This window comes from Hesperophylax consimilis, chromosome 18 (genome assembly GCF_061612785.1).
Source record: "Hesperophylax consimilis isolate HC1 chromosome 18, BYU_Hcon_1.0, whole genome shotgun sequence".
Lineage (NCBI taxonomy): Eukaryota > Metazoa > Arthropoda > Insecta > Trichoptera > Limnephilidae > Hesperophylax > Hesperophylax consimilis.
Genome location: NC_142853.1, coordinates 13,808,784 through 14,385,499, shown reverse-complemented (window position 1 = coordinate 14,385,499; position 576,716 = coordinate 13,808,784). Strand labels below are relative to the sequence as shown.

Here is a 576,716-nt window from a genome sequence, read left to right as displayed (position 1 = left end):
TAATGTTCTGAATTGAAATTCAACTTGTGTTCGGATTTTAAGTCCTGATTTCTCAGACTTTATGGTACAAAACCGTCTAAAAGTTCAGAATCCTACTAAGAATCGTGTTCTGTATTGAAATCCATTAAAAATCTGAATAAAGTATAAAGTTTTAAAAAAATCATCATTTTTACGGGCCATATTGCAAGACTTGGGTTCGGATTTTTAAACCTGAATTCTCAAACCTTTTGGAACTAATTGGACTCAAATTTCGGAATCCTACTAATAATGATGGTCTGAATTGAAATTCATTAGAAAAAATGCATCAAGTACCATTTTTGGAAAAATCATCAATTTTATGGGCCTTATTTCCTGCTTTTTATTGCGGACAGAATGCACCACTTCAACAATTACCAGGAACAGGATTACATGGAGATAAATGATGGACTTGCCAAACGTCACAGCGGTGCTGCCAGGGTCTCTTATCTATGTGAGGTGTCAGCGCTTTATTAGCAGCAGATACATACCTGGACGCTGTTGTTGGACGCGGTGGACTCTCTTACTGCAGCAGCTGGTCCAGTTCCTTCACCACTTAGGATTCTTGCTGCAGAGTCTCCATCTTCTATCTTCGTAGAACGTCACAGCGGTGCTGTCAAGGTCTGGTATCTGTGAGAGGATAGTGTGTCAGCGCTTTATTAGCAGCAGACACATACCTGGACGGATGACGAACCTCGTGCTGGCACTGTTGGTGGACGCGGTGGACTCTTTCGCTGCAGCAGCTGGACCAGTTTCTTCACCACCTGGGATTCTTGCTGCAGAGTCTCCATCTTCTATCTTCGTGTCAGCTGTTCCTTTACTTCATTTTACTTAACTTAACTTCACTCTATTTTTGTAATATTTATATTTTCTGTAATACCTGCATCAACTGTAAAGCGCCCCTGAGGTGATATCTCACAAAAGCGGCGCTATACAAATTATCCAATAATAAATAAATAAATAAATTATTTCAAGACTAGGGTTTGGATTTTCATACCTGATTTCTCAGACTCTATGGCACTTAAAGCACTCAAATTTTGGAACTCTACCTAGAATGATGATCTGAAGTTAAATTCAAGAGAAAATATGCATAATGTACTATTTTTGGAAAAATCATCAATTTTATGGGCCTTATTTCACGACTTGGGTTCGGACTTTAAATCCCGATTTCTTTGACTCTATGCATTAAGTACTATTTTTGGAAAAATCATCAATTTTATGTGCCTAATTTCACGACTTGGGTTCGGATTTTAAATCTCGATTTTGCAGACTCTATTGCACTAAAAAGACTCAATTTTGGAATCCTACTAAGAATGATGGTCTGAATTGAAATTCATCAGAGAAAACATGTATAAGGTACCATTTTTGGAAAAATCATCAATTTTACGGGCCATATTGCAAGACTTGGGTTCGGAATTTTCAACCTGATTTCTCAAACTCTATGGCACTAAACGAACTCAAATTTCGAAATCCTACTTATAATGATTGTCTGAATTGAAATTCATAAGAAAACATGCATGAAGTACCATTTTTGGAAAAATCATCAATTTTACTAGCCATTTTGCAAGACTTGGGTTCGGTATTTAAATTTCGATTTCTCAGACTCTGTAGCACTAAAAAGACTCAAATTTCAGAATCCTTCAAATAATTAGGTTCTGAATTGAAATTCATTAGAAAATAGGAATAAAGTAGGAATGGAAAAATCATCAAATTTATGGGCCTGATTTCAAGCTTGGGTTCGGTTTGTGTTGACTCGACCTCCTAATTGTCCTAACTCGCTTGAATGAGGTTTTTATACCTCCTTCTCTCCAGCGTTCAGTTTCGCTTTTGCAAAACGATATCGTGCTGGGCCTAGCTAACTCTGAATATTCCCCGCCCCTGTGATATCGCACACAGTAAAATAAGGCCTTCGCTTTGGGGTTGATCTACAATAAATCCCTTAACTTCACGTTGTGTGATTTGTTAATTCGAAGCCCCCCCGCTATGGGGTGGTAGGTATTTAATGTCTCCTTTCTGTGGTAACTCCCGGTTCTTTTTAGCCAAAGTGTGGAGAAAACGTCCATCGACCCTCAACGAGTACTACAAGAAACGAGTACGTGTCTCACCTAACTTTCGAATACTGGACCCTATTGCTAATTGACCTAGTAGTTTCTATCATATCTCTACAATTTCCTTGTATCCCCGCCCTTACCTAATGTCCCCGTGTTTATAAACTCTAGATTGTGACATAGGACCGTACCCCCCCCCCTCCCTTTGTGTACGTGCTACTAAACCCTTCGTTGAGTGGGGTGTTGTTTCCGCATAAGTACTGGGACTCCCTCGTCGACCTCTGTAATGGTGTACTGAAACTAGATAGATGGATTTAGCTGTGGTTAGTAAACTTTGGGTGTTGCGAATGGAGAGTGGAAACGAGAGAGAAAAGGAGATGGGAACGGATTGAATGACGAGAAAAGGTTTTTTTTGCAAACTGGGTCGGCACCCCACTGCCCCAAATGAAATGGTCGCTATTCTTCCAAATGCACAACCCCAAGAACCAATACGTGTCTGGCTTTCCCCGAGGTCTGGTCTAACTTCTTCTTATAGTCGCCTTGACACCTCCGGACCGCTCACGTCAGAGGGAGAGGCAATGCACCTGTTGAAATATCCCAAATCACCCCGCCCCGCTTCCTCCGACGGACTACTTTACTGACTGTAAAAGGGGAATTTTCATTGCTTCCCTTGTCATGATGCTAAACGCGTGCATGTTTCAAATAGGTTTGTTCTGGTGAGGCTTTCAACGCCCACTAGCCGCCAGGCCTACTATCCACCTCACGAAGGTTGCTGCAAAGGATCTCGAGGGTTTTCCAGTCGAGTTGCATCAACCTCCGGGTAAACCCCGCTTTAGTATGTGTTCGTCCTCCGATTTTGAACCCTCGTTCATCACGCCGACGTCCCCTCCACGCGATTTTGAAAGACTTGGAGCCCGTTCAATTAAACGCCTTCGCAGCGAACCAAGGCCCAAACATTCCAACTTGACATTAATTTTCATACTGCCTCTCGTGTCCTCTCATCCGACCCGGCTCCGCGAAAGGGGATGACCTTCCGAACTCTTCGTGATTCTCCATACAACGTTGACGCCCCGAAATCGCGTGATGAGGAAAGTAGAAAACCTTCTGAGCTGAGGAAGTTGTGTGCTTTCTCAAGACAGCTTACGAACAACATACTCCAACGGTGAGTTCTAAGCCGAGGCCAAAGGTATTCGGGAATTTGTTAGTGAACATATAAGGTTATACAAATATTATTAATTTGATTTTTTTATTTATTTTGAGCATGAGTTGGTTGCAGCTAGTCGCTTCCATGTTGATTTGAGGTGCCTCTGCGCGGATGCCAACTCGGTAGAATGTACGACCTTTGTCGTCAGGCACGGACGTCGAGTGATTTATGGGGTCCCTTTTCTTCCTTTTGGTCGTGTGTCGCCACTAACTGCTTACAAATAAGTAGGTCATTGGCCTCGTGCTAAACACAGCTGTTAGAAGCAAGCAAACAGTTCTAAATGTGATACTATTTTATCAGTTGCAGCCCCATCTTCGTCGCAATTTTAACGTTCTGGAAATATATATTCATGCAAGATCACTCACCCAAAATCGTTATATTACCAGTCCAGTCGGGATATCGACGACATGTACATTAATCCACGTCCAGGGGCTGTAGGTAGGATGTAGAAGCCCCTAAGCCGTTAAGGGTTCGTATTAAATTCGAAATCGATTATCTATGTCACCCGTCTACTCGCCAGTAGGAACTATAACCATATTGGGTCTAATTTTCTAGCTAAAATTTCTACTTTCATACGCCGCCCCGTAGATAGCACATAAATTACCGAATACTAGATTTCGGAATGTTTAAGCGGATCATTTCTTCCAATAGAATATCTCTTCCTCCCTAACCGTAAGTTGATAGTTGACATGCATAGGTATTTGTTGGCCTCCACTGTACCTAGTCTAGATATCTCTCCCTATCGACTATTTTAGAGTATCTAAGTAAGTATTTGCCGAGATCTACCCAAAACCCCCTTCCCCTCCCTAGAACCTTTCATATATTATCTGCCACGTTCACTTCGATTTTTTCACTCAATTCTTATATCGTGTAGACCGTTAAAATCCCTTCCCGTGCTCGCAAGGAAAACACTGTCTCTTCAATTTCACAATAAATTTGGAACTCTGACTTAGCCGTTTTCGTCTGGTCATTTGATAATTATTATGGTTCTCTATTTTTTCCTCCTCTAATGGCACACGCGTTATTATTAAACATTACCGCAGTCGAGTTTCATCGTTTTATTTTAGTCTGAACCAAGAGACTCCAATCCGTGAATTTAGTATCGTCTAATTATGAGTTTACCCTTTTTTTTTAGTTGAATCTAATTAAATTTCAAAACACTTCAATTATTTCAATTAATATTAAAACCACAACTTAACTATATTTAAAACTCTATCAGTTTAGTCTGAATATAGCACACCAAACTGTCGCGACGTTAAGTTCTCGAAGACCGACTCCAACCAAGTTAAAACGAAAAAAAAGGCCCCGATTCCCTCCAAACAACGCTATTTAATAATGTTTTTTCGAATAAATCGACTTAAAATTTGTGCGACTTTCGCCTTTATGAATTCGAGGTTTCACTTCCCGTTAAGTTTAGAATTGCATAACCCCGTTTCAGGGTTTTTGGTTCCCGCCTGCCGAGTTGAGGTAGACACCTACCACCCTGCCGAGACGGGTACAGGCGTGCACTCGGTGACCTGACTTTTGGGCGCCCTCCCGTTAATGATATACGGCGATGTAGATTATTGCGTAAAATTATTTGATTATTTTTTCTCGTACACGTGTTGTGTCCGTAATATTGGTTGATTTCCGGCCTATAGACTAGGTGTAGCTCATTTCTATATCGTTGTTTTCGAAATCTTTCCGAGAAATTCGCTATTGATATCGATAATATAATCGATAAATTATCCCAACTAACGGAAGCTTTTCACCTATTATGTCCAGCGCTTGCGCAATCCAGTATCCTTCCTTGTGTGCTGCCTTCTAGCATTTGATTGGTGTCTACACGATCCGTGGGTGATCCCAGGACACATATACCTTCCCCTCGGTGATGACATACGTAGGCATTCGTTCCAAAATTTGATCCGACACGTTTATGTAATTTCGCCTACCTGTTTTGACTCTTTTCGTGATATCCGCCGCATATCTTCTGGTAATCTTTCGTAACCCAACGCTGTCCACTACCCGAGTCGTTGAAACCCCTTCCATCATGAGCTAAACTACTTTTCGGGTTTCTTTTCGATTTCCGGTCCTTTCTTTTCAGCGATCTACGCCCAGTACATCCCTGTTTTTACAGTTTTTTTGCGTCTAGTTTTAGCCCAACCCATATACTCTTTTCTCGCTTCATCCAGGAATTTCAATATATTATCCTCGTAACTTTGTTTACGCGCAAAAAAGGTCGTAAAATTTTGATCGTTAATCAAAGACTTTGTGACCCATTAACTTTTATGTCTTTTCTTAATTACCCAACTTGCATCTCCCCCGTGTTAATATAATTAGGCAATTTCGGCCAAACATCCCATCTTAAGTTAAAATTTGTGTCCATTGTCAACACTTGAAATAGCACTCAGAACCTCAGCGAACGTAAACAATTCTCTCTATGAGGATCACCTCGTAATATGTCTTATGGTCCAAAACATTCTAAAACACCCTCTTCTTTCACCAGACCGTCACCCCCTTTTTTCGTTATCGATGGTTGGGTATCGCTACGTTTCTGCCTTAGAATGCAAATTTATCGTCGAATTCCAAGTGCCTTTACACGCATCGTGAGACCGGATCCCAAGGTTAGCTCAACAGTAAATCAACCTAGAGTGTTTCGTGTCTTTAGACCGCCCCTAGTCTCCGTGATTGGCGAAAAATTATTTAATTGATTTTGGGAATGGTCTGATTCGTTGAAACCCAACGCGCCCCTTTTCAATTATTACGTGGTTAACACCTATTACCGACGTAGGTTTCTATAATAAAGCTTCTAGGATGTCCCAAAGATGTCCATAGTCTGTTCGTTTCTCCCTATTCTCTGAACGTATTTTAATTTATATAAAAAAAAATCTTTACGTTCCTTTACCCCAAACAGGTCCATTACAGCCTCCTTTTAGTAAGGATTACAGCGGATAAACACGTTTTGGTGTTTATTTGGTGAAATCATTACTAACAATAGGTTTAGATTACTCATTTTCCTTCCTTTTCAATTTTTTTTTTGTTTCGTACTCCAAAGGTTGCGTACCCCTTACCTCCCTACGTGTGATTGCCCAAATTTATCCCTAGTTCGGGGCTCCCACTCCCCTTCCTTTTGCAAAATGGCCTGCACTAAACATGCCTAAATTCACTAACCAATTGGCCGGCCCCAATCCCTCCCCAAGAGAAGATGTTCCTATTTTCCTTAAATGCAAAATAAATTCTAGAATGGGTTTTTTTTTTTTTTTCCAATCTTCCGTTAATTTTTGGCTTATCTTCTTCTCACGAAGTTCGCCCCTGTCCGTGTCTTAACTCAAATGCTTTTAAACAAAACGTAAGGCACAATGCCATTCATTATCTCTCCGAGAGATTTATAGTTTTTGTTGCACCCCCAAAAGGTCGAAGCAAAGTTCTATGGGTACCTGACCAAAGTTTTGGTTGTATGTTTTTTTTTCCATTTTTATATGCACGCAACTTGAATCTATTTAAAACGCGTAGCTATTTTGCATGTGTTTTTTTTTTTTTGTTTTGTTTTTTTTTCTCGCGTGACTTCATTCATTTTCTTTAATAAATAATAATCCGTATGTGTGGCCGGTTATCAATAAGCCTTGATAAAACTTGAATTGGATTATATCTGGTTTATTGAATTGAACACGCAACCTCCCTAAAACTGCACTTACGTGTCCTAGATGTTCATCGAAATTTCCGCACAAATATATGACTAAGTCATCCAAGTAGTAGCTTTGCGAGACTACCTATCTTTTGTTTTAATATTCGTATTGTACCGAACGTTTTTTGTTTACTTGTTGAACTAATTGAAACGGATTTATTTATTCTTATTCACAGAATTTAGTCACTATTTCACGCTGTAGTTTTTCTCATAATATCACTGTTTTCACTTTATTCAAATATTAAGTTAGATTATATCCAATGGTTGTAACTATTCACTTCACAAGAACACTGCATTTATTTCACCGAAAAACATCCGTTACGTAACGAACTTAAGTATTTGATAGTAATCACCGGTAATGTTCACTGTAGGTTCAATGAACTCGTCGTGGTACGCAAACGTATTGTATCCCTGCTTGTACTCACTACGTTTAATTTAAACCTTTACGAAAACATAACAAAATAATTATTACCTCCCCTCTCTCACTATCCCGGCTGTCCCGATTCGTAACCAAGTCAAATCTCACTAGTCTTCGGTTTACCTTATATCACACTTTCTCCCTCTTTATATTGCTTGCTAGGTATCGAAAAACCGTTATCTACCGACCATTTTGTAATATACACATTCCGAGACTACCGAAGTCTGCACGCATAACGTTTCCAAACTACGTCGTACAAAAGCGCATACAATATCTGTTATCTGCTATCACCACCCATTGCAAAGTTTAACTCTATATTAAGAGGATAGACGGATCCCTTTTGTATGAAAGCTTGTATTTTTGAAGCTGTCTCCTTCGAAAATGTTCACCGGTTAGGTTTCCCCTTAATATCGCGCTATCCAAAGATAACAGACCGTTTTTTTTCTACCACAAATCGTCTCGCAAATGCTCGATGGATATTTTTTCTTTCTAAGATTTATGGCCCGACCGTTGTAAATCATGAAAGGTCTATTAGTTCCTTTTAGTTTGCAATAATTTTCAAGTAACCATCAATAGGTCTCTTCGAAGCGACAAACAGATATTAGTACGGTTTTTACCCATTTTTGTAAGGCATTTAAAATGTTTGAATAATATTTATTTCATATTATTTTTTTAAAAGCGGTCTACAAAAATACTAGTCAGATGCTTTACGTTTCACCATCTAAATGCGAGCCCTTCTCAAATTATGGTCATTTAACTGATTTGTATATTTTTTTCCTTATCGAAGGTTGGCGTACATTTCGCAATATCAACTAATACAAATCTCCACTCAAATGAAGATTCCGTAATTGACTTGTCTATTTATTTATTTTCTCTTTTAACGAAACCTCATTTATTTTTTTTTTTTATTATTTTTTTTATTTTTTGAGACACCATACTCGTACCTCTATCGCTTATAAGGTCAATGAAGCCACCCCAACTTGTAAAACTCTCGGCTCCTGGTTCTCAAGGCACCAAATGTGTTGACTCGACCTCCTAATTGTCCTAACTCGCTTGAATTAGGTTTTCTCCAGCGTTCAGTTTCGCTTTTGCAAAACGATATCGTGCTGGGCCTAGCTAACTCTGAATATTCCCCGCCCCTGTGATATCGCACACAGTAAAATAAGGCCTTCGCTTTGGGGTTGATCTACAATAAATCCCTTAACTTCACGTTGTGTGATTTATTAATTCGAAGCCCCCCCGCTATGGGGTGGTAGGTATTTAATGTCTCCTTTCTGTGGTAACTCCCGGTTCTTTTTAGCCAAAGTGTGGGGAAAACGTCCATCGACCCTCAACGAGTACTACAAGAAACGAGTACGTGTCTCACCTAACTTTCGAATACTGGACCCTATTGCTAATTGACCTAGTAGTTTCTATCATATCTCTACAATTTCCTTGTATCCCCGCCCTTACCTAATGTCCCCGTGTTTATAAACTCTAGATTGTGACATAGGACCGTACCCCCCCCCCCCTCCCTTTGTGTACGTGCTACTAAACCCTTCGTTGAGTGGGGTGTTGTTTCCGCATAAGTACTGGGACTCCCTCGTCGACCTCTGTAATGGTGTACTGAAACTAGATAGATGGATTTAGCTGTGGTTAGTAAACTTTGGGTGTTGCGAATGGAGAGTGGAAACGAGAGAGAAAAGGAGATGGGAACGGATTGAATGACGAGAAAAGGTTTTTTTTGCAAACTGGGTCGGCACCCCACTGCCCCAAATGAAATGGTCGCTATTCTTCCAAATGCACAACCCCAAGAACCAATACGTGTCTGGCTTTCCCCGAGGTCTGGTCTAACTTCTTCTTATAGTCGCCTTGACACCTCCGGACCGCTCACGTCAGAGGGAGAGGCAATGCACCTGTTGAAATATCCCAAATCACCCCGCCCCGCTTCCTCCGACGGACTACTTTACTGACTGTAAAAGGGGAATTTTCATTGCTTCCCTTGTCATGATGCTAAACGCGTGCATGTTTCAAATAGGTTTGTTCTGGTGAGGCTTTCAACGCCCACTAGCCGCCAGGCCTACTATCCACCTCACGAAGGTTGCTGCAAAGGATCTCGAGGGTTTTCCAGTCGAGTTGCATCAACCTCCGGGTAAACCCCGCTTTAGTATGTGTTCGTCCTCCGATTTTGAACCCTCGTTCATCACGCCGACGTCCCCTCCACGCGATTTTGAAAGACTTGGAGCCCGTTCAATTAAACGCCTTCGCAGCGAACCAAGGCCCAAACATTCCAACTTGACATTAATTTTCATACTGCCTCTCGTGTCCTCTCATCCGACCCGGCTCCGCGAAAGGGGATGACCTTCCGAACTCTTCGTGATTCTCCATACAACGTTGACGCCCCGAAATCGCGTGATGAGGAAAGTAGAAAACCTTCTGAGCTGAGGAAGTTGTGTGCTTTCTCAAGACAGCTTACGAACAACATACTCCAACGGTGAGTTCTAAGCCGAGGCCAAAGGTATTCGGGAATTTGTTAGTGAACATATAAGGTTATACAAATATTATTAATTTGATTTTTTTATTTATTTTGAGCATGAGTTGGTTGCAGCTAGTCGCTTCCATGTTGATTTGAGGTGCCTCTGCGCGGATGCCAACTCGGTAGAATGTACGACCTTTGTCGTCAGGCACGGACGTCGAGTGATTTATGGGGTCCCTTTTCTTCCTTTTGGTCGTGTGTCGCCACTAACTGCTTACAAATAAGTAGGTCATTGGCCTCGTGCTAAACACAGCTGTTAGAAGCAAGCAAACAGTTCTAAATGTGATACTATTTTATCAGTTGCAGCCCCATCTTCGTCGCAATTTTAACGTTCTGGAAATATATATTCATGCAAGATCACTCACCCAAAATCGTTATATTACCAGTCCAGTCGGGATATCGACGACATGTACATTAATCCACGTCCAGGGGCTGTAGGTAGGATGTAGAAGCCCCTAAGCCGTTAAGGGTTCGTATTAAATTCGAAATCGATTATCTATGTCACCCGTCTACTCGCCAGTAGGAACTATAACCATATTGGGTCTAATTTTCTAGCTAAAATTTCTACTTTCATACGCCGCCCCGTAGATAGCACATAAATTACCGAATACTAGATTTCGGAATGTTTAAGCGGATCATTTCTTCCAATAGAATATCTCTTCCTCCCTAACCGTAAGTTGATAGTTGACATGCATAGGTATTTGTTGGCCTCCACTGTACCTAGTCTAGATATCTCTCCCTATCGACTATTTTAGAGTATCTAAGTAAGTATTTGCCGAGATCTACCCAAAACCCCCTTCCCCTCCCTAGAACCTTTCATATATTATCTGCCACGTTCACTTCGATTTTTTCACTCAATTCTTATATCGTGTAGACCGTTAAAATCCCTTCCCGTGCTCGCAAGGAAAACACTGTCTCTTCAATTTCACAATAAATTTGGAACTCTGACTTAGCCGTTTTCGTCTGGTCATTTGATAATTATTATGGTTCTCTATTTTTTCCTCCTCTAATGGCACACGCGTTATTATTAAACATTACCGCAGTCGAGTTTCATCGTTTTATTTTAGTCTGAACCAAGAGACTCCAATCCGTGAATTTAGTATCGTCTAATTATGAGTTTACCCTTTTTTTTTAGTTGAATCTAATTAAATTTCAAAACACTTCAATTATTTCAATTAATATTAAAACCACAACTTCACTATATTTAAAACTCTATCAGTTTAGTCTGAATATAGCACACCAAACTGTCGCGACGTTAAGTTCTCGAAGACCGACTCCAACCAAGTTAAAACGAAAAAAAAGGCCCCGATTCCCTCCAAACAACGCTATTTAATAATGTTTTTTCGAATAAATCGACTTAAAATTTGTGCGACTTTCGCCTTTATGAATTCGAGGTTTCACTTCCCGTTAAGTTTAGAATTGCATAACCCCGTTTCAGGGTTTTTGGTTCCCGCCTGCCGAGTTGAGGTAGACACCTACCACCCTGCCGAGACGGGTACAGGCGTGCACTCGGTGACCTGACTTTTGGGCGCCCTCCCGTTAATGATATACGGCGATGTAGATTATTGCGTAAAATTATTTGATTATTTTTTCTCGTACACGTGTTGTGTCCGTAATATTGGTTGATTTCCGGCCTATAGACTAGGTGTAGCTCATTTCTATATCGTTGTTTTCGAAATCTTTCCGAGAAATTCGCTATTGATATCGATAATATAATCGATAAATTATCCCAACTAACGGAAGCTTTTCACCTATTATGTCCAGCGCTTGCGCAATCCAGTATCCTTCCTTGTGTGCTGCCTTCTAGCATTTGATTGGTGTCTACACGATCCGTGGGTGATCCCAGGACACATATACCTTCCCCTCGGTGATGACATACGTAGGCATTCGTTCCAAAATTTGATCCGACACGTTTTTGTAATTTCGCCTACCTGTTTTGACTCTTTTCGTGATATCCGCCGCATATCTTCTGGTAATCTTTCGTAACCCAACGCTGTCCACTACCCGAGTCGTTGAAACCCCTTCCATCATGAGCTAAACTACTTTTCGGGTTTCTTTTCGATTTCCGGTCCTTTCTTTTCAGCGATCTACGCCCAGTACATCCCTGTTTTTACAGTTTTTTTGCGTCTAGTTTTAGCCCAACCCATATACTCTTTTCTCGCTTCATCCAGGAATTTCAATATATTATCCTCGTAACTTTGTTTACGCGCAAAAAAGGTCGTAAAATATAGATCGTTAATCAAAGACTTCGTGACCCATTAACTTTTATGTCTTTTCTTAATTACCCAACTTGCATCTCCCCCGTGTTAATATAATTAGGCAATTTCGGCCAAACATCCCATCTTAAGTTAAAATTCGTGTCCATTGTCAACACTTGAAATAGCACTCAGAACCTCAGCGAACGTAAACAATTCTCTCTATGAGGATCACCTCGTAATATGTCTTATGGTCCAAAACATTCTAAAACACCCTCTTCTTTCACCAGACCGTCACCCCCTTTTTTCGTTATCGATGGTTGGGTATCGCTACGTTTCTGCCTTAGAATGCAAATTTATCGTCGAATTCCAAGTGCCTTTACACGCATCGTGAGACCGGATCCCAAGGTTAGCTCAACAGTAAATCAACCTAGAGTGTTTCGTGTCTTTAGACCGCCCCTAGTCTCCGTGATTGGCGAAAAATTATTTAATTGATTTTGGGAATGGTCTGATTCGTTGAAACCCAACGCGCCTCTTTTCAATTATTACGTGGTTAACACCTATTACCGACGTAGGTTTCTATAATAAAGCTTCTAGGATGTCCCAAAGATGTCCATAGTCTGTTCGTTTCTCCCTATTCTCTGAACGTATTTTAATTTATATAAAAAAAAATCTTTACGTTCCTTTACCCCAAACAGGTCCATTACAGGTTTTATAATCCCGATTTCTCTGACTTAATGGTACTAAACGGTCTCAAATTTCAGAATCCTACAAATATTTAGGTTCTGAATTGAAATTCATTAGAAAATAGGAATAAAGTACCATTTTTGGAAAAATCATCAATTTTATTGGCCTAATTTCAAGCTTGGGTTCGGTTTTCAAATGCCGATTTCTCTGACTTTTGGTACTAAACGGTCTCAAATTTCAGAATCCTACTAAGAATCGTGTTATGTATTGAACTCCATTAAAAAATCTGCAAAAAGTATAATTTTTGAAAAAATCATAATTTTTACGGGCCATATTGCAAGACTTGGGTTCAGATTTTTTTTCCTGATTTCTCAAACTCTATGGCACTAAACGAACTCAAATATCGGAATCCTACTTATAATGATGTGCTGAATTGAAATTCATTAGAAAACATGCATTAAGTACCATTTTTGGAAAAATCATCAATTTTGCTAGCCATTTTGCAAGACTTGGGTTCGGTATTTAAATTTCGATTTCTCAGACTCTATGGCACTAAAAAGACTCAAATTTCAGAATCCTACAAATAATTAGGTTCTGAATTGAAATTCGTTAGAAAATAGGAATAAAGTACCATTTTTGGAAAAATCATCAATTTTATTGGCCTAATTTCAAGCTTGGGTTCGGTTTTCAAATGCCGATTTCTCTAACTTTATGGTACGAAACGGTCTCAAATTTCAGAATCCTACAAATAATTAGGTTCTGAATTGAAATTCGTTAGAAAATAGGAATAAAGTACCATTTTTGGAAAAATCATCAATTTTATTGGCCTAATTTCAAGCTTGGGTTCGGTTTTCAAATGCCGATTTCTCTAACTTTATGGTACAAAACGGTCTCAAATTTCAGAATCCTACTTAGAATCGTGTTTTGTATTGAACTCCATTAAAAAATCTGCAAAAAGTATAATTTTTGAAAAAATTATCAAATTTTTTCGGGCAATATTGCAAGACTTGGGTTTGGATTTTTAACTGATTTCTCAGACTCTATGGCACTAAACGAACTCAAGTTTCGAAATCCTACTTATAATGATTGTCTGAATTTAAATTCATAAGAAAACATGCATGAAGTACCATTTTTGGAAAAATCATCAATTTTACTAGCCATTTTGCAAGACTTGGGTTCGGTATTTAAATGTCGATTTCTCAGACTCTATAGCACTAAAAAGACTCAAATTTCAGAATCCTACTTTGAATGATGGTCTGAATTGAAATTCATTAGAAAACATGCATCAAGTACCATTTTTGGAAAAATCATCAATTTTATGGGCCTTATTTCAAGACTTGGGTTTGGATTTTCATACCTGATTTCTCAGACTCTATGGCACTTAAAGGACTCAAATTTTGGAACCCTACCTAGAATGATGATCTGAAGTTAAATTCAAGAGAAAATATGCATAAAGTACCTTTTTGGAAAAATCATCTATTTTATGTGCCTAATTTCACGACTTGGGTTCGGATTTTAAATCTCGATTTTTCAGGCTCTATTGGACTAAAAAACTCAATTTTGGAATCCTACTAAGAATGATGGTCTGAATTGAAATTCATAAGAAAATATGTATAAGGTACCATTTTTGGAAAAATCATCAATTTTACGGGCCATATTGCAAGACTTGGGTTCGGAATTTCCAACCTGATTTCTCAAACTCTATGGCACTAAACGGACTCAAATTTCGGAATCCTACTTAGGATGATGGTCTGAATTGAAATTCATAAAGTACCATTTTTTTTTAAATCAATAATTTTATGGGCCTTATTTCAAGACTTGGGTTCGGATTTTTATACCTGATTTCTCAGACTCTATGGCACTAAACGGACTCAAATTTCGGAATCCTACTAAGAATGAAGGTCTGAATTGAAATGCATTAGAAAATATTCATAAACTACCATTTTTTTTAAAAATCATCAGTTTTATGGGCCTAGTTTCACGTTTTCGGTTCGAATTTTAAATCCCGATTTTTTTGACTCTATGGCACTAAACGTACTCAAATTTCGGGATCCTACTAATAATTAAGGTTTGAATTGAAATCCATTAAAAAATCTGGAAAAGGGATTAATTGTGAAAATATTATCATCAATTTTATGGGCCTTATTTCACGACTTGGGTTCGGAATTTCCAACCTGATTTCTCAAACTCTATGGCACTAAACGGACTCAAATTTCGGAATCCTACTTAGGATGATGGTCTGAATTGAAATTCATAAAGTACCAATTTTTTTTAAATCAATAATTTTATGGGCCTAATTTCAAGACTTGGGTTCGGATTTTTATACCTGATTTCTCAGGCTCGATGGCACTAAACGGTCTCAAATTTCAGAATCCTACTAAGAATGATGGTCTGAATTGACATTCATTAGAAAATATTCATAAAGTACCATTTTTTTTTAAATCATCAATTTTATGGGCCTTGTTTCACGTCTTAGGTTCGGATTTTAAAGACTGATTTTTAAGACTGGCATCGAACGTACTTGAATTTCGGGATCCCACTCATAATTTTCGTTCGAATTGAAATCAATTAAAAAATCTGCAACAAGTATCAATTTTGAAAAAATCATCATTTTTACGGGCCATATTGCAAGACTTGGGTTCGGATTTTTAAACCAGATTTCGATTTATCTGACTTAACGGTACTTAACGGTCTCGAATTCCGGAATCCTACTAAGAATCGTGTTCTGTAGTGATCTCCATTAAAAAATCTGCAAAAAGTATAAATTTTTAAAAAATCATCATTTTTACGTGCCATATTGCAAGCCTTGGGTTGTGACTTTTATACCTGACTTCTCAGACTCTATGGCACTAAACGGACTAAAAATTCAGAATCCTACAAATAAATAGTTTCTGAATTGAAATTCATTAGAAAATAGGAATAAAGCACCATTTTTTCAAAAATCATCAATTTTATGGGCCTAATTTCAAGCTTGGGTTCGGTTTCTAAATGTTGATTTTTAAGAATCTATCCCATCAAACGTACTTTAATTTCGGGATCCTACTTATAATTATCGTTTGAATTGAAATCCATTAAAAAATCTGCAAAAAGTATAAATTTTGAAAAAATCATCATTTTTACAACTATATTGCTAGCCTTGGGTTCAGATTTTTATACCTGATTTCTCAGACTCTATGGCACTAAACGGACTCAAATTTCGGAATCCTTCTTAGAATGATGGTCTGAATTGAAATTCATTAGAAAACATGCATAAAGTACCATTTTTGGAAAGATCATCAATTTTATGGGCCTAATTTGACGACTTGGGTTTGGACTTTAAATCCCGATTCTTTGACTCTTGTTTTCTTTTTTCATTCTTGGACTCTATGGCACTAAACGGACCCAAATTTTGGAATCCTACTAAGAATGAGTGCCTGAATTGAAATTCATTAGAAAATATTCATAAAGTTCCATTTTTGGAAAAATCCTCATTTTACTGGCCATTTTGCAAGACTTGGGTTCGGATTTTAAATCTCGATTTCTCAGACTCTATGGCACTTAAAAGACTCGAATTTCAGAATCCTACAAATAAACAGTTTCTGAATTGAAAATCATTAGAAAATAGGAATAAAGAACCATTTTTGGAAAAATCATCAATATTATGGGCCTAATTTCAAGCTTGGGTTCGGTTTTTAAAAGCTGATTTATAAGAATCTATGGCATCAAACGTACTTTATTTTCGGGATCCTACTTAGTAGTATCGTTTGAATAGAAATCCATTAAAAAATCGGCAAAAAGTATATATTTTGAAAAAATCATAATTTTTACGGGCCATATTGCAAGACTTGGGTTTGAATTTTTATACCTGATTTCTCAAAATCTATGGCACTTAAAGGACTCAAATTTCGGAATCATACTTTGAATGATGGTCTGCATTGAAATTCATTAGAAAACATGCATTTAGTACCATTTTTGGAAAAATCATCAATTTTACGGGCTATATTGCAAGACTTGGGTTCGGAATTTTACACCTGATTTCTCAAACTCTATGGCACATAACGGACTCAAATTTTGGAATCCTTCAAAGAATTATGGCCTGAATTGAAATTCATAAAATACCATTTTTATTAAATCAATAATTTTATGGGCCTAATTTCAAGACTTGGGTTCGGAATTATATACCTGATTTCTCAAACTCTACGGCACTAAAAGGACTCAATTTTCAGAATTTAATTAAGAATGATGGTCTGAATTCAATTTCAAATTAAATATTCATAAAGTTCGATTTTTGTAAAAATCCTCATTTTACAGGCCATTTTGCAATACTTGGGTTCGGATTTTAAATCTCGATTTCTCAGACTCTATGGCAGTGCTCCGCAACCGGTGTGCCGTGGCACACTGGTGTGCCGTGAGCCGGACACAGGTGTGCCGCGGTCAAATTCAATGTATTTGACATTTTACAATATTTCATTATGTATTTTATACACAATGACAAAATATTTTTCATTGTCTGCAGATACTGTTAAAAGACGTATTCACAATATATCAGAAAACTGTTATTGGCTGAAAAATTTTCACTTCTGATCAACGAAACAACCGATATTAAAAATAAAGCACAGTTGATAGCTATTTTACTTTTCGTTGACGAGGACTTTATTAAAGAACATTATTTATTTTGTAAGGAGGTTCCAGAGCGAAAAACCGTGGATAATTTTTTCAAGTAACCGATGATTTCTTCAAAATATATAATATTAAATGGAGCAATTTCATTGCTGTTTGCACGGATTGCGCTGCGGCAATGACGGGTAGTAAAAAAGGTTTTGTCTCTAGTGTAAAACAAAAAAACCAACGTTACAATTTACACACTGCTGCATACATCGAGAAGCATTGATGGTCAAAAATTTACCGGAGGAATTTTTGAACACGATGAATGAATGCATTAAAATCGTAAACATAATTAAATCAAGAGCCCCAAACTCGCGAATCTTTGGAATACTCTGTGCAAAAATGGAAGCCGAATATGAATCCTTATTGTTTTATATTGAAATTCGTTGGCTATCCCGAGGCAAAGTTTTGGTTAGATTGTTTGAGCTTCGTCACGAGGTGTGTGAGTTTCTTTTAAATCAGAATATGCAAAAACTGTATATCAGCACCTCGATGATAATTACTGGATAGCCAAACTTGCATACATGGCTGATATATTCGAGCATTTGAATGAACTTGGCTGATATATTCGAGCAATAACGAACTTTGGCAGAAAGAGTTGCAAAAAGGATGTTTGAAAATGTACCAAAGGATCAACCATAGTACAACTGAAAACAAACCATTAACTGTGGATCTGGCCCAACAACATTTAAGTATGCTTCAGCAGAAATTTGGTCGATGTTTTTATTCCATTAATACGGAACAATACGATTGGATTCGAAATCCTTTTGCAACCAATGCAATAAATTCTACGGAAGCCTTGCTTCTACAAATTCGAGTGGAATTTACAGATTTAAATAATGACATGACATTAAAACTTCAGTTCTCCGAAGATCAATTAGATGTTTTCTGGATTTACGTTAAAAAAGAATATCCTCATAATTTCCGTCAAAGCATTCTTAACATTACTTCCATTTTCAACGACATATTTATGTGAGCAAAGTTTTTCAACGCTTGTATTAAATAAAGATGATAAGCGGTCATGCTTAAAAGGTCTTGCCAAGAACTTCTGGTTGCGCTGTCAAAAATCGAGCCGAATATAAAACTTTTGTGTTCATTGAAACAAGCGAAGGTTAATTTAACAATTAATCGCTCATTAATTAATTATTATTTTATAATAATTATTAAGATTGCGTAAAAATCTATATATTTTAGCTTTTGGTGTGCCGCGAAATTCTAGGAAGAAATTTGGTGTGTCGTAGGTGAGAAAAGGTTGCGGAGCACTGCTCTATGGCACTAAAAAGACTCAAATTTCTGAATCCTACAAATAAATAGTTTCTGAATTGAAATTCATTGGAAAAAAGGAATAAAGTACCATTTTTGGAAAAATCATCAATTTTATGGACCCTATTTCAAGCGTGGTTCGGAAGATCGTGTTCTGTATTGAACTCCATTAATAAATCTGCAAAAACTATATGTAAATATAGATTTGCAGATTTTTTAAAAAATAATAGTATAAAAAGTATAAACTATAATAGTATAAACTATACTATCTACAAATCTACAAATATTATAAACTATACTATCTACAAATCTACAAATAGTATAAACTATACTATATTTTTAAAAAATCAACATTTTTACGGGCCATATTGCAAGACTTGGGTTTGGATTTTTATACCTGATTTCTCAGACTCCATGGCACTTAACGGACTCAACTTTCGGAATTCAACGAAGAATAGTGTTCTGTATTTAACTCCACTTAAAAATCTGCAAAATGTATAAATTTTGAAAAGATTATCATCATTTTACGGGCCATATTGGAAGACTTGGGTTCGGAATTTTATGCCTCATTTCTCCGACTCTATGGCAATTAACGGACTCAAATTTCGGAATCCTACTTAGAATGATGATCTGAATTGAAATTCATTAGAAAATATGCAAAAAGTACTATTTTCGGAAAATTAGTCAATTTTATCGGCCTAATTTCATGCTTGTGTTCGGATTTAAAATATCGATTTCTCAGACTTTATGGCACTTAAAGGACTCAAATTTTGGAATTTAATTTAGAATGATTATCTGAATTCAAATTCATTAGAAAATATTCATTAAGTTCCATTTTTGGAAAAATCCTCATTTTACTGGCCATTTGGCAAGACTTGGGTTCGGATTTTTATACCAGATTTCTCAGACTCTATGGCACTTAACGGACTCAAATTTCGGAATCCTTCTTAGAATGATGGTCTGAATTGAAATTCATAAGAAAATATTATTAATATATATATTTATCATTAATATACATAAATATTATATATTTATGGGCCTTATTTCAAACTTTGGTTCGGTTCTTAAAAGCTGTTTTTTAAGACTCTATGGCAGCGAACGGACTTAAATTTCGGGATCCTACTAATAATTATTTTCGGAATTGAAATCCATTAAAAAATCTGTATATATTACCATTTTTGGAAAAATCATTCTTTTTATGGCCCTAATTTCAAGCTGGTTTTCGGATTTCAAAAGCTTTTTTCTATTTCTCTATTGCATCGATCGGACCTATTGCCACACCTATCAACATTTCATTATTGTTAATTGCCTTCATCTGTGAATTCATTTTTCTTGTATGGATTATCAAATTAAGGATAAAAATGTATCGGTTACAAAAATTACAGAAAAAAAAAATCATTTTTTTAAATTTTTATCTTTTAATCACAGGGTGTATTTTTATTTTTTTACACCTTTTAAAGAAAATGAACTGAATAAGAATGTTATTTTAACATACAGTGTCAATTTAACACAAAATGGGACTTGGATGTGATAACATGGAGACGGATATTTACTTTTAAATTCGTATTTTGTGCCAAAAATGTCAATCTATGACTGTAAATTATATTTTGTACTAGGGGACTTACTTGAATTGTTTTTACCCATTTACAGGAAGGTGTCTATTGCTTTTTTTTTTTTTTTTTTTAATTCCTTTATTTTTCCCAATTTTTACATTAATTACATACAATATTATATAAATCAATACGAATAATGGGAACCCACTAAGGCGCAGCCTGTGCGTGGGTAAAATATTTAAATTATTATTTTATTGTACCTAGAAATAAACAATAATTATAATAAAAACAAGATTACATTTTGTCTAATCTGTTTGTATAAAAAGTGTTTATAATAATGTATGGTGAAGTTATAAGTGTTTAGTGTAATATATGGTGAATATTTTATGAGAAACATAAATTGATACAAATTAAATAAAAAAAGTTTCAACTGCTGTATCGAAAAGCCATAATTTTAATTCTTTTAAATATTGAGGAAGTTTAGTAATCACTTGAGTATTTTTCGGTAAAAGATTGAAAGTACGAGGTCCAATGAAACTGCAGTGTGTTTGCATTTGTTTCGTGTTCGTGTGGGGGGTATAAAATACATTATTATTTCTAATGTTGGTTCTGTTTTCATTTATTTCGAATTTATTTTTGTTTTTAAAGATGTATTTCATAGTTTGCAAAATAAATAGTTTACGGAGACAGAATATTTTAGATTCTTTGTATAACTCATCTGTTTAAAATGTATTATTATTATATTTGTAACATAAGATATTTATGCTGTGTATATGAATACCATAGTTTATCTAATAATTGTACCAGTCTGAAGATGGCTATAATAAGCTGAAACCGGTAACGGTTAAAAAATAAAATTGGTGAAAAAGTTTTAAAATGTTTCAACATATTAATATAATTGCATAAATGTGGCATAATCTTTTCTTAACATATTTAAAGAAGTCTGAAACTCGCAAGAATTTTTTTTCATTTTATTTAAAAATTCAATAGACTATATAAACGTTAACGGCTAGTTTAATTTAATTATTGAAGAAAATAGTAGCGATTTCTAAACGAAAATCTGAAACAGAAAAATCGGAAAAGGATACGGTCACATCTAGGACTCGAACCCAGAAACCTTGCCTTTCCGGGGCACCGCTCTACCACTGACTTAATGGGACCCTATCCCCTTCGGTCACATTTAAGTGTATCATACTTCAAATAAGAACTACCAACATTGTCTTAATTTTTCTCCGCACATTTTTTATTGGCAACTATCTTTATGTATGATCGCAAGTTTCAACCCAAACTAAATGCAATCTAGACAGCGTCAAATAATTATTTTGTAGCTGGATTTCAAATCAGAATTTGCCAAACTTCTTATGTTAGGAACTAAGTTCCTACCAAACACTGTTTGGCATAAATTTCATATTTCGAAATTGCATTTTATTCCAAAACACATTGTTTTAAATATAAATTTTGACGTTTAATTTTTTTAGTAACAAATAAAAAAGATGTACATTATTTAAATACAAATTGGCTATCATGTGTAACCTGAGTCTTCCGGTGGTGAAAGAATGTTGTTGTTGCTGTTCCCTGGAATCTGGAGCTTCGAGCATCGCCTGCTCGCAAATCGTAAAATTTCCATATGTTTGAAAAAACAAACTAGTTTACCAACAACTTGGCAATGTTTAACTTTACTTAAGAAATGATGTATGGCTTGACTGAGCGGGAGATTTAACGTTCACACAGATAACACTAAATTATTAAAGCTTGACGATAATAGATTCGATATTATATTTGAATGTGTCGAATTCCGCTGCACTTCAAACTACTTAAACCCCCGACTTGAATAGTTGTCTCCTTATGTATTTGAGTTGAAATCAAGTGTTGTCTTTTTAAAGAGCCTTTTGGATACAGCGGAATTCGACAAGTTCACCGATGCTGGGAATTTGAAGAGGATAAGTCGACTCCAATTCACCTATAATACCAATGTCCCGCTTTGTTGGGAACAAGGCTCAGATACCTGGAAAGACACATTGTAGAACCAGAAGAGATAGCCAATAGCCACATATCCAATGACAACCCTGATGAACTTTATCACGCGGTCTAACGAGATAAAATGGGTGATAACACTTTGGGCCAATGGCCTAAGTACTCACGGGAACTATACGTAAACCGTGTTCCTCTCTATTTTGCTTTTCCTACTTTAAGTCCGGGTTAAATATTTCCCACAGGAAAAACTAAACCCTTCCACACACTTTTCCACAAATGATCATCTAGTCAATCTACGTTATGCAAGTGCATTATAGAAGCATAATAAATACAAAACAATAAAAGAACAACACGTCAAATCACCAGATATCAAATGGGAAAATAATTCACCCACTCCAGATATATTTTCATATCAGAGGGTCCGCCTCGGTAGAACTTCTAAGTGGACCTATAAATCCTACTGATCCCTCAACATAAATATTTAAAAAGATTTTCGCATTTTCATATATAAATTCTTTGACAGATCTAATACGCCTAAATTTTGAATGAGAGAGCTGGGTATAATGCCAGTAGCCGAAATAACAAATGGTAATATTTTTATAGTCTGAGAATGCCAAATTCTTTTAATCTCATTAATAATATTACGATTTAAATATATAATTTCATTGAAGTTAGCATTTCAGTGTAAGCCCGTTGCACCTACCTTAAAACAATAAATAACGCATTTATTCAGTCTGTTTATCCTATAAGTTCGAAAATTTTCATCTTATGTGAAACTGTAAAGAAGAATTAGTCGTTAGTTTCATAAACCCCCTTTTAATTTTAGTCCATTTTGTGCCTAGTTATGTTGAGGTAATATTCATTATTTAATTATTGAAGACAATATTAGAGATTCCTTAACGAAAATTTGAAACAAAAAAATTAGAAAGAGATACGGTTACAACTAGAACTCGAACCCAGGACCCTTGCCCCAGCAAGACAAGGGTCCTGGGTTCGAGTTCTAGATGTGACCGTATCTTTTCTGTTTCAAATTTTCGTTTAGGAATCGCTAATATTGTCTTCAACAATTAAACATTACAATTTGAGGTTTTACTTATTAAGTTATTCCAAAAATAATTATATAATGTTTTAGTTCACTGCTTTACTGAAGAGTTTTTGTCATTTGTAAAGCATTCTTGGGGTGATAAAATGATGTAATATGTAGTCAATTAGTATTATATTGTTCAGTCACTGATTGATAATGACTGTAACCTTTTGATATAAAGGTAATAATACCAAAGTCAGCAAGTCATTCGATAGTAAAGCTATGTAAAATGGGATGTCGCAGTGGTGAACATCATTATTAGACGTGTCACTAAGAAAATGAACCTGGGTATATGAAGAAACCGATTGTAGAAGGAAGGAAACACCAAAGTCTACAATTCATTCAATAGTTAAGCTATGTAAAATGGGGTGTCGCAGTGGTGAACGTCATTATAATACGTGTCGCTAAGAAAATGGTCTTAGTTAAGAGAACTAAACCTAAAACCTAGAATAGAGAGAGAGTAGATTAAGGAGTTTATTTTTCAGGTAGACCATGTAAACTATAAGAAGATCTTATTTCAGTTTATGGGATCGTTCAGCATCGTAGAAGGGGTCCTGATGCTCGCTATCAGTGATGACGATACCCCGAAGGACATAAGAAACGATAGAAACTTGATAGCTGTTATGGATTTTGCAACAGGAATTTTCGCTATTGTATTAGGGGTCTTACTGCTGGTGGGAATACGTAAGGTGAGGATACACGGATGCCATCATGGGTTAAATCACCGATTTTCATATTCTCACAAATAATCAATTATACAATGAAGCGTAAAGCATTAGTAGCTTAATTTAAATATTTTTGCGACTTTCTTACATTATGACCTAATCATTGACGCTGGAAGGGCATCCTATTTGTAACTCTTTTAGTTTTTCAATAAATCTCATTTTTAGAGACGTCAAGAGTACCTTCAAGTCTGGGTAATAATAAGCATTATTTGTATAATCATCGGCATTATTGGAATTTCTATATACATCACAATGTTTTTCATACATGGAGCCACTCTGATGGAAGTATTGTATATTCTCCTGAGTATTGCTTATACTGGTAAATGACATATTCTTTTTAATTTTTATATAAAAATAATTATTTATTTAATATCATACATCAAATTTACCATGGTAAAAATCCATAAATAGTATTATCACATTTGTTTATTTTAGGATCATTTTAGTTATTTGTACCAGTAAACCGAACACTCGTATAACCTGTGCGTTCAAAGATTGCTCTAATTTAATTATTTTGGGACAAAACACTTTTTAAGAGCCGTGCTTTAAAAATGAAGATGAATTGTTTGTTTGCGCATGTATATGCGGTATGTGTATAAAATGTATACACAGTTTTTGCAAGTTATGATTTAAAATATTAAGACAAATCATTTGTTTGCGCCCGTACATACGTAATATGAAAATGAATAGTTTCACCCACAAGAAAGGAATGTAAATACAATATTGTACCGGTTATTCAATTCAATATTGTATTTGTGTGCCTTTCTTGATAGAATTGAGATTGTATACGCACAAAACTATTTATTCATATTCATATTGCGTGTGTACGGACGCAAACAATAATTCTTCTTGATATTTTTAAGCAGGGGTGGGGAACCTGCGGCCCGCGAGGACTTTCGGTGCGGCTTTGATGACCACAAAAAACAAGTAAAAATAACTTTCAAACGCGAGAATTTTCAGAAAAAAAAACCAAAAAAGATTTAACACAGCTGATTGGTAATTACGTATGCGCCTGTGTTACTAGAGAACAGATTAGGCAAAAATAAATTATCGATCCTACATACATTTTTAGATTTAATTTTAATTTCTTATTATTTTACTAATATGAAATCAAATGTGTAGGAAAAAATGTTGTAATGCTATTTAAACAGTGACTTTATAAAAGTACGGTTGTGGATTCATCTGTTGACGCATCTAAGAATGAAGTGATTCCCATGTTTAAGATGCAGTTATAAAATTATTGACTATAATAATAATAATATTTCGCTAATTTATATAGCGCCGTTTCCGTGAGAAATCACCTCAAGGGCGCAGTACAAATATATGTCTTGAAACTAGTGACTTACGACTAAGGCCTATAATTACTATCTTAATAAAATATATATTTATGTATGTAGAAACTTTAAACTAAAATTAACATTAACAATCTAATTTTACAAGCGCCAGAAGAAGGTGAAAGTTCTATTAGATTAGGGTGTTATTGAAATTAATTTTTATTATTAGCTGGAAATATATCTTAAATGAATGAAGTGAATGAATGAAATTAATCATAGATCTTTAACGCATTTAAATGATTCATCTGCCAAAAATTAAAACGATTGACGTTTTATGTTCCCGCTGATATTGTCCATTGTCCAATGGTAGGCAAGTCAGTCATTAGTCAGCATTTTGACTTTATCATAAGTAGTTGAACGAAATCGCTAGAGAATGTATCTGTGTGAATCATCAATTACGGTATAACAAAAGGAAAACATGCAATATTTGGATAGAATGACGGATTTATGGAAATGAGTGTTTGAAAAAGTGAGTTTTTAATGTGCTGCAAAAATCGGAGGAAACCATTTTCGTGTTCTGGGTGTAGTGTTAATTAAAGTTGGGAACCCGCAGAAGGATTAACTCTCAAGTTAAAACTAGCTTTGATTTTTTGAAACCATTTTCAAGTGCTTGGTGTAGTTTGAATCAAAGCTCGAGACTCACACAAATATTCAATCTTAAGTTAAAAGCAGTTTTGTGTTTGAATGATCTGTTAAAATTCTATTTGCGGATTCATCTGCTGACGCATTTCGAAGAAAACCGTTCTCATGTTGCGAGTTTTGAGTGGAGTTTAAATCATTGTTTCACATCATATGCTGCAAAATTCCTAGAAAAACCATTTGCTTGTTCCGCATGTATAGATTATTTAAGCTCGTAGACTCTTGCAGAGAATAATTCTTAAGTTTAAACCAGTCTTGTGTTTTGAACGCAACGTATAATTCGATTTGAGGACTCATCTGTAGACGCATATCGAAGGAAACCATTTCAGGTTTTTTAAATTCATAAATTTCTAGGACTCATTTGTGAGCATGATATTTGGTACCGCATATATTTTTAAATAATTCGCGTCAGGTGTGATATAAAAATAATATAAAATCCGTACTTGGTCAAATATAGTGATAATAGTATATCGAGGATTCCAACCTCCCCCTTCTTCCACGCCAACAAATTCCGTGATACTACAAACATAAAAATAGCCCCTGACGACGAAAAGGTTCCCCATCCCTGTCTTAATGCATAACTTGCAAAAAATGTATTTTCACAAAATAATTAACTTAACGCTATGAACGTGCAAATTATAATGTACTTTACGATTACCCTTAATGTGGTTCTTACCCTTTATTTTGAATATTCAAGTACATTTGTACAATGTACATTTTCAAGTTCTGTGAAGGTTCTATAAAGTTCTGTCATTAAATCAGTTTTGTGAAACAACTGGCTAATAATGACATTATAACATAACTTGAATACAACCCTCACAGAACTTGAAAACCTATTTTTAAATTTTTTGAATTGTAAAACAACCCGTCCTAAAAGTGATCCACTGAACACATATTCAATAGAAGTGCGATGGTTTATGTGACTGTTATTCACTAGAGTTGTAGTAACCTACTTTTTTGAGCGTTAGATTTGAAATTGGATTTTTTTTTTTAATAATTAATTTTGGGTAATACTTTCTTTCAGCCCTGTGCATGTATTTCATCATTGTGGTGTCGAGCCTCCGAAAAGAAATGGTCGCATTGTGGGATTTTGGTGCGTAAAGACAAGAACACAGCCCTTTTTATATCTTCGCTTTACTGCCACCTGTTGGAAATTAATTTAAAAATTCAAAGTAATGTTTGTTAATGAAGACACACAGATAAGAAGTTTCATTACATCCATATTTTGTCAAGTTAGATTTTGCTGTCGAGAAAATGTGAATATAATAAATTTGACAATGCGTTCAGTTATTCAAATTGCTTCTACACACGTCATGTTTTTAATAAACTTAATTTGATAACACACTTTTTATAACTTTTTTAAAATAAACTTAACTTGATGACACACTTTTTATCACTTGTGATTCAAAACTGTGCTAACTAATTTAAATAAAAAAAAACTCTTCATCGGAGAAAATAATATGAAAATAAATATACCTATACCTAGGTACCTACCTACTTACCTTTATAAAGTGAAATATCACGGGTTTTTTAAATCCTAGCAAGTAATATTTGCATCCAATTACTATTAATATTGTTGATCACATCGGAATAACCAGGTACTTCCCAGCTCTCCTATTAAACTAAACATCCCCCCCACCTATCTCTTCAGAAACTTATCATTCCCTAAAAGAGAATGTTAAAACTTGGGACTATTGACTCAATAGTCCCACTGACTTCGGACTCTTGTGCTCTAACGTCATAATAATATTATTATTTTAATGGTTCGTACAGCGCCGCTTTTGTGCAAAATCAAATCAAGAGCGCTGCACAAATATATAATACATTTCCACAATTATCTAACTATAGACCAGTCATTATTTTGTTAATGATAAACTAATGTTTATAAGACAAGGTTTTTTATGCATAGTACAAATCATTATAAGCAATGACTGTTTATTATATTTTTTTCACCTGTAAACAACCAACTTTATTTTGTAGGAAAGGCTTTGTTAGTGCTAAGTTTCCCACTAGATGGCGTCGAGACACGTTATATCAACATTTGTTGTTGAAATATTTTGACTTGTCAAATATTATTATTTTTTAATGATAAACTAATTTTTATAAGACAAGGTTTTTTATGCATAGCACAAATGATAACAAATTATTGTAAGCAATAATTAGTCTTAGTAGATAGAAGTACTAGTACATATTGAATTATTTGGCGTGTTTGAAATAAGCCGACGTAGCTCAGTGGTCTCAGAGCACCTGACCGGACATCAGAAGGTGCGGGTTCAATTCCCGTCGGCGGCATTTATTTTTACCGGGAGGTATTTTCAAATTGTATGGATATTGCAAGCGACTAATTATTGCTTATAATAATTTGGTAGACCAGTCAAACCATTATCAACCTATTGCTAACAGATTGCATCCACCGGTTCGTCGAACACTAATACAAAGCTATTTGTACATTGTACAATGCATTTGATTGATGAACGTGATGCTAGAATGTATTATTATAATTTATTTATAATTTGTACAGGCAAATAATATACTGTGCCATACTTACCTGGTAGGTCACTTGAGATTTACTCTGTTTATTGTTTATTAGAGAAATTTAGACACTGTTCGCACGTACATGACATGATTGTAAAATTGGACACAATCTTACCTTTCGGTATTTATTTTAATAATGTGTATTTATGTTCTTTGATGAGCGTGTTTAGAAAAGGATTTTTTTGCTGGGTAGTATTTTCAGTTCAAGGTTTTGATCACAATTCATCTTCCTAAATGTGATTCGTTCCTCGGTATTAGACATATTTCGAATAATGTCAATCCAATAAGAAAAGTGTGATTAGGATGCTTAGGCAATACAAGAATGCTATTTATATTGAGATTTGAGATATTGAGATATTTTAAGAAAGATATTTAATCCAAGGCGAAGCTTAATTCTGAATCACTATTTTGATTCATCTTTATAACGAATTGGTGTTCATTATGAATACCAAAAAATATGCTTTAAATAAATTGAAGGTTTTCCTATCGTTTCCTTTGAGTAAAATACAAATAAATATACAATAAAGTACTAAAAAAAAATTTTTCAGTAGAAATATGTGAACGCGTAAAGGAAACAGCTTTTAAAATAAATTTTAATACAGTATTATAGCTAAGATTATCTGTGACAGTTTCCCTTGATTCAATTTTTTTATTTCTTATAAAATTATTTACAAAATGAATAAAAACCACTTTTGTGCTTGAAATTGAACGTTTCTAGACTGTGTAAAGTGATTATAATTCCTATTACCTACATTCGTGACAATATAAGGCATACCAAGAATATACACATTTTTGGCTTGTAGCTATTGTAGGTATAAGAGCTTACAAAGGTAAGTAGACCTGAGTTCTGTTGGACTTGTTATGGATCTTAGTTGCGGAGGGAGTTTATTCCAAGCCTTCGGCCCAGATGCTCCGAAAGCGTGATCACCAAACTTAGTTTTTGGCTTGCGCTTAGCTTACATCAGTCTGCCTATAACTGATGATGTTGCTGATCTAAGAGTTGACTGCCTCAGACCAGTGTTTTCCGGGACGCATAGTTCAGAGATGTATGGTGGGGCCACTTCATTGATGGATTGGATTGGATGGATTTAGAGACCATCCAGCACAATTCTTTCAGGCCAGTAAAGGTTTCAGCGGTGTTCTGAAATATGGGAATATCATGTAAGTAAATTAATAATTTTTAATTCAGGTATGTTATTAATCAATAATGTAGGCATATTCATAATTATTTTATTTTTTTTTAAATTTTTATTCCAGATCTCGTAATGTAGCCATATTAATAATTAATAATGTGGGTATTTTAAAAATTAATAAATTAGGTATGTTAATGATTATTAATTTAGGTGTATTAATAATTAATAATGCAGGTATAACCAAATTATTTATCAAACTTTTTGTGCGGAAACTAAGTTCCTACCAAACAGCTTTTTGGTATAACTTTCTCATTTTAAAATAGGAATGTTTTTTCCAAAACTCATTGTTTTTAGTATAAATTCTGACGTTTAATTTGTGTTTTATATTTTAAGATCATTTTAATATTTTAAAATCTGTGATCATGGGTCAAATGCAACTTCCGGTGGTGGAAAAGTGCTGTTGTTGCTGTTCATTGGAAACTGGAGCAACGACCATCGCCTGCTTGCAAATCGTAAAGTTTAAAAAAAATAACAGTTTTACATGAATTCATCCTACTGACTTCATAATATGCGGAAAAGTTGCATGAGCAATATTGGAGGGCACAAAATTTAACATTCTCGTATAATATGTGATGTTAGGTATACTTAGTTAGATACTAGATTTAAAACTCTCATATTATATGTGATGTTAGGTACACTTAGCTTGGCACAGGAATTAACATTCTCATACTATCTAAGATGTTAGGTATACGATATTCACATGTTCACTTACCTGCGTGTATCTCTGTTAAAAGACAGAACGGAGAGGGAGTGGATTAAAACGTTCATGTTTTGTGAGGGGCGATTCCGGTTCTACTCAAGGATAAGGAATTGTCCTTAACCTTAAAATTAACGAATTTTTTGCTTTTGATCCGAGAGAATCACAGTTTATGAAAACGTCCTTAATAAGCTTAAGGTTAAGGATAATTCTTTATCCGAGTAGAACCGACCCTTTGGTAGATAATAGAAGGATTATGTTTCCAGATGATGGGATTATTTTGCATCCTCTCGGGGGTCCTGACTCTCGTCTCTGATGATGACGACAACACTCCGAAGAGCGAAAAGAACGTTGCAAAATTAATGGCTGTAACCGAATTTGCAACAGGAATCTGTGCCATCGTGTTAGGGGTTATACTGCTGGTGGGAACACATAAGGTAAGGACTCATAAAAGAGTAGGAATTAAAGACGTCGTCCCCACAACGGCAACAAAACTAAAATGAAACTCCGGTCCTCGGGCTTTCCGTCCTGCTCTAATCTATTTACATGCAAGTCAGTCCATCTCGACCTCGGTCTGCTTCTGGCTGACTTCCAAATAGAATCCGCTACTACATTTTGCGGATTTTGTGTATTTTATTCGGTGCACAATTTTTTCTACGCAATTCTCTTGTGTCTAGGAGGAACAAAGTATGTCTACCAAATAACTACTGGTGCTGGCATTACGCTATACGCATCAAAGCGTAGACTGTATCACCGCCTGGGAGGCAGGTATAGGTGCCACCGCCCCAGATAGCTAATACCATAGGTCACCACAAGTTTGGTAACTTACCAGCGGTGCCCGGGTACATGTGGTGAGTTTTGTCCGGGTCTTCGTGGCGGATGCGTCCGCCCGCCAACTACGTGACATGCCAGATCGCAAGAGACTGGTTGAAGGAGATCTTTTAAATCGGTCTGCTTCTGGCTGACTTCCAAATAGAATCCGCTACTACATTTTGCGGATTTTGTGTATTTTATTCGGTGCACAATTTTTTCTACGCAATTCTCTTGTGTCTAGGAGGAACAAAGTATGTCTACCAAATAACTACTGGTGCTGGCATTACGCTATACGCATCAAAGCGTAGACTGTATCACCACCTGGGAGGCAGGTATAGGTGCCACCGCCCCAGATAGCTAATACCATAGGTCACCACAAGTTTGGTAACTTACCAGCGGTGCCCGGGTACATGTGGTGAGTTTTGTCCGGGTCTTCGTGGCGGATGCGTCCGCCCGCCAACTACGTGACATGCCAGATCGCAAGAGACTGGTTGAAGGAGATCTTTTAAACCATTCCAGCAGAACTTTTTTGGAAAATCGCCTTGCCCCGCAGTGTGAGGGCAGGATTCATGCGTCCGTCACTCCTGGACACACTGACCCCCAGATTCCTAACCACCTGTAATGTCTTTTTTCTTCCCAGAACTACCTCTCTTTCCTTCCCTATAAAGACCCTCCAAACAACATCCCCAAAGATGACCTACGCTATGAGAGGAATTATTTTTCTCAGAGCATCTGTGTGGTGTGTAAAAAAAGTCTTAATTAACAAAAATCCCATCGATCACAAATTTTGGGTTTTTTGTGAGGTCGAAGGAAGTTGGGAGAGGAAGGATATGGATATATATATATATATATATATATATATATATTATAGATTGGATAACCAACACCTCTGCTCAATCCAAATTCATCCAGAGTGGTACGCTATATTTGGTGAATTAGCAGGGATGCCCGGGTTCATCGCGTGAGGTGTGTTCAAGATGCGCCTGGCCACCAGCTACGTGGTGTGACAGATCGGGAGCGGTTGGTTTGGGGAGACCCTTTGACCTCTCTAACTAGTCTCTCGACCCATTGCCTTGCGCCGCAACAGCAGAAATAAATTCATACGTCTATCACTACTGGACACACTGATCCCTAGATTACCACCGTTCTGCCAACTACCGCCTCATAGCGAATAGATCAGTTCTGTACAGTGAGTGATCAATGACAAACTGCTCACATAGGTACCTTGGGAGCGGTGCCTGAAATGTTTCGTTGAGACCCAAACGGTTACACTGTAATTTCCAAGGCCTTTGACCGGGTTTGGCGCAGAGGAGTTTGCAACTAATTGGATACATAGATTTCCTTGACCTTCCTTGCGCAAGTGGATTGCCGATTTCTTTAGGGAGAGGGCGTTTAAAACGGTTGCTGACAGTTTCACCTCTTTCTGCTTCTGTGTTTCCTTCCTAGCAATATTACTCCTTCTTTCATCGAAAAATTTTCGACGAAAGATGACATGACACCTCCCGTGTGGAGTTTATTTAACCCAGGACATTCTTCTTGCCGAAACGGTGCTCTACCAACTGCGCTAGACACTATCTAGATTGCATTTAGTTCGAGTTGAATCTTGCGATCATACATAAAAATATCAGGCAATAAAAATATGCGTTAAGAAAATGAAGATAAAATTGCTGGTTCTTATTCGAAGTTAAAATTAGTGCAGTTGGTAGAGCACCGTCCCAGCAACAAAACGGTCCTGAGTTCAAGACCCAGATGCGCCCGGATTTTTTCAGATTTTTCAGTTTGAGAATTGCCAATATTATCTTTAATAATTAAAAAATATATAGTATGTACCTAATCATTTACGCGAGAAGTAGAAAAAGCAGTAGCCTACAAAAAAGGGTATTGCGTCCTGTTGAAACTTTCTTCATTTTGCGTTTTTCAGAAACGTCAAGAGTGCCTTCAAGTCTGGGTAATAATAAGTATTATTTGTACCATCACCAGCGTTATAGGATATTTTTTAATTGCCCTAGTGTTGGTAATGAGTGGGGCTGTTCTGGTAGGAGCAATGTTTATTGTCTTCTTCGTTCTTTTAACTGGTAAATCAATTTCATACTTTTTCTTATTTTTTAAATATTCCATCAAAATTTTACATTTCATTATTACTAAACAATATAAATCATTATAAAAAATTTATATAAAAAAATTATAGTTTTTATATTTTCAGTCCACGAAATATGAATTTACGTCTCTGTTTTTACAATAGTTGATGGTGTTAATGGTCACAATTTTTTTGTTTGTTTTGTTTTATATCCCACGATTTTTTATGGGTACTAGTAAATTTATAGTGTCGTACATCCATGTAAATACATTATCAGCTCGTATAGCGGGTTTAAACGTTTCAATTTTAGTTGATCATTCTTCTGTTTAATGACACTTTAATGCCATAAAAAGTCATCGTTCGAGTTTTATACCGAATTGACACGTGTAGAAACATGTTTTAACTTGTTGGCGATTTTTAGTTCACTGCGGAAGAAAGTAGACGTTAGACGTACCTACCATCATGGCATCTTCTTTAATTAAATAATGTCTAAAATGAAAATATCATCAAGTCGGACGATATTATGAAGTTTAAATTTATTGGTTCATAATCTATACCAAAGCCATCCCTGTCTTTGAGATCAAAATCAACAATTGTACAATAATGGAAATGTCCGTGACACTGCATAAAATGATATTATTTTCGAAATGGGTGATGTGGGACTGACTCCAATAGGTATAAAAATAAAATAAATACAATTAGAACCATTTACAAGAAGGAATAACGAAAATTACCTAATGAAATAAAAAAATAGTGGAGACTTGAAAATGAATCCCCCGTTGCCAGATATCTCAATTATTCGCAATTTTGTTTTTTCCAGGATGGCTGCTCGCATAACTACATCCTTTTTTTAAAATTTATCTTAATAGTAGATAGCTTTTTCTTCCAAAATTCGTAGATCTAATATTCTAATGCCATCTCTCCCAAAATAATATTTGGTGTTTTAGGTGCCCATTTTCTTACCAAAATACGACGTTTTGGTGCTTTTTTAACAACTTACCTATTCGCTAATTTTTTCTACAAAATGTCACAAATTATAATAATCTTATTAAATTTTTTCCATTCAATAAAAGTTGATCAACTAAAAATAAAACGTCAGAACGAGGCAATACAAAATCTAACTGGAAGTGCGTTTGTACTAATTATAAATTCCCTAAGTGAGGAACACAGAAACGCGATGCAAAAAAGGCAATAGCTTTGCACGATGATGTCGTATGTCACCATGCTTGCTGCTTAAATTCCCAAAAACCCTTCTGGGTGAGAGGAGAGAGGATCATTTGATTACTTCTCACTCCAGAAAATAGGTGGAAACTTGAGTGGCAATCGACCGACGGAAGAAATGCCCATCTCGTGCAAGACCCCACTAAGAGACAACCTGGATTCTCACTGCCTCGTAAACTCTGGTCCGCCATCAATTTGATAAGATCCTTCCACGGCCAATATGCCTACATGATGCACAGGTGGGGCCTTAACTTGTGGCAGAACACCGAACATGTGGTCGAAAAATGCCAGCTGCATTCATTTACCTGAGATCCTAGACTGGCTCACTGACCTAGATGTTATAGACCCCACCATACGAAAGAAGTCTAAATAGAAAGAAAACTGTCGCCATATAATTTATATCACCTTCCACACGGTGCTCTATAAAGAGCAATTTAAATATAATCTCCTCAGGAAATAATTTCGATATTTGAAAATTTTAGACCAATTTCAACAGCAGTATACAAAATTTAGTTTACTTCAGGCTCTCAATACAATAACTTAATAATTAAAATCAATAATAATTATTGATTTATATCTTCATTTTCATTAATGTATTTAATTTTAGTTAACCCACCTTTAAACGTTAAAACTCCCATTTCCTTTATTTAATTCTGTGCAATTCTTCCTTTCAGTCCTTTACGTACATTGCATCATTGTGGTATCGAGCCTTAGAAAAGAAATTGTCGCTTCATCATTTTAGGATGTTAGAGCTTACAATCAACGGCGCAGCTCCTTTTGATGTCTTTCACACTTGTATCGCCATCTATTGGCAATACATTAAAACAAATAATTAAAAATGTTGACATAATATTTGCCAATAGACACTGTAGATGCAAAGTTTCCTTACAAAATGATTTTTTATTTATATTTGGTTGCTGTCTGAAAAATGTGCACAAAATAAATCTGACATTTTTATACTGTTTTTTATTTTTTTATTTGTGTGGGTTATTCAAATTGGTTTTACAAGTAATTTTCATGAAACTTTAATTTTTTTATTTTAATTTCGAATGTAGGTATTTAGGTTGGTACGTTGTGGTGACACACTTTATCGCTGTCTTAACAAATTATTTACGTGCTAACTAATTAAACAAAATTGTTACTAATTGGATAGAGCATTGGAAAAAAATTGAACAGCGTTCTTGAGGTGATTATTATTACTAAAACACTCATCGCGACAAGAATATGATAATAAATATACCTACAAAAAAATTTACGGATTTACCCGTATTTGGTTACTAGATCTGAATAATCAGGTGTAGGTATTGCAGCGGGAGTTGGCTGTAATAAAAAATTTAAGCATCGAATGTATTTGTATATCGGTATACGCTTCCACCGGCGAGGAATAGCCTCTTATCTTGTTAACGCCTAATTATTATCACTAGCGGAAGAGGGACAGCAAGTGTATATTATGCTTGTAAAGGAATATTGTAAGGATGATTAGTTATTCCAAGTGAAATAATCTCAGTTTTCATAATTTTATGTTAATAACTGATTTATTTACTTCAGTTTTTCTGCTTTTGTTTTTTTTACTTTTTAGTTCATTTATTCATTGAACTGCGTATACTACTGATAAATATAGGATATGGCCGATGCTGATAGTACATGTACATATTTATTAATATAAATATGTTTTCCATTAACTTGATTAAAAAATATGTCTTAATTTCCCAATACAGTTGTGTGCAATATCATTTGTCTCATCGATGTCTACTTATTGTAACTAGCGGAAAGGGACAGCAATTTTAAATGTTCATTTAGTTTTAAAAAATCTAAGTGCGCATACCGCCTTGTCATTGTTGATTATTCATTTGAATTCAGTCCTAAAGATAACCTTCAGGTAAAGTAGTTTAATAACCTTCTCTATTTTAACAACGAAATAAAACAAACTTCGGCTTGGCAAAATGCAATTTAATCTCAACACATTTTGGTTTTCATCTCTGAAATGTTTAATAATAATTCATTGTTTTTGGTTTTATTAAATTCTAAAAACCTGTTTGAGTACTGTGATGAAGTCGACTAAGGTTGATAGACCTATGTTTCTTAACTCTCAGCTTACCTACTCACCTTTTTTTCATTCCTTATCTCTTCAGGTACACAGCATTCCTTAAATGATATGGCTCCGGACACGAAGACTTTGCAACGCTAAAGACTTGCGAAGCGAAAAATTCGTCTTAATATTGTAAAGCACAACTTACAAAAAGCGTATTTTAATAAAAATAATTTAATTAACGCCATTTATAAACTCGCACATTATGACGAGTGTCGTCTTAAACCTTAACTACAGCTTTAACAATATAAAAATAAGTCAATTTGTTTAACTTCTTGTGTGGGAACTTAGTTCCTACCAAACATTGTTTTGGTATAACTCTCCTATTTTGAAATACGAATATTTTTCCAAAACACATTTTTTATAGGATTTCTGACGTTTTTTATTTTTTATAAAAAAATTTAGCAATCATTTTTGCTTTCCTTAAAATTATTTGTAATTTTACTATACGCAAGTCTTTTATATCACTGTTTGCGGCATTCAATATTTTGTTAATGGGCCATCATGAGTCAATTGCAACTACCGATGCTAGACGAGGGATGTAATTGCTATTATCTGGAATCTGGAGCAACATCAATTGCCTCCTTACAACAAGTAAAGTTATTTTTTAAATTAACAAACCAGCTTACAAATAACTTGATCGGTATCTATTGTACATTGACGAGGTTCGGGGATAAATTTTTCTCCATGTCTCGTGAACTGAGGGTGTAAAGTACCTGGGGGATGGTTTTTTTCTACCCGATGAGTGGGCTGCCTATAGCAACTTATAGGGCTGAAATACTATTTTTTTGTATTTTTATTTTTATTTTTATTTTATTTTTTTTGTCTGTAGGTATTTTATTTATTTATATTTTTTGTAAAAGATTTTTTTTTATGATTATTATATATTATTTTAAATTAAGGTGTTGGTAAAATTTATACTATATTTTTTGTATATCTGGTTGCAATTTAATTTTTTTATTTGAGTCCACTCATCAAGGGGGGAAGGTAATAGAGACTGGGAATGGATAGGTGGGTTTGTCGTCGGGACTTGAGCGCCCGAGACATGCTATGCTTGGATTTGAGTGCATAGGAAGTTTCGCATAGAATGTTTTGGCTAATTCTACCACATGAGTTTTAAATGGGGGGATTTTCGTGCCTGAATTAATTATATTATTACGGACAAACCAAGGGCTTTTGGTGTATCTTCTAAGTGTGGCATTCTGGAATGAAGCAAGACGTTTTGTGTTACCAGTGCCCCAAATGGGTGAGGCGTATGACATGATAGGGCGTATTTGTATTTTGTAGATGAGTAGTTTGTTTTGTATGGAAGTTTTTGAGTTTGAGTGAAGCAACGGGTAAAGGGCGTTGGATGTTTTGTTAGCGTTTGTGAGAGTGTTATTTATGTGTTTTGTCCATGTGAGTCGTCTGTCAAGTATAACTCCAAGATATTTGGCCGATTTTTGCCATGGTATAGTTTGGCCGTACATCGTTATTTCCTCTCGCGGAGCCCAGCCGCCTTTTCTACGAGAGAAAAAAGACGGCCACGCTCTTTGAGGGATTCACGTCTATACGCCATTTATCGTACCAATCTTGGAGTGAGTCTATGTTTTTTTGGAGTCGGTATGTAATCATTCTGGGTGAACAGTATCTAACCATAACTGTGGTATCATCTGCGTACAGAGCTTTGTGAGAATTAGAATTTTCAGAGAGGGGAATGTCGTGAGTGTAGACATTGAAGAGGATTGGAGAAAGCAGAGACCCCTGCAGGACCCCTGCTGTCATGAAACGTTTTATTGAAAGAGCGCCACCGTATTTTACTTGAAAAGTACGTTGGCGTTGAAAAGATTTAACTTGATAGTATTTGAATCTTCCTATTAACGTCATAATACCTGAATAAGATTGCTCAAGCAACGATGGAGTGGGGGGGGGGGCTTAGCTAGTCACAGCATGATAACGATACTTGTTACAAGTTATGTTTGAGTTATATAATATTATGCAACAATAATTTTATGAGACAAAAACAAATAACAAGGCGTATGGATAGCAATGTATAAGGGAAATTGTACAATAAATTTTAGGTAATACAATAAGGAAGTTGAGTGAAAAATATTTTGACTTATAAAAAATATGTTCATGTAGATCAAAAAATATCGATTCTAAATATATAAATATATTTCTATCTTATTATTTTTACAATTAGTTAAACGTTCTTGAAAAAGCATTCAATAGCAATATACTGTATACGCTCCACGATTGGTCGAAAGAATTCTGTCGTCACATGTGTCGTGACTTGTACGTACAACGGAACACCTATGGTGCATCTCTTTCTATTACATGAGAGATGGTCGATTTAGACGAGAGAGGTGTATAGGCCAAAGGTTTATTTGGGTTTGTCAAATATATGTACGTATTTGTTATTATTATTATATGAAATGGATTTCTAAAGATACATATTCGTATAGTGCTTTATAATAATATGTTGTTTATTGCATAACTTAGATGTTTTTATTATTATACATGTCACAAAGCATGTGATACACTTCAGGCCGCCGGCCGCTCAGAAAAGTCTCACAGTGAACTGGGCTGTAAACCGTTATTTTACTTTTGGTCTTTACTTTTCTGCGCGGTGGTCCTGAATTCGCGCGGGGAACGTCAACAAGTAGCGACGGCGATACCGTACAAGTACCGTATCGGGCGTGAAAAGCAAATATTCTAACTTAAAATATTAATTTAACTATGAAATCTTAATCAATTTTCTTTTTTTTTTTAATAACATCAATTATAATAGACGGTTAACATTGGTAAAAAAATTACTGGAATTCCTTGTTGAAGAATTAAATTTTTTTCCATACATAATGCTTAAGCGACGTGGTTTTCACAGTTCTAATGACGTCACACTACACCCCGCCTGTTACCGCTCGGATTCCGCTCGTTTTGGCGGGTTTAATAAAATTTAAACTTTGAGAATTAATTTAACTATGAAAACAAACTTTAAAAAAAAAAAAAAAAATACCAGTATTTAAGTTTGAATGCGAACATTGATAAAAAAAAATAAAAAAAATGGACTCAACTTCCTTATTGCTTCTTCTGTGCCAATATCTGATGTTTAGTGGCAGTCTACACAGTCCTGATGAATAATAATAATCAGCACCGAAAAACTACAGCCTACTTTTGGTCAAGGAGCAAAGGACGCTAGTGTTTGTTACCATTTCCATTTCACAGGTGAAAATTATAAATTAAAAATATCAAGTTGTTACACCCATGGTATAAAATGAAGTTTAAAACTTGAATGTGAAGAAAATTTTCAAAGAGAAAACGGGTAGCTTTGTGTTGCCATCCACTCAAAAGTCAACCCCAAAAACATTTTTTTTTACAATTACTTTTAAAATTAAAATAAAAAAAATGGTTTTACTTAGGATTGTACCTTAATTGCCATGGACTGAAGTTGACAGCTCTACAAACCTCGCCAAATGCTGATCGGTAAGGACCATTATTAATATCGTCTATCAAATTCCAGAGAAATGAATATTTGTCAGCCTGACTGCCACCAAGAGTTCGAGGAATGCATTGTCATCGACAACCAGTCTATTTACCGAATTTCAGCTCGATCTTATGTTGGGAAGTGAGTTAATTTGCATTAATTCATTCCAGAAAACAAAAGTGAAATTCAAATAGAAATATTAAAAAAATACTGTCAGTTATTTAATATTTCAATATAGCCAATATTTCTAGAATACTATTATTATTATTTTATCAAATAGTTATGTAAAACTTGTAAAATAACTTTTTACATGTAATTAAAAATGGTAATTATTATTTAAAAAAACAATTATTTCAGAGGTTAGTATTCAGGGACACGCAGTGACTCTTTTAGAAGTTTTCAGGCCAAAATTAAACACTTTTATCAGTTCCGTGTTCTGTCCACAGAAAATAGTTGTCAATTATATAAATCATTTACTTAAATGATTCCATATAATTGAGCTAGGATTCACTCACCAAACACAAGAGCCTTGTCTCTTTATGGTGAGGAAAAGCTATTATTATTTACCTTGATAACACTGTATAATATGTATAATTGTATATTTATTGTAAAAAACATACAAATATTAAATAAATTAAATAAATAAATAAATATCAAATCATAAAGGTATATTATAATATATACTTGTTTGATGTGTGAATGTGAATGAAGCAAGAAAAATTATGTGGCGGTCTGTCCTCTCCGCCAACATCTCTAAAAAAGCGTGAAAGTTAGAAACATAACATTGGGTGAGAAAAAATATTATTAAGTGTTCGACATTATAACTAAACCGCACTGTTTGAGTCTTACTCCAAACTATTTCTGGAATGCTTATTTCTGTTTAAATGTTTACATATTACTCGCGTGTTTTCTTCACTTGAAGATTTTCAAAGGCAAAACGATAAAAGCAAAATAAAGTTCTGTAAATGGTCTACTAGCGCCATAATTCAAATTCGGACTAAAGTTGAAACTACATTCTAAGCGGAATTTATATAAATATGAACGCAGGTGTGTGGGATTATTAAATGGTTTTTGCTTCGGAGTATATTTTCTCAATGATGTCGCGATAAATGTTTTCCCCACATTTAGGGAAAAATTTATCAAGTAAACGTGTTACTTCGTTCTCGTTCAACTTTACCTTGAATTACTACTAGTAAGTAGTTCTGTAAATAAAATCTTGCGTCCAAAAAAGTATGCTTCAAATATTTTCTTACTTAATAAATCAAAAACCAAAATTTACTCTGAAATCATTTTACGATTTGATAATAGGTACTTAAATACCCAACTACTTAATTATAAGCCTATTTATATTTTTAAATTGATATTACGTAATATGGCCAAAAATGTTACTATCTCATCAAAAATTCTTTTTTTAAACTTTCTTTATGCGGGTAGGTACCATAATATTGACTATTCCTATTTGACAGCTCTTAGAAGGATCCACGCTCTTGCCAAATCTGGCGGGATATAAAGGCAGTATCCAACACGACTACCATCTTGAAACGGAAATGGAACGTACAAAAAAATTTACAGATAGACGAAATGCCAAAATATAAAAAAGGACTCCGCTACACTCAGTCGAAAACACCTAGGTAACAACTTTAAAATTGCCTATCCCCAATTTTTGTTTAAGCTGTTTTTTTTTGTATAGCTTTTTGAATAACTTCAGTTAGTCAGCATTAATACAAATTCTAAATTTAGTATTTGTGTTCGACGGTGTCCGTGGTCGAAGAGTAAGGCTCTCGACTAGCAATCCGGAGGTCACAGGTTCAAATCATGAGCAAGTAAATTTGATGTGTTTGATTTGTTTTATTTCACAATTTAATCATTTAAAATAATGTAAGCTATATTTGCGGCACGTTCCAGTGTGGAAGGTACTCTCAGTATAACCCTGGTGTAAGACCACCATTCAGAATTAAAACGTTGCATGGAATGGAATTAGCCGTGTTTGTAACCAGAACTGAATAGCAAGGTATTTTCCCACCTACCTCTTACCCACCCCTTTCCACCCAACTTCAGCCACACAACATACCCCAATTATGGAAGCCATAGTTTCACTTACTCCACGTCGTTTCGAGCAGTGAAAACTCTTGTGCGATAATCACATAAAAATATAGATTTAATTCCATCTAAAATGGCTCTCAAATATACAATTCCGTGGAAAAAATAAATGATCAAAAGATCTAAATATATAATCAAAAGATCTAAATGTATGCTCAAAAGATCTAAGTATAATATTAAAACCAAACGACACAATTTATAAGTAAAATCAATTTTAAATACATTTAGGCTGAACATAAATACGATTGCATCACTTTTCCTTCAAATATTACCTTGATCGCAGAACGGTTAATAAATTGTAATGATTAGAAAATTGTGTAATTAATTGAATAATAATTTATAGGTGTAATAAATATGATTGTTACGTAATGCTTTAAGTGGGTACCTAAAAAATCTAGGGAAATAGTTCATTAATGTTCAACGTTCCCCATCATTTTAATTTTCAAATACTGGCAACACATAGTTTTTCCCGAGTCAAGTGACAGCTGACATTTCAACGCGGAAAGCTTGCGGTAATACTATTGTTTTTATGCGTCCATTAGCACTTTTCTCGTAATGGCTGCATTTAGTAACATTACAGTTATCTTTAGTGTTTTATTTTTAACAAAATGACTGATATATTCGCTGTCTTTAGAGCTAATGCCGTTTATTCACATCTGTTTATCGATGTAGACCTTGAAATGATAGCAAAAACACAAGAAAATTACATGTTAAAGTAGAAATCAATAAAATTTAATATGCATAGTGGTTGCGCCAATACACAACAGACATAAATTTACATATACATCTCATACACACATACTTGCGACCATTGTACTGAGATAGTATTGTTGTCCTTTGATTCTACCTTCCTATCCATTCCCGCACTTGTGTGTGTTGCAATATCTCGAGAAGTCTGTTTCAATTTCCCGCATAACTCACTATAAAAACCGCATCCGAGCGAGATCTTATCTCGCTTTATTATATTTTCATCCGCACCAATATCGTGCATCAGGGACGTATTCAGTGCCACCGCCATGATCTGTGAGAAGAACAAGCAGGAAGAACGAGTGCCCCTTTTCGTAATGGTGAGTCCTTCCTTCCATGCAACATATTGTTTCACGTGCAGTGGTAATTACACAACATTCAAGGTCCTTCGAGAAACATTTTTACACTCATAAAACAACTTCATAACACCTTACACACCACATAGTTTGTATCAAGGGGTGAGATATTACTTACTTTTTATTTAGCTCTTATTAGCAGGAAGAAAGTGTGTGCGAATAAGAACGAAATTGAAATTATGAAAAGAATAGTTTTTGTTACCTACTATATTTATTAAAAATACAAATAACTTTGTTTAAATCACTTTTATTTATATACATGTAGAAAGTGTATATAAATAAAAATGATGTAAACAAAGTTATTTGCATTTTTAATAAATAAACAATGACATCACAAAGTCATAAGCTTTATATACATTACCTTCAAGCCATATTTTAAAATACACTGTTTTTAGTATTTTATTTACATGAGTCTTAAGGCTCTGTAGTAAGCGTTCAAAAAGAAGAAGAACATGGATTGCAAAGGAGATATGTAAATAAGAATGTTAAAGGGACCGCGGTATTATTAAAAACCGATAATAATTAAGTGAACATATTTCATAAAACTCGTTTAAAATAGAGCAAACATCTCTGGACACATGCCTAGTTGCATTTACAGATACACTGTCATTTTTTTCATGGCATTTCAAATAACAGGTGTATATTAATTAATATTAATTAACCAAATGTATATTAATAATTTTTGGAGCTTAATTTGCGATTTTTTTTTCTGTTGAGGAAATTCCATATAACAAAACATTTCGGCTCTACAAATGTATAGATATTATCTTCAAAACATCATATATTTTAAGAACCTAAAAACTTAAAGTCTTCTAAAGAAATATGTTGTAAATTGGTAGAGATTCGGAATGCGGGGGCTTAATTGTGTAGTAATTAATTTATAATACAATGATACCATGAACCACGTGATATAAGATAAATATATAAAAGCATATTTCACTTCATGTAGGTATTGCACAGTAGGTATATATATATATATATCGTATTTACAACACCTTCTAGGGTGAAAACGTGTCGTCATGGTGAGTGATGGTAGTTCGAATTCAAATCGTTGGCGTTGTTTGAAATTGTCATACTTCCACTTAGCGTCCACATCTGATGAGGTAGTTACTTCCCAAAACCTTATCCTTTTCCCGTCTCCTTATGTACTTCACAACATTTGCCAAAATCAAGGATGCCATAATCTCACTGTTTTTCGCAAAAATCAAATTTAAAAAATTGCGTAGGTATTTTTTTTGCGAATGCATTTAGGGGTCTTATGTTTTTTTTGGTCAGCGTTTATGTCTACTTTATACCTATGTTTTTCAGGAGCTGTAGCTCGAAGCAAAAAGCAAGATGCGTTTGCCAGACGCGAGGTCCTTCTGCTGTTGCTTCTCTGTGGAAAAAGGAGCTAAAATCATCGCTTGGATTCAACTGGTAATTTTCTCAAAATATTTATATTATTAAACGTGTCATAAAAATTTAAAAAAAAAATCATGTTACGTTTTATAAATACAATAAATTAGTGCATTTGGTTACATGACAAATAAAATAGAAATCAGAACTGTGAAAAAATATATCAGCGATACAACGAAACAGCGGAAACAGTCGAGGGCATCCATCACTCCCAAGCCGTTTTAATAAGGAGGGGGTCTTTTTTGCTTGCATACCGCACAGAAGTCCCAACTACTCCCAACCGTCTTCAGTAGTCCAGTGAGACTATGGCATCTCCAATTAGGGTATGTTGTGAGGCTGAAGGTTGTGGGGAGATGAAGGAGATGGTAAAGAGGAAGGTGGACATCGAACAAGGCTAAAGCCATTCAAAGCAACGTTTCAATTCTGGATGGTGGTCCTTCACCAGGGCGATACTGCGAGTATCCAAGGAGCCGCTTTAGGCGGGCTTTTTTGTCTATCGTTACCGTGCTTGCGATTATTGATAACTGACCATAGATCACGCATTTACTCAATATCTTTTTAACATAGGACTTTATTAGATGAACATTAGATTTTTACGCTAACATAAATTCAGAAAATGTTAACCTGAAATTTTTTGGTTTCAGATATTTGGAATGGGGCTGTGTGTGTTTTGTTTTAAATACATAATCGAATTTGTGCTAAATTACAAGCACTACGGAACGGCTGACTTAATATTATTCACAATTTTAGTATCCCTTTCTCTATATCCTCTAGTGCAGGGGACATTACTTACGATTGGAATTAAAAAGGTATGATTTTTTACTATTGTTATAATTCAAAATCATTTTATAATAATTTAGGTATTCTTACATTTATTTCTGCGTTATGTAAAATTTTCTTGTTATTCATTGCCCTCTAGCCGCTGAACAGACAATACCTAGAAGTATAATCTTTACCGATTATAATGAAAACAGACCTAAACTCCAAAAATGAAATAAAGAATAACACAAGAAGTGCCTTGTGGGCGTGCTTTGCACCAATGTGTTTTGTGATCCAAAAATAATCCGGATCGGGCCTATATTTCCGTACAAAACTGATTATCTGTTCAAGAAATAAATACGAAATTTTAAAATGATTAATTAATAATTATTTTAAGTAAGTTAAAATTGACGTTACTTCGGGTGAACGGGCACGTTCACAACACACTTTTATATGTTTACCTCTTAAGAAGCGCCACCTGCGACTGTTTCCAAAAACATTGCTTCAAACATTACCACAAACAAGAGCGCCAACATTCGAAATGGAGGCGTTCCCGTCCACATTTGTTCGAAATTGTTCGACAACGCAAAGCTTCTGTATTCCGTGGCCAATGGAAAATTTTCTCCGGACGCGGAGAAAATCGTAATGTAATGCCAATTGTAATTATTATTTACCTAGACGTAAAACTTCAAGTGTCTTAACCACAGACCACTAAATATAATGCGTGCGGCCACACCCACCGCGCACCAATGTTTCAAAAGGAGACGGAATGTGGACGAAAACAATAATGTTTGCGTTAACGTTTGTGGTAATGTTTGTGGTTATGTTTGTGGAGACAATAGCTGGTGACTAAATAAAATAACTAATCTATGCTGCAAGTATTTAAAAATTCTATATAAATTTTTATTTATTTTTTATTTTTGATACATTATTTCATATTTTAATTCAGCAATGTTGGCCTCACTGGGTTGTTTACCCGTGCTGAGGCCCCCATTTTATAATATAAGAATTTATACATTTAAAAAAAAAGAAAAACAACATTAAAATAAAGATAAATTTAAACTAAAAATTAAAATATAATTATCACGCTAAAAGAAAAATATTAAAATAGAATGTAAATCGGCATTTATAATGATTTATGTGTTTGTGCGTGTTGCGTGTTTTATATATTTTTTTGTGTTGCGTGTATATGTTTTATTCTTTTATGTTATAGAATTTTGGTAATGTTGTCTTTTTGTTCTTTAATCCATGTTTTTTATTTTGTGTTTGAATTTAGTTTTCGTTTAAATTATTAGTGCCTACTTGTTGGAATTCCACCATAATGAGTACAAAAAAAACAATTAAAACTTTATTCCACTCGCTTATTGGAATGAGCCAAATTTTATATATGCTTTCTAGAAAAGGGTTGAAAATTCTTCTAGCAAGGTACCCAAAGTTTTTTTGACCAAAAATAATATATAATAATGTGTTCTCTGTTTGATTTCAGAAAAAGTCTCAGTACCTTCTGACATGGATGGTTCTAACCTTCATAGTAGAGATTTGTGTTACCAGCTGCGTGATAATTTATGTTGCCAGTATCTTGACTTATTCGAAAATGTTTTATTGGATGACGGTGGCCGTTTATTGCAACGCAATTCAAATGGGTAAATATAAAATTATAGATTTTTATCAATAATATATTTTGAAAGTATTTATTGCACTTTTTACTTAAATAATTATGTATCACTTAGGACGGGTTGTTATCATATTATTTCATCATGGGTCGGTTGTTTCACAGTATTTGAATATGACTTTAACTGAACTTTAACATTTACTTTTTTCAAATTGTTCAAATTCTCCGACACAACCCGTCCTTAGGTTCATGGTTCCTGCTGTAACCTTTAACAGTTTCCAGTGATCATGTTCTCACGAGGAATACTGTTATATATTAGGGTCCTTTTAAATTAAACTCCGTTATTTTTGAGATCAAACTGAATTATTTTAATCACAAATGAATATACACTTTCAAATGATATGACTAGGCAATTTTTACAGTAAAATACTCTAGATACAGGCCAATTCCTGTGATTCTTTAGGAAAGGTGAAACCTTTGGTTGTTTTTGAGCAAGAGAGCGTTTTTAATGAAACCTAACCTTTTTTTATATGACAAAAGACAGTTGACAAACTTCAATTCAAAAGGCCGCAATACAGGAATTGTCCTTGCCGACGCGATTTAAATACAAACAAATAGCAGAGGCGAGAACCTTTCATAAATACTATAACCTAACCTTCACAGGTGGCACTAATGGTATCTAATTGATCCAAAAATAATACAAATACATTGTGCAAGAAAAATTCTTGCGCAGAACCTTATAATTTTACAAGCCTTTGTATGCATTTTTAATACTTACCCATTACTTTTATTTGTAATAACAACAAGTGATTAAGACTAGACAATACCCTAAAATAACGTCGGAATTTTAACGACGTAAGCGAAGAAGCAAAGCACAAGAATATGCGACGCTCGTCCTTGTGAATTGAACAGGGATACCGTTGAAATTGCCCTAGCAAATCTCTAAAATAAAGCCGAAATCTTAACGACATAAGTGACGGAGTGGTGAAAAAACAATATTCGGCGCGTGCCAGTCTAATAGCAGCTTAATAGTAGAGTTTGATCTAGCAGGCCTAGAAAGTTGATCTTTCTGTAAGGTTGATTTTTATTATTTCTGATGAACGTATAACTAATAATCTCAGATGTTTCTGGAGGGATCCCTCGGGAAGTTACTAATTCATCTTCTACAAAAATAGAATCTGATGTTTACCGCTCATTTTATACATAGTTGAAAAACGTTTTATAAAATTTTCAAAACGTTATATTTAAATATAAACGTTTTATTAATCTTAATTATAAATAATGGTTACGCCAATATAAATTATAGATTAATTTACACACACACATCTCATGCAAACACATTTATATACATGCGACCACAATTTAATTTTACTTTACCGCTGATTAATTTATTAATAAATTAATACAATAGCATCACATATTAACATTTTTCTCACCTTTTTACAAAATTAATCTTATTTTAGCACTTGTCACTACAATTTTGTTCGTTTTAACGTTAAAGCGTACTGGCCCTCTTATCGTTTATGGAAGTGGATTATTTCATCCCCTTCCAGGCGGGAGGCGCAGTTACGGTAATTTACATACACTCATCTCATGCATGCATATGTACATACATACGATCACTGTACTGATATAATATTGTTGTGCATTGTCCTACCTTCCTCGATTTCTCGAAAACGAGTGCCCTTTTTCCTAATGGTTAGTCCTTCCTTATCCATACAACATATTATTGAATTATGTGCAGTAGTAATTACACTAACATTCAAGGTCCTTCGACAAACATTTTTACATTCAGTAACACCTTTTACACACCATAGTTGCTCTAAACGAGCCCGTTGGTCCAAATAACCCATACGAGTGTTATTGCGTTTTACATACCTGCGTAATTAATTAATTATTACCCCATTTTATTTCTGGATATACCTATCCCACATTACTGGGTGGTTTGAATGGAAATAACATATTTACCCGCAAATAGAATAGATATGATACAGGCCAATATCGCTTGTTAATATCTTATTCTAATAATATACTGATATTGTTAAATCAACCGCATTTAAAATTAACCGTATTTCCTTATAAATAATTCGATTATTGTAATACATCCCTGTATTGGATATATTATGCATAAACAGAATAATACGGTAATAAAACGTAAAATTAACAAATTTGTTTTACCCGCATTATCGATACTTAACACTTTACGGTGCCCGCGCTGATTTTACCCTACGGGCATCATAGGTAATTTATTGAATAAAAATTAAATATCAAATAATTTAATTTCGTTTAAATATTATTATTATTATATAAATAATAATCAAATTATTTTGGTATAAATATTATGATTATAATATTTTTACCGTATAATTATTTAGATTGGTTCATATTCAATAAAATAACCGGAATTAGAAAATGGTTACAAGCACGTCCGGGTCGTCTCGTGACGAAAGACTTCTGACACGTTTGAATGCAAAACTGGCGGCTAGTTTTGCATGTAGACATGCAATCCGTCTTCAACAAGATGAAGAAGGCTTCTGAAAGCGTTAGCAATCGGGAATTTTCCTTATCAGGCGCATTTACCATAAAAAGAATTCGGTCCGAATTTATATACATTTATATATACATTATTGTTTTCGTCCACATTCCGTCTCCTTTTGAAACATTGGTGCGCGGTGGATGTGGCCGCACACATTATATATAGTGGTCTGTGGTAAAGACAATTGAAGTTTTACGTCTACGTAAATAATAATTATAATTGGCATTCCATTACAATTTTGTGCACGAGCTAAATGTACTATTTAAGTTTTAAAAAAATACAATTTATGTACTTAAAAAACTTTATTTAAAGGCGACTTCAAGATAGAAACACTCAAAACAATCAAAAAGTCATGCCATTTGGTCCGTATCTACACACCTTACAATTGACGTTTGATGTCTATGTAAATAATTACTCATCCTACGTGACTGACCGCCCCGCGCGGTGGTTTATTTTTTTTATTATATTTCAGAACAGTAACTGGCGCCTATCAATTATATTCGTTTTTATGTCATCTCCAGTAATCTTTTTCTTCTTTTTGAACTCTCATAACGTAGCCATAATATAAATTTTAATGTTAAAAATTTCATAAAGAGTGATATTTTTCATAGAAACTAACACAATCTTTCTAATGTTTTGTTTTCAGGTATATCGTTTTATCTCATCGTGGTCGTCTCCACCTACCGCAAAGAAATGATAAGAAAGATCTTATCAAGTGGTGGTTTATATACCATTAACTACACAGTATAATATGTTAATATTAATTAACATAAACCTCAGTGTAACTGACACCGAATGAGTTAAAAACCAAAAGTTTAAAAAATCCCTTCAACGAAATCATGAACATTTGATTGTGAAATAGTGCCTTGCTCTAATAATGTTTTACTATATTATATGATGTTATCTTTGTGAAAATTAAAATGATATAATTTTTTTCTCGGTATCACCAACAAGATATATTTTTCGCTCAAATGCATATTATGTAAAAGTTTACTCTCAATATGAATTATTTAATTATCATTACTTCTTCTAATACAGCAAACTTATTTTGTAGCACCATTTTAATTGAAATTAATAAAATACTTTGTTTTTACCACATTTATTGTTTATAAATACCAACATGTTTCATGAGCAACGCTGACTTCTTCAGGGTTTTAATAATACTAATTATAAATAATAGACATAGACAATGGTGTCAATAGAGAAATAATAGACATAGACAATTGTGTCATTAAAAAATAATAGACATAGACAATGACAACAATGAAAAGATAAATCGGATAGGGGAAAGAGAGGCAATATGGAAAAATTTACAAAGGGAATAGGTTTAATATTGGGTCATTTAAAAATAATTTTTGATTGTTAATAATATTCAATTTTGCATTCACACTCTTTCTAATCTCTAAAATTTCTAGTTTATCCAACTGGATGCCATTGACATTACAATGTATTAATTCTATTTCACTATTGAAGTTAAAGGTATGACTAGTTTCCAACAAATGGTTGGCAAACTCCGAGAAACTGTTATTGTTTTAAGATTTCATATGTTCTTTAATCCTTATTTCAAAGATTCTCGAAGTTTTTCCTATTTAAAAGAAACCACAATCATTACACTTCAATTTATATATTCCAGATTTTTTCATTTTTGAATCTCTTTCTTTATTATTAACTATGTAATTTTTAAGCTTATTATTTGCATAAAATACAGGAAGAATTTCTTTAGGTACATTTTTTGCCCCTTTTGGGAATCACAGATGTATTGGATGCCAAAAGATAAAATTATATTACAGTCGAGTTTTTTAATGGCATTTAGTTGATCATTGGAATTAGAAATTTTATTATTAAAATACATAATTTACAGGATAGATGTATGATTTAAGAAATTTATTCGTATATTTTTTTATTAAGAATGTTTTCAATTAAATTGGTGTTATATCCATTATTGGTTGCAATTTGTTTAATGATATTGAGTTCCTTTGAAAAATTGTTAAGAGATAGGGGTACATTAACTAGTCTATGAATCATAGAATGGAAAGCAGACATTTTTTGAGAAATTGGATGATTTGAGGTGTTATGGATTACAATGTCTGTGTATGTATTTTTACGAAAAATATTAAATTCAAATTTGTTATTAATTATTGAAATATTTAAATCCAAAAAATTTATACTCAAATTTTGGCAAATCTCTACGGTAAATTTTATGTTTTTATGGAGTTTATTTATATTAAGGTGTCTCAATGTACCTGTCCACACACAAAATACATTATCCACGTATCTCTTCCAACAATGTATGTATTTTAATAATAACGCACCGCTGTTAAAAATCTTGTTTTCTAAATTATTTATAAATATATCAGCGACCAAAGGGCTGGTACTAGCACCCATTGCCAAACCATCTTTTTGTTTGAAAATAGTTTTGTTTTAAAACAATATTAAATAATAAATTTAAATCATGAGATAAGTCATTTGATAAAATTGATGAAAATAAAAGTTCTTTAATAAAGAAGTGAGCGTTTCTCATGAAACATGTTGGTATTTATAAACAATAAAAGTGGTAAAAACAAAGTATTTTATTAATTTTAATTATCATTTGCCGTATTAGGTGAACCGAATGTTCAGTAAAAAAAATTTCCAGTATACTTTTATTTTTTTATGCGTTGCATAAAAAAGCCAGGGTCTTAAGTTTTGCCAGGGTCTCTTATCTATGTGAGGTGTCAGCGCTTTATTAGCAGCAGATACATACCTGGACGCTGTTGTTGGACGCGGTGGACTCTCTTACTGCAGCAGCTGGTCCAGTTCCTTCACCACTTAGGATTCTTGCTGCAGAGTCTCCATCTTCTATCTTCGTAGAACGTCACAGCGGTGCTGCCAAGGTCTGGTATCTGTGAGAGGATAGTGTGTCAGCGCTTTATTAGCAGCAGACACATACCTGGACGGATGATGAACCTCGTGCTGGCACTGTTGGTGGACGCGGTGGACTCTTTCGCTGCAGCAGCTGGACCAGTTTCTTCACCACCTGGGATTCTTGCTGCAGAGTCTCCATCTTCTATCTTCGTGTCACCTGTTCCTTTACTTCATTTTACTTAACTTAACTTCACTCTATTTTTGTAATATTTATATTTTCTGTAATACCTGCATCAACTGTAAAGCGCCCCTGAGGTGATATCTCACAAAAGCGGCGCTATACAAATTATCCAATAATAAATAAATAAATTCGCTATTATGATCGGTGATAGCTCCTGGAAGTGTCAGTCCAAGCCTCCTTTCTTAAGAATGAATTGAAGAAAAAGCGTCATGCAGACGAAATTTGACAAGTGGACGAAAATAAATGCTTGCTTACAAATACCCTAATAAATAATGGAATATTTCAATAATCTCACGAAATAACGAAACAATCTCTTATTAACGTGTTTTACACCGATTTTGCTGTTAATATAATATAACCATTGTGATATTTTGTTAGCAATTTATTCAAAACATAATTTATAATTGGTACTTATATTTAACAAAATGTTTTTTTTTTAAATAAAGTTATTAAATTTATTTATGTTTTTTTATTGAAATCGTTTATTGTGGTTATAATACTTAAATAACACGAAAACGTCTCCGTGATGTTGTGGTTATAAGACTTAAATAACATGATAACGTGTCCGTGATAAATAAATAATAACATGTCCAAAAAAATCCATCACAAAAAATATTGTGCTACAATTTAATTTTTACATTTCCTGACAAAATAATTAGAGTAAAAATATAGGTAAAGAGATTGTATTTTCTGTGTAAAAAGGTAATTCAAATAATGACTTTCCGACAAGGAAACATATTATCATTTTTCGGTTGCTAGAAATGGACGTGTTGGATTTATATTTGAAAAATATTATTTCACATCGAAAAGTAGTCTTTAGTGCGTTTTAATCAATTATGCATTTGAAAAATAAAACCAGGTCCCCTTGGAATGGTTCTGGAACAATTACCCCCTAGAACTGAACAAATCCCCCATATAAAAATCATAAAAACCTTTACAAACAAGTTAATGCAACTGAATCTAACCTAACCTCCGAGAGGTTATGGTCCTAAAATACGTCTTCACGGAAAAGACGTTGGATCAAATTCGATAACACTATTTTCTCGCCCGAAGATGTTATAGATGTTAATAGAAATTGTAAAATGATACTGAAGATGACATAAAGAAATCATCAGCTTTTAAACTGTTTGATGACGTAAATAAAATTGGTCGGTTTCTTCGTTGTAATGGGAAGTTAAATTAATTTAAAAATATCAAGGCGATTCTACGTGTGGCCATTTAACGGCAGATATACACAATTTATATTGCATTGTGAGTATTTACCAAACGGATGATGTGTGTGGTATTTTAATCAATAATACATTTATAATTATTACCAAATGATTTTACTAAATTTTCATTTAATAGGAATTACAGTTTATAACAACAAGGTCACAGATAAACTTGTCAGTCGCGGTTTTACCTGTACAGAAAGAATTAAAAGGAATTAATACTTTAAATTGGGCTTCATCTCGTGTCGTGATTGAGCATAAACAATTGATTCGAGAAAGTTTGCATTACTGGCAGTTCAATCAAACGAAAAATGCGTTAAAAACTCAGAATCCAAAAGTGAAAGCTTCAAACCTGTAGAGCTAAGGTAAGACTGGAGGTACTGTCTCGTTAAACTAAGGTAAGACTGGAGGTACTTTCTTGTTAAAGAACTAAGGTAAGACTGGAGGTACTGGCTTGTTAAAGAACTAAGGTAAGACTGGAGGTACTGTCTTGTTAAAGAACTAAGGTAAGACTGGAGGTACTGTCTCGTCAAACTAAGGTAAGACTGGAGGTACTGTCTCGTTAAACTAAGGTAAGATTGGAGGTACTGTCTTGTTAAAGACGTAAGATAAGACTGGAGGTACTGTCTCGTTAAACTAAGGTAAGATTGGAGGTACTGTCTTGTTAACGAACTAAGGTAAGACTGGAGGTACTGTCTTGTTAAACAATCGATACAACTATGTATGAATCCTTCACCATTTTTGGGATGTTCGTATTTTGTCTATTGAAGACCTAATTGTTAGTGATGTGACCAGTGTTGTTAAATCCGCCCCTGCTTATCGTTTATATCAGATATTATATAATATACAGGGTGTATCGGCACTAACCCGACAAACTTTAACCAGCTATTCCTTAGCACATTTGGAGTAAAAAATGTTATGTGCACTTTGCTGTCCGGTAACGTTTTTTTTTAATAAAAAATTAATTAAACATATTTTCACCACATGTCACCACTGTTTTATCCTTTGTCAAAATTTGAAAGCAACATCGCAACTCTCGCGTGTTGCTGCGAACGAAGCCCGTATTACATAATCCAGTACCAGAAAAGAAATATTTTATTTAACAATAATGATTATTCACATTTTTCGTATGCGAATCACTGATTGTCTTCTTGTATTGTACACATCAGTTTTATTTTTGTATCTAAATTGTTTCACCTCTGGAATGCTTTGGTTTCACCTCTTACGCGTTTCACGTATTAAATAGTCTAATTTTGAAACTAAGAAACTAATTAGTAGATTTCCTGAATTTATAATCGAAGTCCAATAATTCTGAGCACTTTTAAAAACAATTTTCCTCACTTAGGTACTTATCAATAATAATAATTGGATTATTTGAACAGCGCCGTTGTTTTTTAAATCACCGTAAGTGCTCTGTCAAAATGTTACTTGCTAGGCTATCCTACAACGTATATTTTTTAATAAATTTAGTTATTTACAACTTCGCGGAATGTGATTTATGAATATTATTGCTTATGTTAAAAGCCTTCCAGAATTACCGGAATATAACGAGCAGCTTGACACACTTAAGTTTATTTCCACTAATTTGAAGGTACAAAGAATGTATAGTTTTAAAAACAATCCCGATGAATCAAAAAACGGTTCATATAAAACTGCTGCGCAACACACTGAGACAAAGGAAAGCACTCACACAAACGTCATGACTGCATTGGATTGACCACCTGCAAATGAATGCTGCCAGATTGCTAATTTATTTAAACAATAATTATTAAATTTTATTTAAAATATCGCAATTTTTTTAAAAAATCGACAATAAATTACAACTATAATTTAAAAAAAATATTCTTAACCCCACGCTTTTTCGTAATTGATTAATTAATTCAGAATTTAAACGTTGCTTGAAATGACTAGCCGTATTTGGTGACCAGATCTGAATATCCAGGTTCAGAATTTAAACGTTGCTTGAAATGACTAGCCGTATTTGGTGACCAGATCTGAATATCCAGGTTTAGAATTTAAACGTTGCTTGAAATGACTAGCCGTATTTGGTGACCAGATCTGAATATCCAGGTTCAGAATTTAAACGTTGCTTGAAATGACTAGCCGTATTTGGTGACCAGATCTGAATATCCAGGTTTAGAATTTAAACGTTGCTTGAAATGACTAGCCGTATTTGGTGACCAGATCTGAATATCCAGGTTCAGAATTTAAACGTTGCTTGAAATGACTAGCCGTATTTGGTGACCAGATCTGAATATCCAGGTTTAGAATTTAAACGTTACTTGAAATGACTAGCCGTATTTGGTGACCAGATCTGAATATCCAGGTTCAGAATTTAAACGTTGCTTGAAATGACTAGCCGTATTTGGTGACCAGATCTGAATATCCAGGTTTAGAATTTAAACGTTGCTTGAAATGACTAGCCGTATTTGGTGACCAGATCTGAATATCCAGGTTCAGAATTTAAACGTTGCTTGAAATGACTAGCCGTATTTGGTGACCAGATCTGAATATCCAGGTTTAGAATTTAAACGTTGCTTGAAATGACTAGCCGTATTTGGTGACCAGATCTGAATATCCAGGTACTTCCTCACCTTCCACTCCTTCCCTTAGCCATAAAACTTACCCCAATTCAACATAAAAATTGTTTAAATTATCGGATGTAATGAAATGCATAATAATTAGACCCCAAAATACTTAATTATTCAGGGAAATAAACCCCTGAGTCATCAGTTGGAAATACCAACGACATTAAGTGAAATTAACAATGCAATAATCCTATTATTGCATTGTTTAAAATTTCACTTAATTATTAGCATTAGCAAATAATATTGGGATTAGCAAATAATAATTTACGACAATTTACTCGGAAATCAATAAAGCCAGAATAATAAAAAAAGAAAGTTATCACTTACGTCGTCTGTAAGTGGCTTTACCAAAGTTTGATAATGCCGTCAGAAGGTGAAACAGCTGTCACGCGTAATAATAATTACAACTAGCAGAACTTGTTTATAAACACACTGTTTTTATAAATTTTTTAATAAGACTGTTAAAATAAAAAAAATCTCTAAATTGAAATGGAGTTCTACAAACTAAACTTAAAATCAAATAAATTTATTGCGAAGGTTCAAAGTACTGTACTGTAATATTATATTAAATAATTTTTACGTGTTTAATTATTGTTTAAAGTCAGATTAAAGCGATTAAAAAACCCACCTGGCAATTCTTATTCGAGTTTCGTTGTTTTTACGTATTGGCGCGCTTACAAGCATCAGTCGTCTCATTTTTAACCATTAATATTTAGTGTGTAGGAAAGAGAGAAGACGCTTTTCGACACACTTGTCGAAAAACTTGTTGAATGCCGACGGGCATACTCTTCTACAGATTTTATTAAATATTGATATGTAGGTAATATTGATGTGTAAATGAATGACATTGTGAGAATTTTACCAATAAATAATAAATGAAAATGCGGACATGTAGTTTATGTTAATTTTTTTATTGGAGCATTTGTTCGAAGTGACTACCATTATTTTCGATGCAAGCGTGTAGTCTTGTTATATTTTGATTATTTAAGTTTGCAGGATTTGCTTTAATTTCTGCAGCGGCTTCCATCACTCGTTCGAGCAGTTGCTCTCTTGAGGCTATTGGCTTAGCATACACTTTTTCCTTGAGAGCCCCCCACAGGTAGTAATCCAGGGGGGTCAGGTCGGGTGATCTTGGTGGCCAAGCAATGGCCGGACTTCCACGGCCTATCCAACGACCAGGAAACTCGACATCCAAGTAGTTCCGCACGGCAATCGAATAGTGTGGTGGGGCTCCATCGTGCTGGAACCACATTCTCCGTAGTAATTCGAGGTTCACATCTTCCAGAATCTCGCCCAGTTGCACTTGTAAGAACTCCAAATACATCGGTCCATTTAGTCTGGGAGGCAACTCGATTGGACCGAGTATTTGATTTCCCAGGATTCCTGCCCACATGTTGATGGAAAATCTGTCCTGGCTCGACGACTCCCGAACAAGCTTGGGGTTTTGTTCAGCCCAATGGTGCAAGTTGTGCACATTTAGCACTCCTGTTTTAGTGAACTGTGCTTCGTCGGTAAACAATATGTTTTTCATGAAGTCTGCATCTCTTATGACATTATGCAGCATTCTTCTGCAGTACACGACTCTGGAAAAGTGGTCATTCTCCATGAGGCCTTGGCAGCGCCTATAGTGAAAAGGTTTGAGCCCGTGCTTCTTCAGAACTCTCCATACCGCCATGTGTTCCCTGTGTCCTATCATCAGAGCGACCCGACGCACGGACAGCGTGGGGTCTTCGGTAATTAAGTTCAGGATTCTCTCCTCAACTGCCACAGGAACGATGTTGTGTCCTCCGCCGGCGCCTTCAATCCGTCCGATGCCACAGTCACGCAATTGTTGATACATCTGAAACAAAACAACAAATAACAACTGCTTTTATTATTCAGCTCAGTAATAATGTCAAATAAACAATCGCGGGCTTTTTCACTCATTTTATTTTTAAAGAACACTTATTTTAGGCACATATCAGAAAACTTACGTTTTCTCTTCATTTATTTCATTTTTTTATAGTAAAATGTATAACAAAGTGTTTTAAATTATAATTTTCTTAACTAGGTACGGTTGATATCTTGGATTCACAGGGGTGAAATTGAATTCAAGTAATTTAAATAATCCCATGGTGAGAAAGGGAGTGAATTCAATTGCAGTGAATGATGCATTTATTAGAGATTAAAATTAATTAACTTTTTAAAACGCCGTTTAGTGACCACTGAACACAAATCACCTAAAGTACAATTTACATTTTTAAAGTTGGTGGCCCCTTGTTATGTTTTTAATGTTCCCAGTTTAAATTTCAAAAGCGCTTTTTGGCATTATCAATGAATGTAAATAGTTTCAATAAACAATTGATAGGGTACAAACCTGGACAAAGGTAGCATGGTGTGGGACGCGTCTTCCAGGAAACCTCATGCGATACTCCCTTACGGCTGCTCGTGAATTTCCATTGCAAAATCCATAAACAAAAACAATATCTGCTTGCTCGGCAGGTGGATAATTGAGGGGCATATTTCAACAGTAAAAACTTAGATAACAAAACAAAAACGAAACTAGAAACTTGATGACATGCGAACTCCCAAAACAGCACTGACCACTGATACGAGACGGGGTGGCGGGAACCACACGGGACTTGAGACAGAATATGTGTGAAAGAGATGACAGTAGCGCGGCGTTGCCAATTATTTTACCCCTATACTGTGGGCAGTAGCGGAGTGTGGAAATTTTATTTATTTTTTGTTTTTAAAAGAAAAAAAATGTTACCGGACAGCAAAGTGTACATAACATTTTTTACTCCAAATGTGCTAAGGAATAGCTGGTTAAAGTTTGTCGGGTTAGTGCCGATACACCCTGTATAATGGAAGTTGTTAGTCTGGTAATTCATTTCCTCTCAATTCCAGAAAAATAATAAACGTTACCATACTGTCCGGTCGTTCTCTGAGGTCACCACGTACGAATCAAATTATAACAACTGTGCTCAAATTTAATCATTTTTATTATAGTTTCATCTGTGTACCTATATTATTGTTATAAATTCTTTGCGTGCGCAAACAACGTATTTTTGTTCATTTATTCGTGGAAAATTTTTGATTAAACTATTTTTTCCCATGTTTATGATGTGATAAATTATTATGTATTTGTCTATAATTTGGTGAAGGTTTTTTTCTCCTCTTTGACAATAAAATCTAAAATTAACTTATTTATCTTGTTTTTGTTAGTGAATTCATGTGATTATTCACGCCCAGATTTTTAAATGAACGAATAGCTAAAAATCGGAAATCATCAGATCAAATCAGTGCAAAGGAAAGGGTAATTTTTATTCTGCGGTTCAATTATAACGTTAAACCAGCATTGTATTTACTCTTTCTATAGGTTGGTAGGTAGCTACTTAGATTACAAGAAAACGTGTGGTAAATTTGTTCATTTTGCATGTGATTAATTACAAAGTACACATCAGTATTTCAAAGACAAGAAAAACAAGTGTGTTTGTCTTGTTGTGATCTTTCCCCGGGGTGATTCTGAAGTTATCTTCAACTCCTAGAAACTAGTAATCTATTATCTATCTTTATAAATCTATATAAATAAAAATGTAAATGTTCGTTTGTTCAAGATCTTAAATCTCCGAAAGTTCTCCTCCGGTTGCTTTAACTTTTTTACGCAACGTTGCATTCGAATACGCGTGTGTTTTTATATACTTATATTATACAAATGTTACCTGTGACAGGTAAAAATTTTTTTTTTTTTAAACAGCGCCATCTGTTGGACGTAAAAACAAAACGCTCTATTGTTACTATATCTGCAGAGAGATACTGAGCCACAGCAACGCATGGCGGGGTACAGTTAGTTAACTTATAAAAAATGAACTAAAGGTTATCGGTGTTGATCCTTCTTTGAGTGATAGTGATAAAACAATATAATGTAACTGTCTTTATCGTGTCCTGTTACTTTTGACATATCGAAATATAATTTCATTATTTAGTTGAGTTAAAAAATATTAGTATGTATACAGGGTGTATCGGCACGTACCCGACAAATTTTAACCAGCGATTCCTGAGCATATATGGAGTAAAAATGTTTTGGCCACTTTTCTGTTCGGTAACGTTTTTTTTTAATAAAAAATTTAATACTCATATTTTCACCACATGTCACCACTGTTTTATCCTTTGTCAAAGTTTGAAAACCCTTCTGGCAATATTTTATTAGAGTTTTGTTGAATACAATGTACGTATGTACCTACGTTGGCGCGCTTTTACAATCACAACGAAATTGCACGGCACGATTCGTCTCATTTTTAACTATTATTACTTAGTGTGTACGAAAGAGTGAAGACGCTTTTCGACATACTTGCTAATAACAGCTGTTGAACATGATAAATTGATAAGTAATGCCAATGACAGTGACGGAGTGTGAAATTTTTTTATGTTATTAATTGAAAAAAAATGTTACCGGACAACAAAGTGCGCATAACATTTTTTACTCCAAATCTGCTAAGAAATAGCTGGTTAAAGTTTGTCGGGTACGTGCCGATACACCCTGTATATAACGTTGCAGTTTAAATACTGTGCCGAATTTGTCCCATTTATATTTTTCTGAATTATTATCAAATGAAGATTTCTTGATTTCTGTGAGTTTTTGCAGTATTGCTCCTCAATGTATAATACAATTTTTAGGTGCTGAAACATCTAAAATAAAATATGCTAGGAATACCCGATGTGAGGTCGTGTTGCGGTTGCTGTTCCGTGGAATTAGGAACTAAAATCATCGCTTGTATTCAACTGGTAATATCTTCTTGACTAACTGACAAATTCTCTCTTAAAAGGACACAATCATTAGAAATGAATATACAATGAAAATTAGGAACCAATACGAGTAATCATAAGTCGGAGAGACATTCATAGTTGAATCGATGCAAACGATCGATGACAATGTTTTTTTGTGTCCTAGTAAGAAAGGCTGTTAATAATATATTAGCCAACTACCTTTTATTGAAGCTTAGCAATAATTATTATTTTTTTGGTAAACTAATGTTTAAGACAAGATTTTTTTATGCATAGCACAAAGGGTAACAATTATTTTTATAAGCAATAATTATTAGCCTGAAACACTCATCCACATTGAAAAATCTCCTGATAAAAGATATATGATGCCAACGGTCCCGTTGGAGTCATGTGGATGAGTGTTTCAGGCTAATAATTATTGCTTATAAAAATAATTCTTAGCAATAATTAGATTGAAGCCGAATTCCGACGGCAGTTAAAAGGGGATTCCGTTTCAAGTCTGAAATAAGGCCGTGCACTATTTTCTCTCATCTGATTGCAGCTTCATCAAATTACATTTAAAAACATATCCAACTTAGATATACTAATCTGCTGTTTTTTTTTGTAAAGACATTTATTCAAAGGTAAAGTTCGTGAGGTATGATACAAATTAATCATTTTGTGGTTTGATACAATATTTAAAAAAAATCGAAGACTTTAATCTTTAATGTACATGTATATATATTTATATCCTATATCGGTGTTCCTTGTACCTAAGATTCATCAGTGTATTATTACACGTATTTGTATTAAGTATGTAACTTTTAAATACGTGTAATACTATTTAAAAGTTACATACTTAATACAAATAGTGTAGTATTACAAATCAAAATATATATAAAAAATTAAACTACTAAACATATTATGTAAATGAAACCGTTTATTGTAACTCTTTGGGGTGAATTTTATATGTTAAAACGGAGTTCAAAATATAAAATATTCTTTTAATATATTTTTAAGTAAACGAAGGTTAAAAGGAGAAACAACCAAACCTTAGAAAGAAAATTTCTTATGTATCCTCCATAATTGACTGGAAATCATAATTATTTATTTTCTGGAATCGGTTGGATAATTTAATACAACTTTAAGATAAAACTCGGCAGACAATCGACTTTTATCCAGTAGGTAAACAATAATGTTGATTATCTTGCTTTCAGATAACTGCGGCACTACTTTTTGCAGATAATATTAAAACTCTCGTAGGTATTCTACGCGTCTTGGAGCATCTTGGACATATTCTCGCCTTCATCTATATACAAATGACGTTAAGATTTACATGTTGTTGCTATCTAATAGTACAGGGAACGTTACTTATGGTTGGGATGAAAAAGGTAACTATTTTTTTTCCAAATTAATCAATTTATTTATTGGCATTGCAATTTTAATCTCATAGTTAAATACTGTGATGATTCAAGAAACTAAATGTTACTAACTAAGTCGATGCATATACAATGTCTCGCCTTTTTTTTAGTTTATGAATTTTATTAATATATAAATATTCAGTATAATATGCAATCTTCTGTCTTCGTAATAATGAATTGTAATGGTTTGAGTTAACATTCAAACGTATTTTTTTATTATTGTTTTTTGATTTCAGAAAAAGACTGGCATCCTCTTAGCTTGGTTAATTCTCTCGTTTGTGTTTGAGATTTTCACAACCAGTTTTCTAACAGTGTTTTTCTTCATTTCGTATATGGTGGCCTATGGGAATATTTATGGATTTGTTTCAATCTACATAGCCGGAATTCAAATCGGTAAACTTCACTTACTTCGTATTAATCCAGTGCTCAAATTGTTAACAATTTTATTGGAATCTACATATTTTTCTCACAATGTTCATAAAAAAGTGGTGCTACTCGTAAAACAAACACAACAATAAAAGAAATCAGCTGGTGAAAAAAATTATTTTTTTTTGCCATTTGCACTCTACCACAAAATATTACGAGCCGCCACCGAAGAGGTGGAGAGAACGTAGAATATGAACATGTCAGTTATAGTTTTGTCATTTTGATTTTACACTTACACTTAAAATCAAAAAAAATATCCAGAAGGAACGGAACTTTTATTTTTTTTAATCAACCTTCTGAAAAATCAGAAATTTTTATAGTTTGATTTTTCAAGGGCAAGTATAACGCATACATTTTTTTGATTCTCTCAACTACCATACTAGACTCATGCCCGTGTTATGGTAGTCGAACATAATTTAGATTATAATGCAAGAACTGGGAATATAATATATTTTTAGAAACAAATAATCATACAAAGGGAAAAATATATGAAATATCAAAATACATATTATAGTGGGCATTAAACCCGTTATTGAAGGCACAGAAATCTATTTTACGTGTTATTATGAAGAAACCTTTCAGATATTCGAGCGACGCTCTCTTCAAGGAATTTAATGTACTAGATGTCCGACAGTGCTATATAAAAAAATTGTAATCTATAAAAATAAAAACAAAATGAAAACAGCCGAACACAAACATCAAACCAGAAGTAAGGGAAGGAATGACCTTTCCGTTCCAACAAGCAACAGAGCGGCTTATCAAAAAATATTCTCATATCTCGGTCGTAAAATATATAATAAAATCTCCTCTCAGCTGAAACGGTGTGAATTGTCATCCTTCGATCCAAGAGTGACAAAATGGTTGTTGGATCTAGGCAGGACTGATTCCGAAATGTTACGAAAAAATGTAATTTGATAATTATTTATCACGAACACCTCTATTTATCTTTGTGGGTCTTTTTTATGAATCATTTTATATATCTTTTATGTATCTTCGTTTTAACATACTTATTTTATCTAGTCTTAAATCCTGTATTCGTCTAGGATAACTTGAAACCTGTAAATTTGACTGTTCTAAAACGGGAATCCTTCCTAGTTGGACAGTCAAAAGTAAAAAATGTAATCAATATTAAAAAATACAAATAAAAATGTTTGAAAATCTCCTACTACCACCACAGTAAGCGAAAAATGTTGCTTGTGCTGTGATGGAGGACTTAGCCTCCGAGAAATTGAACACACTACTCCTGGGTGTATCCAACTCAGCCACCGACCGGACAAATTAAAAAAAAATACGCTGGTTAATCATAGTAGGTACCTGTCTAGAAGACTACATGTGTATTATGGTCACATCGCAACATAAGAATTTAGTGATATGAAAAAAAGATGGAATGATGGAGTTATTTTTTTCTTTTAAGGGGGTATTTGCAAAAACCGAAATAATATTTCGGGGCGGAGAGGTATGAAGTAAGTTGGAACGGGGAACACGCGGCGACATGCGGGTCAACTCAGTGCGAAGTCAGAGCAGCGATGAAATTCACTAGATGGTACCCATGAGTAAGGTTTGAACATGAAACGCTTAATAATGAGTGTCTTTCAAATAAAGTTTATTAAGTTGAGTATGCATTTTTTAGGTAAATTTCGATAGAAGAATTGCAGAAGGAGCTCATGATTTTATGAGATTTAGATGAGATTATCAGATTTCTATCAAACTTGTTTGATAAATTATCGATACTATCAACTACACTGCTAGACGGTATGCAGTACCTTATGACTCGTAACCGACGTGTTCTTCATTGACAGATGTCAAAAAAATACGGTATTTATTTTCATAATATCTGATCATAATTATATCTGAATATATTGGCAAGATAAATAAAATATCGGTCATTTTCAATATTTATTTTTATTTTTTGCAAAAAAGTTACATAAAACAAATAATTATGTAATGTAAAAAGCATAAGATTCATTTTTTTTTATATAAAGGCCATCATTTATTATTTTATCAGTTAGGAATAGTAAAAATAATTTACATAATAATATACTAGATGACATTACAAAACAAATCAATAATATAATTGGATGATGATCTGGCGTGTAAATAACACAGACCATCAAGGAATATTTTATTTCCCTATGAAAAAAAAAATTGATTGATCAATGAATTCACTCTGCAGGGAGAAAATAACTTAAGCCAGCCACCAAAATACATATGAACAGAAAAGACTCACCAGAGAATCCCACTTGCAATAAGTTTTGCTCCTTGATCTTCAATTCGGTGGCAGACGGCAGATAAGCACAAAATATATTTTAGTTCACACTATGAGATTATAAGATCAAGCTCTCAAGAGAGTAGAATTATTAATGAAGAATCAGCACATTGCAATAATACGTACTGCCATGATTTGTGACATTTATTGTCAAAAAATATTTCAAACATAGAGGTCTTCAATAGACCTCTTTTGAAAAATGATACAAACTGGATGAATCCAACTGATCAATGCAAAAAGGAGACTGTAATTCGTTATCACACCTGCATAGCAAAATCCATCCAAAAATGACCAGAGATGTCTCTTTGGTCCATTATATATGTTAAAAATTAATTAATTCATATATTATGTTTATATTTTTAAAAATCAATTCACATTAATTTTAAATTAAGTTTTAAATCGACTGCTTCTCCAATAATCGTTCCCAATCAGCACGGCTTCCGATAGAAACACTTTAAGTAACTTAATCATTTATGAAAATTATGTAACTGATTCCCTTATCCACAAGAATCGGGTGGATTCGATATACACTGATTTTTCCAAAGCTTTTGATATAGTTAGGAGACATATTCTTGTGTATAAACTAAGTCTTTTGGGCATTAAAGGAACCTTATTGATCTGGATCAACAGTTATCTTAGTAAAATAAAGCTTTGTATTAAAATAAATTCTGTAGAATCTTACATCTTCGAATCCATATGTGAAGTTTCCCAAGGATCTCACCTCGGACCAACTCTGTTTTTATTATTTATAAATGACATTGTTGGTGTATTTAAAGATGCACAAGTTCTGCTCTTCGCTGATGATTTGAAAATATATAGAATGATACGTACTATAGAGGATTGCCATATTTTGCATCTAATTTGGATAAATTGTAAATTGTATCATTGGTGTGTGATCAACTAATTATTTCTTAATATTCAAAAGTGCCAAGTTATTCGTTTTCGTAAAATCCAAAGTCATGTTACTTATGAATACTCTTTAAATAATGTACTATTGACATCAGTCGCTCAGATCAGTAAATGATATAACAAAGAAAGCTATAAAAATGCTTGGTTTCATATGCAGAACAGCGAGTGGTTTCAAGTCACTTGAATGTTTGAAAACATTGTACACTTCTTTAGTAAGAAACCAGGTATAGTATAATTCGCCTATTTGATCCCCACTGTATAAAACGCTTTCTGACAATATAGAAAGGGTACAGCACATATTTTTAAGTTCTTTATATTTCCATCTTTCATGATACATATTTTGCTTTCCATAATCCACACTATTAATTTTAATTTACTTCATCATAAAACATTATTTATTGTACACTATATATAATTTTATTTGTGTACAAAAATTTTTACAACATTACAGATATTTTATCTAACTAATTGTAAAAGTACCATTTTCACAGTGAGAATGTAGTGCCAAAAACCTTACAAACTCATTGAATTTTCCGAAGAATATATCGAAATTTTTATCTAATATATTTAAATAGCGTATCGCTCTTCCCACGGGCGAATTCGGGTACAGATTTGTACGACTCAATCGGCAATATAATATGTTATGGTGACGTGCCCGAGAGTATAATATACTATATAGTACTATGTACCTAACACAACTGTATTACTTGTTACTTATTTTTGTAAAAGCCCATTAGAGCGTATTCATTTTTGGGAAATCGACAGTTGACATTTAATCAGTTTGTTTATAAGTATTATGTAGTAAAATAAAACCAATTGTGGATTTCCTCCTTGTGACTTTAACTGGGACAGCATAATATGGAATAAGTTATTTAAATTTGTGAGAAAGAAACATGAATTAAAAAAAATTATATAAAACAAAAGATTATATAAAACGAAAAATTTACAAAACAATACATTTATAGCCATGGAGAGAGGTGGTAGATATCAAATCAAATAACAATTGATATATAAACAATAGAGACATAAACATTATTCACAAACCATCAGAGATATATTTATATATATATATTAATAATAAAGTTCGTAACTGAAAATATCAACCTTAGATAATACGCTATTGTAATTATTGCATAGTCTGTTCAGGCAAGAATTCTGATTAGAGTTCGTTTTGCTTTAATCAACCCTGAACAGGACAGAAGAGCGTGTTGAACGCGCAGGTACATTGAAAGGAATCTTTTTTAGCAACTCTGGGCATTGAATATTATCGTTAACTACTTTATACAGGAATAGTGCATCCTTATGATGCCTCCGTACGCTCAAGTATGAAGCTGCCTCTGCATAATTATTAAATCTTACAAATGACTTGTAACAATAACATTAATATAAAAAACTTTAAAAAAATATGCAATCAACTAGCATTTCGTCGAAATCTAAACGACGCTTTCCTAATTGACGTTCTTTATATACTATTGCGTCTAAGATATATGAAGGATCACGAACATTCATAGACCTTGTGACTCGAGGATCGATAAGCTCGGGAAGAATGCAATCCATTTAAAAATTGGTTAATTTAATAAGCATTTTTTCTTCCCAGAACTTGTCATCTCGAAGTATACGCTCAACTTTTAGAGGGAAGTGTGAGCCAGTCCAAACGGCAAAAATGCAATGACTTTTCTTACTAATGTGTAATTGGCCCTGCACCTGGAAATACCAATCGTGATTTTGGTTTATCATCCCCATCCCTGTTAACATCACCGGCAATTTGGGCTAAAGTAGCCTCCTCTTTGGCGGCTTCTGCCATCGTCTTAACCTTAGTACGGTCCCACCATTCACACGCCCTTTCATGTGATTTGCTGTACTGTCTGTTACTCATACAAGGGATCCCTGCTACTGCCGTTAGTTCTTTTATGTTAGAATAGCCAGATACAATACTTATAATTCCAGAAACCATTGAATCAGTAACATTCATATCATCTTTCACGTCTTCGCAGGTAAAAATACTAAATTTGTTCGTGCACATATTACAAATAAATGTCAATACTAAATTAAATCCTGATTGCTTCTCTTCAACTATCTCCAAGTTAGATAATGTACACTCATAAAGAGAGTTGTTCTGCGAAATTTTGTTTAATTGATTTAAAAAAAAATGTATATCTACTATTCTTCTTCCTTCCAGAATAACGGGTTTCTTCCTTTCCTGTGTAAATAAAACTTTTACTTTATTTACGTCAATTGAAAATAATATGTATTTGAAATTCTTTTTACGACTTCAATACGTTCAGAAAAAAATTATATGTTTAAAACAGTTATTACTTTTTCAGAATTTTTCCGAGTAACCGGTGACATCGGTTCTTCCGACATCGAATTATTGATATTTTCAGTATTTTCCTGATGAAATAAAAACAATATTAGAAAAATGATGTTCATTCACTTTTCAATTAATTTTTTGCATCAGAAGAGTGTATAAATTACCTGTTGTAATATATTACTATCTATAGGTAGAGATGGTATGTCGCTAAGTCTAGAAGCAAGCATTAATTGCACATTTTTTCTGTGTTCTTTATTCTGCCTCTTTATTTTTTTCACCCTGCTTACTAGCGAATACCTGTTCTTCTTTTCTGTGTTGCCCATTCTAAACAATTAGTAACCTCTGGAAAAAAGATTTAAGGATTATATAGGTCGGTTTTTGTATTTATTTGTAGATGATGAACGTACCTACATGTTAGAAGTAACGACGCGCTCTGTCAAACTAATCATTTGATACGTTTAAAAAAAATCCGTGATATCGAAACATATCAAAAAAGTTTAACTATCGTGTTAATCAAAAGCGATTTTATTAGTGACAGTGTTATCCACTAACTCTATTTTGATCTTGCCTAGTTAATCCAAAAAAGTTTATAACCTGTGTTTTTTTTTTTCAAACTAACTACCACACCTATAAATCGACGGCATAATCTGGGTTATTAATTTGAGAATGTTGTCTATTTATTTGGGGATTCCGTATCACTAATGAAACGAACTCTTCACAAACACTTGAATTATTGAAATATACGAGAATACAACTCCTTAATAAAAAACTCATTTTATTTTACCATAATTTATTAGATAAATTATTGTTACAACTAATATAACTGTATAATTAGAAATTTATGTAAAAGCACAATAGGGCGTGAATAAATAAAACTAGGAATACGATTCTAGTGAAGGGGCACTCTCTAATATTCTGTGCCGCTGGTAGTCAGCCAGCTGGCGAAGTGTTGCATAAAACGAGATTTATAGTAAAAAAGTCAACTTGGGCTAGAAATGATACATAATAACATAACGACTAGCCTTTAGTGTGATCTCTTTTCTCATGTGCCTACACATTTACGTATTTATTTTTTGTAAAATGAAACGTGCTCCCACGTCGAACTCACCTCGGTTACTGAAGATTAATAACTTGCGTTGTGATTTATATAATGCGGTGATACAAGGAACAATATCTTAGTATTAAAAAAACTGTTTTTATTTATTTATGCATTGTTTTAAAGCTTTTCAAAATAATTTTATTTTCTCATCGTTTAGAAGACATTGACGTGGTGATAATGTATTTATTTAAAATTCTTCTGCATTTAGAATTAAAGGATATAATCGAACTTAAAGCTATTTTTAGAGGTTCTGTAAATATTTTTTTACGCAATTGTTTTAAACATTTTAAAGCGTTTTGTTTTCTCATTGTTTAGAAGAATAAATTATCTGTTCAAAACATAATATTATTTTCTTATAAACAATATGGAAATTTATAAAAAACTGCGTCAAAAACCGCAATTATGCTGCGCTTGCGGTAACATCCCCTTAAGTGTTAAGATCTCATGTAATATTTTTTTAAAAAAGTTCGTTCCTTTTCAAAAATCAATGTTGAACACGAATAGTAAAGAGGGATAGAGAACTATTTGATTTTATATCGGTTCTCAATACATTCTATATTTTAGGAGCGATGAACCATAATTATCGTTGTAAGGATCACGCGTCCCAGGTGGGTGTGTGTTAATCTATGGAGTGTCGGATATGACGTCACATCGAGCATATTTTTGACCGACAGGGTCAGAGTTTCGAAGTGATGGTGTTTTATTCACTTTCAAATAACGGCCTTTGTTGGTGTAAAATAAAATGCTTCTGCGTGCCTGTACGTATATATTTTTGTAAGCCATAATATTTTTCACTGGAGTTCCTAATTGAAGGTTTTTTTTCAGGAATTTCATTTTTCTTTATAATGATCGTCTCAACCTGCCGTAAAAACATGCTCCGCCAGAATGCGCTTTACGACTTTGGGGTGCTTTATACCCCAGAAGTAGTGGATATTCTTACCCCTGAACGACTTCCTGGACTAATTCCTACGATTCCAGAATTTGGTCATGCTTCACCGGAAGATAAACGAGAAGAAGTGGTTGTAATATAACAAAAAAATATCCTATCAAAATTGATCTTTTAACCCCTTAGTAATAATAGACCTCTGACATATCGACCTTTGTATTTTACAAAATGTTAGAGAATTTGTATATTAGAAATCCAAAAAAATTGATATTTTTTAATGTTTCCGAAAACAAAACACTGTTTTCGAAAGGTGATGGAATACGCTTTCAAATCTTGTTATTAGAAAAAAACGTATAATTTTTGACATAATAATATTTGAATGATTTGTATAGCGCCTTTTCTATGTAAAATCACTTCAAGGGCGCAGTAAATACTAAATAAGTACATATTATGATTTTGAATGTAAACGTAAAAAGTTTTAAAATGGCTCTCCTTATGTATGTTCGTATAAACACTAAATTAATATTTCTGTTACCTCACTTTTTTGAAGTTGATAAAAAAAAAATTATAAAAAATCACAAAGTTTCATCTCATTTTTCTCTTTGAATCTTTAGTTTCATAGAGGTGTACATTTCAATGTTTTGTGGTAAACTTCGAGATTTGAATAAAAAAGGTGTGTATTTTTTTTTCTACCACCGTTTAAGTATTATTTCTCACCATAACATTAAGGGAAACAAAACGATGTCTCTACACCACATGAGCTGTTCCCAAAAGCGAACAAATTGACTCAATGGATAACAGCTGTTTGTTCCCAAAACCGAACAAATTTGCCTGAGGGGTTAAATGCGATTTATGTGAAATAAATTATAAAATAATAATCATCAAAAAATATATGTTACAAATCATTTTTTAAAACCATTAGATGATGACGAAGGAATATTAGGGGGAATAAATTTCGCCGACACAATCTAAGTCCTTTTTTTAAATGTGTTAGTATGGATTTTCCCCGCAAATGATGTGTATATTTGACTAATATTTTGGAGAAAGGAGTTCAGACTAATAATATACATATTATGAATGTAACGTTGAAAGACGTGTTCAATTCTAAATAAAATTAAGATAAAATTGGGTATTTCATTTTTTTTTACAGAGAGGCCATATAAAAAGTGTGACTGAGTTCTTAGACGGAGAAAAATTACTTATATTAAATATGGCTAATTTATTGAGAATATCTTAAAATTATTCGTAATCTAGTTAAAAATGTGGTTGCAGGCCCTTAACAAATGAATTGTTAGGTTTCCTAAAAAACTTTTAGTAAAATACGAATACGTGTTTCTAAAAATCCTAATATTTCTGCATTTCGTCATTGTATATTATCAAGGCAGGTGCATGAACACGTGTTCTGGAATATTGGGAATTTACTAAAAGTTAATCAGGAAATGGCCTGCAATCCCGTTTTTAACCGATTGCCAAAAATTTGAAGAAAAAAAAATTGCAATAAATGATGAAGGAGTAGTACAAACTGGGGATTTAATCATGTGACTTGGTGCAGTAAGAAGATACAGAACAATTCCAATTGTCATTTGAACGAACTGGAAAGTTTATCTTTTTTGATAAATCTGGGATATGATTTAACCTCATGGTTTGATAGAATAATCACCTTCCTTTTTTGCTAGTAAATCCTCAATATCGTTTCCAAAGACACCAAACGTCCAAGAATCCTGTGTAATGTTATAGATCATCGGTTGTTGCACCTGAAATCGTTGTTAGTTCGAATGAAAATGGTTGTTAGTTTTTAGGTACAGAATAACAAAGAATTTCTTCACTATGCGTTTTGTGCATTGTTTAGTATGTGCGCGACCTTGAACAGTTTTTTTGCTGGCCACCTCACAGCTCATGTAAGTTGGCAAAAAAAGCCTTCTCCAAAACTAATTGTAAAAAATCTGGTATGGAATGTCGTTTTACTAGTCCTTTTAAAATATTTTTAAAAAGATCACAATATTTGATTTGTTTTATGAAGGTCCTTACATAGGGCCCACGAAACCCGATAAAATTTCCCTGCATATTAAACCAGTTAACTAATAATAATGATATTATTAAGTCTGGCAACATCTGTTCCTGGCAATTCCGACTATAAATTCCTGGCAATTCCCGACTAAAAATAAACTGTACGTAAATGTATCTCTGACGTCACCCCAGCTGACTTATAACTCGGAACCGGGGTTGCCAATGCACATGTTCTAAAATACCCACGATGGATGTTTAAATTCCCCACAAGTTCTCTTACCGCCAAAATGTAACAAAATTCTTTTGAAATTAGCTCTTATGTTTTATTATCAAGTCATTTACGGACTCTCTCTTTCGTTCAGAAGAAGAAAAAGGAATATAGCACGTTCTCACAATTATTGTAAATATTTTTTCCAATATGGTTGACAATAAATGCCCATACTCCTTACAATTTCCCCTCAAAGGTTCTCCCCGCAAAATACCCAATTTTTGAAAATCTTATAAATTCCCCGCGATTTGGGGAATTCTCCATGAATTGGCAATCCTTCTCGGAACATAACATTTGGGAACTGTGTTGCTATCAAACGATTTCGTTGGTAATATCACTGTTGTGAAAAAATTTTGTTAGCGGCAAGCAAAGTTTTGCTCTTGCATTTTATTTGAGTTAATATTCGCAGAAATGAGTTGATAAATAGTTTTATCCTAAACTTCAATGATAAATAATTGAACATTCGTTTATTATCCGCTGTGCCTATATCATGTGTTTTCCTTTATGAGTCATATTTATTATCATCTGATTTGATTCTCGTAAAGTTTTTGTTTCAAGTGAACATACATGGAGAGGTTTATAAACAACAATTGAAGGTAATGGAATATTTTTTTTCAAAACAATTTTATCATATCACACGAAAGTCACGGTGATAAGATGACGAATTTCACTTCTGGTATTTTTGTTGTTGTTTTCCAAAGTAACCGGACAACTCAACACAATGAAAATGCGACAAACGTTTGAAAAGTGATGAAACAAAAACCTATGTTAAATAGGTTACGTAGGTTAGATTTTGTAGATGAGTTTTTTTGTCACTGATTTTTGTAAATTTGTATCAATTTTAAAGATGTGTTGTATTTTCATTATGTTGAGTAATCATGGAACCTTTTATTGGTGGATTTTTTAATAATTTTTCTATCTCCAAACTAACAAACAAACAATATTTGCTATTATATGTCGAAGTCATATTCAGCTTCTTGTGTATAAATAATGCGAATCAAAGGTTATCAGTTAACATTTCTTAATTAGATATTGAAAAGTAAACATTTTGAATAACTTGTTTTGTTATGTCGCTTCATCTCAATTAAATATAAATATTTGTTTTTAGTTAAAATACTAAGCAGTTACAGTTTTATTTTGAAATGCTGTTCTTTCAACTAGTCAGTATTGCTTTCTGGTATTTTGTTCTCTAATCTCTAATCTCCGATTTAATTTTTAGTATTTAGTTCCTGAAACATATACAATACAAAATGATGGGATTACCTGATGTGAGGACCTGCTGTGGATGCTGTTCTGTCGAATTAGGAGCGAAAATCATCGCTTGGATTCAACTGGTAAAAATTACAGAAGTAACACATCCATTGTATCTGGTTATACAGGTGTCCGGGGGTAGAGTGCATTGACTTCGGAAGGTGATTCTACATGATGGTAGAAGTAAAAAAGATTAATTACTTTTTTCGAAATTCCAACTTATTTTTGCCACACTAAAATATTTTTCCATAGAAGAATATTTATTTTCCCATACAAACAATTCAACTTTTTTACCTAAAAACTACCTTAAAACGTTGGAATTTCGAAAAAGTTATTTATCTTTTCTACTTCTAAAATCATGTTAAATCACCCCCTGAAGTTAGTGCACTTTACCCCCGGACACCCTGTATTTTATTTATTTCTATACATACATTACAGTGTCTACCAAATATTTACATTTGTATATAATACATAAATTTAGAACTGTTCTTAATATGGTGTTTTTTTTTATTTTTTATTTTATTTTATGCTGGGTGTGAGGTAGGTTTGAGTAGGTGACACTGTGGTGGGTAGTGTTATATGTTTCGTGAACACCTCACTGGGAGTACCTGTGCTGAGGTGTTTACGTGGTTATGAGTAAATGGTACATGTATTTATGTGTATTGGTTAAATTTTCTTATATAAGTGTAAGTTGGGATTTAAAAAAAAAAAAATTTAATGGTTATTGTACATTGTTATAAAGAAAAAGTAAAAAAATATTTATTGTACATTGTTATTTAAAGAAAAAGTAAAAAAATATTTATTTATATGCACATATATACATACACCCATGCATACACATATAAGTGTAAGTTGGGATTTAAAAAAAAAAAAATTTTAATGGTTATTGTACATTGTTATAAAGAAAAAGTAAAAAAATATTTATTGTACATTGTTATTTAAAGAAAAAGTAAAAAAATATTTATTTATATGCACATATATACATACACCCATGCATACACATATATACATAAATACACATATAAATAAACACATGTATACATACATACATACACATTTATCCATGATTATGTTTAGTTTGGTGTAGTAATGTTTTGTTTAAAGTGGATATCTTGTTTTTTGATCCAGGCTGTGATCAGTTTTTTGTGAATGTTTGTGTATGTATTTCCCATTAGTAGTAGTTTCAGAGTGGTGGGCATACAATTAAAAAGTTTTGTAGCGTTGTACTGGAAGTGTGTTTGTCTGTGTGTGGTGTATGTTATCGGTATGTTCAGGGTATTGTTTGTTGACGACCTTGTTTTTATTGTTGTTTGAGGTGGCATTGGAATGTGTAGTTTATTTATTGGATGATTTTTATAGCGCCGCTTTAGCGAAATATCACCTCAGGGGCGCTGTACAGTTAATGCAGATATTACAAAAAAAATATATAAATATTACAAATTGAAATTGAAATTAAGTTAAATAAAATGAAGTACAGAAACAGGTGACAAGGAGATGGAGAATCTGCTGCAAGAATCCTAGGTGGTGAGGAAACTGGACCAGCTGCTGCAGCGAGAGAGTCCACCGCGTCCACCAACAGTGCCAGCACGAGGTTCGTCATCCTTCCAGGTATGTGTCTGCTGCTAATAGAGCGCTGACACAATGTCCTCTCATGGATTCCAGACCTTGGCAGCACCGCTGTGACATTCGAGGAAGGTAGAGGATGGAGACTCTGCAGCAAGAATCCCAGGTGGTGAGGAAACTGGACCAGCTACTGCAGCGAAAGAGTGCACCGCGCCACCAACAGTGCCAGCACGAGGTTCGTCATCCGTCCAGGTATGTGTCTGCTGCTAATTAAGCGCTGTCACAGTATCCTCACATAGATAACAAACCTTGGCAGCACCGCTGTGACGTTCCATCTCCTTGTACACTTGTTTCTGATGATTATGTTAGTGGTGCATTGTTCCGAAATAAAAGGCGGCGGACGAGATAATAAATCACCTTGGGCACTTGTTAGGGCTTTCAGAGTTTCCAAGAATAAGAAGTTAGTAGTGCAGATTTGGCATAAAGTTGTCTTATTGACATGACGTCTAATGATTTGAAAATTTCGCTTGAATTTGTGTAGAATGGTACTTGCAAGATGATTTTAATTATTGCCTTTTGAATTTTTTGTATTGGGTCGAGTGCAGTGTTTGTAGCGCTTCCCCAAGCCAGTATGCCATATGTAACAATCGATTGACAGAGTGCGAAATATATAGATCTAAGTATTGAATGTGGGAAAATGTTTTTAATTGACTTTATTAGGTGCATGACTATTTTTAGTTTATTAATAATGAAAGTTATGTGGTCAGTCCAGCGTAAGTGTGAATCAATAATGACCCCTAGGTATTTTGTTTGGTTTACCCTTTCTATACGCTCGCATTGGCAATTGGGTGAAGTTTGTTCACAGTCATGTAGAAACAGGTCTATGTTAGGTGGAGGTTGACCTCTTTGTGTAATACTATGTGTGATGAATTTTGTTTTTATTGTATTAACGGTAAGAGTATTCCAGTTTAGCCATTTTTTGACAACTGATAAACTTTTTTCGGCAATTATAAATACATCTTTCCATGTGGCTGCTTGACAGAGAAGTACTGTGTCGTCAGCGAAGGTCACGATTTTACCCACAAATTTTACCTTCTTCTTCTTCTTGTATATATCACCTGTATTTCTATAAAGCAACAAACAAACAAAAAACAATATTGCCGTTCTTAATTTTGTTACAGGACATCGGAAATATATCATATAATTTTGTTACAATATATATATTTTGAATATAATATAACCCTAATTAGATCCATTGTGCTCTAAAACCCCATTTAAATGCTTCTTCGTTTTTCACCAATAAAAGATCTTACAACTGTACTGACAATCTACCACTTACCATGCGTTTTTTTACTTTCAGATAGTTGGAGTGCTGCTTCTCTTTTACAACATCAAATTTTTTGTTGTCATGTATCGATCGATACATGACAATGATAGAATCCTTCTTTACATACATATGTCGTTAAGATTAGCATTTGGTTTCTACCCAATATTGCAGGGAACATTACTTTTGCTTGGAATTAAAAAGGTACATAATATTTTCTAACTGCATTAATCCCTAAACTAGTTATTTTTACATACTGTAACTCAGGCTATAGAGTGATGTAGACACATTACGCATGTTTCCATATCTCATATCTCCCATGTTTCCCCGTATTCCGTTGAGCCGGTGATCACCTTTAGATTCTCCAGGTTCGATCAGATTCACCAGGATCAATCAGGTTCACCAGATTCAATCAGGTTCACCAGGATCAATCAGGTTCACCAAGTTCAATCAGTTTCACCAGGTTCAATCAGTTTTACCAGGTTCAATCAGGTTCACCAGGTTCAATCAAGTTCACCGGGTTCAATCAGGTTCACCAGGGGTCATTGAGTATTTGGCAGTCTCCTGGTTCACTATGTATCTGTGCCTTCTTTCCACCAAGAAAGGACATTCAAAATACATTTTCGTTGGTACTTTATATTTTTAGTGTATTTGGGAAACAAACAGTTTTAAAATTTTATATAAATAATAACACTTTACATGTCACATTAACCAGTTAAGATTTCACATGAAATTCATGTTACCTACTGAAAAAAAAAAATAAACACAAAAATAACCTTAATGAAACTAACTGACATATACAGAACAAAGGAAAAATGGAAAATATAGGCGTTTGAAAATATATTATCGTATTTTGTGCATGTCCTTCTGAAAAATGAATTTGTGTATGGTTAATTTTTGGGTTTGGGGTGTAATCTTTCCTCTCCCAACAGCAGCACATGTCTTTTGAGGTGAGAGTGTTATTAAATAATAATAATGACCCGTTGAGTGGTTTGAAAACTTCAACAGTTCTTTTTTTAAATAACAGAAGTCGCCACAATTCTAAACTGTAGTCATTAACATATAAAACCATAAAAAATATTTAATGATTTATAAAACGTATTTTTTGAGAAACCTTTTAATTATACAATGCTCTTTCTTATTACTAACTATAAAATAGAAAAACAAATTAACAGATTGCATCCACCAGTTTGTCGATCACTAATACAAATCTATATGAACAATGCATTTGACTAATGAACGTAATTCTGAATTAAAAGGTACATGTATTAATATTTATTTATTTTTCTTACAGGCAAATAATATACATGACCATACTTTCATTGTTTATTAGAGAAATGTAGATACATTTCGCACGCATAGGACATAATTTGGAACACGTGTTTTTGAAAAATCAAATTTTAATCCTTGTATTTATTTTAATAGTTTACATGTTCTTTATTGAACCTGTATCCTACCGGCACCATTTTTTAGTTTCCATTTTCCATCAAATTAAATGTTTCTGATAACCCCCGTAAAATAAAACCCTGATTCAACAAACTTGTTGTTTGTTGTTTGGGGATCTGGTGAGGTGGCACGCAATGAAAGAGGTTGTGAAGGTCACAGCGTTTTATTGAGTCAGGTTGCCGTATATGAGATGACTTGAGGACCGATGATGAAGACTCCGGATGCAGGCGGTGAAGTGCTGGTCAAGCGCGGGTCAGTGAGGCGACGCCGCTGCTGATGACCGGATTCATTGACGTATCAGGTACTGGTGAAGGCCATGGGTCTTCCGGGTGCTCCAGTGCTGAAAAGGAATACCCGAGATGCGGTGGACCTGGTCGGCGGTTGTGCGGGAGATGCCAGACCAGCGAGGATGCCGCGTGTTCTAAGTGCGTGGATGTAGCGCTGGTCAGATGTGCTGGAACCAGGGCGCTGTGTGTCCGATGTAGCGCTGGCCAAGAACGATGGCCGGGGCCAGGGTGCTGTGATGATCCCGTTGGAGTCCATGAATAAACGGTGCAAAGCCGGGTGTAAGATCCTGAGCGCGTCGCGAGGCGCGCCGGTTGTCACTCGCGAGACAAGTAGATTGTTGACTGACTGACTGCTCGCTGCGTCGCGCGTCGGGCCTATTTATATAGCCCGGCCGATGGCATCAGTAGATGCGCGAGATCTCTGGTAAAATGGAGACAACTCGCTCAGTCTGGGTGCTTCTGGTACTTTCGTCGGTGCTGGAAATATGCCTAGGCAATAGGCTAGATCCTTCTAGTGAATACGCGTAATGTACTAGTCCGACTCGCAAAGTATTGTCGTAGGTAGCTCTATACGTCGGTAGCCCGTATACAGGTAGGTAGCAAGATAGGAACATATGAGAATAAGGAAGGTTCCGGTTATGATGCTTTTTGTATTGGCGAGACATTCTAGATGAATCTCGTGGCATCGCTACAGTTGTTTCAATGCAGTATGTGTGTTTATGTTGATTAATCATTATAAAGATCCTGTATAACGTGGCTTCACAAGTATATAGAGACGTCTCTAACTTAGATGTATTAAGCCGAAATGACACTTCAGACAATATTAATTCTTATAATCAAGATGTTTCTTGACAATTTTCAATATAGAGGCTAAGGAATGCAAAGCTCATAAGGTTGTGAAATTATTTTTAGGTACTTAACACATGCGAAATGTTTTAATCAGTTGATTGCAAATGTAGTTATTTGTTCAAGTTGAGTTAATGTTGCTTCTATGTATTTTGTTTGATTTCAGAAAAAGGCTAGCTTCCTCTTAATATGGTTGATTCTCGCCTTTACATTCGAGATGTTTTTAACCTCATGTTTCCTACTTTACGTGGCCTTTATTTACACGGTATTTGCAGGACACCTCTACGGAGTTGCCATGCTCTACATATGCGGAATTCAAACAGGTATTTTTTATAAATTATTAAAGTAATAATAATATTAGTTCTTTATCTAGGTAATAAATAGAATTTCATTGTGCTCGGGGCCGGTCCCGTAAGACCGCTCTGAGCGCCGACGTACCAAGGCGCCAAGGAGCGAAGAAGCCAAGGCTCTGATAATAATCTAACACCCAACTTAGCGCCATATGTGCTACAGTTATATATTCACTATATGCATATTTTGAATTTGAACAAGAATTTATTAATACATAGAAATCGTCTTAGTTTATTTATAAAGAGGTGGACATCTTATCGTTTTTGCGATTTGTGTTATATGCATTTCGTAATAATACTATAATACTCGCGCGAAATGTATGAATTTAAACATCTGGCAACTGAATCTTAACATGCGTTAATCAAAATAATTTATAACTTTCTTTTAAAAATCAACTTTCAACACAAACTTGCAATAGGTAACATTTAAAAAATCTTAGCTCATAAATCAAGGCAGGTATTACGGTAAAGTGAGTGTGAAAGTGTTCATTTTGAAAACGTTTAAGTATTCTTAAATTGGCTCTTCTTTTTTCCAGGAATATCATTTTTCTTCATAGTGATCGTCTCAACCTGCCGTAAAAACATTCTCCGCAGGAATGCTCTGTTTGATTATGGGGTGATTTATACCCCAGACGCAGTGGAAATCTTAACCCCTAAACGACCTACAGAATCTACGAATCCACAATTTGACTACGTGACTCTGAACTCACAAGAAGATAAACAAGTAGATTTAGTTGTAAGATGACACAAAAAATCGTATTGATGTTGTTAATGTTAATTGTTTATATTTATAAGAATAAATTTCATAATGAAGAGTGAACCACTGAAATAATTTTCATTTCCATATTTAAAAATAATGCCATTATTAAATAAAGACAGAATACATTTCCTAAAAGCAAAGTGGCATCGGTTTTTCTTAATTGATAAAAGGTACCTACTCAGTCTAAAACGTGAGGGTTCTGTCTTTTAGGATTGGAAAAAAAAGTATTATCTCACAGCTACTACACGACTGCTTGTCTGTGGGTTGTTTATTGTGCACATTACCTCAATTAAAAAGAAATAAGGAATATAATTATTACTATACATATTACACTGAAAAGGGTACCCATATTATTGCTTACAATAGATGTCAATTTCAAGTTGTCAAATTTTATCAAAAATATTTTATGAAACAAACTAAGATCCCCAAAATAAATAGTAGTAGATTGGTGACAAAAATCGGCAGGTCGCCAAAATATTTATAGGTGCTAGATTGGTAGTTGTTAGTTGCTAAGGAATCCGCAATATCGTTTGCTAAGATGTGAACATTTCCAGGAATTAAAATTATTAATGTTACAGTTTTTCCAGACCTTTGTTTACGTTAAGAGGATATCAGAACTCAAATAAAACACTCGAAGTGATCATTAGAATAAATAAGAGGGAGTGATTTACATTTTTAAATGGTGGTTTCCGAAAGTAGAAGGAAATGTTCCGCTAATGTTTCATGATGTATTTTGTGAGATTCAATTATTACAAAGCTCGGACGAAATTAGAGAACTACGAGGTAAAAAATACTTTGAAATTGAATGTAATATATCAACACCGACGTATGTCGCGCACACACGGAGAAAAATGAATGTAGCCGGTTAAAAACGGGATGCATGCCATTTCCTAATAAAATTTTAGTAATTTTAATATATCGTTACACGTATGCATGCACCTGCATTTACCTCGATAACATATAATGACGAAATTCGAAAACATTAGGATTTTAATGAACACATGTGATAATACAATCGTATTTTACAAAAAAATATCAGGAAACCGCTGAATAATAAGAACCTGAAATCCCGTTTTTTTCCCGGATTTCCAATAATTTGAAGAGATTCTTGATAAATTAGCAATACTCATTTTTCTCTGTGCACTAACTTCACGTGCTAGCAACAAATAGAAGTACTGCCATCTGTAAATTTCTAAAGGGAACTATCCAAGTTTTCATAGAATATATTTTACTAGGTGCACGTTAGGTTCCCACCAATCAAACCGTTTTATATCTATTTATGTACCTACTTCAATGTAGACGATTTTTACAAACTTTCAACAATATAAAATAATCTACATAATAAAATTATCATTTTATCGACAATAGTTTCCAATCCGCTATCATGATTATACGATACGATACGATTGTACTTACGATTTAGCTACACTGTTCATTACCCGAGGGTTGGTAATTCTCTGTTTCTAGAAGCTTATTGTCTGACAATAATATCCCACAGGCAATTGCCATTTTATCGGGAAACCTACCATCGTAGTTTCTAATCCGCTATCATAATTAAACGATACTATACGATTGTACTACCGTAGCCAGGAGAACTCCTATCCCGGAGCGACCGGTACACTTTTTGGTTCGAGCGATTTGCTAAGCGAGTTCTCTTTCAGATATCAAGGTTTCTTCTCCCAGTGTTCCGTCAACCATCACAGGGCTTCGTGAATTACCTATATAAACAAATAACCTAACCTAATATAAAAAAGAATAATAACATATGTACGTTCAAATGCATTGCACGTATAGCTTTGTATTAGTGATCGACAAACCGGTTGAAGAAATCTGTAAATCGATAATCGTTTGGCTAGTCTATGATTAGCAAAAACATAAATCATTGTAGAAATGTATTATATACTGTACAGCGCCCTCGAGGTGCTATAAATTATCCAAATATTATTATTACTAAGCACGTGTAGGAAAGGTTTACATCTTTCAATCGTACGATTATTGTCGATTTAGTTGAACATAAAAGAAGGTTAGGTAGGAGTCGAACCGAAAATACTTAATGCAGGCAGGAACTCTGATTCAAATCGGCTTTCTTGTAATTATAGAATTATAAAATCGGTAGAGAGATACTTGAGATAATTGAGTCCAAATGGACAACGTCAAAATTGTTTTGAAAAATATCAATAAAACATACTGTTAACATTAATGTTTGTAATTCCATGGTTGTTTACGGTATGGTGCTGGAGATTGAAATTACTTTTATACCAAACCCCGCTAAACTGGTTAAATTCCAATTTAACAACAATTCCCAATCATTCACCACTGCATAATAGTAGTTTTTAGTCCGGCAACATCTTTCCTGGCAATTGGCAGTCGACCTCTGACGTCACCACAGCTGACTTGGAACATAACAACTCTTCTACCATAAATAAACCACTCGCTGTGCTACTATCAAATCATTTCATTACAATTATTATCACTGTTATTGAAATTCCTTGTTCACTGCGGACACAGTTTTGTTGTTGTGATTAGCTAGTATTCACAGAAATGAGTTGATAAAACACTTTTATTCTGTATTCTATGTATGTTTTAATGATAAAGTATTGTGTACTGGTCTGTAATCCGCTGTACGTATGTCGTGTTTCAAATGAATTAATCGTGCCAAGTACAAGGAGAGAATTTAAAAGCGAACCCTTTTACAGAAGGTAAAGGAATACTATTTTTATCAGAGCATTTTAATCAAGCAAGTTAAACAATTGCGTAAAATATTGATAAAATGTTTCATTTCATGTTTTTTTTATTTAAATTAATTTGCCATAAATAAATTGATGTTAAGGCTGTGACCCACGCTGCAAGCGAGCTATACTTTCGTGGCTTGGCCTATTTCAGCATTCCGCTCGCTATACATTCCCATTGGTAGTGTATGGCGAGCGATGTGCTGAAATAGGCCAAGCCATAATGCGTATAGCGTAATGTGTCAACTACCTTAAATGCGTAGCTAAAATGTCCAAAAATTAAAGATAGTTTGTCTAGACATCGTATCGCTAACCTGGAATCAGTGTAATTTTAACATCACCGAGTTTCGTATATTTTATTTAAAGAAGTTGATGTAGGCCACTTGCATAACATTTTATAAAAAAATCGGTTTAGGCTAAAATTCTAAGATATTCTACGTTTGTTTTATAAATCGTTATGTTAATGTTAACTTACGTAGAATTTTCTTAATTTTAGAATATATGCATTTACAACCCTGGCTATAGTATTTGTCAAATATACAACTATATTTGACAAAGAACTAACATAAGCCAAACAATCTGCAGTTGACCTATAATACAATTATTCAAATAAAAATGTATGACTATAGCTTTTTTTAAATAAAACATCTGTGCAACGTAAGATCAAATAAAATAGAAGTTGCATAAACGACGTGTGAATATTACTCTTTGTGTGCGAATCAGATCAAAAACAACATTATATATATTTGCAGCTAATTTTTATTTTATTATTTTCGATACAAATCGTACATAAACAAAATGAGAATAAACAGTTCACAAGGTTTTATGAATAGTTAGAAAAGGATGTTACCAATGACATGATACGTCTCTATGAAATATCTGGAATGATTATATGCATTATGGGTGGTGTGGTGTATAATTACATATTGTGTTCATGTGAATCTGAATTGTGTTCACTAGTGGAGTGTTGAGTGCGCATTGATTAAGGGGTTACAACATCTTGGCGCTCGGAAAAATAGGTATAAAATGAAATTAATTTTGACGTAGCTATTAAACTTAAAAAAATATTTTTTATTTAACACTTATATATTTAGTAGTTATAAGTCATCAAGTGGGATCCTCTTTTGAAAATCCTTGCAAATGGTGTGTTTATTTTCTATTTCAGGCAACGTCTTAAAAAAAAACTTATAATTTTTTTCTTATAAAATAAGTTATAGCTAAGATTTCGCGGAGATAAATTTTTTAAAAATGTAGAAATGACAGCTGTTTGAAAAAAAAATTATCGAAATTTTGAGTTTATAAATATTATAACTTATTAACGTAGCATACAATCAAAAAAGCCTAAGCGTCATCTTATATAATATTATAAGGAATAGATGTTATGTTTTAGATCTTGAGATATCTTGTAAACCAGTCTGAAGAAAGTAGTTTTAAATTCCTCGACCGTACATGATGTCATCCATTGTTGCCGTGATGTCTTCCGACTCGTTTTGAGCAGCTTTATTCAATTTTCTGGCATATTTATTCTCCTGTTGGGCTCGTGTTGACTACAGATATTCGTCCGATCCCTACCTAAGTTTTGGGCCAACTCTGCAACACTTAGTTCTAATTGTTACAACTTCGGGAATAATTTTGAAATGATTAAACGTTTAAAATATTCTTAAAAGTATGGTCAATTTATCTAGATAAAACAAAAAATTCGATTTATTGAAAATCTCAAGATGGTGTCACCCCTTAATTTACCACTACTGTTTTTTTTAATAACGACATGGAGAAAGAAATAACATTTATAAAGTAGGTGTAGCTTTATTGAGTAATTATGTGACATTCATTAACTGTGTGCGGTTTGATATGAGAATGTTTGGCTCGTGGATACATAAAAGATTACGTGACACCTCGCTAAAACATATTTATTTTAGGAACACAATTTTGATTAAATTAAAGATAAATCAAATTATCAGTAATATAGTAATGAGGTTTATCGATATGTTTATTCAAACTGTCAAGCATTTTCTAAAGTACCCTTCCTTCGTCAGTTAAAGCAACCACTAGTCTTACGTCATTTTACGTTAGTGTTGTATTAAGGGGAGAAAATACAATTTAATGAGCAGAACGGAATTACGCGTTAATTGTAATTGAAAGAAGAACAAAGCAATAATACTTTAGGATTTCCTGATTTGCGAATATTTTTATTTCGCCCTCTGATGTGTGTTTTTTGTAGTATTTAGTTGCTGAAACTTCTGAAATACAAGATGATGGGATTACCCGACGTGAGATCCTGCTGCGGGTGCTTTTCTGTTGAAGTGGGAGCTCAAATTATCGCTTGGGTTCAACTGGTAATGTCCTTCACCAATAGACCATCAAATTATATTTCAGCCCGACACAATCAATGGAAATGCTTGGCCATGAAAAAGTTGAAACCAATATGAGTAACAATACCCGAGAATCTGAGAGAGGTTATCGTCGAACAATGGATGAAAGTGGTCGACTATGATGATCTTTCGTACACTACTAGTACAAAAGGCAGTGAATTATCAACGACCAATCTTTTTTTAGACAATTGCAATCAATTAATTTTCAATAATATGCAGACAAGTGAAAACATAAAGTCCATTTAGTAGAGTGTCAATTATCGAATATGTAGCAATTTTTTTGTTTTGTTTTTGGGGTATTATGCTGTGTTGCGCTAACTCCTTCTTTAGCCAACGTTTCGGACAGCATTGCAGTGTCCATCATCAGGGCAGATGTGTTATTACAATAATTAAAATTATTAAACTTATTTTTTTAAGTTATTACAATAACACATCTGCCCTGATGATGGACACTGCAATGCTGTTCAAAACGTTGGCTAAAGAAGGAGTTAGCGCAACACGGCATAATACCCCAAAAACAAATAGCAAAAATACTTTTGGCCGTGAAAATCTTAAATCATATGTAGCAATTTATTTCTAAAGGTTTTTAATAGAAAGCAATCCCTTTATAGGAACCAAGTATTTAAAAACAAATGTCTTCTTTAACATTCTTATAAACTGCCAAAAACTGCATAACTTTGTGCAACAAGCACTCTTCAGTTGCTCCCAACTAGCAAATATGTAAGTTAAATTCTTGAACATTGATGGGAAGGCCCGAATACACTAGTCACATTTTTTTCATACTCTTCATTTGGTTTTTTGAGTTTGTTGTGAGCGGCTTATATGCCTTGAGCGGCTCGACTGCGTTTGCGCGAAGCGAGGGGCGATAACGGTAATGAAAATTCTGCTGTCGTCCGAGAGAACGGGAATCGCAGTTAACTAAAATTCGTTAATAATATTAAGGTTAAGGCCAATACCTTATCCTTAAGTAGAACCGCAATCACCCCTTTGGATTATTTGGGATTATTTGGAATCCGTTATTATTTTCTTTCATCATGGCCTTGTTGCTTTCAGATAACTGGTGGACTGATTTTTGCTTACAGCATTGAAACTCTTATTCATGTTCTGCTATCGGCGTATCTTGATAGAACTTATTTCCAATTACACAAAATACTTTTTTTGGCAATATGTTTATATCTAATATTACAGGGAACGATTCTTTTGGTTGGAATTAAAAAGGTACTTATTTTCTACCTACATAATATACATTATTTATCTGTGGCTTGCTTCTAAAAAGTCCAATGTCAGGTTACGATACTATCTCGGATATTATATTAATCAACTACCTACATTCGCGATCAAATTAATTAATTTATTATTTGTGGGATATGGAGACATATCAATTCTGATACCGGTAATTCCACCGGTTGTGCCCTCTCGCCATCTTCGTCCTGCTTGGTCTGCTCTAATCTCTGCTTGGTCTGCTTTTGGGTTGCTTCCACTTGGTCATTATTGCTACTGGGAGTATGAAGTCGTCAGATTATGAATTAAGTGCTTGCGATGTCTTTGAGAGTTGATTTTAAAATTAGTGACCTATATTGAGTTGATGTTAAGTGTATTTTGTTTGATTTCAGAAAAGATCAAGCATTCTGTTGATTTGGTTAATTCTTGCCTTCATATTTGAGATAATTTTAACCAGTCTTCTGATATTGAATTACGTAGTCCTTCATATGATCTTCGGTGAACACCGAAATGCAGCTACCATAATCTACATTGGCGGAATTCAAATAGGTAAACTTCTCTTAATTACTTCGAGTGATTTTCAGTAGAATGGTAGAAAGAATTTTAATGCAATGACGTTGCAAAATTTCTTATCGAATTATAAAAAAAATCTGTTACCTTGGTAAAAATTTACAATTTTCGATCGTCGAACGATAGCACCAATGTTTTTAGACATGGATGAATAAACAAATCCATATTATATGAAGTTGTGGGTTTAGTAGTACTAATAATTACTGATAATTTTTGTGATGATCTTCCATTAATATTATACACAGGATTGGGACGGCAAAATGATAGTCAAATGACTATAATTAACCCAATGTACCTTCATATTTACTATCTCAAGTAACATACAGGTGATGAAAGAAACATCTTCTATCTTTATTTATTACTTACTAGCTGGACCCCGCCACGCATTTTTGTGGCTCAGTCTATTTGTGCAGATGAAAGTCTTTAAGTCCAACAGAGTGCGCTGTTTCTCAAAAAGGCATGCTTTTACCGTCACATGTGATATCTGTATAATATAGGTATATAAAAACACACGCGTATTCGAATGCAACGTTGTGTCAGAATTTCAAAGCAATCGGTGAAGATCTTTCAGAGATTTAAGATTTTGAACAAACGAACATTTACATTTTTTATTTAAATCACCAATTCTTAGGAACCATTCATTTGTTAACCAATACCTTTATCACAGGTCACCCCAAGTGGTTCGCTTTGTTTGGTGACTCACCAGGGGTGCCCGGGTTCATGGGGTGAGGATTGTATTAGTGTCTTGTGTCTGCCCACCTAGTGTGTGGCGGGCTGGATTTGAAGAGTCTGGATAGATCTTTTCACCTCTCAAAGGACTCTCTCGACCTTGCATCGTAGTGGGGAGGATGAATTCAAACCTTCGTCACTCCTGGACACACTGACCTCCAGATTCCCACCCACCCCTCATACCTTTTTCTTTCATCCCCTACTTCCTTTCCTTAAAAACCCTCCACACAGCATCCCAAAAGTTTAAATTAGCCTCGAGGGAAATTATGTTCCTCAGGACCTCTGTAATGTAAAAAAAATCCCTTTCCGCTGAAAAAAAGTAAAATCTCAATATATTTTTATTCGTATTAATTTTAGAAACTCTTTTTACAGGAGTATCATTTTTCCTTATAGTAATCGTCTCAACCTGCCGTAAAAACATCCTTCGCAGGAATGCACTTTTTGACTACGGGGTACTTTATACCCCGGACGCGGTGGAAATCTTAACCCCTAAACGACGGAAAGGACTCGTTCCCACGAATCCACAATTTGACTATGCTGCATTGGATACACCACAAGATACACTAAAAGATGTTGTCGTGACATGACTAAGAAATATTTATTGGAGATTCTTTATATTTACAGAATTATCTTTTAGAGCACAGAGAGCCATCATGTTATTTATGTAAAGAAAAATTATTTATTTTACAATTAAAAATCTATATAATACATATCTATATAATGCTCGATAATTTAAACAATCATTTTCTTACATTTTTCATCGCAGTAAGGTAGATATTTGCGTAGATCCCATTTTACTCCTCTTCAATTATATTCAACGGGCGCGCGGAGTTTGAGCCATTTTGACTTCCGAGGAGACAACGTGGGATTTTTTTTTGCGAAAAGCGAAAATGCGCCTTATTGTATATCGCATGGTCGGGCTGGGTTGCGTTGTTGGCTTGGGGAGGGTTGTGTTGGGTCGGGTCATGTGGGGTTGGAAATTTATGGATATTTACTATGAATATCTGATGATATTTATAAAATAAATATGGATAGACGGATGTTTATGGATTTTAATAGCCATCTTAAAAAATATGAAAAATTTTGATCCGACCCAACCCGACCTAACTCGAACAAAGCCAACCCTTCCCAACCCAAAAACGCAACCAGACTCAACTGCGTGATAATCAATAATGCTGTTATTACCGTTTATTTACAATTGATTTGTTTATTCCACATTTAATACAGATATCCATAAATCTCCGTAGATATCCGTGAATATCATTCACAAGATTTGACAATATTTTGCGCATTGAAAAAAAATTAATCCAAATGGAAAATTGAATCATATTTAGCATCTTGGAATTGTCCGATTTGACAAAGAATTGTTAGAGAACCGATTTAAGGATATCTTTTATAGTGCAATTGGTTTGACAGAGAATAGTATAAATGGACAAATTACCGATATTTTGAAGAAAATCTTATTTATAAGCGTTGAAAAAAAAAGACTGTAAATGATAATGGAATAAAAATGCCTCTTCTTTCCAATTCTCTGATTATTAATTTTCTATATGATTTTCAATATTTTTTATTTTATTTATTGTTTAGGAACATTTACAGACTTTTAACATGAAAAAGTCATTAGATAAGCGCTGCAAAAAGCGTAGATGTCAACAGTTCATTTAAAAATGTTCACATCATGCACAGTTTAAGTATCATTATACACTATGTATTAAAAAAAATATAAACAGCAAAACGTGAACAAAGGCAAAAAAAGAGCAAAGAAGGCAAAAAAATTAAAAACAAAACATACACATCAATAAATGATCCAAAAAACAAAAGCTAAAAAAAAAACAGAAAACAAACAGAGTAAATAAAAAAAAAAATTAAAAAACAAACAAACATTCACAATCTATTGCTAATTTGCTTTTTAAAATAAGCGAGACTATTTGCACACATATCTATGTAGTTACGTTCAATAAAAAATGTACAGACGACACATTCGACGAGACAGTGGATTGAAGTATGCAATATTGTTCTTAAATAATTGTATATAGAATATATTCTGACTCCTTAGATTACGTCTATTAGAAACTTTAATAAAAATGTTGCTCAGAAAATGAGTTGTTTCAAGCTTGTCATGAATAATTTTGAATAGACATATTAAGTCAGCAAATTGTCTTTTTTTATCCAGGGTCGTAAAGTTAAAGTATTGGCATCGTTGGCTGGAGTACAGCATTTAGTCCAAGTTTAAATGATAACAGTCTTAAGGGGCTGAAAGGTATGGGGAGGGGAAAGTGATAAGATTATAATTTTTGTACGGTTTCGATATTCTATGTATAAATCCCGTCATTTTATAGATACGTAAACAAACTTAAATTTTGAATCAATGGTGATTCCTAGATCTCTAATAGTGGTGACTGCATTTGATTGAACTTTATTAATGAAATATGGATGATAATTTCGTCTTCTCTTACGAGTCATGGTTATTTTGTAACATTTATCGATATTTAGAAACATATCATTTTGAGTACACCAGCTATGTAGTGTGTAAAGATCTTCTTGAAGCAAAACTTGATCAGAATCAGTGGAAATTTTACGGTAAATCTTGAGATCATCAGCAAATAAAACAAAATGGCACCGTAATATGGGGCCAAAGTCATTACTAAAGATTTAAAAAAGCGGAGGGCCAGGATTGGACCCTTGGGGTACACCTGAGTTTTCAATTATGGAAGGTGACTCATACCCATTTACAAGTACTAGCTGTGTTCACTTTTCCAAGTAAGATTTAAGCCATCTAAATAGATCACCGTGGATACCTATACGATCAAGCATCTTTAGTAGAATATAATGGTTTACCTTATAAAATTCCTTTTTAAAATCTGTGTAAATGGCATCTACTTGAGTTCTTTTTTTTGATTTCTTGAGTTCTTGCAAACGTAATCACAAAAGTCAAGAAGATTGGAATCAGTGGATCTGGAAACAAATCCATGTTGGTTAATGCATAATTGTAATTAAAAGTGTGTGAATATGGAATCATACATTATAGATAAAATACTGTCTGTCGATAATTTTCCAGAGAGCAATTCCTGACTAAATATAAACTGTTCGTGAATGTATCTCTGAAGTTACCCCAGATGACTTATAACTCGGAACGGGGGTTGCCAATGCACTTGTTCTAAAATACCCACAATGGATGTTTAAATTCCCCATAAATTCTTTTACCGCCAAAATGTAACAAAATTCCTTTGAAATTAGCTCTTATTTTTAATTGTCAAGTGATTTACGGACTTTCAATTATTCACAATTATTGTAAATATTTTTTCCAACATGGTTGATAAGAAATGCTCATACTCCTTACAATTACAAATACAATTTCCCCTCAAAGGTTCTACCCGTAAAATACCCAATTTTTGAAAATCTTATAAATTCCCCGCGATTTGGGGAATTCTCCATGAATTGGCAATTCTGCTCGGAACATAACATAAACATTTGTGAACTGTGTGCTATCAAACGATTTCGTTGCTAATATCGCTGTTGTGAAAAATTTTGTTTGCGGCGAGCAAAGTTGTGCTCTTGCATTGTATTTAAGTTAATATTCGCAGAAATGAGTTGATAAATAGTTTCATCCTAAGCTTCAATGATAAATAATTGAACATTAGTTTATTATCCGCTGTGCGTATATCATGTGTTTTCCTTTATGAGTCGTATTTATTATCATCTAACTTTATTCTCATAAAGTTTTTGTTACAAGTGAACATACATGGAGAGGATTATAAACGACAATTGAAGGTAATGGAATCTTTTATTCAAAACGATTTTATCATATCGGTTAACATTTCTTAATTAGATAGTGAAAAGAAAACATTTTGAATAACTTGTTTTTTTATATCGCTTCATCTCAATTGAATAATATAATATTTGTTTTTAGTTAATATACTAAGCAGTTAAAGTTTTATTTTGAAATGCTGTTCTTTCAACTAGTCAGTATTGATTTCTGGTATTTTGTTCTCTAATCTCTAATCTCCGTTTTTAATTTTTGGTATTTAGTTCCTGAAATATATAAAATACAAAATGATGGCATTACCTGATGTGAGGTCCTGCTGTGGATGCTGTTCTGTTGAATTAGGAGCGAAAATCATCGCTTGGATTCAATTGGTAAAAATAAACCGAAGTAACGTCACATCCATTGTATCTGGTTATATAAATATCACCGGTATTTATATAAAGCAACAAACAATATTTTAATTTTGTTACAGGACATCGGAAATATATATATATGAATATAATATAACCTTAATTAGATCCATTGTGCTCTAAAACCTAATTTAAATGCTTTTTCGTTGTTCACCAATAAAAGATCTTACAACTCTACTGACAATCTACAACTAACCATGTGTTTTTTTTTACTTTCAGATAGTTGGAGTGCTGGTTCTCTTTTACAACATCAATTATTTTGTTGTCTTGTATCTATCGATAAATCGTAGTGATAGAGTCCTTCTTTACTTACTTATGTCGTTAAGATTTGTAATTGGTTTCTATCCAATATTGCAGGGAACATTACTTTTGGTTGGAATTAAAAAGGTACATATTTTCTAACTGCATTAATCTCTATACTAGTTATTTATGTGATGATAATCGAGACAGTCTGCTTACATCCTGTAACTCAGGCTGTAGAGTGCTGTAGACACATTATGCTTTCTCCCATGTTTCCCCTTATTACGTTAAGAGGTGATCACCTTTAGATTATCCAGGTTCGATCAGATTCACCAGGATCATTCAGGTTCAATCAGGTTCACCAGATTCAATAAGTTTACCAGATTCAATCAGGTGCCCCAGGTTCAATCACATTCACCAGGTTCAATCAGGTTAACCAGGTTCAATTAGGTTCACCACCTTCAATCAGTTTCAACAGGTTCAATCAGGTTCACAAGGTACAATCAGTTTCACCATGGGTCATTGAGTATTTGGCAGTCTCCTGGTTCTCCAGGTATCTGTGCCTTCTTTTCATTAAGAAAGGACATTCGAAACACATTTTTCGTTGGTACTTTATTATTTTTTATTGTATTCGGGACTTTACATGTTGCATTAATCAGTGAAGTTTCCACATATAATTCATGTTACATACAAAAAACACAATAAAAAAAAATTTAAGAAACTTTTATGAAAATAACTGAGATATAACGAGGATAAATGGAAAATATTGGCGTCTGAAAATATATTTTTGTAGTTTGTGCATGACCTTCTGAAAAATGAATGTTGTGTGTAGTTAGTTTTTGAGTGTGTGATGTAATCTTTCCTCTAACATCAGCAGCACATGTCTTCTGAGGTGATAGTATTGTGGTATTATTAAACAATAATAATAACCCGTTATATAACGTTGAAGTTGCATGCAACTTATGATCACTCGAGATTATCACCGTTCATCGTTTATTGGAGAAATTTAGATACAGTTCGCACGCAGAGGACATAATTTGGATCACGTGTTTTTGAAAACTGGATTGTTTAATCATTTTATTTATTTTTAATAATATATATGTTCTTTTTTGAACATGCATCCTACAGGCACGCTTTATGCGTTTCCATTGAATCCATATTAAAAGTTTCTGATAGCCCCCGTAAAATAAGAGACAGATTCAACAAACGTTCGATTCCCTTAAAATTATTTGTTGTTTCAGTGCAGTTTGTGTGTTTTTATTAATTATTCATGATGATGATCCTGTAAAACGTGGCTTCACAACTATGTACACACATCTCTAATTTAGATGTATTAAACCCAAATATTACTTCAGAGAATATTAATTTCTATAATCAAGATGTTTCTTGGCAATTTTCAATAAAGAGGCAAAGGAATGCAAAGCTCGGAAGGTTGTGAAATTATATGCACCACATGCGACATGTTTTAATCAGTTGATTTGCAGATGAAGTTATTTGTTTTGAGTTCTGATGATGTTCTTTGTATGCATTTTATTTGATTTCAGAAAAGGGCTACCTTCCTCTTAGTCTGGATGATTCTCACCTTTACATTCGAGATATTTTTAAACTCCTGTTTCCTACTTTACGTGGCCTTTATTTACACGGTATTTGCAGGACACCTCTACGGAGTTGCCATGCTCTACATAAGCGGAATTCAAACAGGTATTTTTTTATAAATTATCAAAATAATTATAATATTAGCTCTTTATCTATGTAATAAATAGAATTGAATTGTGCTCGGGGCTGGTTTAGTAAGACCGCTCTGAGTGCCGACGTACCAATGAGCCAAGAAGCCAAGGCGCTGATAATAAACACCCAACCTAACGCCATATGTACTACAGCGATATGTTCACTATACGCATATTGTGAATTTAAATAAGAATTTATTAATACACAGAAATCTTTGGATCTATAAGTTTATTTATAATGAGGTGAACATCTGCTTAACTTTTTTGCAATTTATGTTACAGATCTTTCGTTGAACCATATGGCATATATATCGTAATAATACTCGCGCGAAATGAATGAATTTAAACATCTGGTAACTGAATCTTAATATGCGTTTCACCAAATAATTAAAATTTTCTTTTAAAAATCAACTTTCAACACAAACCTGCAATAAGATTTTAAAAATCTTAGCTCATAAATCAAGGCAGGTAATTACGGTGAAGTAGTGTGAAAGTGTTCATTTTGAAAACGTTTAACAATCCTTAAATTGGCTTTTCTTTTTTCCAGGAATATCATTTTTCTTCATAGTGATCGTCTCAACCTGCCGTAAAAACATTCTCCGCAGGAATGCTCTGTTTGATTATGGGGTGATTTATACCCCAGACGCAGTGGAAATCTTAACCCCTAAACGACCTACAGAATCACGAATCCACAATTTGACTACGTGACTCTGAAATCACCAGCAGATACGAAGAGACGAGTAGATTTATTTGTAAGATGACACAAAAAAATCGTATGGATGTTTTTAATGTAAATTTTAAATATTGATAAGAATAAATTTCACAATGGCAAGCGAACCACTGAAATACTGATCATTTACACATTTACAAATAATGCCATTTTGAAATTAATACATTTAAATACAAAATAAATTTCCTAAAAGCAAAGTGGCATCGGTTTTTTTTAATTGATAATAGGTACTCAGTCTAAAACGTGAGGGTTCTGTCTTTGAGCATTATGGCAAAGCTGCTACACGACTCTTGTCTGTGGGTTGTACACATTACCTCAATTTAAAAGGAATAAGGAACATAATTATTACCATACATACTATACAGAAAAGGGTACCCATATTATTACCATACATACTATACAGAAAAGGGTACCCATATTATTACGTACAACAGATGTCAATTTCAATTGGTCAAATCATATCGAAAATATTTTATGCAAAAGACTAAGATCCCCCAAAATATGTTAAAAAAATATATTATATGAAGGTACTGAATCTATAACGCATTAGCGGAAACAAATGATTTTGTTAATAACCTTAAAAAATAAAAAAATAAAATTATTTATTAGCTACTGCGAAAACGGTGGTCTAATTTACAAAACCGTAGGTAAGAACTTACAATTAATTAGTAGTACGAACCATACTCACCACCACTCACCGAACCATAGCGAATCAGACACTTTCGAACTCATCAAACATTTGAGCGATACTATTGATGATCTCTTCCCCCACTACCCTTCGGCCGAGTTTGTTGTTCTGGGGGACTTCAATGTTCATAACAAACCATGGTTGAAGTTCTCAGGCCCAACGGACTCGGCTGGCCGACAGGCGGAATCCTTTGCCATTTGCTACGGATTAGAGCAATTGATTCAGAAGCCTACAAGGGTTCCTGATGTCCAGACTCACCGCTCCAATCTGTTTATTTATTTATTTATTTATTTATTCGAGACACAAACAGGATATTTATAAAAACATTAATTATGGTTTACAAAATAAAAAAGTACAATTATAAATATCCCTAGACTAATGTGTCTGCAGCATCACATTTGCACATTCACATAAGCAAACATGTAAAACAATAACAGTATTTATTATAAAAAACATAAAACTTAATTACAAAGATTGAAGCACAAAATAAGTAGAAAAATTTAAAGAGTACATATTAAAAAAAAATTCTAAACCACTAAACAAGTTTTTTATTTATTTATTTTTCTTTTTTTTTTTTAAGTACAGAAATCGTGGAGATATTTCATGAAACACGTTATATTATTTGCAAAAATATCTATGACAGTGTGTATTTTAGCAAGATCATTGTATGATCGAGACATTCTAGACATAGGATTAAAATATCCAGTGTTATTGGCAAAAATTTCGGTCCAAAATATGTTCATATTTCTAGTATATTTGGGCCTGGCGTAAAAAGTGATTTGATTGACTAAGTTACTATTAACACGATTATTCACAATTTTGTAAAGCATTAAGAGGTCATTTATATTTCGTCTTTTAACTAAACTCTCTAATTTGAAATATGTAAGTCTTTGTTCATACCCATTTAGAAGATGGTAGACACCTGATCGATAAGACAAAATCCGTGTAAATTTTCTTTGGACAGATTCAAGTCGGGATATCTGTGTCGTGTAATGTGGATTCCAGACTGTTGACCCGTACTCAAGAACACTACGGATTAACGAATTGAATAGAATTATCAGGCTATTAGAGTTCTTGAACAGTTTAGTTGATCTTACAATAAAACCTAGTACTTTATTTGATTTATTTACAATGTATTCTATGTGTTGGTTGAACGTTAGTTTGTTGTCGAATATAATTCCTAAATCTTTGATCGATTCAACTGTTTCCAGATTGTGACCACATATGCTATATGAGTATAGAGTTTTGTTGGTGTTCTTGGTGAAATTTATAACTTTGCACTTAGCTATATTCAATTCCATTTCATTGTCAATACACCAGGCAGATAATGTGTTAAGGTCTTGTTGTAAGAGTTCACAATCTTCCATAGATTTAATTGCTTTATATATCTTGAGGTCGTCAGCGTATAGAGAAAAATTACAGTGGAGTTTACATGTAAGGTCGTTGATGAAGATTAAGAAAAGCAAGGGTCCAAGGTGTGATCCTTGTGGAACGCCCGACGTAACTAATATTGGGGAAGAGTTAAAACCGTTAACAGTAACTAATTGACTTCTATTTGATAAATATGATTCTAACCAACGAAGCAGATTTCCGTGTATGCCGATTTTATCCAGTTTATTCATTAAGATAGGGTGACTAACTTTGTCGAAAGCCTTACTGAAATCGGTGTATACGGCATCTGCTTGTGTTTTATTATTCATTGATTTACACAGAAAGTCCATATACTCGATTAAATTAGTGTTTGTGGATCGTTTAGCTACAAAGCCATGTTGGAAAGGGCTAAGTATGTGTGTTACGTGATTAAATATGTCTTTATATACAATGGACTCAAATATTTTGCCAAAACAAGATAAAAGGCTGATAGGACGGTAGTTCTTTACATCGTTTTTACTGCCAGACTTATGGATCGGAATGACGTGGGCAACTTTCCACAGATCTGGAAATACCCCTTCGTTCAGACTTTTGACGAATAATTTGTGTAAAGGTGCTGCAAGTTGATCTGCACAATTTCGAATGAATAGTGGAGGAATACCATCTGGACCGGAACCCTTATTGATATCGAGAGTGTTCAACTTCACCTTGACCTCGTCTAGGGTTATTTTGATATGAGATAGTGGATAATTATAGAGTGGGAAAGAAAGTTTAGAGTCACTTTTAGAATTAGATGGTGAGCTAAATACAGAAGAGAAGTAAGTAGAAAAGAGTTCGCATGTTTCTTTGCCATTTGTTGCTGAATTTTCGTGGAGATGCATGATTTTTGGGAGAGAATTGGAAACTCTTTTCGATTTAATGAGGGTTGACAGATTTTTGATACTGTTAGGGAGAGAATTTTCTATTGAATCTACATAGGCTTTAAGGCAGGTACGTATGGATAATTTTACTCTAGCCCTCAAGATGGAAAAACTGTCATAGTCACATTGATTTTTGTATTTTTTCCACTTCTTTCTAAACTTTTCTTTTTCTCTACGTTGGTGGATCAAAGCACTGCTGAACCAAATTGGAAACCTTTTGTTGCTGTTTCTTAAGCGCGGAGTGTGTTTTTCAATTGATAGCCATAATAAGTTGTAAAAATGTAGTAGGGAATCATTACAATTCAAAGTATTAAGATCGTTCCAGTTATTTAGTGATAGCGTTTCATTGCATTTAGTGTAGTCCGTTTTTTTGAAGTTATATTTGATGTGATCTGGGTTGGTGGGTAAGGGTCTGTATTTAGACATTAGAAAATCGAACTCAATGGGAGGATGATAGGAGTCAACTTTAGATAGCACATGTGAAGCAATTTGAATTTCCAGGTGATGGTTGGAAAACACTAAATCTAAAATTCGATCTATATTATTAGAGACATGATTGAACTGATTAAGTCCAGTCAAATTTTGAAAGTCTACTAAGGATTTTGATTTTTGGCTATTATATATGACTGGTCTGGTGTGAATTTCGTTGACATTTAGTGGGCATTGAATAGATGGTACATTAAAATCACCCATTATTATTGTTACATCCTCTGATGATAAATTATTATATGTTGTTTGACACTTTTCGAAAAAATCTATGAAATTTTCGATTGGTATATCTGGAGGCAAATACGCCAAACATAAGTTGATGGTTTGCCTAGATGTTTCATGCAATTTAAATTTAATCCATAAATCTTCTGTAAATTTTGAGCTGTGTGTTGGGACTGTGATAGATATCATTTCTTTCTTTATGGCTATTAGAACTCCACCACCTGATTTTTTAAAAGAACTCGATGTGTCTCTATCTCGTCTGTAAATATTATATCGATCATCTACTATTTCATGGTCATAGATTGAGGAGTCTAACCATGTTTCAGTAAGACAAATTAAATCATAATTGCAACTGAGCACTTCGCAGTGCAAATCATTTAATTTGCTTTTCAAACCACGAACATTTTGATAGTAAAATGTTATTGCCGTTTTGCTAGAATGCATTTTGAAAGTATATATTAAGCATTATTAAATATGTCTTTTTGTAAAATTGAAATGAAAAGGGGCAATTTTGAACATGAGAATTTTTTGTTTGTTTGTGGTAAATGATTTTGTATATGGTATCAGATTTTGACAGAACTAGGTAATTGAAATGTTGGTATTGAAAAATGTATAATAGTATTAAAAAAATTAAAAATTCTAAAGGGATCCTAAGTTTAGAAATCCAAAACATTACATTTTCGTGTTTACAATAATAATACACATTTGTAGCGATTGCAATAGACTGATACAAAGATAAAAAACCGGTTAAGTATTTGCTATAAACTAAAAGATCTGTCAGTATACTAAGAGTGAGAAAAATAAGAGTACCTAATCACAATCTTTTCTAAATACTCGTACATATTGTAAAAAAAAAAAATTATTTTCAAGGATAAATTCCTTATGCCAAGTTTCGCATATAAGATAAATATCAAAATTGTTCAAAAGGACCTGATTTAAGAAGTTATGAGATTTTGTGGGAAGACCTCGCACATTTTTAAAATATATGTTAAGCATTTTATATATTATGTTTGTGAAATTGGCTGGAAAATATTTTATAAATATAAAATAATTATTTTGTGACTGGGGGCAATTTTGAACATTCGAATTATGTGTTTGTTTATGGTAAATTATATTGTCTATGATTCCAAGAGGCTTTAGTTTTGACAGATTGATAGGTATATCTATGGACATATTCACATGATTAATGAATTGTAAACAAGCCCTAAAAATAATAATTTTACTATGACTTAACATTATTTCATAAGTATTTGGTAGTATTATGTACTTAAAAAATGGTGATAATTCGTGTGTTGCAACGAATGACAAATTGTGTACAATATTCAGATATTTCCATCCTTGCCAGAGATTATATTTGACATGTAAGGTTAATTTTCTAAAGGGGCCTGCGTTTGTAAGGCAGGTTGAAGTGTCTTCAATTTGGAGAGTCTGTTGACATCATCTTGATCAAAAATTAACATTATAGGGGTTGAATCACTTACACGAACGAATATTTTGGAGTTTTTTACCCAGCAGTAGCGAATTTTTTTTTCCATTTTTATATCTCGACATTGTTTTAGAAGATGTTGGTTTTTAGAGGTTAAGTGGTCATTAATGTAAATTCTACTGACTCCAGGAAGCTGCAATTCTGAAACAAACATCCCTTTTCTCTTCCTTATTGCAGCTAATATTTCATCTTTAAGATATCTGCGCGTAAATTTTACAACAATGTTCCTCGGTTTTCCATTTGTTACGGTACGACTTATTCTGGGGGAAATTCTGCTGGCGAAGTCTACTTCATTTCGGGTGATTTTGCATCCAGCTGCAGCACCGATTTTAGATAGAATGTCATAAACATTTTCATTTTTGTTTTCCGGAATACCACTTATTATAACGTTGTTTGAGCGATTATATTGATCACTGTTTTCAATTTGTCTTTCCAATTGTGTTACTTTCTTCTTAAGTTCTTCAATTTCCTCCTTGTACTCCTTTTTTATAACTTCAACTATAGTTTTTTTAAAGTCTGCAAACAATTTTTCTAGGAATTCAACTTTAAAGTCGTCGAACTTTTTATCCAGAATTTGTAGTAGTTCCGGACTAAAGTTACTGGTGGACTTGGAGTTTGAACGTGTAGTCATTGTTATTTTATATGAAAATTGTTTTTTTTTATTATTATATTATTGAAAAACAAAGAAAGAGCAAAATTTGACAGTAGTTACAAGCAATGACTGTTAGACCTATTCTTAACTACTGTGCCACACGGTTATAAGATTGACGTCACAGCGCCTCTGGAATCATCTGACCACTGCCTAGTGACGACATCAATCCCCGTTAGCCTCAGACCAACCAATGAGAGGCTGAGGAGAAAAGTGTGGCACTATAGGTCAGCAGATTGGTTCGGTATGCGGGCCCATTTCAACGCTTTTCCGTGGTCAGCTGTTTGTTTTCGGACTTCGGACCCTTCAAGATGTGCCCAGGAGATTGGTGAAGTCATCAAATCGGCGATGGATGGCTTCATACAATCGACTACTAAGGAAACTGGTGTGGGCTCAAAGCCGTGGTTCAGTCGACAATGCTCCGAAGCAGTTCGACGAAAAAACGCGGCTTACCGAGCCTACAACACATCTCGAACGCCCGAAAGCAGATCAGCATACAACAAATCGGCAAAGGAATGCAAGAGAATCATTAATAGGTCAAAATTCGAACACGACCTGCAGATCAGCAAAAAGCTGGCTGCCTGCCCGCATGGCAGCAGAGCATTCTGGTCGCTTGCGGGCTCAATAGGTCGAAATTTTTGCAAACCCAGTTTGCCACCTCTTACTAGACCTGACAGCTCACTAGCAAACACCGCCACCGAAAAGGCAAACCTATTAGGGAAAATGTTTGCGGAAAACTCGACCCTCGACGACGGAGGTGCTGTTCCGCCGTCGGTTCCTCACTGCGGCTTCTATATGAAAAAGCTGAGGATCCGGCATCGGGATGTACTCCACGTCATACGGGGGCTCGATGTTAACAAAGCTAGTGGACCTGATGGAATACCTGCCCTGGTATTGCAGAGGTGTGCTGCGGAAATAGTTCCAGTTTTGACAAAGCTCTTCAAAATGTCCCTGAAGTGTGGCACTGTGCCCTCTGGTTGGAAAAAAGCGGTCATTCACCCTATTCCCAAGAAAGGTGACCGCTCCAACCCGGCCAACTACCGCCCCATCGCGATCACATCAGTTCTGTCCATAGTGATGGAACGTGTGATCAACGACAAACTGCTCACATACCTCGAGAAGAACAAAATTATCAACGACCGTCAATACGGATTCCGGCGGAACCGCTCGTGCGGTGATCTTCTCGCGTATGTGACGCATGTTTGGGGACGGTGCCTGGAACGTCACGGTGAAACCCAAACGGTCGCACTAGACATATCCAAGGCCTTTTACCGGGTCTGGCACCGAGGACTTGTCAACAAATTGCATTCTTACGGACTTCCCGCATCCCTGTGTACGTGGATTGCTGACTTTTTAAGGGATAGGTCGATTCAGGTGGTTGCTGACGGTTTCGCCTCTTCCTCGCACTCCATAAATGCTGGCGTCCCACAGGGATCGGTTCTGTCTCCGACTTTGTTTTTGTTGCACATCAATGACCTTTTGACATGTGCACCGATTCATTGTTACGCGGATGACAGTACAGTTCATGATAGCGTTTTTGTTTGACAAGCCCCCAAAGGGCACACAAACTCCAACGGCTCGGAGGGCTTTGAAGCAGAGAATGGACGGTTATCTCGAGAGTATTTCCTCCTGGGGTAAAAATAATCTCGTCGAATTTAATGTTTGAAAGACCCAATCCTGTCTGATTACGTCTAAAAGAGATTCAAATGATAATCTAGTCTCCTTCAACGGAAGTAATCTTCCGAACAGGCCTTCCATTTATATGCTTGGTATAACTATAAGTGACCAGCTCAGGTACGGGGGCTCCATCGAAGCCAGAGTAAAGTTGGCCTCTCAGAAGCTGGGCGTACTGTACAGGGCCCGCAGATACTTTAATAATACAAAACTGCTGACCCTGTACAAATCGCAAGTGCGCCCTACTGTCGAATTTGGCAGCCATCTCTGGTCCGGAGCCCCTAAATACCTGAAAAAAATCCTAGACTCTGTACAAAAACGGGCGGTCCGTTTGATAGATTCCCCAATCTTAACAAACGGACTGCAATCTTTAGAGCACAGGCGTCAGGTAGGTATGCTGTCCTTGTTCTATCGGTATTACAATGGAAGATGCTCTGAGGAACTAGCGTCATTGATCTCTTCGGCACCGGTGCGTAGTCGGGATACACGCCAAACGCGCGCGTTCAACATTTGTACACAGTTGACACTTGTCACATGAGAACGGGTCGCTTCTACGATTCGTTCTTAAGTTCAACAGCTCGGCTGTGGAACGAACTGCCGGCCTCTGTGTTTCCTCCCTCCTACAACATGGGACTCTTCAAGACCCATGTTCACTCCTTCCTCTCCACAAAAAGACCCTCCACACAGCATCCCCAAAGATGACATAGGCCCTGAGGGAAATTATTTTCTTCAGGGCCTCCTGTGCGGAGTTAATATAAAAAATAAAAAAATAAAAATAAAATTGAACAAATACAACTCCGTTTTTTAAAATATATTTCACAAAAAATAAACAACAAATCATGAGAAAATTTCATTTTGTAACATGATTCCCCTGCATAACAGCTTAGACTGAGAGCAGGGGCTCCAAACTACAGCAGCCCGCGGGCCAACACCGGCCCGCGAGCACCACCAATCGGCTCGCCATAGTTTATTTCGATTACATTCTAATGCTCGGTATATCAGTCGGTCCGTATCCTCCCTATATTATATTCCTCACTCAAATTGAAGCGGACTAAATCGGCCGCTTAACCCTTAGTAAGCCACAGAATAGTTCCAATTTTAGACGCCGAGGCGCTAGCAGTAACTAATATCAAATATGACGTTTACGTGATGAATAACGTACTTCCACCTCACCGAAATATACGTATATTGCCTGATTTATCAGTATTGATTATTATATTAATTAATCTAAAATACACAAATAGTCTGATAAACCGCTTTATATCTATTTATGTACCTACTTCAATTTCGACGATTTTCACAAACTTTCAACAATATAAAATAATTTACATACTAAAATTATCATTTTTTCGGCAATAGTTTCCAATCCGCTATCACGATTATACGATACGATACGATTGTACTACTGTAGCCAGGAGCACTCCTATCCCGGTGCGACCTGTACACTGATTAGTTCGAGCGAGTTGTTAAGCAAGTTCTCTTTCAGATATCAACGTTTCTTTTCCCAGTGTACCGTCAACCATTACAGGGCTTCGTGAATTGCCTACATAAACAAATAAAAACTGTTATGTCTCTGCTTTACTCACAGATTTCTGTGTTGGGAACTCTTTGATAAAGTAAAAGGTTATTTTACTATAATTGTGTTTATTTACGTTACAATAAATATGTCTCGATTTAGCTACACTGTTCATTGCCCGAGGGTTGGTTATTCTCTCTTTCTAGAAGCTTGTTGTCTGTCAATAATATCCCACAGGCAATTGCTACACTCTAGCGACATCTTTCGAACTCTGGAGTAAGCTTTCTGACTACTGTCATCTATCGCTTGAATACCTAACTTATTACCATACATCACACCCTCCCCGACCTAATCTAAAACCCTAAGCTACAAAAATTACAATACATAATTATCACAACTGATGCTATACAAACAAATAAATAAGATTTTAAATATTTCACTTTAACACGATTTTACATTCTGAATTCAACAACAAAAGACATGATTTTAAATATTTTATCTTTACCAAATCTAAATAAGAATAATAACATGTGTTCATTCAAATAGCAGCAGACACATGTCAGCGCTTTATTAGCAGCAGACACATACCTGAACGGATGACGAACCTCGTGCTGGCACTGTTGGTGGACGCGGTAATCTCTCTCGATGCAGCAGCAGGTCCAGTTTCTTCACCACCTAGGATTCTTGCTGCAGAGTCTCCATCTTCTATCTTCGTCGAACGTCACAGCGGTGCTGCCAAGGTCTGTTATCTATGTGAGGATATTGTGTCAGCGCTTTAATAGCAGCAGACACATGTCAGCGCTTTATTAGCAGCAGACACATACCTGAACGGATGACGAACCTCGTGCTGGCACTGTTGGTGGACGCGGTAGTGTCTCTCGCTGCGGCAGCTGGTCCAGCCTCTTCACCATCTAGGATTCTTGCTGCAGAGTCTCCATCTTCTGTCTTCATGTCACCTGTTCCTGTTCTTCATTTTACTTTACTTAACTTCACTTTACTTTGGTAATATATATATTTTTTTTGTAATACCTGCATCAACTGTAAAGCGCCCCTGAGGTGATAACTCACAAAAGCGGCGCTATAAAAATTGTCCAATATTATTATTATTATAAATGCATTGTACGTATAGCTTTGTATTAGTGATCGACGAATCGGTCGAAGAAATCTGTAATTGATAATAGATTGGCTAGTCTATGATTAGCAAAAAGATCATGGTAGAAATGTATTATACAGCGCCCTTGAGGTGCTATAAATAATCCAAATACATTTATTACTAAGCACATGTAGGTAAGGTTTACCTCTTTCAATAGTACGATTATTGTCGATTTTGTTGAACGTAAAATAAGGTTAGGTAGGATTTGAACCAAAAATACTTCAAGCCAGGCAGGAACTCTGATTCAAATCGGCTTTCTTGTAATTATAGAATTATTAAATCGGTATAGAGATACTTGAGTCCAAATGGACAAAATTGATTTGAAAAGTATCAATAAAACATTTTGTTGACCTTAATGTTTGTAGTTCTATGGTTGTTGACTGTATGGTGCTGGAGATTGAAATTACTTGCACACCAAACCCCGCCAAAATGGTTAAATTCTAATTTAACAACTATACCCAATAATTCACCACTGCATAATAGTAGTTTTTAGTCCGGCAACATCTTTCCTGGCAATTGGCAGTCGACCTCTGACGTCACCACAGCTGACTTGGAACATAACAACTCTTCTACCATAAATAAACCACTCGCTTTGCTACTAACAAATCATTTCATTACAACTATTATCACTGTTATTGAAATTCCTTGTTCACTGCGGACACAGTTTTGTTGTGATTAGCTAGTATTCACAGAAATGAGTTGATAAAACACTTTTATTCTGTATTCTATGTATGTTTTAATGATAAAGTATTGTGTATTGGTCTGTAATCCGCTGTACGCAAGTCGTGTTTCTATCGTTTATGATTGAAACGTTTATTTCTCGTGGAGTTTTTCTTACAATTGAATTAAACGTCCCAAGTACAAGAGAGGATTTCAAAGCTTACCCTTTTACAGAAGGTATATTACTATTTTATTTATTATCTATTACTATTTTTATCAGAGCATTTTAATCAAGCAAGTTAATTAAAATATTGAAAAAATATTTAATTTTATGTGGTTTTTTTTGTTTATATTATTTTTTTCCATAAATAAATAAATGTTAAGACTGCGAGAGACCACGCTGCAAGCGAGCTATACTTTCGTGGATTGGCCTATTTCAGCATTTCGCTCGCCACACATTCCCATTGTTAGTGTATGGCGAGCGATGTGCTGAAATAGGCCAAGCCATGATGCGCATAACGTAATGTGTCACCTACCTTAAATGCGTCGCTAAAATGTCCAAAATACTAAGGTAGTTTGTCTAGACATCGTATCGCTAACTTGGAACCAGTGTAATTTTAACATCCGCGAGGTTAGTATATTTAATTTATAAGCCCGATGTATTTATCGGAACAACACGAACCAAAGGTTATCAGGGTCAAAACATTTCAGAGAGGTATAAAGATAACAGTTAAATATGACCGAAGTTGATATAGGCTACTTACATAAAATTTTATAAAAAAATCGGATAAGGCTAAAATTCTAACACATTCTGCGTTTTTGTTCTAAGACATTAGTCGTATTTTTTACAATATCGTTTCCTTTAGCAGCAAATAAGCCTGAAGGAAAAAAAACTTATAAAATGACTAGATCATAAAAAAACGTTAACTTACGAAGGATTTCCTTAATTTAGAGGTAAAGGAACTTGTGGGGATTTGTATTGGGGTATTTTTCGAATATATGCATTGAAAACCCTGGTTATAATATTTGCCAAATTTCTATGCGTTTTTACGGCTTATAACTTATAATAATAAAGAAGGTTGGGAAATACGCACAAATCATTAAAATAACCCAAACTATACCCTAAACACATATTTTGTGCATGTTATCATACATGACATAAATAGTTATCTCCGTTAGATATTAATAGTTATTTCTGACATAAATAGTTATCTCCGTTAGAAATCCAGAGTTTTTTTAAAAGAGCCTTTGTATGCAGCGTAATTCGACAAGTTTAACAAATATTTAATCGGGCGAAGTACATTGGATACCTCAATGGCGAAATTACTTTTTATCAACTTGTTGTTATTATAACAACTTACTTATATACAAAGTAAAAAACCTTATGGCGTTCATAAATGACTATCCTTTTGATGTAATGTAAGTTAAATGCAACGACATTCGCAAGTTTGTTTTCGACTGACGCGACAGCTGGTTACAAAAGTTTTGGCGGTAATTGCTGTGTCATCTCTGAACGATCAAATCATCTGATTTATGCCATTTTTCAAATCATAAGTAATTTCTCAAAACAACGCTTGCACAAGTGAAGTAAATAAGGTCCACATAAATAAACCACTTACACGTAATGTAATGGCAAATGTCAAATATAAAATAAGAATATCAATTAAGTACGTAGGGACCAGAAAAAAAATTGTGTATTCATAAGAATGAATGTTACAAAAATATACATAACACACAGCGGAGATAATAAATGCATAGTTAATTTGTTGTCTTGATTTGAGATTTTAGAACGGTGTGTGAATTGCATTTATTATATTTCGTGAACCTTCTTTGAAAATTAATTAGTTTCTTTTAAATGCGAAAACCGCGCAAGAGTCCAAGGAGTCATTGAGACCATGGTATCCTTAATGAAGTATATAGGAAAGAGGAAGGCGGGGAAGTAATTAGCTATTCAAATCTGGTCGCCAAACATGACTGCAGCCATTTCAAGCAAGTTTTCGATTATGAGTGTGGTATTTCATAACGATGAAACTGGGAGTATCTTCTACTGTGGTTGTGTGTGATTAATTTATTTAATGTGGGATGTGGTTTTGTGGGTGCATTTCCTAAACAAAGATAAGAAAATACAATGAAGTAACATAAGCCAAACATAATTATGAGCACACAAATATGGACACTATTAAATATACAATTTGCAGTAGACGTATAATACATTTATTCAAATAAAAATGTATACCTATAACTTTTTTTACAATAAAACAACTATGCACCGAAATGTCAAATAAAACAGAAGTTAAAAAAGGGAACTCCGTGCAAAGTAGTAGAGTAACAAGCAATTTAAATTAAATGTAGAAGTTGCATAAACGACGAGTAAATATTACTGTTTGTGTGCGAATCAGATCAATAACAACATTATATATATTTGCAGCTGATTTTTTATTTAATTATTTTCCATACAAACTGTACATAAACAAAATGAGAGTAAACAGTTCACAAGGTTTTATAAATAGTTACAAAGGATGTTACCAATGACATGCTACGTCTCTATGAAATATCTGGAATGATTATATGCATTATGGGTGGTGTGGTGTATAATTACATATTGTGTGCATGTGAATCTGAATTGTGTTCATTAGTGGAGTGTTGTGAGTGCACATCACCATCTTGGCGCTCGGAAAAATAGGTATAAAATGAAATTAATTTTGACGTAGCTATTAAACATAATTTTTTATTTATTTTACACATACATATTTAGTAGTTTTATGAATAATTTGAAATAATATGGAATTAAAAAATAACGGAGATATAGGTCATCATGTAGGACCTTCTTTTGAAAATCTTTGCTAATAGTGTATTTATTTTCTCTTTCAGGCAACGTCTTAAAAATAAAAATTATATTATTTTCTTATTAAATAAGTAAAAACTAATATTTGGCGGGGGTAAATTTAAAAAAAATGTAGAAATGTCAGCTGTTTGATAAAAAAATAATTATCGAAATTTTGAGTTTGTAAATGTTATAACTTATGAACGTAGCATCCAATCATAAAAAGCCTATTCTTCATCTTAGATAATATTATAAAGAAAAGATGTTGTAAATTTTGACAAAATCAGTTAAGTAGATCTTGAGATATCTTGTACACCAGTTTGAAAAAAGTAATTTTGAATAAAGCGCAAAAGAAAAAAAAACAGTACAGCGTCAGCTTCTTGGACCGTACATGATGTCATCAATTGTTGCCGTGATGTCTTCCGACTCGTTTTGAGCAGCTTTATTCAATTTTCTGGCATATTTATTCTCCTGTTGGGCTCATGTGGACTACAGATATTCGTCCGGTCCCTACCTAAGTTTTGGGCCAACTCTGAACACTTAGTTATAATTGTTATAACTTCGGGAATAACTTTGAAATGATTAGATGTTTAAAATATTCTTAAAACTATGGTCAGTTTATCTAGCTAAAAAAAGTGGGTGTGTCAAGCCTACGCAAGACAGAAGTGAAACTTCTAGTATTCCTCTCTCTCTATTTTCATTTCATCATCTCTATTTTCTCTCTTAGGTTAGTTTGAAAATTAGAGGTTAAATAATTCAACGACGAAGCATGGATTTGATAGGATATTTCCTCTTGTGCCACTGATGTGTTCATCACCTCTATCTCGTCACTACTCATTTTTAACACTGAAATTCTGTACCAAACCGTATGAACCACAATCAATTACGTATTTCACTCGTATTACACTCACGACGCAGTATACTAACCAAGCAGCTGATGCTTGGCGTGGCGCAGTTCGCTGGTGTCTGAGAGAGAGGAAAGAAGAGAAGAGAGAGAACGTTCGTGAGCGGCTCCCCCACCTCAACAAGCGCATATGGTGAGAGAGGGACAGTGAACGGTGAGCGGTGGTGGGGGTACCCGCATTTTCGTGTCGATCCTGACTCGGTTTTACTCCGTCCCCGAAAATCCATTACGCGCCTAAAGAAGTTTCACTTCAAAAAAATAATTGATTTATTGAAAATCTCAAGGTGGTGTCACCCCTTAATTTACCAGTACTGTTTTTTTAATGACGACATGGAGAAATAAATAGCATTTATAAAGTAGGTGTAGCTTTATTGAGTATTTATGTGATATTCATTAACTGTGTGCGGTTTGTTATGAGAATGTTCGGCTCGTGGATACATAAAAGATTACGGGACACCTCGCTAAAACATGTTTATTTTACTTCATAGTAACTTCAAAGAATAATAAGGTTTATCGATGTGTTTATTCAAACTGTCAACCATTTTCGAAAGTACCCTTCCTTCGTCAGTTAAAGCAACCACTAGTCATACGTCATTTTATGTTAGTGTTACATTAAGGGGAAAATGGGATAAGAGAGAGATGAAGGCCTTGAAGGAAAGACAATTAAATGAGCAGAACAGAATTACGCGTAAATTGTAATTGATAGAAGAATGAAGCAATAATACTTTAAGTTTTTCTGATTTGTGAAGATTTTTATTTCGCCCTCTCATGTGTGTTTTTTTTTGTATTTAGTTGCTGAAATTTCTAAAATACAAGATGATGGGATTACCCGACGTGAGATCCTGCTGCGGTTGCTTTTCTGTTGAAGTGGGAGCTCAAATCATCGCTTGGGTTCAACTGGTAATGTCCTTCACCAATAGACCATCAAATTATATTTCAGTCCGACACAATCAATGGAAATGCTTGGCCATGAAAAAGTTGAAACCAATATGAGTAACAATACCCGAGAATTTGAGAGAGGTTATCATCGAACAATGGATGAAAGTGGTCGACTATGATGATCTTTCGTACATTACTAGTACAAAAGATAGTGAATTATCAACGACCAATCTTTTTTTAGACAATTGCAATCAATTAATTTTCAGTCATGTGCAGACAAGTGTAAAACATAAAGTCCATTCAGTAGAGATGTCAATTATCGAATATGTAGCAATTTGTTCAAAAGGTTTTTAACAGAAAGCAATCCCTTTATAGGAACCAACTATTTCAAAAAAATTGTCTTCTTTAGCATTCTTATAAACTGCCAAAAGCTGCATAACTTTGTGCAACAACCACTATTCAGTTGCTCCCAACTAGCAAGTATGTAAGTTAAATTCTTGAACATTTATGGGAAGGCCCGAATACTCTATTATAGTCACATTTTGTTCATACTCTTCATTTGGTTTTTTGAGTGTTTAATTATTTATTTCTTGTGAGCGTCTCATGTGCCTTGAGCGACTCATTAATTAAATGGATTGGATTAATTGGGATTATTTGGAATCCGTTATTATTTTCTGTTGTTCTTTGGGATGTGAAACTTTGTGAACTCTTCTGAAAATCGACCACTAATCATGGCCTTGTTGCTTTCAGATAACTGGTGGAATGATTTTTGCTTACAGCATTGAAACTATTATTTATGTTCTACTCTCGGCGTATCTTGATAGAACCTATATCCAATTACACACAATTCTTTTTTTGACAATATGTTTATACCCAATAGTACAGGGAACAATACTTTTGGTTGGAATTAAAAAGGTACTTATTTTCTACCCACATAATATACATTATTTAACTGTGGCTTGCTTCTAAAAAGGCCAATGTCAGTTTTCGATACTATCTCAGATATTATATTAATCAATTACCTACATTCACGACCAAATTAATTCATTTGTTATTTGTGGGATATGGTGACTTATCAATTCTGATATTTGCTCATTGTCACCATGGTGCTATATTCCAAGTTCCAAGGCCTCCGGTTGTGTCCTCTACTCATCTTCGTCCTGCTTGGTCTGCTCTAATCTTTGCTTGTTCTGCTTTTAGGTTGCTTCCACTTGATCATTATTGCTACTGGAAGTATGAGGTCGTCAGATTATGAATTAAGTGCTTGTCTTTGAGAGTTGATTATAAAATTAGTGACCTCTATTGAGTTGATGTTAAGTGTATTTTGTTTGATTTCAGAAAAGAGCTAGCATCCTCTTGATTTGGTTAATTCTCGCCTTTATATTTGAGATAATTTTAACCAGTGTTCTGATATTTATTTACGCACTCTTTATTATGATCTTCGGTGGGCTCCTATATGCAGCTTCCATAATCTACATTGGCGGAATTCAAACAGGTAAACTTCTCACAATTACTTCTAATGATTTTCAGTCGAATGGTAGAAAGAATTTTAACGCAACGACGACGTTTCGAAATTTCTTTTCGAATACTAAAAAAATCAGTTATCATTTACGATAAACAAGTAATTTACGAACGTAAAACTTTAGTACGACTGTTTTTTAGACATGGATGAATGAACAAATCCATATTATCTGAAGTTGTGGGTTGTGTAGTTGTAATAATTTCTGTGATGATCTAACATTAATATTGTACACAGTATTGGGATGGCGAAATGATAGTTAAATGACTATAATGAACCCAATGTACCTACATATTTACTATTTCAAGTATCAACCAGGTGATGAAAGAGACATAGGACAACCGTTCACAATCTTTATTTATTACTTACTAGCTGGACCCCGCCACGCATTGTTGTGGCTCAGTCTGTCTGTGCAGATGGACCTCTTGCTTCTACATCCAACAGAGTGCGCTGTTTTTCAAAAAAGCATGCTTTTACCGTCACATGTGATATCTGTATAATATAGGTATATAAAAACACACGCGTATTCAAATGCAAAGTTGTGTCAAAATTTCAAAGCAATCAGTGAAGATCTTTCAGAGATTTAAGATTTTGAACAAACGTACATTTAAATTTTAAGCCGTATTTAGTCTATGATACAGATAGATAGAATGAGAATATTAAACTTAAAATAATTCCACTTCAAGTGGTCTTACGCATATTTTACTTAATTCTAATATTTATTAAATTCATGATTTGTATGTGTTTCTTTAAATAATACAGTCAGTCTAGGAACATTTTTAATTTTACTAGAAACAAAGCTATACATTTGCATTTAGGCAGTTGACTGTTTACATTTTGCTTGTTCACATTTTTTTTGTGTGTATATATTGTATTTGTATCTTTAATGGTATGTTCGTCTCGCTCTCTCATACCGTGTCTTTCATACTAGATGTCAGTCGAACGGTCGTTATAATTTCGAAACAGTTCAATAACATTACCTTTTTTTAATTGTAAGACCAGGGGTTCCCCTTAGTCACTCCTGGACACGCTCCAGATTCCTACCCACCCTCATACCTTTTTCTTTCATCCCTAACTTAATTTCCTTAAAAAACCCTCTAAACAGCATCCCAGAAGATGAATTTAGCCCTGAGGGAAATTATATTCTTCAGGACCTCTGTGCGGAGTAATGTAAAAAAAATCCCTGTATTAATTTTAGAAACTTTTTTTTACAGGAGTATCATTTTTCTTTATAGTGATCGTCTCAACCTGCCGTAAAAATATCCTTCGCAGGAATGCACTTTTCGACTACGGGGTGCTTTATACCCCGGACGCAGTGGAAATCTTAACCCCTAAACGACGGAAAGGACTCGTTCCCACGAATCCACAATTTGACTATGCTGCATTGGATACACCAGAAGATACACCAGAAGAAGTGGTTGTGACATGACAAAGAAATATTTATTGGAGATTCTTTATATTTACAGAATTATCTTTTGGAGCACAGCGAGCCGTCATGTTACTTATGTATAGAAACATTATTTATTTTACAATTAAAAATCTATCTAATACATATCTATATAATGCTCGATAATTTAAACAATCATTTTCTTAAATTTTACACTGCAGTAAGGTAGATATTTGCGTAGATCCCATTTTACTCCCCTGCTATTATTTTCAACAGGCGCGTGGAGCTTGAACCCTTTTGACTTCCGAGGAGACACCGTGGGATTTTTTTTGTAAAAGCGAAAATGCGCCTTATTGTCTATCGCATAGTCGGGCTGGGTTTGCCTTGTTGGCTTCGGGAGGGACGTGTTGGTCGGGTCGGGTAGGCGATATTTACAAAAACTATAGATATACGAATATTTATAAAAACTATGGATATACGAATATTTGTAGAATTTAATAGCCATCTTAAAAATTATGAGAAATTTTGATCCGACCTAACCCGACCCGACCTGAACCGACCCAACTCTTCCCAACCCAAGGACGCAACCCGACCCAACTGTGTGATGAAGCAATAATCCTGTTATGACCGTTTATTTGTTTATTCCATATTTAATATAAGTATCCATTAATCTTTCTAGATATCCGTGAGTATCTTTGACACTATTCAAATGGAAAATACTATACTATATTTAGCACTTGGAATTATTGTTCGATTTGACAAAGTTTGAGAACCGATTTGAGAATATCTTTTATAATGGAATTGGTTTGATAGAGAACAGTATAAATGGACAAATTGCCTTTCAAATTCTTTTTTATAAAAGCGTTGAGAAAAAATAGAGTGTAAATGGTAGTGAAATAAAAATTCCCCTGCTTTCTAATTTTCTGATTATTAATTTTCTATCTGATTTTCAAGATAAAAACATACACTTTTTTGCACATTTCGAAGCAACTCCAACCTCATCACCACTAGCAAGATGGAAGGATATTTAGAGAATACTTCATAAAAGTAATAAAAATCGCCTGAAAAAAAGTGTTATCAGGCAAGAGAACATAAAGGTTGACCACTAAGTTTATTGTAGGGAGGTGAAGTCCCACAACAAACAGATTTGGATCTTCACTAGAGTGGTATAACATGAACCTTTGGTATAATCGTATTTTACCTACGGTAGCCATAAATATATAAATCGTTCGACCTTCTTAAAAGGAAAAAATATTATGAAAATACATCTATTTCTAAGAAAAATCAACATACAAGTTCCTACTCACCTTAACTTTTTCCTCTATACACCTTTACTCACTGACCTCGCATATTGCACTGTGTATAGGTCTTGAATATTAATTAATGTTTTTTGACTTATCGATAGTGATGTGCGTAGGTCCATTTCGAATTAATTATAATCTTTCATTTTTTTAAATATTTTGATGAAATTCAATCGACACATCGATTCTAAAAATATCCATTTAAAAATCAACCAGTAAAATCATTTTATTTTTATTAATAATATAATTATAATATTTGGTTCGACTGAAGATTGAACCTTCCTCCCCAGTGACTGGCTCTTAACTGCTGTGAACTTTTAAAACATAAAAATAAATAAAATGGTTTGACAGAGGATTGAACCATCCTCCACAGTGACTGGCTCTTAACTGCTGTGAACTTTTAAAACATAAAAATAAATAAAATTGTTTGACGGAGGATTGAACCATCCTCCACAGTGACTGGCTCTTAACTGCTGTGAACTTTTAAAACATAAAAATAAATAAAAATGGATTCACGGAGGATTGAACCATCCTCCACAGTGACTGGCTCTTAACTGCTGTGAACTTTTAAAACATAAAAATAAATAAAAATGGATTCACGGAGGATTGAACCATCCTCCACAGTGACTGGCTCTTAACTGCTGTGAACTTTTAAAACATAAAAATAAATAAAAATGGATTCACGGAGGATTGAACCATCCTCCACAGTGACTGGCTCTTAACTGCTGTGAACTTTTAAAACATAAAAATAAATAAAAATGGATTCACGGAGGATTGAACCATCCTCCACAGTGACTGGCTCTTAACTGCTGTGAACTTTTAAAACATAAAAATAAATAAAAATGGATTCACGGAGGATTGAACCATCCTCCACAGTGACTGGCTCTTAACTGCTGTGAACTTTTAAAACATAAAAATAAATAAAATGGTTTGACAGAGGATTGAACCATCCTCCACAGGAAGTAGTGTCAACCGCTCTAACAACTGTGCCAAATCCCGATTGAGTAGGGCTGACACTTATATCGTATTTTAATCAATTTTTCATCCAATTTCAGAGTATGCATGGTTGCCACCAACAGTTGATAAAATGCATAATAATAATAACTAGCAGTTAAAAACCCGCTCCGCGGGTTTTTTTCTGCTAGGCCCTGCGGGCGGCTCTTGCTTGGGCTTCGCCCATTTTAAGTGATATTAACAACAGTTACATTTAATAGATAGATATTAGAACATTCACAGAGAGAGGGTGAGTATATATATATTGTTAAAACACGGAACAGGAAGGAGTTAATTAATAATAACATTCTAAATTTACGCATAATAAGAATGACAGTTGTTTGAATAAATGAAATTTTACGTATTTGTGATGGATTATTTCAAATGAAACACTATTATTGACTACATGTCTACAACTGATATTAACTGTTATCTTAGGTACCTCATATAATTAGCTCATAGGAGACTTGCAGGGCTTAAATATGTGTTACAACCGTCAATGTCTATAAGTTGAATCAATATCGTTTAGTTTGTCACAATTAAAGATAGTTTTAACAAAGTTGACTTAAATAATAGATTATTACATATTGATTAATTGTACCCGTGTTTATGAATAAAAGGAGGGTAATTGTGCGATGACATTAGCAGTCGGTTTAATTAAAAGGTGTTAATTTTACTCCAACTGGTGGTAATTCTTTACCTACAACTGTTACTGTATCTAATAAAGTTTAAAGCTAGATTATATATACACCTTCATCAGGAGAGTAAAAATCTATATATAAAGGTAGATTATTACAATATAGCGCCCCTGAGGTGATATCTCACAAAAGCGGCGCTATGCAAATTGTCCAATAAATAAATAAATATAATGTTTACATTTTATTGTGTATACACCGAAGTCAAAAATTAAATATAGATTGCAATTGGGAAAGAAGAAGTGGAAGGAGGGGGGAGGAGTAAGAGTAGGCTGGGTTTATAATAATTAGGAATTACAATATCGTTAGACGGGAAAGACCAGTTGAGTGGGAAAATATTTAAAAGAGAGTTTATAAAAAAATTCTTGTTAATTATATCTGCTTTTATATTAATATGTTTCCTCATTTCTAAAATTTGAAAATTATTTATAGTGAAGTATTTTAAGACCTGAAAAAAACAAATAGCATATAACCATAAAACAATATATTCATAAGACAAATAGCATTTAATAACGGTTATTCTAATAAATTGATAGTTGAAATACTAAATAAAAAAATTAAACACATTCTCTTCAAACGGTCTTTCTAAAGATAGAAATAAACAATGGCGTAGAATTCTGTTTGTGGATAACGATACTTCTAAAATTATATATATATAAACAATCCTGGTACCATTCAACTGGCGTTTTACACGAATAACAATGAAGAAATATATTCTTAATAATAATGATAGCAAAATTCAAACAAAAAAAACAGGAGTTTAAAAACTCAATTGAGATGATTGTAATTTCTTTTACAAAGGTAGAACCAATAGAAACTTTGAAGTCAGAACTAAAGAATATCGCAGGGCTATAAATGGAAATAGTGAATCTGAGTTTGCAAATAATCTTTTAAATAATGATCACACTTTCGATAAAAATTCAGGTCTTAAAATACTTCACTCAGGATATAAAGCATCGCAAATAAATAATTTTGCAATTTTAGAAATTAGAAAACATGCCAATATAAAATCAGATATAATTAATAAGAAAAAAAAATATAAAAAATAATGATAAATGCCATTACAAAGTGATAAGCTTCCAGAAGAAATCTTCTTATAAAACGCTTGTTAATGGTAAGTAGTCAAGTATTGTTAGCTGCATATTTAAATATTCGCGCCAGGCATTTGGTTCGTTTTTAAACCGCCAGAGGTGCGCTCTGTCGGCCATCTTGAAGAAACGCGTGAATTTTTATAAACGTCAAACATAATCACGTAACTGTGGAGAATTTTCATTGTAATGTAATTTATCCAATGGATTATGAACTTTCTAAAACATATTTTCTTCGATATTATCCAAAAATTATATGATCAGAAACGATGCTTATGAAGAAATCTCGTATTATTAGGAGGCGATCCTATTTTAGTATGGAATTGTGTCTTAATATTCAAGTTACCCGAAACAGACAATTTAAATTTGACCAATCAGAGGGCCTACACCGTCCAGACGCTGGGACAATAATACTATCAGATAATGTTTGTATCATTTCTACAGCGCCGTTTTCCTGAAATAATATCTGCTGAGTTTCAGCTTGATCGGATGTCGGAAAGTGAGTTACTTTCCATTTCCAAGATTTGCATTCATTCAATCATTACTGATGTCGGAAAGTGAGTTACTTTCCATTTCCAAGATTTGCATTCATTCAATCATTACCGATGTCGGAAAGTGAGTTACTTTCCATTTCCAAGATTTGCATTCATTCAATCATTACCGATGTCGGAAAGTGAGTTACTTTCCATTTCCAAGATTTGCATTCATTCAATCATTACCGATGTCGGAAAGTGAGTTACTTTCCATTTCCAAGATTTGCATACATTCAATCATTACCGAAAACCAAATTGAAATTTAACTAAAAATACTTCGAGCTTGAGAAATCTAAAAAAATTGAAAAATAAACTTTAAGATAGATTTAAGTTAAAACATTAGTAGGTATTCGAAGGACAGGTTAAGTGGAAGCCGTTGTTTAGAGTATGCCCACTGCTACTTCCTTATTTTATGTGATTACTTATAATAATAACTACCTCTAGTAAAGTAATTATTACTTATGTATGCACTTCTGTCAACTGAGTACGTTCCCAACCTGTGGGTTGCGAGCCACTTGCGTAATCAACAAGTTATCGCTGTACTACACAGAAGAAACTTCCTGATAAAAATATTGCTAATTTATTAAGAATCTATTCGCATTTCTGTTCAAAACGGGATTGTAGGCCATTAACGGAGGAATTGATAGGTATTCTGATGTAAAATACCAATTTTTGTCACGATTTTCGTATTTCGTTATGATATTTTGACAAACGCAGGTGTTTGAACACCTGTTCCGATTTTATTAAGAATTTACTTACACTTTATCAGCAAGGGGCATACAGTCTCGTTTACCAATTATTGAAGAGATTTTTAACCTTTACATATGCAAGTCCTTTTTTAATAACACTACTCTGGACGTGGAGTCTTACAGGCTCCTATATTCACATGCAACTTTTTGAGGGAAAACAATTTCGAATAGCTTCCAAACTATATCTACATCAAGTTTTAGGTTTCTAGTAATACAAAAAGTCAACAAATCAACAAATATGTCATTCTTACAAGAAAAACTTTTAATCCTTAATTCTAATATATGAGAGACATAAAAACATAATATCCACTTCTGTTAACAAAATAAATCTGGCTATGGATGTGCAGTCTGACGGACTCCAGAAATGACAATATTACTCACGTGTCGTTTCGCTACTGACCCGCTCAGTCGAAGGGAGCGGGGGGAAATATGAATCCTATAATTTCTATACCCGCTATATCCGATTTTTTGACAAAATGATCTGAGTATGACATCTTGTTCACATTTTTGCGAGCAACAAGAGGAGCCTAAAATTGAGTTACAAAACCCTCCTTATCATGACCAAAAACCATGTTAAAACTGCGAGTGAGAAACCAAATTCGCTATATCATACAGAAAGTTACTATCAAAACGCGCTATATCGGATTCAACCAATCACAAGCGGTTATTTTGCCAAAATACAATATGGCCGCCACTCTGACGCCGCGCTCGTGTGTCTAAATGATCTACGCGTGTGTTTCTAAACCCGCCATGTCGGCTCAGTTGACTTTCAAAAGCCTCTATATCCCGAAGTGACTATCAAAATCCTCCTTATCCATTTTATTTATCGAAATTACTTAATTATTGCTAGACATATATAGAAAAATAAATGCTTTTCGAAATTTTATTACTACAATTCATTATATGAAAAATTGTAATGCAATTACTTATGTACGCTAGAGATGTGACAGTTTTTTGCGGTTTTCTCCAAATCAATGAAAGTTGATATAGCGGGTATAGAAATTACACGACTCATATATGAAACTAAGAAACTGTAGCGGAGCCTGTGAGGCTCCACGTCCATACCTAAAGGTTAGTTTATTTACTATTTATTTTTTACTCATTTTACTATTACTCGTTTTACTTTTATTTGAAAATCATGCATAAGTATTTTCGAAAATTAATATCACTAGCACCGGCATCAAATGTTGGTTTAGCGCCCCTTCAAATATATCCCGGATAAAACTGGATTTGCAATAGCGACGAATGGCTCAGCAGTCAGCTTAGTAGAGGAAAATCAAGTTTTCATTGCTTATTTCGCTTCCTTCATGGAAACTATTTGTTTAAAACGAGGTTATGTTGCTGCGTTAAACTAAACATTTCCAGAATCCTTTAAATTCTATTTCAGTGCGGAAAAATCGTGTTTCGATGTTGTTGAATGTTGTTCATGAGACAATGTTCACGGAATCCATCGTCAAAATCAATATTGTATAAACATATACTTGTTTATCTGTGAAGTTGGAACAAAGTGTTACCGATTGTGGGTTCTGTTTAATGTGGATATGCTGAGAAATTATGTGTCGTCGTGTATATTAAAAACAGCGTCGATATTAAATCACATAGCTTTTCCCGGTCTATCCCACTTGGTGTAAAGGTGTTCAGAGGTAGGTGGTTTGACATTGTATACAATATAAGTTTTTTTTAAATTAATAATTGTGCATTTGCTAGTAATTCTGTGTATGTGAGAATGATTTATTTATGGTATTTAGTTTTCGTAAACAGTGAATATCGAAGCAAACTTATAAAATGTACCTAGAACTAGGGACAAGACGGTAATTTCACGTGCCAATTACCAACACACTGCCAGAATTACATACCGAAGAAATTTTACCTGGACAAAATTACACACGGATAGAATTTTATTACACTTAATGGAATTAGGCACATCAATATAGAACATTTGTTTTTCATAGTTTTAAATTTTTAAGTCTTTTAAGTGTGCGCCAAATAAATTTCATATTTGAAATTACAATACAAAAAAAAAAAAAAAAGTTTGGTTTTTTTATTTATTTATGTATTTGGAATTACCGGCACAAGCGCCATTTACACAATGAAAGTTATAGTGCAATATAGAAAGGAAGGAAAAGATTACATAAGTTAACAAGGAAAATTAATGCAATAGTACAAAGTAGAAAGGGCCATCCAGAAAGTAAGGTTACAAAGGCTCCCGAGGCCGGGGGATTTTTTTGTTTCGAATTGGTACATCTGGTAGGTATGTAAATTCTTCCGATGGAGAGGTCGTCACGTGCTCCCGCGACCTCCCGTCCATGCGAGATCCGCGTGAATTTTTGAGTCGCTTTGCACAGGAGGGAGAAGCTTTGCTGGACTTTGTCATGGCAAGGAATGAGACATGGATGTGTCATTACACCCCGAATCCAACAGACAATCTCTTCAGTAGCGTCATTCATCTTCCTCAGCCACCAAAAAGTTCAAGACTACCAATTCTACCGGAAAAGTCATGACAACTGTTTTTTTGAGACCGTAAGGGTGTTCTTTTGGTGGATTTGGTGGACTACCGTTAAAGCAAAGGCTTGCTGCAATACCCTGCAAACTCACAAGAACCATTCAGTAGCGCAGAAGGGGGATGCAGATCAGCCTCCTACATGACAAACCCAGGCCCCACACCGCGCGAGTTTCACAACAGCTGCTGACATCGTTTGTAAGGAATATTGTCACCCACCCCCATTATTCACCCGACTTTGCTCCTTCGGACTATTACTTTTTCACTAAATTAAACGAGTTTTTGGATGGGCAAAGTTTTTCCAACAATCAGCAGGTCTTGGAAGCTGTGAAGAAGTGGCTGAAAGAGCTGGCAGCGAAGGTTATTGCACTGGCATACAAAAGCCCGTGCCCCGACTGCATAAATATCTCGATCTTTATATTAATAAAATATATTTGTGAAGTATCCTGTGAATTTCAATCAAATACAAGCATCTTTCGATCCTACGTAAATGTTGTAACCTTACTTTCTAGATGACCCTTGTATAGGAAATAAAATAGAAACAGAAAAAAAAAACCTATTATGCTGTGATCTCGTTAAAATAAGCACTGCTAAAATGTTTAGTATTTATATTTCGATAGGGGCATATTAAAACCTTCAGCTAACATTGTACACGAGTTACTAGTGGTGTGTAATCTATTTAAAACAGAATCTTAGCCTGAAACCGTATTATGATTGTTAACATAATACATACTAGGGAACCTTGATACAATAGTAGGAACATGAAAGTTAATAAAACATTTCAATAAATGCATTGAAAACTGAAAACTGATAATCAAATAGGATTCAAAAATAAATCACAACATATCGTCTATTGTATTGTCATTTGTTTCATAAATAATATCAATCATATAGGCTAAAAAAATAGACTAAAAATATATAGTCTTCTATGTAGAAGACGATAATTACCGTTTTGAGGTTTTGCTGCGGTTAGTGCTCTGTGGAACTTATTATATTGCATATACAATACCTAATATTCATTATTCTTAATCATTTGGTAGTTTTATCGTAATAAAACTTCATTATTTTTACAAACAAATGTTTTCTTTCATTAAATCGTGTTCAGTTAATCTTCATCACAAATTCAAAGATTCACTTCATTTGGTACCTTATAGGCCCCTTTCCAAGCAAAACGCACATTCGGGAAATATAGTGAATGCGGTCTGTGTAAATGCAAATATGTTTAGAAAAGCCTGGGATCGTACCAGTGAAGTTTACACATTGTTTATTATTGTTGTAAATCGATGATTTTTTTAATTGAATCGTTTTCAATCATTGATAGGCTGAGAGAATGGCATTATGGCTCAAAAAAGTCCGGTTGTTCGAGGAACGAACAAGGGTTGGGATAGCCAGGTTGGGATTGGGATTCCACACAGATAAAGCATGGATGAAGCCTATGGCTTATGACAGGCGAATGCGAAAACACAATTTGTAAGGTTAATTCACCGTCAGCTTACCGGTGGTGGCGAACGAAATCTGCATCTCGAGAATCATCTGTCAGCACTGAAACGGTGATCGTTGTACGGTAGCACTCGTTATTTTGAATTGGATTGCGATAACATACGTTTAAGGGATTATTCCGATAAATAACCGGCGATAGTAAACACATTGGTTTTGACAGGACGAACGTTTTTGTGCGATTGTGCGGCTCACGGCATTCCGTGGTTATAGCTGACGTGTGTGAATTTAAACTGCACAGTTCAAATTCTGACCATACTATTGGTTAGCACACGGCCTGTCAAAAGCAATCGGCGTGACGGAACACCGGCATTCAAACATAATGTAATCTGAACAACCAACCCCGGGCATGCTCCATCGATTCACAGGAAGCAAAGTAAAAAAATATCCTGTGGTTAGAAGGGTAGCTAGGCTGCCTACATTATTAAATTATGGCTCACCATTAAATTAAATATAGATGACAACAAGATTTTCTCTATTTTTTAGTATTTTCATTTGTTTCATATATCCATCATAATGGCTGAAAAAACATAGCACATAGAAGATGTTGAAAATACCTGATTTGAGGTCTTGCTGCGGTTGCTGCTCCGTGCAGACAGGAGCTTGTTTCATCGCTTTAATAGAACTGGTAATATTCTTTATTTACCACTTATTAGTTTTATTATAATCAATAAAGTCATTAATCAGTTAGTGACCTAACCTAACGTAACCTACCTTGACCATCCCGACGTTTCCACACAGGGGTAGATAGCGAGAATTGAGTAGGAATAGGAGTACGTTCCGATACAAACTCTGTCTTAGCACAGACTCCTTGCTTCATTCACATTGATACATTGTGTCTTAGATAATGCTCAACTTACTCTTGACATCACCCGGTTTAAGTATTTTGATTCACTTCATCATGACGTGAATTTCCTTGAGATAAACATTTTTTTCATTAACTTTCAAGTCATTAATGTCATAAATCAGGGATGGTATCAGCACATTTTGGGCAGCTAGCCTTACTTCTTTTGACAACTTTATATTATCGACTACTTACTTTATATTGTGTGCTTCTAAACTGGATCATCCAGATAAGTTAGCCAGAAATAATTTGTAATAAAAAGAAGACTTCGAGAAGGGCGCAAGCTGCATGGAGAGTCCTTCATCAACAGTGAATAGATTGTGTTGACGACTAAATAACAATGATTTTTGGTAATTTTTGTATGTTTTAACTACAAGGAAATTAGTGTCAGAAGAATATATAGTTATATAATAAGCAAATGAATTTAAGAAAATGCCGATGAAACCCCATGAATACATGAGATAAATCAGAGTATGTGAAAGGTCAAAGGTAGGTACATCGGTCGTATCCACGTATGAATGTGAATGAAGCGTAAGTGTGTGCAGAGACAAAGCTGTGTGGCGTTCCTTCGTCTCTACATATAATATATACGTTATGAATCGATATTTGTTTCAATGATGTCAAGCCATCTGTAGAAATAACAAAATAGAAATATAAATACCGCGGTTGAAACTAACTTGTATTGTTATCCAACATCCAACTTACCCATTAAAAAATTCACGAGAGTAATTGTCTAAACATTTAATTTTTGCCGTATTATTTGTTAAATATTTCGTTAATTTCGCCACGTAACTCATTTTAAGATGACCGTTTTTTTCCAGATAGCTGGACTTGGGATTCTTCTTTATAATATAAAATGCCTTTCTGACTGTGGTAATAGATGCGATTTGGTTGAATATTCAATTAGATTTTCACTAAATTTATATCCCATACTGCAAGGATTGTTACTCATATTTGGAATTATAATGGTAAGATCTTCGTAATAACAATAAGGGTTTTATATATAGTAGGTACTTTTTGTCATTTATCAACTTGAGGCCACTTCGGAATGCTGTAACACTTAATAAATACTAGATTTAATTTCACTATACGCCAATACTACACTGGGTCCAAACGGACCCGTAATTTTGATTGTAATTTAAGGTAATTAGAAAGGGTATTTTCAATTATGTTGTCATCAATTCGTATGCACCAGGCTTTGTTCTAAATGGAATTCGAAAAAAGCGAGAGTAGTTTTGTCAATTTGGAGAAACGTTTACGAAAAACTATTATATTAAATAATGAATTTCAAGTTATAATCGAGTATTACATACACCAATCTGCTTCTAATAAACTAATACATAAAGTTGTATTAACAATTAATGCCATTGTTGACTTTTTGCCGTAAACGGATTTCATGTACATGGATAGAAATCAAAGGTAGTAAATTATTGTCACTGAAATTGTTTCTTGAAATTAAATAATACATTTTGTTATGTCTCATTTCAGGAAAAGACCGGTCTCCTGTTTGTCTGGTTGATATTGGCCTATATAGTTGAATTTGGACTTACCAGTTTAGTGATATTGAGTCTTGCTGTTATTTTTGCAAATTTCGATGGGCTGTTAGCCTCAGCCGCCATGTTATACGGAGGTGGAATCCAAATAAGTAAACTAAATCACATACACAAGTTACCAAATAAATTTAAATAATTTCTAATTTTTGTGAAGTACCCAAACTGTTTTTTTTCCAGCAATATCATTCTTCTTCGTGGTAATCGTCTCAACTTGTCGAAAAAATATTATACGCAAGAATAATTATTCACTGTCTGACCCCAGAGTTATATACAATACCACAAATGGGGTCCAGGTCTTAAACCCCTAACGAAATGTTGGAGTCATCTCCACGATTTCACAAATTGGCCACACACAGTGTGTTGGTACTACGAATAATATTTAGTGTTACTTATGAGAATAGCAATCTTAAAACCTACAACTAAGGTAATGGATTTCAATCATATTCGTGTGCTTTGTTGTATTTAATATTTCACGTCTTATTATTTAAACCAACTACAGTGGAAACTCTCATAACCAGCACCTCAAACAAAGATGAAATCGAGAAGATAGATGCTATGATAGATGCAACACCACTCCGTTACTCCAACCTATGCACCAGCAGGTTATTACTAACTCTAAAAACTCTTAACTAAAACGCTCTTCAAGCATTATTTTGAGGTGACTGAGTCGGTGAGGTGAGTCTCACTCTCAGAAAGTTTTAGAAAGATCACTTTCACATCGTTACTTGCCTCAAGATGATTGCCAAGTTGAAGCTTTGGCCAAAAAGCGTGATTTTGAGAGGCTTATAACAGTACTAATGGAGTCTACAGTCAATGAGATTGTGTCTTTGGCCAATACAATGGGACTGGAGGTGGATAACAACGGTATTGATGAGCTTGTGGAAGAACATAGTCAAGAGCTGACCACCGAAGAGCTTAGGGAGTCGAATTGTGTTTTACAGAAATTAGTTATGGAGGATCAGTGGCGGCTCGTGACTTTTGGGTGTACTAGAATGCTAATATTACAAAAAATGGCAAATATTGATGATTATACCGATTATATTCTAAAATTAAATTTTTTGTACAAAGATTTTCAGAAAATCTGTGCGGCGTACGGCCAAACTGAAATTTACTGAAAATCTATATACAAAAAAAATGAATTTTCGAAAAAAAATAACAAAATAGTATTGGACAACATCAATAATGTTAAATTATTTAAACTTAAGCACTCTATCACACTCAAAAGTCACGAGCCGCCACTGGATGAGGTTTGTTAGTGGACGAGGAGGAAGTAGCATAGAAACAATCTTCAGGCGCAATAAGAGAAATGGATAATAATTTTTTGTTTTGCAAATCGAAATCGCATTCCAGGTTGTTACGCTCCTTAACAATTTATACGTATGTAACTTTATTTGAATAAACGTTAAAAATAATAGAATTTTTTTGGTATGGAAAGCATTATAGTATTTAAAAATAGTTTCGCTCAACGAGTGTTTCACATAACAAGTAAGATGCTGGAACGAATTAAGCTCGTTATGAGAGGTTCCACTGTATTCGTCTTAGTATTAGTATTTTGCAAATCTTTTTTAGTTTTATTATACCTGTGTACTGTTATGATATATTATAATATGATAAATTATACTTACATAAGTTAGCCAAATGTACAATAATAATAATAATAATATTGGTCAATTTTTATAGCGCCGCTTTTGTGAGTTATCACCTCAGGGCGCTATTCCATGTAAAAGCCCAAAAGGGCGTTGGTAAAATAAAAATAAGTGTTTTATTATCTTTTTTTTGTAACAAATAGATATAATGATATCCTCAATGGGATCTCCCGTGCTGAGGATAAATAAGTAATTGTAATAAATTGATTTTTTTCATTGAATCGTGTGGAGTTCATAATGATTATCATAAATCCAAGGATTCAGTTTATTTAGTCCCATAGAGGCTGAGAGAATGGCATTAATGTGCGAGCCCAGGCTCAAAGAAATGTAAAATTGTTTTTTTGTGTAGCCTATAATAATAATTATTATCACAGATTCAAAAATCCGGTTGAATTGGTACTATAAAGTCTGAGAAAACCTTAAGCGCCTTCTAATACTGTAACAATAACCTTGCGTCTTTGTTAATTTTATACATTTTCATTATTGTTAAAATCGAAAATCTTTTATTGAATCTTTCGTTTTTCAGTCCTCAGTCGTCATCATTGTATCAAAGATTCAGTTGATTTGGTCAGCCTTTTGAAGGTTTTCAAATCGAAGGTTTTTTCATTGAATCAAATATCAAAAGTGAAATATAAAGATTAAGTTCATTTGGTCAAATACAGCCCCAGAAAACCGACCAAATTACCTGTTTCGTCATCGCTACAAACATTATTGTAACGTACAGAGGGCAAACAGCTACAAGAGACAAAAACATAAACCGTTTTATTTATTGGGCGAAGAACAACCTTCAATAATTTGCTAATTGAATCGTGTTCAGTGCACAATTATTATCACAAATCCAAAGATTCAATACAATGGTTCCATAGAGCCTCATAAAACGGCCCGGAAAATGTACTGAGAAAGGCTTGTAATCAAGTGACAAGTAAAATATTGTAAATTTTAAATACTTTTCATTATATAAATGATGATTTCGTGTTCAATCCACCAGTATTATCAAAAACTCATTTGATTTGGTTAGCCTGCGAAAATGCCCCCTCAATGTTCTCAACAAAATCATCGCATCGTACAAGTAAATTTTACGCATTTTCCATTATTTCTATAAATCTTAGATTTTTTGTTGAAGTCCATCCTTATTAATACAAATCCAAAGATCTTGTCGTGTGCCATAAAGGTTGAGACTAGAAAATCAATGTCTGAACCCAAGGTTTGTAGAAGCCTGGTAAATCGACTTATTTCATAATTGTTACAAATTGATATTTTTTCGGTGTATCGTGTTCAGTCCAATCCCAAATGTAATTTAGTGAAGCCGAAGATTTCAAATATTCATCTAATTTAGTAACGATTTAGTTGATTACTGAGCCAGTGAAAACAGCTTTTACAAAAACAAAAGCCCGGCATCTTACTAGTCAATTTTATATAATTTTTACCACTTTTACATTTCTTAAATTTTGTCAATTGATTCGTTTTCAGAACATCGAAAAATTCAAATGGCTTCACGGTTGAGGGTGAGAAAAAAAATCGCCCCTGATGTACTTATTAATTAGCTTTAAACGAAAGCATTCAAGTTTTAACGCTATTAGACAAAGTCTTGTCCATTTCCCATCACTTTTTCGATCCAGAATCGGGTTCAGTCTTTCATAATTACTACAAATACATAGATCCAGTTAATTTAGTCCCATGGAGCGTCAGAAAAGGACTCGTTATTTGCTAACAAAAGCCTCGCACTTTCTAGTAAATTTTATAAATTTTTGATTATTTTTTCAAATCTATGATTTTTATTGATCGTATTCAGTCAATTATTATTATAACAAATCTAAAGCTTCAGTTGATTTGTTCCAATAGCAGCTGAGAGAATGACATTATTGTTTGATCTGAAGGCTCGAAAAAGCCCGAAAAATAGGTATTTTTTCACAAATATTACAAATTGGTAATTTGAAATTCAATCGTTTTTAGACAATTCAGTTCATTTTGCTGTATATGTAAAGACGAAATTACCGCCATAATTACAGATGGACGAAATAACACACGGAGAGAATTAAACCTACACATATATCTACTAAAATTTCAGCCGTCAAAACATCTTGAAAAGTTGCGTGTGCTGAATAAATTTAATAATGAAAAAAACTAAAGTTAAGTTAGGTGAAGTTGTGGTTTTTTAGGTGTGCAATTCTGGCAGCGTAATCGGTATGTGAAATTCAAGCCTGTGTAATTTCGTCATTTAAACGTATAATACAAACCCTTTTTGAAAGTACGAATGAAAGTAATGAGAGTTTAACTGTATTAAAATCGTTTATCATATAATCATAATAAATTTGTTTGTTTATCATGTAATCATGACAAATTTCTTTGTTTATCGTGTAATCATGACAAATTTCTTTGTTTATCGTGTAATCATGACAAATTTCTTTGTTTATCATGTAATCATGACAAATTTATTTGTTTATCATGTAATCATGATAAATTTGTTTGTTTATCATATAATCATGAGAAATTTGAGGCCATTGTGGGGAATACTATAAATAAATTAATACATATTTGTTTGTTTTATAAATGATTGTGCATTACATGTTAATGTTTATACGAAAAATAATTTTCGAATTTTTTTTCTAATTTCTAGTATTGTATATTTTGTCTGTTTTGTAGTATTGTCATTTGTTTCATATCTCCTCCAAAAAGACTGAAAAAAAACACAACACGTAGAAGATGTTGAAAATACCCAATTTGAAGTCCTGCCTCGGTTACTGCTCCGTGGAGACAGGAGCTTATTACATCGCTTTAATAAACCTGGTAGGTGATATTCGTTATTCTCCATCGTTACTTCGTCACCTCAGTTGGACACGGTTCTAACTGACATTTTTTTTAAATATCTTTTGTGTGCAAAAGCATTTCGTTTGGTCATTTCTATGACCAAAATAATTTTCAGAGCCATCTGTGCTGTATTTACGAAGATTCTAATATCACTTTGAACCTTATGTAATCGCGATATTTTTTGTATTTGACAGTTGATTGTTGTTACGAGGGGCAGTGTTGGTCGTCACTTTGGTTAGATAGGATTCTAACTTCGCCTTACCATGTTCTGTGGTGTCAAATTTTGCGAAGATGAATTCTCATAATTTATTTAACAATTTCCGATTTTAAGGTTCAATCAGGTAAACTATTTCAGTTTAACATATACATATTTAAATAGGACGTGGCCCTATTTTAAATGGCATTAGGGAAATGAAGTTAGAACTTTTTTATGCCCCAGCTAGTTGCATATGGTTCTAACTTCTAAATGCAGGTTCTAACTGCAAGTATACGTCCTATCTAAATATTACAAAAGATACAACCTCAAAATCAGAAATTTGTAACTAGATAGAATGAAAAATCGTCCTTGCAATTTTTAACACCTCATATCTCAGAACAAGGTAATGTGAAGTTAAAACCCTATCCAACTGAGTTTTTTGGTTGTTGTATTATAATCAGAAAGTGATTAATCATTTATTTAACTAACTAACCATCACGCTGTTTCCTCCCAGGATTAGAAAGATAGGACGAACCGCCATAAAAATTCTGTCTTGGCACATACTCATTGCTTCATTCACATCCATACATCGAATCATAGTTAATGCTCAATGCTTATGCTTGACATGAACCGGATTTTATTTGATTCACTTAATCGTGCCATGTCTTTATCGCTCTTCTTTTAACATTCACTTTCACGTCATAAATTCTCCTTTCTCCGTTTATTCGCTTCACATATCCAAAACATACAAATACAAAACGTACATCAGCATACCCTCCGGACCACTACATTTCCAAAACGGTCATGTATGGTTTTATCCCACATACGTCTCAGAGATCTGATTTCCACAGCATTCAGTCTACTTTCATCCTTCCATTGCCAGTTCCATGCCTCACTGCCATACATCAGGTTAACTATCAGCACTTAATGTTGGGCTGCGTCAGAAGCAATACATTTGTTGGCACCTGAAACGGAAGGTTTTTTATAGTTATGTTCAATTTTATCGTAATTTTTTTTAGTGTAATTTTTGCCATATCATCCTATTTTCACCGTTTTATTTTAGCGCGTGTAATTTGGCCATGAAAACCATTTTAAAATGATAATTTTATTTTTCCAGACAGCTGGACTGTGTAGTCTTAAATATAATCTAGAATGCCTTTTTGGTGGTGATAAGAGTATTTGCACTTTGGACGCATATTCAGGATTTGTACTCATACCACAAGGATTGTTACTCGTATTTGGAATTGCAAAGGTAAGATTTTCATAATAATTATTATAAGATATATAATAATGAGAAATATAACAAAGTTTAATTGCCATCATCCAAATTCAGCTATAGAACGAATTAATTTACCCAAAAATTTAGGAGGTAGAGGTAGAGTCAAAATAACTTCTTTGAAACACAATCAAGTAGAAATGCTAAGAACTTTTTTTCCATAGCAAAGCTAATAGCTCAGAAATGCACAAAATAATTTGCAGGGCAGATTGAAACATTACATTTTTAAATTTATACGACGAGAATGCCAACATTTTTATAAATCCCGACCAGGAATTATTAGATTCCTGTTCAAATAAAATAATACATGCAAAACACTTCAATTATCTCAACTATCCAAATGTATGCTGACAAATTTTCATCAAACAAATTGTTGAGTATTGGAGAGTTGAACGCAGAAATAGAAGGATTTATTCTTGTCATTAATTATTTTTATTAATACTAAAAATTATAGGAAGCATAATGAAAGATACAAATCAAATTGATGATTTATGTAGAATTTTTTGGCTTTTCCGGAAACTATAGCGGGATGTTATAGCGGATGTTATAAACTTATAGCGGGATGTTCGGTATTAGCGCCGTCCGAGTATACATACATTTAGGCACAACCAAGTTTTAAAAATAATTCACCAAAGTTAGGTAACTAAACATAACTTGATTGACTGCCGTAATATAGTACTATATTATGAATACGAAACAAATTCATTTTTAGAAAATGAATTTTATAAAATATATTATGATGAAACTATACTATATAACAGACCGAACGATTAGTCATAATAGACCCGATATAGTTTTACATCACAAAATTAAAAAAATAACTTATATCATTGATGTCGCTATTCCAAATTCCTGTAATATTCAAAAATTTGTTTCTGAAAAAATAATAAAATACACAGATTTAGGAAATGAGATTAAAAGAATTTGGCATTCTCAGACTATAAAAATATTACGAGTACCATTTGTTATTTCGGCTACTGGCATTATACCTAGCTCTCTCATTCAAAATTTAAGCGTATTGGATCTGTCAAAGAATTTATACATAAAAATGCAAAAATTGATCTTTTTAAATACATGTAGGATTACGAGAGATTTTTTGAATATTTATGTTGAGGGATCAGTAGGATTTATCGGTCCAGTTAGGAGTTCTACCGAGCCGAACCCTCTGATTTGAAAATATCTGGAGTCGGCGAATTATTTTCCAATTTGATATCTGGTGATTTGACGTGTTGTTCTTGCATTGTTTTGTATTTATTATGCTTATATAATGCACTTGCAAAATGTGGATTGACTAGATTATCATTTGTGGAAAAGTGTGTGGAAGGGTTTAGTTTTACCTGTGGGGAAGATTTAACCCGGACATATAGTCTAAAATATAAAATATAATAAAAAGATATAAAATAATTAGATATATAATAATAATATATATAATAAAGAGATGTATAATAAAAAAATATATAAAATAATTAGAAATATTATAATAAGATACATAATAATACGGGGGCATTAGAAAGCTTGAAAATAGCTTTAGAAATTGCTCAGATAAACCTTAGCTTTAGTTTAATTATTTACCTGGCTTTAATTTGGGTACAGCCGCCCAGGGAACCATTAATTGTATAATAAACACCTATGCCACAGGTCATCCCAATTTGATCGCTATGTTTCGTGACTAAGCAGGGATGCTCAGGTTTCGGGCAAAAAAGTCGTTAAATGTCTATACGGCTTCGAAGAGATTTCCTTTACAGGATTTTATTTAACTGTGGTGATTTCTGTTTTACTTTTGTAAGTTTTATCGTCGAAAATTTCATAAATGATGGACTTAGTACTTTTTGTATAATTTCCAGTTAGTTCTATGTCTAATTTATACTAAGCATTTTTTAGATATTTATTTAAATATTTTAGATTACTTTTTAAATTAATTGATGACCTTACTCTTATTTTTCGTTTAAACCTATGACAGACCACCCCAAAAGCGCGCTATATTCTCTTGGCTTGGCCTATTTTAGCATATCGCTGTCAATATATAATTCAATTGGTAGAGCATGGCGAGCGATATGCTGAAATATGCGATATGCGTGTAGCGTAATGTGTCTGACACCTTATGCATATGTGTTATTTGTTATCACGATTTAAATGTTCTTAATAAACTGTTGGTAATTAAGAGCTTCACAGATGCACTCATAGAGGGCAGTGCATATAGCTTACGTGGAATTCCGTAAGATGGCAGCTAGTGGCCAGTAGTCGCCAGGGCCACTGAGAACGCTCCCAGACAAACTTACTTTTCTCAGATTCCATTTAGATTGCGGAGTATTAATAAATCCCTAACTTATCACAGAGAACCATTTATTTGTAATCTCCTTCCATGGCGAGTTAGAGAACTGTTTGTGGGAACACAATATAAATGATTTAAATAATCATAATTTTAAGTTCCTATTTATATATTATTATTTTTGTACCCCCAAATAGAGCTTTTGCGAATAATATTTTTTATGAATAACGAACCAATTAATTTACTTATTTTTGTGATATCTCATTTCAGAAATGGACCTGTTTACTATCTGCCTGGATAGTATTGTATGTATTTGAAGTTGGCCTTTCCAGTTTAGTGCTGTTGTTGTTTGCTTTTCTTGCAGCGATTATTGATAAATTATCCGCCATGGCCATTTTGTTTATCGGAGGTGGAATCTTAATAAGTAAACTAAATTATATTAACAAGTTACCTTATGAAGTTCATTAATTTTTGTAAAGTACCTACCTAATCCGTTCTTTATTTCTTTTTAGGTATATCGTTCTACATCATAGCGATCGTGTCAACTTGTGCTGACAATATAATGCGCGAGAGAACTATTCCATTGTTTGAATCCAGAGTTATTGTAACCCACCCTGGATGTGGTCCAGACCTTAAACACCGTACGGAATGAAGGAGTTATCCCCACGATTTATGCTCGGTGTGTTGGTACTACGAATAATATTATGGCCCGGTATATCAGTCAGTCCATATCCTTGCCATGTGCGACATTCGGTTACTCAAGCCTTGGTAAGCCGCAGAACAGTTCCCTTTTTAGACGCCGAAGTGCTAGCAATAGCAAATGCCAAATATGACGTTTACGTGAGTAATTACGTACTTTCATCTCACTGAAATTTAAGTAAATTGCCTAATTTTATCAGTATGAACTATTATATTCATCGAGCTATGAGTCTCGAAAAAGTCTCGATCTCCCGATGACAGTAGAGAGCATAGATATAGCATAGATATAAAAATAAACCACTCATGTAGACAGTGATTTGGTTTTACATAGAAAAAAGAATACATCTAATAAAATAATGAATAATACGTGTAATATTGCTGATATCCAGGCATAGGATCTATATAAGGATTATGTTCCAAGCCTCGCTAAGCTCGACATTCCAACCAAGCCGAGCTTAAAATCAACTGATACACCGGGCCTATGTGTTATGGTATAACTTATGAGAATAGCGAATTTTAATTATCGTACAACGTACAGGTACAACTAAAATATTATAATTATTGTTTTGGCTGGAGAGCGCAAGTAAATAAGTTAAAAATAATCTATATAAGTTTTTTTTGTATTGTTCAAGTCTAAATAACATAGTATCTGTTTTTCTTCCACTACACTCAATCAATTTACCCATAATACATATCTAAACTTAATGTGCTTAAATAATTTTACTGTAGGTACTGCTCTAATATATTTACTAATTTTTTTGTGAATATTTTAAAATCTTAAATGATTTTACCCCTGAAAAATGTTCTCTACAATACATGTGAACTCCTAGCGTGGAGATCAAGAGGATAAAGGTTTTCTGTATCGTAATAATAAAGAAATATAATTATTTCAGTGAAATTTGACTTAACTTTTAAATATTCTTAAGAATATTATATGAATAAAAAAACAATTTGCATGTATAACCACGAAATTTTATTATTTTACGTATCGACCGATTTCGCTTAAGCCAAGATTCATCAGGATATAATAATAACCAAATACTAATAGATAGTTATCCACTAAATATAGGTACACAGACAGAGGTAGAAATAATAATAAATACTATAAAAATAACAATAGTAGACAGACAACGCAAAATTTATAATTAATAAGTGGGAGGGAGATAACAATCCATATCTAATCATGTAATGATTTATGATGAAAAGTTTATTCTCTGTTGTATTTTACTTTGAAATAAAAATAAAAAATAATTATATATATATATATATATATATATATATATATATATATATATATATATATATATATATATATATATATATATATATATATATATATATATATATATATATATATATATATGTGTATAACAATAATTTAACATCTAAAAAGGTCAATATAACACATATATAATATCATAGCATGGGATGGATTGCAGGGAACAAGTAAAATGTAGTGATGTAGGGTTCATTTTTAAATTTATTTAGTTGTTAACGGCCCTCGCTACTAAATGTTTCTAGCGCGAATTCGAATATCTAACTCGCTGCACCTGGCAGCTGGCCGGTGCGTTCCATTCAATACAAGACACGCACAGAGCAAAACAAATTATTATTAATTAAAGATATTGTGATTATGAAAATTATGTTAAAATATATTTTAGAATGTAATGCAATATTACAATAGCTTGATTCATGGAGGAGGTTCTCAGTAACAACATTTAATATAACTTTTTATTTGGATTTTTTTTTTGATAAATACAATTATAAAGAGTTACAAAAGGCTTCCCTTTGTTCCAGCCTGGTTTCGCAGTGCGGCGGGGCACTGTTAATACTAAATTGTATAGTTTAATTTGAGTTCACGGGTTCAAAAGCCGGCGAGGACAAAACAAATTTAATTTAATTTATATAAGTATGTCATATTATAGAATTAAAATAAATTTTATATAGTTACATATAATGAATCTGTACCTCGTTCAAAAGTGGAAGATACGTTCAGTATCACCCTGGTGAGAGACCATAATTCAGGATTGAAAGTTGCTTGAGAACGGCGTAGATATGTTTAGTGACTAGATCTGAATAGCCTGGAACTTTCCAACCCCCCATCTTCCCTATCTCTAAAAATGTAGACCACATACATAAGGAATATAAATGAAATTTCTTTTCAGGACACTTCAATGAAAATGTTATTGATCTTCTTAAAAATTCTTACATGTTTTGGTTTTAACTGAAACCAATTTTGCTTTACTTCTTTTCGGTATTATGCACTTTGAATTACTCAGGATTTATAATAGGCATGCAGCGATTATGTCCAGGATCAATTAATTCGGGTAGCATGCAAAAATTGTAAAAGCGATTCAGCTGTTCAACCATATTAGTCTGCCGAAATTCGTCATCCCGTAAAATTTTTTCGATTTTTATCCGAGTTCAGTCCATACAACAAACATACAAATAGCTTTTTTTGTTACATGTAATTGGCCCTGAACCTGGTAAAACCAATCGTGAGATGTATTTACCAGAATTTCTCCATTTTTGCTAACATAATTTTTTTGGATTTTACTGCTTCTTATATGAGCATGCTGCGTGCTGCGAAAGGACATTTAATTTCAATCATGGTGTATTCAGAAGAAATTCCATCTGGTGTCGCACCCATATACGGATACTCTTCATGTATGAAAAGACCACACTTTTCTATGGTAATGCTTTCTAGTTCTGCAAGCTCCTTCAGGACATTGTATTCATGTTTGACTTTGACTTTGGACAATACCCTCAACACTACATCACTTGTTCCTGTTTTCTCTCTGAAACCAAACTGATTGCTAGAGAGTATATTATATGTTTCTAAGAATGATACCAATCTCGACATAGCTAATCTCTCTATTACTTTTGAAAGAGTATTGAGTAAGAATATAGGTCTGTAATTATTAACATCTAGACGATCTCCATATTTAAAAAGGGGAATTACTTTAGCTTTCTTACAATGAGAAGGGAACATCCCACTCTCGAAGCTAATACAGTGTTTTCCAATAAGAGGTGTTATTTTGAATAGCCCGCTATTTCGGTAGATGTTACTTTTGAAGCTGTCATTTTTTGACATTTGACAAGTAGAAACAACGCCATTAATAAAATGGAACGATACACGCTTCAACAACGCATTGAACTTATTAAAATTCACTTGAGTGAATCAAATGCAAATCATTTTGAGTGATGAGGCCCATTTCCACCTCGGTGGCTTCGTCAACACGCAAAATCGTCGCATCTGAGGCTCGAAAAACCCAAGAGTTATTGTTAAAAAGCCTCTTTACACTCAACGTGTGACTGTTTGGTGCGGTTTATGGTCCGGCGGAGTCATTGGACCTTACTTTTTTGAAAATGAGGCTGCAGCAACAGAATGGACAACAGTGAATGGACTGCGCTATTGAAAAAAAATTAATGATGTTTTATGGCCGGAATCGGATGGTATTAATCTGGACAACGTTTACTTTCAACAAGACGGCGCTACGTGCCACACAAGCAACGAAACCATTGATATTTTACGATTAAATATCAAAATTACACCTCTTATTGGAAAACTCCTGTATTTACAAGGTGAGATATGAGACAAGCTAATTCGGATACATGCATTTTATACACCATAACACTTAAAGAATCAATACCGCACGAGAAAGACATTTTTAAATCATTTATCACATTTGTGACTTCAGAAATGCTAGTTGGTTTAAAATAAAAATTGTCCCCTGTAACGTGAAGTTCAGATTTAAAATCATTCATCAGACACATCTCAATAGTTTTATTAGCACTGCAAAAATTACTAGCGAAGCTTGGACCAATGTCACTGAAGAAGTAATTTATATGATTAGTAATTATATTTGAACTCTCTTCTATTGAAGTAATAATACTATTAATTTTCAATTTTTTAAGGTAGTTTGTTTCTTTAGTTGTTTAGTGACTAGATCTGAATAGCCAGGAACTTTCCAACCCTCCTTTTCCCTATTTCTAAAAATGTGGACTACATACATTGGGAATATAAATGAAATTTCTTCTGAAGATACTTCAATGAAATAAAATGTTATTGATTTCTTCGAAACAATTCCTTTTTACATGTTTTGGTTTTAGCTGAAACCAATTTTACTTTGTTTCTTTTCGCTATTATGCACTTTTCTAAATACTCAGGATTTCTAATAGGCATGCAGCGATTGTGTCGAGGATCAATTAATTCGGGTAGCATGCAAAAATTATAAAAGCGTTTCTTGACATTATCAAGCTCGAAGTCATATTGGGTACGTAATTAGTGTCGCCAGTATCCCGTTTGCAAAAGTATGCCCGTTCCTTGCATAGTGAGTGGTCTCCAAATACATGTTTTGGACCATTCAATATATCCAAATAAAACTGTTTTATTTTTCCTAATTCAAAGTCTTCCGGTACGTTATTGCACAACGTACAGCCGTTCTCAGGCGTAAAATACGGCTTGACACAATCTTCCTCAATGCTAAGGGATACTTCTAACAGTGATTTAAGTTTTTTGCAATAATTTCGAAGTAAGTGATTTCGGCATTCGATCTTTTCGACTGAAACATTTTTATACGACGTGCTTCTTTTATTTTATTGTAAGTGCTGGAATATTTTATATACTTTTATATTTTAAAAACATCAAATTGTTTATTACTATATTTATTAGAAACCCGAAAAAAAGTTAACAATAAATTAATTCTTAATAATATGAAATTGTTTATTACCTAGAAACCCGAAAAAATGTTAACAATATTTTTAATAATATTAATAATATTAAATTGTTTATTACCTAGAAACCCAAAAAAATGTTAACAATAAATTGATTCTTAATAATACTATTTGACACTACACAGCTTATATATTCTTAATAATATTAAATTGTTTATTACCTAGAAACCCAAAAAAATGTTAACAATAAATTGATTCTTAATAATACTATTTGACACTACACAGCTTCGACGGAAACGCACAGATGAAACATAAAAAAAGGCGACACACTATTATAGTCCCTACGCGCAACCCATAGAGTGGAATATTGTTGAAACGTCTCATGGAAGTGTAATAATTACGCGGAATTTCGAACTTTGAAAAAATATTGACACGACGGACCGTAGAAAGCGTGCATTCACGGCCACCTCATAGAGCCGAATGAGTAGGAGAATTCTTCGATGTTCATTATATAGTATTTAACGAAAATAAATTGTTAGTAAAAACATATATCTCGACAGAAAAATGTATTTATGATAGCCTAGCGTGGCTACATTATCGATATTTTGACGATTAATAACTTAGATTGTCGTTTGAATCTGACAATTCATGATTCTTCATACAACGATTGAGATCGCTAGTAAGGAAGGCCCTTAAGGCGATGCACTACGTCGTGTGGTATTTTAAATTGAGCCGCTATCAATAACAACCCTTACGTAGATGGCGATAAGGTTTAAATTCCCGCTTAACACCATCTGCCTGTTTTGATTTATGCAAGAAAAAAACTTGGCCAGAAAGTGCCTTTTATTTTATTTTGTGGATTTTCAGGCATAAATATTTAATTTTTTTCGATCATTTTATAAATAACTTAATTTGCCACACTATACAATAAAATCATAACCGAAAATAGGTTCGTAAGTAGAAGATTTTGAACTTTAAAGCAGTTTTCATAGGCCTTTACATTATTTTTTTCTGGGCTTATAAAAAGACTTATCTAAAAAATACTCGATTATTTCAAAGGCAAAGATATATTCTACTCGCTGTATTTAATTAAAGCATCTGAAACATTTTTAGGCGACCAAATTTTCAAAACAAAAACACATGATTTTGCATTATTACGTATGGCATCGCCTTAAGCTTAATGCCAAATCACTATTTTGATTAATCTTTATAAAGAATTGGTGTACATTATGAATACCAAAAAATATGCTTTAGATAAATTGGTGGTTTTCCTATCGTTTCGCTTGAGTAGAATACAAATAAATAAAAAACATTACTCAATAAAAAATATAAATGTAAACTACTAAAATTTTTTTTTTAATATAACTGTATGAAAGCATAAAGGAAACAACTTTAAAAAATACAGTATTATAGCTAAGATTATCTGTGACAGTTTCCTTGATAAACTTTTTTGTTTTCTTATAAAATTATTTACAAAATAAATAAAAACCAGCTTGGTGCTTGAAATCGAACGTTTCTAGACTCCGTTTGTCAAGCGATCTTAATGCCTATTACCTACAATATAAGGTATACCAAGAATATACACATTTTTGGCTTGCAGCTTCGTCTTAAGTAAGTATTCAGCCATATTTCTAATTAAATAGTTTCTAATTTATATTGCTTCAAAATGTTTCTTCCATTTTTGTTTAAAATACTAGTTCCTGTGATTTTATCAAAGCTATGATCTGATGAGATTAAATAATTTCCATGTTCAGAAAAACCCTTATCATCTAAACATCTAAAGTTTTCTATATTTTTATTTATTTATACATGATTTATTTGTTTGTTTTTGTTTATTTAATACATGATTTAGAGAGTACATGTAGAGAGTATTGTGATATTTCACCCTCCATGCTAGGGATGACCCTGTGTTATGGCGGGTGAATTTTACAGTTTGCGGACATAGAATCCAGACATTACTATAATATAAAAAAGAAAAATAAAAAAATGATGTATAGCTATAATAGTATGGGTTGCAAGAAGAGGATGGAGAAGTTAGAGAATTATAAGAAGATGAAAAATTATTGGTAAATAGATAACACACTAATGTTTACATTATGTGCTGTTTTTTTCTGTATAAAAGCTGGGCAATCATTGCATCTAAGTTTATAAATACCCGAGTGGCTTAAATTTTTTTTTTTGTCTTTAGTAGTGATTAAAAAATTTTCGAGAGTATTATTCGTGTAGAAGGCTGGTTTGATGTCTAAAGGAAAATTCCTTAGGTTAGAAAAATTATCTATTTAAATAAAAAGTGGAAATCAAAATCTTAAATCTCCGAAAATTCTTCACCAATTGCTCTGAAATTTAGACACAACGTTGCATTCGAATACGCGTGTTTTTTATATACCTAGATTATAAAGATGTCACCTGTGGCAGAAAAAATATGTCATTTTTAAAAACAGCGCCATCTGTTGGACGGATCTGTTGGAACACGTGTAATTGTAAATACCATTGTTAATTCTCATATTTATTTTAATAATATATATTTATTTTCTTTAATGAACGTGTTTAAGAGATGAAAATCAAACTTTGTTGGGCGGTACTACAGTACAAGGATTTGATTAGAATTGATGTGATTCCTCCCTCAGTATGAGATAGATTGAGGTGTAAGGCTTCGAATAATGTAAATTAAATTCAGTATATGTATAAAAAAGAGTGTCAGTGGCGGGCGACATGGATTTGATTTTTATTCAGTTTTATTATTAGTTTTCTTCCGATAATGATGATATTTTGATTTTGATTTTCAAAACAAGATGAAGGTCACTGTCTGAATCTGATTTCGATTAACTCTGTGCAAAGGCCGGGCAACGCCGGGGCTTCAAGCTAGTCACAAATATATCGAAATCTATCACGAATCACGGTTTATCCAACCTTCGACGTATGACAATATCTTGTAATAACAATAAATATATGTAGTTGAAATAAATAAAAAAATTAATAATTTAATAACAAAAAGTTGATTTTAGTAATAAGACTGGTTTGTAATATCTGCGTTTTAAAAATATTTTATTTAACTATATATTTTTTTACATCTTCATAACTGCATGAAATCTATGTAGGTAAAAGTGAAATTGGTACATAAGCAGCAAATATTAAATAGTAGGTACAAAGTGTTCGTTTTATTTTATGTCAAAATATTGTGTTAGTTTCACAACTTACTTGTAAATTTTTACAACTTTTGAATGTAGAATATAATCATGTATCATTGAAACAAAATGGAAGGGGAAAAACATGTCTTTAATAAAACGTCTTTGTCATCGAAGTGCACCCCTGTCTAAGCTTTTTGTGATCGTATTTATGTCCCTGAGGTGATATCTCACAAAAGCGGCGCTATACAAATTGTCCAATAAATAAATAATAAAATAAATAGTTAGTAATAACATAGATCACTCTAGAAATGTATTATAAATTTATACAGCGCCCTTGAGGTGATTTTGCACAAAAACGGCGCTATACAAGTCATCAAATTGTTATCCCCTATGGCGTCGGGTCTATTTCAAGCAACGTTTCAATTCTCAATGGTGGTCTTACATTAGGGCGATACTGAGAGTATATTTTACTCTGGAACGTGCCGCAACTATAATATATACTATTTTTAATTAATGAATTACGAAATAACACAACTAACTCAAATAAAATTTACTTGCGCACTCCAGGATTTGAACCACCGACCTCAGAATTGCTAGTCCACGGCGAATTTCTTATGACCAAATATATTGTTTTATTCACAAATGATTTTAATATTTTATTTTATTATTTGGACAGCTTAATTATATATTTACTTATTGGGTATGTATGCTGTGCGTTGTGTTGACTATCTGGACGAGGCTAATAAATGTTTTTTTAATGTGTCAATAAGTCCATAGACCGACCTACTCAAAATTTGCCCCAAAACAAGTACCCATAAGTTATTGAATCTACAATTTAATTCTAAAATCAAACTCCAGGCCTGTCAGCTGTGAGCTTTACAATCTAGAATATAATTTTCAAATAAATAAATGCTGAGAATTCTGAGCAGCATATATTTTGGTTTGATCTTTATTAATATGCGAACCAATAATGGCCTTACCGCGAATACCTGAATTTTTGTGTAGACAGGATCTGCAGTTTGGAGCATACGTTATTGCATATGGACAATTTGTAAGACAAGAAAATTTACTTGGATTTTTTTACGTATTGCCTTATTTATAGAAGTTTAAAGCATAATTTTTCTCTTATTCCGCTTCACTCTATTTCACTTTCAAATAAATGTATTTAGCTTTAACAAAAGTAGCTTTTTCAAAACATGATTTATCATGTCGGGGGAGACGGAAAAATACGCACTTTTAATTTTAATTTCGTTTATTAAGTCACTTACGCGATATGTCAATTAGTATGCGGCGGTGTTATAGTCGCAGCCGACGGCGACTATGTTCATATCAAGAGTTGGATTATATTCATAATATCGTATTAGAATTAAATCACAAACCAGTCTATACAAACCTAGCGTAGCCCACAAACTACTTGAAAACTGGGATATAACTCTAAAGAGGACGCGAGCAGGCGTTATTAAAGGTTCCCCAACATTTATAGCAACTTTTAGTAATAATATAACTAAATTCAAGTATTAATTCAAAGTAAACATTCCATATTTACCGTGAAGCGGAATTCGTAACCTTTACCTTTATAACTTATCCTCTGACTTAAACTGTTAGAAGACTCGGTTATTGTGATTTTGACTAATGTGTTCCAGATATTTTCTGTAATATGGTTTGCTGTGATCATCTTTTCATTGGTAAGGCACATTGAATATGCAGATGAAATACCTCATACACAAATGTGGAATTCTCCAATGTGGAGTGCTGGAATTCATGTATTTTTATTACTGTGTTCACTGGTGTCAATAGTTGCATCAGTAATTCTGATTAAGAGCATCGACAAGGTATTTATTTTATTTTATTTTATATTTATTTGAGACACAAACAGGACATTTAGAGGACATTCTTGTATAGTATAAAATAAATTTACATACAAATATAAATGTCCCTAGACTAATGTGTCTCAGATACCTATATATCTCATGAAACAAGTTATATTATTTACGAAAATATCTATGAAAGCATGTCTTTTGGCAATATCGTTGTATGATCAAGACATTCTAGACATAGGATTAAAATAACCAGTGTTATTGGTAAAAATTTCGGTCCAAAATATGTTAAGGTTTCTAGTAAAATTGGGCCTGGCGTTTAACTTGATTAGATGGACTATGCTACTATCTACTTGATTATTCACAATTTTGTAAAGCATTAAGAGATCATTTATGTTTCGTCTTTTAACTAGACTGTCTTATTTGAAATATGTAAGTCTTTGTTCGTAACCGTCTAGTAGATGGTAGACACCTGATCTATAAGACAAAATCCGTGTAAATTTTCTTTGGACAGATTCAAGTCTAGATACCTGTGTGATATAATGTGGATTCCAGACTGTTGACCCATACTCAAAAACACTGCAGATTAACTAATTGAATAGAATTATTAGGCTATTAGAATTCTTGAACAGTTTAGTTGATCTTAGAATAAAACCAAGTAATTTTTTTTCATTAAAATGAAATCCCTCTTAACTAAGGCAGAGAATGCTAAAATGTTATGTGTGGTCGGTCTTGTTGTATGGATGTGAAACATGGACCTTGAAAGTAAATACCATGAACAGGTTAGAGGCTTTTGAAATGTGGCTCCGCCGGAGAATACTCAAAGTCCCATGGACCGACATGATCACCAACACAGAAATTCTCAGGCGGGCTAGAGCAGAGAGAGAACTGCTTAGATTAATAAAAATCAGGAAAATTTCATATCTGGGTCATGTACTTCGAGGGGAGAAGTATCACTTGCTCCAGTTAATATTGAAAAGCAAGATAGAGGGTCGCAGATTTGTCTCCTACCAGGTCGGCCTGGTAGGAGACAAATGCCTTGGCTGCGAAATATACGAGAGTGGACCGGCATTAGAAGTGTTTGAAGTGAACATTTTCTAGAGTGATCGCCAACGTCGGGGGGACCTGATACGGCACATAAAGAAGAAGAAGAAGAATTAATTTGATTTATTTTGATTTCATTTACAATGTATTCAATGTGTTCGTTGATCGTTAGTTTATATATTAAATTTACAACAGTATTGCTGTTCGGTATGCAATACCGCAAATGTTAAATGGAATAAATTTTGCAGGAGAGATAAAAAGCCTCGACACGTATGTGTATATATTATTGTCATCGGAAGCGGTGTTTCATAAATTTATTGTCCAGAAAAATATAAATTTAATAACATCCGGCGTAGATACCTACCTAATAATTATGAATCGAATGGCATTAAAATATAATTTTTGGAAAAACACATTCGCGGTAACGGATACCTCATAGCAGTACAAAATTTCTTTGACTGGATAAATCATCGAAATGAAAATTCAACACACCTTCAAAGAGTGATATAAAGTCAAGAAAAGTGATTAAGTACAAACAATAATAAGATTATTTAATTTAGGTTAAGTACATTTAGGTGTATATTTCAATTATTTTGGTAAACTTGTCGTATTCCGCTGCATGCAAAGGGTTTTCTAAAAACACAACATTTGATTATAACTTAAATATGCAATGTCGGGGGTTTAAGTAAATTTATGTTTAAAAAAGGTTTTAATGTTGTTAGTTTTTGCGTATTTCCTAACCTTCGTACTTAACTTCGATTAAGAAAAAATAGAGCTTTAATGCATATTTAAACATCTCCCTCGACGTAAATAGTTATTTCTTGTATTAATTATGTTGAAACCAGGTACTATCTATATTTGTTTGTATATAAGGTAGGACACATTACGCTTTAAGCATCATTGGCCTATTTCAGCAGATACGCTGAAATATGCTAAGCCAAAAATATAGCGCGCTCATAGGGAAGTCGTCACCGCTGCGTGCAGCGAAATTCGACAAGTTTATCGTTTTTTCATGGATTTTAATGACATTTTTAAAGGTGTTATAAATCGTCATTGTATTAAGTTATCGTGGAACCGTAAATCGCATCTTAGCACAGCCCCACCTTTGTTTCTACCTACAAATCAAACGCAACTTAAGCGCAAACAAATAACTTTCATTGGCTCCGCCACGCCACTTTGATGGTCCATCCAGTATGGTCGTAGCTCAGCGACTGTTGGCATATCGCACTTCCATGCTATATCTCCCTCTGGTTCTATGATATGATATGGTCATGGGTACACTGCCGATAGCTTCGTTCTCTCCATTAACGTCAAAAGTCAATGGTTTTCATAAACATGTAATGTAACACGGACCTCTGAAGAAGAAGACCAACCTGACTTAATGAAACTTGAGCGTTGAAATGTTTATTTCTAGGAGAAACTACTGATAATGCAAATCTGGGTATGGTTGTTTCTGTTCATACTGCTAATATTCTTCGTTTACTCGATAGCGGATTTGGTGTTCATGATTATGGAGGGGAATTATGTAGAAGCAGTATTTTTCATGTTTTTTCACCATGCTTCTTCATGTAAGTACTCATTTAGATATTACCTACATTACGTATACCTGCATAAACATATAAAAAATTGAGATTTCATTTGGACTCTCCCAAAAAAATTTTCCACGTGCCGTCACTGACTCATTCCTTTGGTGTGCTTTAATAAAAGAATATTTCCAGATAAGTTATTTAAGCTCTCTGGAAAGCCCGATGGAGGCTGCAATTATCTACATATTTTTAAAAGTTTTAATGTATGAAAGCAAACGAGCATATTATTGGAAAATGATGTGGTAAATAATCTCCCAAAGAGGTTAGGACCTGTAAATTTATACAATACTAGAGGATCCCCCGGAATGCTTCGCTATTGCTAATGTCTTTCTCGGGCGCCTCTGACTTCTTCCATCATTCACTACTGTATAACACAATTTTACTGTTAAAAATCTACATTACATCGACTTTAATTTGACTACATATCTCATTACGGTGCAGAGATATTGGGTTAAGTATTCCTCGGCGTTCCCGAATTCTTCTGCCATTTAAACATATTTGGAGATCTGGTGAGGAGGCACGGAATGAAAGATGTTGTTGTGAAGGTCAGAGTGTTTTATTTGAGGAGTCAGGTAGCCGTGATGAGATGACGTTGGACAGATGTAGTATTCTCCGGATGCAGGCGGTGATGGCAGGTCAAGCGAGGGTCTGTGAGTCGACGCCGGGCGCTGGTGACCGGACTCGTTGACTGTCAGGCACTGGCGATCTTGGCAATCAGTACTCCAGTGCTGACGAGAATGCCGAAGGTGCGGTGGACCTTGTAGACGGTTGAACGGGAGCTGAAGAGACCAGTGAGGATGCTGCGTGTCCTCGTGATGGTCATGGTGAGTGGATGAAGCGCTGGTCAGAGACGCTGGAACCAGGGCGCTGTAATCCACGTAGCGTTGGCCAGGAACGGCGATCTGGTCAAAGCGCTATGATGATGTTCCGATGGAGTCCATACGCAGAGCCGGGAAGAATGTCCTTCGCGCAAGTGAGGTGCGCGGATTATCACTCGTTGAGCACCTTGTTAACTGATGGGAGATTGATGACTGACTGACTGCTTTCTTCACGCTGTTGCTTTTAAAAGATGAAGAAGCTTCTGGAACAATTTGGTTGCTATGTAGAATTTTCCAAACAAATAAATAAAAGAACATCCAAGAAGCTTGTTTGGAAAAATCGAGACTTCTAGAATTGCGTTCGAATGAAGTAGTGGCGTACCACTACACATATCTAAACACTCTTGGCAATAATAACTTCACTTTGAAATTTTTAGCCGTATCGGTCGACTGCTTGTCGAGTTTTGCGAGCACAAACATACGTAGGCTGAATTTGTCTGTATTAAGATTAGAAACTAGTTAGAACTTAACTCAGCCATTTGGAATGCATTTTATAATATAAGACGTTGTCCTGCTACAGACCACCTTCTATGAAGCCAACCATAGAAATTCACAAAAGTTCACTGAAATCGGTTGGCGTGTTTCGTAGATTACCGTGCACGAACACAGTGTCATGTGATTTTTACATATTAAGATTATAATAAAACGATAATCAACAAAAAAGAAATTTACGTAGTTAACTAACAAAAAACTATACAAAATATTCAATAAAAAGTATTTCCAGATTTTTTCGCAGACATTTTGGACAAAACTTCTTTCAAAACACGACACACGCGACAAACTCACAAAACTCTCACTTGCAACTGACAAAGGAAAGAGTAAAATTGACAGCTTTCACTCAAAAGTTTCTTTAAAATAACATTCACTTATGACTGTTGATAATATCTATGGTATGTAGCTGTACATTGTGACTATTTGTGAGAAATATACTGCTTCAGCACGTTTGCAAATGATAAAAATATAATGTGGTTACTATTCTCCCACAGGCTTTTCCAAGGGGTTAATGTACATACTTTATCAATAATTTCATTAATTATTTGTATTCTGTTCCGTCATAAAATGTGTACAAATTTTTAAAAATTCTTGCGTTCCCTCCTTCTTTAGCCAACGTTTCGCGGACAGCGGACAGCGTTACAGTGTCAGATCAGGGCAGATATGTGAATAAATTTTAAAAATTCCTTTATCCACATTTAATTACGGTTTGTTTTTCAGTTTTCTTCATTTACTGTGTCCTCGTTGTGTCCAGTTACAGGAAAGAGTTAAAGGAAGACAATGCTGAAAACCTCAGAGTAAAAGAGTTAAATGCAAAAAAAATAAAGGAAGCAGATGCTAAAAATCGCAATACAGAAAAAACAAATGGTAAAAACCCCAATGTAAAAGAGTTAACGGAAGAAAATGCTGAAAACCGCAATGTACCGGTTTTAAACAAAGCAAATGTTAAAAATAAAAATCCAAAAGAGTTAAAGGATACAAATGTCGAAAGCCGCAATGTAAAAGAGTTACAGAAAACAAATGCTGAAAACCGCAATGTACCGGTTCTAATCCAAGCAAATGTCGCAAATCGAAATGCAAAGGAGTCAAAGGATAAAAATGTTGAAAACCGCAATGTAGCAGTTTTAAACCAAGGAAATAATGTTAAAAACCGTAACGTCAAAGAGTTGAAGGAAGCAAAAGCTGAAAAACGCAATGTTAAAGAGTTAAAAGAAGCAAATGCCGAAAAACGCAATGTACCAGTTGTGAGCCAAGCAAATGCTGAAAACCCTCATGCAGAAGAGTTTAACGAATTAATTGCCGAAAATAGCATGGAAGAAAATGTAATGGAAACAATGCTTAAAGGCTTTATCTATGACCTACTATAAACGAAGCAAACGCTACAACAGTAATGCATCAAGTCAAAGAAAACAAATACTGAACAACACAATGTTGAATGAGTGTCAAAGAAAGTAAATAAGAAGCAAGAACTCTCAATATAACAGCAACAGATGTTGCATAATGTTGGTAATGGTACTATTTTTCGAACTAATATCATTCAAAACAAGAAAGAAACCTTATAGAACATTCTACATATCATACTTTTAGAAATATAGACGGTGTCCGGAAACTCGTAGGTACTACAATCGGGAAACTGGTGGATCTCATCACATCACATTTGGAGTCAATTTTATGGTAAAACAATTTGAGTTTTCGGTCTCGAGTAAATCAAGTCCGAAGTTGGAATTTTTTGACCAAATTTGGAAAAAATCGGTAGCTAGGGAGTTATTTTCAGCTATTTAATGTCTTAAAATGCGTCGAAGCCTAGACCTGACTCCAAAAGTATTTTTACCCTAAAGTTGTCTAAAGTAATGAAAAAAACAAAAGTTGAAGATATTGAAAAAAAAGTTTTTTTTGGTGTAGGTTCACTATTTTGCCGCTTTTACTACGAGTTTCCGGACATTGTGTATGTGAATATTTTCAAAACCTCCTCTATTCTAAAACGAAGACATAAGACTGCCTACTTCTGACGCCTGTGAAGGTTTCTTGTTGTTCACAATGAATCACCTTGCTTATATTTTGACTTAGAGTAAGCCCGTCGTCCCATCGACATAAACCAAATGCTGTAAGACCCTGCGCAGAGCTTACTATGGCACACTTAATTTATCTATATTACATCTCTATATTATCAGGCTCTCTGGTTGCGCTGAGCAGAATGTCATTCAAAGTAGTTTTTCCTAAGATAGGTAGGAGCGATTTCTTAAGGAACATTTAGAAAAAGTCTGGATTGAGAACAACTCTGCCGGTAAAGCGATTACGAGATATTTCTAGTAGATATTCATCATCATCTGATGAGTCAGTGTCGTTGTCATCTAGCTCAAATCAGAAAATAAAAATTCTGGGTCATCATCATAGTCGTCCATTTCAATATCTTCATCTTTGATCTTCAATTTCAGGAGTTACAGATCGTCTTTGAAGACTCACCTTACATTCACCTACTTGGTAGCTCCCATTTATCTTCAGTATAACTAAAGATTGTTATATTGAATATTTTTTCTCAAAAGTCATCAGTATTATAAATACACTTTGCAGTCTGCAAACAAGAAAAAAAAAACAAAACACTAAAGTAAAATGGACCAAAAACACACAGGACCGAAATGAATACCTACCTAAATAATATTCGAAACTTGAATCTATTTGAAATGAACAAATGAGAATAGTTGTGAAATTATACCTTTTACCCTGACACGTATCAATGGTAATCACAGAATCAATGGCTAATACCCACCGTCCCTGGGACTGGTATTAGAATCAGGTAATCCCTGCCCGTGGGATACCCATTGTTTTCTTTGAAGCAGAAAGAGCAACAAAAACACTTACCTAACCTTTCTCGCTGACAGCTAGGAGGGCACTGAGGCATACATAAACCACTCGCCACTGAGGCGTCAATGGAAGAATCCCTCCAAAGGTGCGTTACCGGTTCCTGGGGCCGGGGTCCAGACTAAAGGTTAATATTATTTATGTTTTGGTGAAGGAGGGAATTATCGATTATGGCCTTTTTGGTCTATCTCCACATTTGCTTTGTGATGAAAGCAACCATCGAGGAGAAAACAGTGTGCCATGTATTTCTTATACATTTCTGATTAGAGTTCCTCAAATTAGAAATACACTTCCGGTACCTCATAACGCTGGACATTTTGCTTATATGTTTTTATAATTTATATTATAACAATAGAATTACAACATTATATTATTATAACTGGTCAATGGCAATTATTTTGTTCCGTTAATTTGAAGTGAAATGTATATATTTTGTAAAACATCTGCTTTTCTTTTGAATTTATGTATCATTGTTTTTAAATTGCAACGATGTTAGAAGCACATTTGCTCAGTCCTCAATGGGCACATTTGCAAACCAGATGTTCTGGAACGTATCATACTTTAAGTCCCAGATAACTTCCCCAGAGCTAGGCAGCACAGGCTTTTTATTTTTCCAAGAGGCAGGACCAACCTACAAGTGATCTTTCATTTGGGGAAGATGACTACACTCTTAAACCACCTTTTTTCTGAGGTAGACATTTTTCAGTTAAACTTCAGTGACTTCAAAATTGCAATAAATCTATTTTTAACACAGGGCTGTGTCTCAACTGATGTAATATTATTAATTGTAAATTTTGAGAAATGTAATTGGATTCACTGTTTTTCACAATAAATATGAAATAAGTTTCGTAAATCTTAAGATTTATAGTGCATACAAATATTTTCAGTAAGCAATAACTTGCGTTGAAAAGGAACTCTGCTGTGAGCATCAGTTTGGTAGCATTATTTATTACTGTTGGAGGGCCTGTTGAACTATACTGTCAAGAGGTCACTAGAGGAATTGCATCAAATAAAACAAAGTGCAAAAGATGATCATACTGTATTAGATTAAGTGGTGGTGGTACAGAGTTCTAACGATTTGGTGTCCTATACATCGATTGATTCGCTAATTGATATAATTTTAATGTATTCACAACCAAAATGCATGTTGTATAAGTAAGCATACATCATTTCAGAATGCCTTCTTTGGTTACAAGCATATAAATAGAAGAAGAAGCATCGTACTGGACAATTATAACATTATCTCTCGATCGCTTAGAGTGCGCAAACATCTGAATTTTACAACTAACTTATAAAAGACCAGCAATCTTGATGTGTAGTAAACTTAACTTGTCAGTATTATAATATTTTGATTTTATAACAATATTTAAAAAAAAAATGTTAATTAATTTCCTAGATCATTAAAAAATGTGAAGTTTATCTAAAATTGGGGTTCGGATTTTCTTTTTGGAACATTGTGGAACATTGAACTCCAGTTTCTAAATAATATATCTCACTTGTGACAATCGCATTTTGTCAATATAAATTCTTATTGAATTAAGGGGGTGACAGATTACGCTATTCGCATCAAACCGATTTATATAACTCCATATCGCTCTCCATACAATCCCATACAGACCTGTCACACCTGACAGATAATGTGTTATAAGTTTGGGCGTGATCTGCTAGCCAGGCTATATTTGAAATAAAATGACCTCCTACAGCAGGAGAGGGGGTCAGATCAATTTACAGAGCCCCGTGATCATGCGGCTATCATCTGTCAAGGTGACAGTTACCATACAAAGAAATGATATTCCGCGGCAGTTCCCCAGTTGCTCTGACCTCCTATCCTGAGGAAGATTACAGCGTAGTGTGACACTTCAACTAATAATATGTACAGGCCATGCCCAAATAATGCGTTATGCGTATAGCGTAATGTGTCTTAGGCTTTATTGTATTCATTATATTAAAATACAACAAATTATAAGTTAGTGTTTACAAAATCAGGCGTACTTGCACACTCTATGCACTCTATGAATAGTTTAACTGTGTTCTATTGAGGCTACTTATTGCTTCAGCTACATTCCTACAAACTTTGCTCTTGATAACGCATACAAAAGTTAGTAATAATAGTAACAATAAACCTAATTATTAGTCCTACCGTATGATTATTATTGTTCGTTACACATCCTAAACACAGTAAGATAAAAAAGAAGTGTACCCTGCCTACAGTTAACTGTCAACTACAAAGTACCATGGACAACTAATGGATAAGTACAATATTACCTAACTCTTAGTCTAGTTTATTCTTCACTCGTGTTGGATAATTTAACATTAAGATATACAGATAACAGATATTGACTTGACAGACAATCTTCTGCTAATTAATTGCTCAGATTAATTGAAAGATCTATACAGCAGCTGTGCTTCCTCCTTTAAACAGATAAACCACTGATAGTTCTGTTGTAGCCTCTCTCTCTTTCTCATAAATGACTAGATAACAATAAGAAAGGTTACAACGGAGCTGCCAATTGTAGAATCGTAGCAACAAATTATCACATGTAATTATAACAATAAGAAAGGTTACAAAGGAGAACATACTTGATAAATTAAAATAAAATCATAAATGATAACATTCGCGATTCTTATATAGCACTGAATTTTACGGTTAAAATCAATTAGTTTCAGTTAGGTACAATCGTGCCTTGTTCATGGCAGATATTTATAATAACAACAGTTTCATTAACCTAAAATAGAGTGTTGTATAATAATAATACTTCCATTAAAATGTTAATTTGGAAAAAAATGATTTTGTTCATTTCAATCTTTGGGAATTCATGTTTCCTTAATTACATATTTGAAGTAATTGTTATGTACGAAAACAGCCAACTTTGTTTGACATTATTGTGAAAGATTTCATAAATTTTGGTTCTAATTTTCCATGTCTTTCACATCAAATTGAATCTAACAAAATTACATACTCATCTTCAAGAATGCACAAAATAAGCATTTGAAGGGTACAGAGGAAAACTTGCAGTCACCTGATCTATCTAAAGACATTTTTCAATACTTAAACTTTAACTTCAGTTGGTATTAAACTTGTTGATATTGAATAGTTAAAGGCTGGCAAAAAGTGTCAATTTTTTTTTTTTTTTTTTTGTAATCAAACTGCTTTTTCATTTTGCGAGAGAAATTGAAAAACGAAATTTCATCTTTCTGTTTCAATTTTTTTAATAAATTTAGGTAAGGCTTCCAGTGGTCAAAACTTGGAACAATAATATTAAAAAAAATTCAAAAAAAAAATCAGAAGATCAATGAAGGATCGGAAGGTTGCCAAGATAACTTAGTGGATTAGAACAGCTGCCCAGTTATGGGAAGGTCCCATTGTTCAATTCCAGCACTGCATTTAATTAGATACTTAAATACTTGGATAATCGATTTCTGATCCGCAATCATTATGTGACAAAGCACATTTGACCTCGGTGCCCTTCTTTGTGACATGTTTCAGTACTCAAATGGAACAATATAATGATTTAATTCTTATTTAGAACCAGAAGCGCTGATCTCTTCAGGATTGAATTATCTGTTCATCAAATTCATTCAATGAGCAACTAGTTATTTCATACAATTATGTATGGGATCACTTTTATTTTGTCAGGATTCTAAAAACTGTAATTTTAATTCTGTTCCTGAATAATGTGGCTTTTAGCAAGAAGTATTTCTCTAAAGCAGATTCAAATGTATGGCAGACATCGGTATCAACATGAAAATCAAAACAGTTAAATTGAGGCAATTTTATACATTGAAAAAAACTGATACATTTATATAAAAGATCTTAGAAACGGGAAGTAATAAATTTAAGGATAATGCTTTCATTTTGCTGTACAATTTTCAGCCTGCTTTTCTAAATTTATTTACAAACTATTATTGTATTGAGTTGGTCTGAATTGACGCAGAATTCAGTCTTAATTTGCAATGGCAGAGGTAGATTATTTACAAGGGGGGTAGCTCTTGATTGCAGTTATTTCATTTCTGATTTTCATCACGTTTCTAGAATATGTTTTAACAAGGCTTTTCTTTAAGCAATATGATACGATATGATTATACCAACCCAGCTAGGAACACTCCTATCCCCGTGCGACCGGTACACCAGGAGGCACTGATTTGTCAGGACTTACATGCTCTGAGATTGGGAAGGAGATTGGAGTATCGATCTGTATACATGGCAACCTAATAAACCAATATTTGAATTTAGCAATAAAGGAATTAATTGAGCATTGTTCAAGGCTTTATTCATAAAGCAATAATAATTAAACACACTAGAAGTTTAAATCATATATACTATATGACTCTAAGGACGGGTTGTTTCGGAGAATTTGAACAATTCATCAAATTTCAACGTTCATTTTCCAGTTCTGTGAAAGATTTTATCAAGTTCTGTTTTAATTTCAGTTTTGTCAAGCAACTAGCCTATAATGATATAATAACAGAACTTGAACAGGACTTTCACTGAACCCGGAAATGAACGTTGAAATTTGATGAATTGTTCAAATTTTCCGAAAAACCCGTCCTAAGGCTTTGCACGGGAAATTTTTCAAAGCTACGAAATTTAGAATGATTACTTCTATGTGAGAATTCGAATACACACAATGTAAAAGTTGTTTTACAAGAAACAAATTTAAGCTGTAATATAATGCAAGAATCTCAATTGTTACATCACAAATAGTAAATAGGTACTGTTTTTCTTTGAACTCGGGAGAACAGAGTCGTAACAATACGTCTGTGTGTTTTAAATTATTAATTTGAATTAAATTTTGGATGAGAAAGAAACGAGTATAGGTACTAACAAATAAATTATAACAATGGTGAAATTTAAAGATGAAATAACTGCGCTGTGCTTTACACTTTTCGTTGAAGAATATTTTGATGGAGTGATTTTTCCTGATAAAACAACAGCATAAAATGTAGAAATCTGCCATTTGTATTATTTTCTTTGTGTGACAAAGAAGTATTTGTCAATTTAACCATTAACAGTGTTTACACAATTACTCAATTTGTTATAAAAGCACGAGTTATGTTGGTGAGGTTAATCACATGTCTAAAAGCATTTCGAATACGTTATTGTTACAAAACAGGGAAAATTGCAAATGTATCAAAAGGTTCATTATAAATACTTTTTAGGTTTACTCTTGATATGAATGCGTAGTGCACAATTAATGCATTATTATAGTAACACATTAAAACAAACAGATATGGCACCCTATACAAAAATCTTCCTTTTAAATGTTTAAAATACATACCATTAGACTTATAAATGTAATTTAACGCCCTTTAGAGTGATGGCACACTGGAGTGAAAGCTACAATGAATAATGTAATATAATTATGCCTAACTAAGCCTAGCGTGATTCATTTATAAACTTAACCGTATAACACATTTGACTACAATAATATTATTTATTCCAGCTACAAGTTAACTAGCTGATCTCACCTCTCAATGAAGGCCATTTTGTCTAATCAAAACTGATACATTATTGTACTGCCGAAAATTGCACAAACTTCTGCATAAATTCACCAGGAGAAAAGGTGTGATGAATGTGAACTAATGTTTGTTTGTATGCAAGGTATAAGAAAGAAAGAGACAGATATCAATTAGTAGGTATGTACTTTAAATCATGGGTATCAAAACAAATACATATATACAAACATACATGTGTAAGCAAGTGCTTCAATAAGGATGAACGCCAGATTTTTTGCTAGTATTCAAAATTCAAATTCTCACTATGTAAAAATTAATGTATAGACTGAAAAGGCAAATAATTTACAGCCATAAAAGCTGTAGTGCTTCAACTCACTAACAAACACAGAATAGACAATATTCAATAAGTACTAAAGAAAAACTTAAGATTCATTTAAGTCAGACATTGTTGTTTTTTTTTTTAAAGTTCTGATAACCAGGGACAAGAAGAAAACTATTGTCGTATGGGTACGTAAAATATTTACATATATGATTCCCTTTGGAGAAAAGTGGGTTAGGGATAAATGCGACATACGTTTTAATCTACGCGTTCGTAGATGGCGTTAATTCAATTATTTTATTAAAATCACTCTGTGCAAGTTTTGCTTTAAAATACTAAGACAAATTAATTGTTTGCGCCTGTACATACTCAATATGAATAAATAGTTTTTATACAGACAATGATTATTGTCATACTGCGAATGTGCGGGCGGAAACAAATAATTTGTTTTAATATTTTAAAGCACAACACGCAAAAAGCGTGGTTTAATAAAATTGTTAAATTAACGCCATCTACGTGTTCATAGATTGCGTTTTGCGAATTATGCTTTAAAATATTAAGACAAATTATTTGTTTGCGCCCGTACATTCACAATACGAATATGAATAAATAATTTTGTTGGTTTAAAAACTCAATTCTTCCGAAAAAAGGTATACAAATACAATATTGTGCAGATGATTCAATCCAATATTGTATTTGTATGCCTTTCTCGTAACTTCAGTTCAGTTCAGTAATTTCTTGTATTTATTAATTTCTAATATTTTATGTATGACTACTAATTTCATTTTCCTTTTTGAGGTAAAAAATATTTAAATTTTGAAAATTGAGAGAGATACCTAAGCTTTTTTTTTTATGGCCTAGTCAACAATTTAAAAAATGTCACTTAACAGATGCCAGCGCAATAACAATATGTTGAGTAACCACTTTATCAACTTAGAAAGCTTTGTCCTAAAAGCGGTCAGCAGACCTGACGTCAAGTTTATTTATTTTGATTCTCCTCTTGAAATATTTATGCAGAAAGTTTGCGTAATTTATTTTTAGTCATATTATTATAAAAGTCGAAAACTAAAGTATATCAACTAAATTTTAGTCATCAAACATGGACAGTTTCAATCTGACGCGTCAAACAACAAGACGAAAAACATCTTACTCTACATCCGCTACTAAATACACAAAAAGATAGCTAAAATTGTCATTCCTAGAACAAAATACTTCGAATTATATGGGAATGCTCCTGAATAGAAAGTTATACAATAAAAAAAATTATCCTAAAGTATTAAAGATCAGGCATTGGTTCAACGAATTCCATTTCAATAAGATAACACAGTAAAACCCTCATACAAGGTTCTCATACAAGAAGGTTTCATGCTTACGGAGTTTTGTTTATTCGGTCCCTTGACTGAAATAAAAATATGAGCTAATTTGGAAACTACATACAAAGTTTTATCACAATATATTTTATTCTCGTCATATAATAAACCTTATAAGAGAATTTCACTGGTTACCTAAAGATTCATTGACAAAATAATAAATAAATTCTTAAAATAAATTGACACAAAAATAGTAATACATATTTACAAATAACGGGGCTGGGAACTTCGATTGTGATTCATACACATTTTGATATGAGATTTCATTCTATGAGTCAATATCATGCATAAATGTAAAATTTACCAGATTCGCCTTCCCGTAGTTTAGTAACCAAAATAAAATAATCCAATTAAAATAATTCCAGTCTGAAGATGACTTTAACGAGCTGAAACCGGTTACGGTCAATAAAATTAAGGTGGAAAAAAGTTTCATATTTGTTTTATTATTATGTATTATAATGGAATTCCACCATGAATTGTCAGATTCAAAAATAGAAATATTAAAATAACCCAACTTGAAATAATCAGTAGTGCGTCTAATTAATTTTCTTTGGTGTTTGTAATCTTTAATCTTTAAATATTATAAAACAAAGTCGCTATCCGCGTCTGTCTGTTTGTGCGCTTAGTTCTTCTAAACTAGGCAATGGATTTTGATAGGATTTTCACTATCATTTAGAAAAAAATTTCCGGAAGGTTTATATACGTAATACAACTGTATTATATTTATAGAAAGTAGAGTAAAGTCATTGTTTTGTAATCAAGTCTTAAAAAAATATTTTCGGGCGCTTACATTCCTAACGCCGGCTAAACCTTACGAGGTACATCAAAATAATGTACTAATGGATTGTATATCTTGAAAAAGCATCGCAACCTCAAAACTTCACCCCAAACCATTTATAAGTCCCCGAGCAATGCTGGGTACACATCAGCTAGTTAATTATAGAATCCAAAATATTTTTATAATCCTGTAATAATTTAATCATAATGCCCTGAATTATTTTTTAATATTGTGTGACAGCAATTTCTTCTGTCTAAGCCATTAGTAGGCCAATTTTAGCTCTCGAAACTAGTCTTGTAAATTTCCAGAAACTTCATTATCTTTAAAACAATATAGTCTGTCATAAATACAGTTTTACTGATGGAAGGTAAGACTATGCTATATATTCTAATGATCGACACAACTATTATCAATATAACACAAAATTTTCATATTGTTGCTGTTCCGAACTAAAAACTTTAAAATGTAAACATGCTAACAAAATTCTAAAAAAATCTCTTCTGAATTATCTGTAATTTTCCGTACATTGTCTTTTAATTTCAGACAGCCTAGTCTCAGACCCGGCCATAAGCGGGTGCAATTGGAACAGTCTGCTCCGTGTGCCAAATTGCCAAAGTGCTGATAATACCTAACATCTAACAGCCCTTATACATTGCCTTTGAGATTATTTTTCATAAAAACCACGCAACACAAAATACAAATCATACAAATATTATTGAGTACAGTGATCATCTAAAATTTTAGTCGTGCCTGGTCTCGTTACGATTTAGTGAAGGCGAATCTAGAGTTTTCTACATAAAGAATAAAATAATAATAACATTATCAATACAGAAAATAATGAGCAAAATTTTATAACTATGGCAGTTTTATAGTAAAGTTGCAGAAGCTAATGATAGATGGCAGTAGTGAATTATTTTAATCGTTTACGTTTTCATGCTTTGAAGACAGGAGGTGATTTTGCAACTCAAAATGTGAAATTGACGAAGGGTTATTCATTCTTTAGAATCTCATTTCTAGATACCAATTAAAATTATTATTGTACTTCATAGCTCTGGGGAAAGTTTAGGAACATGCATATTTTTCATAAACAGTATTATCATACACAAAACATTGAAATAATCCGATATTAAGACTTCATTCCTTGCAGATAAACGAAGGAAATAATTTTTGGTGAACTAAGTGAACATTTGGGACCATTAATCGTTTGACTCTGATATAATATAAAAATTAATGGGAGCCAACATATTTACCTAAATATCTGATCTATAAAAGTACAATGTGAAAATTATAAAAAAATGTTTTACAGAAATAAATGCATTGTAAAAAGTTACGAAGATATTTGTTTAATGACAAAATTCCTGATTGTTATAATTATTTCGTTGATTAATTGGTTTTTTCACACACATAACATTACGACTAGCAACATCGGTAGAAAGATACAAATTAAGCAATAACAATCAAATAAATAAATAATTAATTAAATTAGCTGCCAGTTTCCGGGCATTTACCACAACTCGTTTTCACTTTTAAAAAAGTTAAAGTTTTTTTTTGTTGGATAACTGTCACATAACCTAAAAGTTGAACTCTTCACATGGACTCCATTTGTTCGGTGAGCTCGAGGATGGGACTCTCGCTGAGGGGCAGCATCCCGGCAGAGGGAGGGAGACTGTGTCCCTGCCATGTGGACTAGGAGAAACACCAAACATATTTTATTGATACAATCAATATACAAGATTTGCAGATTATTGCAACATTTTAAAATGATTGCAACATTTACAGATGATTGCAAAATTTACAAATGATTGCAACATTTACAGTTGATTGCAACATTTACAAGTAATTGCAACATTTACAAATGATTGCACCATTTACAGTTGATTGCAACATTTACACATGATTGCACCATTAACGACAGCTTTCACAGATCAAAACTGAGCAAATACTAAGAAAAAATAATAGTAATAATGTGGGGTTTTTCAACTTCCGTCACATTTGAATGATGATCTAATCGGCGATCAGCGCTATTGAGAAATTTTGACATTTGAACGGTCTCCTTCATATGCCGAATCACGACTCGTTCAGCTTTCGATCAAGTTTTCAATCATGTTTCAAAATTGTACCATCTACATGGAAAAGCCCTCTGGGCGTTAAATAAAAAAAATAAAAAAAGTGGTGATCAGCTGTCAAGTGTAACTGCACTGCTCCACAGGTTGCCAGAACTATGCACCGGTTCGTTCAGGGCTATCCCCGCCGCATTCTGGTCAACTCAAACTTAGCATAGGAGTGATCAATTCTATTCGCCATAATTTTTTGATGCAATCCTAATTTATAATTTTATTTTATTTCTATACCTACGTAAAACAGGCATTAAGAATAAAACATAAAACAGAGCTTAAGAGAAGAAAAAACTGAGTACCTACAATATATTCAAAATTGTGTGAATAAACAGTATAAAGATACAATCTTGACGAGCAACTAAACTATGCTCATCTCACTTGACAATTCAGTCTTATTGGTGTAACTAAGAATGTGCGTTTAAACTGTATTTTAATTCAGTGATCATTCAGTTTGATTGGTGAAAGTGGCTGTAAGAACTGATGAAAGTTGAAGTTATTTCTATATTGAGAACTCACTGGTGGGTAATTTGTGATTAAAACCCTTATAATGTTAAATTTTTTTGCAAAAATCGTGATTAATTTTTGGGTTATTATTGTCATACAGGCTGATTACTGAAATACAGGTCGAGGATTAACGCGCTCAACACATTATCACTTCTACATGTATAAATACACAATTCACCATAATCTACACATCTGCCATATAATGGACACTGTAACACTGTCCTAAACGTTAAATAAAGAAGAAAGAAGCGCAACACGGCAAAGTAACACAAAAATTAATCACAATAATATTATTGGACGTGGAAATCTCAAATCATGTCCTGCTTTTCGTATAGTTGATCTTAATAACGGGAAAAATTGTTTTTAAAAAAATAAAACTTAATGAGAATGAACTTTTAGGACTTCTTTGACAAGCAATAGTGGCTTTTAAAAACATAATCATCATTCAACATTTAAAAATTTCACATCCTAAATTAACTACGATACGGTGTAGTGGATAAACCACTCTGATGTTATTATTGCAATAATTATTTATTAATTAACGCCCTTTTTCGGGGCTTTTATGACATTTTATAGAAAATTTTCCACATCTAACTAGTTTTTTTTCTTTTGCGAGTTTCATTTGTCTTCACTTAACTTCAAACAAAAATGTTTTCAATAATATGCCAGCAAACTAAATGTAATTAATGAAATATAAAAAAACTAAATAAAAATAATAGTGTCATAAATAAATAGTTACCTACTTACCAATCTTCAGTATGCATACCGTAAGTATCAATAATTATGATACATAAAAGCCTATTGAAATGTTTAAATTTTTTTAGTCCAAATTCCAACATTGGAGAAATATTTGCAAGATGAAATTCAATCTACATTAAATTTCAAATTAAAAATTATAATACAGTACAAAATGAATGATAAAGCGAACTAAAAGTAATAATTAAATAAGAGTAAATGCAAAAAAAAGGATGAAAATAAAAAGGCTTCACAAATGATTAATATTGTTTATTATTGGTGATTATAAATAATAAAAACATTTACTTATGTAGATAAAGCGTGATATAATAAATACATTGGTTACTATAACTTAATGAAAGAATAATTAGCACTCATATTGCATTGGACATTACAGCAACCAAAATCACTCACAAATAGGAACTGATATCTAAAGTAGGATATAAAAGTGTCTAAGTATAGATATGTCTGATTATCTTAACACAAAGCATTGGATGAAATTACTCAAATTACCGCAAGTGCATATGATACGATTTAGCTTAATTATAATTAAAGTATAGACACCTACATAAATAATGTTAAAATTAATACAGACTTTTCAATAGAAAAACATGCATATTTGGCTACTATTTTTGGAATCTGTGAGGTAACCAATCTTATACACTTAGCACTGAATTCATCATTCAAAAACACGTGAAGTCTACTGAACTTCTGTGCACGGGTCCATTTAGTCTCTCGAAAATCACATACAAGCAAAAGAAACAAAATAAACCAAAAGTGGTTGCATTCAATTGATTTGGTGGTATACCTGAAAGCACTGGGGTGTTTGGAACAGATTGTTATTTGGCCAAGCAGCCGCACTGCTCCACAGGCTGCCAGAACTATGCACCGGTTCGTTCAGGGCTATCCCTGCCGCATTCTGGTTCAGCTGCTTCCCCGCCAGCTCACTGATCTGGCAAGCATTCTGCAGGCTCGACGGCAGGTTGGACCATGTCTCGTTGCCCGCCTCTCTCTTCTCTTTGTTCAGTATCGTTATTTCCATGGAGCCTTGATACGCCAACGGCAGGTTCACCGAACCGTCTTCGTTGAGGCTCGGCTTTGGAGATTGGTTGGGTCCCTCCACGATCGCCTGGAAGGCTAGAAGATCCTCATTCTCACTTTCAGACAGCGGAAGAGGAAGAGGCGGTAAGATCTGCTGTTGTTGGGCTATCTTGTAGCTCTGCTGCCGGAGCATCTGCCTTCGACTCAACCCCATTTGTAGCGAGTGCAGGCTTGCATTGTCCGTCACACCGTTGGCGTTTGCTGGAACCATAGCTCCTTGCTTCTGTAGGATCTGTCTCTTCTGCTGCAACAATCTGTGCTGCATTAGCTGCTGTTGAAGGGGAGGTTTGATGTTTTGAAGAGCCGAATTACCAGCAGAACTTAGTGTCTGCTCTCCTATATCTGATGGTATATGACACGGCGCGGACATTTTAGGACTTGGTGGAAGAGGTGGAGAGGTAGTGCTATAATTAAAGTTTTCTGGAAGACTTATTCGTTTCTGGGGCATACATTTGGTTTCTATGAAATGTGGACTAAATGAAGCTGCAAATTGATTGTGTTGTATTTGTCTCTGGGTCATTTCTTCAACAGGAACGCTCGATTGATATTGAGTTTTTAGTTTCTGGGCTTCTTTCTGGACTAAATGCAGTTCAAGCACACCTTTAGCTTTGCACCCTTCATTGAGTCTCTGACTGTTGAAAGCCACGGTATTCTTCTGGGCTTCGGTAGACTGGGAAATTACTTGTTGGGCCACTAGCCCATCACTCGCTCTTCGTCCTTCCCGGAAGTCAACCGGGCTTCTTGTTGTACTCCTGGGACACCCTTTATTTCCCCCTTGATATGATAGAGGGTTATGTCTACTGAGAAAGCCACCGCACTGAGCTTTGTTATTCCCAGTGGACACATAGACACAGGGATGCATGGGGCTCGTGTTGATCATAGAATTATTTTCATAAGAGAGTTTATCGTCAGTAGAGGTACAACTGGGAAGACTGCTAGCTAAGTCGCTGGAGCAGTCAGATAGTTGATAGTCCAGACTCTCAAACCCCGAAAAATTACTTTGTGATGAATCGCAGCTTAAGTTTTGGCTCAAACTTTTGGTATTGTAAAAGTTGACAACACCGCTACTAGAGCTGGAGCTAGCGTAAGAGCCGAGGCGTTGGGGGGCGGGGGCCCCTGATAACTCTTCCATGTCCGTCTCACAACCTTCATCCGTGGACGAGGAGTATTGTTGTTGAAACTCTACAGTCTTGCCCGCGGAGTTTGTAGCGAGAGGTCCAAAATTTTGGTTGGGTATGTATCTATTAGTTCCTAACGAATATTTGCTGTCATTTCTATACAAGCCGGGGGTGTAAATCTCCACATTCCCCGGCAAGGCATTCAACATGTCAGAAGTGTTGGGCAATGGGGGCAGGACCGTATTTTGAATATAAGAATAAGTTTGGATATGATTCATGTAATCTTTGAAGGGAGGAGTGCTGGTCTGCAAGCGAGACAGATCTTGCTGCTGAGCATTGGAAACCATTCTGCAATGATCGTAATTAGATATCTTATTGGGTTCCCCCGGAGGTAACGGAGACTGCTGAAGGGTATTCATCAATTTAGCGGCTTCCGAGCTCATTGTAAATGTAGTGGACGAATTCAACATCTTCAGCGGTTCAGAAGCGAAGCTAGACGCCGATGTGGAATTCTGCAAGGGATTTGATCCCATATTCAGACACGCCGGATCGATATTACCCAGCTTCGCCGAGTCGATAGCACATTTGGAATCAAAGCTCGACGAGGTTAATAATCTGCTGCCATCTGAATTAGTATGCCGATCCGGTCCGACGGTGGTAGACTGTTGCAGTAGCCTTCGGCAGTCTTCGCTGGATTGTTTCATGATCTTTTGATGTTGTTCTAGGGTGTTTGTGAGGAGGCGATGCGAAGAAGCGATGTTATCCAGGTTGGATTTGCCGATGAGCCGGGTGTCGGTGTCGAGGTTTCTCATGGACTGGAGACGGCCGGACTCGTCGCGGCCCAGGGCGTCCAGGGTGCCGGTGAGGAAGCTGCGATGTGTGTCGCCCAGCTCGAGATTCCGCTGCAGGCGTTGCTCTGTCATGTTGACGTTGGCAAGGGACAGGAGGCGCTGCGTCTCCGAGGCCGGGTCGGGCGGCGCGCGAGTTATGTGCGTCTCTGGCGATCTGGATAACCTAGAAACATCACATTGAAAGTTATTAAAAAAATAATAATATGGTATAAGTTAAAGAAAGGAAGCTGATGCAGTCATAGAATAATGCAGAAAAGGGAATGCTTTGTGGACTTTCGTTATCTAAATATTTGCCAAATCAGGGCTTAAATTTCCAGTAAAAAACTATGTTTACGAAATTCAAATAGGATGGAGATCAACAATGTCAGGCGAGTGTAAGTGAGACAGAGCACTGGACTATTGGGTTAAATAGAACATTTGTCTCCATTCAAATTTGTATGGCAGGAACTTCTAGTTTTCTTCTTTATTCTATGGATGCAGTACACTAGAATAAACTTCTTGAGATACAAATAATGAGGATGAGGAATGAAAATTTTGGACATAATCAATTTATAGTGGAACATAATAATTATGGTTCCATGATATTTTATCAAAATGAAAATTCAACACACCTTTAAAAAGTGATTTAGAGTCATTAAAAGTGATCATTTAAGAGTTACCCATGTAACCTATTTAACCTAGTTTTTGTTTCATCACTTTTCGTGACTTTATACCACTTTTTGTAGGTGTGTTGAATTGTCATTTTGATGAGATACCCGGTCACCGGTTTAGTCGGTAGTTAAGGTTGGGTTACTGAAGATAGGATTAGGTTTCTTTTTTTTTTCAATTCAATTCAATTTATTATTTCAAAATTGTTCAATTTAATTAGTTTTAAAATGAATTTGTGAAGGAGAATTACATGAATATAAAAAGTAAGTATCAACTATTTATTTTACCAGTAGCAACTGAGCTTGCTTTTAAAGGCAACTTCATTGATGCCAAATATGTTGATATCCGAATTGATTTTGTTCAACAACAAGATTGCTCTCCTCATGTGCGTGACTATTGACAAATTAGTAGTGTAGGTTGGTAGATAGAACAGTCTATGCTGTCGGTGACAGAGTTAACTATCAGGAACATAAAAATTAATGCTCTCCGTGATAGCCGAGTTTTCAAACCATACACAAATCAGTCTGAAGAAATGTGTAGCAATGTGACCACCCCTTCTGACAAGTAGATGATTCATTCTGAGCATACCCAAAAGAAAATCAGTAGGATAGAGTCACGGGTAGTAGCTATACTTCCTCATGTAGAGAAATCTCAGAAATTTCTTCTGAACTCTCTCCAACGTGAGGGAAAACTTTACCTGGCGTGGACAACAAATTACCGACCCAGTTTCAAGTATACTCCTTACCAAGGAACTGAATAAAATTATGAGAACCCGGGTAACTCTAAAATTCTAGTTAGGTTGAGTTAGGTTGGGTTAGGTTGGGTAAGGTTGGGTAAGGTTAGGTTTGGTTAGGTAATGTTACGTTGGGTTGGGTTTGGTTTGGTTATGTTAGGTTAGGTTAAGTTATTGTTCCACAGCTGTTAAATATAGTATCCCACCTGTGATTGGAATTCTCGCTGGCCCTCCTGGTGGGTTGGTCGGGCGGAGGCGGGGCACCGGGTTGTGCGGGGGCGGGGGCAGCGGCGGGCGCGCGGCGCTGCGACAGAGCGGTCTCCGCCACGCTGGAGGGGCGGCGGCGAGGCGCGGGGTCGGTGGCACGGTGCCGCAGCCGCTCAAGTAAGAGTAGGTAGATAGCCGCGTGGTGGTCGTAGCTGTTAGAGCGGAGACTCTGAAACGAGATGGGTAAGAAGAGACTAGTGATGGCTGGAATTTGTATATCATTGCATGGCGTCTACAGATAGGATGGGCTGACGGGTTGCGAAGAACTACGAATGGGTGAGAGCCGCCAAGATTCAGGAAAGTTTGCAATTTTAACGAAGGGTCCAAAACAAGACGCTAGAATGCTTATGCAAAAAAGGAGAGAGATTTAATAAATTAACGCTGCTATATCTACCACCTTGTTCGATGATATCAAATGATATTTGAGTACTTCATACAAACTCATTGTAAAATCGTGTCTTATCCAGCACTAGCTTGCTGTTGGTGGGCACTTTATATTTAATATAAGATTTACAAAAGTGAGATCTTATTTTCATTATTTCGAATTCGTAAACAATTACACTCCACCTTAAGGCGTAGCCTAATGCCGAATCACTATTTTTATTAATCTTTATAACGAATTGGTGTACATTATGAATACCAAAAAATATGCTTTAGATAAATTTAAGGTTTTCGTATCTTTCGCTTGAGTAGAATACAAAAAAAAAAAATAACTCAATAAAAAATATAAATGTAAACTACTAAAAAACTATTTTTTAAATAGAAATGTATGAACGCGTTAAGGAAACAACTTTTAAAAAATACAGTATTATAGCTAAGATTATCTGTGACAGTTTCACTTAATTAACTTTTTTGCTTTCTTATAAAATTATTTACAAAATAAATAAAAACAAGTTTTGTGCTTGAAATCGAACCTTTCGAGACTCCATTTGTCAAGCGATTTTAATGCCTATTACCTACAATATAAGGTATACCAAGATATACACATGTTTGGCTTGTAGCTTCCTCAAAAAGCTTCAGGCCGCTACCGGTTGTCGGAATGGACGCCCGCCTAGCGTTCGGAGGCACACGATAGTATTCGAGTGTCTGCGTAAAATAAACTAGCGCCATCTATCGGAATTCACCAACACTATACGCACCAATCGGCAAAACTGGAGACATTTGAAGGAGACTAATGCCTGGAAGGTTTACGCAGGAGAAATAGTGTCTAACGATATGTCTTACCTCTTTGGTCTTGGCCGGGTCAATTCCCAAGCTCTGCATCAGCCTCAGCACCTGGTCGTTGGGGTCCACGGCCCCCGGCCCCGCCCCCGCCCTGGCCGGGCTGCGCGGCGGCTCCGCTCTACCGCCCGCCCCCGCCCCTGCGAGCCACCGGTGCCGCCTGATCTGCTCGATGGTGTATCGCTTCAGCGGGTCGAGCACTAGCATCTTGCGGATCAGCGACTCGCAGTCTGGAAGAGAGGGGAAAGATGAAGTTTATTTAAAGTTTTCAAAAATAACGATTTAAAAAGTCGTAGGAGGAAAAAACATTTCAGATATGTTTAAATACCTATCTAAGCACACTTTAAAGGTCAACAAACAGAAATACACACTTTGTAGTCTGTAAATTCTGTATGGAAAAATGTATTACGTTTCAAGTAAAAAATTCTTAGACCGTAAGCTTTTAAGTTCTATATGAAATACCATAGAAATATAATAAATGCTTTTGATTGGTTTTAAAACTGTACCTTTTATAGATATTTTGGTATGTATTTTATAGAATTTAAAAGATTACAGATTACAGATTAAAAAAGCGTTCTGATTTTTGTCAGATGTATAAAGAGCCGTTAAGTAAACAACAATATATGTCTGTGACAACAATGAAATTAATGGATTTTTTTTTTTTAAATATATATACCATGATAATCGTATGAACTATCGAGGAACTAAAAATAACGAAAGCCTGAGAACCTAAGAAAAGTTTGTTAATTTATTTGTACTTTGAAGGCATATTCCAAAAATATTATTTTACAACTTGCAAAATCGTAGATAATATCACAATTCACACATAGAACGTATTGTATTTGGTCATTGCGTAGAACTGACTAGTAATATTGTTCGCAATTTCTTGCTACAAAAACGTGCCTTCATTGAAAATCTAATGCTACGTATACATTCGCGAGCCGAACTGCCGAACTGAAACTCAGCTTATGGGAAAGAAACTAAGAAACCGCAAATGGCGCGAAACGCCGCTTGCAGTTGCTTCGTTCCTTTCCCGTAATTCGTGGCTCGGTTCGCGTTTCGGTTCGCAAATGTATACGCACCATTAGATCTTCAACTAAAGCTGCAACTTTAATAAATTTGATATACGTAATATAGTTAATGTTTCACGTGTCTGAATCATTTTATCAAACTTAAATTTTCTTCCCGTTTATTCTTACACTATAAAAGATATACATAACTGTTTTGGCACTAAAAAAATGTACAAATACCGTGTAAAACTTCCAAACACTTGCACATTTAAATCAAACACTCACCTTTGTTAGTGATTTCTTAGTTCTATACCATTTGAAATGCGCAGAAGTCTGGCTGTTATTACTTAGAGACTTGTAGAAAGTATCAGAGGCGAACCAAGAGAATAATGGATAATGCGAATAACACTCAGATTGAAGTAAGCAGTAGGAATGAGTAGGAAGAAGGTAGAAGTATAGGTATCTAGAGCAGAAGTTCTTAACCAGTGGTTCGCGGACACGGGCAGTAGGATTTCAGGGTTTCCGTATCTATTTTAAAATATTGATAATTTATTAAAAATCTGGTCAATTTTTTTTTATAGTAATATAAGGAATAAAGATACATAAATATTTAACAATACTATATTTTTGATCATCATTGGATATGTATACCTTGGTTCCATGATAACTCAACACAGTGACAATTCAACACACCTTTAAAAAGTGATAATAAAGTCATTAGAAACTATGAAAAAAAAATTTAAACCTAACCTACTTAACCCAGTTAATAAAGTTTTTGTTTCATCACTTTCCATGACTTTATATAACTTTTTAAAGATGTGATGAATTATCATTTTTATGATTTATCCGGTCACCATATACCTTATCAGAAAAGAGGAGTTCGTGTGTCTGATAAGGGAGTCAAGATTCTTACATAGGTTTTATGTTGTAGTAATATTTTTGTGACCCGTTTTCCTTTTAAAAACGGGACTGCAGATTTTTAACGAATGAATTGACAGATTTTCTACCAAACTAGCAATAAAACAATATCAGGACTGAGTATTCCAAACACTCGCTTGTACCTAGGTTGCATGAAGTTAGTAATAGATACGCAGATGTGGCAGATCTATTTAACTGCACGCAAGGTAGGTACAAGAGGGCTATGCTATCAAATCTTTTCAATCAATATTAATTTAATCTAATTCTACCTTATTTGCACTATAGAAACTTATGTACTTGTATCTCTTGTTTACTTACTTACTTACTCTCTAATGTCATTTCACAATCAAATGCCACATGTATTTGTAATTCTTTTTTTAAAATATTTCTACGATTTTAACTATGACATGTTATCATTGTTTATGGTATATTTATACCGTTGATATTAAATAAATAAATAAATAAAACACGACTGTTTTAAGAGGATGACAGATCACGTGATCATAAAAATTCTAATATTGTCGCATTTCATCACTACATTTATCAGGAAAAGCGCAGCTGCATGAACACGTGTTCCGATGTATTCTGACTAATATTTTATTATGAAATGGCTTGCCATCACGTTTTTAACGGGATTTAAATAATTCAGCCATACTCATTTTCTCCGTGTAGATATTTCCTATATTTCTGCTAATTTCTAACTGAAATTTAGGGTTATGTTTTCTCGTTATCTTACGACGATCCACGGGGATATAAGCTCCGAATCCAAAAGCACAGGTCGCATTTCAGATATTATAATTAAATTAATATAAGATGTAGTATATGATTACTTCGATCCATTGTGGTAGAAACTCACAACATTGCCCTTTAAATCTATTTCTCCTCGTCCTAGATTTGGCTTCAATGCCATTCATACAAAATAGTACTAATGCTCTGTCCCGGGCTTTTTAGGTTCATGATGCGACATATTGTATGGTAAATACTCAAAATTAAAAATATAATGGGTGACCAGAGATACAGTTAACATCACATTTTTTAAAGCAAATGAAATGCTTGATTAAAATTAGATGAAATAAAAATAAAAAGTTGATTTTCTCCAAATTTCTCTTTCTCTCCAAGTTTTATTCGCGTGGACCACTGGTTTAAGAACCCTGGCCTCCAGGTACAGGGGTGGAAGGATATTCTCGTTTGAGATCTCAGCTAAGTAACTGAGAGGAATATAAAATCCTAAATCCTGAAAAATAATTGCTCGCGGAGGGGAATAACAAATATGAATATTTTCACAAAAGAAAAAAATACGCGTTTCTCCAACTTGGGAGGTTTTTCATTTCATTATTATTCTATACAGGTAAGCTTGTTTCATAAAGTATGTACACGAGTTTGTGAATAAAAAAACAAGTTTTCAATGGCTTACATTTATAATATTATGATACGTATACATTTGCAAACCTTAACGCGAACCGAGCAACGAATTACGGGAAAGGAACGAAGCAACTACAAGTGGCGTTTCGCGCCCTTGCAGTTGCTTTGTACCTTTTCCATAAATTGAGGTTCAGTTCGACAGTTCGGATCGCGTATGTATAGTATACGTAGCATTAGATTTACCAAAATGCTTTTTCCGTCCTGCCTGGGAGAAAACTAACTGATTTAAAACATTGCTAATTTATTAAGAATCTTTTTAAACGACTGCAGACCCTTAACAAATGAATTGATAAGTTTTCTGATAAACTTTTAGTAAAAAAATATTGTATTATCGCGATGTCATGTAATAAAAGATTAACAGGATTTTAATAAAACAGGAATACTCATTTTTACCAGTGCATTGACTGAAAATGTGTGAATACATTCAAAACAGTGGCGGCTCGTGACTTTTGTGTGTTATTGATGTTGTCGTAGCTGGAAACGATTTTTTTTTCAAAAATTCGATTTTTTGTATAAAGATTTTCAGGAAAACCGTGTGGCGTACGGCCAAACTGAAATTTCCTGAAAATCTTCATACAAAAAAGAAAAATTTCGAAAAAATCAGAAAATCGATTTCAGCTACAACAACATCAATAATGCATTTTTTGTCATATAAGCACTATAGTATACACAAAAGTCACGAGCCGCCACTGCTTTGAATGTATTCACACATTTTCAGTCAATGCACCGATAAAAATTAGTATCCCTCTTTTTTTTTAAATTCTGTTAAAATCGATTATACCAAAAATATACCCTTAAATATGAAAATATTGTAATACATTATTTATGGAAATATTGTATTATTGTATATGGAAATAATCTGAAACCGGGATAGGTATAATTATAAGATAATGATATTATCAAATAAGGTAGCTCGGAAAGTTCACGAGTTAGACAGCGGGAAGGATAACTGGAAATTATTGGTAAATGAGGTAGATGATATATCACGCGGGCCACTTTAAATTATCGGGGAAAACTGAGGGCTGGCACTACACATACGAAATTAAAATAAATAACGCAATTATTTTATAAAATACATATTTTTAGTTCTTCAATTCAGAGGTCGAAAATGTAATGCCGAGGTTTGTAAACGAGGTTTCACTGTGATATATAAATAGTGGAATCAAAGTCAATGGACTCTAATTAAATAGTCTTTGATGACAGGCAACAACGACGAGATACCGGATAACCGTGCATATTCTTTACGTATCTACAGTTGTCTCGTTTTCGTGCTGTCTCTCTCGTGTAAGGTTTCAGAAACTAAAATAGGGAATTAAATAAGGTTTTGTTTTTAAAATATCATAAGATAGCAGTCGAAAATTACATCGTAATAGCGCAAACCCGTGAAAAATCGCGGAATATTATATTTCCACTTTGCAAAAGACAAATTAATATTATATTATAAATGTGTGCATACCTACTTTACCGCTTAACTGAATCTTTCAGACAATCACTTTCAATTTTGACAATGATACTTAAATTCAAAGCAAATCTGAGTTCTAGAGTTCATTGAACCAGAATTAAAGACAGACACACAACCTTAATTTGTATTTTTGATTTGATGATAAGACATTTGTTAAAAATAGTAAATTGCATTTAATAATATAAGAGAGAGAAAAGAAATTTACATGCGTTAAAATCAAATTTTCCAAGAGATTCAAATTCTCAACATCGTTTATCTCGAAATAATGGTTTTTGGAGATACAATAAGGCTTTTAGACATTGATATGTATAAGTACCGCTCGACATACTTAACTTTGGAGGCTAAACTATATAGATCGGTAATGCACGAACTATTGTTTGAAATCCAAGGATTTGTATTAAAAAAATCTAATGAAGCGACGATTGCGACTGCATAATTAAGTTCATCGATCTATATCCCATCTTTTAAGAGCAAATTTGAATAATACGTATACAGGACATACAGGTTGTTAAGGGACGTCCTCGATTTACTTTGACCAGTGATTCCTGACATTATTTGGAGTTAAAATGTTAATGAAACTTTGGTCTCAAGTGACTCAAAACATTAAAAAAAAATTAATTAATTAATTTTAAATTAAATTTTAAAAAATTAATTAAATTAATTTTAAATTAAATTTAAAAAAATTAAATTAAACATTAAAATTAAACATTTCGCTGCCGGAAAACCTAAAGACTGCCCCAATTGAAAAATTCAAGATGTTGTGTAGAAGCCATATAAAACAAGAAAAAACATAGAATATTAATATATATGTAAAAATTAAACTTCAATGTACAAATTATTAAAATAAAATTAATAAATAAATAAATAAATCTTTGGTATTGAACAGCTAGGATCGAGGTGAGGGGTGAGCAGTTACTGAGCTGAGTGACCGATGACGAAATGTGAAAGATTTTTTTTTATCTGGATTGGCTCAAGTGCATCAAAAAATAAAACTTAACAATAATCGACATAGTTAAAAATATTATGTTTAAAAACACAAAACTGAATAAATTTGCTATTTGTTATCATGTTTATTTGTTCAAACTTGAAAGAAAACAAATAATACAACCTTCAAATTCAAGCAAATTCGCATTAAAACATCAACCACGTTTCTCACAATAAGTAAGCTAGTTATGGCAGTGTTCACCGTAGTTAAATAATGCTAATAAAGCTCTTAACTTCTCACAGAAAGTGTACGGTGTGGAGGAGGCTAAATACATTAACGTCAAAACTCAGAATCGATAGTATGTGGCTAAAAAGGTAACGTACCATTATGTTATTAGTGTTATTACCATAAAAACTGACCCAAATATATTATTCACCTGGGAAAAATATAGAAAACTATGGATGTATATGGTATATGACTTTTTTTATTTTAATCTATTTTTTTTTTTTTTTTTTACGAAAAAAAAATCGATTTTTTTAAATTATATTAACGATATATTTCAAAACTCTACAAAACGGAAATGAATTGATGTTGGGAATTTATATTAATTATGCCATAATTATATTAATATTATATTAATTATACAAAGTTGTTTGGCAGAGCCAAGTTACACAACATTACAGATTATACTCCACAGAATTTTAAAAATGTACAAGAAAATTTGTCTATTCATCACAAGCGTCAACTTTTGATTCATGACATGTCAACAGTATCGAAAAGCGCCTAAAAATACGCAACATTATCATTGAATCATTATAGCCCGGCACAGTACAGCTTACATGTTACATGGACCTTCATACAACAGGCGTACTGTAATATTTTAATACTGTCAAGTCTACATTATTACAATATACACACAGCCTACTATGAGAGGCGTAAAGCAAAGGACGGCCGCACTCGATGACGCAAGAACTCGTCTCTGACGTAAATGGGGAGCACCACCCACCCCACGCCACTCTCGGGGTTTAGCGCCTACCTCCCCTGCCCCTCCAGCCATCCTCCGAGGGTCTGAAACACCCCTCTCTCCTGTAATGCCTAAATCGCAGGGGCAGAATAAACCCGAAGCCTGAAAATTTCGTTAACGTATCCACAAAGGGCTATTCGCGAACGACTTACTATGTATTCTATGGGTTTTGGAAATTTACGAAAGGAAGCGCGTACAACAACAATCCATTATCTTGAAAACTTTTAGAAAGTTATTTAAACAGCTCTCAACAACGACCGCTTTCATCAATCCAACTGAGTGACCGATTACTTTAAATTTAACCACAGCCGTTATTGAGATTGAAATAGTCGTTGGTGCATTTTTTGTTACAATGTCGGCTCTTTATAATAACACGATATGAATTACAACTCCTTGATGTTTTTAATTTTTTTTTTAATGTGTTCGAAAACCATGTATTAATTTATTTATACGCCCATTGGGCTTTTAAAGTGTTTATCTTTCAGTGTGGTCACGTATGTAGTTGTTTGCAGTTTTATTTATAAATATGTGATTAAAAATTTTTACAGTTTTGGTTTATGCATTCTAGCACGTAAAATAAAACATGTGTCTAAAACAAGAATAACAGTATTAATTTATGTTAATTAACCTAACAAATTTCTTTATGTCGATTGGAATTATTGCACAAATGCACTCTTTAAAAACTACGGTGAAATGGAAATGAAAAATCCTTTGCAAAATCATCAATTCTATTTTAATTTAACCAAACGTCCGCTCAGTTGTATTGCTGAAAGCGGCCATACTAGAACTTGAGATGATGTCATATTTATATAACAATAACAAAAAGAATCGTTGAAAAAACAGTATAGATGAGCAAACAATTTGAAGTAGTCGTTATTATTCCTACTATCTAATACTAATGAAAATATAGAACCACAGTGAGACACTTGTAAAAGATAAAATAACATATTACACGAACCCACACGCAAATCTATATATTTCAGGAGAGATTCTGTTCTAGGAAGTCCCTGAAAATACAAACAGTTAGATTTAATTCACGCGAAAATCCGCCCTTATTATTTACACCGTGGGGGTTATGATATTTAAAACGAGAGCTTTCCCTTGAACGCACTTTTGAATTAAGAAATAATACAATATTTGAAAGTGGAACCACATCTATCCAACGAAGCGAGAAATGCCCTAAGTACTTACGTAGGAGAAGGTACTATTTATAAGAGAGAAAATGTTTATGCGATTCTTTAAAACGTTGAATTTCTCAGTAAAGAATTTTATAAAAAATAAGGAAAAAATATTCCACGTTACGAAATATCGGAGGGTTGACCAAGGGCAATCTAATAATAGTTTTCCATGGGGAGGGACAGACGCAGGTGGCTTCGAACATCCAGTAATTGAGGAAACTTCAAGAAAATGTTTTTTTTAACAGATGAAAAATGACTCAGATTGATCGAATTACGTACCTACCTACTTTGGAAAAAAGATCACATTTTGTGAATACAACACAAGATTCTCATTGTTCAGAGCCAGTGGAATTATTAAACCCCCAATCGGAGAATGCTTGAAGCGAAAGAAAATAAGAGAGGATAATGAGAATGGAAAATGGGGACGAAATTGCCATGAACAACCACATGGCAAAACTTTGTTAAGGTTCTGTTTTAAGCGTCAAAAAAGATGGTTTGAAAGGGAGATATGCAAAGCCTAATGAAATATCCCTCTTTTAAAACATAAGATCCCTCGCGCGTTATTATATTTAAATCTATAATCAATCAAATAATCAAAATATATAATCAATAAGCGTAAGCGACTTGTCGTTAAAACATTAAATAACTGATGGTCTCTGGGCGGGGCTCATCACTGAAATATAATTTCATATTCAGGATGAAAAAAAAAACGTAAACATGTTTTTTTAAATTGAAAATAACACAAAAATCAAATCAAATAGATCTACTCATACATATTAACGCATTTATTTGAAAATATTCATCTTTCTTCGCTCAGAGTCAAGGATCTTGTATAAATATATATTTTTTAACTGTTAATGGTACGTACGCATCTACGTGTAAAAAATAATTGAAAAATCATTTTATAAACTTTTCCAGAGCATTCCGTTCGATAACAATGGTTTATTAGTTTACAAAGTATTAGTTTACAAAACGTCCCACTCAGAGGTGGGACGTCATAGCAAGCCCTCCTAAGAACCAAAACGGACTAACGCGAGCCCCCACTACAAGACCCGATAGCTCTAGCTACCAGGGCGGCAGATGGCGCAAGGAGCACGAGATGAGACTCAATTTCATTCAAACTGGGTGATGGGGATGTCCTGAATTGAAAATAAACTACCATAATGCCAGTTCCCTGGGAACTAAATAGAAAATGCAATAGAATTTTATGCTGCGTATACAATTCCGATCCGAAACGCAAGCCGAGCCTCAAATTATGGGAAAGGAACGAAGCAACCGCAAGCGCTTTGCTTCATTACTTTCCCTAGGAACAAGTTACAATTCAAGGCTCGGCTCGCGTTTCGGCTCACAAATGTAATCGCGCCATGGCAAGGTGCGAATTCAAAACCTATGCGTTTATATATTTATATAAATTAAATATCCCGCTACATACATAGAAGATGGACGTAAAACAAACTATTAACTCTTTCGTTCCCGTTTCGAACTCCTGCAACTAATAAACCTATTCATATCCACAATAGAACAACTCGAGAAAATACACTATTCCACTGCAGCCTGTTTCACCACTATGGGGAACCAATACTTGTGAATATTGACATGTTTATTATTGTTAACTTCGTAAATTTTGTGGATCGTATTAAATACTTATTCCTAAACTTTTTCTCTGCTCTGTTGAATTTCTGTAAATCTATCTGATCACCGTATTCTTTTATTTTTATTTCTTGCATTTTTTGTAATTTTTAATTATTAATGTTCTTGCATTAATAATTAAAAATTAAAGTTATATTTCTCAAATTCAAAAATTATTGCCCATGTTAAACTTGTACTAACTATATATGTAGAAGCCCTCTGGGCGTTAAATAAATTAAATAAAAACGTTGGGTGGAAATGGGCTAATAGTAGGGCAACAATTTACTATTAATTTGGTGCTCGGTTAAATACAAGCCCAAAATTTAATATCATGGGATGAAGGTTAAAAAGTAAGAACATTAATCTTTCCAGGTCTGTTCGCTCAATGAAATAGGGACGATGGAAGGTAGCTGAAAAGTTAAATAATAATGAAAAAGGGTTTGCATTCTTTATACGTTTTCGTAACCAATACATTACAGTACCCATCCCCACCAAAAAGGTTTTGTAGGCTCTATTTCCCTTATCTCACCCTTTCTGACCCATAAAGATTGACTTTAAAAAAGCCTTTCTGATATGTGAAATTAATTAACCACTACTTCTCTTCTTCTCCTAGTGGAAGGGTGGGGAACCTTTTCGTCGCCGGGGGCCATTTGGATGATTGTAGTATCACCCGCGGGCCGAACCAAGATTTAGCTGGCGGGAGGGAGGAGGTGCAGGAATTGTCGATATATATTATCCGCAACTGAATATAGATATAAATCTGCAACTGCACACTGCATCTTCAATTTTATAACTACACTTAGAACACAATAATGTTTACCTTCAAAATGCGTCAGCAGATGAATCCACGAATGAAAGTTTATTGTCATAATCTGAACGCAATACTGGTTTTAATACTCCTCGAGCGAGTTCCCAACTTTAATTAAAACTACACACAGAATACGAAAATGTATGTTTTTTTTTAAATTTGTGTAGATTATCTGAAGACTGTTGTTGGAAAAATAGTTACTGTTACAAGCGCATGTAAAAGCGCCGCAGGCGTAATTTTTTCATGGTATCCCCTTGAGGTAGGTATGAGATGTGGGTGAAGGGAGTCGACTATGAATTGTTATATTCCCAAAAATACACGGAAAAATAACCACAGGCAATTTTTTTCTGTGGTATTTCCAATTGGGGCAGGCATGTGGTGTGGGTGAAGGGAGTAGAATATGAATTATTAAAATCATCAAGTTATAGAAAGCCAAAAAAAAATTCTAGGTCGAATCGCAATACATGCATTTTTCGGAAAGTCAGTATCCCAACAATATTTATACGAAAAAACCTTTAAAACATATCAGCTTAACCGGCTAGTAGCCGGGTGGACAAATGTGTCGGATTCCCATCCAGGCGACGCGACTTCCAACCACTGCAGTCTTCCATTATTGCAACATTTTCCACTTGCACAAAAATGCGAAATCCTCAACGTGTATGATTTTGGAACCTATCCTGGGCCTCTCTGACGTTGGGGACCTATGGATAATTTGATACATTATTTTACGAGTCCTGTGTCCTCAATGTGTAACATGTTCATAGCATTCCCATAGATGACACAGAAAGCCTTAAATTTAAAAAATGAATCCATAACTGTAATTTTATCTCTAAGGAAGTCCCCAGTTTAAAAAGCATTAAACTTCTTATTTCTTATTACATATTTAATTTCTTATTAGTAATATAATTAGAAATTTAAATTAAATTAAAAAGGGACATCGGATCGCTTATTTATTTGTGTCTTTTTCTTTCTAGTAACTTAGGTGCATAAGTTCATGTCGTCTATGTTATACCTTTTTCAGGGTTGTGCAATAAAATTTATCTGAAATACCGTGAAAGAAAACCGTTATCGAGTTCTAAAAGTAATTTTTTATCCATTTTTTTTGTGACCGAAAGAGCTCGCAAGCCATATCAAAAAGCGTCGCGATATTATAATCTAAGCCTTCGGCAACCGTATACATTTCAAGTCAATTAAAGAAATATCTACTTCTTAAAAATTAAAAAAAAATATTATTAAATTCTGCAATTATTTTTGGTGTTTTTTGTTATTTTTTTACTATTTCTATTTTCAAACTCAGCTCGCAAATGGCTAAAAACTTTGAAACATTGCCACAGTAAAAAAAAACTAACATGTTTGCAGAACTTAACATTATTAAATTTATAATACCATATTATATTTACTTAATTTTTGAGGCTGAAGGGTGTGGGGAAGCAAAGCAGATGGGGAAGAGGGAGGTTAGAAAATAAGAAACTATTAAGATCTTGTGCTATGCATAAAAAATCTTGTCTTAAAAACATTAGTTTACCAAAAAAAAATAATTATTAAGATCTGTTCACCAAACACTACTTTTGAATTTGAATGGGAGTCTTTCACCAGGACGACATTGAAAAAAAATCTATATATATATATATATATCCATCTTATATGTATATATAAAACGCGTGTTATGTTGTCCACTAGTTATTTAAAAAAATAATAATTAGTGGACAAGATAACACGCGTTTCACAAACGCTAAAAAGAAGCTCAATATACTATTATTATACTTAACCACTTAGTTACTACCTTGTAATACTTTTTTTTACTGTAAGTACGCATATAATTTAAGGTGGTTTAATTAAAGTCACGAAATATTAAATGCCAACCGAAAATGAACACAAATAAGTCTTTGAAAGGCACAAATATTTGTCAAACTGTAAATAAACTCTATGAATACCATAATTCCCAAAATAACTAGCTCGCGCGTCATCGGTACTTAAAATTATCGCCGCGTGCCTGAGACACTTTACTCACGTTATTTTATTTCACGTATTTATTTATGTTTACCTCCTCGAGCTTTATGGCCTCCTGGTACTGAGGCCCCGATAAGATTGTGTTCAAATCAAATACGTATCAGGAATGCAAGGTGTTTTGCTAATACGAATAGGCACGTAAGAAGGTTAAATATCATTGATTAATTTTAATAAATTAATTCATTCGAGGATATAACATAATGATGATAATAAAATTTAGAGGCTGATTCATTGTAAAGGTTTTAAATAAACTCACTTTAAATTCAAGGGAAGAAGCTAGTAAATAGTCTTGCAGTTTTACGTGGGTTACATCCATTGACTAAAGATACACGAAGAAAATAGAATATTATTATGGTGGTTTTAGAATAGATATATACTACATACAAAATGTAAAAAAATATAGCTAAAGAAAATACTTACAAGAAAAGAAAATATCATGCCATTTTTATATAAACTATTAGTCCTGTGCACATTAGACAGCTTGTAACGCTCGTGCGAACTCTGGCGGCGTAACAAAGTACTATCCAAAACGGCTACCATTTTGACTGGACACGTAAGGGTACGTATACATTTGCGAACTCAAACGCGAACCGTACAACGAATTACGGGAAAGGAACGAATCAACTGCTAAGCGGCGTTTCGCGCCACTTACGGTTGCTTCGTTTCTTTCCCATAAGTTGAGGTTCAGTTCGGCTGTTCGATGTATACGTAGCATAACACATAAACAAATTTAAAGACAAACGAAATGCAAAGCGCTCGAGTAAAAACAGGACTTCGCTACGACAGGTCAAAAATAAACGTATGTGTCCACACAGATAACAAACTAGTATTATTTATAATAGGTACCATGTGATGCGCAGGCTATGAAAGGTTTCAAATATGTGGGATAAACTGTCGAGAAAAATATAGATACAGAAGAACCAAACTTGGAACAATAGGGAATACGAAAATAATAGATAAAATAGGTACCTACTTTGAAATAAGTGTTTCAACTTTAATACTGAATTTCTTGGATTTTATTTTCTGAAAAGTTTTGAGTGTTAATGAAAAATGCAGAAATAAAAATATACAAAACGACTAATTTTAAAATATTTATTTCGATGGGACTAAAACGAAAAATCTAATTTCACGTGAGAAGATTTTTATTTTAAATTTAAATAAAATACACAACTGGGTATATATCACTATTTAATCAAAAGGTTTCTACATTAGGATAAACGTATGATGAAAATAGATCATGAATAATTACTGTACGTTTATCCCGACGAAGAAACCATTGATTATGAATCATTTAATTAAATAGTGGTGTATAAAAAGTTTCTTTAAATTATTAATGCGTCAAAGTGAAGTGCACTTATTGAAAAAATTTTTTATTTAATTTCGCTCTAGCGGGCGTTAAGATAGTGGAGTACACAGAGTTTAAACTTGATTTCTTTAAATTAAAATGACGTCACAAAGCAAAGTTGAATTGTTAAAAAAGCTTTTATTTATTTTTGGTCTAGTGGGCGTTAAGGTAGTGAAGTACACAAAGTTCTTATTTTCTTTAAATTAAAATAACGTCACAAAGCAAAGTTGAATTATTGAAAAAGCTTTTATTTATTTTTGGTCTAGTGGGCGTTAAGGTAGTGAAGTACACAAGGTTCTTATTTTCTTTAAATTAAAATAACGTCACAAAGCAAAGCTGCAATTATTGAAAAAGCTTTTTATTTATTTTCGCTCTAGTAGGCGTTAAGGTGGTGAAGTTCACAGAGTTCTTATTTTCTTTAAATTAAAATGTCGTCACAAAGCAAAGTTGAATTATTAAAACAGCTTTTATTTATTTTTGCTCTAGTGGGCGTTAATAAGGTGGTGAAGTACACAAAGTTCTTATTTACTTTAAATTAAAATGACGTCATAAAGCAAAGTTGCAATTATTGAAAAAGCTTTTTATTTATTTTCGCTCTAGTTAGACATTTAGATGAAAATAATATAAGAAATATTTTTTTTACATTCCGTTCACACAGGAGGCTCTGAGGAAAATAATTCCCCTCGGGGCCTGTATCATATTTGAGGATGCTGTGTGGAGGGTGATTTTAGAAAAGGAAGGGGATGTGTATGAATCTGGGGTTTAGTGTGTCCAGGAGTGACAGATGTATGAATACTTCCCCTCCACTGCGGTGGAAGGCGATGTTCTGAGAGTCCTGCTGGAGAAGTCATAAGGTCTCTTTCAACCAGTCTCTCCCGATCTGGCCTACGGCACAGTTAGTGGGCAGACGCATCTTTCGCCAACTATACACAATACTAGGTGTCGACTAACTACGCGTATAGTTGTTCGCGGATAGGTTAAGGTCGCCAAATACAACGTACAAAGTGAACAAAAATATACCCACATTGTGGGCTAGTTTTGATGCGAAATATTTATATTTATCCAAAACATTTTGTCCTGTAACATCGCGAACGTATTTATGAAAAATAGATTTCCCTTAGGGCTTGAAGCATTTTTGGGATTCTGTGAGGAGGGTCTTTTATATCATGAATGCAACTGACACCTTTAATAAAAAGCTTTATCCAATAGGTTCGGACCCTTCATCCTACAATTAATGTTAGTTGTTTTTATTTTTAAAAACATTTTTCAAGCAGGTCATAATTTCAATTTCACTATGCATTCCACATTTTCCAGTTCGTATTTCATTTTGGTTTGATAAATCATTATGAGGAACGTGGGGAATGTTGGCCCCAGCAGCTAAATTCTCTCTGGGCTTTTCCGACTGATCATTTGTCATCCCACATTCGTTAACATTCATAATAAATTTTCAAAAATTCTTCACCAGTAGTAGAAGTAGTAGGTATACAAAACTTAAAAAGAAAACGACGTATTTAGGGAAGACGCACCTACGAGTATTTACTAGTTATATTGTAAATATCTACCTGAGTAACTACATATCGTTGTTTTGTAAAAAGGCTCACTTGATCGTGCCATGTCTTTCTCGAGCATCCCCAACTTATTCTAATATTCACATTTGCGTCATATATTCTCTTTAGACTCCTTTCTTCGTTCATTCGCTCTACGTGCCCAAAGCATCCGAATGTACCTTTCTTAATCTTGCTCATTACGCTTACATCAGCATTCTATGCGGATCTCCACATTCTTCACACGATAATACATAGTTTTATCACACATACGCCTCAGGGATCTCATTTCTACTTCAATACTTCCTACAAATCCCTCAATATTTCGTAGAAATACATTTCAGGACCTACATCCCTCAATGTTTCGTAGAAATACATTTCAGGACCTACATCCCACAATGTTTCGTAGAAATACATTTCAGGACCTACATCCCTCAATGTTTCGTAGAAATACATTTCAGGATCTACATCCTTCAATGTTTCGTAGCAATACATTCCAGGATTTACAACCCTCAATATTTCGTAGAAATGCATTCCAGTACCTGCATCCCTCAATATTTCGTATAGGAATAAATTTAGAGTTAAATCAAACAACCCAAACATGTATATTTTTGACATGACGTCACTGAAACACAGCCTTTTGTCTTGCTAACGTCTATTTAATATTATTAACGAGAAAGGAACAGCTTTAAACGATCAGAAAATAAAAATATTCGATTTATGTGTATTCGAAAAATTTTACAGCGCGTTCTATTAATTATATTAAAAATGAACTTTCTCCATTTTCACGGGAATTTTCAGATAACAAGTAAAAAAACATGTTATATACAAGCAAATGCATTTGTGTGGGTACCTTCTTTATTTTCATCAATTCTGGTTGCGAGCTGCGACACGTATAAGGGATGAGACGTTTACAAGAGAAAAGTTCATATTAATATAGTGTTAATTCTTAATCAATAAATATGGCAAAATGCTAATAAAACTATCAAGTAATAATTTCAGTTGCTTTTAATTTGACATATTATGTTCGTGTGTTATAAGTGGCGTACTATATTACATTTGGATTCTAAATACCTACATACAATGTGCACGCTGTTTGTTCCAACCTTTTCTTAGGAAATAAAAATACGTAATAACATATTAGTAAAATTTCTGGAACTTAATATTGATAAAATTTATTGAATCTTCATAATAAGTTCTACATACAAGTTTTGGTCAAGCACCAATACGAAACACAAAAGTAAACAGAAGCCCTTGCCAAGTATTTGAACGAATGATACATTATTTGGTATTGACATGAAATATGATTTAAGATTTTCACGGCCAAAAGTATTTGTGCTATTTGTTTTTGGGGTGTTATGCCGTGTTGCGCTAACTCCTTCTTTAGCCAACGTTTCGGACAGCATTGCAGTGTCCATCATCAGGGCAGATGTGTTTATTCCGTTCCGTTATCGCCAGTACTAGCCAACTTTTTTATGGAGAAGTTTGAAGAAGTGGCACTCGACACAGCTTCGGCTCTCCCTAAAGTATGGTGGCGCTACGTGGACGATGTCTTCGCCATTTGGCCTCATGGAACGGAGAAACTAAACGAATTCCTGGACCATCTTAATTCTCCCCACAGCAAAATTAAATTCACAATGGAACTGGAAAACGAAGATAAAATCCTGCCTTTTCTAGATGTGGAGGTGATGCGAAAAAGCTATGGTAGCCTAGGGCATACTGTATATAGGAAACCAACCCATACGAATCGGTACTTACACGCTGATTCGCACCACCACCCAGCGCAGAAGAGAGGACTTATCCATACATTGGTGACCCGAGCGACCAGAATATGTGAAGAACATAAAATCGGAGCGGAACTTACGAAGCTGACCGATGCACTGGAGCGTAACGGCTACCCAGCAAGTCAGACAAGGCAAATCATAAGAGCCAAATCTGCACCAAACGAAGACAGAATTGAACAAGAGTCGAAAGGCTGTGCCTTCCTGCCTTATGTGCACAATGTGACAGACAGAATTGCCAGGCTATTGAGAAAGGAAAATATCAAGACTGTCTTCGGAACAACGACAAAGATACAGGACTTACTGAGGTCTGCAAAGACTAAGTTTCCTCTGGAAACAGATGAAGTGTATAAACTCAGCTGTTCCGGATGTGACAAGGTCTATGTAGGCCAGACTGAGCGGACTATCTCCAAAAGGATTTCAGAACACTTCAGAGCTTGTAAACTCGGCCACCCTGACAAATCGGCAATTGCCGAGCATTTGATTGACACCGGGCATTACTTTGGATTTGTTCCTGAAATCCTGGGGAGACCCAAAACTTATAGAGCACGGCTGATTACGGAGGCCATTGAAATTCATAAAAATCCCGTAAACATTAATAGAGACGATGGAGCTAAGCTCAATAGTTCTTGGTATCCGGTAATTGACGGCTACACCAGAGCTAAACGAAGAAAACCACTTTAAACAAAAAATGATACGTTAATGTTAGCTCAGAGGGTTGGAGCTGGCAACACGGTATCACAACCTCATACATAAGCTCAAATTTAAACACAACCTCAAATAAATATATCTGCCCTGATGATGGACACTGCAATGCTGTCCGAAACGTTGGCTAAAGAAGGAGTTAGCGCAACACGGCATAACACCCCAAAAACAAATAACAAAAAAAAAGGTATTGACATATGTTAGTAAATTATTTAAGTTCCACACGAAATAACGTACATTGTGTGCATTGAAAGAGTCCATAAGAAATTAATCTCTTAGTCTCTACGGATATTACCCCTAGCTATGCCCATCTAGTTATATTCTAGACATGACCAATTGCCATTCTTTAGGGACACGTAGAGGTATTGCCCTGATTAAATATTTTTTATCTTGTAGAGAATCAATTTGTTCATGAACTCACCCGTGGGGAGAGCCACAAACTTCTTAAATGTACGAGTAGTTGATCAAAAGATCGATATGTTTTTCATGTACAACAACGCACTTACAAGATTTTTTTTGCAAATACATTGTATAAACTTTACAACTTTAATGACCTAGACTTCAATCTGTAATGTTACAGAAAAATTGTGCAATTTGAATTAAAGAAATAAATATCCAAGGGAAAAATATTTATCTTTTGAAAATTTTGAATCAAATTAAACTACATTAACTGTTTACATTACTTGTTTACATTACTGTTAACAAATTACAATGTTTTTTTTTTAAATTTTGTACCATTAACATTTTAAAGCTCCAAAGCCCTTTATGGAAATGATGTTGCGAGCTGAAAATGATTGTGTTGACCAAGAACTTTTTGACAGTGAAAGTTGTGAAAATTTCTAGAGTAGAACTCACTGTTGGAGAGTTTTTGCTGCTGACAACATACGCACGGATTAACAGTTCTATTAATAGCGCAATCATAATAAATCCCAGGAAAACTAAATCCAAATGAATTAATTCTGTGCTTGTTTGTTCAAATTCAGATAAGGTTAGGTAAATCTGTCCTTACACAGAATGCTTGTATAAGATTCGATTTGTTGAATGTCTTATCACCACTATTACAAAAGGATATTTTCAAAGGATAAGAAGGGTTTGACGTTGTAAAGGTCAATACATTTAGATCTCGCTGAAAATTGCGTCTTTTAACAGTCAATGGTGTTTTAGCCAAGGATTCGAGTTACAGGAATTTCAACCATATATTTTATGTTATTATATTTTTTGCTAAGTTAACATAATTAAAAATAATAATAAAGTCTTTTATTTTCAAGGTTATTAATTTATAAGCAGCTGTAGAGCTTAAAAATACAAGCCAGACCGAGAAAAGTTTCTGCGAATGAATATGGTAACAAAAATAAATCTTTTTTTATAGAAAACGGGGGTGTAAAACTCAAAATGTATAAACTATTTTTTAAATTTAAAAAATAACAAATTTGGCAATATTTAATACAAATGTCATGGCCACATCATGAGAGACGAAAATTATAAGATTGTCTAACTGATCATTATTTCAGAGAAAAATTGGTATAGTCCGTAACTTGTGGCTTTAAAACCTGTGTCGGTACGAGTGCAGTTCCGTTGAGATGTTCCGGGTTGTAGCCTGCAGGGCGAAGATAAACACTAAGACCCCCCACACAGTATCCACAAAGATGACATAGGCACCAGTGCGCACTATGAAGGTTACACTGATGATAATACCTCTGGTAGAGGAATATTTTGAATTGAAAATTGATTTTGAATCAAAACTTTACTTGAAATGGCTTTAGCAGTGTTCAGTGACCTGATCTCAATAGCCAGGCACTTCCCAAGCTTCCTCTACTCGAACTCCGTTCCCAACTACCTTCAGCTTCACAACATACATCAGGTACTTTAATTACATACATTTGCGGAACGTTTTAAAGTGGAAGATACTCTCAGTATCGCCCTGGTGCAAAACCACCATTAAAAATAGAAACGTTGCTAGAAATGGCTTTGGCCGTGTTTGGTGACCAGACCTAAACAGCCAGGTACTTCCCCTTTTCCATTTCCTTCAATTCCCCACTACCTTCAGCTTCAAAACATACCCCATTTGTGGATGCTGTAGTCTTACTGGCTCCAGACGGTTGGGATCAGTTGGGACTCTTGTGCGTTATTCAAACAAATACAGTTTTTATCCCGGAATCTTCAAAACTGAACGCCGAATTTGCGAGATGCCAATTTTGGCTCAGGGTTGGATTCTTTAAATATGCTTATTAATTTACGTACGTCAGAAAAATATTATAAAATGGACGTCATTCGTAAGACGCCGACGCTTGTTCTGCTGAATTTCCTCAAGCTTTTTACAAAACGTACTGAATCAGCGAAGTGAAGAATGATTCGTCTGCGAACAGGCACACGTGGAATAATTTACATTCATTGTTTTCGTTCATACCATATAATAAATGATACAATTTGGTGAGAAAAGTACAATATTTATGACTGCGGGGTTGAATTATTATATTGAATTCTGTTTCTTCTTACGCCACGCATTTGTAGTGCTTATAAGAGAACATATCCATATGATATAGCTTTAATGAGTAAAGAAACGTGGTGGATACCTAAATAATATTACAATCGTTACGATATATTTTTTAAATGTTCTAATTTTATTTTTTAAAAGAAAGATAAACATTCCCGGGTTACGAATAACCTGACAATATTTGAAAATCTTCTACTACCACCACGGTAAGCTGAAAATGTTGCTTGTATTGTGATGGAGGACTTAGCCAGCCGAGGAATTGAACACACTACGCCTGGTTGGGACCCAAACGCGATGTCAACTCGGCCACCGACCGGTGGACCGGTATAAATTACATACTGCACAAATTTAACACATTGAGAAATGTTACACTACAGGATATTAAAAAAAATTAAAGCTGTGACAAAAATAGGGCAAAAAAACTATAAAAATAATGTGAAGTCAAAACAGAAACAAGGTTTTGATGGAGCTCATAACTTCTGCCATTATAAAAATAAAAATAAAGCAGTTTATTTTTTTATATCGAGCGTTAGGTACTGCCCGGTTTAGTCGTTTTTCATGAACGAACTAACTAAGGATTAATTTTGTATCCTCAAAATCTGTACAGGTGGTGCCACCGACTGCAAAGTTAACCGTGTCAAGCTGCATCTCGCACCGACATAGAATGTCACTACATCGTTTAAATTAGCGGAAAATCTGCAAGACATGAAACATGATAGCGAAATACAAACAAAAAATATAATTTTCATAGAAATGCTAATTCACGGAGATTAAAATATTTTTATATTAACTTCAGCAAACGGACCGCAAATTTTAATTTCTCGTAGGCCGATTATTTTTCACATTTTACATATTTTGTATACACGCAAAGTTATTCGAATATAAAAGTGAGTTATTCGCCTCACGATGAGCGAGAAATCGCCAGTAGAAATTAGTTTATAGCCTCTACGGGGAAATATATCGCCGGAGGAATAACACATTACATGTACCATCTGTACTTAGAGTCATTACCATAAGTTTTAGTAAACTAAACTAAATGTATCAAAACACTCAGATCTGGCAGGACAAACATTGAAAGGCTAATTTTCTCTATAAATATATTTTTTGCAAGGGGCGGTGATTAAATCAGCCACCTCCATACTCTAAGTCAAATACTGAGTCCACTTTCTGGAAATGATGCTGTGAATCAGTAAAAAAACACTATTTTCGAGAAATCGATAACATCTAACTAACTAACCATTACCAACGCCGTTTCCCCGGAGAGGTAGGCAAAAAGGACGGACTGCCAAACAACTCGGTCTTGGCACACACTTCTTGCCTCATTCACATTCATACACCGTATTATTCATACTATTCTATTATTCTGACTCTTGACATGGCCCGAATCAATTATCTGATTCACTTGATCGTGCCATGTCTTCCTCGGGCGTCTCCGACTTCTGCTACTATTTACATTTGCGTCATATATTCTCCTTACACTCCTTTCTTCGCTCATTCGCTCTACATTCCCAAACCATTTAAACGTCCCTTTCTTAATCTTACTCATTAAGCTTACATTAGCCTTGCACTCTTTGCGGATCTTCACATTTCTCACACGATCATACCACGATTTTACCACACATACGCCTCAGGGATCTCATTTTTACATCATTCAGTCTATAATAACATTTACATGTCCAAAAGAAAAAAAATGTTAAAAATCCCTACCTGCATTGGTTACTAGCGATTTTGTCCTAAATTTCGACGCTAACTATAATAAAATTTATGTTAGATTTTCCCACACTTAAAAGTATCATGACGCCAGAGCATTTTCGAGAGTCTTTGCTGCTTCAGACAAACAAACACATCATCGTTTTATATTTAAGAATCAATTTATTTTCATAAATTTCTGGCAAAAAAAAAACGCACAACTGAAAACGAAAAAAACATAAATTCTGTTATTTAATGTTCAACTAATGATATGGAAGGAAAAACGTTGATAACACAAGTAAGCAATAAGAAAAAATACTAGAGAGCTTTAATATAAAATATCACCCGGATTTCTTCGGAGCATCTTGCGACGCAGAGTAGGCGGCATTAAAGGTCATTAGGTAGACAAGAATAAAATTAACGAATATAACATAACGTTTTCCTTTCTCGGGCAGAGCTGGGTAATTAAAGCTGGCCATAAACAATCTGCCAAACGGTAGGTAAATGATTTACTGGAAAATTACGCCTCCCCCAGTACACTCTAATTTCCCCAGACAATATTAAATGTATTGTATATATCTTTATTTAATTACTACATTTCCTCGAATACAAAGTTAGGAAGAGATGATAATTCAACAATATTGATTACATTTCTAGAAGCAAATATTATTATGTAATAGATAGTTTGATTATAAATAAGCAGACATAATATCTTTCGTTAAGGTTATTTTGAAACCAATATGAAACGAGGTGCAAATACAGTATATTTTGATTGTATAACGTACATAAATTTTGTAAATCCAAGATTATCAAAATGAAAAGAAAGTTTTAATGCTGTAAAACGAAAAAGATAACATCGTAATGCAGCCGGGTGTTACTGTTCAAAATTCCGTCACAAAAAATCGTCTTGGATATTCATTATTTCCAGGTAAAATTTACACAAAAAAAAATGTATTCTGGTAGACTCGGTGAGAAGATTCCTGATTTCCTGTGATGAGAAATAATTCATGAGCTACCCGGGCGACAGAAACGAGCGGAGGTGTAGTGTGGGAGGACCGCTTAGTGCGGAAACAATGCATCAAGCCCGTATTCGGGAAAATATGGAACGTTTCGCATCTAATAAAATCCCTCGCACAGGAACCGAGTACCTAGTACATAGTACGAGTTCTCCTGCGATTTATGTGCTCCCGATAACGTAATACGCAAACATATCTGAAAGTACGCTCAGCAAGCGCGCTCAGGAAAGGAGGAAAAACATATTTGTTTGGAAAATGGATACATAATTAAGAGGACTGATAAAAAAATGAGGTAAGTTCTGAAATGAAATATTATGCGAGTTTACAACTCACAACTCGAAAGAATGTACCATTTTACCGTATTTCCAAATACATCTTGCGCACTTTCCCATTATTCAATTACAATTATTTTTTATTTTATTTTATGTGAATACATCAAGATTCCCAACTGCTAACCGGAGTCAGTGAGTCTATGACATCCCATATAGAGGTATGTTTTGAGGCTGAAGGTTATGGGGAGGGGAAAATGATAGGGGAAGTAGGTACAGGTACCTGTATATTCAGATCTGGTCACAAAACATGGCTAAAAGCCATTTGAAGCAACGTATCTATTCTGAATAGTGATATTTTTTACCAGGGCGATAATAAGAGTACAACTCTGAAAACTACCAAATAATAAATAAAAAACTAAAACGAAATTTGGGAAATGTATTCAATATGCACGTGGTTCAATTTAAAGGATGTGGAAGGTTGTTCACGTTTGTATTTCATTACGAAACAAAACTACTTTAACAACTTGTCCAGTACTCAAGATGTCGATAAAGTTTTACGGTCCGGAGTTCACGAACTGGGAAATTCTAGATAAAAAATGAAGAAAAATATCATCAACTAGATTCTTTAAAAGTTGACGTTGGACAGGACAATTTCAGAAGTAATTGAAAAGTAAATACAAATATATTTTCCAATTTAACTAATTTAGTAGGTTTCTTTTACCCAGATAATTCGGAACTAAATCACCGGGTAAGCGAATACTTACGATTCTCAACAAATAGTAAAAGTTGTATCGTCGATACTTTTGAGATTTTAGTTGTAGAGATTCGGGAATAGCAAACCAGATAGATTAGATCCCAGATCGGGTGACAATGTGTCACGCGCAGGTGAGAATACATTTCCATTATGTCCCAGTCATCGTTCACGTAGTCAAAGTTTATAAACATATCGTCTAAAATGTAAAATGTCTACTCAACAAAGTATGTGGGCGTGAATTTAGCTGTCAATCACCAGCGCTAAAAGTTTTGACAACTCTGACGTTTCGACAGTAGTTGGCTGGAATAAATGGTATGCGGTATAAGAGAAAAAACTACGGCAAACGATAATTTGAAAGTATGCTGAGCGATACGATATGTACCACCCCAGCCAGGAGCACTACTGTCTCGGTGCGGCAAGAACGCCAGTGGGTTCTGATTTGAAAGGACTTGGAACAAGTGCTTTTAGGATGAGAAGGAGGTTGGAGTTTAACAGACCGGTATACATGGCAACCCAATTAAACCTTTGAAATTTTGGATAGACAAAAACAAATGAATTGGTTTTTTCTGTATTTTATCAATTCTTTTTCTTTTCTTTATGTCTTCCTTCTGCTTGCCTCTTCTTGCCTCGTATTGGCTCTTCTTGTCTTTTCTTGGCTATTCTTGTCTCTTCTTGGCTATTCTTATCTTTTCTTGCTTTTTCTTGCTTCTTTCTTCTTCGTGCTTCTTCTTGGCTCTCTTAGTCTTTTCCTGCATCTTCTTGCTTCTTCCTGCCCTTCCTTGGCCTTTTTTATCTTCTAGTATATTCTTTCCCTACATTGCCCTTTTTGTTTTTTCTTCCCTCTCCATGCTTCTTCTTATCTCTTCTTGGCTCTTGTCGCTTGTTACTTCTTTTGGTATCTTCTCTAATTTCCGATTCAAATATATGAGTGCATATTTTCAAGGTACGCTGATTATATTAGAATTAAATAGAAAAAACTAAAATTAAATATTTTATTATTTAAAATTAAAAAGAAAAAACTAAAATTAAATATTGTACTAGTCGTAGGTTAGGTAGGCTATCAAATCAGATAAGATTAAAATTAACTAAGTGTAGTTAGCAGTTGACTATTTCGTTGCTAGTTAGTATTATTATGACAGGAGCACGCTCAGCGCGGACACGAACGGTAACATCGTGTCTTCGCCAACTTCACCAACTTGTTAATGGGTTTACCTGCGAGATTAGGTGGCAGTGAAAACTAAACTTTGCCAAACTAGAAGATTACTTCACCCGACAGCGGCATAAACAACTTTGATAAAATTGGACCCAGAAGACTTAAAGGTACAAATTACTAACTTGTATTAGGTTCGGAGGTAAAAATTAACTGTTGTAATTAAAAGTTGTAGAACTAAATAACTTTATTCTGATTGAAAAACTATATCTATTTCTCTGATTGAAAAGGGTACCTATTTGGCTGTATCAAAGTAAACTGTCTACCTCCGTGGTTGAGGGGTAAGAGTCTCGATTACGAATCCAGAGTTTGGGACCAGATATGAATATCCAGGTACTTCCCTACCGTAGTCTTCCCCTCGTACTATATTTAGGCTCACAACATTTCCCAATTGGGGATGCCATATTAACCAGTTGTGCGGTATTCATATCATACGTTTTTTTAATAACCTAACATATTAGGGATCTGAAGCGGTCGATATCAGAATACTCGACCTACAGTCAGAAACATTGAATTTAGTCATACAAGGGGGTACCTCTAATAGAACAACGTATATCTAGATAAATAGATATGTAGATACCATACATTTTACAAGTAGATCTCATCATGTAGAGATGGTTCATCGAATGGCCAAAAATGGGCAAATTGAAGACATAAATAGAAGAAAACTCAAATACCTTGGGTCACGTCATCAGGCGGAGAAAATTATAATCGACAAGTGATATATGACAGACGGAGACAAAACATCTCAAACTTGTTCGAGTGTAGTTTCGGTTGGCAAGACAAACATGCTCAGATGAGATAAAATAATGTCTGGATGTAAACATATGTTTTGTCGAGTTGATAGAAACATATGTGTGAGTAAGTCAGAAATAGATTCGACTACGTAGGTATATATAACTACGTGGATAATAAACGTAGTTTTTTTAATGTAGACGTAGAAATGTGTATTATCTATTGCTCATTTTATAACTCAACGCTATATAATAAAAAGATACTCGTGCGTCATACAAAGCGATTAAAGATTTGTAGCGTAGACAGAAAAATTATAAAGAACGCGTCTTATTTTCGTAAATGTAAGAAAATAATATTCCATAAAATTATTAGGTAATGAAAATTCGAAATAATTCACACAAATTAATTAATTATTATCAGAGTAGATTATTATAATTATCAATATAATTCATGTAAACTCATTGTAATCGATGAGTAATGTATAAAAACAAAAACCCTAACTTACGGCGATGCATTAAGTAGTTATTTAAAATCATGTGTTTTTGGTTTGAAAATTTGGTCGCCTAGAAATGTTTCAAATGCCTAATTAAATACTGCGAGTAGAATACATCTTGGCCTTAAAAATAATCGAGTATTTTTTAGATAAGTCTTTTTATAAGCCCAGAAAATAATAATGTATAGGCCTATGAAAACTGCTTTAAAGTTCAAAATCTCCTACTTACGAACCCATTTTCGGTTATGGTTTTATTGTATAATGTGGCAAATTAAGTCATTTATAAAATGATGGAAAAACATTTAAATATTTGTGCGTGAACATCCACAAAATAAAATAAAAGGCACTTTTTGGCCATGTTTTTTTCTTGCATAAATCAAAACAGGTGGATGGTGTGAAGCGGGAATTTAAGCCTTATCGCCATCTACGTAAGGTGTGTTATTGATAGCGGCTCGATTCAAAATATTTCACGACGTAGTGCATCTCCTTAATTATATATGTACTAGTCTGAAGATGGCCCTTAACAGGCTGAAATTGGTAAGGTCTAACAAAAAAGTATTATCATGTATTTATTGCCACCATTAACATAAAATGGAATTTTATGTTACATAAAAGTAATTTACGCAAACTAACCTAACCTTACTTTCGCAAAAAAATATAGTTTCACCAATTTCAGTTCTTTCCTGATACACCTTTTATGCAGTTATTACTTACAAACGAAAATAGTAAGAAATTATTTTTTATTTTTAGTTTATTATAATAAAACAAATAAAAAATTATTTTTAGTTTTAATTGGATTACGAAAGGAAAGGTTGTATGCGACACAAATCTTCCATTATTATGAAGTATCATAAATCTTATTGATTAAAAACAAACTCTACAGGTGTATAATCTGTAATAATTATACGTAGATATTAATACTTATTTACTTAGGCAGATTTCATCGCAGTGTTAGGGTTGTAAATCACAAGTTTTATCCGACTTGTACGTTTAATAGCTTTTCTGTTTTCAAAATATTGTCAATTTGTAGAAATTTATAGTCATACCTAAAACATTGATCACTTTGTAAGTGTAAGAAATTTATACGAGGGAGATGTTAAGGATAAAGAGGTCGCAGATATCAACAGATAACAAAGAAAGAGCCAACGAACTATCTATTATTATTCTTAAGTATATGTATATATACTTGTTAAGAAGTTTTGCAAAAATCGCAAATGATTCCGCCGGTCTGTAATCAGTGAGACTACAGCATCCTCAATAGGGATATGTTGTGAGGCTGCTGGTAGTAGGAAGGGGAAGAAGTCGAGGAAGATGTAGGTGGGGAAGTACCTGGCTATTCAGATCTTATCACCAAATACGGCTAAGGCCAAGTCAAGCAACGTTTCGATTTCAAATAATGGCATTTCACCACGCGGCAATGAAAGTATTTACTACCCAAGAATTTCGTGATACCTGTTACATTAGGTTGTCCCAAGGTTCCCACGTGAGACCGCTTTTATTTATTAATTTTCTTTACTGTAATTTTTTTCTTCACTCCGATGATCTTAAATTATATTATCCCATTAAAACAACTAACGACTGTCTTATATTTCAGAGATCTTCGCGTGCTCGTTGTAGGAGAGGAAGAACCTCTCAATATCTACAATAATCGAAACCTTGCTTCAAATTTACCGGTTTGACTCAAGCGTCGTGAGTTCAATCCGCTATTAACTAATTTCTCCATAATTGCACTAGTATAACTTTCCGCTCATTTAAATGCTGTCAGAAGGAATTTAAATATTGTCAGGTCATATGTAATGTTTGTCTTTCTTACCTAGAGCTATCATGATGATAGCCAGCCTCCGATAGCAATGGGAACGTGAGGAAGAAGAAGCACAATGCAGGAGTTATACATAGTGACTAGATAGTGTTTTACTCGATCAAGGCGTGTATTAACGATAATTTTCAATTTTAGAGTCGTCTATATTGCTATCCATAGTATTAAATAATACTTTGATAAACTGGGCAAATCTTATTTGACATTCTATTATCTCAGGCTGTATCGGAGCGTTGCTTTAGTGTAAATTATCCTCGAAAGGGAGAGGAAAATCTTTAAAGCACAAAAGGAAGCGAATATCTTCCATGCATTTAAATGCATTATTTCGGTAAGTGTTCCGCCGGAGTTCACTGCAAGTTTTGCCACTGTGCCTGAGTGCTTCTCACAAAGCCTGCAGAATAATGCAATAAATAAGCAGAAAGCTAAGGCTGGGCGAAAATCAATAAAGTCAAATGCAAGACGTGATAATTGGTGTTTGAAACGTACGCCTGATAATTTGAAAGTATCATTCCAAAGGCTGTATAATTTTTTTAAAGGCTTGAAGAATTTTCTTTAATTGAATATTTAACGAAAAATTGAAAGAAAACCCACTTGTAACCAAACCAACCGTGGTTTAATTATAAAATAAAGTTTTTGAATTGGCATTACGCGAAATACGTTTGAATAAAATACTTTTTACGAGTAATTAAATAAAGCTTACCGAGTCATATTTTAGTTTATAAAGAATTAAGTAAAATGAATAAATGTTACCAGTCCCGAAAAGTTGCGGAAATAAATCACAATTAAGGCAAGTTTCAGAGTGCTTACTTCGATTTTATTATGCTTAAAAAAAATCTATCGTAAGTAAGTTGCCATTTCATTTAACAACCTCGATGCATTTTGTTTTCTTTAAATCGGCTTTTTTCGGCCAGAAATTTCTTGTACTTAATTACTTCTCTCCGGTTTGAACCGCGGATAAACTTTTTGAATTTGATATTTTTCACATATTTCCACTAATTGCGTACCGCCCTGTAATGGTGTATTTTACAAAAACGAACCTTGCTATATTAAATTTCCGCCCCCAATTGTTGTGGAATAATTCGATAGTAAAAATTAATCCAAATTGAGTAAAGTTTCTTGAGAGTGTATGTTTAATGTATCGGGGTGCCAGGTTCAGGAGTGGATGCAGCCGGGGAGGGGCGCGAGACGTTATAATCCCTAGGGTGAATAATGATATCCAGACAACGTGATTGATTTATTTATTCGGTCTGGCGACCGTCTGCGTTTGCCTTCATACGCCGCGGCGCTACGAGTTCCAGGATGGCACACATGGTGCCAGGAGTGCAGAATGTTGAGGAGAAAAATACAATTTTAGTAAAAATATATTTTTTAATTAATTTTATACGAAGTTTTCGAAATATACTGCACCCTTGGGGTGATTTTGCACAAAAACGGCTGTACAAACCATCACAAATAATAATTATTATTATAGGTTGTAAAATGATAAATGTACAAGTACACATGTAGATAATCCAGAAATTTCAATTGTTCCTATTATCTATATTTACCTATAGCATAATTGTATTCTATTTTTATTATAATTAGTGTATGTAACTCGCTCACCAAGCACAAGAACCAGTTTCTTCATTTGTGAGATTGCGAAAATAAATATATTTTGTAAGGTTCCATTATAACTGAACACAGTGACAATTCAACACACTTTTAAAAAGTGATATAAAGTCATTAGAAACGATGAAAAAAAAATCCGTAACCTAACCTAACCTACTTAACCCGGTTAATAAAGTTTTTGTTTCATCACTTTCCATGACTAACCACATGTACTTATATAACATCATGTTATAACGTTAATATTATATTCCCTTAATGATACAAATAATATATATAAAACTGCGAAGCACATAATATTTGTTATTTTTGCGCATACCATGTTTTGTGATCATCGACGCAATACATGTTTTATATATACCTAATTATAACGAGGATAACCTAATATTAACGAGGGTTACCTTTTATGCCGTTGCTCTGCGATTTGAAACGTCACTTTTTAATAAGTAGAATATGCTTGCTTACCTGGAACAAAAAGAAGAAAAATAATTAGTTTAGGGTTACTAAAGTATAGTACTATTATATTAGGATCGAATGGCAAACAACTTTTCCTGGCAAATACTTTTAGCTTTATCTACACATACACACACTTCTGTAATATTATAATTGTATTGTTAAGACGTCTCAACCAAACCAGCAATACAAATAAACCACTGAAAGATCCGTACTAATCTCACATAAACGACGCGTGAGAAAGATGCATTGCAACGGAGTTCTCAATTGCACGTTAATCTAGTTTAGTAGAATCAATTATGTAACTTTAAACCTGACTAAGGACGGGTTGTTTCGGAGAACTTGAACAATTCTTCAAATTTAAAGTTAATTTTCAAGTTCTGTGAAAGATATTTTTAAGTTCTGTTTTTATTTCAGTTCTGTCAAGCAACTAGCCTATAATGATATAATAACAGAATTTGAATAGGACTTTCACAGAACCCGTAAATGAACGTTGAAATTTGATGAATTGTTCAAATTCTCCGAAACAACCCGTCCTGAGTCTCTTATTCCTTAATCATCAGCTCGGAAAATCCCATTATGGTTTACAATCCAATAAAAAAATTAAGGCATATTTTGACTTCAACTTATAGCGGCAATTACAGAGGGGAGACATCCAGTTGGCCTTCCAAAATAAGGTTGGTATGGAAACTGCAGAGACTGCGCGAGAGGCGGGTCTGCAATGGACAGAGGCCGCCGAAGTAAACCAGGACAGGGACGCTTGGACGCGCCTTCTCGAAGCGACGGGTCCCCGACACGAATGGGACAAGATGAAGAAAATTGAATGATGATCCGACATTTTAAGAAAAAAAATGCAACAAAGTAATTGGCATAATCCATGTTGAATGTTGAGGAGCAAAGAAAAACCTTATAGGGTATTTGGTATAGGTAAAAACCAATCACTATCATCTTCTCGATCGATAATAGACCATGTGGCATGGACGCGTGCCGAAAAACTGCACAGACTATCAACGTGATTATTCAATGAAAGTTATGCTTTTGGAAGGTAGATACATGATTTGCAGTAGTATGGGTCAACGATGTTAGCGACACTTTTGCACGCCTCGTTTCATACTAATAATGGTTCATAGCCTGTCTTCCTTCATTATATTATCTACGAACTACTTATATTATTGAATCAGAAATCCTTGACCCGAAAACAAAAAAGAATCAAGAAAATGATTGGGTCCACTAATGTGGATTACAAAAGTCTGATTAAAAATGTTAAAATGAGAAATCGAGGGACCGGCGCTGGTCGGATGGACAAAGTTTAGTTAGGATTGACTTGTAGGTGGGCGGACCCGACTTCCCAGCAGAACGGGAGAGCAGACGGGCAGGAGAGTGGTCGGTTGTCGGGAACTTTATCAGAAGCGGCAACAGTATAAAGCAGAGGCAACGAATAAACGAACCACTCAATATATTTTAATATCAAATCAAAGAGAATAAATTATGATTTTAAATCAAATTACAAAATCACAATCAGTGATCAACCGACTTTGAAGATTGCATTTAAAAATATTTATTACAATAAATTTACTTTAACCTGTGAATTCTGGCGTCAATATCACAGTTTACCGGCCTCGAAATTCTAGGTCAACGTGGCTATTTGCAGCTATTTCCATGATAAAATTTAACAGTAATTGAGTTGTTTGAAATTTTAAAAATACTTACTTCTATCCAAGTAAGAATCCAATCGAGTTTTAAATTGGTTTATATTAGTAGCATCGATAACAAGCGATGGAAGTTTGTTTCATGCATCCATGCATTCGCGACAAAGTGTTTCCCAGGACTAGGACTGGATGCAAAATGTGTTTTTCTCCTTTTCTCTTATTTCTTTATACATTGATAATCTCAGTTCCTTGAGTCCTTCTTCATATTGCCGGTCTTGATAATTTTGTAAATCATCTCTATAGTCTCTCGGTTAGGTCTATACCAGAGGTTCCCAAACTTTTTTGCCCCGTAGACCACTTGCCAAAAATTTTTTTTCCATAGACCCCCTGCCTGCCGAATATTGAATTTTCCTGAAACTATTAACATCCTATGTGATAATCATTTATTTTTTCGTAAAAAGATTCCCTTCCCTTGCCTGTCCAACAACCGGGTGGGGGTATAGTTCCTCTGTCTTTACACTGTGCAGACAGGGGCGCCCTTTTGAGGTATTACACCAAATGAAAATGAAGCAGGATAAGCAACGGGAATTTCTTTCTGTAGCTAGCCCTACAAAACTGCCCCTTAAGTTCTTTGTCAGTGCTTATTCCGGTCAGTTCTTCTTGTCACATGATATACGATTCTACGACGTTCCATTTTCATAATTAAAATGTCCTCGAACTTAGTTTTGAAGTCTGTGTGAAGTGCATTTAAATGTTGAACGTCATTATTACCCTGGACGTTTTTCAAAAACAAGTTGGGGAACTAATGTGGAATGTTTTTCTTGAATATATTAATTCTGAAAAGGAACGTAGAATCTATTTATATACCTCAATTAACAACTTTACGAAATATAAAAATATCAAATAAGTAATTTCTCAATCTATATTTGTGTTAGGACTATTGTGTCATTTACGGAACTTCTAAATTTTGACTTGAGGTAAATGGGGGTCCGCTCGTATGTATCCCCATTTGAATCTCGTGGACCCCCAAATTTTTTTCTCGCTGACATAGACCCCCAGCAAGCCGATATCGACCCCTGGGGGTCCATATAGACCACTTTGGGAACCTCTGGTCTATACCCTTCGCTTGTGGACTTTATATTTGGAAAGCATATTCCAGAAAAGGATACACACTTTTCTATATTTTTAACATAGAGCCCTGCGTTAGGTCAAGGAAGGCTTTTTTTTTACTTTACGTTGTATTATATTTGACAACACCTGCCGTCGCCACACAAATGCGACACTACAAGTTTACCCGCAGCTCCCGGAGCGCAGAGAACAGAAGAGGTATTCTAGCCGCAGGAGCGCGGAGTGGATTCCCTTACTTCAGCAAAATGACTATGAGGACTGTAGAAGATCCGACAAGGTAGTATTTTGTTGACACTGCGAGTCGGGGAATTTATTCAATACGGACAATGTCGATTTTGATTAAAAATTTTGAACCAATTTTATTTTCGTAATTCAGTTTTTTTTACAATGTTCTGCGTTCACTCTTCAAGTATGTTTTTCTTGACCATCGTTTTAGTAAACGTATTTAGAAAGGGAAGGCGAATTTATTTATTAAGATACTATTTAAATTTTCATTGTTGTATATTTACCGATCCGACATTTAGTCTACCAGACTGTATACAACTAACTGAAAATGCGAGAGATGGCTTCTTTTTTCGACGAATGCTTTAGTTGTATTTTAAAATACACTCTGATTTTTTTCATACCTATAACATATTGAGTAACAGATATAAGATTTTAATAATTTTCGGAGCAAACTTTGCCATTTTTTTCTGTGGAGGGTATTCCATTTACGAGTAACTACCGTTTCGCTTAACAAATATTTATAAAAATAACATATATTTTCTGAGGAACTTAAAAAATTAGGTTAAAAATAAAAATGTTGTAAATCGGTAGAAATTCGGAATGTGGGGGCTTATTTAGGTGCCTATTTAGTTAGTAACTAAAAAATTGCTCCTCAAAAATAATATAACATATAATAATCTGTAATTATTAATGATTTCTTAGGCGCCATAAAAACTTCAGCTCCGATTGAAGTAAATCACCGAAGTCGGTAGCCGAAATCATCGCTGATGCAACCATAGCTTCTGTTCCATGCAAAAGCAATAAAAGCGGTTACGCAATTGCATGTTGTAATAATGTATGTAATGGTTAATGTGTGTCATGGTAAGTATATGTAATGGTAGGTGGGTGTAACGTGTATTGTGTATCTACAACAGCTTGGTAATGGTAAAGCGAAGTTTCTCGCATGATGCGGACGACATTGACGCATTATGAAACAATAAAATCATTGTTGAAAATTCAATTTCAAAAGCAAATGCGCAAACGACACCAACAGAAAGTGGGTAATTAAGGGTTGCTAAAAAAACTAATTAGGATTCGATTGTAATTTTTGATGAAAATTTTAGGTAAATACCTAAAAACCTAGTGTATTTTTGGATTCGACTTCAAGGGATATCGGTATAGGAACCACCAACTGGGTTATTTCGCACAAACACGGACTACATATTTGAGATTTGAGTATTTGATTTGAGTTGGTTGTATAGTCGTCAGTTGTAAATGTAAAAATGATAACCATCACCTCACTCACGAAGAATGTTCCATATTGGTACATATTCTGTCAAGAGACTCTCAAGGACGATACTGTGTCAATTGTTATCTCGTCCACAGCAGAATAAGTATTTAAACCCTTTCTAATATTCTACGAATTTAATGTTTTGTACGATAGTTACACTTGTCAGGAATAATTAACTAAATAATTACCTGTTTTTCCCTTTCTTTATATTAATTATTAGTCTATTTTAATTTGTACTTTATTTAGATAATTCTAATCCCTATCTTAATTGCTCAATATTTAGTATGTAACACAATCCTATATATGTACACCTACACATATAGATAATTATAATGAGTGTAACTCGCTCACCAAGCACAATAACCAGTTTCTTCTTTGGTGAGATTGCGATTCTAAAATTATTTTGTACCCATTTGAAATTTATTTAACACCACTGTTAAATACATATCTATATTAAAAAAAATAAAAACAAATCTATAGCCTTACCAAATAAAAATCACTTCACGACCGTTAAACGGTGTTTTTGTTACACATCGTGCAAAGACCGTGCAGTTTCTTTTTCGAATTATCTATCTATCTATACGAGTATATCTATATATATTAAATAAATACGTTCTTATGTTCAAAATCTTAAATCTCCGAAAGTTCTCCACGGATTGCTTTGAAATTTCGACACAACGTTGCATTCGAATACGCGTGTGTTTTTATATACTGATATTATATAGATGTCACCTGTGACAGGTAAAAACATGCTTTTTTGTCACCTGTGATTGGTCAAAACATGCTTTTTAGAAAAACAGCGCCATCTGTTGGACGTAAAAGCAAAACGCGTTATTATTTCTTTATCTGCAAAGACCGACTGATCCACAGCAACGCGGGCTGGGTACAGTGGGTACAGCTAGTTACCCACAGACATAGGAATTAATAGACGAGAAGATAATGGCGAGGGGTAAAATCAACTGTTGAAGAACGAAGGGAGTAAGGCTGACTGTGATTCGTCAATAAATCAATCTGACAGTAAATAGGCATCTCGCATTATAATATCACCATTTACTTCTTTAATTTTAATGAATAGACATTTTTACATGGGAGCGCAAATTACTCGTCACGTTATGAACAAATTTGCGAAGTCCAAATTCGGCAAAAAAATTCGGTTCTATTTTCAGAGTCGAATATTTCGTTTAAGTATTTAGTTAAGACACTTTTATAAATGTTCATAATTTACTTCCCAGCAACCAACCAGCTTTGTGTTTCGCGTCCAGACGTTTCTCGATGTGATAGTATATGTTTCTAAAACTGATCTATATTATACGATGTGAATATGCTTAAAATAAAGTAAAATAATGCTTATATATGGAATGTAATACGACAATTGGGTTTATTCTCTTTTTCAAATCTATTTTTACAAGTTTTCATAGTACAAGTCAACATTTTGCCGTGTTATTTCGTAAAATGAACCGATGATGCCTCGACCATAGTTCGCACAAGAATGATGACGTCACGTTTTCAAATTTCACTTGAGGCCATACGCGAGCACAGCCGGCTCCAATGGAACCGGTATGGGGAGTGGGGATAATACGCTTTTAATCACTTAGGGCAGGTCTACTAATATTCATATGTCTATGTAGTTACCAATAAAAATGACTCGCTACATGCTCCTTTGCACGCATTCACGCAATGAACGTTAGTTTCCCCGCGAATGATCATGTGTATTTGTCACGCGTGATTAGAATCATGTTTTTTTAAATAATTGTATTCTAATAACCAATTCACTATTATATTAGTATAATTCAATATATGTACTATTATTTGTGTTATTTTTGTCAGTTTTAATCCATTAATAATGTCATATAATGAATAATATATTTTAATCTTAACATAAAAAGCTAGGCTATTCCTAATAATCATTATTTAATTAACTTTTACTGTGAATTTAATAAAACTTCCATAAAACAAATGTTGTTTAATAACATAAATGCCATATGCATTTGTAGGTAAATACAAAGTTTAATAATATTAATGAAAAATAGGATACAAAATGTCTGATTTTTTGGTTATTCTCTGGGAATTGTTTTTATAAGATGTAATGAGATAAACAGTGAAGTGACAGTTATCTTGCAAAATCTTTAGATAAAGGGACTATGTTCTGTGAATTATTAATTCTATGAAAATTTAGAGGTTTAGATTAAAAATGTTTTGTGATGGATTTTTTTCAACTTTTTTCATTTTTAAAATGAATATATTGCAATTTTTTAAACATTAAAGTATATTATAAATACAAAAAATTAAAAAGTAATTTACCTAGTTTCTAAAACAGTAATTGTTATTACGAATTCTTTATTATTAAGAAAAATATAGAACATTTAATATACTTTTGAAAAATTTAGAAACTCGAAAAAAAATTATTATTATTTTAAGTTTATACAACAGATAAGCTACCCCCTTTGGCTGTATAAGCAACGTGTACATCTTATGTATCTTTCCATGAACTATTTTATGTAAGTTTCTATTTTACGTTTCAATTAGTAAGGTTTTCACATTCACGGTCGTTTATCAATTGAATAAAATGTTCAAATAATTTTTTTTAGTAAGAACGTTAATAATAGTTTTACTGTATATGATTTATGGTTTCTTAAGAAAACGCAATCAGCATCGCTCTAGTAAAAGACCACAATTCAAAATCAAAACGTTGCTCGTAATGACTTTAGCCGCGTTTAGTGACCAGATCTAAAGAACAAGCGGTTCTGCCGGAGCAAGTCGATAGTGGTCATAAATTAAGTAGTTAAAAACAATACGATTTTTTTGAATAATTTTTAAATGAAAAATATAAAAAAATTCTTACATTAATATCGGTTAGCAATGAGAAACTTTAAACAAACTTACAAATGTAATAATAACAAAAAAATAAATACATTAAAAAACCGGATTGCTCCTGGATTAGATGAGATAACAACGGATTGCATTAAAATAATAAAAAATGAAATATTAAAACCTATAACACACCTAATCAACCTTAGCATAACACATGCCTGCTTTCCTAATACTCTTAAAAAAGGACTGGTAATCCCTATTTATACTATTTATAAATCCGGAGATAAAATGGAAATAACTAACTATAGACCAATCACTTTGTTAAACTCACTATCAAAGATTTTCGAAAGACTATTAAAAAATCAAATAATAAAATACCTGGAAGAAAACAAATTAATCTCGGACAAACAATATGGATTTAGAGAAAAAAGAAGCACAAAAGAAGCTTTGGCAAGTACAATAGATTATATACATAGCAACTTAGATCAAGGGTTTAAATGCATAGCGATCAAAGACAAAGAACTCCAACTATTGAAAAGTTACATGAGCGACAGAACACAGCAAGTCAAAATTAATAACTATACTAGCAAACTGCCGATTACACACGGAGTTCCACAAGGAAGCATACTAGGGCCCGTTCTTTTCACAATTTACATAAATGAACTTTGCAACATGGAAATAGATGGAGAAATAATTAGTTACGCAGACGACACAGTTTTACTATTTAAATCTAAGGATTGGAATAAGGTATATAACATAGCGAATCTAGAAATCACGCAAGTGAAAAAATGGTTGGACTCAAATACACTTACACTAAACATATCGAAAACAAAATTCACAACGTACAGCATAACTAACACAGGACAGCCAAAAAACAATACAAACACCATAAAAATACACGAATGCATAAACACCAACATCTGCGATTGCCCCCCTCTAGAAAAAACAGAACAAATAATGTATCTAGGAATCGTAACTGACCATAATCTTAGATGGACACATCATATCAAACAAATCACAAATAGGCTCCTCAGAACAATACACATTTTCCTAAATATAATAAACATATATAAAATAAAACAATTGAAAACAATATATTTTGCACTATGCCAATCAATAATAGAATATGGAATAATTGCTTGGGGAGGAGCAACAAACGCAGCTATCACTCAAATAGAAATTGCACAAAAAACGATATTAAAGGTAATACTCAAAAAACATAAACTAACCGACACAAACCAAATATTTAAAAGCTGTGACGTACTTTATATACGCCAATTATATGTTAAAACACTACTAAACTACATTTTCGACCAAAAAAACAAACCCCAACAAACACAAAATATCACTAATAGACCGGTCAGACAAGCGTACAAAGAAAACATAAAAACTCCGACGGTAAACACTACCTTTGGACAAAGACACCATAAATACCACGCCATTAAAGCATTCAACAGTCTTCCACTTGAAACAAAAATTGAGGAAAATAAAAATAAATTCAAACACAAAATAAAAAAATGGATTAAAGAACAAAAAGACAATATTACCAAAATTCTATGACATAAAATAATAAAACATATACACGCAACACAAAAAAAATATATAAAACACGCAACACGCACAAACACATAAATCATTATAAATGCCGATTTACATTCTCTTTTAATATTTTTCTTTTAGTGTGATAATTATATTTTAATTTGTAATCTTTATTTTTAGTTTAAATTTATCTTTATTTTAATGTTGTTTTTCTTTTTTTTAAATGTATAAATTCTTATATTATAAAATGGGGGCCTCAGCACGGGTAAACAACCCAGTGAGGCCAACATTACTGAATTAAAATATGAAATATTGTAAAATAATGTATCAACAATAAAACAAACAAAAAAATAAAAAACAAAAACAAAAAAATTAATTAAATTTGTGCCAAAGAAGAACTCAATGTAAAAGTTATTTTACACATCACCATTAAAAGAATTTCACGCATTTAATGGAGCTCCGACAAACACGCCAGACGATTATATCGATTAAAAATAATTTCCCTTCCAATGCATTACTTATCTACACGGAAAACCAATTTGCGATTTACATAAGCACGCGTTGGAAAATGCTGCGGATTCTCTCTTGCGTCACTAGTACGTACTTAGTGCTCGATAGACGTTGTTCTTGAAAGCTGCGCTGTCAAAACTCAGCCCTAAAGGTTACAGTGCTCTGACTCGGAAGTAATGAGCTACTTAGCTTTCTGTACTCCCGGGACACCCGAAATGTAATATGCGTGCGACGTTGCATGTTTTACGAAAATGCGTCGAGGAAAGAAGGCAATGCCACCTCATTAACGTTCTGTGCTCCTGGTATAAATTCCTTAATAAAACGTTGCTCCCTGGTGATTTGCAATAAAATTGACCTTTACGAGGGCTACGGACGTTGACGTCTGACATTATAAATAAGGATAAATATTATTATAAAATGACATATAATCAGTGTTTTTTTTACTACTTCGCATGTGTTTAATATGTCAAGTAAAGGAAAAATAAATAGTATTTATTCATTGAACATTATTTATAAACACAATTTACAAAAATAAGTCCTTATATCGTTTCCAGAATCCATGGCAATGAACACAGTGGAAGTATGAATGACGGACTGGGATTAATTTCCTTTGTGGTTAAAAATAATTTCCTTTGAGGCCTAAAACAATTTCCTCACATTGTCGAAATATTTAGGTCTCATAATATTATTCGTGATACTGTTAAACTAGTTATAACTTGTACAGTTTCAGATTTGTATAATAATGTGTACTATATTTTCGATTACTTTAATAATATAAAAAACCATATTCTCTTATGTTGGTGACGTATAAACATGAGCAGAAATCATTTCTAACCATACATTTTTGCTAGTGTTTAGTACTTGTAGCGAATAATTGACCTGCGTATTCCGCTCAAATGGATGGATCCACATACCATATAGAAGTACAAACTTTTTACATTACCGGCACATTCTGTTTTTTTTTATATACCTAGAACGCGATAAAGTTCGACAGACGTAGACAGCGTATTTCTCTTAATTGGACTACACAAAAATATACCTACCGACTACGGGTCAGGTTTTTATATCCAAAAGAATAAACAAATTTGTACATTATAATGTGATTCACTTATCCCCAAAGGAGCGAAAAATATATCATAAATCAAATAAAGTCTGTCAGAGAAATATCTTCAAATATCACAATGTATACTTGCAATAAATATGTCACATTTCGATACAACTCATAGAGAAACCGTAGAACCCGTCTACGTCTAGAAGGTTACTACGTTACAGCGGTGATGCTTACGTTTCTTCTATCTACGTCAGTTCGGTCTACGAGAAAGGCACGTCTGGGGTATTGACGTAGAACGTAGAAGCTTAGAGTATGGGCTATGGCTATACATTAGTGATTTATATTCGGAATAGCAGTACATGCTCAACAAGAGACTTGATGATGTGTGAAATACAAATAGTTGTCGGTATATTTTGCAAAGGTACCTAAGTAAATTTATGTTAAATATATAATTTGAAAACATATTTTATTACAATAATCAAATACAAGTTTTACAATTAAAGTGCATAAATATATTCCCGTATGACGAGTTTTGTGTATAATCTAGGCTATGGGAATAGTCGAGGTTTCAAAATCTGGTAAATTGTAAACACATTTATTAAATGCAAATACTTTGATATTCTTCCCATAATATTTTACAAATTTAATAAAAAAAGTACAAGCAGTATATTTAGTTTGAGTAACTTTAAATATCTAATGTTAGTTACTAAAAACAACTAAATAGCCAGGAAACTTACCCAGCATCTGTTTAACCTTTTCCTACCTTTGCCTATATCATTTAAATTCCTTCATTTGGGTTGTTATAGTATTCATAGGAATTTTTGAATATCCAAACATCAGAGACATAATATTATTAATTGATTTAGTATTTTAAAACATTGAAAAATTTAAAAATGGAATTTATTGTAGAAAGTAGGAACTCCATATATTTGACTGAGCGTAGTACTAAGTCCTGTTTCAAATTGACCGTTTGGCATTTCATTTGCCTGTAAACGTGTATGTGGGTTCCGTTTCCGGTTCAAGATGGTGGCAATGGTAGATACAACATTTTATCCCGTCAGAATTTTCAAGAGCGTGGATTTTACTACTAGCTGTCAAATTGAAATAATCAATATTAAGATACCAACCTACAGAGGAAAATGTATGGTTTTGATTTATTAAACATTAAATAAGAGAATTTTTAAACACTTTTTTTTTAAGCGAGGTCTACTGTTCACAGAACTAACTACTAGTTTATCCACAACAAGTTCAGGGTAAAATATTTAGTAGGGAGGTAATACATTTTCTTTGTAACAAAATTGTTGACGTGATAAGTATAATATGACAAATAATATGCAAAAGGCGAAATCGAATAAAAAGTAGATCACCTCCTAAATAGGAGGATTTTTCTAACCCCCATACTAAAAGAGTAGAAAAAACCACCCTTATTTTTTTTATAGCACAGCCGTCTGCTTTGGAATCCAGTTCCGAAGAGTCCGTCCATAAATTGTTGACGTAATTTGGGGTAAAAATATGGAGGTCCGAGTCTCCCGGGAAATACTGTTACGACGCCCCAAGTGAAATAGCTAACAGGGCGGGATGAGGAGGACCCTAAGCAACCCTAACTTAAGGGCACTTTAATGGGGAACTTGTTTGCTCACCGCAGATAACTTTAAAAACATCGCTAAGGTGAGTCGAGTTAAGGCATTATTCACGTCATTTTAAAACTGAAGTTTTCAAGCGGTCGGGAAATTTCACCATTGTTTGGTATTACAACATAAAATACTATGGGAATTGAAACTTTTCTTGAAAGAGCATTATGCGTACTTATCAATTTATTTAACTATTACTCTATAGATTGAAAAAAGAACAGAAAATAAAAATGTATCCTTACTGGGGTAACTCGTTCTAATGCTACAGTGTACAACTTAGTCATATTGTGAACATCATTCGACGATAATCAAAGTAACTTCCTCACGGGAACGAGGTGAGTTTACTAAATTATACACAAAACTCAAAAGCATTTAATATTTCCTTATTCTGGGCCCTATTTCAAGGAGCTTACTGCTCTACCACAGAGGAAATCCATTTGATGTGGTTAGTGAGGTGATAAAAATACATTTTTCAGAGTCTGCTTATCCCACCACTGCAAACACTGTTACTTATCACCATTGTTATACTTCGTTTCACTTCTCATGGGAAAACAAGTTCCTAGATGAGAAAAAAATTTAAGTTCACCCAAATTCGGTCCTTAAAAATGTCTTCCACGTTAAGTATTAGTCCAGAAAGGTTATACACCTCTTTAACCTACTGTCCATTTTCCCTATCGAAATTTCATAGCATTCGTATTAGACTTTATTGTGTTTAATCTGGCATATTATACTCAGAAGTACGGTCCTTTTACATAATACCATGATCATTTCCTAGCCCTATGTTAACATTTTTTTTAAACGGAGACGGTTTACACGTAGTTCCCGTGAGCACTTAGGCCATAGGCAAATTATGCTATCTCTCATTTTACCTCAATCCTTTAACAACCCGGTCCCTTTAATAAAGTTCACCAGGGTTGTCATTGGGTATGTGGCTATGTCTTCTGGTTCTACTGTATGTCTCCCCAGGTATCTGAGCCTAGTTCCCACCAGGGCAGGACATTGGCACCATAGGTGAATTGGAGTCTCTTCATCCTCTTCACATTTAATGTTAACATTAGATGGGTTATTATAAGATTAGCGTGTTGACACCATATTTAGAATGGGCTACTTCCTAATGTATTTAATTTTATGATCGATTATTTTTTACGTCTTTGTTTATAAGGTCTGCTGTTGAACCTTTTAAAAATGAAAGAGTTTGTAAATTTCAAAACGCAGATAAAAGAAAAGACGCTTGGAGTTTTAACCCTTCAGTACTTTCATCACATTTGTTCAGTTTGCAATGTTTTCCGTGTATTTCAAATGCGCTACATATATCTTATTTTTTAATTATTCCGTAAAAAAACGTATGTTATATAATAATGTTTTAGAAACTATATACAATTATCTTTCCGGTGTATGCATTTAAAATAAACATAACAATTCTAAATAATAGAATTTTAATAACAAACGTGGACAATGTTTTCACCACATTTTTATTCCAATCATAGAAAAATTGAGAGAACTCGATACTTCGAAAATAAATTCGTTTTGTTTGGGGAATTTGTAAGAAAACTGTACCTTCACTTTTATCTCGTTCATATAAAAAAATAAGAAATAATTTTTTAAGGTTAACCGATTGTTACGATAGCGGCGCAAAATATGAATTATTCAATTTGGCTAATTTTAGGATTCTATAAATGGATTCCAGTAAAAATATTTGAGGCAAACTGGAAAGAATTATTATTTATTTTTCTAACGTCAAAGAAATTATGTATGTTCGCATGATAGAAAAAAAAATACTTATAAAATATGGACGCCCGGTCATATATGACCCTAAAATGCTGGAGGGGTTGAAATCCTTTCTCACTATTAGTAATTAGTAGGTTGTATTTAGTATTTGCCAATTATGTGGGCCGGAGTAATGCTCCTATCTAAATCTGTCGAAAGAGAAATTTTCCAAAGATTTTCAACCATAAAATATTTTTATGGTCACCACAGTGTCAGACAAAACATGGGTGAGTGACTCCAAAAAAAATCGAGCACGGGGGACCCCGTGGGAAAACTCCGCTTACTGTAGGAAAAACAAGTTGAAAAACTCGCCATCAAAGTCACTCGCGTGCAGAATTTCATTTTGAGAAGAAACCTTCACTGTGAAATAACCCCCACCATGAAATTTAACGCGGAGTAGACATGACACTTTTAGTTCAAGAACTTTTGCGAAATAGTAATCTTTTTGACCTAGTTAGGTTAACGCCAAAACACTCACAAACATAATAAGATGTAAAAGAAACTATAAATAAATCTGTCCACGATAAACTGAACACTATATCATATATTTATAAACTAGCGCAGACACGTAAAACATCACTGGCTATTATAATAATTGTAGGATTTGTGAAGCTGAAAGTATTTATAAAAAAAATATTAGCGTCGAAATTTAACTACCGAATGTTAGCAAACTTCAAAAATTACGACATCAACCCAGTGGCATTATAAAAATACAAGACACGTTTTATTCTTACTAATCGAACAAACAATGAAACACCGCTTATGAAAAGTTTAGCCACTCAAAGAAAGTATTTTATTTACGTGAATATCGCAAAAGGGTCCCAACTGCTCTCAACTCCAACCGTCTGGAGCCAGTGAGACTATGGCATCCCTAAATGGGTATGTTGTGAGGTTGAAAGTAGTGGAGAGGGGAAGGAGACGAGGAAGAAGAAGATGGGGGAGTAGCTGACTATTCAGATCTGGTCACCAAACACGGCTGAAGCCATTTCAAGCAACCTTTCAATTATGAATATATTCCGCTCTGGAGCGTGCGGCAAGTACATTGTATATTATTTTTAATGATTAAATTGTGAAATAACGCAAATTCATCCAATAAAATTTACTTGCGCACTCCAGAATTTTAACCCGCGATCTTTGGATTGCTAGTAAATGAAGGGTCCGTTAAAGTATATCCACTGGATCCAATTCAGTGAAAGCACGGGTGCTCTCTCTAACATTGATCTACGCATCTGTTAACCATTTGAACAAAATAAGATGGAACAGAACAGAATAAGATGGGGGAGTAGCTGACTATTCAGATCTGGTCACCAAACACGGCTGAAGCCATTTCAAGCAACCTTTCAATTATGAATATATTCCGCTCTGGAGCGTGCGGCAAGTACATTGTATATTATTTTTAATGATTAAATTGTGAAATAACGCAAATTCATCCAATAAAATTTACTTGCGCACTCCAGAATTTTAACCCGCGATCTTTGGATTGCTAGTAAATGAAGGGTCCGTTAAAGTATATCCACTGGATCCAATTCAGTGAAAGCACGGGTGCTCTCTCTAACATTGATCTACGCATCTGTTAACCATTTGAACAAAATAAATTCGAATAAAGAATTATTAATTCATAAAATAATTTTAGTACTTACTTAATCACTTGTTTGATACGATAAGTAGTTCTTATTTTGAAAATTGAATGTCATTGAACTTGAAAAATATTAGGCATCAAAGGAATATTTCACATTACTTAGATACCCATGCACCAACAACCGACATCAGAATGCTTAATAACTACACAATATCACATTCTTTCACTGAACCCAGCCTCACACTTTATATGAAAAATAAAAATAATGAAAGACAAAAATGAAAATAATGTAAGACATTATTACTAAATGACTGTCCGATAAATAAGGTAATTTTAAAAGAAGATTTTTCATCCTACATTTTTTTATTAAAATTAATTATCTGCCACGATTTTAATACTCAAAAACTCTAGGGAATATAAAATTATAATAATATTAGGATGATTTGTACAGAGCTGTTTTATGTGCAAAATCACCTCAAGGCAAGAAAATATTATCTAAACTTTAAACGACACTACCAAAATTAATTCAGCATTTAGACCTAAAGTCAATGATCCTTTCCGATCTTTCAAGTACAGATAAACGAAATCCATACGATTAAATTAATGTATCTAGATTTATATAATATAAAAAAAATCATTTTGAAAATAAATGGCAGTAACTTCATTTAACGGTTTTCAATCGCAAATCGATTCGCCATCTCCTACGGGGAATAAGAAAGATCGTAAATCTTTGTTTATATCTCTACCATCACAACGGATGAAATCCTGGATGTTCACACGATTCGATTTATGTGGATAAACTATATTTATTTTTATTGTTTTTCTTGCGACAACTGTGGACCCGTTTCGCAAGGTCCATCAAACAGATTATAACAATCATACTGGAAGAGCTCAGCAATAAAATCAACTGCTTGGAACTAAATATTGATAAATGCAAAATTGTCAATTTATGGAGCGAAGAAACTTATCATTTTTGATTAAAAACTAAATGATCTTTGCTTATCTACGGTGCAGTCTATTAAGGACCTTGTTATCGCTTTAGATTTCAAGCTGTACTTTCGTGAACACATTAATAACGTGGTTAATAAATCTCTTAAACTACTTGGCTTCATCAATAAGATTATCTCAGACTTCAATAATATAATTACCCTAAAAACTGTTTATTGTTCGTTAGTTTAAATACTGCAAAATAAAGCAATGCGAATAATACTTAAGCGCAACATATACACACGGATAAGAGACATGTTAAAGGAGCTGAATATTTTGACGGTGATGCAAACTGTGTATTTGAATGTACTTATTTTTATACATAAAATTAACATAGGGATGATGTCTAAGGAACTGAAAAGAAAAATAAATTACAATAACGAGATACACGGACACGGGACGAGAAATTCTAAGCAAATTAGATTGCCAACAAGAAAAAAAACAAGCACCCAAAAATCTCTGATGTACCAGGCCGTTCAACTCTATAACAAAATCCCGAAGGAAATTGCTGTGATAGAAAATATTAATAAGTTCAAAAATGAATTAAGAAAATATGTCTATCTCAATTATTAATGTTTCTTTTTTTGTGACTTTATTGAAATATTTAAAGAAAGATTATGTTTGCCAAACAATGTACATGTTTATATGTTTATAAAACTATTAGCACACACGAAGATGTGAGCTAACTTAAGATTAATAAATAAATAAATAAATAAAAAATAAAGTTTACCCCAATCTAGAATACGAATGCGTTATTTGGTCTCCAAGCTATCATGTTTACATTAATCATATCGAATCCGTACAGAGGTTAGGACTAGAAAGAGGCGAATACTCATACATTTCTTATTTAGAAAAAAACACAGGAAGGACTTCGATGTCATCTCAATTTTCAAAATGATTAACAGTATGATTGACTCCTTCCTTTCCTTCCCCTACCTTCTACCTTCAGCTTCACAAAGTTACGTAATTGGGGATGCCATAGTCTCAAGAATATTGGGAACAGTTGGGACTCTTGTACAGTGTTAACATAAAAAATTGAAATCTCCGTCGAAGACAATTATTTTAGTTGAATTAAATAAAGATGTTTTGTGTGCTAATACGCAAAACGCTGAAAAACCATTAGGTACAAAATAAACTGGTATAAATTTTACACCACAAAAACTCAATCTAGTTAATGGGAACCAACAAATAAAAAAAAAGTTAACCCAATAAGCGCGTCATCATTCGTCACATTGGAGACAAGTCAAGTCATCTCCCGGGGCGACAGCGCACAGTGGGCTGAAAATCGCCTTTCATAGACATAGAGACTTGAATTTTCAAGAGTATTTAGCATCAAAATGAATCATCAACATTAAAAAGTGTTTTTTTCAACTTTGAGGATTTAAAAAAAAAATCGCAAGTTGCGCCACAATACGAAGTATGTCAAAAAATACAAATAAATAGTAGTATATCTGTGTGTAAGGATAGAATGGCCAACCTTATGATTCCAGAGATAGCCTCATTTTTAATGTCAGTGCCATACAAATTTTTCTTTAAAAAATGATAACTCCTTCATTTGTACACGCAATTGTTTCGTACGAAATTTTATAGCATAGTAATGATCAGCAGAATCCATTTCTAGCCAAAAAAATAACCTTGAAAATTCAAGTCTCTATGTCTATGAAAGGCGATTTTCAGCCCACTGTGCTGTCTCCTGCGTGATTTGCAGGAACCGAAATTAAAGTAGAGATAATAATAATACGTGAATGTCTGCCACGCGGTCCAGCAAGAAATGCGTGTTACGTATGCGCTGGCCGGAGGTTCAATGTCAGTTGAAAATAACCGCAAGATATAAGTAGTATTTCGTCAATTTATTATAATGTTTTGGTGTTTCGTTTCCGACTGACGTTAATAAATTAAAAATGGATTTATTATGTTATTTACTATTTTAAAATAGTATATACATGTTCTAATTTAAGCTTTAAATACACACAATTTATAGGTATAAATTAATCACATATTTTCGTAACTTTAGAAAAACTGTTAATATTTTTCTGGTAATTCGCCAAAGATCTACATTGCTCCGTATATCAACGAATTGGATGGATTTAGATTCGGAGGGACATTCCAAGATGTCCGTAATCGATGTGGGATGATTATTGCTGACGTTAAATATACTATATCTTAACTAAAGACAACATATCTATTTACTGAAATAGCAAAAGTTCCTGGAAACTGTCGGAAAACTCAAACGTCATCAAATCAGCAAAGCTTTCTGTAATGAATTTCTAGGCGCACTTATTTTCAGGTAATTTTTATTATAAGGTATGGAATAAATTTGTTGGTTCGTTTAACTAATTAAAATTATGTGAGGGAGAAATTAAGAGAACATATGAAGCGATAAGATATAAACTTCCCAACATTTCTCCTTCTAATCGTCTTCCCCTCCCTATTTTTTTCAGCCTCTAGACTTGGGCATACCATGTTATATAATATATAACATAGGCCAAAACTCCAAATTTGAGGATGCCATGGCTACAAGTGATTAGAACACTTCGGCGCTATCACACGTGAAACCAAAACAAGGAAAAAAAATTAAACAGTTCATTTCTACAGGCCACTTACGGTGGGATAAATACGCAAATTTTAAATTAACAATATTACGAGTACATAGCTGTAAGATACATAATTACGCTGTAATTATATTGCTGCAGATACGTGATGTTTTTATTGTGAAATATGATTAATGCACAAGAACCACAAACTAGGCAGTTCGTTGTGAGGCAAAAATAAAAGTACCTCTGTCTTCCAAATGGAATTTATAATTAATATAAAAGTAGTGCTTCGCGGTAGCTCTTCAATTATCATGAAACGATAAGAAGAGGGAATGTTATTGAAAGCATGAAAACAATATTCAATTTAAATCGGTGGGTGTCAGTTCTACCACAGACAGATCCATATAAAATCGCGCATTTGGAAGTTGTAATAAATACAACGTAAAAATCCCCACACAATTCGCCATCGTAAAGGAGTAAGGCGACCATAAAAGCAGCAATCTCAGATACAAATATCTGCGTTTCAAAGCGGACAGGGTGTGTTTGGCAAGGCGGAAAACATTGAAAAAAATTCCAAAGTAAAGTATTCCACTGATAACGCTTCGATTGACGCGTCAAAGGAAGTTATTATAATTAAATTAATGCTTTCTTTTTAACCACTTTATTAGAATTTATACATCACATGGGTCTACAAGTGTCAGTTATATCCTAACCTTCTTAAGGGCATTTACATTATTTATTTTTTTAAAGAAAGACAAATTGTCCAGGGTTACGACTAACCTGAAAATATTTGAAAATCTCTTACTACCGTGGAAAATGTTGCTTGTATCGTGATGGAGGACTGTAGCTAGTCGAGGAAATGAACACCGTCAAATATTATACACGACAACTGGGTGGGACCCTAACGCGATGCCAATTCTGTTACTGACCAGTCACTCAGCCACTGGCCTGAATTATATTAATTACTATTAAAATAAAGAGAGAGAAAGCATATGAGAGGACAGAGCTTCATATTGGGGGTGGTAGACGGATAATTCGAGGGTATTACATACAAGAGAAAGGGAACAAATTTAAAATAGAACTTTGGTTAATTCTTTTTGTTTATTTAATATTAGTCAATTATTATTTTGGCTCGAATTCGTTATTTTTTAAGCTTTGTGGCTTATTTCAAGTTTTACGCGAAAGCAAAAAAAACCTACGCAAAGTAAAGGTCTAAGAATAATATAAAACTTATTTTGTCACGATTAAGCACGATGCAGACATTTATATAATAGTTTCACATAAAGTATTTCGATTTAGCATGCTTTCAACATTTTTGTAATACTGTTGCGTGTTTACGACCCTTCATATAATGTATAAGTAATAATAACCTAACCCATATTCTCTTTATATCCTATTCGGGATTTACTATCCTCAAATTACATTCATTACGTCATTCCATAACACATTACTCTAACCTATAACAATCTCAGAACTTTATTTATCTACTTACCCTTTTTTCTTACTTTCTTCTGTCATTCTGTTTTCCATCAATCTATTAACGGCACACCGTTACTATAATTCATCATATTTTAAAAATAGAAACCTCAAACAATATTAAGTCAAATGTAGTAGGTACATAATCAAAAAAATTGTTTTTAACATTATATTGTGTCAATAGAAGAAAAAACCCAATAAAATTTGGATTACGTAAAATACAATGTATAAGCTTTTAAACACAATCACTCGAACATTAGGTCCGCAGACCGAATGTCTGACGCTTTGAAATCTTACTCACTCAGCTCTAAAATCTCAAGCAGGTACCTAAGTTAGTATAGTTTGAACTTTTGGTACAGATATCAAAGGCCCCAAAGAGTCATCGAGCTTTCCACTGGGCTAGGCGTATAATAGGGATTTGCAAAGTCAAGACAAATTGATGAGAAATTGCTATTTGTATGTTTGAGGTACATAATAATATTATATTATATTCGAAAAAATACAAACATTATTTAATACGAAAAGCATTAAAAAAGGTCTTTGAATAAATCTCGGGAGGCTTCTGACATTTTTCCTAGTCATAATATATATCAAAGAAAATTATTAAATATTTTCATCTATGAGAAAATTATTTATTTATTAGTGGGATTAATAATTAATAATTTAATCTATCATAAAAATTTTATGTATTAATATAGAAAACCGTAGATTTTTTTTAAACATGTCAATCTCAATTATGTACTCATGGAAATGCAATGGTTTTTACCTGATTTTTATTCCTATTTATGCGTTACCTTGTTGGTATGTGTGCAATGTGCACGTAGGCAGTACTTTCTAAAGTTGGATCATGTGTTTACAAAGTATCAAATACGACTGAATATAAACGGAACGGACATGTCTTGAGATTGTCAGTTTTACAACCCACATTAATAATGATGATCAGCTGTCGACGATTCCCCCGCATCATCAAATTGAAATCAAGAACTCATAACATCGGAATTCTTCTGCCGAAAGATTTAGGTATCCGATATCATGTTCAACAAATCCAATATCGAATTTTTATCTCTGCCTTTTTGAAGGCAAGGTAAGGGTATCACATGTGTAAATGTATGATGCGCATATGACAGCATGAAAAAATAACCAGTTTATTTCTACAGGCCACTTAAAGTGGGATAAATATGCAAACTTTTGAACTAACAATATTAAGCAGCTGTAGGATACCCCCTCATATATAGCTGTAGGATACACCATAAAATATTATACAGCTGTAGGATACACCATCAAATATTTACAGCTGTAGGATACACCATGAAATACAGCTGTAGGATACACCATCAAATGAGAATTTTGATAATATGTAAGTCTGAAAAGTACGTAGTTTTCCAACAAACAGTTAAACGGGAAATTTGAATACTTAAAGAAATCTTATTTTTTCATCTCCTAAAAGGGTAAATATAAATAACCCAACATATCCCTGGCGAATATTAAATGATAGGAGTATTAATGGATAAAACACTTTTCTTCAAATCAGTTCATCCGCTTGTATAAAAGATGGTTTAACGTTGTAAACGGGCGAGTTTTTTACGACTTCGAACGTTTATGTAAATACGGCGATATTTAATAAAGCCTTCAACCCTGTGGCTTCTACGTTTATTTGTCAATAATAGATGGCGTTATATGGCGTTCATGGGAAACCGTAACAAAGGTAGTAAAGTTGATACTCGGAAACACTCGTGGTTTTTACATTGTTTTCATATGTGTATTATTTATGGCTCTGTTGAGAGAGAGAAAGAGAGCAGACATGCAAATAAGACTGTTGTTGCCTTTTCACTTCAACATTTAAAAGGCTAAAGAACAAAGATTGTTTGAACTTTCGAGTCAAAAGTAACACTAAAAAAGAAATTACATACACAGTAAGTTCTATGATGAAAACTTTTTGGTGACTGCTTCCCATTTGCAAATAAAAGAATTTGTTTTAACCATTAACTAGTAACTTTTTAATTTCGCTCTCTCTCTTGTCAAAGGTTAGCTATTATCGAGGCAATATTTATCATATTTTCTCAAGCCGAATTGCACTCGTATCTGTCAAGTAGGTTTAGAAGCCACGAGGTAACGCGGCTTGCTCTACAACGTATCGTATCAATCTTTCACTGGAATATCAGTTAGTAATCTGGTATTAATATAATTTATCGACATCACGTTCTGCACTTCTGTGGGTATAAAAATAACTGAAAAATCACATGACAGCAGCATGCGTACTTTTGAGGGTAGAACAATGCAGCTTTAATCTCAAAACTCTACTGTCGAGACTAAATGAAAAACCGTAAATCCGATGCGATAAAGTGCCATTAGGCGGTGTCAGGTTAGTGTAGGCCGTAGCGGTGTGGTACCGTAGCACCGTAGCCGATCCCTTCCCAGTGTAGCCGCGTCGCCCTCCACATCGATCAGCTCTAGAGTAGGTTCGTAGGCCTGGTGGTTGAACGAGGCGCTACGAGGGTGAATGACCCGCCGTGGATGCGATGTTTCATGCCTCTCTGGAATATGTTATCCTGGTACTTTGACAGTTTCAGGGCAAAGTGAAGTATGCTTTCAATGAGGTTCTGAACATGCGTAGTTTAGGCTCGCTCCGTGCAATACAGTTTTCATATAAATAATATTATTAATTTATGAAAGCTTTATATGCACGCGATGCCCGGTGAGATGCTAAATTCCAAGGACGTAATTATAATAATGCAATATTGGGTTACGAGGTATCTTTAAACAGAGGATAACATTAGACTATGAGACCTCCTCTTTTAGACGTTTAACTCGTGCAATACCTATAATCAAAGTGAAGATGAACTGTGGAAATTTGGTCCTCCCTTGCGTGGTTCAAATCCAATAAACATAACCATACTTACTTATATTCGTGATTTACTTAAAACTTTCAATTATAAGAATTATTGTGAGATGTGTATCTACGCATCGTATTATACGGTTTAACAACTAAAAATGTCAATAATCTTTACAACTATGGAACAATGATAATGACAGCTTTCGCTCTTACATATTTTAAGAATGCATATAACTGAATATTAAAAAAAATCATCGAATTTTTCGAGAAAAAAACATCTTTCTCAGACCTTCTACTCTACCAATAAAACTAATCTGCCGTAAAAAGAAATGCAAAAACACCCGAAATGAAATAACGGAACGAATCACTTAAAAGCTTAACAAAAGTAATACAGAGTGTTATTCCAGAAAAGCTTCAACAGTGAAAACATTGCAAAACCCCTGAGAGCCTCTGAAAATGCAAATATTTGAGAATTTTCCACTAATCCCAATGGATTCCGAAAGTGTAGTTAGTTTGAACAGTGTTTAAACACAGGATCATCCCTGAGCCGTGAGGGGTGGCTCATTCGTCAGCGGATGTTTAGTCTTTAGCTGATGCAAGGCAACAAACACACAATCACAATTAGACTGGTCGTCTATTTGAGACAGTGTAAAATCTTTTTCGTGAGGCCTTGAAGTGACTCTGAAATCGTCTTGGTAACATTTTGAAGACATTAATCTTTTATTTGATTGGTTATAAGTGGAAAACATAATATATTGGGTAGAAAACTCTCACATTGTGTATTTTTAAATATCGTCAATTTCAGTCAATGTTGTAAATCATTTTAAAATTAAATTAGTATTCCGATGTAAAAATTATTTTCTTTTAATTGTATAATGGCCTAGTTGTGTAATCTTTCCCGAAATGAGTTTTCTGAAATTCATTGGAAATAAAGTTTAATAAATAATATTGTTATTTTTTTATCACTTAAATAAATAAATAAACATTGTTTATGAATGAAAAAAAATTTAAATAAAAAAAATAACAAATAAATTGGTTCAAATGAGGTAGTCACTATAATGTAATGGAAAAAAACATAATTGTAGAAGATTTGTCTACAAACGATCTACCAATTTTCATTCATATCTTCGTTTTATAGAGTCTAAATTTTTCGAAAGCATTATAGGTTAACCAACACCTCTGCAATATTTAATGTAATAGTTGAAAAGTATATATGTAATGTTATTTGGCAGACTGGGACTGCACTAGGATCTTCACAGTCCTGTAGTATAAAAAACTATTTTTTTAAATCTATACATATTTACTAATTAAATAAAAAATTCAATTAAATAATTCTTCGTTCGGATAATTGAAATAAATTTAATGAATAAAGAAGGTAGCCGTAATCTAAGCATTCTATAGGAACACCTATTCTAAAATTTACGTATCTTAAGAATTACTGATAACTAAACAATATATAAAGACACACGCATTTTATGAGATAAATGTATTAAAAACGTTACTGTCACCTCGCATTTTTGCCGTTTCATATAAACAAATTCACCAATTTTCATAATTATTTTTTTTTAATCACGTTCGGAACTTTGATTTCATAAAGGTGCACATTGTGATTCCTGTGTGGTTAAGTTCTAGATTTGAATATAAAGTGTAGTGTTTTTTTCTGTCTAACACGGTTTAGATCATATTTCTCACCATGACAGTAAGGGAGATACAACGATTTCTATGATACCATATGAGTCGTTTCCAAATACGAACAAATTAGCCTGAAGGGTTAACCCTTTGTACTCCAAATTATTTTTTTTATATGGTATACCAGCTACTCCATAGAGTGTAATGTAAAAATATGAGGAAAAATTAATTAATAAATATATATTTATTATCATACAAGATTGTTACTAACTTAATTTTTGCATATTCTAATCTTTATATTTTTTAAACGTGTGGTATTTCAGAAATCAGTCGCCCAAATGCATGCTTGGTTTATTAGGACACGTGTCAGAGTACTCACTGGTTTCCCGCCTGCCACCTTTTACTGCCCTTTTCGAGCAGACCATACCGTCGGCTTGGCGACAAAGTCCACTAAGTCCCGTTTTTTCATGAAATGACTTAAGTATGAGGTCTTATGTAAAAAATCGTCCTCTTTCGACTGGCATACTCCGTTAAGTCGTATATTTAATCGTTTTCGATTTAAACATGTTTTTAAATTCACACTAAGTCATAAATCCGATATTATTGGCAAGCAAAACACATTAAGTCAGACATTATACTCTAGGCGAAGGGCTCCATCTAACAAAACCGACGACTTAGATTTTTAAAAGTGAAGCAACATATTGAAAGCTTTCCTTCAGTAGAGAGCCACTATACATGGAAATTCACAAAGAGGCAATATTTAGATTCCAAACTAACCATTGCAAAAATGCATGCGCTGTATGAAGGGAAGTGTACAGAAGACGGTGATGACAATCCTGTTAGTCTTATAACTTACCGAAGAATATTCTGCCAGAACTATAACTTGTCCTTCAAACCAAAGAAAGATCAATGCGTCACCTGTACAGTATACAACAAGGCCGGTGCCCCAGAAAAGGAAACCCTTGAAGATAACTATCAACAACACCAAAACCGAAAATCTGCATCCATGAAAGCCAAAGACGAAGATAAGAAAAGAGCTATTGAGGATTTTACTTTCATGTCTATAACATGTGACTTGCAAAGTGTTTTGCAATTACCTTGCTCCCAAGTGAGCTTACTTTATTATTTGCGGAAGTTAAATTTGTATAATTTTACAATCTTTGAAGCGGCCGCGGCACCTCCAAATAAGGGTCTCTGTTACCTTTGGACAGAAAATAACGGGAAAAGGGTAGTTGTGAAATTGGAACATGATCACTGAAGTATCCATATTTTCAGATGCTTGTGGTGGACAAAATAGAAAAATACAAATTTCCGCGCTGTTCCTGCATTTCGTCCAAAACACTTCCATGTGTGTTATTGAACAAAAATTTCTTGAAAGCGGTCATTCATTTATGAAAGTAGACTCAATGCACAGTGCAATTGAAAACAAAACAAAAACATTTGGATATCTTTAGTGTGCACGAATGGATCAACGTTTTTAAAATGGCTCGATCTTACAAACCAAAAAATAAAAAGCCTCCATATGAAACTAAAGAAGTTATATTTACAGATTTTTTAGATCTGAAAAATCTGGTTGAAATGACAATAAAAAATAAGAAGGTTGATGAGGATTCCAACATTGTCAAATGGCTAAAAGTTAAATGCTTCCGATATCAGAACAAATTACCAAACATTATAGAATATCGGTATGACTATTCCAGTGACTACAAGAGGATTTCCGTTGCCTCCCTTTCACGACCAATCAGAAATAAAATAACACGTGCACAGAACGAAGAGCAAAGCAATGTTATTATACCAAAGCTTTATACAAAGCCCATTCCAATATCAGTTGCAAAAAAGAATGACCTGTTAAAACTATGTAAGACCAATATTATTCCACCAGCCTTACATAACTGGTATGAAAATATACCATGTTTAAGTAGCATCAAAAATGTAGCTCCCGAGCCCAGCTTTTCTGATTCCGATCCTGAAGATGAGTAAAGTGTACCGTACCTGCATGTCTACACGTATACGCATCCATTAAAAGCCTTTTTTATTATTATCAAATATTATGAATGTGTCTTTCAGTAAACACCAATAATGATTGGTAAATATTATTATTTTTATTTGTAATAAAAAATATTAAAATTTGTATTGCATTCTTGCTTTTCATATTTATTTCTACTAAATATTACAAACATTGCTTATTTTTACGTTGATTAATGTTTTTATAATCTTTTTTATTTCATCTGAACACACATATTGTTTATTTCTGATATTCGTCATAATATCTTTTATGTGATTATTATTATCATAAATATTTCTTTTGTAGCTTTGAATATCTGAATTTCAGTAGTTACCAACAATAATTTGTAATTATTATTATTTTAATAAAAAAACTACCTAAAAAAAACTTTTGTCTGAGTTAGAAATTATTATAAGAAATAATAATTGGTATTTAGTAATTAAATATTATAATTAAAATAATCTTAAAGCTATTTTGCAGCATTACAGTAAACAATTTGACAATAATCTTAACAAGCAAAGCACACTAAGTCATTATTGACCGGTAAAAACCACTAAGTCCGGCTCATTTTTTTGTAAATCTTTAATTAAAGGTTGCTGTTATTGCTTTCAACTAATATTGTGTATTGATAAGGTACTTAAGGGTTCAATCCAAATTATAAAATATTAAAAATATATATTTTAGAGATATTCATCCACTTATAGCCTTTCCAAAATCGCTAAATATTAAAATGCGATTATCTCAGGATTGTGTTTTAGTGACTTAGTGGACTTTGCCAGTAGGCCGACGATACAGAACCGTTTGGGAACTTTTCTTAAAATATGGAGTTTTCCATTGAGCCTGGTCTCTGATGGAGTGAGAATATTTATTGAGCAGTAAAAATATTCAAATAAAATGAACGCGTAATTATTGGTATGTATGAAAAACAGAGCAAAAAGCACAACCAATCGTAAGTGGGTAATGTACACAACTGAATAGAATCATGTGGATACCTGTAAAAGCACCCTTTTATTTTTTAAACACTTAAATGTATACCCATTGTTTATGTCGCCACTGCGGCGACATCGGAGTTGTTAGAATGTTAATAGGAGTACAAAGAGTTAATATGTTTATACTTCTAACTTATTAATTTCATGCTAAAACATATTGTTAAACTACTGATGTGTCGTATTAAAAATAATAATAATATTTATATCTCTTGATATATACTGTGTTTATTTCTTCTTCGTAGTATTTTAGGTACCCATTATCATGCATATTATAAATGTAATGCACGGTACCCATTGTTAAATTATCATAAACTAGTAGCTCTGTGAACAGGACCTTGCGTCCAAAAAAATATTTTTCTAATAATTTATCTCTTACCTAATACAACAAAACAAAAATTTCCACTGAAATTCCTCAAATGAGATTTGTAAATAGTGAGTTAAATACCTACTTACTTTAATTATAAACCATTTATTTTATTTGACATTATTTTTTATTTCAAATAAGGAATTATATAATTTGTCAAAACGAAACGTTACTAGCTACCTACTATAAAAATTCTTTTTTCAAACTTACTTCAGGCAGGTGGGTGTTTTCATTTTAAAAAATGCGGAAAAAAAGTAAAAAAAAAAAACACGACGATTACACATTTGAATGTATATATTGTAAGAATATTATTTTCTACATGAAAAATAGGACACATTGCACAGTATCTATTTAATTTTATTAATTTTTGAGACTGGAAGGCAAAACAAATAATTTGAAAATGTTAAACAGAGAAACGAGAAGGTACATAATATATGAAGGAAGTATGTCAAGCTTGTTTTTTATTATTAGCTATCGGAAAACAGCTTTTCTACTAAAAATGCTGCTTGTATCAAAGAATATGTCGGAATCCTTGATTTTGATTAATAAATTCTCAAATTCTTCTAATTCTATGAAATGGAAAGTACAAACACATTTGTAGACACACAAAGTGCAAAACGGTCGAGATAAACAGGACTTCGCTTCTATCGATCAATAAATAGGTACCTCTCTGTACCTGTACCTAGGCATTTACCTTAGTGTTACCGCAAAGTGCAATAAAATTGGTAAGCAGCAAATAATTGTCCGCCCCAAAAGCACAGTGTGAAAGTGGCTTGAGTAATCTGCACCGCACTACCGGAAATAGATTGCGCGAACTGTCCGCCAAATTATTTACGACACGAATCCACGCGACTCGCGCGCCACTGCGGCCGGGGAACTAACCTCTCGGAGACAGGTAGTGTTGGAAGTAATTCAATTAAATAAAACCACACACAGTTCTTTGTACTATGCCAAATTACGTATTTATACGACCACTTCGAAAACCACCGTTCCGAGTGCAAATACAATAATATTTGGCGTGGAAACTTAAATTAAACTTGATTTTTAAAATGCATATATATCTTTTGACTAGCTTTATCTTTACGGTCAGTTGCTTGAAATGGCTTTGGCCGTGTTTGGTGACCAAATCTGAATAGCTAGGTACTTCTCCACCTTTCTCTTTCCCATCTCCTTCACCCCTCCCCCCCCACTACCTTCAGCCTCACAACATTGGAAATGACATAGACTCACTGGCTTCAGACGGTTGGGATCATTAAGGATTCTTGTGCGGTTTCACGACATTGTTTTTTTGTAATCTTGTTAAAAACGGGGAATGCAGGCCCTTAACGAATGAATTGATAGATTTCAGGTTAAACATTTTAGTAAAAAGGGAATTTATTAACGCAACGTCTTTTTTTTCCAGGCTTGTACAAATTGATGAGCTTCTTCCGTCGACGTAACACACCATAAACCAATGGTTTCTTCTCGTAGTATAAAATTGGATTTAAATATTTCACTTCGTCCCAGAGCCAAAACGATGTTCGTAAATGTGGTAGCTACTTTTATAGCTAAAATATGAATTATCAGAAACCTACTTATTACCAAGCTACTTATCTTGTGCTCCTCTCTCTCGTTCTCTCAATTCGCTTCACAATATTCACCAATAATTAAGTGTCACATTTACATACAATGACTCCAGGCAGAGGGATTTTGTAATTATTTTAAGAAATATATTTTTACAAAAATTGAGAGTAATAATTCATGATTGAGTATAATAATATACACGGTAACATTTCAGTTTCATAATTGTTTGCCTATATTTTAATTCTAATGCTACGTATACATACGAGAGCCGAACTGCCGAGATGAACCTCAACTTATGGGAAAAGAACAAAGCAACCGCAAATGGCGCGAAACGCCGCTTACAGTTATTTCGGTAGTTTTCCGTAATTCGTGACTCAGTTCGCATTTCAGCTGGCAAATGAATACGTACCATAAGATGTACCCCCATAAAAAGCTATGCTTTTATGTATGGGGGTGTTATTAATTTAGTTAATAAAAGTTTTTTTTTCAGTTTTCAGTACATTTTTTAATTGTTTTTTTAATTTCTTAAAGCTATTATATTTGAAAGTTTTTTTTTGTGACTAGGTATTTGTAGTTCTGTTGACGCAAAAGTTTTTTAACACATCGGAATCGGCAACATGTATTTTTTGCCTAAGATTTTTTGTTTTGAATGGTGCGACATTATTTATAATATCTTCTTTATACTATTGTAAAGTTGAGTGATATCGGATCAGAGTATTTATTTTTAACAGTTTTACATGTAATTTTCTCATATTTGTTTTCATGATTGAATGCTTATATTTATCCAGTCCACTATTCCTGTTAGTTTACGGGGTAACACATGGCACTTGTTTACCAGTCATTATTTTAAAATAAATATCGAGTGTGTAGTACAAACAAAATAGTAGAAAATACTCACAGAGTTATGTACAAACATGGCATGCGTGCGAGTTTATGTGTGGGTACTGACCACTGAGAATTAATAAATGGATGACAATACAGGGTGTATCGGCACGTACCCGACAAACTTTAAACAGCTATTACTTAGCACATTTGGAGTAAAAAATGTTATGGGCACTTTGCTGTCCGGTAACATTGTTTTTTAATAAAAAATTTACCATTCATATTTTCACCACATGTCACCAATGTTTTATCCTTTGTCAAAGTTTGAAAACCCGTCTGGTAATATTTTGTTCGAGTTTTGTTGAATAATGTAACGTACGTACCTACGTTGGCGCGCTTTTACAATCACAACGAAATGGCACGGCACCATTCGTCTCATTTTTAACTATTATTATTAAGTGTGTCCGAAAGAGCGAGGACACTTTTTGACACACTTGCCAATAACAGCTGTTGAACGCGAGAAACAATGCAAATGGCAGTGACGGAGTGTGGATTTTTTATTTATTTTTTGTTTTTAATGGAAAAAAAATGTTACCGGACAGCCTATAACATTTAACAGCAATAACATTTTTTACTCCAAATGTGCTGAGGAATAGCTGGTTAAAGTTTGTCGGGTACTTGCCGATACACCCTGTATATTAATTTATTTAAGCTAACAGCTAAAGAGCTTAAAGCTCACCTAAAGTGTTCGACAGTACATAAACTTAGGAATATAATCAATATACTTAAATGCCGAATAACTCCTGAAACTTAAAATTAGTTTAATAAGGTTCCAAATGCGTCATACTCAACACACTCATGTTGCTGTACTACAGATACTCGCGTCATACTCAACACACTCATGTTGCTCTGCTACAGATACTCCCGTCATACTCAACACACTCATGTTGCTGTGCTACAGATACTCCCGTCATACTCAACACACTCATGTTGCTGTGCTACAGATACTCTCGTCATATTCATCACACTCATGTTGCTTTGCTAAAGATACTCTCGTCATACTCATCACACTCATGTTGCTGTGCTACAGATACTCCCGCGGGGATATTAGTTAGTGACTCTCAAACGCCCCCGGATCCCTAGGATCTTATCTTGGTGGAATTTATATGTTACGGCATATTTTAACCACTAAAATATATCTATATAAATAAAAATGTAAATGTTCCTTTGTTCAAAAACTTAAGTCTCCGAAAGTATTTCACACCGATTGCTTTGAAATTTTGACACAACGTTACATTCGAATACGCGTGTTTTTGTATATACCTATATTATATGGATGTCACCTGTGACAGGTAAACACATGCTCTTTTATAAAAACAGCACATCTGTTGGACGTAAAAGCAGCACGCGCTATTTTTGCTCTATCTGCACAGACAGACTGAGCCACAGCAACGCGGGATACAGCTAATATATAATAAATATCTAAGATCCTATTCACAGTGTCTCTTGGCGTCCTTGCATCGCTTAATAATCGATTCCAGGTTGTGGGTACACAAATTAGTTTTTGGATCTTGAATTATAATAGATAAAAATAATATCTTAATCTGCAATACAACGATTATTGGTATTAATTGATTACTATTGATTTTAAGATAATTTATAATGTTGGATAAACAGAGTGGAAGAAAAATAGTTCACTGATTTCTAATCAAATGGAAATTATAAAAGATTATATTGTAGTTCGTGTTTTCATCGCGTTTATTAGGATACAAATTACACAAAGTGGGACGGTACCACTCTTGTGGCAAGAATATGTATGTATACGGTATCTAGCAAGAATAGAAAACAGCCGATTATCAACGAGACTTTGCTTCAATAATTCTGCAGGACAAAGGACTGGTGGAAAATCTTAACTTATTTTTTTCAAGTTAAAAGTAATATACATATTTCACATTCTTCACTTAAAAATACACATTAAAGTAAAATATGTATATTACTTTTTTTTTCAAGTTAGAATTAATATACATATTTCACATTCTTCACATTAAAATACACATTAAAAAATCAAAGTACTACTAAATACATGTACATTTGAATATCACTCATCAATATTAAGAACAGACATTAGTTTATTTTTAAATATAATTATTCAATTTAATGTTGTCAAGTTATCGGGATCGTTTTTTACCACTTTTAGTTATTACTAACTTGGATACGGCTAGAAACAATCCAGAGAGAATATAGAAGAACACTGCATTATGTTCCTGGAGGCGATCAGGAGTCAGGGTCGTAGCGCCGATTATGAAGTTGATTTGAAAATAATAAACCGAGTAAATAAAGCCAATGAACCACCCAAAAGAGAAAAAAGCGTAAAACGTTATAATTTTGTCTACATTAATCAGTATTTTTCTTGTGTTCGTGTTATTGCTTTAAAATTTGTGTAAAGATCTTCCATCCAAAGGAAATTTAGACCATTCCAACTAGAAAAAATAAATTATAAAAAGACGGTTAAAGATAAACAAAGAATTAGATTTCCGCAGAAGCGAATTTTGAGTAAATTTACTAAACGACCATTTATCACTGAATTTCACATTTACCATGAAACTTATTTACTAAAAAAATCACATTGAATTCTATCCCAGACATTTAGCAAAGTGCCTTTTCTACCAGGGACGAACAGGGACTTCGTGAGAAAGGGGGAAGGTTCTATAGTGTATAGGGGTGACAAAAGATTTTTAATGATGCCTCGGTTTTAATAGCTCGGTAGTGGGCGCACTATTGTCGACAGCCATAATGTTGCCACTATTCAGAAAAAGAAAATAGTCCGAAACAAAAAATTGTAGGTAGGTATATATTATTTTTCTGGCAACACTGCGGGGAGCTTTGTAAGTTGAAAGTTTTTGTCACGCAAAGGTTAATAAACCTTCATTGAAAATGTATTCCCGCTAACAAATTATTATTTCATATTTTGATGCGGATAAGCTTCGAGTATTTAATCGGTTAAGCGAAATAAAAAATACACCATCCGACATTCAGCCAAAAGGTTTTATCATTAATAAAACTGCAATGGATTGAAAAGAATCTCTTTTCACGCTGGTTGTTTCAAATAGGACCTAAATTATTTACTTTGAATGAGTGATCAGTCTTTGAAAATAAATTAGTGTAAGAATTTCTAGAAATGCGATTTACGAACAGAATACGAACAGTTTTTTACACAAAATCAAAATTGAAAATGTTTAGACGAACTTGATCCAAAAGGTATAAAAACAGACTTAACATAAATATATTATACTAGTGGATCCCGCAATGCTTCGCTATTGCTAAAGTCTTTATCGGGCGTCTACGGCTTTTTCTACCATTCACTACTGTATAGTACAATGTTACTGTTAAAAAACTACATTACATCGACTTTAATTCGATTCCGTATCTCATTCCGATGCAGAGATGTCCCCGACTGCTTCTATCATTCAAAGCATCTATCTAAACACTCCTGGCACTAATAAGAACAAACATTGAAATTTTCTGCGATATCAGTCGACTACTTTTCGTGTTTTGCGAGCACTACGCACGCTGAATATTTATATTTTAAGATTATCTGAAATTTACTTTAAAAAATTACTGAATTAAATTTTTCATATTAAAAACTAGACAGGTATTCAATATTTTAAAGATTTCTACTTAAGGATTTTTCATTTGATGTGTATTACATATTTTATTTAAATTCATAATAAATAAAAATTCTGCAAAAGCGAGCCAAAAGCACGTGCCAAGCGATTGCTAAATAAATCACTCTCATGACGATCTTCGTATCAAAAGTCCGAAAACTTAATACTTCAACATATCATCAGAGGAATCGAGGGAATAATATTTGTCTTGATACTAATTCGGATGGTACTAAGTCATACGCGTTGACGTATAAAAACGTCATGAGTCGGAAATAGTCCCTAGTGCCGTGCGAACTTCCCACCCACAGTTGTGTTATTATTATTTATAAAAAACGCGAAAACACAAACAGAATTTAAGAAAAAGCGCAATATTGCGTCATACGGTGGGAAATGTGCTTTTGAAATGGATTAAAATCTAAAATAAACGATCTCTTTAATGTGGAATATGTCTGAGGAGGTGGCTGGGATGATGAAAGTAAAGTAGCCACAAACGATTTCACCAATCGAAACGAGCGGACTATTAAGTTACTAAAAAATTAACCCTTATCGGAAAGCTTAAGTTGTAGGATTAATCAATTTCATTTCACAGCATTTCAATGCAACACCAACATTTGAGTCAAAGTAAAACCTTTTAATTTGCATAAATTCATATGGAACAAGTGAAGAACGCCCTAGGATGATATGGTATGATGATCAAGGGTGTCAAAATCTTGTGGCATGTCAATAATTGATTAATAGAAGAGCAGTTAAGTATGGGACTATAAGTGTGTAAAAGTGAACGAACCAACGAATTTGTACTTATGCGCTGTTTTAGCCTCTACCACACAAGGTCAAGTACGAATTATCAACTAGTAGGTATGTATTTGGTTTATTAAAAAAGAAGAAAAACGCTACGAACTTACGCAACAATTCAATAAATATTATTTTTAGTTTAAAAAAACAAAATCGGAATCTCGAATAGTGGGCTCATATGTTTTAGATGGTGTTAGAAACGGTACACATATTTACAGAAAAAATGCTTTTCAATTTGCCTCCGCGTCGCAGAGATAAACAATTTCCTGGTAGTCTTAATCCGTCTTTGAATACAACGTACTTCTTGATCTTTGCTCTAGTGATCTACATACATTTTTTTGAATGGCAGAATTCTATTTTTAAATTCATAGCGGTTAAAAATAGGCTTCACGAACGCGTATTTGCAGTACTATTTTCTCAGTACACGTGTTGCGAAAAAGTACAGTGAAATAAGTTTAAATTCTCATATGGGATATTATGTAGCGAAAGAATTAACTTATTTTTAGATAGCATATTTTAGGATGAGCAAACAATTGAAATTCCTAAAGAAATAAAATATATAATTGAGCTAAACTATTCTTTTTCTATTTTCAAGTTTGGCACGCCGACTTTTTAGCAAGTGACAAGCACTACCATTGTTACCACAAGTGTTGCTATTGGCACCAGACAAACGTTAATTACCAAGAAACACTCTGGTCATATACTATAATATATCATAATAAGGTGCCGAGATATCCTGCAGCACAGGAGAAACATGATTCAAAGAACAAGCACGAAATTTTGGCTTCGTATGGCACAAAACATACATCGAATTAAACATAATAAATGAGGCAACTTAGGTAAATAAAACCCAGTATCAAAGGCAAAATAAGGAACTTGACTTACCAGAACTCATGAAGTACGGTATTCTAAATCGGCCACTCAACACCCTGTCCCTCAGGCTCTGGAGAGTGGAACCATCAAAGGGGAGAGCACCGCAAACAAGCACATACAGGACCACACCCAAACTCTGTGGAAATTGTAATAATCCATTTGAAACGATACAATCAAAGGTTAAATTTATTAATAGACATAATGTGAAAATGGGTTACTTCAGTTTGGTTGTCGAGTTGTGCTAGAATATGATAACACACAAAATGTAATAAGGAGTTCCACAAGGATTTCATGTAGAACCATAGTCATTGGGTATGTTACACAGTTAGCTGTTTGCATGTCAAATGAAGCTAGAAGATCGTTTAGTTTATCGCACTTTTTAAAGTGTCATAAGAAGTTCCACATGGAACTCATTTAGGACCAAAGCTAAGATATGTACTTATGGCTTGGTGAGTTAGTTAGTAGAAAATATAAGCAAGAAATCATTTTATATCAACAAACACAACAACAAACGTAGGAAACATTATTATTATTATTGCATATCGAACTTACCCAAATGTCAATTTCAGGTCCGGTATATTTTTTTCCCTCGAAGACTTCGGGAGCTGCATATGGAGGGGAACCACACCACGTGGCCAGGAGTTCTCCGGCCGCGTAGTAATTACTGAAGCCAAAGTCAGCTATTTTTATGTTCATATTTGCATCCAAGAGGAGATTTTCAGCCTGAGGAAAAAGGAAATCATCATGAATAAGATATATCGAAGAAAATGCTGACAAGAAAATATATGAAGTTTTTATCAAATTAGAATCAAGAGATAGTAGTCACCTAGTCACGCCAAGGAAACTAACGGAATCCAAGCTTTAAATCAGTCATTTAAAATTATATACTTACCTACCTACGTTTAATGAGTTCATAGAAGATACTCAGCTCTAAATAGAGAGGAAACAAAAGAGACTGCAGATTTCAATAACTTGTACTCTTGTGACAAGTGACGAATATAAGCCATATAATATGTCCTGATAAGTTCATTTCAGACAATTTTACAATAAAGTCACATGGGAAATAAATACAACTTAATTGCTAGATTGTGTAGCGATTAGTAACGAATAATGTGTTATTTTTATTGGGGCCAGACTTTGAGTAAGTAATGTTATTTTGTCGAGACCAAGGCGGTCTCTAAACCAAAGTCTGAAAACAAATAAATGTTCGTAAAACACGCAAATTACGCGGCAGATTTCTGAGAATAAAACACATTTTAAAGGTGTATGCAAGCAAACGGCTGTCCAAAGTTTAAAACATTCTTTTTATGTCTCAAAAAGACAAATAAGAACGGCATTATAAACATGGTTTTCAATTAAATTTGTAACTCAAATATCGAATACCTGTTGAGGAAATTGCCAACATTTGTTATATTCAGTGTGGGAATGAATGAAAATATCCGAAATGTGTCAATAATCAAATTATCAACTACTACAGCAGTCAATTTGCGCAGAAAGTTATTAAAGTTACCGAAGTTAAGTATGTAGGCACCGATTTTAATGTGTAAATTATAAGTAACCTTTTCGACCGCCCTATTTTTTTTTATATAATTCAATCAATTGTTCCACAAATGAGGTTTATTTTTCAGAATATCATAAACAAAATCGTGATACCAAAGTTTAACGAATTCAAGAAAAAAATTCGAGAACTAGAAAAAGGATTCCACAGAGACGACTCCTAGAGTGTCAAGAATGCAAATATTTACAAACTTATTTGACTACAAAGATGGCCGACCTTAAGATCTCTATGTACTATTCTCCTGTCGTGGCAGTACTCCACAGCTGATAGTATCTGCCAGAACTTCCTGCGCGCCGCCTGCTCGGCCATCCGTCCATACCGAGCGATGTAATCTGCAACAAACAAACAAAGACGTCATTACAATCGCCAATCAGAAGACGGCAATATCAAAAACAAAAGAAAGCACACAATGGAACAATGGCGGCTGTGTGTTTAGTGTACGTATTCAAGAACAATACATAAAGACGGGGTGTTAAGGGACGTACTTGACTTATTTTAACCAGTGATTCCTGACGTTATTTGGAGCAAACATAAATTGACATGAAATTTGATGTTTTTGAAAAAAAAAATTTTCAACCTAGTTCCTAAAAAATCAGTAGGCATTGGACAGTTAGGACGGGGTGAGGGGTTGTTCAGTTACTAAATTGAGTTACCAGTAACGACCTGTGGTAGAAATTTTGTTTTTGTTTGGTTTTGGTACAAATTTGGTATAAAAGATACTTGTACATTCTACACAATCAACGGTGATGTATGTGATATTATTGTATAGAGTAGAACAATAATGATAATCAACTAAACCTTTACCTAACATAACAAAATCTGCGAGGGTTATTGTCCAATTAGAATCAATTGAATCAATCAAATTCTTAAGATTTAGAACACAGGCGTCAGGTGGGAATGCTGTCCTCTTTTTACCGGTATTTCAATGGAAGATACTCCGAGCAACTACCGTCATTGATCCCTTCGGAACTGGCGCATAACAACATCAGGTAACACGCCAAACACGCGCCCAGGATTTGCACACGGTTGACATTTGTCACATGAGAACGGATTGTTTCTACGACTAGTCCTAGAGTTCAACTTCTCGGTTATGGAACAAAGTGTCATCCCTCCTGTAGCATTCTTCGCTCCTTCCTTTCATTAAAAAACACCCTCCGCACAACATCCCCAAAGATGATACGACGCCGGAAAGACAAAAGGGCGTAAGCGACAACTTTGCCGAAAATGAGTTAATCACACAGTTTTGGTTAGAATTTTTGTCTAATCAAATCTGTATAAATAACTTATTTTTTAAATTTTCGTTTACGCCCTTTTGCCTTTCTAGCTTCGATGTAGTGTTTTACCTCTGTGGTTAGTGTAAAAAGAGGAGGAAATTGTTTTACTATCAAAATCAGATCCGAGTTTTTTTAATAATATATATCAGTTAATCTCAATAAGCGATTTATGTTAATCTCAACTGTTCGGACTCGAATATTATTCGATACTTTCGTCATCATAAATATACAATGATTTGAGAGTGATAAGAGTAACGGTGACAAGATAATAGGAATTTAATATCAAAGACATTTATTGAAATGAAAAGTACCTACATTTTAGTTGATCGGAATGTAGATTGTATTGACAAGATATAACAGCAGATTTGCTTGACTAGAAACAATGAGGCAATTATTATAAATTAGCTTTCTCTCTGTATACAATACAGACTAAGTCTACGACTGGAATAAACTTATTCTTCAATAATTGCAAAATCAAAATGTTGCGTCAATTTAATAATTAAAATAAATAATTTTGTTAACACCAGTATTTAATCAAAAAGGATCGACAATGGTTTCTTCGTCAAGATATTATTTTTTTTAAATCTACTCACATTGAACTAATCACGAACCAGTAGATATTAATTTAACTTTAGGGAATATGTTTAGGCAAAATAGTGTGATTGGATAGAAAACAGCAATCTAAAATCTGTTTAAACTACCTTTCGTATGTCGTTCCCAAACATGATATTTTTTATTACCAAAGAATGGACTATTGTTTTTCACTCTACGGCCTTTTTTCGTAATTAATGTACGATTCGACCATCTCTAAATAGTATGAAACAAAGTATCCTTCCGCGTCTCTGTTTGTACGGTTAGTTCTTCTAAACAACGGAACGGATTTTGATTTTTCAGGGTTTTCACTATCATTTAGAGAATTTCTTCAATATTTTAACTTTATCGCGTTTCAATACGAAAGCGTTACAGTTTTAAAAAAGATATACTTCATAAATATGCGGCCAGCATTTTTATGTTATTGTCTAGATCATAGACAAAATATCCAAGTAATAAATAAAACACACATTTTCAACTTCAATCTATAGATAGTTTATCGCTTATTAATAATAATTTCAGACAGTATTTTTCATTAAAAATATGTAGATAATACACACATCTGCTGAATTACAGCCTCACATTATTAAGATATCTTTCGATATATACAATGATTTCAATACTCCGTTTGACACCGAAATTTCAACAATAGCGGAATCATTTCTTTGATCAATACAGTCCACTGTGGGAATCGGCGGTTTTCGCAGATGGACAAAACGCAAAAATGTAATTAATTTAACAAAACGTCTATAATTATGTAATGTAATGACAGAGTAATCTACTTTGACAGTAATCTCAACAAACTTGTAACATTCGACCTGCGTGTATCATCGCGTCATTGTATGATTAAAGCCCGTGACAGACCACGCTATATTCTCATGGCTTGGTCTATTTGAGGATATCGCTCGCCACACATTCCCATTGGGATTGTATGACGAGCGATATGCTGATAGTAGGTAAAAATAAAAAGTAGGTAAAATAGTAGGTTCTTCTAAATAAGTCATACTTGTTTTACTAAGTTGTTTATTTTACTTAATATTTACAATTTCCAATTGTGTACGTTCATTGCTGTAGTAACGCACGATGAACGAATGTTTGACGTTGTATTTTGATGAGTTAACGAATATACTACTACCGCCATCTCGCGACAAAAATAAAGACGTTTTGACAGCCGAGGAATTCCGCTGGGCCAATTACATGCGCTTAATTTTTTTTTATTTAGCATAGAAATAATATTAGGAATTCCACAAACTGAGACGTGAGAACTCGAAGAACATTACAAAACAGAAATGTATATGTTTTTTTACCCTTTTCCCATAACAGAGTAGTTTTAATATTAAAAAGCACAAACCGTCAAGAGGTGCTGCTTGTATTTGCTCTGAGACCATTTACTGAAGGCTGAGGTGAATATCTATCCACCCCGAGGCTGGAATTCGCTGTAAAACTAATTCTGAAGAACCTCAAAGATCAAAAGAACGAGAGAGAATATTTAAATAAAAGAAATGTAGGCAAAAAGCGAGAACACTTTTCTATGGATAACTCTTCTAGGAAAAACAACCTCTTAAACATTTTTCTGTGGATAACTCTTCTAGGAAATACAACCCCTTAAACATTATTTACAAAAATAAATGTACATTTTGAGGTAAACAAAGCTTACTTTAATTATTAAAGGTTTTGTTAGAACAACGTATCCAAGCTTTTAAATATCGTCAACCATTATAAGCTATTATCGTTAAAAAAATATATATATGCGAGTATATTGACGAGTAGTCATAATCATTGAAGGAATTGGTAGTTACCGATCATACGTATTTTACTAGCGCAGACTCGCGAGTACCACGGGATATAAATATATGTATATTTTTTTCTAATAAAAGTAAAATAAAATGAATTTATAAAATTTCGTACTAAAAATAAAGGCACAGAACCGAGCCCCGACAACTGCTTGGAAGTCAACTAAGCTAACCATTGTTACACAACCAACCGTTGAAAGAACAGTGGCATATTATTGGAATTAATTTACATTAATATACCTGCTAGGCAAACTCGAAGCAGAAAAAAAACGAATAGCCTAACAACATTTGAAAATCTCCTACAACCATCACAGTAAACAAATAAACAAGAAATATGAATTTTTGAATTATAGATTGTTTAATTTGGGACGTAATAGGCAACATTTATACGTATGTGTTTATCCAATAATTAGTAAGTCCGAGAGAGAACAAGAAAAAAATATTTTTAATGATAAACGTATGTTTAAGAGACAAGGCATTTTATGCATAGCAGAAAGGAAAACACATTATTTTTAAACAACAATTATTATCCTGAAACACCTGAGAAAAAATATGTGCTGCCGACATGAATTCAACCCGCAGCCTTCTGATTGCCAGTAGATAGATTTAGAGCACCTGACCGGCAATCCGCGGGTTTAATTCTCGGCAGCGGCATGTATTTTTTCTCGGATGATTTTTTTCAATTTTTATGGGTGTTTCAGACTAATAATTATTGCTTAAAAATAATATGTTATCATTTAATAAAACTTATCCCACCTAAATCGTAATAAATAAGTGCAAAAACAAAAAGCATTACATAAATAATAGAGATGTCCGGTAAAGCCGACTATCCGGCCACTATTAAGAGCGCCGACTATCCGGCTTCTTAAGAGCGCCGACTATCCGGCTTCTTACGTTGTATGTACGAGTATTTCTCAATAATATGAATGCGGGGGAACTACATGAAATAAAAACCTTGATTATATTTTTTTATTATTTTATAATCAGTCTTATACATTGAAAAATGTAAAGCAATCTTTCCTTCGGTAATCAGTTTTTAAAATTACTTGCTTATAAAAAAGAAAACATAACTATGACATTTATTAAACAAAATTAGTAACTATCCTAATTAACATAAAAAACAACATAATATCTTCTTATCTTCAATGAACATTTTATAAGTATTTCTTATTATTAAAATAAAAAGTAGATTTTTTAAATTAACAAACTCAGTTATATGTATTAAAGCAAGATTGTATGTACAAGATGCACAGTAATATATGCGCGAATCACCCGTAAACGAAGCGTAAGGGCCCGTTCCCACTTCCGTTTTCAAATCGGAGGCGGGTCCCGTTTTAAAAACGGGTGGCCAATGGCCCTGTTCACACCACCGTTTTAAAAACGGATCCGTTTTAAAAACGGACCATACTCTACGAAAAAAAATAATTGTCGATTCAACAAAAACGTGTTATTTGCTCATTCTTCAGTAATGGTGCGCAATGGACGACGATGAAGCTCTTGTTGTCATGTTGTACTCATTAAAAAAAAGGAAAAAAAATGAAAAGAAAATTTTGGGTACACCCAATCATAGCCGAATGATTTTCTGTAGGAATTTTCCAAGTGTTAATTGGTGAGTTGAGAAGTGATGAACTAAAGTTCTTTAATTATTTTAGAATAATAATGATTGGATTATTTATATAGCGCCGTTTTCACCATGAAAATCACCTCAAGGGCGCTTAATGGCTTAAGAGAATGTCTATCACTTCCTTTAACCATCTACTGGAATGAGTTTCAGAGAGCTTAACATATCAAAATACAAAATTGAGAAAGTGCATTTGTCCTGAAGAAAGGCTATCGATATTTTAAAGTAAGAAAACAATAACAACTCAAATATTTTTTATTATGTGTTTATTAAACTAATACGCTCTTCCGTGCATCTCATTAAAGCTTTAAAATTTAAAAAAAGTAAACTTAAAAAAATAAAAATAAAAATTTTGATGTACAAAAGTTGTGTACACCAAGTGTTTTGTTTTTATTTAGTTAAAGATAAAATATTACCATACTCTTTCTTCGACCAGTGGTATTAAATTTTCGGGATTTATTTCCTTATCCATTATTGTAGTTTTGATTTATTTACTTAACAAAATAACCAAATACAAGCACGCAGCGTGCCTTCTTCCTTGCGACAGGGAGCGGGCGGGGAGGGGTCGGGGTTTGGCGGGGACTCTGCCGGAACGACTGGACGACAAGTGTGAACAGCTCCATACAACACTATGAGCGAGCGTGTTCCGACACGATTTGAAAACGGACGCGCTGCGTAGGCGAGCCATCCGACAAAAAATGTCGGATCCGTTTTCAAATCGTGTCGGACAAGTGTGAACAGCTCCATACATCCACTACAGCCACTAGGGCATCCGTTTTTAAAACGGGACCCGCCTCCGATTTGAAAACGGAAGTGGGAACGGGCCCTTACGGAAATCCCTGAAACCGTAATCGGCTTAGCCGACTAGTCGGCCGACTAGTCGGTCTTATTACAACCGACTAATCGGCTAGTCGGCTAGTCGGCGAAAGTCATAATCGGCACATCTCTAATAAATAAGTATTAATACATAAATAGTATAGAACATTAAATAAATAGTATAGAACGTATCCAAAACAAATTTATAAAATATATTACCTACATATTCAACAATAACTTTAAGTGTACATTTGAAACTTTCCAGCGAAGACGAGCAGTAGCTGACTCAATATTTATACACAGAATTTTAAACAATGATATTGACTGTACTGAACTTATGTCCCTTATTAACTTCAACATACCTTTGAGACGTACACGACATACAGTGCTATTCCACACGCTAAATTATAAAACAAATGCAGCATCTAATTCAACAATTAACCGAGCTCTTCATACTCTAAATAATATTTGTTTTAACTCTAACATTGACATTTTTTCGGAAACACTGCCCAAATTCAAACGTGGAATTATGTCAATAATTTAAACTATTCAATGCGCATAAATACAGAAACACACACAAACACTCACACATACATTACACACGTCACACAAACACCTATAAACTACACAAGTCACCTGGTAATTAAGGAATAAACATACCACTTAGCAGACATTACAAGGAAACATATCACAGGTACACAACATGAAGTATCTTATTCCTGTATATTTTTTTATCTCTGTAAATCATGTACTGTTTGTATCTATAATATAAAAAATAAAATAAAATAAAGTTTTCACAAATATCGCAGTAACTTTAGGATAGAGGAGATGTGAATGACAAAAGCAATTCATGACTTTTGAAGGTTCACCCTTTACTAGTCTACGATTTACATTTATGAAGACACTGGGCAATTAGGCAATGAGTGTACTAATGAATCTCGATTGCCTCTTCACTTGCTTTGTTTTAAAAATTAATTTTCTAGAAAGACGTGGTTTTAAAATAAAGAGCAATTCAATTTTTCTTTCGAGAACTTCTTTCAAAAGCATTAATGAAATATTAAATTAACAAAAACTTGAACATATGCCAATGTTTTTTTCATCGTATTTTACACGAGACTTCGACGTGATTTAGTTTTCAGAAAAAATGTTTTGAACGAGGGAACAATGAAGACATGAACGTTTTTTTTAAAGCTGTAAATCAAAATAGATTTAATTAAACGAAATTCATGCACTAGCAAATCGTTCATAAATGGTATGTTACTAACCCATGAAAGATCACGGGATAGTTGAAATTCTTGACAATTGACAAATCAGTTCCAATTTTGAAAATGACATTTAAGATAATTTTCTGTTCAAAATATTATAAAATGATTGAAATCTTCACATAATCAGTTGCAATTTTAAAAATGACACTTAAATCCAAAACAAATCCAAGTTCAATAGCTCATTGAACCCGAGTTACGCAGGACTCGCGCAATCGAAACTAGATAATATTTTTTATGATACGGTGCTTCATAGAATGAGAATAGCACATAAATAACAATATTATATTATTAACATCTGTATCGCTAAAAGCGTGGTTTAGATAATAGCCGGATACGTGATATATATTTTGAATTATTTCTGGAAATCGTAATAAAGTAATAAATTTGTGAGACATACGATTTAAATTAAATAAGTCCAATAAAGATCCTAAATCAACGATGCTAATTAAACGTAACCCATATTTACGATATAAGTAATTTTAACGTACGTTTAATCTACAGATTAAAATGACAATATTTTTTTTTCTGTTCAAGATGTAGAAAATTTGGCAGGGAGAAATGTTTTTGATAAAGTTTTGTGAATAATAACGACTGAATGAAAAATGTGGGTCTATGTATAAGTAGGTCCCAATGTCGTTAGGCGTTTACAAAATGAAATCAAAAACATTGTTTTATCGAAGCGTGTTTGGAACTACTCAATAAAATAGGCATAAAACAATAAATGAAATATTTAAACCATAACTCAAAAATAACTGGTATTCTAAATAAGAAACGACATGACCAAAAAAACATAATAATCTCATTATAGGTCAATAATTTATTACCCTTAATATTTCTACTGGAAAGTACATAGATATTTTTATTTGTTTTTATTTTTTTACGCATTTTTATTATACCACAAGAGTTCCAAATGCTTCCAACCGTCTGAAGCGGTGATACTATGGTGTTGTGTTCGTACAGAGAGTTCTCCAACTCGTCTTGGAAGGAGTTTATAAATAATTTGGTTATTTTAGGTTAATCAAGAATTTATTATACTCTGCGTATTATAAAGGTGACTCGATAGTCGACCTAACTAGTAGCTGGCTAATTGGAATCTGAAACAGTAAGTTTCTCTGGGAGCCTTCCCACTGGCCCTGGCGACTATTGGCCACTGGCTCCATCTTGCGGACTTCCACGCAAACTCTATGCACTGTCATCTGTGCGTGCATCTACGAAGCTCTTACTTCTCAACATATTATGGCATCCCTAATTGGGGTATGTTGTAAGGCTAAATGAGATGGGGCAGAGGAAGGTGGGGAAGTACCGCAATTTTGAAGATACTCATAAATTCACAGCCGACATGGAAATTCTACAGAATAAGCATAGGGCCACGAATTCAATCGAAGTATAAACGTTGTTCAAATGTACAATGTCCTTCAATTTTATATTAAGTAGACCCACTTTACTCCGGGGTTATTTTTAGTAATGTGTCAACTTTTACGAAAATGTAAATCAATATGGAGGTGTTTGGAGAATACGATTCGGGGTAATCAATCATAGAACAAGTCGCTAGATACGACAGTACCATGACGCAGGAACAGCAATTTAACAGGGTTACCTCTACAAAACGTCATGATTTAAGTGGATATTGATTCCTTTTATTTGGCCATTACTCGTATGTGGGCGATGAGAAATTATATGAAGCGTCACTACAATAATGTGGTTTTCATGATCAATTTAGAGAGCTGGAGTTCCTCGATACAGGAAAAATAATTGTTGATTCTGTTCAAGACACCAAGAAACACGACCAAGTGAGAGAAGCGACCTAGAGGTAGAAGTGTCATCGTGAATTATTTTTAGGTTAATATGCCGTGTTGCGATACCTTATTTAGCAAACGTTTCAGACCGCGATGCAGTATCAATCAGCAGGAGGACGAAAAAGAATTAGATTGAAGAAGGATAGGTAGGCCTAAGGGAATGATAGAAAAAAAAAATTTCATGATCTGGTGTCGTGTAATTTTCTGTGTTTCGATTCTTTAGTTAGTTTTAATTCTGTTAGTACACAGATTGTCTGCTTTATGATAATAATGTCATTATTGTAATAATGTATTTGTGATGGTAATGTCGTGGAAGAATAATTATTGCGATTGCATTGAAAGAAAGAAACCGCAAACAATGCAAAGAATATAACGGTTTCAAATGTGGTTTTCAATAATAAAAAACATGTTTTTAGAATAAAAAATGTAACTAACCATTTATTCTAAAATCTGTAAATCGACGTATTAATATTTCTTATACACGGTGGAGGTCAATCCTTGGAAAATAACAGGATAGTGGTATTATTATCAAACATTTGATAAATCCGTTTCGAGGCATTCTTTATAAATTTATTAAAATATTATCATTCTGTGCGCAAGGTAGACAGTACATAACAAACAATTCTAATATCTGAAAATTGATACAGACATTTTTTATAAGCGATTGAGGTTATTCCTTAACCTTAAACATAATAATGGTTTTATTATCAAACATTAAATAAATACATTTATCTGGCATTCTTTACATATATTTATCAAAATATTATCATTCTGTGCGAAAGGTAAACGTTGACATAAAAAAAAATAACATTATCAGTGGACGTGTTGTGTTTACGAGCACATCTTATAAACATCTTTCCATAAGTTGTTGTTCAGAGTAAAAGATAGTTTTAAGGCCTCATATTGTGAATTCAAAGCATTGTCTGCTTTAGCTTTCCCGTGCCCGTTTCGAGCTTTTATTAAAGGGTTTATTTGGTAAGTAGCAAAGTGGAAAAGGTATATTCACAGTTTAGAGAAAAATGTTAAAGTAAGAATGAATAAATTTGGGCTTAAGCGTTTTCCCGACTTAACTAAGAATATATTATGCATCGTACAGACATATTTTAAAACTAAAAGAAAAATGATAGCTTTAGCGCACTGCGTAAGGAATATTTACCGAGGCGTAAATAAGAACGAATTGGAGTAAGGGAATGGGAAAACGCGAGAAGGGTGAGAAGTCTTTTACTGGTGATGATTGGCGGAAACGCGTATCAGAGTCAAGAGTTATTGTACAGCAGTAAAAGTACTATTCAATTGAGAAATAATTCATACAATAAGGTTGATTTGAAACGTGGATCACAGTCAAGAATTACATTGTAAAGCAGTAAAAGTAATGTTTAGTATTGAAACAGTTTTGGATAATATCTACCATTTTTCCCAACATATACCTACTGTCATACCTACTATCCATTTCCTTTCTTAAAAACAGCCTTACCCACACTTGAAAAGAAGAAGATTTTATGTTGCATTGTAAATTAAAGTCAACAGTCGAATTCGTGTCGTATAGTAAGAAGGTGCAATCGTAGTGTCCTCGTTGTATTATTCACATGCTTTGTGCTAAATATCAAAATCACATCTCGTTTATCTCGTTTCGGAGGAAATTTCACCCCGTGAACAGTGCAAGTGCGTCGAGCGCCCTATTGCCAGGATTCTTGGGAATTCAAGGTAGGCTGTTCCTTTTTTTTTTTTTTTTTTTTTTATTTATTGAAACATATAAACAAGGTTACAATTTTTTTTAACAATATAAACAAAAATATATCAATCACTCTCCTAATAAAGCAGCTGCTTGTGTTTAGGAGAGGACAGCAAAAATATTTTTACATTTGTTTAAATTAAACAAAAAATATTAGTAATAAAACAAAAAATAACACAAAAAATAACAATAAAAGTAATAAAAATATAGGTTAGTTAATAAATGATTCAAAGAATTTAAAAGGCAAAAACATATTTCTAAACAATAAGTAAAGTTATGAGGTGGTACAAGAGTATTTTAATTTAATTTTTTTTTTATATTTTTCGTAGTTTTCTTCCGATCGTATATCAAGGGGTAATTTATTAAATAATTTTACACCCTTGAATATATAGTGATGTTGTGCTGTTGTGGTTCGTGCTAGTGGCACGGTTAGTCCTCCAACAGATATTATTCTTTTGCTAATATTCAATTGTGGTAAATTATTTTGACTAAAGAAATCTTTATGTATTTGTAGAAGTGCAATTTTGTCATAAATTTTTGTAAGTGGGGGAACCGGGAAATCTTGAAAAACATTTATAGTTGGGTAGTAATATGGCTTTTTTAAGATGATTTTTATTAGTATTTTTTTAATAGTTTCCAGTGGGAGTAGGGATGATTTATATGCACCCCCCCAAGCCACGATTCCATATTGTAGGACAGAGTGCGCCAATGCATAATAAATATCTTTTAGTATTTTTAATGATACAATATTTCTTAGTCTAAAAAATATATAGATTAGTTTTCTCATTCTGTCTACTGTGGAATTTATTTGACTTTTCCATTTAATGTTATTATCAATAATTATTCCAAGATATTTTATTTCTTTTTTACTACTAATGTTTATACAGTTTGAATTACAGGGTGCGAATTTAAGGAGGCAATTTCTTTCGTGAATTTTTATGTTTAGATTTACATTTGAGTTATTCCCTGTTAGGCTATAAGGTATAAAATGGGTTTTTTCGACATTCAGTGTCAATAAATTTTCGTCAAACCATAGTTTAACGATATTTATTGCATTATTAGCTGATACTACGACCTCATTCCATGAATTTCCTTCAATAGTTATAACTGTATCATCTGCGTAAGATATGATGTTTCCAATGATTGGGAGTTGAAAAAGTTCATTAACATATAATATAAAAAGTAAAGGTCCCAAAACAGTTCCTTGTGGAATTCCAAAATCTATATTTTCTATTTCACTTAATTCGTTGTTTACTTTAACCTGTTGAGTTCTTTGATAGAGATAACTTTTTAACCATGTTTTAGCTTTGCCAGTAATTCCTATATTATTTACTTTATTAATTAATTTTGAATGTGAGACACTATCAAAAGCTTTACTGAGGTCAATGAATATACTTAAGCATTTTTTGCCTCTATCTAATGTTTTGTAAATAATCTTAGTTAATTCTGCAATTGCGTCTTGTGTGCTAAGTTTATCTCTAAAACCGTATTGACTAGGGTTAATACTTTTTTGGTTATCTGTATAATCAGTAATTTGTTTTTTTATTACTTTTTCGTGTATTTTTGCAATGTTGGATAATAAGGATATTGGGCGGTAATTGTTTACTTCTTTTGGATCTCCGGATTTATATACTGGGATTATAATGGCTTTTTTGTAGTTAGACGGGAATATTCCGTATTTAGTACTTACATTAATTATATGCGTAATCGGTTTGGTTAGAAAATTGCAGTATTTTTTCAAGATTTCTGTAGTTATACCGTCGTATCCTGGCGCACTACCATTTTTAAGTGATTGTATTATGTTTTCAATATTTTTTTCTGAAGTCGGTTTAAAATTTGAAAGATTGCTATTTGTTATTTTATCTTCATGTATGTCATCAGGTTGATAATTTTGGTCAATTTTATATGCAAGTTTTTGACCGACGGTAGCGAAAAATTTGTTGAAAATATTTGCGCACATTTTTGGTTCACGGATAGCATTTATGTTAGTTCCATTATTGTTTATGACATTTATTGTAGACTTATTTTTATTATTTTTATTCATTATTTCATTTATAGTGTTCCATGTTTTTTTAGGGTTTTCTTTTGTGAGGATTATTTTCTCCCTGTAATATTTTTCTTTTGTGTCTTTGATAATTTTAATGAGTTTGTTCCGGAATATTTTGTATTCGTTTTTTACTTGGCTACTGGTAGGGTTTTTTTTGTGTCTATGAAAAGTTTTTCTTTTTTCCGGATAGATATGAGTAATCCTTGCGTAATCCATGGTTTGATTTGCCTTAATTTAGAACTTGGTTGATTATTTATAAAGGTTGTACAGTCTGCGATATGAGCATTTAAAGTTTCTTCAAAGAAGTTTGCGCACATGTCTGGGTTTTGGCAATTTAGTATTGAGGACCAAGATTCGTTACTTAATTTATTGTTTAATTTTACATTGTTCAATTTGGAAATTATGTTAATATTTTTTCTAGAGTCATTTAATCCTAAGTTTTTATTGAAATCATAAATAAAAATATTTGTATGGTGATCTGTTATATCATTTTTCCATATAATAGATTTAATTTTTTCTGTGTGTTTAATATTGCTCCATATGTGGTCCAGGCATGATGGCGATTGGTTTTCAAATTCTCTTGTGAAATTATTTACACATGATATAAAGTTCATTTCATTCATAGCATTTATATAATCTAATTTATTTTTACAGTGGTTATTAGGACCAATATTAATATTTAAATCACCTATTACGATACAATTTAGATGGTTTTTGTTACATAGTATTTTTTTTAATTCTTCTATAAATAAAGGTACATCAGAACTGTGTGTTCGATATATTGCGATTATATTGAATGGCATATTATTTAAAACAAAATTTAATGACAAACAGTTTGCTTTGCATATGTGTATTTCGGTAATATTGATATCAGTAAATTTTTCTTTAGCGTATACTACAATTCCACTATTTTTATTAATCTGATAATTTGTATTGTAATTTTTGTAGTTTGGGATGATTGGTATATTTATGTTTGCATGTATGTGCGCCTCGGATAGTATTATGAAATCTGGCTGTGAACATAATGTATTTAGGGATACCAAAAGTTCATCCATGTTTTTATTTATACTTCTAATGTTTAGGTGCAAGATTGTTAGTCTATTTATTATATTGTCATAGATCTTATTGCATTCACTGGCTGCTTCACATACGTATTCTTCTATATTTAGATTTTTATCAATTTCGCTTAAGTTAAAATTTTCCATTGTATTTATTTAGGTGTGATAAAATATGTATATAAAATTCTACGAGTAAATGAATAAGTAATAATGCTCATAATTAGTGTAACACTATTCTTGCTCGATTTCAGTTCACATCTAAAATTGTAGGTTTTGATTTTTTCTATAAGATTTATTTTATGTTTAGATAATACTCGGAGACATAGTGAGTGTTTGTTTAATTGACAGAAATAATTAATTTGATTCGTTCTTCTTTTTATAATAATTACAATAAAAAAAAGCGTTTGTAAGAATATATCAATAGTACAAGTGAACATATAGTGTAGAGATTTATTGCATATAGAATATTGGCAGAATGATATATGGATTAGTAATGTATATAATAATAATTTTGACAAATTAATATATCTATAATTAGACTTTATTATTCTGTAATTTACTAGCATTCGATAAATGCAGTTGTGGATTGTTATTGTATTTTCTATTTTCTGGTAGGAATATACAAATGTAGAACGTAGATGTAATGAATTGTAAAAATAAACATAAAAGTGTAGTAAGTAGAGATGTGTTATCATGAAGAAAATATTTAGGTTTTTTATCTTATATATAGAGAATGATTTAAATTTTTTGGTTTTAAATACATATATCCTGACTTTAAAGTATGTAGAATGATGAAAGATTTGTCGGTTTTTTAATGTATAGACTATATTATTATTATTTTTTATAGCTTGTGGATATTCAAAAGTACATGCGTATTTGTAAGACATTGAGAATAGATATGAAATATTTTTATAGACATCTTTAAAATTTATAACAATATTCCAGTTTTTGTTCCGTGAGAGCAAGTATTTTTTTGTAATATTGACAGTTCGTTTGATTATGGACATTTTTTTTTTAATTGTTAGTATCATTTTTGAATATTTCTTAGAATTTTCAGTTTTAATAGTAAGTATACTTGTTTTATATACTGGAGATTGATAGGGAACATCATGTTTTTTTAAAGAATATGTCATAGCATTATTAATTTTGTTAGTTTTTAAAATTTTGAAAGTGCAGGTACATGCATAATATATTGACAATAAACATGAGTTACTATGAAAAATATACCTTGAATCCAAATTAGTATTCAATTTTCTGTTGTGCGAATGCCAGCATTTTTTTATAATATAAACAGTTGGTTTTATCATTCGCATTATGATTGGTAGGAAATGACAGTTGAAATCTCTCATTTTGAAAAGTGCAGTTTACACACCTCGGTTGATTTGTTGAGGCACATTCTTTGAACAAGTGAGCAGCTCCACAGTGCGAGCAGGAAGGCGAATTGTTTTTCTCTTTCTGGTTGCAGTTTCTTGATGTATGTCCGTAACGTAGACAGAAGTAGCATTGTATTACTGGGCAGGCGTCGCCAACCGTAACTCGCTGGTAGCCAATGTTTATTTTTTCTTTATTTAATAGAATCTTCCTGGTTGTGCTGTCTACTTCTACTATGTAGTTAGCGGTGTCATTGTATTTGTTTTTAATTATTGCTTTTATGTTAAAAATAGAATTTTTTTCTGTTTCTTGCGTTACAATTTTGATATCCTCATTTTTGTTCAAGATATCGTCAGTAAAATCTTCTTTGATAAAGTCGTTGAAAATTCCCTTGAATATCATTGTTGGTTTTTTCTTTGTTAATTCTTTGCAGTCAATATCATGTAGATCTTTAGTAATTAAAGTTTGTAGTTTTTTAGCGTCTTCTTTATTAACACAATCGATTACAATTCGATTTTGGGAGATTTTTTTAATGCCTTCAATGCATATTCCTAATTGGCTGGTTTTAAAGTGCCTTTGAATTTTATTTTGTATTTCTGTTGATGTATCTTTATTTTTTGGAGTAATTAAGATACTGTACTTGTTTTTTATATTTTTTTGTTTTTTTATATCAGCAGGTTGATTATTCTCCAGAAAGCCCATTTTGGTAGCAACAAGGCTTATATTCCCTAGCAGTTCTGTGAGTTTTGGTGACAATTTCCCCATTTGTTCTTTTGTAAACTTATTGCTTGGGTCCATTATAGTATTTTGTAAGGAATTTATAATTTGGTTTGCCGCAGAGATGAAAGAAAAGGTGTCACTGGTGTCCATGGTACTGCTTCGAAATGTAGAGCGGTAAAAGGTTTAGCGGCCCTGCGTGGACGATGTTGGTCGGCGGTCGAACGTCGTAGCACGTACACACACACACACACAAACTGAGTTCAACACTGGCCTATTACCGAGTAAATCGCTGTTTATCAAATGTTTTGAGAGCAAACTTTTTTTTCAAAAATTCGGATTTAGGTTATTACAGATGTACTAGTACAGCTTGACACTTCTTTACTACACTGCTACTGCAATTCCGCATATATTAGTGCACTATTTTTTGTCAAATACGTTTAGAATATTTACTTGTTTGATTTTAAACAGGAACGAAATTCACAGCGTGTTTCTGTACAGCGGTATTATTGTTGTCGAATTATCCTTCATTCCACTTTTCCCGTGATTTATTCTATTTATCATTTTTAGAATTAATTCATACAATACGGTTGATTTGAAACGCGGATCAGAGTCAAGAGTTACATTGTACAGCATTAAAAGTACTATTAAATTGAGAATTAATTCATACAATAAGATTGAGTTGAAACGCGGATCAGATTCAAGAGTTAAATTGTACAGCAGTAAAAGTAGTATTCAATTGAGAATTAATTAATACAATAAGGTTGATTTGAAACGCGGATCAGAGTCAAGAGTTACATTGTACAGCAGTAAAAATATTATTCGATTGAGAAGTAATTCATACAATAAGGTTGATTTGAGCATTACAAAAACTATTTATTGAGGGCTTAGTTTGGATTTTTTATAATTTGTCATAACACCGTAAAAAACATTTTACCCGCAAGTAGTGTTGAAAACAGGTATAAATTGAAATATTCAATTATGTATCAATTCATTATCTGGTGTATGAATACATATAGGTAGATACTATAGTAATATTTGTCTGCAACTTCGTGCTTTTGGATCTCTTACATGACAACTTTATAATCGAACCCTGTCAGTTATTTATGTACTTACGGTACATAAGTACCTTTAAATACAGAATAAAACATTTTTTTACAAAATACTAATATGATGGAAACCAAAAAATATTTTCTACGTGATATGCTTTTTTGGAAGTTCTTTTAGTGCTATTAAAAATAACTGCTACTTTTGCGTAATGAAAGGCTAAATGGTAAAATCTCAAATACTTACTGTATTTATTTAGTTAAAGTTCTTCCTTAGTTGCCTCAAAAAGGTTTGAAATACAAAAACATTTTATTTTTTAAAAAGGCTACGTAATAAATAATCTTTGCTTACACTGTCGAAACATCATTTTCTCGATTTATAAATACCGTATTTCCATAGATAGCCATTGATTAAAGGAAATTAATATTTCAAAACGAGGCTTCAAATTTTAATTAAAAAAATAAGATGTCACAAAGCCCCAAGTCCCGCAATCCCTTTAGTCTCGTATTTAAAACAGTTCCAGGAAAATCTTCACTGAAAAATATTTATATGAAAATTATATGGAAAAGTAGAGAAGCGTCAAGTTAAGGCTGTGTTAGTGCAGTAGGTCGATAATGCAATTCGCCACATTACCCGCGGGAGACACGAGACACGTTCATACGTCGCATCGGTACGTTGTAACCGTCGCGCGTCGGTACGTTCTTACGCCAGGAAGGAGAGGCGTCGGTGATTGCGTTATTCCTCTCTATTGGTATAGAATTCACACCACAAGTGGCGTTGCGCAACATTATTTTCCGATATACGCCATTTATGAATTATAGTTTCCAATATCAAATAGTATATATTTTGTGTGGAGTGTATTTATGACAGATGCGCGAAAGTGGATGGATGAATAAGTGGCGGGCGAAGCGACGCACCACGTCGTGTAACATTTGGAATCGGGCCGCTAACAATAACACTCCTTATGTAGATGGCGATAAGGTTTAAATTCCAGCTTAAAACAAGCCGCTTGCTTTGATTTATACAAGAAAAAAAACGTTGCCAAAAAGTGTGTTTTATTTTATTTTGAGAACTTCAGGCACACAAATTTAAAAGTTTTACGATAATTTTCTAAAGAACGAAATTTGCAACATTATACGATAAAACCATAATCGAAAATAGTTTCGTCCAGGGCCTCGATTCTCGACGAAGTGATTCCCCTCGAACAGCGAGTGGTTGGACCCACTCGTTCAAGTGGAATGATTTTTGACGTTTGGCGTATGTAATTATGTACTTTCGACGAGACTCAAGAAGAAGAATGTCGACCAATTTATGTACTTTCAAGCGGCCTGGATTGGAGAATAGATACCCAACTCCATTCGTAATTACGAGTTTTTGAACTTTAAAGTATTTTTTTACAGGCCTGGTACAATATTTATTCTGGGCTAATAAAATGCTCGATTATTCCCAAGTCCGAAATATGTTATACTCGCAGTATTTAATTAAAGAATCAGAAATATTTCTAAGAAATAAAATTTTCAAACTAATGCTTCGCCTTAAGCGAAACAAATACTTGAGACGTCATATAAAAATCGTACCTACGAGTATATAATATACAACGCGAGAAGGGATTAAAACTAGAAGTTTGTGCAGAAGAAGAAACAAAGAGTTAAATTCCATTATTTCTACATACATTGTTGTTTGATAAGTTAACTTTTTGCAAGGGTAAAGGTGCCCAGAGATATCTAGTATCAATCAACCAAAGGTCAACATCTAAGGGTCTCAGAAATATTTAAAATAATAACTTTATATGATATTAATAAAACCGGATTTTTTAAAAGTGTTTGGATGACTGGCGCTTAGTAGAAAGGCTTTATAATTAGATTGAATAAATAGTTTATATCTCCAGGCAAGTATTAATTAAATCAATAGTCAAATTCTAACCAGAACAGGATGATGACTCCCCAAGCTTCCCCCCTCCTGTCATGGCAGCTTTGGACGTACCAGACGGGTTGGCGTGTGTGAAAATCATAATACCAAACCAAAATCATAACATGTTCATATAATTTTTAATGTGCATCGTGCTTAAAGCTCATATCGCGAAGCTTCAGTGGGTGATTAGAATATAAATGAAAATCTGACTTTAAAAAAAAACAGTACCCCACTAAGCTGAAATCGGACAACAAAGCTAATGTAAGCACCAAATAAAACTTTAAATGGCCAAAATAAAATATTCCGTTGTTACGCACGGGGTTATAGTATATTATTTTTTTTTTGGGAGAAGCCATACAATCCCATACAATCCCATACAACCGTCGCAAATAATATAATATATTACCCGTCTGTGACGACTCTATAAAATTGTATAGCGAGCAATATCGTGAGCACAAAAACAAGCTTAAAATTTTGAAGTTTTGCATCTTCACTATTTTTATGAATATATCCAACGCGAATCAAATAAAATTTACAATATAAAAGTATTGAGCATAATTCAAATATGTAACGACAAAAAGAACGATTAATGAGACTTAAAAGTCCATTATCCAATTTTAACGTTTATTTATTTTGACAGTTTAAACCCGGGGTATTTGGGTAATTTACGTAATTTCCCTGACATCTGGAGAAGCAGTGCTCTTTATCCTCATGGTGTAAAAACTCGTGCGATGATCTCATTGTACGTTGCAAACTATGGTACTGGAAGCTCGCATGCATATTGCACATCGCAAATACTACACTTTGCAATTTCGACGTCTAGTGGGTTGGGTTGGGGGGGATGCATTCGCCTGAAACTAGAAAATATCAAATTTCCACCTGAGACGTCGCGGCGCCCTCTACCGAATCGCTGGATAAACACGCGACGGATCAAATCGGTTTGCAAATGGAATTTTTGATAATGCCAGAAGTGTTCCGCCAAAAGTGAAAATGATGGGATTATTTTGGGCTATAAGCAAAACAGTAGAAAGAAACCAAATTGTGGGTTATTGAAAATCTTCTAATTTTTGCAAACTACAGCTATGGCGTTGTCAGAACGAAAAGGTTGTAAATCAAAACACTTTGTTCAAAGCGTTAGTCAATAGTTAGTTCGTGCTTAGACAAACATAGTACAAATGTGTCCATTAATTATATAGGTACTAAGGTTTTGTTAGTCATAAGATTTTGTTAAACCAAATGTTGCAAATCTACGCATTTCATATTTTTCGAACGAAATAGTGTCACTTAACTCCAATTGTTTCCTTTCAATCTAGCCTACAAAGAAAGTAAAGTAGCATATGAAAGTCACTTATTTTATCGTAAACAGCGCCATTTGCTAACTTAGTTGGACAAATTAACCCTCCGATGGGCAATGTACATTTACCCCTTTGGATAGGCAATATGGCCTGGCCAGGCCATATAAGAGGTGAGGGCTATCAAACAAGTTTTAGATAAAGGCAGGCGTGCAAATAGTGCGTATGCAAACTCCCTGTTTGCATGTACAGTAACAACGAAGTCCTTTTTTCATCAGAAGTCTGTCCAAGTCGAGTGACGTAAAAAGTTATCGCAGTACTATTTGGCCGGTATAGCGATAATTTACAACTAAATCCAACACCACTCGTGCACCTCAATTCACTTCACGATCAGTGTCTGGAAATTTTCCGGTGTAAATTTGAACTCTGAACGGGTAGTTGGTATCCGAATCGCAGACCCACCAGACCTTGATTTCATATGCGATGGCCTGTTCAGGCCATGTGATACAATCCTTGAAGTTTTTGCCTTATGTATTCTATCAATAAAACGAAAACTGATCGGCGATAGTATCATTCGACGCAGCTCGCAGAGTTGTGTAGTACATTTACAACGCTTGCCAAAAAACCAACAGAAAAAAAATCACGTTGGAAAATCGAAATGGCCTGGCCAGGCCACATTGCCGATCGATGGGTAAACTTTATTTTTTGGTTCACACAGATTTTACGCGAGCAAAACCACAATTGTTTAATGTTATATATTTTATCTGAAATAAGTACGTCCCATTATCGTAATAAACAATGAGGTTTCGTCTATCTAGTAATAAACAAACCATATCATTTTTTTCATATTGATTTATTTCAATATAATTTTTGAACATTGTATTTTTTTTTACAAATCTCCGAAAAGGTACACTACTTCTCTTAAATTAAGCCATAATAAAAGTATATAAAAAAGTCTTGAGAGTATATTTTCTAGTATGAATATTATGTAACGTGACGTCTTCAGCAGCACAATAGTCCTTGGAATAACTGACATGGGTTTTTCATTTAATGTTCTTTAACCTGACATTGAAATCTAAATAATAATATGACACACAAAAACTTGATAGGCGTTTTTTGTGGAGTACCTTTTAGCAAAAAGATTTTTAAAATGATACCTGGCCGTAAATAAACCCATCGAAAATACTTTTTCAAGTATTTTTCACCGTGGCTTCGTGAAAAAATATACCTAACAATTTGCGAAAAAATGCAACGTTTTGAGTTTTTGAATATTGAATTTCTGAAGATAAAAAGGAGGGCAGTCCGTCTGATTGACAATCCATTGTTAACAGACCGATTGCCATCCCTACTGCACAGACGCAATGTGGGAATGCTGAGTTCATTCTACAGGTATTTTAATGGAGCCTGCTCATCCCCGGTGCACGTGCGTGAAACTTGACGTAGACGAGCGGAACACCCGTTCACAGTTGATGCTGGCTTCATTATAACGGGCAGCTTCTTCGACTCGTTTTGGAACGAGTTACCGGCATCTGTTTTTCCTCCTTCATATAATATCTCCCTACAGCCCCTACCTTAACCCGCCTCACAACGCTGCCCAAACGTGTGGCGACATAGCTCCCCTGCCTTTAAACTGTACAGTCAGGGGTGCTTTTGTGAGGTGTCACATAAATAAAAACGTATTTCGGGTTTTTAGAGAACGCAAATAATAAATTATCTTTGGTCAAATAAATCAACTTTTAACATGCCGAATGGAAACAAATTTTAAACTTATAAATTCCGGGCTTTTCCTTGTCCTACAGGATTGTGGCCTCAACCAGTAAAAAAACATATTTAGAGTTGCGATCTAAACCGATTTGGGAGAAGACAGACGTCGGCAATTTACGACACCTTATGACGATTCAACTCCTAGGCCCCAAACTGGACAATTAAATCGATAATCATTTCTTTTTTATTATTCTTCGGTACTAAGAGGAACGGCTACCCGGTCTTTTTCATACAAAACTTAAATTGGGTTTTGAGGCCCACTTTCCAACCAAACGGAATAATTCTTTTATTAGTCAAAAGGTACATCAAGTACAGATGTGTATGTAGTAGTTATAAAACATAGCCGTCCCTTTTAAAACAACCAAAGCAGTTTGTCAGCAAGCGAATAAAACAATAATTTTATTTAAAAAAATATATTTTGACACTACATTCACTATCAATCTTAAAACTAACTTCAAAATTATGTAAGTACAGAATGATTAGATTTTATTAGGTGAGGGTAGTGGGAGGGGGGTGATTTTGGGGAAGAGGGGAGAGAGAAAGGTGGGGTGAGTATTTCTCCTTCTAATGACACGGTTGTGTCTAAACCGATAGCCAATAAATAAAAAAATCAAGTAACGAATGGACTTGTGAAATAAAACTCTTAAAAACAAAATGTTAATTTACTCGTACAACATAGAACATAGAGGTAGAAGAATAATTATTTATTTATTTATTTGTAAGAAACAAACAGCTTTTACATAAGATACAATGATAAATATAAATATACGAGTTAACTGAAGTCAAGCCACAGAAGTTTCCTATGATAAAGTTCATTGGAAATGAAGTTTTAATATCTTAAAATTAATTTTGTGTTAAAGGAAGGGGAGAGGAAGAGGAAAATAGGAAGAGGGTAGGAGATGCTCCCGATACATTCCATACTCTCATATTAATAATCGATTGTACGCATTACTTCATATCGATATTTCTTTAGGTTATTACCGAAAATGTCAATGCTGTAAAATTTAGTATTATATTGTGCACATATACGAGGAATTGGGGATTTTTTTCGAATGTTTGTTCTACACGAGGATAGATAAATTATACAATACAGTAGAGGATAGGCACACTACAAAAAAACTAATAACGGGCATATACGTACTCAAATATACTCCTAGGAAAAAATAAGCAGAAATAAGGAAAAATAGAGCTCCGGGCACACGGACATGCCCACAATACACTTCCATCGGTTTATCACTTCTTTAATTGTAATGACGAATTTTTAATAAAATAAAATACTTTTTTGTTTTAAAACCACGATATTTATTAATTTAAGAACCGACCGGTTTCGCTTTACTTAAGCATCATCAGGGTACAAATTAATACTTAATACGTATTAATTTGTACCCTGATGATGCTTAAGTAAAGCGAAACCGGACGGTTCTTAAATTAATAAATATCGTGGTTTTAAAACAAAAAAGTATTTTATTTTATTAAATATGTTAAACCACAAAGTGATTGCTTTCTACAATAAGACGAATTTTTATTTTATTTTTTATCTTGTTAGAGTAATCCCGATGAGTTACAAAACTCATTGTAGGAAGGGAGAAACATCGACATTGACATCGTGATACAGGCTTGTGCCTAGTTGGATGATATTTAGAAATAAATAAAAATATATATACAACATATTAAAAACAGATAATTAAAATATATATATATATATATATATATATATATATATATATATATATATATTTAATTTTAGTAAAAAATAAATTACATTTAAGTGTCCGTGAAAGCTCGATATTTGACAAGCGGCCGATTGAATTATATCTAATCCCTGATGATGAAATGGCGGACGCACCTGTTCCCAGTCGTGATGCGGCACCCATTGTGTACGTGACGTCATCGCAGGTCGCTTAAGGGCGGCCACGTTAGCCACATTATTTTGTCACAAAAATGTGAGCTACGTATTTATACAAAACTGCAAAAAATGTGTTACAAACACGAGCCCATTAGAAGTTCACAGCGTTTATATTGCCGCTGGAAAATGGATTGTTTTTTTAAATACATACAACTGCTCTATTGCGTGACCATAAAATGAATTGTTGTTTTTTTAAGTTTTTCGTCCCACAACACGTTTTTTCTAGTGGTATGAAACTTCAATAAAAATCGATTTATTTCGAACTTCTAAAATACTACATTCACAATGACTTGAATAACTGCATCGTAATTGGTGGATTTATTAGGTCCCTTCTCTGTTATCAGCGACCGCAGGCATTTTCAACATTTATTTTACCTATCTAACGAATGAAACACCGCCGAAGTCTCTTGGCACACACTTGCCACATTACCTATCTAACAGATGTGACACCGCCGAACTCTCTTGGCACACTTGCAACATTACATATCTAACGGAAGTGACACTCCCGAACTCTCTTGGCACACACTTGCCACATTATCTATCTAACGGATGTAACACCGCCGAACTCTCTTGGCACACACTTGCCACATTACCTATCTAAATTATGTAATACCGCCGAACTCTCTTAACACACTTGCCAGATTACTTTTCTAACGAATGTAACACCGCCGAACTGTCTTGGCACACATTTGCCACATTACATATCTAACGGAAGTAACACTGACGAACTCTCTTGGCACACACTTGCCACATTACTTATCTAAATTATGTAATACCGCCGAACTCTCTTAACACACTTGCCAGATTACCTATCAAACGGATTTAACATCGCCGAACTCTCTTGGCACACACTTGCCACATTACCTATCTAACGGATGTAACATCGCCGAAATCTCTTGGCACACACTTGCCACATTTTCATTCATACGTCATATCATACATACCTACACTGCTGGCAATCTATACCACCCTTTACATTACCAAGTATTTGATTAACTCGATCGTGTCGTGTCGTCTTGGGGTGTTCCCGACTTCTTTTCTCTACCACTTGCGCGCTGTACACATTCCTTAAACTAACACTACTTTATCCGTCCGGTCCTTTTAATGCCCCAAACATTACAGCGTCCCTTCTTAAGTTTATTAACTTTCCAATGAATTTAAAAAATGGTAAAGCATTTTAACTAGATTCACTGACGATTCGTTGTCCAATTAAAAATAATAATATCTGCACAATAATACGTGCCTAGTAAAAAGTACATTAACGACATAATAAAGCTGATGTACCTCGCCATAAAGACGCTTTCGGTACACAAACCAAATGGAGGAAATAAAAATAAATCATCGTGGATCACAGGTCAGCTCATATTAGCATCCTTTTGGCTTTGAGTAAAAGAGACGTGTGATTAGGTGGGGTGGGAGGGAGCGGAAGGGGGAAGGCAACGTCAAGGTTTCTGTTACTACGTCATACGACGTCACGGGTACAGGGCTGCCACAACCATGAACTAGATAATATTATAATTATTTAATATTATATTATGATATATACCTTAAGGCGATGCAGTACGTCGTGTAATAGTTTGAATCGAGCCGCTATCAATAACACACCTTACGTAGATAGCGATAAGGCTTAAATTCTCGCTTCACACCATCCACCTGTTTTGATTTATGCAAGAAAAAAACATGGCCAAAAAGTGCCTTTTATTTTTTTTTTGTGGATGTTCAGGCACAAATATTTAAATGTTTTTTGATCATTTTATAAATAACTTAATTTGCCACATTATACAATAAAACCATAACCGAAAATGGGTTCGTAAGTAGGAGATTTTGAACTTTAAAGCAGTTTTCATAGGCCTATACATTATTTTTTTCTGGGCTTATAAAAAGACTTATCTGAAAAATACTCGATTATTTCAAAGGCCAGGATGTATTCTACTGGCAGTATTTAATTAAAGAATCTGAAACATTTCTAGGCGACCAAATTTTTAAACCAAAAACAAATGATTTTAAATTTCTACGTAGTGCATCGCTTTAATCACTTTTTTGATGTATAAGCACTTAGACACGTTTTGTGAAAAGTTGTGTGCATGTAATGTAATTTAAGTTGTTCAACTTGGTGAAATACAGTTTGTTTCTTTTTTAAATAATTATAACTTTTAAAAAAATCTAATTTTTCGAAGTGGCAAAACGCTCGAGCGTTTTGGAATTTTCAGCTGGCAACTGGCTTTAAATTTATCTGCAAAATGTGATAAAAAATAAAACGGGCTATTGTTTTAGTGTAATAAAACTACTTTTAAAAAAATAACGCGAGGTAGCAACTACCAGTAATAGATTGTTGTTTACAAAATGATTAGGCAGGTAGGTAATGTAGGTATATCGTAAGTTTTATTTTGTTCAGTGTGTTTGATTTCACAAGGAATTCAGCAATATTCAACTTAGAAGTATTATTTTCAACAAGAGGTCTAAGATTTAGTTATCATGCAAAGCTAGCTCGTTAAAAAAACCATTCCCTTACACCTTACACATTTATCATAAATATTATCACTATATTCGGAGCGTTTCTCGACGCTTTACGGCTAATTCCCTGGTTAGCGTATTTACACAGCCTTAACTTCCGATTGGAGCTTTTCCCGTTTCCCTTTCCGATCGCGGGTTGATCCGGGTTTCCCAATAAGGCTGCGCGGCTATGGCGGAAACTAAAGCCTTATTTGCCTGAGATCGGCCGGGATATACTAACGACATTTCCGCTCACAGGGAAATCGACAAACTCCGCATCGCTTAAATTTATATTATACGTATCTTTGAGTATTAAGTCTTTTAGGAATTTCTATTCGTCAGAGCTTAGTCATAAGTAAATAATTCCTAGACCTTCAAATTTTGGCAGGATTTCTGTAACACAATAAATTGAGAAACGGTTTGTATTTTTTCGTTCTTAAGAGTAAGTTAATCCCACGAACTGAATCCGACACGACCAGTGACATAGAAAACAGTTATATACACGTAGATACAAATTAAAATAACTTTCATGGTTAGTGGTGGAAGTCCACCATGTATAATAGAAACTCGGCTTTAGCTGTGTTTACTGACCTAATCTGAATAGCCGGGTATTTCCCGATCTTCCTCTTCTGTGTCTCCTTCCCTTCCCCACTCTCTTCGATCTCACAACGTGCCCCAAATGGGGATGCCAAAATCCCACTGACAAAAACACAATTATTGAAAATGCGTAATGTATGACAGTGGAAAAGCACTATGCAAAACATAGTTGTGTGGCGTTCCATCCCGACTAGCAACCCCCACGGAAAAATCCTGATGAGAAGTCAGTTATTCAGAAAATAAGATTCACGGCCAGTACAACAATATAAGAGCGTCATAAAACCGCTATTAAATAATTAAAGTGAAAATAACAGGCAATTTCCATCCCTTAACGGCCTTGCCCTGTGCGTGTTTAGGTTAATTCGAATTAACAGGGCGGACCGCCGCCATCAGAGCTACCTCTATCGCTTTAATATCATAAAGGGACCCTAATTATTATTATCAGAATGGCGCACTTGAACGGCCCGCCCGCCCTTGATCATTATTAAACAAATACGCCGGATTATAATATTGTTTCATAAAACGCCGGCTGAGCCGTCATTTATTACAGTATTATTAGTGCCAATTGATAGATTTTTCATGTCGGAAAGTCAATGCATTAAATAACAATACTCGTATTTTTGTGTAAATGATTAATTATTACGTGTTTTTTATTTGAGATTTTTTAAAAGGGCACAAAAGATACACTTTAAAAGGCAGCGTTTACAGAAGTCTATATCTTCCTATTTCCTCAGAGAGACATATTTTTTCTGCAAGAGTTTAAATTTAATTTTTAAAAAGTAAAAGCTTTTCGATTATAAAACTCCATATTATTACTAAACATACAAATTTTTCGTTTGTTTTTTTTTAATATTTGTCCAAAAAAATATTTTGAAGCAATCTTTGGATAAAAATGACGAAGGGAACTTTTTTGCTATCAACATCAACAGGGTCCTCAAAGCATATCCCGACCGGGAGGCAATATTACAACCATATACGCATACAAGGTTGTAATATTGTATATAACTATACAGGTACACTTCTAGATACGTACGTACCATGGCTAAGCCGTGTTAAAATATATGTATATTGATATTAAATAATTGGTATAAATTTGCATCTATTACATCTTTCTTAAACCTAATATTTTATTTAAAATACCTTTTTATCAATCAGTTTAATGCTCACTTTTATTTTCTATTATTTTTTTCTATAATATCTTTGTTTTTAATTTTGGTTTACCGTGATATGTTCTTTTCCCTTATGTTTTATTATTTAGTCTACAAAATGTTATTTTGTTAGTTCTTACATAAATCATGTACGACTACCATAATACGGGCATGAGCCTAGTACGGTAGTTGAGAAAATCGTCAAAATTCTAATTTAAAACAAATAATAATAAAATATAATATTGTACGCAGTACAGACAAGAAGCTGTTCTGCTGACTCGAATCTAAGGTTTTGCAATCATCAGGGCTATCTTCACCATATAGTATGCAGTCCAGAGCAATTCTGCGGAGCTAGATATAACACTGAATTCAACGAAATTATAATTTTATTATGATTCTTTTTACAAAGTTTTCTTTATGGGGCCACTGTTTTATACTCCGTACTGACGCGTATAATAATAATTTTGGAAAAAACCATTTCAGGGCGTTTTGCCGATGTGTGTAGTAATTACCCCGAAACACGCGAGTCGGGAATACTTTCATGAAAACAGAAGTAAACAAGCCAATCAATTATTATAATAGTGGCTGGCCTAAATAATTGATTTCATTTTCAAATTAATAGTCGTCCACATTTGGACAATCTAAATTGAACATCACGAGAGAAAGTTGTTGTAAGGTGTACATTATAATAATATGGTCGGCTTCCTTTTACTGATAGGAATAGAACCAAATATACAAGTATTATTTGTAATATTATGGTTAATCTATTACGATTGAGGACGTTGTTAAAAAAGAAAACCTACTTAATAATAAGGATACAACCAATAACGGATGTTATAGAAATGTTCGCCTAATCATATTTGGAATATGAAATAGGAAACAATACTGATAAAGAGCTACAGTAAACAATGTTTTTACAGCGCGAGATTTGTGTTATTATAATATTTTGAGATTGTTCCTTGTTATATCTTTTTATTTTTTTCTTCATCGTAATTTCATAATTATTTTCAACTCCAATTTCCAAATCCAAAGTAAATGACATAAACTTTGCGCGTTTTTATTTAGAAGTATTGTATGTACCTACGTCATTTTCTATCCTTTCTAATATAAATTTACATTTTTCAATATTTATTCACAATAAATAAGGTTTTTTTTATTTTTTTATAGTGAATACCTCACAAGAGTCCCAACTGCTCCCGTCTGGAGCCAGTGAGACTATGGCATCCCCAATTGGGGGATGTTGTGAGGCTGAAGGTAAGTGGGGAAGGGAAAGAGGAAGGTGGGGAAGTACCTGGCTATTCAGATCTAGTCACTAAACACGGCTAAAGCCATAAATAATTTAAAGAAATATAGTCATTATTTTACTTAATTTTATACATAGGTTGTACCACCATAATAAATAATATATAATATAAGTTTATGGGGGATGTTCCTTATTTTTTTATGTAATATGTAAAAGTATTCAGTTTATATTTTCAGTGTGTTTTTAACGTGAAGTTTAAAGTCTTTGGTGTTATTTATATTTTGGATACTTTCTGGTAATGAATTAAAATAAATACTCAAAGATATTTATAGATGAATTGCCCAATTGTTTGAGTATTGAAGTTTGTCTGAGTAGCTTATTGTTTTTAAAATGTGCTTTTTTTATTTAGAATATTATCTTTGTAAATTTGTAAAGTTACATGATAGAAGTATAATATATTTAGTTTTCTGACTTTAAATTCTAAAATAGAAGTTCTAATGAATAAGTAAATGGTTTAAATAGAATTGTTTTTAATATTAATTTTTGTGCTGTATAAAGCGGTTATGTGTGTTTTTTTATAAGTTCCACCCCATTCTATAATGCCAAACTGTATTAGTGATTGGCAGAAAGGAAAGTATGTCATTCTGAGTAAATCTCTATTTAATATATGTCTTGGACATATAAAGATGTATGTTAGTTTCCTCACTCTATATTTGGGTACCTATGTATATATGTGTTTATTTATTTAAACTAAATTAAAATATTTTTTTGTGTAAATCGTACACATTTTTAGGTTATTAAAATATATTAGGTTGTCAAAATAAAATAAAATATTTATAAGCTAGCTTGTCTCGACGCAGGATATCTTTAATGAGACACACACGGTAAGAAATTTGCGTAAATACTACTAATTAAAAAAAAATAATACACATTTATAACTTACCAAATATTTCTCCTTGGCTGGCGTACTCGGAGACTATGTAGATCATGTTTTTTGTTTCCATGACCTGCGGAAAAAAAAATAAACGTTAGAAAAAAATCATCACAAATGTCGATGACCTTTTCAAGACTTCGATCGTGTTTGGGGGTTAACATATAACAGATGTCCAAAATAACATAATTAAGGAAACAATAACTAGTTATATAAATATAAGCAGTATTTTATTTAACCATGCCCGTGCATTTTCTATCATTCATAGAGCATCTCCACCACAGACATAAGAATATATAGACTAGAAATTAAAGGTGAGGGGTAAAATCAACTGTTGAAGAACGAAGGGGGTAAAGCTGACTGTGATTCGTCAATAAATCAATCTGACAGTATATAGGCATCTCGCATTTTAATATCACCATTTAGTTGACAACAACAACATTTAAAACAGTGCGCACGTCAAATAATCGCTCCACAAAAATCGCTCAAATTCATAGTTAAAATCTCACCAAAATCAAACAACCGACGGTTGGTGTTTACCTGTAAAACCAGTGAAGTGATTCATCCAATTTAGTTTAGTCTAAACGGCCTAGTCATTACAATTTTAAGTGATTAAAGTGACAAATTGAAGTGACAGTGACCGGCTTGCAAACTCAATCAAAACCTTTTATTACAACAAATACAAACGGACCTGTGCCCTCACAATTAATATTATAATTATTTATCGATACGTCACAGGCGGTCAGTAGCCTGGTGGTATAAACGTTTCGCCAATACTCTCCGTGGAATACGGGAAGTCAGTTCAAACCCCACAGTTTCCAAAAAAAAAAAAAAAAAAACTTTGCTGCTTTTTTTTTCAACCGCATTTTTTTTGTTCTTTTAAATTTAATTTTAATCTGCATTGTAACGTGTAATATTTTTGAAACCCTATTAAAAAAAAAATAGAGCATCTAATTAAACAATAAACTTATTTTTAAAAATCCACAATGAGCACCACCAGAGGCAAGACAACCATTCTGGATAGCGAAGATAAAATTATACAGTTCCTAGAAAAAAAAATGGACGTAATGAAAAAAGACATAATGTCTCAAATAGCATATCAAAACACTGAAAACCAAAAAAACATCGATAGCTTAAAAAAAGATATGTCGGAAATTATAGAAAAAAAATTCTCTGCTGAATTAAAAGATGTAAAAAACCTCAAGAACCAGCTGTGCGAACTCACCAAGACCATTGACTTTCTTTCACTAAAAATTGATGACTATGAAGTAGAGAGAAATAAACTCCACAAAAAAATCAAGGAAGTGGAAAAAGAAAACAAAAATTTAAAATCTGTTGTAAATCAATCTCTACAAAATTGCCTTGAAACATCGCTCGAAATCAACGGAATCGAAACTAAAAAAGAAGAAAATCCTAAAATACCTATAGAATCCATCTTTAAAAAAATAGGGTGTGAAGATTTACTAAATAATAATTCCATAATAAACATTTACACCAACTCACTAAAGAAATGTATAACAATAAAGATGGCTACAAAAGAATTGAAAGACAGGATCCTTTCCCAAAAAAAGAAAGCGGGATATTTCTCCGCCAAAGATATAAATCACTCCACCTCGATAAACCCTATCTACATAAATGAAAAGCTGACGCCACAAAACAAGCAATTACTCTGGCTAGCGAGAGCAACAAAATCAATGGCATACCAATATGCGTGGACGAAAAACGGGAACGTCCTTCTCCGTAAAAATAAGGATTCACCAATAATATATGTCAAAGATGCGAGCGACATTCCACTCCAGTAACCGTGCCTCACTTCTACAACTTCTTTGGATACCTCCCGGACTCAATAAAAATGGCCTCCTTAGAAGTATATAGCATCCCGGAAAACCATGAATGCGAAAATTATCAAGACCTAAACTCAATCTTCGAAGACACATCTTTCAATGTACTAAATATGAACATCAGAAGTATTAGGAAACATTTTGATGAGTTCTGTATCCTTTTAAACTCGTTATCTTTCCAAATTGATTTTATATCTCTTACCGAAACGCAAATGCGCGAATGTATCCCTTTCAGCCTACCAAACTATATTTCTTTTTCAATTCCAGCTAGACACACCTCTCATGATGGCATTACCATATTTTATAATGTACATTCTATATCTAATATTAACATTGTCAGCCCAAATTTCAAATATTCAAATGCTGTCCACGCAACCTTTACCTCTCAAGGAAAAAAGTATTCTATTTTGTCAGCTTACCGCTCTCCCTCATTATCCACAAATTTGTTCATACACGAAATTAAAACTTTTATTGACGAACATAGCTCAAATCAATTTGATTTTTCATTTTTAATGGGAGACATTAATATAAATATACAAAACGCAATACTAAATCCATCTGCAAACGAATACTTAAACTTACTGTACACCAAAGGTTACCTATCTTACCTGAACAGTACTACTAGGCCCAATCATCCTAATGATTCATGTCTTGATCACATATTTCTGAAAGCAAAAAAAAAATACCCAAATAGATCTGCTACCTTAAAAATTGACATTACAGACCACTATCCCACCTTCTACGGTCATTGCGTTATAAATTCTCCCAGAAACATCGATCCCAATAACCAGCAGGAAATAAAAATAAAAATTAATTACCTATCACTAGACATATCACTAACAACCGAAACATGGGATTCGGTGCTTTCTAATAACGACCCTAATATGTCTCTAAATAACTTTTATGAAATTATTCAAAACCACATTGAAAAATGTTATGAACAAAGAAAACCACCTAAAAGTAAACATAGACACATAAAACCATGGATCACACGTGGTCTAATAATATCAATACATCATAGAAATAAACTATTCAAATCTTACAAAACTTACGAAAACCATTGCATAACCAACAATGAAACACAAAATTACAGCAAAAGGAACCATTATATTATATATAGAAATTACCTTAATACTCTTATAAAAAAATGCAAACAACAGTACTATTCTGAACAACTCCAAAAAGCACAAAACGACTCACGAAAAACATGGAACATCATAAATGAGATCTCAAACAGGAAACAAAAGGATCACAAAATTCCCCAAAAAATTGTAACCGAACATAATATAATCTTAGAGAATGCTGAAGATATTGCAAACAATTTCAATCACTTTTTCACAAACATTGCATCTACCCTAATAGACAATAACCCTTCTCTTAGCTTACACTCTCAGAATGTATTCTCAGACTATTTAGAGACTAAAAATTCTACCTCTGAACTATCTGAATTCATGGAAATTACAGAAGTTGAAATCTCAAACCATATTGATAACATAAGCGTTAGGTCTGCAAATGGTCCTGATAACTTAAGTAATGCTACAATTAAATCCATAAAACAACATATAATCAAACCACTACATCATATATTTAACGCATGTATCAGTAAGAGTATTTTCCCGGATTTATTTAAACTTGCGAATATCATTCCAATACACAAATCAGGACCTCGATGTAAAACAGACAACTACAGACCAATCACCTTAACTTCTCAATTGTCCAAGATATTAGAAAAATGTATAAAAAAACGAATCATCGATTTTCTGGAATCTCATGCACTCCTATCAGCTAACCAATATGGCTTTAGAACCAAACTCGGCACTGACGATGCTATATTTAATTTAACCAATAGAATTTATTCTGACCTAGACTCAAATATTAAAACCCTAACAATTTTTTTAGATTTGAAGAAAGCCTTTGACACAGTCAACCATAGTACTCTCTTAAATAAAATATCCAACATTGGAATTAAAAATAAATGTCTCATGCTTTTACAAAATTACATTTCGAATCGACAACAATGTACAAAAATTGGAATGTGTTTGAGCAATTTTGATACAGTAAAACACGGTGTTCCACAAGGGACTGTATTAGGGCCGCTACTCTTTTTAATCTATATAAATGATTTATGTAACATTGTTATACCTGGTAATATTTTCTCATTTGCTGACGATACTGCAATAACAGTCCAAGGAAATACATGGAAAGACACAACTAATAAGGCTAACAAATGTATTACTATTGTCAAAGAGTGGCTAGATAGAAACCTTCTTACTTTAAATTATGAAAAAACTCTCTGTATTCCTTTCTATAACACACTGAAGTCAGCTCCCAAAACTAATCTTAATTTAAGATTTCATAATGTAAATTGTAACCCTACCGCATGCACAAACTGTAAAGAGATGAAATCAGGAAAAAATATTAAGTACTTAGGTTTAACCATAGATTCTCAACTAAAATGGACCAGCCATATAGAAAAAACTGTTAACAAACTGAGATATTTAAATTATATTTTTAAAAGAATGTGTAATATAGTTAATATAAAAACCATAAAATTAGTTTATGATGCACTAGTTCATTCATCTATTTCCTATGGAATAATTGGTTGGGGAGGAAGTTACAATAATCATCTCAAACCATTAGAAATTGCCCAAAAATCAATAATTAAGATTATGTACCAGAAAAGTAAATCTTATCCCTCCAAACAATTGTTTAGGGAAACCGATATTTTGGACCTTAGACAAACCTATAGTTTTCAATGTCTTAAATTTATCTACAAGCACCCAAAAAATTTTATTAAAAATTCTAATCGTTCCAGTCGAAGATGTGGCGCCTGTGAGTATGTTGTACCCCACTGTAAAACTAGACAGGCCCAGAGACACATTAGTTTTATTGCTCCAAAAATCTATAATTCAGTATGTTCAACCCTTAAAGAGACCACTCGTCAAAATCTTCATTCATATAAAAAATATATCAAAACTTGGCTCAAAACAGCCAAAATAGATATTTTTTTCTTATAAGTTATTAACAAAGCCATTAATTATACTTACAACTAATTAGCTTTAAGAGTAGATATATAATAAAGTCTGCTATGTGTTTGTTGTATCAATTAATACTTGTTGTACCAATTAATATTCATTGAGCACTTAAATATTTTTGGAATTTTAGTAAAAAGTAACTGAAATTACGGTAAAATCAATCACCATGTACAATATTTTATTTTTATTTAAACCACTGTTTTAAATATCCACATACAAATAATAATGCCCACGCACAGGCCTCGCCTTTGTGGGATTTTTTTTGTTACTCTCTTTTATTTTTTGTTATTATGTATGTACCTGTATATATATGTATCAAAAAAAAATTTCAATAAAAAAAAAAATAAAAAAAAGTTCTTAAAAGTAAAATCTGCTTTTGAATGAATAGACATTTTTACATGGGAGCGCAAATTACTCGGCACGTTATGAACAAATTTGCGAAGTCCAAATTCGGCAAAAAAAATTTCTTCTATTTTCAGAGTCGAATATTTTGTTTACGTATTTAGTTAAGACACTTTTATAAGTGTTCATAATTTACTTCCCAGTAACAACGATGCGCACACTTGAGAATCGCTACATTCGACCGCTACATCCGCTGATGTATCTCGATGTAATAGTATATGTTTCTACAACTGATTCATATTATACGATGTGAATAAGCTTAAAATAATGCTTACATATGGAATGTAATACGACAATTGGGTTCATTCTCTTTTTCACATCTATTTTTACAAGTTTTCATATCACAAGCCACTATTTTGCCGTGTTATTTCATAAAATGCCTCGACCATAGCTCGACGCTAGTTCGAACAAGAATGATGACGTCACATTCTCAAGATTCACGGGAAGCCATACGCGAGTCCAGCCGGCTCCAATGGAACCGGTATGGGGAGTGGGGAATAATACGCTTTTAATCACTTAGGGCAGGTCTACTAATATTCATATGTCTATGATCTCCACAGATGACACAGCCTCATGCGTGGAGTCAATATAAAATAATAACAAAATGAATATACCAATATTTCGACACCCATTGAAAAACATCACTTTCAATATCGCACGACCTTGTAAATTTTGTCGATACTGAACAACAAAGCGTAATAAATAAATTATACCAAGTACCTGTGAGGGTTTTTTCCCTAATAAATATTGAAATGAGCTACAAACCCAAGGTAATTAGCTTACTGGATTTACCAAATATTTAGAAATTCGACAATCTTAAACGACTTAGTAACAAATAAAATTGATTAAAGCCCTATAAACTACCCCTCTCCCCCCTCCCCCATATGTTGTGTATATAAACCGTAGACTAAGAATTTTGTGTACCAGTCTGAAGATGGCTTTGACGAGCTGAAACCGGTTACGGTCAAAATAAAATTAAGTGGAATAAAGTTTTTTATTTGTTTTATTATAATATATTACCAAGAAAACACTTTCGATTTGAATGAATGAATACATAACTCGAAAAGAATAATAATGTAGCCTTATTTTACGACGTCAATTTGAGTACAAGTCAGAACGTAAAAATCAAATCACTTAGGTTTTTAAAAGTAGGTATTTGCCCATTACCTTTCATAAAAACGCAATCTGGTTTTCACTTAAAGCAGTAATAAAAGAACTCTTATCAAAACTATATTTGACATTGGTATTTAGGTTATGTTATTAAATAGAAGAATTACATGAAATAATGTGTCACAGAAGGCGACAATGATTGGCCTCGTAAAGCTGTATAAAAAAAATTGATACCATTTATATTTGAATTCTAACCGGAGCGCAGAGGTTGGAATAGGTTCACAATAAATCTAAGAAAATTATACATAGAAAAGACGAAGATAACGATGACGGGGGAATAACACCCGGGTAACAGCTTGAACGGGATTTTTGGTTGGGATTTCCAGTACTTGCTCGCAAACCGCGGCAAAATTTCATAGGAAAACGCTTTATTGTACAACATATTATAATAATTGGATGCCAGTTAGAAAGCTTTCTTCCCGACTGTTATTAAAACGGGATGATTATTAACTAAGCTGGATTCTAAAAAAGAATTCAGGTCTAAACTAAAAACTTACCTTTTTAAGCTGTCGTACCCTTAAATTAAATATACCAATCCTAAGAGAAAGTCCAGTTATATTAAATTTTTCAATTAAGTCCTAAATCCTGTATCTAAATTTCGCCAATAAACAATTAGATAATGTTAATTAAGTTTTAATCTCAAGTGACCTACCAGGTAAGTATTGTACTGTATATTTTCTCCATAAATAGTTAAGTAATAACATAGATCACTGTAGAAATGTATTATAAATTTGTACAGCGCCCTTGAGGTGTTTTTGCACAAAAACGGCGCTATACAAGTCATCCAAGTATTATTATTATTATTATAGGCTGACATATTCATCACGCAATTAGTCGAGGGTAGGCAAAGATGGTGGCATTTGTCCAAGATCAGCATTTATTGTATTTTTTTAAATTAGGTATGTATATAAAGGAAAAGCGAAAAAAATATGTTGTTTCTACCATATAAAAGTGTTTTATCAAGAAATAACAACAAATACATGCAAGAAATAAGCGAAAAAATAGGAAGTACGCCCTCAGACGAATGAATCAACTACAGTATTTTGATGAATCTTGTGCTACGTATACATACGCGAGCCGAACTGCCGAACTGAAACTCAACGTATGGGAAAAGAACAAAACAACCGCAAATGGCGCGAAATGCCGCTTGCAGTTGTTTGTGACTAACTAACTAACCATCACGCCGTTTCTCCGCAGGGGTAGGCAGAGAGGACGGACCGCCAAACAACTCGGTCTTAGCACACACTTCTTGCCTCATTCATTGCCTCAGTTTTTTTTTTTTTATTATTATTATTTTAATATAGATCATATGGGTTACATTAATACATACATATTTTGCAAAATATAATATAAAGGTTCATAATTGGTCATGTATACCTTACCAGAAAAGAGGAGCTCTTGTGCCTGATAAGGGAGCCACGATTCTTACTTAGATTCAATGTTATAATATTATGTTATGTGTAAAATATATAATAATATATATATATATATATAGTTTTTTTTTTTTAATATAAGTTTTTTTTGGAAAAAAAGTTTGATTTTATTTATTTGTTCTTGTTGGTTCGTAATACAGCGCAATTCGGAAGGGAGATTATTGTAGTTTTTTATGCCTTTCCCGTAATTCGAGGCTCGGTTCGCGTTTCGGTTCGCAAATGAAATTACTAAAGCGAACTTTAAAAAAACCGATATCCCGAAAAATAAATACCATACTTTTCTGTATAATATTTATTTTATTTATTGGGAGTACTAAACCGCACTATTTTGACGGTCAAGAATATTCTTTTATATTTGATATTTTGGCTTTCAGGAAATTGATCGTTTGTGGATTTCGGCTTACCTTTTCGGTACCCTGCAGTGGAAAAGTTCACATACAATTATCTATACGTACATGTGATCATATTATAACGGATTAAGGTCACTTGGACTGAAAATCGTCGCCTTTTCATAGTAAATTGTCGTAAGAAATCCGTGGGAGAGCACCTAAACAAATATTGTCAGAGACAATCATAATAATTATGATTCATTGCAGTAAGTTTCAAAGACAACTACACAATACCTTTACAAACAGCCAAGAATCGCAGAGTTACGTTGTTTATGCCACTGTCTATATAATTACACGCTATTGAGGTCATGTTACTTACAAACACAGTTTTCTGTTGAAACTAAATAAAATAAAATGCAATTCGAAGAACAATGGACGATCCCCCTATTGTTTTATTGTTAAATGCTCGGCCTTAATCAATATGCATGAACTTTTTCACAATCCGTTCATGATATAGTTGAATGGTTAGTTACGATAAATGTATTGAAATAATATATAAAGTTGAATAACACGACCGGAACTCACATTATAGGTATGTAAGCTGTGGAAAATGCACTTTTCAGTCATGAATCAGAGCTCGTTCTTATATAGCGTTCGACGAAATGAAAAACAACTATCCGTTCGAGACAGAAAGAAAAATGAAAGGTGTCAGAAAGCTATTTAAAAAAATTTCAGGTAAAAACGACAACTGAAGGTAAAATACGTAGATAAACAGGTAAGTGAGAGGGAGAGATAGAAGGAGCACATTGGAATAAAGAAAAGAAGAAATAATGTAATAACCCAAAACAGAGACAAATAATTGTAAACCTGAATATTTATTTTCCTAAGTAGCAATGTTGGTTCGTTGTCATTAAGACAGTAGTTAAAGGCTTTAGTGGTAAGTTACTATAAATAACTCATTTTTTTGTGCATTACAGACTGATTCAATCCTATCAATACACATGAAATATACAAAGCTTTAAATGAAACATTTTACAATAACCGATATTTTAGAGTTCTTGCCTAAAATGGCTTTTGAAATATCCAAGGCCAATGTTGAAAATGTCAAGAGACCTAGAGGTATCATTTAGCAGCACCATACCTCTTGTCATGCTATGCTGGGCCATAACGTCCGTTCTTCCGTGTGGAATACAGAGCAAGTCGTGGCGTCGACCCTGGCTGTTGTTGTTCGGTACAAACAATTTATAGCATTCCAAAAGGTATGGGCTGTCAATGTAATAGTTCACGATTTTAAAAGCTGTTACTTGAAGGGTCCCATTTCTCCTAGATTGGACTTAGACTTTCGTAGTGCGAGCAAATCTGTGTGATGCATAAATCGCGGATATTCACCATGCGTTCTCATATAAAGATATCTTAGAAAAAATTTTGAATTTGTTCTATTAATTCTATGTATTTTGCTGGTATGGGGCCCAGACAGCAGAAGCGTATTTCTAATTCAGATCGTGTAAGACTGTAAGGCATTTGAACATCGATGTCATTACTTCGGGCTTGGAGAATTGTTTGCTTATTTTTATCACAAATCCAAGAAGTTAATAACAAGATGTAAGTCACTAGTTATTATGAATCCTATTCGTAAGCTAGCTGTATTTATTATTCAATAAACATATTTTGTACAGCGCCCTTGTGATTTTTCACGAAAACGGCACTATATAAATTAGCCAATTATTATTAATATCAGTATTTGTATGAACACGTATTCCGCCGTCCTCTCAAAACATTTGCTTTTGGCTGATATTTTGTTAGGAACTATTCCCAATTTTAACAGGAAAACGAATAATTTTACCAGATTATTAATAAATTATCAGTATTTCATATCAGTAAGTTTTCTCCGTGCAAGATTAATTTTAACTGTGGTAGTTGTATTGCTTCCTGTGGGAGCACTTAATCAAATAGAACCAAGTTCTTAATTAACCTCTTGTACATAAATACAGTTCGTCTTATTCGATTAGCCTTGTTATTCGGGTCTACGTGCTTTCAAGAGTCAACATCCATCCCTCAGGTAAATACAATTTAATCAATTCTTATTTTCTCAGGTTGTTTTCCAACTCCTCGACATGACCCGCTAAGGCAGTGAACACACCCCGTTACAGAGGGCTTTATTCAAGGGATTCTGTCTGGAGAATAAACAGGACTGCACAGCAATTTTTCAACTTTCTTAAATAGTTAACCAACTAACCGACAAACGCCGTATTATCAGCATCATAGTAGCTTAAAATCAGTAACATTTTCATCTTCGTTAAAAATGAATTATTATTGGACATTACGTGCTGCAACCTTTGAATAAAACTTAATAAATAATAAAAATAATAAAACTAAAATCTTACAAAAAAATAAATTTAATATTGTCGGTCTAGATTTTTAGGGTAACAGCTAATTCAATGATACCGTGGAACGTAGAATAAAAAATAACACAAGAAGTGCCTGGTGGGCGTGTTTCGTGATCCAAATATAAGCCCAATTTAGGACTATATTTCCACACAAAACTGTGTTTCACCGTGATTACGAAATTCAATTGCGATGACGATATACAACTCCAGGAAAGTGTAAGAGAGACAAACCGCGTGGTGAACGGTCTATGTACTAAGTCAATAGCACATTTGTTTCCATTCAAATTTGTATTGAAGGCACTTCTATTTTTCGTCTTTATCTATGGATGATACCTAAATTAAATAATGGTAAATAAGGTAAAGTTTTCTCTCCTGGAATGAGGTTTTCCGAGAATTATGTTAGGTATTCAAATTAAAAGTTTGATTGATTTGCAGTTTTTTTATGAATCCAAAACACTTATGACGGGTTGTTTCACAGAATTTGAACAATTCATCAAATTTCAAGGTTAATTTTCAAGTTCTGTGAAGGTATAATTCAAGTTCTGTTATTATTTTGTGAAATTGTGAAAAATCTGGCTAGTAACGATATAATAATAGAACTTGAATGGAATCATCACAGAACTTGAAAATCAGCTTTTTTCAAATTTTATGAATTCTTCAAATTCGCATTCAAAGATCGATTACTTTATTACTGAGTCAATAATTCGACAATTTTGAATAAAACGTAATCATAATTTCTCAGGAGTATCCCTCGAGACTCGTGTCTAGAGATATCGAGCTAATCGGAAGGTAATAACTGTTTTTGACCCTTTCAACGGCACGAAACGCTACACTATTGTTATGGCTACAGTATTGCTGATTTATTAAAAATCTCTTCAAATTATTGGTAATCCGGTTAAAAACGGGACTGCAGGTCGCTTCCTGATAAACTTTTAATAAATTCGTAATAATATCGGAACATGCACCTGCGTTTATCTTAATAATATATAATGTTCCGACATCATTTCAACTCAATGGTATTTTACTAATAGTTTATCAGGAAACCTATCAATTCATTCGTTAAGGGCCTGCAAACCCGTTTTTAACCGGATAACAAATAATTTGAAAACATTCTTAATAAATTAGGAATATGTTTTATCAGTAAGTTTACTCCGTGTAATGAGAATAGTGAAAACATCAGTCCAATAATAAAGTAAATCTGTTCAAACTGGGTCCTTGAAAAAAAAACCACTCGAGAATAATATAAGAAATTGGAATAACATTATACTATATGGCGTTATTCCGCAAATAAAAACAGGCGGAATGTTATCTGAGAACTGCGCATTCCAGCCCTCTTTTCAGACTGTACCAATATTCCTCTCTAAACCCTCAGCATTTCCCAGAAAGCTTCCAGGGATCTGAATTTATGTATTTTAACTTTCCCCCCTTTCATTCTAGGTACATCTGCGCTCTTTCCCACAACATTTTTCTTTCAGTGCGAAGGTACCTACTCCCATCGAAATGTGAACCTTGTTTGTAAATGTCACATTTAGTGTTCGCATAATAAAAATAATCGGAGTGACGCGCAGCCTTACAAAAATAGTTATTCATAAATGATTTAAGAAAATCAGTAAAATGATATTTTTATTTATTTATTTTGTAAGAAACAAACAGCTTTTATATAATATGCAGTGATAGATATAAATATACAAGTTAATTGAAGTCAAGCCACAGAAGTTTCTTATGTTAAAGTGCTTTAGAAATGAAGTTTTAGTTTCTTAAAATTAATTTGGTGTTAAAGGAAGGGGAGAGGAAGAGGAAAATAGGAAGAGGATAAGAAGAGGAAAATAGGAAGAGGATAGGAGATGCTGGCGATACATTCCACACTCTCATATTAATAATCGATCGTACGCATTACTTCATATCGATATTTATTTAGGTTATTACCAAAAATGTCAATGCTGTAAAATTTTTTATTATATTGTGCACATATACGAGGAATTGGGAATTTTTTTCGAATGTTTGTTCTACACGAGGGTAGATAAAATAAATCAGATTGTCGGGTTGATCTAGACGGAATATGAAAATTTATTAAATTGGTAAGTTCTGGTGAGTCCAGACCATTATTTAGGATTTTAAATAATAAAATTTGATCAAAAATTAGACGTCGTGTTTGGAGGGAATTAAAATTATGAAATTTAATAGATTCGGTATAATTTGAGAAGTGTAAGTTTAGTTTATAATTTATCTGTTTAAAATTTTTTTTTTGAATTCTTTGTCCAGATCGGTGTACAGTGTTCCAGGTGCGGGCGAATATATGAGGTGTAAAGGGAATATAGTGTTTATGTTGTGGAAGGGTTTTGCTATGCGAATTATAAATCCCAGCATTTTATTGGCTTTGTTAATGATGTCATCAGTGTGTTGAATAAAGTTTAATTTAACATCCAGTGTTACCCCAAGGTTCCTGATATATTTTACTTCATTGATGTGTGTGCCGTTTAGTGTGTATACAAAGGATATTTTATTTTTATTACGTGTAAATGTTAATTTATTGCATTTTGCGATGTTAATAACAAGTTTGTTTAATTCGCAATAGACAAAGATACGATTGAGGTCCTCTTGAAGTTTAATGCAGTTTAATCTTGTGAAAATGGGTGAAAAAACTCTGTAAATTGAAATAGACTCTTCTGTAGTAGGGTAGCTCGACGTCCTACGTAGTCGAGGGGTAAAGCTTTCGACTAGCAAGCTGATTATCGCGGGTTCAAATCCTGGCGCGCGCTAGTAAATTTTATTTGATTAATTTGTGTAAATTCACAAATTACTCATTTAAAATAATATATGGTATATTTTCGGCACGTTCCAAAGTGGAAGATACTCTCAGTATCGCCGTGGTGTAAGACCACCATTCAGAATTGAAAAATTGCTTGAAATGGCTTTAGACGTATTCGGCGACCAGATCTGAGTACCCAAGTACTTCCCAACCTTCCTCTTACCAATTTCCTTCTTTTCCCCAATACTTTCAGCCTCACAACACATACACTGATTGGGGATGCCATAGTCTCACTGGCTCCAGAGGGTGGGGAATCTGGGCGGTTTCACACATTAAAAAAAGGTATTTAACTATATAATGCCTACGAACATAATGTTAGATATAGTTTAGAGGGTAGAGGGGTGCTTGCCCAGACACGTATGCCAATTCCAATCCCAACTTAGACGAAGAAACTTAGGGTTGAAAGTTGGTTGAAGGTCGGAACTGAGGACAGCATTAGCGGAGATTTGGTCATGACTACAGACTATTCCAATTGATCATCGTCGCTTACGAGACATGGGTACCTACAATAAATAGACTCAAGCAATATATCTTATCCCCCCATATACAAAATGCGTAATATTATACAAATCGCAATATTTTTCAAGTTTAAATTTTCTGTCTTTATTCCATAACCTTTGGGTAGGTAATTAATCACATAATATTGTACCAGAGTATTATCAGCTATCACTCGTAAGATTTTAATCAGCGATTACTGAGCATATTTTGAATAAAAAATGTAAACGTCATTTTGCAGTCCGATGATGTATTTTTAAAATTAATAACAACAAAAAAATCTATCACATGTCGCAGCGGATCACGTAATATCGTCTGTCCGATGATGTTGAACGAGACGAAGTGCATATCACGTGATGCGTTAGGTTGTACCCAGTAGCGACGTGTCAGGGAAAAGATTTTTTTTTTAATTATTGAAGGCAATATTAGTGATTCTGAATTAATTTGAAATAGAAAACTCAGAAAAAAACTTGAACCCAGGACTTTCATCTTGCCGGTGCCCACTGCGCGTATCCGTCCCTATTTCCTTCGCTCATATTCAACTGTATCATACTTTGAATAACTATCGACATCGTCTTCATTTTCTTAATGCATATTTTTATTGGCTGCTATCTTTATGTATGATCGAAGGAATTCAAATCGAACTAAATGCAATCTAAATAGTGTCTTGGATAAATATATCATATTTTTATTTTAATATGCGAGATTTATTGACTTTTCTGTCTGTCTAGGGTGAATTATTGTTTTGATAGCTTAGTGAGTAAAACCCCAAATTGTAATATTTAATTATTGAAGACAATATTAGCGATTCTCAAACGAAAATTTAAAACAATACATAATATTTAAAAAAATGCGGGCGCACCCGGGACTTGAACCCAAGACTTTCAAATTTTCGTTTGATAATCGATAATTTTGTCTTCAATAATTAAGTATCATCGGACAGCAAAATGACATCTACATTTTTACTCCAAAGATGCTCAGGAATACCTGGTTGAAATTTTTCGAGTACGTGTTGATAAACCCAGTATATCAAAAATGGGGTTCAAACAAATAAAAAGTTGTAGTATCCTTCATGACAAGCGTATCAATATGAGGCGTACAAGAAGAATTGTGTAGATTCATCCCCAATTGCACAGTCAAATCGAACACATTTTTTGTTTTTTATTTTTTTATTCTTGATAAAAGAAAATTACATTTTTCACTTATTTAACTGGAAATAACATATATATTACACATAAATATATTACACATGGATATTATTCTTTTTTATTGTTTTGTTGATGGAGCATAAAACTGAATTTTTTTTTTTTAAATGTACCAATACTTTTTTAATTTTTAATTTCGTCTGGGAGGCAATTATATATGTTGCTCCCCTCGTAACCAATGGATTGCTTGCCATAATTAGTATGTATGGTGTTTAAATGTATTTTATCGTGTTGCCGTGTAAAGTGTGTGTGTACTTGGGACGTTTTAATAAGTTCTGTATTTGTATGTATGAGTTTATTATTTATTTTGTAAATAAGGAGACATGTATTATATTCATATAATTTTCTTAATTTTAATAGTTTTGTTTCCATATATATTTTTTTTGTTGATGTTCTAGGTTTGAAATGAAATAGCTTTTTGATTACTTTATTTTGTGTTACCTGTAGTTCATTTATATATGTTTCACATGTATTTCCCCAGATTTCAATCAAGTAGTTTAAATGTGAGTGTACGAGGCTATAATATAGACCTTTTTTAATTTTATTTGGTAACAAATATGATATCCGACTGAATACGCTAATTAAGGGGGTGATTTTATCTTTAATATCTTGAAAATGCTGTTTAAAAGTTAGGTGTTTATCAATGCACAGTCCAAGATATTTCTCCTGTATCAGGATTTGCAGGTTGTTATTTTCAATTTTTAAGGGTACATGAGGAGGAATTATTTTACGAGTGGAGCTTAAAATCATGTATCCTGTTTGTTTAATATTCATTGTTAGGATATTTGATTGGAGCCAAATGTTAATTTTGTCTAAGTCACTCTGTGCATTTTCAAGTAAGATGTTTAAATCTTTACCCCAGTAGAAAATTGCAGTATCATCTGCATATAAAAAAATATCACCGTTTAAATCTAATTGGGAGATATCATTTATATAAATTTGGAACAGAAGTGGTCCTAGTATGGATCCTTGCGGAACTCCGTAGTTTATTGGTAGGTGGTTGCTATTTTGATTTTTGATGCTAACGAATTGCTTTCTGTTGCTAAGATATAATTTGAATAGATTAAGAGCAGGACCAACTACACCAATTTTCTCGAGTTTCTTGAGAAGTATGTCATGGCTTACTGTATCGAAGGCTTTTTGAAGGTCAATTAGTATGGATAAAATATAATTTCCACCATCAATGCTGCTTCTAAGTTTACTGATTAAGTCATTTATTGCCGCAAGTGTGTTTGATTTTTTCCTAAAGCCATATTGTTTTGTATATAAGAATGATTTTTTTGATAGAAAGTTGTTTAATTTATCGTAGATTACACGTTCAAAGATTTTAGATAAGATTGGTAAGATAGAAATGGGTCTGTAATTTGAGGTATCCGTTTTGGACCCACCTTTGTGAATTGGTATTACCTTAGCAATTTTGCAACTATCTGGAAAAGTTCCCTCTTTAAGACACTGATTAATTAACTTTGATAAAATAGGAACCAATTCTGTGGAGAGATTTAGAACTGTCTTACATTTGAGTGTATCATAACCAGTGCTTGCATTTTTTTTTAAGGATTTTATTATTTTACTTATTTCTAATTCCGTGGTAGGTTGAAGATATAATGATTCCATGCTATCATGCACTAGTGTTATTTCATTGGCTATATTGTGTGTGATTTTGTTGTGTATATTATTAGCTAAAGAGGAGCCAATGTTACAAAAGAAATTGTTAAAGTGGTCGCATATCTCTACGTTGTTTGTGATTATTTCGTTGTTAATGATTAATTTATTACAAAAATTATTCAAAGTATTCGATTGGTTCTGTATGATGTTGTTTATTAACTTCCAGGTTTTTTTACTGTTATTTTCGCATTTTTTAAAAAGATCACCGTAGTGTGTTTGTTTTAAGTTTCGTTTTTTCTTAGTAATATTATTTCTTACTACTAGGAATTCTGTTTTCAATAACGTGTTGTTTGGTTGTTTTTTTAGTTTCAGGTGTAATCTGTTTCTTTTGTTGATTAATTTTATAAGGTCTTTGGTTATCCAGTCTGGGTTATTTATGTTTTTTGTGTTAATTTTAGTGATGCTATTATAATTAATTTTATTTGTGAGGTAGTTTACAAGATTGTCATAGTTTAATACCGAGTCGTCATTAATGTTAAGATGAAAGGGATTTTGGATGATATCATTCTTTAGATTATCAAAATCAATATGTGTATATTTTCGGGACGACTTTATAGATGTGTTTTTAGTATATGTGTGAATTACATCAAGGAGTAAAATATTGTGGTCGGATATTGAATTATCACAGTACGTTAATGAGTATTCTAGTTTTATGTCGGTGAGTATATGATCAATGATTGTGTTTGTATTTTCTGTGATGCGTGTTGCGTGTTTTTTGTTTATTTTGTTCAAAATGGTATAAGTATTTAAACTAATAGTATTTGTGTATTTACGAGTGTGTGTATTAGTTGGATCAAGCAGATTTATGTTAAAGTCTCCAAATATAATACCTCTTTTATATGTTTCTAGCTGAGAGGAAAGTGTCTCTAAGAAGTCTTTGAAAACAGTATTTGGTTTTTTTATATACTAATCCTATTTTAAGATTGAGCTTGTTTACATGAATCCATAAAAAGTTGTTATCAGAGTCACACGTGTTCATCAGTCACATCGATCAGAACGAATGACGAAGTCAACAGACCGATTAGGAAAATGTAAGAAACCAATATACTCGACGAACTCGATCGTATACGATGGAATTACATGGTCGCCCGATTACATTCTATTAGAAAAATGTTATTAGATCAATCAAATTTGATTTACTTCTGAACAATTAAAAATGAGCGCTTTCTTTATATAAGGGAATCTGACCTTTTAACTTTCAGCAAAGTTCATGAAAATCTTGAAAGCCCTGAAAACTTATCAGAATAAGACATATTTGTCATTGTATCTGGCATTTGCAGCTGTAAGCTAAAATCTAAAAGTTGAATGAAAATCTTATCAGGGAACCTTCGTACCCTTCACAGGCGCAAGTGCCCTGAAAGAATCCAGTACAAATTGTGTTGGATGGTGTTTAAATCCATCAATGAAATGGCCCCACCCTACATCTCTGAACTATGCGGCCCGGAAAACACTGGTCTGAGGCAGTCAACTCTTAGATCAGCTACATCAGCAGCTGTAGGCAGACTGATGGAACCTAAGCGCAAGCCAAATACTAAGTTTGGTGATCGCGCTTTCGGAGTACCTGGGCAGAAGGCTTAGAATAAACTCCCTCCAGAACTAAGATCCATAACAAGTCTAACAGAATTCAGGTCTAAACAAAAACTTACCTTTTTAAGCTGTCATACCCTTAAATTAAATATATCATTCCTGAGAGAAAGTCCAGTTATATCCAATTATGTCCTATATCTAAATTTCGCTAATAAACAATTAGTTAATGTTAATTAAGTGCTAATCTCAAGTGACCTACCAGGTAAGTATTGCACTGTATTGTCTCCATATATAGTTAGTAATAACATAGTAGAAATGTATTATATACTTGTACAGCGCCCTTGAGGTGATTTTGCACAAAAACGGCACTATAAAAATCATCCAAATTTTTTTATTTTATATATTTTTTTTTTATGTGACACCTCACAAGAGTGTCCCTGCCTGTGCAGTGCACAGACAGGGGAACTATGTCACCACCCGGTTGGGCGGCGTTGTGAGGCGGAGTAAGGTAGGGGCTGTAGGAAGGGATTTGTTAATGCGGGCCTTGAAGAGGCTCGGATTATAGGAGGGAGGAAAAACAGATGCCGGTAGCTCGTTCCACATACGAGCCGACTTACACAAAAACGAGTCGTAAAAACGGCCCGTTCTCATGAAGCCAACGTCAACCGTGAACGGGTGTTCAGTTCGTGTCCGTCGAGTTTCGCGCACGTGCACCGGTGCATCAGGAATCAATGCTGCTAGCTCCTTGGAGCAGGCTCCATTGAAATACCTGTAGAACAGACACAGCATGCCTACATTGCGTCTATGCATCAGAGAAGGCAATCGGTCTGTTAACAACGGATTGTCAATCAGACGGATCGCTCTCCTTTGCACAGACTCAAGCAGGTTTATCAAGTATTTTGGGGCACCAGCCCAAATATTATTATTATTATTAATACGAGAAAGACTATTTGGGATGAGACATTATTGTTATAATTCTTGAAGGTGGGCATTTTCTAAAGTTAATAATAATAAAATATATATATTTTTTTATATTTTATAAAAAATTCGAATGCAGAACAAAATAATGTTCTGCGATTGCTTTTACAGTCATTGTTTTTTTAACGTTTCTTTAATTGGAAATTCGTAAATTTCTTCCTTAAGGTGCCCTTCAATCTAGTAACTATACATTGACAGCTTAAATAAAAATCTAAAGCTTTAATCGCGAATTAATTAAATTTGGCTTTTATTGAATATTTATCTTGGCAGAGAAAGTGCTGAGTGTACCTCGTCTATAGACAAATTTAGTCAAGCTTGTCCACAGAAAAAATCATAAAAATTTTAAGTAAAAAAATAGATTTAAAGCATTGCTACAAAAGAGCAACGAATTTTTAACATTGATTATGTATCATTAGAGTAAAAGTCTTTATTGTAATTGACTCGAATTTCAGTCAAAATAATTTTCATTATAATTTCAGTAATAGTAAATATCCCGAGAATCACGAGACAGTTCTACAAACACAACTAGTGGAAGAAATAATAAGAAAAAGTGTTTATAACATTTGTTTTCAACATATTACAAAAAAATGGAATAAAAATATTGCAAGTGAGACATTTAAAAATCAAAAACGTGTCGCGCATACAACATTATTAAAAAAAATATTAGTTGCAATTGCAAAGTTTGTACATGATGTCGGTATAAATTATAATGTAAGTATAAATTCATTTTTTATTGTGTATTATTATTATTTTGTTTGCGTGTTGTGTTCTATTTTTTTTAAGTGCAGTTAACAAAAACAAAGCAGTTGTTTTAACAGATGAATGGGAGGGAAAACACAGTTTAGGCAGGAAATATAATGGGTATTTTCAATGTGAGAGTCCCAATTGACCGCAGCCAGTTGGACCACGGCATCGCCAAATTTGGGGAATTTTTTATTTTATTTTTTATTTCTTGCTAGAGCAATCCCGGTGAGTTTACAAAACTCATTGTAGGACGAGAATGGTTTGTGACTTAAATTAGTGGAGGCGGTGATAGGCAGAGGAAAGTCAGATAGTAACTGGCTATTAACATCTGGACACTAATCAAATATTTTATGTAAAGAGATTTCAAGCAATATTTCAATTCAGAATGAACGGAGACTTACTATTGTGAATTTATTAAATATATGGTCAAATTATTAGTTTTTCTGTTAAAAACGGGACTGGAGGCCTATAACTATAATATGATTTGACACATTTCATAACAAACTATCAGTAAAGCACGAATATGTTAGGAGGAAGTCGGAACACGTTCTTACAGGTAACAATATTTTCACATCTCGTCCATTATATTTATTTGGACAAGGCCATCTGCGTGACCACGAGTTCAGATATATTCTGAATGACTAATATTTTACTAGGAAATGGTCATGCAGTCACATTTTTAACGGTACCTTGATAATACAATTTTTTCAATGGGAAAAGAAATGAGAAACAAAGTATTTAATTTTGCAATGGTCACGACTTTAACCCTAGTCCTCTAGGTTAAGAGTCAGGGGTTTATCTCTTTGCTACGGAAGTTGTCTGTCTACCTAATTACAAGAAATAAAATAATATGTTAAGAAGTGTTGGGGAATGTTGCCCAAACATCCGTTGGCAGTGCTATATTTTTAGCGCTGAACATTTCAACACCTTTGACCTAGAGGCCTGCGATTCACTAAATAAACGGAAGTTCGGAAGAAAAAACATTTGTAAGGTTATTTTTGAGATACGTACAAATATGTACGAACTGTGTATTGACATATTAAGTAAACACAAACAAACATTCACGGTTAGCACGTTTTTGTAGAAAAAAACCGCGCTAAAATCTACAATCAAAAGTCAATATTTTTAATGAATGTAAAGATTATACGTGAACCGGTGCACAGGGGATCAATACTGCTAGCTCCTTCGAGCCAGCTCCATTAAATACCTTCAGAATAGATACCTAAGGGTACGTATACATTTGCGAACCGTAGGTACCACGAATTACGGGAAAGGAACGAGCAAGCGGCGTTTCGCGCCATTTGCGGTTGCTTCGTTTCATTCCCATAAGTTGAGGTTCAGTTCGGAAGTTCAGCTCGCGGATGTATACGTAGCATATACTGCTAGCTCCTTCCAAAAGAGTCACCGGAGACCAAAATTTCATCTACATTATTTACTGCGAGTAATGTCAGGAATCACTGGTTAAAGTAATTCAAGTACGTCCCTTAACACCCTGTATTATAAACTGTGTATTTCTTACAAAATAAAATAAATTAATTAAGAAATATATAATATACATGGTGTAACAGAACGTACCCGAAGGATTTTAACCAGCAATTCTTGAACATATGTGGAGTAAAAAAATGTAGATATATTTTTATCCGACGGCATTTTTTTTCATCTTTAGCGACAACAACATATTTGTGTTTTACTCAAAATATCCTTAGGAATCGCTAATTGAAATCCTTCGGATACGTGCTGTTACACCCTGTATATTATATAAAATACCCGATTTCCACTGTGGACGACAGTTCCTAATGCGAGTATCCTCCATATTTTATCTGGGAATTCGTGGTAAACGAGAGATAAACTGACAAGGTTCCCCGCCATACGTATTAAACGCAATAATATAACGGGTCAAGTAAATCTGTTGACAAAAATTACGTGTCGGGTTCACGTTGAAAGCAAAGAAGAAGAAGAAAGAAACAAAAATGAACAGATAATTAAATAAATATAACTAAAACAACAATAACCAGAAAATATTCCTTTGAATTTTTGTCATGAAAACGTTTTTTTTTAATCACGTGTTTACGTCTTGATAAAACAACATCTTAAGGAAAACTTATAGATAGTTTAAATCTTATAAATTCGTTGAACTCGTGTCATCTTAACCTCAAACAAAGTACCTAGAAACTGTTAAGTGTTGTGTTGTCTGATTAAATACCTCATTTCATGTTTTCGTATTTATCATTTCAAATTAACTTCACCTTTCTTACATCGATGTGTAGAATCTTTTACATCAAATTCGCGTCTGTGTGTCACCTTTCCTGTCATGTTTTCTATGTATTGTCTGTCTATACTCCGTTTTTTCTATGTGTATTTATGTCAAAACAACTGTTTTAGGTTAAAATGTGCAAATCATTGTGAAATTCTGGTATCATTACCTTTTACAAAATTCGCTTTCATTCGAGATCTAAAAGCCTTTGAGTTAACATTCGACATCTTAAATTCATCTGAATTAAAACGCAATAAATCAATCAATTAAAAAATAAGTGTTTTAATAACAACCAACTCTCATCCATCCATCTATCTCTGTGCGTATCCCTGCGCAAAGAAACGAAGGACTTCAAGAAAAGAAGCTCGCCTTACAACCGACGGCAGAAGTCCTGGAGACCATCGCAGGAGCTTACAGTAACTACTTATGAAGCAACTATTCCAGACATACTGCATGAGCTTTTACACTAGCGAACCATGGACAAGTTACACACAAGGCGTCATGAATACACTCCGAGTACAGTATAACCTCGCGTACAGGGCGCTGTTCGGCCTCCTTTGGTGATACAGCACCTCGCAGAGAGAAGAGTGCATGGGTTATCTGCTTTGATGCGCCACACTAGAGTAGCCGGGGCGGGTCAGAGCTACCGGAAATCTGAAAACACTCTCGTCCAGGCTGTCGCCCAGTGGCAGGGGGCGCCCCTACACAATAGATGGAGAATTTACCTCAAGCCACCGTATTACAAGTGCTAAATATGTTAACTATATAATTTTATTTATCCTGTATTAAATTTTATATCAACAAATTCATTTATACGTATGCTTTAATATGGCAGACAGAGTAGTGCAATCACCGCTCTGTTCAGTTGAATGAAACAAACGTTATTATAATTATTAACTACATCACAATTATCTGGCAGAAGTGGTCTAAAATTTTTTTATACGGTTACGAATGCGTAGCCTTCCCGACTCCAAGCTAAAAACCTGCGAATACATTACATTACAGTAACCGGCAAAAGCAACATTATTAAACTGATATTTTGTCCATTATTGTTACTATCCTAATTATTGACTTGAGCCGCTATAACACCGCGTCCCCCATACACGTAGTTATTGGGCCAAGGTTGCTTCGCGATGCACTTGACTCGATGGATATTTCCGTTCCGCCGCTATATTGCTGAACCCAATGTCAAGCGCGAAAGGGGTTTATGGTAAGTTTATGGTAATAAAAACTGACTTACACACACATTATTATTGGTTTTATTACGAAAACCAAGGAGAAATAGTAAACCCAGTATTGGTTTTATCTTGAGACTTGTCAAATGCATCAACAGTAGTAGACCTCATTTACAGATTTTTGTCAACTGGTTGAAACATGTTTGGAATGTTTTAGTGAATTTATTTGTGCCATATAGTACCTATTTTCAGTTGTACAAATGCAGATTCTTTAGAAGCGACCAGCTGCTGACCCTGAGCCGATCTAAAGTAGGCCCGATACAGAATAATTTGGCGGTCACCGATGGAGCCCCAAAAATACTTAGGATGATTCGTGCAAAGGAGCAAAGCATTCACCGTAGATATCAATTTCTATCGAATGTAGAACAAGTTCTAGGCCGTAAATGTTTTTCTTTCTTCCCATGCTAAATGGTAGGCTATGCTGGTGTGCTGGGTGGTACCTACATTTGAAAATCGTATAGCAGTTCTTGGCCAACTTTTAATTATGTGTTTTGCATCTTAACACACATCCTCAACATACTTAGCATACATTTTTCAATTTGGAAGGCGGGAGGTACCGCCGCCTCGGGAACCATTTATTTTATAACCAACACCTCTGCCATAGGTCACCCCAAGTGGTATGCTATGTTTGGTGACGTAGCAGGGGTGCCCGGGTTCATCGGGTAAGGTGTGTTTAGATTGCGGCCGGATTGGGAGAGGCCGGTTCGGGGAGACCCTCCGACCTCTCCAGCTGTTCTCTCTAGACCCATCATCTTGCACCGCAGCTGAGGGATGGATTCATACGTCCGTCACTCCTGGACACACTAACCCATAGTCTTCATCTCCTTCCTTTGCTCAAAAAGACCATCCACACAGCATCCCGAAAGATGACATAGGCCCTGAGGGAAATTACTTTCCTCAGGGCCTCCTGCATGGGGCTACTAAACGGGGTTCCCATAAGAAGGTAGTACCGTACAGTGCGTCTCTATCAGTGGATACTACTAATCAAAGATTGCTTCTAAAATAGCCAATATCGATTTTAAAAAATTCACGAGGCCTATTCAGAATTTGGTCTTTTTGGAATGTTTTAATTTTACAAAACGTGATTGTCTAGTATAGCATTGTCCTCCGAAAATCGAAAAATATGCAGAAATCGACATTGGTTCTTTTAAACTTTATAAGATAGTATTACAATTTTGAGAGGAATAAATATATACTGAAGCAAGCAACAGAAGTATAAAATATAAAGAGAGAAAACACGTGACTTCTGCAAAGTCAATTAATATTCAATTAATTCATTATGAACGTTCCCACCAAAACTATGCGAAACATACAGTATATGTACTAATGACGGTTAATTAAATGAATCATCTCATCACATTACAATAAGTGTTTGCACAGGTTCCCACAAAGCGGGATCAGAAATGTTGCTTTCGGTCATTTGTTTCAGCCGTTTATTGTTTTATCGCATTTCACTCCATTGCCTTTCTATCAAGCACACAAATTATTGTTATAATTACTTCCGTACAATGATTTCACGGAAGCGTAACTAATATCCAAAGAAAACGCGTCATTCTAGCCGAAGTTTCATACGAAACACGCACACACAATACAGCCATAATTATCAAATGCAGACCAGATTTTATCTAAACTATTGGCACTCCATGCCGGGGTATCTTTCAATCGTTTCAAATTATTATTTTAAGTGTGATTTATGCGAGTTATTTATCTATCATGAGTGAAGTTTTTCAAAATAAAACACAAAGTGAATGGCAAGTGAAATATTGTATGAAGTGGCAAAATATCAAATGTCATAATGTTAATCTCTAAATATTATAAAACAGTCGCTATCCGCGTCTTTCTGTTTGTGCGCTTAGTTCTTTCAAACGAAGCAACGGATGTTGATAGAGTTTTCACTATCATTTAGTTTGTTTTCTGGAAGGTTTTTACATATAATTCATGCATATTATATTTATAGAATGTAGAGAAAAGTCCATGTGTTATAATCAAATCTTAAAAAACATATTTTCGGGCGCTTACATTTCGCTTATAAGCGCTGGCTAAACGTTATGCGATACATCAAAATTATGTACTTTGAAATTGTATATATATATATATTTTTTTTTTTATTGTAATATTTGGAATATAGATTCATAAATATTTAACAATATTACATTTTAGATCATCACTGGTTATGTATACCTTATCAGAAAAGATGAGTTCTTGTGTCTGATAAGGGAGCCACGATTCTTACGGAAGTTTTATGTTATAATAATATTTTTTGTATGGGATATAGATTTTTCCAGTGTAATGTTTAATTTGAGTTTTTTTTTTTTAATTATTTCACTTATTTATTCTGATTGGTTGACAATGCATCGCAGTTCAGAAAGGAGATTATTGTAGTTTATTTATGGCTTGGTAAATATAATGATTTTGCATTTGTGTTATTTTAAAATTAGGTGTAATAAATTGATTTCCATTTCTCATGAGTTTGTAAAATTCTTCGTATTCATTGTTATTTTTATCTCTGCACATTTTTATAAAAATCGTAAAAAAGGCCTCACAACCTAAAAACTTTAACTGAAACTATTTATTAGTCCCCGAGCCACGACGGGTACAAGTCAGATAGTATTTAACAAATCGCGAAAATATGGTAATTACACAATACCAATACTTTATAGTAAACTGAAGCATGAATGCGATATTTCTAGCTCAATAAATCTGAAAATATGGTTAAAATTATGTAAAACCTACATGTTATTAATGTAATGCTATAGTTTATAGTAACTACGTATCTTAAATTTATGTGTACACTTGGAAACGTAATTAAACTATAAACAGTTTCATGTGAAGGGTATTATAGTTTCACGAGTGTTAATAATGAATGAGAAAAAAATTCAATTTAATGTTATTAGATCAATTTTTTTGTTATGTTTGGATAAACACATGCAAAAAAAACGATATACAAAATTCTTTTGGCCTCTTCGAATAGAATAAAATTAAAATTCTTTAGGTTCTACACAATATCTGAATTCGAATCATTTGTATATACACGTTTTTCGTCTTTTTTTTGTTATTTGTTTTTGGGGTAATATGCCGTGTTGCGCTAACTCCTTCTTTAGCCAACGTTTCGGACAGCATTGCAGTGTCCATCATCAAAACGAAGAAAACCACTTTAAATAAAAAATGATACGTTAATGTTAGCTCAGAGGGTTGGAGCTGGCAACACGGTATCACAACCTCATACATAAGCTCACATTTTAACACAACCTCAAATAACACATCTGCCCTGATGATGGACACTGCAATGCTGTCCGAAACGTTGGCTAAAGAAGGAGTTAGCGCAACACGGCATAATACCCCAAAAACAAATAATAAAAATACTTTTGGCCGTGAAAATCTTAAATCATATTTGACGTTTTTCCTCAGTTGTTTTTGGCTATCCTGAAGATTTTTTTCTAAACGTAAATAGGCGAACCATAGATAGTCGGCTATTATACATATTACATTAAGCGCTCTTGAATTGATTTTATTGCCAGCCGAACGATGAATAAAATACCACAAAGCTAGATATTGGCTTTCTCTCAAATGTTAACAGTAATCTATTTTGGATCTCAAAAAAAAATCTTTCACTCACAAAGATCTCACGTAACAAGTATGAAAAAATTAATCTTTCCTTTAAAAAAATGCTGCTTTTTCTAGAATAATTTGACCTGCCAAAAAGAAGCACTAAAAGTGTTCCGTTAAATATCTCGAAAATTGACAAAATTTATACAAATAAACTAGCCTTTGATGACAATTTCCAACGCTTCTAACGTCAATCATCACCCCTCAAGATGAACAATGCAATATGAAAGAAAAGTCACTAATCTATCGTCACATTACACTTTGTATCACAGACAACAAATAACTCTAGCTTTTTATTGTAAAATACAAAAATTAAATAAATTTATGATATTATAATTTTCCTTAAATCAATGCCAAGATTTTATATTTAAAAATTTCATATTGAGTTAGCGTGGGATAGTTAAAAGGTTACAAGGAAAGAACAACTAATTACGGCAACGATTTTTGATTGATGGTGTGTATTTATGAATTAATTTTCAAATAAAATTAGCACTTAAATTTTCAGAATTATCGAGTTGAAAACATCGTAGTAATCACGCTTCAGCTTAGTATGAAAATTGATGGTTTTGTGGAATTACCATATTTTCATGATCTATTAAATATTTATGTAGTGAAATTTGATAGTTGACCTAGTACTTACGTCGAAGGTCTCATTTAACTATTGACTACAAATCGAAGTAGTCAAATAAGCCGTAATTGAGAAAAAAAACAGAAATAAATTAACTTTTGCATTTGAATACAAGGTTAATTAATTGCACCTTCAATTTTGAAATTAAAGGTGAACCAAATCAAAAAGGAATTGTTAAAGAGAGTATTCACATTTTGAGCTGCTTATGGCAAAAAATGTAAAAATTAAGTACCTAACAAAACAGAAATTCAAACAAAATTCGTGAATCACTAAATGAAGCGAAGGAAGTAAATTGAGGAAAGCAATAATTATTACAAATATAACATGACAATCTGATAGTATTATTACTCTAGCGTCTGGACGATTTAGGCCCTGTGATTAGTCGAATTCAAATCGTATGTTTCGGGTAAATCCCGAATGGGGGTCTACAGGCAAAATTCGAGCACTCTCCCCCTCCTTCCACTTCTTCTTTCCAATTTTAATGTATATTTAATTTTTGACTTCGGAGTATACTTACTCCTGATGAGGTGAACTTCGTTCATGAAACATATAGTGGTTGTATATAATAAAGTGATGTAAACAAAGTTATTTGTGTTTGAAATAAAGTTTAATAAGATTACATTATTATATCTATTTCCGTTGTATATCAATGCATATGTACGCAATAAAATGTAAACATTATATTTATCTATTTATTGGACAATTTGTATAGCGCCGCTTTTGTGAGATATCACCTCAGGGGCGCTATATTGTAATAATCTATTTACCTACAATATATACTCACCCTCTCTCTGTGAATGTCATAATATGTACCTATTAAATGTAACTGTTTTTAGTATCACTTAAACTGGGCGAAGCCCAAAAAAGTGCCGCCCGCAGGGTCTATCAGCAAAAAACCCGCGGAGCCGGTTTTTAACTGCTAGTCATAAATTATTATTTTATCCAAAACAACGTTTCGACAATATTGTTACCTAATATTTTACTAAATTATATAGCGCCGTTTTCGTGAAAAATCACCTCAAAGGCGCTGTATCTAGCCACGTATTTGTTTATTTATTCATAATCACCACCCTCACTGGCTTTTAAAAGAGAGCATGATACAGAGAAAAAATAATAATTTGTAGATAGCAACAAATTAACAAATAATTGACATAAGTAGACAGGCGTTTAATGGCTATGTTACCTGAATTAAATTTACTAATCTTAAAGCCATATGGTTTATTTCTATGCAAAAATAAATAATAATAATATAAATCGCTTTTATGGCGCTGTGCTATTTCACATGCGCTTTACCATTATAACGGGTATTCAGCGATCGCATTCTTAAAATTACTCCTACTCTGTACATAATATTCGTAAAATCAAAGCATTAATAAGAAAACAAATCAATAACATAGCTATTATAGCACCTGACAAAATAAGAACACAAACATTATTTAAAACAGGAGGCAGTTTATGTTCAGAAATAAGAACATTCTGAGTAGACAAAACACAAAAAATGCTACAAGGAGGAAACCGAAACCAAACAATTACCGGAGGCTTGAGAATATGGATTGTACGCAATGCACAATATTCCCCAATATTGGAGGTAAAACCGGCCTACCAGCTATGGTGAATTCGGACTCTTACGCGGTCAAACACATAATGAGAGAGAAAAAATCTCACGACACATAAGAACACGGAGAAAACTTACTGATATAAAAAAAAGTTCATTTATTAAAAATCTTTTCAAATGATTCGTAACTCTGATAAAAATGGGACTACAGGTCCTTGACGAATGAATTGAAATGTCTCATGTTAAACTTTTAGCAAAAATCGAATTAATAACGGAAATCGAGTTCAAAAAAATTATTATATTTTCGTCTTTATAAAGTAACAGGACAAACGCAGGTGCATGAATACGTGATCAGATATATCCGGAACATTTTCTACAGAAAACGGCCTGCCGTCCCGTTTTTAACGGGATTTTATTAGATTATCCCTCCCAAAGAAACACGACATATCCGCCGTTTTTAAATAACAAATATTACAATTTCGCTTGTTTAGTTTGAGCGTAAAAAAATCACCGCGCTGACTCGCGTTTGGCAGCTGTCACACGATGTGCCCGGGAGTGAACCCTCGGCTATCAATGGTTTGTCGTCATCCCCTGACCCGCCGTGCCAACAAGTGTGTTCCTTCTATCCACATTAATGACGCGCCGCTGCCAAATATTTCACACTTGAGTGCCAAAACTACTAACTGCTGTATCTGAGATGTATTGGTATGTTTGTATTGTTTATACGAGATTTCATTCTCAGTGAAAGTGGTGTGTCGCTATTAACCTTTCCGGTAGACACTTGTGTTTTTTTAACAATACTTACCTTCCACTGAACAGGTGATGCTTAGAAGTATAAAAGTGCATGATGATATGAGATCAATTTCACAAAAATAGCCTATCTTGGTCACGCGGACACGCCCACAACACACTTCTATCGTTTATCTCTTAGGTGCTGCCTTTTGATACCTATACGTCGTATTATGGTGAAATTCTACCAAGGACTGTGAATTAACTAGTAGAAAAACTAACACGTCGATATTTTGTACAGCGTCCATGTGTGTGAAATGTCACAAGTTTCGATTGAACGGTTCGATTTCCACCTGAGGCGGAATGTATTACAAGCAAGGATTGCGTGGACCAATTGGATTGTAGAAAAGATAAGTACTTTAGATCTGTCGTATCTCATCTTGACTAAGTGACTGCCAGTATCACCATAGGCATACCCTATTTATTTTGACTAAATCTTAACTATAAAACTACAAAACAATGTGTATCTCAGCCGAAACTCTAGAACGAAAGGTTTATAAGAGGGTACTTTTCAAGGCCAACACAACTATTATCACCTTACGGTGTAATTCCCCCCGCGAGCTGTGTAGCTAGGAAATATCAATATATCTGTCGAAAAGACGCTGAATTGTTTATGTAAAAATCATATTTTGAGATTGTTCGATAATAAAACGCAAGTTAAACTCGGGCGAACCCGGGTCTTAGGTACTTAATTAGATAACTACCATTTATTCATAAATATATATTTAATAACATTTGCGAAGATTTTCAGTATTTTTGAGCACCACATCAAATTCCTGAAAACTTCACATTCCTGTGAAACAAATTACGAAAGATTCCATTTTGGTTAATTTTAGTCCGAATATGGTCACAGACCGCCGCATATATGACTAACACTGTTATACAAAACTCTTATTTAATCCAATTATATTATTTTTAATTTTAACGTAAAACTCTCTGATAATAAATAATAACTAATAATGCTCGGCGACACCGTTTATAAGGTTCATCGATTCCTTTGCACAATTATTAGTCACAGCAATCGTGTGCCCTAAATACATGCCACGATTGTACTTAGTAATAATTATTAACCTTTTCAGCCCCGTGTTAATTCAAATTAACATGAACTTGGTGATTTTTTTTACCGTAACTGTAGCGATTTAGAAAAGCCATGTTTTCGTTTTTTTATAGTTTGTAGTCTTTTCTGTGGCGTCTATTTTTTCCGCTCGGTTGAAATCCTTATTCCCGCCACAACAACGTTAAATATTTTGACATCTGCTGATTGTGAGTTTAATCGAATTTCCGCCGTCATTGATTACTTAATTTAAGGTGAGATATCAATATTTTATACTCGAATTACAAATATTTTCACTCATAAAGATGTGTTCTATAATAATAACATCAGTTTAATTCACTGATCACAGTCATTTCCCAGAATATTGTAATTGAATCTCAATGTTCATTCAAATTAACACTGGTAGTGACGGACATGTTTTCGACTAGTATGGCGAATTTTTAAAGATTCATTATCCTAGATTATTTCTTTATTTATGAATGAATTTTCGTTAAAATGTTATTTGTTTGTACTTTAGTGATTATCATTACATTGTCAATGTGCTTTTTTGACATGAAACTGTTATTTGTATTACTTTTGTGTTATGTTTATTTTACGTTACTATGTAAAAAATACCCTCTGACGCCCAATGTTAATCCAAATTAACAGAGAAAAATTTCTAAAAAAAAAAAAAATTAAATGCCAAAAATTTTCAAATCATCAAGCATTACATATTTTATATGTGTGGAAACAATAATTCGGGTGTGAAAGGGTTAAGACCAGAGTTGCTTTGACTTAATAACATTTTATTAATAAACATTAGACATAACAGCGGGAAAGTAAGACAAACTAAAAATAGTAAGATAACGCAGTGATAAGGTCGGGTGCGATATACAGGGTGGTTTGCGAAGTCCGAGTGTTTTTTATTACATTCATTTAATTTAATGATACATTAAAAACATTACTTCGTAATTCGTTAAAAAAATGTACAGTTTATACAGGTATATTTACAATAACACGCTGCAGCTACGGATCTACGTTATTTATATAGCTATCAACAGGATAAAAATTATGCTAAAAAGCAAATAGTAAAAATAAATAAATTAATGAATTACTCAAAAAATAATCGGTCAGGCGTCGTGAGTGCAATTCCTCGGCTGGCTAATTCCTTCATCACGACACAAGCAACATTTTCCGCTTACGGTGATGGAAGAAGAAGATTTTCAAGTCAGGTTATTCTAAGCCCGGATTTATTGGTCCTACTTTTTTTTAATAAACATATATAGCAAACACTTGCATGACCCAATTACACGACTAAAAGGTTATAATAAAATAAGAATCACAAATATTAAAGTACGGAATTGCACAAGCATGAAATTTAACGAATTTAAAAAAAAACTTCAACTACCCTGAATCACAAACTTAATATGAATAAAAACACTTCAACTACCCTGAATCACAAACTTAATACGAATAAAAACACTTCAACTACCCTGAATCACAAACTTAATACGAATAAAAACACTTCAACTACCCTGAATCACAAACTTAATACGAATAAAAACACTTCAACTACCCTGAATCACAAACTTAATACGAATAAAAACACTTCAACTACCCTGAATCACAAACTTAACACGAATAAAAATAATTACGAAAAAATTTAATGAATAACACAAAAATGGCTTTCCTTAAGTCACAATAAAAAATTAATTAACTACACAGTTGATTGATATAAATAAATAAAGACTTTAGAATCAGTGAGTAGATGAAACGCGTCTGTAAAAATAAACATTGTACGTATTTTGGTGCTAATGGTGTGTTTTGCTGTTTTTTTAAACTGCTTTTTCAATCAAATATACTTTGTAAATAATACTACCTTTTAAAACTTCCCGAAAAATCAACGTTATTTTATCAAAATTTCATTTTTATTGAATTAATGTGTGTTTTTTATATTTAGCTTAAAATATGTTTTCAAGCAAATTCTCCCTAATTTCGCTCTATCCGATGTTCATATTTTCTGCTCTCTAACAAACAATTTCCGAGGAATACCTTTAAGAACGATGTTACTCTTTAAAATCGGATGGGACGAAATACACAGGTGTGGAATAAAAAAACTTCCAGAACGTCAGGAGTCAATAGTAAACACCAGAAAAATAATAATTTTTCGTATTATAATTGGATAAAAAATAATATAATTTCATAAAACTTAACGAACTTTTACACCAACACAACAGTATGTTGTGAAAATATTGGTTAAGGTTATCAGTCACTAATCAAAACGGAAGGCGGATATGATCCACGCAGGATCCACACGACCCGTGCAAAAATAAATCCCACCTGATATGGAAATCCAACCGATCACTCGTTGTTCTATCATTGGTCCACGGATTCAATATGTTACTAGCGCATGTTTGATATTTCCAATTTGCCGGAGCCATGGCTACCAGAAATCTAAAAATAATTTATTATTAGAATTCCGTTACCATATGAACAGAGAACCCCAGTCATCATTGAATGCTGAATGGTTGCGATGGTTGCTTTGAACTTGCAAGTGGATCAGACAAATCTTTGTTTATGAATGTTTATTTTCCGCGGTACTCCACTGGGATACAAAAATTCAGATTCAGACTCCTTTTAATTATCAAACAGTCTTATTTTTACGTTTTTTTATTTGATCGCCGACTCTCAACTCGTTTTGTCATTTTATCAAATTGTTAACCGCCAAGCATAGTGGTGAACAATCAGAATTAAAATTTATTACAACTTTGGTTTTCATAAGACCGGACCATTCCTAATATTCCAGAAAACAAGCGTGGCGTATATAATGAAATAAAACAAAGATTTTTAGTATTAAATTTAATTATTAATGAAAATCTACATCAGTAGTTTAGCAGGTTTGAATGTGAATAAATGACAAAAAAATGGAAGAGATAAACAAAAAAAAGGTATTTTGTATGCGAGTCCGTCGGGCCGAAGTGAGCACACTTTTTCCTTATTCCTACTGAAATATTCTGTAGTCTTAGTCGAAAGGTGTTAACGCAAAAATAAATTTAAGATATTTTCCTGCATTCCTCCAACAAATTACCTTGTTAGTGTGAAGTACCTACATTAGTTATATTGCAAAAATTAATTATACATTGTCGGTCTGTTAAGAAAACTTTTGCATGGAACATGTTCCCTCAGAGCGTTTTATTCGAGTTTATTACGAAATCTTGTGCAGTCATCACCGCAGTGTCCCTCGAGACAAGATATACAGGGTGTATCGGCACGTACCCGACAAACTTTAACCAGCTATTCCTTAGCACATTTGGAGTAAAAAATGTTATGGGCACTTTGCTGTCCGGTAGCATTTTTTTTTAATAAAAAATGTATTATTCATATTTTCACCACATGTCACCAATGTTTTATCCTTTGTCAAAGTTTGAAAACCCGTCTGGCAATATTTTGTTCGAGTTTCTTTGAATAATGTACGTACGTACGTACCTACGTTGGCGCGCTTTTACAGTCACAACGAAATGGCACGGCACCATTCGTCTCATTTTTAACTATTATTATTTAGTGTGTACGAAAGAGCGAGGACACTGTTTGACACACTTGCTAATAACAGCTGTTGAACACGAGAAACAATGCAAATGACAGTGACGGAGTGTGGATTTTTTATTTATTTTTTGTTTTTAAAGGAAAAAAAATGTTACCGGACAGCAAAGCGCCCATAACATTTTTTACTCCAAATGTGCTGAGGAATAGGTGGTTAAAGTTTGTCAAGTACTTGCCGATACACCCTGTATAGAACCAGGGGTAAGTCAGAATCTTTCCAATTCTAACTGTTAACCACAGCTCCCCAAGATGTCAAACATTGATTACAGTCCACAATAAAACCACGAACTGATTCACATGCAAGATTTGCGACTCCAAAAGGTCTTATGCAATTTGGCGACATCAGCTGTCTTTCAAATTGGAATAGATCAATTCAATTGAGTTTCTGTTCATTGTGTGATGAAATAATAATAAAACTTTCAATTTCCTTCAATCATGAGGGGCTTAGTGACGTAGACGTCACACAAAATCTGAGGATTACGATGGAATTAAAACACGCCAACCGTGGGCATTAATTTGGTAGCGGATAAGTATGTATATTTATATAATGAGGAACGAATACGTGCCTCTAACCCAATTATATTATTGTTATAGGCTGTTTGAACAAACAGAAACTGGACATAACCAGAAAGGCAGCTGCTATTGAGAATTGCGACCCGATAATCTCAGTTATCGCGATGTAAAAAACGTCTGCTGTCTTAGGTATACGTCAAAGGCGATTGTATAACAAAACAAATGAGATCATTTGGTTTTACCGTTCGTAATATTATTAATATTTAGAGCTGAACCGAGAAGAATCACTGTTCATGGATTTGTGAAACTGGCAGTATTTATAAAAAAATATATTTACCATTCAAAAGACAATCAGAAATTTACCTTTCGAATGTAAGCTTGAAAAATTAGGACATCTGTCAAAAAAATAAACAAAAGAAAAACACATTTCAAACATAGATTTATTCAATAATAAAATAATGTTGTTAACTACTTAATTGTTTCTCTGAATCGCACCCACAATCAATTTTGAATTAAAAAACAAATCACAGTTCTAGAGGTTATTGAACCGCAGTTACACAGAGACGACACACCATGGAACATTTTATTTTAATTGGAACATATTATAAAATGCTATCGCAAACTAACAAAACATAACGGCATGGTCGTGATTATTTCCAATTTTCTGGGAAATATCTGAATCAGTTCCAATTTTGAAAATCACACTTAATTCAAAAACAATCCGTCTTTCATGAACAAGTTATAGTAGAAAGACAGACAGAACCACAACCGAAATTAGTATTTTTGTTTACATTTAAGTTTTTCTCTGTCATAATTAATATAATATATTCTATTTTTATCTTAACCCTTAAATGCATACTGTTGCAAAATTGCAACATACCGTTCAAACCACCTTTAACTCTTTGGTGTATACTTAATGCATGCCGTTTTAGAATTATCAAGTTCACGGTAATATATTTTATCGAGTGGCAACACCTTTTTTTTCTTTCGCGAATGTCAAATGTCACTTTTTCTTTAACAAAGCGAAAATTTTCGAAAATTGGTTGGAGGTTAGAATTACAGTTTGGTTTTTCTGTTATTATTTTGATTTTCTTAGGTCAGTAGATACAATAATACAATACTTATATGTAATAACTCGTATTTTTCGGGTACACTTATAAGTTTTGAGAAATTTTTTTAGGTTTTTTTTTTTTTTTTTCATACGTAAATTGTTCATTTTATTTTTTATTAAATACATGGTGTTGTAAATCTGCAACAATTTCTTTTTTATCAAATATCATTAAAAAATTACAAAAAAAATAAATTCTTTATATTTCCTTGCATATGCATGTAAATATCTACAAAATATTTTTTTTTTCCAGAAAAATTAATAAATCATGCATTTAAGGGTTAAATGTTTTTTATAAGCAAGCTTTTTAAAAGCATTGCTACCAATGATGATCTTAAACATGTGAAGAAAACGTATAATCATTAACTTGCTTAGTTATTGTTATTTATTCCGGAGGGTAGTGAGTGGTAGTGCACGGCAATACATTCCTGTAAATGGCAATTAATAAAATGAAATTAACGAAAAGCAGATGTGATAAAATAATGCATTAGTTCCACTTGTTCAGGGCAGTTATTAACATTAACATTATTAACATTAACATCGGCGAATATTAATAAAAACCAGAAAACTGTTTTCTTGTAAATGGTCGTATGCGAACTTCCATTCGCTTTATCGGTAATAAACCTGCATATATATTTTCCAACAAGGCGAAAAATATTTTCTTTTTCGTACAATATACAAAACAATAACCGATTCTAAACACTTGCCGCATTTATTGCTACTACGAGTACTAAAGTGTGATTTAGGTGTTCCAACCTACACTGTGCAAGAGAATATCTTTTGTACGCATATTGTACATATTATGTGTAAATATAAAATAGCCGACAGTCAAATTATACTACTATAGCTTCTATAGTCGTATAATTTGAATGTATTAACACATTTAGCATAATCTGGATCAATGTTCTCAATAATACAAGGACAAAATGGATTGATCATTTGTGTAAGTATTTATTTATACCAAGGTGATGCTGAACCAGAGAGATAGTGGTATGGTTTTCGCGTCATTGTGAATAATATATCGTAAGCCAAAAACTACAAGGAAATTAATTTAGACTCATTAATTACATATTTAAATACGACCTTGGTGGCAGTGCGGTAAGTTTAACTCTGAAACAATAGGTCGCGGATTCAAAACCTGGCGAGGACAGTTAAAAATAGGTACAAATGATTTTTTCACCGGTAAGAAACCATAATTCAAAATCGAAATTTCTAGAAAAGGATTAGATGTCTTAAATGACCAAACATAAATATCTTGGAACCTACATCCTCCTGTTTTAAACTCCCAATTTTATATCAACAACATTTCAAAAATTGTGGAAGTCATAGTTTCACCATCAACGACTAATTTGGACACGTGTGCAGTATCAAATAAAAAATACAAATGATAATTTAGCTTATGTAGATAAGACAAAGGTGTAACGTAGGTTGAAATTATGAACATCCTGTTTTCACTGTCACGTGCATGTAAATTTATATATTTATTTATATAAACTACTCGCATACGTTAAGTATCCCTTTTGCGTGAAAAATACACAAGCCAGATTTGAAAAAAAAAATGGTTTACTCAGGCAAAAAGCAGACTGAAGTTGTTTTAGTTTTTAAAAACAGAAACGACAGTTTTTTTATCTTCCAACAACATAAAAGAAGATAAACCACAATACGTGGCGACATTTGCAAACGACCAGCTTGTAACGAGAATGCCGTAACCATTATGAAATGTCAACAATGTGCTTGCTTATTTTATGTATTACAAAGTGTTTTCATAAATAATAAAACGTCGCACAAAGATTAGTTTACACTTTACTTGCAAAGTACATGTAAAATAGGTGAAATGCAGAAAATTTGATAACAAAGAATCCGTGGACGATAAACGCTGGGGACCTACTCGCATATAATCATAATAATTCTCGACCTCAACCATAGTACGCATAATCATAACAAAAAAAGGATAACAAAATCTATTCATAGCTGTGTGGAATTTAAAAGAAAGCTAAGTCGAATAAAATATACAACAACAAAATTCCAGCTAAGAATTGTATACACACGGTGGTCATTATCTCAAGACAATCATTAGGTAATAAATCTATGTTGTGATGCTGGAATAAATGTTGACAATTTACAGGTGTATGCAGTGGCATTTATACGACCTATCGCCAAATGAAGTGACTTGAATTGTTTTTTTATTTGTTTAATGATCATGAATTATTTCGTATTTCTTGTTATTGATCTAGGCATATTGGCTGCTTTGTTAATTATTTGATTATAATGACACCTATTTTGTTACATACTATAGTTTTCGTTAACAGGTAAATAATTTACAAATATTTGTTTTTTTGGCATCTCTTGAACGATATAAAATAACTGTTTATTCTGACAATAAAAAGATAATAATTAAAATAAAATAACTTTGTTTAAATACCACTTTATTGTATATACAGCATGTATCGGCACGTACCCGACAAACTTTAACCAGCTATTCCTTAGCATATTTGGAGTAAAAAATGTTATGGGCGCTTTGCTGTCCGGTAACTTTTTTTTTTAATAAAAAAATTATTATTCATATTTTCACCACATGTCACCACTGTTTTATCCTTTGTCAAAGTTTGAAAACCCATCTGGCAAATATTTTATTCGAATTCCGTTGAATAATGCACGTGTGTACCTATATTGGCGCACACTTACAATCACAACGAAATGGCACGGCACCATTCGTCTCATTTTTAACTATTATTATTTAGTGTGTGCGAAAGAGCGAAGACGCTTTTTGACATACTTGCTTATAACAGCTGTTGAACACGAAACGCAATGCCAATGACAGTGATGTAGTGTGGAAATTTTAAATTTTTTTGTTTTTAATTGAAAAAAAAATGCTACCGGACAGCAAAGTGCCCATAACATTTTTTACTCCAAATTTGCTAAGGAATAGCTGGTTAAAGTTTGTCGGGTTAGTGCCGATACACCCTGTATTTATAACCAACCGGTTTCAGTTCAGCCCGAACCTTCATCAGGGTTAATAAAAACATATTAAATTAATTACAGAGGTGTATGGGTACTTATAGTTAAGCTGGAAGAGGGAGAGAGAACATCAACTTTGGTGGGGGTGGAAGACTTAGGTAGGAGAGAGGGGGTAAACATAGGTGCAGGAAATGGAAATATATTTAAAATGGGGCTGTTTGTTAAATCTAATTGTTTATTTAGTAAATTGATTTTATTGACTTTAAGGGATTTTTTTATCTCGAGTGCTTCTAAATTGTTGAGGCGTAGACCTATCCCGTTTCTATGTAATACTTCTACACCTGAAGGCTTATCAAATGAGTGATCTTTATCTATTAAATGTGTTGCAAATTCCGAAAAACCTATGTTGTTTAAGCATCTCAAGTGCTCAACTACCCGCGTTTGAACATTTCTTGCAGTTTTACCAATGTAAAATGCTTCGCAGTCGTTACATTTAAGTTTATAGATGCCAGAATGGCTTAAATTATTTTCTTTATCTTTTGAGTTAATTAAAAGTTTACCTAGGTTATTATTGGTATAAAAAGCGGCTTTAATTTCTGTTGGAAATTTTAAAACACATGAGGACGAGAAATTATTAATGTATAAAATTCTACGCCAACCATGGTTTTTATTTACTGCGATGTTGGGGATACTATTGTACAGGAATTTATTACAAAATATGAGTCGTTGTTTTTTTGCAAGGATTTTAGCAATTAAGGTATGGGTATATCCGTTATTTATGGCGATAGATTTGATTATAGAGAGTTCAATATTGAAGTTAACTTTAGATAGCGGAATAGTGACAAGTCTGTGGACCATAGAATGGAAGGCAGAATGTTTATGGGAAATGGGATGGTTAGAAGTACTATGAATGACTGTATCGGTAAAAGTAGGTTTTCTATAAATATTAAAATTAAATTTATTATTAATAATGGAAAGGGATAGGTCTAGAAAATTTAAACTGTAATTAGTACCTATTTCTACTGTAAACTGAATATTTTTATGGAACGAATTAAGGAGGGACAAGAAGGAATTAAGTTGACGTTCTGTACCTTTCCATATGCAAAAAATGTCATCAACATAACGTTTCCACATAAAAACGTTATTTAAAAGAGGTGAGTTAGAACTAAAAATATTTTTTTCCAAGTTATCCATGAAGATGTCAGCAAATAAAGGACTCGTAGGAAGACCCATGGGTAGTCCGTATTTTTGTTGGACTATAGCGTCATTAAATTTAAAGTAATTTTGGTTAAGACAGATGTTAAACATTCGGGCAAGATCGTCAGAAAGATCTTTTGGTAGGTTTGAATTTGTTAATAAATTAGACAGTATAGTTCTAGAAAAAAAAAATAAAAAGATAGCTACGCTATTCAAGTCACGTGTAAATTGATAATAATTTAGGTTATTTATGGTTTGTATAGATTGGCATCGCTGGCAAATAATTATTTTAAGTCATTATTAATAAAATTCTCACCTTTTGTACTTGTCTTTTATAATTTCATTTTTATACTTTACTTTATATCTTAGACTATATTTTATACGTTGAACTTTATTTTTTAATCTGTATACTTTATACCTTATACTTTATAACTTTATATTTATGTAAATGGCACACGTTGTGCCGTTTTGTATTTAAATAAATTGGTGACACAGTGTAGGCAGATAACGATTTATCTATAACGATGATAAATAGCTGTTATCATTAATGTGGATTAAAAAAAAGACTCAGTCCATACCATCTCCCTTGCTTCAAATTATTATTTTGATAGGACAGTATATAGTTGATCAGAGATGTCATTTGGCACAAAATGAAGGCGGAATTTTGACCATAGATGAATCGATGAATATTCATCCCACAGATAATTAAATGATACTGTTTATGAGCCTGTGTCTAGTTAATTGAAACAATTAATGGTAACATCAGGTGGCAGATTTTATTAGACCCCTAAATGAATTTATATCCATGGGTTCGGACGATCCAGAAATTCATCATATTTCATTTAGAGCAGAGTTTATAATGACTATGACAATTAACAATACCATGGTTTTGAGATTTTTTCTTTAACTACTATTTTGTTTGGAGGCTCTACTTACAATTAAAGAACTTCTCTGGTTTCTTATTATTATTGATAACTGGGGAGTAAGTAATTATAAAAAGCCATTGATGCACCGTCATAGCACACGTTTTACGGAAAACAAAGGTTTTAAAATCCCATTAATATCTAATAAGTATGAAAGTCAAACGCTGAAATATTTTGTAAGAGTGATTTTTACTAAACTAAAAAAGAAAATAGAAGAAAATGAGACTCATAACACTAAAAACATAAAAAGGTGAATAATAAAAGAAAAATCAATACGATCATTTTTCATAAAATTTATTAGCATTTAAAAAAAAATCAACATCCACATTCAAACATAATTACTGGTCCTTTTTAAAAAAAAATTAAGTTTCTTTTTGGTGGCGAAATTAATTCTCCAAATTTGAATATTTTTTAACCCGCCAAAACGACCTAAATCCGAGCGGTAAGAAACAGATGCGTGTAGTATATAATCTGTGCGCTGAACGTCCCCTGGTTAGTGAATTTTGAATGGAGATTATTTTTATTCTTTAGTAAGGAATTCCAGTACATTTTTTAACAATGGTTACTGTCTAACTAAATTAAGGGTATCTCTTTCTTTTATCAAAATTTAATACTGAAATTAATTGTCATTGCTTTTACGTATTTGAAATGAGTTCCTACTTACTCGTTTTTACAAAAACGGCGAAGCTTATTGCCAAATCACTATTGTGATTAATCTTTATAACGAACTGGTGTACATTATGAATACCAAAAAATATGCTTAAGATAAATTGAAGGTTTTCCTATCGTTTCGCTTTAGTAGAATACAAATAAAAAAATAAATTACTCAATAAAAAATATAAATGTAAGCTACATAAAAAAAATATTTTTCAATAGAAATGTATGAACGCATAAAGGAAACAACATTTAAAAAAATACAGTAATATAGCTAAGATTATCTGTGACAGTTTCACTTGATTAACTATTTTGCTTTCTTATAAAATTATTTACAAAATAAATAAAAAACAGTTTTGTGCTTGAAATCGAACTTTTCTAGACTCCGTTTGTCAAACGATTTTAATGCCTATTACCTACAATATAAGGTATACCAAGAATATACACATTGTTGACTTGTATCTTCCTCTTAAATTGGCATGTAGGTGATTTTAGTCGCGGTCGCGCTAATTGTTGCATTATATTATGGAATAACTTCAATTTTACAACTTTGAATTTAACAAAGCTTTCTAAAATGTCAGGAGATACTACGATGTAAGTTAAAACAATCGATAAAACTAAAAAGACAACCACAAATCTGAAAACTGTTTAGCGACGTCATCCGTTTATTATCAAAGTACGCATAACAGAAAGATATATTTAATTATTACGTTGTACTAACTTAACACGGAGTACATTTAACATCAGATTTCGTTCACATGTACAGTCTAAGGTGGAGTGAAATTTTTCTTTTGAGAATTTCGAAATCGACATAGTTAGGAAATATGCTCCATATATTAACAATTACAACAAAAGTAATAAAAAAATATATTCACAATACCTGGACATCGCCAAAGCTTTATATTTTATTATTTTCAGGATTTTACCTAAGTATTTATAGCTCATATACGCGAAATAAAACACACATAAAATTTGTATTTTACCATTTATTTTACAGATAATACATTCGTAGATTGTTAGAATGGAACAAATAGTGGAAATAAAAAATGTACATTTATTATTTACCGCATTGAAAAACTTGAAAATTACAAAAGTTACTATGAACGGTACTGCATTTTGGTGTTAAAAATAGGCATAAGGTGTCGTGACTCTAACCTTGTTTTTATTAATCCATCTAGCCTCAAGGGTGTACAAACAACGGCTGAGGCTTCTGTTACAATTTTCACACATCTCTCTGTAGCTTGAAAATTCTTTATCATTGGTAGTATGACATCCTACGTTTGATCGGTAATGGCTTGTAAAATTGTCTCGTCACTTACAAATTTGGTTAGTGGTGGCTCAGTTATATTTTCCCACTTTATAACATCAATATTATCTGCTGAAAAATCAAAAACAAGCACTTTGAAGGTACGAATAAAGTCTGATTGCATATTTTATTTTATGGTTTTATTTTTATATTTTTTGATGGTTTTAGGGTAGAAATGTAAAGCCGAAGAATCCGATTCGCTGTAGTGAGCCACCTGGATTGTACAATTTTACCGGGATTTGTTTTTGATAAATTTTCATTGCAGAATCCGGAGTCAATAGTTTTACACATTTTCAGTAGATACAGATGATCTGTACTTAAATCCTGTGTATTTGTCATACTTAGTAATGAACAATGAATGATTTTAAATTTCACGACAGGAAGTTGTTCACACTTATTTAAAGATTTACCAATAATTCCAGTGATACTTTGCGGTCCAGTCGTGGTTCCGTCGATGTTCTCAAAGAGATGTCGTAAAATGAGTTCGTTTGCTTGTAATTGACAGACAATAAACTGTAAAGGCCGTTTGAGATGTGATTCAAGGCGCCGAATAACACCTCCTTTGTACCCCGTATTAACTGCAGTTCCGTCGCATCCAATTGCAACAATTTTTTCCAAAGCAATATCTTTGGAAGACTAATGAAATAATTCCATCACTTATTGCTTCAGATTTTCCGGTTTTTAATGAAATTTGTCCCATGTACTCGCTACCTGGTTCTTTGAATAAACTAACGTGTTCTTCAGTTATTATTTTTCGCCGGTTGTCCTCCATGCTTAAAGTTTTGTCCTTCCGTCCGTCGAAGTATAAACCAAATTGATTGGAATCGATTACTAACGGCTTACTAGTAAGGGCAGTTCTTTTCTTCATTCGAGCTCGATGAAGTTTACTCCTATCCACGACGCGAGATGTATCGTTCTGTGAAATTAAGCCAACATCTTGTAATACAGGGAAAACAATTGCAGCTCCTGCTCGATCTGAAATACAATATCTGTCTAGTGTTCTGGCCACCACAGGGAAGTCTTTCACCTCATGGTGAGAATTATTTGGTTGTGCTTCACTTTGCATTATTTCTTGAGGAAATGAAGACGAAGCACATTTTTTGAGAGTATAAAGTTTAAACTACAAGAAGGAATAGCGTCAGTACCCTGATCTACTAGATAATGTCTAGCGGATCGGAAACTTCGCCAAGATGATACGCGATACACTTCACTCTGTTTGATACGCGTTTGGGGTAGAAGGATTCGTTGCTGTGTGGGAATAGTTTAACTGTTCCTACAGTCCTACTTTATAATTATATTATAAAATAATATTGTAATTATATCATAGGTAATAAACAAACACTCAATTTTTTTAAACATAATTATAAGCATTTCTAAGAATCGGGAGAACATTATTGGTGTTTTCAGTGTTTTTATCAAAAATTCAAAGTTGTGGCGATGTCGTAATTATAAATAAATATGTACATAACGGAGCACCAATCCCGCGTATGCCGAATTCTATATTACGAAAAAAAATCTCCATACTAGACCGCTCCACCTTTTGTACACAGTAAAGCTTTTAACCCTTAAATGCATGATTTATTAAATTTTCTGGAAAAAACTATATTTTGTAGATGTTTACATGCATATGCAAGGAAATATAAAGAATTTATTTTATTTGTAATTTTTTAATGAAATTTGATTAAAAAAATTGTTGCAAATTTACAACACCATGTATTTAATAAAAAATAATATGAACAATTTACGTATGAAAAAAAAAATAAAAAACCTAAAAAAAATTCTCAAAACTAATAAGTGTACCGGAAAAATACGAGTTATTACATATAAGTATTGTATTATTGTATCTACTTACCTAAGAAAATCAAAATAATAACAGCAAAACCAAACTGTAATTCTAACCTCCAACCAATTTTCGAGAATCTTCACTTTGTTGAAGAAAAAGTGACATTTGACATTCGCGAAAGAAAAAAAAGGTGATGCCACTCGATAAAATATATTACCGTGAACTTGATAATTCTAAAACGGCAAGCATTAAGTATACACCAAAGAGTTAAAGGTGGTTTGAACGGTATGTTGCAGTTTTACAACAGTATGCATTTAAGGGTTAAATCATTTTTAATAAACGATTAAATAATTCTGGGAGCAAAAATATATAAATATCTAAGTATTTTCAGAATCGGTTTTCTTTGATCTACATTCATATATTTTAAGACTAAATATTTTTTACTCTAATTCCCTATTATAAAGTCTACAACATTAATCCGTATATTTTACTCCGAAAACTGTTATCCTTCTGTGTTGATACAGTACAAAAAAAAATAACATTTTAACATGAATGTAATATGTACAATTCTGCTCCTAATTCTTATTAATTAAGACAAAATATTAAGGTAGAACCGGCAAACAAGCAGCCGTATGGCAGCTGGAATACATTTTTTCAATATAACCTGTTAATTAATACTACCACGTACTATTATTATTTAATAAATAAAAGAAAGGAAATTTCAAAAAATTTTCAAGAAACGGAATTTAACGAAAAATGCAACAAACGCGAAGAGAAGTCCTAAGCCCAGTAATGGGTAAAATAACGCTAAATAAGAAAACCAAATAAAATCAGATTAATTACGAACACTAATAAGACGAAAAACAAACATTTGCCATCAGCAAGAAAGTACCAAAATTATATTAATAACCATTTTTCACGGATCATTTGCCCCGCTCAAGTAAATATAAACAAATACCGGGTGTTTCTGACATAGACCTTCCGTTGTCAAACTCCGAGCCTGCCTTACATCGCCCAAGTATTTTGACTTCGCTTTCATCTCCGCGTATTATATTTTATTAAGATGATTAATGACGCCGGATTCGAAATCCAGCATCATTCGACGCGTCATCTGTCAATCTCGCGGCAATAATTAGGCTAGGAAGAATTCGAGACGCGTGGACAATTTCACGCGTTACCCGGTGGATATTTCTTTATGTCAAGATGAAATCAGATAAAATAGCTTTTTATAAGAATCTGATCTGATCTGATCTTTGATCTTTAGACTTTGAGGTTTGAGCTTAGGTTTTATTAAACTCAATAGAGCTCTGAGCTTAAAGATCAATCAGGGCAAAGAGCTCAGAGATTGAAGCTGTAATCTAAGCTTTGAGACAACTCTAAGATTCGAGAGAGCTTTAAGCTTTTAACTGTAATTATGTTTACTTTTTGAGATAGCCGTAACTTTGAGATAGCTTTAAGCTTTGGGTGAGCTTTTAACTGTAATTCTGTTTATAATATTTGGCTAATCTATATAGCGCCGTTTTCGTGAGAAATCACCTCAAGGGCGCTATGTTTTGAGAGTTCCTAAAGATTGAATTTTAAGTTTAGAGCTTTAAGCTCAATCATAGATTCGATCTTTGATCATTAAGCTCGGCCAGAGCATCGTGCTTGAGCTACAGCTGCAGTGATAACTTGTCAGCCTCCCCTAGGCGATGGCGACACAATATATTATGAAAATCATGAAAATGATATGGCTGTAGAGGGTATAAACGACATAAGCAATATAACACGAATGGTAAAAGAAGTCAGTCACGATGAGTGAGGTGATTTTTCACGAAAACGGCGCTATACAAATCATCCAAATATTATTTTATCATTATTAAGTGAACCACATTTAGATAAAATGGAAAACTCACCTGGTAAAGTTTAATGATGTGTGGATGGTCCAGCCTCTTCATGATGTCTACTTCCCGATAGACCTTCTGCAGATTCCCAGCATCCAGTTGTGATTTATCGATGATCTTAATTGCTACCTAAAAAAAGAGAAAATAAATCAATCAGCGACATTGTGGTACAAATTATACATGGTACTTAGGTGCAGATATACTTTGTAACGAATAGTTTGCACGACTGAAAATAAATTCAGTTCCTTCTGCTATAATTTTACTTCTCCCTTTTTCATATCTACTCAACCCTTCGATAAAATTATTTTGGGTTCCAGTTCTTCATCTCAGGTATTAGTTGCGTTTCAGACAGCCGATTTATTAAATAAGTTTACTGGCGAATTAATCCCAAGCGACTCAGTTCTCCGAACAACTTTAGTCGGTGTACTATCGATCGAATATAATGCAAACTTTTATCCTTCGAAGAACAATGTCTTAACATAATATATTATCTACAGAAGAAAGGGTAATGAAATTGTGAAATATCATAGATTATGTTATTATAATAGTTGTTTGTGATATATGGAACTTAAAACAAAAGCTTAATTTTTCGTAGGAAATGAATTAAAAGCTTTACCAAATAAAATGTCTTCATTAACAGTTATAAAATTGGTATTTTATTGCAGCTTCAATATTATGAAAACAAAAATACATTTCCCACTCTTGCTACTAGAACTATAATAATTATACTGAACTAGTATATATGTCAAAGTGTGTCAAAGTAGGATAACAAGCTGTAGAGTATTTTAGACGCACTTTTGTTTTTTTAAATTCTGCTTAAATGTCGTAGTCCACAATTATTTAAAGCTCTAAACATCACTTACAGCTCTTATTTATAGCTCTTAACATTATTACAGTTTGACTTACGACACTGTAGTTGGGGGAGTAAAATTTTATGTGTGTATTTTCAGTCTAAGCCGCATTCACAAGAGGCGCAATATTTCACCGCAATTGATTTTCCTGCATCCCGACACACGAAGGGTCTCGACCCTTGCGAACAGTGAATTGAGGAAGTACCTACCTATCTTTTGTCCTTACTTACTATTCTGAAACTAACAACTAGTAATAAATATAGTGTTCATGTATCATCCTAACCGAGCATATTTATTTGTGTAATTATATTTCTTAAATTTAATTCAAAGCTCCAAGCTCAAAGCTCCAAGCTCAAAGCTACAAGCTCAAAGCTTCAAGCTTTAAAGCTCCAAGGTCAAAGCTCTAAACTCAAAGCTACAAGCTCAAAGCTCAAAGCTCCAAGCTCAAAGCTCCAAGTTTTAAAGTTCAAAGCTCCAAGCTCAAAGCTCCAAGTTTTAAAGCTCCAAGCTCAAAGCTCCAAACTTTAAAGCTCCAAGTTTAAAGCTCTAAACTCAAAGCTCTAAGCTTTAAAGCTCCAACTTTAAAGCTCCAAGCTTAAAGCTGCAAGCTTTAAAGCTAAAGCTATTTTATAAGTTTTTTAGATGAGTATTGAGGGAAGATATAAATGGTGCAATGTCATGAGTGGATGGTGATCTGTATATTGCAAGTATGCATGTTTCCTAGTTGACGACTATTTGAAAACAGTTTGAGTTTTCAATGAGAATTTCAGAAACTGAACTACCCAGTGAAACCCAAATTATCAAATAATGTGAAAAAAAATTGACAATTATCATATTACTTGATAATTTGGGCCTCACTGGGTACATTAACCGTAATGAAGCAACTATTTTACAAGCAAATAAATAATAATAACAATAAATAAATAAAAATAATAATGAAAAGGCGGTAATGAAAACTAAGCAACGAAATTTTAATCTTGTGTATGTGTTTTGTGGGTAATTTTGAAATGCAGATTTTTAATTTTTTAGTTTTATTTTTGAAGATACGAAATTTGTATAATTTTGCTTTTTTGTTATTTCATCCGAATCTTAATTTTCTATATGATTTCTGTTTCCCTTGTCTTTTGTATCCAGTGCAAGATTGTTAAATGCTTTTATTGTCCGGCATTTTTGGTGTCTTTCTCCAAAGATTATGTCTGTCGACGAAGTGTTCATGTTTTTTGGGTGCGCTTGTCTAACTGGAATATTTATGTTAATTTATGTTTCAAACAAATATATGCTACAAGTACAAATACCCATATGGCGTCATAAATCATCAAACGCCATTGCACAGAAGTTTTCTCATTACAGAAGCACGTCCGACGCTTACAAAACCTTCCTCAATTACCATCACACAGAGGTAGGCACTACACAAGTCACAATCGAATAAATTATACAACCTACGTCCCCAGAAACCTTAAAATATGATGACGTCAGAGTTAGAGCTACTCTTGAAAAATCACGTCCGCACTCAGTGGAAAAATACTGAAGAAATTCCGCGAAAACAATATATGCCTATTAGGTAAAATATTGTGTGTTACGGATTTACCGAAATCATTCAAACAAAACCGTTAAGTCATTGATTTAATATAAACAATAATGACCTTTGCTGTCATAATAATGAGCAGATTATCAGTTTCCCTCATCACGTTCTTAGTGACTAATAGATCATCAAAGGTCAAAATTATTATATAAATAAAAAAATATATAATTATACTATAAAACCAACCTATTTATGCCGGAAAGTCACCAAGATTTTCATTTCTTGTATATATTATTGATAAGTCACAGCCTCATAAGAATCAAGTTAGTATCCGAGAAGACATGATTAAGAATGTATCAACCTTCATGATAAAGGTTGGTATAAAAAATATAATAGTAATGGGAAGGAACCTAGATATATCTACTAAAAAAAATATTAAAAAAGGTAGGTATTCATTATTTTCGTAAAGAAATTGGGTATCTAAGTTAACGATAAAATGTGTTTATTTATTTCGAATTTCAATATTTTTAAAAATACAAAAAATGAACGAATTATGCATGAAGAATAAGTTAATGATGAATGTAAGTAAGTCCAAAGAAATGGTGTTTGAAAGAGAGAGTACGAAAACAGTGTGCAATATATAATGTGAATGAGGAATACTTGGAGCAAGTGGATGAGTTTGTGCATTTAGGAAGTATGTTTACGAGAGATGGGAAGGCTGACAGAGATATTGAATGGAGGACTGAACGCAGTTGGCGCTAACATAAAATTGTCCAAAGAAGCGTAGTTAGCAGTCCACAAAGGAGTGCTGGTACCTACCCTGATGTATGGAAGGGAGGCATGGAACTGGCAAAGAAAGGATGAAAGTAGATTGAATGCTGTTGAAATGAGATCCCTGAGGCGTATGTGTGGTAAAACCATGTTTGATCGTGTGAGGAATGTGGAGATCCGCAAAAATTTTAAGCGTAATGAGTAAGATTAAGAAAGGGACGCTTAGATGGTTTGGGCATATAGAGCGAATGAGCGAAGAAAGGAGTGTAAGAAGGATATATGATGAAAATGCGAATGGTAGCGCAGAAGTCGGGGACGCCCGAGGAAGACATGGCACGATCAAGTGAATCAGAAACTCGAGTCGGGCCATGTCAAGAGTCAGAATAATAGAAGAGTATGTATGAGACGATGTATGAATGTGAATGAGGCAAGGAGTGTGTGCCAAGACCGAGTTGTTTGGCGGTCCGTCCTCTCTGTCTACCCCTGCGGGTAGGTCATTTTTTTTAACATCCATCATAATTTAATTTTTAAAAACGGTTTATTTGTGATAATAATAATTTATTCCAGAATGTATGCAGGTGTAGTACAATGCAATACATACCATATTTTTAGATAATAAAAAAGAAAAATAAATTAGAAAAAAAGTCCGACAAAAAAGAAAAATAAATTAGGCTAAATAACAATACATAGATAAGCACATAAAATAAAATAAAACGTTCTGCCAGGTTATTATTATTACGCGTTACAGCTGTAGCCTACCGAAGGCATTATATTTCGTTAAAAAAAATTATTCATTAGAATCAAAATTTCCTATCTTAAATTTGAATCTCTTCTCAATGTCGTACGCGTAACTAATATTAGTTTAGTTTTAGCTAGTTTTAACGAAAGGTTTATTAATCCGAATGATTGCGTGGTACATTGAAATGTTATTTCAAACAAAAGTTACACATACGAGACATACATACTTATATGTATGCCCACAGCACGCAGAATAGGTATACCTTGCGTTATATCGACTACAAAGACATTCGAATCACAAAAAGAACATTCCGCCATTTTTAAATAGCTGTCAGTTCAGTGAGCGGGAAACTCGGCGTTCCGAATTCGAAAACAATCGAATAAAACAATGAAACGTTTTCTTTTTCATTCAAATTCTTACGGTGCCTAGTACCTACCTACACAGTGGAATTCATAATTTAATCAACCGTAAATGTTTTAAAAATTCTTTTAAATAAACTTTGAGTAAGTACCTACCTACTCTGTAAAAAAGAACCGATTGCCTCATTAAAAACTAATAACTAGGTCAAAGCAAACTTTCAAACCATACGCAAGATTTTGCATAATTGCATCGCCTTAATATCAAATAATCGACAAAATCTTCAAGTGTTCGTTAAGACATTCTGCATGCAAACAAGATACGCGCCTTATACGACAAATCAAATGCTTATGATAAAAAATACAGCTATTAATAACCCGTATCGAAACCTATCGACTTGTCAATTGAAGGACCGACGCGCCGAGGAGATCTGCATCGAACTGGATATGGGCAATTTAAATCAATCAGCCAGTGCCTATGTCGAGACATGACATCCGAAGAATGCTGTAATGCGAGCAGAAAAGGGCATAGAAATTGAATTGAATACATAAAAGTATTATTTTCTTCCATATTTATTTATACAGGACAGACGACTGGCAATGACATAATAGAGGTGACATGAAGGTATAAGCAAAAAAGTTGTAGTGAACATTTAGTTTCAATACTGCATAATTATCAAAATTTTAATTTATTTATGATATACGCCCATACGGGCTTTTACAAACATGTAAACTTAATACATAACAATCACGTGTCACTGTGTTCGTACACGCTAATTTCTTATATTATAAAATTAAATGCAAATGGTTGAGTCAAATTCTAAGTGGTTTCTAATCTTCTTTGTTTTTGTGCTCGCAAAACTCTATGGAAGGTAATTAGACGAAGTAAATTGGGGCTGTCTATAATACCATAAAGATATTTTTTAAATAAAAGCCAAGTCGGAAACAAGTCTTCTAGCTGAAAGTTTCAATAAATTTAATTCTTTCATCAAGTGATTGTAATTAATGGTTTCTACAAGTAGATCGAGTTTAATATATCTTATTAAATTATGCTGAATATTTTCAATGGACTCCGAGTGGATTTTAAAGTTTAGCCAAAGCATATTATTACTTTTAATAATACGGGATATCCGGGTGCACACTTTGGTAGGTGATTCAACATGATGGGAGAAGTAAAAAAGATAAATATATTTTTTTTAAATCTCGTTGTTTTTTCCCACACTTTTTTTTTCAATAGACTAATATTTATTTTTCAATACAAAAACTTCGATTTATTTACCTGAAGACTACTTAAAATCACGTAGAATCAATCACCTTCCAAAGTTAGTGCACTTTACCCCCGGGCACCTCGTTTAACTAAATCACTCCGTTTACCGTAGAGGTTGGCAAAGAGGACGGACGGACAAGTCGGTCTTGGCACACACACCTTCATACATCGTCTCATACATACAATGCTGTTATTCTGACGTACGCGATTCCTTATAACATTCACATTCGCGTCATATATAACCTTACACTCCTGTCCGTTCATCCGCTCTGTATTCTCCAATTTTCCATGCAGTCCTTTCTTAATCTTACTCATTACTCATTACGCTCACATCAGCCGTACATTCTTTAAAAATCTCCACATTTCCCACACAATCGGAGATATCATTTTTACATCGTTCAATCTACTTCACAGCCTCACTGTCATACGAGTAGGTACCAGAATTCTATTGCGGACTGTTAGTCATGTCTTAATCATTTAAAAAAAACAGGACTCTGAACTTGAACGAAATATTCGTTATTATTGCCCTTATAGCAAGTAGCCACACAAGTGATGAAACAAAAACTAGGTTTAATAGTTACATGTGTAACCTATTTAACCTAGTTTTTGTTTCATCACTTTTCATGACTTTACACCACTTTTTGTAGGTGTGTTGAATTGTAATTTTGATGATATACCCGGTCACCGTTCAATTTGCATGATCTGCAGTTACTAGATCTACTCCATAGTAAGCGTTCAAAAAGAACAAGATGGTTCGAAAGGGAGATATGTAAGTACGAATGTTAGAGGGAGCGAGTTAATATTAAAAAAACTATAATAAATAAGCGAAAATTGTGTAAACTCGAGTCGTTTTAAATTTTATGACAAATGCCAAAGTTGCTTTTAAAGATACACAGTGAATTTTTTCATACATATAACAGGTTAAATAACAGAAAAAAACGTGTTTTTAATAATTTTCTGAACATACTTCGTGATTTTTTTCTATCGAGGGAATACAAATAATTACCGTTTCGGCTCTACAAATTTATAGGTTTTATCATCAAAACAACATTTAAGGAACTTAAATACTTAAAAGTGTTCAAAAGAAATACTTTTGGAGGCTTAGTTACTGGTTATTTAAGTTAAGGTTAGAAGAAGATATTGTAATTTACGAATGCAGACAATGAAACATAATGTGGGGAGAATCTTCGTCAAAAACAGTTTAACTGAGACGATATTATTACTAACAAACATAGGTTGCAAGTTACAGGCAATAATTTTTTTAATATGTGGTTGGAAGAAACATAACGTGGTGACTGTTTTTTTCAGTGTTTTACGAGCAAAACCACGACAAATGTTTCTTTATAACGAACAATGCTTGTAAACCTATCGGGTTTTAGATTAATGTTATTTTTTGTAAAAACATACATATTTATTTTTCAGCCATAAAAATGTTATTTGTATTATGGATGGCGACAAAGATGCATTGAATTGACGTCAGAGGTCGAAGAAAATTCAAAATACAAAACAAATGGAATAAATTCTAAACAAACGCAAAACATGCGGACACTTATAGTAAATTTAAAAACAAAACCTTGGAAATGGAAATACACCTAATGAAGTACCTGCGCAATTGTAGATAAAATAAAGAGCCTAGAACCTAGATAGGTAGGAACTTGGATATCATATGCTTAGTTTACAAGTAATCCATGTGTGTATAGGTACTGTAAACATAATAATATGTATTATAGCAAATCTTATCAACGTACGTCAATCCGTACTTTATTCAAAAATATATCTCAGTTTTATTTAATAGCTTTACGTCAGCAGAAAAATATTCGACGCCGAATAATTCAAGCGAATAAAATTGGACCAGGTGGAGCATTCATTAGAAATATCTCTTCGAAATTACAGGCATATATTATAAAAGCGAAAAAATAATTAGTCTGCCTCTTTCTGTGTGCTGATTTATATCTATATTATTTAGAAAAATTTAAATATAGCACATAGATTACATAGAACGATATGTTCAATCATAATGTATCGACAGCATAATATGTATAAAAGTTGTACTTACTAGGATGGGATTTTATTTTGAGAATGCATCGGTAATAGGATATAAAATAAGAAAATTATGTACGTAAGGGTTTTTAAGTGTTAATACATTACAAGGAAACATATTATTCATGCCCACTATGAAATATTTTATACTAGCTGACGTGAACCCGGCGTTGGTCGGCAACTTATAAATGGTTTGGGGTAAAGTTTTGAAGTCGTGAGGCCTTTTAAAGATAATATGCAATTCAATATTAATATTACCTCAGAAGGTTTAGCCAGCGTTCAACTTTTTATGGCCAAGATCAATAAAGCCAAAATAAATAGTAATAAAAAATAAAAACAATTAAGGGGCCCGAAAATATTTTTTTAGGAATTCAGTACAAAACATTTTTTCTCTATTTTCTATAAATTTAATATGGATTTATTACATGTATATTGGAAGAAATTCTTTAAATGATACTGAAAACCCTATCAAAATCAATTGCGTAGTTTAGAAGAACTAAGCGCACAAGCGTACCAGACAGACGCGTATAGCGACTTTGTTTTATATTATTTATAGATGTGTTATAATATACATGTACAATATGTAAATATAGAAAGTTTTTTTAACAAAACTGCCCAATTTAATTGGAAAATGATTTCTCGTGTTCGAATTGGGGAGTAGCGCCATTAGAATTTAGGTAGGGAAAAATTACATTATTTGAAGTTCCTAAATATTAAACATAAATAACATAAGAGTTGCTAAACTATAAAAAAAAAACAAAGATAATATCAAACTTCGATTCGGTTTATACTTGGATCACGCCCACAAGGCACTTGTGTTATTCTTTATTCTATGTTTGACAATTATTTTGAGGCATTCGTGCTAGAACTCCAGGTTGAGTGCAATTTCCCTCGTCTATTTAATTTTTTTAAATTTGTCTGCTGCAAGTTTATTTTATTGTGTACATTCCTCTTCTCATGGAATTCTCCTGTTTATTACGAACTTAAATGTAGAAAACCAATCGTTTCTTTATTTTAGATGGTGTCAACGTCAACACCTAGAGAATGCGAGAGGTCGATCTGACACCGGTTAGTTAGCTATTTCGGAACTATGTCTTCTCCAATGCTAACGTTTCGAAATACGTAAATTATGTCTGTGGTCATGGCTGCTCAAAGTACAGGGTTTTCCAATAAGAGGTGTTATTTTGAATAGCCCGCTATTTAGGTAGATATTACTTTTGAAGCTGTCATTTTTTGACATTTGACAAGTAGAAACTACGCCATTCATAAAAATGGAACGATACACGCTTCAACAACGCATTTAAATTATTAAAATTCACTTGAGTGAATCAAATGCAAATCATCTTGAGTGATGAGGCCCATTTCCACCTCGGTGGCTTCGTCAACAAGCAAAATTGTCGCATCTGGGGCTCGGAAAACCCAAGAGTTATTGTTGAAAAGCCTCTCTATCTCGTGACTGTTTGGTGCGGTAAGGTCCGGCGGAGTCATTGGACCTTACTTTTTCGAAAATGAGGCTGGAGCAACAGTTACGGTGAATGGATTGCGCTATCGAGAGATGATTAATGATTTTTTTATGGCCGGAATTGGATGGTATTGATCTGGACAACGTTTACTTTCAACAAGACGGCGCTACGTGCCACACAAGCAACGAAACCATTGATCTTTTACGATTGAATATCAAAATAACACCTCTTATTGGAAAACCCTGTATAATAGTACCTAATGCAACGGTTACGAGTAAAATGCATAAAAACTTTAGTTTTTTTTGTTTTTTTGTTACAAAGCGTTGCATTTTTTATTCTAGGCATGATTTTATCTATTTCACCCACATTATTTCAAGATAATTTAATAAATGTAAGATATTGTAAGAAATGTAAATGTAAATGTAAATGTTAATGTAAATCATGTCAGTTAAACCGGGAGTATTTTTAGATATTATTATTTTTTTTATCTAAGTATATTTGCCAGTACAGCATTTACTTGTAGAATTGATAAATATGAATCAAACAATGGTGAAATGTTTTATTTTGTATGACTTTAATGCTCCACTGCACTGGTCTGAATGGAAACGACGTTGTCAGCTAAAAAGAGACGCGTTTACCTAGAAATTCCGTTTTAATTTATTGCTGCTTAACAGATTATTTTTGGGTTTATAGTTATGATGAATTTGTTTTGTGATTGTCGACCCGTTATGCTATTTCCCAGTGGGTGCTCGTGAGCAATGAGTGAGCTTGAGTGCTACTAAGATTGAAAAATACGACGTTATCGATGTTGATGTACTCCCACGGTTTACCCTATTCCTTTGACAGTAGCTCTTATTGAAGTCCCCAGAGCTGAAAACTCAAAATTGACTGTTTGACAATGTTTCCACCATGTGGCTTCCAATTAAAGCATAATCAAGACAGTGGCACCATAAATGAATTGTTATTTCTTTCTTGTGTTGCCGGCACCCAAACGGTGCCGCAAGCTTTAGAAAGCACAGACTACGCCAATCCAAGGATATCATCATCACTATTCCATGATGGCCCTCTGGAAACGAGGGAGAGACGGTCAAATATCGTCCATATTGAATATAATTTGTAGTTATTTATTCCACTTATTTTCTGTTTTTTTTTGTATTGTATAATATTGATTTGTTTTTATGTTATCACTACAAATTGTGGAACATATTGCGAAGCACTACCCCCTGCAAACCTCGAATAAAATAATTATTCCTTACCATCTAAATTTTCTACAGCAATTCCCTCGTTTCTTTTCTCGTCTGGGATTTCATTAAAATTTTATTCATTCGTTTAAATTTTATCAATGGGCCCTTTAGATTGGTTGTTATAAATGAGAAAATCTTGTAAGCCATACCGGATTGAACAGGTATTTACCTACCTTGGAAAAATTAAGAGGTTTCAATTCTAGTGAAAGCAAATCTCTAGTCGTCGATTTGTATCTTTATTAATCAAATCAATTAAAGTGGTCTGCTATTCCAGTGTTAAGGAGTGAGGAGTTGAGGTGGACATGATATAGGAAGGAACGCGGTAACGAGTGGAGCCACAGAATGACGCATGCGCGCCGAATACACCTCTGGACTATTTTTACTGAGTCTGCGTCACAAATCTTCAACATACACTTCCCAGCAGACAGAGAGGTCAGTACGGGATATAGGCTAAGTTTACGCTGGCGATTTGCACAGACGTCAAGTTTTTTTATTAATTTCAATCTTCTCGATCTGTATTGAGAAGATACTACTCGTTTGCACGCTGAATCATGAATTTATATTAATTTGTGGTTTGTATTTAATAAACATCTACGTAAGCGAATATTTTCTACATCCTCTTGATATCTTTGTTGTTGTGAACCTCAGTATGGTTGGTTCTCCAAGCCACGTCATTAGATATATTCATCTTTAAAAAATACATTATTATATAGGTGATGTACCTTCTCCCCGGCCTCTCAGGAAAATCCTGTGTTGAGAGCAGGAACAGTTTACAATATAATATTTTAATAAAACTAAAATTAATTAACATCCAAAGGACGAGTTGTTTCACAGAATTTGACAAATTTTCAAAGTTAAAATTCTGTGAAAATTATGTTATAACGGACCAATTGTTTAACAGTAATTGGATAATAACAGAACTTGAATAGGACTTTCACAGAACTTGAATTTTAACGTTGAAATGTAATGAATTGTTCATATTCCGTGAAACAAACCTCCGTTTTTTTTTCTCCACACAGGAGGTCCTGATGAAAATAATTTCCCATAGGGCCTTTGTCATCTCTGGGGGTGCTGTGTGAAGGGTCTTTTTGAAGAGAGAAGGCAATGAACATGGGTCTTGAAGAGACCCATGTTTACTCCTTTGTCCCATTGACCCATGTTGTAAGAGAGAGGAATCATAGAAGCCGGCAAATAGTTCCAAAGCCGAGCTGTTTAACTCAAGAACGAGTCGTAGAAGAGATCCATTATCATGTGACAAATGTCAACAGTGTACAAATGTTGGGCGCGCGTTTGGCGTGTTTCCCGATTATGCATCGGTGCCGAAGGGATCAATGACCCTAGTTCTTCGGAGCATCTTCCATTGTAATTCCGGTAGAACAAGGACAGCATACCTAGCTGACGCCTGTGCTATAAAGATTGCAATCCACATGTTAAGATAAGGGAATCTATCGAACAGACAGCCTGTTTCTTCACAAAGTCAAGGGTTTTTTTCAGGGTTTTTAGGGCTCCGGACTAGAGGTGGCTGCCAAATTCAACAGTGGGGCGCGCTTGCGATTCGTACAGGTTCAGCATTTGTGTATCTACTATTAAAGTATCTGCGGGCCCTGTACAGTACACACATCTTCTGTGAGGCTAATTTGACACTGGCTTCGATGGAGCCTCCGTGCCTGAGCTGATCACTTAGAGTTACACCAAGCATATCGCGTCTTTGAAATATTAAATTCGACTAGGTTATTCTTCTCCGAGGGGAAACCCTTTCGAGGTAACCGTCCATTATCTGCTTCAAATCCCTCAGAGCTGTTGGAGTTTGTGTATCCTTTGAACAAAAAGCTATCATGGAGTGTACTGTCATTTGCCTAACAGTGAATTGGTGCACACGACGGAAGGTCATTGATGTGCAAAAAAAGTCGGAGGCAGAACCGATCCCTGTGAGACGCCAGCATTTATTGAGTGTGGAAGATGTAGAACCATCGGCAACCGTCTAAATCGACATTTCCCTCAAAAAGTCGGCAATCCACGTACACAAGGATGCGGGAAGTCCGTAAGAAGACACAATTGTTCACAATTCCTCGGTGCAAAACCCGGTCAAAGGCCTTGTAATTAGAGTGCAATAGAGTGCCGAGTGCAACCGCTTGGGTCTCACCGTAACGTTCCAGGCACCGCCCCCAATATGCGTCACATACGCGAGAAGATCCCCGCAAGAACGGTTCCGCCTGAATCCACATTGACGGTTGTTAATAATTATGTTCCTTTCGAGGTATGTGCGCAGTTTGTCGTTGATCACACGTTCTATCACCTCGGGTAGACTAGTTTTCATCGCTATGGGACGGTAGTTAGCCGGATTGGAGCAGTCACCCTTCTTTGGAATAGGATGAACGACCGCCTTTTTATCAGAGGGTACAGAGCCAGATTGCAGGGGCCTTTTTGAAAAGCTTTGTCAAAATTGGAAATATTTCTGCAGCACATCTCTGCAACACCAGCGCAGGTATTCCGTCAGGCCCGCTAGCTTTACCAACATCGAGCCCCCATAAGACCTGGAGTATACCCGATGCCGAATCATCAGCTTTTTCATATAGAAATTGTAGTGAAGAACAGACGGCGAGACAGCACCCCGGTCATTGAGAGTCGAGTTTTCCGCAAACATTTAAAACAAATACATTGGTCTTTTCTTTGGCGGTGTTTGCTAGTGAGCCGTCAGGTCTGGTACTCGATTTGCAGTAATTGCGACTTATTGGGCCCGCAAGCGACCAGAACGCTCTGCTGCTATGCGGGCAGGCTTATCTAATAAACAGACGTAGCAAAAGTTGCATTTATTTTATTAACATAACATGTGTATCCCGTTGTAGTAGCTTATTTCAATTTTGGATAGAAACCGACACAGCCCCTTCTTCTGTAGATACCATCCCAAACCTTTCTAATAGAACATAACCTAAAAATACGAAGTTCAATTATTACCAAGTCACGTTTCATTTGTTAATTAGATTTCACACCGGACAAGAAATTTACCAGCTGACTTAAAGCGGATTAGCTGTATTGTACTATCTCCATAGTTCCCAATCATGTAAAATGTAATCACCGAATGGAAATTGAAGTCTAGATACAAAATGAATTGCAGTAAATTATAAATTGCCACATCTTTCCTATTCACGATTAACTTTTCTTTTTTTCTTCCACAGCCAGCATGTCGCGTCAATCTGCTAGTATTTGGTCATGGTTGAATTTAGCAGTATCGAATCGTCAAATTAATGACATAAATTACCTAACTTCGGATGGATGTTGGCACAAATACAAGAAAGATAAAAGTGGAAAATCTGCCAATTTTCACTTTTTGTGTTAAATATTTAAGTACAGTTTGTGCTGCAGTAGAGTAGAGAAGGATCAACATATACTATTGCATGTTTTGGGAAATTTATAGAAGTTCTGATTCCTTTTCAGCTTTCTGGATTCTTCATTAATCGTTATGATTTTATGGCGTAACGAATACAAATAGTTTAGGGTGAGTTTTTCGAAATGCATAAAAAATAATACGAATCATTGATCACTTATTTTTCTTCACGGCGTCCAGCTTTGGGCATAAACCTTAAGTGTAATAAACCTTTTCAACGCATTTTGTACTTCGCTGTACACGTCAGAACTGTGGGTGGATTACACTGCATCCCAATAGCATAAGCTAAAAGTCGCTTACAATAATGCATATCGCAACTATTCCGCCTATCGAGATACTACAGCGCCATGGAAATGTTCCTGGAGGGACGAGTACACTCTTTCAGCGCGCTTCTCCACCATCACATGGGAAGCTTATGGCGCAGACTACGCCAATCAAGTAACAAAATCATCACCGCCATGATTGCCTGGATGGAATCCCCCCTGATGGCTCTCTGGAGACGAGAGATGTCCAAATATCCTCCATAAACGGCTGCTTTCACTCATTTTTGTGTTTATCTTTTTTATCTTTTTACTTAAATTCCGTTTTTTGTACAATCGGAATTGCCTATGTATTATTATTTTTCTTACTCTAATTGTGTATATTATTTCAAAATATGGAATGTTTTGCATTGCACTACTCTTGCAATATTTATTATTATTATTATTATTAAATTTCTCCAGCTTTTGTCAGTTATTAATAGCACCCATCTGAAGCCGGCAGTTTTTTCATGTCGTCATCCAATCAAATATAGTATACTTATTATTCGATGATATTGTAATTCATCGTGAAACAGTGAACGTAATTACTGAAATTAGTAGTGCCACAACAAAAGCGTAGGACAAGCGTGAAAAATGCATACTAATTAATCACTTATCCGATCTGGTCGGTACAAACCAACACCATTCCAATATAATATAATACTGTATAGTCATTCAATACCCTTTAGCAAAATTCAAATTCATTACAAGGCCCTTAGCAACAACTATACAAGTACACTTAACTATCGTAACTACCGTGTGGGTTCGGCAGGTACTAAAGTGAGTGGGTGAAAGTGTCGGATTGATTTACAACTAAATCGTTAAGGGCGAGATAGCATTGACCTTTGAAGCCAGACTCAGATCTTCTAGAATAGAATCTTGCTGATGTTAGTAATATTAATAGACCCGTTTCGTAGACAGACTGTTTACAATTACGATTGTTTGCTAACGCAAAGATTGGGGTGATTACAATCGACGAATACAATATTATAATATAATCGATTGAAAATATCTTCGGTGACGTTGCAAAGAGTCTAGAGATAGAAATTATCCAATATTTTTTATCGTTTGCTGGTAGATACGAGTAGCATCATAGCAAAGACACAGAGAAACGAAATGTTCTTATTAGGGACTGAAATTTTGGAATTCTTACCAACAGGCAATACGGATTATTGTCAAAAATCCAGATTTTCAATTCCTAGTTCTCATGCAGCCAATATCAACAAACTGAGGACTTTCCAATCAATACTCTGCTATGTGTAAACAGCAATAAACTAATATCTAAGAAAACAAACGGTCAATGCAAAAATACGATAGTTTTTCAAAACTGAAAACATATTTTATAAGTCAATAATGGCCATCCATACTAGAGGCCAAATTCTTCAAAAAAGTTTTATGAAATCTGAGATTAGACGGGTTTTTTCGGAAAATTTGAACAATTCATCAAATTTCAACGTTCATTTTCGGGTTCTGTGAAAGACTTATTCAATTTCTGTTTTTATATCATTGTAGGCTAGTTGCTTGACAAAACTGAAATAAAAACAGAACTTGAAAAAATCTTTCACAGAACTTGAAAATGAACGTTGAAATTTGATGAATTGTTCAGATTCTCCGAAACAACCCGTCCTAAATCAAATATCGAAGTTTAAAAAAAAGATAAAAATCAGCTATACTATCATAACAATTTTTTTTTTCTATAGATATCCATGTTTTCATTTATAAAATAAAATCAATAAGTAGTCCTAATTACCTTATATGAACACCTTAACATTTTCCGGCAACCTCGGAGAAGACTAAATTAAGATTTTCAAAATAAGATATGTAAGGAAGGTACAATATCCTCAGTCAAAAAAATATATATACATAAAGTTTGAAAAGACATTTCTAAATAGAAGTATCATAGTAAAAAAACTTTATTTTTACGTGTTGATTTAGTTACAAGAATGAAAACGCTAGTTTGTAGTGCCATTAATATTTAAAAAAAAACTTTAACAAAGCATAATAAAAAAACACTAATTTACATACCTTTAGAATCCGAAAAGCAGAAATACAAATACAGTAATTGGACCGTCATTAATCGATAAATTCTAGTTCAACATAACATCATGTGCAGTGTTAACTGACGTCAATGGAAACCTTTCTTGGAAGATGACGCGGGTAGAGTCGAAAGCCGAAGAATGAGCACGACTCCAACACTAACAAGAACAGCAAGGTAGTTTAAGGCTATTTCAATTTAATTACACGGGTAAATCTTATGAACACGGAAAACATCAATTGCCATTTTGAGTGTAATTACATGAAAAAAAAATTCAATTACATTTTATTACACAATACATACTTAATATTTGTTAGTAATTGTGTTGTTTTAAGTGTAAACTTGATAAAACTAACAAATACTTGGCAAGAGGGAATTTTCGTTGTTTGTTTACATTGGTAATTTATTTATTTTTGTTTAAATAAGCAATTTATTTATTTATGTTTGTTTATAATAGTAATTTATTTTTGAAAGTAGCTTTAACTTTGTGGTTATCCATTATATTTAAATGAAACAATATTACATTGTTAGAACCACTAATGTATTTTATTATCGGTGTTAATAATAACCACTAATGTATTTTATTATCGGTGTTAATAAAGGTATTAATTTATTTTATTTTATTTTTTAATTTATTTTATATAACGGGAGATATTGAATTTAAGATATAAATATTGTATTATAATTGTATATTGAGATAGAACCTGCAGACAAGCAGCCATGTGGCAGCTTCGTGGGACTATCTACACATTGTCTAAAAAAAAATGTAATAATTTTCAGTCAATAAAGGTCTTTAAAATTCAAAAAAAAAGGTACCAATGTAAAAAAAAAGGTTAATTTTGAAATATTGTTTGTTTGCTTTGCTGTTTACTGAATTTAAAAAAAACCGTATTTAATCATTGAATAAACGAATCCATAATAAAATATATTAGTGGTTCTAACAAAGTTAATAATTATAATTTATTTATTTATGTTTGTTTACATTAGTAATTTATTAGTATTTGTCATTAGTTCGTTAGTTTGTACTTATTTTTATATTTTTTTGTGGTTTCCATTCCGTTATTTTCACGTTATTTTTTCAAGTTTCCACTAATACTAGATTACTAGAAATCAGGATTTTTTTCAGGGCATAAATTCTGGGACTAACTGCCATAATAAGTATTTACCATTGCACAGAATACTAATGGAGGGATATAATGTGGATTCTTCATTGAACATTTTCAATTTATCACTTAATTAATACAAAAGACTGTTGCTATGCAATTATAATTTGTAAAAAAAAAATAGTTAAAAAAAATAAAAACAGTAGAATGGAAATATAAGTACTTCTTCAATAATTGCAAATTCACTTTGTGGCGTCATTTTAATATGAATAAAATAAATAACTTTGTTTCAAAACCAATGGTTTTTTCGTCAGGATAAATGAATATATTCCTTGGTTTTGAAACATGTCAACCCTTTCTGATACTCTGATTTTAGGTAGGTACTTTATCGCTTGGCTGAACAATCAGTTCAAATTTGGAAATTGACACTTAAATTCTAAGTAAATTTTGAATTTATTGAACCTGAAAAATTTCACGCAGAAATAACTAAATTTGATTAGGTACTAATTATGTTTATTAAAAATATTTTAATACCCGTCTTCGCTCAATTAAATTCATACGATCTTTAGTAATAAAAGTGTTTTTAATTTCCAATACATTAATGGTTATTTCATCAGTTGCATAAAATTTAAAATACGTTTATTAGTCGTACCCAGAATATTTAAATAGATATAATGTCAAAGCCCATAGGAAATGAAATTGCGAGAAGTTGTTTGGAAAAATTCCTGCTGTTTGTAAAATCTTTAAATATGTACATATTTTTTATTGAACTCCCTCCTAAGGGCCCTTAACATCTCCGGGGATGCGTTGAAGTGGCTCTTTGATAAAAGAAAGGAACTTGTGAGATTTGTAGCAGGAGGGAGGAATCATTAATATAGTAACGTACAAAATCAAGACAGAAAACCTAAGAAAGTCGTTTTCGAACGATAATCGAATTCGAGTCCAGCTTTTACATTTATGCCATGGCAGTCTTCATACAATAATGATTGACCTGTCAAATGAATAGACGTAGGTTGGTACCGTAATCTATTAACGTTGCACAATGACGGTGTTCATTTTGATGAATTGATCGCTTTACAAATTATTACCACGTGACGCACGTATCACATGGCATTGAGGTAGCCACCTTCGTATTTATGAAGATATATGATATTTTTCCAGTGTCCATAGTACATAATGTTATCATCGCGTACCTTTACAAAATCACGAAAAATATTTAAGACATGGGTTTAGAGTTTTTTTTATTTTTTTTATTGAATAAATAGTTAATACATATCAACAAACAAGTCCTGCTAAGCCAATTGAATTGGCTTGTCAACAGGTGCTTAAAGTTTAGTTACATATACATTTTTATAAGTTATAATTTACATCTTATATCTTATAATTTCATACATATTAAAGTAATATTTTTTTTCCGATAGCCATTTTTTCACCATATATTTAACCTTATTCATACACTTACATTGCTTTATAGTGTCAGGTAATAAATTAAATATCTTCGTTATGTTGTATTCAAACGTTCTCTGTCCGTATTTATTATTAAATTTCGGAACTATTAACCCGTCATTGCGCGTGAATCTAGTACTGTATTTATGTTCTAATTTTTCTTTCTAACATCGAAATTCATGCGTGGGAGTTATTTTTAGCATGATGTTATACTAGTATTTCGTAACCTTGAGTAGGTACTTACTTATAATAATTATGACTACCGCACTACGCAGACCCGTAAAACGGTATTACTTATAATAATAACATTGTACTATATTTGCAGATATTTATAGCTTGTCTGATTTCGTCACACAATCAGTTCCAATTTTGAAAATTACACTTGATTTCAAAGAAAATTTGAGTTCATTGAACGAGAGCGGGACCCACAGACAATCGAAATTAGTATATTTGATGATAGGTACATAAATTCTGAATCTATTTAATACTCCCAACTACATTCTTAGAAAGCAAGAACAAAATCTTATTTTAAAATATTAAGGAGATAAGTCAATAATTCACAATACGAGTTGTAAAATCATACATTATTTCATTTTTATTTACATACCTATTGTAGTAATTATGAGTGATTTTAGGTTAAAAAAATGTAAAATTTATCCCTGGAGTAGATTAAAAACACTACGGCAGAACGAATTATTGTTAAGAAGAGAGTGTAAAACAATGTTGAAAATGTAAGTATGGTAAGTAAGATTTACATTTATTTTATTATTTATCTCGATATTATATTTATTTTACTATGTATCTCGAAAATTACTTCAAATTGCAATTTAAAATGGTACACTCACTAACAGTTTCTTCTAATTAAGGCGATTCACCTCGACGTGTAACATACGGAACGGGGCGGAATCACACAGGCCTTACGAAGATATACAACAAAACCATTTAATAAAAGGGGTTCGTAAGAGTTTTCAAAGCAAGTTCAATTCAAGTAATCAAATTTTCAAACCAAATCACTTGCTTTTGCATGATTTGGCATTAATTCGCGTTACATCGCCATAAACCTGAAAAAACCTATAAAGCTCGAAAAAACCCGGGTTTTTCCCATCCCTGTCTTGAATGTATGTCTAAATTCAAAAACAAATTATACCTTTATTTCGAAGGGAAGTTTTCGAATGGTTGCTTCAGATGCCAATGTACTCTACCTCGTTCTGAATCTATTACGAGTAGTGTAGGTATACCTACTAATTATTTCGAGTACACGTTGATGGAACTTAAGTCAATATGATCAAGGCGATTGACACACCCATTCGGCCACCAAACCATTCATTAGGCAGCGTCAAACACAGGTGACAGGTATTGAAGAGGGATACTCAAGTGGTGGCCCGGGGTATACATTCAGCAATTCCATTGCTGGTAGGTGGTTCGAACTGTCTTTACAAAGCAAATGTCCAAAGGAGAGAAAACAAAACAAGCTCTTACATACAGATCTTGAAGATCCTATGTTGCATACCAACCTTCTTATATAAGTAATGGGCGCTATAGACCATTCAATGATGCAGCAGTTGGATCAATCTGGCTAGTTGCTGACTAGTTTGACATAAAATTTTAGTCCCCGGGTGTATTTGTTCCTGAACTTCCCACGGTTTAACTCTAATTGCTATTTTACACCTCTGCCTTATTTGTACTACACTCTAATAATCGCTTTTAATTCTTCTTTCTTAATATGTTTTTGCCATTCATCTCAATATGTATGTTTTTCTGCTCCTTATTCCTTTTTTTGTTTCTTCTTTCCTTTTTGTTTTTTTTCCTCTAGCTCTACCTCTCGTATTAATGGCTCCTGAGACTACAGACATTTCTTTTCTTTTTTAACGATCATGCACTGTTCGAAAAACGAACAGGGGTTGGAATAGCCGCCCTTTACAGGGCTATTCCACACAGATAAAGTATAAATTAATTATATAGCTTGTGACAGGCGATGCGAGAACACAATGCATAACGTTAATTCACAATCAACTTACCGGGAGGAGATGGTGAAATCTGCATAGTGAGCATCATCTGTCAGCACTGGAACGTTTAGCGTGGTTGGTAGCACTCGTTATTTTTGATTAAATTGCGATAAAAAATACGTAAGATAATTATTTCGATAAGGAACCGGCAATGTTGTTATGACGGGACGAACGGTTTTTGTGCGACTGCTCGGCCCACGGCCTCCGTGGATCCAGCTGACATGTGCGAAATTTAAACTATACAGTTCAAATTCTGACGATACGATTGGTTAGTACACGGCCTGTCAAAAGCAATTGGCGTTACGGAACATTCCGCCCACCAAAATACAACAACGTGTATTTTAAAGAAAATTTAGAAACAAAACGGGCAATGCTGTGGAACGTTGCGTGAACGAAGAAATAGTGAAAAGAGAGAAGAAAAAGAAAAAAAATATATATTAATAATAATAATGAAAATGATAAGAAAGAATGCGCCGCGGAAGCGAAGATGATTAGTCACATTGACTAGGCAATGGACATAATTTGGTTAATGTAGAGCGATGTAGAGCGTCTATCACAAGAGAAGTAAGCTTAGATTCGCGAGGAAGTAGGGCAGGATGTTTATACTCGAATTCGAGCCCAGATCGAGATAACCTGCCACCCACCCTGAGCACACCGTGGTCGTCAATGAAGGGATTAAGCTTCCGCATTTGTTTCGACATAAGGTTGCCCTCTTTCAAGCGCGTGAGATCATCATTAAAATGTACATGTTGAGTGCGTTTAACTACTGTCAAAAGTGAAGTGTGAATTTCGGCACGGTTTAATGGAAGATACAAACGACGAGATTCTTTATTCTGTAGGTTGTAGATGAATCTAAGACAGTAACCGAGAATGCGTTGGATCTTCTGAATCGAAGAAAATTTAATTAGTAATAGGTCCACCAGATTTTCGTCCTGTTGGACAAATAACGATCGAACTCGTTCCTCAGAGTGAAGTTCAATTTCGTCGACATTGCCATCGAAAGACGGCCAAGAATCGAATGACTGGATCCGCCACGAAGGCCCCGCCCACCATAACGTGTGATCGATCAGATCGGCTGGGGATTGACCACAAGAAGCGACATCCGCTGGATTATCTCCAGATGACACGTGATGCCAGGAAGTCCCGTCGAGAGCATCTTGAATGTGACTGACACGGTTAGCCACGAAAGTCTTCCAGCGACACGAAAGAGAACGTAACCAGGCGAGCACGATGGTTGAATCCGACCACGCAAAGGTATTGGAGATCGGAAGCAATGGTACGTATAAATCTTTGACGAATTTTAATAGATCTGCTAGAAGAACTGCCGCACACAGTTCAAGGCGAGGCAATGAAATCTTTTTTGTGGGGGCGACTCGAGACTTGGCGCAAACCAAATATATTTGGACTTTATCGTCAACATCCATGATTCGCAAGTAAACTACCGCGCCATATCCAAGTTCCGAACTATCTGAGAAGCCATGAAGTTGACATGACTCCATGTGAGGGAATGACACCCATCGAGGGATTTTGAACGACTTCAAGAGCGGTAATTGTTTAGTATAACGATCCCATTGACGAACAATGTCAACAGAGGGGGTGTCATCCCACCCAACCTTTAAAACCCACAACTTTGGTACTAGAGATTTGGCGAAAAACGTCAAAGGGCATAGAAAAACGAGAGGGTCAAAAACCCGAGCGACTTCACTGAGGATAGTGCGTTTAGTAAACTCGCAATCGAGGCATAAGACTTCGAATGAAAATGTATCATGTCGTGGCTCCCACTTTAATCCCAATACCTTGAGAATGTGAGAGTTATCAACATCCATGGACACCAAGTCATTGAGGCAGTATTCCGGAGGCAGATCGGCGAGTAATTCTGGTTTGTTACTAGCCCACTTCAGCAATTCGAATTGACCTCGTTTGAACAGCTCGATAACTTCGGTTTTCGTTTGTTGAGCTTGCTCCAAGCTGTTGCAACCGGTGACGATGTCATCTATGTAAATATCCGAAGTTAGCACACGACGCGCTAGCAGTAAATCATAACCTTCATATTTGGTCAACTGTTTGACAGTACGACAGGCTAAAAATGGGGCGGAGGAGACACCATAGGTTACAGTGTTTAGTTGGTACTCTTGGGTGGGTCCCGACGAATGAAAACGCCAAAATATTTTTTGGAAAGCACGATCTGGTTCTTGAACCAATATTTGGCGATACATTTGTCGTACATCAACAGTAAACACCACCGATGGTATACGGAATTTTAGCAAAAGCTCCAGCAGGTTCTTTTGAAGCTTTGGACCGATAAGCAAGGTATCATTTAACGAGGATCCGTTCACATCCGTCGCTGAGGCGTCGAAAACCACTCTTAACTTAGTGCTAGCGCTGCTTGGACGAAGATTGCAATGATGAGGTATGTGATACTTTCCCTTGTGCAAATCTTTTCCAGGAACACGAGTCATGGGACCACTGTGTAAATAATCAGTCATGAAAGCAGAATATTGTTCACGTAAGGTTGGATTTGCTATGAGTTTGCGCTCGAGGGAATGGAATCTACGTAAAGCGATCTCACGCGACCCTGGAAAAGAGATATCCCTTCCCCTTTCTCGGAAAGGCAAGGATACGATGTATCTTCCCGAAGTGTCCCGTGAGTGGTCAGTGTAGTACATTTGTTCACAAAGTTGTTCCTCAGGAGTGAGGTGTGAAGACTGGGGAATGGTGTCTAACTCCCACAGTGGCTGGACCTCTTCGTGGAGCCGGTCTTCGTTAGTAACGATGAAAGAATTCGTTTCATGAGCAGTGTTCGAACCAACTGAACCTAGAAGAAGCCAACCAAATGCAGAATTGAAAGCTGATGGCTGACGTGGACCACCATTCAAATTACCAGGTCTCAGAAGAGAAGAGAAAACCTCAGCACCCAAAAGAAGATCAATCGGTCCCGGTTTGTGACAGTCAGGATCGGCAAGAGGCAAGTCTCTCAACTGATGCCACGATGACTTATCTAGACGAACAGTTGGCATGTTGCCACAGATACTAGGCAGCGTAAGTGCCTTGATGTTGAAGAGAACCCGTCCCTTAACACCGATCTCTAATTGAATGATTCCTGACGTGGTTGCGGAAGATTGGCCTAAGCCGCTAACTCTCTGAGAACTGGCTTGACGAGGGATGCCTACAAGCTCCGCAGCACGATCGGTGATGAAGTGAGCTTGACTGCCCGAATCGATCAATGCGCGAAAGGTTTGGAAACGGCCGGACGAATCGCGAATGCCAACATTGGCGGTTGACAATAGTACTATGGACTTGTCTCCTAAGTTGGTCAGGACCTGAATTTTAGAGTCGGAAGAAGGCTCCTGGTCCGTAGACGTCGTGGAGTGTTGATACTGATCTTCCAAAGAAGCGTTTTCGTCTCGATGGAGCAAAGTATGATGTTTTTGCTGACATTTTTGACATGTAAACAAAGATTTACAATCTTTAAGATAATGAGAAGAATGAAGACAATTGAAACACCAACGGTGTGATTGAACAAACTGTAGGCGATCCTGAACTGACTTGAGGGCAAATACCTTGCACTTGGAAATGGAGTGGTCTTCCCCGCAACAGGAGCATTTCAGGTAAGTGGTGGAGTTTGAGGACCTATTTGTTTTAGGCTGTCCTTTCTTAAGATCGCAAAGAAGCGCTGAAGTGCGTTTTTTGGCAGCCTGATTAAAGTTCCGTGCAAGAGGTTTGTCAATAGTACTGCTATCGCGAGTCGAAAAATGTAAGTCTCGTACAAGAGCTTCGCATTTGTTATAAAGAAACTCTTTGAGTTTCAAATATGAAGGCAGGTCGGTAGGAGACTGCAGTTGTTCGAATGCGCATCTTGTAGGTGAATCTAATTTCGACAGAATTAAATAACAAAGCACGAAGTCCCAATTATCTATTGGGAGATCCAATTCTTTTAAAATTGTTAAATTCTCATTAAATACATCGAACACGCGACGAAATTCAAAAGGATCGGTAGACGGAAAATTTAAATTTAGCATTTCCCGCCAACACGTAAATGCGAGTTCACGCGCGTTACGATAGCGCGCGATTAATCTTTGATATGCTTCAACGTAGTGAGCTCCTTGTACTGGAAATGTCCGAATTAACCCTAAAGCTTCTCCAGATAAACATGAGAACAAATACTGCATGCGTTCGATGTTGGATAAAGATTTGTTTTCATGAATGAGAGCGTTAAACATGTCGTAAAATTCGGGCCATTGCTTGACATTTCCAGAAAATATTGGAATGTTTATTTTTGGTAATTTAACGTTTGTGCACGCATTCGCGGTTTTACAATCGAGAGACTGACTGGTTAACTCCTGGTAAATTTCCACAATTTGATAATACATCTCGTCAAAGGTTTCGCGAATTTTATCTTCATCAATTTCGTTTGTGTCATCTAAAGCTAATATTTCCGCGTGAGACGTTTCAAATTCAAGAACTATCTTTTCCAGAGTAGTATAATGCGCTAACAGTAAGTTGCACTTAGTTGCATCGTGCAAAGCGCTTTTTGCTATTTCATGTGTCTTGACTAACCTATTATTCGCTAATGTCCGTTTCCGGCGCAATATTTGAATGGCTGGGGCCATGTTGAATAAACACGATTGGAAACGTACCCAAAAACGAAACAAAATAAATGATAATAATTTAATCTATAATAATTATATGCGCGGTAGGTCGTCAATACTCAAGCGCTAGGTACCTACCTAATTACTGTTCGAATTGATTATTATTCAATATTTAAGAAACATTCCACAGCACTATCCGTTTTGGCATAGATAGATTATAATCTTAAAGTTCCCTGGTTTCGGCACCAAAAATGTTCGAAAAACGAACAGGGGTTGGAATAGCCGCCCTTTACAGGGCTATTCCACACAGATAAAGTATAAATTAATTATATAGCTTGTGACAGGCGATGCGAGAACACAATGCATAACGTTAATTCACAATCAACTTACCGGGAGGAGATGGTGAAATCTGCATAGTGAGCATCATCTGTCAGCACTGGAACGTTTAGCGTGGTTGGTAGCACTCGTTATTTTTGATTAAATTGCGATAAAAAATACGTAAGATAATTATTTCGATAAGGAACCGGCAATGTTGTTATGACGGGACGAACGGTTTTTGTGCGACTGCTCGGCCCACGGCCTCCGTGGATCCAGCTGACATGTGCGAAATTTAAACTATACAGTTCAAATTCTGACGATACGATTGGTTAGTACACGGCCTGTCAAAAGCAATTGGCGTTACGGAACATGCACATTTTACTTAATTTATATTTATTTTTTTAGGTGTTGAATTATTGCATAGCAATAAATTTTCTTGTTTTCACCCTTTTAGGCCGGAACTGAACTCCATGTCTGTAATGTAACGTCCTAATCCCCAAAAGGGGTTGGTCCAGACCTGTCCCCACATACGTTCAGGCGACGTACAGACAGGAGGGGCTGACTCTCCTTGCCAGCGCCACCCCTCGGGTCACGGGCGGAACTGAAGAAAGAGGGAACGAAGCCCCACGACCTTCCGTCCTGCCTCTGGAACTCGGCGCCTTTCTCCTTGGGGTCTTGGGTTGTCCCCCTTTCCCGCTTACTGTCTTCAAGGCACCACCGAGTACCCAGCTTAAGGACGCGGTAAAAAGGCCTAGTAACTTGGGTCGGATTTCCGCTCCGTGCCCCGGGGACAGCCTAGCACTGAGGGATGCAGCTACTCCATTTACTGTCTCCCCAGCTTCAGACCATTTACATACATATATATTTCTTTTGTACATTTAGGAGACGCAGTGCCGGCCGAACATATACATCATCATTATTTTTCAGTAACCTGTTCCACCAGCTCATCATTATATATTTAAAAAAATTATGTCATTTAACAACTATTATTCCCCCCTTGTATTATGTTTGGCGCTTGCATACCGCCACCTTACCATGTATGCGGGGACATTGGAGGTCTAGAGTCCTTTTTTATGAAATTGTAGTCATTTATACCAAAAAATTAGCTTCCTTGCGAGAGCCCCGAAGGGGTGACAATAAGTCACCTATACCGGGACGGGTAAGTGGTGGGTCCCTCCAAAAAAAAAGCATACAGCCACCATCCAACCACTCAACCGCCAACCAAGTTGGATCGTCTGTAGCGTTGTTAAGCGGTTAAACCAACTTTAAACAATCTGCCTAGGGAGCCGTCGTGCGTAGTTGTTTGTGAGCGTACATTTAACGAATAAAAATAAACAAAATGACAGGTGTGACTAATGATCGTGAAATTTTGACTTATTTGTTTACATTATATGAGGATTCAATTTGCTTGTGGGATACTACAAGCAAGCTCTACTCTAATGGAGATACGAGGAACGATGCTCTGTTAATCCTTTTGGAGCAGTTCATTGTATTAACGTAATTGTTGTTTATTTTTAGATCTCTTGTATGTCTTAAAAAATGCTTTATTCAAATAATTACCGTTTATATTTATAAATTTTCAGATTTGAAATTACAACAAAAAAAATCGTTACATTCACATGTGGGATTGCACTAACCTCCCCACAGCCTGGCATAAAAATATGTATTATATTAGTTTAAGTAGGTAGGTACTTTGTCGCTCGTCTGAATCTATTATTTATACAAATGATTCCAATTTTGAAAATAACACTTAAATTCAAAGCAAATTAGAGTTCATTGACCAGATTTTACAGGGGGCAAACAACAACGCATAGGCAACTGAAAATAGTACGTTTGATTATCACGTCACGACTTACTTGCGAAATTATGTTCTGTATTATAATATAATAATTTGTGAAGTGATTTACTAAGAGAGCAGACTAACACAATGTAAAAACCGATTAATTATCTTTAAAAATATATTATTTAATTATTAGGGACATAAAAAACTCAGTTTAAGAAAAAAAACTTGTGCACTACTGGTAAAAGCGGTAAGATTACTTCGGTACAAAATTTAAACAAAGCAACGGGCTCGATTTACATAAATTTACATTTAAAATCATTGATATCTCCAATACGTCGAAACATCCTCGACACCAATAACTCAACAGTCAGTAGTCACATCAAGACGCGAGTTGCTACCAAAACTGATTGGACATTTAATCAACGCGTGCACAGAAATGATGAAAACAATTCACAACAACGATTTTTTTATAAATACTGCCCACTTTGTTCATGTTCATATGTTCACACTCGATTCAAGGTGGCGGATCTGCACCATGTGTTATGAACATGTTCTTTTTTTAATAATCTTTATGCAATGCGTGGGTAGGTACCTACCGAAATTCTTAATTGTGTATAGTATCCGTTTATTTTATTTATTTATTACAAAATAATACATTACAAAATAATAAGTTATAATGTATTATTTCCAGTGAGTTTACAAAACTCATTTCGGGAAAGACAACATTATATTAAAGACAAGATACATAATAAATAAACGCAGATACATAATAAATAAACGCAGAAATTATTTTGGAGTTCCAAAGAAAGAATGTGTCAGTCGTTAATAAAACTGCTGAGGAAATAGCTTTTGCCAATGTTTTTTTGTTCGTTGCAAGAAGTTTTAGATTACTAGGTAATGCGTTATATTGCTTATGTGCAATGTATTGGAAGGAGTTAATTTCAAATTTAGTCGTGTAAGTAGATGACGATAAGTGTATTTGATTTTGTGAGCGTGTTTTGTGCTGGTGTATGTCGGAATTAAAGACTGGTTTAGTATTGGTGTGTGAGGAGTGTTGAATTATTTGTAGAGTGACAGTTGTGATGTTATACTTTGGCAGAATCGTAAAAGGAAGTATTGTCATACGATTTAAAAGTAACAAAAAGATAGAATTGATAATAGCAGTTTAAAGTCTACCAGATGCCCATGTCTTCTTATACCCTATACATATAAAACTTCTTAAATAACTGATCAATAGATAAAAACACAAATAACCTCAAATATGAAAGGAAAAATAAAATAAAGCCATCTATATACTTTTAGTTCAGTTTGTAAGTATTCATTAGTTGTGGTGACATTTTTCGTATGAAACTTTTCATCCTTTTATTGCATTTCGTCTGCCTGTAAATTTGTTTGTACGTTCCGTTCCCGTTTCAAGATGGTGGCCATTTTAATGGTACAGTATTGATTATTTTTTCAAATGTGAAATCGTCGTGTTTATTTGGACTTTCTTATTAGCTTGTTATCGTTATTAAAGTACCTATATTTGAAAAAAGAAGTATAATTGACATAGTGACGTTTCGTTGGACAAATAGTATATTTTTAATCTTAAAAATATACAATTTTCTATTTTCTTTATTTGAAATAAAACATATTATACTTTATAAGTAGGCGAGAAATTTTGGTTTGGATTTATTAAATGTGAAAATTAGAAACTTACCTTTTTGGCCGCGAGGCCTACTTTTCACAGAACAACTAGTTAAGCAGTGGCCAACTAAAACAGAACTTCAAAGAAATTATGAAAACATTACGGTAGGTATTTTTTGTGGCATAGAACAGAGTTGGCGCAGGAATTTTAATGCTTAAATCAAAATATTAGTCTGGTCCAAATCCCTAATTTAAACTAACATAATAATTATATTTCACTAACAAATCCCCAATGGCTTCGAAACCTACAGCTGGTACGAGTTAAATCGTACAACACATAGCTCTGATGATATCTGCGTGTATTTCTGCAAATTATTTTAAGATACGTTTTAATGTAGTTGTGCACACCATAAAATAGTAAAAAATACTGGGGTGCGAAGCTAAGAGTATGGTGGTTCCATGGTGCGAAGCGACGCGACCTTTATCAATTCCATTTAAATTTAGACTTGCGATTCTATTTGACAGTGATCTTTTACGTTTTTTTTGTTTTGTTTCATTTTTCAGATTTATTCTACATCGATAACAACATAAGGAATTATTCCAAACCTTTCCCGAACTGTCCAATTCAAAACAACCATTGTTCCACACACGGCAAGCGTGTAAAATGAAAACCGACATATGTTTATGTCACCATCTCTTTAAAACAATTAATATTCATCGTGCTGTCTCCCTCACCGCGATGACCTAAGCGTCCTTAAGCTTTCTTCGGTATCTATTTTTTCTTAGACGAAAGACATAATGCCATCTCCCTTATTCTATGGCGCGCATAGGGACAGAAGATACCAAAACCGTGGACATTCTTTAAATTAACGCAGAGAATCGCATGTACTTGTGAATGAAAGCTTCTATAAGAGACAATAGATGTCATTGCTCTTATTGGAAAACCCTGTATAATAGCCAACCTCCAATAGGAAATGGTACGAGAAGAAAAAGTTGAACCAAATAGTATCAGCATATATCAAGCAGACCGCAAAGTTGATAACTAGAGGAGGTAAAACAGAGATGTCAAAAACAAAATTAACGAATACTATTTATAAGTATTTATCGCTATGTTATCAAGTATTTATAGTCATAATACCGAGTAGGAAATATGACACCAATTGCGTGAAATTATGATGTTATATGTGAAGTAAGAAATCATTATATTATCGGATGCGAAGTTAGTCTTAACAAATAATATCAGTTCGTGTCATTAATTTATTATGAATAACTCTAATGATAAACAAAGCAGACTAGACAGTATTCTAAATACTTATGCACCTACTATAATAATCTCAATTTGTATTTGTGTCCGTTCCACAAAAGCACAAGACGAGCGGTACACTCGCAAAAAGACTGTGCTGTGAATTTTCAGCTTTTTGTGACGTCCACCCCAAGCTATGGGCTTGCGTCCACCCCAAGATCAGTCGAAGACAAGAATAGTTACATAAATCACTTGTTTGTAGTTAAGCAGCCATGAAGAGAATGGAAAATCAAAATCTACCTGCATTAGATGGAAAATTAAAATAAAAATTACAAAACAACTAGGAACTAAACACGGGCAAATTCGGGTTTAAAAGTTAGTAAAAGTATAAACGATAATTATTATACTGAGTGCTTTATTTACGTTTAGGCACACAATGTGTTAAAATATATCAGATGTGGAAATCCTCCATGATCCAAGTACAATCTTACCAGCAATAAAATAACAGTTCCTAAATACGGAAACCTGAAGCGTCATTCCGTGCACATTGCACAGGGGCAAGACGCGAGGATGGAACATAATGCAACTCCGACAATCTTGGCATACATCCCTATCGTCATTCCGTAAGGCGTACTGACGCCATTCCATGAACATTGCACAGGGGTAAGACGCTAGGATGGAACGTAACGCAACTCCGAAAATCTTGGCATATATCCCTATCGTCATTCCGTAAGGACCTACTGACGCCATTCCATCCGCATTGCACAGGGGTAAGACGCTAGGATGGAACGTAACGCAACTCCGACAGTCTTGGAATACATCCGTATCATCATTCCGTAAGGCGTACTGTTCTGTAGTTCCAATTTTTGGCCTGACCCAAAATCAAGTGTGTGATTGAATTGATCGTGCAATGTCTTTCTCGGGAGTCCCCGACTTTTCCTTCATCCCAATGTTTAGGGTCATGTTATTCTGATACTTACGTAATCCGCTCTACATGTTCAAACATCTTCGGTACTCCTCGTACGGATTATTGTTGTGCATGGTTTTACGCACGTAAGCCTCAAGAAATGTAATTTATACCGTACTAGCTGACGTGTACCCGGCATTTCTCGAATTCTCTCTACTTTCAATAATATAATATCCATGTATTATATAAACCTTCCGGAAGAAATTCTCTAAATGATAGTGAAAACCAGACGTGCACAAACAGACAGATGTGGATAGTGACTTTGTTTTATACTATTTAGAGATTTTGTCTCATTTCGTCCTCAATCCATTCCATTATTTATTTTATAATAATACAGAGTGAAAAATCACAGGGAAAATTGTAAAAATATAAAAATGTATTTTTAAAAATATATATGGTTTCTTTGTGACGTGCTTCTTGGATTTTGTTTTTGCTGGCAGATTCACGTTTCGACAATTTTTTTTTTTTTTTTAGGTACAATATTTTTTACAATTCAAGTTTTCCAGTAATGTAGGCCTCACTGGGTGCCTTGCCCGTGCTGAGGCCTTCATTTTATAATATGAAAATATAAACTACATAATACATTTAAAGAGAAAAATTACACATTTAAAATACATAATAATGTATTTAAAATTAAAAAATAGTACATTGAAAATAATCTTGTGTGTTTGTGAGTGATGTGTGTTTATATTGGTTTTGTGTGTTACGTGAAGGTTTTATTTTTATTTTATGCTATGAAATTTTGGTAATATTGTCTTTTTTGTTCTTTAATCCATTTTGTAATTTTGTGTGTGAATTTATTTTTATTTTCCTCAATTTTAATTTCAAGTTTTAAACTGTTGAAAGCTTTTATTACATTATTTACATATAATTATGACATTAGCGCCACCGCGGAAATTAACACAAATAACCCTTTGACAGTTTTGTGCTCCTGATATTTTCTTAGTTATAATATTAGATCCTGTCAACAGGTTTACGTTTTGACGTTTATTTTATTTATTATACCTAGTGCAGACCGGTGAACAATCACGGGATAGTCTGAATTCTCGATATACCAGTTCCAATTTAAAAATGGCAACTAGGTACTTCGGTCGCTTGTCTGAATTCTCCAAACAAACACCTCCGATTTTGAAAATGATGATGACACTTGTTCTAGAGTTCATTGAACTGGATTTGCAGGTAGCAGGTCCACAACCTAAATTGGTATTTTTAATTAAAGTAATATAATTTTTAATTTAAGTTAAAGTAACGTTAATAACGCAATAGTTAATGATTGCGGTCATGCGAAAAGTTCACAGACGCAAAGCAGATAGTGAAAACAAGACAAATTTCTATTATCACTCAAATCAAAGTTTCCCAAACGAAGGTGACTCACCGCCTTTCAAATATAATTTTCTTCGGACTTTGCGCCCTTTCGACTAAACAAACCGACACGATAACAAACGAAGAGGAAAAACAAGCGCTTCTAATACACTCTCACACTCGGCCCCTTTGCATTATCTCCCAGGAGATAGTATAAAGCAGGGATTTATATTCAAAACCAAACAAATTTCTTAAATATTTTATGAAGACTATGTGACTAGTGACGACACGCCAAAAGATGACGCCAATCACTTAAAAAATATTACGTCATATTTAACGAGTTTGAAGATAATCATAATCCAATAACCCCAAAGAAACTGCAAGTAATTTTAACAAGATTTGAGTCCGTGACCTCACGCGAATAGAAATCACTTAACCTTTGTCCGGCAAGCGGTGACGTCATGCCGAATATTTTATTTTCCATCCAAATTCGAGTATCGCCGAGGACTCTAGAAGAAAAACCTCTGCGGGCCACTTCAGCAAAAGAATTACGGTAAACCGCGTTGTATAATAAATCATTGCATTCTACGTCACGATGACGTCAAGGCTCTCTTGTCTGGATATCGTCGGTGACGTCTTTAATAAAAAACAAAGAAACTGAATTGGCAAATCATTTATTGGTCGACTGATCCGTTTCAGTGTCAATGGTAACCGCTTTGTATTGGGTCAAACTTGTTATCAGATTAGAGTTAAATCAATGTTGATCTAAATGAGCCTCGTTCTAGACAACATGATAGAATTGTGCAAATTCGTTTGGCGAGACATTTTCGTAAAAATATTAACACATATACAACACTAGCGAATTGTGTGTGTCAGCAATCATCATCATCATCACCGTTATAAACCTACGACAGTCATGGCCACTACAAGAAAAACGCAAATACTTATGTCGCTCTCTTGTCTTCCTCCAGTCCCCCATGCCAAGGAAACAGTCCAGTTTCAGCTGGTAGTTGTACCTCGTTCATCAGATAGATTATCAAGTATGGTTGTGATTTCAAAGATTATTCTTGTGATCTTTCTCTCAAAAACACAGTAGGTATACCTTGTCGCCATTCGTTGTGTGGACTTAGGCCCAGTATATCAGTTGGTCCGTATCCTCGCTATGTGCGACATTTCTCGCTCAAATCTAAACGGGCTAAATCAGCCGCTCAATCCTCGATAAGCTTCAAAGAAGTTCCTTGTTCATAAGCGCGCCGAGGCGTTTGCAGTGACACAGACTATATATACGTGTAAACATTATGTGATAAGGTCGACATTCCAACCAAGCCGAGCTTAAAAGCAACTGATCCACTGGGCCTTAGTTATCTCAACCATACCTTAGCACAGATCGGATTTGTTCGTTCGCAAGAGAAATCGCGATTTGGAGATTATTTGGTGATCACAATGGCATACTTTGGTCCGGGTGATTATTGCAAAATTACCTGGTTTTTTTAAACCAGTTCAAAGAATGTGCAAAACTGTTGAAGAATTTTCAAACACTATTGTGGTAAAGAAAATGACTAGGTAGGTAGATAATCGGAGTGGAATTAGAATAAATTAACCTATAAAAGCCAATGCCCCTGAAAAAATACAGAATGACTGCGCAATATTTCTGTTTTAATGATCCCAAAGACTGGCCGCCTTGCCTGACGGCGGTAAAATCATCGGTTTTGATCCCAGATGTCACGCGTTCAAAAACCGAGGGCAAATAAAAAATATATTTATAAAATTTAATGAGTTTCTTCACATGCAAAATTTAAATAAATTAAAATTAGTACCAGTACGTGTATATATTTGTATTTACTTTTGTTTACCTAGTGCATGAGTGGAAGAATACTCTCAGAATAACACTGGGCACTGATGGGAAACCATTCGAAATCAAGACGTTAGTTGAATGGCTTTAACAAAACTAACATATGGACAAACTCTTTAATAGTTAGTGCAAGAGTGGAAGAATACCCTCAGAATCACACTGGGCACTGGTGGGAAACCATTCGAAATCAAGACGTTAGTTAAATGGCTTTAACAAAACTAACATATGGACAAACTCTTTAATAGTTAGTGCAAGAGTGGAAGAATACCCTCAGAATCACACTGGGCACTGGTGGGAAACCATTCGAAATCAAGACGTTAGTTAAATGGCTTTAACAAAACTAACATATGGACAAACTCTTTAATAGTTAGTGCAAGAGTGGAAGAATACCCTCAGAATCACACTGGGCACTGGTGGGAAACCATTCGAAATTAAGACGTTAGTTAAATGGCTTTAACAAAACTAACATATGGACAAACTCTTTAATAGTTAGTGCAAGAGTGGAAGAATACCCTCAGAATCACACTGGGCACTGGTGGGAAACCATTCGAAATCAAGACGTTAGTTAAATGGCTTTAACAAAACTAACATATGGACAAACTCTTTTAGTTAGTGCAAGAGTGGAAGAATACCCTCAGAATCACACTGGGCACTGGTGGGAAACGATTCGAAATCAAGACGTTAGTTAAATGGCTTTAACAAAACTAACATATGGACAAACTCTTTAATAGTTAGTGCAAGAGTGGAAGAATACCCTCAGAATCACACTGGGCACTGGTGGGAAACCATTCGAAATCAAGACGTTAGTTAAATGGCTTTAACAAAACTAACATATGGACAAACTCTTTAATAGTTAGTGCAAGAGTGGAAGAATACCCTCAGAATCACACTGGGCACTGGTGGGAAACCATTCGAAATCAAGACGTTAGTTAAATGGCTTTAACAAAACTAACATATGGACAAACTCTTTAATAGTTAGTGCAAGAGTGGAAGAATACCCTCAGAATCACACTGGGCACTGGTGGGAAACCATTCGAAATTAAGACGTTACTTGAATGGCTTTTACAAAACTAACATAGGACAAACCCTTTAATATAACCCACGAAAGAATAATTATTACCATAGTGCATACACATTACCAGAAGACATTGTTTAACACAGGAATTAAAAGTGTTTCCGTTTCCTCACCTGAAACAAGAGAAAAAAAATTATTAGTTTCGTAAAATGTATTTTAAATATAATAACCAGTACAATAATCATAACATTTGTACATGCACAATTCGTATAATACTTGAAAATGAAAATATCTTCATTTGATATTTCGTAAAAAACAGAAAATTAGGTAGGCAGAGGACGGGCCGCCAAACAACTCGGTCTTAGCACACTCATTGCCTCGTTCACATCCCTACATAGTCTCATACTCTTCTGTTATTACTATTTTATAAAAATATGTCTTAAGTGAAAAATAAAAAATTAGCAGGCGATCTGTCATCACCAGTGCAAGAGGAGTTACAATAGCTTATGATTATAAACAATAGAGAAACAATAATAATTATACTCTTAGAAATGGTGTCAATTACCATTCTATGATAAAATCAGGTGTTAAATCACGACTCTCATGACATCAACTAAAGTTTGCACGAATAATTAATTACTAAAAGGGCATCCGAGCACGACTTTTTTTAAATTTTAATATTAACTCCGTACAGGAGGCTGTGAGAGAAATCTTTTCGCTCAGAACCATTGTTATCTTTATTGTCTATATCTGGGATACTGTGTGAAGAGACGACAGGAAGTGGCATACAATGTTAAATAGGTGTTAAACGTCTGCTCAGCCACTTGTTAAAATGCAATATTGTAAGCGTTTAGAGTTTAAATTTCAATAAACAGGCAGTCGACATAATGAACTACATAGAATCATCATCAGCTCGCGTGCATGGCCCCCGATCGTGCTGATATAAAAAATTCAAGTTTTCATTATCCACAGGCATAATGTGAAAACTACAATTTATCCTATAATCACTACTAACATAACAGAAATCTCTAATAAGGGCTTAAAATCTTGGGATTTATAAGTAGGCTAACAAGAAATTTTAACAATATAAAGTGTATTAAATTGTTATATTTTGCCTACGTAAGAAGTCCACTTGAGTACAATTCTCCTGTCTGGAACCCACATTATAATATACATGTACAAGCTGTTGAAAGAATACAAAACAAATTCTTACGTTTTATAAATTTTAAAATGGGTATTCCAGCAATTATGTTGAACTACAACACTCAAATTATATGAATATGCTCAAATTGTCAGACAGAAGAATTTTCACTGACTTGGTATTTCTATATAAAATTCTAAATGATTTAGTTGATAGTCCGGTATTGCTAGAATTGATAAGCTTTCGGATTTCACAACGTAATACTAGAAGTCAGGATTTATTTCAGTGCAGAAATTCTGGGACTAACTACCATGTGTATTCCTCTTTGCCCAGAATACTAATGGGGGGAAACAATTATACCAAGTCAGTGGAAATCTTTAATTTATCTTTAAATAAATATAAAATGTTGTTAATGAAGCAATTCACTACAATAAATAATGTATATTTCTTAATATTCTCATGTAAAAGCCCCGAAAAGGGGCGTTAATAAATAAAAGCTCTTCGGTAGCAGAGGTTATCTGTGAACTTAAACCATTTAGCATTAGCGCATGCGCGAACACTTTACACATATGCAGTGATGGTCATGAAGCTAATTAAAACCGTTAACTTTAATTATTAACAAAACTACGTGTAAGAAATGTTTCAGGCAAATATCTATTACGCGTATTGTAGTTTTCCTACTATCAATTTAACGTAAGTGTTATTTTGCAATACGTTTGAAAAGATACCCCAAAGTAAGGCACCTACCCTTAAAAGTAAGTGACGTACATCTTTTGTGGTAAGAACACACGGCACACACAAGTAGTGTGAGCCTTCTTGGGTTAATTGACTTCCGTGTCTTATCTCTCTTATGGTTTCGAATCGTTTTCAGTACTAGTAACATATTCAGTAACGTTGATGTATAGTCAAGGGGTCGTAGAAACCCCCTGAGAGCTACAAGAGTACCCGACCCACGCTGAAACATTAAAAAAAAAAGCTATAACTGTATGTAAGTATATAAAAGTTATAAAATATGCACAAAAAAAAAGTATATGAAAAAAAAAATTTCGCCTGCGGCGCTCAAACCTCTCTGCCCTTATAGGTGGATAGAAAATTTCCGCATTCGTCGTCTTTGCTCGGGGAATGCTTACGAATGGTTTGTAGTAAGTTTAGTTGTGCATTGTAGTGTACCTGAAAACTGGGTACATTTTGAAAATGATAATAATCTCTAAATAGTATAAAATAAAGTCATATCCGCATCAGTCTGTTTGTGCGCTTAGTTCTTCTAAACTACGCAACGGATTTTAATAGGGTTTTCAATATTATTTAGAGAATTTTTTCCGGAGGGTTTATGTATATATCAGATGCATTTTATATTTATATAAAGTAGAGAAAAATCTATATTTTGTAAGAGGGGAAAAATATTTTCAATATATTTATTTTAAATATTGGTAACGCGAATTGTATACCTTTAAAAGGCCTACAAAAAAGTTTATCATAGTATATGTCTATCTCCTAATGGTAACCCCCAGTAACGCCGGGTACACGTCAGCTAGTATTATTGTATTTATTTCACTTGATCATGCCATGACTTCTTTACAACCGATAAATAACGGGTGTCCTCGATTTCTTTAACCATTCACTTCCAAATCATACCTTACATCACTTTCTCACGTCTTATTTTACCAAATAATTATGTAATTCATGTTTTCCGCGGGCGTCCGAGACTTTTTATGCACTTCACTTCATGTATTATCATGAAATTCACATTGATACTGTTAAAAAGACTTTTTATGCACTTCACTTCATGTAGTATCATGAAATTCACATTGATACTGTTAAAAAGACTTTTTATTCACTTCACTTCATGTATTATCATGAAATTCACATTGACACTGTTAAAAAGACTTTTTATGCACTTCACTTCATGTATTATCATGAAATTCATATTGATACTGTTAAAAAGACTTTTTATGCACTTCACTTCATGAAATTCACATTGATACTGTTAAAAAGACTTTTTATGCACTTCACTTCATGTATTATCATGAAATTCACATTGACACTGTTAAAAAGACTTTTTATGCACTTCATGTATTATCATGAAATTCATATTGATACTGTTAAAAACACTAGGTTATGTCTAATTCATTAACTCGACTTCATTATCTCATTCCAGACCAAAGATAATCTTCATCGGACGTCCCTGAGTTTTTTTATCATTCAAACCACTCTCTAAACACTCCTGGCACCAATAAGAACAATTTTTTTCATCGCAATCGGATGAATGTTATAGGAACTCTTATGAGCCAATTAAAGAAACATTCAATTTATATATTAATTTGAAGCAATTATTTCGAAACCGATATCTCGTCGGTTTACCATCACTACGCTAAACCATTAATTGATTGGTCAAAATCGTCAACGACCCTCACTCCACTGCACCAACAATAAACAACCAATTACTAACCAACCGATTCATTGAATTGATTTGGAAATGCCTAACCGGTAACAATCGTGAACTCAATAAAACCCAGCAATTATTATTGTTCAGTCAGTTGTGGTCATTGGTTCAAGAATAGAAAATCTGTACATATATCTGCATAACCTTCCATCGAATTAGCAAATATTTAATAATATAGCTATATAACAGCTATTTTTCAACGTCATAAACGTCATCGTATTTATTGATACAGGTGTTTGACGGTTGGAGATGCGAGTAATCAGTGAGATAGTCAAGATTATCAGAGTTGAACTAGCTCATTCATAAAGAGTGAGTCATCGCTAAAATGAAAATCTTCCATACTTTTTGTCTTTGTTGCCTTTATAGAAGTGTAATGAACTTTGCGAAAAATTCAGATAACCATTTTGGAGTAATAGATTCAAAGTAATTCAAATAAATAATAAATATCTCAAATCATAAAATAATTTTGTGTTAATTATTCAAACCATCTAATATTTGATAAAAAAGTATTTCGCTACAATCAAGGTAATAGAGCTCACAGAATCAAAACGAAATGGCTTAAGCTATGTTTAGTGGCTAGATACTTCCCATCTTGACAGCCTTAGTGGTCAAAAGGCAAGGCTATTTGATGTTCGTTGTTTCACAATTATTTATTAATTAAAAATAATACACAGTTTGAGGCACTTTTCGGATTTGAAGATATTCTCAGTATCGTCCTGGTGGAAGATTACTTTTTTTAAATTGAAATGTTGCTTGAAATGGCTTTTGCCGTGTTTGGTGACCAGATTTGAATTGCCACTTTCCCATCTTCCCATTTCTCATCTCCTTTTCCTCCACATTTGGGGATGCCATTATCTGATCAGCAACGGACGGATGGGAAATGGAACTCTTGTGTGGTCCAAAATCCAACACAATTTGAAAGAAAACTGATGTCATCAATTTACATAAGCATTTTCTACTCCTAGGCCTCTGACAGGACAATGAAATTGATTATCTGTTCAAAAAATTATTTCTAAATACGAAAATTTTTAATCAAAATTACCTTACTTTGGGGACACAGATAAAACCGGCAACACACATATATAAATCTGTCTCTTCAGTGATGGTAGACAGAAAAAAGGAAGCAAATTTTGAATAGAGGTTCAACGAAATAATGACTTTATTGCTCGGTCGCATGGTGACTGGATACTTTCAGCCAGTAATTACACATTCATTAGAATACAAGTTCAGGCCATTAGGTACACGGAATATAATGCTTAGCTGTGAAATTACCATCGAATGCTAATTTCTTCAGGATTATTTCGCACACCGCGCATGGCGAACTGTAATTAACCGTAATTATGGGACGAATAGGTACTTGGGGTCCAACTTTCAATTGAAGTTTTAAATTTTTAATTAGCATTATGTGTAAGTACTTAAATGGAACAATGAGGTATTTTCACAAACTATGAATACCGTTAAAAATGTGTGGACGATATAAAGTATTTTTTTCTGATTCTAGTCATCGTACGAAAAACGCGTAATTTTAATATTTTCATTAATGATGTATTTATCTTACTTTTTGCTGATGACCTCAAAAAATTTTTGAATTGTACAAAATATTTTTTATTGTATTTAAGACATAACCAACAAATTGGTAATTTGGTGCAATGAAAATAGACTTTACTTAAATATCTCAAAATAATAAATAGTTGGATTTTATCAAATAAAACATCCAGTGATCTTTAATTACAACATTGAAGACAATAAAGACTTGGGACGGGTGGTTTTAGAGAATTTGAACAACTCATCAAAGTTAATTTTCAAGTTCTATGAAAGATTTTTCCATGTTCTGTAATTATTTTAGTTCTATCAAGCAACTAGCCAGAATGATATAATAACAGAACTTGAATAGGACTTTCACAGAACCCGAAAATGAAGGTTGTAATTTGATAAATTGTTCAAATTTTCCGAAACAACCCGTCATTAGGCATCACTTTTCAATCAAATCTTTCTTAATTTAACCACTTAAAGGAAATCTCAAACAAGGGTTTACAAATGTTAGGATTTATAACTAGGTTAACTAGAATTTTCAACAATATTAAGTCTATACTGTTATATTTTGCCTTTATTAGAAGTCAACTTGATTACAACTCTCCCATCTCGAACCAACATTACAATATTCATGTACAAGCAGTCAACTTGATTACAACTCTCCCATCTCGAACCAACATTACAATATTCATGTACAAGCAGTCAACTTGATTACAACTCTCCCATCTCGAACCAACATTACAATATTCATGTACAAGCTATCGAAATAGGAAATTACATAAATTCTTACGTTTTAAAATGGGTATTCCAGCATTTTTTAACTACAACACTCTTTTAAATGTAATGAATATTCTTAAATTGTCTGACAGAAGGATTTTCACTGACTTATAAAAACACTATATAAAAATCGAAACGATTTTTAGAGTCCAGAATAGCTTGAATTGATAAGCTTTCGGATTCCACTACGTAATAGTAGATCGGGATTTATTTCAGTGCAGAAATTCTGGTACTAACTACCATATGTATTCCTCATTGCCCTGAATATTTATGAAAGGAAATAATTATGCCGAGTCAGTGAACATCTTTAATTTATCACTAAACAAATATAAAAGATTGTTACTGAGGCAGTTTAGTTATGTATAGTGAATATATAGTTTTTACTATTTATATGTAAAAGCTTATAAAGAGGGCGTTAATAAAGTAAAGTAATGTGTAAATATTTACTTTTCAGCCAATACGCAAAATTACCAAAAAAAATCTTCGATTCAACTATTGCAGGAGAATAAAATATTAAAATTACTGGAATTGAAACAAATGCATTCAAAATAATAGCTGTTTCGTTCAAAAGTTTGTTTGGCAAAAGCGGTTTGGTCTTATTATAGGCGTTTGTAAATATCGCACAAGAATCCCAACTGCTCTCAGATGTCCGGAGCCAGTAGAACAAGTATTAGACATTATCAATTGTGGTATGTTGGGAGGCTGAAGAGAGTGGGGAGGGGTAGGAGACGAGAAAGAGAAATGGTGGGAAGTACCTGGCTATTCATATCTGGACCCTTAATAAGGCTACTGCCATTTCAGAAAGCGTTTCGCTCCTGAATGATGGATTTTCACCAGGACGTTGCTGGGACCATCTACCACTCTGGCTGAAATATGCATCTCGGTTGTAGGCTGAATAAAACATCACACCTCATTAATCATGAATAATAGTTTACTAGATACAAGAACGTTTAACTCTTTCAGTATACATACCTATATAGTTTAACTCTTTTAGTATACATACCTATATAGTTTTTCATACTTCTTAATGCCAGTATTGTAATTTTTTTGCTCAAACACATTTTTGTAGAGTGTGAACATTTACACCTATTCACAGCCTTCATTAGGGACACGTATTAGTTTTAGTACCCGACAGACCAAAAACAAATACATTTGAAAAATTAAGCCCCTTTGATTGCAAATTACCCTTCATTAACAAGTCAGTAACCAAATCATTTTATCCCCAGTGGACACAAATTATAACTATTTTATTCACGTTTCAAGCACGTTAATTTTAATACAATAATACAAATACAAAAATATAATTTTGTACTTAGTTTAAATGCATTGTATTATGGTTTGGGTACCTCGGCTGTTTGAAATTTTATCCAATCGTCTATCAACCTACATTGTTTAGCAAAAGAGGTAAATAAATACATATATAGAAATGAAATATTCACCTCGTGAAGGTTTTTTTTATTTTTTTTTTTTTATATTTACTCCACACAGGAGGCCCTGAAGAAAATAATTTCCCTCAGGGCCTATGTCATCTTTGGGGATGCTGTGTGGAGGGTCTTTTTGTGGAGAGGAAGGAGTGAACATGGGTCTTGAAGAGTCCCATGTTGTAGGAGGGAGGAAACACAGAGGCCGGCAGTTCGTTCCACAGCCGAGCTGTTGAACTTAAGAACGAATCGTAGAAGCGACCCGTTCTCATGTGACAAGTGTCAACTGTGTACAAATGTTGGGCGCGCGTTTGGCGTGTATCCCGACTACGCACCGGTGCCGAAGGGATCAATGACGCTAGTTCCTCAGAGCATCTTCCATTGTAATACCGATAGAACAAGGACAGCATACCTACCTGACGCCTGTGCTCTAAAGATTGCAGTCCGTTTGTTAAGATTGGGGAATCTATCAAACGGACCGCCCGTTTCTGCACAGAGTCAAGGGTTTTTTTCAGGTATTTAGGGGCTCCAGACCAGAGATGGCTGCCAAATTCGACCGTAGGGCGCACTTGCGATTTGTACAGGGTGAGCAGTTGTGTACTATTAAAGTATCTGCGGGCCCTGTACAGTACGCCCAGCTTCTGAGAGGCCAACTTTACTCTGGCTTCGATGGAGCCCCCGTACCTGAGCTGGTCACTTATAGTTACACCAAGCATATCAATGGAAGGCCTGTTCGGAAGATTGCTTCCGTTGAAGGAGACTAGATTATCATTTGGATCCCTTTTAGACGTAATCAGACAGGATTGGGTCTTTGAAACATTAAATTCGACGAGATTATTTTTACCCCAGGAGGAAATACTCTCGAGATAACCGTCCATTCTCTGCTTCAAAGCCCTCCGAGCCGTTGGAGTTTGTGTGCCCTTTGGGGGCTTATCAAACAAAAAGCTATCATGAACTGTACTGTAATCCGCGTAACAATGAATCGGTGCACATGTCAAAAGGTCATTGATGAGCAACAAAAACAAAGTCGGAGACAGAACCGATCCCTGTGGGACGCCAGCATTTATGGAGTGCGAGGAAGAGGTGAAACCGTCAGCAACCGCCTGAATCGACCTATCCCTTAAAAAGTTAGCAATCCACGTACACAGGGATGCGGGAAGTCCGTAAGAATGCAATTTGTTGACAAGTCCTCGGTGCCAGACCCGGTCAAAGGCCTTGGATATGTCTAGTGCGACCGTTTGGGTCTCACCGTGACGTTCCAGGCACCGCCCCCAAACATGCGTCACATACGCGAGAAGATCACCGCACGAGCGGTTCCGCCGGAATCCGTATTGACGGTCGTTGATAATTTTGCACGTTCCATCACTTTGGACAGAACTGATGTGATCGCTATGGGGCGGTAGTTGGCCGGGTTGGAGCGGTCACCTTTCTTGGGAATAGGGTGAATTACCGCTTTTTTCCAACCAGAGGGCACAGTGCCACACTTCAGGGACATTTTGAAGAGCTTTGTCAAAACCGGAACTATTTCCGCAGCACACCTCTGCAATACCAGGGCAGGTATTCCATCAGGTCCACTAGCTTTGTTAACATCGAGCCCCCGTATGACGTGGAGTACATCCCGATGCCGGATCCTCAGCTTTTTCATATAGAAGCCGCAGTGAGGAACCGACGGCGGAACAGCACCCCCGTCGTCGAGGGTCGAGTTTTCCGCAAACATTTTCCCTAATAAGTTAGCCTTTTCGGTGGCGGTGTTTGCTAGTGAGCCGTCAGGTCTGGTAAGAGGTGGCAAACTGGGTTTGCAAAAATTTCGACCTATTGAGCCCGCAAGCGACCAGAATGCTCTGCTGCCATGCGGGCAGGCAGCCAGCTTTTTGCTGGTCTGCAGGTCGTGTTCGAATTTTGACCTATTAATGATTCTTGGTTAACAAAGACGGGAAGGGGAGAGATAGAGGGAGGGTTGTTTTTGCGAGGGAGGTGAAAGCACATCATTTAAAGCAAAAGAAAACGCCTTGTTGAGTGATTGGTGGGAATTGGTTTTCCTGTAACTTGAGCGAAGAAATTCTAAGGTGAATTTATCGATATTGTTAAAGAGTTGAATGGAACAATGGAACCTTTTTTTTAATTTACTCGAAACTAGATAAGTGAGAAAGAAGTGTTAAAGTCTTTGGTTATTTGTACCAAAAGTTGGATATCAAATAAGAATTCTCAGCTTTAGCACACATTTGTAAGAAATCAGAGAAACGAGATCATAAATTAGTATACTTAACCCAAATATATCCAACAATAATGTGTACACTTTATGGTGTGCGTGGGATTGTACTAACCTCTCCAAATTCTGGAATAAAAAATTATTATTATTAATAATCAAATGCATTTAATTCACAATGCTCTTTTTGCCAGCCCCACGCGGTACGGGAGATAAAGTGCACCACATATCATGGAGTAATAAAATTACTCTCAAAGGTTATTGCGATATTTGTCCGTTTATTCGCGACTCGAATCCGCGGCCTGCATTCTCAGACATGCAAATAATACTCGTACAAATCTCACGCGATTACACGGAGTGCTTAAAATTACGACGGATACGTTCAGACGGTCGCATAAAGTTCCGAATCGTAACAACAGCTGGCCAAAAATATTATCGAAACTCATAAATATATTAAATTTCATCATTATTATTTGATTAAAGAAGATGAGACTATTTTCACGAATATCTACGTAGACAAAAAAGCACAGCGAAACTAGAAACGAAGGACAGCAAACACGTCAATTCATTTTAGTCTCCGGGGCCCGTTCTTTGATAACATTTTTATGCATTGGAATAAACCGTTCGCGTATTTTCTATGAATATGTTATTATATTATTTTTTCTATAAACTTATGAAGGTTTGTTCGCGACGATGTTACGTGAAAATTTTCCTTTTTTTTTCATAGGGAAGAAAATGAAACTCATTAGAATGTAATGTTACTTTTATCAGGCCTTTGTCATAAAACTATTTTACAAATATTAGTATACCATTTTTTTTATTTATGTCTACGATCGAATAATAATCAAACCTGTACAATATTTTATTGGTTTCAGATCCAGCTCCTTTGTTCCAAAGCGATTATCAAACGAGTGAGAAACCGAAAAAAATAATTCAATTGACAGGTTTTCGGCAATATTTTTATTAATAAATACCAAAACGAAAAATCTTATTTTGATATGGAAGAACATGTGACAAACTCACTGGATAAAGTTAAGTCGATTATTTTCAAAATTCTTTATAAAAATATGTTGTGTTGTTGATGAAAAAAAGATTTTTTTTTCAAATATTTTTTTCCCGTAAAAGTAGCAATTCGAACCTCTGTGGGGCGTCTGAGAATGTGTTATGTGTAAGGACTCTAACTAGCCTTGTAAAACGCTCGTGAAACTACTAAATATATTTAGGGAACGTACACACTTACGCTGATTTAATACATTTGAGCAAAATTGGGACGAAAATGCCTCAGAGGATTAATTTTAAGTAATTGTTTTATTATTTTAAATACATTAACGATGCACTCAAAGAAGATGGATAGAATTAGGATGCTCAGTTATTTATTTTATTGGATACAGGACACCGTGTCAACAGAGACAGACATTGAAATACTGAACATAGAAAGCGACAGAAAAGAGTTGTTGGCGTCTCTGGTCTCTCTCCAAAATAAATAAAATTCAATCATTTCGGGTAAAACTTATCAAACTTCTCAAATATCGAAAGTCGTTGATTTAAGGATAACGGTCTATAACATTAACCAACCTCTCAACGGGCCGAAATCAGGTGTTAAGGGGACCAATCAAATGTCAAAAAATTGACGACTAATAATAAATTATTTACGGTCTAAATAAATGATCACATTATTTTAATTCACTCTGATACTATACAACGAGTGTATGTTCAATAAATGACCTCGCGGCTCACAGCTGCCGTGATTCATTCAATTAATAAATTGATGACGTATAATTTCCATCGGATCCATAATTAATTGAACGGAATTAATTTCACCCACATGGTTCCCAAATTAGCCTCGGAATGGCGAGAGATATGCCGATATCTGTGCGAATCTCGCTCGATCGCGGATACAACTTCAGGAACTGCAGTCGTACAAGTCACGTAGATTTTAAAGCCATGAAGTGCCGCGTCTTCCCCTACTTCGGCATCCATCAACCTTCTCCTGGATTATCAATCAGGTAACGATGTATTTTTCGTTAAAAATAATGACCGGGATAAGTATTGTAAGTTTTTAGATTCTCACGGCCAAAAGCATTTTTGTTGTTTGTTTTTGGGGTGTTATGCCGTGTTGCGCTAACTCCTTCTTTAGCCGACGTTTCGGACAGCGTTGCAGTGTCCATCATCAGGGCAGATCCGGTAGAACATCTTCGGATCTACCGGATCTGCCCTGATGATGGACACTGCAACGCTGTCCGAAACGTCGGCTAAAGAAGGAGTTAGCGCAACACGGCATAACACCCCAAAAACAAACAACAAAAAAGGGATAAGTATTTTTTATGTTTTTAGGTGATCCACATGAAAAAATTAGTAATGCTGATTTATTAAATTCCTGTTAAGAACGTGATGGCAGGCCATTTCCTAATAAAATTTTAGTACATTCAGATTATATCGGAATATGTGTTCATGCAGCTGTGCTTTATCGTGATAAGTATAATGATGAAATGTAAAATTTTAGAATTTTTTTGAACACATGTTCCGACATCCTCATAACACATTCGTGTTTTACCGATAGTTTGTTAGGAAATCTGTCTTTCATTCGTTAAAGGCATGCAGTCCCTTTTTTTAAAGGAATACGAATAAATTAGCAATATTTTATTTCACTAAGTTAACGTAACATTCGGATTTGGGAAAAATGTTTTATTTAATTTTGTGAAGGTCGCACCTCATCACAATCAGTACATTTTTTTTAATTTTCCTACTACCACCACAATGAGCGGAAAATGTTGCTTCTGTGGTGATGGAGGACTTAATCAGCAGAGGGATTGAACACATCACACCTGGGTGGGACCCAAACGTGATGCCAACTCAGCCACTGACCGATTACATTTCGAAGACATATTAAATATATATTTATTTTCACTGGCTGTGTCAGGATACCCTATAATCACAAATCAAAGCTTATATTATATTCTAAAAATGGGATTACTTCCCATTTCCCCATCGGACGCTTTTAATCTAACTGACCTTAGGAACCCGTCACTTGGAATATATATTTATATTTTTAAATCTGTTGCTAATGCGAAAACACCCATATCAGATTAAGATATTCCTATAAATAACAACCAAAATAATTATAAAAATTTCCATCTAGTAGATTAGTTATTTATTTATTTATTAACGACCTTTTTCGGGGCAATAACATGAGGATATTAAGAAATATACATTATTTATTGTACATAACTGAATTGCTTCATTAAAAATATTTTATATTTGTTTAAAGATAAATTGAAGATGTCCACTGACTTGATATAATTGTTTCCCTCCATTAGTATTCTGGGCAAAAAGGAATACATATGGTAGTTAATCCCAAAATTTCTGCACTGAAATAAATCCTGACTTCTAGTTTTATTTTGTGGAATCCGAAAGCTTATCAATTCTAGCAATACCGGACTATCAACTAAATCATTTAGAATTGTATATAGAAATACCAAGTGAGTGAAAATTCTTCTGTCTGACAATTTGAGCATATTCATATAATTTAACAGAGTGTTGCAGTTCAACATAATTGCTGGAATACCCATTTTAAAATTTATTAAACGTAATATTTTTTTGTATTCTTTCAACAGTTTGTGCATGTATACTATAATGTGGGTTCCAGATAGGAGAATTGTACTCAAGTGGACTTCTTACATAGGCAAAATATAACAATTTAATACACTTTATATTGTTAAAATTTCTGGTTAGCCTAGTTATAAATCCCAATTATTGAAAATTGAATGACGCCATTACGCCAACTGACCTTGGGTAAGTACGTACTTCCTGAAATATCGTTTAGTTCATTTAAATTTGAATACGCTGATATGAATGCAAGATAAAAATCAGAAAACGACATACCTATAAATAAATAAAAAACTATAAATATAATACAAACAATAATAGCCGGCACTAATCGCACACAAATTGAATGTAATATATACTGTAAATGTAGATAGCTGCGATCTGCGACCATCCAGCCACATTAACAGAGCCATTGACGTCACGATCCGCCAGTGACGTCACCGATTTCTACACACTTTATCTATCCATTTACCGGCCAGTTTATCAGACCGAGTTTGCAGCCTTATGAAAATATCTGTTGCAGAAACATAGGCGTGCGGTACATCTTGACGCGATAACGTTATGCGTACCAGTGCAAAATAAACCATAGACGTAGGGCTTTATTAATTAACAATTACTAAATGTCTGAAAATCTTGGTATTATTTTTATACAGTTCCCGCTTCTTTTATTCTAAAATTGAATTAAAATACAGCAAACCTAATCAAAAATAATAAAGAGCATAATTTTTAAGAAATGAATTTCTTCAAAGCTGACAACACAACTTAAAATGACGGCAGGATGTCTTAATACTGGAATTGTGGAGACTTTTTATAGGTTTTTAAAGTCGATAAATGTCAAGAATAATCTTTTATTCATCACTTTTCGTAGGTTTTCTTTGTATCGCTTCATATAATGAAAATAAGTCAAGAAAGCCAATTTAAAATATGTTGATGGCTGAAAAACAACAAAAAACGGCGTCTTTATTTCGTCTTCTAAAAGCCTACAAAGATATACGCGTCAATCTATAGGTACATAATTATTTTATTGAACACATTGCTAAGTCCTTTATTCACCTACAATCTATAGAATGGAAATTTCCCTGATGATAGCCAACCTCAGAGAAGGTAGATACCAGAAGAAGAAGTCTAGTTGTTGGTTTAGCAATAAATGGTGCAAAATCTACCTTACCCGTTCAGCTTCATGGACAATTGCAGCCAACTGCTATTAAGTAGCATAATTGGATTTTTTTTATTTATTGTTTTTGTGTTTAATTCTTCAAAATTAAATTAAATTAAACCTTCAAAATTTACATTTGAAATAGTATAAATACGTCGTCTCAATGTGGACTAACCACAGTTTGAAAATGGCCTTGTAAGCCGAAACAGCTGTCACAATAATAAAAAACTAAAACACTTGCAGAACTTAATAATAAAATTATCAAATTTAATCTAAATTAAATGTATAAAAAAAAAAAAAAGCATAATTGGATAATTACTATACTTTGCGTCTAAATAGGCGAGAGAAATACTAGATGCTTTCGTAGTATGTTATCATATAGGCTATTAAACCATCACGTTGACGCCATTTTAACCCAGAAAAGATTTTTTTTTTTAAGCAAAATTGTTATTAAAACTTGACACAAAACAGGGTGAGAAAGTATAAATAGTAATTCCATAATTGGTATATTTTGGCTATATTACGGATGTACAAACTAATAAAATATAAACCGTCAATTTCCCGAAAAAATATTAAAAAATTAAGTCAATTTAGTTCGACGGGACGCCACTGATAAGCTACCTACTACAATGTCGCTTAACGTGGTATAATTCGGTTTTTCAGGGTTATCTACAAACCATAACAAACTATCGAGATTCGGTTTGATGTCTCTTTTCGGCGTCACAGTTGAGTTCCCTGACCTCCAGACTGCGGCATAATAATGTTCGCAGTGAATTGAAATCGGTATTTTTTTTGACAAAACACAGACTCGTTAAATTGCACGAATGTGTTTTGTGGGGGGTAAACTAGCATTTAAAATACTTTAAATCGAGGAGAGTTGCCCAGGGGCAGACTGGTCCGATGGGTAAACTGGAATATATTCGTGGGCTGTTGTAAAATATATAATCATAAAATTAATAACTTCTAAATCCTTGTCCTTGCTGGACAGTATTTTACGCCTACGTGATGAGGTGTTAGTAAAAGTCTTCAATTAGCAAAAATCACATCTCGAAAAAACTACACCAGTTACGGTATCGCCACTGTACCAAATGTAAACTCTATGACTGTATCTAGTCATCGTAGAAAAAATTGACACTGAACTCCGTAGGTATACAAGTTACTCCCATAAACATTATCGTCAACTTTAGAGATAGGCTATTGAAACTTACCCTAATCTTTAATTACTAGGAATATACTAATTAGACTCACACACATTATTTACTAAATTATATTATAGTTATTTCATTAGTTTCAATGCACTAGGTACAAGCACTGCTGGTAGCATTTTTTTTTTTAAATTTATGGCGGGATAAGTTTACAGATTTTTACAAGATTACGAGATTTTCATAATATGCCTAATAATAGTTAGTAAATCATACATTGTTTTGTAATCTTAACTTATTTTGCATACGTTCACTAAATAAAAAATAAAAAAATAGTTTCACTACCAATTTACCCCTGGAGCATCTTTAAATTGCGTGGTTCACTAGTGTTGGATTTAAAAGCAAAGATACAACATTTTAAGAAAATAATAATCAAAGAGAAATTACATAATAATTAGCAGACGTATCGACCGACGCACATAATACAATATTTTGCAAATCACAACGCCATGTCAATATATTGTAAACACGGCATTATGTATTTTATGATAATAGGGATTGTTATCAATATAATAATAACATTACAATTATTACAATCCGTTATGTTATTTTTATTTAAGGTTCAAGGTCAACAGAAAATATTATTTATTTATTACAAAATAATACAAGATTTCACATTATAACAGTATGCAAAATAAATATAAGTTTTTTCCTTATTATTCTACTACTGCATAAGGTGAGCTCCTGGAGCTCGTGTGTATGGGAGGAATAAGTATATAAAAAAACGAAAATGTTGTATAAAAGGCGATGTGTAAAAAATATTCAAAGACTTATTAAATAACTAAATAAGGTTCGAATATGATACAAATGAAGCGAATAGAAAATGTGAATAGTTACAAATCATGAATAAAAATCTGGCTGAAAGAGATTAATAAAAAAAACTCTGGAAAAAAAAACATTAAAAACGACATAAGCTAATAAAACAGAAATGAATTACTTTAGTCCGCCTCAGCACAGGTCACCCTAGTGAGGACCAAAAAATACAATTTACCATCCATATATTGAATATCATATTTTGAATGTACAATGTTTAAATAGTCGCTATAATAAAAAATAAATAAAAAAAACTACAACACGTAATTCAACATACAAATTAACGTAATTCAATATTCAAATTAACTAAACACATAGTTCAATATACACAATATATGAAGTTCATGGATATATTTAATGAAAGTGTGAATTGCAATGGGTTTTGCGTGAATTTCTCGCGATTTTTTGTATTAAAATATAATGGTCGGTATAAATGGAGGTCGTTCTACTACATATTTTTATTTTTGATTCCTTTTTGAAAATTTGGAAAATCTTTAAAATATCACATCATCGCAAGACACTTTTAATTTCAGTTAAAACTCAAAATCAACATCAAAACAACCAAACCTGGCAGCGTCCAAATTAAATGAAAAAATCAATATTAATAGAGATATTTATATACACAAAAAACGAACCCGTAACGTATCAACTTAAAGTCAAAAGCGTAGTCCCCTCATAGAGCTGTAAGAAGCTCTGTTAAGTATTAATATGTCGTCAAAACGTGTTGCACAATTAGAACACGATAAGCTTAGCGCGTAAACCGGATTCGGTCGTTTTAGATAGAGTGCTGGGAGAGTTGGAGGTCACTTGGAGATAAAAAAATTGGGAATCTATTTTTCACTTCATGTCTCATCTACATATAATGAGTCAATATATCAAATAAATCAATGAGTCCACTACGCTATGAAGGCCAACAGATGGTTTTGAATTGTGGGAATTAAATATTTTCTTTAAAAAAAAAATGCGTTAAATCAATATTAAATTTGCAATTTCGCGTAACCTTATTAAATGCGACAGACATTTTTTAAAGAAATACAAACCTTCCAGGTACGAATAAGCTGACAATGGTTGAATTCCACCAACTAGGAATATTTTGGTGAGCAATCATGGAGGATTGTACCTGCGACGACAGAGTGGGAAATCAACGCCTTGAACCAATCTACAAACTACCGGAATCATACATTGCAATGATTCACGCACAAAAATAAACAAGTTCCACCACACACGTCATAATGATTTTTAAATTCAAAACTGTAATCATTTTAAAAGCCTCAGGCTTAAAGTCAAATGTGTATTCTTCCATTCTATGCAGGTTAATTAAATCAATAAAACACCGCCATACAATCCTGCCACAGGTGAGTTAGGCGTAAGGTACCTATCTGCCGATTAGTCTATCTCTATAGTTTATCTCACCTTATCTGCGCGCGCGATAAAGGGGGAAATTTACTTTCGCGCGGAAAAAACTGATTCGAAATTCACCTGTACGAAATTTGAAATACTAACAAGGTGGATGTAAACAGCGGATGAAATCACGGCCGCCATTGGAAGGTCGCTGCTCTTAGCAAAGCACGTGTCAAGACATAGCCACCTGACCCAAGCCGCTAGGTACCTACTTGCTTTACGGAGTAGTATTTTGTTTAGGAACCTTGGGCTAGTGACGTTGACGTACCGAGTAGCTAGTAGCTACCGACTAGTTTGTTTCACATTCGAATGCACAAAAAACATGTATACAAGATGTCCAAAAAGGATAGCGGGTATTTGATAGTTGTATAAAACAAAAAAAATATTGATATTAAAATGTTGCTAATTCTTTATTTATAGACACTGATCTGCAAAATTATTTAGCTTCGAACTGCTGGCACTCCTCTAATATTGAACAAAGATTGGCAGCAAAGCGTTGACACATCGCTTTTGAGGTGGATTTCTCGGATTTCACTACTTGGCGCTCAGAAGGGAGTCCGTTACCAAACTTCTTCAGACTGCTGCGACGTTGTTTTGAGAACTCTGTTATTTTGGAGAGCAAAAGACTGTGTGTATGTTCATGATCCAACTATCAAAGAAAGCTTCAATATAGACTGTTTTATCTCCCTGCTCGCAGAACCAGCATGCCAATGGTACTGTTCGGAGCTAATAGGACTAAGGCATCCCCAATTGGGGAATGTTGTAAGGCCGAAGGGAATAGAGAGGGGAATGAAATGAGGAAGAGGAAAGTAGGGAACTACCTGGATATTCAGATTTGGTTAGTAAACACTGTTGGTCTTTCACCTGGGCATAGTGAGAGTAACTGCCTCTCTGGAAAATTTATCTAATACCGATTATAAATATATAATTTTATGATGAGAAATAATCAAATTGTTTGCGCACGCCGGATTTCGAACCCGCGACCTTTGGATCCGGAGCCAAGGATCATAAACGCTCGGCCACGGAGGTCAACGAAGTAGGTAATTATTTTATATGAATGGCAGTGTCTTGATGTATAAATAATTGTACTCGGTGACAACTTTCACATTTCTTAGTAGAAAATATGGCATTAAGAGTCATTAAAAATGACTCAAGCGGCTGTTGTTCACATCTTAAGCTTAATATTAGAAAATGAATTAAATGTATAATGGATAAAGAAGAATTCTTGAAATAATATTTAATGTTGTCAACATGTTCGAAATTCGAAAGTTTTCATTGTTTAAAAAATTGTAAAAGGCTATCTTCGCGGGGGGCTCAAAGAGGAACCAACGAACTATTATTTGAATCCATAGACTATCTTGTACCCACAATATTTAGATACTCTCGACGGCTTTGGTGACAGATCAGAAAGCTTCTTGGCTCCATATGCAGAGGTTGTAGATTCGAAACCCGGAGAAGTAAACCAGAACTAAATAAATTTATTCTCCTTCGTTTGGTGAGGGTCAAATTGGGATGGTAAGGTTATTCAAATGTTCAATAAAAATAATATACAGTACTCATTATTAATACACCTAGTTGCAGAGTGTTAGAAAGTCTCATTGATGAATGTGAAGTGACCAGATCTGAATAGCGAGGAACCTTTAAACTGTCCAGTCCCCCACCTTCTTCCCCTTAAGGCTTTTACACGGAGTGCATCATTTCAGTTGACCATAAAAAATAATAATAAAAAATTCAATAATAGGTTCCTACACACATAACAGGTCGACATAAAAATAAATCTAATAACACAGCAATCAGGTAGGAACATATATAACTACACATAAACAATAAATAGTTGGTTTGGGAATATACAGACTGTTTGAGAATATATCGTTTTTGGAGATAGTTGAACTTTTTCAATTTTTCTAAAATTGACACCAGCGCTCACAGTCTTAGTGCCATCGACACAATTGTTAGAAATGAATAAAATGATTAAACATGTGCTATTTAATTTTCATAAATAAATATTATTACTTTTCATTTGGATAAGAAGCTATTATCATAGAATTATTTTTTATTCAAAATTATCATAAATATGGAAATCAAGAAAATGCTTCTTAAGAATCAAATTTTGTAGTGCTGATAGCACTCTAATTAACATTAATGTATTTTTTAATCAGACTGACAAAATTCCTTAATTTGTGATCATGGCACCGAAAAGAGTAAGCAAGGGTGTCAATTTAAGAATATTTCAAAAAAAATAAAATTATCTAAAAAGCCGAGGGACTTACTTACACATAATATTATACGAGTATTTTCTCGTATTTTCATCTGATGGACATCCTATATATACGTAGCAATAATATGAACACTTTAGTACGACAAACGAAAATATGGTCTATCGATAAGGTGAGTGGGATTTTTTGTGGTCCTTAAAAATCACAAAATTCATGTAAATATCAGCGTCATTAATTTACAATACTGATTTTCAGTGTTGTTTTCTTAGGATCTAACGTCAGTGTTGGACGTTTTCAAACTGTTGATAAATAGAAAAAATAACATGCGTCCTAAGTTTATTTTCATAAAGACACATGTATGAGACCAATTATGGCAATTATCATCGTTGTGTTAACTTTCACATGCTTTGGAAATCTGCGCAAACGAGGACGAACCGAATGATTAGCACTTAAATAACCTACGTAAATGCAAGAAATGATTACGTCCGTAGACGATCGTGAAATCTAATATCATTATGTAAGTTTTTGACAACTTGACGGAATTTTTTTTTATAAAATCACGTTATGTTAAAAGGCTTTGATTCAATGTTATTTGATTAAACGCTACCAAATGGTCAATAAATGGTTCAATGCTTTCCTCGCATAGCTTTGCATTCTCTGGAGGTGATTTCCCCAGCTTTGTCAGAATTTTAACATGCTGAACCGAACAATTTTTAAAGCTCTCTAAGGTCAAGGAAACAGCTGTCACGATAAAAATAACTATAATTAGCAGAAATGTAAATAAAAATAAAAGTGCCTGTGGCCCTTTCAGAGTGGAAGGTAGATTCCTACTCTAAATGGATTTAGCTATATGACCAGATCTTAATAGCTAAGTCAACCACCGTCTTCATCTTCTTACCCCGCTCGATAGCTTGCTTAAGTCTTATAACATTTACCAAACAGAAATACCATAGTTCCAATGGCTCATAGTAATAACAATTCTTTAACGCATAAAAAAAACCGAAACAAAATTAATTGGGGGAAAATCGGACACAGATTTGCAACTAGGTTTTCAAGTCCTTAATTCTTTACAAAAACAAAAAAGTTTAAATTCAAAAAGTGTGGGAATTACCCCCATTACACTGGGATATTTCGTGCAATCACAACGTGATTGGTGATTCCCCAGATGTAAATCCCCAGTTGACGGCATCTGTAGCCTAATTTTACAGACATTAGACTACTGAAAGATGAATACATTTAATATATATTTTTTGTGTACTGGAAATTTGGGGGTTTTATAGCCGACGTAACAGAATTTTTAAAAAGGCGACAGGTCGGTGTGATTGAATTTATCAAAATAGTTGTCAAATTAATTTAGGTAGGAAGCATAAAAGTCGAGAAACAAATCCATAATCGAGCAGTTGAGCTCGAGAACAAATCGGTTTCGTGTGGAGAATGTCAACTGCCTACAAAATTGGATTAACGTTTGTCGTGTCTCCCGAACAATACCAGTGACACGTGTACGGACAAAAATGAGAATCTCTTCAAATTTTTGATAATCCATTAAAAAACGGGATTGCGGGTCGATTCCTGATAAACTCTAAGTAAATTCCTAATATATCGGAACACGTGTTCACGCACCTGCACCATGCCTTGATAATACAAATATAATGACGAAATGAGAAAATATTGAGATTTTTATAAACACGTGACATCGTAACTTAGCGGTATAGTATGTATATAAATAATTAGTCTGATCTATTTACTAATAATTACTCAAATTATTAAATCAAATAAAACACTCAAATTATTAGTAAATAGATCTTATAATCTTCTTATAATTCTCTAACTTCTCAATTTTCTTCTTGCAACCCAAACTAGCTTTTCATAATTTTTCTTTTTCATATCATAGTAATGTATAGATTCTGTTCAAACTGTAAAATTCACACGCAATAACACAGGGTCATCCCTAGCATGGAGGGTGAAATATCACAAAAACCATATGTACCCTCTAAGTCTTGTATTAATAAAATAAATAATACATTCGTATTTTACTAAATGTCTATCAGGAAATCTATCAATTAATTCGTTAAGGGCATGCAATCCCGTTTTTAGTTGGATTACGAATAATTCTAAGAGATTTTTAAATAATAAGCAATACTCTTTTTTTCTCCGTGTAGTCATTAATTATTACGCTAATTCTTCCGGACACATAACATTGAAACACGTGTAGGGCAAACGCAGCATTCCCAACGGAATTAGCAGCGCGCACTTCAGCACAATCTTTTTTGTGGATTCTGACAATTGTAGTAGATAGCCTACCTGTTATAAATATTGCATAAACATAATGATATTGTATTAAGTAAGCTCATTAAATCGTTGTAATTTAAACGTTACAAACTTTTTCTAGAAAATCCACACTTCCGGAGCCCGTTTAAGACCGGCCTTTGACATTACCAATCATGGTCTTAATAAGCCGACAGCTCCGTTGTTATCTCTCTTTTTTTGATTTTAGGCATTTCACCCTGAAAAGAGTGCAATCTGTTAAGCTGGGTCCAGACATGTTCTTTTCTCCGTACCGTACCTCCGTTTCGTATCAGCGTCGCGATCAAGAACGCTAGTTTGGACGCCCGTTCGGTACGGTACGGTGGTACGGCGTCTCGATACGGATAGAGGTACGCTCCGATCCATCGCGAGTCGGTTTTTCGACCCGTTCAAAGGCGATACGGTACGGGTCTGCGCCAGTCTGGACGTGTTCGCGGCGAGCGAAATCTTTCTCTGTTTTTGAACAATTCTAACTCCCACCAACGTCGCCTTTTTTGTTTTTTGTTTCGTTATATTATTGTGAATAACAATGAAGGACGCGCAAGCAATCGTCAAATTCTCAAACACTTCCGCAGTCGACGACATGGTGGGAGGAAATGAACACGCGATGATCGCAGCGACGTTACGGAGATACGGGCTCTTGATCGCGACGTGGATACGAAACGGAGGTACGGTACGGACAAAAGATGATGCGTCCAGAGTTTTTGGATAGCGACGCTGGTACGAAACGGAGGTACGGTACGGACAAAAGAACATGTCTGGACCCAGCTTTACATGTCTCTTTCTGTTTAAGAGAATGAGGGAGTGGTTAGTTTAGAGCCATAAGCGGAATGTCTTTAAAAGAGAATCTACCTTTTTTTGCTTGCTAGTTTAATATAATATCTAATATGGCATTTCAATTTTAAAAGAACACTATACTTACATCCAATATAATGCATCCTATACAGTAATATCCGCTATCCTGTATAGTATACAGGATAGCGGATATTGGATGATTTGTATAGCGCCGTTTTTTGTGAAAAATCACCTCAAAGGCGCTAATATCAATTAAATTCACATATAATTAAAAAAATAGATTTGAATTGTAATTGTGAAATCAGCTATAGATTTGAATCTGAACAGATGCTCAGAAAAAAATGATTGTTTGAAATTCTCATTACAATATAATTGAAAAGATACGTTCTATCACTAGAATATAATTTAGGTATTTTTACAGCAGGTGTATTGTAACAGATCATTAAAAATAATGATTCTTTATTTGCGCAAAAGTAAATTCCAGATATAAAATCATTGATATCTTTTCTTAAGGAAGATTTTAGAAAAGCCGTAAAACCTCCACCATGTACTTAAATTATTTATTTAACCTTAGTTATTAGTTACTAGCGCAGATAAGCGAAAAATCAGGAGATATTATAGTTGTGGGATTAGTGAAGCTGAAAGCATATTTTATTTAGGATCATTGACTTTCAAAAGAAGAAATTTTATCTATGGAATGTTAGTGAACTTGAAAAATTACGATATCTATCCAGTGACATCATAACAATAAAAGATACTATTATTTTTTAATGATAAACTAATGTTTATAAGACAAGGTTTTATGCATAGCATAAAGGATAACAAATAATTATAAGTAATATCTCCCGAGTGAAAATAAATTTACTCGGGAGAATTTTTAATTTACCTTTAATTATTTGTTATCCTTTATACTATGCATAAAACCTTGTCTTATAAACAATAGTTTATCATTAAAAAATAATAATATTTGACAAGTCAAAAATATTTCACCATTAAATGAAGATATTATATGTCTCGACGCCATCTAGTGAGAAATTTAGAACTAACAAAGCCTTTCCTACAAAAATAAAGTTGGTTGTTTACAGGTGGAAAAGATATAATAAGCAGTAATTGTTGATTGCGGAACTAGTACATATTGAATCATTTGGCGGGTTGGAAATAAGCCGGCATAGTTCAGTGGTTTCAGAGCACCTGACCGGACATCAGAAGGCACGGGTGCAATTCCCGTTGGCGGCATTTATTTTTACTCGGGAGATATTTTCAATTTGTATTGATATTTCTGGCAACTAATTATTGTTTACAATATTTAATAAAAGACACGTTATATTCATAACAATTGAACAACACATGTATCACCGCTTACGAAAAGGATAGCCATTCAAAGATTATATATGTATATGTATTTATATAAATGAGCGGCTAAAGTGTGTCCACTGGACCTAGTTCAGTGAATCCACGCGCTTTGTCTCAGTAACGTATCTTCATTATATTAATTCATCTAGATAAGCATCTGCCAACCATTTGAACAAAAACCAAAACCAAAATTATTTTATTTTGTGAATTGATCACCTTCTTTATCGCTCGTCTGATAGTATGATTAGTAGTTCTAATAAGTTTATGTAACATATTTAATGTAACGTAAAATCAGTCAAGTAAATACAACCATCAGATGGTAATAGTAATAAGGCCAAATGAGCCGCAGTACTAGTTAGTTAGACACATGAAAGGGTATTGTTATAAGCCCTAGCCAGTTAGAGGATTACGATAGAATCAATAAAATTAAAAATCAATAGTTAAAATTTTGAAAATTAAATATTAATTGAACTAAATATTTCACATCGTCTACTTACCCATTGACCAACGACTAAAATTAGTATGCATAATTACTTTTTGAAATCCTTAAGGAGCTTAAATATTAGGAGCGAGCTTTTCACATTATATTAAGAGGAAGCTACAAGCCAAAAATGTTTATATTCTTGGTATACCTTATATCGTAGGTAATAGGCATTAAAATCGCTTGACAAACGGAGTCTAGAAACGTTCGATTTCAAGCAAAAAAAGTTAATCAAGTGAAACTGTCACAAATAATCTTAGCTATAATATATTTTTTTAAGTTGTTTCCTTTACGCGTTCACACATTTCTATTGAAAAATATTTTTTTTAGTAGTTTACATTTATATTTTTTATTGAGTAATTTTTTTTTTTTATGTGTAATCTAATCAAGCGAAGCGGAAATAGTTTCACTTTATCTAAAACATATTTTTTGGTGTTCATAATGTACACTAATTCGTTATAAAGATTAATCAAAATAGTGATTTGGCATTAAGCTTCGCCTTGTACTAGGACTACTATAAAATAAAGGGTTTTCCACTAAGAGGTGTTATTTTGAATAGCCCGCTATTTCGGTAGATGTTACTTTTGAAGCTGTCGTTTTTTGACATTTGACAAGTAGAAACTACGCCATTAATAAAAATGGAACGATACACGCTTCAACAACGCATTGAAATTATTAAAATTCACTTGAGTAAATCAAATGCAAATCATCTTGAGTGATGAGGCCCATTTCCACCTCGGTGGCTTCGTCAACAAGCAAAATTGTCGCATCTGGGGCTCGGAAAACCCAAGAGTTATTGTTGAAAAGCCTCTCTATCCTCAAAGGGTGACTGTTTGGTGCGGTTTATGGTCCGACGGAGTCAATGGACCTTACTTTTTCGAAAATGAGGCTGGAGCAACAGTTACGGTGAATGGATAGCGCTATCGAGAGATAATCAATGATTTATGGCCGGAATTGGACGGTATTGATCTGGACAACGTTTACTTTCAACAAAACGGCGCTACGTGCCACACAAGCAACGAAACCATTGATCTTTTACGATTGATTATCAAAATAACACCTCTCATTGGAAAACCCTGTATATAGTTACATTTCATTGCAGAGAGCAAGACAATCTCAGCATCACCGTAGTAAAACCACCATCACCCAAACGGAGCGTTAACGATTGAACATACTTACAACCACAAAACATATAACATTGTTTATCTATGCACTATCTATATCTGATACAATAATAATAATATTATTCCCTACGCTGAAATAAGTTGCAAAATTAGACATAATAAATTTTTAGTAAACAAATCGGTAAAATTAATGCATAAACACAGACTTGCCTAGTGAGGCAAGTTATGCAAAATCTCACGTTAATATTGAATTAAATTATTATTGTTTTATATGTTAATATACACGTGTGCAATCAATAATGTAAATAGATTTGCACTATACATGTGTTATTTTAATTGTAAATATTACTTCAATCAAGATCAGCACTATTATACGGTGTTTTTGGGACTAGGAAAACCCCTGACGATGGGAAAGAGATTTGGTTTTAATCAGCCGCTACGTACACTTCAACCTTGAGTTAATACGGGAGATACAGTATTCAACAAAAGAATCGTATTGTGAATTCAGATTTCATTTGCAAAAAAAAACAAATCGTACATAACAGCACCAGAATATGACCACAGATAATATACAAGTGTACATAAGGAATACATAATATAAGAGATTAGAAAAGGTAATAATATTAAGTGAAATATAATATTTATTCAGAAAAAAATGTTAACAATCGTTGATTGAAATTTTCCCCACTTTAACGACCATGTAATTCCCTAATTAACTCCCCCTACTTCTGGCACATCTACTCCTCACCACTCTCCCTACGTTAATCTACTTTTAACTTTAGTATACGACTCATCCCGATGAAGAGAACATTGTTCCCGAAACTTGTAGATTTTGCATCTAATAAAGTGGCGTAAACAAAAGGATTTTGACTTTAATTCATTAAGTACTAGCTTTTAACTGCAGCTTCACTGTGGTATTAGGGAGAAATTACTGCACAAAGAATGAAATGTTTTTCCGGAATTAAAAGTAGTCTATGTCACTTCCTTTTCCTCCAACTATCTCTATGCTAGTAATCACATCGATCGGTCGCTCCGTTGCGCCGTGAAAGAAGGACAAATAAACTATTGAATTTACAATATTAGTTAGGATGGTACCTACAGGAAAAATTTTCATTCTGAAAAGTACCTACACATCCAATATCGTCCAATTGGTCGAAGCCTCAATCTGTAACTTTTTGAATAAAAATAATTTTTAAATTTAGTTAAATTTTTAGTAAGTCAACTTTTCACATAATTAGTGGGTACCTACATAATTTTCTATCTGTAACTACTAGTTTTATCTATAATGAGTTCATTTCTTTTATCAATCGATTATCATAATTAAGTCATAAATCATTTAGATCTTGTCTTAAAATGTAATGACCACACGCGTAAGCAATAATAGTTATTAATTAATCCGGCTTCTACGCAAACCACCCGCTCTAATGACGTAATAAGTCACAACTACCTAATCGATGTTGCCACACTCAATAATGTATCCGTGAATTAGGTGATTAACAGACGGAACGAGTACCTACGAGTTTTAATTAATTTTATTTTCCCATCAATCGCATTCCCACGAAATTGAGTTTTTAATGTGATAGTACATTACAATTAGGTAGGTAATTATAATAAAAATATACATTTTAAAATGGATTGCATACATTTAATGTGCTCCGATTATTTGTTAATCCGCATTCATATATTATTTTTGCATATGATTTTTAATACGTACAAGAGAAGGACTAAAATGTATTTACATTTAAATATTATTTTTATGCATCTCATGATTCGTACCTACTACTCTTCTCAATGAGGCTCCGTAGTAATCATTCGAAAAGAAGAAGAAGAAGAGATATGCTAATAGAAAGCTAATATTTAAAAAAAAACGATATAAAAAATAGGAGGAAGTGAAAATATTTAGTAAATTGTTGATCTATTCAAAATAGATCAAAAATCTCTTTCAAGAATTCATACTTATGACATGTTAAATAGCAGAACTCAGTGGCGGCTCGTACCTTTTGAGTTTACTAAAGTCCTAATATCAAAAAAATGATATTATTGATTTTTTATTTTTTTAAATTCGTTTTTTTATGAAGATTTTCAGGAAATCGGTGCGGTGCACTGTCAAACTGCAATTTTCTGAAAATCTTCATACAATATAGCTGAATTTTCTAAAAAACATATTTTTGGTCTAACAATGAAATCTTTAAACTTTCACTCTATCAAAGTCAAAAGCTGACACTGAGCAGAACAAAATGTGGTTCAATCAATTTTCGGAGCATACTTTGCAATTTTTTTTAATAGAGGGAATTATATAATTACCGATTCGGCTCAGCAACTGCATAGATATAATCTTAACAAATAAAATACATTTTTATGAGCTTAAAGTGAACAAAGCAAACATGTTATAAATCGGTAGAAATTCAGAATGCGGGGCTTAAGGGCTACTAGAATGAACACAAAGAGAGTAGCATCATGACAGTTAAATATTATATTATTTTTATGTTAAATTCTCGAAACCAGGATAAATTTGCAAGCTTGTAAACAGTTCATAAACATTTTGCACGAATCACAATGAGAATTATTCAACAAAAAGATGTTTACAGTCTCCTGAATGATATAAATTTCTTAAGTGCCTAACTTTAATGTTGATTAGCAGAAGTTTTATAATCTAGTCCGGTGGTTCTTAAAGTGGGTTGTACTACCCCCAGGGGGGGCTGGGATGGGTAGAACCAAGAGGCAGGAGGCGGAAGAACCTTGGATTCTTTTCAGGAAAGACTCCAATTTATTTAATTCGGAATTGACTGTTGGAAGTACAGAATTAATCATCCAAGATACTTTCTTGGATAGAAATAAACTTTACTTTAACAATAGCAATGACCCGATACAGATGATTTTTTTATTAAAAATTACTAATTTCTCAGAATTCTGGATAAAATGAGAAAATCAACAGGAGCAGTTGTTGGGCTGTCAGTTGTGCAGCTTTTTCTAGCTGAATATTTTAGGTCAACATATTATATTCATTTTGCAACGGAAATATGCTCTAATTCCATTCAATGTACCTGCGCGTTCAATACGCTCTTGTGTCCTGTTCAAGGTTGATCAAAGCAAAACAAACTCTCAGCAGAATTCTTGCCTGAACAGACTACGCAATAATTACAATAGCATATTATCCAAGGTTAATATTTTCAGCTGCGAACTTACCAAATACAAGAGGTCCATAAAAGTATATTTCTCTGATGGTTTGTGAATAATGTTTATGTCTCTATTGTTTGTATCTCTATTATAATTTGATTTATATCTACAACCTCTCTCCATGGCTTTAAATGTATTGTTATGTTAATTTTTTGTTTTATAAAATCTTTTGTTTTGTATAAATTTTTTAATTCATATTCCTTTCTCACCAATTCAATTTACTTATTCCATATTATGCTGTCTCAGTTGAGGTAAAGTCACAAGGAGGAAATCCATAATTGGTTTTATTTTAGCTATACAATACTTATGTACAAACTGATTAAATGTAAACAGTCCATTTCCCGAAAATGAATAAAGAAATAAATATTAGTATCCAAATAAATCAATTGTTCTATTTATATAAAGAAGAGTGTAGGTGGCGGGCGGCATGGATTTCGTTTGTACACAAATCTACAGTTTTATTCCAAGAGTGATGAAAATTTACACACATGACCTTCAAAACAAGACAAGATTAGATTTCGAAAAATATGTGTAAAGTCCTGGCAACGCCGGGGACTTTAGCTAGTAAGAAATTGAAATCTCGGGTGAAGCGGGGTAGTGAGCAGTAAGGCTAGTAAAAACATAAAAATAAAACATTTAAAAATTTATGCTGTAGACTTTTGACGGGTCGTTTCACAGAATTTTAACAATTCTTCAAATTTCAAGAAAAAGTTCAAATTCTGTGAATGTTCTATTCAAGTTGTGTTATTATATAATTCATCATGGGCCGGTTGTTTCACAGTACTTTGATAATAATAGAACACGAATAGGACTTTCACAGAACTTGAATATTAACTTTGAAATTCGATAAATTGTTCAAATTCTGTGAAACAACCCGTCCTAGGACTCTTCCTTTACTCTCTTTAAGAGCTTTAAGAGTTTTCCATTCGAAAGACCGCAACCAGCTTTACTTAAATCATGTTTTTCGAAGTTTGGGTTGAAGAAAGATGAGGGAGTGGGAACAGGGGATGAGTTTACAGAACCACGGGAGAAAGTACAGAAAGTTTGGGAATCACTAATCCAGACCTTGTTTCTTGGAATAATTATTAAGGGATTAGATTTTAAGAATTAAAAACCACGTTTTTCTCGGTCATGAATAATAAATAAATAGAACAGCTGTTACGGTGGACTTAAAAGTATTAAAAAATGAAAATAATAACAACTGGATTTTTTTTAAGAAAATATCTTAAGAAAATCTAATAACGCAGAAATATAAAAACCTGAAAAAATAATAGCAGAACTCCAAACATCAACAAAAAACATATTAAACATTTTGAAAGATATGGGGGGAAGAAGGAAATAAAAATAAGGAAGAGGAAGTTTGCTAAGTACCTGCATTCTGATCACTAAATAAATAAACCACTCAATAGATCGATATCTTCGGTGTTTTTGTATGAAACAAATTGGTCCTAAAAACCATGGATATGCCAATATAAAGACAGTAACATTCTCATTCGAAGCCTACTTATTATACTAATGAAAAACTCTGAAAGTTAATCCCATAGACTTTCCGAGTTTTTATTTTTTTTAAATTTATTGTACAAAAATACTGAGTACAAAAGGTATAGATTATAGGTTACATCCTAATTCTTCCAGCTAACCCAACAAATACACATTATATTACATAACCCAACAATTACGTGTTAACAAATGTATGTAAATAAAAAAATTAAAAAAACAGATGTATTTAATTTATGTAAGGTATTTATTTAAGGTGAAGTGACATTTGGTTAAATGAAATGTTTTTAGTGATGATTTAAATTTAAGTATGTCGGTTATTTGTTTGATGCTACGTGGAAGATTGTTATATGCTATGGCTATGTAGTGTGGTCCTTTTTGAAATATAGTTTTGTTTGCTTTTGGGATTAATAAGTTTTCTGTGAACCTTGTAGCGTGTTTATGTGTTGAGTTTTTTTGTGGGAATACTAATTTAATATTATTTTTCCTTATTTTTAATATTAATAATTTTTTCATTGGTGGATATAGTTAGGCAATCGCATGGTTTGGATTCTAAGTGACAGTGTTTGTAAGCGAAAGTGAAGTAAGTAGCAAACTCAGCAGCGTCTATCTTCCCTTTAATATTATGGTACCTACATATCTTTTATATTGTTTAATTATTTTTTCAACTACTACTAGTTAAAACTGCAATATTGTTTTGAAAATGAGATTGAATACCTTCAAATAATGCTTCAAAATCCTTCGTGAACCGAAAAAAAATTCTCGTGCAAGTAAGTTGTTTAAAATAAATGGGAGAAGAAAAATATGACGTAGTGCAAGTGCAGAAACTGTGTACCAAAATACAAGGCTTAAGGGGAACGACTACGCGGCCTTCTTCATACAAAACTTAAATTTGGAGTTGATGCCAAAATACTTGACAAACTGAATAATTATTTTTTTTAATCAAAGGGTATAGCAAATATCTTGTACGGATAAGTGCTGCTTTATTTATTTTATGATTTAAATTAGAAAATAATTCAATTTTTCACAATTTAAGAGGAAACTTTGACATTTATTGTGAGTTAATGTTACTTATTAAAGATGTCTTTCCCAACCTACTATGTAAATTAAAAAATGAAACATCGTAAAAAAGACGTTTTTTGGTGTCGGAATTCAAAATTTATATACCACAAATTTGTGTTCCAGTGTATTTACATTGGAACATTAATCGTTTGAAAATGAAATTTAAACCCACTAAAATAGTGGTTTTTTGATAATTTATATATTTTTATTTATATTTTATTATATTTGCATACTAAAAAAGGCAAGATTATATTTTGGTATACCATTAAATCACAAATAAATAAAGTAGCATAATATCCGTACTAGATTTTTGCCATACCTTTTGATCAAGATAATTATTTAGATTGGTGAAGTATTTTAGCCTAAAATATATTTAAGTTTTATATGGAAAAGGTCGCGCAACCGTTCACCTGATTATCCTTGTTCCGCTTGTTGATTCAATCGAATATTTATTTGTAATGTACGCCTTTCTTGAAAGAACTGAGTTTTTATACGGACAAAACTATTTATTCATATTGCGTACCTACGTACGGGCGCAAACAAATAATTTATTTTAATATTATAAAACTTGTAAAAAGTGTATTTTAATAAAATAATTAAATTAACTCCATCTATGAACGCGTAGATTATAATGTATGTTACATTAACCCTCAAGATGAAGCTTAATGATAAATCACTATTTTGATTAATCTTTATAACCAATTGGTGTACATTATGAATACAAAAAAATATGTTTTAGATAATTTGAAGGTTTTCCATAATATAATACAAATAAAAAATAAATAACTCAATAAAAAATATAAACTACTAAAAAATATTTTTTCAATAAATTGTATGAACGCGTAAAGAAAATTTAAAAGGACAGTTTCACTTGATTAACTTTTTTGATTTCTTATAAAATTATTTACAAAATAAATTTAAAAAAGTTTTGTGCTTGAAATCGAACGTTTCTGGACTTCGTTTGTAAAGCGATTTTAATGCCTATTACCTAAAATATAAGGTATACCAAGCATATACACATTTTTGGCTTGTAGCTTCCTCTTAATATAAGGAAATAAGAATTTATGAAGAAAAATATCTTTCAAAGGGACAGCGAGCCAAATAACTTTGAGAAACTCTGGCCCAGTGAGTGTTTTAATCTCGTAATTTATTATTATATAAATAATCTGATTTGCGCACACGCAATCTACGTATATTAAAATAATAAGGCATCAAATAATACTATCATCGGGTGATGAATGCTAACAACGATAAAGAGGGTACCTAGTTAAATCAATATGATCCCACGCGATGTTTTATCGTCACCGGGTTTACCATCAAAAGGATACGTTTTACCGAGTACGAAGTATATTTTTATCTGCACTAACATATTGGCATGGCATATAAAACTGTGGAAAATGCAGTTATCACTAACCGAAAATAACCCAATCATTTTTTTTAACCTCTCAGGCAAATTTGTTCGCTTTTGGGAACAGCTCCTATGGTCTCACAGAAATCATTATTTCTCCCTTACTTGTTATGGTAAGAGATATAATCTAAACGGTGTTAGAAAGAGAAAAAACACGCTTTATATTCAAATCTAAAAAGTAACTATAGAAGAATTAAAATGTCACCTCTATAAAACCGAAAGTTTCGACCGAAATTTAAAAAAAAATACAAACCTTTCTGAATTTTTTATTAATTATTTTTATATGAAACGACAAAAAGCGAGAATACAATAACTTTTGTAATACATTTGTCTAATAAAATACAATGTTTTTTATTACCAGTAATTTAAGTTACAAAAAAGTACTGCGAGCCATTTTTAAAACTATTATGTTTACATTAAAATTTTTACAAAAATAATGTGTATTTCAAAAATAGTGTTTTGTTTTCAGATTTGTTCAGAAATATTCCATTTATTTGATTTTTATTGCAAGGCGTAAATTCAAAAAATTTCACTTTTTTTTCAAATTTTGCCTTTATTACGTAGAAGAAAAGAGTAGGTAATTAAATAAATATTAATAAAAAACAATTAATTGCATTTAGATGTAGCGACGCTACAAAATAGCTCACAAAATGAAAATAATAAATTTAAGTAAAACAAAATATTGTACAAGAGATTTTTTAGTTTTATAGTTTCAAAATCTCAACTGTAATCTGCTTTGTTTTGAGTCGGAAAAGCCTCTAAGGTGAGATCTGGCGTGATGAAATTTGTTGAAATTTGATGAAAAACCTATAATAATTGAGCGAAAATGGTGAAAATATTTAATAAAACACGACTCGTTTGAAATAGAGCACAAATCTCTGGAAAAATGCTTTAGTTGCATTTAAAGATACACTGTGAATTTTTCATGCCTATTATATTACATATTAAATAACACAACAAAACATGTTTTAAATTATTTTAGGAGCGTACTTTTTTCTATCGAGGGAATTTCATATAATTAACGTTTCGCCACAACAAATGTACCTATATATCTTCAAAAATAAAAAATTAATTTAATTAAAAACTTAAATCTTTTACGAGAAACTTGTTATAAATCGGTATAAATTGGGTATTGGGGCTTAAATTGAGATTATAATTTCGGATAATGCTAGAAGGCAGAAGGAATGGAGAAGAAAAGAGACGAAAGAGAAGAAAAAAGAAGGAAATCCGAAGCGGTAAGAGCAAATCAGCATATTGTTATCTAAGTAGACAAAAGTAGCGTAATGACAACATCTAATACATTTATTCGATGATTTAATCAGACAGACTTTTACGTATATTTCAACACACACGCGCAGTGCTTATCAGCGGACTAATGTTTTTTTGTTGGTTTTGACCGAAATAATAATAGGTAGGTATACGCGGTGACTGAATGTAGAACCCGACCTTCTCAAAGCAGACACTCAAAGATAAGTAGTTTTATTGAGGCATGTTGTTATTATGAAATAACGTTTGTTGACAAGGTGGTTCGTGCGCTAGACAGGTGGGTACCTGCCATTCACTTGCCTATTCAGTATTGAGGTAAATACTAGTTTAGGTTAAGGTAAGAATGTTTTACAAAGAGATAAATAGAATTTCTCAATTATTGACCAATGAAAAACTAAAAATATTACCGGTAATCTTGAGGTGCAGAAAAGTAAATATACTGTTAGTTACCAAAGCAATTTCTATATCTACAGGTGAGATACCAAAAACACTGATATTTAGGTAGCTAGGTAAATGACAGTGTATTTCCTGAAAATAATCATAGATCACGAAAAAAAAGTATTAGGTTCCTGATTAGCAAATTGGCTGACTTGAGATCGTCAAAAGCAATGTGCTGAAATTGCAGAACCTGAAACGCAAAAAAAAATACATACTCGTAATAAATGCAAGGCATTTTCGGTCTTAAAAATAAAATATATTTATTAAAATAGAATTTAAAAAAATTAATACGCTGACGTTTTAGATCCTAAAAAGCAAATATAATGACATTTTAGATCCTAAAAAGCAAATATAGAGACATTTTAGATCCTGAAAAGCAAATATAATGATGTTTTAGATCCCGGGAAGATAAAATATAATAACATTCGATATCATGAAAAGAAAATACACTAACATGCTAAAAAGCAAACCTATGCCTGAAAACATTGACATACATACAAAGATGCGTTATGTTCGTACTAATCAAACAAAAATATTGCACGTTCCTGTTTCCAGATTGAAATGAAACGCACGAGAAAATAATAGCCGCAACGAAATTGAGTTAAGTAATGAAATGGCCACAAATAACATCATACATAGCTAAATGAACGGAACGCATTAGAACGAGATAGCCATTCAAAGGATATGTGTACGTGTGAAACAGCTATATTATTATGAAAGCCCCTCGTTTCTCTTGCCTCCTCGCGACACTAGTTAAGCTGCCCACTGACAGGCGAGCATGTCCGCGGCAAGCATGACGTCACAGGCGAGCGACGAGCATTTTTGTATCGACGTCATGCTCAGACTGCTCGCCACGCACACGCTCGCCCCTCAGAGGGCCGCTTTTACCATCATTCCTGTGGAACAAACGAGCGAGAATACGACGTTATATCAATAGATTGTCCTTCATACTCTTATGTGTTTCTGCGTTCTCTGTCTCACCTTATTTTGTTCGAAAATCATTGCGAATAATTGCATTTATTGAAATAATAAGTGATTTTTGAGTAAATGCACAGATTTGGTTTTTGATCGAGAATGATTTGTACACATCTCAAAAACATAGAAAGGCATGTTTCACAAAAAAAGAGCCTAGAGCGACGTGTTTGATACTAAACGTAGTAAATCACCAGTTTGTCCACTGGACCCAGTTCAGTGCAACCACGCGCGTTTTCTCAGTGACCTATCTTCGCTTTTAATTCATCTAAGCTTGAAAATAGAATAGACGGAAAATTAAACATATGTATATATATACCGAATAGAAACATTTGAGTAGGTACCTAACAGTAAAGGAAATATTTTCGGAGAGTGCATCGTGCGTACAAATTTAATGTTCATGTAGATACCTACGTGACTCAATTTCAAATATCGCATAAAATGACATATTTAGTAAGAATAACGTATTCACTTTTACACGGAAAATAGCAATACACCATAACACGTTTTCAAACAATCACTAAATTAGATTTGAGAAAGCTCGTCAAATAGCGGATTGCTTCCGTGATAATGTTTCAATTATTGTCATTATTATTAGAGCAGAATTTAGATTATTCATTTCTTCTCGTAAAATTTCACAAGTTGGTTGGTTATAACAAAAATAATTTTAAGAAACCCAATTTGGCTAAGGCGGATTTTGAAGGGATCCTCGTTTGTTAATCGGTTCATCTGGCGTAGTGATTAAAAATTTAAATTTAATAAAAACGTTTGCTCCAACTTTATGAAAGCTTTAGTTATTTTTAAAAAGCGACTTTAATGGAAGCGTTGGGAATGGCAGAATATTATTACAATCTCTTCATTCGCAATAATTAATCTTCAAGACCCCGGGACGAACAACCAAGTGGCCAAAAATAATATCCCATTATATATCTGACAATAGCCAGTGTTGCCATAAATTTATCGAATTCTTAAACTAGGGAAAAACTAAAACAGTGTGGTTTTGGTAATATTCTAAAAAAGAAGGTATTATTAGTAAAACCAATTATATTTAAAATTTGGGAGGCGAGCATGGGTACCGCCGACCAGGGAAACATTCATTGGATAACCAACACCTCCACCATACGTCACCCCAAGTGGTTCGTTACGTTTGGTGACTTAGCAGGGGTGTCCAGGTTCATCGGGAGAGGTATGTTCAGGTCTTGGCTTTGGATGCGCCTGCCACCAGCTGCGTGGCTTGTTTACGGAGACCCTCTGACCTCTCCGGCTGGTCTCTCGACCCATCGCCATGAACTGCAGCGGGAGAGATGGATTCATACGTACGTTACTCCTGGATACAATGATCACCAGATTACTAGTTACACTTCCTCTCCTTCATTTCATTAAAAAGACCCTCCACACAGCATCCCCAAAGATGACTTAGGCCCTGAGGGAAAATATTTTCCTCGGGGCCTCCTGCGTGGAGTTATTGTACTTTTATAAATAATTATGTAATGTTTTTGCATCCAATATTTCATTGACATTTCGGACAAACATATTATTTTGGTTGGCATAACAAAACAAATTTCGCTTGCAAATGAATGGTGCTAGTTTTAACATTGCTTTCTTTCCTTCAGATAAACAAAAATCGAAAACAAGTTGATTCACGGAATAACTAATTGCTTTTTTACAGTTTTACATAAAATGTTGATCAGATTGTATTTTTTGGCAACGGCGAAATCAGGAAATACGTAAGTAGGTAATATTAAGAATCCTGCACGTAATTCACATTAATCTACTAGATATAATATATAAACAGGTACTGGAAAATTCAAATCCCGTAAAACGGTACCTAGGGAAAATGGAAAAGCCGGAAAACCTATATAGAGATGTATGTTTTACCGAACGAAGGGAAAATAACACGCAAAGTTAGAAGTAAAATTCAAAGCCTACCAAAAACCGTCAAAAGGTACCTTCCAAAGGTAGGAAAATGCAACCCCCATGGGATGTTTGGCAGTAAAATTCAAAACCCTAAACCTTATGATACTTAAAACTTAAAACCCTCTAGGTACAGGACAAAAAACGCAGGAAAAAACCGTATCTACCTACGTAGAAATATACCCAAAGAAATTAAAATAAAACCCCTATAAAAAGCAAAAGGTAGGAAAATGCAACCCTGAATTGGTACCTGCCGAGATCGGTGGAACATAATAAATAATAAAGGTGGAAGTCTTACCTCAGTCTTGGTAATTCGATGTCGTGCTAATTTAACCACCGCAAAGTTTCCCTTGCCGATGGTCCTCTCGATATCGTAGAATCCCACCCGGATCGGGGTCTTATTGACCCGCTCCCGTTCCGCCATCGTGAAAATGTTGTGTGTACTTTATATGTTTACATTCACACAGCGGGGGTCAGTCAGACTGTATATCACTCTCAGCATAAATTAGCGTGATCATATTTAACACAAACAACGGCACACTACACTTTAACAGTCCAAAACTCAATTTATCGGTAGAAAACAATACAGATTAAACATAATAATTACAGAATTTTCGCTCCAGTCGTGGGACTGGCAATAAAAAAACACTTTTGAACAATTACAAAATAATTTATTGCGTTAATTCGATGTACTTCCTAGTTATGAGTTAGTTAAGTGTTCTTAGAGTTAAACAATTATTATTAAACGTTTATCATTACACAAATAACAGGTGAAAATGCATAGAATTGACGTTTGGCTAGAACGGACTCGGGAATCACGGGACGGACGTGTGATCTATTCGTCAAATAGCAATGGATCCTCGTCTCGCTGTTGCTAGCATGCCGCTCCGTCATAGTTTGTCGGGGTGGTGACGGCCGAGCTACGGGCGGGAGTTGAAAACAGAAATGGCCATTATCATCTCCAGGTGTGATAGGCACATTTTATCCTCGGGAAATCACGCGGCGCGACACAAAGTAACGCTCCGCAGCCATCTATTAAAACTGCTCAACTGACAGCTCGCGACCGATAGAGCCTGCGCGAATCTCGGAGCAGTCCGAACACGCACGAAGCTGGCTTGTTGTGATCCGGAGATTGCCGAAGCTAGCTTGTTGTGGTCCGAAGTTGGTCGAAGTGCGGATTTTCATGCTCTCTTGGGCTTTCACGTACGTTTCGTAACGAGCGTTTCACATACCGCTCATGCCCCTGTGCAGAAAAGTCCTATAATGGACTGAGCTGCAAACCGTTATCTTGCTTTAGCGGACTTTACATTTCTGCGCGGCGGCTTGGAGAAGCGCCCGGAACTCTCGTTCCGAAGGGTACGTTTGGAAGAATCTAATCTACGGAACACACATTTTCGTTCCCACGTGAAATTTCCAACATTCGAAACGTTATCAAACAGGATCGCTAGATTCGTTGTCGTTAGCTATAGAAATCAAAACAAATGATCAATTTCTTGTATAATCAGCTTACCGGGTTACTTATGTTTAAAGATATCTAATAAATAAATGATTAATGTGTACAGCGCGTAAAGTACCTATTGAATGTTTAGTATTATATTCCTTGTAGAGTATTTTGTGATCATTATAAACTAATAAAAAAGGTTACTGATTTTAGTGATTTTAGTATTTTTATGTAAATAGTTCTAAGCATTTTCTAAGAGCATTGTTTTTTATTCAGATTTTAATCATAATAATTATTAAATTTGCGTGTAAACCTCAAAATATTTCTAAAAAAAAACATTATTCTTGTGTTTGGAGAACTAATCGATAATATTGTATGCATAAAAATGTTTTACATTATTTTGTAAATCTGTATACTTATAATTTTCTTGTATCAAAATATTTATTAAAACACTTTTCCCCGAACCCGATGAAATAGTTTTTAATTTATCAAACTTAACCGAAAATAAATTACCCCGGTTGCTCATAGGTGGCAGTAATGCATGCACGAAATGTTTGCCTTTATTTCGCTCATGTCGTTAGCAGCAAAAGAATTTTTAAATGTTAATACAGGTAGCTAATATTACTAAAAATATCATAAATAAATATAATACTTGTCCTCCCCAAAATAATTAAATGTAATCATTACTTCTTCCTTATTGCTACGCAACAAACCAGGAAATCGAAAATAAAATTGAAAACCACAATCTGCAAAAATAACTTTCCAAGCCTCTCAATAAGTGGAAAGAAGCGAAAAAACCGAATACCTTGTGCAGAAAAGTCCCTCGATGGCTGTGCTGCAAACCTTAGTGAACTTTACTTTTTTGCAGTCTTTGTCGATTCCATTTCCTTACTGACCGTGTCAATTCGTATTTATTGGTACTACAATGAAAGCCGTAGAGTGGACGTCAGTTAGTTTTTAGAAACTCTTTGAATTTCAATCTTGAAAATAATTTTTTTTATTATACTAACTGAAGTCCCTGACTTTGCCAGGGGTTTACGCAGAGCTTTTCGAAATGTAATGTCCTTTCTTTAAAATATGTAGATAGTGACCCTCCTCTTGTTTGAAGGTCAAGTTTGCAAAATTTCGCCAATCTCAGAATAAAATCATAGATTTGTAAAAAAATCAAATCCACACCACCCGCCCAATATAAAAACTATTATTTATATGTTTAAGAATTTCTTTTATGTTTAAAAAATTCATTCATTCTAATGAAAACATTTGCCAATTTTTTTTTTCTTTTTGAAAATTTCACAATTATCTGGTGGGGATCAGTCTCCAATGTCCTCCCGTGAAGAACTGCCACTGGAACAGAGCTTCATGGACAAGGGAAGTGAGGTGGCCTTCATTCAACAGGGTTAATAATGACGATGCAATGAAACAACAAAAGCATTTTTACCATTTGTTTGTAATTCCAACGTTAGATCTTACATGTGTCAGTACAGAATCTGGTTTATGCTACAATCTTTGGTAATAATTTTATAAAAGAAAGAATGACATTTCAACAACAGATCATAGTGAATCCATACAAAACATCTTACAAATGAATTAATGTTTCGGCTTAAGTTTTATCATTATACATTATTAAATAAATGTGATTTTTATTAACAAAATGTATGAAAAATTGTTTTTGTAAAACAATAAAATATGAAATGTCAACCGTAAAATGGGACGACGATGGCTATACACTAATATAATGACTTGGGGATATATATACTTTATGATTTATTCACATCTATTATTTACAAAAAAGTGATTTTAGTTTTAAAAAAGATACCCTATTATGTCGCTCAATTTGATCAATTAAATTTATCAATAAAACATCATCCACAAATCTTTTGATAACCACTCGAACTTAAGACTTGTGTTGTTGCCTTCTGAAATGGACGACTTGTTGTTAAACCATGGCTTGTGAAGTCTTTAGCAGATTTAACAATGGAAGCAGTCTTTCTCCACAGAAAAGGTGATGTTTTCTCTGTTCAAAATTATTATTATTGATCCACAAAGCAGCAGCAAACGTTTAATTTGCTGTTTAGGAATACTTATGTGTACGTATAAGAATCATTGCAAAAAAACACAGTAGACAAGGCGTTTTCTTTGAGTCGAAAGGTTGAGGGTTTCATTCCCGAGCAGCGCAAAAATAAATAAATTATTCATTAAATTTAATACAATATGGTGTTGTGATGGTGATTTTTAAGTGTGATGAACCTTAAAAATATAGCTGTCTTAATGAACATTGATAAATAAATAATATGTCCCGAAACTCTGAGGTAATAATTATGCAATCCCCAATTTAGGGAATGTGACACTGAAGGAAGCAGGGGAAGGAATCTCTCACCAGGGCAATACTGCTCCGTAGCGGAGTTTGTCGGAGAAGTTTGAATCCCATGTTAAATCAAAATAGTGGATGTCCTCTTTGGATATAATTTGAGATGTATTTTTAATGATGTTTGTCCATTCCGCTCTGTTTATACATATTGAGGGAAAATATGTAATAGTAGTGCTGAAATGGTCTAAAAAGGATGCCTCTTCTTAGATGATTATAGCAACCTGCCCTCGGAGAAGAAACGGCGAAACTCTCCGACCTTCCAAATTAAGATGTTTATATTAGTTTTCAAAGGACGAAGAAAACCCCTGACGTGACTACCTTGTCAGGTTTTGCTATGTAAAGATTTAAAAGAATTCTGTCTGTTTTAAGTTTGAACAGAAAAATCATAAAATACATTTACATATGTAGCAGAAAGACTGTCCTATTGAATAGATGATTATTACACAAAATGAGGATGAAAATGTTTATTTTCAATGCTTTATTTTACAATGCACGTAAAACAAAGATATTCAGCAAATAAATAAGATCTTCACTTCATGTTAAATCACAGACACTTCCGATTCTATAATAATTATCAATACCTAAGTAATTATACAAATTCACACATCGAGAATATTTTTTATACACTTTTCATTACAAGTCTTTTGATAAAAAGAGTTTTATTTATTTATAAATTTTCACGCCGTCTCAAAAATTCGAATCCCACAAAGCCGATAACTATTATTTGAAGCCTTAAAAAGCATAATTTGCAATAACTATTTTAATCTAGCACAATATAACGAGTACCTACCATAATAATATTAATTATTGATCGTATATACGCTAGCCACATTATTACCCGAGCTTAGGCAACACTCTCCAACTAGCCGTGTTGCAAGGAGACCGAATAATGATGAAATGCCTCGAGTGCGCGGTGAGGTTGGCTGCGAGAGTTGACAACGTACAGGTAAATGTCGGTACAAATGATTATTTATGGTAGGCACTCGCTACAACACTTTCCTTTCAATTCAAACTATGTTGAGCTTCGTCAGCACAAAAAAGAATGGTACATTTTGATCACTTTGACAGTTGTATTTTAGGCAACACCAAAAAACTCACAAATAATTTTGTATAGTACACAATATTTATTATTATTATGATGTTGAAAAAAAATAATGCAACAACATTGAACTACTTTTGAAAATAAAGTGATTTTTTTTCATAAATTTCAAACTACTTATTTGGGGCATTTATCAACATCAATATTTTACATAGCTTTGCAACAAAACAAATAATAACTCGATTAAAATTTGATTCACCGGCAGACAAATTATTTGAGAGGAAAACCAATTACAGCAAAACCCTCTTATAAGATTGCCAAAGGGGCGGGAAAAAACTTTAATGTTGGATAAATTGGGCAATTTTTAACTCGAGAGACTGTGAAAACAGAACTTCTTAGCCATGAAAACATCTTATGAGTAGTGATGCCGCAGGGTACCAGAGTACCCGGTTCCGACCCGATTCCCACAGGATCCGGTTCTCCGAAGGAGACCCGGTTCTGACAACAAGAACCGGCTCTAATTTCAAGACGTGTAATTTTTTTTAAATTGTTTACGTGAAGAATGGTGTTCTATTTATTTACGACCTCTTGATATTTATTTTAACTGTAGACACAATAAAACAATGGTATAACGAGCTGTCTTGTATTTATTTCGTCGAAACAGTTGTGTCTCGGTATAATAACACGATACGTTATCCCACACTATGCATCCGGCGCTGTGAGTCACTGCCATTTGTTGTGACTAGACTGCTGACTGCTGTCGACTGCGAGCTAGCCGCGTGAACCGACGGTCTGCATGTCTCCCACTACCCCCACCCTACCCAGTCATGCGCACAAACCAAAACTCGTCTACCACACGCTCGCCCAACATGTGCTAATTAATCAGTGTGTTTTTTATAATCGTCGAGTGCAGTAAAAAGAAAGGTGTCATTTGTTTGGGATTTTTTTAAAAAGCTACCAGAAGAACAAAAAGTGCTGTGCAGTCTTTGCAATTCGAAAATGCTTTACAGTGGATCGACAAGTGCTATGGGCAAACACCTAAAAAATATCCATCAAAAAGACGAGAACAACGAAGTTGGCTGCAAGAAGCAGCCAACACTTACTTCCTTTGGAGTAACAAGTGGCAGGACTTGTGATGCCAAAAGACAAGAAAACATCACTAAATTGGCTGCTTCGATGATTGCGCGGCACCACTTGCCATTAGAAATGGTGGAGTGGAATGGTTTCAGGGAGCTAGTAGCCTATATGGAGCCTAGCTACAAACCAGTGTATTCCGACACCATTAAAACATTGGTTCCATCCTCCAATACATGGCGGCAAAATTCAAATACACGCTACAGAAATCGGCGGGGCTTTTGAATGTTTAAAAACCCGGGTACCCGCCCGGTTCCTCAAACGGGTACCCGGTTCCCGAAAATGAGACCCGGCGGCATCACTACTTATGAGGGAACCTTATAAGTGGGTTTCGCTATATTCTTGGTAATTCAAAAACAAATACATAGTACAGATTGCTTATGTACAAACAAAAATTGAATTAAATTTTAACATAATAAGTACTGGTGAACCTCTTACAATATTATGTTTTTTTAAATAGACATGGATGTTTTTTTTTGTTGATAAAAACAATAATGATTCATATTTTGCAATAGCTAACAATCAAGCTCAAACATAAATATAAATTTAGACAAGTAACTAGATTGGTTTACGGACCCAGCAGTATTATTATCAATGTTAGCGAGACAAACTTTAAAATAGCATTTCATATCAGAGGTAGAAAGGTAACGTAAAAACTAGAACTAAGCATGGTGTCATTAACACCTATGCAAGTATGAGATGTAATGTGATGAATATGTGATACCTAAGTACTTCTTTGGCTGGAATTGACGGGTGGAAAATACAGGTTGGGAGAGGAAATGACTAGGGAAACGTTGGGGTTACGGAAGCGTTTGAGATTGGTTGGTGGATGAAGTAATTTGTTGTTGAAATAAGTGTAAAAATAAATCATGGAATTATTCACATGATAAAAAATCCATGTTGTATAAACACGCTACATAATAATGTATATTGGTGTAATACATGCATGGATGAACTAATGTGCAATCAATACAATATTCAATGGTTAAGTATAATAACTTCCAGGTATGATTATACATGATTTTAAGAGTAGAAACGGTATAATTTATATTATAATAAAACACAAATAACTTTGTTTACATCACTTTAATATATATATATATATAACCTCTACACGTTTAATGCACCTAATGCAAGTACATATATACTTGCTCCTGATGAGGTGAACTTTGTTCATGAAACGTGTAGAGGTTATATATATATTAAAGTGATGTAAACAAAGTTATTTGTGTTTTATTATAATAAATAATGACATCACAAAGTGATAAGCTTTCAGAAGAAATTTTCTTCTAAAAATCTATACTATTTACTCATAGACTTTATAGACTCCTAGAATTATGGCACATGGCACTTTGTATAATCCATCGGAGTATTGTCATAGAGGTTTTTTTGCTTGGCGTTGATAAGGAATTTAGTTATGATATCAGTCAATTGAAAAAGATATCTACAATCGTTTGATTGATTGGAAAATTTGTGACGTATGACTGTTAGTAATGAGCAAGACCTGAATATGATTATCTTTGAGAATCCTCATATTTGTGTTTGAAATCAACAAAATTCTTGTCTTTTCAAAAAAAAATTGTATAAAACTTCTGGAATTCTTAAGAAATTCAAATATATCTGTGGAGTTCTCTGGAAATTCAAATAAAATGTCTGGAATTCTTCAGAAATTCAAATAAAATCTATAAAACTCTTGAGAAATTCAAATTAGTTTCTGTAAGAGCAATTTTTGAAGGAGGAATAATTATTTTTTCAACCAATTGAAGATGAGCTATATAAAGGTCTGTCCGACGCACATTGACAATAATTACCACGCTCCGTTCAGACGAGGGAGTCTAAAGCCGTATCGACAGAGTCTTCCCACAGCAGAGAGCCTTGTTTTCATCTCAGCCAGAGCTTCAGCCGGAGAGCGTCCACTCCATTCAGGTAATATCGAAACAACCGCTTGTCCCGGACAAAGCCGAGATTTTCGTACAGTCTTAACGCTGGCTTATTTGTTATTTCTGTTTCTAAAACCACCTCATCCGCTTCATCCACCACCATCATCTGAAAAGATAAAACATCAAAATTATAGTCAAAATGCACCAACATGTCTTATGTAATGTTTTCTTATCTGAAAATCTGTAACTCTACGGGAGTTTTCATATAAAACTGAATAATTATAATGCCCTCAATAACACAGGTGCATTAAACATGGTAAAAAATCATGTTTAACCCATTGGCCTCAAACGACGCCGTCCCGGCGTGTGTACGGCGATGTGTCTTAAAATCAAACGACGCCGTCCCGGCGGGTCTGATGTCTGTCGGTTTAAAAACGAAAAAGGGATACATTATTGACATCTGTGTTTAAAATTTTAAATGCCAATCGCCCTGTAGATAATTAAGCATTTATTTCGTAGTAATTGGCAGGACTCCGTTGATACAATTTTTTCCTGGTATTTACGATTGAAATTTTGTTATATTTCAGCTTCATTGATTTTTTTCAAAATGGCGTGTGGTTCGGGAATTGACAAGCTTGTTCGTAAAACGCATGGTGGGCGGCTAACAAGAGCCCAAATGGAAAAAAATATATATTATGGTAATAAGTATGATTAATGTACAACTTTACTTAATCCAATTATAAAAAATGAAGAAAAAAAATTGGTTTTTGAAAAAAAAATTTTTTCATATCCTCTTTTAGGTAATCATATTATTATTTTTTTCTAAACAATGCATACATTTTTTACATACCTTGATTCAATGCACAAGTAAATTAAAAAAGATTGTTTCGTTTGCATGTTTAGTTTAAAAGTTATGTAAGATTTAGTACACCACTGCACTTAAAACTTTTGGTACAAAATTAATTCGGATGTGAAGGCCAATTTTTTAGCCAATTAATTCGGATGCCAATGGGTTAACCTGTTAACCGGGCGGGAGGTATAAATACGTCAAACGTAAACAATATCGGGTACGGGTAGGACTTATGAATACGTTCTTGAAATATATGTTGTGCCCCGGAATGAGCGGGACGTATATTTCCGAGCATATCACACGTAAATTAAGTTTTGAATTTTTACATATTGCTCTGTAATTATTATGTTTTTTATACTGTTTGGAATCTTTATAATTGTTTGTAAAATTTAAAATTTTTTAATTCGATGTGTCCATTTTTATAATGCATAAATAAAAAAAAATAAGAATATGAAATTACGTCCTCCGGGCGTGACGTACTGACACGTCCTAGTGAAAGAGTTCGCGTCCATTATATGCTGCGTAATTCAAAACGGAATTCCCGGTGAACAGGTTAAATAAACAGTGCTTCAAACTGTCTGAAGCCAATGGGGCTATTTTGTGAGGCTGATGGAAGTAGTGAAAGGAAGGAGATGGGTAAGAGAAAGGTGGGAAATGCGTGGTTTTCAAAATCTAGTTACCAAACACGGCTAAAGCCACTTCTAATAACGAAAGGCATTCTGAATGGTGGTCTTTAACCAGTGCGATACTGAGAGTACCTTCATCTCCGGAAGGTGCCGCAAGTATACTATTAATATGTAAATAATATATAACATAAAAAAATAAAGGTTTCTCTGGTAAAGAATAGACTCTGCGATGGGTTACTTTATGTAGGCTACTTCGATATAATGTAGATGGAAGACATACGTTCAAAGAGTTTTATTTTATGTGACCAGGACACAAGTTCAGAAGAATCATTTTAAAGAGAATCTTGCTTGTGTAGTGGTGTACTGTATTGTAGTACAATTTGGATGTAAGAGGGGACTGCAGGGGGGGGGGGTTCCTAACTATTTAGAACCAATTTAGTCTGTACAACCAGAACATGTATGGCATATGACCATGCAGGTATGGGTGGAAAAGTTAAACGAATAGGGAGAGAATGGGAGAAATCTTATCAGCTCTGATAACTTGATCTCGAATAATACGAGACAATACCCTAAAATGAAACCGGAATCTTAATAAAGTAAGTGAAGCAGCCGTGCAAAAAATATGTGACGCGCAGCCCTGGTGTATTGGATAGACCTGCAGCTGAATTTGCCCTATCAAATCTCTAAAATATTGGAATTATAACAATGTAACTGATGAAGTCATGTAAAAACAATATTCGGTGCGTGGCAAGGCGTAATGGATAGACCGACGGTCGATTTTGCCCTAGCAGGCCTGGAAAATCGATCTTTCCTTGGGGTTTATTTTAATTATTTCTGATGAACGTATTACTAAAATCGCAAATGTTTCTAGAGGGTTACTAATTTGTCGTCTAGAAAAATAAATTCTGGTGCTTACTACTAATTTTAGAGTTAAAAAACGTTTTATAAAATTTTCAAATCGCTTTTCTTAAAATATTTTAATGGTAAGGTCCCGTTTTTATAAATCTTAAATATAAATAACTTACATCTGTAGGGATCCCTCTAGAAACATTTGAGATTTCAGTAATATGTTCATCACAAAAAATTAAAATGTGAGCGTCGAGCAAACCCCTTAGTTAGTTATTAGAGTCTAATGTCGCCTTAAAATATTCTGAAATTATTTATCTTTATTTCCTTTTGACAGCTACAATGCTATATTCGCAGGGTCATAACACTCAGACTAGCAGCGCAAGTATTAAATGAAAACATATTATAATTGCACTATCGCAGGAATCGAAATACCTACATTCTGAGATAAATTTGAATATGTAAGGCTCTACGCTATGGAGGTGGAATTATGGTATTCGACCAACCAAATACTGAAAGTGTCTTTCATTCACACTGTATTAAAGTGACTGACCTTCCAACGGTTTGAAACCTTCAATCATTCAAAACGCACCCAGAGAAGTATATAATATTAGATGTGGTAAGAATTATATTTGAAGAAATACTCTGCTGACACTATTTAGTCAGGATTCAAACCAAAATGACCATATAAATGTGAATTTCTTTAATACCGTAAATGATAAATAGTATAATATGTCTATGACACCAAACTGTCCACTAGCAAACTACGTAACAATGAAATGTTTTAATGTCTGCGACATTGGCATTTTGTTTTTAAATGGCATGTTACAACCTAAGACTACTCATTTGCAATTGATGCGACAAGACTGCAGATTACAATAAAAGATAATCAAGCAGCAAGGGGATGTCTTAACAATAAACCTTTTGGATGGAGATGTTAGCGAATGGCTCTACAGCGTGGAGACCAATACCGCATCCGTAAGAATCAAGAAATAGAGGGAGACAATAAGATAAGAATAATGGAGGTGGTAAGGGCTCTTGACAGGTTGGAACACCGATAATAATAACGATTACTCCTAATAGAACTAGGTAAACTCTTTTAATAGCAACAAAATGATGTGTGGGGAACATATTATTAGACAAGGTATTCCAATTTACTAATGACTATTCGTATTAATACTAAACAGTCCAAATAATTACATCATTTTGGGGTTATTTTTATCTAGGTTTTAAAATCTGTAGCTGCTAATGTCCAAGCCACTAACAAAAAAGATAAAATTAAAATATAACTAACCGAAATGGCCTGCTTGACAAGATGTGATCCAATCTTTCTTTTCCTGTACTTCTCGTCGACGGCAAGCATGGCGATATATCCGCGCTTCACCTTTTTCCTATGTAAGTCCAACTTACACACTATGGCACCGATACACCGGTTGTTGTGCATGGCAAGGAAACACAGCTTGGGCCAGTTGTGAATGAAATATCTGTACGTGTAGATGGAGTAGGGTTCGGACAGATCTTTCTGGATCAGTCTCATGATCTCCGCCATCTGTAGTTCAGACCTGTACGATTCGAATTCAATCGTATCAGGTGAGGTACAACTCTCGTCTTTACACTCTGGACACAGAACCGATGAGGCAACTATTTCAATTTCGTCACTTTTCGCTGGCTCTTCGATGACAGTTTCTGACAACTTCATGTCACTGAGGCGGTCTCCCAACTTATCACTTCTCAAAACGTCAGTTTCTTCACATAAGAGCCGCTCGCATGAGTCGACAGGCTCCTTTTCACCATTTTTACTAATATTTTGATCGTCGCTGGTGGCGTGATCACCTGACACGCCGTTTGTCAGACCGTTATTCGAATGTAAACTGACTTTATCCTTGAAATCTTTTATGAGATCCTCGGAGTCTTCAATATTCGTAATACTCGTTTTATGTACAGTTTCGATGGTTTCTTTGGCCCTTTTCGTCTTTTTCTTGGCGGTCATCCCTTTCTTTACCCTTTGATCATTGCTTTTTGCATCGTCATTTTGGCCAATGTGTTCCATAACTAAGAAATTTAATTGCACGATGGCAGGGGGAGAATTTTCTAAAGAATTGTAACCCGCTACATACACTTAAGCTATATATTTTTTACTATCTAGACTCGCATTGGTTACTTGACTTGCCATCAGGTTGCGAAAGAGCGGACATCTTGTTTTCTTAGAGAGATTGTCAAATCAATCATTTGTCATTGCACTAATATTAGAAGAGTAATATTTAGAAACAAGATGGATTTCAGTATTAACTAGTAAATTTTGAGTGATTTACAATAGAAAATTACTTTTGAAAGGAGCTATCTAAATTTTCACAACTTAACCATATTCACATTATGACAAAATTATTTTGTATTTAAAATTATTGCCATAATACACAAATCACTTTCCCGACAATCTGTACACAGTGTTGTCAGTCAGAAATTCAACAAGTCTCGTGGCTAAAGCTTCGTATACACTTAGGATCGAGTTTTTTTTAATATAAATGTACATCAACAAGGACTTCGAATTACAAAACTTCAAACCTTACGGAAAATAATAAAAATAACACCATAATAATGATTATTCTACGTTTTATTTTGTTTCAATGTGTTTCACCGGAAATTATTATTACAATCGTTGTTGCTTAGATAGTCTTGCTTTAAACACGTACCTTAGGTGTTTTTGTACACATTCTCATTTATATTGACTGGTTAAAAAACGAAACTGTAATTTAATGACATGATAAGAAACGGAAACGTTTTTGATAATAATTGCACAACTACCTGGTAAATTATTACAATGTTAAATAATTAAATCAATGGCGGGCCTGGATGTACTTTGATGGCACGCATTTTACAAGCAGCTTGTACCTATCAGTCATTTTATTTTGTTGATGCCTGTCTTAGTTATAATAGGTTCATATTATGATATATTTTATTGAGTAAATGCAATATTCAAGTTAATAATTTCTTACAAAGAAGATATCACTAATAACACACAGTTTGTTTAAATAAAGGGTTACAAATTGCGCACTATGTAGTCTATTAGATTTTTTCTCTATTTACACAACCACAATTATTGTATTTCAGCACTTGTATCTCTCTTCGCACTTCATTCCTGCTGCTCCCCAAGCCGCTGCTTCCTTTGATTCCTCCACGAGCTTTTCGTACTTCTTGTCGTATGGAATGACACTAGGGAAGAAAAAAAAACAAATTATTTAGATACCTAAAAGACTCATATATAAACAATGTTGAATAATGGACGTCATGAGCGTTAAATAAGTTATTACTTTAACTCGGGAAATATTTTTTCCCTTTTTTATTGCATCCTTGATAAAATAAATATTGTATGTAAAATATTTAACAGAAAATCAAAATGAGCGTGCCAGCTAAAAATAAAAGCTTTTACTATAAGTTTTTTCTGCCTCGGGCAGAAACAAGCAAATCGTTTTTCTGCTTCAGGTATAGATTAGACAAGCGAATGCATTTGACTGAAAGATCTGCTATAATTTATCCCTCTCTCTCATAAATGGCGAATGTAACAGAAATAAACATGGACCTAAATACCATTTTTAGATACATGGGAATAAAGGTTACAAATTATAAAAGAGTTATCAGAGGCAGGGTAATAGGTCATAACTTTACTGATAAGTTGCGTGGGTAAGTGGCATAGGTAGGTTTGTAAAAAACACACGATAGGAAAAATACTTTAACAATCACGGAATAAACCTACCCATTCATCAGCTTAGCGGCTGTCAGTACAATATCGGCTCCCCCATAATACCGCTTGGCCAGGGCCGGGTTGAGGCAAGAGGCCCTGCTTAGACAGCCGGGCCTACCTTGCAGGTAACTCGCCCACAGATCCAGTTCGGCCCCACTCACCCATTGGGAGTTCACGTCACCTGGAAATAATATTTATTTCTTTATTTACAGACTATGGTCACATGGAATGAAACCTATTTCTATTTTCGTGATTTTACTACATTACACATCTGCCCTGATGATAAACTCTGTAACGCTATTGCACATTTTCTCTGATGATGGACACTGTACGTAGCGCTACACGGCATAATACTCCAAAAATAAATCACGACAGTTGGCCGTTAAAATCTCAAAACGAGTCATATTTATACTTCGGTTATAATTAGAGATTTTTGCGGTTAAAAGTATTATCGTGATTAGTAATATGCTTGCGCTTCCTCTTTTTTTAGCCAAGTCTAAGAAGGAGGATGCCCAACAACGCATAATAACCCAAAAAATAATCACGATAATATTTCTATTCTTTGTATTGAAGACTAATGAAAATAGCATGCCGACATTAAAATAAAATACCCAAAAAACATTCAAAAAGCATCTCTGAAACAACGGAGAAACAAAAAAAAGCATATGTATTTTTTGTCCATACATATTTAATGAATACATTTAACTTATAATTGCGAATATATTTGTATGTGAAGTTCTTTGGTTGGTATTCTTTTTACCTTTCAACATAAATGTACACATTTTAATTTAAATGTAAGTGTTTATGTGGTGTATCGTGAAATCAGATAAGAGAATAATCAGAAAAAACATTAGTGTAGGCTTTAACGATTTCACAATTTTGTAAAACTAATGTTTTATTAACAACTTATACACACCATGGAATCCCTTGAAGGAAACCACAAAGCCATGTCATATTTGGTGATGATTTGTACACACTCTGGGTCTACTAAGTACATTTGCAAAAAACAGACAAATATTCTACATTTTGCATGTAAGATAAAACTATTTATCGACACTTGGGCTTAATGCAAATAATATTTTGAAATGACATAAAATATGACGTACTTTCTAAGCTTCTGCCATATCCGTGAGTCCATGTTCCAGCCCCGAACATACCCGCGGCCAGGATTAGCGCCTTCAGGATGACCAGGATCACCAGATTGGTAAGGTTCAGACTGAGTACCTGTCAATACAAAGGTATTATTATGTTATTTATTACATCAGGTTATTTCTCATTGAAACTAACATGACAACGAAACAGATATGAGGTAAGCTATCATTACCTTACAGAATAGCCCGTAACAACTAAAAATAATTGGCTATTATGTTAAGGTGGTGCAAAGTTACCCAAAATCGTGTGTTTTCGGTTTGAAAATTTGTTCACTTGGGAAAAATATAGATACTTTAATTACATATTGCGTGCAGAACATAATATCTTGGTCCTTGCGAAATCGAGCTTAGACTAGAAAAAAATGTCGTATCAGGCACATAAAAAGTGCTTATAAGTGCTATATTTACTACTTAAGAATCCCTTTTCGAATACGGTTGTACTTTATAATGTGGAAAATGAAGTTATTTAGATCAGAAAATATTTCAATGTTTGTGCCTGAACTACACAAAAAATATATTTTTTTACTTTGACGATGTTTTTTGGTACAATTTAAAACGGGCGACCGGTGTTAAGTGAGAATTTTAGCCTTACCGCCACGCGTAAGATTTCAAATGCAACGTCGAGGTGGATCGCCTTTTATTAAATTCGTAGAAAAGGCCACGTACACTTCCATTTCTTATTTAGGTTGTGAAAAACTGACAATGTTATAAAATACACAAGACTGAACTACATTTAACAAATTAATTAGAACCTATTTTATTAGTTTTTATTCTATTAGATAAATAAACACACATGAAAAATACATTCAGTACTTAAACACAATGGAAAACTAATCATTGAAAATAGATTTTTGCTGACGTATATTAACTTCAGCTGCAGTTTTAGGTATAATGGGTTTTAACTAAATAAAGTTTATAATACCAGATGACGAGCAGGACAAACACAATAATCAAAATCTTCAAAACATACCTGCCAAATCAATTCTACACCAACCTGACTAGAGGCTCCAGTCGATCGTGAAATAACCTCCCTGGCAATATCTGCCAACATTTGGCCTCCTCTTCCATTGAGAAAATTTCCTGCCGTCTCCACAAATCCCGCAGCTCTACCAGATTGAGTTACCTTCCCCGAGGAACCATTATTTATTTCTGTAATTTCGTTATTTTCCACGCCATGGTAACCCTGAGTATCTGTATTTCCCGCCTGATTCGTGTAATTTTCGAATGTACTTGAATACGATTCCATCTGATCTCGCGGGTATCCAGAAATATCAATTTCCTGGTGTTTCGATCGTTCAGCGTTTTCGTTGGGTTCCGACTGCGATATTTTCTGGTATTCTTTTTCAGAAAAGCGGCCCTGTTGGTTGTATGGCTGAGAATAATGAGCGCCCTTTTTTGCATACTGAGGAGATGAATACGCTCCCGGATGCTGGGCGTATGCGAAAACGTAAGTAGGGATCACGACCGCGAACATCGCAGAGAATATTAAAAATTGCTTGTACATTGTTGATGATAATGTTCAATATAAAATCGAAACTACACTGCCAAATTTCACGTCACAAAACACTTGTTATCACAGCTAATGCCCCGAAAGAACTGAGGGTTTGTTACCTAAATAAAATAAAGCGTTTTAGATCCTGTTGGCAAGTCAAAAGTTTACCGCAAAGGTTTTATCGTTTCTTGGAAAGATTAATGCATTGCAGGTATTTTTTAACACGCAGATCTAGAAACGTTCCTTTTTCTATAAAGATCTAGCAGGGAGTAAGGGGTGCGTAAGTGGTTTGGTTTATGAGTGGCAATTACGAGATAAGGGATGGGTTCGGAGAGAGGGTTTTCCAGAACGGTCGGCAAAGAATGTCTTCCAAGGAAATGCGATTACGGAATGGCCTCGAGTGTACCTGCGCCATTACTTATATGTTCGTAGAACAATCGTCATTGAAGGAACCAAACCGTGAAATTTAGTGCACGCACGGGAGGACGCTGTCTTATATTACGAGTATCTCTATTTGAGCAAATATTGTGTCTAACTTCTAGGTAAGTACTAAGTACTGCCTCGAATTGTTTTAGTCATTCACTTTTTCATAAGTAATTATGGACAATGACGACTGTCTGGTGCAATATGGAAGTGGATTGTAAACAAAGAGGTTTCCGTAGTGTAAGGTATACTTCTCATTTGCTGTTAGACTGGGAGTTGAAGATTTGATTCCCAGAGTAAAACAAGTTCATTCATATGAAATTAGTATTAAAAATGTACATATTCAAAATAATTACATTTGTAAATACCGCAAAAGAGTCCAAACCGCCCGGTTTTTGGCATCCCAAATTGGGGTCAGGGCTGGCCGAATAAAATTTTGGCGCCCCTTGTCAAAACCACTAGACACCTAGACATCACTGTCATGAATAATATTCGGATGATTTGTATTTTTGTGAAGCGCGTGTTTTTATGAAAAATAATCTCAACGGTGATTCGTTAGGAGTGTTAGCTGTTGGGTATTATCAGCGCCTTGACAATTCGGAAGCTCCAATGGCGCCCTCACAAGTAGAAAAATTAGCCAATATATTAAGAATATACATTTACTATTGAGCTGCATTGTATAGCAGTGATACAGTGATATTATTCCGACATAGTGATAATATATTTGAAAATACTAATATATTATCAGAAACCCTGTTATTCATTCGATAAAGGGTTGCTTTACCGTTTATAGCCGGATTACGAATAATTTGAAGAGATTTTTAATTAATTAGCAATACTCATTTTTCTCCCTTTGGTTTTTACCAATAATTGGAAGAGATCCTTAATAAATTAGCAATATTCATGTTTCTCCGTGCGCTTATTCAGATTTGGTCCCTTAACACGGCTGAAGGAATTTCAACACTAGGGCGATACTGCGAGTATCTACCACTCTGAAAGGTACCTAATGTTAATTGGCGTGAAGACTTGATTATGTGACGTCAATTGTTCAGTTTGATTTGTCAGACAAAAGTGGCTAACACTCTCCTTAGGATCATAATTGGCGTGAAGACCTGATTTTGTGACGTCAATTGTTCAGTTTGATTTGTCATACAAAAGTGGCTAACACTGTCCTTAGGATCATAATTTGTGTGAAGAACTAATTTTGTGACGTCGATTGTTCATTTTGATTTGTCATACAAAAGTGGCTAACACTGTCCTTAGGATTATAATTGGCGCGAAGACCTGATTTTATGACGTCGATTGTTAATTTTGATTTGTCATACAAAAGTGGCTAACACTGTCCTTAGGATTATAATTGGCGTGAAGACCTGATTTTATGACGTCGATTGTTCATTTTGATTTGTCATACAAAAGTGGCTAACATTGTCCTTAGGATTATAATTGGCGTGAAGACCTTATATTGTGACGTCGATTGTTCAGTTTGATTTATCATACAAAAGTGGCCAACACTGTCCTTAGGATCATAATTGGCGTGAAGATCTGATTTTGAGACATCGGTTTTCAGTTTGATTTGTCATACAAAAGTGGCTAACACTCTTCTTAGGATCCATCAAATTACAATGAGCTTTTTTTCTCTTCCACGTTTCCTTCTCTTCCCTTCTCCCTTCACCCTCAAAAAACATGGCTGCGGCTAGTATGTGGTAGTCACATTTTTACAGCGTATTATGGATGTTGTCATGCCCATTATTTCATACAAAAGCGCTGAAATCAGATCAAGAAATCTAATCAGCTTGTTATTCGACCAATTTAACCATTTTTGGTGTGAAAATACCTGAACTACGCAATCGGTGAATAATAAGTACTTACTTTATTTTCAACGAAAATACTTGTAGTCAGGTACTTGTTTCATTTTCAACTTATCCGAGTCAAACTTTATGATACGTCCTTGGTTAAACAATGCAGCGGAAACGTAATTTTCCGGTGAAGTTTTCAGTTTAACAACGTGGGTAGGTACCCACATTATTGAAGAAAAGTGTTATTGAAGGCATTGTAGACAGCGACAGGCAATTTTCATTTCAATGGTGAAATCTACGTATTTGGTGACTCGAGAAGGAAGGAAAATGAGAGTTGTACCATTTATGTTAGATATAACAAATAATATAGATGGTATTGTTTAACTTTGAATAAACTTTTATGGAAAATTATCCATTTATTTGATCTCAACGATTCTACGTTGCGTGCTAAATTGCAGTCGAAGTGAACAGATATTAATTTTAAGGTGCTTTTATGTCTCAGTGACTACAATATTATTTTCATATTATTTTGGGGAAACATATCACATATTTGAGGCTGAAAAGAGTGGGGAAAGGTAGAAGATGTGGAAGAAGAAGGTTGGGAAGTATTTGGCTGTTTTTATTTTATCATCACGGATAAATCCATTTTAAGCAACATTTATTTTTTAAATGATGATCGTTCACGGCGATACTGAGAGTATCTGCTGAAACTTTCTGAAAATATAATATACATGCATTGCTGTGGCTCAGTCTGTCTGTGCAGATAGAGAAAAAATAGTGCGTGTTGCTTTTATGTCCAATAGATGGCGCAGTTTTAAAAAAGCAGGTTTTAAATGTCACAGGTGACATCTATATAATATAGGTTTGCATATAATAACACAAGCGTTTTCAGATGAAAAAAAACCTTTTTTAACTGTCACAGGTGACAACAAAGGTTTTTTTACCTGTCACAGGTGACATCTCTATAATATAGGTAATATATAATATAAAATCACACGCGTATTCGTATGCAATGTTGTGTCAAAATTTCAAAGCAACCGATGAAGAACTTTCGGAGATTTAAAATTAAAACAAACGAACATTAACATTTATATTTATATACATTATATATCCATTATTTTTACACAAATTGTGAAATAACAAATATATTATTTTATTAAAATAACGCATACGCGCCGGGAGAGAGCTTTTCCATTAATTTGTTGAACATAGTTCAGAAAATGATTAATGAATATAATAATATCTAGGAAGAATTTATTATTTATTATGTAATTTGTGACAAATCGTGATACGAAACAACGCATTATGGTAGGAACCTCATTATTTTAAACCCAAAGCAATTTAGTTAATTCAGAGTTATATAATATTATTTGAAATTTCTTTTACAATCGTGAATCTTCAAATGACACAAAAGATTGCACAATTCATTTAACGAGTGTCTATTTTCTAACCAAATAAATGTTTTGATATTTTCCACAACGACAAACAATGGAACTTGCACGAGGAAGTATAATAATGATGTTCATTGTTCCAACAGCAGTAAAGTGCGGAAGGTATTTCTACTATTTCCTTAGGTTTTTCTTATGAAACAGGTGTTAATGCTAAAGTTAATTGAAGTTGTTTGAAGTTCTAATTGTTTTTCTTATTATAGAATGGACTGATTGTAGAACAAAATACAAGTAGATACAAAGGAAATATATAATACTAGAAGACGTGAATTGACTTTATGTAATTTATTTAATTGCATTTCAATTATTTCGTGGGAACCCTGATTGATATTGTCTGGGTAAAAAGTTTTACTATTTTATGAATCCCATATTACGTTTGGTATATAAAAATCACCTATATTGGGTCCAGGAAACCTTTTTCGCATTGATTAACTTCAATGCAACGATCTTTATAAATTAAGTCGTCAGACTGTTATTTTTGAAAACAAATGAGGGCGCCACTTCGGTTTACAACAATCCTAAACTGTAGTCATTAATATAATAATAGTGTAAACTTAAACAGTATAAAATAGTATCAGATACCTAAGCATCAAGGAAATCTGAAATTATGCTTCTGATTTTCGTGGGCTTTATATTAAATTTGCGAACGGTTGAAATTATTTTCTAGGTGTGTACGGCTCGTTTCGCTACTTAATTCGGCTGTGGAAGGATTTGAAAGAACTTCAAAAACACCCCCACACATAATCCTTAAAGATGACAAAGGCTCTGAAGAATAAAAAATATATACATATAAATATATAAAATCATTGATTTTTAGTTGTTTAAAGGATTTTTTAATGATTTTTCTGTCTCAGACAGAAATATTTATTTTTGTTTTCCCTTTTTATCGTTTATCGAAACTTCTGGATAAACTTTATTAGTCTTCGCCGTTATCTCTTAAAAATGAGTTACATTTTTTAATAATCTCTTATTAAGTTCCTGCAAAGAGCCACCTTCTGTTTTAAAGTTAAACCATTATTGTGTATCTTATACGGCGTATGAAAAAATATAATTTTATTGATCGCTACGCAGCGTAACTATCAAAAAAGTCTGTAGATGTCAGTCCATGCCATAAAATAATGTTTATAGTAGGTAAGTGAGTGGTTTATTTATTGCAGACCTGAAGGCGTTTCTTATTCATGTCGATATTATGAATCATCAACCAAATCGATTATCGTGTTTCAATGAAAAATAAAAATTTAATGATGCATTTGTTAACCCAGAATTGCTATAAATATGTATAAGCTTTTAAATTCCAATACGTAATACTAGATGTCGGGATTTATTTCAGTGCAGTAATTCTGGGACTAACTACTATATAATATATACCTCTCTGCCCAGAATAATAATGCAGGGAAATAATTATAGCGAGTTCGTGGAAATTTTCAATTGCTCACTAAACACATAAAAAATGTTGTTACTGAGGCAATAGGTATGTATAATTATTAGTAATTATGTACAATTTTATTTTAATTTTATTTTATATTATAGAAACATGATTTACATAGATGAAACAATATACAGGAATAAGATACTTCATGTTGGGTATCCATGATATGTTTCCTTGTAAAGTCTGCTAAGTGGTATGTTTATTCCGGTGACCGGATAAATCATCACAATGATAATTCATCACATCTTTAAAAAGTTATATAAAGTCATGGAAAGTGACGAAACAAAAACTTTATTAACTGGGTTGAGTAGGTTAGGTTAGGTTAGGTTAAAAAAAATAATTTTTCATCGTTTCTAATGACTTTATATCACTTTTTAAAAGTGTGTTGAATTGTCACTGTGTTATCATCAGTTATCAGTTATCAGTTATCATGGAACCGTTTATTCCTTAACTACCAGGTTAAATATATAGGTGTGTGTGTATTGTATGTGTGAGTGTTTGTGTGAGTTTGTGTGTATTGTATGTGTGGGTGTGTGTGTGTGAGAGGGAGGGTGTGTGTGTGTGTGTGTGTGAGAGAGGGTGAGGGTGTGTGTGTATGTGTGTATGTGTGTATGTCTCCATGTATGCGTATTGAACAGTTTAAATTATTGACATGATGCCACGTTTGAATTTGGGCAGTGAATCTGAAAAAACGTCAATGTTAGAGTTTAGACAAATATTATTTAGAGTATTTATTACAATTTTTTTTTCTTTCCTTTATTCGTAAAATATATTTGTATACAGTTTTTTACATGCTTTTCTACTACCACACTAGATTGATATGTTAAAACCCCTAAAAATGGTTAATAAATAAATAATTAAATGGGGTTCGAGTTTTGTGTTTGAAGTTCAATTTCATGTCAGTAGTGGCTGAGTTGGCATGGCGTTTGGGTCCCACCCAGGCGTCGTACTTTCAATTCTTTGATTGACCAAGTCCTCTATCACGATACAAGCAACATTTTCCTCTTAGTGTGGTGGTACTAGGAGGTTTTCAAACATTGTCAGGTTATTCGTGACCCGGGAATTTTTGTATATCTTTAATAAAAAAACGGACTGTCAATCTATACAATTTAACGGAAATACAAGACATTTTTGAGCAATCTTCTTTTAAATTCTGATGTACTAAAATTAACTAAAGCTATTACTTTTTACAATCTGTGACAACTTATACTGTATATGATAAGACCTGAAAATGTTAATAAAATCGTTCTCATCGTTTCCCACTTTTTCGACTTTTCCTATCTTTTCCACTCTGCGTACCCATTTTTAAAGTTTTCACTTAACAGCAAACATAATCTCTCCGATATCGACCGACTTGAAAGTGACTTACTTATATTATATTATTTACGTAAAACTATTATTTATGAATGAACTTTTAAAATAACTAATAATAATAATGACTGAGTAAAAAGATTATTGACCCTACAATTTACAAATAGCGTAATCTGTACTTTGCACCATAAAAGATTTCATAATCTGCTCTTTCATAGATGGCGGATACACTGCAAGTTATGTCTTAAAATATTACGACGAATTGTTTGTATGCGCCTGTACACACACAATATTAATATTAATAAATAGTTTCGTACACATTAAAACATAATTATTTCAATAAAGGCTTAAAAATACAATATTAGATTGAATTGAGTTATTAAATTATTTATTCATATTCATATTGCGTCAAATAATTCGTCTTAACATTGTACAGCAATAACTTGCAAAAAGCGTATTTTAACAAAAAAATTAAATTACCGCCATCTTTGAACGTGTAGGTTAAAATATTTGATGCGTGGGGAACTTTGCCCCTTAGAGATGCCTAAAATATTTTTATATTGTAACATTGCATCAGTACCTATGCGGTATACAATGAGATAATAAGGAAATGCAAAAGTGATGCAGTCACCCCCTCATAGAATTTACTTTATATAATTCCATTTAGGATTTAGGATTCTTATTCCGTATTGGAAAAGAATTTAATAATATCATAATATTAATATTTTTCTTATGTTCGCAGTCATCTTGAATTCGCTTCTCCCATATGGAATCCTCAATATAATATTTACATAAATCGCATTGAAGCCATTCAAAGAAAATTTGTCCATCATTTAAATTTAAAATTAAATTCAAACCTTGGCGTAAACAGCTCGATGGACCTTTATGGACTTAAGCCATTTAAAACTAGAAGAGACTCTGCAGATATAATATATCTCCATAAAATTATCAATGGCTTTATTGATTGTTCTCCCCTTCTGTCAGAAATTAATTTTAGAGTCCCGAGCGTTAGAACTAGAGAAAACTCACTTTTTCATCTCCATAAATGTTCTACTAATATCAGACAAAATGCGTTTATATTCAGAGCCTGTAGTATATTTAATAAGAATTTTAATGATGTGGACATATTCACATGTAATTTAAGAACCTTTAAAAGATATGTAATAACTAACATTAAATAATTTTAAATATTCTACTGGAAGTACGTAATCATGTTGTTGCTTTGAATCCTTTCCAGTTACTTACCTTCCAATTTATACTCATGTGGTCAATTTAGTTGTAGGTATACATTTATTATATTGTTAATATTGCTATTGTGTAGTGCTTTTATTGATTGCTGCTGTGTTGAAATTTTACAATACATTATGTTTTGAATTTTAGCTGGTTATTAGTATATCAGTTAACTTTAAATTTTTGAAACTTAGCTGGTTATTAGTACCTATATCAATTAACTTTACATTTTTATTTATTTGTGTTCTTACATCTTCTATTATTTTTTATTTATTTGTGTTCTTACATCTTCTTTTATTTTTTATTTATTTGTGTTCTTACATCTTCTATTATTTTTTATTTATTATTTACAATATTGTATTTTTTGTAAATCTCTCAGGCCACGGGTACAGAACCCTTAGTTTTTTTTTTTAAATATTCTTTTTTATTATTATAATTTTAAGTGAAAATCTGTTATTGGATTTTATCTTTATTATTTAGTTTATTCTTATGTATGTAAATAATGTGTTGATTTTCCCAAATAAATAAAATAATAAAGAAAAATACTTAATATATAGAAATACTAAGCAGACACAAAGAAAAGAAGATATTTTCACAACTCATAGTATTTTACCATTACATAACAAAAATACTACCTAGTCATAGCCTTAAAAAAAGTTTTGGTTGAAAAATGCTAAATGTAGTGAGCGTAGGTCGGAGATTATTGAATAATGGCGAACGTTTGTTTCTGATGAATGTACGACGCGAATGCACTGAAATGTTTCTTCCTTTTTTAACCGTCAACCAGTTTTGCTTTAATTATTATATACTAATTATAGGAGTGTATATTTTATTGTAACTTTCTAAACAAAGCACTTTCATTGTACGAAGTAACGCCGGTTTACGGTACAGTAAACTAGTACGTTGTTCCTCTAACCTTAACGTCTAACCATATTCACGATTCGGTAATCTTTAAGCAGGATGTAACATCATGGCATTATGAAACCATTGTTAGCGATTATAATAATATAACATAATGCTACGTAAACATACGAGAGCCGAACTGCCGAGCCGAACCTTAACTTATGGGAAAGGAACGAAACAATCACAAATGGCGATTAACGCCGCTTGCAGTTGCTTCATTCCTTTCCCGTAATTCGCAAATGTATTGTATACACACCATAAGACAACACCCGATTTTTCGAAGAAGACTTCATTCTTGACGCCAAATACAACTGATTTAACATCGTTCTCGTTTCTGGAGGTAATTAAAATGCACTCCGCGGAGAGTGCCTACTTTATGTGGTCTGCAAGAGGGAATTTTACATCACATGTTTTTTGGCTGTCCTTAAGTATGAAGAATTGCCTCTCCTTCATTAAACACATCTTCTAAGTCACCCAAATTTATCAAATTATTTTTAAATATTAACGTATAAGTTCGCATTCCCTTCCTTCACATATTATAACTATATATGTTATATGATAACGACCAATAACAATCGAACGAGACTAGACTCTAATAACGGTGGGCTTGCTCGAGACTCACATTTTAATTAATTACAACGAATTCGTAACGATAATATGTATATATTTTTAGACCAATATATAATATAATAATACCTACGGAAGTAAGTTATTTATATTTATGATTGATAAAAACAGTACCTAACCTTTAAAATATTATATGTAAGGCGGTTTGAAAATTTTATAAAACATTTTTTAAAATAACTATAAATTTAGAGAATTTCATTTACAGAATTGTCAAGCAACATCGATTATACGTTAGATAGGCAACGTATTTTGATCGAGTTTTCATTTAGAGAATTTCTTCCGAAAGGTTTATATAAATAATACATGCATATTATATTTATGGAAAGTAGAGAAAAGTTGATGTCTTGTAATCGAGTCGTAAAAACATATTTTCGTGCGCTTACATTGCTAACACTGGCTAAACCTTATGAGATACATCAAAATAATGTACTACGGACTTGTATATCTTAAAAAGGCCTATAGAAAAGTCACTATTGTATATATATATCTCCTAGAGATTACACGCAGCAACGCCGGGTACAAGTCCGATAGTTTGCATAGTAAGAGGGGACTGCGGACGGGTATTCCAAACTAGTTTTAAAAACATTTTAGAAACTTTGGTTGATAATCTATATTAATCAAAATGTTCGTTTGTTCAAAATCTTAAATCTCCGAAATTTCTTTACCGATGACTTTAAAATTTTGACACAACGTTTTTATATACCTATACTATATAGATGTCACCTGTCATAGGTAAAAACATGCTTTTTTGAAAAACAGCATCATGTTGGAAGCAAAAGAAATGGGGGTGCATCGCATGAAGGGTGTACCCCCACGCTAGTAAATAATAAACGAATTATCTCGTAATGTTTTTTGTGAAATAATTATAAAGATATTACATGATGATTTTTAATGCATTTGATTGGTTTCGATTTTCGTCTGTAATTGGTGTCAGTATATTTTCTATTTCTGATCTCCCTGTGCTTTGTATCCAGCTTTTTACTTGAGATTAAAATATTATAATATTGTTGTGATTTTTGAATGAGAGTGGGATTTTAGTGTAGAGTTTAGTAAATGCTTGTAATACAAAGCAACATTAGGTTTTTACAGAAGCTGTCAACAATGTGTTTAGTGTTCTTCATAGTAATAGTGTCTGTATAAGCAGTATCTACCGTTTTCCTTCCATTGCTTCACACAATTCACAATTTTGTGAAATATTAATGCCGGGTTTATTACAAAAAATGGGAAAAATAACATTATGATAAAATAATTTTTAAACTCGTTTATTTATTATAAACAATTACCTAAGAAAGTGTTACAAACACTCAAAATATTTACAAAAATACTATTCGTACACAGATTTCATTATTATACAATAACTAACTTTTTTCTTTCACGCCATAAAAAGGAATTACAATTATTGAAAAGCTACCATCACTGGTTAAATTGATACAAAGGTATAACTTTATAATTTTTACACTTCACGGAGTCAACCATCTTCAAAATAATATAAAAAAAACCGATAAGAAATGGACTGAGCATCTTTTTTTTTTTAATATTGTTGAAAAACACATTACATACAGTAATATGAATGCTAAAAAATAAACAGGAGCGGGATATTAAATAACCGTGCATAGTGGGCATATATTATTTTTAAATAATGAGTCAAACTGGGAATATTGTTAAAGATAAGCAAAGAAAATTGAATTCGTTGTAAAATAAAAATTACAAAAATGTAATTTTTTCAACGAGTCAATTTGTTTTTTTTTGTGTTGAAGACAAGCTCAAATAAATAAATAGTATAGATACTATCTAATAAATAATGACATAAATTAACAAAATCTTAAAATAAAAATAAATATTATTTTAATATTCAACATGGCTTCAAGCATCGTGTTGTCTCAAATAAAACAATTTATTATAGTGTGTTTTATAACTAAGGACATAAAAATATGTTAATTTAAATGTTTTACCAGTACCATTGTGAATATAGAAGAAATTAAGGCATTGAAAGAGTAATGAAATAAAACAGATTTTTTTTAAATAACGATCTGCAACGAATTGTGTGGTATTCGATATTTCGAAGTAACAGTTCGCGTGTTAAACGGTTTCCACTGTAAAATTAATTGCAGATTGAAATTTTAAAACTACTAACTTATTATTATTAAAAAAGCTTTGAGAGGATGATGTAATAGATAATTTAGTTATTTACAATCAAATATGTAGTTATTTCTTACAAAAAATATAAGGTGTTCTTAATTGAAATGAATATTATTGTGAAAAACTTAAATCAAGAAAGCTGTCTCCTGTAAAGAGATATTGCTTTAATAAAAATCATATTATTATAATGAATAGTACATTTTAAAAGTCAAAATACTCCCATAAAACTTGTAGGTTTTCATCGAAACTTCTCTTAAACTACACGCTTATTAAGCAATGATAAATAATAACAATAAATAAATTAACATTGGGATGGGCATAAATAATAATGGGCGAATATGATTCAAACGTCTCCACGAAAAATAATAAATAATCTATGTTTTATTGAATCTTTCTACCGCATTCGGTAGGCACTTAAATAATAATTATTTGTGGCTAAATTGTATTTTACAGTCTGGCAACTCTAGAGAATTCATTTGGGCGCCAATTGTCATGTCTGGACACATTTGAATTCAGAACAGTCGTGTCTTCTGATGGCGGCCATGACGTCAGAGAGGTGCGCTGAAACAGAGCTGGCCACTGAAGGGTGTACACTGAAAAGAGGAAAAAATAACATTAAAATTCAAAAAGTATAAGGTTGGTTACGCACTAAGAGTACCCTTTGTTTGATGTTTCTAAAAACATAGAAATTTGGGACGCGGGTTTGGGTAGTTTCCCTCCCAACTGTCATACCTTTTATCTTTCCAGAACTTCCTGCAACCCGGACGTATTTTCATATTAAGGCGATGCCATACGTAGTAATGCAAAATCATGTGTTTTTGGTTTGAAAATTTGGTCGCCTAGAAATGTTTCAGATGCTTCAATTAAATAATGCGAGTAGAATACATCTTGGCCTTTGAAATAATCGAGTATTTTTTAGATAAGTCTTTTTATAAGCCCAGAAAAAAATAATGTAAAGGCTTGAAAACTGCTGTAAAGTTCAAAATCTCCTACTTACGAACCCATTTTCGGTTATGATTTTATTGTATAATGTGGAAAATTAAGTTATTTATAAAATGATTGAAAAAAAATTAAATATTTATGCCTGAACATCCACAAAATAAAATAAAAGGCACTTTTTGGCCATGTTTTTTTCTTGCATAAATCAAAACAGGCGGATGGTGTTAAGCGGGAATTTAAACATTATCGCCATCTATGTAAGAGTTGTTATTGATAGCGGCTCAATTTAAAATATTACAAGACGTAGTGCATCGCCTTAAATTTAAATATATTCTTGAAAATGCACTGAATAGATATAATTATGAACTTGGATAGCTTTTTTTACTATTCATTATTATTTTTATTATCTAATTTTTGTATTTTTTACAATTTTTACAAGTTATGTTATGAAGGAATATACTATTAGGCTTTCCTCACCATAGAGAGACATATCTATTGTGTTTGGTGAGGGTTACATATTTACAAATATACATATAGGGCTATACTAGCACAGTGAAATCGATAATTTTACAATATCGGATCGGTAGGCGTAACTGCTGATGATTTTATACCGTTTTCCCGTAAACGGTCGCGCTGTTGATAGCCAGACCGCTATTGATAATGCATTAAAGAAATCGACATACGCTGGCAACACTTGGGCATCTGTCTATGAATTGACGTTCCTATACTTCTGACGGCTACGTAAAAGTTAAAAATACTAATAAATCGACAATTTCTAAACGAAATAATAACTTTAATGTACATTGGCAGTCCGCATTTACTTATGACACAAAAGGGACTTATTTAGTTTAAGAGGTCTTTAGTCATAAGTCATAATTAACAGCTTTTGTGTCTCCAAGTTGGAACGAAAACAATTGATCGCGGCTTAGATGAATTAATTAAGTCTATGGATCGGGCATACGATTTTTTAAGAGTTTAGCTAGTTCACCTCCGTTCATTAATAAGCCAGCTATTTTGAATAACGAATGAAATTATCCAAAAAGATGTGTATTTTGACAGCTTATCTGACAGCTTCGAGATCGCACTAAAAGCGACGACTTTTGTCATCCGACTGTCGGAATCATATTCTGACCGTGCTCGCAAATATCGCTAACTGCCGTAGATGACGGATTTCATCAAATATTGTATTGATAAAGGGTTTTAGCGATCTACCATGCTAGACATACTGAGACGGGTAACAGGAAGGGTCTTGTTGTTCTGCATGAAATATATTTTTAATTAATATTTTTTTTTTAACAAGAAAGTCAAACATTCCCAGGTTACGAATAACCTGACAATATTTGAAAATCTCCTACTGCCACCACAGTAAGCCGAAAATGTTGCTTGTGTTGTGATAAAAAAAATTTTGAAAAATACATAAAAAAATTTAAAAAAATAACATAAAAACAAACAAAAAGTAACAGAATAAAATTTTGTAATTTCGTGAAATGACTAAAAGTTTACAAGCCATTTGCAGTAGTGCAACATGATTACAGAATGATTTGGTTGGTGCATTATAAGCCAGTTGCATTCTCAATCGGTAGGTCATTTTCTCATGTACAATTCGTATGCATTTTCACTACTTATTTTGTAATTATGGACATAATTGCGTGAAACTAAATAATATACAGATTAAAACACATGAAATAGATTTTATACAGCGTAATAATTGTACGTGAATCATGTGAAAACATTGGAGAGGGATTTATCCAAAAACCAAAAAGACAACCAGTCGTACGGTCTTCAGACGGTCGTTAAATTAGCATCGAACTTTCACTTGATAATAATTTTTGTTGCAAAGTATAAATTATTATTCTCGAAATAGTAACGGGTTCAGTGAGTTAATCATAAATCAGTCCATAATTCATTCACATTTGCACATCAAAGATGTTGCCGAGACCAAGGCATTAAAATATTTATTTCTTCTAGAACCTGTTCCCTTCGACATTCTGCTCTCTGCGTTCTTTAATAAATTTATCACATTCTTTGTTCGGGCTGGCAATATAAATATATTGTTATCTTTATGACAGCGGAACTAACAAAAGGTGGAATGAGACAAAGCGTCCACGCCTTTGCTAAAAAGCCAGATAAATAAAGACCAATGAAAGCGAAAGTTTTCACTTTTTCGTGAAAGAATCCCGTTTTTTTAAAATACGAATCTTTTGTCGTTTGACTTTTGGCCTTGGCTGTGAAAACATAATCACGTTCAGAGTCTTGTTTCTTCTTCTTTTGTTGCCCTCATATATCAGACGTTGGTTACCTTCTAGGTATTCCTTATTCTGCAGACCGTAGGTACCTAAACGAATATACGTAATACCTACGCATCAATACATCTTCTATAAATCTCCCTATGGATTATCAGAATCCCAGATTGGGTGGTTTTACCATATATTACATAGATTATGGTGTTCTAGAAACCCTGAATGTCTACAATAGCAGTGCCGCCACCAAACCAAACTAGCAAACTCACAACTACCTGCCAAACTACCTAACCACCAACCTGCCAACTACCAAATTTCGGGTGAACGACACGTTCACTTGTCGTGATGTCGTTTGGAATGTTTAAAATACGCCTCTACTTTCGCTTCCATCGCCGTGCCTTCCAAACTGCTTGAGTTTTTGGGACCTGCATACGTGAATGAACAAATTTGAAGTTTAGGTTTTTCGATGGAAGTGTTCAAAAAAATATGTAAGCTTATTGACGTCAGAAGAGATGTCTATGGGTAAACTGCTATTTTTTGGCAAATGAACACAATAAGAAGAAATAAAAGGCCGGTAATTCTGTGTTTAATGTCTTAACACAGCCTAAGATTACAGACCTATTCATGGGTCATGAAATTTGCACAGCTATTTCATACTGGAATTTCTAAGACAAAGTAATTATTATTAGCCACAAAGGGCATTTATAGCATGGGCTATGAAGTTTTGCAATGTACATTTAACTGGAAAAATAATACAAGATTTTCCACAGATTTCAATTTTAATGTAACAACTGCGTTAACTTTTTAAATTATTTTTTAATGAGAAACCCCAAAAGAATCCCAACTGTTCCCAACCGTCTGGAGCCAGTGAGACTATGGCATCCCCATTTGGGGTATGCTGTGAAGCTGAAGGTACTGGGGAGGGTAAGGAGATGGGGAGGAGGAAGGTGTGAAAGTACCTGGCTATTCAGATCTGGTCACCAAACACGGCCAAAATCATTTCAAGCAACGTTTCATTTCTGAATGGTGGTCTCTCACTAGGGCGCTATTATCTCCCGAGCTAGGTAGATAGGTCGGTAAAACTATGCAAGTGTGCAGTGTCTGTTGGCCTTTTTACTCAGCACTGTGGGCGTCGAACTCGATAAAATTATTTTCAAAAAAATATTTGTATATTGATACATATTAAAGATAAAGTTACCTACTGAACCGAGGGTCCTCACAAAAAAACGAGGAGAATTATTTTTGGTGTAAAATATGAGCTATCAAAACAAAGAAATATAGACAAATGTGATGTACTAGTTAATGCCAAAGATCTTGTTCTAGTTGTATTCTACATTATTCAGATTAATTAATCGGAATCAATTACTTAAAAGCAGGTCTCCACGGTAATTAATAAAAACACAACCATAGCAACGATGTGGAATAAGACCCACCACCTGTTGATAAAAAAGCAATAGCTGTACGTCTAGGCGACCGGGCGGACAAGAAGTCAAAACAACGATTAAGAAAGGCACACGGTATCCATGCGAGTACATCAATTAGTTCCGCAAATATTGACCTAAATCCAATTTTCAAAATTCTTTCGCGAGGAATGTTTAAGCAAGTCCGTTATATTAAGAGCATACGCCAATGTGCATACGTATGGAATATGTATAAGCAATTTGGCACTGGCAGAGGCGTAGCATTCACGTGTGAAACAAGGAAGACGAACACGGGCGTTCGTATCAAGGGGCGGCAAGGTAAATACATGATTTTATATCGTGGTACCGTGGTATCGTGGTACGATTATGAATGGATGTGAATGAGGCATGTGCCAAGACCGAGTTGTTTGGCGGTACGTACTCTATGCCCACCCCTGCGGAGAAATGGTTAAATGGCGTGATGGTTAGTTAGTTAGTTCGAAATACGAAAAAAACTTATGCTAATATTAAAACCTTCTCCTTGAAAAATGAAGAATCGCTTCATAAAATTGCCACCTCTTCCTAACATCAGTGCATTGGCCTATATGAAGTTTGCATAGTTTGGCTAAACATTAAAAACTCGTGATACCTGTCCATTCATCCATATTATTCATGCAATCAAGAATATTTCAGCATGTTGTTGTTGCGCCGACAATCTATTAAGTGACACCGTGTCAAACACATTATTTTTTGTTTGAATAAATTGTATTCACAATTGCGACATCTTGCAGCAATTTCTTTTGTATATCCCATGTATACTAATAAAATTTTCCTTTTATTCTAAAAAAATAACCGGCAATCTGTCACACTGTGAAAGACATATAATTCGAGGCAGTTTTAAAAGTACAGAACGGAACCGGTGGCATTTTTACTTATTTTCTATCGTAATGAACAATAATCTTCTGAAATGATCGATATCAAATGAAACGTCCAAATAATATCTACGATGGGTGTGACTTGCGCATGCATTCTATGTATATAAAATGCATGAAATATTCGACAACAGATAAAATACGGTCTAAATAAAATGAGGTCTACATAGACGGCGGTCTGTGGCAGGACAACGTCTGTCCGAACCCACTAGTATATTTATAAAATTGAAAGAGATACGTTAATTATTCCATAACTATTTAAAAAAATACTATTTATAAATTTGATTAAATTGTACCATATTTTGAAATATTGGTAACATGCACGACTTCAATACCATCATATTTGTAGAGTACCTCGAACTAAGTTCAGCGTTTTTTTCGCACACAGGCGGCGACACCCCTCGCAGTGGCTCTGGGCACCGGCATAAACGTAGGAAGTAACTTGTAACCTGTAACTACAGGTATAAACTAGGTACTATGTGCTTGCAAGATTAAAGTCGGGCACCCAAAATGTCTGGCGGATTTATGCATCGGACGAGACAAGGAATGTATCCAGTTTGGTAGAAGATCCATAATAAACCTGACCGGCCGGTAATTGGTGGAAAGGGAATGGTCGCTTTTGAGACCCACATTTATCTATATAAATAAAAATGGTCGTTTGTTCAAAATCTTGTATCTCCGTTTTTCACCGATTGCTTTGAAATGTTGATACAACTTTGCACTCGAATACGCGTGTATTATTATATATGTATAGTATATAGATGTCACCTGTGAGAGGTAAAAACAAGCTTAAAAAAAGCATAATCTGTTGCTGATGTAACCTAAGCTATACCCTTTGTACTCTTTTTGTGTAGTAAATATTTTTTTGAATTTTTAAATATAGAATTTTTGATAATTCAAGGGATAAGAACATGTTGATAGAAAACGTTACTCATAATCACACGCATGCGTACTGCGTATACCGGCCGTAATACCGCAGTATTAGTGGCTGACAGATTTTTAAATGGCCCGACCCCCAGGATTAGGGACGTATTACTATCGAATTAAGATGGAGTAACAATCTGGTTGATTTGATAAATATCTATCGGCAGCGTAATGAAAATGTAAAAATACCCTTTGGCAGCACTATCAGAGGAATATTTTAAATCGAAACATCGATTTTCCAAAGCAAATACGGAACGAATAATCAAATTGGCAAAATTAAGAAGTAATTCAAAGCATTCCTGGCCAATGACATCGTAAATGTCATCTTAAGAAACGTGAAGTTAGCAACTGAACGCGAAATGCGAAAATGACTGTGTTTTTGAGGATTGGAACAAAGCGGTGCCAATCTACAATAATCTTGGATGAATATTATTGAGTTTATATACGGAGCAGTATACGGCTCTCTTCGCCGTATATACAGCGGCGTATTAGGGAATCTATATAAGTAAGACAGATTGTGTTTTCTCTTCTGAAAGGTAATTTAAAATGCATTCTGTACGAATTGCGGACTCCTTTGCAAATAATTCTATACAAATTATTGAACACATACCCCGAGGTGTAGGTAAAGAGTTTGCACTGTAATCGTGGAAGGCGGTGTTGATGTGTCTTTACTTTGCAATAATAATACTTGAGTTTTTTTGTAGCATACATTTTTGAAAAATGTTGCCTCAAGGGGACTACACAAAACATATACCATTTATTTTGTGATTTATTTCAAAATGTTGTCATGTCAATGCATGTTTCAAAACTCCATAACTTTTAAAAGAGATGACAAACTATCTGAAATAACTTTTATTTACATATAAATTCCAGATGGCGAAAACTGTGCATATTTCATGACGCCAGAGCTCACTGTTAGAGAGAAACGCATGGCGGGAGCTTCAAAATATTTGATAAACTTACGTGATTTTGTGTAAAGGAGGGCGGTTAGAACGACTTCCATCTGCACAGACGTAATGTAGTCTGCAGAGTTAGTTCTACAGGTTTTTAATGAAGCTCCTTGGAGCCCTGAGGAAAAACAACCCCTCAAGGCCTATGTCATCTTTTGGAGGGTATTTTTGAGGAAAGGAAGGATAGGAAGTTCTGGGAAGGAAAAAAGTATGAAGAATGGTTAGTGCATATAATCCGGGCCTCTTCAAGACCCGCATTAGTAAATCTGTTCCGTTCGCCCCTAACACGCCTCACAACGCCCATAGTGACGTTGTGAGGCGACATAGTTATCCTGTCTTTACAATTTACAGACAGAGGCAAGTAACAAGTAATTTCTACAAGCTTTATTGAACATTACGCTTTACTAAACCATTATTTACAATTTTTTCTCTATAGCGTCATTATTCTACTTGCATTCTTCGCCTGTGATCGTAATACTTTCTTTTAAATTATTTTCTTCTGCACAAAGCATTATTATTTTGCAAACTAGCTTTGCCGTATATTGTACGGGAACAAGTGCGGTAACGGAAATAAATTACGGCGTCCATCAGAAATAAATCGAAGCGAGATTTACGATGTGTATAATGTAGTAAAGATTTCTAATTATTAAATTGAAAGTGTTTAAATAAAGATCTGTCATGTGTCAAAGAGTAAATTACTTTAAAAAACTGTATTAACCCCTAGACTAATTGTGGGAGACATTTCTCCTAGCCTGAAAAGTCATGCTATCTCGTTGTGCACAACTGTGATTTACATTTTTGATACATGATTTAAGCTGTGTTAGAAAGAGAGAGCACCACGATTTGCATTATCATTTAAAAGTTTACAAGAGACGCTCTTAAAAAATTTAATAATTCTATGAAACAAAAATATTTTTCAAAGTTTCTTATATTTATAAATATGTATTTTCAGAAAAAAAGTCACAGTTACTTTTATGATACTTTTATATAATTACATATATTTTTTGGTGTCATGTAAAGTGATAATTACAGTTTACACGATAAAAATATCGGCAAGCGACTTGAAAAACTCTAACTATATTTGCGTTCAAAATTTTAATATGTCTAATAACTATATGTCGTATTGTAATACTAAAATCTGAAAATCTTCTATCTGCTTTCTAAAATAGTTCTTTTTAAAATACGTTCTATAACAGCGAATTTATCTAGAATCGCATGTAATGCGAAAACATTTCTCGCGAAATCCGCATTTTGACAGTTCGCTTAGGCGATGCCATACGTAGTAATGCAAAATCATGTGTTTTTGGTTTGAAAATTTGGTCGCCTAGAAATGTTTCAGATGCTTTAATTAAACACTGCGAGTAGAACACATTTTGACCTTTGAAATAATCGAGTACTTTTTAGATAAGTCTTTTTATAAGCCCAAAAAAAAATAATGCATAAGGCCTCTGAAAACTGCTTTAAAGTTCAAAATCTCCTACTTACAAACCCATTTTCGGTTATGATTTTATTGTATAGTGTGCAGAGATGTACTTTATTTCAAATAAATCCATTTTAAATGGATATGCAAAATGCAAAATGCAAAATGGGTATTTTCCATTTTGCATTTTAAATGCTTTTCTCAATGCATTTCCATTTTAAATGCTTTTTTGCAACATTCTTCCTACTATCTCCACTCATCTTTTTTTCATAAGCCCCAAATATCAGTCGGTCCTCAACCTCGCTATGAGAGATAATTTACATCTGTCAAGTTGCTCCCTAATAGGAGCCCTTGCAATTGAGTGATACCATTACAAAAAATACTGATTCAAATACTGAACATGGGGCCATGACGCTGTAATATTAAATATTAGATAGCAGTTTCTATGTTTTTACGTTGGCAACATTTGTCCCGCGCAAATTTTTTGTGTTTCATAATTCGTAGTCGTGGCATTTTTTGATTTACCATCATGTAATATGTTTGTTCTACATTGATGTCCATTATTAAATGACAAAACTGTTTCAAAATTCTCTAATTATTTTGATTGTTTGACCTGAGAAACCATTTTGCATTTTCAATGCATTTTGAAAATAGGTATTTTGCATTTTGCATTTGCAATGCTTTTCTAAAAACCATTTTGCATTTTGCATTTTCAAATGGAAAAATTTTGACCCATTTCCATTTTGCATTTCAAATGGTTTTGGGTACCCATTTTGCACATCTCTGATAGTGTGGCAAATTAAGTTATTTATAAAATGATCGGAAAAAAATGAAATATTTATGCCTGAACATCCACAAAATAAAATAAAAGGCACTTTTTGGCCATGTTTTTTTCTTACATAAATCAAAACAGGGGGATAGTGTTAAGCGGGAATTTAAACCTTATCGCCATCTACATAAGGGGTGTTATTGATAATGGCTCGATTTAAAATATTACACGACGTAGTGCATCGCCTTAAGAGAAATAAACTAAAAAATATAGAGACCTTAGGGGTTGAGCATTTAAAAACATGTATTAATTACTGTGAGCTGTTTTGATGACTCCCGGGAATAAGGTGTTACGGTAATTTGAAATTAAATAGTCGCCTCTAGTGGGAGACCACCATACAAAAACGAAAGGTTGCTTGAAATCTTGGATTGAAGGTGTTATTTTATTTATTTACCGCTTACGGCGCTCACTCGCGTCCAACACCGTTGGAGGTTTGGGCGACACTGAAAATGTTTGAAAACTATTTTTAGTGACCAGGAATGAACAGCTGTATGCTTCCTTTCTTTCCCACACCCCTTCTCTTCAAAGTTCCCTCAGCCCCACAACGTAGGTACTCCAAATTTGCTTCATAATTATTACAACAATAATCACCCGGTTCTAGGTAGATTAGATTTTTTTGCAGTAATTACAACAAAACATATATTCACTTTCACACCATACATTGAATATAACTCAGTAGTTTGGTCTCCATGTTACAAAATTCACGTTAACAACATTGAGCGAATACAAAAAAATTTCTACGTTTTATAAATTTTAAACAAAATATCCCTGTCGAAGACTTAAAATACAATTTCTTTTTAAAACGTTCTTATTCAAAATACTTAACTCTAAATTCGACTGTTGTGAACTCCTGCAACTTATAAACATACATAAACCCACAGTAACAATACGACCAAATACAATATTCTACAGCAGCACACATAAGCGTAACTACAATGCCCACTCTCCGATACAACGACTCCACACCATGGGAAATCATTACTTGGGTGATGTTGACATATTCAATACCAACTTGGCAAGTTTTTTGGATCATTTAAAACATTTATTTCAACAATACTCCTCCTAAACACATCATGTAAACCTACAAATAGCTGTAATTTTCTGTTTTTGTTTCTTGTGTTTGTATGACTTGTTGCATAGCTTTTATCAAATGTAATTTTATTCTTATTTTTTATGTTTCAAAGTATCTGTCAAATTACAATTGTACTACCAACCATGTAAAAGCCCTCTGGGCGTTAAATAAATAAATAAAATAAAAACTCAAAACCGAAAAAAAAGAGAACTCAGTAAGTTCGCCTATGTTAATTTAGCGAATACCGCACCAGAATTCCAACTGATTCTAACTGATTCCAAATTCTGGAGTCTGTGAGACTGTGGCATATTGACATCACTGATATATTATGTTGTAAGGTTAAAGGTAGTGAGGAAAAGAAGGCGGAGAAATACCTGCCTATTCAGATCTGGTCACAAAACCAGCTAAAGCCATTATCAAGCAACATATCACAAAATTTTAAAAATGTTTTCCTAAAAATAATTTGTTAAGTACCTATTTTCATAAATAATTAATGATAACTGCTTCGCCTTCTGACAATTTAATATGTATGATGTAAGTGGAAGGAAGTTACATATAGTCCGTATCAGATTTGCACTGTTAATACATAGTATTTAAATGAAAATACAGTATCGGCAATTTTTGAAATCGTTCAAGCACGAATCTGAATTAATTTATTATCTTCTCTTGCCAGAATTGAGTAGAAAACCATAATTCGTATAATTATATTTATTACTGTAAACACTGGTAAAAAAACATATTTTCTGTCTTAAATATTTAATATTTGTTCAGAACTTTCTTTCACACTTGTAAATAAATACGTGTTCACAGAATTAAAAAAATATTCCATAACATAACAGAAAATATATCCAAAACATTTTGGGTATATTTACGAATAAGCTGGTTTTAAAAGTGCGTATTCTCTTATTCTTAATATAATGATTTCCATACTGTACCCAAAAAAATACCCCAATTAAATGGTTGATAAAATGTTTTTAACTTCTGTCGTTTCTTCAGGGACGTCCGTTTATGATGTCCGGTGCCAAAGTTAATATTACATTTTCAAACAAAAACTTTCATGCTGTCAAATTATAAAATAATATAACACATTTGTATTAGATACTAGCATTCTCAGATACTTTTAAATTAATCAAAACAATAGGTTTTATTACAAAAATGAGAAATTGCAAATTGTTTTTATAATCCAAAAGATCCGCATCGATTTGTTTACTATAAAAAATTGACGTGTATCATGAATATTCACGGGAGTATTGCAAACCTTAACCATTACGTTAATTTTAATGGTGTCTAATTAAATATCTCATGCTTTTCAAAGCTCGTCAAAGTCTTTTCTAAGAATAATGCTCACATTACCTTGACAGTGTAATTGACGATTTAACAGTACAAATTGTGACAGAACTCATTACATTAATGTATTGTAATCGAGTTTAATTTAAACAGTGCTAATGATAATCATTTCTTTCCATTATTTTACAGGCGTTTAAAATGTTTATGGTCGCTGCATGTGTGTTAGGTTTATCGTTGTTGCAAGTGATAATTAAATAATTTATTAATGAACTTCTTAAAAATAAAAGTGAAACGTAACAGTTTCGACATTTTTACTTTCTCCTTGTTAATGCGACTGATTGAGATTTTAATTTTATATTAATTATTGCTAGATGTAAAATAAATTAGTAAATGACGATTGCAAGTTTTACTTAAGAATACAATAATGTACTCGTATAAAGAAATTACTGATTAGTTCCATGTTGTATCCCGTATTCCAATATGCAACACATATTTCGCCCCCATCTTGAATATGCTTGTGTTATCTGGTCTCCTTTTTATGTTGTCCACATTCGACGCATTGAATCTGTTCAACATCGGTTCTTAAGAGGGATTGCTAGGAGGCTAGGATTAGAAAAAGGCAAATACTCATATGATGAAATTGAACTAACTCTAAACCTCTCTCCTTTGGAAGTCCGTCGGGAAAGAAATGACCTCATTTGCTTCTTCAAAATTATGAATGGTATTATTGATTCACCTACTCTACTGCAACTCATTCCTTTTAATATCCCCTCGCACAGACTCAGAAATAATGATCTGCTCTTCCTCAACCAACATTCGACAAATTATGGATATTATTCACCATTGTCCAGAATGTTGTGTAGACTGGTCAAATCAAGTCAAAACCTTAACTTTTTTGGGATAAGTCTGAATGATTTTTGCCAGTCGCTAAACAAGTGACGGAATATTATAAGTGTCCTGTGGTCCTGACCCACGGCGTAGTCTTGACTTGATTCGACTTGTCACTTTATTTTCTTATATTATATCTACCATATATGTCTTTGCTTTCATGTACCTTTGTCTACTCCTGTATTTTTTATTTTACTATATTCGTGTTATTATTTTGTAATTTGGACGATGTCCGTTAATAAATAAATAAATAGTTCTGTAGAAATGTAATAATATATTAAGTCCAGAATACTTTTTCAATTCAATTTTCTTTTCCGCAGTGGTATAATATTATTGATGCCATCTTACATTTTTTTGCACATTTCCCATTTTTTTTAATTGAATAACATGTTTCACAAAAGAGACACCGTATACAAGAAATTATTTTATTTACTAGAGAGCCATTCAAACATGAGATTGATCATGATATTTGTTGTGATTGTGTTAGGTGACCTGCTCTAGTTTAGTAAATATCAAAAAAATAACGGCTAGCTAGATAAGATCTTTCCAAACGAATAAAAAAAGCTGGAACAAGACAAAAGTTGTTGGAATCAATATTTTCATGAAATGAAATCTAGTAAGATATTTTTGAATTCACTTGACGACCGTGACCTTACTATACTTAAGATATGAGGATAAAAAAATACGCTATAAAAAATACACTATAAAATTCCACGAAACACAAGACAAAATTTATCATTCTTTTGTAATACATACACAACAAACTATCAGACACACTCACTAATCAATAGGATGCATGATCTAGGAAACAAGTTTGGGGGTACTATTGATATATTTAATGAAACCACGTTTAATGAAGCGTAATCTATACCAGCACTTTGTTCAATCTTACAAATTAACGTAACGTTTATTTTTTTGAATAACTTACTGAGTAAAACCTCCAATTGTAATATTTAATTATTGAAGACAATATTATCGATTCCTAAACGAATGTCTGAAACTCAAAAATCAGAAAAAGATACGGTCACATCTAGGAAAAAATGTGCGGTGAGAAAAATGAAGACAATGTTGGTAGTTCTTATTTGAAGTATGATTCAGTTAAATATGACCGAACGAGATAGGGTCCCATTAGCTCAGTTGGTAGAGCGGTGCCCCGGCAAGGCAAGGGTCCTGGGTTCGACTCCTAGATGTGACCGTACCTTTTTCTAATTTTTCTGTTTCAGATTTTCGTTTAGGAATTTCTAAAATTGTCTTCAATAATTAAATATAGTTACGTTGTTAATATAGTCTTGTACGTTGTATTGTTCTAGTTCCTTTTTTATTTTGTTACTGTTACGTTTTAGTAATATTGTTGCATATTTAGTTTAAAAAATATTTCAGCATTTTCTCAATATACTTATATGTATACATAGATCTATTTTGTACCTACTTATAATAAATTAAATCTACATACTGTTATTTTTCCCATATAATACAGATATTTTCCTATGTTTACTACATCATGTATCACTTTTATGTAAAAGCCTTTTTAGGATATATTTAAAGAAATAAATAATTATAATAGGTAAAATACAATATGCGTTACTTTTTACATAAAAGTATAAGTAATTATTTTTTATGTTTTTAAATACGTACACATACAAAATAACATACTTCCGAATATGATTCGTGTACACGAATCAAGCAATCTCCTAAAAAGCGTGCCAACACGTAATAATAACATTAAAAAAGTAATCCGTTTAAAAAGTTTAAGCGTTTATTGCATTTCTCGCACGAACTCGAGCCGACCCGTGCTCCAATGCGGCAATCGGTTGAACTGGCGAGATAATGATGCACGTTTAAAATGCCGGTGCTCGTAGAAAGTAAACCGAAGCCCACATATTTGGACTGTTAAATAAATGAAAATTCTCAACGTGAACTGTTATTGTTTTTCGAAAAATTATTTCACTGAGGAAGCTGCGCACACGCGTGCCTTTCATGTCAACCGCAGCGGTTCGCTTGGCATCGAGGTGGACGCCACTGCTTGTCTATGACCTAGTGTTTTATGGGAGTCTTGTTTTTGGTAGGTAGATGATAAAGACTTTCAATTTCTCTGGGATAGATACATAATTTATGGAGTAAAAAACGCATTTTAATATGATTTGTGTACCTACCTGCCATATATTTATTTTATTTTGACTAAATCGAGCATTTTGAGTCTCGAATGCTTCCAACCGTCTAGAGCAGTGGTTCTTAACCTTGTTGGAGGTACTGACCCACACCAGTTTCATATGCGCATTCACCGAACCCTTCTTAATTGGTAAACTAAAATATGACTTTTTCAAATTCAAAACACAGGTATATATTACAGGCGCACAAAATGAACAAAGCAATGAAAGAACAAAACCATTAAGAACATAGAATAAATCGATTAAAACATGATTTTTGCACAGAAACAAAAACATAATAATGAATATTTACTGCAAATTAGTGTGACTTTCAAGAAAGTTTGCGAAGTTATCGTTCTCTGTCCGTCTTTTCCGTAACGGTAGCTTTTTAAAAATCCTTCAGGTTTTCTTCCGCTTCGATGATGTTGACTCCACCGAGATGATTGAGAGCTGCGAACATATCATATGAGTCGGATGTGTGTCTTGACCTCCGCCGAACCCGCGAGACTGACTCACCGAACCCCTGGGGTTCGATTGAACCCAGGTTAAGAACCACTGGTCTAGAGCCAGTGAGACTAAGGCATCTCCAATTGGAGTATGTTGTGAGGCCGAAGGTAGTGGGGAAGGGAAGGAGACAGTGAAGGGGAAGGTGAAGAAGTACCTGGATATTCAGATTTGGTCACCAAACCAAAGCCATTTCAAGCAACGTTTCAATTCTGAATGGTGGTTTTACACCAGGGCGATACTAAGAGTATATTCTACTCAGCGTGTCACAAATATACTATTTATTATTTTAAATAAGCAAATTGTAAAAAAAACACAAATAAATTTATTTATTTGCGCACCTCGGGATTTGAATCCGTGACCTTGCTAGTCGCGAGCCTCACGACCAAGGAGGCCATCTCTTTCTCGGCCTCCTTCTCCTCCCCACTGCCTAAGCCTTTCAACATACTCAGATTGAGGATGTCATCAATAACTCTGGACAACTGGGACTCTTTCCAATTTCCTAAAGAACCTTCCTGTTGACAATGGTTTTCAATGATTTAATTTTTTTTATTTTTTATTTTTTGTTGCTTGTTGTTTTTTTTTCTTTTGTCTTTTAAAGAAGTTCTGGAATTTAGGAAGTTTCGTGAAGATATTATTTGAGGCTATGCACTACATCGTGTAATATTTTAAATCGAGCTGCTATCAATAACAACCCTTACGTAGATGGCGATAAGGTTTAAATTCCCACTTAACACCATCCGCCTGTTTTGATTTATGCATGAAAAAAACATGGCCAAAAACTCCCTTTTATTTTATTTTGTGGATGTCCATGCAAATTTTTTTTTTTTCGTTCATTTTATAAATAACTTCATTTTCCATATTATACAATAAAATCATAACCGAAAGTGGGTTTGTAAGTAGGAGATTTTGAACTTTAAAACAGTTTTCATAGGACTTATACATTATTTTTTTCTGTGCTTATAAAAAGACTTATCTAAAAAATACTAGATTATTTCAAAGGCCAAGATGTATTCTACTCGCAATATTTAATTAAAGCATCTGAAACATTTCAAGGCGACCAAATGTTCAAACCAAAAACACAAGATTTTGCATTACTACATCGCCTTAAGGTTTTTGATCGTGATTATTTTAGTATTTCTGGAAATACTAGTAGGTATTAATAACACTATACATGACGTACATAACAGTGAAAGTAAGAAATAAGAATGAAAGCATTCGTAAACAAAATATATTATACTCTTACGTTCATTCACTTTACGAGTCATTTTTCTAACAAGTACACATCTATAGCAGTGTTTCTCAAAGTATTCGATAACGCCCCCTGGTGGGCGCTGGAGGCTTTCAGGGGGGGGGGTGCAGTAGAAGGCCCAAAGAAAATTAGGGGGCGTTGAGGAAATGTAGAAGAGAGACGGCAGACAAATTCTGTCTTTAAAAATCCGACAAAATCTAACTGAATTAAATGACAATAGTTTATAACAATGATATATTGCATGAACTTAGATGTATTTGTGTGAACGTGGATTTAGTGCTGTAGCAACGTTGCTAAATAAAAATAGAAATCGACTGCAAGTTACCGAACGCGGTGACTTGACTGGCCTGATATTGACAAACTCGTAGAATTGCTTCAGAAATCAATTTTGTGAGCTTTAAAAGGCAACTTATTTCGATTCTATCGGCTAATAATTAACTTTTATAGCTTTAATAATTTTATTACATCTTCTCCCATTCGAAACCTTTCAAGTAAATTATATCCATCTTTGTTTGTTTTTTATTTGCTCTACTATACACTTATAATTGTAAGCATATACCTACTAACTACTTTTTATACATAACACTATGTTCCATCTCAGATCTTATTATTTCTTATTCATGTCGATATTGCTAAATTCTATTAGTTTTTGCTTTTTACAGGTGCAACTTTTATTTTGTTATTTTTTTTTTAAATCTCTGTTATAATGTTCTTTACCTCACGAGTAAGTTACACTCTAATTTATATTGGTTTATCGATTTGTTAAACACACAATTAATACTGGGTTTAAACACACCCACTTACTTACTTTTTATGTTGAACTTTCTTTTACTTACTATTTCATGCTTGGGTATATTTTATATTGAATCCATCTTATTAGTGTTTTGCTAATTTGCACAAAATTTTATTATATGTGTTGCTTTCTTACAATTAACTCCATTTATCTTCTTATGTTCAATTATTGTAATCAATGTAAATGTATATTTTCATGTAAAAGCCCATTAGGGCGTAAATAAAAAAAAAAAATAAAAAAAAAATAAATGTAATTAGTGCGAAAGATCTTAGTGGGCAACTGCAGTTCTTTTTATTTTGGTATATCTGCCGTACCGTGGAGATAGGTAGTGGTGCCCTTGCATCTCGTAGGTACCTACTCCTTATTTTCAGGTCCGGAAAGAAGATATTTTAAACGGTAACTGCATTCACAGCTTGCTTTGATTCTACCGATACTTTCTCTGTCCGATGCAGATTAATTTAATAAACAAGGTACAAGAGCGAATACTTGTGGAATGCGAAGATGAGACAGTTTCGCAATGAGGAAAGTAGCTACGTAGGTCTTGTACTTACCAAAGAAAATAAAAATTCTTGAATTCCGAGTAAGGACTTGAGACAAGGCCGAGACGAGATCTATAGTAAATCGTCTCTAATTTTTATTAACAGTAGGTTTTCTGGATTTTTTGATATTGGCTTCCGGAAACAGCCGAATCAATCTGTAATTAGCCGAATGAATGGGTTGACACCAATCGCACTGATTATATGAAAAACTTAATTCTCTGGTCTTATAACTTAAATATTTTGCTTAAATAATGTACATAATACACATAGATATTTATTTGAGTTCAAAGACTAGTTTCAGACACATAATTATAAAATAAATGGGTTAAGTATTAAATACTAAGGGCCTTACTAATAAACTTGTTTAAATTTTTACATAACTGATAAACAACCGTTTATCTTATGTTTATCTTCCATAAATGGCTATTTATTAGTTGTGCAAAATTTTAAACATATTTATAAGTAAGGGGGTAACAGTCTTACTAAATAGATACTGATCACACAAATATGGGAAAAGATGTTAAGATATTTCGAATTGTTGTAGAAATAAAGATTATGGCTTCTAAACGTATTCTAAATTTTACTCAACTGATAAACAATCATTTTTGCAGGCCTCCACGGTCGAGGGGTAAGGTCACGGGTTAAAATCCCGGCGTGCGCAAGTAAATTTTATTTTATTGATTTGTGTTATTTCACATTTAAAATAAAGTAAAGTATATTTGCGGCACGTTCCAGAGTGGAAGATACTATCAGTATCGTCCTGGTGTAAGACGACCATTCAAAATCGAAATGTTGCTTGAAATGGCTTTAGCTATGTTTAGTGATCAGATCTAAATAGCCAGGTACTTCGCCACCATCCTTTTCCCCAACTACTTCCCCTCCCCACTGGTTCCATGATAACTCTTCAAAATGACAAAAAATAGGTTAAATTTTTACATACGTAAACTATTTCACCTAGTTTACGTTTCATCACTTTTCTAAAACTAGGTAAAAAATTTACATTCGTAACCTATTTAACCTAGTATTCGTTTCATTACTTTATAACACTTTTTATAGGTGTATTGAATTGTCATTTTGATGAGTTATCCGGTCACCTAAAAAGGTTCCATTATAACTCTTCAAAATGACAATTCAATATATATAATAGCGTTTCACGGCAAAAAATCAAATAATTACATAGCAAAATTTCAAACACGAATTCAAGTAATGTTTGAACTCTTGGCTGGCTAAGAATTGTTATGAGATCATCGCTTTAATTTTTCAATGCAGTTTCTTTTTCTTCATCATTTCAGAATGAAATGATTATTAAAATTCTGAATGAATCAACCACCGGTGTTGTAAAAGTAGTTGCTTACAACTCCATTAAAAACCGCTCAACAAGGGACTATCTTGTTTTTCTTAAGTCGTAGTTCCAAAACTGACAACCTTATCTTTATGAACTTCAAACATAGTTACAGGCAGTATGATCTTTATGGATTGGAATTCATTAAACGGGAAATGGCTTTTCGACCGGAAACGTAAAAAAGTCTTGACGATGACGCAATGTCCGTTGAACCTTTTTTTCCCTCTCCTCCCGGCTACTATTTCGGAGATTCGCGACATGTTCTGTAAGTTTTTGTGAGATTCGTTAATGAGTGAATTTTCCTTTTACGAATGTCGATATGCGGTTGTAGCAATTTTGATACATTAAACAATTTCATTCATCGAAAGTTGACAAGATAGGAATAATAATTGTACAGGGTTTTCCAATAAGAGGTGTTATTTTGAATAGCCTACTATTTCGGTAGATATTACTTTTGAAGCTGTAATTTTTTAACATTTGACAAGTAAAAACTACGCCATTAATAAAAATGGAACGATACATGCTTCAACAACGCATTGAAATTATTAAAATTCACTTGAGTGAATCAAATGCAAATCATCTTGAGTGATGAGGCCCATTTCCACCTCGGTGGCTTCGTCAAAAAGCAAAATTGTCGCATCTGGGGCTCGGAAAACCAAAGAGTTATTGTTGAAAAGCCTCTCTATCCTCAACGTGTTACTGTTTGGTGCAGTTTATGATCCGGCGGAGTCATTGGACCTTACTTTTTCGAAAACGGTGAATGGATTGCGCTATCGAGAGATGATTATTGATTTTTTATGGCCGGAATTGGATGGTATTGATCTGGACAACGTTTACTTTCAAGGCACTACGTGCCACACAAGCAACGAAACCATTGATCTTTTACGATTGAATATCAAAATAACACCTCTTATTGGAAAACCCTGTATTATACTGAGATTTTAAAGTTCCTGTATAGTTACAAGTGGCCAGCGACAAGATATTCAATCTGCTGTATTGTAACGCAACTATTGCGCTGTAATGATATAAGTTATAGGAGGTACATTTGTATTAGGGCGGCAAAAATGCAATGTAAGATATTGAAAAAAAAATTATAATGACAGTAGTTTTATTGAATACTTCTGGAAGAAATCCATAAAGGTAATGTGAGCACTAGCATGAAGAATAGCTTGATCAAACCTCTTTATGAGCAAACTTACTGATATAAAATACTGTTAATTTATTACAAATATGGACAAATTATACGTTTTCCTGTTAAAAACGGGAATGCAGAACTTTAAGGAATTAATTGACAGAGAACCTAACAAAGTTTTAGTTAAAAACGAATGTTTTATGAGGACGGCGGAACACGTGTTAATACAAATGTTGATATTGACATAAATTCTTTTTCCTGTTAAAAACGGGACTGCAGGCATTTAACGAATGAATTGACAGAGTTCCAACAATGTATCAGTTAAACGCGATTTTTTTAAAAGGACTGCGGAACACGTGTTCAAATATTGCTATTGATATTTACATACTGATATTTTCGCATTTCGTCATTCTATTTATTAGGAAAATAACACGTGTTTTCGATATATTCTGAATGACTAATATTTTTTCAGAAAATCGGCATGCTGTCACTTTTTAACTAGATCATTTTTCTACGTTCATTTAGATAACGGAGATGATACAATGCATAAATATGACTGCAATTAGAAGTATTTACATGTTGAAGAAGAGGAGTTTGAAAATGCATTTTGTTCGTTTGACATTGGGGTTATATGGCAGATGTTCAACTAAATTTTTTTACATGATAATATGTCTAAAGAGCGTGTAAATAAATTTGCTGCAATCATTCAGCCATTTTCAACCAAAGGCAGAGCTAACGAACTTATATAAATAATAATGACAATGACTTTCGCCTTTTAGGGCAAATACGGAAAGCCGAATATGTACTTAACGCCATCTGTGAAATTAGGGGCAAGCATCAGATAAAGTTTAATGAGCGGTCAGTAGCGACACCCGCCATCTCACAGAGCTCGAGACTGCGATTTCCTGTGACATCTCACATGAGATGCATATTAAATGATTATTTATCCGGCACATTATACTTCAATTAAAACTCTTATGCACCGTGAAGATATGCAATTGGTGATCTGAAGCATTTTAACAGCAGTTAATTACTGGACGAGATAAAATTCCAAGAAGGTCGCGTCGGTGGGTAGGTAAATACCTTAAAAGTAATAATTATTATAACCTAAATATAATAAAGTTAATCGAGTTGGTGACTATAAAATATGTTTTTAAATGGGACTCATAGTCTGGTTCAAGAGGAATTATGGCAAGAGAAGACTTTGAAAATGGGTACCTGACTATTATAATCTGATAAAGTTTTATAAGCTCTAATCAAAATTATGCACTTCAGTTTTAGGTTAAAATTTTTGCATGTATAGGTGCCGCCAAAGAAACCATCTATTAAATAACCGACACCTATGCCATAGGTCATACCATGTGGTTAACTATGTTCAGTGACTGAGCAGGAGTATCCAGGTTCATGGGGGTGATGTTTGTTTGGATCTTGCCGACGGATTCACCTGCTCACTGACTGCTTGAGAGAGACTGGTTAAGGACACCTTTTGACTTATCGTACAGGACTCTTTCTACCCAGTACTTTGCAGTGATAGAGATGGATTCGTACGTCCGTCACTCCTTTTCAATTGATTATAATCTTAATAATTGTTAAAAAACTAACTTACGCATAGCTGATTTTCGCTAAAGGTGAGAAAATAGTACGCAATCTATACCACCTGATATTTTAGAACAGAAATTAATACACGATTATCGTTGTCAAAAGTGAAAACCCAATTGGGCAGTATAACCTTACATGTACTTGAACCTACTTGAAACGTGTAAGTATTCATATAAAATTTGATGTGTTAATTAAGAGAAAATTCACTTTTTAAAATGCCCTGTTATTATAATTTAGTAGAAACATATTTTTAATTCCCAGTTTGAAACCTTTAAATAGCTAAATACACGATTACTCTAATCAAATCGCGAGCAATTTAAAATATAATGCAAGTATTTTGATCGATTATAGTTATCTACAGTAATTACTCTCCAATTTGAAGCTATTGATATGTAGGTACCTAAACAAGTACTAATTTCGCTTTCGATTTCATATACATCAGAACGATTATGGTATCGATTCAGTGAGAAACTGGTCACACTGTAAAATCGATGGTTACATGCGTTTTGGGCAATGAAAAATCTAATTGCAACGGTAATTTTATTCAAATGTATTCATTATATTGGGAGTTATGTACAAATTGATTTTTTGAACAGTTTTAAATTAAGTAAAAAATATTATTCGATACCCGCCTATACAGTTTAGTTACCTATGGTTAAGTTACCTGCCTATACGGTTAAGTTACCTGCCTACACGGTTAAGTTACTAAGTTACCTGCCTATACGGTTAAGTTACCCGCCTACACGGTTAAGTTACCTACGTTTTTTTACATACTAACCAGATGCACGTTTTACTCAAGATACTGTACAATTGTCTTGTCTTATTAAAATGATGATATCAATTAGATTTTGCATTGAACAAACATAGTTTCTTTGACGAATTTAAAGACAAAAGTTCGTTGACATCAGAGCTCTTTGCGCGATATTTTAAGTTCTGATACCAAAAATTAATAGGTGTAAGTATAAAATTCATATTCATCCTCCCAGAATCTAATTCCTTGTGAACTTTTAAACAGATTGTTAATTTTTTGTGTTGGCCCAGTGTTGTCAAGATTTTTTTTACACGTAACAGTAAAAAAATACCGAAATTTATTACAAAGTTTTCTTTACCCGCCTGTCCCGATCCCGAATCCCGATCAACTGCTTCGAGGGCAACTATGCTGACCATTACACCACTAACTATTTTAAGAATTGCGGAATAATAAATTCATTAAAATATGTGCAGAATATAATTAAAAAAAAGTAATACAAAATGTTTTTTTACTATGATACATCTATTTTACAATGTCCTTTAAAACAAAAACATAAAAGCGTGTGTATTCGTGATTGCCATCAATAGTTGGTAGAGTGCATTGTCATCGACTACGAGCTCTTATCGGAAGTGGTTTAATTTCTGCTTCCAAGATTAATTTGTTCCCGAAAACAAAAGTGAAATTAAAATAGACGTATAAAATGAATTTTAGAATATTAAATCAATGTTTGTTACTGTTCGTGTGTACGATAAATGGACGCAGTCTGTTATACACCTCAAAAGTGTATAATATACTTTTATTTTTTTGTGTATATTGAATATTTATCAGAAATAATTTGATATCGCTTGACAATACCTGTCCATCTACTTATAACCGATTGGGCGGTCACTCGAGTTCCACGTGCCCATAAGTAGGCCAACACCAAGTGAAGAGCGCTCGGGGTCGCTGGCCGCTGGGTTGGGCATGCCGCGGCCGCTTCGTTCTCCCCCCGGCATTCTTCAAACATTACTAGTTGATTCCACCACCTACCGCCACTGCCTATGATCTCTAACTACCGTCGGAAAGAAAAGCGAAAACCCGCGCGCACCTGACACCTGAAACCTAGTGCCCGATACCTACTGACACCTGTCGGCAATTTGTCACACTATTAAATTAGGCGCGTTTTATGATGAGCTTCATGTGCGTGATCATTATTTATTGTTATTGTCACTTCCAGATAAAATTTATCTGCTTGTTGAACGTAGTCATTAAATATTGTCATTTTTGATGGAGCTATACAGGGTGTATCGGCACGTACCCGACAAACTTTAACCAGCTATTCCTTAGCACATTTGGAGTAAAAAATGTTACAGGCACTTTGCTGTCCGGTAACATTTTTTTTTAAAAATGTATTATTCATATTTTCACCACATGTCACCAATGTTTTATCCTTTGTCAAAGTTTGAAAACCCGTCTGGCAATATTTTGTTCGAGTTTCGTTGAATAATGTACGTACGTACCTACGTTGGCGCGCTTTTACAATCACAACGAAATGGCACGGCACCATTCGTCTCATTTTTAACTATTATTATTTAGTGTGTACGAAAGAGCGAGGACACTTTTTGACACACTTGCTAATGACAGCTGTTGAACACGAGAAACAATGCAAATGACAGTGACGGAGTGTGGATTTTTTATTTATTTTTTGTTTTTAATGGAAAAAAAATGTTACCGGACAGCAAAGCGCCCATAACATTTTTTACTCCAAATGTGCTGAGGAATAGCTGGTTAAAGTTTGTCGGGTACGTGCCGATACACCCTGTATATTTATGTTCGTTCTAACACATTTCATAGAGATATACGACGAGCTAAATAGAATATGATTGAATACATATGATGCAAGTGCTTAAAGATACCATACCAATTGTTCAAAATTTGTTTTGAAGAGATTATAAAATATATTTGTTTTTTTTATTATTTTGATACCAAATATTATCTATTATAATACATGTGAGAAGTTCCCGGATCAATACACTTGTAGTATGGTAAGATATTTCATTATGTTTTCGTAATAGTTACAGATCGCCACAAATCATTGAAGCCTCCTTCGAAATTTATACAATTTTTTTTACAAAACTTGTTGAATAGCTTTAAATATAGAAAACATTTATTTGTCATATTATAATAAATAAATAAATATTTAATATCATGGGTTCAATCATCAATAGGTTTGCCAGCCCTTCCCATTGATACCACCCAGTCCGTCCGTCACTACCTGCAGAGTTAAGCGTGGCACTTGGTATTGTCCGCACACACCTTCAGGAGAAAGTGATATGCACGTAGCTATGTTGCTTCTTGCCGTGTTGCTAGGGAGGCGAGAGGAGGAAAGGAGGTGAAAGTGAAAGGGAGGGGAAAACCTCTTCACCGACTACTTAAAAAAGAGAAAAATGTCTAGACTTAACCACCATATGAAAAAGATAAAGCAAAAATATACACAACAAAAATATTGTTTGATTGGTTTAAACTTTTTTACTCGGTGTCGTGATTTTGTTTGTTTGGCTGCGGTTTTCTGAGTTGTTGGGGTCTAACGATCTCGTAAAGGAATTTGTATTAAATACCTCCAGTCTTCTGCTCCCCCGGTAATACCTGTTGAGACTGGAGAGTTGTTGTACAACAAATCGGTACACACACATTAATTCTAGACCCGCTTATGCAAAAAATTATGTTAACTCAGCACCTTGTCATTGGGACTTTATAAATGATTCCATGGACTTGATTGCTTATAATATAAAAAAAAATTGTACTAATCACTTTGTCATATTTTAAACGCAATCGGTCATATAAATTAGATTCTTACACGCCCGTTCAACGTTGGTGTGGTAAAGCCGGCCTTGAGCCTGGTTTAAGACCGTTTTAACCAAACAAACGCCATTGTAATAAGTCAAGTGCTTCACTGTTCTGAAGTTACGCGCCGGGTAATATTTACACCGCGTTTATAAGTAAGGGAGACTAACTAAATAAATCAGTACTACAATGAAATGTTCTCAACGAAATTATGATTTTTTAATAAATGACCAATAACTTTGAGAATTTTTGTAGTTAGGATTGAGAATATAATTAAAAACATAGACGATGCTAGTGTTTTTTAAGCACTCACTATTGCCCATATATATTTTTATCGATTTTCAGTTGATAATACTTTATTTCGCCACTAACGTAACACCATGGAAACACATTTAAGTTGATATAACAGCTTTATTTAATTATACAAACAACATAATAAAGGATATATTCTAAATATTGTACCAGACAACATCTTTTAGTAGTTGAATACTGTTCACCTAACTTACTTGTTCCTATTAAAACTGAAACTTGTAATAGATATTGTACACATTGAACCCAATGTCCAAGGTTTACAAGGTCAGAACGTAACATATTTTTTATTTCAAATAAAATTAACCAAGCAACCAAATAACAGGTACAAATTAATAGTAACTCGTATCTTCTAACAGCCTTAGCCTTGAGAAAAAACCTGGGAGAAGAAATCAAGACCACTTTCAACTGGTCGACTGCATTTTTACCCAGTGACACCGTCTCAGAGCTTCAGTCTTACAGGTTCTGTGTACGGAGATGAAAAATCGAAAGGTTTAGTGGTGATATTAAGGCGAGGTGCAGCTCTGGTACTTGTTAGTTAATCTGGTATTGAGTAGGCCTCTAATGGGTAAGACGAGTTCTCAGACCCTACCTAGTGAGATAAGCATCAATAAACAACAACGAACGTAAAGAATTCTCAGGATAGACAACGCAGGGCTTGGACCAAGGAATTTATTTAGTCACATTATTAGTAAGTGAAGGATACAGTAAATCATTTAATACTTGTGCACAAAAATGTGTGGAAGATTTAAATTTCTGATTATGATTACCGTTATGCAATATTAATATTTTCATTCAAAATTATTGATTTCAAAAACGATCTAAAACCGCACATACTGAAACGGTTCCAAACGGCTACAAGCTAAAATGTCACTATGACAGAAAACACCAATGTCTGGTAAGACGTTAGATGCACTGAATAATTAATTACAACATACAATACATCAATGGTTAGACAGCTATATGTCTATCTTAGTCTTGGTAAATAAATTAACAATACCATGAGAAGTAAACAATCACGTGTCCGATTCCTTAGACACAAAATAAACTATTCTTAATTTATCGTTACCAGGAAGTAAACAAAATCTGTCGCGGGTCCAAAATTGTAGTAAATGACAAATACGTGAAACCGATTACATAAGCTAGCAAAATAGTTAATAAGATATAATAAAAATCAGGCACCTGATTAGTTTCTTTGGTTATGCTATGAAAATTAAAATTAAATTGTGTGTGTTTTCATGGCCCCTATGATATTATGTACAACACTATAGAGTTAAACTATTTGTTTATTTACCATTTTTTTAAATTTCGTTAACTGCGTACTTTCTAATAAACAGTAATAATTGTAAATCTAATAAACATTTAATGTCCCAGGCCCTGCCCTAGTGCCCAGAAAAAGGAGATGTCGCAACTAGAATAAGAGTAGTATCACTTAGAACAGCTTCCCTGCTTGGTGACAAATTATATTGCATTAATTTAACTTTCTAAAATAGTGCTGTACAAGACAATGTCGTGGTATATGAAAGTGATATTCCTTAGATGTTTTCTTATGCGTCGCTTATGGTAAATTTGGATACAAATTTGCTGTCTAATGAAGAATGTTCCACTTATGTAACACGCTCCTGAGATAAACACAAAGCAATACCCAGTCGTTGCCTTTGAAATTATATCACTGACCTCTTACGTAAACATGATTAATTATTATACACTTTCACGAATTGTCCTCTGAGGGAGACAAGCATGATAAATTGATGGATTATGTGGCTAAGACTTTTTTAAGCCTAGGATTTTTAGTCATATAATATAAGTGGTTAAACTAAGTTGACTGATCATCGTCGATCTGTTATCTTTCCAAAAAAACCGGTCGAATCCATTCTATATAAATATACCTACATACAAAAATGTCTGTACCGTCGTGCTACGAATCAGATTTTATTCGGACTCGGAGTTTTTTGATTTAAAAAAAACATTATTCGGACAATAATATTGCATCTTTTTTGGTGACCGTTACTTGACCTCTATAAAGAAACAGCTAAGCACATTTCACAAATCCAGAGCTCACCGATCAGAAGAGTTATCACACTGTCTGTAGAGAGATATTTTCTGTTTTATGGAAATCGGAGCAAACTGTATGGTGCCATGATATTGAATTTAATTTCTGCTTGCACCGTGCGTACTCCCATATTTTATTCCCATGATAATTTGCAGCATGATTTGACGTTAATACATTCAATCTCGGCACGGCATGAAATAATATTTGCCCACAATCTCACTAATTAATATATTTACTCATTTACATTGACGTGCGCCGAGGTAGAGTTTCTATTCGACGGCAAACAAACAAAAAACAAGTGAAAATAGAGTCAATGAAACACCCGTTCATAAATCAACACTTCATATCGTGTTGTTGTTTACTGAGTAATACTGAACTTATATTTTTAAATTATATTTTTTGTGTAAACTGTCGAATATCATTAACTGCAATATCCGTTGATCAGAAGAAACATTGAAAGATCTCTTTGAAATTGCACGTTTTCCAACAAAACATCTGCAATTTCTCAAGCTTTCGAATAGTTTAATAATAATCATATAGTAATGTTTCTTCAATCAGATTTTACTGTCCAATTTTGCTGGGCTATTCACGAAATTTTCTATAATGGCGAGGACTGATCTTGCATTGAAAAATATTACCATACTTTTTGTCTTGCTCTGCTCATTGCTGGGTAATAGGCAACTTTGTTGTCTTGTAGTTCCAATGTTTGCTATTTTGCCTTGCTCTGCTCATTGCTGGGTAATAGGCAACTTCGTTGTCTTATAGTTCCAATGTTTGCTATTTTGCCTTGCTCTTCTCATTGCTGGGTAATAGGCAACTTCGTTGTCTTGTACGAGTAGTTCCAATGTTTGCTATTTTGCCTTGCTCTGCTCATTGCTGGGTAATAGGCAACTTCGTTGTCTTGTAGTTCCAATGTTTGCTATTTTGCCTTGCCCTGCGATTTACGTCTTCTATCTTTCTCCCGACAGCTTCTGATTAATAAACATGGTTGAACCCATTTCAAGCAACGGTCAGACATTTGATAATTGCTAGGGCAATGCTCATAATATCTACCACTCTGGACCGGGGTCCAAATATATCATTTTTACTTATTTGCTTTAAAACGTGACTAACGTTACAAATCATTCCAATTATGTTCATCGAAGTATTTGCACATGAAATTTTGCAGTTAGTTCAATAATCCTGACTAATTTAATTCGTGCTTGATCAGCTATCGTCTGTCTTGTTTATCCTAATTAACGAAAGCGATTACAGTGTCACGTTTGGTAGGTAAATTCATGCCAACTAGTTAACTCTTACCGACTACAGTAAATAATTATCCTGTAAGATGAGTAGTCGAAGTAAACGAATAGCGAACGATGTGCTAGCAGCCTGGTTCATGGGTCAGTCTCTGGGTCGAAGAAAGTTCTAAGTCCCCTTTCTCCGGCCCACGTGAATGCGTTAGGTGTGTTGATAGGTTTTGTTATGCATGCATGATTGGACTAGAGTCTTTAGGCTAATTAATTGTTACTGTGGGATCTTAATTGGCCGTTGCTAAAGTAATGCGTGGGCGTAGAGAGATGGAAACATTTTGATTATCTGACACCAGGTAATGATGTTGTTGTTGTTGTTTCTCTAGTTAGATTGTTATGGAATTACCAGTTGGTTCGTTAAAATCTACTTATTAAATGCAATACAAAGCAAATACTGGAGCAAAGAACTATAAAACAATATGTTTTGGTGTGATAAATTTTGTAGAAATTTATGTTATGATATTCTAGGTAAAGACAACTATTTTCAACCAGAAACATTAATTTCAATTTTAAAACATTAAACTAGTTAGTCGTTTAAATGTCAAAAATAGTGAAATTAAGATCTACGACGATTCAAAAAGACAAAGAACTCCAAAATGACAAAAAAAAACTAAATTGCGTTGAAAATCTTCTGTTCTCTTACCGCTGTAATTATAGGACCGACAAGCCTCTAGAAAAATTCAAATTAGACCTTATTGAAAACATGTAATCCTCCAACCACAAAATTGGAGATCTTAAGTGGATTAAGAATAACGAAACATACTTTATTACCATGGTTCCATAAATTAGGCCACTTAAAGTTATCATTATACTGCCCCTAAACCGCAATCGTTGAGCAAATTGTGTTTACCTTTGTCCAATTAATGAGGAGGAGACAATATAAGAGAGTGGAATGGAAACCACAGAAACAAGGTTCATAACCTCTTCGTACAGACCACTGGGCGGAATGAAAAAAATAGTAATCATCTCCGGGCAAGCGGCCAATTTATGAAAATCCAATAAACAATGAGTATTTCTCATGACTTCTATCATTTCTGTTTATATTAATTTTTCTGTCACACAAAACGATTAATCTTTTTGTTAAAATGTTTTATTGTTGATATGGAGACGGTCTGCATCGTTCCCGCTAGAAATTAGGCCATATATCTCTATCTATATTGTAGTGTTATCTCCCATGTTCCATTTTATTTATTTGACAGTAGTCCAGTCGTTACTTCACTAAGGTTCTCACACGGTTTTTGGGTATATTGCACTTTTCTAGGTAATATAATAGCATGATTAGGCGTTTCTTCGAGGCTTCTCATTTCCTAAATCAAATGGTTCTTCTAACTCCCAACAGCATCACATATCGTATATAGTCCTAATAGTTCTCTCAGTGAGTTTCTGTCAATATTCAGTAGTTGCCTAGCTCATATGGTGTTTGTACCATTTTTTCTATAATAATTCCGAGAAGGTACTTACATTTTGTGTGTAACCTAATTATAAATGAACTAGCTTTGGATTGATTTTTAAACTTTATCCATTGGACTACGAAGTAGAATAATATAATTTACACAATACGCAGGTGTTTTTGACTTCTAAGAATTTTGAACAACGCTGACCGAACAACTAGCTGTTTATATTGATGAGAATAGCCGGGAGAGATTTAAGAGCAAACCGCATTAAAGATCAACCATCATATAATATTATATTATTACATGGTACCAGTTAATAATAATTGGTAAATTTACTTTCCCTCTACCGAGATTAAAATATCGTTTTCACCAAATCTCATATTGGATTTTGACTAGTCACTTTCGATTGTACGATTCGTATCGGATTAGACTTCTACCGGCGATATGAGAGACGAGTTGCCATAAAAAAGATAATTGTTTTATTTCCTCTGATTGTTACTAGCTCTGCTAAAAAATTACCGAATTTGCGACGGGTATTAAACATCGGAGTGCCTACCTACGTGTCCAAGTTTCAGACATTAAAAAGTCATTTTTTTAAACTTTTTGTAATAAAATGATCGCATAGATTGAGGTCAGATGCGTCTTAGGTTTTTTTATGTAATAATTGATCGTGGAAACGGTAAAGTACCTTAGATGTTAGAGTAATAGAACCTCTCTGAGTCCCGAAAACGTTTACACATTGTTTTACCATCTAAGTTGCCTACTAAAACAATGCTTTGTATCATTGCAAAGAAGTAAAAAATTAGAAATAAGTTTCTCATTGATGTTGGTTAGTTTTAAGCACTTAGGTCGTAAAAGGCAAATGATGAAAGTGAAACCACAAGATATTCGAGAACACTCAATGATTCCAACAAAAACTCTTGAAGAGCTTTGTTTTACACTTTTTTAGATAATTTTAACAGATGGCGTGTGAAGAAAATAAAAGAAAAGGAATATTTGTTAGTAAATACGGAATGAAATTAATTTTGAGGCCAGCACTTTCCAACAAATGTTAAATCAGCAATGATGAGACTTGCCTTTACCAAATTGCGGGTTTTGTAAGACTGAGACAATTAATAATCTCATCGGAAAGTCCAACGTTCAATCACCGATTACTGATTCGAGTAAACATTAGTGTAGATCGGTGCTTCTCAAAATGGGCTATATTGCCCTCCTACACGGGGGCGCCAGAGTGATCGGGGGCGGTCATGCTTTGGGGACAAAATTTAGAAAGATGTTAAGAGGGGTGGCGAGGTCGGCGAAAAAATTATAAGAGGGGTCGAAAAAATAATGATAATTATAGGTTAATTGTAATTATTTAGTTCGCTGTTTTTTTTGAAAAATCACTTCAAATGCGCATTGTCGTAAGCATCACACCTATGATTAGATTTCTAAGGAAATGTACACAACACATAGTTCAAGTGATTGATTTTCAAGACAGCAGGTCTTGACCAATGCGCTCTCGACAATTTTTCGTTATGTTTTTATTATGCTAATAAATAGCTTTCGTATTTCGGTAGCAAGGTATTTTGCAACAGAGGCAAATGTTTTTATTAGTTAAAAAGATATAGGTTTTTAGAAGGGACAGGGGTTGCCTTCGAAAATAAAACCTTTGAAAGGAAGCGGTGAGCTAAATAAGTTTGGGAAACTTTTCAATGATGAATATTAATAATTTTTACAACGCGTTCCATGTGCTTTATATTACACAAAAGCGTCTAGCCAAGAATCACACAGGTTCACATTTTATTTATCATCCACGATCTGCAATTCAATTGTATCGCAGCGTGAATGGATTCTGAAAATCTGCTTTAGTTTCGATAGAATATAGCATTTCAGATAGACGTGTAAACGTTCCTATCTGAAAAATGGATCTCTTAGATTCTATCCAAGATCGGTTTTATATGGAATATTATTGCATTCAGCAAAATCCATTGAAGACTGCACAGTTATCAGTACTCGAATTATTATTATTATTGTATTTCATGAATAACAACATTGACATTGATGTATCATTACTTCGAGTACAAAACCTATCGTGAATTTAAATTTCTCTGATTCAGTATTCCAGTTGGAAATTCGTATTGGCATTGTAATCGAAGAGCGAATATAAATGCTTCACTTAAAAGTAATTCATGCTCTGTTTAAAAGTAGAATTTTGATGGCGTCCAAACAAAGACCTTCGACGTTCTTCAAAGTTATTCATAGTCGTTGATGAACGTTTCTCTTTATAATTCTGAAGCGCAAATGAAAACAATATGTAAGTCGTTCTTTGTGCAGTATTTAACATACATGATTTGCTTTTTAAAAGATATGAATATAAAGTTACTATTTTTTGTTTTCATCATCTCTTAAGTATCAACATTTAGGAATAGAGATATTATTGTAAAATATAATCTTTTACGTAGACTTTTTACCACGTATTTTAAACAAATCGGTAGAAAGTCCGTAATATTAATGATATTCCAAAATCTTGATATCATACATCAAAAAACATCAACCTTGTGTATTTGAATAGGCAACAGTTTTTTAACTGAGTTTTTTTAACTTCCGCGACCTGGATTTGAACTCGGGAGTTTCCGCTATCCGGGCAACTCTTCTAGCCAATAAGCTATAATGATAACCTTCTGACCCGACTCGTTTCTTATTATCATGGTTCAAGGTTAATCTAGAAGTGTCAAGAAACTTATTTCAAACATTTTTGCAAATTAATCGACTTGTCGCTTTTAAGTTAACTTTTAATTTTTATTAACCAATTTAAAAACGTTTTTCGGCTACCTCGAACAGTCGACCGAATTGAAATGTTAGTTATAAGTTATTTAAAGCCAGTAATTTAGAAATTAAATTATGAAAAAAAAAAAAAAAATTTGTGAGAGATTCTTCGATTTTTTGGAATCAATGGAAGTAAATATTCTGAAAAAGATTTTGTCTCTGGTGCGCAAGGCCGTAAGTCAGTGGCAGTTTTCTCTAAGTAATATATGTGCAGTGTACTCCTAAACAGTAGTTAAGAAAAAAATTTAATTAATTAAACTTTTTAATAACATCAATATCATTAAGCAACTCTACTTTGCCTACGTACGAAGTCATCTGGAGTTTGCATCAATTGTTTGGTCTCCATTCTATAAAATCCACATAAACAAAATCGAAGCAATTCAAAACAAATTCCTAAAATATCTCTGTTACAGGTCATTTGTAAGATTTAATAATTATGCAGAGGCAGCTTCGTACTTTAAAATTGATTCATTAAGTGTACGAAGACATCATGCAGATGCTCTATTCCTATATAAATTAATTAATAATAATATTCAATGCCCAGAGTTGCTAAATAATATTAAATTTAATGTGCCTGCACGTTTAACACGGTCTTCTATCCTGTTTAAAATCGATCAAAGCAAAACGAACTGTAGACAAAATTCTTGCCTGAACAGAATATGTAATAATTACAATAACATATTATTCAATATCGACATCTTCAATTGCGAATTTACTAAATATAAAATGACCTTAAAAGAGTATTTCACTGATGTTTTTTGAATTGATGTTTCTGATATTTGTGTTTCTAGTATTTATATATTTATAATCCTGTTATGGTATGATTTATATGCACAACATTGTCTTCTTATGGTTATGGTTATGATATGATTTATATGCACAATATTGTTTGTATTCTTATGGTTACCAATGTATCGATAATCTTTTATTTTATATAAATTTTAGTTTTTTTTTTTTTCCCCTTTATTTTTATTTTTGTTGTATTATTTTTTTCTATTATTTTATACAATTCTTTTATTTTATATAATTATAACTTCACATTTCTCATAAATTTAATTATTTCTTCTAATGCTGTCTTACGTAAAATCACAAGGAGGAAATCCGTAATTGGTTTTATTTTACTTATGTACAATCTGTAAAAATGTAAACTGTTGATTTTCCCAAAAATGAATAAATAAAATAAATAAATATATTGTGAACAGCGCGCCACTTTACTCATAAATCATTCCGGTGCGAAAATCCGTTCGCAGGAGCGGAATTCAGAACGCACCTATGTACAGATAGTCTCGTAGAGTGCGAGGTTCGTAACTCTCTATCTCCTTGGCCAAAATATTCGTATTTAGTCGCTGCCATCCACTATACATTGTGCGCTTGATGTCCGAATATTATAATTTTCTTATAATGTCTTATTTGTGTGCGCCTCGGATGAAATCGATACACAATAAAAAAATCAGAAAATATTATTGGATTTACACCTTTTTGCATTTATTGATTATAAAAAAATGACTGTAGTTTTCATCAATTTTCGCCCATTTTTACTGATGCATTTGCAAGATTTAAAAAATGTATATTTTATCCTCTCTAAACATAGATTGATCCCCCATTGAGAATGACCACGAACTACTGTAATTACAAGAATATCCCTTAATAAAAAAATGTTGAATATGTTCCTAAAATTATAAAAACACATTAACACCTAATTTTGTTATTTAACTTGCTATAGGTAAGTATGAAAAAATTCCCAATTTGCATAAGGTACATATAAATATATTGATACATATTCGCTGTGCGCCGCCCTTGTTAAATCATTAAAAAAAACATCGCCATAATGCACGTTTTATATTATTTTGTAAAAATCTTAACTTGCAACATTATACAATAAAATTACATTTAAAAAATGATTCGTAAGTAGGAGATTTTGAGATTTAAAGTATTTTCATAGGTCTAATACTTTTTTTTTTTTAAATACTCGATTGTTTCTAAGGCCAAAAGGGGTTCTACTTGCAGTATTTAATTAAAGCGTCTATAATATTTTCAAGCGATCAACTTTTCAAACGAAAAACACATAATTTTGTATGATTTTGCATTAATTCGCATTGCATCACCTTAAGGCGATGCACTACGTCGTGTAATATTTTAAATTGAGCCGCTATCAATAACAACCCTTACGTAGATCGTGATAAGGTTTGGTGTTTTATGCAAGAAAAAAACATGGCCAAAAAGTGCCTTTTATTTTATTTTGTGGATTTTCAGGCATAAATATTGAAGTGAAACTTCTTTAGGCGCGTAATGGATTTTCGGGGACGGAGTAAAACCGAGTCAGAATCGACACGAAAATGCGGGTACCCCCACCACCGCTCACCGTTCACTGTCCCTCTCTCACCATATGCGCTTGTTGAGGTGGGGGAGCCGCTCACGAACGTTCTCTCTCTTCTCTTCTTTCCTCTCTCTCAGACACCAGCGAACTGCGCCACGCCAAGCATCAGCTGCTTGGTTAGTATACTGCGTCGTGAGTGTAATACGAGTGAAATACGTAATTGATTGTGGTTCATACGGTTAATTTGAAAATAGAGAGAGAGGAATAAATTAAATTTGAAAATAGAGAGAGAGGAATACTAGAAGTTTCACTTCTGTCTTGCGTAGGCTTGACACACCCACTTTTTTTTTTTTCAATCTTTTATATATAACTTAATTTGCCACATTATACAATAAAATCATAACCGAAAATGGGTTCGTAAGTAGGAGATTTTGAACTTTAAAGCAGTTTTCATAGGCCTTGTACATTATTTTTTTCTGGGCTTATAAAAAGACTTATCTAAAAAATAATCGATCATTTCAAAGGCAAAGATGTATTCTACTCTCAGTATTTAATTAAAGCATCTGAAACATTTCTAGGCGACCATATTTTCAAACCAAAACACATGATTTTGCATTACTACGTATGGCATCGCCTTAACTCAGATACCTACCGATAGATTTTTGATCAATTTTAAATAAGTAATATTTTCTAAACAGTCTTAGTTTGTGCACGCAAAGCGATTAAAAGCAGCGGTTTTGGAATAAAAACGCCAGACGTACTGCGGCATATTATATTATTGTTTTTATTTTAATTTTATTTTTTTTAAACATTAACGCGCTCGCTCTTTCTTTATCATTCGTATTTAGATATATCCCTTTCAAACAATCTTCAGTAATCATCTTTTTCTTTATGAACGCTTATAAGCATGTATTAAGAATTGTTACAATCTTATATTACCAGAAATCTCATTTAGTTCACAACAGTATTGTGGAAAGCATGTCTGCCTCTTTGTAGCGATGTTAAGTGAGGGTTGCAGAATGCAGAACTAAACTATGTAAGCAAGATCAATAGAGGAACATATTAATAACCTTTAGAGAGCATTGTTCTCCGCCTAATAGTGCCGTGTTCATGATTTGCAGCCCACTTCCCACGATTAGAATAATGATTTGAGGAATCTTGAACTTATAACGGAATACGGTAAAACTGTATGAGATAAGTCGGATAAGCAGACAGATATTATTAAAATTGCCCGCAAGACCATGTGTTCCGGTTTGCATACAATGTACGGTAAGCACTGTTAGTCAATGACTGTAAGTATTAGCACGTAAATGCACTGCACATTCATTGCACGTTGTACCATGTACACGGATAAAGACATATATAATATTAATCTAATGATATTGAAATTAACTTATTGGCTATTTAGCTATCAGACTAGAGAACAGAAGTCGAAATCTTTTAAGGGGTTTTTAAATTCAAGTTTACGCATGAGTGGAAGATACACATAACGTGATAGAAGGTACGGCTGTGATAGATAGCATGCATGTTTTTATTTTGTTTGTGATAAAGAATAAAAGTTCTATAATTGTCATAGAGAGAGGTCGTACGGTAGTACGTTCTCACACGTTTTGTATGAAAATCAAAAAGTCAGAAGATTCTAGAACGATTACGTCACTTAAGACTTCTCTCTGGGACTACCATAACTGCCCTTATCTAGTGGAAGTAGAAATTGGCAAATTTTATGAAACTGTGGCATATTGGAGAAAGAATGATGGGAAATAAAATAGTTGCCAAGCACATTACTGTAAATACGGCTAAAGCCAAGTAGCCTTGTTGATATTTAACACACGAGAACGAGTCATTTCTACGACTCGTCTTAAAGTTCAATAATTCAGGTGTGGTTGACAATTTGCCGGCCTCTGTCTATAATAAGGGTCTTTTCAAGATTTTTTTTCCTTTGGGCCTCAAGTGCTGAGTAAATACAAAAAAAAAATATCACAAGAGCGACCCTGAATCTTCCACTCTTAGTCCACGCTGGAGATTGGTATAAAAATTCTGTGATTTAATTTATTATGTTGCACGTATGATAACTGTATATAAATGCAACGTATTCTTGTATCCCGTATACGTCAATGTGCTCGTCATTCTGCCACGACGGTCTCGGTGGAGACAAAATCTAGTCAATTTCAAAATAAATATTTTACTTACACTCTAAGGAAAGAGTCCATCTTTTTCTCCATTTGGAAGAGCTCATCAGCGGGCTGCGCAGCCATGACCTCGCAGAAGGTCTTCTTAGCGCAGGGAGTGTTGGTCCAATCCGTCTTGTGAATCTGTGTTAGGAAATCACTGGCTAATCCCTGTCCTACTCTATCCACCTCCAGGCTCTGGACCATTTTCTCCATTGCTTTATCTTCTTCGTAAAATACATCGTCGTTCGTGTCTAATGATCTTCTTTTCACCGAGTGACTTCTGGGCTTGTCTTGATCGAATTCATTTGTGTATTCAATTATTTTCTGAACGTTAGAGAAAATTTCTTCTTTAGTCATGTCGCTTGGTGCGTTAAAGACGTCCACAATCTCAGAGTATTGATCAAATTTATTATTTTGAGTGTTAAATTCATCATTTTGAACATTCAAGTCTCCAATTTGCTCATTTAAATAGCTTTCTTTACGTTTCACTCTTCGATGAGGTTTGTTGGAAGTAATTTCTACAGAGTCTGTATTGCGTCTAAATCTTCTTGCCTGCTGTCTAGGTGAAGTGTAGGTTTCAGCTTTTGGAGCTTCTACGATGAAAAATATATTTTCACTGGGCATTTTCAAGTTATCATTATAAACTTTTCTTTTCTTCAAATCCTCTTTGTCGGCATCTTGCTGCTGGATAGCCTGAATATAATCATAATGGGCCTGGTCAATGGATCTTTTATGCTCCATCTGTAGTCGCCTTTTGATCATGCCTTCGCTCATCCCTGCACTTCTCATCATGTCTACGTCCAAGTATCTTCCTACTGCTACAGCTCCTAATCCCAAAGCTGCCCCCCCAGCCATGAGTCCTAGTGCTGGAATTAAGACGGACCCTGCGCTGGCAACGGTACCAATCTTGTCGTCAGCAGAGTACCCATGTCCATAATAAGGACGGGGTGCATTGGAAAATCCTAAATTATGTGATATTTTCTGAGTGGCTTCCATCAATGGTTCGATAACCGGCTTGGTCACTTTCACGATAGGTTCCAGAATAGGTTTCGTCATGTCAAAAACGGGTCTTGTAAATTGTTGTACTGATTCGATGCCACTTTGAAGCGTATCTTTCATGGAGTCAGTAATTCTTCTCCACAGGGGCTGTTCTGCTACCTTTCTGTATCCATAAGTTTGCTGTTGATGTTGCGGTTGGTTGAACTCTGGTCTGTAATAGTTGTACCTATTGAAGTTACTATAATCAGTATTGTCGTAATATTTATTTTGTCTGTAATTTTCCCTCGTGAGGTAGTCATCGCTCGCTCCGTAGTTTTCTGTTGTTGACATGGCTGGTTCAACGGCATACGGTGACCTGTCGCTATGCGGGTCATCTATGTAATATACAACCTTCTGAGGTTTTTTTGCAGAAGCCGCTCTGTTTTCCTTTGAATTGGCTTTTGCTGGTTGTACTCCGAGTTCAGGATGAGCGTACTGTAAAACGGGATTACGAGATCCATCGCTGGAAGCATCGGGAGCCACTAAGGCTTCTGCTCTGGGGGAGTACATTTGGGAAGGAGGGTAGACATGGTTTCCAGGATGCTGAAGCATTCGTCTTTGCAAGGCATCTGGAAATCTTACGCTACTTTCTTTCTCTGAACGAGAACTACGCCCTCCGAAGTAATCCCTCTTCGATTCATGGTCATTAATTTGTTTAATATATTCAATCAGCTTAGAATTAGCAACTCTTGAGTTATCAGTTTTAGTGAATGGTCCGTAGCCTTTGCGTAGATAATCGTTTAAAATTAGATTTTTTTTACTGTACGATGGGTTATCACTAGTCAGGAATGGTCCAATGTTATCACTTACTACTATGGTTTCTGGTCTCACATTGTCGTCTGTGGTAAATGGACCAATTCCTCTATTACTTATATCTGGGAAATTGTCTTCTTTCATGAAAGGGCCAAAACTTGCAGCATCTTCTTCGGTGTTACTGTCAGATTCAGGAAAAGCTGCTTTAGGTTTGTAACCAACGGGATATGGCAGTAACTCGCCATTTATAACTCGAGCGTTTCTCCATGTTTTAGCATCTGATTCATCGTCGGGCATACGGACGCCGTGAATTTCTGGAATTCCGTCATCACCCATTTTAAATATTGACTTACCTCTTTTGTAGTCAACATTTGCAGATTTACCGTCAATGAACATGGTGTCAGATTTAATGAAAACTGGCCTGGGAACTGAGGCAGATTTGAAATCATCTTCAACTTTGGTGCTTACAACTTCAATGTGAACGGGATTTCTGTCATTTTTTGTCACAATGCTTGAAGCGTCGTCATCAATATCAATGCGTTTGCTTTGTGATCTACTCTCACCGTAACTAGCAGATGTTATATAAACGGGTTGTTTAAAAATGTTCGAAGAGCTTCCACTATACACGGATAAGCTCTCTGGATCTTCGTCCTTGGAATTTCCTTGCTCTTCTGAAATGCTTGATTCAATTGATGCTGAAGGTGACACAACAGGAGACCAGTTTCCATACTCAGCCTTGACTGTTGCTTCATCTTCATTTTTTTGTTGATTCAAATAGTACTTGTTGTAATTCGAAATCCTTTCGCTGATGTTTTCTTCGTCTTCATTGGGGTCGTTTTGCATTTTTCTTCCTTCTTGCTGTCCAGATCGAATTGGTGAAAAATCACCCTGGAACAAAGGCTGCGAAGCTACAAATGGCCTTGGGGTGGTTTCTTCTATGTTACTTTCCGTCACATTGATAGCTGGTACCTGTTCAGTTGTGGTTGTGGCAATTGTAGTTGTCGTTGTTGATGGTGATGCAGGCGGTGGTGTGGTGCTTGCTTTACCATCCCTCTTCTTGACGATAAGTTGAGCTACTTGTCCAGATTTAGTCATCACATTTAAGGTTTGCGTATCGTCTGGGTTAAGACTCTTTGCAACCCTAAGTTCAGTTCTTGTTGTTTTAGGTTGCATGGCGGTTCTTCGAACGAAATTTCTCAAGGTCGTTATATTTCCTTGTCTTTCTCGAATATTCAAGGAACTGCAAGACATGGCCAGCATGATAACTCCACAGAGGAGGAATACAGTCTTGGCACCCATCTGAAAAGATGAAACAAATTACTTAGAAACAGAAATCATTTTGATTCGGCTAAAACACAAACAAAGGACACGCTATTGAAACTAGGTTATTGAAAATTATTTTCTCAATACTTTTACAATCAATTAATCTATTATTATTATTTTTTTAATGTTAAACTAATGTTTATAAGACAAGGTTTTTTATGCATAGCATAAAGGATAACAAATTATTATAAGCAATAATTAGTACAAATACAAATATCTCCTTATATCTATAGGAATAGTAATAAGCTGTATCTGCCACGAACCAGGTATTTAATCATATAGTGCATCCTGAAATAAATTGTACAGCGCCCTTGAGGTGATTTTTCACAAAAACGGCGCTCTACAAATTATCCAATTATTATTATTATTATTATTATTATCCTACGTACACTTGCACAATCTCAAACAGAATCAGCGTATAATATAGGAATTCGAACATAAAGTCACTATTTATATGAGTACAGAATAGTAAGAGATGCAGAATAGGAAGAGTAATACAAATAGATGCCATAAATTTAAGTATTTAAAACATATTTATATTGACTTTTTTTAACATTGGAGCCTGAGAAATAAGCTTATCTAGTTTTCGAATCAATAAATAACAATTTTTGGTAAATTTATACATAAATAAATGAATTAATCTTTTATTAATGAATTTATAAGCTATCTATTTCATATCCGAGAAGCAAGTAACAGAATTTATCTTTATCATTGTTGATTCGGAAGAATTTTTTTCGTGAATCGTGCTGTCACGAATTTGGAAGAACAACTGTATTAACGCTTTATAAATAGATTTATACACAGCTTTATTTATTAAATCTTTATTTATGACTAAATAAGACTTAAAATTTTCTGATCTCATGGGTTAATTTACTAAAGCTGTCTGTAATTAACTTTGAAAATCGTGATCTACTATAGAAAACAGAAATGATCAAAAATCTGAAATATAGAGTATCTTACATTTTCTGTAATTTTTTTTTAATATTGCTGAAATTATTTTGTATTTATATATAACTTTTATGCTATTTTGAAAGTTACTGCACGGCAGTAAAAAAAAAAAAAATCTTTTCAAAACTGCGCACAATTTTGCAAGTTTAGTTATTGGGTTTTGAAACCAGTGTCTCGTTAGACATGTACAGAAATAATGTTTTCTAGAGACTTAAAAAAGGCTTAAAATGTGCTTTTGCTTTAACAAAGAAAAATGAATTTGTAATAGAAGTAATTTCCATACAAATAATATTATTCAATTTAACTTTATAAGTAATTTTCAGACAACATGTGCTATTATCTAAATGTAAAATTTTTCTGCAACACATAGACAACTAACTATCAGACATACTCCCTAACCAATTGCATGCATGACATTTCATCTTTCCAGACACATCTGTGCCTCCATTGCCTCTAGGCAACAAATTGGGGGTGGTATTGATATATTTACTGACTCCAGTAGAGAATTATTTTTGATCTAATCTAGCTTTTTGCTAAATCCTACAAATTATAGCAGGTATCATAGATAATAAAGTTTAACCCTTCAGTAATTTCAACACTTTTGTTCAGTTTGAAATGTTTTCAGTTTATTTCAAATGCGCTATATACATCTTAAGTTTTAATTTTCTGTAAAAAACATACTGTTTTAGAAACTAGATAAATTTATCTTTCCGGTGTACGCATTTAAAAATATATTTCGAAAATGTTGTCAAAAACGCTATATAATAAATAATTTAATTTTTAAAAAGTTAAACCGAAATATGACGATTTATTCATAACGGCTATTTTTATCATTTTATTAATGCCATCCAGTATAAATATTTGAGGAAAACTGGAAAAAAATATTATTTGACTTTCTGACGTCCAAGAAATTACGTTATTTCGCATGATAGAAATAAATATAAAAATACTTAAATATGAACCCCCGGTCATATATGACCCTAAAATGCTGGAGGGGTTAAGTGATTTGTCTCATAATTTTGAATCAGTTTCTATTTTATTTTACGTTTATATGTCACATGTTTTATTAATACAGTTTTATATTTAGTTTAACGGTTTTATTATTTCATGATATAAAAACATTTCGTATAATTTTCGACTACTCACGAGGCATATTATGTTTTCATAATCTATATAAAAGCCCAGCTGGACATAAACCTAAATAAAAAAAATAAAATATATATAATAATTTAGAAAATGCACGGAAAAAATGAGTAATGCTGATTTATTAAAAATCTCTTAAAATTATTGGTAATCCGTTAAAAACGGGACTGCAAGCCCCTTTTGTTAGTTGATTGATAAATATATCGGAACCCGTGTTCACGCACCTACTCTTAATAATATCATGCGACTAAATGCAAAAATGTTAGGATTTTTATGACCACGTGTTTGAACCGTAAATTATTGGTATTTTAACCAATTACAATTACAATACCGTTTATTACTCAATTACAATAAGAATAATTTAAAGAGATTCATAATAAATTAGCATTTTTTTTAAGGAAATTTTTCCCATGTGTAATGTGGACAAAACGTTGTTTGAGATGAAAGAATGAGAAGAATCTTCATAATATATTTGAAATAACGTTCTTGTTCCATTCTAGGCGTATCCACATCTTCGTGAGCACCCTTTATACTAAGTTATAGAATATATATATAAGATTCAACCGTAACAAAGCCGACAGCGTGAAGGTATTGCCATTTCGTGAAAACATTTAGTTGACGTTAAAGTTCAGTCACCATTATTCGTGATTCGATTTTCTCAAACGGATGTGACTTTCTATTTTTGTGGTTGGCAACATTGAATATGTATTTGATTAACTAACTTTGAAAACATTACCTTGCCGTATAGATTAATATAATTAAACATACCAATTTCGGTTGTCGGTGCATGGGTACATGCGTGAAGTGATTGCGTATTCCTGCGTAATGCGTACAATTATTCAAGTTCAATGAACTATTAATTGTTAAAATTGGAACTGGAAAGCATACATTATATCAGATAAACTATAGAGTGACTATGAAATTTCTTTTTTAAATGTGTATTTCTTTTGTTTAATATGTTTGAAAGATGTCGTAATTTTTCAACATAATATCCCGTGATTGCATGTCTGTCTTTCGGGTCTGTGCTAGTGTTACTAATAATTATTTAATGTTTTTAAAATGACAAACAACGTGATTACTGATTACCAACAATGAGTTGTTGGAATGGTTTTTTAAAAGAAAACCGTTTTGATTTCGTGGGAAAGTTTTACAATCACAATGTTAACACAACTTTTTTCAACTACCTACTCTTTTTAAGGCGAAGCTTAATGCTAAATCACCAATTTGATTAATCTTTATAACGAATTGGTGTATATTATGAATACCAAAAATATGCTTCAGACAAATTGAAGGTTTTCCTATCGTTTCGCTGGAGTAGAATACAAATAAAAAAAATATTACTAAGTAAAAAATATAAATGTAAACTACTAAAAATATTATTTTCAATAGAAATGAATGAACGCGTAAAGGAAACAACTTTAAAAAAAACAGTATTATAGTTAAGTTTATCTGTGACAGTTTCACTTGATTAACTTTTTTGCTTTCTTATAGAAATATTTACAAAATAAATAAAAACTAGATTTGTGCTTGAAATCGACCGTTTCTAGACTCCATTTGTCAAGCGATTTTATTTATTTATTGATGTCCTATTGGGCTTTTAAGTACATAACAATTACAAATTTCATTTTTAACAACAGTATAAAACAAACAATATAAAACAAACTAGGTAGAAGCACTCAGGATGCAATTGCAAAATTAACTAGTCTTGTTCATAATTCATTAGATAAATCATTAAAATGCATTGGAATTTTCATAGATCTAAAAAAAGCTTTTGATAGCATATCACACGACAAACTTATAAGTAAATAAAGAAACATTGGATTAAGTGGTACAGCTATAGAATGGATAAAAAGCTACCTTTTCAAACGCCCTCAAGTCGTAAAAATCAACGATGTACTTAGTCAACAAGAAACAAGTCACTTCGGCATACCTCAAGGTACAGTCCTGGGACCGTTACTGTTTATCATTTATGTAAATGACATATTCAATCAAAGATTAAATGGAAAAATAATATCTTATGCTGATGACACTGTCATAATAATTGAAGGTACTGATTGGAATAATGTTAATAACTTAGCAAATACTGATATTAATATACTGAAAAATTGGTTCGATAAAAACCTCCTCTCATTAAATACTGAAAAAACAAAATGTATCCCATTCTCTATCAACAAATTTAAATTAATACCAGAATTAAAAATTATAATACATCAACTTAAATGTAACAGAACTAATTGCAATCAAGAATGTTCTATACTTAGTCTAACTTCTGAAATTAAATATCTTGGTATATATATAGATCAACATTTTAAATGGAATAAACAAATTTGCGAACTTGTAAAAAGAATTAGAAAATGTATTTATATATTTATAAGACTTAGAAATATTGTTAGACTAGAAAACCTAAAAAGAGTGTACTATGCAATTGTACAATCTATATTACAATATGGTATTATTGGCTGGGGTGGAACTTATAACAATATATTAAATCCACTTAAAATAGTTCAAAGATTGATAATTAAAGTAATATTGAAAAAACCATCCAAATTTTCTACTGAGATTCTCTTTTCAATATTCAATGTACCCACAATAGACAATATTTATAAAAAATATTCAATTCTACAAATTTATAAAGAAATACAGTTAAATAACTTACAATTCAATTCATCAGCAAGATATCAAAAAACTATCAAAATCCCAAAACTCAATACAAAGCACACACAAAATACCTATCTCTATCTAGGTATAACATATTTTAACATCCTTCCATTATATCTAAAAAATATTGAAGATATTCAGGAATTTAAAATAAAATTAAATAATTACCTAAAACTACTATAAAAGTCCATATCTTACTCTTATTATTATTTCCTTCAAATCTTGAAACTGTATTATTGATAAATCTTGCCTATTTCTTACTTATCCCTTTGGTTTTGCAAATATATTATTTACTTACTTACATGATTACATATAATTGAGCTAGGATTCACTCACCAAACACAAGAGCCTCGTCTCTTTATGGTGAGGAAAAGCTATTATTATTTACCTTTATAACACTGTATAATATGTATAAATTGTATATTTATTGTAAAAAACATACAAATATTAAATAAATTAAAAAAATATATATATATATAAAATCGAAATAAAGTATAATGATTTCTCATACATTATTTACATTTAAAAAATGGTGAACTAATTTGGCTTTAAATGTATTGAAGTTTAAATTAAATATGTCAGCGAAATCACTTAGTTCATTGCCCAACCTATGTATTCTTTCTAACACAGAATTCGTAGCGAAGTTATTGTTGTGGAATAAAATATTCCGTCTAGTATATTTTGGAGGTATATGTAAAGATAGCAAATTTATAGTGTCAGGGCAGTCTTACCTTGAATGAACAATTTTATATAATGAAAGGAGATCAAATATTTTTCGCCTTTCAGATAATTTCGATAAGTTAAGTTTACTGCGTAAATTTTCATAATTGATTTCAATAATAGGAATACCAATTTTAATATTAATAAAACGTAAAAATTTGTTTTGAATTTTTTCAATTTGTAAACAATGAGAGTTGAAATGAGGACACCAAATGGTTGAATTGTATTCAACCTGACTTCTAACCAGAGACGTGTATAGTAATTTTATAGTTTTTATGTTATTAAAGTCTTTAGCGATTCTGAGAACAAATCCAAGCATTTGTAATCCCTTACTGGTAATGGATTACAAATTACAGTACGTATTACCTACAATATAAGGTTTACCAAGAATATACACATTTTTGGCTTGTAGCTTCCTGTTAATATCAATTTAATATTGTAGTTTGACTATCATAGAGTTATGCATACAATATGTATATACTAAACTAGTAGCTTTTCAAGTAAAAAAAAATGTGTCCACTTATTTGCCTACAGTACGTAATTTTTAAAATAATATTATTATACCATCACTAGCGGAGACACGGGATAGTCGAAATTCTTGAAAAATCAGTACCAATTTTGAAATAGCGATTAAAATATATTTCTGTTAAAATGCACGGAGAAAAATATATTTTTGCCTTCACAATAAATTAACCGACCTTATTAATAAAACATCAATTGAAGTATTTTTTTATAGATTTGCCTTGATAATAAATCAAGACAATACAAAGAATTTTCGTTTTAAAGCGATGCCATACGTAGTAATGCAAAATCATGTGTTTTTGGTTTGAAAATTTGGTCGCCTAGAAATGTTTCAGATGCTTTAATTAAATACTGCGAGTAGAATACATCTTGAACTTTGTAATAATCGAGTATTTTTAAATAAGTTTTTTTATAAGCCCAGAAAAAAATAATGTATAGGCCCATGAAAACTGCTTTAAAGTTCGAAATCTCCTACTTACGAACCCATTTTCTGTTATGATTTTATTGTATAATGTGACAAATTAAGTTATTTATAAAATGATCGGAAAAAAATTAAATATTTATGCCTGAACATCCATAAAATAAAAGAAAAGGCACTTTTTGGCCATGTTTTTTTCTTGCATAAATCAAAACAGGCGGATGGTGTTAAGCGGAAATTTAAACCTTATCGCCATGTACGTAAGGGTTGTTATTGATAGCGGCTCAATTTAAAATATTACACGACGTAGTGCATCGCCTTAATGTGAAAATATTCGGATTTTAATGAACACGTTTTCCAACATTTCGTAATTTACTAAAGTTTATCAGAAACTTGTTAATTCATTCTTATGCAATCCCGTTTTCAACCGGAATTTCAAACAATTTGAAGACATTCTTAATGAATTAGCAATATTCATTTTTCTCCGTATGTTATAATATTAAAGGTAGCTATCTACCTACATTCTCAATCGCTTGTCTGAATTCTTCAATCAATATGTTCCACTTTTGAAAATAACGTCTTAAATTCACGGCAAATTTGAGTTAAATAACCAGATTTCACGAAAGACTAATGCACAACACTGACAACTCAAATAGTATTTGTAAAAATAGGTAATAAATAGATGGACCAATTCCTAGATATTGAAAGTAAAATTCGGATAAATGTTTTTGAATATTTAAGCATAAAGATAAACCATGGCAATGTAAAATATCTAAAAAAATAATCTACATAAATATGTATGTATTTATAAAGTGTAATAAAAGTGTAGGTACCGATCTGTTCGATTTATAGTGTGCAGTTAAGAATCTCTTTAGTTAAATTATTAGCAGTGGATAAATCATTTGTTTTACAGAGCAGCAAGCCTATAAATACCTAATGTTTGGGTTTAGGTTTTCGGCTAGAATTGAGGTTTTCAGGTGCATGGATACAATCAATCAAAGTTGTAAAATACCAGTACATTAATATTACATATTGGTGTTAAGGCAATATGTTAATGTCGAAGTTATCTAGGTGTGACAGCTTTTGATTTGAATAATAATTCACACGAAAAGATAAACTTTTAGCCGAAAATAGCTGATTTTTACGTGGATTGTTCCCGGTTTGTGGAGATGTTCTGGATTCAGAAAAAAAAACTGCAGTAACATTCGATATTTGTCGTCGCTCGATGGCACTGACTTGATCACTTTTTTTTTTAAATATCAATTTTGCGGAAGAATGCAAGTTGAACATTCTTTGGACATACAAAAACGCCAACCGCATACTTCTATCGGTGATTACTATTGAAACTATGATTGTCGATACTCTTTGGTGAATACATATTTGGTAGGTACCTGTACAGCAAAATCACAAGAATTGACTTTAAACCAGAACACTAAAATTTCTCTCTATTTGTAAATTCGTTATTCCTTTCCCCTTTTCAACCATATAATTCAGAATGAAAAAATTGTACACAATCTTCTTTTCTTTTTTTAACCTAGTTATCCATTTTTCCCCTTCTAATTACTAACGGCGACATAATTCCTTAATTAACAGCCCCACTCCTACCCCTTCCACTCCTGCATCAATTCTTCAACCGATTTGGGTTTGCCCCTTTGTTCTTCTGCCATCTAATCTCTCTCTAAATGAATCCCTTAGAAGAGAACATTGATGTAAACAATGTTAGTTCCTCTAGGTTGAAGATTATTCTGAAAAAGGAGCGAGAGGAGAGGGCAGCAGCATTATAAAATAAGAGCAGACACATCAGCGAGAAATCAGTTTTTGCAACGACAAACGACAGTTAGGGCAAGTTATCTTATAGAACTTGAAAAATTCTTCAAATTTCTAAGTTAATATTCAAGTTCTGTAAAAGTTCTATTGCAGTTCTGTTAATACTTCATAGTGGGCCAGTCGTTCCACAGTAGGTACTTGAATAATAACAGAACTTGATTATCTTTGAAATTTGATAAATTGTTCGAATTCTGTGAAAAACTCGTCCTCAGTATTAGAATCCATTGATCGATTATTACAATATTAAAATTAGTACGTTTATACTAATAACGTGAAAATGATTAGAGTTTTCTAATGGCCGCTAACATTTTAGCAAGCCCTCTCCATATCACTCTACGCTGCGTGCTCATTACAATTTATTTAAATACAGTAATCGACATGCAATTCATAGTATATTAATCTGTAAACTGAATCAAGTGAAATTATTATTTCTCTGATCTTCAGTCGGCGTCGAATCCGCTTCTCTAGGAAAAGTCTACAAATCCGGAATGGCGACAAAACTAAACCAGTAGCCGCTGCAGAAGTGGTCAGTAAAACACTTTCCTAGGCACACATTTCTAGCCATCAAACAACTATTTTATGTCCACAATGTATCAACGTGTTAAATGCTCATACCGTGAAACTTCAGGGGATTGAATTTCATTAAAATCTAAAGATGCACATTTTTCGAAGGAAAACATACGCTTTTTGTGAGTCACGTTTGACAAAATGTTGGTAAAAACATGTTTTACAAACACGTGATTTACCGTTGATTGCTCACCTTAGAAAGTGAAATATACAACTATGCTCACACTCTTCGGTAATATTGCTTATCTTATAAATACACAAGAGAAGTAGAAGATCGTACTAAATTAAGTAAAAGGTCTGTATTATTTATAAAAATAAATTCTTAACATAGAGATTTTTATGGCCAATGTATTAAAGTGTTTTATTTTTGTGGTATTATACCGCTACCTCCTTCTTCAGCCCACGTTTCGGACAGCATTACAGTGTCCATCATCAGTGAAGATGTGTAATCTGTTACAAGTTTGAAGAAGGAGGCAGCGCAAAACGGCACAATACTCCAAAAATAAAACTATAACTTCTGAAAATTTCTATTAGCTGCTCTTTCAAACCCCAAACATTAACAATATTAACAAAATAAATAAGAAAGATGTCAGGACGACGTTTTAACACATCTTTTGGGGCGCATACTATATCAATAAATTAAATTCAGAGTTAATAATCTAAGGGCCACTTGTATTACAAAATTTTAACAATTCAACAATTTCAAAGTTATTTGTAAGTTCTGTGAAAGTTATATTAGGCTCTGGTATTATCTCAGTTCTGTGAAACACAGATATTTATATATTACCTTGAATGAAACTTTTACAGAACTTGAAAATTAACTTTTAAGTTTGACGAATTGTTCAAATTATGTCAAACAACTGACCCTTGGAAACACGTCGCTTTACAATAAAAAGAAGAATTTCGATCTCGATAATTTCGTGGACCGCTATCCTAACAGACAGCTAAAAGTTAACCTAAGTGGACTGTTGGAGTATTTCAATTATACATTTAACTTCTGTTTCTTCCTAACTTCTGTTTCTTTTTAACTTTGTTAAGCATCCTCGAAGTGTTATTATGATAACTATCCAAATATCGCTATTACTATTTCTATAATAATATTAAATAGACATTGATGAAGCACGAGGCAAAGCGACGCCTATTCTGCAACAACAATTTTATAAATAATGGTATAAAACAACGGTACTGTCTTATTGTAACTAACATCACACAACAAGTGTTAGCTTTCTTGGAACATATCATTATAAATGCACTTTGAATTCATGATTTATTTATAGTTGCTCACTACATTGACCGCCTATTATCGTAGTGCATTTTGTGGGAAGTGAAATAGAAATTGCCTGCCATAGCTTCGGGTCAAAGAGCAATACGGAACGGATGTATCGAGGAAATGCCGAACTTATCTACCAAACGGGAATAAACGTTGAACATGAAAGCTTTGTTTAACGTTTAGTAAACATTGTACTGTTGATGGAATATTGGAAAATTATCAAAGTTGCTCGGTAGGTGCTGTGAAACTGCAGTGGTCAATAAGTTTATTTTGTGTTATTGTGGGAGATAATCTCACTATCAGATCACCATTCAAAATTAAAACGTTGCTTGAAATGGCTTTGGCCGTGTTCGCTCCCAACTACAGCCTCAGAACATACCCCCAATTGGGGATGCCAAAGTCCCATTTGCTGTGATGGCTGCGGTAGTCACATTAAAATAGCATGCCTAGTACACGTGCCTGAAAACCTCCCCAAAACTTTCCAATATCAATACGCGAAAACTTCAGCCGTAGTCACCACGACTTGTTCAAGATATCAAACGGCAGAACAGGTGTTATAGCACAGCATGGCATGAGGAACGATGCTATTGAATGAAATTTCTAAAACTTGAGTTATATTTTATCATTGTTTAAATAACCTTAAGCTTTTCGTATCTGCCCAAATTTTAGGAATCTTACAATAAGAAAACTTGAATTATGAATGTATAATATTAATAAATCTGAATTTTAAAAAATAGTAATTTCTGGTTGCAATACCATCGACTGAAAAGTTGACATTGTCAGAAGTTTCCGACACTGAAGTAATATGAAAACAGGGGAATAATATAACTCTACTTCCTCAATTCTTCAAATAATTACGGATGCCTACAATATAAATTAAATTTAAATGTACCTCACTGGCTCCGGACGGTTGGGAGCGGTTGAGACTCTTGTGCGGTTACAATAAAAAGTGTTTAACTATTCTTAAAAGTTTTCATGGGTACACTCTTTTAATGGGTGCGAGCGTTTTAGTAGCATAGGTAATGTAATTAAGTGTTACTTTCCATAGCACCCAACTCTAGTATTTGATTGAATCGAATGTACCAGGTATTTCTGGGGGGGCATCCTCGACATCATCCATTCACTGCATCAAAACCTAATTAATTCTTCCGATACTCCAGTACAAATTTTCCCCTCTGCATGTACATGTACACCAAACCATTCAATTAGACCATTGTGCTTACATTCGGTATATTTGCGTGCACGCTTTGCCAGTTCCATGCCTTACTATGTCTATGTACCATACATACATTGTGGTTCATGGTTGATTCAAATTCCTTTGGGAAAATCTCTCCACTTAAAAATATAAAGCTTTTTGTGATATCTCGTACATAAACCTTCTGCGATAAGAAATAATATAATATTGTATTATAATATAAATTATTTTAGATTTTGAAATTATCAATATGCAGTAACAGTAAAACTTCTACCAATATACACAACTTCAATTTTCAAAGACCGGTTCCATTACAAAAATCCCACGTAAATTGCATCCAGTTAGCTGCACCGTCTAGGATGCGAATCAATTATTTCCGAGGACACGCGTGGGATGGTTCTTAGTTTTTCTCTTGATAATAATTACAGGCGGGTACAGATAAGTTTACATTTTATCACGGCTGCTGTTAGGTAGTTATTGAGTCCTTCCGACCGAGATCTACTTAATTATATAAAGGCTGTTCTGTCATGGAGCTGTTCATTCAACTGTAGAACTGCTCAAGGATAAAATAAAAATAAAAGTAACTTTTAAAAAGGACTCCTCTGCTTTTATCAATTCTTATCTTCACGAGAAGTGATACAATAGCATCAGCCCGAATGTAATATGATGTCTTTATAACAAAAGTGTTTATCGTATAAACCATTATATTCTAGTTGGTAACAAAAATATGTATTGGAGAGAAAAAATGATGACGTAATTTTGGGCTCAAGTGACATGTTGAAAACATGAAACAAAATAAGTATTTCTGCCACCTGCTACGCACCGTCACATTCTCTCAGTATTGGACAGTGAGACATGGTACATAAGGGCTTATTTTACATTCCACTTACACCTGATAGATCAAAAAAAGAACCAATTTGAAAGCATTATTAACGTCTGTTAGATTTTCTCTTCTTTCCAGATGTGTTATTTGTATGTTTCTTCTTGGTAAATTAATGAACGTGAATCAAGCTACATATATTATTCAGTTAGATGCAGTACAATTAATAATATATGTCTCACTTGTTCAGAGATCTAAGCAAAGAGAAAATTTTAATTGCTACATCTGACAAAATGGCTTGTCAACTCAGACAGTAAATACCTGAAGTAAGACTAATTGAATACTAGGATAAAGTGTTACTTTTAATTACGAAAATACACTTCCTATCTTTCACCGGTGGCTAGCATCACTGACTTTGTGGCTGAGAGACTGAGTTTGCCTGAAATCAAAATTGTATTGTAGTTTTACAAATGTTCGCTACATTGGGATGTTGACATTCTCAAAGCACAGATATGCCGATGGGAGTTCTGAACTGAACGAGACACGGTCGATCAAGTTCAATACTAATTCAAGGAGACTTACTTTTTGTCTATCTGACAACCACACGAGGATGGCCAATGAGACTTCGGTACATGCCGTATGCAAACATTAAATTAATTAATTACATAATTAACAAAACGAGTAGGTGGTAAGTACACCAGCTTCTACTTACTCGTTGGTTCACCAACCAACAATAAAAAAGCCTATCAGTTTGTTCGAAAAGAGACAGCTCTCCCATTCGCGATCACCAATTTTTTTTATATTTTTTTTATAGTGAATACCTCACAAGAGTCCCAACTGCTCCCGTCTTGAGCCAGTGAGACTATGGCATCCCCGATTGGGGGATGTTGTGAGGCTGAAGGTAATTGGGGAAGTGAAAGAGGAAGGTGGGGAAGTACCTGGCTATTCAGATCTAGTCACTAAATACGGCTAAAGCCATTTGAAGCAACGTTTCAATTCTGAATGGTGGTCTTACACCAGGGCGATACTGGTAGTATCTTCCACTCTGGAACGTGCCGCAAATATATTATATATTATTTTAATTAATTAATTGTGAAATAACACAAATTAATCAAATAAAATTTATTTGCGCACGCCGGGTTCGAACCCGCGACCTTCGGAATGGCAGTCCAATGCGTTACCACTGGACTATGCCGGCCGTCTGGCAATGGCAAGTTGATCCTACAGATCAGAAACATGAATAAACTAACCGTGATGAAATTGACTGGAATATAAATAGAACTCACTTATTAATTATCTCACGGATTTATGAAAATGCAACGAATAACCTATATTTAGCCGTGCATTCTAACTTTTTATGGTTTGTTACAAAGCATTCCCAATGTGAACATAGTCGGTAAAATAAGTAGCTCCGCAAGTCACGTTTGTTGCGTTGTTTATTCCTTTCCTGTCCACACTCCGCGTTGTTTGTGTTCCTTCCAGCTGGATTGACTGGAGTGCACATCTACAACATTGTATTATTTGGACCCACATTCACACATTGCAGAACCCTTAGGGTCCTGTAATGTGAACATCACACGCTTACCTTCGAGCTGTGTTTCTTCTTTTCTATTTTTGAAAACAAATTTTCCAAAAGAGAAAATGCTGGAAGCTTGATAGTTGAATCTGTACATTTCTTAAAGCTGGAAAACTTCTGTGCGCTGGACTAGTTACTCTGAATCTTCAGATTAGTTTTTTAACATCATTAGAGAGCGTATACATGCTTAGGTAATCCCATCTATTTTATTGAGTATATCTTCATGAATTTCACACAACTTGATTAAAGCACTTCAAAAGAGTTCAAATTTGGAAAATAGTTACATTCAAATTGAATTGATCAGAAATCTCAAAAAGCTGATCGATGAATTCTTTGCGACAAATCGGATATTGATTAACAATTCTGTTGGCTTTGTAGAATTATTGCATATTTATAAACATGTTCGCAGCTTTGTGTTTTAAACGATAGTAAATCCATTCTCAATGAGCATTTAAAGTGTCAGTTGGCCATAAACAACAATTTCTCTGCAATTTGCAGCATCCTCTGTCTGTCTGATCTCCGCCTACAATAATGCATCTCGGATGCTTAGACACGAAGACTAACTTATTAATGCATATTAGGGCTGTCACCGTGTCACAGTCACATCACTATAAAACTGATTGAATATAGGTACTTTAGGAACGCTTAGCCTCATTATAACAGAAATATATGTGGCTTTCGTGGTTATTCGTGGAACTGAAAAAAACCTTCCATATTGAGCTCTACTTATTAAAAAATCGATTTTAAATATTTTGGAAATGTTGAAATATTTCACCTCATTTAATGTATTTAAATTAAAGGCAAGACTGGTGCACGTAAATTATCTATATTCTTAAGTTTTATGCTAGCTACTTATAAGAATGAGAGAAAAATTTCTAGGAGGTGACATTGTTTTTGCTAGCTCTGTTCTAACAGTTATAACAGTCTTCATTCCAGAATGTGGGGGGTTATTGCAAGCCCACACATCCCGTAGAGAATATAAATACACATATAGAAGTAAGAAAGTATAAATAAGAATAGATTTTCTAAAAGGCATTCTTTATTTTCTCTTATACTACATTTAAGAGAAAATTATATAATTCACAAATGTAAACTTGGATACTCGATTCTAAAGACAAGGCTTCCATGATAAGGACATTTCTGGAGTTTGTGTTTGGAGTCTGGTGCAAGCATAAGTGTTATTTAAAATAGCAATACTACAGAAAACATTATCTATGTTTTTCGCTTAGTGTGATTGTAAATAAAACTAAGGTTTACATAAAACATTAATATTATTATACTTATAACGCAGTCAGCCCTAATGCCCACGGATGGAAGGTGGCATTACTGACCCTCATATTGCAGCAATTATTGCGCGATGCGCCACGAGACAGGTTTCTATTGTCAAACCTTCAAATACGTAGGCTCTGGCGGAGGATGACATACAAACAATTATGGGAACTTGTTACCTCTGCAGCATCCGATCATCAATCAAACAGTCAATTTAACAATTACAAAGCTTATAGTGTCTTCACTTGAGCGGTTTAAATGATATTATACAGTTTCTTGATAAAATTCATTATTGTTAGTGCGTCTTTTTATTTTTTAATCTGTTATGATATCCAATTAATAGCTAGGTAGATTAAGATATTGAAAATTTTCTCTTTTCCAGGGGTTTTCTGTTATATGGTCGTTTCCCATTTATTTATTATAAACATTGATATTAGAATTTAAATAATAACAAAAAAGTAGTCAAGCTGTGCTGCGACAAGGCAGTTTCTACAGATTCTATCATTTTTCTTTAATTTAATAAACATAACATAAAATCGTTTTGTTGGTAAATTTAGTTCAATTTAACTTTCATTTCAAGAAAATGTCTATCTGTAATGCACTGGTCTCTTCTTTTGATTGTAGCCGCTTCCTTTATCATGTTTCCACTGTTCCTCCCCTAGACTATGATTTTGGTACATTTTGTAGATATCTCAATTTCAAACACACTTGGGCGAGTCCATTTTTAAGAATTTTTTAACATTTTCGAGTATCAGGTCGGTAAATTCAATAAAACAATTGGGCAAGTCCTTTTTATAATTGTCCAAGTCAATGACGATGACAACCATAGTGAAAAAACCAAGATTTAATAATTTTAAAGTACTTCCCGGTAAGATGCCCGGGAAAAAACTGTGAGGAGCTTGTCCATAAAAACTATACCTGTTTACACACAAAAATTTAAAAAAAACTCACACTTTTTCCACATTGATAAATTTTTTTAACAGTTGCTTATACATCAACATCTAATTAAAATGTGTAAAATAAGGATAGGGATATAAGTCAAATTCACGAGCATCCTACTGAATTTATGTGATCAGAAAATAGTGATGCTACAAAAATATCATCTATCTGTCCTGTTAGGCATGAAGAATTCAAGAAATGTCTTTACTTAGACTTTTTGCGATTTTTAATAATAACATTTGGTTTAATAATAAAACCGAGTGTCTAAATTTTTTGGTTGTCATCAGCTTTTAACCCAAATATTATTGTGGTGACTTTAGTTGAAATTTCGTCATTTTTATCTGTTTTCGACATCTTGTTAGGTATATGTATATGTAACAAGTATGAAAATATTTTAGGAGGTTAGCGTAATTTACTTTTAGGTTTTTGTACGAGTGACAATGTTGTCGGTGAAATGAAAGTATTTGACACTCTCGTTAGATCCTTTTACGAAATTGATTCGTTCTCACTGAAAAGATAGTAGATAGGTAGGTATACATTTAGATCTTTTAAAAGATAAGTATCTATCATGTGCATATCTGCACGAATAATTATGACTGAAACCCGCTTATATTAGATAAACACCGAAGCCTCCATCCGCTTAGACTGCACTCAGATGACAATCTGGGCAACAGACACTTATCTGGCGCTTTCAGCATGCATTACCTTGCATTTGCATACTTTCGCCTAAGATTTCCGTTTTCGAACAGGAACCTACCCAAACCACAGCACTCTAATGATCATAAGCCACATAAACACACATGTGCACTGTACAGTAATAGCTTTAACCACACTGGGTTTTAGTGGTCTTAAAACGCAACATAATACGGTTTTCTCTATGTGCTCATATTTTATGGTGTTGTGAGAAAATCACAGTACTCGGTGGTTTTTCATAAAATAAAATAAAACTACCACTATAAATTCCTGCGGGAATGGGATGGTACTTATATGTACCACGTGGCACATATGAGCTGGGCTAAGAATGTGTGCATATTTGTTGTTTAATTCTAAACATTGATACTGGAGACGAAAATTATATATTTTTAATTTACAACTAAGCTCGTGAATCGCTGGTCTAGTACTATCTGGTATGTACTGTTATGTTATGTATTATGATGAAAAAAAGGTTGATTTGTGTACACAAATTTATTGATGGTCAATTCAAGATCAAGAAAAGTAACGCACATGTATCATAGTATAAAGCTGGTGTATATTACGTTTGAGTTAAATCTATGGCTTTAGTATACTTGTAACTTATCTAAGAAATATTTATAATTGTGCCCTTTAAAGTTTGAGTTAAATGTGATATTTTGGAGTGCATTCTTTACGGCAATAGGGTATGTTTACAGTTTTTTTTATTGCAATAATTATTTGAAAAAATATTAAAATTTAGATGGAATTTTTAAATTGTTTTTCTGTAACGATTTAAAATGTGTCTTTTAAGGTTTGCCACTAAAACCGCACGTTTGTTTTTGTTTGTGAATAATGGCGTTGCTGACGTCACGCCCACCATCGCCGGTTACAGCCGTCTTACCAGCCAGTAGCGTTATCTACATCAGAATCACGCTGTGACCAGGTCAAACCGTTTAGGAACATACGATCGTTTTTAAAATCAATAATAATTATAAATAAAAATATTTGTTTTTACATTTTTTTTTCAATGATCATAATCAGAAAAAAATCTTTATATCTTCCGAACATTCATCTAAAAATGGAAATGGTAATTTGAAAAACTTTACAAAAACTAGCAATGAAATTGCAAAATAAGTCGCAAATCGGAAGGTTTTTCGTTTTTAGCATAAAACCTTCTACTACGGACCACAGCTCATAAGAATTCAGTAACATTATTTGTATTGTAGGTTAGTTTATTTTTTGTAAGCAAACTATTCCACACTAATTTTTGTAATATTGTATCTTTAACTAGTATACCTCACTAAACTAAGCCAGCTGGTCAGGAGTACGAGTGTCACTGCTGGCTGTTCACTGATCATACGTCATAACACAATGGGAACGCGGCGAGAAAGAAAGTGAAATGTAGTGGTGAACAAGATTCTATGCTCCCCCTGAAACATCAGAGGCTCTGAAGTGACAGACAGTCGGTCTGCTGGGAACATTCATATCTCTGCGTGCGATGACCCGGAGTCACTAAAAGCGATCGCCTTGGTCACCTTGAACCACTAAACTGATCAATTTTTATTCTGATTTTTAGCATATTACTTAACTTAGCCTTAACTTACTATTAACATATACTACAATAATTCTGATAACAGATTATTTCATTCAAATTCAAACTATTTTCTGGCAAACCCATTGCAATAATTGAATCTCTCAAATATACATATGGTGTTAAAGAACGCACTTACTTTAACCAGTGATTCCTGACATTATTTGGAGTAAAAATTGTACATGAAATTTTGTTCTCCGATGACTTTGATTTTTTGATATTTTTTTTAAGTCTTTAAATTCGCTGGTCGTCCAGCCAAGTAACCGCCTAGCCCCGCACATCGATTCTAGGTGTCCAATTCCTGCCGGTTTTCTAAGTTTTTAGTTGAAAAAAAAAGCATTAAAAATTTCACCGGACTCCAATATTTTCTTATACATTTTTTACTCAAAATAATATCAGGAATCTCTGGTTAAAGTAAGTCAAGTACGTCCTTTAACACCGTGTATAATAAAAAAAATAATTTGACTCTGTGACTCTCAGTCTCCTCCAAAAACGTATAGCCAACCTCCCATTTCTCCTATTTCTCCTGACGATCACTTAGTATGTCTTATTCGAGTTCTGATTCTGGAAAATCTGTAACTCTGCTTTTGATTCCTGAACATGTTGGCATCGTAGGTAGAGATATTGCGGATTTCTTTAAAAAACAAGGAGCATGCAACCATATTGTTACATTGTCCTATCAACATTTTTCCATCTTCAAAGATAGATTCCGCAATGTTTTGGCAGAGTACTGGCATATCTCTAGTCAATATAACAGCGATATACATGTCGCGATACAAAGAACTATCGCATCAAGACCGTGGTTTAAATAATTTCCCCATTTTTTAAAATACTTCACTTATACGAATGAGAATTGGACGTTGTTCGGTTGCCACCCACCTTCGAAGACATCCAACAAATGCATGTGCTTGACTCCCCAGATTGTGCTTCCTGTGGTCTAGAAATGGGAACTTTAATTCACATATTTTTTGGTTGTAAACAAATATCCTATCTTTTATCAAACATTTTCATCTCTTCTTAGTCTAAACTCGATTCCAAACTTCCATATAAAACTAAAATATAAATTGACTTTCCATTTCTACATAATATTAACTGATCACCTGGAACACCATTGAAGGGGAAGTCAAAAATATTTGAAAAAAAACACCCCTGTGGTAAGTTAGGAGTGTGCTGTATAAATATCACTGAAGAGAGAAAAATAAATAAATTCGTTGTTGACGTGTCTGTTTCCTCGAGGTAATGACGACTTTGTGGTATTTCGGGTGAAAATGATGAAACATAATCGTGCAGATTTGTTGCCTTAACGTGATTTATATTTTTTCAAAGCAGTGTTAATTATTTATTTTAATTTCTCAATAGGTGTAGTAGAATCTAGACTGTTTCATGCGAGAAAAGAATATGGGTAATGTGAATGACAATTATATTTAGTAAATTAGTTTCATAGTTTTAATGACGAACGTTATTCATTGATTAACATAATATTCTTAATGCCATGTTTTGTGTTTTAGAAATTTATTTTAAAGTTCAAATGATCAAAGTTAATTTTTCGCAATTTCACAATATTGTGGAAAGCAGCCGAACCTTTAAATAAAAGACTTAATTATTTATAAATACGCAGCTCTGAACACGAAACATAATTTTTTCGTAAACTTTCTACAAAAACGGTTTTAGAAACTGAAATTCCTAAGTAAGTACCTACTTACAAGATAAATTAGACAACATTATAATTTATGTGTCACATTATGTGTCAATCAATGTGTGAAGTATTTATGGCTGGTTTGTTCTAAAAAAGTACTTTTCTTTGGCCATTGTTTATGATAAATATACGACACGAAATTAATTTTTTACTAATAATTGTGGTGGTAGATTGACGTAATAAATAATTTAGAAATCGTGGAGGAGCCGCTACGCCCTTATTTTATACACAACTTACATTTGGATTTGAGTCCAAAATACCCAACAAAACTGAATACATTTTTTTAATGAAAATGTAGAGCAAATAACTAGTACTAATGTGTGCCATTTATATTTATTTGTGTTTTATATTGTATTAAATTGGCGACTAGACAATATAGACTCAAATTTTAATTTAGATATCGTATGTCGGTCATTTGTGATTTAAATTTACGCCCATCAAAATGTTTATTAAATTCTTTTTTTTAAATTTTATATTCAATCGTATTCATATAGTAAATAGAGCAAAATTATGTTTTTAAATAGTTTTATCCTCAACTCACAAATAATATCGATTAATAATATAATATAAAATCATATAATATCGATTTTTTTAATGGTATATTTGTGTGTGATATATTTTATAATTCAAAACACAAATAAATAAGGTACCACACATCCTTACTAGAACTTTACTACACATTTGGATAAAAACTTTTTATTCAGCTTAGTGAAAAATTTTGGCCTCTATTTTAAATTCAATTGATGGGTGGTGGTTGCCAAATATTCCGTGACAAGAAAACGAAAGTGAAAATAATCCTACAGTGGATCTTATACGGAAATAAGCGTTTTTTACAACTTTTTAATAATTCTACATTGGATCTTATACCGTAATAAGGTTTTTTACTAGTTTGTAATAATTCTACATTGGATCTTAAACGGAAATAAAGTTTTTTTACTACTTTGCAATAATTCTGGATTGGATCTTATACAGAAATACGTTTTTTTAGAACTTTGTATTAAACAAAATTTCTGGATATATAGGGTTACTGAAAACCTAATTAATAAAATCATTAAATGTCATTTACAGATTAAAATGTTTTGATAAATTATTAGGTTTCGCGCTACACCCACCATTAAACATCTAAAAACACTAAAAATGTGAATGGGTTTCGAAGCCAAAACATAAACCTCTAATAGTGTTTTTATAAAGTGCTCCAACAATGCTACAATAAATTTAATCTTACTTGCTATCTAAAGTACTTAATTCATTTCGGCAATGTCAATCCACAATCTACATCAATTTTTCATACTTACACTTTTGCAACAAAGTCTTCTGTCAACACTCCGCCTAATTGTGCAATTAAAAAACACCTAACATTTCAGCGATAAAACAAGTTAAAGAAAGTAGTGACGTATATTAACTACGTCACAGAAATATTTTGACGGTTCACACTTGACACAAAAAGCCGCGCGTGTAATGAACTCTTAACGGGCTGCGGTTTTCACCGGACTTATGTGAGCTGGTTTATACCTACTCGACGTTTAGTCACCGACTGATTCTCCTACAGACTACAGGTGTTTTTTCTATTTGCTTTTTACGACAGGTACCTGCCTAGTGCTTAGTTTATCTATCCATCTCAGAATCTACGTTTACGTCGGATGTCACCTATTTTCTAAATTTTAATAAATACCTACCATTAGTTGGATGTACAAAACATGCGGTTAAGGTAATACAATAAAGAGTAGTGAAAGATATTAAAACTTCTCGTTTCTTGGAATAAGAAATTTTTTGCAGCAATTTTTTTTTCAAATTTTTTTTGCCACTGTAGATGTAATTTTCGTTGTTCGGTCTTGAAATGAGAGTTTTATGCAGTTCCTACCTTTCCCCAACCACCACCTTGCTGGAAAACTGTTTGAAATTTAGAACACTTGCAAGAAAATAGTGCAAGTTCGACGGTTTTTGTTTTGAAAACAGAAGAAGGGATCTGACAAGGGGGGTATAACTTCGATCGAAAATAGGTACCGAAATATTGTGACGTCATATGATTGCCTAACTATATCCACCAATGAAAAATTATGAAAGTCTATGAAATAAACTTTCAGAGTTTTTGATTGGTGGATTGTATAATAAGTAGAATGAGAATTTTACTGTCTATATATTGGCATTTCTATGGATTTTTGGGTCGAATATGTTTCATACAAAAACTCCGAATATATCGATCTAGTGAGTGATTTATTTATGAATCGTACTCTCATGAAATTAAGTTGTTAGTATTGTGTATATAAATAGTCTTATTTTAAGTAGGTAATAACTCGTAAGAAGAGACACAATGATAAGTGATTTGTCATCCCATTTTTCTTCTATACCTTATTATTTCCTACATATACTTTCGAAAAATTCCATCAAACACCATTTCGTTATTTACAGTCCACTTTTAAGTTCATCTGACGCTCCACAGGTGAATTTGTATGCAGTTTCGGATGCAGCACCCGTTTTTAGTATCTCGTTAATGATTATTTTTATTATTGGCATCTGTTTTTTCTTCGTAACTCTTAAAATTTTATTTTCTCCTTGATCCTACATAAGCTATCTAAAATGGCTTAACAGATAAAATACAAAATTATAATGTTAATTTAAAAATTCTAAATTTAAACATAGGATTTAAACTCTCTTCTTCACGATAGAGTATTTTATTATATTATTTGCTTTAACATAGTTGAAATTTTTTTTAAATTTTTTAAAATTTGATAATTTACTTTCACAACTGAAGTCTACAACAACTAAGTAACGGGTAAAAATCATCAAAATATTGATAATTTTTTTTCTTCTTATATTGCATACAATCATTCCACGGATAGTATGTAAATGCACATAAAAATCGGTTAAATACCATAAGTTTACAATTTAATTATTACCTACCTAAGTATGTAATAATTAATAATGTTTTACAACGAATTCTCTGTGCCATTATATGGCGCTACGCAAATCGCCCACATTCACCGCGTAACACTTCCTAAATATTGTATTGAACAATACATTACAGATCATTATGCAGCAATATAATGAAAGTGGAAGTTTCCTTATTAAACCAATGATATAAGGAATCATTGGTTGATTAATATTCAAAAGAGGCGACGAGAAACAGAAATGGAAAAATCCTATTGTTATATAGAACAATATACTACAACAAGAGAGCTTTGCAATAAAAGGTTACGTGATATCGAAGTGTCGAGTGAAAGGATGTCTAGGTACCTCCACATTTATACATGTTGAGCTGACTTCAACATTTTAGAAGGAAGCATAATTCTTGAATTTTATTTTGTTGTCTCGATTGAATGAATGAAGTGGTATATTGAAAATGGAAATTAATCCACTTTCCAATACCCAATCGAGCTGAAACTCAGCAGATAGATTTGTTGTCAATGTCAATGCATTATATCAACTTGCTGGCAATCACGCCTACATACGCGGACATTATAGCAGTTAATATACAGAATATATGTTCTTCCTACCCAACTGGAATTTGGCTCAGTTGTTAGCGCTGTTGGCTATAATCCCTGGGTAGGAAGGTACAGTCCTCGGTCATCGTATGACAAAGTAGGTACCTACCTATAATATTATATTTTAAATAAACATAACTTGTAATTCTTAATTGGAACTGATTTGTCAAGAATACATACTATTTTAATTGTTGAAATTTGCATTAATTATGAAAAATACGCAATAATCTATTAATAATAATCTAGAAAATAATCACCTGTGCCATAAAATGTATTCCAGCCGATAATTTAATCGATTATGGAAAAAAGAGTTCCGTAACACTCGGTTAGAAATGCATTTCCACATTTACCGAAGATTTTAAAACATCTATTTTAAGCTACACCAATGACCGCCGCATTCGATAGAAAAAGTGAAAGTACAGAAATGTAGTATAAATCAGTTGATATTGAAATAAAATATGCCAAGATCAATAAGAATGGAAGCGCCGGAGCGTTGTATTATAGTGTCTAGCTAGTTCATTACCACGCTGAGATTGCATTTTTATTACTTATTTTTTCAAATTAGACTGTTATTGTTATAATGTGTACGTGTTCGGTAATTTGTTGTAATTTGGTGGATCTTGTCTTGATTTTTGTTCATTTTCTCGCCATATTTTATTAAATTTATTAAATGTTGTGTTTTGATGTTCTAAATTCAAATAAAAATAAAATATAATAATTAAAATAAATAACTTTGTTTGAATACCACTTTATTGGATATATTTAAAACCAACCGGTTTCAGTTCAACCCGAACCTTCATCAGGGTTAAGAAAAACATACTAGTGTACTAATATGTTTTTATTAACCCTGATAATTATGTATACCCACAAAGTGTTTGCTACAAGGAAAAAAAATAGAATAATTGTAGATTCCCTAAATGTGCAAAATCGCCCAACGTGGGCGATTTAAGTACTTTGGTGGGCGATTTTATGTGATTTTAAACACTTAATTTATTTTAAATAGTGTAGATAATTTTGTTTCATGCAATTTAAAGGTTCGTTTCATCAAATTCCAAAAGATTTCGTGACAAAATATTTCTTTCGAATCTGACTGATAAGAATTAGAAAAAGATACGGTCACATCTAGGACTCGAACCCAGGTCCCTTGCCTTGCCGGGGCACCGCTCTACCAACTGAGCTAATGGGACCCTATCTCCTTCGGTCACATTTAACTGTATCATACTTCGAATACGAACTACCGAAATTGTCTTGATTTTTCTCACCGCACATTTTATTGGCACCTATCTTTATGTATGATCGTCCCGAACTAAATGCAATCTAGACAGCGTCTTTAGATAAACATATCATAGTTTCATTTTAATGTGCGACATCTATTGACTTTTCTGCAAGTCTAGGATGAATATTTATTGTTTGGAATAACTTAATGAGTAAAACCTCAAATTGTAATATTTAATTATTGAAGACAATATTAGCGATCAGTTGGTAGAGCGGTGCCCCGGCAAGGCAACGGTCCTGGGTTCGAATCCTATATGTGACCGTATCTTTTTCTGATTTTTCTGTTTCAGATTTTCGTTTAAAAATCGCTAATATTGTCCTCAATAATTAAATATTACAATTTGAGATTTTACTCACTAAGTTATTCCAAAAAATAAATATTAATGTATAAAGTTGGCCACACTGTACTGTACACCTGTATAGTATGTGTACGGGTACAGTGCGGCCCAAGCGTGCTTGTATTAACCTGGATGCTCATCAGCTGTGCCCGAATGAAAGCTCCCAGCCATTGTTCTGATAATACCATCTGATTAGCTCCACGACACTTTGCTGGGGAATTACTAATACGGTAAGGAGACGCAGCGATGCTGGGGCCACCGCTTAATGATCAGATGTGAACACCACTAATACGGTAAATTACAGACTATTTGTCTTAGATCTTTATATCTAATAAGAAACTTATGTTGAGTTTCACATTACACCATCACGAGTGTTTGTAAATTGGCGCACAAGATTCACAACTACTCTCAACCGTCAGGAGCCAGTGAGACTATGGAATCCCCAATTGGGGTATGTTGTGAGGCTGAAAATAGTGGGGGTGGGGAAGTACCTAGCCATTCGGATCTGGTCACCAAATACGTTAAATGCCATTTCAAGTAAAGTTTCATTTCAGAATGGTGGTCTTACACCAGGCTGATACTGAGAGTATATTCCACTCTGGAACGTACCGCTAATGTACTACATATTATAATCATATTATAAATATAATCATACCTACCGTCATTGATTACACAGATAGTGAATACGCTCCACATTAAATCTTCCAAAACATTAGAAAATTGCAAGTAAACACAACATAAAGTGTCGAAGTAGTTAAATCACTTCATCTTCGAAATATTCAATCAGTTAGATTTTTAAATTATCGTGTGTGCTGTGCAGTGCTGTGTTTTAAAAATATTAAAATAACAATTTTCAACTGGTAAACATACCAAACGCGCAGGCGCATTATCAGTCCGTCATTACTATCGCCATTGGTCGAAAGTGTCGTCACTTTTGAATAGTGCTAAACAGTTTGCGGGAAACAGGCGTTTGTGTATAAACTAACTACGAATAAAGTTAACATATTTTTAACTCTTTTTAAATAAATTTTAATATGGATTTAAACGAGAACTCTCTTAACTATATGACCAAGGCCAAGGATCTACTCTGTTCGCTGATAAAAATTATTAATGACCCCGGCAACAAATTTACGAAGGAGCAAATGGGTAAAATTACCCCGATAACAACGGATCTGTTAGGAACCACAGGATTGATGGCTGTTCGTATGGGAATGTTGGAAGGAGAATTGTCAACATTAAAAAGTGTAACGGATACTCAGTCTATTGTTACTAACCCGACAAATACTTCATCTTCAATAAATGATTTGCTCGCAGAGGCCGAGGAAAGAAAAACCCGGTCAAAGAACATTATTTTATTTAATGTTCCCGAAAGTATTTCAGAATCAACAACAACAATTATTAAAATGGACAGCGATAAAGTAGTTTCAGCGATTAGTGATATAAATAATGAATTAATACCGAGTGTGGTTAAGTCGTACAGACTTGGTGTAAAAAAGTCCAACAAAATTAGACCGATTAAGGTCGAATTCAATGACTCTGTCTCGGCTCGTGAGGTTTTGACCAGGAACGCAAAACTGAAAAACGGTATAAAGGCCAGCAACGACCAAACACCATTGCAGAGGACTCAACTTCTAGATTTACGCCAACAACTCGAGACGAGGAAGAACAACGGTGAAACCAATATAACTATCAAATATGTGAACTCTGTACCTAAAATTATTGAATGTGCGCCAAAAAACTGAAACAACAAAAAATAAAATGCTACTACCAAAATGTGAGAGGGATCCGCACTAAACTTCCCATGTTGCTGACTTCGGCGGCAACTATCAGCAGTGATATCTTCATTTTAACCGAAACATGGCTCGACTCAGGAATCAATTCTGCCGAATTAGGCTTCCCTAATTTCAACATCTACCGTATGGATAGGAATTCTAAAACAAGTGCCAAAACGAGAGGAGGTGGTGTAGCCATTGCTATCTCAAAAAATCTCAGTTCTTCAAAAATATCCACAAAAAACACATCCATCGAGCAACTATTTGTCAATGTGAACACTTCTAGAGGTAAAATAATAGTGGGATGTGCATACTTACCTCCGAATTCTGATGTCCAAAGCTACAGCAATCACTGCGACGAGGTTGAATCAATTTGTGCTAAATATCCTAATACTAAACTACTTCTAGTTGGTGATTACAATCTGCCACATTATGATTGGTGTAATATGAATTCTGTCAATTCTTGTTCTAATGTTAATATTCGTGTTATTAGAGATATGGCACTGTTCTTAGGTCTAACACAGTGTAATAATGTTCATAATATAGGAGGTCGTACGTTGGATTTGGCACTGTCAAATGTGTCTGACATCTGTGTTGTGAGAAGTACCGAAATTCTATTACCTGTCGATGTTTACCATCCACCACTAGAAATATGCATGTCTAATCTTAAACCAATTCCTATCGTAAAAAAGGTAGTAGAAACTCGAAATTTCAAAAAAGCTGACTATGTTAAAATTTCAAATTTCCTTAAACAGACTGACTGGTCATTCTTTGATAGCGACGATGATATTAATGTACTCCTTAAAAAATTTTACTTCATCGTTAATTCTGCAATTGAACAATTTGTTCCTTTAACGACTTACAGAGAAACTCTATACCCAAAATGGTTCTCAAAAGACCTGATAGACTTAATTTACCTCAAAAAATTATCTCATAAGAGATTCAAACAAAGTCGCCTGGCCATCGATTATACTGCGTTTCAAAAATTGAGGACAGAGTGTAATAAGCTCTCCGCAAAATGTTACAAAAATTACATTAGTGATGTCGAAGGCTCTATCATGGACGACTCAAATTTCTTTTGGAAATATGTTAAATCCCAAAAAGAAAATGGTACTTACATACCTAGTAGTGTGTCATTCGATTCTAAATTATCCCAAAATCTTCAGGAAACTGTTAATCTTTTTGCTGATTTTTTTAGCGGCGTTTACATTAATGCAAGTGAAGACAGCAATATTTCGTGCTTTGATTTGGTTGAAACTCTTGATATATCTGACTGTAATGTAACCATAGACGATATTATATCTAAGCTGAAGAGTCTTGATTCCCGAAAATCCGCAGGACCTGATAATGTTCCGCCCAGGTTTTTAGTAAATTGTATGCATACATTGTCATATCCTATTCATAAGTTATTTACAAAGTCACTCTCATCAGGTGTATTCCCGGACCTTTGGAAGTTTAGTCTTTTAATGCCCATTTTCAAAAAAGGTAATAAGAGCGAAGTAACAAATTATAGGCCAATATGTATAATGTCTACTTTACCCAAACTTTTTGAAAGCCTAGTACTAGATAAGTTGATATCCCGAATCAATCGAACCATCTCTCCCCTTCAACATGGATTCATTAAAGGTAGATCTACTCTTACCAATTTGATATTGTACACGAATGATATTGTTAATGCCCTTAATGCATCACATCAAACTGATTCCATATATACTGACTTCAGTAAGGCATTTGATAAAGTAAACCACAAAATATTATTACGTAAACTAAAATTGTTGGGAATAAGAGGGAGTATGTTGGAATGGTTTAAGAGTTATCTATTAGGAAGGTACTTAGCAGTCAAGATAGATTCGTTTACTTCTTATACATTTGCTGCCTCGAGCGGAGTACCACAGGGATCTCACTTGGGCCCAATATTATTTTGTTTGTTTATCAATGATATTGTTAATATTTTTACTAATGTTAAAGTCCTGTTATTTGCCGACGATCTGAAGATATACAGAATAATCAAAGACGATGACGATCGCGCAATTTTGCAGTTGAACCTTAATAAACTATGTGCGTGGTGTTCTGTCAATGATTTGCAACTAAATTTAGGTAAATGCCAGATTATCAGTTTTTACAAAGGCAAAAATCCACTTAATTTTTCCTATTTTATGAATGGTGCTAATCTTCTTCGTGTATCACAGATTCGTGATCTTGGTGTTATATTCCACGAGAGTCTACAGTTTAACGAACACATCGATGAAATAACAAGCGATGCGATGAGAATACTAGGTTTTATTTTGAGAATGGGAGCAAATTTTAAAAGTATGTCAACATTAAAACATCTGTATTGCTCGTTAGTACGAAGCAAATTAGAATACAATTCCACCGTATGGTCACCGTACTACAAGGTCCATTCTCAATCATTAGAAAAGGTACAAAATAAATTCCTTCGGTACATTAATTTTAAAATGAAAATTCCAATCGAATTTATAAATTACAATAACTTGCTTGCTGAAACTAAACTTCTTAAATTATCTGATAGAAGAGTGTTAATTGATTTGCTATTTTTATTCAAAATTATTAAATCTTTAATTGACAGCCCTAATTTGTTGGAACTTATTTGCATTAATGTTCCTGCTAGGCAAACTCGCAGTAAAGATACTTTTAAATTTAACAAGAACCTCAACACTAATTATTCTATTTTTTCACCAATTCCTAGAATTCACAACCTTGCGAATAAATACTGTGAACTTATTGATATATTTGGTTTTGACAATTTTGTGAGCTTTAAAAGGCAACTTATTTCGATTCTATCGGCTAATAATTAACTTTTATAGCTTTAATAATTTTATTACATCTTCTCCCATTCGAAACCTTTCAAGTAAATTATATCCATATTTGTTTGTTTTTTATTTGCTCTACTATACACTTATAATTGTATGCATATACCTACTAACTACTTTTTATACATAACACTATGTTCCATCTCAGATCTTATTATTTCTTATTCATGTCGATATTGCTAAATTCTATTAGTTTTTGCTTTTTACAGGTGCAACTCTTATTTTGTTATTTTTTTTTTTTTTTTTTTTAAATCTCTGTTATAATGTTCTTTACCTCACGAGTAAGTTACACTCTAATTTATATTGGTTTATCGATTTGTTAAACACACAATTAATACTGGGTTTAAACACACCCACTTACTTACTTTTTATGTTGAACTTTCTTTTACTTACTATTTCATGCTTGGGTATATTTTATATTGAATCCATCTTATTAGTGTTTTGCTAATTTGCACAAAATTTTATTATATGTGTTGCTTTCTTACAATTAACTCCATTTATCTTCTTATGTTCAATTATTGTAATCAATGTAAATGTATATTTTCATGTAAAAGCCCATTAGGGCGTAAATAAAATAATAAATAAATAAATAAATAAATAAAATATTATTTTTGATTAATCATTTGTGAAATAGCACAATTAATTACGCACGCTGATATTTGAACCCGCGACCTCCAGCATGCTAATCGAGGGTCTTACCCCTCGATTACGGAGGCCGTCAATAATAATAATTACTTTGCATTTAGTTTATCGCTTTTAAAGATTTTAAATAAAGACCGTTTCACTAAATTTGCTATCCACTATCCATGGGATAGCGTATCATTTTCGATTTACGATTTGCTGGTTCGTATTTGAACCTTTAAATAGTGGCTATGTAATGAGGTGTATTTTACTATTCTCTTGATTTATTTATTTACTAAGCCCGAGTTTACTATTCGATACTTGAACCTATGAATACTAGCTATATATCGGATATGTTAGCCGAGTATTCTACCTATTGCAAGTATTTATTTGTTTATTTATTAATATACGTTATCCTATGGATTACCTATCAAGAGGATAATGAAATACCCCCATATACGATAAGTTAGCCGAGTTTTCTACGTATTGTGAATATTTACTTATTTATTTACTGTCTGAAGTCCCCGGCGTTGCCCGGCCTTTCCGGAGTGTTTTCTAAATCAGACCTAGACAGTGATCTTTCTATTGATTTTCATCAATTTAGTAGTAATAAATTGGTATATAAGTCAAACAAACAAGTCCGCCCGGTGTCCGCTCGGCCGCCGGCCGCCACGGACAATGTTCTTTATATAAATAGTATATGATGGATAGTTATCCGGAGAATGGTGGAATTTAAAGAGAGGGCATTATTGGCTTAAAGTCAAGATGTCCCCTTTTAATGGAATAACCTTCGCTAAACGTTGAACTGTTACGATGACGCCAACATAGTTTTTAGCAAGTCGAAACTATATATACAAATGTGAGATAATGTAAACCTTAAATATTGATTTACACTTTCTACCACGTAAGTATTGCAATAAGCATTATAGTTTTAAATTTATGATAGCCCCTAAAATAATAACAAGCGCTATGTCAAAAAATGACGGAGAAATGGAGTTGAGTCACTTTAATGAATAATTTTCCTTAACGTTCACTCAGTGTTGATTGGTGAAAGCAGACGCAGGGTTGTCACAAAACGGGAAACAAATGAAAAAGAGTTAATAAATAGGTACACACAAATTACATCATCATTATTACGAGTCGTATCCATTTCTTTGGTGGGTTTTCCAAGTTGGTAAGTCAAACGCTTTGAAATGATAAGCATTGCTTTCACTTTTGCCAGTGTTTTGAATTTAGTCAAATCACAAGGAAAAACATTATTTATTGTTTGGGTTTATGGTTTATCATATTACTAAATATATTATTGATGAAGAAGTAATCACACCCGTGAGAGATAATGTAATTATGGTTATAGCACATTCGTTTATTCTAAATAAGATCCTGACCAAGCCTTTATTTATTTCAAATACACCCATTTATAATGTTCTAAGAATACGAGTAAAAAGGGTAGTAAAAACTATGTTTTTAAAATCATATGCTGTCAAGAAACCTACACATTTTACTATGTCCAATAACATGCTAGAAACCCCCTTTAAACATAGTTAATACGAGTAAGAAGGGTAAAAAAACTATGTTCTTAAAATCAGATGCTGTAAGGCAACCTACATATTTTACGTTGTCCAATAACATGCTAGAAACCCCCTCAAAACATGGTTAATGAGAGTAAGAAGGATAATAAACACTATTTTTTTATAATCAGATGCTGTCAAGAAACCTACACATTTTACGTTGTCCATTAACATGCTAGAAACCCCCTTAAAACACATTTAATACGAGTAAGAAGGGTAATAAAAACTTTTTTTTTAAATCAGATGCTGTCAAGAAACCTACACATTTTACGCTGTCCAATACGATGCTAGAAACCCTCTAAAAACACGGTTAATACGAGTAAGAAGGGTAGTAAGAACTATGTTTTTAAAATCAGTTGCTGTCAAGAAACCTACACAGTTTACGTTTTCAAATACGATGCAAGAAACCTCTTTGATTCACGCTTCACTTTCATTTTCCATTTTCTAAACTACATGTTAACGACAAAAGTTTGACAGAGTAAACTTTTGATGTTGGCGTCCAAGAGAAGGCCAGTTATAATAATAATAATGGAGATCATCAAACAGATGTTTTGTATTTTTTTTTATATAGGCATCATTCATCTTGAATGCCCGCTCCATTTACGGGGACAGCCATATAAAGATGACAGTCTCGTCTAATCATATTTTCACCAAAGTAGGTACCTACCGAATTTAATTGAAAGGCGTTTTAATTATTTCGGGGAGTCCTAATGCGGCCACACCGTCGGCAAACTTAATATGCAGCTGTGAGATACAGAATACGTTAATTTACTTTTAGAAAGTTAAAAATCACCAAACAGACATCTTCTAAGTGACTAACAAAAACGTTACTTTGACTAATTACTCAAACACGGAAGCATTAAATAAATAACCCAAAATTTTAATAATACGCCATTTAAACTTTAAAATAAACTTTTACATACCTTGTTATTTATTCCTTCCTTTGATATCGAATGTCTTAATTAAACGTTCAGTTTAGTAACTTTATTTAAAAGTTGAACACACACCTTCCCACCATCATAAAAAATGTTTAATTTTACCCCACGAAAAACACCCCTTGAAAGTCGTTTTATAGGCACAAATTTTTCAAATAAAAAAAATAAAAATATGCACACTGTTCACATAAAAATTAAGATAGATTTTATTTATTTTTATTTTATTTTTGCACACACTGCATATGTTGAAATATTTTTTAAATTTGGTGAATTATTTGAAAATTTCAATGCTCGGTTCGTTCGTGTTTGAAATTCGAACGATTTCTCTATGATTCCGCGCGGGACTGCGGCGTTCGTGGTTGGCTCAACGACGACGAGATCACGTTTGATCGGTGTTGCCAGGAATGAGAGAGTTCCGCGCAACATGGCCGCGTGGGGAGAAAGAAAGGTGGTGGTGGAAAGTGTCGAGAAAGGGTATGCAACTGGTGTGATTAATCAGGGGAATTGTTTAACGATTTTGTTCGTTCAGCGGTCAATTTAAACCAATAATAATTAGAAGGTGCCATTTGTCAAACCGACAGACTTCTCGATATTTATTTATTTACGCCCTTAGGACTTTAAATAAAACAGATTTTAATAAATTACATTACTGCATTCAAATCAGCACATTAATAATAAAATATATATTAAAAAAAAAATATGGGAAAAAATTAATCGACACAACAAATAGGTACAAAGAAAACATCCTACAGTAAACAACAAAATTCAATTAACAGTAAAATTAACATAAAAAGTATGTTTTTCTGATTTAAATTATACTTTGAAATAAATGGATATATCAACGGAACTGAATGAATTTCCAACCAATGAAGCCTATGGATGTTCCATGAGAGAATGAATTAAATAGTTAGTTTTTAAGAATACACAAAAAAAATACAAAAAGAGAATATTCAAACTGTGCTGTGACCTATTTTATTTATTATTTGGGTCAACGATATTTTTAAAATCCCTATTAAAAAGATATTTCATATGCTAATGATACAGCGATATTAACTGAGGGTTTAAACTGGAACGAAACTCAGAAAATGGCTGAATAAATAAAAACAAATAAATATCATAAGCTTGATCAAAAATTGGTTCAGTAAAAAATTTATTCTGGCAAAATACTGACAAAACATTATTTGTAGTACCCGTCGCTCAATAAAAATGCTGTCGCTGAATTTAAATATAAGTATACCTTCTTATAAATGTAATTTAAAATCAAATCTTTGTAAATCTGACTGGTCTGTAGGTACTTACTATTAAAACTAATGTACAATACCTTGGTGTAATTATAAATAGTAACATACAGTAGAAATTAGAAATCAATGTAAGAGTAACAATGTAACAGGTTAGGAAAATGATTATGTATTTTTGTTATATTACGAAACTTTTAAAATTTTAGACTATTAAGATCAATTTATTTTTCCCTATCTCAATCAGTATTGCAATATGAATTTGTTGGCTGGGGTGGTGCTTTCAAAATATTGCTCTTGCCATTAGAAATGATTTTAAATAAGGCATATTTTATGATTACCCCACTATCAGATTATTTCAAAAATTTTAAAGTCCTTTTATTACAAAATATTTATTAAAATATTGCTGTTTTACAAATCCACACAGATTATTTCATCAATGAAAACACATTTTTCGAACAGCAATAAACCAACTGTTCTTGACTCTATAACTAATCCGTGTTATAACACCACTACGCCCAAAAAATTACAAATATATTGGGGTGAAATTGTTTAACCAATTACTGGTAATATAAGATTAGAAAAAAATATACAAAATTCAAAAGTACAAAAAAAACATTTCAATAGTATTTCACAAATATTACACTTCGTAAATTTACTCAACAATAATATTAAATTTCTTTTTCTCTTCTTAATTTTTCTTTTCTCTTTCATTATTATTATCTATTATTTTCATATCTAATATCTGTATATAACAGATAGATATATTTTCTTTTTTGTTCAAGAGAACAAAAAAATAAATTAGCATGAGCTCTTTCTGAAAAGTTTTTAAAAAAAAATATGTTAAATTTTTTTACCTTTGTACATTTCTCTGATTTTTGACACGAGCCTGATGTGAGGCTGATGAAATTGAATTGGGGTAGAGTTGGGAAGAACCTGGTTATTCAGAACTGATCTCATTACGGTTAAAGTAGACATATTTTTTGAACGGTCCCAAATTGAACCAGTGAGAATATGGTTTATCCAATTCGAGGAAAGTGAGTCTGACGGAAATGGACGGATGAAGTGATGATGAAAACTTTGGAAGTTCCTGGTTATTCGGATCTTGTCCGATAACATAACTTAATTCATTTAAAGCATCTTCAATTAATATTTCAATTTGTGGTCTCTTACCAGAGCAGTTCTAAGAACTTCAATACAATTATATGAAATAACCCGTAGATACCTATTTCCAATTTTATTTGTACCTTCTAAATTTGAAAGGCACCGACAAAAGCATAAGCGGAATACGCAATTATTATTCAGTGACATTAAACCTAGGAAGTAAAATAAATGCATAAAAAAATGCCGTCTATCAAACACCTTTTTGTGGAACAAGTGGGTAAGCACTTAAATTACATAGGATATTTCATAGTTTGATACCTATCAACATATATTTTAGTCCAAGTAAAAGCAGGTTTTTCTTTGTTCTTATAACTAGATATATATTATACATGAATAAATTTTTCTCATAAGTAGTTTTTTTTAGCGTTTGGTATTTTTTCTTTTTCATTGTCTGTTATCTGATCGTTTGAATTATGTATCTAGTTAATGTCTTTGTGGGTTGAAAAGGGGACGAAATATTTACCAGTATTTCCGTTAAAAAGTTATCTTTTTTTTAATTTATATTTTATTTAGAAAAAATAATTTTACATAATTTACAGAATAAATAGTAAGTTTTAATAGCAGAAGCGTATTTATTATTTTCTCTTATACAATAATAAGTAAAAACCAAAATTTCCTCTGAAATCCTAATATTTGTACGTAGGATATCCATCTACGAAATTACAAGATATATTATGTAAATTACATTTTTAAATTTAAAATAAAGAATTGTACAATTTTTCCAAAGAAACCTCACTAAATGGCAATTTTTTTTCAAACATTCGTTATGAAGGTAGGTTTCATAATAGCAAAAAAAACGAATAAGAAAGTTCAAATTAATACAAGAATCTACATTTGAAAATGAATCTTAACTGGAGAAATAAAACGGCTACCATCTTAAAACGGAAACGGAACGGACAAAAAAATTTACTGACAGACGAAATGCAAAACGGTCTAGTTAAAAGAGGACTTTGCTACTCTCAGTTTTAGAAATTAAACCGAGTTATCTTCTACTTAAATTTCTACCTAATGCAGACTTTATGAACCAAGCTTTTCACCTCCTTGCGGTCATACTCTGAATAAAGAGACCTGAAACCTTGAGGTGATTTCGCACAAAAACGGCGTTATATAAATCATCAAAATATTATTATTATTTACTATAGGCAGTGAGTACCTACCCACTTATTTTCCGGATGCTTATGTTAGGGGCATCTTCACGCGCTCTCCAACGAGACATGTATGTTATTCATAACAATTTAAGTTACGAAGAAAAACTGTAAATTTTAATTAATTACGATACATTTATGTTAATAAAACAATCCGAATAATCTAATCAGCCATTACATAATAATTTATTCCTTCATTCGTCCTTGAGAAAAATCTTAATAAATTATCCAATGACATTCTCTAAGATAAGCTCTTTTGTTTTATTTCTATGACCTTATATTAATTAACATTCTACAACCTAATCTTATTTTACTTTTGTCTATGGCTTATATACCTACTTGTATGAATATTATATTTAGTTACTCTTTGTATCGCACTAATGAGAGTCCACCACTTTTTTCCACAGTTTTTTTGGCTAGGTTTATTGATAAGATCTGAATAACTAGGTACTTTATAACCTTCTCCTTCTCCTCCTTTTCCTCCTTTTCCTCCTTCTCCTCCTTCTCCTTCTTCTCCTCCTTCTCCTCCTTCTCCTCCTTCTCCTCCTTCTCTTCCTTTTCCTCCTTCTCCTCCTTCTCCTCCTTCTCCTCCTTCTCCTCCTTCTCCTCCTTCTCCTCCTTCTCCTCCTTCTCCTCCTTCTCCATACTTCCATCCCCTCCATTTTTCTTTCAGCCAAATAAGGGTTTCCAGAGTTCAAAATATAATTGAGTGTTGGTACTTTAAACTACGTTATTAAAGCGATGCACCACGTCTTGTAACATTTGGAATCGGCCCGCTAACAATAACACTCCTTATGTAGATGGCAATAAGGTTTAAATTCCCGCTTAACACCATCCGTCTGTTTTGAATTATGCAAGAAAAAACATGGCCAAAAATGTGGTTTATTTAATTTTGCAAAGTTCAGGCATAAATATTAAAATGTTTTACGATAATTTTTTAATAACTCAATTTGCCACAATATACAATAAAACCACATCCGAGAAAGGGTTCGTAAGTAGGATATGTTGAACTTTAAAGCGGTTTTTATAGTCCTGATATTTATTTTTTTCTAGGCTTGAAAAAAATTTGATTATTTGAAAGGCCAATATGTGTTCTCTAAAACATCTAAAATATTTCTAAGCGTAAATATTGGGGCTACAGAAATTAGCACACATTTATTAACATACCTTACCAATGTATCTGCTTTCCTTCCGTTGCTTATTTAAAATAAATACTACCTTTTCTCTTTTTCCTGTAATTAAAAAGTAAATACAAACCTTTAACAAACATTTAAAAATGCTTTAACAAATTGGCGGTGTTCTTGGTATCACAATACCTACTATCGTAACTAACATTAAACATTTCACCACGAACGTTTGAGAAAGTATACAGGAGGTTGTAAATCATTTTTACACCTGTAAATGTGTCGGAGCTTGAGATTATTGATATAATTGAAATCTCCAATTATTATTAATATTACTATCGGTGAACGCACGTTTTATTTTTAATCGGTTCTCTCGCAATGTTTGATGCATGGGTTGAAAAAAAGTTTGATATTATTCATTGGCAATGTGTGAAGATAATTTCATACAAATAATTAATTAATAATAATCGTAACTTATACCGATTTCACAACGTTTGTTACATATCATTTAATTTTCTGCATTGCGAAATTCGAGAGGAAATTGTACAACCAACCAATATATTTGGCGGACTAGGTACACTCACGAAATATAATGATAATAATAATTTGAAAATTCGTAATAACAAGTCGACTGGACAGAAAATAAAGTGCAATAACTTCGGGGGATGTTTGATATCAGATTAAATGTAAAAATGATAATTAAGGCGATGCACTACGTAGCAATGGAAAATCATGTGTTTTTGGTTTGAAAATTTAGTCGCTTAGAAATTTTTCAGATGCTTTAATTAAATACTGCGAGTAGAATACATTCTGGCCTTTGAAATAATCGAGTATTTTTTATATAAGTCTTTTTATAAGCCCAAAAAAAAATAATGTATAAGGCCTATGAAAGCTGCTTTAAAGTTCAAAATCTCCTACTTACGAACCCATTTTTGGTTATGGTTTTATTGTATAATGTGGCAAATTAAGATATTTATAAAATGATCGAAAAACATTTAAATATTTGTTCCTGAAAATCCACAAAATAAAATAAAAGGCATTTTTGTCCATGTTTTTTTCTTCCATAAATCAAAACAGGTGAATGGTGTTAAGCGGGAATTTAAGCCGTATCACCATCTACGTAAGGTGAGTTATTGATAGCGGCTCGATTCAAAATATTACACGACGTAGTGAATCGCCTTAATTTTTTTTATAAATTCCATTGTTTGTACAATATATCCAAGAATGTTAATAAACTCGCAAACTTCCTTTTGAAATTTCGCCTATTTGTAAATGGGTTCCGTTTCATTTACAAGATGGTGGCCATTTTAATGCATGACTAAATAAAATACCTTTAATGGTACAGCAAAAAATATTTTTCAAAATGTGTAAATGACTTTCTTATTCGCATTTTTTCAACATTATAGTACCTACCTAACCGAAAAAGTTTAAAAAAAGATTTGTCTATGAGATGGTGACAAATTGCATGATTCCTTATTCGAAAAATAAATGTTACAGAAAAATATTTGCGGTTAATACTTGGTATTGCATAAGGCTAGAAGATCTACAATGTACAGCTGATAACACTGTACAAATCTTTCGCAGTTCGCCCAATAATTGAATTTGAGAGCCACCTCTGGGCTGGAGTCCCACAATACATGATAAACGGTGGCCGGATAAATCATCACAATGATAATTCATCACATCTTTAAGAAGTTATATAAAGTCATGGAAAGTGATGAAACAAAAACTTTATTAACTGAGTTAAGTAGGTTAGGTTAGGTTAAAAAAAAATTCATCGTTTCTAATGACTTTATATCACTTTTTAAAAGTGTGTTGAATTGTCACTGTGTTGAGTTATCATGGAACCATGATAAACCTACTTGATTATGTGCAAATGAGTAAATATAAACGCATTGTGGGCATGCTATGTCGGTTCTACAGGAATTTTAACGAAGCCTGCTCTAAGAAGCCAGAAGCACAGATCCCTTTACACCGGTTACATGCGTGAGACCCGACGCCGACGGAACGAGTGGAACACTCGTTCGCCTTTGATGAGAACGGGTCGTATTTTCGACCCGTTTTTGTGTAAGTCGGCTCGTATGTGGAACAAGCTACCGGCATTTGTTTTTCCTCCTCCATATAATCCGGGCCTCTTCAAGACCCGCATTAAAAATCCCTTGGTGTCTTCATGCTTTGCAAACGGGGGCGCTTTTGTGAGATATCACATAAAAAAGTACGTATTTAATTACCTACTTACAAATCTTATATGAGTCCAGAAATTAAAGTATAGTAAAAGATAAAATTAGAAACGTAATTTTTTGGACTCGACGTCTACAGCTAGTATGGCAGATTAGATTCGGTAATAATTTATCGTTATTAGTTGACTTTATAAGAGCATAATATCCGGAGTGCATAACAGCGTTCGAGTAATATAAACAATATAATGGAATGTTACTTGGCAGTGAAAAGTTGGAAAGCAAGTCAATGTACGGCGAGGCAAGCATCCATTACCATGTTATTGTTTGTTAGCGCCTTTAATCACGCAGGTGTTTTGAAAAATAAACAGCACCTTGTTAAGAAGTCTGTGTATTACAAGCTGAATAAGGATCTTTATTGCATCAGTGCGGACCAAACCACTTTTATATGAATTAATCATTTTCTGTTAAGAACCGCAGGGAAAGCAGGAACTAACAAACAGAGGAATTCAAAGTGAAACTTTATGGTTTTTAATGTTCACATTTCAAATTTTCAAATATTTGAAAAGAATATTCATTTGAATAACATAAATAACAAGCTCTTTTTCTCTCATTCCCCGCATTGAATACACATGGAGAATAAATACTAAATAGTAAATATAAACCCAGTACTGTTTGAATACTTTAAAAAAATCTATATGAAAAACAAACAGAGGGCGCCATTTTCGCTTACAACAACCCTAAAATATACAGTTGTTAAGATAATAATACAGTCAGATATTGTATATTGCCAATTTATTAAGACTCTCTTAAAATTATTCATAACCCTGTTAAAAATGGAATTGCAGGCCATTAACGATTGAATTAAAAGGTTTCCTAGTAAACTTTCTATAAAATATGAATGTGTTATCAAAATGACACCGCACAAAAGTCCCAACTGCTCCCAACCGTCTGGAGCCAGTGAGCATGGCATCCCCAATTGGGTATGTTGTGAAGCTGAAGGGTAGTGTATACTGCGCCCTTGAGGTGATTTTGCACAAAAACGGCACTTTACAAATCATCCAAATATTAATAATAGTGGGGATGGGAAAGAGATGGTTAAGAGGAAGATGGGTAAGAACCTGGCTGGATATAGAGTAGCGTGAAACAGTACAATTTTTTTACAGATTACCATAGATATTTGAAAGCTTCATAGTTCAGAAACTTTTTTTATGAAAACTGTTTTTTATGAGGCACGCAAAGAGATTTTGTTTTTTTTTACAGTAGTGGCGATCCTTGACTTTTTATTGATATAGAGTGGTAAGATTGTAGCGTTGTTTCTGCTTCTTTCATGAAGATTTTTTAAAGATGCATCCTCAAACTGTAAGAATCCTGAAAAGCTTCCAACAAAAAAATTATTTTCAGCTATGTCAACATAATTATTGTCATGTTTTTCAATCTTACCACTCTATCTCACTGAGAAGTCAACAACTGTCTCTCAAACTTTGAAATTATAAATAGTGCCATTTATTTTAACAGCCTCCGTGGTCAAGGGGTAAGGCTCTCGACCAGTAAGCCGCGGGTTCAAATCCCGGCGTGTGCAAGCAAAGATAGTGCGTGGAAGATACTCTCAATATCGCCCTGGTATAATACCACCATTCAGAATTGAAACGGTTTTTGGCCGTGTTTGGTGACAAAATTTTTACCACTAACTTCAGCCTCACAATATTCCCCGATTAGGGATGGTATAGTATCACTGGCTCCAGACTGGGTTGGGAAAGTACTTGGTACTCTTGGGTGGTTTCACATAAAAAAAAGATGTATTAATTCCTCACTGTAAATCCATTTTATAAGCGAGTGAATCTCGCAAATCACGCTGTAAGTGTTTTGTGTCTTTGAAGATAGTGATTTTGGGAGATTCGTCGAGTTTCTCCGGGCTGGAGAAAGGCCAACATTCATTTATTTATTATTTAAAAGTGTCTGCTTAATGACTACCGCCGAGAGTGACTTCACCTGAGAAGATGCGTTTCTAGTTTCTACAGATCTTCAAAAGAATGTGTCACAACGTGATCATAAATGCTCACAACGAATATTCCTATGGCTTTACTTCTCTTGGAGATAAATACTGACAACAGATATTCTTAAAGTTTCACATCTCTTGGACGTATTTCTCACAACGGATATTCTTAGAGTTTTACTTCTCTTTGACTTAAATGCTCACAAGGAATAAGCTCGTGGCTTCACTTAAAATCGGACTTAAAATCTACGTATGAGAGAAATTTAACTTTACTTTGTCCCATATCCATAACACACTTCTATCAGTTTATAGGTATCTTCAGTGGAGTTAAGATCAGTTTTAAAGTAAGTATAAATCAAATATGTAGATATTCAAGTGATCACATTGAATATTCAGCACAATTTAACTTCTCCTCCTTTTTATTTTGTGAATACCGCACAAGAGTCCTAATGGGCGTTTTACACGATGCTTTTTTCAATACTGATTGTTTTGATCAAAATATTTCGATCATATTGTTAATGTTTCGATCCTGCCCATCACTACTTTCCGTTGCTATCAATTGTTTTTATAATAAATTTATAAAAGTTTTGAGAGTTTTAACAATATTTTAAAAAGATATAATATCTACTAAGTAATCATGCAAAATTTCGACATGATATAGTTACATAAAGAAATAACAGATGTCATATAATGTCCGCCATCTTAAACTGTATGAATATCGGTATCAAAAAAGAACACGGCCTTTTTTCATCCCGAATCCATATGAAAGGACGACCCTTATGGAAACTGGATGAAAAAAAGCTTCTTGTAAAACGCCCATAACTTCTACTAATTGTTGGAGCCAGTGGGACTGTGGCATCCCTATTTGGCGTTTATTGTGAAGCTCAAGATGTTGGGGAGGTGGAGAAGATGGGGAAAAGAAGGTGGGGAAGTATCTCTTGGACATAAATGCTCGCCACGAACAATCTTGAAGACGAAAATTCCATTGATGTTTAATGTAGGTGGGGACTTATAATCTAGCATCTATAAAAGGCCAAGTCCCAAGGTCGAAGGTGCATAAGCGGAGGCCCCACGCGTTCTCGGAGGTAATGCAGGCTGTACCACTGGTGACCCTTTCAGCATTGTCCGTTCTAAACTCGACCCATTTTGATAATTGTAATACTTATGTTGAAATATTAGTGTGCTTATTGTGGCTTACTGGGAAAGTTCTTGATTCAAAATTTGATTTATAATATGAAAAATAAATAACGTTAAATTTTAATATTAATTTAAATAAGTACGACAAATTTGTGTTCCAACCAAAATCAGTCGTTTGTAATTAAATTTTAAGCACAAAAAATGTATTTTCAATCATTTTTACTATTAATTTCATTATATTCACATAGTAGGTAGGGCAAAATTATTGGTTTTAAAATAATTGTCATTAAGCACAAATAATTGCCAAAGTTGCCTCTAAAATCAAGAATAATTGATTTATTTAATGGCTTATATTTTATAATTTGAAACAAAATAAAATAGCTTAAATCTGTACTTTTATACAATTGTCCCAAAAATCAGTAAGGTGCAAAAATATTGGCTACAAATCCAAAATTAAGTTTTTTATTAAAAAGGTCGGTCACATCGTATTGAGCGACAAAAGCAAATTACTCTTATTACAGTTTGATGAAAGACTTAATAGTGTATTGTTTTCATTTCTGTATGGAATGAAAACAGTTCAAGAGTTGTGGTCTACAGTCTGCAGGGTTTGCCTAGGTCAGAAATGTCTAAACTGCGGCCATTTTCATATTGATACAAAAAAATCGTTCTCGTAAATTTTTCACAATTATAAGATATTTTTTGAAATTAGAACATTCTTATTATTAGACCTCGGACTCTCGATGCGGGTTTTGATTTATTGCTTTAAGAGTGCAGGGCGCATGGCTGCACTAAGAATTTATTTTCGCAATCAATTCCAACCGGTATATTTTTTTCGCACATTTCTCGGACACGCAAAATTACAAAGGACACACATTAAACACAAGCCGTTTTTAATTATTTATAATGCACCAAGGGAAAACAAGTGGAAAAAACAGTATTTAAACGAGAATAATAATTTTGTGACAATATAAAACGCCAATTCGTACATAAGCTCAGTATAATATTTTTTTGGCCGATGTAAGAGGACCAGAAGAAGAAATTCAACCAAAACGCGTATTTTATCTCGAGGTTCACGTTCGCACGTTCGTTAAAAAAATACAAATTTTCTGACTGATTAATGATTAATGAAATTAGTGATTCCCGGAAGATACAGTATAAAATTTGTAAGCGCCTTATTAAAATGGTTTATAACTGATAATTGGTACTTAATAAAATTTACATAATATTTAATGAGAAGTTTATTTTACTGAAAAATGCTAAATTAAGCTAAATTAGGTATTATTAATTTGTGAGAAAAGGGTTTAACAAGGGATTTTTATGTAGTAGTAGTTTTGAAGAAGTATCTCTACTACAGCAAGTTACAAATTACTATTATTATTTTAGCATTAATTTCAATATTAAATGCTTTAGTAATTTGTAGTTATACCTGTATTTTTTATAGCATTAAAACTAAGGACTTACAATAGAATAAATTTGAGATTTTCACGGCCATTAGTGATTTATTTTTGGGGTATTATGCCGTGTTACGTACCTTCCACTTTAGCCATCATTACAGTGTCCATCATCAGGGCAGATGTGTAATAATGCTGTCTGAAAAGTTGGATAGAGAAGGAGGTAGCACAACACTACATAATACCCGAAAAATAAATATTTTAGATTATTTATTTAATTATAATGTTTTTAATTAACTTTCATGTACCTAAGATTCGGGATAAATTGGCGATTGAAAAACACGTCCTTAAAATTTATTCGATAAGCCTGATATTCAGTAGGAAGCATTTGAAAGCTTGTATTTGTCTTGTCGCTACTTAAAAATAACGATATTAATTTTCAGCATCTCAGAAAGCTTCGTTTTAAAGCTCAGGGTTTAAGTTGTTTGGTAGGTATGTGGGAAAGCGTCGTTTTATTAGTGAACTAAAGATTCAAATGATAATCATGACGCATGACATGATCAATATGTGAAATGTATAAACATAAAAGATAATGGCGTACGATTTCCCACAAATAAATACCGAAACGATGCGACTTTTGAACTTCAGCCCTTCTTTAAACTCGAACCTTTCGGTAGAAAGTTAAATTAATTGTTCAGGTTTCGATTTAATGACATTTTTCCATTAACATGGCCATTGTCCAGCGTGTAATGGAGTCTTCTTTTGTTTCAAAGGTATGCATTAAAAAAATAATATAGGTACACTCTTACTTAAATTGATAATTTGCAGAAACGTTGTCATTATAATGTATGACTTTGGGACGCCTTGAAGCAGGTTGGTGGGCATTGTGTACAGTCAAACGTAAGTAGAAAATAAAAACTGAAGTAAATTACTTTTTTTCATGATTTTCTTATTTGTTTCGCCTATGTTAGCAAATAAGTGCTGTTGAGTAACCAAGCGGCAATTCTGTCATCGGTTTCGTTTAAAGCATATTATATTTTTGTGTTATGAGGTAAGCAAACGCGGGTGTGTGGGTGCATTCCCTTACCCCTCAAAAAAAAGAATTCAAAGCATATAGGTACGTATTTCAACACTTGTGAAAATTTTCAAACGGAGCAAAATGAGTATTGTTTTTTTTTAATAATCTCTTCAAATTATTGGTAATCCGGTTAAAACGGATGGATGCCTTTATCGAAGTTTCCTGATAAAATTTTAGTAAATTTCAAACACATTATCACTGTGACAATGTATTCGCAGTTTACTAGAAGTTTATCGGGAAACCTGTTATTTTATTTGTTAATGCCTGCAATGCCGTTTTTGACCGAATTACTATTTTTTTTAAAGGTTCTTAAAAATTTCTTTATCGGACAAATGTATGCAATCAACATGCATGTGAACTTTTAAAAAAAACTTTTGATCAACGAACGTTGTTTTAATTTCAGATACATTTATAATCACTCATTTTAGTTAACAAAAAAATGTAATAAATGTCAGGCGTTTTAATACAAAAATCTTAGTGTTAAAATGGCGAACGGTTACCCCTTGTGTGGTTGCACCAATGTAAAGCGTTCATTCTAATGACCCTTTCAGTTCCAGTTCAAAAGTAGTAAATATGTATCTTCTTCTTCTTTCGTGTGGTGGGGGGGTCAGAGGGGGACATCTAGGTCTGCGAGCCAGTCTAGACCTCATGAATCCCGCCGTAGAATAAATGGAGCGGGCATTCGTTAACCACATGTTCGGTGGTCTGCACCGCGCACCACATTCACACATCGCCGACTGTTTAAGGCCCCATCTGTGCATCGTGTGGGCACAGCGGCTATGGGAGCACATTAACCTATTGATGGTTGCACGGACCAGGTTTTGCGAGGCAATGAGAATCCAGACTCTCTCTCGGTGGGGTCCTGTATGAGATGGGTATTTCCCACGTTCGCCGTTTGCCACTCAAGTTTCCACCTATCTACTGGGGTGAGAGGTAATCAGAGGAGCCTCTTTCCTTCCGCCCAGAAGGGCTTTCGAGACGACATCTTCGTGCAGAAGTATTGCGATTTTAAATGTGTATGTATGAATTATGTTTAACCATTGTTCCACAACTAAAATTACTTTCAGTATAACCTTTGCAAAAAAATATCGAAAAGTTGCGCGTTGGTTGCTTGAAATAACCTTGTCTACATTTGGTTTTTTTTTTATTTTTTATTATTTATTGAGTTAGTTTATACATTTGAATATAAACTAATATAAACAAGATCATATTTCATTTTGTAATTTTACATATTTTTACAATAAATATAATATTTCTTTTTAAATACATTCATTTTTCCTTCATTCTTCAGACTTTCAGGCATTTCATCATACATTTTTAGTCCTTTGTACATTAGGCAGTTCTGTGATTTTGTTTTTTTCATATGTGGCAATCTAATCCTATTTACATTTCTGGTTTCGTAATTATGAACATCTCTATTAAAAACAATTTCATCACAAATTAAAGAATAACTTTGTTTTAAACCACTTTATTACATTTATAGACGTCTATAAATGTAATAAAGTGGTTTAAAACAAAGTTATTCTTTAATTTGTGTAATAATGTCAAGCCACAAAGTGTTTGCTTCCTTCGATAATTTAACAATTTCATCCTTAAAATATTTTGGCATTTGGTTGTTCATGATTTTATGTACAAAAATTAACACATTAAATAATAGTCTCTTTTTTATAGAAATCCAATTTAGCTGTTCTCTCATTTGATCTATGCTTGCGTATTTTCCTTTTCCTAGTATACATCTCATAGCTCTATTCTGTATAACATCTAGCTTGTTCAAGTTTCCTTTATTGGCCAAATACAACATAGTAGAGCAATAATCTAAATGTGGAGCAACTATAGTTTTATAAATCAGCTCTGTAGTGTTTCCATTTAGTTTATTTCTTAATCTTCTAAGAAAATTGACTTTTTTAGATACCTTCTTTAGCACATATTCAAAATTTGCTGCGAAAGTTAGTTTTGAATCTAGTATCACACCCAGGTACTTAATTTCATTTACTTTTTCAATTTTTTCGCCATTAATTGTCAATTTTGACTCTGTGTTATGCGTTTTGTTGCCTATTTCCATTTATTTTGTTTTGTTGACATTCAGTTTTAATTTGTTTAATTTCAGCCATTTCGCTATATTTTGTAGGTCTTCATTTAATTTATTGATTGCATCTATGTACTCTTCACATGAAATATAGATTAATGTATCGTCTGCAAATAATCTAATTTTGCAATGTTTTATGGTTTTAATTATATCATTAATGTAAATAATGAATAGAATTGGACCTAATACCGACCCTTGTGGAACACCGAGGTTGTTTTCTATTGGTTCTGATTCTGAGCTTTCCACTTTTGTTACCTGTTTTCTTTCATGGAGATATTCTTTGAAAAGATTTAGAGCTACTTCAGAAAGACCTATATCTTCTAATTTTTCCAAAAGTTTTTTCCTTTCTATCGTTTTAAATGCTCTTTTAAAATCTAAGAATGTTGCAATGGTGATTTTTTTATTATCTGTTTCTTTCTTCCATGTATTAATCACAATGTTTATTGCAGCTTCACAAGAGTTATTATTACGGAATCCTGATTGTTCGTCACATAATATATGATGTTTTTCCAAATACTCAACGAGTTGTTTCTTTATTACAATTTCTAGTACCTGTTCGTATTTTGGTAACATATTTATAGGTCTAAATTCTTCACATTTTCTGGTATTAACAACTTTCGGAATCGGGATCACAATAGATGTTTTTCATGTGTTTGGAAATTTTCCACTTCTTAACGATTCATTTATTATGTTCAGTAGATGAGGTCCCATCACTGGCATTGCATTCTTTAAGACTGTAAAACTTATTCCATCTGGACTCTCTTTTAATTTGGTGCTGTTTAGAATCTGTAAAAGATATGTTTCATCAATCTCTTTAAACACAAGTTTTTCTCGGTTTAGAGGAACATTTCTCACGCGGTTGTCTTCCTTCAGTATTGGTATACTCTGATGTAATTCCGTTATGCTGTTTACAAAATATTTGTTGAAGCAGTTCTGTATGCTACCCTGTATCTGATGTGGAAATTCAATGTCATGTTTCATCCCTTTATCTTCAGTTTGCATTAATCCTTTTATGGTTTTCCACATTTTTTTAGTGTCTCCTTTTTCACAGATAATTTTATTTTTGAAGTAATCGTTCTTACAAACTTTCAGTTGTTTTGAGTATTTATTTCTTGCATTTTTTAATGCTTTCCAGTCTTGTGAGTTTCTTGAGATTTTTGCAATTTTGTACAGTCTATCTCTTTCATATTGTATTGATTGTAGTTCTATGTTATACCATTTATTTGTTCCTCTTATTTTAGTAGTTTGGATTGGTATTAACTGGTCGATTACTTCTTGAAGGTTATTTATTAATGATTTAGCCTTTTCATTAAATTCCATTTGATGAAGTTCATTCATATCACCCAGATGTTCAATTAACCTTTCACTGTTATATTTTTTATAATTTCTGTATTTTATTACTTTGCTGGTTTTCGTATTAGTTCTTTTTGTGTTATCTGTAATGTGGATAAGGTTATGGTCGGTTATTTTTGGCTCATCTAGAACTTTTACATTCAAATCTAATCTGTTGGATATGACAAGGTCAATTAACGTCCTGGATTTATCCGTTATTCGTGTCTCACTTTTAACAAGTTGTTTCATTCCCGATGCTTGGATAATTTTTTAAAGTTTTTTAGTATATGTATCATTAAAATTTTTGAAATTTATATTAAAGTCACCAGTTAGGATATTATCTTCTTCCTCTTCTAGGTTTTGGGTGCACCAGTTCTCTATAAATGATAAAAAGTCTTTTGTACTTGCATTTGGAGAATGGTAAATTACTCCGTATACTCCTTTCTTATATCCAGAAGTTATCCTGATCGCTAGTATCCAGCAGTTCTTTTCGTATTTTGTGTTAGAAATAACTTCAAATATTATGTCTTTTTTGATAATTATTATTGCTCCCCCTGTGTGTCTACTGTAGGAATCACAGCGTATTGTTGAATATCCTTGAAAAGTAACTTCGCTGTCTTCAATATCGCATGTTATGTGAATCTCGCTTAACATTACAAGTGCAGGATCATTTCGTTCAATCAGTATCTGGATTTCTTCATTATTCGCTATCAGACTCTGAATATTTAAATAAATGATTCCTTGCTGTTGGTTGCTTTTTATAAAAAATTACCTTTTTCTTCTCCAATTCCAATTTCCTTTTGTATACTGGACATTCGAAGCTCCACGCTGGATGATTTGAGTCTAGGTTTATCTTCAACTTGTTTTTAGTATTAATACAATTATTACACTTTTCTGTTCCTCTAATAGCCTTGCATTCTTCACTTTTATGACCACCTGTACATTTAGGGCATACAAAGGAGTCTTTTTTACATTCGCTCCCTTTATGGTTGAACCTGTAGCATTTATAGCAGCGCTTAGTGTCAAATGCATCAAATACTCTGACCCTTTCCCATCCAATATTTATTTTTTGCATTTGCAACATTATTCCATGTGTTTGTGTATCTACTTCCAAATATATTATATATTCTTCTCCTGTTTTTAATTTTTTGTTTTTTATTACAGTTACTCACATTTTTTGTGGTTCTTCTGGAAACTCGTTCTGAATTTTTATGTTCTGAACGATTTCTTTTTCATCCATTTTATGTGTTACTCCAACGTCTTTTATTGATGGGAATCTTTTATCCGGGATCTTCGTTGTATATTTTTCACAGAACTTTATTTTTATGTCTTCCTGTAGTTTTTCAATATGCTGACTATTTCTACATGTAACAATTATTTTACCATCCTTTGCATTTTTTATTCCCATCACTCCTGTTTCAATTGGATCAATTTGTTTTTTAATATCCTCTTCGGTTTTCTCCGTGGTCTGCTCTTCTTTCGGAGTGATAATAATTTTTTTCCCCAAATTTTGGTATTGCTTATTGTTACCCGTAATTTCCTTAAGTATTCTATTTTCTCCAGAAATATCGGCCATTTTTGCTGCCATTTCGCTTATTAACCCCAAAATTGTAATTGTTTTCGGGGTTAATTTATTAATTTGTTCTTTGTTTAGTTTTGTCGAAATGTCATTAATGCAATTTTGTAGAATTAGAACTGCATCTGTGGCTTTATCCATAAAACTTTTAGGATCCATCTTGAGTTACTTTATTTATTTCACTATTCACGGCAAAAATCAAGTTTTATGTCCGTTTATCTCAGATCACCTGTCTATTTTAATGTTTTTCTGTGGTTTTCTTCTGTCAAAACTTTTAATGTAAACTTTAGATATATTGCACCTTGTTTACTCAAGACAACTAAAAACCAATTATTTGAATACATTCATTTACAACTTCTTTTTAAAACGATATATTGCTTGATTATTTTGAAACACCAATATAGCTACACTTTAACATAATTTAAGGACAACTTTATTGTTATGTTCAGAGTTTAATTCCATAGATTTATTGGTGACCAGATATGAATGTCGACTACGAGATTTTTCCAACAATTCATATTTCCCATCTCCGTTATGAATCAAATTAAAATTATAGTTTTTTTAATAATCGGATTCCTATTACATCGAAAACAACTAGGCGCATAAACGGATCATTTAATCCACACGTTTATATTTAATTTGTCTCTAGTAATATTTATCACTACACCAATCATCCCACATTACTTAAAATTTAACATCCGACAGTTTTCTATTACCACTGTAAAACATAACACAATAATAAAAAAAATATAAAATTTCACTCCCCGGGCTACAAGATTTAAAAAATAGTAATTGACTATTAAATAGTAATAGAATCGACATAAGAAAATCTGTTCAGATGTTATTAGACATATTCAAAAACGCAATTTAAATATCTGCCTAACCTAACGTACAGTGCCTTTGACAAAAGTACTAATAGTTTTTCAAGCAACCATTTTAGCGTGATAGTTCAAACGGTTTCAGTTTCATTTGCGGAATCCGCTATAAAGGTCTATGGACTCTATAAAACCACCTGCGAGACCACTAAACGCTTACCAGATCAATTTCAAATCCATAATTAGAAAACTAATCTCCTCGAAACACGTAAATAAACGATATTAATCAACAGTTGTTAGGTATAAAGTATTATTGTAGTCGATATTTAGTTGTTTGTGTTGCTATTTGCTGGTTGGCGTGTCTGTGGATACATAGTGTTAACAGGGCAAACCCTGAGCCAAACGGCGAATGGCGCGAGTGGATTTTTGGAGCCCTTTATCAAAACCAGTAAAAGCCTAGGCCCTGGGTAGTAGGCAGTAGGCAATAGGCAGTAGGCAGTAGGTAGTAGGTAGTAGGCAGTAGGCAGTAGGTAGTAGGTAGTAGGTAGTAGGTAGTAGGCAGTAGGTAGTAGGTAGTAGGTAGTAGGTAGTAGGTAGTAGGTAGTAGGTAGTAGGTAGTAGGTAGTAGGTAGTAGGTAGTAGGTAGTAGGTAGTAGGTAGTAGGTAGTAGGTAGTAGGTAGTAGGTAGTAGGTAGTAGGTAGTAGGTAGTAGGTAGTAGGTAGTAGGTAGTAGGTAGTAGGTAGTAGGTAGTAGGTAGTAGGTAGTAGGTAGTAGGTAGTAGGTAGTAGGTAGTAGGTAGTAGGTAGTAGGTAGTAGGTAGTAGGTAGTAGGTAGTAGGTAGTAGGTAGTAGGTAGTAGGTAGTAGGTAGTAGGTAGTAGGTAGTAGGTAGTAGGTAGTAGGTAGTAGGTAGTAGGTAGTAGGTAGTAGGTAGTAGGTAGTAGGTAGTAGGTAGTAGCACCCTTCGTGGCAGCCGGACGCGTCATGCCGTCCTCCAACCACTTTATGTTGTTTTTAGTATTTTCAAGGGGAATGAGGCAACATCCCTTTGAAACGATTTTTAAAATTACTCAATCAACATTTTCAATTTACTTACCAATTAATAATCAGAACTTTATAGTTACAGTAATGGGATTAGAGTGCAGTGTGTTAAAAATGAATAATCCATAATTGTGCTAAAAAATATTCGAAATTTGCTGAAGTTGAACTTGGGACGAGAATCGGTAACTGTAGGTACGCCAGATGTTTTCAACGGAATTCTTGGAAACTCTGAAGGCCCTAACAAGTGCCCAGGGTAATTTATTATCCCGACCGTCGCCTTTTATTGCGGGCACATTGCACCACTAACACAATCACCAGGAACAAGATTACATGGTGATGAATGATGGACTTGCCGAACGTTACAGCGGTGCTGCCAAGGTTTGTTATATATGTGAGGATACTGTGTCAGTACTTAATTAGCAGCAGACACATACCAGGACAGATGACAAACCTCGTGCTGGCGCTGTTGGTGGACGCGGTGGACTCTCTTGCTGCAGCAGCTGGTCAAATTTCTTCACCACCTAGGATTCTTGCTGCAGAGTCTCCATCTTCGTGTCACCAGTCTCTGTACTTCATCACCTGTTCCTTTAATTCATTTTATTTAACTTAATTTCAATTTATTTTTGTAATATTTATATGTTTTGTAATACCTGCATCAACTGTAAAGCGCCCCTGAGGTGATATCTCATAAAAGCGGCGATATACAAATTGTCCAATAAATAAATAGTAAGTAGTAGGTAGGTGATCAATAATATTAAGATAATTTTATGAAAAGTGATCTCAAGGGCGATTGTGTTTCTCAGGTGATCTCAGCGCCTTGGCGCCTTAGCAATTCAACACTTGGAGCGGACTGCTCCAATTGTACCCGTATAGGGCCGACCCTGCGTGTAAACAATTCTATATCTTATAACATTTAACGTTTCTGCTGTGGTTCTATGATAATCTTTCCATGTACGCAAGTCCCAAGTGCCAAGAACCTAACACTTAAATGGTGTAAAGAGGATTGACTCTACAGTTTAGTAGGTATCTACCTTTGATTTTTATTATTCGTTTCTATGGCAATATTAAGTACTAACTACGAAGCTAAATATGTAACACCCCAACCCCCTTACACAAAGCAACGTTTATACATGATGTAAATACAAAACATATTACATAACACCCCACCCCGCATACACAAAGCAAAGTTTATTCATGATGTAAGTACAAAACATAATACATAACACCCCACCCCATATACACAAAGCAAAGTTTATTCATAATGTAAGTACAAAACATAATACATAAAACCCAACACCGCATACACAAAGCAAAGTTTATTCATGATGTAAGTACAAAACATAGTACATAACACCCCACACCGCATACACAAAACAAAGTTTATACATGATGTAAGTTCAAAACATAATATATAACACCCCACACCGCATACACAAAGCAAAGTTTATTCATGATGTAAGTTCAAAACATAATACATAACACCCCACCCCGCATACACAAAGCAAAGTTTGTTCTTGATTTTAACATTCTATATTTTATGATTTCTACTTACATTGTAAGTAAAAATCATGAAATATAAAACCCCCTCCCACACACGCATACTTAGCTTTTTATGGGGGTACATTTTTTACATTAGCTCTACACAGGAGGCCCTAAGGGAAAAAATTGCCTAAGGGCCTATGTCATCTTTGCGGATGTTGTGTGGAGGATTTTTTAGGGAAAGGAATGAAATAAAGTTCTGGGAAGGAAAAATGTATGAAGGGTGGGTAGTAATATATTCATATTTGAATAAAAGTAAAGATTACATTATTTTTAAATTTGTATGTAAAGTGTTAAATAATTTGCTAATCCCATCATTCTCATGTAAGTGAAAATTTTAGCTTCTAGACCGTCTATTTCAAATCAGAAGGTCAGAAGACGGAGTGCTTTTGTGACTTCCGTCAAGTGCCGGTCGCGGATTGACCGGCCATTTTGATAGAGTGAGATTAACAAGTTGAAGTAACGTACTCTCATGCGTTAGTGAAAGAGAAAACGGCATACTTAGCTGATGCTTATTTATAATGCTGGAAACATAAGAATGTTTACCGAGGCCCATTATAAGCCATTTGAATATTCAAATGTCGTGAACGCTATGAACAAACACCTGATATCGTGAGATAATAGCTTCTTAATGATCACAGCATCTTAAAGCTATACTTAAACGGTTCCCTTAATGTCATAATCATATTCAAATGATGGCTAGAGATTAATGCGTGAGTTCCAAGGCTCTACAATAATAATGATAAAATAATTTCAATTGTACAATATATTTGTAGAGATAGTAGCAAAACTGTAGCATCCTTGGGGTATGTATAATATATATATGTTGTGACGCAGAAGGAAGGAGGGAGATGAAAAACATGGGGAAGAGGATTGTTGAGAATTGACCAAAGCCATATGACGCAATATTTCGATTCTGGAATGTCTTATTTCACTAGAGCGTTATTTGTGGCATCTACCAATCCGGAATGAACATGTTTTATTTGAAATTTGAGAATTAATGCATAAAAAGAACCCGCGAGTTCATAGTCGAGATTCTTAAGTGTTCGATGGTAAAAAATACAGTTTCTCATTATTTAAGAATCTCAGTGAATTTATGGCATCCACAATTTAAAGAATGTCGTAAGGCTACAGGAACCTGGGAATAGCGACTGGGAAGAGAAAAGGCTCCGTAGGCGTTGTCACTGAGAATAGCAAAGCCTTCTGAAGTAATGTTTTGATTAAAACGTTTTAATCTCAAAATGTCTTGCATTGGAAAGAGGCGCATGTCTATGTTTTTTCTATTAGTTATCCTGATGATAACTGCAAATTTTCCTGGAACGTCATAAACAGAATCAGGAACCGATTTCTCGGGGACATTTACGTGTTGTAGGTTGTAGGTACAACATGTAATTCTCTTTTTTATTTTTCGTCTTTTACTTCCTTGTTTTCCCACATTCGAAATAAATGTGAAAATGAAATCTAGTGGGTTCTATAAGTTTTCAACATAAAATAAAATAAAAAGAATGGTATTTACTAAAAATATATTTTCTGTTTCTTTTTTATTTATATCAACAACATCGTCATAATAATAATAAAAATAATCACCAACTCCATATGTCTTAATCTAAAGATGATTTAAATGAATTGGTGTGACAAAAATAACATACCTACTAAACATGTGGGCTTTAACAAGATATATAAATACAGATTTTATTAACACTTATTGATAATCAACATCTTAAATTAATAAACAATTACATTCATTTAATTTCAGCGCTGTCCTAAATCTAGCCAAAAGATTTATTTAAAATAAGTAGGTTTGTGAGTGTCATAAAATTTTATGGTTCGAACCATTCACATAAAAATAACGACTTACAATAAGTAAGAGCCAATTGAAAAAAGAAGTGATATGTAACGATTTATTAAAATTATATTTTCAATAATTTAAAAAGAAAACACTTTGCAACTTTATAAATTAAATTAAACACCAAAAATGTATTTTACACCATTACGGTGGACAAATACACATTATCTAATTATTTACTCACTCCCTTCCTGCTCACGTTTCTCTCACTCTGTTATGTGGTTATAAAAAATATATATATAAAATATCCAACTCAGGAATATAACTAAAAATGTGCTAAGCCTAGATGAACCTTGGGTCAAAGCAAAAACCAGTCCTACCGACATTTATTAATCTAAATAATAATTGTGTAAAATAAAGTAACTTATTTAACCAAAATACTTTCAACGTAGTATTTGATATTCCACACCCAAACAACGAATATTGAAAGGTCTATATAAATATAAAAACTTGTCATTGGTAGGTACCTATGTGTTTCGGAAACAGGTGGTAATAATGTGATTATACCAAGATGGTTCTGATGACCTCAGATACATTAAAAATGTCACAGATCGAAAAGATAATCTGAAAGTCTTTCTTCGTTTTGACACCTCAGTGTTGAAAATTCTTCGTCTTCATAAAATAAAGCGTAAGCGGCGATAAATATAAGCACAGATATTCGACCTAAATAGTTTATCACGGGAACTGCCAAAGGGCAAATTCTTTCCACCAACTTGCGTTTTCTTTTCTTGAATAACTCCATTCCTTCGGGGGACCCTCAAGGATTTGAAACATAACCACTTTTAAAGTTATAATTATTATACTGTACCTCCTTTTACTATTTGTGTTAATATTTGAATAATTTCTTGCAATTTTTATATTTTACGAAAATGATTGTAATCGACAGAATAAGCTGGCATTACTAATTCAGGTGATATAGAAAGCATAGCGTAACAATGCTAAGATTATAAGAACTGTGATTATTGATTATACAGCTGGGATACACGCCAAAACGCGTGCTGTACACTGGTGACATTTCCGCATGAGAAGGGGTCGTTTAACCACTCATTATGTGCTAATAAGCTCGGTTTTGGAATGATTTGCCATTTTTTGTGTTTCTCGACTCCAATTGATTAACTGAACCCATTCATGATTAATTTCCTTAAAATACCTACTACATTCAACATTCATAAAAATGGGATATCCCGTACGGAGTACTATAAATATAAAATTATTTTTGCACATATACCTACAAACATTTTGTACTATTGGTAAATTTAACTTTAAACTTTTATCCAAAGTGAAAAATGAGATTTTTGTAAATATCTAAGCAATAGTATGTTAACCGGTTGTTAGTCTTTGGGATAACAGATTTTGAATTCTGTAAGTTGATTATGTATAGTTTATTCAGTCGTGCGTTCTTTTACCCCTTCTCAATATACCTTTCCTGATTCGCGGAGATTTTGTAGTCGACGTTGTAGTAATTTCGTCATATTCATCATTCTCTCTAGGTTCGGCGATATCTTCTTCTATCTTCAGTATTTCTATATCGGCTGATGGTTCTTGACTAATAGATTGACTACTATGTGAAGATGCGGCAATTCTACGAGGTTTTTTGCAGATGAATTGGTGACAGTCGCCCGATTTGATGGCTTTAAACAGTTTTTTCATACCAGCTTTCTCGGATATTAGATCGGGCGTGCTGGAACAAAAAAAAAGACATTTGTCAGTGAGATTTATTTTTATTTCAATAGAATGTGATTGGAGTGTCATCCATAAAAAAAATCCAAGAATATGGTTAAAGTAAACAATGTTTTTTAAAAGGTAAAAAATTTGATTTATTTACATGTATATCAATAGAATCTGACTGGAGTGATAATAAAAAAATGAAAGAAGAAGATGGAGGAATAGAAATTTAATTTGAAATATATCATTATTCATGTGAAAGAAATTCGAAGCTTTGGAACTTTTTTTGAACTGACATCATAAGCTAGGGATTTACCCGTACTCGGACGTTGTGGAATGTCAGAATAAAATAATGTAACGGATGAATCTAGTTCGCTTCTATATAAGTGTGCTTGCCATTGCACAGATGCTATAGAAAATATTATATTTATGTTATATGCTGCGTATACAACGAAGCAACCACAAGCGGCGTTTCGCGCAGTTTGCTGTTGCTTCGTTCCTTTCCCATAATTATTTGTGGTTCGGCTTCGTGTGTATACGCAGCCTGGGCAACAGGGTCTCTGACACAAGCACATCCAGGAAGGTTTTGCTACAGAACACGACAACACATGGTCAACAAACAGACAGCACTTAAATAAGTCAACGTAGTTTGTTCGTTGGCGATCTGCAGCCGTGTTTTGGAACAAATTACCAAATTTTGTTGATAAAACCTTTATTTATGTCAGGGGTTCTGAGCTGCATTCTTTATGTTTCTGACATTTTAAACTTTATTTTTCGGTTGAATTATAGATTTCGTAAAACTTTACAAGAATTTGGTCGCAAGTGTAGAGTGCCGTTAACAGACATATTTAAGTTTTATGTTAGAAAAATACTTTAAAGGGTTGTAGAAAATACATTTTTTCACTCAGCGTCTTAAATGAGAAGCGATATAGATATCTATGAAGTCAGGGAATCGTAATGATGGGATCATAGCAGGTTGCTTAGATTAATAGTCGGATAACAGTCCAAACGTAGAGGCAAACGCCATTTCCGATACGTTTTGCTTTCTTCCAAACGGCAATAAAAACAGGTAACAAAATAATAATCGATTAGCGGCGCGAGGGGGGCGGTAGGGGCAGGGGGCGGACACCAAATGGCGGAGAAATTCTTTACGAACTAACTATAGGTCAGTGCGATACAGGACCGGCACAGTGTTTGATGAGGTCATTAAACCATTTTTAAGCTAACCTAACTAACTTAAATAGATATCTTTTGTCTCAACCTAACCTAATCAACCATAATCCCTAATGAAATTAATCTCAGAATATTTCTTAATTTTTCAAATAAAAATACGTATAATATACATATATTATGAATATAATATTTTTCAACGGCCATTTTTGTGAAATATTACTATTTCATAATGTTTTTTAAGCTGACTGACAGGGGGAGCAGACTTTGTGAGGCTAAATGGACTATGGGAAGGATGGAGAGGGGAAGGGGAAGGTAGGGAGTACCTGATTATTTGGATCTGATCACCAGAAATGGTTAAATCCATTTTAAGCAATGCTCGATTCCGATTAGTGGTCTTTGGTTAGGGCGATATCTGAACACAATAGCCAAATCGAATTTACAAACATATTTTTTAACTGCATTACAAAATTAATTTAAATTCTGAATATGATAAACAAAAAGAACCAACGATCTGTCAAGATGCTTTCCACTTTGCCACGGGTTCGTCAGAAAAAATCTGACTGTAACCCATAATTTGACAAACCCAAACCTAAATTATTGTCAAATTGTTTGATAAATCAATAACAAAAAATATCGTCTAAGCAGGTGAATAATTCAGCAACATGCATTGAACTTTTTCAAGGATGTAAAAGGCGATGAAAAATGGAAGAATTATAAAAAAAGTGCGAACATATAAAAATAGCAGTTCCGTTGGAGCCCAGTCCGGTCCTGGTGGAACCATCATACCGAAAGAGAAATTTATTGACTTTTCTCATCGTGGAGATATTATTAAAACGATTCCCGCTCGCGATTTGGCGTAAGCAACTGTTGATTTTAGTACCGTTTAGTAGTGCTTGAATTTTTACATTACCCATATCTACTTCTTATTTTGAAATTTATGGTGCAATTTTAATTGAATATTATTTATGAAAAATCACGGGTTATATAATTGTGGGATCTATGAAACTGAAACTATTTATAAAATTTTGCCTCAGTATCTCATTAATTTTCACAAACAAAGATTGCCAATTTTTTTAAATTTTTTTTTACTGATAAATTAGAGAGATGTAAAAATCATAAATGTAAAAAAATTAAACAAAATAAATACACATTTCAAATATAGAATTATGAATACAAAATCATTTTATGATTATAGGTAGGTTGGTAGCTATTTTTTCGTTTGTCTGAATTCACACAATCATCAGTTCCAATTTTTAAAATTTCCAAGCAAATTTGGGTTTGAATTTGAGCAGAAATTATTATTTTTTCCTGGTTTTTGGCATCTCCCCAAAGAATTTTTCCCACAGATGGGTGTGATCCTTTTGAATAAATAATGATTATTTAAAGTATTTTGTATTATTAATATAATTAAAATGACGTCGAGTAGAAATTATTTGTCAAATAGATTTTTTCCTGGTTTTCGACATCTGCCCAAAGAATTTTGCCCACAGATGGGTGTCCGTGAGTAGGTACGGTTTAAAATTCACTGCACTCCAATATGTGTGTGAGTTAAAGTAAGTCCAAGTAACGGACACTCATACACCCGCACCCGTAATGACCAACTCCATTAGCCGATATCAAAACGAATGTCGTCATAACAACATAATTAAATTAAAGTGAAAAATGCAGCCAATTATTAAATTTAACATTCGGAGAAATTTCAGAAACTGAACAGCTGAAAAGGACATTTTTTGTTTTCAACGTACACAACTTTGAAAAATAAGTATTAATGGTGACCGGATAAATCATCAAAATGATAATTCATCACATCTTTAAAAAGTTATATAAAGTCATGGAAAGTGATGAAACAAAAACTTTATTAACTGGGTTAAGTAGGTTAGGTTAGGTTAGGTTAAGTAGGTTAGGTTAGGTTAGGTTAGATTAGGTTAGGTTTGGTTTAAATTTTTTTTTCATCGTTTTTAATGACTTTATATCACTTTTTAAAAGTGTGTTGAATAGTCACTGTGTTGAGTTATGATGGAACCGTATTAATGTATTTGTAATGAAAGTTCATCATCACGCGATCACAGTAACTGTTTACTTTATTAACGTTTTTAATACAGCACTGGAGTCCTTGAGGGAAATCATTTATCTCAGAGCCGAAACTTAAAAAAACAGTTATAAATAGCCAGGTATGTACCTCCTAACCTTTACGTTCCCACCTCCATCCCTTTTTACTTTATTCACTGTCACAACATAACCCAACTGGGTTGCCATAGTCCCACTCTCTTAGAACGTTTAGGACTCTCTGGTGGCGTCCATGGTCGATGGGTAAGACCCTCGACTAGAATCCGGAGGTCTCGGGTTCAAATCCCGGCGTGCGTATAAAATTATATTTGAATAATTTGTATTATTTCAATATTTTATCATTTAAAATAATGTAAGATACCTACCTATATTCGAAACACGTTACACAGTGGAAGATTCTTTCAGAATCGATCTCTTGTAAGACGAAAGAATTAAAACGTTACTTAAAATAACGATAAACACAAGCTTTGGACAAAGACACTTTAACTCCCATGCAATAAAAGCATTCAACAATCTGACACTCGACAGAAAAAATGAGGGAAAAAAATATCACAAACAAAATTAATATATAGATTAAATAACAAAAAAGCTATACTACAAAATGAAATTATCTTAAAAAAAATAAAAAATATACCTACATAGCGCACATACTTTACACAACTGACCATCAATTATATATATATATATATATATACCGCTTGGTTTTTATAACTGCCTGAATTATTTGATTTCTTAATATTTCGTTTAACATAATTTCAATTTTACCTTCATAATTTGTCACAAAAAAAATCTAAAATGGCTCTGCACGGGTTAAGAACCCAGTGAGGTTCACATTACAATAACTGTGCATTACATTAGCTGTGTTTGGTGACCAGTTCTGAAAAGCCAAGTATGCCAATACCCCACCATCCCCTCCCTCATCTCCTTCCCCTCCACAATACCTTCAGCCTCACAACAAACACCGATTAAATATTACGTATATCATGTCTTATATTTGAAAAATTCACACATAGCTCATGCTGATAATGATGTTTCATATAACCAGGAATTCAAGACAGAAAAGGTTGTGCATAATACTAGAGTTGAGACGGAAAATCTTAATTTGAATAAAAAACCTAAAATTGAGTGTTCAATTTTTAATAGTAATTTGTATCACTGTGTTTATAATGCAATTAATCTAGCGCTTTCCGTGCCTCGTATTTATGCAATTATATTTGGCGTAATCGTCTTGTCAGTTCTGTGACTCGATAAAATTAAAAATGCATTACGGTTATTATGGAAAGTGACGTTGCATTGCAATTTATACATTTGATGAAGAAGCGAAGAAAATTTAATAACACAGTTGGCAAACTAAAAATTTGTTCTAATTAGAAAGTAAAAGTAGATCGGTTTGATGGTCGAGCCATCCAGAGCGTCGCGTCGGGTTCCCGCCGGGCGTGGCGTTGCGAATTCAATGAAGGAATTCGAATATTATCAGGTTATTCGTAAAGTGGGAATGTTTGTCATTATTTTTTTTTAAATTACGCCTGGCGGATGTGCAACGACGAAATTGATTTGATTAATGAAAGTGATAATGAAGGTAAACAAGTCTTCGTTTTTGATAATTTAAAAAATAGTATTGTTAAAATGTACACAAATAAATATATTAAAAAATAAAAGCAACATCGTTCAGAATAGATCCATTGCCAATTTGAGTGAAAATAGAAGCAAACATGCGGCGCAGAGTTTTGGCGGTCGGGCGACCAACAGATACTGTTAATCGGTGATGGAATTGATTATAACGATTTCTTAAAACAATTAAAAAAACTTTTGTCGTCTTTCTTATTTATCAGCCATCTTCAGTCTGGTACAATTGTTCCTTTAACTGAATAATATCTTGCCATAGTTTAAGGAAAGATAATTGTACCCATCTGAAGATGACCGTGATAGGCTGAAACTGGTAACGGTCATAAATTAAAAGTGGATAAAAGTTTTTAGTTGATCCTATGTTTAAAATACCGTTGTTACGTACGTGAGGAGAAACTATCATTTTTTGTTACAATGCCATTCTTATTTCAGTCACTCTAGCTTTTGAGGTGGAAATACGTGCAATATATTTAAATCTTTTAACTTTACCATAAGGATTTAATATGAAACATGTCAAGTTTCAAAACCAGTGCACTTTTTGCCTGAACAGTGTGCATGGGTCGACAAAATCTTCCCTTTTATATATTTAACATATCGTTTACCTACGATTATTGATCAAATACTTACGCATGCGCCAAATCCCAGAATATCTTCTCTGTGGTCATCGCCTTCGCATCCTTGCCACTCCTGGCCACTTCGCAGAAGGTCCTATCATTACAGCCCGGGTCATCGGTACTCTGACTGCTGTGGATGGCGTCTGACTCCAGCAAAGAGCCTTGCACAGTGTCCAGGAAATGTCTAGTCATTGGAGACAACTGGCTCACTGAGCGCTGGCGAAGGGGGTAATTCTTGTCTCTGTGAAAATAAATCATATCATGTCTATTAGATAAGTCTGTATAGATGATATTATTTTTAGGTTTGGAAGGCGATTTTTTCTTGGAAGCCACATAATTCGGATGTTGTTGGAAGATTTGATCAAGATTTACATTTTTATTTTAATATAACTACATTAAGACGAGACAATACCCTAAGCTAAGGCCAGAATCTTAACGACGTAAGTGGAGCAACCGTGCACAAATATATGCGACGCGGCCCTGGATTATTGGACAGATATGAAGTTGAATTTTCCCTATCAAATCTCTAAAATAAAGTAGAAATCTTAACGAAATAAGTAATGAAGTCGTGTAAAAACAATATACAGCGCGTGGCCTGGCTTAATGAACGGATCTACGGTCGACTTCGCCCTAGCAGACCTATAAAATCTATCTTTCTATGGGGATTATTTCAATTATTTCTGATGAACGTATGTATTACTAAAATCTCAATGTTTCTAGAGGGATTTCTCGGAAAGTTACTAATTCATCGTCTAAAAAAATAAAATCTGGTGTTTACTTCTAATTTTATAGATGAGAAACGTTTTACAAATTTTTAAAACCATTTTACACAAAATATTTTAATGTTAAGGTCCTGTTTTTATGAATCATAAATATAAATAACTTACACCCGTCGGGATCTCTCTAGAAATATTTGAGATTTTAGTAATAAGTTAATCAGAAATAATTCAAATGTAAGCGTCGAGCGAACCCCCTCTATTAGAGTCGTCTGTCGCCTTAATCATTTTACTTAATATATTTATAATGGTGTTTTACATTCTGCAGTGTATGTTAGGTTTGAGAAGGTGATACTCCGAATAGAAAATTATAAAATGTGTTTTGAGGTGTTAGTAATACACGACGTCCTTATCGAGAAATCAATAAGGAACTACAATGAAAAATAGGATGATTTATCGATATCGATTTTGAAGCTGTTTTCAGGGCGATTCTATTTTTTTTTTGCATCCATGAAATATGACAAGTGTGTTCCGATGCAATTCGCTGTTTTCGTTTTAGGGAACCTTTTTGAGGCTGTCAAATTTAGTATCAATGGCTAGAAAAAGAAGACGGGATATTTTTAACAGTAAGCAGTAAAAAATATAATTTTTCAACTACTCGTTATTGCAAATTACGTGCGCACGAAATCATATATACATTGCTTCGTCAATGTATTTTATTTTTCACTGATGAATAAAATTTTGTATTAATTTGTCTTTAGTGAAAAATCATTTTGATAAGTTGTAGAGGCACAGGGTAGATTAATGTGAAGAAATCGTAATTTGTTGTTAATTTCCGCCTTCAACCAAAATAGGTTAATTGAATGCCCAAATTCATTTAACATTTTGATAACACAAACAATTAATCAATTTACTTCGCAGCGAGATCGATTATTTAGCTAGAATTTCAACGTGTTGATAATATACTCGTACTTACATATGTACGTTGATTACACGAGATTTGCAAGGAGCTTAACTTTCATAGAATAATCATTTTATGATAATAACTTCGATTGAAATTTCCATTAGTTTTGATGTACCAAATATACTATTGAAACTATTCAAAATACTAAATTCTCTACAATACCACGTATTCATCACACTAGATCAAATCACAATGACATAAAAAAATATTGCCAAGTCATAAAACCGCATTTGGACCTTCCCCCAAATATAAAGCGAATAGAAAATTTGAATGATTACAAATCAATAATAAAAATCTGGCTGAAAGAGATTAACGAAAAAACAAAAACAAAAACATTGAAAACGTGAAAAAATTTATGTAGCTTCATAAGAAAAATATGTCTAGAGTACAAATAAAATTACATTTAAGATTTTGAGAGATTTTCAGTAATTTACTGTTGAGAAAGTCAGACAAAATCAGCCTTAAGATGGGGGAGTCTTTGAAAACCTATTAGGTGTATTAACCTATAAAAGTTGTTAAAGTCTAAAATGGTATCCTTGGGTTGAAACACTAAGGTAGGCATTTTCATATAAAATTGTCTACCCTAGTAATTTGATGGTGCGATGATGATGTAAACAAGACCACAGCATATCAATCATACACCATACATTATTTAGTGCTGAAAACGTGTTATAATTTAAAGTATTCTATAGTGTCGTATGGCTCAAAAACAATTTTTGAATGCATGATATATGTAGTACAAATAAATTAATGATAAAAACAGCAAACGAAATTGATTGTCACATCTGGTCAATGGTTTTGCTAATGTCGAACTGTCTCAATATAAGTAAATATTTAGCCAGTACGTACTAAATGTAGGTAAGTATTTTCCCAATAAATTCCTTTTCTTCTACTTATAGAAAAGGAAATCATGAGAACCAAATCATAATAAATTATCTATTATCACAATCAACTACCAACTGTTAATATAAATTGCAATAAATCTTATCTAAAAAAAATTGACACAATTTCTAAACTTTTTTCCAAGTGCAACAAAAGAAAATCAGCTACAATGACTATTAATCTTGCTAGCCTTCAATATCAAGGAGTATAATACCTATACAAATATCAGTATGATATCATTCTTAACTTTTGAAGACTTTTCTATAAGATATATTAGGTTATTGACATTCTTACATAATTTTTAAGAAGCAAATCTCGAAGCGGAAACTCTCCTCGATGAGACAGGTGCAGCAAAAAGTATTGGAATATTTATTATATAAATATACAAAATAATAAGATGTCATGAAAATACCGTAAAATATCGGTCAATTTAAATTTACTAATGTTTTCGTAAAAAACAATATCTTTGTGGTTTGAAATATTAAATGAAACAAACATTTTGTTATATACCACTAATCGATTTAAATTTACCAACCCGTTGCGCTTGTTTTAAGCTTCCATATATAATATGCCTACTTTGCATATTTTTGTCTAGTTTAATCGTTACTCTGATGAAGCTTATTCCAAGCGAAACTAATCGAACCCATGATCTCTTGTCTTATTGGGAGTGCGTTTTAGCCACTCGACCATTGGGGATTGTTATTTTTTAAATCTAGTTTCTAGTTGTCTTTACATTATTTCATTATTTTGTTGCAAGTGGATTATCACTTTTTTCTCTCAGCCATGTTTCTCCAATCCATATGTTTTATGGAACTTGATAGGGGTAAATATGTATAACTTAAATCGGATTTTCCACAGTGTATTGCGGTGATTTCATATTGCGATTTGTGATTTGTTGTACATCCTTAGCACTTTGATAACATAACAATAAAGAATTAATCTTGCTTTTGGTCTTATAATAACTTACTGTTGGCATACATGTCAAAAAAACAAGTAAAAAATATATGTACCTAACCACTTAGCAAAAATACTCTAGCAATTTTAAATAAATCTGAAAGCCGCTTAAAGCTCAAATTAATGATGTGCTGTTTATAACATTCCGATACAAAGATCTTAAATATCTGTTACGGTCATTTTTTCTTAAATGTATATTTTTTACACTTTTGCACCTGCTAAAAATTCTGCGTCTGGCAATTGGAATTAAAAAAAAACCTTATCATTTATGTATAGAAATTAATGTACTGTAACCGTTGGTAGAGTAATTCCTTCTGACAAATAATAGTCATCCACCCGTCAATGGTTATTGACAAATAATTATACGTATTTTAATTGATCGACCGGACATTAAGAGCAACCAATCATGATCGCCAGCGTCAATTATTGCTAGTGCTGACGGAATCCGGATGAAAGCGAAAATTTATTGGTTCGGATCTCAAATAGATCCGGAATACTTGCGATCATAGTTGTGGCGGTGCAGGGTCGGATCTGCGCAAGCAAGAAATTCTCCGTAAAATAGTTTTTAAGATAACAGCTGTGACTTAGTTAATCGTCTTAAGGCGATGCACTACGTAGTTTAATATTGTAAATCGAGCCGCTATCAATAACACCCCTTACGTAGATGGCGATAGGTTTAAATTCCCGCTTAACACCATCCGTCTGTTTCGATTTATGCAAGAAAAAAACATGGCCAAAAAGTGCCTTTCATTTCATTTCGTGGATGTTCAGGCATAAATATTTAATTTTTTTCCAATCATTTAATAAATAACTTAATTTGCCACATTATACAATAAAATCATCACCGAAAATGTGTTCGTAAGTAGGATATTTTGAACTTTAAAGCAGTTTTCATAGGCCTTATACATTATTTTTTTCTGGGCTTATAAAAAGACTTATCTAAAAAATACTCGATTATTTCAAAGGCCATGATGTATTCTACTCGCAGTATTTAATTAAAGCATCTGAAATATTTCTAGGCGACCAAATATTCAAACCAAAAACACATGATTTTGAATTACTACGTAGTGCATCGCCTTAAATGTATAATTATGTACACTTCATTAAGTATCCTTTTCTTTTTCTTTTGAAGAGTTTTATTTCACATGTACATTTGTTACGAGATTTTTTATTTATTTGTTACCGGTTGACACATCCGTATTATTCTCTAGCAATCTTAAAATTAACTTTAAAATAATGCAAGTACAGAATTATTTTCACTAAATAGTTACTAGTTTGTGTATAAATAATATTAGCATATTCTTTAACTGCAACTAACCTAATAAATAATACTGGGTTGAACCTTATATCCTCCATGAGAATATCAAGGAGGATATATGGCAAAGATATTAGAAGAACGAGATGTGCTATGCGCAGTTCGTACTGAGTGGAATTGTTTTGCCGAGTGTCGCCGGTTTTGTTCACCAATACTACTGCACACCTTCGCTTGCGCTAAGGTATCCGCACTAATACATAGAACAGATTTCTGTGCGTACACGTCCCGATACCGTTCAAAGTACCCTAATTAGGTAGTACTCCGGCTACGGTCCGGCGGCCAACATAGCATATCTCGTTCTTCTAATATCTTTGATATATGGCAATGTAATTGTGGATTTATTCCTTTTCACAATGTTTTATCACCGTAAGAAAATTATTTAACAACTATGACAGGTTATTTTTTTGGTTCAACGACCGAGAAAACCGCCAGCTTCAGCAATATTCTCTTATTTGAGCATGGTAAACCGCTTGGGTTGGATATATTTAATTGTATAGAAATCTACAATGGTTTCTATGGACAGTTGCTTATCCACTTATGAAAATATTAACAAATTAGTCTTCTATTCATATGCGATATGAATTAAATAATAAATTAAGGTTTTAATTTTTTTTAAGTTATTGATTTGAAATTGGGCACTAAAAACACCCCAATACACATCTGAATGGATCCATCAGTTTTGGTTCTCAGCAAACTCTACGACAGGTGCACATTCACAGTCATAGAGAGGCCGAAGTTCTCTGATTTACGGTCGCCGTTGGTTTATGAAGACATTAGACCCCAGTATCCGAGAAGTCACTAAAGAATACTTCGATTGTTTGTAGTTATTATTAATAACAAAAGTATTTATTTCGTGTCAGTGTCAATACCTTATGTTTTTGCTATTTTATCGATGACAAGTTATTATTGATGGGTGGGATTTGTTTAATTATCATTTTAGAAATTTTTGAGATAGCTGTAAAAGATTGTTTTTTTTTTTTTTTTTTGTATTAGGCAATTCACCCTAAAGAGAGTGCTTTGTGCCGATTGGGTTAAGATATATGGTTAAACTGATGTGAATTATCTATAAGGGGACTGGACATATCATATATTAAAGTCATTCAAATCTATAAACTTATAAAGAATAGAATATACGCGAGAGTTGTTGAGAGACAGCAAATATGGAATACTAAGGGGAGACTGGTGGGTGATTTTAATAAGCAATCGATACATGCCTTTGAAAGAAGAATGGTTTTTACAATTGAAGAAGACATGGTCAAGAGTCTCATCCTCCACACCACACTGGCATAATGAACTTTCGAGCACCCGAATTTTAAACAAATGAGTTGCAATAGAGCAGTGGCCAATTCTCATTCTCGAGATACAGGAAATAAATCTTTTGGACTTTTTTTTGCCGTGGAACCAGGGTTTACTTGGAATATGATTTTGTATTCCAGCATAGAAAGATCCAGTTTGAGTTTTCGTGACTGTCCAATTTTCTTCCCAGGAACGAGACATGTTGGATTTAAGAATAGAGAAGACGTCAGAGACAGGAATTTTAAAATCTAAAGGAATAGAACCAGATACAGTTCCAAGTTTAGCGAGAGAATCAGCTTTCTCGTTACCCTCAATTCCTAGATGGCCAGGCACCCAAACCAGTATTGTCTCAAACATAGATTCGTTTAAAGAATCGAGGATTTTTTTAATATTACAAATAACATAGTCTTCTGGACATCGAACGATATTAGAGGAAATTTTTAATACTGCACTTAGAGAGTCAGTACACACTAAGGCTCGACGAATATTGAGGAGTTGGATTTGAATTAAAGCTTGTTCAATTGCGAAGCATTCTGCAGTAAATATGGAAATTTCTTTAGGCAATTTATAAGACAGATTAACATTGAATTCAGGAATATATACCGATGCGCCACATTCTTTGTGGTCGGATTTGGAACCATCTGTGTATATGAGGGAAAATCCAGGAAACTTTGAAAATATAAAGTTTTTAAAATGTTCTTCAACATTTTGAAAGTTATTAGCTGATGATAAAATGTTCGTCCGGAAGTCAGAAATTATTACGTTTGGGATAAAATTAATAGCATTAAACGGGGTACTGTAAATAGGAAGGATTGGATCATCTTGTAGATTTTGAAGGTAAGAAGACAGATATTTAAATGATAGAAAACTTTTTAATAAGAGAGGGAATCGATCTCTATCTATTACCCTCCTTCTGCTATTTAAATTACTTAACAAACGATCGAGACTCTGTTCCAATGGGTGACGCGATAAAGATAACGCTTTGAAGATATATCTATCCGCGAGGTATTGTCTTCTCAAAAACAAGGGAGGATCTACACATTCTATCTGAAGAGCATTAATTGGAGAAGATTTCATTGCCCCAATAATCATTCTAAGCCCTTTTGATTGGATTCTTTCAAGTTTTTTATCCAGATATTTAGGAAGTGGGTCGAAAAGAAATGTGCCATAATCCAAGTGACTTCGAACGAGGGAATTATACATTAGTTTAAGAGTAGTAGGATGGGATCCCCACCATACTCTGGAAACAGCTTGCATCATATTAAGCCCCTTTTCACACTTAGCAGAAACGTTCTGAATATGCGGGAGCCAGGAAAGCTTATGGTCCAAAAGCAGGCCAAGAAATTTTATTTGCTTAACGATTTGAAGGGGGAAATTATCAAAAGAGACTGTAAAGTTAGGCAGTTTTCTTTTGCGAGTAAAAGCCACTACCTTGGTTTTAGAGGTGGCTAAATTCATTCCATTTGTCAACATCCAAACTTTAATATTATGTAAGGCCAAATTTAATTCCTTCGCAGCATGCGATAAATTTTTGTGAAATAAATATATGAGAAAATCGTCCGCAAAATAAAGTCGCTTAATAGACGAAGGGATTACAATGTCTAAATCACTCATATAAATATTAAATAATAATGGACTGATTACAGACCCCTGGGGTAGCCCTTTCCAAAGTTTGCGCTTCAATATGTTTGAGGAAGAGTGGATAATAATGGTTCTGTCTGTTAGCAAGTTGATAATAAATTGAACTAATTTTATGGGGATTTTTATTTTAATTAATTTTTCCTTCAAAACATCAATTAATACATCGTCGTAAGCTGAAGAAAGATCTAGAAATGTGGCCAATGTACAAGAGTTAAGGGATTGAGAAATACGGATATCTGTTGTTAACAAACTTAAATTATCCATAGTAGATTTCTTTTTACGAAAGCCGTATTGATTAGGAGGGATAATACTGTGATTTTCAACAAACCATTCTAATCTGTTCTTTATCAAATGTTCCACTACTTTAATTAAACACGACGAAAGAGCAATAGGACGATAGGATGAAACTTCGGACGGATTTTTCCCTGGTTTTAAAACCGGGAGGATTTTTTGAACTTTCCAGACATCCGGAATAAATCCTGTTTCAAACATGTTATTAATTAAGGATAAGAAATATTCAACCGACATGTCGGAGAATACTTTAAAGAAGCTATATAATATTCCATCAGGACCCGGAGAAGAGTCAGAAAGAGATTTGATTACTCGTTTTAGTTCACTAACTAAGAAAGGAGAGTCTAGCCAGTTAGAGTGAGATGGATATGAAATAAAAGAGGGCATTTCTTCACATCTGGCAACTGAAGGAGGGGCAATCTTATCAGCAAAACCCATAATAATTTCCTCCGGAATATGTTTGGTACGCTCCGGAGCATATGACGAACCGAATTTTTTTAAATTAGTCCAAACAGATGACTGGGGAGTTTCAGGAGACAAGTTTTCACAAAATTTTCGCCATCCAGACCGCTTTTTATTTTTCAAAATACGTTTAGTTTCTGATTGGACGCGTTTCACTGATAAGAAATTTTCAAAAGACATGCATTTGCGGTAAATGGAAACTGCTTCTTTTCTAGAGTTAACAGCACGAGTGCATTCTTCGTCCCACCACGGAGTCGAATGTTTAGTTTTAATGTTAACTTTACGCTTTGGAATGGATTTTTCTGCTGCTTTTATAACTATACTAGGAAATAATTCACATTGTGTTCTGATGTTCCCAAGAGAAGATTTTACAGAGTGAACAAGAGAGTCTAATACAGAAGAAAAAAATCTCCAGTTCGCATCTTTCGTTTTAAATTTAAAATTATTGTTAATTGTAAAGGAATGCGAGGTGGTTAGATAGTGAAAGAGGATTATAATAGGGAAATGATCACTGGAAAGGGGGTCTTTAAGTATGTTCCAAGAACATTTACGTATCACCGAAGATGAACAGAGAGATAAATCAACAACACTTTTCCTTTGTTGAGGGGGGGTGAATCGGGTTGGAGATCCGTCGTTTAAAATACATAAATTATGGGAATCAATAAAATCTAAAAGATTACGGCCAGAACGATTCGTTAATTCACTACCCCAAGAGGTAGAATGAGCGTTAAAGTCGCCCAGTAACATATACGGGGGACGGATCTGAGACATAAATGATGACCATTCGTTTTCATCAAAAATAGTGGAGGGAGGGACATATATTGATAGTATTGTAATATCACATACAACAGCTGCTACTATCTGAAAATTGTTGGAGAGAGTATGAAACATGATTGGTTTGAAAGGGATAGAGTCATGGATGATTAAGGCAGCGCCACCTTTACCATCCAGTCTATCATGTCTAAGACAATTATATCCAGAAATCTTAAATAGATACGAGGGTTTAAACCACGTTTCAGAAATAGCGGCAACTGAAATTTCATGTTCATCGAGTAATTTTACAAGTTCAAATTTATTACAGATTAGACTTCTGATATTCCACTGAAGAATTCTGTTCAGTTTCTGAGACATTAGGAAGACAGGATAATAATGATTTAATGCAATCGGCAGCGTTGGACGGTATATTATTGTTGTTTGAAAGAATAGAAATTAAGAGGGTAATTAAAGTCTGAATGAAAGCAGAATTTTCATTCACCACTTTCCCTAAATTAGTGGAAGATTGGGAACTATTTAAAGCACTCCCATTGAGTGTCTGAGATTTATAATTCCCATTTGGGTTAAACAAAATATCATTATGTTGATTTTTATCAATAGAAGCAATAAATTTTGGTTTTGGTTTTTGAGGTATAAAAATTGTTTCCCTGTGAGAAGATGATGGAGGAGATTTAGAGTAAGATAGATTGCTAGGAATTGAGGTAGATGTTACCTCTGCAAACGATTTTATTGCAGGTGGGAATAATTTTGATGCCTGGAAATATGAAATGTTGTCTGAAGCCATTGATTGTTTAATATTCCTTTGTCTGGTCAATTCTGGACAGGCCACACTAACCGCTGTATGATTTCCCTTGCAGTTAATGCAACGTGGATCATTCGATGATTTTTGGCAAAGATCAAAGGGGTGGTCTTCTCCGCAATGAAAACAACGTGGAGGGGAACGACATATGGGTTTTGAGTGTCCGAAACGGCAGCAGTTAAAACACTGGATCGTCGGGAATTTATATACTTCCACAGGGAGTGCGTTGTAATAAATAAATACCCGAGATGGCAAAGTTTGGCCTTCAAAAGTAATAACAACCGATTGTGAGGGTTTCCATGTAGTGGTTCCATTAGATGTATCTTTGTAATTTAATCTACGTGCTTTTAAAACCTTGGGGGTCACTTGAGAATCATTAAGTGCATCAACAATTTCAGATTCTGAGAGATCGTTTGGTATACCTCTCACTCGGCCCATTCTAGTAAGGTTATAAGTTGGAATATAAGATTTAAATTTGTGGTGTGAAAGCGTATCTATTTTTTGGACAAATTCATTTGCAAAGTTTGCGGATTTAAATTCTAGGGATAACTTATAGCGGCCTTCCGGCTTAATAGATCCGTTAACTATGCCAAGGTTATTGTTTTTTGAACTAAAAATGAATTTCCCGAAATCCAGAGGATGAATAATTTTTCCTTGTTCAGTACTTTGGACATTGACAATGAATGGAGCCGAGGAGGATGGGGAATAACTTAGTTCAGTATTTTTAGATTCTGATAATATGGTATCCTTACGACTTTCCTTAGGGTTTGAGGTTTCATCGGATTGCGAAGGTTTAATTTTGGGTGGTACATTAAGACAGAGCGATGGTCTTCGTTTTCTGGAAGGGAGTATTATAGAAACATCCGATTCATACTCATCTCCAATATTAAATATGGACTCGGGGTCAGGAGGGCGATTTTCATCTTCCTCCATATTTATAATTAATTAATTAACAAAAAAATAAAAAATAATACAGTCTATTTGATTGACTGTACACACTAATTTATCAAAACCTAAATATAACAAACAAATAATAGAAAACAAAAATGTAACAATAATTTCTTATCTGTACGAAGTCCGCGACAGCAGGTAGGCAATTCGTCAAACACAGAGCACGACTATCCACTACCGTAGTTCGATGACTAATCTAAAAGATTGTTAACATGGCTATGAAAAAAGTTTTTAGAATGATGATATGTTAATGGATGGAATGATGGAGTATTTCACGCGTTAATTTCGGATTTGGACGATACGTTTTCTGATAAATATTTTATTGCCAGATTTTCTAGGTGGACTGACACTACCCACGCGTGATTTCATTGGCCTATAATACTTTGTATTAGGTACCTACTAACGATTTGGAAGGCCAAGAGTTATTTTAAACTGTTCCAATTTTTCTTGAGATTACTTAAAATATTGCTTTAAAACGACAAATCGAAATAATTTCTAAGCAAATAAGAATTTTATATTGTATTCACATAAAAAAAGTTAGCAGAGAGCGGTTTAGAATATGGATCTACCTATACAGTTTCGGATACTCTCAGTATCACTCTGGTGAAAAACCATATTTTAAAATACAAACGTTACTTAAAATTAGTACTTACTGTATAGTTACCACATCTGTCAGTCATAGTCAGGGTGCAGGCAATGTTACTAATATATCTTAGTAACCTATGTCGTATTCACATAAAATAGATAAATAGGTAAGATTTCAATAGAGTGTGGAACTAAGCATCTCTACCTGTAGTGGTAGATAATGCTTGCTTAAAACCGTTTGGGTGCCAATCGTCGATTCGTGTTTTAACGAAGATTGCCGATCGTCGATTTCCGTCGATTGCGTCAGTCGTGTTCTGATTCGCGCGTACGTCTGTACGTAAAATTCTCATTTTTTCGAAACGCCTGGACTTCGGAATCCTTCTCCGCGTGATTCTAAACCAATATTCTATAATAAAACACCGAAAAAATCATCGAAATCCTTGAAAATTCAAAGAATTTATGGGGTTTTCAAAAAATATATAGTTTCATAAAAAATAATGTTTTTTTGGTGGCATTTTACAAGCAACTGTATGAATTTTTTTGGCACTCAAACGGTTAAAAATATAATGGTTGCGTTACTTCAAACGACTTTAGTCGTATAATTAGTGAGCAGATCTAAATGACCAAGTACTTCCCAAGTTCCCCTTTCCCATCTCCATCCTCTGCCCACTTCCTTAAACCTCAAATCTTTCCCAAAATAACGGATGCAATAGTCCACTGGCTCCATGCAGCTGAGAATATTGATCAACTTGTGCAGAAAAGGCATTAAAAAACTTATGAAATTTACCAATATATTTTTGACTGAAGTCTAAAAGGGTCAGTTTCACTCTATATTTTTTTCTGCGATTTTGGCTCAAAATTGTGTTATCAAAGGATTTTTCAATTTTCAGATGCCAACTTAATATCACTTGTCTTAAAAAAAATGCTAAAAAATGTAAATTCTTCATAGGCTTCGTTAAATTTGTCAAACTGACTTTGATCCATTGCGAAGCATGCCTCATATATGGTGACCGGATAAATCATCAAAATGATAAAATCTTTAAAAAGTTATATAAAGTCATGGAAAGTGATGAAACAAAAACTTTATTGAGGTAGGTTAAGTCAGTTTAGGTTAGGTTAAAAAAAAATTTTTTTCATCGTTTTTAATGACTTTATATCACTTCTTAAAAGTGTGTTGAGTTATCATGGAACCCTCATATGTTTGAGTTTACTGCCAAAAGTTGGTAACTAACAAAACATGTTTTGGAGTTAACTCAATTTTAATGTTTGATCTTCATTATTAAGCCAGGTTTGTAGGAAATTATGTAAGTGTTATTTTTAAAAATCATTAGTGTTTTTTGTATTAAACATAGGTGATTATTTTTGTCCGTACTTTTATAGTACTTTCTTGTTTATGAATATGAATATATTTTAGTAGTAGCCAAAAACCTAATAACGACTTAAGAGGGGACTCAAACTCATTCCAGGCATAGATTGTAATACACAAACATTAAAATCATTGCTAACTCAAAAATCCAAGAAATGTAATTACTTTTTGGCAGTATCCCCACGATTTACAGTATACTAAAGTATACTAAGTTTACTATATACTCAGCATAATAAGAATAGCATACGTATTACACCTCGCTGCCTTAGTTCTTGTATGTTCAATAGACCATTTAGCAAATTTTACAGGAGACGTTTTTTTTTGTTTTTACAGGCAAATTCTAAAAAATTCTCGATTTTGGTCATTTCGTTTAATACATATGTGTAACAGGAAATTGTTAAAGATCATTTTTCGAAGATTGAAGCTATATTAAGCCCATATTATGACTTTAAAGGTGGACGTTGAACATGGCTTGAAAACGATGAATGATTATTTTGGATATTGAACATATCGTCTGGAGATTGAACAATTCGGCTCCCATAAGTTTGAGGTATTTTTTGTTCAATTAGCCAATTAGTGGTCAATTGTATATACAGGGTGATTTTCAGATTTCAAATACTTTACTTTTATCTTAGTTAGTAGTTGACTTAAAGTATTACTTTAAAATATACAAACAGAGTCCTTGAGTTGATTTTTCACAAAAACTGCTCTATATAAATCATCCAATATTTTGGAAGTTTGAAAACAATGCACAAGTACAAAGGTACTTACCGCTAATATACTACTATCGGTTGTCGGTACATGCGTGATGTGAAATATTCTTACATCGTAGGTACGTATTACGGCCTCCGTGGTCTAGGGGTACTCTTGACTAGAAATCCGGAGGTCGCGGATTCAAATCCCGGCGTGCGCAAGTATATTTTATTTGATTCATTTATGTTATTTCACAAATTATTAATTTAAAATAACATATTGTCTATTTGCGGCATGTTCCAGAGAGGAAGATATGGTGTAAAGACCACCATAAGAATTTAAATGGCTTTAGCCGTGTTTGGTGATCAGATCTGAATAGATACTCACATACCATCTCTCTTCTCCTTCATCCTCCTTCCTCTCTTTCTCCTCTCCATCTCCTTCCCCTCCACACTACCTTCATCCTCACAATATACTAATATACCCCTATTGGGGATTCCATAGTCTCACTGGCTCCAGATGGTTGAGAGCAGTTGAGACTGTGTGCGGTATTCCATTAAAAAAAATCCCGAGTGATGCATAAAATTATTGAAGTTCAATTTTCAGTTGAAAATGTGTTTTTTTTATTGTTTCGTTACCTACATTTGATAAATGTAAATTTTAAAGTTTACTTATCTTAGAAAGATTTTTTTTCTTTCGGAAGGTCTTATTTGCCGTGAGCTTATTATTTATGTTGATTATCGTGAATAAAATATTATTTTTTTAAATACTTTCAGCTCTAATCCTAAAATTATAATATCCCACGATTTGGGTTATGGGTGTGCGCTATTTAACATTACATTTATTGTGTTGTTAGTCGTTTGCCTAGTTAGTTTTATTGTATTTCCTACATAAGAATATGTTTATTGTTTTTTATGTGACTAAAAAAAAACAAAAAATCATAAACTTTTAATTGAATGAATTCAAAATTGAAATATTTGGACTTCGTTTTCATCAACGATCTCAGCACTGATAACGGACTAAATATGTGTCGTAGATGTCTTTCAATCAGACTATAAAGACAGTCGACTTTTTGCACATTTCCATGTCCTGGCTCTTTTGTTGTATTTCTTGAATAAAAATAAGTTTTAATGCACTAATATAATTTGTTAATACTCATTTTATGTAAAAGTCCTAAGTTTGTAAATAAATAATTGATTAAATAAATAATAAATGAAGCATCCTGTATATTTGCCTAGCAAATTCAAGAAGTACATGTAAAGTATGGTGAAAAAGCCTATAAATGACATAATTTTAAGACTTACCTTTCTATTTGAGCTACTGTTCTTAGGTGAATTGATTCTGGAGTCGGTGAAGTCATTTTTTAGTTCAATAACAGTATATATTCGCAATTAAACGTATTTTTAGTGGAACAATTTCGTTGTTAGAAAACAACTAAAAATCAACATGGCCGCACATTTAAACTAGCCGGCTCCTGATTGGTTGACAGTGGAGATTGAACATTCAAGACCTCAACGTTCGGCGGGATGTTGAACAAATATCTATGAACTTTAAAAAAATTTTATATTCATAACTTTGAGTGTTTGAATGTTCAATATCCAGGTGATTGAACAAATAAGAACTGAAACATTATTCCGTGAGTGGATATTGGCACTCGAAAAATGCTTAAAATGTCACTTAAAAACCAAAAAATAGGGTTTTTTTGAGCTTCATTAATGCGCAATAGGCTAATGAACATATTGGCATTCATAACTCAGTTTTGCAAAAAAAGGTCTATTGAACATACAAGAACTAGGACAGCGACCTTCCATTAATCAAGCCATTCAAGGTTGGGATTTAATTTTCAAATTTCTACTTCCCTGTTCATTTTTTCTGGTTTACCTTTCATCACCTTATAATGCAAAGGCAGAGGTACCAACCTCGAGACACGAATTAAGCCGACAGTGTGTGAACCACGTGATCCCTGAACCTGGGCGCATGATTAATTAAGTGTTTTATTAACGACTGGACCAATTGATATTCGGATACAACACGTCTTCATGGGGAATTTTAATCTGATGTCCAATTAACCGGGGGAAAGTGAAAGATTATTGTGAGAAACGGGAGAACCTACTTAAGGATATTGGCATGAGAAAAATATGTTTTCAAAAAATCGATTTGTTATTTGTGTATTTTTAAGTACCTATTAACACTTGAGTTATATTTTGTAAAACGGTCGCATAATCAATAATCTCATCTTTTTGATCTGTGAGTTATGTAACACAGTTATCTTTGATTTACATTACAAATGACAACTGCTTTTGAACTATCAAAGCTTTATTTACGATAAGCTCTATTGTATTTTTGTTGTTTGTTTGTGGGGTGTTATGCCGTGTTGCGCTAACTCCTTCTTTAGCCGACGTTTCGGACAGCGTTGCAGTGTCCATCATCAGGGCAGATCCGGTTCGTTATACATCTTCGGATCTACCGGATCTGCCCTGATGATGGACACTGCAACGCTGTCCGAAACGTCGGCTAAAGAAGGAGTTAGCGCAACACGGCATAACACCCCAAAAACAAACAACAAAAATGCTTTTGGCCGTGAAAATCTAAAAACTTACCAGCTCTATTGTACTCTAAAATATGAAAAACTTGGTTCAAGTTCACAAGTCGAATTTTATGACGAGGACAGTAGACAAGGACGATGGACAAAACAATATGAATACTTCTTAAAACTGGAACTGGAATCGTAGAAAGTAATTTCATTTATAATTAACCCTAGAAGCCTAATCTATTTTATAGGTACATAAAGCCTTAACATACGTCTCAGAGGCGTACACATGTAAATGACAGCCTGTAAGCCAAAATAACTTTTGCCCTATTATTTGATGGAAAGTTAAGTTTAGTATATAAACTAATAATAAAACACAGTTTTATCAATGAAAACTACTATCACAGGTATTTAATACAACGAATCAAATCATTATGCTTATATTCAAACAAAAAAATCATCTTCTTAAAAATCAACCTTAACATACGTTTTTTTAAAATAATCTAATATTTTTTTAACATTAATTTCTTATTCATAGGGCAAACATTAAAAGTAATCATGCTTTTAATTACTAGCTTTAATTTTAGAGCAATCTACACAGACATCAACTTTGTGCTCAGAAAATACTTACTTTTTGCACCTACAGCACACTAATTTCGACATTCTATTTTTTTAAGCAGCAAAAAGCTCAGTATTTATGTTTGTTTGGGCTCTGGTTCTCGTGCCTGAAGTTTATTACCTGAATCAGTAGGTTTTGCGAGAATTTGGCTCATATTTTGTCTTTTTGTCTATATAAGTCGAAGTTTCAAGTCTCATGTCCATCCAAGGCTTGACCGAATCTGTGCTGAGTTGTTGAATGATTTTTTTTTGTTTGAGGGTTTATTTGATCATGTTGTGGCCATAAATTACAGCAGAATTGACAAAAGCCATGTTCAAGATGCCATAGAATACAGCCATTGACCATCTATTAGTTTTGCCGCTGCACCACATTGAGGAGCACTTTTGATCAAATTTATCTACTCCTCCTTTTGTTTGGTTCTAGAAATGAATCATGTCTGGTTTGCCACTTGAATTATAAAACATTAAATCATATTTGCAGGTTTTGGTTTGTACGATAAAGTGTCAGAGGGCCATCCAAACAAAACGTAGAATTGCCAACAGGTCGAGATCTCGAGTTCTTCAAGTTTTCGTGAATTTCCCGCTCATTTGATCGAATAGTGCCCACTAGATTTAATTTGTAATTTGAGCTGGTCCTCGAGAGGTGCGGACTTTATTCAGAGCTGAAGTTCTGTGAGATGATTGGCCCCTATTTGTTCACCAAACATCCCGCGTCCATTTTTACTGCAAAGATTATTTCCAGGAACACGATAATTTTGCCCTGAGTAGGCAGATTGCGAAGCATGAGCAGCATCAGATGCTAGGTCAGCTTTTGAAATTTTGAGTCTGCTTCTTTAGTGGGAGCAGATTCTTGTAAAGGGAAAGCCTCTTCAGTTACATAGTTATTCTCATCTTTGCTTTGAATGTCGTCCAAACTGGCTGTCCTCGTCTCCTGGAGCTGATTCTCCCAGAAAAAGACTATCTTCTTAGTGAAAGATTTTAAAAATATCGTTACTGTTTAATATATTAGACCATGACATATTGGTATCTGAAACAATGCCAAAATAAACATAAAATGGACGAAAAATTAACGAAAGTTAAAACATATAATCTTAGTTAAAAGTTACACAAAGCCTAAACATACGTCTCGCAGGCGTACTATACCTCAAAAACTCAAAAATGGCTGGACTTAACTTAGTGATGAAGTTACCATCGGCGAGCTCCCGTCGGCCACTAGGTTGGTTAAAGAGCACGAGGCGCTAACTTCAACCGTTAGAAAGAGAAATGGAATTTAAGATTGTGTGTACGCCTCGCAGGCGTAGATAAGGCTTCTAGGGTTAAGATTTTTTTTAATTATTCGCTTGTCATTCATCATTGTAAAAGAGTGACAATTTTTCAACAGCAGATTTTAATTTTCAAGAGAATATATAAATATATAACACTCCACAAACCTGTCCTATTTCGCTCGCGCAAATTTTAACTATTTAGCTTATCTGTAAATCTACATAACTATGTACGTAATGAATAACTAAAAATCGCCTTCCAGGTGATTTATTACTAGTAGTTCTGTAGACCTACACCTCGCATCCAAAAAAGTAAGTTTTTTATTTTTCGTTTTTAATAAATCAAAACCAAAATTCACTCGAATTCATAAGATTCGTAGGAAGTTACATAACTACCAATAAACAATTAATTTAATGACTAAGTAAAATGTTTACTAAAAAAAAAATTATGCTAAAACAATATTACTTCAATTTCTACACCTACTTAATTACAATTCATATAGTAAGTTAATATATAAAGGCTGGAAGTTTCGCTCTCTAGAAATTTCTAGAACAGTCCAGAACATTCGAGAATATCCGAGAGCATGCCACAACATTCCAGAACATCCCGGAACATTCTGGAATGTTGTGGAATGTTTGGGAATAGGCCGGAACGTTCGGGAACATCCCGGAACATTCCAGATCACAGTTAACTAAAAACAAGATTACAGGCCGTTTCCTGATAAACTAAGTAAATTCGTAATCGTGACAATAAATTGGTATCCATACATAGTATAAAACACAATCACTACCCGCGTCTGTTTGTTTGTGCGCTTAGTTCTTCTAAACTATGCAACGGAGTTTGATAGGGTTTTTAATATCACTTAGAGAATTTTTTCCAAAAGGTTTATATATAGGGTTTTCCAATAAGAAGTGTTATGTGTATTTAATTCCGGCCATAAAATGATTTTTTATGGCCGGAATTGAATGTTATTGATCTGGACAACGTTTACTTTCAACAAGACGGCGCTACGTGCCACACAAGCAACGAAACCATTGATCTTTTACGGGAAAAGTTTCCGGACCGTGTTATCTCTCGAAGAGGTGATCAAAATTGGCCACCGAGATCTTGTGATTTAACACCTTGCGACTTCTTCCTTTGGGGCCACGTGAAAGAAAAGGTCTACGCCAACAGCCCAGCGTCGATTCAAGACCTCAAAGATGGAATTCGTGAGGCTATCGAGGACATAAGGCAGCCACTTTGCGATTTGGTTATGGAAAATTTCATGAAAAGGATATGGTCCTGTAGGCGTGGTCGTGGTGGTCATTTGACTGATGTTATTTTTCACTATTAACGGCATACCTTCCTCTTTATAATGAAATAAACATTCGATCATTTATATTAAAAAATGGCATTTTTTTAATATAAAAATAACACCTCTTATTGGAAAACCCCATATGTAATACATAGATATTATATTTATTGAAAGTAGAGAATAGTTATCAACGTTGGGTGCAGGTTAGCTAGTATTGAATAAAAGTGAATAAACGAGTAAACAAACAAAAAAAATCAATACTGAATCATCAAAACGGCCACCATCTTGAACCGGAAACGGAACCTACAAAAAAATTTACAGATAGACGAAATGCAAAATGGTCGAGTTAAAATATTAACGTGACCAAAAAATTGTGCAATGTAGTTTTGCACTTAGGCTAAGTGATCAAAAATTGCGCAATGTAGTTTTGCACTTAGGCTAAGTGATCAAAATCTAATCGGAATATACGAATGCAGCAAAACGCATCGGCATTTGGCAGTTGACATGCAGACAAATGATTTGTTTTAAAAGGAGGAATTTCCCTTTCATGCGAGTCTGCCGTCAAATCGATTTCCACGCGAACGAAAGTAAAGCTGGGTATGGTACGCAGCAGAATGTGACAACCGGTCACGGTTTTCTATTCCCATCTCCATAAAGAAACTCCGCCACCTCTCTTCTAACTTCAACTTCTAAATGCATCCATAATAAAACATACCTACGACTAATTTCGACTGTCGGTGCATGCGTGATGTGAAATATTCCTACGTATTCCTGCGTAATGCGTCAAATTATTCAAGTTCAGCGAACTTTCAATTTATAAAATTGAATCTTTGTGTTTTTGTATTCATTGATGTATTATTTATTACCTTTTTCAATCAACTCCCCGAGGAAATCAGAATCACAAACGACAAAAGCCAAGCTTTGAGCATTTTGAAAAAATATTTTAATGATAAATTATCATAAAAATGATAACTTCTTCTCCAAATATAGTATACATATTAATAAAAAAAACTAATAATTGTCTTTATCCCAAAAACTAATAACATCATATTTTTATTTATATATTATAGCTACTAGTACAATTTTTTTTCCTACTTCTCTTGATTCTATATGTATATCTACAATGACATCATGTACACTCCTCTTCCAACCACAAGCGAATGCTTCTCTGGAAGAGTAGTATTAAATATTGTCATTGTAAATTGTAAACCTTATTACTTACATGTACTTTTCCTTTAATAAATAAAAAAAATATTTAGATGAGACATGAAGCGAACAAATAAATTATACCCTTTTACTTCCATGTGACCTCCAACGCTCTAAATAAAACTACCGAATCTGATAAAATGGTAGAACATGTTACGACGAGATATTAGTATATTATATATCTCTATGATTATCTTGTATTTTTTATGTCATTGGATCTATCCATCTATGAGGTATTTTTTTAAAGTTTATTGACGTTCGATACATATTCTTCTTCTAATGTTCTACGGGTAATTTAAATGTATTATCTAACTTTCATAGATTCCGTTTTGATTATTGAGGATATGTATTTAATTTCCGCTCCAACAAGTCGAAAAAAAACCATAAAATAAAGTCGTAATTTTAACGATGAAGTGAAGAAGCCACGTATTGGACAAATCTGTGGTTGAATTAGCCCTAGAAAATCTCTAAAATGAAGTGGAAAACTTAACGACGTAAGTGACGAAGTCGTGTAAAATAATATTCGGCGCGTGGAAGATAAGAATGGAAGGAGAGAACTAGCGACATTGGTCTCTTCGGCACCGGTGCATAGTCGGGAAATACGCCAAACGCGCGGCCAACATGTGTACACGATTGACATTTGTGAACGGGTCGTTTCTACTACTCGTTATTGAGTTCAACAGCTCGGCAATAGAACGATTTGCCGGCCTTTGAGTTTCCTCCCTCCTACAACAAAAGGACCCTTTGCACATAATCCCCAAAGATTACATCCAGTGTGGAGTTAATGTAAAAAAAAACCCAACTGGAATCTCCCCCATGCCCATAGTGGCCACTGCAAATAACAAGTAGCCACTAACCAAGCCTAGAGACTAGAGACTGCTGACCGAGTAAGAGTGGTGGCCGTATAGCCATAACATTATTTATTGTGTATTCTACCTGACCGATCAGACATGTTCAATCTGTTACTTGTTCCATCTGATTTATGCGGCTCCGACATTCTGAGTGATGCTTCTCTCTACAGAGAAGTTGGTACTTTTGTTAACTTCTAGTTAAGTATTGTTTAACTTTCTTGTCAGTAAAGTGAACAGCCTAATCTAGAACCGTTTTGGTGATTTTGTTAGCCCGATCAGATAATGTTCCTTAACCTTTTCAAATCTATGTATATTATAGTACCTACAATAAGTTAATCCAGACTCTCTTGTTTATTTCTTGCTTTATCATTAATTTATGGGATTTCTGGGAGACAGGGGATAAAGAATTGTTTGAAGTGAATTAACCTAACTTTGTGCAACTGTTTGCCGTAGATAGATAACTATCATAAGTTGGGGATTTGACTCGCTAATAATATCTCTGTAAAAATCATGAACCTAAAAAGTCTTGGACAGAGCATTGGTGAGATTTTGTATGAATGAAATTGAAGCCAAATCTAGGGTGAGTTGAAATTGCTTGGCAGCCATCTTGCATGACAAATAATTTGTATGAAAAGTGCTACATAATGAACTTTTTCATATGAATACCGCACAATAATCCCAACTCTCCCAACCGTCTACAGCCAGTGAAACTAAGGCATCCCCAATTGGGGTATGTTGTGAGGCTGAAAGTATTGGGGAGGGGAAGGAGATGGGAAGAAAAAGATGGGGGAGTACCTGGCTATTCAAATCTGGTCACCAAACACAGCAAAAGCCATTTGAAGCAACGTTTAATTTCTGAATGGTGGTCTTACACCATGGCGATATTGAGAGTATCTTCCCCTCTGGAACGTGCCACAAACACACTGTATATTATATTAAATGAATAAATTGTGAAATGTTACAAATTAAATATATTTAAATTTACTTCACGACCTTCGGCTTGCTAGTCGAGAGCCTTACCCCTCGACCACTATTTTAGTATTGTTAACGATATAATAATAAATAGTTAATGGTTTTTTGTATGTTTGATGAGGCAGGAAATGAAATGTCATTAAAAAGTTGGTTTTGGCATTTTTAATATATATTCCACTCCACGGCTCCAAATTGTTCTTCGAATTGCTCTGCCAAGGGCCTTTTAGGCTTATAGTAAAAAATAGTCAGTCAGTCAGCGTAGATAACTTAAGATAACGATTAACGATATTAACGATTTAAAATATTTTATTGCTAAAACTTACCATACAAACTGTTCTGAAGACTTAAGACTGTATGAAATCGAAGCCGATTTTCACTCGGTATTTGGTAAAACAAATTATGGCCAGCATAAAATATAGGTTACTCTATAAAAAACAGAGGTCATAAAAATTCTTTCCTGTAAGCGGACTTACTTCGGGATGTGGTTATAAACGGTTGTACAAGTAAACAGATTATTATCCTTTTTCGAAATCAAAAAAATTGATTTCCTTCTTTTTGATTAAAAAGTTTGAATGGAAAAATACGTTCGTATTGGTTCATTTAGTATCCACTGAAGTTGGTGCTCATTACCCCCGGATACCCAGCATTATGGACCATACCTACGTATACATAAAGGTAATCCTATGTTGACCAACTGCATAATGCAAGTCAACAAAAATGACAAAAGTTTTTAATTTGTCACGCAATCCGACAACAATCTGTTTTTATATTCTGTCAAAAGCAAGCCGGAATGTCAGTTCTTCAAATGCATGAAACTTTACCAGCAAATAGCATTACAAAAGTGAATAAAAAATAGCTTCATTTGAGAACGAGTCTGAATTGGTAATGCATGTTCAGAACTTAGTCAAGAATATCACTATCCAGTTCCATTAATTTATAATTACTCTCAAAGCTTTAGATATCCACCGTTATTCTATTATATGACCATTTAATTTTATTTTAAAGATTGACTACGTGGTAATGTTCCTGTTATCTTTTCAATCATCAACACTTTCAATAACCTCAACAGAAACAAAAGAAAGCTGTATCCCATCGCATTGTTTTCACAGCTTATCTCTATCCTGTAGTGATACGAGGCACGTGTGTTTGTTTTGTAAACGGAGCGGCAGCCCTGATTAGCATAACATTATGATGTAGGCGTAAGTCTATAGGTTCCATGTCAACATTGGGTTTTATGCAGGGTTACCACCTGCTACTTATCGATACCGGGTTTTGCATAATTTATCCGGGTTATGGGTTACAAATTGTTAAGATCAGTCATGATCGGTCATGCAGTCTATATCACTCTCATTTTTCAACAAATAATAATTACGCTTGTCGGTGCATGACTGTAAAATTATCAAAACTATTTAAATTTTCCACATGTGCGTTTTCAAGCATGTACATACGTCTTCCCGTTTTCCAATGTTTAAGAATACCCTCGAAGAGTATAAGAAAAATAAAATAATGTCAATTTACGGAGAAAACTTACTGATATAAAAATAAAATATTACAAATTTTTTAAAAACCTGTTCAAATTATTCGTATTCTTGTTAAAAATGGGACTGCAGGCCTTTAACGAATGGATTGACAGGTTTCCCAACAAACTGTCGGTAAAAAATGAATATATTAGAATGTCGGAACTCGCGTTTATAAAATTTTTAACATTGTAACATTTCGTCATTATATTTGTCAGGAAAATCACTGCTGCACGAAAACGTGTTCCGATATATTATGAATGGAATAATATTTTATTAGGTAATGGATTGCAATCACGCTTTTAAGAGGATTTCAATAAATCAGCCAAACTCATTTTTCTCCGTGTACTTCCAGGTTTAAAGGTAAGCTTTCAATTGAAGTGGGCAACCTTAAATAATTTCATTCAGTGCCTTAAGGAATGATAGAGTTGACAGCCAATTTAGGATGTGTTCATGTAATATTGAAGGTGTTACATGGTGGAATATTAATTGAGTTTGTTACTATTTTATGAGATGTTTCCTTTTCACCGCAGATGGGATGTGGAAAGTGTTATGACGAGAAATAATATTATCATAATGACGTACTCATTAAGTCCTGTATCCTATGTAGGTATCTAGAGCTACCTACTTGTGCATCCTGAGCCCAATTAAGATTTCCGATTTCGGTGTTGAATCAAAAAGTAAACAATTCTATTGCATTGATTATTTTGTAGAAACTTTGTAATAAATTTTTAGATCAGATTAGAAAGTCCGATACTTTTTTACCTTGAAATTCCGTAAATAAAAATTATTAAATTATTCCGTTTTAACGTTCATACAACATAAGGTAGGCTATTAAAATTTAGAACATTGCGAAGAATGTAAACAACAAGAAATAATATTGTTTTTGTAAAAAATCACATCATGGACGTTGTGGAAAGCACACGGATACAAATGAGTATTTTTGATTGATTAAAATACTGTTAAAAACGGGATTGCAGGCCGTTACCTAATAAACTTTATGTACGTTCATAATATATCGGAACACGTGTTTATGAACCTGCGTTTTTTCTGATAATATACAAAGACGAAATGCGAAAAAAGTAGAATTTTTATAAATGTTTGCAATAACACGTTCGTGTTTTACTGAAAGTTTATAAGAAAACCTTTAAATTCATTCGTTGAAGGCTGGAAACCTCGGATTACGATTATTGGAAAAGGTTGAGAAATAACCTTTTTGCAATCGATAATTTATCATTTTGTGAATGTATTCTGTATACATTATATGATACAGAAAAAGTGATTGGGGATGAAATTAAACTTGAAGACTTATAAATAAATTTACCAATTTTACACATTTAAAAAAATATATCGCTATCAGAAATCTAAATATTATGCTAAAAATTTAACATGCTAGGCTGAGTGACCAAAGACGACACAGGAAGGGTATTTTTATTTGTTCGAAGGAAGAAATTATTTGGGGTGTAACATTATGCATTAAATAATGTAACGCCCTTTGTAATGCGTAACTTTTTTATTGAATTAATATATGACAGTTTTTGATGACGCTTTTTATATAGGAAAAATGGCTCGGAACGTCAACATAAGAGTAAAAGAACTTCTTAGATGCATAATTAATAAAGTATTTTCTGAAATCGCTAATTCTTAAATAGAAACTAATAACACTTTCTAAAAAAACCTCTGGAACTAAAATATTACAAAAAAATGGAATTGGAATAAGGTTAAATAATTCAGAAACCCTAGATATTAAGAAAGCCGTCAATAATAATTCCAACATAATTAATAATCAAAACAATTTAACTGATAGTCCCATATTTAATTTGTTCACAATTCACCTTACCTACCAGTCATATATATTTTTTCTCCCGCTTTTATATTTTTATCTCCTTATTTTACCAATGAGATATTTTCTTCTTTTTTTATTTTATTATTGTAATATAGATACATAAATATTTAACAATATTACATTTTATATCATCATTGGTTATGTATACCTTATCAGAAAAGATGAGTTCTTGAGCCTGATAAGGGAGCCACGATTCTTATGTTGTAATAATATTTTTGTATAGAATATAGATTTTTCAATGTAATGTTTAATTTAAGTTTTTATGAAAATTTTCTCTATTTTTCTCTTTCTCTCATTGTATTTTCTTATGTATTTACATAATATATATGTATCTGTATGTAATTAATTAGTACACTTAATAGCCCCGATGAAGCTTGAGATAAGCGAAACCTGGTTAGCTGTCATTTATTATTTCAATTAAAGGGTATTTTTATTTAATTATCGAAGAAAAATTAACCAAAATCTGAAACAGAAAAATAAGAAGAAGATACGGACACATCTAGGACTTGAGGTGATTTTTCACAAAAACGGCGCTCTACAAATTATCCAATTATTATTATTAGGACGCAGACCCAGGACCCTTGCATTGCCGGGGCACCGCTTTACCAACTGAGCTAGTGGGACCCTATCTCCTTCGGTCATATTTAACTGCATCATACTTCGAACAAAAACTAGCCACATTGTTTTCATTTTCTCACCGCTCGTTTTTATTGGCAACTATCTTTACCTATGATCGCAAGATTCAACCCGAACTAAATGCAATCTAGACAGCGGCTTTAGACAAACATGTTTAATTTTTATTATATAAACATCATCATTACTCCACATAATGTCAGGAATCCCTAGTTAAAGTAAGTCCGGCAAGACTCTTAGGACCGGTTTTTCGGAGAATTTGAACAATTCTTCAAATTTCACTGGTAATTTTCAAGGACTGTGAGAATTCTATTATTATTTCAGTTCTGTGAAGCAATTGGCCCATGTTGATATAATAACATAAATTTAATAGGACTTACACAGAACTTGAAAATGAACTTTGAAAATTGATGATTTGTTCAAATTTTCTGAAACAACATGACCTAAACATCCTGTATACATTTCCACAGAGAGTTAACGCTTTGAAATGTAACAGTAAAAGCAATTAAACACTCTGATGTATAAACGCAAGCATTATGCATGTGACAGACCACGCTTTATATTCGTTGCTTGGCCTATTTTAGCATATCGCTCGCCATACATTCCCATTGGTAGTGTATGGCGAGCGATATTCTGAAATCGGCCAAGCCATGTTGCGTACAGCGTAATGTGTCACCCACATTATGCGTGAGCGTTATGTTTTGTTTATTGCGTGCATATAATAATATAATATTAAAGCATTGTTGTGAACGCGCCATAATATCCTATAAATTATAATTAATTTTCTTTTTAACACATAAATGCATTTGACAAATTGGAAGAAAGTAAAAACAACACCGCTGAAACAAAAACAAAAACGTAGAAAGGAAGCGTGTTCTCACGCCATCGATAATAAAAGCACCAGTCTCCATTCATTACGTTATTTAATGCGAAAATTCACCAAATCCAGAAATACATTATTAGTTGTGTGTTTTTGTGCAAACACGAAGTATGTTTTTCAATTTGTTTCTTTTGTTCGAGGGGTAAAGCCCTCGACCACAAGCCGGAGGTCATGGGTTCGAATCCCGGCGCGACTAAATTATATTTGATTGATTTGTGTTTTCATTATATTTGCGGCACGCTCTCGAGTGATACTTTCAGTATTGCCCTCGCTTTAGTCGTGTACCCAACTTTCTCCTCCCCATCTACTTGTCCCATGTTCCATGTTGACAACATACCACAATTGGGATGCCATAGTTCACTGGCTCCAGAAGGTTGGAAGCCGTTGGATTTGTGATATTCACATTATTTTTTTTTTAAATATCGTCACTTGACGAGCGAAATCTGATATAAATTGGCTATTATAATCGCAGCGGTCCCTAATGAGCTTGCCATATAATAAAAATAAAATATCATTATTTATTATAACTGAACAGCGGAATGAATATAATAAAACACGAAAATAAGATACCTCCAATTAAATAATTTTAAAGACAACATTCACTGTATTGCTGTTGTTGAGAATATTCAAACGGAAATTGATATGTTGGCAATGTTAAGCACGTTCTGATTTTGAAAAAAAATAAAGCATTGGTCTTTGTGAAGTGTTGTCGTTGAACGTTCGATATTTGAAGAGTTAAAAAGTATCTGTGTTGATTCTTACGCTTTATTGTTATGTTAAGAATGTTCCGAATTTGAAATTTTTAAGAGATTGCTGGTACTTACGCGGTGTTGTTTATGTTGACGACATTCGGAGTGAGAGCGGAGATCAAAATCCCAACTGGAATGAATGCTGTCAGCATGTGGAGCACTCGCTTCCAGGGCGATACTCTGAGAAAAAAAATACCCCATAGTTAGTTAACAGGTTCAGAATATTATTTGAGTACCTCAAACATTGAGATGATCGATAGCGTGGGTTAGACGTTCAAATGTTGTTGTTGGAAATGAGAAGTGGATGAAAATGTATTGGTGCTAATGACTCGTCTCAATCGGAAGGAGATTCAGCTACCTAGGGAATCACGTTGTGAAACAAGGGGAATTGTCTAATACCCAGTAACAACCCTTGTGAACTTTATTAAAGAGATGAGAGATTTAAGCATGAAATATGAAACATGGGATGTATGAAACATCACGTTATGAAACAAGGGGAAAACATTGTCAAATACCCAGTGATAACCCTTGTGAACTTTATTAAAGATATGAGAGATTTAAGTATTAAATATGAAACATGGGATGTATGAAACATCACGTTGTGAAACAAAGGGAAAACATTGTCAAATATTCAGTGACACCCCTGTAACCTTTATTAAAGAGATATGAGAAAGTTAAGTATGAAATATGAAACATGGAATGTATGCAACATCACGTTGTGAAACAAGGGGATAAAATTTTGTCAAATACCCAGTGATAACCCTTGTGAACTTTATTAAAGATATGAGAGAGTAAAGTATGAAATATGAAACATGGATGTATGAAACATCACGTTGTGAAACAAGGGGAAAACATTGTCAAATATTCAGTGAAAACCCTTGTAACCTTTATTAAAGATATGGGAGAGTTAAGTATGAAATATGAAACGTGGGATTTGGGCCTAGTGGGTCACTGTCCCGGGTGCTTACAAGGGTCATGAAGACTAACACCATTTAAATTTTAAATATGTAACAAATAAACTAAGTTACTCATACTTCGCGTGGTGTTCCATGTGAACTGGTTTCATCGAATCTCCACCTTCGTAGCTTTTTTTATCATCATGTGGGTACGGCGTATCGGGAAACTTCGATCCTTGGTAGATTTCACCTGCAGGAACCTCGAAGGATGCATTATCGTCATCCTTTCCTGGCTTCTTTCCGGAAGACCAGTTTTGTTTTACATTGTCAAATTGAAACGGTCCTTTGATCAATTGAGACAGATATGGACCGTGAGATTTGGTATCCTCGGATGAGCCCGGGAATTTAAAGTTCGTTGGATGAACATTACTCTGGTCGTGGAGTTTTAATCTTTCTCCAATATTATCACCGGGATTAATGTAATCGAAAATATTTTCAGGTGCGGGTAAGGGACGTTGGTTGTGTAATGGTTGTTGAAACTTTTCTGCTAGCTTTTGATGCATGATCTCTTCCATGAGAGGGTAATTGCTTACTAATTCATTCAGTTCTGGATATTTGTTTTTAAGAATGTCGAAATCGTTTTGAAATGCTTCCAGACCATGCCGTGGATTTAATTGCCTGTATTCGCTGGGACCGTTGATAGGTAAACTGGGTTCATACAAATTTCCAAGAGGATATTTTGTCTCTCCGTTAAAATTTGTTGGGGTTTTTTTATTACTTAAGTCTCCAAGGGGTATTCTTGGTCCATCATCACTATTATTTGGTAATTTGGGTTCAGTAAATCCTGTTAACGGTAACCTAGAATCATCAAAAAATCCTGATGATTTAATAGCACCAAATCCATTAGCGGTAGTTGGCTCCCCGTAACTGTTAAGCGATATTCTTGAATCGTCAAAGCCTTTATTTATTGGTAACTTTGGCTCCCCGTAGTTACTCAAGGGTATTCTATCATTTTGATCATTGAATTGTAAATTTTCATAACCGTTTTCTTTATTCAGTTGAACATTTTGCTGACCATTTAAATGGTTTACTCGAAAATTTTGCTGACTATTGCCAGAATTTTGACCATTTCCGTGACTGAATTGCGCATTTGACTGATAGATTCCATTGTTTAATGGCAAACTTTGCTGACCGTTTCCACCGTGAGATTGCACATTTTGTTGACCATTTCCATTATAAGATTGCAAATTTTGTTGATCATTTCCAACATAAGATTGCAAATTTTGCTGACCGTTTCCACGATAAGATTGTAAATTTTTATGGCCATTTCCACTGTAAGACTGCAGATTTTGCGGACCATTCACGTTATTGTATTGCAAATTTGGCCGATCGTTCGCATTACTGAAAAAATCTTGGTCAATATTTTCATTACTTTGTAAAAATCTGTTAATCGATGAGCTTTGTTCTTCTCTATTAATTTGTCTGACTTCATTTGTGACACCTTTATGAGTCCCATACACTATTTGTACATTTTGTATATTTTTCTCTTTAGTTAGCGAATGTGGAACGAATCCTTGGGTGTCGTCGAACGATCCTACTTGAAGACTTGGAATGAATTCTTTGGACAGCTTAAAGTTTTCTAAGATTTGTCTTTTACTGGAATTGGATGTTTTTGGGTCCAATGCAGACTGCAATGAAAGCGGTGATGGTATTTGCCACTTTTGTTGTGTTCCGGTTCTCAGTATTTTAGCACTCTTTTTATCAGGTATTTGGTCATTTTGAGCAAACACTGAACTGGGTTTGGAGTTTTTTGCAACCACCCCTAACAAAGAATTGCTCTTTTGACTATCGGCAACAAGTATTTTCGCATTTACAATATTCTCCGTTGTATTTAGTGTATCATTAGTTATTTCTTTCACAGGTGCTGGAACAACGGAGAGTATATTTTGTGTTGGTTTAGTGTCTAGTTGTTCTGTGCGGTTTTCACTATTTGTATTTTCATATATCCTGGTAGACAGTGCCTCATTTATCCACCAGAGCAACGAAATAACTCCACATATGTAGAATCTTGTAAAATTCTGAAACAAAAGGGGAAATATAAAAAAACTATTTTAGTTCCAAAAGAATAACTAGAGTACTTTACCCTTTTAAAAACTCTTTAACCCTTAACACGATGTATTATTATATTATATTAAATGAATATTAAAGCTGAAGTCTTTATTTTCATCCGCCAACTTGGGAAATTCCCTATACTATAGTGGACTCTTTTTTTACTTGATTTCTATCTACTATTGAACAATATTCATACTTTTATGACTATATATAAATGACAATGATATCATTAAAAATAGTATTTAATTTATTGGATAAAATATCATCATTTTTTCACACAGTAAACAGAAAAGCACTTGTATCTAAGCAAACCAAACAATTTATTATCACAAAGATTTTGACAAGTACAACACGGAGAACGGAAACTATATTTAATATCTTCGGAAAAAAATTAGATTTTTTATAATTTTTTTAATGTATTTGCTTGATAAACCAACCATATTGACTTCTGTGCACTATTTTCAAACACTCTCAAAGAACTTCTTACATAAAATGGCTTTCCTAATGTTTTTCCGGCCGTATAAATAGATTTTTCCACCGCTCTCCGCCATCTTACAATGGCTTTTGTCCAAATAAACAATGCACATTAAAGTAATTGAGGAAGAAGAAGACGAGCAACCGCATCCAGAAGAAAAGGAAAGTGAATTCGGCCTGTCACGATATGGCGACATCGACTTCGACACGGATATTAAATATGTATCACGAGAAAGACGCGTACATCGGAATGATTATTTTATTGCGTCAAACGTTACTTCCTTCCGTACTTAAGGGCCTTCCTTACTAGCGATCTCAATCGTTGTATGAAGAATCATGAATCGTCAGATTCAAACGACAATCTAAGTTATTAATCGTCTAAATATCGATAATGTAGCCACGCTAGGCTATCATAAATACATTTTTCTGTCGAGATATGTGTTTTTACTAACAATTTATTTTCGTTAAATACTATATAATGAACATCAAAGAATTCTCCTACTCATTCGGCTCTATGAGGTGGCCGTGAATGCACGCTTTCTACGGTCCGTCGTGTCAATATTTTTTCAAAGTTCGAAATTCCGCGTAATTATTACACTTCCATGAGACGTTTCAACAATATTCCACTCTATGCGTTGCGCGTAGGGACTATAATAGTGTGTCGCCTTTTTTTATGTTTCATCTGTGCGTTTCCGTCGAAGCTGTGTAGTGTCAAATAGTATTATTAAGAATCAATTTATTGTTAACATTTTTTTGGGTTTCTAGGTAATAAACAATTTAATATTATTAAGAATTAATATATTGTTAGCATTTTTTCGGGTTTCTAGGTAATAAACAATTTCATATTATTAAGAATTAATTTATTGTTAACTTTTTTTCGGGTTTCTAATAAATATAGAAATAAACAATTTGATGTTTTTAAAATATAAAAGTATATAAAATATTCCAGCACTTACAATAAAATAAAAGAAGCACATCGTATAAAAATGTTTCAGTCGAAAAGATCGAATGCCGAAATCACTTACTTCGAAATTATTGCAAAAAACTTAAATCACTGTTAGAAGTATCCCTTAGCATTGAGGAAGATTGTGTCAAGCCGTATTTTACGCCTGAGAACGGCTGTACGTTGTGCAATAACGTACCGGAAGACTTTGAATTAGGAAAAATAAAACAGTTTTATTTGGATATATTGAATGGTCCAAAACATGTATTTGGAGACCACTCACTATGCAAGGAACGGGCATACTTTTGCAAACGGGATACTGTCGACACTAATTACGTACCCAAAATGACTTCGAGCTTGATAATGTCAAGAAACACTTTTACAATTTTTGCATGCTACCCGAATTAATTGATCTTCGACACAATCGCTGCATGCCTATTAGAAATCCTGAGTGTTTAGAAAAGTGCATAATAGCGAAAAGAAACAAAGTAAAATTGGTTTCAGCTAAAACCAAAACATGTAAAAAGGAATTGTTTCGAAGAAATCAATAACATTTTATTTCATTGAAGTGTCTTCAGAAGAAATTTCATTTATATTCCTAATGTATGTAGTCCACATTTTTAGAAATAGGGAAAAGGAGGGTTGGAAAGGTCCTGGCTATTCAGATCTAGTCACTAAACAACTAAAGAAACAAACTTCCTTAAAAAATTGAAAATTAATAGTATTATTACTTCAATAGAAGAGAGTCCAAATATAATTACTAATCATATAAATTACTTCTTCAGTGACATTGGTCCAAGCTTCGCTAGTAATTTGTGCAGTGCTAATAAAACTATTGAGATGTGTCTGGTGAATGATTTTACATCTGAACTTCACGTTACAGGGGACAATTTTTATTTTAAACCAACTAGCATTTCTGAAGTCACAAATGTGATAAATGATTTAAAAATGTCTTTCTCGTGCGGTATTGATTCTTTAAGTGTTATGGTGTATAAAATGCATGTATCCGAATTAGCTTGTCTCATATCTCACCTTGTAAATACAGGAGTTTTCCAATAAGAGGTGTAATTTTGATATTTAATCGTAAAATATCAATGGTTTCGTTGCTTGTGTGGCACGTAGCGCCGTCTTGTTGAAAGTAAACGTTGTCCAGATGAATACCATCCGATTCCGGCCATAAAACATCATTCATTTTTTTTCGGTAGCGCAGTCCATTCACTGTTGTCCATTCTGTTGCTCCAGCCTCATTTTCAAAAAAGTAAGGTCCAATGACTCCGCCGGACCATAAACCGCACCAAACAGTCACACGTTGAGTGTGAAGAGGCTTTTTAACAATAACTCTTGGGTTTTTCGAGCCTCAGATGCGACGATTTTGCGTGTTGACGAAGCCACCGAGGTGAAAATGGGCCTCATCACTCAAAATGATTTGCATTTGATTCACTCAAGTGAATTTTGATAAGTTCAATGCGTTGTTGAAGCGTGTATCGTTCCATTTTATTAATGGCGTTGTTTCTACTTGTCAAATGTCAAAAAATGACAGCTTCAAAAGTAACATCTACCGAAATAGCGGGCTATTCAAAATAACACCTCTTATTGGAAAACACTGTATTAGCTTCGAGAGTGGGATGTTCCCTTCTCATTGTAAGAAAGCTAAAGTAATTCCCCTTTTTAAATATGGAGATCGTCTAGATGTTAATAATTACAGACCTACATTCTTACTCAATACTCTTTCAAAAGTAATAGAGAGATTAGCTATGTCGAGATTGGTATCATTCTTAGAAACATATAATATACTCTCTAGCAATCAGTTTGGTTTCAGAGAGAATACAGGAACAAGTGATGTAGTGTTGAGGGTATTGTCCAAAGTCAAAGTCAAACATGAATACAATGTCCTGAAGGAGCTTGCAGAACTAGAAAGCATTACCATAAAAAAGTGTGGTCTTTTCATACATGAAGAGTATCCGTATATGGGTGCGACACCAGATGGAATTTCTTCTGAATACACCGTGATTGAAATTAAATGTCCTTTCGCAGCACGCAGCATGCTCATATAAGAAGCAGTAAAATCCAAAAAAATTATGTTAGCGAAAATGGAGAAATTCTGGTAAATACATCTCACGATTGGTTTTACCAGGTTCAGGGCCAATTACATGTAAGAAAAAAAGCTATTTGTATGTTTGTTGTATGGACTGAACTCGGATAAAAATCGAAAAAATTTTACGGGATGACGAATTTCGGCAGACTAATATGGTTGAACAGCTGAATTGCTTTTACAATTTTTGCATGCTACCCGAATTAATTGATCCTGGACATAATCGCTGCATGCCTATTATAAATCCTGAGTAATTCAAAGTGCATAATACCGAAAAGAAGTAAAGTAAAATTGGTTTCAGCTAAAACCAAAACATGTAAGAATTTTTAAGAAGATCAATAACATTTTCATTGAAGTGTCCTCAAAAGAAATTTCATTTATATTCCTTATGTATGTGTTCTACATTTTTAGAGATAGGGAAGATGGGGGTTTGGAAAGTTCCAGGCTATTCAGATCTAGTCACTAAACATATCTACGCCGTTCTCAAGCAACTTTCAATCCTGAATTATGGTCTCTCACCAGGGTGATACTGAACGTATCTTCCACTTTTGAACGAGGTACAGATACATTATATGTAACTAAATAAAATTTATTTTAATTCTATAATATGACATACTTATATAAATTAAATTAAATTTGTTTTGTCCTCGCCGGCTTTTGAACCCGTGACCTCAAATTAAACTATACAATTTAGTATTAACAGTGCCCCGCCGTACTGCGAAACCAGGCTGGAACAAAGGGAAGCCTTTTGTAACTCTTTATAATTGTATTTATCAAAAAAAAAAATCCAAATAAAAAGTTATATTAAATGTTGTTACTGAGAACCTCCTCCATGAATCAAGCTATTGTAATATTGCATTACATTCTAAAATATATTTTAACATTATTTTCATAATCACAATATCTTTAACTAATAATAATTTGTTTTGCTCTGTGCGTGTCTTGTATTGAATGGAACGCACCGGCCAGCTGCCAGGTGCAGCGAGTTAGATATTCGAATTCGCGCTAGAAACATTTAGTAGCGAGGGCCGTTAAGAATAACGATTTAATTGTCATTATTATCTACAACCCGGTGTCGCCCGGTAGTTAGATATTTTTGAACACATTTTTATTATTAATTTCATATTCCCTTTCAAAATGAGTCAAAGTGTGTTTCAACAAACTGGATAAAATTTCTTCGTGTTCTCTTCATATTAATTCTAATTAATTGCACAAAAAATTTAATAGAAGATTTAAACTCTTTAACTTTTTTCGATTGTTTCTTCTTTATACTTTGCCTTCTGAAATCAATAATACAATTTGGCGTTGTAGGTTGCGGTGGAACTTATGAAAAAAAAAAACACAATTGTTTTATATAGCACAATCATTCATAATAAAAGCATAAGCCTTGTACATCATAACTTCTCTTTGAAGAATTAAAAGTCAGAAAACTGAATGCATTAAAAATTTACAAAGATAATATTATTCTAAATAAGACTGCATCTTTAAAAATGGTAAATATCTTAGACAAACATCAATTCTCCCAACTCCAAAATGTAAAAAAAAAAACAATCCGGCAAATCAATTTAAAATATCCGAAAGTATTTTTTTTTTAATTCGTTACCATAAGTATACCGAGATATAAATAACAATTTAAAAGATTTTGAATTTTTCTTTAAAAAACACAATGAAAATGTATACTGAATACAAATAACACGTATACAAACAAATTACGATAATATTATTATAACACACCCCTATACACCCAAGCTCGGTTTAATTATGGGGGGTATATCTTGTATATTATTATATAAAAAATATTACATTGTAACATATTTTTATTGTAAATTATCACGATGGAAATGATTGTGGTAGCTGTTTGTTGATCTGAAAAATCCTGACATACAGTTGTGCTGATTTCATTAGTGTTAGATAGTTTTTCCAGTCTTGATAGTTTACAAGTAGTTACTACTTCGGTAGCATGAAATTAAGAAAATATGAAGACGCACATAACTCCATGACGTAATGAGATATTAACTGTTAAAAAACATTATAAACGTATCCCAGTTATACTAGACGCACATTATTTAAGATTATCCTCGAATTTGGTGGTATTTGAACACACCAGAAAAATCTGGTAATTTTTATAAAATTAGCCACAATTTGTGTTACAACATGTGGTAAGAACATGACATGTTTAACTTATCTCTATTGATTTTGAATCAGCTCAAGTCAAAATGATAATTCCTTCGAAAGACAATAAGTTATGATTGTGGTACATCAATACAGATACTTATAGATACATTATATGTTAGAAAGAACAAATTCAGATCGTTTTTTTTTAAATCAGATCCAATCACCCTGGGAGTTAATCCACTATAAATCAGATATTACTTTTTTGCGCGTTTGTTTTACAGATCTCTTATCTCCAATGCACAAAAAGCTAAGTTTTCCCAGTATGAGTCTAATCAATCAATTAATCTATAATAAAAAAATTGGGCCGAAAATCTGAGCAAAGAGAACCGCCAATAATTGAAGCCTTACATTTAAGAACGGGCGATTTAACATCGTGACACATAATACTTCATATTTTCCCAATTAAAAACAATGAAGCCATTACTCAAACTTGCGAAAGTTTCGCATCGGTCAATAGAATTTCTTTGGAATTTATCAGACTTCTATTGGGAGTTTTAAGTCGTCTTGATGGCTGCCGGCTCTATCTTATACATAGATGTAATAAATGCAATGTTGATGTGTTTAATATTCAGGTCTGTATTTAGTGCCTTCTGGCTCAAAGAAGTAGTCGCCAAAATCATGATGTTTAAACATTAAATATAGTGGAAAAAAAATTATTATAAGCATTAATTACTCACCTGAAATATCCATACAAATTGAAAATATCTCCCGAGTAAAAATAAATGCCGCCTACGGGAATTGAACCCGCACCTTCTGATGTCCGGTCAGGTACTCTGAACTACTGAGCTAGGTCGGCTTATGCCCAACCCGCTAAATAATTCAATATATACAAGTACTTCAATCGACAATTACTGTTTATTATATTTTTTCAGATATGATGTATCTCGACGCCATCTATTGGGAAATTCAGCACTAACAAAGCCTTTCCTACAAAAATAAATTTGGTTGTTTACAGGTGAAAAAAAAAGTGGAAAAAGCTTTTTTCTGAAGTCAACAAAATGTGATTATACAAAAAAGAGAACGATTCAAATTGTCCTTTTTCGATTTTGTGGCGGTACACAGATGTTATCAATCTAACTATACCTATACAAAACATAATTATGTTGGTCTTTCCATTACTAAAGGGTACAATTTTCTAAGCTCCAATCTTCGTCCAAGTCCCCTTAAGAAGAATTCAAGACGTATCGTCACTATCGCCCTTAGATACTTGTGTTAAGAAATAATCATTGTATACAACAATACCACGATATCGTACCATAATAAAATAGTTGTACATAAAACAATTTTGTTATATTCCAGTTCATTAAAAAAAGCAATGAATTCAGACAAAACGGTACATTTTCTATTGACAGTCCACCTCTGGACCATGGACATAATCGGGAGATGATGGAAATATTAATGTGATCAAAAGACGTTGATGGAAGCATTGATGAACTTTATGTTTGGAATAGGCGGATGAAATATGAATATATTGCCCGCTCTGCTATTCACTGTTTGCCCGCTGGAAACACATAAACCTCACGTCAATGGTGGAATTATTTAAGTGCTTTGCATTTCTAGTTATAGAAGAAAGTGTGATGTTTGGTCCAATAACCTTTTGGTTTTATCTGGCCAAACGATCTATGTTTTATGCCATTTTATCGTTTTGTTATCTGGCGTTTCCGGATTACTCGTTATAACGTCAAATATTCGAGAAGTTTGAATGTAAAAATACGTTTGAAAGAAACACTGAATAATCTTATTTTTATTAATAATAATAATAACATGGCATTTACATAGCGCAGTTTAGTGTCATTTCACTTCAAGTGCGCTTTAATATAACTAACTTAAAAACGGTAATTTAGTATTAGTGGTCTTCTTAAAATTATTCCTACAGTGTGCCTTATCCAATACAGATCTAATATTATAACACTAAATATACTGTTTATACAAAGTGTTGACAAAACTTGAAATAACAATAACAGCAGGACAGGACAAAACAAGAACATCAAAACATAAAATAAAACAGGAGGCAGTTTGTGCTGAGAAATGAGAATCTTCTGAGCAGACATTTAAAAAGGGTACAATAAAGAGACAACCGAAACCAAACAATTAGAAACCGGAAATTAGAGAATATGGCTTATTATAAAATACCGTTGTGTCTCGAGCCACCTCTAGTCTGGAGCTCCTGGATAGTTGAAAAAAATACTGAGTAAAAACGAGCAAACTATTTGAAAGATTTGAGAGATGGACAAAGAATCTATAGAACATAGACGCCATGGACGATAGATAAAGGTTTTATCGAGAATATCGGTAATTTGTCATCGCTCCCGAGCACGACTGTTTATCGCAAACGAACAAAAAACAGTTCACAACGACTAAGGACGGGTTGTTTCGGAGAATTTGAACAATTGTTCAAATTTAATTTCCCAGTTCATTGAAAGATTTTTTCAAGTTCTGTTATTATTTCAGTGTTGTCATGCAACCAGCCTGTGATGAAACAGAACTTGAATAGGACTTTCACAGTACCCGGAAATGAACGTTGAAATTTGATGAATTGTTCAAATTCTCCGAAACAACCCGTCCTAAGTGTTCTTAATTTATTCGAAAAATTCAAGCGATCTGCAGTCGTGCTCAGGAAAGATCACAAGTTATCGACATTAGCGATACATCCTTTATCGATCGACCGTGCTAGATTCCCAGGTGGGATTAATGTATTGTTTCTACCGATATATCAATGGTATATCGTAAATTATTTCAGCAGTTGTGCACAACCGGGAAACACGAAGGGCCTTACTAATAATAAACGTGTTTTAAATTTTTCACAAATAATAAACAACCATTAATATATGGTAAATGATTGTTAGAGTTGTATAAAATTTATTACACGTTTATAATAATAATTTAAGAGGGAATTTGTGAAAACCTTCATGATATTTTTAAAAATGATTTAACATACAATATAATTATAATTACCATTTTAAGAATGACAATCAAAAAGATTTTCAGTAAAATATTATGTTGTAAGTAGGTACTTACTTTTACAACGTGTTCTAGTGCTTAACGTCTCAGATGTGGACTGACTTACCGTAATCAGTGTTTTTTTACAACGTGTTCTAGTGCTCAACGGCTCAGATATGGACTGACTTACCGGAATCAGCGTTTCTTTACAACGTGTTTTAGTGCTCAACGTCTCAGATGTGGACTGACTTACCGGAATCAGCGTTTTTTTACAACGTGTTCTAGTGCTCAACGTCTCAGATGTGGACTGACTTACCGGAATCAACGTTTTTTTACAACGTCTTCTAGTGCTTAACGCATCAGATGTGGATTGACTTACCGGAATTAGTGTTTTTTACGACGTGTTTTAGTGCTTAACGGCTCAGATGTGGACTAACTTACCGTAATCAGTGTTTCCTCCCTCCTACGACATGGGTCTCTTCAAGACCCAAGATTCACTCCTTCCTTTTCCATACAAAAACCCTCTACACGGCAACCCCAAAAATGACTTTGAAGTTTCCCGCATTCATTCAGTGTGAACAATTTGAAAAGGTAAGTTACGATGTTGATGTGAATCAGTTTCAGTTCTAATAATATAGACAAGATAAAACTACAACATTATCAACAGGAAACATAACTAATTTTCATGTCGTTTCTCCAAGGCAGACAGTAAAAAACTAACGTCTTAATTATTAGCGACCGTTACGCGATAAAATCGTTCCAGAAATCAATGAGATCGGAAACATCGCGGGATCAAAATAAGTGTAGGATGTAGTTATACATTCATACGCTTAATATTATATCTACTTTACAGACACCAGTTAGATGAAGATACCACCTTGATTAAGATATATTATTTTTTATCTGAATACCGAATAAAAGTTCCAAATGCTTGAAGCCTGTTGCATCAGCAACAATTGCTGTATGTTGAGAGGCTGAGAGGATTGGGGAGAGAAAGAGAGAAAAATTTTAACTATTCAGCACAGGTTCCTAAACACGACCAAAGCCATGTCAAGTGACGATACCACTAATAAAGGTGGTCTTTCACCAGGGTGATACTACTCAGAGTATCTTCCTCCTAGGAACAATTTATTTAATATGTTTTTTGTAAATGTGAAACCGCACAAGAGCCAGTGAGACTATGGCATCCTCAATTGGGGTATTTTTTAAGGCTGAAGGAAGTGGAGAGGGGAAGGAGATAGGTAAGAGGAAGGTGGGGAAGTACCTGGCTGTTCAGATCTGGTCTGACCAATCACTGCCAAAGCTATTTCAAGTAATGATTCAATTCTGAATGGTTTTTTAACAGCAGGGAGATACTAATAGTATCTTTCATTCCAAATTTACTTGCGCACGTCAGTATTTGAACCCGCTTCGACTAGCTTGCTAGTAGAGAGCCTAACCTCTCGACCACGTATGCCGTCGATTAGCAACATGCCGCAAATAAGCTTATTTTAATTACATTAAAATATGAAATAAAACAAATAAATAGTTCTGGCAGGTCATGGACATATTATAATATGTATCTACTCGCGCTGGATATTGATCGCAGGGAAAATTAACTCTGTGCCAGGGATTTTAACACTCATCCACGTCATGCCAATGGAAGATTCATCTGTCGGCGTATTTGAAGCCATTAATTATCTCCGTAATATTGTCGTTCGCTAATACATCAGCATCCCTGCAAAGCGGCAATGTACCGTTTTCGTTTTCTACCCTACGGCCTTGGCATAGCCTCATTAACTCGCGCAGAACACAAACTTAAGATTTATCTTGAAATTCAATCGAACTTTTGCAAGGAGTGTTTTTAAAGAAATAATAATAATTTATGCCGGTAATTAACTGACAGTGTAGATTAGGGTGTGTCGTAAATTCAATGAGGTTTATTTTTCAGTCATCGTTCGTGAGGTTTTTGCAGGTCTAAGGGTTTTTGTTTAATTGTCGTTTTGTTGGGTCGTCCAAGCACGGAAGTTTTTTTGGAGATATCGTTCTATTAGGAGTATTAAGTCCTCTAGCGGATTAAAGATGGAATTGACGTAGCAGAAAATGTTGCCTTATGTACAAAGGTACTTAAATAAACTATTCAAAATATGCAAACACCATTTGCTATCAAAGTCACACTAAAAAGCATTCTAATATACAAAAAACACACATTTTAGGTATCTACCTATCTGCTGGTAGTGGAGGATGTTATGTATTTGTAATGTATCGTGATTGGTATATTTGCAGTTTTTTTGTAAATACAGTTATTACTAATCTAATACAGCCAGAGATTTTTTACAGTAGTACAGTAATAAAAATATCTGGCTCACGGTAGAGGATCAAAATTATCGTGGAATATAATATGAATATTTTTTAAATCTGTTTCTGTAATGTAGTGACATTACATCCTGACCAATTTCAAATGAAAGCTTTGACGCCCACCCTAGTGTATATCATCTTAAATTTTGTATCCAGCATGAAGTCTGTGACAGACCTCGATATATTTTTGTGGCTTGGGCTATTTCAGCGTATCGCTCGCCATACATTCGCATTGGTATTGTATGAAAAATTAATATGCTGAAATGGACCAAGCCATGATGCATATAGCGTAATTTGTCGCCTACTTGAAAGTCGAAACATTATTAACATTTTTTTCTGAGTTTTTTGTTGCTTAACGAAAGTAGTCTGAGTGTTGATGATCCGTCTTGTACAGCTGGGTGTATTTGCATACCAGAATGGCCTTGGTCTCTTCAAGACGGTTCCTCAACTTGGAGGCTTCTATCGCTTTCGGCATACACGCACTTTCCTTTTTCACGACAAAAAGGCGTTAATTTCAACGCGATATAATACCGCATTCTTTTCACACTGCATACTTGGCACACTGAATCGTAAATCACGGAGGTTTATTGCGTATTGGGAACTTATTAATGTAATTATTACTATTAATTAAAAAAAAACTTGAATGAATAAAAATATTCTTTCCATATACGTAGAAAGTTTCTTTAAATAAGGTTGAATGGAAGTTTTGACTTAGGATAATCATTTTATAGGGTGTTTCGGACTGCAAGATTCAATGGTAACTGATAACATCGCGGGGTTCCATCGAACCACCTACTAGCGTCTCAGAATCTATACAGTACAGGTCTCGCAGATTAGTACACAACTTTATTGCTGACCTGTACAAACTGTACCCGCTGTTGAATTTGGCAGCCACCTCTGGTCTGGAGCCCCAAAATACTTGAATGTGCAGAAACGGGCGGTCCGTTTGATAGATTCCCCTATCTTAACAAACCGGTTCCAATTTTTACCAAACAGGCGTAGGGTAGTGTTGTGTACCCACAAAGAGTTCTCCAAATCGTCGTGGAAGGAGATTATAAATAATTGGTTCTTTGTGATAAATAAGTGATTTATTGATACTTCGCGTATCACAATGGTCACTCGATAGTCGACCAAACTAGAAGCTGGCTAAATGGGATCTGGGAGCAGTAAGTTTGTCTGGGAGCATTCTCACTGGCTCTGGCGACTACTGGCTACTAGCTGCCATCTTACGGACTTCCAAGCAAGCTCTATGCACTGCCCTCTATGAGTGCATCTGTGAAGCTCTTCACTAACTCACTTCTCAACAGCTAGAAATGAATTCCTTGTTCTACAGGTATGACAATGGATGCTCCGAGAAACTAGCGTCATTCATCCCTTCGGGACCGGTGCATAGTCGGGAAACATGCTAAATGCGCGCCAAACATGTAAACGGTTGACATTTGTCATATGAGAACGAGTCGTTTCTACGGCTTGTTCTTGAGTTCAACAACTTCTGGTTATCCTCATAACAACGGTTGGCTATCATTACAGAATCATCAGCCTGCAGACTACAACACAAAAATATCATAAAATGACATGAGGTGCGACGTCTTTTTTCAATTCAAGATAACATTTCGTTTCTTGTGCGACAAAAATTGAATCAATCTCTCCTGGCTTTTATATTTAAGGCGATGCACTACGTCGTGTAATATTTTAAATTGAGCCGCTATCAATAACAACCCTTACGTAGATGATAAGGTTTAAATTCCCGCTTAACACCATCCGCCAGTTTTGATTTATGCAAGAAAAAAACATGGCCAAAAAGTTCCTTCTATTTTATTTTGTGGATGTTCAGGAATAAATATTTAAATTTTTTTCGATAATTTTATAGATAACTTAATTTTCCACATTATGAAATAAAATCAAAACCGAAAATGGGTTCGTAAGTAGGAGATTTTGAACCTTAAAACAGTTTTCATAGGCCTCATACATTATTTTTTTCTGGGCTTATAAAAAGACTTATCTAAAAAATGCTCGATTATTTCGAAGGCCAAAATGTATTCTACTCGCAGTATTTAATTAAAGCATCTGAAACATTTCTAGGCGACCAAATTTTCAAACCAAAAACACATGATTTTGCATTACTACGTATGGCATCGCCTTAAGGCTTCGTTACAAGCGTTTAAAAAGAAGAAGAAGATTACCGAAGATGATTTGAAAGGGAGATATGTATGATAGAGGGAGCGCGCTAATATTAAAAAAATAGCATTATAATGAACAGACGTAAGCGACGTGTGTTGTGAACATAATAAAACAGAATTTATCTAAAATAGGGCAAAATCTCTCAAATCTGAGTTTAAAAAAGCATACTTCTACATAAATTATATGATAATAAATGGAAATAAAATAAACTGGTAAATATATTTAGCACTTGTACTACGGTGGCTTGAGAGAAATTCTCCATCTATGGTGTAGGGGCGCGCCCTGACACAGGGCGACGGCCTGGACAAGAGTGTTTTCCGATTTCCGGTAGCGCCGACTTGTCCCAGCTAGTCTGTGAGCAGTGAACCCATGCACCCTTCCCTCTGCGAACGTGAAGCGCTGCATCGCCAAGGGAGGCAGAACAGCGCCCTGTACGCGTGGATATACTGTACTCGGAGTGTATTAATGACGCTTTGTGTGTACCTTGTCCATAGTTCGCTAGTGTAAAAGTTCATGCAGTATGTATGGAATAGTTGCTTCTCCACCGAAGGACTGCACCAGTTGAATCTCCTGGCGAGCATGTTGGCTCGTAGTAGCTTTAAGTAGCATTTAGAAACACTTTGATTTTGTTTATACCTGTAACTGGTTAAATGACAGAACTAGATGTGTTTTTATAATTTTAGATTTACGAAAAAAATTCGTAAAATTAGTTACTTTTTGAACTGAATAGAAATTATCTTAAAAAATAACTTAAAATGTATTTTTAAGATCTTAAAACTTAAAATGTTCACGGAAAGTTAGTACACAGTTAGACAACAACTGATTTTCAGTGTCAAGGCTACCTTCGTGCAAAAAACATAATCAAAATCAAAAATGTCGCACTTCGGGGTATGGAAAAGCAAAAAAACTGGTCTGATTACCGTTACGCCTGTTACTTTTATGGACAGAGTTGAGAGTATTAATGTTATCATAGCTATGTATCCTGTCACAATAGAGCGTATAAATAAACTAGTTTTGGCTAACTGATCAGATACCAAGACTAAATAGTCGATGAAGTTAGCGAGGCGGAATTCATTTCTTGAAAAGTTGCTTTTGATTTTATTTGAAAGCCGAATGTTGAAAGCTAAATAGAACAGAAAATGTGTCCATAATTTGAGAATATAACGTATATTTTTTTACGTTTGTAAGGTATGCAGATTAAAAATAAGTTTTTTCACCTGACCTGAGTTTCATGAAAGGATTTCATGTGAGACTTGTCGATTTTAGATATGTCTAGCAAATTTAGGCATTACCAAGATTATAAATTTTATTTTTATTTCTTTAGTAATAAACAATTATGTACCTGGGTTGAAGAGATACTCATACTCAGAGGGGCGGCGCAGATACGTCTGTACCTATCACGGTCGTCATATCATTTATGGGTGACCTGATAAATCATCAAAATGATAATTCATCACATCTTTAAAAAGTTAGATAAAGTCATCAAAAGTGATGAAAAAAAACTTTATTAACTGGGTTAAGTAGATTAGGTAAGGTTAAGTTAGGTTAGGTTTTTTTTTCATCGTTTCTAATGACTTTATATCACTTTTTTAAAATGTGTTGAATTTTCGATGTGTTGATTTATCATGGAACCCATTTATTTCATACCTACACAGACGACACAAGGGGGTGAAGCTTAAAAAAAATATAGAGGTTACAGGGAAGTAACAAGGAAGTTGTCCGAATAAACTAGAAATACATATAGATATACGTACAAGCTGACGTGTAAGCCGTAAAGGGGCCCACGGGTAGGTACATTGAGTTCGACCTAGTACCTTTTGAAAGCTGTAAACCCACAGGATAACAATAAACTACATTTTTTTCTATAATTTTATATAAGGGTTCTCGCGAGACAGTGCAATGCCACATAATCGTGATGTGTGGATTACCGAATTTAAGTACAAAAATATTCTTTTGCCTTTGGAAAGGTCAAATAAAAATTAAATATATAAATTTATTTAAAAAATGTGTACATTATCTACACATATATAAAAAGGACTTGCAACTACCGCACATTAGTCCCAAATCCTCAATAACCACGGAGCCTGTGGGCTATGTCAGTGTTTCAATCCTGTTTGAATGCCTCCGCCTTTGGATAATACCTGAATTGATAGAATCAAGGTGTCAAGAGAAATCCTACTGAAAACGACATATAATAGCCATTAACGTTAATTATTTTCCATTAAATCGTTACGCCAGCAGTTGTTATTAGATTGAATGATTGAAATCAAAATGTATTGCAATTACGTATACAACTAATCTTATAAATCATTGGAAACTTTTCATATTTGAAAAATTTACACTGTAGTTCATTTATTCTGTGATTGCCGATCAATATTGATATTTATTTTTAGCTTTGGTGTTGCTCGGGATTATGAATGGTTTCAAGTAAAGTTTTGAGGTTGTAATTTCTAATGTAAGAGGAAGCTACATGCCAAAAATGTGTATATTCTTGGTATACCTTATATTGTAGGTAATAGGCTTTAAAATCGCTTGAAAAACGGAGTCTAGAAACGTTCGATTTCAAACACAAAACTGGTTTTTATTTATTTTGTAAATAATTTTATTAGAAAGCAAAAAAGTTAATCAAGTGAAACTGCCACAGATAATCTTAGCTATAATACTGTATTTTTTTTAAGTTGTTTCCTTTATGCGTTCATACATTTCTATTGAAAAAAAATATTTTTAAGTAGTTTACATTTATAGTTTTATTGAGTAATTTATTATTTTATTTGTATTCTACAAGCGAAACGATAAGAAAATCTTCAATTTATCTAAAGCATATTTGTTGGTATTCATAATGTACATTAATTCGTTATAAAGGTTAAGGTGGAAATAATGTTATTGTAAAGAATTGAAAGTTTTTACTTTTAAAGTATTTGTTTCACTTATCGTGCCATGTATTCCTCAGGCGTTCCCGACTTCTTCAACAATTCACTTCCACGTCATACATTATCGTGGCACCAATAATAACTCAATTTAAAGTTTTCAACGAAATCGGTTCAGTACTTTTGTTTTTACACACAAATACGGACATTGATTTTTACGTATATGGATGATTTTTAACGATTTGGTTCCATTTTAGGTATGTTGATTGTCGATTGCGGGACTATTTATAGAAGAAGGGTTGGTATATACCCAGTTTATTTAATGTTGTGTCGATACCATGTAAATTTTGGAAGGAAATTTAGATTTTTAACGTTTTAACAAATCTTTTTTCCTCTATTACATGAAATGAAAGATACCTAAGTTTTGTAGATAACATTATATTATTTTCAGATCATTATCATGTAAAATTTCAGGCAAGTAATACAAATTAATATAATTTTTTTAAAACAAATTTATTTAAAAAAAAGATTTTTTGAATTTTAAAGCAGTGGGTAAAATACTAATATGAGATTTTTAAATAACAAATAACTCCAGAATACATATAAATAATACCATATTGCATGAAATAGCTCGTATTAAATACGTTTGCGTGACAAGAGAAAAAAAGAGTTTGTAAAATCTCTTTTGTAAATAATACCATAATAATAGGTGTGTTCACGAGATATTTAACGTAACAATGTCAGAACAATTACGGCACAGAACTTCAAGACAAATATCGCATTTTCCCATCGCGATAATCCATCTTCAGAGAAATTATGAAACGCAAGGGATAAAATTGTAAAAGTCTCTGGAAATCTCGCTTGAATAAGTTCAGTCTTTTAAATATTGAAACCACACTTATTTTGGAGGAACACGGCTGATCTTATGTTTGAATATCTCTGGGCTAAGAGTAATCGTCTGCATTACGGAAGATTTCCTTTCAGGTAGATCGTAGGTGGATGTTTAGATATTAGATATCAGATATCAGATGACCAATATTGGTGATAACACATACATATGAAATACCAGTGCGCTATGAACAGAAAGATTAGGCAGAAGACGTAGGAGAATGAGACGTCGTATTTTATGGCTTCGAAATCTACGTGATCGGTACGAGGGTAGTTCTGAAGAGTTGTTCCGGGCTGTATCCTGCAGGGTATCCTGCAGCTCTGATGATGGGTCCTGATGATAGTCAACTTTCGATATTCTGATAAGAGAGCACCAGAGGAAGAAGAATAGCATCAATTGCAAGCCCGTATTCTATTGGCTGTGATGATTTTTTGACTTAGGTAATGAATTCGTGGAACTGGGATAATTATTTTGTCGTAGCAGCTACTCTTTAAAATCTTCCGTTTCTGAACCTCGATGGGGCATTTCGTGACACGAAAGCAGACCGGAATCTTGCATTTTGTACGGTGGCCAATGGAGGAATAGTCTCAGCTTCAGGATTATCTCCCTGGCTCCTGGGGTCTACAGAAGCTCGTGTTGGCAGTTCAAAGGCAGGCCCAGAGGGCCTCCATCCACTGGCTGGATAAGGTCCTTCCACGGGGGGTAGATAAGTAGAAGCCAAGTCCGTTGTTGTGGGAACATCAGTAGTAGTCAATTCCTGACGAGAAAACTGGACTGATTGGAATACTGAAGGCTCAGAAAAAGCCATGGAAACCACACCAAAAACAACCAGAGACATAATCATCTTCATCTTAGAGATTAAATAAACACTTGGGTACACTTAAAGACAATCTTACACTTGTGCTGAGCAGTACCGATGAACTGATGCTACTTAAAAGATTTTTTCTTCTTTTATACTAACTTTAATAGCTTCTTCAACATTGATCAATCCTAAGACATCGAATTTAATGTGGAGGACAATGATCCTATTATTAAAATTAATATTACGTTTGATATTGACAGTTTACGGTAGGTAGTTCTCAGCTGTTCTTGTAACAGTTCAGTTACGTATATGTGATACTAATGGCATATTAGACTGTCCTTATAGCCTTTGTCGACCCTAATACACCGAATTTGAATGTAATTGAACTTTAATTGATTTTCTTCCTTATGTAGCCATGTTATGAATGTTGGACAAGTATTTTGACGACCCTCGCGGTGTACGTGGTAATGTCTAACCTTGAAATGAAGGGACCAGTTGTTATGAATTATGCTTAGATTTTAGTTCCAATTTCGATGGGACAAGCTTGTCTTAAGCCTGTCTTAATTTAGGTGTAATGATATGGAAGAGAAGCTTGCGCGAAAAATATTACTGATATTTCCAGAGGGAAGATGTTGCAACAGACAAAGTTGGTAAAGCAACCACGGGGGCTGTCTGAGGAGAGAGTGGGTCTGTTCGTAATGGACGTAAGCTGCTGAAGTTGCTGGGACTGGATTTGTCTAAGCGATAGGTCCCCGACCCCAACAGGACAAAGGAAAGAAGATGAGATGATTTGATCATGTGAGTAGGTAGTAAGTCCTATTATTTTACGAATCAGTGATAGAATAGGTATATAAATTACACGGTCGTTCCCGTGCAGGCGCAATTGGAGTAGTCCGCTCCGGGTACCGACTTGCCAAGGCGCCAAGGAGCCAAGGCACTAAGGCGCTGTTAAAACCACAGCGGCGCGCGGCGCCCTTTAGTTATACTAGCGCCGATTGTCTAAGGCCCGGTCCTGTGTAGTTATCTATTCTAATAATATTGTCAACGCAAAGGAACCCATGGAAAAGAACCATAAAAAGGAAAATACAGGGGCGGTTATTAAAAATGTGTCCTTGGGCATGTGCCACACGAGCTGCCACTGGTAACATGTAATAATATTATTCGTCCAGGCTTATAACTTATGAACTACATAAAACTAATAAGATATTTGCTAGTAGAAAATGACCGTTCAAAACCGTGTGAATAGAGTGTATCGATTTGTTTTAAGTTTATGGGCGGGTTGTTTCACAGGATGGAAAAGTTTTGTTGGCAAAGAGTCTTTGTTGAACGGATTCAAGTGAAACGTTTGTTCTCTCAAAGAAGCCATTGATTTACGGCCATCAAAACTGCTTACTAACTACGTCTTTATTTAAAAAAGTGCTGATGAAGATTGCTGGCCAATTTGTTGCGAATTTCCGTATGTGTTCTACGATTATTATCCTCAGAAACACCGTTAACATTCTGGATGAGGCCCACTACTTCCCCGCCCTGTTTTAGGTACTGGTGGTACCCCTTCAGAGCTCTCGCAAGGACGCTAATTTTTTTGATATAACGAGTCTACATTTAAAGTTTCAAAACAAGACCTCCAAAATGTCCATGCATACAATGTTATTCGCAGTATGCAAGTGCTGCGTATAAGTTGTTAATATGATCCATAAATAAACCACTCTCGTAGCAAAATATGGCCGAAAAGAGATAATAATATTCATCCGGTCAGTTATTTAGTACAAGAATAAATATTTTAATTAAAAGTTTCGCACGCCATCTGTGTTTTTAAACTATCACTATTTCTACATAATTTAGCAGAAATCTAAACCAGTTCCTTGAACATTTGAACATTTAGCAGATATCTAAACCAGTTCCATGAACAGTTGAACATTTTTTTTGTATATAAAATAAAAAGTATTGCCATCTGTGTTTTTGAACTGTGACTAACTGTAATTTAGCAAATATCTACACCATTTTTGTTAATATAGGTTTCATAATCTCTTTTTTACCGATAGTGTCTTTCGTAATAAATTTTAGGTTAGGACGTTAGCCCCAAATGTCAAATATTTTGAAGTCTGACGTTTATATAAATATCTAAAAGTTTTCAGATCGTTAAGCACACTAGAACGATGTTTACCCGTAGATTTTTATCCATTAATGTGCCATGTTTCTGTCGGGCTGTAAATTACTCCTCTCTTCAGTATCAAAAACCGTTGAAAAGCAATTCTTTCGGTAACATTTCACAGAACCAGTCACAGTTTGGAGTTATTCTAACTAACTGTTATTTGCCTTCGAATTATAGTAGTAAAAGGCTAAAAACCGACAAGAAGAAGAAGAAAGTGGATGATGTATGTATATATTATTATTTTTAATGTATACCTATTTCGTCTTTTGTGTTTGTGTGATCATAGATCAGATGTAGTTATGAATATAGCCAAGTTGTAGCCATATTCAACTGTGAAAAATTCCCTATAAATTTTCAGACTCTGTTTTATTTTTTCCTACGTACACAAACGGTCATAAGGTGTACATGTTTATAACACTGATAACATCTTTACAGAGCAATTATAATTTTAGAATTGTGTTTATTTTTATACTGAACCTAACTAACAAACAAACCATCATGCCGCTTCGCTAGACTGAGAGGATGGACCGCCACATGTCTTAGTCCACGCTCCTGGCTTCATTTGCCTTCACACATACACTTCTGTTATTTTTTACTCTTACCCTTTATCCATTCAACCGATCTTTGTGTCCAAACCATCTAAGCATCCTGATTGTTAAAATTTATTTTTATTTCTCTTTTTCAGAATTCAGATGACGAAAATGAGGACGAATTTAAATCTGATGATAAATCACTCTCAAAAGATTCCAAATTGTTATCTATTAAACTTACATCAATGCGAGCAGATGCCATCTATAAGGCAGGGCTGGGAGTTAGTCGAAAGTGAGTTTAAATGGTAGTTTGCCTCCATTCCACATTCCTTCTTATGTTTAATTACTACAATATTATACTTCACCATCCAAAGGCATCATAATAAGCTGTCAAAAGCACTATTCATAGGAAAATGTATATTTTAGATTTCAATATAGCTTGGTACTGCTATATTCTGAGTTTACTATTCGGTACTCAAACATGTGAGTAGTGGGTATCTTCTTTATATAAAGTTGGTTGTCTGTTGGGGCGGGCAGTGGGGATTTGATTTGTATACAAATCTACAGTTTTATTCCGAGGTTGAAGAAAATTTGCACACTTGACCTTAAAAACAAGAGGAAGGTCACTATCTGTATATGAAGCCCAAGCAACACCGGGGAGTTCAGCTGGTATAATATATATACGTATATCGTCGACGGCAATCTATCACCGCGTAAATCATATTAGGCCACTTTTCAGGAGAGACAAAAAACCGTTTTTACTCAACAACGAAACTGCTGCAAACTGTTTTATTTTGCATTTTTAATTGACTTTTTAAATATATATTTAATTACATATTTGTTTCTAGCCGGAAATTAAACGATAAATTACTTAAGCTCAGTAAAAATGGCAAAAGTTTTGACTTAGGCGGAGATTTATTCTTGTAGGTAGGTAGGTATGTAATATCATTATAGTTTAAAGATGTGGAAAAAGGGGTATTTATTTCAAGAAGTTATTAATATGTTACAATGAAGGTAATATGTTACACGTCACATTAGTATGTAGACAAATAAAACAGTAGGTACTTACCTAATCAATAAAAAAACTCAACGAAACAGACAATAACACTTAACAATTAAATGCATCAATCTTTTTTAAATATTTGAATTTAAAAAAATGTACATAGTAGGAACCTCACAATATAATTGTGAAGAAAAATTAATGTCATTCATACAATTCATACAGTAACGAATCATAATAACTATGACAATATTGCGGTACTACTGATTCTAAGTAGCTGTAAATTTTTCCACTTTGATTCTTTTACTTTAATTCTGTCTTAGTACAGTTTTGGAATATTTTCATTAAATGTTATTCATATTATTTGACAATTTCAACAACTGATTGAATCGTATAAAAAGGTTTTTTTTGCATAATTCAAAAAGAATTTGTATGTAAGCATTTGAACGCCTATGGCTTATTGTGAGGTTTATTATAATATGTTCACCTTTATTAGCAAAGTACTTCCATTTGATTAAATAAAATTCAAAAATGAAATAATTATTAGCGCGTACCTCACGTTTTCCCATACAATGGAAGGAAATACTATGAGGTGTATCAATGTGTAAGTCAATAATGATTAATAATAACGTACACCAAGTGCACAAAACATTGTTTGCAACAGATCATTACTAAATCTCATCTTACATACCTTTAGTAATTTTTCAAGAAAACCATTGTAATTAGCGAAATAACGTGTTGCCGCAATGACGGTTGACTGAGCGCCGTAAGTAATGAGCAATAACTGAGATAGGCGATGATTTTACCCAAACAGAAGGCATTTGGTATGAGTGGTGACACTATTTTTGTTGTAGGACTATTCCCTTGCATTGAAAAAATCCTATATTAATCCAACCGATGTAGGTTTGTTACCGTCGTCATATGGCATTGCAGGGTGACTTACGCAGTAATGGATTGCCGTCGATGATAGATAAGATAAGTTAGTTGAGTTTTCTGCCTATTGTGAGTATTTATTTACTGTAATTAGAGACCCCATTCATAGCATTAACGATATTTTCACGAATTAAAGCGATAAATGGTGTTTTTATGAGCAAACTGTTTAATCCTGCGATTGTAGGTCAGAATGTCCAGCGATCAGACGCTATTCTTTTAGCAAGTAAAAGTAGGCTTGCACCAACATTCAAATCTGTAGTTGACAGTACATTTCTGGAAGGTAACAGCCATTTTCAAAGACAGCTTGTAGAGCAAGTGAGGGATGGGGTCACTGTAGACATAATTCGGCTACTCTTAGCTGTAAAAATTGTTCACAGTGAATTTGCTGAGGCAGCTCTGATGACTGTGTGGGCCCCTATAATCTTCTATTGACAGATCGTAGAACGAACATGACACACTTTACTGTAGAAACATGTGCCATGTTGAGTTTCAATCAATAATACAATAAACACGTTTCAAGTGATTTTGCTAATTTAATTGTTTTTCCCCTCTTGCCGACTCCCATTCCTTGACATTATCCTATTCAGCTATAAAAACGCAAAATTAAAGCTATAAAAACTATTTTTTTCAATAATTAATGCTACATTTCTTAAAAATCAAAGCTATGAATTGGCGTCTCTAACTATAATGTATAGTTATTGACAGTTTACCTAGAGAACGGCGACCCCCTACATATTTTAAGTAACTGCATATTAATAAATTATTAATAAAAATCCTTTTTTGCCACCAAATTCTAGTAATAGATTTTCAAATTTTATTATTCAATCTAAGATACAAGATATAAATCACATAAAAACCCAATATTTTTTCCTCTACTATCCTAACACAAAACTATTGATATCCATGTTTTAGTTTCTAATTGAGGAAAACGACTGTGCAGCCTTTTTCAAATGAAAAGGCAGCACATCATTTCCTCTTACTTTGTATTTGCTAAACACCTTCCTTCAGGACAGTCCCTGTGCAGGCGCAGTTGGAGCAGTCCGCGCTGACTTGCCAAGGCTCTAAGGAGCCAAGGCGCTGATAATACCTAATACAGCGCCCTTGAGGTTTTTACTAGCGCCGGGCACCGTTTAGCTCAAGGCCGACACTCCCTTCCTCCACTTTAAAACTTTGCCTATAACCTCCCAACTCTTGAGTCAATTAAAAGTGTTATCCGTATAAATAATAATAATCGGATTATTTGAATAGAACCTTTTTTGTAAAAATTCACCGTAAAGGCGCTGTATAAACATTACTTGCTAGGATTTATCTATGTACAAACAGATACAGAAACATACAAAATTGTGGATAACCATTACATTGCCGTAATGTTAACCAGTTGAACGATGGCTACCCATATTTGGGTTCACCGCTCTAGGCTTTGAGTGATGGCGGTCTACATTTAGGTAGACGATTTTTTAGAATTATTTCAATGTATCTCGAAATTCCCTCAAATACCTCAATTATAAACTTACAAAAAATATGGGATAAACGATTACATATTAATGGATACATTGGCCCTAAATCACAGTAATCCGTTTATATGTTTCCGTATTAATATTCGAAGGCATGATTTTTCGAATGAGTGCGGCCGAATCCAAAACCGAATGCCCGGAAATCTCCATCGCTTAAGGCATTTATTCTGAAAATACCCATTCGCTCGAGTGGATTCTGATTCCTGACGACCTTTAAATTTTTTACTATTTAGACTAACATAATGTGTTTTCTGTTGCTATAACCACATTACGATTAATTAATGTTTTTAAATATATTAATTTCATGTATATTTTGTATTTTTACAGTAAAATTGAGACCCTTTTCTATGAAAGCAAGCTTCGAATCAATGGAAAAAAATTGATGAAGAAAAGTGCTCAGGTATGTCAAATTTCATCCAGTATTCAAAAAAGTTACATCCCTAATGCATTGGTAGATAGCATTTACTAATTAACTACATAACCATCACACCGTTTCCACAGGGGTAGGCAGGGAGGACGGACCGCCAAACAACTCGGTCTTGGCACACACTTCTTGCTTCATTCACATTCATACATCGTCTCATGTATACTATTCTATTATTCTGACTCTTGACATGGCCCATAATGTTTTGTTAAAGTAGTTTCTGCACTATTGTGTTTACATTTCAAATTCTTTATATTTTAGTTGTGGTTAAAACAATCATTGTCTTCTTGTAATAATTTATTGTTATTAAATAGTTAGAAAGGATAGAAAGTAATCTCTAAAAACATACCCCTTACTAATAATTTGTTTTAAATTTTACACAACTGATAAACAAACATACATTTGGTTGTTTAACAGTTGTGTAAAATTTAAATCACATTTACTAGTGAGGCCCATGCAAACAGGCCTAGTAAATCTTCATTACAATGAAATTACAATAAAATTTAGTAAAATTTATAAAATTCACAAATTTAAAAAAAAATTCAATAGAATGTCAGATGTTGCCCATGATCTAACTCAAGGTTAATAATTGTGTTTGATAAAACTTGAAAGGGTGTCCTACATCGCCCTCTCTTAACTTCTCAAGTGCCAAAATTACCCATTGGATATGAAAAATTTGTATCAGTTGAGCGCCGGTAATTTTCTAATTGGTAATCTGACATTAACCCATTCTTTTTGTGGGATTTTTGCGCTTGGCACACTACGGAGCGATGCTATCGCTCAGAACGCGCAGAAAATCCCACAATGGACTGCGTTGTAAACCGTTACCTTACTTTCGGATTTTCTTTTCTGCGCAGTGGCTTGGGGTGGCTTGCGGTACCGTCGCTCTGAAGTATATGCATAATTCTCGCTAATAGGTCGCCACAGCTCGGCGTTCCAAAGGTTAAGCGTACCTCAAATATCTCCAATTTTGTCAACTTTCACCAAAGATAATAGAAACAAGAGGGAGATATGTAATGGAAGTGTGCCGACTGTCGCCAAGCTACAACCAAACTACAGGGACCATCAAAGTAGCAGAGCCAATTCAAGTTATGCGTTTGGTGTGTAGGTAAAAAAAAAGATGGGACATCACTGTGCGTAGATGTGATTTGCAGTATTGTGGGTGAACGATGTTGGCGACACTTTTTTATGCGCACGGTTTCATACCACCAATGTTTCATGGCCCATCTACCTTTTTTCTATTATCTAATTAGGGAGGCGGGTGTGGGTACCGCCACCCTGAGAACCAATACCTGTGCCGTAGGTCACCCCAAGTGATTTGCTATGTTTGGTTACTTAGCAGGGGTACCCCAGTTTATGGGGTTAGGTATGATTTTAGCTGCATGGCGGGATGGATTTATTCATCACTTCCTCTCTTTATTTCCCTTAAAAAGTCCCTCCGCACAGCTTTCCTAAAGATTACTTTCCTCCTTTTTTCATCCGCAAAAAATATTTTTTTTAGGGCTTCCTTTGTGGAGTTAATGTAAAAAAAAAATCTAATGCTCTTACCCATTCTCAAATGATTTAGAAAATATTTTTTTTATTCATTCCAGGTATTTGAAGGTGACGAACTGGACATCGTGAAGGGCCTGAGTCCTCACAATCCCAACTTCTTATTTGTGTCTCGATTTGAGATCCTGAAAGCCGGAGTGGAGGATGATCAGATTGTAATGACTGGGCGGCGCTTTAAGTCACTCCTCATCGAGAACTATGAAGACCCTTGGAAACAAGAAACAATGAAAGAACTATCCTAATTTTTTGTAGGGCTGAATACAGAATTCATACATAGTTTATTGGTCTTGTCCGATGTTGTTTTTAAGTTTTGGATTATCTATGAATTTTGTATTATGATTATTTTTTGTGATGTGAAAAAAAAAATTAAGTTTAGTGGCCAGCAATAATTGTATTATTTTTTATCCTTGTAAACTTATTACTTTTTTGCTTTAAACTCTCCCTAAATGAAGCCAATCTTTAATATTTATCCACTCTAGCGAAAGCTACCCAGGTTTGGGTAACACCACTATACCCTTGACCGATACCTAGTTACCCAAATTTCTGTAGCTGTAGTAGGTAGGTGAGTTTTGTGAATTAAAATGATTTTATTTAGAATATCTCGCAGTCAGCCAATATGTTAAGGTTAAACGCAACGCTCGTTGTATTCTACGTGTTCACAGATGGCGTTAATTAATTAATTTTGTTTAAATACGCTTTTGCAAGGTATTGCTTTACAGTATTAAGACAAATCATTTGTTTGCGCCTGTATATACGCAATATGAATATGAATCAATAGTTTTGTTCGTTTAAAGACTTAATTCTTTCGAGAAAGGCACAGAAATACAATATTTTACCGATGATTCAATCCAATATTGTATTTGTATGCCTTTCTCGATAGAATTGAGTTTTTATATGGACAAAACTATTTATTCATATTCATATTGCGTATATGAGGGCGCAAACAAATAATTTGTCTTAATACTGTAAAGCAATACCTTGCAAAAGCGTATTTAAACAAAATTAATTAATTAACGCCATCTGTGAACACGTAGAATACAACGAGCGTTGCGTTTAACCTTAAGTCGCTAGCTTGATAAAGCTTCTATCGATTACCGAAAGATGTCACTAATCTACCTCTTATGGAATATTCTACATAGTGGTTTTTCGTAGTGGGGTCGTAAGATATCAAAAATATAATTAAAAATTATGTTTTTTCACTTTATTATTACAAACTATCAGTGGTCATAATTTTACAGAAGAACAAAAAATTCTACCCACAATGCAAATTACGGTTAAACGAGACGTTTATTATAATCTACGTGTTCATAGATGGCGTTAATTTAATTATTGCATTAACATATGATTTTACGCAGTATTTATATGAATAAATAGTTTTGTCCGTAAGTCCTTCAAGAAAGGCATACAAATACAATATTGTATCGGTGATTCAATCCAATATTGTATTTGTATGCCTCTCTCTTGAAAGAATTGAGTTTATATACACATAAAACCATTTATTTATATTCATATTGCATATGTAAGGGCGCAAAAAAAATAATTGGTCTTAATATTTTAAAGCATAACTTGCAAAAAGTGTATTTAAAGGAAAATATGAGATTAGCGTCATCTATGAAAGAGTAGATTATGAATTCTTTTAAGCGTACCATTATGGAAACGTAACAAACGTTATAATCCACGCATTCATAGATGGAGTTAATTTAATTATTTTGTTTAACGCGTCGATAATAACATACTAACTGAGGTGATATCTCACAAAAGCGGAGCTATAAAAATTGTCCAATATTATTATTATTAATTTTAACCTTAAAGTGACGGGTGCGCTTGTTTTTCTTCATCAAATCTTGGCTCTGTGTTCAAAACATAGAATATGATAGTTTTCAATTTTGGTTCGTTTCTTTATTTCATTTTTATCGCAAACATGGCAGAAAAGTGCGCTTGTGCATAATTAAAAATTTATGAAACACTATTTTACACATAAAATGGCTGAGGGGTCTCGTGGAGGTCAATTATTATTTTTTTCTCAACAGGTGTCACTGTCACGTTTTTCAAAAATTTGAAAACACACTTAATATGTATTGTATGTACCATGTAGACGCCATTATAAATTACTCCCAAAAATTGAACATCTGTTTACATGTTAAAAATTGCCTTTTTTAATATCTCTGACTACAAACATTTCCAGTAGACCATAGACAACATACAGAAATAGTTATTAATCATAAATATCATAATATATACAGAAATGTAGGTGGATTCATTGGCTTTAAACCACGGTAAGCAATTTGTATGTTTCCATATTAATATTCGGATGCGCGATTTTTTAAATGAGTGCGGCCAAATTCAAAACCAAACTTCAGGAAATATCATTAAGGTTAAACGCGACGCTCGTTATATTCTACGTGTTCATAGATGGCGTAATTAATTAATTTGATCAAAATTAACTTTTTGCAAGGTATTGCTTTACAGTATTAAGACAAATTATTTGTTTGCGCCCGCATATACGCAATATGAATTTGAATAAATAGTTTTGTCCACATAAAAACTCAATTCTATCGAGAAA

The 576,716-nt window shown here is 33.8% G+C and overlaps 7 protein-coding genes and 4 long non-coding RNA genes across 13 annotated transcripts; 7 read left to right on the top strand and 4 right to left on the bottom strand.

Annotated features, from left to right (window-relative positions):
- The first annotated feature begins 42,621 nt into the window (after positions 1–42,621).
- On the top strand, positions 42,622–71,628 carry LOC149415409 (uncharacterized). 3 transcript variants are annotated; one of them, XR_016303776.1, is made up of 8 exons: positions 42,622–42,662; positions 44,562–44,669; positions 45,293–45,457; positions 46,894–47,050; positions 61,099–61,206; positions 62,403–62,576; positions 62,843–62,999; positions 70,443–71,628. XR_016303776.1 is itself a non-coding variant. In XM_089642593.1 (5 exons), exons 2-5 carry the CDS (start codon positions 44,589–44,591, stop codon positions 50,303–50,305), a joined length of 507 nt encoding a protein of 168 aa, XP_089498719.1. In that variant the 5' UTR covers positions 42,622–42,662; positions 44,562–44,588; the 3' UTR covers positions 50,306–53,045. The 3 variants fall into 3 exon arrangements, 2 of the variants coding, with proteins under 2 accessions (XP_089498719.1, XP_089498720.1); XM_089642593.1 differs by lacking the exons at positions 61,099–61,206; positions 62,403–62,576; positions 62,843–62,999; positions 70,443–71,628 and adding an exon at positions 50,202–53,045; XM_089642594.1 differs by lacking the exons at positions 42,622–42,662; positions 61,099–61,206; positions 62,403–62,576; positions 62,843–62,999; positions 70,443–71,628 and adding exons at positions 42,716–43,217; positions 50,202–53,045.
- Positions 71,629–73,089: 1,461 nt separating this feature from the next.
- On the top strand, positions 73,090–80,665 carry LOC149415408 (uncharacterized). The gene is made up of 5 exons (XM_089642358.1): positions 73,090–73,374; positions 73,998–74,112; positions 76,953–77,120; positions 79,662–79,818; positions 80,382–80,665. Exons 2-5 carry the CDS (start codon positions 74,029–74,031, stop codon positions 80,588–80,590), a joined length of 618 nt encoding a protein of 205 aa, XP_089498484.1. The 5' UTR covers positions 73,090–73,374; positions 73,998–74,028; the 3' UTR covers positions 80,591–80,665.
- A 1,727-nt stretch (positions 80,666–82,392) lies between these two features.
- Positions 82,393–89,156, top strand: LOC149415407 (uncharacterized). The gene is made up of 5 exons (XR_016303758.1): positions 82,393–83,304; positions 85,556–85,670; positions 86,760–86,924; positions 87,320–87,476; positions 88,599–89,156. It is a non-coding gene; the product is annotated as an uncharacterized LOC149415407 (long non-coding RNA).
- A 2,492-nt stretch (positions 89,157–91,648) lies between these two features.
- Positions 91,649–96,256, top strand: LOC149415406 (uncharacterized). Its single transcript, XR_016303757.1, has 5 exons — positions 91,649–91,997; positions 92,256–92,363; positions 92,622–92,789; positions 94,187–94,343; positions 94,917–96,256. It is a non-coding gene; the product is annotated as an uncharacterized LOC149415406 (long non-coding RNA).
- A 14,988-nt stretch (positions 96,257–111,244) lies between these two features.
- On the top strand, positions 111,245–115,325 carry LOC149415405 (uncharacterized). The gene is made up of 3 exons (XR_016303756.1): positions 111,245–111,449; positions 111,873–112,029; positions 113,268–115,325. It is a non-coding gene; the product is annotated as an uncharacterized LOC149415405 (long non-coding RNA).
- Positions 115,326–129,520: 14,195 nt separating this feature from the next.
- LOC149415404 (uncharacterized) lies at positions 129,521–134,607 on the top strand. Its single transcript, XR_016303784.1, has 4 exons — positions 129,521–129,626; positions 130,961–131,095; positions 133,659–133,812; positions 133,901–134,607. It is a non-coding gene; the product is annotated as an uncharacterized LOC149415404 (long non-coding RNA).
- A 24,750-nt stretch (positions 134,608–159,357) lies between these two features.
- Positions 159,358–386,757, bottom strand: LOC149415403 (uncharacterized). Its single transcript, XM_089642592.1, has 10 exons — positions 386,020–386,757; positions 312,806–312,922; positions 265,761–265,824; positions 235,552–235,667; positions 234,330–234,500; positions 233,790–233,913; positions 167,791–168,017; positions 166,506–166,735; positions 162,657–165,081; positions 159,358–160,178 (listed from the first exon to the last, which is right to left on the bottom strand). Exons 1-10 carry the CDS (start codon positions 386,143–386,145, stop codon positions 160,080–160,082), a joined length of 3,699 nt encoding a protein of 1,232 aa, XP_089498718.1. The 5' UTR covers positions 386,146–386,757; the 3' UTR covers positions 159,358–160,079.
- A 1,809-nt stretch (positions 386,758–388,566) lies between these two features.
- Positions 388,567–398,321, bottom strand: LOC149415402 (N-alpha-acetyltransferase 30A-like). The gene is made up of 2 exons (XM_089642591.1): positions 397,200–398,321; positions 388,567–393,749 (listed from the first exon to the last, which is right to left on the bottom strand). Exons 1-2 carry the CDS (start codon positions 397,953–397,955, stop codon positions 393,585–393,587), a joined length of 921 nt encoding a protein of 306 aa, XP_089498717.1. The 5' UTR covers positions 397,956–398,321; the 3' UTR covers positions 388,567–393,584.
- Positions 398,322–399,009: 688 nt separating this feature from the next.
- Positions 399,010–437,528, bottom strand: LOC149415401 (uncharacterized). The gene is made up of 5 exons (XM_089642211.1): positions 437,408–437,528; positions 401,766–401,944; positions 400,751–400,868; positions 399,657–399,825; positions 399,010–399,115 (listed from the first exon to the last, which is right to left on the bottom strand). The coding sequence occupies exons 1-5, from the start codon at positions 437,526–437,528 to the stop codon at positions 399,010–399,012; spliced, it is 693 nt and encodes a 230-aa protein (XP_089498337.1).
- A 14,187-nt stretch (positions 437,529–451,715) lies between these two features.
- Positions 451,716–491,656, bottom strand: LOC149415400 (uncharacterized). Its single transcript, XM_089642210.1, has 4 exons — positions 491,463–491,656; positions 459,874–459,884; positions 454,436–454,756; positions 451,716–454,342 (listed from the first exon to the last, which is right to left on the bottom strand). The coding sequence occupies exons 1-4, from the start codon at positions 491,654–491,656 to the stop codon at positions 451,716–451,718; spliced, it is 3,153 nt and encodes a 1,050-aa protein (XP_089498336.1).
- Positions 491,657–568,109: 76,453 nt separating this feature from the next.
- On the top strand, positions 568,110–574,551 carry LOC149415399 (mitochondrial transcription rescue factor 1). The gene is made up of 4 exons (XM_089642401.1): positions 568,110–568,424; positions 568,887–569,023; positions 572,506–572,578; positions 574,195–574,551. Exons 1-4 carry the CDS (start codon positions 568,206–568,208, stop codon positions 574,393–574,395), a joined length of 630 nt encoding a protein of 209 aa, XP_089498527.1. The 5' UTR covers positions 568,110–568,205; the 3' UTR covers positions 574,396–574,551.
- Positions 574,552–576,716: the final 2,165 nt, after the last annotated feature.

What these genes read in the sequence shown, in the direction of transcription:
- LOC149415409 (XM_089642593.1), top strand. Translation starts at nt 44,589, where the DNA reads ATGCGTTTGCCAGACGCGAGGTCCTTCTGCTGTTGCTTCTCTGTGGAA. An exon ending in TCATCGCTTGGATTCAACTG is followed by an intron (nt 44,670 to 45,292) that starts GTAATTTTCTCA and finishes TTTTGGTTTCAG; the next exon opens with ATATTTGGAATGGGGCTGTG. An exon ending in TTGCAACGCAATTCAAATGG is followed by an intron (nt 47,051 to 50,201) that starts GTAAATATAAAA and finishes TTTTGTTTTCAG; the next exon opens with GTATATCGTTTTATCTCATC.
- LOC149415408 (XM_089642358.1), top strand. Translation starts at nt 74,029, where the DNA reads ATGATGGGATTACCTGATGTGAGGACCTGCTGTGGATGCTGTTCTGTC. An exon ending in TCATCGCTTGGATTCAACTG is followed by an intron (nt 74,113 to 76,952) that starts GTAAAAATTACA and finishes TTTTACTTTCAG; the next exon opens with ATAGTTGGAGTGCTGCTTCT. An exon ending in CATATGCGGAATTCAAACAG is followed by an intron (nt 79,819 to 80,381) that starts GTATTTTTTATA and finishes TCTTTTTTCCAG; the next exon opens with GAATATCATTTTTCTTCATA.
- LOC149415403 (XM_089642592.1), bottom strand. Translation starts at nt 386,145, where the DNA reads ATGGCGGAACGGGAGCGGGTCAATAAGACCCCGATCCGGGTGGGATTC. An exon ending in ACATCATTAAACTTTACCAG is followed by an intron (nt 265,825 to 312,805) that starts GTGAGTTTTCCA and finishes TTTTTTCCGCAG; the next exon opens with GTCATGGAAACAAAAAACAT. An exon ending in ACCGTACTTCATGAGTTCTG is followed by an intron (nt 168,018 to 233,789) that starts GTAAGTCAAGTT and finishes CCTCTCTTCCAG; the next exon opens with ACTGCGAGTCGCTGATCCGC.
- LOC149415402 (XM_089642591.1), bottom strand. Translation starts at nt 397,955, where the DNA reads ATGGAACACATTGGCCAAAATGACGATGCAAAAAGCAATGATCAAAGG. An exon ending in TTGTCAAGCAGGCCATTTCG is followed by an intron (nt 393,750 to 397,199) that starts GTTAGTTATATT and finishes TTATCTTTTCAG; the next exon opens with ATGATGGTGGTGGATGAAGC.
- LOC149415401 (XM_089642211.1), bottom strand. Translation starts at nt 437,528, where the DNA reads ATGCCGGGGGGAGAACGAAGCGGCCGCGGCATGCCCAACCCAGCGGCC. An exon ending in GTGTAGAATTGATTTGGCAG is followed by an intron (nt 400,869 to 401,765) that starts GTATGTTTTGAA and finishes TTGTATTGACAG; the next exon opens with GTACTCAGTCTGAACCTTAC. An exon ending in ATATGGCAGAAGCTTAGAAA is followed by an intron (nt 399,826 to 400,750) that starts GTACGTCATATT and finishes TATTATTTCCAG; the next exon opens with GTGACGTGAACTCCCAATGG.
- LOC149415400 (XM_089642210.1), bottom strand. Translation starts at nt 491,656, where the DNA reads ATGGAGAAGGAGGAGAAGGAGGAGAAGGAGGAGAAGGAGGAGAAGGAG. An exon ending in AGCTATCAATGTGACGGAAA is followed by an intron (nt 454,343 to 454,435) that starts GTAACATAGAAG and finishes GACAGCAAGAAG; the next exon opens with GAAGAAAAATGCAAAACGAC.
- LOC149415399 (XM_089642401.1), top strand. Translation starts at nt 568,206, where the DNA reads ATGTTTACCCGTAGATTTTTATCCATTAATGTGCCATGTTTCTGTCGG. An exon ending in AGAAGAAGAAAGTGGATGAT is followed by an intron (nt 568,425 to 568,886) that starts GTATGTATATAT and finishes TCTCTTTTTCAG; the next exon opens with AATTCAGATGACGAAAATGA. An exon ending in GGGCTGGGAGTTAGTCGAAA is followed by an intron (nt 569,024 to 572,505) that starts GTGAGTTTAAAT and finishes GTATTTTTACAG; the next exon opens with TAAAATTGAGACCCTTTTCT.